The sequence below is a fragment of the Balaenoptera borealis genome (assembly GCF_965194805.1).
Source record: "Balaenoptera borealis genome assembly, chromosome: X".
Taxonomy (NCBI): domain Eukaryota; kingdom Metazoa; phylum Chordata; class Mammalia; order Artiodactyla; family Balaenopteridae; genus Balaenoptera; species Balaenoptera borealis.
Genome location: NC_138881.1, coordinates 7,141,250 through 7,695,719, shown reverse-complemented (window position 1 = coordinate 7,695,719; position 554,470 = coordinate 7,141,250). Strand labels below are relative to the sequence as shown.

At 48.0% G+C, this 554,470-nt stretch overlaps 3 protein-coding genes, 3 long non-coding RNA genes and 1 pseudogene across 24 annotated transcripts; 1 reads left to right on the top strand and 6 right to left on the bottom strand.

Annotated features, from left to right (window-relative positions):
* Positions 1-55,728: 55,728 nt before the first annotated feature.
* On the bottom strand, positions 55,729-60,711 carry LOC309620004. Its single transcript, XR_014239364.1, has 2 exons — positions 60,225-60,711; positions 55,729-58,655 (listed from the first exon to the last, which is right to left on the bottom strand). It is a non-coding gene; the product is annotated as an uncharacterized lncRNA (long non-coding RNA).
* A 23,969-nt stretch (positions 60,712-84,680) lies between these two features.
* LOC309619909 (protein SET pseudogene) lies at positions 84,681-88,264 on the bottom strand (annotated as a pseudogene). Its single transcript has one exon. The product of its transcript is annotated as a protein SET pseudogene (transcript).
* A 98-nt stretch (positions 88,265-88,362) lies between these two features.
* Positions 88,363-228,077, bottom strand: SHROOM2 (shroom family member 2). Of its 11 annotated transcripts, none has more exons than XM_082375469.1 (10): positions 227,751-228,075; positions 166,754-166,905; positions 151,901-152,032; positions 142,274-144,518; positions 140,949-141,046; positions 106,708-107,355; positions 101,496-102,014; positions 100,242-100,413; positions 93,851-94,120; positions 88,363-91,179 (listed from the first exon to the last, which is right to left on the bottom strand). In XM_082375469.1, the coding sequence occupies exons 1-10, from the start codon at positions 227,913-227,915 to the stop codon at positions 90,913-90,915; spliced, it is 4,668 nt and encodes a 1,555-aa protein (XP_082231595.1). In that variant the 5' UTR covers positions 227,916-228,075; the 3' UTR covers positions 88,363-90,912. The 11 variants fall into 11 exon arrangements, with proteins under 11 accessions (XP_082231595.1, XP_082231592.1, XP_082231596.1 ...); XM_082375466.1 differs by having other exon boundaries at positions 93,851-94,123; positions 227,751-228,074; XM_082375470.1 differs by lacking the exon at positions 151,901-152,032 and having other exon boundaries at positions 93,851-94,123; positions 227,751-228,077.
* A 1,547-nt stretch (positions 228,078-229,624) lies between these two features.
* Positions 229,625-259,531, bottom strand: LOC309619988. The gene is made up of 5 exons (XR_014239340.1): positions 259,085-259,531; positions 257,518-258,428; positions 256,125-256,202; positions 246,878-246,904; positions 229,625-231,389 (listed from the first exon to the last, which is right to left on the bottom strand). It is a non-coding gene; the product is annotated as an uncharacterized lncRNA (long non-coding RNA).
* GPR143 (G protein-coupled receptor 143) lies at positions 242,927-268,756 on the top strand. Of its 3 annotated transcripts, none has more exons than XM_082375793.1 (9): positions 242,927-243,413; positions 246,492-246,601; positions 247,554-247,648; positions 254,201-254,293; positions 256,747-256,856; positions 258,418-258,526; positions 259,930-260,047; positions 261,227-261,470; positions 268,331-268,756. In XM_082375793.1, the coding sequence occupies exons 1-9, from the start codon at positions 243,146-243,148 to the stop codon at positions 268,423-268,425; spliced, it is 1,242 nt and encodes a 413-aa protein (XP_082231919.1). In that variant the 5' UTR covers positions 242,927-243,145; the 3' UTR covers positions 268,426-268,756. The 3 variants fall into 3 exon arrangements, with proteins under 3 accessions (XP_082231919.1, XP_082231920.1, XP_082231921.1); XM_082375795.1 differs by lacking the exon at positions 242,927-243,413 and adding an exon at positions 243,421-243,527; XM_082375794.1 differs by lacking the exon at positions 254,201-254,293.
* LOC309620015 lies at positions 259,929-261,319 on the bottom strand. Its single transcript, XR_014239374.1, has 2 exons — positions 261,201-261,319; positions 259,929-260,077 (listed from the first exon to the last, which is right to left on the bottom strand). It is a non-coding gene; the product is annotated as an uncharacterized lncRNA (long non-coding RNA).
* Positions 268,757-274,595: 5,839 nt separating the features above from the next.
* On the bottom strand, positions 274,596-511,337 carry TBL1X (transducin beta like 1 X-linked). Of its 6 annotated transcripts, none has more exons than XM_082375729.1 (18): positions 511,318-511,337; positions 420,356-420,429; positions 349,027-349,115; positions 335,232-335,350; positions 306,859-307,004; positions 303,554-303,806; positions 295,659-295,791; positions 295,141-295,282; positions 294,297-294,360; positions 294,080-294,177; positions 291,758-291,818; positions 286,841-286,962; positions 283,247-283,321; positions 282,707-282,834; positions 281,079-281,189; positions 280,806-280,971; positions 278,984-279,085; positions 274,596-278,032 (listed from the first exon to the last, which is right to left on the bottom strand). In XM_082375729.1, exons 4-18 carry the CDS (start codon positions 335,287-335,289, stop codon positions 278,006-278,008), a joined length of 1,686 nt encoding a protein of 561 aa, XP_082231855.1. In that variant the 5' UTR covers positions 335,290-335,350; positions 349,027-349,115; positions 420,356-420,429; positions 511,318-511,337; the 3' UTR covers positions 274,596-278,005. The 6 variants fall into 6 exon arrangements, with proteins under 6 accessions (XP_082231855.1, XP_082231854.1, XP_082231856.1 ...); XM_082375728.1 differs by lacking the exon at positions 511,318-511,337 and adding an exon at positions 510,211-510,367; XM_082375730.1 differs by lacking the exons at positions 278,984-279,085; positions 511,318-511,337 and adding an exon at positions 510,211-510,374.
* Positions 511,338-554,470: the final 43,133 nt, after the last annotated feature.

Genomic DNA, 554,470 nt, shown 5'->3' with positions numbered 1-554,470 from the left:
GTGGCTCCATGCATTTATAAATTTACTAGATATTGTCCAATTGTCCTTCAGAAAGTTGCATCACTTTATGCTTTCACAACAATGCATGAGCACTCATTTTCCGATCGCCCGTCCTCAAACTGGAGGCTATCCAACTTTTTCATTGACCTTTCGGCAGTTTGCAAGGTAAGAAATTATATTCCATTACTGTTTGGGCTTTCATTTCTTTTATTACCAGTGAGGTCCAACACTTCCCCCTGTTTTTTGGTAATTGGTGTTTCTTTGTACCCTTTGCTTACTTCATCTTTGTCTTCTCTTGGGTTTTTCATCTTCTTTTTTTAACTTTTGATTTTGAGCTCTGCATAAATTAGGTAAATCAGCCCTTTGTCCTGTATCTTCCAAATATGTCTCAGTTGTCATTTTATAATTCCTTGTTTGTTTAGTATTTATTTTTGCCATGCAGGGATTTTACATCATTACATAGAAAATTTTGTAAAGTTTCCCTTTTTAGCTTCTGGACAAAGATCACTTAAAATAAGAAATTCAAATAACCGACAAAACTCTAGGAAGCTAGAGGGTGTGGTTGGAAGAAGTTGGGAGGGGGTTAGCGCCCGTGATGGGCAAAGATGAAGACAGGGTGGGTGGGGCTGCACCTGGGAAGCAAAGCAGAGAAGTCAGCCGTAGGCTTGGTCATCCCTGTGAAGCCAACGAGGACACATCTCTACAGCTGTGATTAGAGCGCTCTGGGGGCCCCATCAGGTGCTCAAAGCCACGGCCACAGGAGGGGAGCACAAGTGGCGAGGTGTTGCTGCCCAGTGGGCCTTTCTCCCTTGGGCAAGAGGGCAGGTGATACTGCTTTTATTATGGAAAACATAGTATGTGGATATTGGAAAAAGAGAACTTGGTTAGTTAGTGCATGGAATATGAAAAAGTGAACAAAAACCATGTTTAATTCCACCACAGTTAATATTTTAGCCCATTTCCTCCCCATCTTTTTTCAGCTCATTTTGTTTTAACATCTTTATTGAAGTATAATTGCTTTACAGTGGTGTGTTACTTTCTGCTTTATAACAAAGTGAATCAGCTATACATATATACATATACATATATCCCCATATCCCCATATCCCCTCCCTCTAGCGTCTCCCTCCCACCCTCCCTATCCCACCCCTCTAGGTGGTCACAAGGCACCGAGCTGACGTCCCTGTGCTATGCGGCTGCTTCCCACTAGCTATCTATTTGACATTGGGTAGTGTATATACGTCAATGCCACTCTCTCACTTCGTCCCAGCTTACCCTTCCCCCTCCCCGTGTCCTCAAGTCCATTCTCCACGTCTGCGTCTTTATTCCTGTCCTGCTCCGAGGTTCATGAGAACCGTTTTTTGTTTTTTTTTTAGATTCCATATATATGTGTTAGCATATGGTATTTGTTTTTCTCTTTCTGACTTACTTCACTCTGTATGACAGTCTCTAGGTTCATCCACCTCACTACAAATAACTCAATTTCGTTTCTTTTCATGGCTGAGTAATATCCCATTGTAGATATGTGCCACATCTTCTTTATCCATTCATCTGTCGATGGACACTTAGGTTGCTTCAATGTCCTGGCTATTGTAAATACTTCAGCTCATATTTTTAAAGTTGGAATTATACTTCATATGCATTTTGGTTTTCATGATTCTTTTTTAAAAATTTATTTATTTTATTTTATTTATTTTTGGCTGTGTTGGGCCTTTGTTGCTGAGCGCGGGCTTTCTCTAGTTGCGGTGAGCGGGGGCTACTCTTCGCTGTGGTGTGTGGGCTTCTTATTGCAGTGGCTTCTCTTGTTACGGAGCACGGGCTCTAGGCACGCGGGCTTCAGTAGTTGTGGTGCGCTGGCTCAGTAGTTGTGCTGCACGGGCTTTGTTGCTCCGCGGCATGTGGGATCTTCCCGGACCAGGGCTCGAACCCGTGTCCCCTGCATTGCCAGGCGGATTCTTAAGCGCTGCACCACCAGGGAAGCCCAAGCTCTCCTTAAATTACCCGGTTTGTGCATGCCACGTGCTTCCTCTAGACACCCGGTCTGAATCAGACATAGATACACAATGTCTACAAATCGATAAGAAAAAGGTAAAGAACCCAAGCAGGTAATAAACAAAGGCAATGGATTCACAAAAGACAAAACCTTGTTGCCAGTGACCATGAAGAGATGCTTAACCTCCAAGATGCTTGAAACCATGCCTCCTACCACAAAGAGGAAGTGAGGAAATGGGACTAATTCACGACCCGCTGAATTGAAAATTGGTAATTCAGGAGTGTGATTCAGCAGTAGCCAGTAGAGCTGAAGGGGATGACCCTTTGGAATCCGCCATTCCTCTTCTGGAATCCCAAACTTAATTCTTCTCTAGGTATAACAGCTAGAGAAGCTATGCGCACCTGCCCCATCAAAAGAGCAGTGATACTCGATGATTAGAAACCACCTAAATGCTTATCAATAGGGAATGTGTTACTAAATTCTATTTATAAATTATCATACCTTAAAGCAGTTAAAATTAACTAGGTCTGAATCAACAGGGGGTAAATCATAATGTTAAGCAAATATAGGACATGCCATGGTGATTACATTGATGTGTAGAATTTAAAAGCTCAGGACAACACTATATTGTTTACAGAACATACTTTTGTAATTAAAGCCTGAGATCAAGGATAGGGAAAATAAGCACCAGCTTCAGATCAGAGGTGACTTTGGGGATGGAAGGAGAGAAGTTAATTGGACATCGGGACCTCCAACCCTACCTGTAAACTTTTCTTTCTTCAAAATATCGGAAGTAAAAATGGCAACAGTTAACATCTATCAAATTCGAGTAGTGATTAATTGGGTGGTATAGTTTTCTATGTATATTTTCTACATGGGAAATCTTTCGTACTTGAAAGACAGTTGAAACACCTAAATGACCCATTTAAATCAGGGAAGCAAGGTACAACGAGTCCACAGGCTGGAACACCAGGCGGCCTTTAAAAACCACCATGTCAGAGAACGTAGGGAAGCAGGGAGATGCTCAAGAGACATTTGATGTGAAACGTAGATTAGAAAATAATTGTATGGGGGACTTTTTGTCAGCAGACTTTTAAAAAAATATGTACCTTCCTCTTTTCATCACACCTAGAAATGTGAAGATAAATGCCAGATGGTCCCTGATTATAGGTGACTTGTCTTTTCTCCTATATATCAGTTTTGACAATGACTATATAGTCATTTATCAGAGAAATAAACAATCTAATGATTAATTTGTACCAGCAGCCTGTCAGAATAAACAACTGAACAGCAGCATTCAATTTCAGACCAAACACCTTGAAATTAGTTTTGCTATTTACTGTGCTTATGCTGCCCTCCGATGGAGAAATAGAAGAATGCTTATGACTGTCGAGCAATTTATAAAATCCAGGTGTGTTCTTCACATGTTGATAAAGATACTGTATAACTTTATTAAAAATTAATACGTGTGCAATATAAAAAACTTAAAGTACCCAGAAAAATACAAAGAAAGAAAAAAATCACCCATAATCTCACTTTATTATTAGCTCAGGATTCTGAGTTCCTGGGCAGGGGAGATAAAAAAGACCAGGGTGTACTAGTTCTTTGAGTATAAAGTCAGCTTTTCTGCTATTGGAGTGCTAACCTAGAATTTTTTTTTTAAAATACATTTATGTATTTATTTATTTATTTATGTGGCTGTGTTGGGTCTTCGTTGCTACACGTGGGCTTTCTCTAGTTGCGGCGAGCGGGTGGGGGGGCTACTCTTCATCGCCGTGCGTGGGCTTCTCATTGCGGTGGCTTCTCTTGTTGCGGAGCACGGGCTGTAGGCGCACGGGCTTCAGTAGTTGTGGCTCTCGGGCTCAGTAGTTGTGGCGCTTGGGCTCAGTAGTTGTGGCTCGTGGGCTCTAGATTGCAGGCTCAGTAGTTGTGGCGCACGGGCTTAGTTGCTCTGTGGCATGTGGGATCTTCCTGGACCAGGGCTCAAACCCGTGTCCCCTGCATTGGCAGGCGGATTCTTAACTACTGTGCCACGAGGGAAGTCCCTAGAATTTGGTGTTGATACTCGGTTTTTGCTTTGTTTACCTATCTTCAAGCCTCTACTTTTACAAATACCTAGTAATTTGACCCTTGTTCAGAGACTGCTTCAAGTTCATTTTTTCTTTCTTTTTCTTTCTTTCCTTTCTTTCTTTCATACTTTTATTAAAAAAGGTTGCAATGAACATCATATACATAATCTCGGTGAAATTATAAATATTTCTACAATATAAATTCCAAACAGGGTCTTGCTCAGTGGCTCCATGCATTTATAAATTTACTAGATATTGTCCAATTGTCCTTCAGAAAGTTGCATCACTTTATGCTTTCACAACAATGCATGAGCACTCATTTTCCGATCGCCCGTCCTCAAACTGGAGGCTATCCAACTTTTTCATTGACCTTTCGGCAGTTTGCAAGGTAAGAAATTATATTCCATTACTGTTTGGGCTTTCATTTCTTTTATTACCAGTGAGGTCCAACACTTCCCCCTGTTTTTTGGTAATTGGTGTTTCTTTGTACCCTTTGCTTACTTCATCTTTGTCTTCTCTTGGGTTTTTCATCTTCTTTTTTTAACTTTTGATTTTGAGCTCTGCATAAATTAGGTAAATCAGCCCTTTGTCCTGTATCTTCCAAATATGTCTCAGTTGTCATTTTATAATTCCTTGTTTGTTTAGTATTTATTTTTGCCATGCAGGGATTTTACATCATTACATAGAAAATTTTGTAAAGTTTCCCTTTTTAGCTTCTGGACAAAGATCACTTAAAATAAGAAATTCAAATAACCGACAAAACTCTAGGAAGCTAGAGGGTGTGGTTGGAAGAAGTTGGGAGGGGGTTAGCGCCCGTGATGGGCAAAGATGAAGACAGGGTGGGTGGGGCTGCACCTGGGAAGCAAAGCAGAGAAGTCAGCCGTAGGCTTGGTCATCCCTGTGAAGCCAACGAGGACACATCTCTACAGCTGTGATTAGAGCGCTCTGGGGGCCCCATCAGGTGCTCAAAGCCACGGCCACAGGAGGGGAGCACAAGTGGCGAGGTGTTGCTGCCCAGTGGGCCTTTCTCCCTTGGGCAAGAGGGCAGGTGATACTGCTTTTATTATGGAAAACATAGTATGTGGATACTGGAAAAAGAGAACTTGGTTAGTTAGTGCATGGAATATGAAAAAGTGAACAAAAACCATGTTTAATTCCACCACAGTTAATATTTTAGCCCATTTCCTCCCCATCTTTTTTCAGCTCATTTTGTTTTAACATCTTTATTGAAGTATAATTGCTTTACAGTGGTGTGTTACTTTCTGCTTTATAACAAAGTGAATCAGCTATACATATATACATATACATATATCCCCATATCCCCATATCCCCTCCCTCTAGCGTCTGCCTCCCACCCTCCCTATCCCACCCCTCTAGGTGGTCACAAGGCACCGAGCTGACCTCCCTGTGCTATGCGGCTGCTTCCCACTAGCTATCTATTTGACATTGGGTAGTGTATATACGTCAATGCCACTCTCTCACTTCGTCCCAGCTTACCCTTCCCCCTCCCCGTGTCCTGAAGTCCATTCTCCACGTCTGCGTCTTTATTCCTGTCCTGCTCCGAGGTTCATGAGAACCGTTTTTTGTTTTTTTTTTAGATTCCATATATATGTGTTAGCATATGGTATTTGTTTTTCTCTTTCTGACTTACTTCACTCTGTATGACAGTCTCTAGGTTCATCCACCTCACTACAAATAACTCAATTTCGTTTCTTTTCATGGCTGAGTAATATCCCATTGTAGATATGTGCCACATCTTCTTTATCCATTCATCTGTCGATGGACACTTAGGTTGCTTCAATGTCCTGGCTATTGTAAATACTTCAGCTCATATTTTTAAAGTTGGAATTATACTTCATATGCATTTTGGTTTTCATGATTCTTTTTTAAAAATTTATTTATTTTATTTTATTTATTTTTGGCTGTGTTGGGCCTTTGTTGCTGAGCGCGGGCTTTCTCTAGTTGCGGTGAGCGGGGGCTACTCTTCGCTGTGGTGTGTGGGCTTCTTATTGCAGTGGCTTCTCTTGTTACGGAGCACGGGCTCTAGGCACGCGGGCTTCAGTAGTTGTGGTGCGCTGGCTCAGTAGTTGTGCTGCACGGGCTTTGTTGCTCCGCGGCATGTGGGATCTTCCCGGACCAGGGCTCGAACCCGTGTCCCCTGCATTGCCAGGCGGATTCTTAAGCGCTGCACCACCAGGGAAGCCCAAGCTCTCCTTAAATTACCCGGTTTGTGCATGCCACGTGCTTCCTCTAGACACCCGGTCTGAATCAGACATAGATACACAATGTCTACAAATCGATAAGAAAAAGGTAAAGAACCCAAGCAGGTAATAAACAAAGGCAATGGATTCACAAAAGACAAAACCTTGTTGCCAGTGACCATGAAGAGATGCTTAACCTCCAAGATGCTTGAAACCATGCCTCCTACCACAAAGAGGAAGTGAGGAAATGGGACTAATTCACGACCCGCTGAATTGAAAATTGGTAATTCAGGAGTGTGATTCAGCAGTAGCCAGTAGAGCTGAAGGGGATGACCCTTTGGAATCCGCCATTCCTCTTCTGGAATCCCAAACTTAATTCTTCTCTAGGTATAACAGCTAGAGAAGCTATGCGCACCTGCCCCATCAAAAGAGCAGTGATACTCGATGATTAGAAACCACCTAAATGCTTATCAATAGGGAATGTGTTACTAAATTCTATTTATAAATTATCATACCTTAAAGCAGTTAAAATTAACTAGGTCTGAATCAACAGGGGGTAAATCATAATGTTAAGCAAATATAGGACATGCCATGGTGATTACATTGATGTGTAGAATTTAAAAGCTCAGGACAACACTATATTGTTTACAGAACATACTTTTGTAATTAAAGCCTGAGATCAAGGATAGGGAAAATAAGCACCAGCTTCAGATCAGAGGTGACTTTGGGGATGGAAGGAGAGAAGTTAATTGGACATCGGGACCTCCAACCCTACCTGTAAACTTTTCTTTCTTCAAAATATCGGAAGTAAAAATGGCAACAGTTAACATCTATCAAATTCGAGTAGTGATTAATTGGGTGGTATAGTTTTCTATGTATATTTTCTACATGGGAAATCTTTCGTACTTGAAAGACAGTTGAAACACCTAAATGACCCATTTAAATCAGGGAAGCAAGGTACAACGAGTCCACAGGCTGGAACACCAGGCGGCCTTTAAAAACCACCATGTCAGAGAACGTAGGGAAGCAGGGAGATGCTCAAGAGACATTTGATGTGAAACGTAGATTAGAAAATAATTGTATGGGGGACTTTTTGTCAGCAGACTTTTAAAAAAATATGTACCTTCCTCTTTTCATCACACCTAGAAATGTGAAGATAAATGCCAGATGGTCCCTGATTATAGGTGACTTGTCTTTTCTCCTATATATCAGTTTTGACAATGACTATATAGTCATTTATCAGAGAAATAAACAATCTAATGATTAATTTGTACCAGCAGCCTGTCAGAATAAACAACTGAACAGCAGCATTCAATTTCAGACCAAACACCTTGAAATTAGTTTTGCTATTTACTGTGCTTATGCTGCCCTCCGATGGAGAAATAGAAGAATGCTTATGACTGTCGAGCAATTTATAAAATCCAGGTGTGTTCTTCACATGTTGATAAAGATACTGTATAACTTTATTAAAAATTAATACATGTGCAATATAAAAAACTTAAAGTACCCAGAAAAATACAAAGAAAGAAAAAAATCACCCATAATCTCACTTTATTATTAGCTCAGGATTCTGAGTTCCTGGGCAGGGGAGATAAAAAAGACCAGGGTGTACTAGTTCTTTGAGTATAAAGTCAGCTTTTCTGCTATTGGAGTGCTAACCTAGAATTTTTTTTTTAAAATACATTTATGTATTTATTTATTTATTTATGTGGCTGTGTTGGGTCTTCGTTGCTACACGTGGGCTTTCTCTAGTTGCGGCGAGCGGGTGGGGGGGCTACTCTTCATCGCCGTGCGTGGGCTTCTCATTGCGGTGGCTTCTCTTGTTGCGGAGCACGGGCTGTAGGCGCACGGGCTTCAGTAGTTGTGGCTCTCGGGCTCAGTAGTTGTGGCGCTTGGGCTCAGTAGTTGTGGCTCGTGGGCTCTAGATTGCAGGCTCAGTAGTTGTGGCGCACGGGCTTAGTTGCTCTGTGGCATGTGGGATCTTCCTGGACCAGGGCTCAAACCCGTGTCCCCTGCATTGGCAGGCGGATTCTTAACTACTGTGCCACGAGGGAAGTCCCTAGAATTTGGTTTTGATACTCGATTTTTGCTTTGTTTACCTATCTTCAAGCCTCTACTTTTACAAATACCTAGTAATTTGACCCTTGTTCAGAGACTGCTTCAAGTTCATTTTTTCTTTCTTTTTCTTTCTTTCCTTTCTTTCTTTCTTTCTTTCATACTTTTATTAAAAAAGGTTGCAATGAACACCATATACATAATCTCGGTGAAATTATAAATATTTCTACAATATAAATTCCAAACAGGGTCTTGCTCAGTGGCTCCATGCATTTATAAATTTACTAGATATTGTCCAATTGTCCTTCAGAAAGTTGCATCACTTTATGCTTTCACAACAATGCATGAGCACTCATTTTCCGATCGCCCGTCCTCAAACTGGAGGCTATCCAACTTTTTCATTGACCTTTCGGCAGTTTGCAAGGTAAGAAATTATATTCCATTACTGTTTGGGCTTTCATTTCTTTTATTACCAGTGAGGTCCAACACTTCCCCCTGTTTTTTGGTAATTGGTGTTTCTTTGTACCCTTTGCTTACTTCATCTTTGTCTTCTCTTGGGTTTTTCATCTTCTTTTTTTAACTTTTGATTTTGAGCTCTGCATAAATTAGGTAAATCAGCCCTTTGTCCTGTATCTTCCAAATATGTCTCAGTTGTCATTTTATAATTCCTTGTTTGTTTAGTATTTATTTTTGCCATGCAGGGATTTTACATCATTACATAGAAAATTTTGTAAAGTTTCCCTTTTTAGCTTCTGGACAAAGATCACTTAAAATAAGAAATTCAAATAACCGACAAAACTCTAGGAAGCTAGAGGGTGTGGTTGGAAGAAGTTGGGAGGGGGTTAGCGCCCGTGATGGGCAAAGATGAAGACAGGGTGGGTGGGGCTGCACCTGGGAAGCAAAGCAGAGAAGTCAGCCGTAGGCTTGGTCATCCCTGTGAAGCCAACGAGGACACATCTCTACAGCTGTGATTAGAGCGCTCTGGGGGCCCCATCAGGTGCTCAAAGCCACGGCCACAGGAGGGGAGCACAAGTGGCGAGGTGTTGCTGCCCAGTGGGCCTTTCTCCCTTGGGCAAGAGGGCAGGTGATACTGCTTTTATTATGGAAAACATAGTATGTGGATATTGGAAAAAGAGAACTTGGTTAGTTAGTGCATGGAATATGAAAAAGTGAACAAAAACCATGTTTAATTCCACCACAGTTAATATTTTAGCCCATTTCCTCCCCATCTTTTTTCAGCTCATTTTGTTTTAACATCTTTATTGAAGTATAATTGCTTTACAGTGGTGTGTTACTTTCTGCTTTATAACAAAGTGAATCAGCTATACATATATACATATACATATATCCCCATATCCCCATATCCCCTCCCTCTAGCGTCTCCCTCCCACCCTCCCTATCCCACCCCTCTAGGTGGTCACAAGGCACCGAGCTGACGTCCCTGTGCTATGCGGCTGCTTCCCACTAGCTATCTATTTGACATTGGGTAGTGTATATACGTCAATGCCACTCTCTCACTTCATCCCAGCTTACCCTTCCCCCTCCCCGTGTCCTCAAGTCCATTCTCCACGTCTGCGTCTTTATTCCTGTCCTGCTCCGAGGTTCATGAGAACCGTTTTTTGTTTTTTTTTTAGATTCCATATATATGTGTTAGCATATGGTATTTGTTTTTCTCTTTCTGACTTACTTCACTCTGTATGACAGTCTCTAGGTTCATCCACCTCACTACAAATAACTCAATTTCGTTTCTTTTCATGGCTGAGTAATATCCCATTGTAGATATGTGCCACATCTTCTTTATCCATTCATCTGTCGATGGACACTTAGGTTGCTTCAATGTCCTGGCTATTGTAAATACTTCAGCTCATATTTTTAAAGTTGGAATTATACTTCATATGCATTTTGGTTTTCATGATTCTTTTTTAAAAATTTATTTATTTTATTTTATTTATTTTTGGCTGTGTTGGGCCTTTGTTGCTGAGCGCGGGCTTTCTCTAGTTGCGGTGAGCGGGGGCTACTCTTCGCTGTGGTGTGTGGGCTTCTTATTGCAGTGGCTTCTCTTGTTACGGAGCACGGGCTCTAGGCACGCGGGCTTCAGTAGTTGTGGTGCGCTGGCTCAGTAGTTGTGCTGCACGGGCTTTGTTGCTCCGCGGCATGTGGGATCTTCCCGGACCAGGGCTCGAACCCGTGTCCCCTGCATTGCCAGGCGGATTCTTAAGCGCTGCACCACCAGGGAAGCCCAAGCTCTCCTTAAATTACCCGGTTTGTGCATGCCACGTGCTTCCTCTAGACACCCGGTCTGAATCAGACATAGATACACAATGTCTACAAATCGATAAGAAAAAGGTAAAGAACCCAAGCAGGTAATAAACAAAGGCAATGGATTCACAAAAGACAAAACCTTGTTGCCAGTGACCATGAAGAGATGCTTAACCTCCAAGATGCTTGAAACCATGCCTCCTACCACAAAGAGGAAGTGAGGAAATGGGACTAATTCACGACCCGCTGAATTGAAAATTGGTAATTCAGGAGTGTGATTCAGCAGTAGCCAGTAGAGCTGAAGGGGATGACCCTTTGGAATCCGCCATTCCTCTTCTGGAATCCCAAACTTAATTCTTCTCTAGGTATAACAGCTAGAGAAGCTATGCGCACCTGCCCCATCAAAAGAGCAGTGATACTCGATGATTAGAAACCACCTAAATGCTTATCAATAGGGAATGTGTTACTAAATTCTATTTATAAATTATCATACCTTAAAGCAGTTAAAATTAACTAGGTCTGAATCAACAGGGGGTAAATCATAATGTTAAGCAAATATAGGACATGCCATGGTGATTACATTGATGTGTAGAATTTAAAAGCTCAGGACAACACTATATTGTTTACAGAACATACTTTTGTAATTAAAGCCTGAGATCAAGGATAGGGAAAATAAGCACCAGCTTCAGATCAGAGGTGACTTTGGGGATGGAAGGAGAGAAGTTAATTGGACATCGGGACCTCCAACCCTACCTGTAAACTTTTCTTTCTTCAAAATATCGGAAGTAAAAATGGCAACAGTTAACATCTATCAAATTCGAGTAGTGATTAATTGGGTGGTATAGTTTTCTATGTATATTTTCTACATGGGAAATCTTTCGTACTTGAAAGACAGTTGAAACACCTAAATGACCCATTTAAATCAGGGAAGCAAGGTACAACGAGTCCACAGGCTGGAACACCAGGCGGCCTTTAAAAACCACCATGTCAGAGAACGTAGGGAAGCAGGGAGATGCTCAAGAGACATTTGATGTGAAACGTAGATTAGAAAATAATTGTATGGGGGACTTTTTGTCAGCAGACTTTTAAAAAAATATGTACCTTCCTCTTTTCATCACACCTAGAAATGTGAAGATAAATGCCAGATGGTCCCTGATTATAGGTGACTTGTCTTTTCTCCTATATATCAGTTTTGACAATGACTATATAGTCATTTATCAGAGAAATAAACAATCTAATGATTAATTTGTACCAGCAGCCTGTCAGAATAAACAACTGAACAGCAGCATTCAATTTCAGACCAAACACCTTGAAATTAGTTTTGCTATTTACTGTGCTTATGCTGCCCTCCGATGGAGAAATAGAAGAATGCTTATGACTGTCGAGCAATTTATAAAATCCAGGTGTGTTCTTCACATGTTGATAAAGATACTGTATAACTTTATTAAAAATTAATACGTGTGCAATATAAAAAACTTAAAGTACCCAGAAAAATACAAAGAAAGAAAAAAATCACCCATAATCTCACTTTATTATTAGCTCAGGATTCTGAGTTCCTGGGCAGGGGAGATAAAAAAGACCAGGGTGTACTAGTTCTTTGAGTATAAAGTCAGCTTTTCTGCTATTGGAGTGCTAACCTAGAATTTTTTTTTTAAAATACATTTATGTATTTATTTATTTATTTATGTGGCTGTGTTGGGTCTTCGTTGCTACACGTGGGCTTTCTCTAGTTGCGGCGAGCGGGTGGGGGGGCTACTCTTCATCGCCGTGCGTGGGCTTCTCATTGCGGTGGCTTCTCTTGTTGCGGAGCACGGGCTGTAGGCGCACGGGCTTCAGTAGTTGTGGCTCTCGGGCTCAGTAGTTGTGGCGCTTGGGCTCAGTAGTTGTGGCTCGTGGGCTCTAGATTGCAGGCTCAGTAGTTGTGGCGCACGGGCTTAGTTGCTCTGTGGCATGTGGGATCTTCCTGGACCAGGGCTCAAACCCGTGTCCCCTGCATTGGCAGGCGGATTCTTAACTACTGTGCCACGAGGGAAGTCCCTAGAATTTGGTGTTGATACTCGGTTTTTGCTTTGTTTACCTATCTTCAAGCCTCTACTTTTACAAATACCTAGTAATTTGACCCTTGTTCAGAGACTGCTTCAAGTTCATTTTTTCTTTCTTTTTCTTTCTTTCCTTTCTTTCTTTCATACTTTTATTAAAAAAGGTTGCAATGAACATCATATACATAATCTCGGTGAAATTATAAATATTTCTACAATATAAATTCCAAACAGGGTCTTGCTCAGTGGCTCCATGCATTTATAAATTTACTAGATATTGTCCAATTGTCCTTCAGAAAGTTGCATCACTTTATGCTTTCACAACAATGCATGAGCACTCATTTTCCGATCGCCCGTCCTCAAACTGGAGGCTATCCAACTTTTTCATTGACCTTTCGGCAGTTTGCAAGGTAAGAAATTATATTCCATTACTGTTTGGGCTTTCATTTCTTTTATTACCAGTGAGGTCCAACACTTCCCCCTGTTTTTTGGTAATTGGTGTTTCTTTGTACCCTTTGCTTACTTCATCTTTGTCTTCTCTTGGGTTTTTCATCTTCTTTTTTTAACTTTTGATTTTGAGCTCTGCATAAATTAGGTAAATCAGCCCTTTGTCCTGTATCTTCCAAATATGTCTCAGTTGTCATTTTATAATTCCTTGTTTGTTTAGTATTTATTTTTGCCATGCAGGGATTTTACATCATTACATAGAAAATTTTGTAAAGTTTCCCTTTTTAGCTTCTGGACAAAGATCACTTAAAATAAGAAATTCAAATAACCGACAAAACTCTAGGAAGCTAGAGGGTGTGGTTGGAAGAAGTTGGGAGGGGGTTAGCGCCCGTGATGGGCAAAGATGAAGACAGGGTGGGTGGGGCTGCACCTGGGAAGCAAAGCAGAGAAGTCAGCCGTAGGCTTGGTCATCCCTGTGAAGCCAACGAGGACACATCTCTACAGCTGTGATTAGAGCGCTCTGGGGGCCCCATCAGGTGCTCAAAGCCACGGCCACAGGAGGGGAGCACAAGTGGCGAGGTGTTGCTGCCCAGTGGGCCTTTCTCCCTTGGGCAAGAGGGCAGGTGATACTGCTTTTATTATGGAAAACATAGTATGTGGATACTGGAAAAAGAGAACTTGGTTAGTTAGTGCATGGAATATGAAAAAGTGAACAAAAACCATGTTTAATTCCACCACAGTTAATATTTTAGCCCATTTCCTCCCCATCTTTTTTCAGCTCATTTTGTTTTAACATCTTTATTGAAGTATAATTGCTTTACAGTGGTGTGTTACTTTCTGCTTTATAACAAAGTGAATCAGCTATACATATATACATATACATATATCCCCATATCCCCATATCCCCTCCCTCTAGCGTCTGCCTCCCACCCTCCCTATCCCACCCCTCTAGGTGGTCACAAGGCACCGAGCTGACCTCCCTGTGCTATGCGGCTGCTTCCCACTAGCTATCTATTTGACATTGGGTAGTGTATATACGTCAATGCCACTCTCTCACTTCGTCCCAGCTTACCCTTCCCCCTCCCCGTGTCCTGAAGTCCATTCTCCACGTCTGCGTCTTTATTCCTGTCCTGCTCCGAGGTTCATGAGAACCGTTTTTTGTTTTTTTTTTAGATTCCATATATATGTGTTAGCATATGGTATTTGTTTTTCTCTTTCTGACTTACTTCACTCTGTATGACAGTCTCTAGGTTCATCCACCTCACTACAAATAACTCAATTTCGTTTCTTTTCATGGCTGAGTAATATCCCATTGTAGATATGTGCCACATCTTCTTTATCCATTCATCTGTCGATGGACACTTAGGTTGCTTCAATGTCCTGGCTATTGTAAATACTTCAGCTCATATTTTTAAAGTTGGAATTATACTTCATATGCATTTTGGTTTTCATGATTCTTTTTTAAAAATTTATTTATTTTATTTTATTTATTTTTGGCTGTGTTGGGCCTTTGTTGCTGAGCGCGGGCTTTCTCTAGTTGCGGTGAGCGGGGGCTACTCTTCGCTGTGGTGTGTGGGCTTCTTATTGCAGTGGCTTCTCTTGTTACGGAGCACGGGCTCTAGGCACGCGGGCTTCAGTAGTTGTGGTGCGCTGGCTCAGTAGTTGTGCTGCACGGGCTTTGTTGCTCCGCGGCATGTGGGATCTTCCCGGACCAGGGCTCGAACCCGTGTCCCCTGCATTGCCAGGCGGATTCTTAAGCGCTGCACCACCAGGGAAGCCCAAGCTCTCCTTAAATTACCCGGTTTGTGCATGCCACGTGCTTCCTCTAGACACCCGGTCTGAATCAGACATAGATACACAATGTCTACAAATCGATAAGAAAAAGGTAAAGAACCCAAGCAGGTAATAAACAAAGGCAATGGATTCACAAAAGACAAAACCTTGTTGCCAGTGACCATGAAGAGATGCTTAACCTCCAAGATGCTTGAAACCATGCCTCCTACCACAAAGAGGAAGTGAGGAAATGGGACTAATTCACGACCCGCTGAATTGAAAATTGGTAATTCAGGAGTGTGATTCAGCAGTAGCCAGTAGAGCTGAAGGGGATGACCCTTTGGAATCCGCCATTCCTCTTCTGGAATCCCAAACTTAATTCTTCTCTAGGTATAACAGCTAGAGAAGCTATGCGCACCTGCCCCATCAAAAGAGCAGTGATACTCGATGATTAGAAACCACCTAAATGCTTATCAATAGGGAATGTGTTACTAAATTCTATTTATAAATTATCATACCTTAAAGCAGTTAAAATTAACTAGGTCTGAATCAACAGGGGGTAAATCATAATGTTAAGCAAATATAGGACATGCCATGGTGATTACATTGATGTGTAGAATTTAAAAGCTCAGGACAACACTATATTGTTTACAGAACATACTTTTGTAATTAAAGCCTGAGATCAAGGATAGGGAAAATAAGCACCAGCTTCAGATCAGAGGTGACTTTGGGGATGGAAGGAGAGAAGTTAATTGGACATCGGGACCTCCAACCCTACCTGTAAACTTTTCTTTCTTCAAAATATCGGAAGTAAAAATGGCAACAGTTAACATCTATCAAATTCGAGTAGTGATTAATTGGGTGGTATAGTTTTCTATGTATATTTTCTACATGGGAAATCTTTCGTACTTGAAAGACAGTTGAAACACCTAAATGACCCATTTAAATCAGGGAAGCAAGGTACAACGAGTCCACAGGCTGGAACACCAGGCGGCCTTTAAAAACCACCATGTCAGAGAACGTAGGGAAGCAGGGAGATGCTCAAGAGACATTTGATGTGAAACGTAGATTAGAAAATAATTGTATGGGGGACTTTTTGTCAGCAGACTTTTAAAAAAATATGTACCTTCCTCTTTTCATCACACCTAGAAATGTGAAGATAAATGCCAGATGGTCCCTGATTATAGGTGACTTGTCTTTTCTCCTATATATCAGTTTTGACAATGACTATATAGTCATTTATCAGAGAAATAAACAATCTAATGATTAATTTGTACCAGCAGCCTGTCAGAATAAACAACTGAACAGCAGCATTCAATTTCAGACCAAACACCTTGAAATTAGTTTTGCTATTTACTGTGCTTATGCTGCCCTCCGATGGAGAAATAGAAGAATGCTTATGACTGTCGAGCAATTTATAAAATCCAGGTGTGTTCTTCACATGTTGATAAAGATACTGTATAACTTTATTAAAAATTAATACATGTGCAATATAAAAAACTTAAAGTACCCAGAAAAATACAAAGAAAGAAAAAAATCACCCATAATCTCACTTTATTATTAGCTCAGGATTCTGAGTTCCTGGGCAGGGGAGATAAAAAAGACCAGGGTGTACTAGTTCTTTGAGTATAAAGTCAGCTTTTCTGCTATTGGAGTGCTAACCTAGAATTTTTTTTTTAAAATACATTTATGTATTTATTTATTTATTTATGTGGCTGTGTTGGGTCTTCGTTGCTACACGTGGGCTTTCTCTAGTTGCGGCGAGCGGGTGGGGGGGCTACTCTTCATCGCCGTGCGTGGGCTTCTCATTGCGGTGGCTTCTCTTGTTGCGGAGCACGGGCTGTAGGCGCACGGGCTTCAGTAGTTGTGGCTCTCGGGCTCAGTAGTTGTGGCGCTTGGGCTCAGTAGTTGTGGCTCGTGGGCTCTAGATTGCAGGCTCAGTAGTTGTGGCGCACGGGCTTAGTTGCTCTGTGGCATGTGGGATCTTCCTGGACCAGGGCTCAAACCCGTGTCCCCTGCATTGGCAGGCGGATTCTTAACTACTGTGCCACGAGGGAAGTCCCTAGAATTTGGTTTTGATACTCGATTTTTGCTTTGTTTACCTATCTTCAAGCCTCTACTTTTACAAATACCTAGTAATTTGACCCTTGTTCAGAGACTGCTTCAAGTTCATTTTTTCTTTCTTTTTCTTTCTTTCCTTTCTTTCTTTCTTTCTTTCATACTTTTATTAAAAAAGGTTGCAATGAACACCATATACATAATCTCGGTGAAATTATAAATATTTCTACAATATAAATTCCAAACAGGGTCTTGCTCAGTGGCTCCATGCATTTATAAATTTACTAGATATTGTCCAATTGTCCTTCAGAAAGTTGCATCACTTTATGCTTTCACAACAATGCATGAGCACTCATTTTCCGATCGCCCGTCCTCAAACTGGAGGCTATCCAACTTTTTCATTGACCTTTCGGCAGTTTGCAAGGTAAGAAATTATATTCCATTACTGTTTGGGCTTTCATTTCTTTTATTACCAGTGAGGTCCAACACTTCCCCCTGTTTTTTGGTAATTGGTGTTTCTTTGTACCCTTTGCTTACTTCATCTTTGTCTTCTCTTGGGTTTTTCATCTTCTTTTTTTAACTTTTGATTTTGAGCTCTGCATAAATTAGGTAAATCAGCCCTTTGTCCTGTATCTTCCAAATATGTCTCAGTTGTCATTTTATAATTCCTTGTTTGTTTAGTATTTATTTTTGCCATGCAGGGATTTTACATCATTACATAGAAAATTTTGTAAAGTTTCCCTTTTTAGCTTCTGGACAAAGATCACTTAAAATAAGAAATTCAAATAACCGACAAAACTCTAGGAAGCTAGAGGGTGTGGTTGGAAGAAGTTGGGAGGGGGTTAGCGCCCGTGATGGGCAAAGATGAAGACAGGGTGGGTGGGGCTGCACCTGGGAAGCAAAGCAGAGAAGTCAGCCGTAGGCTTGGTCATCCCTGTGAAGCCAACGAGGACACATCTCTACAGCTGTGATTAGAGCGCTCTGGGGGCCCCATCAGGTGCTCAAAGCCACGGCCACAGGAGGGGAGCACAAGTGGCGAGGTGTTGCTGCCCAGTGGGCCTTTCTCCCTTGGGCAAGAGGGCAGGTGATACTGCTTTTATTATGGAAAACATAGTATGTGGATATTGGAAAAAGAGAACTTGGTTAGTTAGTGCATGGAATATGAAAAAGTGAACAAAAACCATGTTTAATTCCACCACAGTTAATATTTTAGCCCATTTCCTCCCCATCTTTTTTCAGCTCATTTTGTTTTAACATCTTTATTGAAGTATAATTGCTTTACAGTGGTGTGTTACTTTCTGCTTTATAACAAAGTGAATCAGCTATACATATATACATATACATATATCCCCATATCCCCATATCCCCTCCCTCTAGCGTCTCCCTCCCACCCTCCCTATCCCACCCCTCTAGGTGGTCACAAGGCACCGAGCTGACGTCCCTGTGCTATGCGGCTGCTTCCCACTAGCTATCTATTTGACATTGGGTAGTGTATATACGTCAATGCCACTCTCTCACTTCATCCCAGCTTACCCTTCCCCCTCCCCGTGTCCTCAAGTCCATTCTCCACGTCTGCGTCTTTATTCCTGTCCTGCTCCGAGGTTCATGAGAACCGTTTTTTGTTTTTTTTTTAGATTCCATATATATGTGTTAGCATATGGTATTTGTTTTTCTCTTTCTGACTTACTTCACTCTGTATGACAGTCTCTAGGTTCATCCACCTCACTACAAATAACTCAATTTCGTTTCTTTTCATGGCTGAGTAATATCCCATTGTAGATATGTGCCACATCTTCTTTATCCATTCATCTGTCGATGGACACTTAGGTTGCTTCAATGTCCTGGCTATTGTAAATACTTCAGCTCATATTTTTAAAGTTGGAATTATACTTCATATGCATTTTGGTTTTCATGATTCTTTTTTAAAAATTTATTTATTTTATTTTATTTATTTTTGGCTGTGTTGGGCCTTTGTTGCTGAGCGCGGGCTTTCTCTAGTTGCGGTGAGCGGGGGCTACTCTTCGCTGTGGTGTGTGGGCTTCTTATTGCAGTGGCTTCTCTTGTTACGGAGCACGGGCTCTAGGCACGCGGGCTTCAGTAGTTGTGGTGCGCTGGCTCAGTAGTTGTGCTGCACGGGCTTTGTTGCTCCGCGGCATGTGGGATCTTCCCGGACCAGGGCTCGAACCCGTGTCCCCTGCATTGCCGGGCGGATTCTTAAGCGCTGCACCACCAGGGAAGCCCAAGCTCTCCTTAAATTACCCGGTTTGTGCATGCCACGTGCTTCCTCTAGACACCCGGTCTGAATCAGACATAGATACACAATGTCTACAAATCGATAAGAAAAAGGTAAAGAACCCAAGCAGGTAATAAACAAAGGCAATGGATTCACAAAAGACAAAACCTTGTTGCCAGTGACCATGAAGAGATGCTTAACCTCCAAGATGCTTGAAGCCATGCCTCCTACCACAAAGAGGAAGTGAGGAAATGGGACTAATTCACGACCCGCTGAATTGAAAATTGGTAATTCAGGAGTGTGATTCAGCAGTAGCCAGTAGAGCTGAAGGGGATGACCCTTTGGAATCCGCCATTCCTCTTCTGGAATCCCAAACTTAATTCTTCTCTAGGTATAACAGCTAGAGAAGCTATGCGCACCTGCCCCATCAAAAGAGCAGTGATACTCGATGATTAGAAACCACCTAAATGCTTATCAATAGGGAATGTGTTACTAAATTCTATTTATAAATTATCATACCTTAAAGCAGTTAAAATTAACTAGGTCTGAATCAACAGGGGGTAAATCATAATGTTAAGCAAATATAGGACATGCCATGGTGATTACATTGATGTGTAGAATTTAAAAGCTCAGGACAACACTATATTGTTTACAGAACATACTTTTGTAATTAAAGCCTGAGATCAAGGATAGGGAAAATAAGCACCAGCTTCAGATCAGAGGTGACTTTGGGGATGGAAGGAGAGAAGTTAATTGGACATCGGGACCTCCAACCCTACCTGTAAACTTTTCTTTCTTCAAAATATCGGAAGTAAAAATGGCAACAGTTAACATCTATCAAATTCGAGTAGTGATTAATTGGGTGGTATAGTTTTCTATGTATATTTTCTACATGGGAAATCTTTCGTACTTGAAAGACAGTTGAAACACCTAAATGACCCATTTAAATCAGGGAAGCAAGGTACAACGAGTCCACAGGCTGGAACACCAGGCGGCCTTTAAAAACCACCATGTCAGAGAACGTAGGGAAGCAGGGAGATGCTCAAGAGACATTTGATGTGAAACGTAGATTAGAAAATAATTGTATGGGGGACTTTTTGTCAGCAGACTTTTAAAAAAATATGTACCTTCCTCTTTTCATCACACCTAGAAATGTGAAGATAAATGCCAGATGGTCCCTGATTATAGGTGACTTGTCTTTTCTCCTATATATCAGTTTTGACAATGACTATATAGTCATTTATCAGAGAAATAAACAATCTAATGATTAATTTGTACCAGCAGCCTGTCAGAATAAACAACTGAACAGCAGCATTCAATTTCAGACCAAACACCTTGAAATTAGTTTTGCTATTTACTGTGCTTATGCTGCCCTCCGATGGAGAAATAGAAGAATGCTTATGACTGTCGAGCAATTTATAAAATCCAGGTGTGTTCTTCACATGTTGATAAAGATACTGTATAACTTTATTAAAAATTAATACGTGTGCAATATAAAAAACTTAAAGTACCCAGAAAAATACAAAGAAAGAAAAAAATCACCCATAATCTCACTTTATTATTAGCTCAGGATTCTGAGTTCCTGGGCAGGGGAGATAAAAAAGACCAGGGTGTACTAGTTCTTTGAGTATAAAGTCAGCTTTTCTGCTATTGGAGTGCTAACCTAGAATTTTTTTTTTAAAATACATTTATGTATTTATTTATTTATTTATGTGGCTGTGTTGGGTCTTCGTTGCTACACGTGGGCTTTCTCTAGTTGCGGCGAGCGGGTGGGGGGGCTACTCTTCATCGCCGTGCGTGGGCTTCTCATTGCGGTGGCTTCTCTTGTTGCGGAGCACGGGCTGTAGGCGCACGGGCTTCAGTAGTTGTGGCTCTCGGGCTCAGTAGTTGTGGCGCTTGGGCTCAGTAGTTGTGGCTCGTGGGCTCTAGATTGCAGGCTCAGTAGTTGTGGCGCACGGGCTTAGTTGCTCTGTGGCATGTGGGATCTTCCTGGACCAGGGCTCAAACCCGTGTCCCCTGCATTGGCAGGCGGATTCTTAACTACTGTGCCACGAGGGAAGTCCCTAGAATTTGGTGTTGATACTCGGTTTTTGCTTTGTTTACCTATCTTCAAGCCTCTACTTTTACAAATACCTAGTAATTTGACCCTTGTTCAGAGACTGCTTCAAGTTCATTTTTTCTTTCTTTTTCTTTCTTTCCTTTCTTTCTTTCTTTCTTTCATACTTTTATTAAAAAAGGTTGCAATGAACACCATATACATAATCTCGGTGAAATTATAAATATTTCTACAATATAAATTCCAAACAGGGTCTTGCTCAGTGGCTCCATGCATTTATAAATTTACTAGATATTGTCCAATTGTCCTTCAGAAAGTTGCATCACTTTATGCTTTCACAACAATGCATGAGCACTCATTTTCCGATCGCCCGTCCTCAAACTGGAGGCTATCCAACTTTTTCATTGACCTTTCGGCAGTTTGCAAGGTAAGAAATTATATTCCATTACTGTTTGGGCTTTCATTTCTTTTATTACCAGTGAGGTCCAACACTTCCCCCTGTTTTTTGGTAATTGGTGTTTCTTTGTACCCTTTGCTTACTTCATCTTTGTCTTCTCTTGGGTTTTTCATCTTCTTTTTTTAACTTTTGATTTTGAGCTCTGCATAAATTAGGTAAATCAGCCCTTTGTCCTGTATCTTCCAAATATGTCTCAGTTGTCATTTTATAATTCCTTGTTTGTTTAGTATTTATTTTTGCCATGCAGGGATTTTACATCATTACATAGAAAATTTTGTAAAGTTTCCCTTTTTAGCTTCTGGACAAAGATCACTTAAAATAAGAAATTCAAATAACCGACAAAACTCTAGGAAGCTAGAGGGTGTGGTTGGAAGAAGTTGGGAGGGGGTTAGCGCCCGTGATGGGCAAAGATGAAGACAGGGTGGGTGGGGCTGCACCTGGGAAGCAAAGCAGAGAAGTCAGCCGTAGGCTTGGTCATCCCTGTGAAGCCAACGAGGACACATCTCTACAGCTGTGATTAGAGCGCTCTGGGGGCCCCATCAGGTGCTCAAAGCCACGGCCACAGGAGGGGAGCACAAGTGGCGAGGTGTTGCTGCCCAGTGGGCCTTTCTCCCTTGGGCAAGAGGGCAGGTGATACTGCTTTTATTATGGAAAACATAGTATGTGGATACTGGAAAAAGAGAACTTGGTTAGTTAGTGCATGGAATATGAAAAAGTGAACAAAAACCATGTTTAATTCCACCACAGTTAATATTTTAGCCCATTTCCTCCCCATCTTTTTTCAGCTCATTTTGTTTTAACATCTTTATTGAAGTATAATTGCTTTACAGTGGTGTGTTACTTTCTGCTTTATAACAAAGTGAATCAGCTATACATATATACATATACATATATCCCCATATCCCCATATCCCCTCCCTCTAGCGTCTCCCTCCCACCCTCCCTATCCCACCCCTCTAGGTGGTCACAAGGCACCGAGCTGACGTCCCTGTGCTATGCGGCTGCTTCCCACTAGCTATCTATTTGACATTGGGTAGTGTATATACGTCAATGCCACTCTCTCACTTCGTCCCAGCTTACCCTTCCCCCTCCCCGTGTCCTCAAGTCCATTCTCCACGTCTGCGTCTTTATTCCTGTCCTGCTCCGAGGTTCATGAGAACCGTTTTTTGTTTTTTTTTTAGATTCCATATATATGTGTTAGCATATGGTATTTGTTTTTCTCTTTCTGACTTACTTCACTCTGTATGACAGTCTCTAGGTTCATCCACCTCACTACAAATAACTCAATTTCGTTTCTTTTCATGGCTGAGTAATATCCCATTGTAGATATGTGCCACATCTTCTTTATCCATTCATCTGTCGATGGACACTTAGGTTGCTTCAATGTCCTGGCTATTGTAAATACTTCAGCTCATATTTTTAAAGTTGGAATTATACTTCATATGCATTTTGGTTTTCATGATTCTTTTTTAAAAATTTATTTATTTTATTTTATTTATTTTTGGCTGTGTTGGGCCTTTGTTGCTGAGCGCGGGCTTTCTCTAGTTGCGGTGAGCGGGGGCTACTCTTCGCTGTGGTGTGTGGGCTTCTTATTGCAGTGGCTTCTCTTGTTACGGAGCACGGGCTCTAGGCACGCGGGCTTCAGTAGTTGTGGTGCGCTGGCTCAGTAGTTGTGCTGCACGGGCTTTGTTGCTCCGCGGCATGTGGGATCTTCCCGGACCAGGGCTCGAACCCGTGTCCCCTGCATTGCCAGGCGGATTCTTAAGCGCTGCACCACCAGGGAAGCCCAAGCTCTCCTTAAATTACCCGGTTTGTGCATGCCACGTGCTTCCTCTAGACACCCGGTCTGAATCAGACATAGATACACAATGTCTACAAATCGATAAGAAAAAGGTAAAGAACCCAAGCAGGTAATAAACAAAGGCAATGGATTCACAAAAGACAAAACCTTGTTGCCAGTGACCATGAAGAGATGCTTAACCTCCAAGATGCTTGAAACCATGCCTCCTACCACAAAGAGGAAGTGAGGAAATGGGACTAATTCACGACCCGCTGAATTGAAAATTGGTAATTCAGGAGTGTGATTCAGCAGTAGCCAGTAGAGCTGAAGGGGATGACCCTTTGGAATCCGCCATTCCTCTTCTGGAATCCCAAACTTAATTCTTCTCTAGGTATAACAGCTAGAGAAGCTATGCGCACCTGCCCCATCAAAAGAGCAGTGATACTCGATGATTAGAAACCACCTAAATGCTTATCAATAGGGAATGTGTTACTAAATTCTATTTATAAATTATCATACCTTAAAGCAGTTAAAATTAACTAGGTCTGAATCAACAGGGGGTAAATCATAATGTTAAGCAAATATAGGACATGCCATGGTGATTACATTGATGTGTAGAATTTAAAAGCTCAGGACAACACTATATTGTTTACAGAACATACTTTTGTAATTAAAGCCTGAGATCAAGGATAGGGAAAATAAGCACCAGCTTCAGATCAGAGGTGACTTTGGGGATGGAAGGAGAGAAGTTAATTGGACATCGGGACCTCCAACCCTACCTGTAAACTTTTCTTTCTTCAAAATATCGGAAGTAAAAATGGCAACAGTTAACATCTATCAAATTCGAGTAGTGATTAATTGGGTGGTATAGTTTTCTATGTATATTTTCTACATGGGAAATCTTTCGTACTTGAAAGACAGTTGAAACACCTAAATGACCCATTTAAATCAGGGAAGCAAGGTACAACGAGTCCACAGGCTGGAACACCAGGCGGCCTTTAAAAACCACCATGTCAGAGAACGTAGGGAAGCAGGGAGATGCTCAAGAGACATTTGATGTGAAACGTAGATTAGAAAATAATTGTATGGGGGACTTTTTGTCAGCAGACTTTTAAAAAAATATGTACCTTCCTCTTTTCATCACACCTAGAAATGTGAAGATAAATGCCAGATGGTCCCTGATTATAGGTGACTTGTCTTTTCTCCTATATATCAGTTTTGACAATGACTATATAGTCATTTATCAGAGAAATAAACAATCTAATGATTAATTTGTACCAGCAGCCTGTCAGAATAAACAACTGAACAGCAGCATTCAATTTCAGACCAAACACCTTGAAATTAGTTTTGCTATTTACTGTGCTTATGCTGCCCTCCGATGGAGAAATAGAAGAATGCTTATGACTGTCGAGCAATTTATAAAATCCAGGTGTGTTCTTCACATGTTGATAAAGATACTGTATAACTTTATTAAAAATTAATACGTGTGCAATATAAAAAACTTAAAGTACCCAGAAAAATACAAAGAAAGAAAAAAATCACCCATAATCTCACTTTATTATTAGCTCAGGATTCTGAGTTCCTGGGCAGGGGAGATAAAAAAGACCAGGGTGTACTAGTTCTTTGAGTATAAAGTCAGCTTTTCTGCTATTGGAGTGCTAACCTAGAATTTTTTTTTTAAACTACATTTATGTATTTATTTATTTATTTATGTGGCTGTGTTGGGTCTTCGTTGCTACACGTGGGCTTTCTCTAGTTGCGGCGAGCGGGTGGGGGGGCTACTCTTCATCGCCGTGCGTGGGCTTCTCATTGCGGTGGCTTCTCTTGTTGCGGAGCACGGGCTGTAGGCGCACGGGCTTCAGTAGTTGTGGCTCTCGGGCTCAGTAGTTGTGGCGCTTGGGCTCAGTAGTTGTGGCTCGTGGGCTCTAGATTGCAGGCTCAGTAGTTGTGGCGCACGGGCTTAGTTGCTCTGTGGCATGTGGGATCTTCCTGGACCAGGGCTCAAACCCGTGTCCCCTGCATTGGCAGGCGGATTCTTAACTACTGTGCCACGAGGGAAGTCCCTAGAATTTGGTGTTGATACTCGGTTTTTGCTTTGTTTACCTATCTTCAAGCCTCTACTTTTACAAATACCTAGTAATTTGACCCTTGTTCAGAGACTGCTTCAAGTTCATTTTTTCTTTCTTTTTCTTTCTTTCCTTTCTTTCTTTCTTTCATACTTTTATTAAAAAAGGTTGCAATGAACACCATATACATAATCTCGGTGAAATTATAAATATTTCTACAATATAAATTCCAAACAGGGTCTTGCTCAGTGGCTCCATGCATTTATAAATTTACTAGATATTGTCCAATTGTCCTTCAGAAAGTTGCATCACTTTATGCTTTCACAACAATGCATGAGCACTCATTTTCCGATCGCCCGTCCTCAAACTGGAGGCTATCCAACTTTTTCATTGACCTTTCGGCAGTTTGCAAGGTAAGAAATTATATTCCATTACTGTTTGGGCTTTCATTTCTTTTATTACCAGTGAGGTCCAACACTTCCCCCTGTTTTTTGGTAATTGGTGTTTCTTTGTACCCTTTGCTTACTTCATCTTTGTCTTCTCTTGGGTTTTTCATCTTCTTTTTTTAACTTTTGATTTTGAGCTCTGCATAAATTAGGTAAATCAGCCCTTTGTCCTGTATCTTCCAAATATGTCTCAGTTGTCATTTTATAATTCCTTGTTTGTTTAGTATTTATTTTTGCCATGCAGGGATTTTACATCATTACATAGAAAATTTTGTAAAGTTTCCCTTTTTAGCTTCTGGACAAAGATCATTTAAAATAAGAAATTCAAATAACCGACAAAACTCTAGGAAGCTAGAGGGTGTGGTTGGAAGAAGTTGGGAGGGGGTTAGCGCCCGTGATGGGCAAAGATGAAGACAGGGTGGGTGGGGCTGCACCTGGGAAGCAAAGCAGAGAAGTCAGCCGTAGGCTTGGTCATCCCTGTGAAGCCAACGAGGACACATCTCTACAGCTGTGATTAGAGCGCTCTGGGGGCCTCATCAAGTGCTCAAAGCCACGGTCACAAGAGGGGAGCACAAGTGGCGAGGTGTTGCTGCCCAGTGGGCCTTTCTCCCTTGGGCAAGAGGGCAGGTGATACTGCTTTTATTATGGAAAACATAGTATGTGGATATTGGAAAAAGAGAACTTGGTTAGTTAGTGCATGGAATATGAAAAAGTGAACAAAAACCATGTTTAATTCCACCACAGTTAATATTTTAGCCCATTTCCTCCCCATCTTTTTTCAGCTCATTTTGTTTTAACATCTTTATTGAAGTATAATTGCTTTACAGTGGTGTGTTACTTTCTGCTTTATAACAAAGTGAATCAGCTATACATATATACATATACATATATCCCCATATCCCCATATCCCCTTCCTCTAGCGTCTGCCTCCCACCCTCCCTATCCCACCCCTCTAGGTGGTCACAAGGCACCGAGCTGACGTCCCTGTGCTATGCGGCTGCTTCCCACTAGCTATCTATTTGACATTGGGTAGTGTATATACGTCAATGCCACTCTCTCACTTCGTCCCAGCTTACCCTTCCCCCTCCCCGTGTCCTCAAGTCCATTCTCCACGTCTGCGTCTTTATTCCTGTCCTGCTCCGAGGTTCATGAGAACCGTTTTTTGTTTTTTTTTTAGATTCCATATATATGTGTTAGCATATGGTATTTGTTTTTCTCTTTCTGACTTACTTCACTCTGTATGACAGTCTCTAGGTTCATCCACCTCACTACAAATAACTCAATTTCGTTTCTTTTCATGGCTGAGTAATATCCCATTGTAGATATGTGCCACATCTTCTTTATCCATTCATCTGTCGATGGACACTTAGGTTGCTTCAATGTCCTGGCTATTGTAAATACTTCAGCTCATATTTTTAAAGTTGGAATTATACTTCATATGCATTTTGGTTTTCATGATTCTTTTTTAAAAATTTATTTATTTTATTTTATTTATTTTTGGCTGTGTTGGGCCTTTGTTGCTGAGCGCGGGCTTTCTCTAGTTGCGGTGAGCGGGGGCTACTCTTCGCTGTGGTGTGTGGGCTTCTTATTGCAGTGGCTTCTCTTGTTACGGAGCACGGGCTCTAGGCACGCGGGCTTCAGTAGTTGTGGTGCGCTGGCTCAGTAGTTGTGCTGCACGGGCTTTGTTGCTCCGCGGCATGTGGGATCTTCCCGGACCAGGGCTCGAACCCGTGTCCCCTGCATTGCCGGGCGGATTCTTAAGCGCTGCACCACCAGGGAAGCCCAAGCTCTCCTTAAATTACCCGGTTTGTGCATGCCACGTGCTTCCTCTAGACACCCGGTCTGAATCAGACATAGATACACAATGTCTACAAATCGATAAGAAAAAGGTAAAGAACCCAAGCAGGTAATAAACAAAGGCAATGGATTCACAAAAGACAAAACCTTGTTGCCAGTGACCCCATGAAGAGATGCTTAACCTCCAAGATGCTTGAAGCCATGCCTCCTACCACAAAGAGGAAGTGAGGAAATGGGACTAATTCACGACCCGCTGAATTGAAAATTGGTAATTCAGGAGTGTGATTCAGCAGTAGCCAGTAGAGCTGAAGGGGATGACCCTTTGGAATCCGCCATTCCTCTTCTGGAATCCCAAACTTAATTCTTCTCTAGGTATAACAGCTAGAGAAGCTATGCGCACCTGCCCCATCAAAAGAGCAGTGATACTCGACGATTAGAAACCACCTAAATGCTTATCAATAGGGAATGTGTTACTAAATTCTATTTATAAATTATCATACCTTAAAGCAGTTAAAATTAACTAGGTCTGAATCAACAGGGGGTAAATCATAATGTTAAGCAAATATAGGACATGCCATGGTGATTACATTGATGTGTAGAATTTAAAAGCTCAGGACAACACTATATTGTTTACAGAACATACTTTTGTAATTAAAGCCTGAGATCAAGGATAGGGAAAATAAGCACCAGCTTCAGATCAGAGGTGACTTTGGGGATGGAAGGAGAGAAGTTAATTGGACATCGGGACCTCCAACCCTACCTGTAAACTTTTCTTTCTTCAAAATATCGGAAGTAAAAATGGCAACAGTTAACATCTATCAAATTCGAGTAGTGATTAATTGGGTGGTATAGTTTTCTATGTATATTTTCTACATGGGAAATCTTTCGTACTTGAAAGACAGTTGAAACACCTAAATGACCCATTTAAATCAGGGAAGCAAGGTACAACGAGTCCACAGGCTGGAACACCAGGCGGCCTTTAAAAACCACCATGTCAGAGAACGTAGGGAAGCAGGGAGATGCTCAAGAGACATTTGATGTGAAACGTAGATTAGAAAATAATTGTGTGGGGGACTTTTTGTCAGCAGACTTTTAAAAAAATATGTACCTTCCTCTTTTCATCACACCTAGAAATGTGAAGATAAATGCCAGATGGTCCCTGATTATAGGTGACTTGTCTTTTCTCCTATATATCAGTTTTGACAATGACTATATAGTCATTTATCAGAGAAATAAACAATCTAATGATTAATTTGTACCAGCAGCCTGTCAGAATAAACAACTGAACAGCAGCATTCAATTTCAGACCAAACACCTTGAAATTAGTTTTGCTATTTACTGTGCTTATGCTGCCCTCCGATGGAGAAATAGAAGAATGCTTATGACTGTAGAGCAATTTATAAAATCCAGGTGTGTTCTTCACATGTTGATAAAGATACTGTATAACTTTATTAAAAATTAATACGTGTGCAATATAAAAAACTTAAAGTACCCAGAAAAATACAAAGAAAGAAAAAAATCACCCATAATCTCACTTTATTATTAGCTCAGGATTCTGAGTTCCTGGGCAGGGGAGATAAAAAAGACCAGGGTGTACTAGTTCTTTGAGTATAAAGTCAGCTTTTCTGCTATTGGAGTGCTAACCTAGAATTTTTTTTTTTAAATACATTTATGTATTTATTTATTTATTTATGTGGCTGTGTTGGGTCTTCGTTGCTACACGTGGGCTTTCTCTAGTTGCGGCGAGCGGGTGGGGGGGCTACTCTTCATCGCCGTGCGTGGGCTTCTCATTGCGGTGGCTTCTCTTGTTGCGGAGCACGGGCTGTAGGCGCACGGGCTTCAGTAGTTGTGGCTCTCGGGCTCAGTAGTTGTGGCGCTTGGGCTCAGTAGTTGTGGCTCGTGGGCTCTAGATTGCAGGCTCAGTAGTTGTGGCGCACGGGCTTAGTTGCTCTGTGGCATGTGGGATCTTCCTGGACCAGGGCTCGAACCCGTGTCCCCCGCATTGGCAGGCGGATTCTTAACTACTGTGCCACGAGGGAAGTCCCTAGAATTTGGTTTTGATACTCGGTTTTTGCTTTGTTTACCTATCTTCAAGCCTCTACTTTTACGAATACCTAGTAATTTGACCCTTGTTCAGAGACTGCTTCAAGTTCATTTTTTCTTTCTTTTTCTTTCTTTCCTTTCTTTCTTTCATACTTGTATTAAAAAAGGTTGCAATGAACATCATATACATAATCTCGGTGAAATTATAAATATTTCTACAATATAAATTCCAAACAGGGTCTTGCTCAGTGGCTCCATGCATTTATAAATTTACTAGATATTGTCCAATTGTCCTTCAGAAAGTTGCATCACTTTATGCTTTCACAACAATGCATGAGCACTCATTTTCCGATCGCCCGTCCTCAAACTGGAGGCTATCCAACTTTTTCATTGACCTTTCGGCAGTTTGCAAGGTAAGAAATTATATTCCATTACTGTTTGGGCTTTCATTTCTTTTATTACCAGTGAGGTCCAACACTTCCCCCTGTTTTTTGGTAATTGGTGTTTCTTTGTACCCTTTGCTTACTTCATCTTTGTCTTCTCTTGGGTTTTTCATCTTCTTTTTTTAACTTTTGATTTTGAGCTCTGCATAAATTAGGTAAATCAGCCCTTTGTCCTGTATCTTCCAAATATGTCTCAGTTGTCATTTTATAATTCCTTGTTTGTTTAGTATTTATTTTTGCCATGCAGGGATTTTACATCATTACATAGAAAATTTTGTAAAGTTTCCCTTTTTAGCTTCTGGACAAAGATCACTTAAAATAAGAAATTCAAATAACCGACAAAACTCTAGGAAGCTAGAGGGTGTGGTTGGAAGAAGTTGGGAGGGGGTTAGCGCCCGTGATGGGCAAAGATGAAGACAGGGTGGGTGGGGCTGCACCTGGGAAGCAAAGCAGAGAAGTCAGCCGTAGGCTTGGTCATCCCTGTGAAGCCAACGAGGACACATCTCTACAGCTGTGATTAGAGCGCTCTGGGGGCCCCATCAAGTGCTCAAAGCCACGGTCACAAGAGGGGAGCACAAGTGGCGAGGTGTTGCTGCCCAGTGGGCCTTTCTCCCTTGGGCAAGAGGGCAGGTGATACTGCTTTTATTATGGCAAACATAGTATGTGGATACTGGAAAAAGAGAACTTGGTTAGTTAGTGCATGGAATATGAAAAAGTGAACAAAAACCATGTTTAATTCCACCCCAGTTAATATTTTAGCCCATTTCCTCCCCATCTTTTTTCAGCTCATTTTGTTTTAACATCTTTATTGAAGTATAATTGCTTTACAGTGGTGTGTTACTTTCTGCTTTATAACAAAGTGAATCAGCTATACATATACATATATCCCCATATCCCCATATCCCCTCCCTCTAGCGTCTGCCTCCCACCCTCCCTATCCCACCCCTCTAGGTGGTCACAAGGCACCGAGCTGACGTCCCTGTGCTATGCGGCTGCTTCCCACTAGCTATCTATTTGACATTGGGTAGTGTATATACGTCAATGCCACTCTCTCACTTCGTCCCAGCTTACCCTTCCCCCTCCCCGTGTCCTCAAGTCCATTCTCCACGTCTGCGTCTTTATTCCTGTCCTGCTCCGAGGTTCATGAGAACCGTTTTTTGTTTTTTTTTTAGATTCCATATATATGTGTTAGCATATGGTATTTGTTTTTCTCTTTCTGACTTACTTCACTCTGTATGACAGTCTCTAGGTTCATCCACCTCACTACAAATAACTCAATTTCGTTTCTTTTCATGGCTGAGTAATATCCCATTGTAGATATGTGCCACATCTTCTTTATCCATTCATCTGTCGATGGACACTTAGGTTGCTTCAATGTCCTGGCTATTGTAAATACTTCAGCTCATATTTTTAAAGTTGGAATTATACTTCATATGCATTTTGGTTTTCATGATTCTTTTTTAAAAATTTATTTATTTTATTTTATTTATTTTTGGCTGTGTTGGGCCTTTGTTGCTGAGCGCGGGCTTTCTCTAGTTGTGGTGAGCGGGGGCTACTCTTCGCTGTGGTGTGTGGGCTTCTTATTGCAGTGGCTTCTCTTGTTACGGAGCACGGGCTCTAGGCACGCGGGCTTCAGTAGTTGTGGTGCGCTGGCTCAGTAGTTGTGCCGCACGGGCTTTGTTGCTCCGCGGCATGTGGGATCTTCCCGGACCAGGGCTCGAACCCGTGTCCCCTGCATTGCCGGGCGGATTCTTAATCGCTGCACCACCAGGGAAGCCCAAGCTCTCCTTAAATTACCCGGTTTGTGCATGCCACGTGCTTCCTCTAGACACCCGGTCTGAATCAGACATAGATACACAATGTCTACAAATCGATAAGAAAAAGGTAAAGAACCCAAGCAGGTAATAAACAAAGGCAATGGATTCACAAAAGACAAAACCTTGTTGCCAGTGACCATGAAGAGATGCTTAACCTCCAAGATGCTTGAAACCATGCCTCCTACCACAAAGAGGAAGTGAGGAAATGGGACTAATTCACGACCCGCTGAATTGAAAATTGGTAATTCAGGAGTGTGATTCAGCAGTAGCCAGTAGAGCTGAAGGGGATGACCCTTTGGAATCCGCCATTCCTCTTCTGGAATCCCAAACTTAATTCTTCTCTAGGTATAACAGCTAGAGAAGCTATGCGCACCTGCCCCATCAAAAGAGCAGTGATACTCGATGATTAGAAACCACCTAAATGCTTATCAATAGGGAATGTGTTACTAAATTCTATTTATAAATTATCATACCTTAAAGCAGTTAAAATTAACTAGGTCTGAATCAACAGGGGGTAAATCATAATGTTAAGCAAATATAGGACATGCCATGGTGATTACATTGATGTGTAGAATTTAAAAGCTCAGGACAACACTATATTGTTTACAGAACATACTTTTGTAATTAAAGCCTGAGATCAAGGATAGGGAAAATAAGCACCAGCTTCAGATCAGAGGTGACTTTGGGGATGGAAGGAGAGAAGTTAATTGGACATCGGGACCTCCAACCCTACCTGTAAACTTTTCTTTCTTCAAAATATCGGAAGTAAAAATGGCAACAGTTAACATCTATCAAATTCGAGTAGTGATTAATTGGGTGGTATAGTTTTCTATGTATATTTTCTACATGGGAAATCTTTCGTACTTGAAAGACAGTTGAAACACCTAAATGACCCATTTAAATCAGGGAAGCAAGGTACAACGAGTCCACAGGCTGGAACACCAGGCGGCCTTTAAAAACCACCATGTCAGAGAACGTAGGGAAGCAGGGAGATGCTCAAGAGACATTTGATGTGAAACGTAGATTAGAAAATAATTGTGTGGGGGACTTTTTGTCAGCAGACTTTTAAAAAAATATGTACCTTCCTCTTTTCATCACACCTAGAAATGTGAAGATAAATGCCAGATGGTCCCTGATTATAGGTGACTTGTCTTTTCTCCTATATATCAGTTTTGACAATGACTATATAGTCATTTATCAGAGAAATAAACAATCTAATGATTAATTTGTACCAGCAGCCTGTCAGAATAAACAACTGAACAGCAGCATTCAATTTCAGACCAAACACCTTGAAATTAGTTTTGCTATTTACTGTGCTTATGCTGCCCTCCGATGGAGAAATAGAAGAATGCTTATGACTGTAGAGCAATTTATAAAATCCAGGTGTGTTCTTCACATGTTGATAAAGATACTGTATAACTTTATTAAAAATTAATACATGTGCAATATAAAAAACTTAAAGTACCCAGAAAAATACAAAGAAAGAAAAAAATCACCCATAATCTCACTTTATTATTAGCTCAGGATTCTGAGTTCCTGGGCAGGGGAGATAAAAAAGACCAGGGTGTACTAGTTCTTTGAGTATAAAGTCAGCTTTTCTGCTATTGGAGTGCTAACCTAGAATTTTTTTTTTTAAATACATTTATGTATTTATTTATTTATTTATGTGGCTGTGTTGGGTCTTCGTTGCTACACGTGGGCTTTCTCTAGTTGCGGCGAGCGGGTGGGGGGGCTACTCTTCATCGCCGTGCGTGGGCTTCTCATTGCGGTGGCTTCTCTTGTTGCGGAGCACGGGCTGTAGGCGCACGGGCTTCAGTAGTTGTGGCTCTCGGGCTCAGTAGTTGTGGCGCTTGGGCTCAGTAGTTGTGGCTCGTGGGCTCTAGATTGCAGGCTCAGTAGTTGTGGCGCACGGGCTTAGTTGCTCTGTGGCATGTGGGATCTTCCTGGACCAGGGCTCGAACCCGTGTCCCCCGCATTGGCAGGCGGATTCTTAACTACTGTGCCACGAGGGAAGTCCCTAGAATTTGGTTTTGATACTCGGTTTTTGCTTTGTTTACCTATCTTCAAGCCTCTACTTTTACGAATACCTAGTAATTTGACCCTTGTTCAGAGACTGCTTCAAGTTCATTTTTTCTTTCTTTTTCTTTCTTTCCTTTCTTTCTTTCATACTTGTATTAAAAAAGGTTGCAATGAACATCATATACATAATCTCGGTGAAATTATAAATATTTCTACAATATAAATTCCAAACAGGGTCTTGCTCAGTGGCTCCATGCATTTATAAATTTACTAGATATTGTCCAATTGTCCTTCAGAAAGTTGCATCACTTTATGCTTTCACAACAATGCATGAGCACTCATTTTCCGATTGCCCGTCCTCAAACTGGAGGCTATCCAACTTTTTCATTGACCTTTCGGCAGTTTGCAAGGTAAGAAATTATATTCCATTACTGTTTGGGCTTTCATTTCTTTTATTACCAGTGAGGTCCAACACTTCCCCCTGTTTTTTGGTAATTGGTGTTTCTTTGTACCCTTTGCTTACTTCATCTTTGTCTTCTCTTGGGTTTTTCATCTTCTTTTTTTAACTTTTGATTTTGAGCTCTGCATAAATTAGGTAAATCAGCCCTTTGTCCTGTATCTTCCAAATATGTCTCAGTTGTCATTTTATAATTCCTTGTTTGTTTAGTATTTATTTTTGCCATGCAGGGATTTTACATCATTACATAGAAAATTTTGTAAAGTTTCCCTTTTTAGCTTCTGGACAAAGATCACTTAAAATAAGAAATTCAAATAACCGACAAAACTCTAGGAAGCTAGAGGGTGTGGTTGGAAGAAGTTGGGAGGGGGTTAGCGCCCGTGATGGGCAAAGATGAAGACAGGGTGGGTGGGGCTGCACCTGGGAAGCAAAGCAGAGAAGTCAGCCGTAGGCTTGGTCATCCCTGTGAAGCCAACGAGGACACATCTCTACAGCTGTGATTAGAGCGCTCTGGGGGCCCCATCAAGTGCTCAAAGCCACGGTCACAAGAGGGGAGCACAAGTGGCGAGGTGTTGCTGCCCAGTGGGCCTTTCTCCCTTGGGCAAGAGGGCAGGTGATACTGCTTTTATTATGGCAAACATAGTATGTGGATACTGGAAAAAGAGAACTTGGTTAGTTAGTGCATGGAATATGAAAAAGTGAACAAAAACCATGTTTAATTCCACCCCAGTTAATATTTTAGCCCATTTCCTCCCCATCTTTTTTCAGCTCATTTTGTTTTAACATCTTTATTGAAGTATAATTGCTTTACAGTGGTGTGTTACTTTCTGCTTTATAACAAAGTGAATCAGCTATACATATACATATATCCCCATATCCCCATATCCCCTCCCTCTAGCGTCTGCCTCCCACCCTCCCTATCCCACCCCTCTAGGTGGTCACAAGGCACCGAGCTGACGTCCCTGTGCTATGCGGCTGCTTCCCACTAGCTATCTATTTGACATTGGGTAGTGTATATACGTCAATGCCACTCTCTCACTTCGTCCCAGCTTACCCTTCCCCCTCCCCGTGTCCTCAAGTCCATTCTCCACGTCTGCGTCTTTATTCCTGTCCTGCTCCGAGGTTCATGAGAACCGTTTTTTGTTTTTTTTTTAGATTCCATATATATGTGTTAGCATATGGTATTTGTTTTTCTCTTTCTGACTTACTTCACTCTGTATGACAGTCTCTAGGTTCATCCACCTCACTACAAATAACTCAATTTCGTTTCTTTTCATGGCTGAGTAATATCCCATTGTAGATATGTGCCACATCTTCTTTATCCATTCATCTGTCGATGGACACTTAGGTTGCTTCAATGTCCTGGCTATTGTAAATACTTCAGCTCATATTTTTAAAGTTGGAATTATACTTCATATGCATTTTGGTTTTCATGATTCTTTTTTAAAAATTTATTTATTTTATTTTATTTATTTTTGGCTGTGTTGGGCCTTTGTTGCTGAGCGCGGGCTTTCTCTAGTTGTGGTGAGCGGGGGCTACTCTTCGCTGTGGTGTGTGGGCTTCTTATTGCAGTGGCTTCTCTTGTTACGGAGCACGGGCTCTAGGCACGCGGGCTTCAGTAGTTGTGGTGCGCTGGCTCAGTAGTTGTGCCGCACGGGCTTTGTTGCTCCGCGGCATGTGGGATCTTCCCGGACCAGGGCTCGAACCCGTGTCCCCTGCATTGCCGGGCGGATTCTTAATCGCTGCACCACCAGGGAAGCCCAAGCTCTCCTTAAATTACCCGGTTTGTGCATGCCACGTGCTTCCTCTAGACACCCGGTCTGAATCAGACATAGATACACAATGTCTACAAATCGATAAGAAAAAGGTAAAGAACCCAAGCAGGTAATAAACAAAGGCAATGGATTCACAAAAGACAAAACCTTGTTGCCAGTGACCATGAAGAGATGCTTAACCTCCAAGATGCTTGAAGCCATGCCTCCTACCACAAAGAGGAAGTGAGGAAATGGGACTAATTCACGACCCGCTGAATTGAAAATTGGTAATTCAGGAGTGTGATTCAGCAGTAGCCAGTAGAGCTGAAGGGGATGACCCTTTGGAATCCGCCATTCCTCTTCTGGAATCCCAAACTTAATTCTTCTCTAGGTATAACAGCTAGAGAAGCTATGCGCACCTGCCCCATCAAAAGAGCAGTGATACTCGATGATTAGAAACCACCTAAATGCTTATCAATAGGGAATGTGTTACTAAATTCTATTTATAAATTATCATACCTTAAAGCAGTTAAAATTAACTAGGTCTGAATCAACAGGGGGTAAATCATAATGTTAAGCAAATATAGGACATGCCATGGTGATTACATTGATGTGTAGAATTTAAAAGCTCAGGACAACACTATATTGTTTACAGAACATACTTTTGTAATTAAAGCCTGAGATCAAGGATAGGGAAAATAAGCACCAGCTTCAGATCAGAGGTGACTTTGGGGATGGAAGGAGAGAAGTTAATTGGACATCGGGACCTCCAACCCTACCTGTAAACTTTTCTTTCTTCAAAATATCGGAAGTAAAAATGGCAACAGTTAACATCTATCAAATTCGAGTAGTGATTAATTGGGTGGTATAGTTTTCTATGTATATTTTCTACATGGGAAATCTTTCGTACTTGAAAGACAGTTGAAACACCTAAATGACCCATTTAAATCAGGGAAGCAAGGTACAACGAGTCCACAGGCTGGAACACCAGGCGGCCTTTAAAAACCACCATGTCAGAGAACGTAGGGAAGCAGGGAGATGCTCAAGAGACATTTGATGTGAAACGTAGATTAGAAAATAATTGTGTGGGGGACTTTTTGTCAGCAGACTTTTAAAAAAATATGTACCTTCCTCTTTTCATCACACCTAGAAATGTGAAGATAAATGCCAGATGGTCCCTGATTATAGGTGACTTGTCTTTTCTCCTATATATCAGTTTTGACAATGACTATATAGTCATTTATCAGAGAAATAAACAATCTAATGATTAATTTGTACCAGCAGCCTGTCAGAATAAACAACTGAACAGCAGCATTCAATTTCAGACCAAACACCTTGAAATTAGTTTTGCTATTTACTGTGCTTATGCTGCCCTCCGATGGAGAAATAGAAGAATGCTTATGACTGTAGAGCAATTTATAAAATCCAGGTGTGTTCTTCACATGTTGATAAAGATACTGTATAACTTTATTAAAAATTAATACGTGTGCAATATAAAAAACTTAAAGTACCCAGAAAAATACAAAGAAAGAAAAAAATCACCCATAATCTCACTTTATTATTAGCTCAGGATTCTGAGTTCCTGGGCAGGGGAGATAAAAAAGACCAGGGTGTACTAGTTCTTTGAGTATAAAGTCAGCTTTTCTGCTATTGGAGTGCTAACCTAGAATTTTTTTTTTAAAATACATTTATGTATTTATTTATTTATTTATGTGGCTGTGTTGGGTCTTCGTTGCTACACGTGGGCTTTCTCTAGTTGCGGCGAGCGGGTGGGGGGGCTACTCTTCATCGCCGTGCGTGGGCTTCTCATTGCGGTGGCTTCTCTTGTTGCGGAGCACGGGCTGTAGGCGCACGGGCTTCAGTAGTTGTGGCTCTCGGGCTCAGTAGTTGTGGCGCTTGGGCTCAGTAGTTGTGGCTCGTGGGCTCTAGATTGCAGGCTCAGTAGTTGTGGCGCACGGGCTTAGTTGCTCTGTGGCATGTGGGATCTTCCTGGACCAGGGCTCGAACCCGTGTCCCCCGCATTGGCAGGCGGATTCTTAACTACTGTGCCACGAGGGAAGTCCCTAGAATTTGGTTTTGATACTCGGTTTTTGCTTTGTTTACCTATCTTCAAGCCTCTACTTTTACGAATACCTAGTAATTTGACCCTTGTTCAGAGACTGCTTCAAGTTCATTTTTTCTTTCTTTTTCTTTCTTTCCTTTCTTTCTTTCATACTTGTATTAAAAAAGGTTGCAATGAACATCATATACATAATCTCGGTGAAATTATAAATATTTCTACAATATAAATTCCAAACAGGGTCTTGCTCAGTGGCTCCATGCATTTATAAATTTACTAGATATTGTCCAATTGTCCTTCAGAAAGTTGCATCACTTTATGCTTTCACAACAATGCATGAGCACTCATTTTCCGATCGCCCGTCCTCAAACTGGAGGCTATCCAACTTTTTCATTGACCTTTCGGCAGTTTGCAAGGTAAGAAATTATATTCCATTACTGTTTGGGCTTTCATTTCTTTTATTACCAGTGAGGTCCAACACTTCCCCCTGTTTTTTGGTAATTGGTGTTTCTTTGTACCCTTTGCTTACTTCATCTTTGTCTTCTCTTGGGTTTTTCATCTTCTTTTTTTAACTTTTGATTTTGAGCTCTGCATAAATTAGGTAAATCAGCCCTTTGTCCTGTATCTTCCAAATATGTCTCAGTTGTCATTTTATAATTCCTTGTTTGTTTAGTATTTATTTTTGCCATGCAGGGATTTTACATCATTACATAGAAAATTTTGTAAAGTTTCCCTTTTTAGCTTCTGGACAAAGATCACTTAAAATAAGAAATTCAAATAACCGACAAAACTCTAGGAAGCTAGAGGGTGTGGTTGGAAGAAGTTGGGAGGGGGTTAGCGCCCGTGATGGGCAAAGATGAAGACAGGGTGGGTGGGGCTGCACCTGGGAAGCAAAGCAGAGAAGTCAGCCGTAGGCTTGGTCATCCCTGTGAAGCCAACGAGGACACATCTCTACAGCTGTGATTAGAGCGCTCTGGGGGCCCCATCAAGTGCTCAAAGCCACGGTCACAAGAGGGGAGCACAAGTGGCGAGGTGTTGCTGCCCAGTGGGCCTTTCTCCCTTGGGCAAGAGGGCAGGTGATACTGCTTTTATTATGGCAAACATAGTATGTGGATACTGGAAAAAGAGAACTTGGTTAGTTAGTGCATGGAATATGAAAAAGTGAACAAAAACCATGTTTAATTCCACCCCAGTTAATATTTTAGCCCATTTCCTCCCCATCTTTTTTCAGCTCATTTTGTTTTAACATCTTTATTGAAGTATAATTGCTTTACAGTGGTGTGTTACTTTCTGCTTTATAACAAAGTGAATCAGCTATACATATACATATATCCCCATATCCCCATATCCCCTCCCTCTAGCGTCTGCCTCCCACCCTCCCTATCCCACCCCTCTAGGTGGTCACAAGGCACCGAGCTGACGTCCCTGTGCTATGCGGCTGCTTCCCACTAGCTATCTATTTGACATTGGGTAGTGTATATACGTCAATGCCACTCTCTCACTTCGTCCCAGCTTACCCTTCCCCCTCCCCGTGTCCTCAAGTCCATTCTCCACGTCTGCGTCTTTATTCCTGTCCTGCTCCGAGGTTCATGAGAACCGTTTTTTGTTTTTTTTTTAGATTCCATATATATGTGTTAGCATATGGTATTTGTTTTTCTCTTTCTGACTTACTTCACTCTGTATGACAGTCTCTAGGTTCATCCACCTCACTACAAATAACTCAATTTCGTTTCTTTTCATGGCTGAGTAATATCCCATTGTAGATATGTGCCACATCTTCTTTATCCATTCATCTGTCGATGGACACTTAGGTTGCTTCAATGTCCTGGCTATTGTAAATACTTCAGCTCATATTTTTAAAGTTGGAATTATACTTCATATGCATTTTGGTTTTCATGATTCTTTTTTAAAAATTTATTTATTTTATTTTATTTATTTTTGGCTGTGTTGGGCCTTTGTTGCTGAGCGCGGGCTTTCTCTAGTTGTGGTGAGCGGGGGCTACTCTTCGCTGTGGTGTGTGGGCTTCTTATTGCAGTGGCTTCTCTTGTTACGGAGCACGGGCTCTAGGCACGCGGGCTTCAGTAGTTGTGGTGCGCTGGCTCAGTAGTTGTGCCGCACGGGCTTTGTTGCTCCGCGGCATGTGGGATCTTCCCGGACCAGGGCTCGAACCCGTGTCCCCTGCATTGCCGGGCGGATTCTTAATCGCTGCACCACCAGGGAAGCCCAAGCTCTCCTTAAATTACCCGGTTTGTGCATGCCACGTGCTTCCTCTAGACACCCGGTCTGAATCAGACATAGATACACAATGTCTACAAATCGATAAGAAAAAGGTAAAGAACCCAAGCAGGTAATAAACAAAGGCAATGGATTCACAAAAGACAAAACCTTGTTGCCAGTGACCATGAAGAGATGCTTAACCTCCAAGATGCTTGAAACCATGCCTCCTACCACAAAGAGGAAGTGAGGAAATGGGACTAATTCACGACCCGCTGAATTGAAAATTGGTAATTCAGGAGTGTGATTCAGCAGTAGCCAGTAGAGCTGAAGGGGATGACCCTTTGGAATCCGCCATTCCTCTTCTGGAATCCCAAACTTAATTCTTCTCTAGGTATAACAGCTAGAGAAGCTATGCGCACCTGCCCCATCAAAAGAGCAGTGATACTCGATGATTAGAAACCACCTAAATGCTTATCAATAGGGAATGTGTTACTAAATTCTATTTATAAATTATCATACCTTAAAGCAGTTAAAATTAACTAGGTCTGAATCAACAGGGGGTAAATCATAATGTTAAGCAAATATAGGACATGCCATGGTGATTACATTGATGTGTAGAATTTAAAAGCTCAGGACAACACTATATTGTTTACAGAACATACTTTTGTAATTAAAGCCTGAGATCAAGGATAGGGAAAATAAGCACCAGCTTCAGATCAGAGGTGACTTTGGGGATGGAAGGAGAGAAGTTAATTGGACATCGGGACCTCCAACCCTACCTGTAAACTTTTCTTTCTTCAAAATATCGGAAGTAAAAATGGCAACAGTTAACATCTATCAAATTCGAGTAGTGATTAATTGGGTGGTATAGTTTTCTATGTATATTTTCTACATGGGAAATCTTTCGTACTTGAAAGACAGTTGAAACACCTAAATGACCCATTTAAATCAGGGAAGCAAGGTACAACGAGTCCACAGGCTGGAACACCAGGCGGCCTTTAAAAACCACCATGTCAGAGAACGTAGGGAAGCAGGGAGATGCTCAAGAGACATTTGATGTGAAACGTAGATTAGAAAATAATTGTGTGGGGGACTTTTTGTCAGCAGACTTTTAAAAAAATATGTACCTTCCTCTTTTCATCACACCTAGAAATGTGAAGATAAATGCCAGATGGTCCCTGATTATAGGTGACTTGTCTTTTCTCCTATATATCAGTTTTGACAATGACTATATAGTCATTTATCAGAGAAATAAACAATCTAATGATTAATTTGTACCAGCAGCCTGTCAGAATAAACAACTGAACAGCAGCATTCAATTTCAGACCAAACACCTTGAAATTAGTTTTGCTATTTACTGTGCTTATGCTGCCCTCCGATGGAGAAATAGAAGAATGCTTATGACTGTAGAGCAATTTATAAAATCCAGGTGTGTTCTTCACATGTTGATAAAGATACTGTATAACTTTATTAAAAATTAATACATGTGCAATATAAAAAACTTAAAGTACCCAGAAAAATACAAAGAAAGAAAAAAATCACCCATAATCTCACTTTATTATTAGCTCAGGATTCTGAGTTCCTGGGCAGGGGAGATAAAAAAGACCAGGGTGTACTAGTTCTTTCAGTATAAAGTCAGCTTTTCTGCTATTGGAGTGCTAACCTAGAATTTTTTTTTTAAATACATTTATGTATTTATTTATTTATTTATGTGGCTGTGTTGGGTCTTCGTTGCTACACGTGGGCTTTCTCTAGTTGCGGCGAGCGGGTGGGGGGGCTACTCTTCATCGCCGTGCGTGGGCTTCTCATTGCGGTGGCTTCTCTTGTTGCGGAGCACGGGCTGTAGGCGCACGGGCTTCAGTAGTTGTGGCTCTCGGGCTCAGTAGTTGTGGCGCTTGGGCTCAGTAGTTGTGGCTCGTGGGCTCTAGATTGCAGGCTCAGTAGTTGTGGCGCACGGGCTTAGTTGCTCTGTGGCATGTGGGATCTTCCTGGACCAGGGCTCGAACCCGTGTCCCCCGCATTGGCAGGCGGATTCTTAACTACTGTGCCACGAGGGAAGTCCCTAGAATTTGGTTTTGATACTCGGTTTTTGCTTTGTTTACCTATCTTCAAGCCTCTACTTTTACGAATACCTAGTAATTTGACCCTTGTTCAGAGACTGCTTCAAGTTCATTTTTTCTTTCTTTTTCTTTCTTTCCTTTCTTTCTTTCATACTTGTATTAAAAAAGGTTGCAATGAACATCATATACATAATCTCGGTGAAATTATAAATATTTCTACAATATAAATTCCAAACAGGGTCTTGCTCAGTGGCTCCATGCATTTATAAATTTACTAGATATTGTCCAATTGTCCTTCAGAAAGTTGCATCACTTTATGCTTTCACAACAATGCATGAGCACTCATTTTCCGATCGCCCGTCCTCAAACTGGAGGCTATCCAACTTTTTCATTGACCTTTCGGCAGTTTGCAAGGTAAGAAATTATATTCCATTACTGTTTGGGCTTTCATTTCTTTTATTACCAGTGAGGTCCAACACTTCCCCCTGTTTTTTGGTAATTGGTGTTTCTTTGTACCCTTTGCTTACTTCATCTTTGTCTTCTCTTGGGTTTTTCATCTTCTTTTTTTAACTTTTGATTTTGAGCTCTGCATAAATTAGGTAAATCAGCCCTTTGTCCTGTATCTTCCAAATATGTCTCAGTTGTCATTTTATAATTCCTTGTTTGTTTAGTATTTATTTTTGCCATGCAGGGATTTTACATCATTACATAGAAAATTTTGTAAAGTTTCCCTTTTTAGCTTCTGGACAAAGATCACTTAAAATAAGAAATTCAAATAACCGACAAAACTCTAGGAAGCTAGAGGGTGTGGTTGGAAGAAGTTGGGAGGGGGTTAGCGCCCGTGATGGGCAAAGATGAAGACAGGGTGGGTGGGGCTGCACCTGGGAAGCAAAGCAGAGAAGTCAGCCGTAGGCTTGGTCATCCCTGTGAAGCCAACGAGGACACATCTCTACAGCTGTGATTAGAGCGCTCTGGGGGCCCCATCAAGTGCTCAAAGCCACGGTCACAAGAGGGGAGCACAAGTGGCGAGGTGTTGCTGCCCAGTGGGCCTTTCTCCCTTGGGCAAGAGGGCAGGTGATACTGCTTTTATTATGGCAAACATAGTATGTGGATACTGGAAAAAGAGAACTTGGTTAGTTAGTGCATGGAATATGAAAAAGTGAACAAAAACCATGTTTAATTCCACCCCAGTTAATATTTTAGCCCATTTCCTCCCCATCTTTTTTCAGCTCATTTTGTTTTAACATCTTTATTGAAGTATAATTGCTTTACAGTGGTGTGTTACTTTCTGCTTTATAACAAAGTGAATCAGCTATACATATACATATATCCCCATATCCCCATATCCCCTCCCTCTAGCGTCTGCCTCCCACCCTCCCTATCCCACCCCTCTAGGTGGTCACAAGGCACCGAGCTGACGTCCCTGTGCTATGCGGCTGCTTCCCACTAGCTATCTATTTGACATTGGGTAGTGTATATACGTCAATGCCACTCTCTCACTTCGTCCCAGCTTACCCTTCCCCCTCCCCGTGTCCTCAAGTCCATTCTCCACGTCTGCGTCTTTATTCCTGTCCTGCTCCGAGGTTCATGAGAACCGTTTTTTGTTTTTTTTTTAGATTCCATATATATGTGTTAGCATATGGTATTTGTTTTTCTCTTTCTGACTTACTTCACTCTGTATGACAGTCTCTAGGTTCATCCACCTCACTACAAATAACTCAATTTCGTTTCTTTTCATGGCTGAGTAATATCCCATTGTAGATATGTGCCACATCTTCTTTATCCATTCATCTGTCGATGGACACTTAGGTTGCTTCAATGTCCTGGCTATTGTAAATACTTCAGCTCATATTTTTAAAGTTGGAATTATACTTCATATGCATTTTGGTTTTCATGATTCTTTTTTAAAAATTTATTTATTTTATTTTATTTATTTTTGGCTGTGTTGGGCCTTTGTTGCTGAGCGCGGGCTTTCTCTAGTTGTGGTGAGCGGGGGCTACTCTTCGCTGTGGTGTGTGGGCTTCTTATTGCAGTGGCTTCTCTTGTTACGGAGCACGGGCTCTAGGCACGCGGGCTTCAGTAGTTGTGGTGCGCTGGCTCAGTAGTTGTGCCGCACGGGCTTTGTTGCTCCGCGGCATGTGGGATCTTCCCGGACCAGGGCTCGAACCCGTGTCCCCTGCATTGCCGGGCGGATTCTTAATCGCTGCACCACCAGGGAAGCCCAAGCTCTCCTTAAATTACCCGGTTTGTGCATGCCACGTGCTTCCTCTAGACACCCGGTCTGAATCAGACATAGATACACAATGTCTACAAATCGATAAGAAAAAGGTAAAGAACCCAAGCAGGTAATAAACAAAGGCAATGGATTCACAAAAGACAAAACCTTGTTGCCAGTGACCATGAAGAGATGCTTAACCTCCAAGATGCTTGAAGCCATGCCTCCTACCACAAAGAGGAAGTGAGGAAATGGGACTAATTCACGACCCGCTGAATTGAAAATTGGTAATTCAGGAGTGTGATTCAGCAGTAGCCAGTAGAGCTGAAGGGGATGACCCTTTGGAATCCGCCATTCCTCTTCTGGAATCCCAAACTTAATTCTTCTCTAGGTATAACAGCTAGAGAAGCTATGCGCACCTGCCCCATCAAAAGAGCAGTGATACTCGATGATTAGAAACCACCTAAATGCTTATCAATAGGGAATGTGTTACTAAATTCTATTTATAAATTATCATACCTTAAAGCAGTTAAAATTAACTAGGTCTGAATCAACAGGGGGTAAATCATAATGTTAAGCAAATATAGGACATGCCATGGTGATTACATTGATGTGTAGAATTTAAAAGCTCAGGACAACACTATATTGTTTACAGAACATACTTTTGTAATTAAAGCCTGAGATCAAGGATAGGGAAAATAAGCACCAGCTTCAGATCAGAGGTGACTTTGGGGATGGAAGGAGAGAAGTTAATTGGACATCGGGACCTCCAACCCTACCTGTAAACTTTTCTTTCTTCAAAATATCGGAAGTAAAAATGGCAACAGTTAACATCTATCAAATTCGAGTAGTGATTAATTGGGTGGTATAGTTTTCTATGTATATTTTCTACATGGGAAATCTTTCGTACTTGAAAGACAGTTGAAACACCTAAATGACCCATTTAAATCAGGGAAGCAAGGTACAACGAGTCCACAGGCTGGAACACCAGGCGGCCTTTAAAAACCACCATGTCAGAGAACGTAGGGAAGCAGGGAGATGCTCAAGAGACATTTGATGTGAAACGTAGATTAGAAAATAATTGTGTGGGGGACTTTTTGTCAGCAGACTTTTAAAAAAATATGTACCTTCCTCTTTTCATCACACCTAGAAATGTGAAGATAAATGCCAGATGGTCCCTGATTATAGGTGACTTGTCTTTTCTCCTATATATCAGTTTTGACAATGACTATATAGTCATTTATCAGAGAAATAAACAATCTAATGATTAATTTGTACCAGCAGCCTGTCAGAATAAACAACTGAACAGCAGCATTCAATTTCAGACCAAACACCTTGAAATTAGTTTTGCTATTTACTGTGCTTATGCTGCCCTCCGATGGAGAAATAGAAGAATGCTTATGACTGTAGAGCAATTTATAAAATCCAGGTGTGTTCTTCACATGTTGATAAAGATACTGTATAACTTTATTAAAAATTAATACATGTGCAATATAAAAAACTTAAAGTACCCAGAAAAATACAAAGAAAGAAAAAAATCACCCATAATCTCACTTTATTATTAGCTCAGGATTCTGAGTTCCTGGGCAGGGGAGATAAAAAAGACCAGGGTGTACTAGTTCTTTCAGTATAAAGTCAGCTTTTCTGCTATTGGAGTGCTAACCTAGAATTTTTTTTTTAAATACATTTATGTATTTATTTATTTATTTATGTGGCTGTGTTGGGTCTTCGTTGCTACACGTGGGCTTTCTCTAGTTGCGGCGAGCGGGTGGGGGGGCTACTCTTCATCGCCGTGCGTGGGCTTCTCATTGCGGTGGCTTCTCTTGTTGCGGAGCACGGGCTGTAGGCGCACGGGCTTCAGTAGTTGTGGCTCTCGGGCTCAGTAGTTGTGGCGCTTGGGCTCAGTAGTTGTGGCTCGTGGGCTCTAGATTGCAGGCTCAGTAGTTGTGGCGCACGGGCTTAGTTGCTCTGTGGCATGTGGGATCTTCCTGGACCAGGGCTCGAACCCGTGTCCCCCGCATTGGCAGGCGGATTCTTAACTACTGTGCCACGAGGGAAGTCCCTAGAATTTGGTTTTGATACTCGATTTTTGCTTTGTTTACCTATCTTCAAGCCTCTACTTTTACAAATACCTAGTAATTTGACCCTTGTTCAGAGACTGCTTCAAGTTCATTTTTTCTTTCTTTTTCTTTCTTTCCTTTCTTTCTTTCTTTCATACTTTTATTAAAAAAGGTTGCAATGAACACCATATACATAATCTCGGTGAAATTATAAATATTTCTACAATATAAATTCCAAACAGGGTCTTGCTCAGTGGCTCCATGCATTTATAAATTTACTAGATATTGTCCAATTGTCCTTCAGAAAGTTGCATCACTTTATGCTTTCACAACAATGCATGAGCACTCATTTTCCGATCGCCCGTCCTCAAACTGGAGGCTATCCAACTTTTTCATTGACCTTTCGGCAGTTTGCAAGGTAAGAAATTATATTCCATTACTGTTTGGGCTTTCATTTCTTTTATTACCAGTGAGGTCCAACACTTCCCCCTGTTTTTTGGTAATTGGTGTTTCTTTGTACCCTTTGCTTACTTCATCTTTGTCTTCTCTTGGGTTTTTCATCTTCTTTTTTTAACTTTTGATTTTGAGCTCTGCATAAATTAGGTAAATCAGCCCTTTGTCCTGTATCTTCCAAATATGTCTCAGTTGTCATTTTATAATTCCTTGTTTGTTTAGTATTTATTTTTGCCATGCAGGGATTTTACATCATTACATAGAAAATTTTGTAAAGTTTCCCTTTTTAGCTTCTGGACAAAGATCACTTAAAATAAGAAATTCAAATAACTGACAAAACTCTAGGAAGCTAGAGGGTGTGGTTGGAAGAAGTTGGGAGGGGGTTAGCGCCCGTGATGGGCAAAGATGAAGACAGGGTGGGTGGGGCTGCACCTGGGAAGCAAAGCAGAGAAGTCAGCCGTAGGCTTGGTCATCCCTGTGAAGCCAACGAGGACACATCTCTACAGCTGTGATTAGAGCGCTCTGGGGGCCCCATCAAGTGCTCAAAGCCACGGTCACAAGAGGGGAGCACAAGTGGCGAGGTGTTGCTGCCCAGTGGGCCTTTCTCCCTTGGGCAAGAGGGCAGGTGATACTGCTTTTATTATGGCAAACATAGTATGTGGATATTGGAAAAAGAGAACTTGGTTAGTTAGTGCATGGAATATGAAAAAGTGAACAAAAACCATGTTTAATTCCACCACAGTTAATATTTTAGCCCATTTCCTCCCCATCTTTTTTCAGCTCATTTTGTTTTAACATCTTTATTGAAGTATAATTGCTTTACAGTGGTGTGTTACTTTCTGCTTTATAACAAAGTGAATCAGCTATACATATATACATACACATATATCCCCATATCCCCATATCCCCTCCCTCTAGCGTCTCCCTCCCACCCTCCCTATCCCACCCCTCTAGGTGGTCACAAGGCACCGAGCTGACGTCCCTGTGCTATGCGGCTGCTTCCCACTAGCTATCTATTTGACATTGGGTAGTGTATATACGTCAATGCCACTCTCTCACTTCGTCCCAGCTTACCCTTCCCCCTCCCCGTGTCCTCAAGTCCATTCTCCACGTCTGCGTCTTTATTCCTGTCCTGCTCCGAGGTTCATGAGAACCGTTTTTTGTTTTTTTTTTAGATTCCATATATATGTGTTAGCATATGGTATTTGTTTTTCTCTTTCTGACTTACTTCACTCTGTATGACAGTCTCTAGGTTCATCCACCTCACTACAAATAACTCAATTTCGTTTCTTTTCATGGCTGAGTAATATCCCATTGTAGATATGTGCCACATCTTCTTTATCCATTCATCTGTCGATGGACACTTAGGTTGCTTCAATGTCCTGGCTATTGTAAATACTTCAGCTCATATTTTTAAAGTTGGAATTATACTTCATATGCATTTTGGTTTTCATGATTCTTTTTTTAAAATTTATTTATTTTATTTTATTTATTTTTGGCTGTGTTGGGCCTTTGTTGCTGAGCGCGGGCTTTCTCTAGTTGCGGTGAGCGGGGGCTACTCTTCGCTGTGGTGTGTGGGCTTCTTATTGCAGTGGCTTCTCTTGTTACGGAGCACGGGCTCTAGGCACGCGGGCTTCAGTAGTTGTGGTGCGCTGGCTCAGTAGTTGTGCTGCACGGGCTTTGTTGCTCCGCGGCATGTGGGATCTTCCCGGACCAGGGCTCGAACCCGTGTCCCCTGCATTGCCAGGCGGATTCTTAAGCGCTGCACCACCAGGGAAGCCCAAGCTCTCCTTAAATTACCCGGTTTGTGCATGCCACGTGCTTCCTCTAGACACCCGGTCTGAATCAGACATAGATACACAATGTCTACAGATCGATAAGAAAAAGGTAAAGAACCCAAGCAGGTAATAAACAAAGGCAATGGATTCACAAAAGACAAAACCTTGTTGCCAGTGACCATGAAGAGATGCTTAACCTCCAAGATGCTTGAAGCCATGCCTCCTACCACAAAGAGGAAGTGAGGAAATGGGACTAATTCACGACCCGCTGAATTGAAAATTGGTAATTCAGGAGTGTGATTCAGCAGTAGCCAGTAGAGCTGAAGGGGATGACCCTTTGGAATCCGCCATTCCTCTTCTGGAATCCCAAACTTAATTCTTCTCTAGGTATAACAGCTAGAGAAGCTATGCGCACCTGCCCCATCAAAAGAGCAGTGATACTCGATGATTAGAAACCACCTAAATGCTTATCAATAGGGAATGTGTTACTAAATTCTATTTATAAATTATCATACCTTAAAGCAGTTAAAATTAACTAGGTCTAAATCAACAGGGGGTAAATCATAATGTTAAGCAAATATAGGACATGCCATGGTGATTACATTGATGTGTAGAATTTAAAAGCTCAGGACAATACTATATTGTTTACAGAACATACTTTTGTAATTAAAGCCTGAGATCAAGGATAGGGAAAATAAGCACCAGCTTCAGATCAGAGGTGACTTTGGGGATGGAAGGAGAGAAGTTAATTGGACATCGGGACCTCCAACCCTACCTGTAAACTTTTCTTTCTTCAAAATATCGGAAGTAAAAATGGCAACAGTTAACATCTATCAAATTCGAGTAGTGATTAATTGGGTGGTATAGTTTTCTATGTATATTTTCTACATGGGAAATCTTTCGTACTTGAAAGACAGTTAAAACACCTAAATGACCCATTTAAATCAGGGAAGCAAGGTACAATGAGTCCACAGGCTGGAACACCAGGCGGCCTTTAAAAACCACCATGTCAGAGAACGTAGGGAAGCAGGGAGATGCTCAAGAGACATTTGATGTGAAACGTAGATTAGAAAATAATTGTATGGGGGACTTTTTGTCAGCAGACTTTTAAAAAAATATGTACCTTCCTCTTTTCATCACACCTAGAAATGTGAAGATAAATGCCAGATGGTCCCTGATTATAGGTGACTTGTCTTTTCTCCTATATATCAGTTTTGACAATGACTATATAGTCATTTATCAGAGAAATAAACAATCTAATGATTAATTTGTACCAGCAGCCTGTCAGAATAAACAACTGAACAGCAGCATTCAATTTCAGACCAAACACCTTGAAATTAGTTTTGCTATTTACTGTGCTTATGCTGCCCTCCGATGGAGAAATAGAAGAATGCTTATGACTGTAGAGCAATTTATAAAATCCAGGTGTGTTCTTCACATGTTGATAAAGATACTATATAACTTTATTAAAAATTAATACATGTGCAATATAAAAAACTTAAAGTACCCAGAAAAATACAAAGAAAGAAAAAAATCACCCATAATCTCACTTTATTATTAGCTCAGGATTCTGAGTTCCTGGGCAGGGGAGATAAAAAAGACCAGGGTGTACTAGTTCTTTCAGTATAAAGTCAACTTTTCTGCTATTGGAGTGCTAACCTAGAATTTTTTTTTTAAAATACATTTATTTATTTATTTATTTATTTATTTATTTATTTATTTATTTATGTGGCTGTGTTGGGTCTTCGTTGCTACACGTGGGCTTTCTCTAGTTGCGGCGAGCGGGTGGGGGGGCTACTCTTCATCGCCGTGCGTGGGCTTCTCATTGCGGTGGCTTCTCTTGTTGCGGAGGATGGGCTGTAGACGTGTGGGCTTCAGTAGTTGTGGCTCTCGGGCTCAGTAGTTGTGGCTCGTGGGCTCTAGATCTCAGGCTCAGTAGTTGTGGCGCACTGGCTTAGTTTGCTCTGTGGCATGTGGGATCTTCCCGGACCAGGGCTCGAACCCGTGTCCTCTGCGTTGGCAGGCGCATTCTTAACCACTGTGCCACCAGGAAAGCCCCAATCCATCTTATTCCTTGATGCATTTTGTGGTAAATTGCAAACATCGGTACATGTCTCCTTAAGTATTTCAGCAAGCATGGCATTAACTAGTGAGCCGTATTTGTTTACAGTGCTTTTCTTTGAATGTAAACTTTACACAGAGTAAAATACAGCAATATTTTTTTTTCTCTTGGTCATTTTATTTTTATTTATTGAAGTATAGTTGATTTACAATGTGTTAATTTCTGCTGTACAGCAAAGTGATTGAGTTATACATATATATACATTCTTTTTTTATATTCTTTTCTGTTATGGTTTATCATAGTATACTGGATATAGTTCCCTGTGCTCTACAGTAGGGCCTTGTTTATCCATTCCATGTTTAATAGTTTACATCTGTTAACCCCAACCTCCCATTCCATCCCTCCCCCAACCTCCTCCCCCTTGGCAGCCACAAGTCTGTTCTCTATGTCCATGAGTCTGTTTCTGTTTCATAGGTATGTTCATTTGTGTCATATTTTAGATTCCACATATAAGTGATATCAAATGGTATTTGTCTTTCTCTGACTTATTTCACTTAGTATGGTAATCTCTAGTTGCATCCATGTTGCTGCAAATGGCATTATTTTGTTCTTTTTTATGGCTGAGTACTAGTGCATTGTATACATGTACCACATCTTCTTTATCCATTCATCTGTCAGTGGACACTTAGGTTGTTTCCCTGTCTTGGCTATTGTGAATAGTGCTGCTATGAACATAGGGGTGCATGTATCTCTTTGGATTAGAGTTTTGTCTGGGTATATGCCCAGGAGTGGGATTGCTGGATCATATGGTAATTCAATTTTGAATTTTTTAAGGAACCTCCATACTGTTCTCCAAAGTGGCTGTATCAATTTATATTCCCACCAACAGTGTAAGAGGGTTCCCTTTTCTCCACATCCTCTCCAGCATTTGTTATTTGTAGAGTTTTTCATGATGGCCATTCTGACCAGTGTGAGATGGTACCTTATTGTAGTTTTGATGTTCATTTCTCTAATAATTAGTGATTTTGAGCATCTTTTCATGTGCCTATTAGCTATTTGTATTTCTTCTTTGAAGAAATGTCTTTTTAGATCTTCTGCCCCTGTTTTGATTGGTTCATTTATTTTTTTGTTGTTGAGTTGTATGAGCTGTTCATGTATTTTGGAAATCAAGCCCTTCTTGGTTGTGTTGTTTGCAAATATTTTCTCCCGTTTTGTAGGTCGTCTTTTCGTTTTGTTAATGGTTTCCTTTGCTGTGCAAAAGGTTGTATGTTTGATTAGGTTCCATTTGTTTATTTTTGCTTTTATTCCTATTGCCTTGGGAGACTGAGCTAAGAAAACATTGGTACAATTTATGTCAGAGAATGTTTTGCCTGTGTTCTCTTCTAGGAGTTTTATGGTGTCATGTCTTACATTTAAGTCTTTAAGCCATTTTGAGTTTATTTTTGTGTATGGTGAGAGGGTGTGTTTTAAATTCATTGATTTACATGCAGCTGTCCAACTTTCCCAGCACCACTTGCTGAAGAGGCTTTTTCCCTTTGTATATTCTTGCCTTTTTTGTCAAAAACTAATTGACTATAGGTGTGTGGGTTAATTTCTGCGCTCTCTATTCTGTTCCATTGATCCATATGTCTGTTTTTGTGCCAATACCATGCTGTTTTGATTACTATAGCTTTGTAGTATTGTCTTAAGTCTGGGAGAGCTATGCCTGTTGCTTTGTTCTTTTTCTTCAGGATTGCTTTGGCAATTCTGGGTGTTTTATGTTTCCATATAAATTTTAGGATTATTTGTTCTAGTTCTGTGAAAGATGTCATGGGTCATTTGATAGGGATTGCATTAAATCTGTAGATTGCTTTGGGTAGTGTAGTCATTTTAACAATATAAATTCTTCCAATCCAAGAGCATGGGATCTCTTTCCATTTCTTTGAATCATCTTCAGTTTCCTTTAACGTTTTATAGTTCTCAGCATACAAGTCTTGCACCTCCTTGGTCAGATTTATTCCTAAGTATTTTATTTTTCGGGGTGCATTTTTTTTTCAATATTTCTTTATTTGGCTGCGCTGGGTCTTGGTTGCCACATGCGGGATCTTCATTGCTGCGTGCAGGATCATTAGTTGCAGCATGCGGGATCATTAGTTGCGGCATGTGGGATCATTAGTTGCGGCATGCGGGATCATTGGTTGCAGCATGCAGGATCTTTAGTTGCGGCATGCGGGATATTTAGTTGCGGCATTCGAACTCTTAGTTGTGGCATGTGAGATCTAGTTCCCTGACCAGGGATGGAACCCGGGCCCCCTGCATTGGGATTGTGGAGTCTTAACCACTGGACCACCAGGGAAGTCCTGAGGGTGTGATTTTGAAAGGTATTGTTTTGTTACATTCCCTTTCTGATATTTCATTGTTGGTGTAAAGAAATGCAACTGATTTCTGTATGTTAATCTTGTATCCTGCTACGTTTCTGAATTCACTGACCAGTTCTAGTCATTTTTGTGTGGAGTCTTTAGGGTTTTCTATATATAGAGTCATGTCATCTGCATATAATGGTGATTTTATCTCTTCCAATTTGGATACCTTTTATTTCTTTTTCTTGTCTGATTGCTGTGGCTAGGACTTCCAATACTATGTTGAATAGAAGAGGTGGAAGTGGGTATCCTTGTCTTATTCCAGATTTTAGTGGGAAGGCTTTCAACTTTTCACCATTGAGTATTATATTGGCTGTGGGTTTGTCATAAATAACTTTATCATGTTGAGATATATTCTCTGTATACCCATTTTGGTAAGAGTGTTTATCATGAATGGATGTTGAATTTTGTCAGATGTTTTTTCTGCATCTATTGAGATGATCAGGTGGTTTTTGACTTTTGTTTATGTGGTGTATCACATTGATTGATTTGCATATGTTTGACCATCCTTATGAACTTGGGATGAATCCCACTTGGTTGTGGTGTATGATCTTTTTTATGTGTTGTTGGATCCAGTTTGCTATATTTTGTTGAGAATTTTTGCATCTATATTCATCAAAGGTATTGGCCTGTAATTTTCTTTTTTGGTGGTGTCTTTGTCTGGTTTTGGTATCAGGGTGATGGTGGCTTCATAGAATGTCTTTGGGAGTGTTCCCTTCTCTTCAGTTTTTTGGAAGAGTTTGAGAAGGATCAGTATAAGTTCTTCTTTGTATGTTTGGTAGAATTTGCCTATGAAGCCATCTGGTCCTGGACTTTTGTTTGTGGGGGAGTTTTTTTTAAAATAAATTTATTTATTTTATTTATTTTATTTTTGGCTGCACTGGGTCTTTGTTGCTGTGCACGGGCTTTCTCTAGTTGTGGTGAGCAGGGGCTACTCTTCATTGCGGAGCTTGGGTTCTAGACACACAGGCTTCAGTAGTTGTGGCACATGGGCTCAGTAGTTGTGGCTCGGGCTCTAGAGCACAGGCTCAGTAGTTGTGGCACATGGTCTTAGTTGCTTCTCAGCATGTGGGATCTTCCTGGATCAGGGATCGAACCCATGTCCCCTGCATTGTCAGGTGGATCCTTAACCACTGCACCACCAGGGAAGCCCTCTGGGGGAGTTTTTAAACTACAGATTTTATTTCATCTCTAGTGATTGGTCTGTTCAAATTATCTGTTTGTTTTTGATTCAGTTTTGGTGGGCTGTATGTTTCTAGAGAGTTGTCCATTTCTTCTCAGTTGTCGAATTTATTGGCATATAATTGTTCATAGTATTCCCTTATGATTTTTGTATTTGTGCGGTGTCAGTTGTTATTCTCCTTTTTCATTTCTTATTTTGTTTATTTGGGTCTTCTCTCTCTTCTTCTTGGTGAGCCTGGCCAGAGGTTTGTCGATTTTGTTTACCCTTTCAAAGAACCAGCTCTTGGTTTTATTGATTTTTTCTATTGTTTTTTAATCTCTATTTTATTTCCTCTCTGATCTTTATTATTTCCTTCCTTCCGCTGACTTTAGGTTTTGTTTGTTCTTTTTCTAATTCTTTTAAGTGGTAGGTTAGGTTTTTTATTTGAGATTTGTCTCATTTTTTGAGGAAGACCTGTATCGCTATGAACTCCCCTCTAAGAACTGCTTTTGCTGCATCCCGTAGATTTTGTATGGTTGTGTTTTCATTGTCATTTGTCTCAAGTTATTTTTAAATTTCCTCTTTTATTTTATTGTTCACCCATTGGTTTTTTTTTAGTAGCATATTGTTTAGTCTCCGTGTTCATTTTTTTCTCGTTTCTGTTTCAGTGGTTGATTTCTCGTTTCATGCCGTTGTGGTCAGAAAAGATGCTTGAGATAATTTCTATCGTCTTAAATTTGTTGAGGCTTGTTTTATGCCCTAGTATGTGGTCAGTCCTAGAGAATGTTCCATGTGCACTTGAAGAGAATGTGTATGCTGGTTTTTTTTGCATGTAATGTCCTGAACATATCAATTAAGTCTAACTGTTCTATTGTATTATTTAGGATCTCTGTTGCCTTATTGATATTTTGTTTAGAAGATCTGTCCATTGATGTGAGTGGGGTGTTAAAGTCTCCTACTATTATTTTATTCCTGTCAATTTCTCCCTTTATGTCTGTTAGTATTTAATGTATTTGGGTGCTCCTATATCAGGTGCATATATGTTGACAAGTGTAAAATCCTCTTCTTGATTGACCCTTTTATCATTGTATAGTGTTGTTCTTTATCTTTCTTTATGGCCTTTGTTTTAAAGTCTAGTTTGTCTGATATGAGTATTGCGACCCCTGCTTTCTTTTCATTTCCGCTTCCATGAAATACTTCTTTCCATCCCCTCACTTTCAATCTATGTGTGTCCTTTGCCCTAAAGTGGGTCTCTTCTAGGCAGCATATTGGATTAGAAAACAAGACCCTACAATCTGCCACTCTGTGTCTTTTGATTGGAGCGTTTAGTCCATTGATGTTTAAGGTAATTATTGATAGATATGTATTTATTGCCATTTTAACCTGGTTTTCCCATTGATTTTATATCTCTTTTTTGTCCCTTTATTTTTCTTTTCTGTTTTTCCTTGTTTGGTTTGATGATTTTCTTTCATATTATATTTATATTCTCTTTTTGTTTTTTGTGATTCTATTGTATGTTTTTGATGTGTGGTACCCTGTTTTTCAAGTACGTTAATCCCGTCCTATATCTGCTTGCCTTAGACTGGTAGTCATATAGGCTCACACACATTGTAGGGAATGAAACAAAATCTGTTTTTGTTACTGTCCTCCCGCACATTGCATGACTTTGATGTCCTCTTTACCATCTTCATGTTCATCCCTTTGCTGTTCATGGGGGTTATCGCCACTTTCACAGAAATTTTTAAATTTTTAAAAAAATCTGTGTGCTGGCTTATTTAGGTGATTTGCTTTCCAATTGTGATTTTCTCTTTCCTATGTATTTTGACTTCTTTTGTATTTAGAGAAGACCTTTCAATATTTCCCTTAGGATTTAGTATTGCTGTATTTTTTTAGTTTCTGCTTGTCTGAGAAATTCTTTATCTCTCCTTCTATTCTAAATGGTAATCTTGCTGGATAGAGCATCCTAGGTTGCAGATTCTTCCCTTTCAGGGCTTTGACTATATCTTGCCACTCCCTTCTGGCCTGCAATGTTTCTGTAGAGAAATCAGCTGATAGCCTTATGGGAGTTCCTTTGTGATTAACTCTTTGTTTTTCTCTTATTGCCTTTAGAATCCTCTCTTTAACTTCTGCCATTTGTATTATAATAGGTCTTGGTGTAGGTCTGTGTCGGTTTACCTTGTTTGGGACCCACTGTGCTTCCTGTACCTGGATATCTGTTTCCTTCTTTAAGTTTGGGAAGTTTTCAGCCATCATTTCTTCAAACACATTTTTGATCCCATTTTCTCTTTCTTCCCCTTCTGGAATCCCTATTATGCGTACATTGGCATGCTTTCTGTTATCCCACAGGTCTCTTATATTGCTTTCATTTTTTTTCAGTTGGCTTTCTGTCTGCTGTCCTGATTGGGTGATTTCCATTAGTCTATCTTCCAGGTCACTTATTAATTCTTTTGCACGATTTACTCTGTTATTCATTGCCTTTAGTTCAGTTTTTGTCTTGGCAAATGAGTTTTCTAATTTTTCTTGGTTCCTCTTTATAGTTTCTAGTCCCTTTTTACAACAGTCTGCATTTCTGTCAATCGTCTTTCTTAATTCTTTCAGTATTTTCATTATCTCCTTTTAGATATTGGTGTCTATTAGACCAAAGAGGTCTGTTTCATTGTTTGTTCTTTCAGGGGAATTCTCTTGGGCTTTTAATTGGGAGTGGTTCCTCTGCTTCTTCGTTTTACTTATAGTTCTCTTATTCTGTGAGTTTAGGAGAAACACTTTTATCTCCTGTGGTCTTGGAAGGATATTTGTATGTGGGAGTGTCCCTATGTAGCTTGTGTGGGTTTAATATTTTTGGTGCAAGGGCCGTTCTTAGCATGGATGCCTGTTGCCTCTTTCCTCAGTGTGTGCTAGCTGTTATCCCCTTGATAGGGGGTGTGCGTATGCGGTGGCTGGTGCCCGGTCGTGGGGTTCTTGCTGGCGGTGGTGGCTCATGCACGCCCCCAGAGCACACGATGGGAGCAGAGGTGGCTCATGACGACTCCTGGAGCTCGTCTAGGTGATGTCCTGCCTCCTGAGAGCTTATGCAGGGAAAAAAGCTGTAATGGCAGGTCCCACCCATCCCGTTGTGCATCGCCTACACAATGGCACCTGGCCTCTAAGGTGGCCCAGGCTTCCTCCGTGTACACCCTCAGATGCCATTGCACCAGGCTTCAGCCCCTTCAGGCTATTTCTGCACAGCCTACCCCAGTCCCCTCCGTGGGTCCGATCTCCAAAGCCCAAGCTTCCACCCCGAGGTCCCACCTGCACTGGCGGACGTGTGTCTCAGGCTGGGGAGTGCAGAGCAGTGGCACTGACTGTCTGTGCAGGTTTCTCTCCATTCTGGCTGCTGCAAACCAGTTGCTGCATTCTCCGCCAAGGCTCCTCAGCTCTCCCCTGTCCTGGCTGATCTCTCCACTGGTGAGGGGACTTCCCACAGTGCAGGAACCTTTCCTCTTTCACAGCTCCCTCCCAGGGGTGCAGGTCCTGTCCTGATTCCTTTCTCACTTTTTTTTTCTTTTGTCCTACCCAGTTATGTGGAGATTTTCTTGCCCTTTTAGAGGTCTCAGATCTTCTGCCAGCGTTCAGTAGATATTCTGTGAGAATCGACCCATGTGTAGGTGTATTTTTGATGTATTCGTGGGAGGAGGTGAGCTACATGTCCTACTACTCTGTCATCATGATCACTCCCTCTGCACCAGTATTGATATGTGTGGGTTTCTTACCCATTTTTTTAAATTTACCATTTTATCGTAAGCATTTTGCTTAGAATCACATTAAGCCGACACACACACATCAGTGTGACTCATTGCACAGCCTATAACAGCACACACAGACACACACAGACACACGGCTCACTGTGACTCAGTGTACAGTTTATAGCAGCACACACACACACACACACAACTCATTGTAACTCAATGTAGTCTATACCAGCACACAAACACACACACACACACAACTCACTGAGACTCAATGCACAGCCTATATCAGCACACAGACAGAGACAGACACACACACAAGGCTCACTGTGACTCAATGCACAGTCCGTAGCACCACACACACACACACACATACACCTCAGTGACTCAATGCAAAGTCCATACCAGCACACACACACACACACACATACACACACCTGTGATTCAATGCTCAGCCTATACCAGCACACACACACACACACACACACACACACACCATAATGTGACTCAATGCACACTCTACACCAGCACACACACACACACACACACACGCATGGCTCATTGTGACTCAACGCACAGTCCATACCAGCACATACACACACATACCACACATCTCACTGTGACTCAGTGCTCAAGCTATACCAGCCCCCACCCCCCCACGGCTCACTGTGACTGAATGCTCAGCCTATACCAGCACACACACACACACACGCACACACGCACAGCTCTCTGTGACTCAATGCACAGCCTATACCAGCACACACACACACACATGCACAGCTCACTGTGACTCAATGCACAGCGTATACCAGCACACACACACACATACACACATCTAAGTATGACTAAATGCTCAACTTATACCAGCACACACACACACTCACACCTTAGTGTGACTCAATACAGACTGTACACCACCAAATACACACACACACAGACACACACACATGCACGGCTCACTGTGACTCACTGCACAGCCTATAATAGCACACAAACACACACACACACACACATACATGGCTCACTGTGATTCAGTGCTCAGATTATACCAGCACACACACACAAACAAACACACGGCTCCCTGTGACTCAGTGCAGAGCTTATACCAGCCCCCGCGCCACACACGGCTCACTGTGATGCAATAAACTGTTTATACCAGCACACACACACACACACACACACACACACACACAATTCATTGCGACTCAATGCACAGTCTATACTAGCGCACACACACAACTCACTGTGACTCAATGCACAGCCTATATCAGCACACACACACACACAACTCACTGTGACTCAATGCACAGCCTATATCAGCACACAGACACACACAGAGACACACCCACAAGGCTCACTGTGACTCGGTGTACAGTCTGTAACACTATACACAAACACACAGATACACCTCAGTGACTCAATGCAGAGCCCATACCAGCACACGCACACACATACACACACCTAAGTGTGATTCAATGCACACTACACCACCACATACACACACACACACACACACACATACACGCACGGCTCATTGTGACTCAATGCACAGTCCATACCAGCACATACACACACACACCACACACCTCACTGTGACTCAATGCTCAGACTATACCAGCACCGCCCCGCCCGTGGCTCACTGAGACTCAATGCTCAGCCTATACCAGCACACACACACACACACACACACACACACACCTCACTGTGACTCAATGCTCAGATTATACCAGCACTCTCACACACACACACACAGACACACACACACCACAGACACACACGGCTCACTGTGACTCACTGCACAGCCTGTACCATCACACACACCCACATACACACACACAAACGGCTCACTGTGACTCAATGCACAGTCTGTAGCACCACACACACACACACACACCCCTCAGTGACTCAATGCAAAGCCCATACCGGCACACACACACACTTACACACACCTAACTGTGACTCATTGCTCAGCCTATAACAGCACACACACACACACACACACACCCTACTGTGACTCAGTGCACACTGTACACCACCACACACACACACGCATGGCTAATCGTGACTCAATGCACAGTCCATACCAGCACATACACACACACACCACACACACCTCACTGTGACTCAATGCTCAGACTATACCAGCACACACACACACACATACACAAACACGCACTCACACATGACTCACTGTGACTCAATGAATCGCCTATACCAGCACACACACACAGAAACACACCTTACTGTGACTCAATGCACAGCCTATAGCTTCCTCACACACCCACAAACACACCTCAGTGACTCAATGCTCAGCCTATACCAGCAAACACACACAAACACGCACAGACACATGGCTCACTGTGACTCAATGCTCAGACTATACCAGCAGACACACACATACACACACACGGATCACTCTCACACAATGCACAGCCTATACCAGCACACACACACACACACACACCTCACTGTGCCTCAATGCTCAGTTTATACCAGCACACAAACACACACACACCTCACTGTGACTCAATGCAAAGCCCATACAAGCAAACACACACACACAGACACACATGCACGGCTCACTGTGAGTCAGTGCACAGCCTATAGCAGCATACACACACACACACACACACACACACATGCACACACACCTCACTGTGACTCAATGAAAAGCCCTTACAAGCAAACACACACACATACACACACACATACACACACACACATGGGTCACTGTGACTCAATGAACAGTCTGTAGCACCACACACACACACACACACACACACACACTTCACTAACTCAATGAAAGCCCATACCGGCACACACACACACATACACACACCTAAGTGTGACTCAGTGCTCAGCCTATACTAGCACACACACACACACACACACCTTTCTGTGACTCGTGCAGACTCTACACCAGCAAATACACACACACATGCATGGATCACTGTGACTCAATGTACAGCCTATAACAGCACACACACACACGGCCCACTGTGACTCAATGCACATTCTCTAGCATCACACACACACACACACAAACACACACGTATGGCTCACTCTGACTCAATGCACAGCCTATACCAATACACACAAACACACATACACACACACATGGGTCACTGTGACTCAATGAACAGTCTGTAGCACCACACACACACACACACACACACTTCAGTGACTGAATGCAAAGCCCATACCAGCACAGATACACACACACACACACACACACACACGGGTCACTGTGACTCAATGAACAGTCTGTAGCACCACACATACACACACACACTTCACTGACTCAATGAAAAGCCCATACCGGCACACACACACACATACACACACACATGGGTCACTGTGATTCAATGAACAGTCTGTAGCACCACACACACACACACACACTCTTCAGTGACTCAATGGAAAGCCCATACCGGCGCACACACACACATACACACACCTAAGTGTGACTCAATGCTCAGCCTATACCAGCACACAGAAACACACACACCTTACTGTGACTCATGTAGACTGTACACCAGCAAATACACAAACACACACATGCACGGACCACTGTGACTCAATATACAGCCTATAACAGCACACACGCACACACACACACACACACACACACGGCCCACTGTGACTCAATGCACGTTCTCTAGCATCACACACACACACACAAAAACACACGTACGGCTCACTCTCAATGCACAACTTATGCCAGTACACACACACACACACATGGCTCACTGTGACTCACTGCACAGTCTGTAGTACCACACACACACAAACACACCTCAGTGACTCAATGCAAAGTGTATACCCACACACACACACACCTAACAGTAACTCAATGCACACTCTACACCACCACACACACACACACACACAGAGGCACGGCTCACTGTGACTCAATGCACAGTCCATACCAGCACATACACACACACACCACACACCTCACTGTGACTCAATGCTCAGATTATACTAGCGGACCCCCTGCACACACACAGCTCACTGTGACTCAATGCTCAGCCTATACCAGCACACACACACACACACACACACACACACACACACACACACACCTCACTGTGACTCAATTCACAGCCTATACGGGAACACACACACACAAACATGCACTCACACATGGCTCACTGTGACTCAATGAATCGCCTATACCAGCGCACGCACACACACACACACACACACACACACAGACACACACAAACACGGCTCACTGTGACTCAATGCACAGCCTATAACAGCACACAAACACACATACATGACTCACTGTGACTCAATGCACCACATATAGTAGCACACACACAAGGCTCACTGTCACTCATTGCACAGCCTATACCAGCACACACACACACTGAAACTCACCTTACTGTGACTCAATCCACAGCCTATAGCAACACACACACAAACAAATGGCCACTGTGACTCAATGCACAGTCCATACTACCACATACACACACACAGCACACACCTCACTGTGACTCAATGCTCAGATTATACCAGCACACACACACGGCTCACTATGACTCAGTGCACAGCCTATACCATCACACACACCCACATACACACACACGAACGGCTCCCTATTTCTCAATGTACAGACTGTAGCACGACACAGACACACATGCACCCAACCCTCAATGACTCAATGCAGAGCCCATACCAGCACACACACACACTTACACACTCCTGTGACTCAATGCTCAGCCTGTACCAACACACACACACACACACACACACATACACATACACACATACACACACCCCCTTACCGTGACTCAATGCACACTGTACACCACCACATACACACACACACACACAAGCATGGCTCACTGTGGTTCAATGAACAGTCTGTATCACCACTCACACACACACCCCCCTCAGTGACTCAATGCAAAGCACATACCAGCACACACACACACATACACACACCTGAGATTCAATGCACACTCTACACCACCACATACACACACACACACGCACAGATCACTCTGACTCAATGCACAGCCTCTACCAGTACACCACACACACATAGACACACACACGGCTCACTGTGACTCACTGCACAGTCTGTAGCACCACACACATACAAACACACCTCAGTGACTCAATGCAAAGCGTATACCAGCACACAGCACACATACACACACCTAACAGTAACTCAATGCACACTCTACACCACCACATACATACACACACACGCACACACACGGCTCACTGTGACTCAATGCACAGTCAATACCAGCACATACACACACACACCACACACCATACACCTCACTGTGACTCAATGCTCAGATTAAACCAGCCGACGCCCCCCCACACACGGCTCACTGTGACTCACTTCACAGCCTATACGAGATCACGCACACACAGAAACACGCACTCACACATGTCTCACTGTGACTCAATGAATCGCCTATACCAGCACACACACACACGCAAACATGGCTCACTGTGAGTCAATGCACAGCGTATAACAGCACACAAACACACACACACATACATGGCTCACTGTGACTCAATGCACTGCCTATACTAGCACACACACAAGGCTCACTGTGACTCAATGCACAGCCTATACCAGCACACACACACACACAGAAACTCACCCTGCTGTAACTCAATGCACAGCCTATAGCAACACACACACACTCACAAACGCTCACTGTGACTCAGTGCACAGTCCATACCACCACATACACACACACAGCACACACCTCACTGTGACTCAATGCTCAGATTATACCAGCACACACACACACACACACACACACACACACACACACACACACAGCTCACTGTGACTCAGTGCACTGTCTGTAGCACCACACACACACCCCTCAGTGACTCAATGCAAAGCCCATACCAGCACACAGACACACAGACACACACCTAACAGTGACTCAATGCACACTCTACATCACCACATACACACACACACAAACACGCACGGCTCATTGTGACTCAATGCACCGTCCATACCAGCACATACACATACACACCACACACCTCACTGTGACTCATGCTCAGACTATACCAGCATGCGCACACACACACACACACACACACACACACACACACACACATACATATACATGGCTCACTGTGACTCAATGCACAGCCTATACTAGCACAGGCACACACACAAACACATACATGGCTCACTGTGACTCAATGCACAGCCTATACCAGCACACACACACACACACACACACAAACACACACAGCTCACTGTGACTCAATGCACAGCCTATAACAGCACACACACACACACACATACATGGCTCACTGTGACTCAATGCACAGCGTATACCAGCACACACACACACACAGAAACTCACCCTACTGTGACTCAGTGCACAGCCTATTCCAGCACACACACACAAACACAGAAACTCACCCTACTGTGACTCAGTGCACAGCCTATTCCAGCACACACACACAAACACAAACACAGACACAGACACACCTCCCTGTGACTCAATGCAAAGCCCATACAAGCAAACACACACACACACACACAGAGACGCACGGCTCACTCTGAGTCAATGCCCAGTGTATACCAGCACACACAAACACACACACACACACACACACACACACGGCCCACTGTGACTCAGTGCATATTCTATACCATCACACACACACACACAAAAACACACATGTACGGCTCACTCTGACTCAATGCACAGCCTATACCAGTACATACACACACACATAGACACACACACACACGGGTCACTGTGACTCAATGAACAGTCTGTAGCACCACACACACACACACACACACACACACTTCAGTGACTCAATGCAAAGCCCATACTGGCACACACACACTTCCCCTCCAGGGAAGTCCCCAAACATAACTTTCATATGCACTGGGAAACCAAAAAATTCATGTGACTGGCTTTATTGCGATATTCACTTTTTTGTGGTGGTTTGGAACCAAACCTGCAATATCTCCAATGTATGCCCATATAAGGTCATATCATCTGCAAATAGAGATCATCTTCTAATTTGGAAGGATGTTTTCTTGCCTAATTTCTCTGGCTAGAACTTCCAGTACTTTGTTGAACAGAAGTGGTGAAAGTAGGCAGCCATGCCTTGTTCCTGATCTGAGAGGAAAAGCGTTCGGTTTTTCACCATTGAGTATGACATTTGCTGTGCAATTTTCATATATGGCTTTTATTATGTTGAGGCAGATTTTTTCTATTCCTAGTTCGAGTGTTCTTATCATTAAAGGGTATTGAAGTTGGTGAATGCTTTTTCTGCATCAACTGAGGTCATTATGTGCTTTTTCCCTTTATTTTCTTACTGTGGTGTATCACATTGATTGATTTTTATATGTTGAACCATTCTTTCATCCCAGTTATAAATCCCAGTGGTCATGGTGTATAATCCTTTTAATATGCTGCTGAATTCAATTTCCTAGTACTTTGATGAGAATTTTTGTATCAGTGTTCATAAGGGATATTGGTCTGCAGTTTTCCTGTCGTGTCTTTTTTCTGGCTTTGCTATAAGGATAATTGTGGCCTCATAGAATGAGTAGGAAGTGTTTCCCTCCTTCAGTTTTTTTTGGAAAAGTTTAAGAAGGACAGTATCAGTTCTTTAACTATTTGGTAGAATTCACTTGTGAAGCCATCAGGTCCAGGGCTTTTTTGTTGTTGGTGGTGGGAGATTTTTGATTATTGATCCAATCTCTTTACTGTTTATAGGTCTATTCAGATTTTTTGTTTCTTCATGATTTAGTCTTGGTAGGTTTTGTGTTTCTCAGAATATGTCCATTTCATCTAAGTTATCCATTTTGTTGGTGAACAATTGTTTGTAGTACTCTCTTATAATCATTTTTATTTCTGTAGAATCAGTAGTAATGTTCCCACTTTCACTTCATTTCTGATTTTCATAATTTGAATCTTCTCTCTTTTTTTCTTAGTTCATCTAACCAAAGGTTTGCCAATTTTGTTGATCTTTTCAAAGAACCAACATTTGGTTTTATTGATTTTCTCTGTTGTTTTTCTATTCTCTATTTTGTTTATCTCTGCTCTAATCTTTATTCCCTACCTTCTGCTAGCTTTGGATTTAGTTTGTTCTTTCTTGCTAGTTCCTTAATTTGTAAAGTTAGGTTGTTGATTTGAGATTTTTCTTGTTGTTTAGTGTAAGCATTTATAGCTATAAATTTCTCCCTTTTTCTGTGTCCCATAAGTTTTGATATGTTGTGTTTTCATTTTCACTTGTCTCCAAGTATTTTCTAATTTCCCTTGTGATTTCTTCCTTGATCCGTGGCTTGTTTAAAAGTGTTGTTTAATTTTCACAATTTTGTGAAATTTCCAGTTTTCCTTCTCTTTTTGATTTCTAACTTTATCTCATTGTGGTCAGAGAAGATACTTTGTGTGACATCTGTCTTTTTAAGTCTACTGAGACTTAATCTGTGGACTAACATATGGTCTATCCTGTAAAATATTCCATGTGCATTTGAGAATGTGTATGCCATTGTTGTTGGGTGGAGTGTTCTGTTAGATCTAGTTGGTTTATTGTGTTCTTTAAGTCCTCTCTTTCCTTGCTATCTTCTGTCTGGTTGTTCTATTATTGTGAGTGGGGTATTGAAGTCTATGACTATTATTGTAGAAAAGTCTGTTTCTCTGTTCAGTTCTGTCCATTTTTGCTTCATATATTTTGATGCCTGTCATTAGGTGCATAAATGTTTATAATTGGTATATCTTCTTGCTCTATTGAAACTTCTATTAATATATAATGTCCTTCTTTATCTCATGTTAAATTTTTTGATTTAAAGTCTATTTGTCTGATATTAGTAGAACCACCCCTGGTCTCTTTTGTTTGTTATTTGCAGGGAATATCTTTTTACATCCTTTCACTTTCAATCTATTTGTGTCTTTGGATCTAAAGTGAGAATCTTATAGACAGCATATAGTTGGATAAAGTGTTTTTATCCATTCTGCTCTCACAAGCTCTGTGCAAGCTGCTCGAGGAACACTGCTCAGCTGCCTGCCTTAGGGCTAGGGGTTGAGAACTCTTAGCTGCTTCTGCACTAAGAGCTGAAATTGACTGAAATTAACCACAATTTACCCTCCAGGCCTTCCACTGCACGTTGCAAGCCTTCCATATACTAGAGTTCCAAATAGCTACATTAGACAGATTCTGCCAATGCATCTGTTGTTTAGGTGGGAAGACAGATTCCTGGTGCTTCCTACTCTGCCATAGTCCCAGAAGCCCCCAATGGTTATATCTTATGTAATTACAAAACCAGGAAATTAACATTGGTACAAAGTGTGTATAGTTCTGTGCCATCACATGAACAGATCTGTGTGATCACAATGAAGATACAGAGCTATTCCATTACTACAAAGATCTCTCCATTGCTACCCCTGTGTAATCATACACCCCTCCACCACACCATCCTTAACCCCTGGCAACCACTCATCTTTTCTCCACCGCAATAATTTTGTCATTTCAAGAATATTATATAAATGGGATTACATTACATGTAACTGTTTGGATTTTTTTTTTCATGCAGCATAATGCCCTTGGGATCCATCCAAGTTATTTCATGGATTGATAGTTCATTTTTGCTGTTGTTTTTACTGCTAAGTTATATTCCATGGTATAAATATACTACAGTTTAACTATTCATATGTCATAGAACATTTTTGGCTGTTTCTAGTTTTTAGCTATCACACATAAAGCTGCTTTGAATAATTGTGTACAGGTTTTCATTTCTCTGGGATTAGTGCCCATGAAACAGTGGGTAGCCATTAGTTAACTCCATTTCACCTGTAACCTGCCTTCAGTAATCAAGGTCGTTTTGATTGTTTAATTGAGGACTTGCCTGTCCTCCAGGCAGCGGGGAGCGTAAACAATAAGATGTTTGCCCGAGTTGTTGGCCAGGAGCTTGGAATCAGCTGTGTCTCGTTAGAGCTGAGCTGGTTAAGACTGGATAGGACCACCGACCCTCCAACTGGGCATGCGCGAGTGACCTTTTGACCCTGCAGAGCCCTGTAGCTTAGTTACGCCTGCACCGAGCAATTCGCGCACCTTTTTCTAATCACCTTTCCCCGTGCTCCCTGCGCTCTCCACGCCTCACACCCCCCTGCTTTTTTATGAGTTATCCCCTTGCCTTCAGAGCGGTGGATGTGACGCTAGTTTTCCCGTCTCCTCGCTTGGCTACCTTGCGAGCAAACCCTGTCTTCGCTGCACACCTCGGCGGCTCAGCGTTGTGGCTTTTGCTGCGCTTCGGACAAGCAAGCCTGGTTCGCGAACACCCTGGAGTGGGGCTGCTGGGGCGAATGGTGAGTGTATATTTAGCTTTTTAAGAAACTGCCACAATATGTTCTGCAGTGGTTGTGCCGTTCTGTGTTGCTACTACAGATGTCTAGTCAGGTTTCTCTGCGTCCTCATCAGCATTTGGTGTTGTCACTATTTTTTTTTTTTAATTTTAGCCTTTCTGGTAGGTGTGTAATGACATCTCATTGTGGTTTCAATTTGTAGTTCCCAAATGGCTAATGATGTTGAAGATCTTTTCCTGTGTTTGGCATCTGTATATCCCCTTCAGTGAAATGTCTCTTCATATCTTTTCCGCTTTTCCAGTTGGATTGTTTGGTTTTTTTCTGTGGAGGTTTGAGAGTTGGCTTTCGTTTGGTCCCCCCTGTAGTAGTGAAGGCTTTGGGTTGCCTGCCCAGCTTCCCCTCACTCTCCAATCTACCTAAGGGAATCCAAACGTTGGTCAGGTATCCACCCCTGCGCCGCGCGGCGTGTTTCTTGAAGGGAAAGCCAACTCCTTCTCTTGCCCTAAGAATCAACTCAATATGATTGATGTTATTAACCTCTGCCTTGTTGGTAATGTTTTCAGGAAAACCAGTGTGACCCAGCGCCAGCTGCTGATACGTGACGGGGGTGTGCGGTGGGGAGTCTGATAGGAAGACTTCTGGGAGAAATTGCCCCTCTTTTTCACCGAGAGTCATAGGACAATATTATTTCTCTCTTCCTCTTGACATTGACAAGTTTGGATGAGGTACTGCTGCAAATGTCTTGCTTCAAACGTGTTGATTAAACTAGTACGAAGGATGGTAGAAAAGAGAAATGGGAAAGTCCAGGCATAATGACATCATGAAGATGATGATTCAGCCAACCTGGAGGACAGCTACATCTGGACTTCCTATTAAAAGAGATGGAAGTTTCCACTTTCCTTATTGTTTGATCCAAATGAGTCACGGTTTCTGACACTTGCAGCCCCAAATATCCTCATAGAAACGCCCGCCCTCTGGCCTGTTGTTATTGTCGAGGACTGTGGTTGTGTGTTTGTTTTCTTTTTAAACCAACCCCACCCCCCACATTGCCCCAATGACTCACTATTATCGTTGCTGTTTCTCTTGAGCTGATGGACGTTCGTAGAAGCCGGCACACAACAAACAGTCAATACACACGTGGAGCACTTATTAATACAAATACAGCCTGGGTAAAAGTACACAAAGCAAGTGTGAACACATAGCAAAAAATCAATATCAAACAGACCATGCTTATGGAGGGAAAGGCAAACCACATTCTAAGAGAAGTTTGCAGAGCACAAAACCATTCACAATGCCGGACGCCTTCCATCCCCCTTGCTTTCCCGGTGGGGGCTTCAGGGGGAGAGGGGAAGGCAGGTGGTGTGGACTGACCCCCCTGGCTCCCGCCCTGTGGAGGGAGCTGGCCACGTCCCTCCACCAGGGCTCAGCTCCTAGGCGTACAGCTCGGTTCCTGGGCTCTGCTCATGCCCGTCAAGTCAGAAAGTGCGAAGGCTCTGTGATTTTACCCTCCTGCAAGCTCACAAGTCATCCTGCCCGGCTTTCAGCCCTGGTCAGAGACACAGACTTTATTACAGCAAAAGGCAGCAGCCCCAGCCGTGTCTTGACTTGATACCCAGCTCCCCGGTTCCCACAGGGCGACGTAACAAGAGCGCTGTCACCTGCCCGTGGTGGGGACGCGGCAGAGCAGAGGAGCCCGGAGTTAGGAGCCGAGCTGTTAGCAGGGCTGCTGCTGGCCTGCCCTCCTCCCCTCCGGAGAGATGTCTCTCCCTGGGATGCAAGCCAAACTCCCAGGGCCTGAGCCGGAGGCTCTCCAGCTTTGTTGCCCTGGAAGGCGAGCAAAGTTCTCCCGGTTGAGAAGGAGAAGGCCGAGGCACCCGGATGGCTCCAGGAGTGCCACGTTCTTAGTCTGTCATATCTACTCTCTCCAGCTCTCTGGGCTGGCTGCTGTCCTCCCATCCACACGGGAACGCCCAGAAAGCCAGGAAGAACGGTCGCCCACACTGGCCTTGGCACTTAGGCGGGGAGTGGTGAGCCCCTCCCCCTGTTGCCCGGCTCGGGTGCTGCACTGTCCCTCGGTGCTGGTCCCCAACCTGTGCGTGTGTTTGTCAACAGTCCCTGTATTAAGCCCTCCTTATTTAATTTTATTTATTTTTGGCTGCGTTGGGTCTTTGTTTCGGTGAGCAGGGGCTACTCTTCGTTGCGATGCGCGGGCTTCTCATTGCAGTAGTTTCTCTTGTTGCGGAACACGGGCTCTAGGCGCGTGGGCTTCATTAGTTGTAGCTCAAGGGCTCTAGAGCACAGGCTCAGTAGTTGTGGCTCTCGGGCTCAGTAGTTGTGGCGCTTGGGCTCAGTAGTTGTGGCTCGTGGGCTGTAGATTGCAGGCTCAGTAGTTGTGGCGCACGGGCTTAGTTGCTCTGTGGCATGTGGGATCTTCCCGGACCGGGGCTCGAACCCGTGTCCCCTGCATTGGCAGGCGGATTCTTAACTACTGTGCCACGAGGGAAGTCCCTAGAATTTGGTTTTGATACTCGATTTTTGCTTTGTTTACCTATCTTCAAGCCTCTACTTTTACAAATACCTAGTAATTTGACCCTTGTTCAGAGACTGCTTCAAGTTCATTTTTTCTTTCTTTTTCTTTCTTTCCTTTCTTTCTTTCATACTTTTATTAAAAAAGGTTGCAATGAACATCATACATATAATCTCGGTGAAATTATAAATATTTCTACAATATAAATTCCAAACAGGCTCTTGCTCAGTGGCTCCATGCATTTATAAATTTACTAGATATTGTCCAATTGTCCTTCAGAAAGTTGCATCACTTTATGCTTTCACAACAATGCATGAGCACTCATTTTCCGATCGCCCATCCTCAAACTGGAGGATATCCAACTCTTTCATTGACCTTTCGGCAGTTTGCAAGGTAAGAAATTATATTCCATTACTGTTTGGGCTTTCATTTCTTTTATTACCAGTGAGGTCCAACACTTCCCCCTGTTTTTTGGTAATTGGTGTTTCTTTGTACCCTTTGCTTACTTCATCTTTGTCTTCTCTTGGGTTTTTCATCTTCTTTTTTTAACTTTTGATTTTGAGCTCTGCATAAATTAGGTAAATCAGCCCTTTGTCCTGTATCTTCCAAATATTTCTCAATTGTTATTTTATAATTCCTTGTTTGTTTAGTATTTATTTTTGCCATGCAGTGATTTTACATCATTACATAGAAAATTTTATAAAGTTTCCCTTTTTAGCTTCTGGACAAAGATCACTTAAAATAAGAAATTCAAATAACTGACAAAACTCTAGGAAGCTAGAGGGTGTGGTTGGAAGAAGTTGGGAGGGGGTTAGCGCCTGTGATGGGCAAAGATGAAGACAGGGTGGGTGGGGCTGCACCTGGGAAGCAAAGCAGAGAAGTCAGCCGTAGGCTTGGTCATCCCTGTGAAGCCAACGAGGACACATCTCTACAGCTGTGATTAGAGCGCTCTGGGGGCCCCATCAGGTGCTCAAAGCCACGGTCACAAGAGGGGAGCACAAGTGGGGAGATGTTGCTGCCCAGTGGGCCTTTCTCCCTTGGGCAAGAGGGCAGGTGATACTGCTTTTATTATGGCAAACATAGTATGTGGATACTGGAGAAAGAGAACTTGGTTAGTTAGTGCATGGAATATGAAAAAGTGAAGAAAAACCATGTTTAATTTCACCCCAGTTAATATTTTAGCCCATTTCCTTCCCATCTTTTTTCAGCTTATTTTGTTTTAACATCTTTATTGGAGTATAATTGCTTTACAGTGGTGTGTTACTCTCTGCTTTATAACAAAGTGAATCAGCTATACATATACATATATCCCCATATCCCCATATCCCCTCCCTCTAGCGTCTCCCTCCCACCCTCCCTATCCCACCCCTCTAGGTGGTCACAAGGCACCGAGCTGACGTCCCTGTGCTATGCGGCTGCTTCCCACTAGCTATCTATTTGACATTGGGTAGTGTATATATGTCAGTGCCACTCTCTCACTTCGTCCCAGCTTACCCTTCCCCCTCCCCGTGTCCTCAAGTCCATTCTCCACGTCTGCGTCTTTATTCCTGTCCTGCTCCGAGGTTCATGAGAACCGTTTTTTTTCTTTTTTAGATTCCATATATATGTGTTAGCATATGGTGTTTGTTTTTCTCTTTCTGACTTACTTCACTCTGTATGACAGTCTCTAGGTCCATCCACCTCACTACAAATAACTCAATTTCGTTTCCTTTTGTGGCTGAGTAATATTCCATTGTATATATGTGCCACATCTTCTTTATCCATTCATCTGTCGATGGACACTTAGGTTGCTTCAATGTCCTGGCTATTGTAAATACTTCAGCTCATATTTTTAAAGTTGGAATTATACTTCATATGCATTTTGGTTTTCATTATTCTTTTTTTAAAATTTATTTATTTTATTTTATTTATTTTTGGCTGTGTTGGGCCTTTGTTGCTGAGCGCGGGCTTTCTTTATTTGTGGTGAGTGGGGCCCACTCTTCGCTGTGGTGTGTGGGCTTCTTATCGCAGTGGCTTCTCTTGTTACAGAGCACGGGCTCTAGGCACGCGGGCTTCAGTAGTTGTGGTGCGCTGGCTCAGTAGTTGTGCTGCACGGGCTTTGTTGCTCCGCGGCATGTGGGATCTTCCCGGACCAGGGCTCGAACCCGTGTCCTCTGCGTTGGCAGGCGGATTCTTAACCACTGTGCCACCAGGAAAGCCCCAATCCATCTTATTCCTTGATGCATTTTGTGGTAAATTGCAGACACCAGTACATGTCTCCTTAAGTATTTCAGCAAGCATGGCATTAACTAGTGAGCCGTATTTGTTTACAGTGCTTTTCTTTGAATGTAAACTTTACACAGAGTAAAATACAGCAATATTTTTTTTTCTCTCGGTAATTTCATTTTGTTTTATTGAAGTATAGTTGATTTACAATGTGTTAATTTCTGCTGTACAGCAAAGTGATTCAGTTATACATATATATACATTCTTTTTTTATATTCTTTCCCGTTATGGTTTATCATAGGATACTGGATATAGTTCCCTGTGCTATACAGTAGGGCCTTGTTTATCCATTCCATGTTTAATAGTTTACATCTGTTAACCTCAACCTCCCATTCCATCCCTCCCCCAACCTCCTCCCCCTTGGCCACCACAAGTCTGTTCTCTATGTCCATGAGTCTGTTTCTGTTTCATAGGTATGTTCATTTGTGTCATATTTTATTTATTTATTTATTTATTTATTTATTTATTTTTATTTATTTATGGCTGTGTTGGGTCTTCATTTCTGTACGAGGGCTTTCTCCAGTTGTGGCAAGCGGGGGCCACTCTTCATCGCAGTGCGCAGGCCTCTCACTATCGTGGCCTCTCTTCTTGCGGAGCACAGGCTCCAGACGCGCAGGCTCAGTAATTGTGGCTCACGGGCCCAGTTGCTCCGTGGCATGTGGGATCTTCCCAGACCAGGGCTCGAACCCGTGTCCCCTGCATTGGCAGGCAGATTCTCAACCACTGCGCCACCAGGGAAGCCCTGTGTCATATTTTAGATTCCACATATAAGTGATATCATATGGTATTTGTCTTTCTCTTTCTGACTTATTTCACTTAGTATGATAATCTCTAGTTGCATCCATGTTGCTGCAAATGGCATTATTTTGTTCTTTTTTATGGCTGAGTACTAGTCCATTGTATACATGTACCACATCTTCTTTATCCATTCATCTGTCAGTGGACACTTAGGTTGTTTCCCTGTCTTGGCTATTGTGAATAGTGCTGCTATGAACATAGGGGTGCATGTATCTCTTTGGATTAGAGTTTTGTCTGGGTATATGCCCAGGAGTGGGATTGCTGGATCATATGGTAATTCAATTTTGAATTTTTTAAGGAACCTCCATACTGTTCTCCAAAGTGGCTGTACCAATTTATATTCCCACCAACAGTGTAAGAGGGTTCCCTTTTCTCCACATCCTCTCCAGCATTTGTTATTTGTAGAGTTTTTCATGATGGCCATTCTGACCAGTGTGAGATGGTACCTTATTGTAGTTTTGATGTTCATTTCTCTAATAATTAGTGATTTTGAGCATCTTTTCATGTGCCTATTAGCTATTTGTATTTCTTCTTTGAAGAAATGTCTTTTTAGATCTTCTGCCCCTGTTTTGATTGGTTCATTTATTTTTTTGTTGTTGAGTTGTGTGAGCTGTTTATATATTTTGGAAATCAACCCTTCTCGGTTGCATTGTTTGCAAATAGTTTCTCCCGTTTTGTAGGTCGTCTTTTCGTTTTATTAATGGTTTCCTTTGCTGCGCAAAAGCTTGTATGTTTGATTAGGTCCCATTTGTTTATTTTTGCTTTTATTCCTATTGCCTTGGGAGACTGAGCTAAGAAAACATTGGTACAATTTATGTTAGAGAATGTTTTGCCTGTGTTCTCTTCTAGGAGTTTTATGGTGTCATGTCTTATGTTTAAGTCTTTAAGCCATTTTGAGTTTATTTTTGTGTATGGTGAGAGGGTGTGTTTTAAATTCACTGATTTACATGCAGCTGTCCAACTTTCCCAGCACCACTTGCTGAAGAGGCTTTTTCCCTTTGTATATTCTTGCCTTTTCTGTCAAAAACTAATTGACTATAGGTGTGTGGGTTAATTTCTGCGCTCTCTGTTCTGTTCCATTGATCCATAAGTCTGTTTTTGTGCCAATACCATGCTGTTTTGATTACTATAGCTTTGTAGTATTGTCTTAAGTCTGGGAGAGTTATGCCTGTTGCTTTGTTCTGTTTCTTCAGGATTGCTTTGGCAATTCTGGGTGTTTTATGTTTCCATATAAATTTTAGGATTATTTGTTCTAGTTCTGTGAAAAATGTCATGGGTCATTTGATAGGGATTGCATTAAATCTGTAGATTGCTTTGGGTAGTGTAGTCATTTTAACAATATAAATTCTTCCAATCCAAGAGCATGGGCTATCTTTCCATTTCTTTGAATCATCTTCAGTTTCCTTTAACGTTGTATAGTTCTCAGCATACAAGTCTTGCACCTCCTTGGTCAGATTTATTCCTAAGTATTTTATTTTTGGAGGTGCATTTTTTTTCAACATTTCTTTATTTGGCTGCGCCGGGTCTTGGATGCCACGTGCGGGATCTTCATTGCTGCGTGCAGGATCTTTAGTTGCGGCATGCGGGATCATTAGTTGCGGCATTCGCACTCTTACTTGTGGCATGTGAGACCTAGTTCCCTGACCAGGGATGGAACCCGGGCCCCCTGCATTGGGATTGTGGAGTCTTAGCCACTGGACCACCAGGGAAGTCCTGAGGGTGTGATTTTGGAAGGTATTGTTTTTTTTACATTCCCTTTCTGATATTTCATTGTTGGTGTAAAGAAATGCAACCGATTTCTGTATGTTAATCTTGTATCCTGCTACGTTTCTGAATTCACTGATCAGTTCTCGTAGTTTTTGTGTGGAGTCTTTAGGGTTTTCTACATATAGAGTCATGTCATCTGCATATAATGATGATATTATCTCTTCCAATTTGGATACCTTTTATTTCTTTTTCTTGTCTGATTCCTGTGGCTAGGACTTCCAATACTATGTTGAATAGAAGAGGTGGAAGTGGGTATCCTTGTCTTATTCCAGAGTTTAGCGGGAGGGCTTTCAACTTTTCACCATTGAGTATTATATTGGCTCTGGGTTTGTCATAAATAGCTTTTATTATGTTGAGATGTATTCCCTCTATACCCACTTTGGTAAGAGTGTTTATCATGAATGGATGTTGAATTTTGTCAAGTGTTTTTTCTGCATCTATTGAGATGATCAAGTGGTTTTTGACTTTTGTTTATGTGGTGTATCACATTGATTGATTTGCATATGTTGAACCATCCGTATGAACCTGGGATGAATCCCACTTGGTTGTGGTGTATGATCTTTTTTATGTGTTGTTGGATCCAGTTTGCTATATTTGGTTGAGAATTTTTGCATCTATATTCATCAAAGATATTGGCGTGTAATTTTCTTTTTTGGTGGTGTCTTTGTCTGGTTTTGTTATCAGGGTGATGGTGGCTTCATAGAATGTCTTTGGGAGTGTTCCCTTCTCTTCAGTTTTTTGGAAGAGTTTGAGAAGGATCAGTATAAGTTCTTCTTTGTATGTTTGGTAGAATTTGCCTATGAAGCCATCTGGTCCTGGACTTTTGTTTGTGGGGGAGTTTTTTTTTAAATAAATTTATTTATTTTATTTACTTTATTTTTGGCTGCACCGGGTCTTTGTTTTTTTTTGTGTGTGTGTACACATTTAGTTTTATTGTAACAAAGCAACTTGTACACTTTTTTTTTTTTTTAATTTTTTAAACATCTTTATTGAAGTATAATTGCCTTACAATGGTGTGTTAGCTTCTGCTTTATAACAAAGTGAATCAGTTATACATATACAATATGTTTCCATTTCTCTTCCCTCTTGCATCTCCCTCCCTCCCACCCTCCACATCCCACCCCTCTAGGTGGTCACAAAGCACCGAGCTGATCTTCCTGTGCTATGCAGCTGCTTCCCACTAGCTATCTATTTTACATTTGGTAGTGTATATATGTGCATGACACTCTCTTACCCTGTCACATCTCACCCCACCCCCTCCCTATATCCTCAAGTCCATTCTCTAGTAGGTCTGTGTCTTTATTCCCGTCTTGCCACTAGGTTCTTCATGGCCTTTTTTTTTTTTTCCTTAGATTCCGTATATATGTGTTAGCATACTGTATTTGTTTTTCTCTTTCTGACTTACTTCACTCTGTATGACAGACTCTAACTCCATCCACCTCATTACAAATACCTCCATTTCATTTCTTTTTATGGCTGAGTAATATTCCATTGTATATATGTGCCACATCTTCTTTATCCATTCATCTGTCGATGGACATTTAGGTTGCTTCCATGTCCTGGCTATTGTAAATAGAGCTGCAATGAACATTGTGGTACATGACACTTTTTGACCTATGGTTTTCTCAGGGTATATGCCCAGTAGTGGGATTGCTGGGTCGTATGGTAGTTCTATTTGTAGTTTTTTAAGGAACCTCCATACTGTTCTCCATAGTGGCTGTATCAATTTACATTCCCACCAACAGTGCAAGAGTGTTCCCTTTCCTCCACACCCTCTCCAGCATTTATTGTTTCTAGAATTTTTGATGATGGCCATTCTGACCGGTGTGAGATGATATCTCATTGTAGTTTTGATTTGCATTTCTCTAATGATTAATGATGTTGAGCATTCTTTCATGTGTCTGTAGGCCATCTGTATATCTTCTTTGGAGAAATGTCTATTTAGGTCTTCTGCCCATTTTTGGATTGGGTTGTTCGTTTTTTTGTTATTGAGCTGCATGAGCTGCTTGTAAATCTTGGAGATTAATCCTTTGTCAGTTGCTTCATTTGCAAATATTTTCTCCCATTCTGATGGTTGTCTTTTGGTCTTGTTTATGGTTTCCTTTGCTGTGCAAAAGCTTTTAAGTTTCATTAGGTCCCATTTGTTTGTTTGTGTTCTTATTTCCATTTCTCTGGGAGCTGGGTCAAAAAGAATCTTGCTGTGATGTATGTCATAGAGTGTTCTGCCTATGTTTTCCTCTAAGAGTCTGATAGTGTCTGCCCTTACACTTAGGTCTTTAATCCATTTTGAGTTTATTTTTGTGCATGGTGTCAGGGAGTGTTCTAATTTCATACTTTTACATGTACCTGTCCAATTTTCCCAGCACCACTTATTGAAGAGGCTGTCTTTTCTCCACTGTATATGCTTGCCTCCTTTATCAAAGATAAGGTGACCATATGTGTGTGGGTTTATCTCTGGGCTTTCTATCCTGTTCCATTGATCTATATTTCTGCTTTTGTGCCAGTACCAAACTGTCTTGATTACTGAAGCTTTGTAATATAGTCTGAAGTCAGGGAGCCTGATTCCCCCAGCTCCATTTTTCGTTCTCAAGATTGCTTTGGCTATTCGGGGTCTTTTGTGTTTCCATACAAATTGTGAAATTTTTTGTTCTAGTTCTGTGAAAAATGCCAGTGGTAGTTTGATAGGGATTGCATTGAATCTGTAGATTGCTTTGGGTAGTAGAGTCATTTTCACAATGTTGATTCTTCCAATCCAGGAACATGGTATATCTCTCCATCTATTTGTATCATCTTTAATTTCTTTCATCAGTGTCTTATAATTTTCTGCATACAGGTCTTTTGTCTCCTTAGGTAGGTTTATTCCTAGATATTTTATTCTTTTTGTTGCAGTGGTAAATGGGAGTGTTTTCTTAATTTCACTTTCAGATTTTTCGTCATTAGTGTATAGAAATGCAAGAGATTTCTGTGCATTAATTTTGTATCCTGCTACTTTACCAAATTCATTGATTAGCTCTAGGAGTTTTCTGGTAGCATCTTTAGGATTCTCTATGTATAGTATCATGTCATCTGCAAACAGTGACAGCTTTACTTCTTCTTTTCCGATTTGGATTCCTTTTATTTCTTTGTCTTCTCTGATTGCTGTGGCTAACACTTCCAAAACTATGTTGAATAATAGTGGTGAGAGTGGGCAACCTTGTCTTGTTCCTGATCTTAGTGGAAATGGTTTCAGTTTTTCACCATTGAGGACAATGTTGGCTGTGGGTTTGTCATATATGGCCTTTATTATGTTGAGGAAAGTTCCCTCTATGCCTACTTTCTGCAGGGCTTTTATCATAAATGGGTGTTGAATTTTGTCGAAAGCTTTCTCTGCATCTATTGAGATGATCATATGGTTTTTCTCCTTCAATTTGTTAATATGGTGTATCACATTGATTGATTTGCGTATATTGAAGAATCCTTGCATTCCTGGGATAAACCCCACTTGATCATGGTGTATGATCCTTTTAATGTGCTGTTGGATTCTGTTTGCTAGTATTTTGTTGAGGATTTTTGCATCTATGTTCATCAGTGATATTGGCCTGTAGTTTTCTTTCTTTGTGACATCTTTGTCTGGTTTTGGTATCAGGGTGATGGTGGCCTCGTAGAATGAGTTTGGGAGTGTTCCTCCCTCTGCAATATTTTGGAAGAGTTTGAGAAGGATAGGTGTTAGCTCTTCTCTAAATGTTTGATAGAATTCACCTGTGAAGTCATCTGGTCCTGGGCTTTTGTTTGTTGGAAGGTTTTTAATCACAGTTTCAATTTCAGTGCTTGTGATTGGTCTGTTCATATTTTCTATTTCTTCCTGGTTCAGTCTCGGCAGTTTGTGCATTTCTAAGAATCTGTCCATTTCTTCCAGGTTGTCCATTTTATTGGCATAGAGTTGCTTGTAGTAATCTCTCATTATCTTTTGTATTTCTGCAGTGTCAGTGGTTACTTCTCCTTTTTCATTTCTAATTCTATTGATTTGAGTCTTCTCCCTTTTTCTCTTGATGAGTCTGGCTAATGGTTTATCAATTTTGTTTATCTTCTCAAAGAACTAGCTTTTAGTTTCATTGATTTTTGCTATTGTTTCCTTCATTTCTTTTTCATTTATTTCTGACCTGATCTTTATAATTTCTTTCCTTCTGCTGGCTTTGGGGTTTTTTTGTTCTTCTTTCTCTAATTGCTTTAGGTGCAAGGTTAGGTTGTTTATTCGAGATGTTTCCTGTTTCTTGAGGTAGGCTTGTATTGCTATAAACTTCCCTCTTAGCACTGCTTTTGCTGCGTCCCGTAGGTTTTGGGTCGTCGTATCTCCATTGTCATTTGTTTCTAGGTATTTTTTGATTTCCCCTTTGATTTCTTCAGTGATCACTTCGTTATTAAGTAGTGTATTGTGTAGCCTCCATGTGTTTGTATTTTTTACAGATCTTTTCCTGTAATTGATATCTAGTCTCATAGCGTTGTGGTCGGAAAAGATACTTGATACGATTTCAATTTTCTTAAATTTACCAAGGTTTGATTTGTGACCCAAGATATGATCTATCCTGGAGAATGTTCCATGAGCACTTGAGAAAAATGTGTATTCTGTTGTTTTTGGGTGGAATGTCCTATAAATATCAATTAAGTCCATCTTGTTTAATGTATCATTTAAAGCTTGTGTTTCCTTATTTATTTTCATTTTGTATGATCTGTCCATTGGTGTAAGTGAGGTGTTGAAGTCCCCCACTATGATTGTGTTACTGTCAATTTCCTCTTTTATAGCTGTTAGCAGTTGCCTTATGTATTGAGGTGCTCCTATGTTGGGTGCATAAATATTTACAATTGTTATACCTTCCTCTTGGATCGATCCCTTGATCATTATATAGTGTCCTTCTTTGTCTCTTGTAATAGTCTTTATTTTAAAGTCTATTTTGTCTGATATGAGAATTGCTACTCCAGCTTTCTTTTGATTTCATTTGCATGGAATATCTTTTTCCATCCCCTCACTTTCAGTCTGTATGTGTCCCTAGGTCTGAAGTGGGTCTCTTGTAGACAGCATATATATGGGTCTTGTTTTTGTATCCATTCAGCCAGCCTGTGTCTTTTGGTGGGAGCATTTAATCCATTTACATTCAAGGTAATTATCGATATGTATGTTCCTATTCCCATTTTCTTAAATGTTTTGGGTTTGTTATTGTAGGTGTTTTCCTTCTCTTGTGTTTCTTGCCTAGAGAAGTTCCTTTAGCATTTGTTGTAAAGCTGGTTTGGTGGTGCTGAACTCTCTCAGCTTTTGCTTGTCTGTAAAGGTTTTAATTTCTCCATCACATATGAATGAGATCCTTGCTGGGTAGAGTAATCTTGGTTGTAGGTTCTTCTCCTTCATCACTTTAAGTATATCCTGCCACTTCCTTCTGGCTTGCAGAGTTTCTGCTGAAAGATCAGATGTTAACCTTATGGGGATTCCCTTGTGTGTTATTTGTTTTTTTTCCCTTGCTGCCTTTAATATGTTTTCCTTATATTTAATTTTTGACAGTTTGATTAATATGTGTCTTGGCGTGTTTCTCCTTGGGTTTATCCTGTATGGGACTCTCTCTGCTTTGAGGACTTGATTAACTATTTCCTTTCCCATATTAGGGAAGTTTTCAACTATAATCTCTTCAAATATTTTCTCAGTCCCTTTCTTTTTCTCTTCTTCTTCTGGGACCCCTATAATTCGAATGTTGGTGCGTTTAATGTTGTCCCAGAGGTCTCTGAGACTGTCCTCAGTTCTTTTCATTCTTTTTTCTTTATCCTGCTCTGCAGTAGTTATTTCCACCATTTTATCTTCCAGATCACTTATCCTTTCTTCTGCCTCAGTTATTCTGCTATTGATCCCATCTAGAGTATTTTTAATTTCATTTATTGTGTTTTTCATCATTGCTTGGTTCCTCTTTAGTTCTTCTACGTCCTTGTTAAATGTTTCTTGCATTTTGTCTATTCTATTTCCAAGATTTTGGATCATCCTTACTATCATTATTCTGAATTCTTTTTCAGGTAGACTACCTATTTCCTCTTCATTTGTTAAGTCTGGTGTGTTTTGACCCTGCTCCTTCATCTGCTGTGTGTTTTTCTGTCATCTCATTTTGCTTATCTTACTGTGTTTGGGGTCTCCTTATCACAGGTTGCAGGTTTGTAGTTCCCGTTGTTTTTGGTATCTGTCCCCAGTGGCTAAGGTTGGTTCAGTGGGTTGTGTAGGCTTCCTGGTGGAGGGAACTAGTGCCTGAGCTCTGGTGGATGAGGCTGGATCTTGTCTTTCTGGTGGGCACGTCCACGTCTGGTGGTGTATTTTGGGGTGTCTGTGGCCTTATTATGGTTTTAGGCAGCCTCTCTGCTAATGGATGGGGCTCTGTTCCTGTCTTGCTAGTTGTTTGGCATAGGGTGTTCAGCACTGTAGCTTGCTGGTCATTGAGTGATGCTGGGTCTTGATGTTGAGATGGAGATCTCTGAGAGATTTTTGCCGTTTGGTATTACGTGGAGCTGGGAGGTCTCTTGTGGACCAGTTTCCTGAAGTTGGCTCTCCCACCTCCGAGGTACGGCCCTGATGCCTGGCTGAAGCACCAAGAGCCTTTCGTCCACACGGCTCAGAGTAAAAGGGAGAAAAAATAGAAAGAAAGAAAGAAAGAAAGAGGCTATAATATAGTGAAGTAAAATAAAGCTATTATAAAGCAAAGCTATACAGACAAAATCTCCCCCAGAAGCATATACATATACACTCACAAAAAAAAGGAAAAGGGGAAAAATTAATATATCCTGCTCCCAGAGTCCACCTCCTGAATTTGGGATGATTCGTTGTCTATTCAGGTATTCAACAGATGCAGGCACATCAAGTTGTTTGTGGAGTTTTAATCCGCTGCTTCTGAGGCTGCTGGGAGAGATTTCCCCTCCTCATCTCTGTTCGCACAGCTCCTGGGGATCAGCTTTGGATTTGGACCCGCCTCTGCGTGTAGGTCGCCTGAGGGCGTCTGTTCCCCGCCCAGACAGGACGGGGTTAAAGGAGCAGCTGCTTCGGGGGCTCTGGCTCACCCAGGCCGCGGGGAGGGAGGGGTACAGAGGAGGCGGGGCGAGCCTGCAGCGTCAGAGGCCGGCGTGACGTTGCTCCAGCCTGAGGTGCGCCGTGCGTTCTCCCGGGGACGTTGTCCCTGGATCACGGGACGCTGGCAGTGGCGGCTGCACCGGCTCCCGGGAGGGGCGGTGTGGAGAGTGACCTGTGCTCGCACACAGGCTTCTTGGAGGCGGCAGCAGCAGCCCCAGCGTCTCACGCCCGTCTCTGGGGTCCGCGCTGATAGCCGCGGCTCGCGCCCACCTCTGGAGTTCGTTTAGGCGGCGCTCTGAATCCCCTCTCCTTGCGCGCCGCGAAACAAAGAGGCAAGAAAAAGTCTCTTGCCTCTTCGGCAGCTGCAGACTTTTTCCCGGTCTCCCTCCCGGCCAGCTGTGGTGCGCTAACCCCTTCAGGCTGTGTTCATGCCGCCAACCCCAGTCCTCTCCCTGCGATCCGACCGCAGCCCGAGCCTCCGCTCCCAGCCCCGCCCGCCCCGGCGGGGGAGCAGACAAGCCTCTCGGGCTGGTGAGCGCTGCTTGGCGCCGAGCCTCTGTGCGGAGTCTCTCCGTTTTTCCCTCTGCGCCCCTGTTGCTGTGGGATCCGCGCTGTTAGCCGCGGCTCGCGCCCGTCTCTGAAGTTCGTTTAGGCGGCGCTCTGAATCCCTCTCCTCGCGCACCAGGAAACAGGGCAGAAAAAGTCTCTTGCCTCTTCGGCAGCTGCAGACATTTTCCCGGACTCCCTCCTGGCTAGCTGTGGTGCACTAACCCCTTCAGGCTGTGTTCACGCTGCCAACCCCAGTCCTCTCCCTGCGATCCAACGGAAGCCCGAGCCTCAGCTCCCAGCCCCGCCCGCCCCGGCGGCTGAGCAGACAAGCCTCTCGGGCTGGTGAGTGCTGGTCAGCGCCGAGCCTCCGTGCGGGAAGTGCGGGAATCTCTCCGCTTTGCCCTCCGCACCCCTGTGGCTGCGTTCTCCTCCGTGGCTCCGAAGCTTCCTCCCCCCCTCTGCCACCCGCAGTCTCTGCCCGCGAAGGGGCTTCCTAGTGCGTGGAAATCTTTCCTCCTTCACAGCTCCCTCCCACTGGTGCAGGTGCCGTCCCTATTCTTTTGTCTCTGTTATTTCTTTTTTCTTTTGCCCTACCCAAGTACGGGGGGAGTTTCTTGCCTTTTGGGAGGTCTGACGTTTTCTGCCAGCGTTCAGTGGGTGTTCTGTAGGAGCAGTTCCACGTGTAGATGTATTTCTACTGTATCTGTGGGAAGGAAGGTGATCTCCGCGTCTTACTCTTCCGCCATCTTCTCTCCTCTCCCCAACTTGTACACTTTTAACGTTTAAAACTGAGCATCATCTTTCCTTTCCAGTGAAACAGAAAGAAAAATATAACACTAAACAGGAACAAAATTACAATAGAGAATGTCAATTGCAAATAAGATCCTACAGGTTCTGCTGATTCTCCCAGCGAGTGGCAGGGCTCAAGTCATCATTAGGAGAGAATTTTATTTTAAAAGTGTCATCTTAAACTGCAAGGATGTCCGTTAAACATCACAATTAAACATGCCAAAGGAGAAGCCATGTTGTCAAAATGCCCACTTAACCCACCCAAACATCTCAAACCCACCCTTTGCTGACCTTCTATAACCCCATTTTTTTAAGTTTTTTTTTCTTTTTTTAAACAAGAGAAAGTAGACAGATAGATGTTGGTAAATGCTAACTGTCCATATTCACATAGAGACACAGTGTAATCTCTGAGCCCAATATACAGAGAAAGGAGGAAAAAAGCTAGAATTCTATGCACTACTACACAGGAGCCTAGCACCCTCCAGCTTCCAGCAGAGCTAAGGAGCAGAAGGTTTTTCTTTTTTCCCAGAGAGCATGGTGGTGTTGATTCCGTAAAGTTTTTGTTGAGACAGGAAGGGATAAAAATGAATCTGGAACAGAAAGGGGTAGAGATTCTTTTCCCACTGAATTCTGCTCAAGGTATTTCCCCCCAAAATAAGTTGTGAGCCATGGTATAAAGGAGAAAAGAGACCTCAAACACAGGGCAACTGAGCACAAGAGGAGAAGGGGAAAAAAAAAAAAAAAAAAGACTGCAACTTGCTCCCAGGGACTGGAGGAAATTAAAAAAGGAAGGTTGGACTCCATCAGTGTTCCATTAGTCATCTTCTCCTTCATCTTCCTTCATCCTTATCCCCTTCTTCATCAATATCTTCCAGTCCTTCTTCCTCTTCATCATCATCATCATCATCTTCTCCTTCCCCTTCCTCATCATCCATGTCCGGAACCAAGTAGTACTGTAATGGATTTGGCCAAATATCATCTTTGATGACCTCTCCTAACTCATCTGCACCTGCATCAGAATGATCAGTAAGCCAGGTGAAGAAGCTTTCTGGTTCCTCATGCTGTCTCTTCCTGCTGGCTTTATTCTGCGTTTGACTTGCACGTTTTTGTCAGATCCTTTCCGGATTTCCATTTGATTTCAGTGGACTTTGAAGATGGATCACCACTCTCATTCAGATGAAATTCTTTGGAGAGGACTTTATTTTCGAAGTAAGGGTTTTCATCAAAATAAAAATCTATTCTGTAACCTGATTTACTATCTTCAAATTCTGTCACTTCGACTCTTGTCAAATAATGCAGCACCTCTTCATCCTCCTCCCCAAGCAGTGCAGACGCTTGTGGATGGTGAACAAATGTTGTTACCCCAAAATTTGGGATTTTGGCGATCAATTCCGACCTCTTCTGAAAAAATGGTTGGTGGAGTTTGTTATATTTCTGTTCTACTTTCAAAATCTCCTCACTGGCTTGTTCGTTAAGTCTGTCTGTTTCATTTTGTACTTCATCAATATGTTCAACTGCTTCTTGCTGTTCTTCTTCTTCCTTCGGCAAGTACGGAGAAGCAGACGTTTCCTCTGGCCTGGAGGCAGGAGTCCGTCTCGGTTTCTTCGGGTTCTTTGCTTGGGGTGGAAGTGAAAACTGGTGTTTGGGGGCCATGCTGGGAGAAAAGCCAAGAATCCACCCAAGGGAAGAAGCTCGTACCGGGAGCTCTGAGAACTCTGCACTGGGCCTTTGTTGCTGTGCACGGGCTTTCTCTAGTTGTGGTGAGCAGGGGCTACTCTTCATTGCGGAGCTCGGGTTCTAGACACACAGTCTTCAGTAGTTGTGGCACATGGGCTCAGTAGTTGTGGCACACGGTCTTAGTTGCTCCGCGGCATGTGGGATCTTCCCGGATCAGGGATCGAGTCCATGTCCCCTGCATTGGCAGGCGGATCCTTAACCACTGCCCCACCAGGGAAGCCCTGTGGGAGAGTTTTTAAACTACAGATTTTATCTCATCTCTAGTGATTGGTCTGTTCAAATTATCTGTTTCTTTTTGATTTCAGTTTTGGTGGGCTGTATGTTTCTAGAAAGTTGTCCATTTCTTTTAGGTTGTCGAATTTATTGGCATATAATTGTTCATAGTATTCCCATAGTATTCCCTTATGGTTTTTGTATTTGTACGGTGTCCTCTACTGTCTACAGAACAAAGTTCAAACTAGTTGTGTTGGGCTTCCCTGGTGGCACAGTTGTTAAGAATCCACCTACCAATGCAGGGGACACGGGTTCGAGCCCTGGTCCGGGAAGATCCCACATGCCGCAGAGCAACAAAGCCCGTGAGCCACAATACTGAGCCTGCGCTCTAGAGTCTGCGAGCCACGACTGCTGAAGCCCACGCACCTAGAGCCCGTGCTCCGCAGCAAGAGAAGCCACCGCAATGAGAAGCCTGCACACCACAATGAAGAGTAGCCCCCGCTCGCCAGAAGTAGAGAAAGCCTGTGCGCAGCAACAAAGATCCAACACAGCCAAAAATAAATAATTAAAAAAAAAAAAAGAATCCAACTGCCAAAGCAGGTGACACGGGTTCAAGCCCTGGTCTGGGTAGATCCCACATGCTGCGGAGCAACTAAGCCCGTGCACCACAACTACTGAGCCTGTGCTCTAGAGCCCGCGTGCCAGAAGTAGTGAAACCTGCACGCCTAGAGCCCGCAACAAGAGAAGCCACTGCAATGAGAAGCCCGCGCAGTGCAACCAAGAGTAGCCCCCACTCGCTGCAACTAGAGAAAGCCTGTGCGGAGCAACGAAGACCCAACGCAGCCAAAAATAAATAAATAAATTTGTTAAAAAAATAAAAAAGAATCCCTCCCTCTCAATTGGTTAATCTTCTGGTCCCACCAACCTGCTGCACAACAGAAACGTTTCTAATCCGCCAATCAGGAGCAACTAGCGTGTGCTGGGTGGTTCCGACAGATGTGTTTGGATGCAGGGAAGGGATTTCCTCCAGATGCAGAATACAGTGATGGCAGCAGAAGTGTGGACGCTTCCATTGGCACGCCTCTGACCCAGGCACGGGTTCTGAGCACATTAACACATCAGCTCAATTGCTCTCACAACAGCTCTCCTCCAACTACAAAGGAGGAAGCTGAGGCTGGAGAGGCTGGCACTTGCTCACAGCCATACGCCTGAAGTGACAGAGCTGGCTTTGCTCCAGGAACTTGGCTTCGGGTTCTGGACGATTTAGTGCTATTCCGTATCGGACCCTGGTGTGGGAGGTGTGGTCCATCAATGGCCCCAATTCTTCACACCTTCTTGTAGCCACACTCTGCCACGTGACTTACGGTTCCTTCCACTAACGGGGTAGAGCACATGCCACACCCTCTGACTGTGGGTTTGGCTGTGGGACTTGCAGTGGAAGGTTAGCAGCTGCACTCTGACCAGAGACAGGGAAAGCACGGCTGGGGCTGGGCTTGTCCTCTTACGCATCTGCCACTGACCTGCCCAGGCCAAACTCCTGGTCCCGGGAGGAAGATGACTGACAGGCACGTGGAGCAGAGCCTGATCTACAAACTCATGAGCTAACGGAATACGTCTCACTGGACCCTGCTGAGATTTTATAGTGGCTGTTATGCAGCATTGCTGTGGCAGGTGCTGACTTATACGGCCTGTGTCTGTGATATTTTCCTGACTGCAAATTGATTGGCCTTTACTAGACTGGCAGAAATAGTCACATACATACATACATAGAATTAATCCCACAATTTATCAATGGTTGAAGAATCTGATATATGGTAAGGCTAGTCCAATTCTTAAAAAAAAAAAAAAAGATGTAAATCAAAGACATGCTCGGTTCACTGAAAGACACCATTTATTTTGTGAATGTCCAGCAGAATGATCTGTTGAGACATAAGTGGAAGTATTGAGCGTGAGATCTGCATGCGTCTTCCAGAGTGGACTGCAGGAGAGAAGCCACAGGCAACGCCCCTGACTGAAATGTCGCTATACAGAGCATTCCACAGCCGAGTTATGACCGAGGGTGAGCTATCACCCACCACCGAAGAATGCCAAGGGCAAAACATTAGCACCGGATTGGTTTTATATGCAATAACATAACTATATACAAAGTTATGTACATTGACTTACTGCAATCTTTGGGTCCCCACTAACCAGACATTTAAGAGGCAAACGGGAATGTTGTGATTCTATGTGCTTCGTTAAAAGGACAGTAGAGCACTATATATTGCTATGTAGAAGAGAAAGTTCTCAAAAGACACCAAAAAGCTGGATACAGACACAAATTCTATTTTCACATTTTACAGACATATCATCAAAATGATCACAATACTGTATTTGAAGGGAAAGAATCACAGGTAAAAGCTTTGTGAAAATTAAGAACACACTGAAATCACCGTGGTTGTCTCCCCGAGGGAGGAAGCAGGGGCGGCGGGCGGGGGGTGGTCCATGGACAGCCAGCTGTACCTTTCCTGACGTGACCCGTTTTCACAGCAAGTGACCCACACCACGTGGCAAGGACACTTCGTTGGCAGAAGAGGGAGTTTTCAAGTCAGGAATAGCTTAATTGAATAAGAGTAAAAACCGTTGAAAAGGCATTTCTCCTCTGGCGTGGGTGGGCTGCCAAAGGAGTGTTTATTGCCAGCATCACTGACGCCTGCCAGGTCGGCGCCCTCTACGGGTGCGCGGAGATCACTGCAGCAGCCCGGAGTCCAGTCTCCCCTCTGGCTGGCGGAGCGTGGACCCGTTAGCGTCCTTTAAGACATTTGTGTGCGTCCGTGTTTGGTAAGGCGGCGGCCACTGCTGACAAAGGGACATCTCCCCGCCCCCACCCCCCCCCCCCGCTGGAAAACTTCTTCTATAGCAGTAAGAGGAAATGAGTAAAATGATCTCACAGATCAAACCAAAGTCCGCATATCACCTCAACGTGAAGTTATCCTAGGGCTTCTCCCGCCATTAACCACACATTTCATCAGATGAGCATTGTGACGAAACACACCACTCCACAGTGATCAGATTAAAAATAAGTATGTGAGAACCATGCCATTGGTGGCTGAACATCGACTCATGTGCTTACTTGCCATGCATATATCCTCTTCGGTGAAGTGTCTATTTATTTAAGACTTTTGCCCCCGTTTTAATTGGACTGTTTGTTTTCTTACTGTTAAGTTTGAGAGTTTTTATACATTCTGGATACAAATGGTTTGTCACATAGATGATTTGCAAGTATTTTCTCCTAGCCTGTGATCTGTCCACTGGAAAATGACAGCTTGACAGTGTTTTCTTTAGTGAATAGACTCTTTACAATCTCACAATTTCAACCAATAAAAAAGGGTACAGGAGCTGTATACTCTGTGGCAGAAAAAGATCGGGTCTAGGAGTTCTGTGGTCCACCGGGACCTCTGAGAAACCAGAGCAACGGTTCTTAAACGGCACGTGGCCCTTACGGCATGGTAACAAATTGAGAGAGGCAAAAAGAGAGAAGTTGCCAATTATAATTAAGGATCATACACACGCAAAATAAATGTTCTGGGGAAAAAGTAAGTTAAGAAATATCTCATCGGCCTTAAGAAAAAAACGCCTAGCAAGCACGTTACTACCGGACACGGTTTTAGCCAAGTAATTTCTCTTTGCAGGAAAATAACATTTGAACCGTGATGTCAGCCGAGAAGTCCTAAAACCATCTGTCCGCTTTGTGTATGTTTTAAAGTGCGAACGCTATTTAAGTGGCAATTTCAGAATGAGTGAACCCAACATGTAAGCTCTTCTTTTCACAGTTGGTTTTTAACCACGTGGAAAACCATTCACCTTTGTAGAGTGTTATTAAAGTATCATCATCATGACTTTTGCTGGGTTGGAGATCATCCTTATGTGACAGACACGATGAATGGTCAACACTTCTGGACCAACAGGGGGAAGCCGGCAGCCGCCACCTCCAGTGACCCACCGGAGAGGTCGTGCGCCAGGCTTTGCCCGACACGTGCGCTCATTCCCTCCTGAGCGGAGGAAGGGGTGCAGCGTGGGAAGACGGAAAGGCAGACCCGAGCCGGCAAGGACCACGTGCGCGCCCCTCGGGACCAGAGCCCAGTCTGCACTCGGGAACTCACCGTTCACCGGAACCGGGCGCCATGTGGGGTTGCTTCCAGGCAAGGGCTGACGGGAAGCCACTCTGCTCAGCATTCAAGAGGGAAACTAAGACATTAAATAAGTCATCCCAAACGCACCCACGGAGATTATTGCTTTTCTAACGGCCATTCAGTTCTGGGAGGGATTCTCTCTCCAGGACGTAACTACAGGCTGGGGTTTTCCTTTGCCTCCTCGGGACCGGAGCTGAAGGGCCGGCTGCTGTCCCCCGCCGGGGAGGCGTCGGGGGGGGGGGGCCCGCCCCTCACTTGCCTCTCTCGGGCGGAAGGCTGTCCAGCAAGCACTTGAGCTGCTCCTCGCCCAGGTGGATCTTGTCCTCCAGCTCGCGCTGCTCGATGATGAGGGCTGACTTCATCCTCACGAAGTGCGCGTAGTCTGCCAGGCTGTCCCGGCTGAGGTAGCTGGCCAGGATGTCGGACACGATGCCCTCCCGGCGGTCCAGGTTCTCCTTCAACTCCTTGGCGTCCTCGTGCTGCTGGATCAGGACCCGCTGCTTCTCGAGCAGGGATTGCTGGAGAGACAGACAGACACGAGCCTGCTGGGGACCAGGCTATGGGGGGTGGGGGGTGGGGGGTGGGGTGTCCGGCCGACGCCTCCAGAACGCCCGGCAGCTCCGGGGGCTGGTCCAGTGGAGACCCTGACGCCACCTGAGTGAGGGACCCGAGATCTGGAGGGACCCGCACAGAAGCACCTGGGGCGTGGGCAGGAGGCACCTCGCAGAGCGGAGGCCCCAGCGCCAGCTCCCCCGTTAGCGCTCCTGGGCCGCTGCCACCTCCGCTTCCTCCTGTCACCGTGAAAGGCCGTGAGGAGCACGGGAGCCATCCAGGCACGAAAAGCTCCAGAACTGTGAGACGCTCAGAAAGAGCAAAGGGCTTAGGCAGCCGGTGTGTGTCCGAGGCCTTTCCGTGACAGTACTGCGGCCCAGGGGACACAAGGAGCAGATTCTACGGAGATTCCAGGGCAGGACTGCTAAACCCTCCTGGCAGAAGTCGCAGCAGCCCGGGAGCAAAGCTGTAGCAGAGGCCGTGTGCGGGGGCGGGGCGGGAGGAGAGACGGCGCCTGTTGGGGAGGTGCCCTCGCTCCCTCCGAGGGTCCTGCTCTGGGTCACACAGACGCCCCCATTTCCAGAACGCAGCACTCACAATCGCTGTCTGCCCACAGGGCGCGCACCCACTTCCCCTGCCCTCTCCAACTTGAATGGAAACTGAGAGAGGGAGAGGTGAACGCGGTCAATGTCTTCAAGTGTCGGCTGGCAGATGCCACGGACGCCCTGTCCTCGGTGCGAGTTTCTGACACCGGCAGGGCCCCCTTATTCCGCCACTTGGCAACTTGGACATTTACGCACGGCCGCGCGTGAGCGTCCAGGATGCGGGAGTGCTCTGCAGAGCGCTGGTCCGCAGAAAGAGCTCAGAAAAGATGAGTTGCTATTAAACGGCGGCTGAAAGCAGAAACTGCTCCTGGGGGGAGGCTTCCGGGAAGTGCCCCCGACTGCACAACCTTTCGGGGTCACCTGTTCCGGGGGACACCTTGACCTTCAGGTGCTTGTGAAACAAAGACAGAATGTATTTTCGTGGAAAGAGGCAAGGTAAAGCCAGTTAATTCCAACCAAGAGGGAAACAGACCTCAACTGATTCTAGAACCACGGTTCGGGCTACTAAGATCAGTTGGGCTCCCTGGCAACTAGAAGCTGCTGATGGGAGGGAGGGATTCACGTGTCTGCGTCTGCCCACGTGCTCCTTTTCTACCTGGAAAGACAGCGGAAGCCTCCTACAGCCTGAGGCCACATCTTTTCACTCGTTAGCATGCCTGTCTCTGCAAACCGCAGCTTTCCCAAGCCCTGGCTGCCTGACACGGAGATTTTCATCCAGCACCGGCCACACTGGAGGCTAGCCCACTGTGCTGCACCTGGACGTGGCGACTGAACACTCCTTTTGGGTCCAGGAAGGTGAAGCTGCAGCAACCACGCACAGCCAAGGGGGAAAGAGCCTGTGTGCTCCTCCTCCGTAACACGGACCCCCTGGGGACGCAGCAGGAGCTATGCGGCCGGGTCCCCAGGAGGACCACGGGCACGGTCCCCAGTGTGTGACTGCTTCTACTGCCTCCAATTCTAAATAAGCCTTTGTCAGTTCCAAGCAAAGGGAGATAAAGATGAGTTGAGCTGCAAAGACAATACTATTATTTTTCCTTCATATCGATACTTGAGAGTTTAATATTTCAATTACATGCAAGTAAGTCTCTCCCATTCATGTTATTTTCCTAAGTCCTTTCAGCTAAATTTGGCAAAGATGGCAAGAACAGCAAAATGGAATGCAAACGTAGCCCTAGGGGATCGAGGTCCAAAGCCCCAGTTACTTTTTCAACCCTTATGCTTTTTCAACCCTTATGCAATACGTTCTTCCATGATAGTCACTAACGACTTGGCTAAGCACAAAAGATCATGGTCTCAAAGCCACGCGCTTTGTAAGATCTTCCTGTGTAACCTGAAACCACTCTCACCTGGAGTCCAGGGGGAGGGGTGCCTTTTCTGCTTCCCTTGCAGAGAAGTTAAGGTGCCTTATTAATGATGAAGATGATCATTTTGAAGGCCTATTACGTGCAAAGCAGCAAACTAGATGTACTACTGCTACGTGACCTATGAAGTAGTAAAGCCAGTAAGGTAGATGGTGTCTTGCATGCACAAAGAGCGGAAATGCAGACCCCCTAAGAAATGTCCCAAGTTGCACTGCTGTGAAGGGAGGAGGAAAGCAGAGCAGCTCTTAGACTCGTTCTAGACACTGCCGGCCCTCTTGTGAAGTCACGGCAACAAAGTCATCATCAAACGCCACTGTCACTGAGTGCCGATGACTCGTCAGGCAGTGGGTGAGCTCCACTTACCCACTTACCGGCGGTGGGGAAAGGTTACAAACCGAGACTACGTTCTAGGAAGAGACCAACACTAGCAGCGATCGTGGGACTGTAGGAGAAGATGTCCAATCTCCCGGACGCTCGCCGCGGCCCCCCCACCCCCACCCCGCTACAAGGAGGGAGCGAGCGAGCGAGCCCTGGGCGTTCGACAGCATCTTGCGCTACGAGGCAGACAGGCGGCCGCAGCGGCCAAACGAGGCTTCCGGGCGGTTTGCTCCACACCCCACGGGAAAGCCACACCCCGCCCCGCCTTCCAGGTCAGCCTCGGCCATAGTTACCCGATCGCCGGGAGGAGTGCCGTCGTCCAGATTGTTGAGGGCGTTTTCCACGCGGGCCAGGCGGCCGGACAGCGACAGCAGGAGGTTCACCACCTTGTCCAGGTCCCCGATGAACATGCGGAACTTGTCGAACTCGTTGGGCTTGCAGACGGCCTTGGCCAGGGCCTCCACCTCGTCCCCCAGCGCGCTGTTGGCCTGCATGTCCTCCCGCAGGCTCTGCCGCGCCTGCCGCAGCACCTGCAGCTTGCGACCGATGCTCTCGATGAGCTCCTGCTGTGGGCACAGGGCAGGGGATGCGGTCAGGGCCGCCTGGCGTCACCCCCTCACACAGCCCGGATCTGCGGGCGACTCAGCTCAGCCGGACGGCAGCTTGTTTTGCAACAGTAAATAACAGGGGGGACTGCCCTGGTGGCGCAGTGGTTGGGAATCCGCCTGCCAATGCAGGGGACACGGGTTCGAGCCCTGGTCCGGGAAGAGCCCGCATGCTGCGGAGCAACTGGGCCCGTGCGCCACAACTACTGAGCCCACGTGCCACAACTACTGAAGCCCGCGCGCCTAGAGCCCGTGCTCAACAAGAGAAGCCACCGCAATGAGAAGCCCACGCACCGCGACGAAGAGTAGCCCCCACTCGCCGCAACTAGAGAAAGCCCACGCGCAGCAACAAAGACCCAACGCAGACAAAAATAAATATAACTAACTAACTGGGGATGTTTAAGACTAGGGGAAGGATAAGGCCTCCCCGTTAAATCATTGCCGTTTGATTTAGAAATGAAAACACAACAAACCTATTCTCATCCTGTGACTGTCCTATCGGACTATGCAGGAGTGGGACCCTTGGGGCTACTCACGGTAAACCTTGTTTCAGCCTGTATCTTTGCAAGGATTCTTCTGGCCTCTGTGCTTCCTTGTTTTTTTTTTTTGGTTTTTTTTTTCTGGCCGCGCTGTGCAGCTTGTGGGATCTTAGTTCCCCGACCAGGGATCAAACCCAGGCCCTCAGCAGTGAAAGTGCAGAGTCCTCACCACTGGACCGCCAGGGAATTCCCTGTGCTTCCTTCTTTGGACGTTCCCAATTTGAAGACTTACACGCACAGAAGTTATTGAGTCTGGTACTGAACGTCTGGTACTGAACTCCATGATTAAAAAGTGTCTTCCATGTAGAATTAGCAATAAAAATTAAGACAAATGAAGGATGTCAATGAACTTAGGAAAGCCTTTCAGAATAATAAAGTACTGATCTCCATTTGACCAAAATGTAAATAAATGACTTCTTTAAACGTGGTGAAATATACATGCTGCAACATTTACCGTCCCGCCTCTTTTCTCCTGTGCTGTTGTGGCATTAAGCACATGCACGGCGCTGTGCAGCTAGCACAACCACCCATCTCCACATCCTCTCCATCCTCTGAAACGGAAACTCTGACCATTCAATACGAGCTCCCCGTTCGCCCCTCCTGCCAGCTCTTTAAATGATGAATTTTTAGAGAGCAAAAATGACATGTACAAGACCTTTTAATCGGTCACTATCCTGAAGTGAAGCGGCACCATATGGTCCGAGTTGAGGGGCAGACAAAGCAGATTATCTGTCTCCTTGGTCATCACATTTGAGAAAAATTAAAACGACAGCTCAGAAGGAGTCCAGCAGGTAAGCCTTCCCCCAGAAAAACCCTTTTCCCATGACTACGGATGTCCTGTTGCTGTTAAACCCACCCATGGCGGATGCAACAGGTGGCCTGCCCTGACACAGTGAACGGTGAAGGGCCAACGGTGAGGAGCAAAGTCACCCGCTGTCCTTTTCGGAACCCTGCTGCCACCTGCCCTGCACGACTCCGCCAACCTTGTGTCGACGGACACGGCAGGTTACGTGGGGTTTAAGAGGCCAACGCATCCCTGTGCTGGCCCGAGGCTGGAGTGATGAAAACGGAAGCAGTGCTCCGCTGCCCGCACCAAAATGAGGATTAAACAATTAGTTGGAATGTTAAGTCTGATTAGGATTTTTAAGCTCAGTCTGTTGCTCAATAGTCAGCAACACTATTTTGTGTACAACAGACCCGTGAAAATGGTCCGTGCCGTCCACCCCTCACTCCTGGGGCAGTTTCCAAACTCTGACCCCAGACGGAGTCTGCCGGGCTCAGCAGAGAGAAGCCTCAGTCTCGTGAAACCCTCCAGGATGGTGTCCAGAGCTGAGCAGGGAGCAGTTGCCCCGACCTCCAGGGCTGACATGAAGATGGGTGAAATCCCCGGATGCTCAGCCCGCTGCTTGGCATGCGGTCAGCGCCTGTCCACAGCCGCTACCAGCAAGACTGCAAGTGTGCACGAGAAGCTGCTCCGAGTTCACCACTGCTGTTTGCTAGACACTGCCCCAACCCAGGGACTATTTGGGCAGGAGAAAAAAAAAAAATCAAACCACCTCGGGAGACCCACTGAAGCACTGAAGGCACCCTACACTTCGTATGCCTGATACGGGTGATCTGTGTCTCAGGACGATGCTTCCAAAGAGGGTCTCCATCCAGCATTTATGTACCAAAACAAGGCCACAAATTAGAAAGGCATGAGCTGTAGTCAGGGCACTGCCTCTGCTTGGTTCAACCTGCCTTGGGCTTATCACTATGTCTGGAGATCCGGCAGATTACAATGGTAAGCAGTTTTAAAGGACCGCCACCCTCCTGATTAATCATGGTTTTTCTCCTAAGAAAGACCACATGGAATTTATAAATTGCTTTTGGCTTTTCCAGCTCAGGATGTCAAGACATTTTCTTCCCTTGGTAATTGAAAACCCTGTCTAGATTTCTTTGATGTTTTCTCTCAGACTGTGAGTCTGTGTGTGTGTTCACACTTCTGTCTCTGTGTGTCTATTTACCTACCCATCTGAGAAATGGTTTAAGTCAAGTTCGAATCCCACGTCCCACAGCTGAGAAGGTGGCCCTGTTTTGTTTGTATTTATTTTTTTGGCCGCACACACGGCACATGGGATCCTAGTTCCCCAAACCCCCTGCAGTGGAAGCACAGAGTCCCAACCGCTGGACCTCCAGGGAAGTCCCAAGGTGGCCGTATTTTAGACATTCATTACTTGAGGGAAAAGCAAACAATACACTGCAGGGATGGAGGACTTTCCCAGTTCTTGCCTGGCGCCACTCCTAACGTGAATGAACGAGTCAAGTGATTTTGACGACTGTGGATGGATGAGGAGCCCTAGCCAGTGCTACTGGTAATTTTCCAGTTTCATCCTTCTTCAGCAGTTATCGTAATGAAGATTTCATGCTGATGCATGAAGAGGTGCCTTCAACACCTACAGTATCAGCTGGGCTAATCCTGAAACTGGGCACTCTGGAAGGAGTCCAAATTCCTTTCTCTGTCTTGCATAGATGATGTTTATTAGAAACACTTTCCCGTCTTCCTTAAAGGGCCATTATATGAAGTAGAGACATAGGCTTTGAGAGAGTTGGAATGAGGCCTGGCCCAGGGTAGCACACAAATCAGTGGCTATCGGCAGTACCGAGGGCACCGGCGGCAAGCCTGTCTGCCTGTGGACGGCAAGTGGAGTTCCGGGAGGCCTCGGGTTAGAGTCCGTCGCGGCTGAAGCTGGCCCCCAGTCTCAGCAGGTGCACTGCTGCCTCTCCCCTCGGTTGGGATGGGCCCCCGTTTCAGCCCCAGACGCCCTGCTTTTGTCCCATTCCATGGGGGAAACAAGGTCTTTTCTCTCTGGGCCTCGCACCCACCTCTTGGTTCCAGGGAAAAGCCCTAACCCTCAGAGGTTCCAGACTCAACCCATCAGCTGTCTTTGGTTCTCCTGAAGCATCTCCATCACTCGACCGGGGCCGTTTCTGAGCAGAGTCTGCCTGAGCTGCCCCAGGGATCACCACGTATGTAGCCCTCCTAGGTTAATTCTTCCACTGGCCCCGGGACTCCCTTACCACCTCCCTGCGCAGGGGCTTCTGTTCTCTTGCCTCTGTCCTGTCTTCTCCTAAAATAGAGGATCACCTGCTGTGGCACTTGGGCTCTGTGATCACCAGTGACTCTGATCACGACAGCCGAGGTCCCCCTGGGAATGTCTGGTGCACGGGGCTTCAGGGGTCTTGCTGTCTTCCTATCATCAAGTGAGCCATCAAGTCCTCCCAAGCGCACCTGCACGGCCCTCCCTTCTCCTCGTCCCCTGCACACTTTGTAAGCGCGTGACGCCGGGGATATGAGGGCACTGGAAAGGGAGCAGAGGCAGCGCAGCCTGTAGGCCAAATCAAGCAGAAAAGCAGGACTACTGGGTCAGTAACACCACAGAGAACTGCCATTTAAAGCACTTCCTGCTTGGGGTGAAATTGCCCGACATGCGCTTATTGAACTAAAAACGTCAGTTGGCTTACGAATTTAATCCTGGTGGGGTGGTGGGCAGGGGGCAAGCTCACAGTGACTCATCTCAATCCCAAAGCCACCATCTACGGGGAGGCAGTGCCCGGCATCTCGTGCCCCCAAAGAAATCGGAAGAGGCACCAGGCAGATGAAGGGAGCGGTACCAAGGCTGCTGCTTCCCAAATTCAGTACATCACGAGAAACAAAGGCATACTGTAAAGAACATAAGTTCTTTGCATCTAGGGTGGGAACGGAATTAAAACTGTCCAAACTGGATATTTTTTCTAGGTTTATGAGAATAACACTTTCTTTTTTTAATTCATTATTTTTAAGAACGTGGAAAACACAACCAGAAGAAAGCAAATGGTACCCTGTGCCAGACACAGGGCCTCTAAAATCCCAGGACCAAAACTCTTTTATTTTTCATTTCCTTTTTGAATTAAAAAAAGGCTATCACTTCCTAAATTGGAAGTCATTTTCTTTTACACAAGGGTCAGGGAGGGTATTTCTTCTGGAATGGGTTTGTCTGTCATATTTGAAACCAATCAATGGCATTTTTTAACAACTAACAATACGAGGAGGTATTAAACATTATCCTTTGCAAGGGTCTTGTCAAAAAAAAAATAAATCAGTATTTTTTATGAAAGCCCCTTCCAAGATGCTAAGTGTATGGAAAAATTTACCAAATGCTGGTTCCCTCCTTTTCTTCTCCTGGTGCTGACTACGCATGCTCAAAGCCCCTGGAATAAACAGCACATGCTATCCTCTGAAACTAACTGCCTTGGGCAATTCCTTTCTCCCTTTATGCTAAGTCCTTCCTATAAAAAACAGGTAATCACACCTAGATGTCACAAGTCTGGCCCGCTGACATGCCATGAAGATTTGAAGCTCCTACAGGAGTGAAGACATTGGCGCTGATAGCAATAATTTTGTCCCTACCATGACCTCATGGTTACACGCTATTTCACCTCTGACCTCCTCTCTAATCCTCCCCCTTCCTTGTCCACACAGCTCCAGCCATTGGCCTCTGCTGCTTCCCCAACGTGTCACAAAACTCCCACCCCAGGGCCTTTGCACTTGCTGCCCAAACCCCACTCCCCCCGCCCCTCCCCAGATCAACCAGACATTCCCTCACATCACTCCAGGCCTCTCTTCATCGTCAGCTCACCAGAGCCTTCTCTACAATCCTACTCCTTTACCTCTCTCTATTCCTTCACGCTGTTTTAGTTTTCTGACCACCCGACCTATTACATTAAGGGTTGGCAAACTTTTTCTATGAACGGCCAAACAGTAAATATTTTAGACTTCAGGGGCCACACAGCCACTGTTGCAACTACTCAACACTGCTGGTGTAGCGTGAAAGCTACCAGAGACCATATGTAAATGGATGAATGTGGCCGTGTTGCAATAAAACTTTATTTACAAAAGCAGGTGGGGGGCAGGGTTTGGCCCACGGGGCCCTGTTTGTTTTTTTATATTTGTTTTTTATGTTGGCTGTCCGTCTCTTCTGTGAGCACACAAGTGCCTTCAGGGAAATAAGGACTCTAGTCTGTTTTGTCTACCGCTGTACCCCCAAGTGCCTGGGTGAGTTTTTGGAGTTGAACAAATGATGCTTTTTGGTTAACAACGCACTTCACAATACACTGTTGAATTTAACATCATCGGATTACAGATATTTGAAACTGATAGTCAAAGAGGACATGTCCCTTGCGGAAAGTCATACAGTTAAGTCCTCTGGATTTAACTGCGGTAGAAGAGACATATCAGTTGACCTTAAAATGAGAGAGACTGGTGGCCACCTAGCTAATTTGACACTGGATCTCATTACAAAGACATGGCAAAGAGACCCTGGCAGAGAGGCCCAAGTTTAGAACAGAAGACTCCCCCACAAAGGGCTTAAGACACAGGCCCAAATGTCAGCGTCCCATGTCGAAGCCCAACACAAATGGCCCTCGGCGCGGGGCCCAGGGTCGGGGTGGGGCCGCGCGCCGCCCCCCCCCCGCCTGCCCGCCAGCCAGCGCGTGCTCATTTGGAACTCCAGCTTCCCTACCTTCTTCACCGACAGGTCGCGGTCCGGGTCACTCCCTGCATCCTCTTCGGGCTCCTGCTGCCCCCGCAGGTCCTTCATCTTAATCAGCAGCTCCGCCTTGGGGGCCGACGTGCTGTAGTAGGTGGAGGTGGTGGCCAGGGACACGGCCGCCGGCACACTCAGCTCCTCCTTCCTGGGTAACAAAACGCCAGAACACCCGTTAGCTCTGATCGTACACACAGACGTGCCCGTGAGTCCCACCGCCTGGGCCGGGACCGGCAAACGGTGGTGCTAACGAAAAGGCACCAGCTAGAGGGATGAGACGGCAAAAGTGGGGAAAGAGTAGGTTGTGAGGTCAGAACTAAAACACCCTGCCAAATGGTACTCAAAGCCCCTCCCCGGAGGGAGGAGAGTGCAGATGGTATCCGCCGGGAGCCTGAGGTCTGTGGGGAGATGTCTGCCGCTACCTGTAGGCGTGGCCACAGGCCCCAAGTTCACCGGGCACCTTTCTACCAGCAGCCACATTTGCTGCCTCTTGCCTGACTTCCTGTCTGCCCAGCACTGGTACTCCCGCCTACTGTCAATCAACGATGCTTACGGAGACCATGTACAGCAACAGGAGAGATGTAAGCAGATTCACCTTTGTGGGCAGGTGACAAAAGGACAGGGGCTGGAAAGCGCTCTTTACAAAACCTACTACAGCCAATTCACTCCCTCAGTTAAATAAGTCACAACAGAAGGCCTCTTTCATAAACACATATCCTAAGTAGTCTCAACTTTCACTCCTCTTGTGACAAGTTTCTCAACTTCAGTACTAGTGACATTTGGGGCCGGGCCATTCTTGATGGGGGCCGTCCCGTGCACTGTAGAACAGCGAGCAGCGTCCCTGGTCTCCACCCACTAGATGCCGGGGGCACCTCTCCCAGTGGTGACAACCGGAAGTGTATCCCGACATTGCCAACCGTCCCGTGGCGGGAGACAACAGCCTCCGGCTGAGAACCACTGCCTTAGGAGAAAAAGCCCCGTGGGCATCACCGGAAACGTGTATTTTCACATCTTTGCCAGGACCTGACGTCATCACCCCCAGAATGGGCTTTTAACTTCGGGAGGGTGACAAAAAAGCCCCAAAGCGCTAAGCACTTACGGAAATCTGTCCCCAAAGAGCAGTCATGAAAACAGACAAACAGATACACTCCCTCGCCCTTGTAAGCCTAAGAGGCACCGGGCAGAACCACACACACCCAGGGGGCAGAACCCAGGGCAGAGTCTACTCACTTCTCCTCCATGGTTCTGGGAGAGGGGATTTTGGGGAGCAGCTTCCTCCGCTGCTGAGCTTCTTCCAAGAGGTGCTCGTCTTTGGGGAAGATGCCCTCCATAAGGTCCATGGTGGTTCTGATCTTCACACCGGGGTCCAGGATATCCGCCAGGGACTTATCCTTGCCCGCGATCTCGCGGGCCAGCTCCTCCGACTTGAGGTCTTCGGCAGTCCTCTCTTTGGCCTTCACGTAACTGAGCGTGGGCGGGGAGGCCCGGCTGTCCTTGGCCGTGGGCCCTGGGGCGCCAGGGAGCTGGGGCTCGGCGCCCTGGCGGCTGTACAGGCAGAAGCGGGAGTAGGACTGCTCGGACCTGCTAAGCGTCTTGATCTGGTCCCGCTCGAGCCCGCTGGGCAGCACGGGTGGCTCCGGGACGCGGGCCAGGCCCTGGCGGCTCTCCTTCTCGGGCTGGCTCTCCGAGTGCACGATCTTGATGGGCACCATCTTCACCGTGGTGTTGTTGTCTATCACCCGCTCGATTCTGCAAAGAGAAGGGCCGTCTGCTAAAGACACACTGTACGCCCAGGCACAGACCAGAATTAGAAATTGGATGAGAAATCGGCTGGTTTCCGCATCCCCTTACAGCCGGGGAAGCCTGACTCAAAGGCCTGCAGCGGCCCCAGGGGAGAAGCCTTCATGGTCACACGTCCCAGGATGGGGAGACCAGGTTGAGGAGTGCCTGCCACCCCTAACTTGATCTCCTAAGCCTCCTGGGCGTCTAGGTGTCTTTCCATTTTCCAGCAGTCACCTGCACGCCTGAAGGCACATCCGTGGGCTTACTGACAGAAGGGCAGTGCTATGTTCGTTTGTTTCTAGGTCAATGGCAGAGCAAACGGTAAGAAGCCTGCTCAGTGAGATTGTCTTTTGTAAGGGAGCCCTGCAGCAGGCAGGCGTATTTCACAGAAGTAGCATCAGTGCCTCAGCCAGCGTCTCTCAAAGCTGGGCGCCTGCGTGGCCCTCGGGGTGGCCGGAGGACTCCTTTAGAAAGCAGCCGTGTTCTGAGCGCATGCTGAGCACCGCCCGGTCCCGGTCCCGATCGGAAGCGTCCTTGGACCCCCGTGCGCCCTGGGTCTCACCCCACCTGCCTTCCACTGCCCCACACTTCAAGCTGCCCTCCACACGGCATTTCACACCAGGGAGGTAAGAATCCAGCAGCAAACACGGGACACGCTGCTCCTGTGTTACCTTAAATGACTCATGCAGGCGTCCTTTTTAAAAAAAAAAAAAAAAGTTTGTCGGTGAAAGGAGCGGGAGAGGCACCTGGAGCGCCCACAGGGAAGCGAAAACGGAAAGGAACGGCCTGGTCGAGGCAACGGGGCTTCGCCAGGGACCACCCGAGAGCCGGCTGGCGCCGGTGGGGGGGGGTCCCTCGGACCAGGGCCACTGGGACACAAATCCATTTCAAACACCCTTAAAGGACAAACTGGAGAAAGAGAGCCATCTGCTGGTAGCCGGGAGGGAAGGCAAAAAACAAGCCAAAATCATACAACCAAAACCCCGACTTGTTCCCAACTCAGCCTAAAACCACTTCTATGATCCGAACGGACGTAATTTTATGGTGCACAAGGGGCATAACGCAACACATTACGGTTCTTTCCTTGTTCCCAAGGGCGGGGCATGCAGGCTACAATGAAATACTTTTATTTTCTTCTCTCCTCCAGCAGAAACCATTGAGAGCAGAGGTGTTTATTAATCCAGGTGGTCATATATAGTCCGTCATGCCTTCTTAGTGAATAAATTTCAAAAGGCTGTCACTCTGTGGATAATACTGCTCAGACATGCTAAACTTCAGAAGGAAAATTCTGGCATCTTATCGAAGCAAGAACACACAAACAAGAACCCCTCTCTTCATTCCATTCCTTGCATTCCATGCTTAGAAACCCTCAACACCTGTTAGGGACTAAAAGTCAGCTTGTATTTGCATCTCCCCCCGCCCCGATTCGTGGGGAAACTTGATTTCCAGCGAAGGGAGACATGAGGTAAAAACAAAAATCCTCCGCAGGTTGTCCTATACTTTCCAACAAAGCATCTCTTCCTGGTCATTTCTAAGCACAACTGATCTCTCCTCTTGAAACCTCGGCAGACTTTCACATTTAGGAAGTCTGATGAACTTCTACCTCAAAATGAAGACAAAACACAGTGGACAAGACCTTACCGCAGCCAGACCGCACCCGTTCCTCATGGGAAGCAGGACCAGGAGGGACGGAGGATGCGGGGTGTGCCTGGGCCTGGCCCCCTCTCCGTGGGGCGGCTCCTCCCCGAGTGCGGGCTCCGCGCAGCTGGGCCGCCCGCTGCCCACAGGGGCCCAGCCCCCAACAGCGAACACTCCAGCCCGCTCTGCTCACACACCCAGGCCCGAGGGAGCCCTCAGCCCACATGCCGCCCTGGGTCTGATAAACCACAACGCCCACAAGGAGATTCTCAAACCACGAGATGCCCGAGGTGATCGCGAGACTGTCCGAACGACCCCGAAGCAGCCCGCCAGCCGCATGCTCACACACGCCCCCAAGCCCAGAAACCGGCCCCAGGAGAGCTCCCGGGAGCACTTCGGGAGCGATCCGATCCCTAACTGTCACCGGCCCGTGCTGCTGCGCGTTGTCTCCATTTTGTTGTAAACCAACAAAACCCTCAAAATTTTAAAAGGTTTTAAAAGTAAGCTTCCTGGCTTCCGGACAGGAGTTGATGCATTTTCTTTCGGAGTGAATGAGCACTCCGCGGCCTGGCACACGGGAGGGCTCCGGACCCGCCTGCTGAATTCGGGAAGGCGTGTCTCAGGGGCACGGGAGCTGCTCTGCACCGTGGCCGGTTCCCCAGCAGAGGGAACTGGAAGCGGGGAGAGAGGAACGCAGAGGGGGGTGAGGTGGGCGGCTAGTGCTCAAGAAATCAGTCAGCAGACGTGCGGACGAGAAGAGAGGCTCTGAGCTGTGCCCGAACACCAGGCAGCTTGGGAGGCCCCGGCCGGCGTGCTGCACTCGCTGCCCGTGGGTGGCTGGCGGTGGGTATGGAGGCGGCCAGCACTCGTGTGGAGCGCCGGCGGGATTCCGCTCTCTCAGGCCCACGCTAACCGGTAACACCCGCTCAGGGGACGGGGACACTGAACTCAGTACATCATCAGCCACCTCCTTGGTAGGAACCTCGTGGGTGACATGGCTACCATCTGCTGCACTGTGCTCCCTGAGAGGACACACACCGAGTTAGCTCTGCACACTGACCGGAATCGGGCGCTCTACGGGGGGCTTGCACAGCAAGGGACGAGACAACCTTTGTTGTCTCAACTGACACACTGGATGGGAACAGAGCAGATGCCTGAAGACACCCGCACTCGGTATCGTCAACAAGTACTGCCACTGCTTCTTGAAACCCCTCTCACAGAAAAGACAGGGTGAGAAAACCCACACTCGCTTGGGGCAAGAAAAAATGAAAACCGCTACCCACCTCCTAAAGTCTACAGACGTCATGCGCACTGCACAAGCACGTGGCCCTGTTTCTCCGCAAAGCCGTGGAGCCCACTGTGCCCAAACCAGCTCCCGAGAACCGAGGGGCCCGGTCGCCTTACCTACAACGGTACCAACACGCTCCACCAACCACACACACCACTTCATCGCTTCTCCTCCCTTTCAGAGCCGAACAACATTGCCAACAGAAAGGATCTCTAAGTGACACCTGCATTCTGAACGACGCAGAGCAGTGCCGGCCTGCAGGTGCAGCTGCATTTGCCATGACACGCATGGAGACCCAGGACGCTATCAGTACTATTTCCTCTCTGCCAAGTTATCTTAAGGGTAAAAAAAAAAAAAAAAAGTTCAAGACTTTACAGCGGGGAGATCCAACAGAACTTTCCATGATGATGAAAGCAGCCATAATCTGGGCTGTCCAGGGTGGCAGCCACTAGCCCCAGAGGGTGCAGCTGAGCAACGGGTTTTATTTCATGCTCATTAACTTACATCGCTATGGCCACGTGGGACCGGTAGCTACTGTATCAGACGGTACTGACGTGCAGGGCCAGCGAATTCTCTGCTAGGGGGCCGTCCTGGGCACTGCAGGGTATTGAGCGGCACCCCTGGCCTCCACCCACTAGATGCCAGGAGCCGAGGAGCGAGCCCCACGCCCAGCAGCTGAGACGCCCAGAACGTCTGCAGACACTGCCCAGTGTCCCCCTGGGGGCCGAAATGCCCCCCCCCCTCCGCCACCCCGCCGACCCCGGCTGAGAACCAATGCTCTAGAGAAGGAGAAGAAAATCCCCCCCCCCCCTTCTATTTCTCAGTTCTTGACTGGTCCCTGCCTGACAGCATTCACCAATGCCTCAATGCGCACAACAGACAATTCCATGCCGATAATTCTGAGAACAGCACCACGGAACGTGATCAAGTTTTCCTCTGCTTTAATAATAGATATATTATCACCTCAGCCTTTTCATATAAAAAGAACTAGAGGGCTTCCCTGGTGGCGCAGTGGTTGAGAATCTGCCTGCCAATGCAGGGGACACGGGTTCGAGCCCTGGTCTGGGAAGATCCCACATGCCGCGGAGCAACTGGGCCCGTGAGCCACAACTACTGAGCCTGCGCGTCTGGAGCCTGTGCTCCGCAACAAGAGAGGCCGCGATAGTGAGAGGCCCGCGCACCGCGATGAAGAGTGGCCCCCACTTGCCACAACTAGAGAAAGCCCTTGCACAGAAACGAAGACCCAACACAGCCAAAAATAAAAATAAATAAATAAATAAAGAACTAGAAAAAATGGAATGTGGAAACACTGGACATTATGAAAAACACCAATTTTGCTTGAAGGTCTCATGCTTAGGTTAAACTTGATTCTGATTACAAACAGAACTCAGCTGGGAAAACCAGCCCTGGTGTGCAGAAGCCTGTAGGTAATGCAGGTATCAACCTGTTGGGCTTGGAAGAACAGGACAGGGGACGGTCTACTCCCTCCTTTACCCCCCCCCACCCCCTGTGGGGCAGGAAAGCCCCCAGCAAGTTAAAAATCCAGCTGACCCCTGGAGTGGTGGGTTCTCCCCCATGTCAGTCCCCAGGACCAACTTAAAATCCAGGATGGGGGGCGGGAGCAAGGCGGCAGTGGTTCACCACCCAGGAAAGGAGCACTGAAAGCCTCCCACGGTGGAAGGGAGCCGGGAAAGGGGAAGAAGGCCTCAGGCCGCCGCCGTCCAGAGACAGTACCTGGTGGAATTATCATCCTGGATGAGCAGCGGGGGTTTGTCCGTCAGCTTCTGGGGCGCGAACTGAGGCGACGGGGAGCGCGAGGTCTCCATGGCGGAGGTCTGCAGGGGCCGGAACTTGCAAGGGAGCGGCGCCTCCCGCCGGGGCCAGGCTGCGCGCTCGTCTACACGCTGCCCGGCCGGCTCCCCCGCGGCCCGTGGGCCATCTGCCGCGGGCCAGGCGGCGCTCAGCTTCTCCGCCGACGCGCCGGGGCTGCTGCGGGCGAGGGCCGGGCGGTCCGAGCACACCTCCGGGGCCAGGGGGCGGGGCCTGCCGGGCGCGCCCAGGTGAGCAGCCGCAGGTGCGCCCCCCAAGGGCCTGGGCTCACGCCTGGGCGGCGGCGGCCTCTGCGGGGCAGGCCTCCGGGAGAGCGGGGCGGCGCCCAGGGGCCAGGGGTCCTGCCCCCGGGCATGCGGGGCGGCAGGCCGGTCCGCGGGCGCGCGCTCCTCCGGGTATCTGTAATCGCAAGGAAGGGTCCCCGCCCGGCCACGGCCCTCCGCGGGCACCTCGGGAGCTTCCCGGGCGCCAGGTGGTTCAGAGACCTGGGATGGCTGCTGGGGGTCCCGCTGCGCTCCTGGACTGTCTTCTGCACACTGGGCATCTGCCTGTCTAGGGGAGGAAGGAAGAAAAATGAGCCAACGGTTCCAATTAACATCTTCTCCCCAAACAGGACTACACCCACATCTCCATAACCTCCTTCAGTCATGTTAAGGAACTAAACCCACATATGTTTGCCTGCGCCTGTCCCCGCCGCAATTCCTAACACAAGGCATCAACGCCAAACACACACTGGACATTAGCCGGTACACTGGCATGTCATACCACAGGACAGGAGGTACACACATTACAGACACACACATACATGTACACAGAGACTGCAATTTGGGGGCAAAGTATAATTCACACAAACGTTTAAAAAAACAATGTGTGTAGAAATCCTCCAACTGTGATATTCAGAAGTATTTCCTTCATGTTGCAACAATATTTTCATGTGGCTTATTTCGGGAAATTGCCATATACAAAGGAACAGAACTTTCTAAGACGGGCAGCAAATAAATGGATAAAAACTTTAAAATCAGTAGTCTATTATTAAATATAAGAAAAACAAAGACTGTTTCTTTTGGAAGCTGCAGTGAGACACTGATCTTTCCATACTCATCCATTTCCACATCTGTATCCATTTCTATCTTTCCCTGAAATGTACTTATATGCGCGCATGCCCGTGCGCGCACGCAAACACACACACACACCCCTGAAAAACACATGCAGCCATGCTTCACATGCACGTATAGCTAGCTGTGCCGAAGCTGGAGCTCGTGGGCGTTATAATAACCATCAAACTCGCAACAAATCAGCCGGCCGTGCCTTTGCTGCTTTCGCTGACACACTTCCTTCCGACCTGACTGAATAATAAAATGAGCCTCTGATTGACCCTTCCATTCATAGGCAGAGCTGTTCTCCGTTAAGACACACTCAGAGCTGTTAAAGGAGACCCTAAGGAGGGCAGCAATCAGAGACCCGGCAGGTAGAGCACAAGTGCCAGTAAGAGATGTAACCTACTGCCTAACAAGTGGGAATAGAAGACCTCCTCCCCACACACCCCGGCAACCCCTTGGGGCCCTGGAGGTGTGTCCTCCCGGGACATGATACCAGGCCTGGGCATTACAGATGTCCCAACCCCATCCAGGCAGCTGCACTCAGACTCAACTGCTCGTTGCATGTCTCTCTTGCTATGTCCTCAGGAGAAAGGTCCCTTCCAGGTTCAATGGCTGGTCGAGAGTAGACCATGGACCACCCCCAACTCCCCTCCCTTCCCCCATCAGCCAGCTGGGGCCACACTCCCCACTGGCACTACCTCAAGCCCAGAGACAGCAGCTGGAAGGGCTCAGCATCTGGAAGAGGACAGAAGAGAGCCAGACCTGCTGGGACCCCAAAAGGGGGCAGGTTTGTTCTCTGCTTCCAAATTAAGACAATATTAACCCAGCTCGGGGAAGTTAGGTATTGTTTATTTTTATTTTTTTAATCTGTATTAGGAACACATTGATAAAAGAAATGCTAACTTATTGAGGTCTGGGGAAGTCATTCCGGCTTATACATGAGTTAACTTGAATTCTATGCTAACTTAAACAGCCTGTTTGTAGCCTAGCAAACATACACTGTACATTTGCATTAGTTATTAAAGAAAAGGGCTCACTGACCACAAGTAAAGAATGTCCATGTTAAAAATAAAGATTAAATGCCTCCGTTCCTGGAACGCCAATGCTGGCGCTCCTTCAGTGCTAAGACTCCCTTCCCAGGTGCCAAGGCCACACTGACTCGCTGGGTACGTGCTGGTCTGTTTTGAAACTCTGAAGCAATGTATTCCTGACTTGTTTAACGTTCTTTGTTTTGACAAGACATAAAGCTGTGCCGAACACCATGCTTCTTGGCAGCAGTTCCTCAGAGTAATCTGGGAAGCAGGCTTCTCTGGGCTGTAGTCCTCAGTTTGGCTCAGATAAACCTCTTTTCTATTCCTGTTATAGATTGTTGATTGATTATTTTCGTGGACAACATTAAACTAGAAGTTATCAAAATAACCCAAACAATGCAATGGAAGGTTTAGAGAACAATACACAGCAGCTGTCAGGTTACAACAGACAGAATGGCATTTAGACGTCATCAAGTGGACAACAGCGGGAGAAGTATGACTCACAGCTCAGAGGCCCTGTCGCCCACGACTTCACCTGGCCTGCTGTGGAAATGCAAACCTCGCGCCTCCCTTCCATTGAAGCCACACTGCCTCTAAAGACAGTAAAACCTAATTCATGACAATTCATGAACGCCTCCCCAATCTTTCACTTCAAAGAGTTGAGGAACACTTGAACGTTTTTTTCTTACTATAAAATTCTTGAACTCTAGCATCCACAGACGCACACGAAAGCACCTGGTACCTATTATTTAATAAATAGCCACCACCTCATTAAAACGGAGAATTGAATCAGCTACAATTTATTGCTAAAATCTAAGCGACTTTGGCCATCTGGGTTCATATTTAATGTGTTAATTTAAAAAGAGCTCTAGGGACTTCCCTGGTGGCGCAGTGGTTAAGAATCCGCCTGCCAGATGACATGATACTATACATAGAGAATCCTAAAGATGCTACCAGAAAACTCCTAGAGCTAATCAATGAATTTGGTAAAGTAGCAGGATACAAAATTAATGCACAGAAATCTCTTGCATTTCTATACACTAATGACGAAAAATCTGAAAGTGAAATTAAGAAAACACTCCCGTTTACCATTGCAACAAAAAGAATAAAATATCTAGGAATAAACCTACCTAAGGAGACAAAAGACCTGTATGCAGAAAATTATAAGACACTGATGAAAGAAATTAAAGATGATACAAATAGATGGAGAGATATACCATGTTCCTGGATTGGAAGAATCAACATTGTGAAAATGACTCTACTACCCAAAGCAATCTACAGCTTCAATGCAATCCCTATCAAACTACCACTGGCATTTTTCACAGAACTAGAACAAAAAATTTCACAATTTGTATGGAAACACAAAAGACCCCGAATAGCCAAAGCAATCTTGAGAACAAAAAAATGGAGCTGGGGGAATCAGGCTCCCTGACTTCAGACTATATTACAAAGCTTCAGTAATCAAGACAGTTTGGTACTGGCACAAAAACAGAAATATAGATCAATGGAACAGGATAGAAAGCCCAGAGATAAACCCACACACATATGGTCACCTTATCTTTGATAAAGGAGGCAAGCATATACAGTGGAGAAAAGACAGCCTCTTCAATAAGTGGTGCTGGGAAAATTGGACAGGTACATGTAAAAGTATGAAATTAGAACACTCCCTGACACCATGCACAAAAATAAACTCAAAATGGATTAAAGACCTAAGTGTAAGACCAGACACTATCAAACTCTTAGAGGAAAACATAGGCAGAACACTCTATGACATACATCACAGCAAGATTCTTTTTGACCCAGCTCCCAGAGAAATGGAAATAAGAACACAAATAAACAAATGGGACCTAATGAAACTTAAAAGCTTTTGCACAGCAAAGGAAACCATGAACAAGACCAAAAGACAACCATCAGAATGGGAGAAAATATTTGCAAATGAAGCAACTGACAAAGGATTAATCTCCAAGATTTACAAGCAGCTCATGCAGCTCAAACAAAAAACAAAAAAACGAACAACCCAATCCAAAAATGGGCAGAAGACCTAAATAGACATTTCTCCAAAGAAGATATACAGATGGCCTACAGACACATGAAAGAATGCTCAACATCATTAATCATTAGAGAAATGCAAATCAAAACTACAATGAGATATCATCTCACACCGGTCAGAATGGCCATCATCAAAAATTCTAGAAACAATAAATGCTGGAGAGGGTGTGGAGGAAAGGGAACACTCTTGCACTGTTGGTGGGAATGTAAATTGATACAGCCACTATGGAGAACAGTATGGAGGTTCCTTAAAAAACTACAAATAGAACTACCATACGACCCAGCAATCCCACTACTGGGCATATACCCTGAGAAAACCATAGGTCAAAAAGAGTCATGTACCAAAATGTTCATTGCAGCTCTATTTACAATAGCCAGGACATGGAAGCAACCTAAGTGTCCATCATCGGATGAATGGATAAAGAAGATGTGGCACATATATACAATGGAATATTACTCAGCCATAAAAAGAAATGAAATGGAGGTATTTGTAATGAGGTGGATGGAGTTAGAGTCTGTCATACAGAGTGAAGTAAGTCAGAAAGAGAAAAACAAATACAGTATGCTAACACATATATATGGACTCTAAGGGAAAATAAAGGTCATGAAGAACCTAGTGGCAAGACGGGAATAAAGACACAGACCTACTAGAGAATGGACTTGAGGATATGGGGAGGGGGTGGGGTGAGATGTGACAGGGTAAGAGAGTGTCATGGACATATATACACTACCAAATGTAAAATAGATAACTAGTGGGAAGCATCCGCATAGCACAGGGAGATCAGCTCGGTGCTTTGTGACCACCTAGAAGGGTGGGATGGGGAGGGTGGGAGGGAGGGAGATGCAAGAGGGAAGAGAAATGGGAACATATTGTATATGTATAACTGATTCACTTTGTTATAAAGCAGAAGCTAACACACCATTGTAAGGCAATTATACTTCAATAAAGATGTTTAAAAAAAAAAAAAAAAAAAAAAAGAATCCGCCTGCCAATGCAGGGGACACGGGTTGGAGCTCTGGTCTGGGAAGATCCCACATGCCCCGGAGCAGCTAAGCCCCTGTGCCACAACTACTGAAGCCCGCGGGCACAACTACTGAGCCCGCGTGCCACAACTACTGAAGCCCGCGTGGCTAGAGCCCGTGCTCCACAACAAGAGAAGCCACGGCAATGAGAAGCCCGCGCACCGCAACGAAGAGTAGCCCCCCCCCCACCTCGCCACAACTAGAGACAGGCTGTGTGCAGCAACAAAGACACGATGCAGCCAAAAGTAAATTAAAAAAATAAAAATAAAAGGAGACCTATTTGCAAAGTGCCTCAGACAGGACACGCTAAGATCTACCCAGAGAAGGTAGAGGTCACACGTGTAGGTCGACAGTGACTCAGAGCAAAAGACCTTCTGTCATCAGCAGGTGCCCCGGGCTCCTTCCTCTTACTAGCGCGGCAGGCTTCGCAGGACCCGAGGGCGCTCTCTAAGTGAGTGCTGCCTGGTCACTTCTCATTCGAGAAGCACAGTTAGTCCCCTGAGGTCCACCCCACATTTAACTTCAGAGCTACATCAGCATGGCAATTTCTGGGCCAAGTTTGTCCTCCACCCCTGATCTTTTCTTGACTTCCTCCCGAACTTGCAAAGTGAAAGCCATAAAAGCACTAACTGGTTCTTACTGTCCCAGCTGGTAAGAATTCAGGAAATCCAGCTCACAAAGAAAAAAGGACTAAAGATGGGAACTTGGGGTTCTACTGGGGTCATATTCCAATCTGTGTTTCTAATAGGTTCCAAGTGACTAGTTTGTACTTAATATGGATAATGTGTGTTTACGTATCACGTGTTTACGTATCATGTGTGTCGCATGTGTGTCTGTGTGGTACCTGTGTATCTGTGTCTGTGTATGTATATCCCCTTCTATTGTATTTTCACGGATAGTCAATGGTGATAGCAAGATCCAGAGGTAAACAGCCAGAAAGTACAATGAGTTAAGGACTTCGCGCGGGCGAGTAAGCAGCTAATATCTCCCTGCACACAGTCCTGGGTGGACCCAGGAGCAGGGAGTCAGCTGCGCAAAGGAGAACTGCAAAGGCAGCCGCGACGTACGGGTTGGGTTGCTCGTTCTCCTGTGGAACACGCTCAGGACCTGTTACCAAGGAGAGAGCAACTCCCAGGGCAGGGAGGACAGGCCGGCAGGTCCTCGGCGGCTGAGGATGCCAGGGACCCGCAGCCCCCTCCGGGGCTGGAGCCCAGCAGGCTGACTGGACGCTGCGAAGGACACAGGGAGGTGAAAGGTCCGCGACAGGACCGCAGAGGGAAACAGAGCTAATCGGAAGGGGGAAAAGCGGAGGAAAGGCCATGTTCAACACTGCCCGGGAGTGCAAACACCCTGCGAGAGGGCACAAACCACTGTTGACAGCCCCAAAAAAACTAATCAAAAAAAAATTATACGTTATGTGTCAAATGCTCTTGAAATCCCGTCAACACTGCTCTGATTCACATCTCCATTTCTGATCGTGGTGTGGAGACAGCCAGCCCTGTGTCTAAGCACAGGCTGCATCCCTGAGAGGCGGCGGCTCTATTCCCAGATGCCATCTGTTCCTGACGAGCCCGTGACGTCACCGGGCCCCTCGTGTCCTCGGGTCCCGGTGTCCTGCCCCCTGCCGCCCCGTCTTCTGCACAGCTGCCTTGCTGTCACACAGGCCCGCGGCTCCGCCAGCCCTGCGGTCTCCCGGCCTCCGGGCAGCCACTAGCACAGGGCTGGGCACTCTCTCTGATGACTGTACCGTTCACCGGTCTCCACTCTCAGCCTGGGGCTGTGAGCACCTCGACGGAGACAGGGAGCCAGGTTTTCTTCTTCAGGGCCTCGCGGGCCATCGTTAGCGACGTGCACTAGGTCACACCGCGACCTGGACGTCTGTTACACGCACAAATGCATTCGTAGCTTCCGGTCCCCGGGCAGAAAGGTAAGGAGGGAAGCTGCATTTTTTCGGAGATGCAGGCAGTAGGGTTCACATGAGCTTGCATATGAACATTCCCAACATAAGCAAATGTTTTTGGATCTCTCTGGGATCACTAATTTAGCACACCTCTGTAAACAGGGTGAGCAATTATCTTCACCAAAGAAGAGAGGAAAATTCCAACTCTTTGGACAACTTAGCTCACACAGGCTGCTCCCTTCCCAAGTGCTTCTGGAATCAGTGATCAGAAGAGGACACACGGCCAAGTGTGACTCGTGCCCACAGCTGTGGCTGGAGGCTGTTACCCACAACGTGCTCTGGGGCCCGAGGCGGCTGGAGAGAACTAGGCCACGCCCGACTGGGGCTCCCTCGGGCACCCACTTGCAGGCGCAGAATCACTTACTAGCTATGTGCCGTCGGGCAAGTGTCTGCGCCCCACGGAGGTTCATTCCCTCACCTACCTCCCCGGGCGAACCACAGGCCACGTGGGGTCGCTGGGGGCGGGGGCAGAGGCAGACAAAGCCCCCGGCGTGGAAGGATCGGAGTGGGACTTCCTACCAGCCGGATGCTGCACCTGGCGCCCACCAGGAAGGGGCCGGCGTGCGGCCGCGCAGACCCCATAGCAGATCCCCGCGATACCGACACCCTGTGTACCTTCTCCCCACATCACGGCACAGCACGGGCCCCCGAGCGGGGAAGGGCATCCCAGCGGCAGCCCCCCACCCACCCCGGGGCATCTGTGGGTACGAAGGGCACCACCAGAACTCCGTGCAGTGGAACCGCCTCATTGCAACAACAGAGAGAGGGGGAGACAGAGCGAGCTTCCAGCGGATACCACCACTTAGGCTGTACACACAGCCGGCACACCGCCGAGGTCAGCCAGGGACCGGGCAGCCGGGTGCTCCGAGAAGTGTACTTGAGAACGTGCTGCAGAGCCAGGGTCCGGGGCCTGCGCTGTCCGTGGAGTGAAACTGCCTGACAGCTGGTGAGACCCGAGGGGCTGCCTTCCAACAGAGACACGCTTCCACCAACGACTTCACTCACAGTCCGAGGTTCCTAGAAACCGCACGTCTGTTGGTTGCGGGTGTGAATCACGGTGATTTTGTGAAGTGTCGGACTGCTTGTTAACGATCAGGGACACTGGCGTGTTGGGATGTGTCGGACATCGCCACTCAGGTTGTCTGAGGCCGGAGGACCACCAGGCCTTAGCACAGGGCCAGGGGGCTGGGGGCACACGGGACACCCACACCATTCCATGTGCAGGTCTCCTGAAGGAGCCGCTGGTGTCGCCAGGGATCTTCCTGTCCCCCAAGGAATCACCAGCAGCCACCCATCGCCCTGGGGAACTGCAGGCTCTTCTGTCCACACAGCACCCCATACAAGCCAAATGAGGTGGGCCAAGGAGATGGGGGGCAAGACGTGGGAACCCAAGAGAGGCCGTCAACCAGCTGACCAACCAATCCATTCATCAATGGACAGAAACACATGAGAGTCACTTCAAACAGCACGGATGCTCTGGGACGACGGCATTACCTCTCTCTCCCGGGAAACACCAGTTTTCCTTGGCATTTCCCACACGGGGAGCCCCCAAAGGGCACGGGCTGTCCGACTGTCCTTCTCTCTCAGTTTCCAGGCACACAAACAACACTGACCAAATGAATGCACAGATATGCTAGTGAGGATGGAGGAGAGGGCCGTGTCCACAAGTTCACCTCCCAGTGCGTATCCTGTAGGACCACCTTCGGGGAGGACAGTAGCCTGAATCATCCTTCACTTACTCATTTTTTTTTTTCTTTTTTTTTTGGCTGCACCGCGCAGCTTGTAGGATCTTAGTTCCCCGACCAGGGATTGAACGCCGGCCCTCGGCAGTGAGAGCGCGGAGTCCTAACCACTGGACCACCGGGGAATTCCCCAGTCATTTCTTTACTGCAACCTCTCCAGGGACGCTTCCTCTGCACCAGCCCCCAAACAGGCTCTCCCTTCCGTGATTCTAATGCCATGTGGGGAAAGCAATTACTTTACAAAATCAGATGAAATGTTATTCCTTCCGTGTCTTAACAGATGGATAAAAAGGTTTGCTGCTTCCTTTGGGTTTTATTTTTGCTTGCAGGAACTTGGATGGTAAGAGGAATGAACTCGAATTAGAGAGACTGATGTCATTTGTGGTTAAGTGGGGAAGAACAGATGAAAAGACGCCACTCACAGATGATCCAAAACCAAATACGTAAAGGCACTGATTTCTTGAGGGGCTGGTGTCCAGTAACAGAGAACACCTGGATTCAGAGATTATCATCTGGGACAGCCCCTCAAGTATCCAACGCTACGTTTTCAGAACATGTTTCAAGAATCTATTCCAAGCCTTTCTTACTTCTGTCGCTAGAGACCTTCATTCTTGGTCCCAAGATGTGACCCTTGGAAGTTTTGTTTTTGTTTTGACAGAAATCAGGCAAATCCCCTCTGCCTATCAAAGCTCCAGACCAGTTTCTGTTGCAAAATTATTTTTCAGAAGAATAGAATCATAGCACCATAGACTAACGGAATAAAAATGCTATTTTCATGTGCTTTTTAAGCCAAGTTTTCTTCTGGCTTTCTCTTACTTGCTCTGCTAAAAACATACATTACACCCAGTCTTTTGGGCAAGCCTGACACCGATCTGAAATTTTCTTACAACTGGCCAAACTGACTGGATTAAGATTTCTGGAGAGGCGGGGCTGGCCATCAACAACGCTGGGCCACCTGTCATAGATGACAATTTGCGTGTGTGCTGTAAGTTGACTAGGCGATCAGGCAGGGCACGATCTGCCTTGTGAAGCTGGAGGACAGAAGAGGGTCCTCAGGGATCCACAGTGACCTCACATTCCCAGTGCGGATCTGCTACCTCTTCAGATGGGCGCTCAGATCCCTCGGCTCAGCTGCACACAAAGGCAGCCAAGCCGGTCCCACACACTCAGCACGGGTCAACCAGCAGCTGACCAGAAGACACCTGAAGCACGGAACAAAACGCAAACCACAGGCAGGAGAGACACTCAAAAGAAGCTCCATCTGCCTTTGACCCCACAGCCCCTGCTGCGTCCCTAGGAAACTACTGTATCCTGTTTGATAGTAGACCAGGCTGTCTAGAGAGCTAAGTGGATACATTAAAAAGTATCCCAAACCCACAGAAAAGAACAGAGGAAACTGTAACAAACATCAGAGGCTTTACTACCCTCCCAGGAATAAAGTTACCCTTTCCCTACTTGTTTCCAAAGTTTCCAAAAAGAAAAAAAATAGAATGCTGCAGATACACAACCCCTTGCCCTTCCCTCCCACCCAGAACCACCCCTGCCCTTACTGCGGAGAGACAGGCAACATTTTTACTTTTATTTTTTGGTTTTAAAGCAAGCTGTCTATCTATCTATCTATCTATCTGTCTATCTGTCTGTCTGTCTGTCCATTCATGGCTGCATTGGGTCTTCGTTGCCGCATGTGGGCTTTCTTGAGTTGCGGTGAGCGGCGGCTACTCTTCGTTGCGGTGCACGGACTTCTCATTGCAGTGGCTTCTCTTGTGGTGGAGCACGGGCTCTAGGCACATGGGCTTCAGTAGTTGTGGCACGTGGGCTCAACAGTTGTGGCTCCTGGGCTCTAGAGCACAGGCTCAGTAGTTGTGGCCCACGGGCTTCGTGTCTCCGCGGCATGTGGGATCTTCCCGGACCAGGGATCGAACCCATGTCCCCTGCGTTGGCAGGCGGATTCTGAAACCACTGCGCCACCAGGGAAGTCCTAAAGCTTTTTAAGTACGAAAATTTCCACTGAATATGTGAGAGAGGATATACAGTCAATTCCCAAGTATCCGACAATTGTTTTATATTCATAGCCAATCTTATTTCTTCAAACACCACCCCCCACTCCAATTCTTGTCGAGACTATTCTGAAGAATGTAGACGATGATTTTAGACACACGAATCTAAGCTCTCCTCAAACTTACTCCATCAGAAAGCCAGGCCTGGGCAGATGGAGGTAGGGACCGGGGAGGAAATGCTTGCCTGCAAATCTGTGTCTGAGAGAACACCTCCCAGGCAATCTGGATGTCACACCAGTGTTAGGAAGCTCTGCTTTATGGGACCTCCCTTCCCAAATTCCTTCTCTCTCACTTTTCTATCCACTTTGGGTATTAAAAGCTACTCCTGAAGTTTTCATCCTTGGCGTGGCATGTCTCTCCCCAACTAGATCATCATCATCTGAAAAAAAAAAAACAAAAACGATGAGATACCCCTTGGTACCAAGCCTGCAGGGACCAACCCACAGTCGTCCACCAGGACAGGCTTCCCAAACCCTGGCCCAGGGGATTGGGCGCTTGGGCTGTAGTTTGCTGAGCCCTGGTCTAGAAATCAAGGAAGACAGTAATTTTTGCAAAATGCAAACTTATGTAAGTGCTCATTTTGATAAGCACTCTGCAGGCGAGGACAAGAATGCTAGGGAAGGGATTTCATTTACATGGGGGAGGATCTGGGGAGTTTTTTTAAAACAACGATTTTAATTACTTTTCTGCGCCCCTCCCCCTTTTTGAGCTGCTAGTAGGAGCAATGGTCCCTCGTGACCGTCCACCTGTGAACCAAGGGCACCTCCACAAACTGTCATTCAAAGTCGTGACAGTCCACAAAAAAGGGTGGGGGGAGGATTCTGTGGTGGTCCAGGGGTTAGGAATCTGCACTTTCACTGCCACGGCCCCAGGTTCAATCCCTAGTCGGGGAACTAAGATGCTGCAAGCTGCACAGAGCAGCCAAAAAAAAAAAAAAAAAAAAAAAAAACAAAACCAAAAAAACAAAGTCCTAAGAGTTAGAAGAAAAATCAGGTCTGGTCAGGTCTGGACAGTCACCATGATAAATATTATTTTATTATGGCAGACATTTACCTTAGTAACAGTTTTAGGAACATCTAAGTTGTGTCATTTTTATTTAGCTCGTGTCATTTTTATTAAGTGTGATCTACGGTTGACGAAAACGTAAAAGCTAGAAATGTTAGGGCATAGGTAACAAGCAACGTATGAATTTGGGTTCACCTTAATTCTTGTCCCTTACAGGTACATGCTCTTCTGAGCCACTTCACTGTTTTAAAAATGCACGTTTGAATTCCTAGACAGGTAGCTATGGATGTAGGAGGTTTTCACATTCCATAACATTTCCACTTCCATTTTTCTCCACAGCCCATCCCAATTTTATCAAGGTATCAATTACATACCATAAAATTCACTGATTCAAGGTGTACCGTTGGACAAGTTTGGGTAAATGTGCAGGGCTGTGCATTCACCACCACAACCAAGCCTAAATACAATTCCACTGCCTAAGAAAGTTTCCTTTCACTCTATGGTGGTCACTGCCTGAAATCCTTGTAAATTACTCAGCACTCTTGTCTGCAAAGATGGCCGACTGTCTGCAGCAGATGTGAAGGATTCAAACTGCAAGTGAAACCCTATTGCAGTTATAATGGGGAAACGCCCCATTTCAACACATTAGAGGGTGAATCCATGTACAACATGCACAAGTTACATTTTCTGAAAGCAAAGCCATCTCACGGGAACTTTTCCGGAATGTTCAAGTGTCCTGTGTGATAGATGACCGGTGACGGGCATGTCCAATCCTCCTCTCTCCTCTACTTCTTCAATTTTACGGACACGCACACATCTTAATTATAGTTAAGCATGGAAGGCAGATATGCTTATTTCTCTCCCCCTAAAATTTCCCACCCTCCCACCCAAATCAAGGCCAGCCTGCACACTTTGATCTTCCAGGTTCCCTCCCGTCCACCCCAAACCACCTGCCACTCCCCAGTCACCTCCGTTCCTGCACATACACTTAGGACAAAGGCCCTTCCCTGCCCCACACAGTTGGGGCTCCCTTTTCTCCGCTTTGATTCACAGAGGCTGCCCCATGGACACCGTTCCTATTCTTTAAGATCCAAATGAAGGGCAACCTTTTTTCGATCAAGCGTTTCCCCGGCCTATTGCCAAAGATAAGCCTTTCTTCTCGTGAACCCCCATAAGTATTTAATCTCTATGGGTTTGTCCCTAAACTGGACTTGATGTATCTGTATTATTTTAATTTAATATCACTTCTCTTGGCTAGACTGACAGCACCCACTTCTGTCTCGTCTACCCTGTGTGTCCCGGGTCCTAACAGTGCCTGGCACAAAGCAGGTTTCAGCAAGGGCCCAGTGAGGTAACAGGAAGGGGGGGGGAGAAGAAGGGGGAGGAAGGGAGGGAGGGGGGAGGAAGAGAGAGAGGGAAGAGGGAGGAACGGGGGAGGGAGAGAGGGAGGAGGGAGGAAGGGGGAGGGAGGGAGGAGGGAGGAAGGGGGTAGGGAGGGGGAGGGGGAGGGAGGGAAGGAGGGAGGGAAGGTACGGGACTGGAAAGCAAAGCAGGCCGACTGATTCTCTTGGGCCTTCTGACTACCCTACATCACAGCCATTTACACTTATGTTATGGACTGAATGTTTGTGTCCCCTGAAAATTCATGTTAAATCTTAACCCCCAACGTGATGGTATTACATGGCTGGGAAATGATTAGGTTGTAAGGGTGGAGCCCTCATGAGTGGCATTAGTGCCCGTATAAGAAGAGACACAAGAGACCTTGCTCCCCACCACGCCCCTGCTCTCCACCATGTGAGGACACAGCAAGACGACGGCTGTCTGCCCACCAGGAAAGGGGTCTCACCAAGAACTGAATTGGCCAGCACCTTGATCTTGGACTGTGAGAGATAAATGACCACTGTTGAAGTCACCTGGTCTGTGGTAATTTGTAATGTATTATTTTCCATTACAGTAGAGGGTAAGCTCCTTCAAGGGAGGTTCTCTGTCTACCTGATACGACTCTGCAGGCTCCAGGGCACCTAAACACACGAATACGATCGGTAACCTGTAAGATAATGTACGATGTCACCCGAAGACCTGTCCACTGAGAATGCAGTTCTTCTTCTGATCTGGACACCAACCCACACCCTTAGGAGTCCAGCGTGTTGGAGCTGACAGGCCTGGGAGAGGACTCACGTTGCCCCCTCATCTTCCCTGAGAGGCGGGCAGCCCCGGCTCCACCTCCGCTTGTGACCATCACGCTGCCCCAGCTGCTACAGAAACGGGCCCAACGGGCAGATTCAATTACGGTGACTTGCTCATTAAGGGCAATTTGAACTAACTCGATTTTTCCATAAAACAATGACCATTACAAAAATATTAACTGATTATTGAGAAGCCCTTGGCTCTTTTGAATCTGTTTATAGTTCTACGACATCTATTTATCTTATTTCAACATACTTACACCCTCAATGATCAAATGTTTTAAGGTGGCTTACCAGACAAAAACACAACAGGAGCATTAAAATGAACATAGAAACATCCCAACAAGAAATAATATCTTTTAAAAAAGTGGAAAGGCATAAGGGTAGAAAAGCACCACAAAGAGGCATGTCATTAGGGTATATGTGCCTCAAATGTGACCCTGAGGTTCCTGTCAACCGGAGCAAAAAGGGAGGGAGGGTGAGTGGGGGTTATTGGGAAAGAGGGCATGTCTCTATTCTCTGGGGGAGACAAATCTAGTACCAACCTCCACCTAGAGAGCTCCACACACCCGAGAAAGCACAGCATGCCCGCCTCACTGATGCCACGAGCCTAAGTGACCCGCCCGACCCCCTGAGCGAGGACTGCAGCGCCCATCTTTTGACTCCTGCTTCCACGCTGCACCACCACATTAGACGCTCATCAAACCCGCGGGTTCTGCTCCCAAGCAGTTTTATCTTCTCTGCAAAGCACTGCAGAGTATTTCAGATGGCGGTCTACGCCTCACAGGGAATTCAGCCCACAGAGCCCCGGGTGGACACCCTTTCTGCAAACACTGAGTGGAGTGCACAGCCACCAGGAGCCAGCGGCCACCAGAATACAAACAGACTGCACAAAGTCACCTGGCAAGGGTGATGATGTGACAGTAAAGCCACCTGGCAAGGGTGATGACGTGACAGCTAAAAACACTCGTATGGTTTAAAAAAAATCTAACCACACCAGTCAGAATGGCCATCACGGCTCCCTGACTTCAGCCTATACTACAAAGCTACAGTAATCAAGACAGTATGGTACTGGCACAAAAAACAGAAACACAGATCAATGGAACAGGATAGAAAGCCCAGAGATAAACACACGCACCTATGCTCACCTAATCTATGACAAAGGAGGCAAGAATATACAATGGAGAAAAGACAGCCTCTTCAATAAGAAGTGCTGGGAAAACTGGACAGCTACATGTAAAAGAATGAAATTAGAACACTCCCTAACACCATACACAAACATAAACTCCAAATGGATTAAAGACCAGACACTATGAAACTCTTAGAGGAAAACACAGGAAGAATACTCTTTGACAGAAATCACAGCAAGATCTTTTTTGACCCACCTCCTAAAGTAATGAAAATAAAAACAAAAGTAAACAAATGGGACCTAATGAAACTTTAAAGCTTTTGCACAGCAAAGGAAACCAGAAACAAAACGAAAAGACAACCCACGGAATGGGTTTGCAAACAAAGTGACCAACAACCCACAGAAAATATCTGCAACCCACATAAAATCTTTGCAAACAAAGTGACCGACAAGGGATTAATCTCCAAAATATACAAACAGCTCATGCAGTTTAATATCAAAAAAAACGAACAACCCAATCAAAAAGTGGGCAGAAGACCTAAATAGACATTTCTCCAAAGAAGACATACAGATGGTCAAGAGGCACGTGAAAAGATGCGCAACATCACTAATTATTAGAGAAATGCAAATAAAAACTACAATGAGGTATCACCTCACACCAGTTAGAATGGGCATCATCAGAAAATCTACAAACAACAAATGCTGGAGAGGGTGTGGAGAAAAGGGAGCCCTCTTGCACTATTGGTGGGAATGCAAATTGATACAGCCACTATGAAGAACAGTATGGAGGTTCCTTAAAAAACTAAAAATAGAGCTACCATATGATCCAGCAATCCCACTCCTGGGCATATATCTAGAGAAAACCATAATTCGAAAAGATACACGCACCCCAATGTTCACTGCAGCACTCTTTACAACAGCCAGGTCATGGAAGCAATCTAAATGCCCACTGACAGATGAATGGATAAAGAAGATGTGGTACATATATACAATGGAATATTACTCAGCCATAAAAAGGAATGAAATTGGGTCATTTGTAGAGATGTGGATGGACCTAGAGACTGTCATACAGAGTGAAGTAAGTCAGAAAAAGAAAAACAAATATCGTATATTAACGCATATATTTGGAATCTATAAAAATGGTACAGATGAACCTATTTGCAAAGCAGAAATCGGGACACAGAAGTAGAGAACAAATGTATGGACACCAAGGGGGGGAAGGGGAGGTGGGATGAATTGGGAGATTGGGATTGACATATATACAGTACTATGTATAAAATAGATAACTAATGAGAACCTGCTGTATAGCACAGGGAACTCTACTCAGTGCTCTGTGGTGACCTAAATGGGAAGGAAATATAAAAAAGAGGGGATATATGTACACATATAGCTGATTTACTTTGCTGTACAGCAGAAACTAACACAACATTGTAAAGCACCTATACCCCAATTAAGGGGAAAAAAAACCCCAAACACTTGTACGGTTTGAAAAAAAAAACAACTAACCACACCAGTCAGAATGGCCGTCATCAAAAAGTCTACAAATAATAAATGCTGCAGAGGGTGTGGAGAAAAGGGAATCCTCCTACACTGTTGGTGGGAATGTAACTTGGTGCAGCCACTACGGAGAACAGTGTGGAGGTTCCTTAAAAAATTAAAAATACAGCTACTGGGAATTCCCTGGCGGTCCAGTGGTTAGGATTCTGCGCTTCCACTGCAGGTGGCCCAGGTTCAATCCCTGGTCGGGGAACTAAGATCCTGCAAGCCATGCAGCATGGCCGAAACAAACAAACAAAAAAAGAGCTACCATATGATCCAGCAATCCCACCCCTGGGCATATGTCCAGAAAAGAGGAAAACTCTAATTCGAAAAGACACATGCACCCCAGCGTTCACAGCAGCATTATTTACAATAGCCAAGGCATGGAAGCAACCTAAATGTCCATCGACAAATAAATGGATAAAGAAGATGTGGGGTATACATATACACTGGAATATTATTCAGCCATAAATAAGAATGAAATATTGCCATTTGCAGCAACATGGATGGACCTAGAGATTATCATACTGAGTAAGTGAGACAGAGAAAGACAAATACCATATGATATCTCTTACATGTGGAATCTAAAAAATGATACAAATGAACTTACTTACAAAACAGAAACAGACTCACAGCCATAGAAAACAAACTGATGGTTACCAAAGGGGAAAGGAGGGGAGGAATAAATTAGGAGTTTGGGATTAACATAAACACACTACTATACATAAAACAGACAAACAACAAGGACCTACTGTATGTATAGCACAGGGAACTATATTCAATATCTTGTAATAACCTATAATGGAAAAGAATCTGAAAAAGAATGCATATACATGTATAACTGAATCACTTCGCTGTACACCTAAAACACTGTAAATCAACTATACTTCAATTAAAAAAAAAATCTAACCCTAACCAACCATCACTGTTTGAAAAGCACACAACACACCTCGGGCATCTATTTGCAACGTAAAGAACGATGATCAAGGAAGGCCCCACTGTCAGCAGGAAGACACAGAAGATGTGAACAGTAATGCACACAAGAAAAAATACAAACGGTTAGATAACAACACACAAAGAAGTTCAACTTTACTAGTCACCGAGGAAATGCTGGTTAAAAATGAAATAGTTTTGCCTACCAAGTCACAGAATTTTAAAAATGTCTAACGTGGACAAGGGTTCGGGAGAAGCAGGGCTGGCCTAGGCTGTTGGTGGTGGGCTATGAGAGGGACCCACCTTACGGAGGGCATCTTGGGGGTATTTTCCAAAAGACTGCCTGGCAACTCCATGTCTAGAATGTTCTCCTAAGGAAATGAGCATGTAAGAGCACAAATATTTCACCACATACGTTCGCTGTGGTATCACTTCCCACTGTGAAAGACTGGGAACATCCCTACAAGCCCATGGTGTTCCTACTGGGCCGCCGTATCTTAGAAGGCCAGGCACCACATACGTACAAGGGGGAGAAAAAGCTGTTCATATACAGTACGTATAGTGTGATCACATGTGTATCAATGAACATTTGTGCTGAAAAAGGACACAAAGTAGATACAGTGGTCTCTCTGGATGGTGAGGTTGAGGGCAATTTTTAACGTCTTCATTCTGCTTTCCGGAATTTCCGTATGTTTTTAATAAAACTGTTCTACTTAGTAAAACAGATTTTTTAAAGAAGGAAATGTTATTAAAGACTATATATACCACAGCCTAGAAGGCTGTAACCACAGATAAGTATAAATCCTAGCTCTCAAAAACATACATCAAGCTTATGAAATAAGGAGCCACTTTTTAATTCTGGGAAACTCTGTGGTAAAAGAGATTAAAACATTACTTAGAATAGCATAGGATCTCCGTAAATTAAGAGAAAACCATCTGCTTTAAGCGTGTCCTTTTAGCACAATGCATGTGACCCAAAATTTCGAAAATACCATCTCAGAATATTGTATGATTGTTACTCAGCTGAACCATATTTAGAAATGATTATTCAGTCAATAGGCTTCAGATATTTATTGTACATGAAAATTTACTTTATTCCTATATAAAATGTCTATAATACATATTTATGTGCGCATGTGTATATATACACATACTTGCATGCTCATGTGTATACATATACATGCAGGGGTATATACATATATCTGCAGGTGTGTGTGTATGTATACATGTTTAATACCTTCCTAGAATTTCTAGTTATTCTATTTTTTTTTGGGGGGGTTAGTTATTCTATTTTTAATGGCCTCCAAATATGTGTAAGCGCCCACTGGCTGGACTTCTTAACAAAGTCATTAAATAACACATGGTATGTAAGCCGTACCTGGGAGAACTTCGTCTGTTAGCAGCTGACTTCACCACAGAACACCTAAGTGGGTGTACTGTCAATGACACTGCCATTGCATCAAGAAACCCCTGCAGGCAGAAAAATCAAGTCTGCTGCAGAGCTCATTCTATTTATTTACATATGGATCTCAAAGATACTACACATGTGTGTGTATCTCATATATGTCTTCACTCACATGAATGTTGGTAGCAAATGAATACAACAATACAACCCACTGGCCTGGATGTGTCATTTAAGGGGTATCTGAGTCCCTGGCTTCTCTCCCCGAGAATCAAAAATGATGATGGCTGAAAGGGCCCTTAGAAATCATTTCATCCAAACTCCTTATTTCGTGGATGAAGAAACAGAAGGTCACATCCACGCAGGCTTGGGACCTGGGTCCGCAGTTTCTCAGCCTGGTTAAGAGGTCTTTGTATTACACCACCGCCCCGGAAACCCACACTGGAACCCCTTCTCACTGCACTGTTGGTGCACTGGCCCTGGGACGTGACAGCTAATAACAGAAGAGGTTTGGCATCTTATACAGGTCTATATGCAGGCTGTGCCGATCTGTAGAACCTTCCAACATCCGAGGGGGTAGGACTTAGCAGGAACCCACCAGATTAAAGACCAGCCATACTGCATGCAAGGGCTCTCCATTAAGAAGCTGTGTGAATCCAGTTACTTAAGCCCCAGTTTGCTTATCGTAAAATGAACATGGTACCCATGTTGTGAGGTCCAAGTTATACAGGCAAGAAGCCCTTATGAACCTTAAGTAATGAACACAAAGGATTCTGCAAGTCTTTTTTCAAAGGTGAAAAACTAAATAACTTTAGGATCTCTTCAGACATCCAGGGATGTCTACAAGCCTCAGAGAAATGACTTATCTAACCTGTTGGAGGGAAAGCCAGCTAGAAAACACGAGTGTCCGCTGACCGGGCAGAGATGGGCCGATCCGGTGGACACAAAACACCACCTCTTGTTTCTACTGCTTCCCCACCCAGACCTTCCTAAATTTTAATGCACACAAGAGGCAAAGAATTCAAGGTAGTGAGAGTAAAGCAAATGCATTCTAAAGGCCACATGAAGTATCAGCTTCCGTAACCTCCAAAACCCACAGGCGGCTGGGGGTGCAGCCAGTTTATGCCAAACACACAGCCATCAGCATACATTTACAGGGTTGTCTGTCACCCCAGCTGGGCAGGAGAAGCCTTACCTGACCTGCATGGTCAACACCAATATGTATGGTGATTTCTAATACTCCTTTTATAAATGGCTTTTCTGTGTTTTGTTCGTTCATGCATTCGTGAATGAAAATACCCCTGCAAATATTTTTCCCTAAGGGGTATATGTTTGTGGCTATGTGTGTGAGAGAGACAGAGAGAGAAAGTGTGAAATGTTTTTTCCACTATGCTTGACAAAAAGCTGCATAAAGATGTCCCGTTTCCTACCAGCCATCAAATACTTTTCTGCAACATAATCATCAGAAATATTTATAACAGACGCCCTCTAAGATTCTGCTTTGCAAGGAAAAGAAATATGTCAACCATTCATCAAACTGTACCTAATCTTCAGTTAATTTACGACGTGTTAAAATATCATTTTCCATTCCTTCACTGTGTAAGTCTTCAGACAATGTATATACGACAGCAGGTTCTTTCATTATAAATGCTGTCAGGTAGATTTCTGAACACCTTTCTTCAAATCCCTTTGCCTCTTTACGTTTCACCTAAGCATGACCACTAAGCCATTTCCAGATGACTCCTACCCATGTGAATCTGTCAATGCAGACCCAAACTGTGTGTGTGCGTCTGTGTACCACAGACATGCAGCAGTTTCCCTGTGAAAACGGCACACTCCCGCCACACACACAAAAGCCTGATTTAGTGAAGCAAAACAATTTCAATCGTTTAGAAATATGGCCAAAATTAATAACTTGTTTTATTTATCACAATATAAAAGGCAAAAAAAAAAAACCCACAACAAACCCAAAACCCCACAGCACATATACAGTAAAACCCGTAAGAAATGCATGCCTTTAAATCATCACAACTGCAGAGCAAGAATTGCAAAATGCTCAGAACCACCCCGATGCCATTTTCCCCATTTACACTTTTTCACTGCCATCAGCAGGCTAGGAGTGAATTTACCCACCAAGCATCGTGTTCATGACGCAACACGCACACCTGATTTCCCTGCTTTTTTCATTCTCATGTGGCTGACTCACCATTTCCTTTCTACATCCACATTCAAAGCCTCCGTCGTGAGAACGCTCGTTGCTTACTGCTACGGAAAAAGAAAAGGCAAAGCAAGGAAGGGCCTTCGTGAAATGCTAGCGCCCTCCCGCCAGTCTCCTCCTCGGGGCCCCTTCGGCAGCGAAGGCAGGTCTGCAGACCTCACGTGGAGCGCCTCCCGCATACCAAGGGCTCCCAGTCACATCAGCTCACCGCCCAGGGCACAGTCCCGAGAGGCACTGCCTTCTAGCTCCAGCGCGCTTTCAGCCAACGGCACAAACCCAGGCGACCAAAACCGCGCGTGTGTACAAGCACACACACACACACACGGCACGGGCTCGCGTGCCCACACACACACGCGCACACGGGCAGAGCTCAGCTGGACTCTGCACGCCGATCTGCATTATCGCTCACTTTCAGGCAGCACAACACACGAGGGGCGCGTCTGCAGACCTCCCCCGATGGCCTCACACCGCCCTGTGAGCTGACAACCTGCTCTTCAAGACAGCACGACAAAAGGGGCACGAGTCGCTGCAAAGCCCGGCACACGGCCACGGCGGCAGGAAAGCACCCCTGTCCTGCAGGAGATGCCCCGAGAGGGGACCCAGGCTCTCTTACCGTCTCTCCGCCCGCCCTGAGCACAGCGCCCCACAGACCCGCTCTGCGGCAGCCCCGGCGTCTGCCTGCCTGTCTGTGCCCGCTGCCTCGTGACGGTCAAGTTCACGCAGCCTCCCCCCGCCCACCCACTCTAACCCAGGGACTCAAGGCTCCCTTGTGACCTCACTGACGACTCCTGACCTCAGGGGGAAACGTTCCCTAGGCTCCTGTGCCTAAACCCCCAAAGCCTTGCCCTTTCAAACCCCTAAAGGCGCGGGTGTCTTCCTCTTTATAATTTAAAAGAAGGAAATACAGAAAAGCCTACTGCATAAATTATACGCAGCTTTGCCTGTTTAACTGTGCTAGACCATCGTATAATGTGTGCAATCCAAGGTTCAATCCCACAACCATAAAGTCAGATGAAACAATGAAGTTTAAAACAGAACAGAACAAAAACAAACATTCAATAGCCTATTTTACGTCTTTCTGTATTTTGGGGTTTATCACACACTCAGGAGGAATGTAACCCAAACAACTAACAAAGTGTTTCCGGAGGTTCTACTGCGTACAAGGCATTCACTGCAGACCACAAAGGGGTCACAGGCTGACCCTGACTTAGCCAATCCGTCACTTCACAATGATCTGCATTGAAAGTCCCCGCTCCCCACCTCCCCTCCTAAGGCAGCGCCCCTCTCACCAGGGTCTCTAACAGCCACACGGAGAGCCCCGACCCTCCCCCGTCCTGCACTTACCCTCCAGGACGAATCTTCTCTTTTTACCACCTGCTTCAATCAACGTCTTCAAAATTCACTGCCGTTACTTCTGACTCTTGCTCATTTAAACAAGTAACACGTGCTACTTTGCAGTATCTCCCACGTTACCGCTATTTCACCAAGAGTGACTTTTTCATTTTTTCACACCTGCTTGATTTTAAGCACCGCGCTGCTGCGTTAGTGTGACACCCATTTAGCATTTAAATAAGTCTGCAAGGAACGCTGGTGTGGTTATCCCCTCATCCAGGGAAGGGAAGTTATTGGGAAGTTATTAGCAAGCTTAGGTGGCCTGATGCAACCACACGGAGAAGGAGAGTAAGAATTTGAACCTGTGTCTGCCCCCCCCCCAAATGCCCCATTCTTTGCACTAGTTTTCATCTCCATGTATTATTTTACCAAGTACAGGATCCCATCACTAAGAGAGGGTGCCATCCACCCCAGGCCAGCTCCATACCTGTCTATACCTCAGAGCACAATGTGAGGCCATCCACGTAACAGGCATCCAGTAAGAGCCTGGTGGCTGATTAGGGATTTCACCCACTTACTGCCCAAAAGGTATGTTCCTGATGTTTACAAACTGAGTAACTCAAAACACCTTGTAAGAATACAGCTTCAACACTTTATTTTAGAATGGTTTTAGATTTACAGAAAAATTGCACCGAGAGTGTCCCCATGTACCCTACACCCCAGTTTCCCCTACTGTCTACACGTTACATGAGTACCTTTGCCGTAACTAGTGACCCCAATCTTGGTACATTAATATTAACTAGAGTCTACACTTTATTCAGGCTTTCTTCACTCTCACCTAATAGTCTTTTTCTGTCCCAGGATCCCAGCCAGGACACCACACTGCATTTAGTTGTCACATCTCCTTAGGCTCCTCCCACCTAAGCGACAGCTTCCCAGACTGTCCTTGTTTTCCATGCCCTCGATGGTTCTGAGGAGTACCGTGCAGGCATTTTGCAGAATGTCTCTCAACTGGGATGTGTCTGACGTTTTTGTCGTGATTACCCTGGAGTTACGGATGTGGAGGGGAGACCACAAGAGGTGAATGCCCTGCTTACCATACAATACCAAGGACAATGCTATCAACACCACAGTCTGCCGATCAGCCGGTAGGGTCAGGTACAGCGTGCACCAGCTTCTCCTCGGTCACATGACTTGCACCCCACCTTTTCACCCTGCCCTCTGTGGAAGGAGCTTACCATATGGAGCCCATATTACAGGAGTGAAGGGCTCTGCTCCACCCCCTTGAGGGCAGAGGATCTACAGAGATCTGGAATTTTTCTGCACAGATTTGTCTCTTCTCCCCCACTTATTAATATACCCAATCATTTACATGTTATCAGTATGGATTCAGGGATACTTTATATATGCTGGGTTATAATCCTGCACGACTTTATTTCATTGCAGCTCTGGTGATACGTAACTCTAAGTGGACCCCTGTGTCCCCCTGGCATAGCCTCATTGTTGCAGGGTTTTTTGTTTTTTGTTTGTTTGAATACTTCCTTACTTTCAGGGCACAAGACACTCCATACTCGTTTTGCACACACCCTGCCCCAGCCGTAGCGTCAGCCGTTCCTCCAAGGAGCCCTGCGTCCTTCTCACGGAGAAGCGTATTAGAAATCAGGATCTGGGTGCTGCTTTTGTTCTAGGAATCCATTTTTAAAGGAGACCCTCTATGAAAAATTACATTGTAAAGGGGAAGCACTTTTATAATATTAAGGTTTATCACTGGGTTTTCATATATCCATGTTTCCTAGAACAAGGCGTAATTATCAGGGCGTATAAGATGCTCAAAGCCTACGCTGTGTTAATGCCATTAAGACTCCACGTCGTAAATGCCTGTAAAAAGTTGAATACAAATGTGCCTTTGCTTGATACAGTACATTCATGTCCTTGAGAAAGTACACAAATAAGAAGGAAACAGAACATGATAAGCACCCTGGCACACTGAAATGCCAAAAGAACTCCTCCTCGTAGCCGCTGGGGCAAGCCTGGTGAAGCCTCAACCCTTCCCCAGGTCACTTCACCTGCACTGAGCTCTTATAGTCCAAGGACGCCAACACTCCAAGTCAGAGTATCACCAAGGAGCCCGTGCTTACAGCACCCTTCGCTCCCCCACACGCTCGTGCTGTGAACGGGACGCAGCGAAGTTAACCAAGCCAGAGAGACCAGTAAAATGAAGATGGCGACAGAAATGGACATCACATTGCAGAGAATCACGCCAAGAAGCCTCTCTGGAAACATCCAGACGGTCGACCACGCAGGCCTCACCTCCCCGTGCAGGAAGCACACTCACTGAAGACCAACCTCTTCCGTCCCTTGGCCACATCCCAGGGCTGGCAAACCTTCTCTGTCTGGTTTTATGGGAGGACGGCCACACCCATCTCTTTATGGACTGTCCCCGGCTGCCCCCGGGCTACAAGGGCAGAGATGTCAGCACAGCAGGAACACTGAGTTCCTTAAAGCCCAAAGTACTTACCATCCGATCCTTTGCGAAGTCTGAGCTAGAGCTGCGACTGTCAGGCTTGAGTAACGCGCGGCCTCGTTTTAAATTTTAAAAACTTTTCTTCTTGGGGATTCTCAGCACCGACCAGATTTTAAAAATTGAGATGAGGTTCGCAAACCCTAAAATTCACCCTTTGGAAGCGTATGATTTAGTAGCTTTCAGTAAATTCACAGGGTGGTGCATCCATCACCACTATCTAATTCCAAAGCGTTTCCCTCACCGGCAAAGGACTCCACACCCGCTGGCAGTGACTGCCATTCGCGCGGGCCTTCATTCCTGTCAGACACCCATCCCCCTCCTGTCTCTACGATCTACCTGTTCTGGGCAGCATACACGCACAGAATCACGCAACGCGTGGCTTTTTATTATATTGTTAAATGTGTCTAAATATATTTTCCTTATTTTTATAGCTCTTAGACTATAAAACACACAACAGATTTGCAAGTGACGTGGGAAAAGAACTATGAAGCCAACGTGACTTTAATGGCTTTGCTGGGAATGAACCCTTCCTTTCGTGGCTCCGGACACCCCATTTCTCGTGGGTTCAGCTACCCTGGGTCCCCAGATGCCACGAAAGGCCTCATCACTCGTCTCCGGACAGACAGGACCCCGAGCTCTGCTGGCACGGCACCCTGATGACTTGTCCCTCGTCTCGGCGGGAGAGCTGGGTTCACGTGTGAGCCTGGACTCATTCTCTCCTCCCTGCACGGGACAGCAACCTCATTACCTCTGACAGTGGGGCTCCCCCCCCACACAAGGCACGACCGTGCACACCGTCCAGAATATCCTGGTGAGAATGTTAAGATTCACACAGAAATAAAGACACAAAAGATTCAACTCGAAAGGAGAACAGGCACGTTTTCCAGGAACCCATGTGCACCAAGTGCTACCTCTGAGAAAACCTCAAGTCCGTGCACTTTGCCGGCTAGCGCCCTCTCACTGCCCGCGCCGCTGTCTTCCTCCTTCACCTCCCGTCCTGACGTCAGCTGCTGGTGGAGGTGGCGCGACGTCCACAGTGCCAGGGGAGAGCAGGTGCCGCCTGGGGGGCCGAGGGGATCCACCCACTCCTAGGCTTCGCGCACATTTCACGTCCACTTGGAAATATTTTAATGCATCTTACGCTGCTTAAGAGGCAAATCGCAGAACCATTCTTTTTTATTTTCAACGTGTGGACCTTCAGAAAGTTTATGAGAAAACTGATTTCTGGGACTAGCTGCAGGCGTCTCACCACCACTTAACACACCGAGTATGAGGAAATCAACTCTGACAGCCAAGGGTCCACCTCACCTCTGACTGATGGCAGCCGCGTATAAGATGCGCTCTAACTCTAGAGAGGGTGTCACTTCAAACTGAACCTTAAAAATAAACCCACTTCACTGGGACTTCCCTGGTGGCACAGTGGTTGAGTATCTGCCTGCCAATGCAGGGGACACGGGTTCGAGCCCTGGTCCAGGAAGATCCCACATGCCACGGAGCAACTAAGCCCGTGAGCCACAACTACGGAGCCTGCGCTCTAGAGCCCGTGAGCCACAACTACTGAGCCTGCATGCCACAACTACTGAAGCCCACATACCTAGAGCCCGTGCTCCACAACAAAGAGTAGCCCCCGCTCTCTGCAACTAGAGAAAGCCTGCACGCAGCAACAAAGACCCACGCAGCCAAAAATAAAATTATAAAATTTTTAAAAAAGGAAAATGCGAAGTGGAAAGGGGGGGAGGGGGGGAAGAAAAAAAATAAACCCACTTTAGGAGTGACCACTCAAGGGGTACAAGGTCTCCTTTTGGGGTGATGAAAATCTTCTGGGACTAGACGGTGGTGATGGATGCCTAATGCTCTGAAAGTACTAAGTGTTACTAAATCACATACACACTCAAATGGTCCACTTTACATCATGTGGATCCCACCACAATTATAAAATAAATAAAATCTTTTCAGCCCCATTTCAAAAAAAGCGTAAGTTACTTATTTTTTATTTTATGTTTTAAAACTTTTATTTTATGTTGGAGTCTAGTTGAATAACAATGTTGCATTAGTTTCAGGTGTACAGCCAAGTGATTAAGTTATACATAGACATGTATCTACTCCTTTTCCAAATTGTGTTCCCATTTAGGTTGTTACATAATATTGAGCAGAGTTCCCTGTTTTACACAGTAGGCCCTTGCTGGTTATCCATTTTAAATACAGCAGCATAAGTTCCTTCGAGTAACTTAAAAATTAAAGCAAGTCATTTACAGGAACCTCACAAACAGCAGCCAACGTGACCCAACATACAGACATCTTACAAAGCCTGTGAGTCCCAAGGGACGGGGGTCAAACTGGACAGATGTCCGGTCCTCGAAGCCATCTCGTCAGGGAGCCTGACCTCGGTGCGCCCAAGACTCACTGCCCACTGGTCTTCTCCAGACAATGATTTCAGAGTTCTAATATAAAACGCCAACACAGACAGGAAGGAACACAGGAGAAACCTGCTGCAGTTAAGCTGCCTCGTCCTTGCCCAAGAGAGAAAAGCCTGCGTCTGGTGCCTGGTCTCCAAAGTTCCCGAACATTGCTCAAGAAGCCCTGGGGAGAGGCAGGTGTGAGAAGGATACGTGGACTCAACCACGACCCTCCCAGTCATCAGGGATGCCCTCGATCATCTCTGTGAAGCAAGTTTTCATCCTAACGTGGCTTTGCCACGTCCACTTCTGCAACGAAGCTCGATCTCGTTACCAGCCTGCAAGAATGCTACGGTGCCTCTCACAGGCCGTACCTTCCGCAGGGGAGGAACCACAAGTCGGTGTTCACAGTTCACGGATGAGACGTGCTCATGTTCCCAACACGGATTCACCACACAGCCTGGATTAAGACATGTGACTTCACCCATTAACGGTATGAAAGTCGACTACATGAGGATTAAGTAGGGTGCCACACTCGGTCCCATTAGAAGAAACAGGAATCAGAGACCTGGTCCTTGACAATTCGGTTCTTTTGCTCAGGCTTAGTTGCCCCGCGGCACGTGGGATCTTAGTTCCCCGACCAGGGATCAAACCTGCGTCCCCTGCGTTGGGAGGTGGATTCTTAACCGCTGGACCACCAGGGAAGTCCTGACAATTCGGTTCTTGAGCCAAGAGGAAAGCACTTTAATGAGACAATGAACCAGAAGAGTCTAGAAGAACTGAAAGGCAGCAAAGATCGTCTCAAAAGTAGTCAGAGGAGACGTTGCCGACACCTCTGCCACCGTGAAGAGCATTAACTACGTAAGGCGTGTTTAAACCCACACGGCCGCCTCCCAGGCCATCCCAGACCTGACATGGTACGCTGACTTAAAACACGGCGTCGAGCAAGGAAGCACGGGTGGAAGGATCAAAAGCAGATGACGAGTGTCGGTGTGTTCTTGTGGGTTTCTGGAGAAAGGCAAAAACACCAAAGCGTACCGGTACGTGCAAGTTCGACCAAGGGCAACTGACAAGGTTTTGAGCTTTTTTTTTTTTTTTTGGCTGCATTGGGTCTTCGTTGCTACGCACGGGCTTTCTCTAGTTTTGGCGAGCAGGGTCTACTCTACGTTGCAGTGCGCGGGCTTCTCAATGCAGTGGCTTCTCTTGTTGCGGAGCATAACTCTAGGTGCGCGGGCTTCAGCAGTTGCGGCACGCGGGCTCAGTAGTTGTGACTCGAGGGCTCTAGAGCAAGGGCTCGGTAGTTGCGGCGTGTGGGCTCTAGGGCGCAGGGCTTCAGTAGTTGTGGTGCACGGGCTCAGTAGTTGTGGCGCACAGGCTCAGTAGTTGTGGCTCGCGAGCTTAGTAGCTCTGCGGTATGTGGGATCTTCCCAGACCAGGGATCGAACCCGTGTCCCCTGCCTTGGCAGGTAGATTCTTAACCACTGCACCACCAGGGAAGTCCCAAGGGTTTGAGCTTTGAAGACAGGAGTCAACTGAGAAGAAAGGAGACCAGAGGATAGAAGAGCAGAGGGTCCTGTCAAACAGCTGTGGAAGTCTCTCCATCCAAGAAGAGGGGCCGTGGACTCTTGGCTTTTCCCTCCCCCACCCCTGCCCCCAACAAAGGACCCGCGTGCAGCCACCGGGGCAACCAGCCACCGGGGCAACCGGCCGACGTGTGTCAGAACCCTCTCAGAGGGCAGAAGCTGCCTTCACAAGTGGGGTCTGGGGAGGACCGCTTCCCCGCCGCGTCCGGAACTCGGATGCCTGGGTCCCGTCTCCACTGCTGTCCCTCAGCGCCGCAGGGGTTAACATTTCGGCACAGTCTCTGCCCACACCCCACTGCTCCGTGGACCTGGCTCCCTGGCCTCACTTTCTGCTCCGGGGCCCCAAGCCCTGGAACCCTCAAACCGCTGCCTAACAACGCGTCCTTCAGAATAACGTCAAGTCACGAGACCACACCAGCACGTAAACAAATCTGTGCCTTGTCCTGACTCTGCTTTTCCTGAAGCCACACGGGTATAAACACAAGGGGAAACTGTAGTTACAAACCGAGACGTAAAAACACACCACTGGAGCCCGGGCCCAGGGTCTTCCGACAGCCGCTGCTCTTCATCTCTGGGAGGACGGAGGTTTGTGTCTGAGCAAGGGCCCTGGGCACGGGAGACAGTGCACTGCCCGAGAGGAAGCTGTGCCGATGCCAGGCTCCACCCCAGAAAACTTCCGAGCTTGAGTTTCACCTTGTGATCATGCCAGCGTGGGCTTCCTAATTACCCAGCACAGCAGTTCGGAATGGAAAGCTTCAACTGCCCCTTAGCTAACTGAAGGCCCAGGAGAAGTAAACGTCTTCCCCAAAGCAACAAATGAGGGGTGCAGCTCGGATGGGCAACGCTCTCTCTCACTCTGAAACCTACTCGCAAGCAGCCTGTGGAGTAAATGGAAATCAGTCTTGGCATCAAGCTCTGTACCGCAAATCACCTCTCGGGGCAAACGTACAGGAAGGTGACCCTCAGGTGGGCTTAGCTGGTTGATGAAATTCACGTGAAATTAAAGAGCTTGGTTTCATACAGACTCCACCTTCCGGCTCTTAGTGGGATTTAGGATTTATTCTTATTCTCCCCCCGCCCCTCCTCTCCCATCTGTCCCAACAAAATACAAGCGTGCAGGTCAGAGCCAGCCCGCTGGCAGCAGCTCCTGTGGGGGCAGAAATGGCCGGGAGGAGGCCGGGGAACAGGAACCTGCCAGCGGCCACAGCTGCCCGGGCTCTTCTCCTACAAGACCTGTCTGCAGAACCCCCAGACGCAGTCCTCTAGAAGACTCTCACGTGTGAGGAGCACGAACCCAATGTGATAAAACTTAGCTTTCTTTCAAGGCTTAAAACATGACACTGGCCAACAAGTCCGCGTACCAAATTTGAGATGTGGATGACTTCCCTCTGACAGGCAAGGAAAGCCCGCTTCACGTACTGTCATGTACACTAAAATCGTCAATGCAATTTCAGCAAGCAGGTCGTGCCAACATGGAAGCACTATTCCCCACGGTCCAGAAGGAGCACAGAGCCTCACCTCCACTCTGCCCAGGGTCTGCCAGGGGCGCTACCGGCCGTCCAGGCAGGGAGAGAGCAGCCAGCGAGGGGGCAGCTCCATGAGAAGCGGCAGAGGGGGCACCGGAACCCCTGGTCCCCACACGCCGTTTACAGTGCGATGGGCGTCCGCTCAGAAGGTCACTCTTAGAAAGGGAATTAGCCACCAGAAGGTATGTGCAACTCCACGCCGGCAACAGCCCTCCAAAGAGGCTTCCCTGTTTCCCCTCTTCACCAGCTGCTCGTTAGGATGGCAGCTCCTTTATTTGAAATGCTAGGACATCAAGTGTGACCTTGTCTGGACAACGATGAAAGGCCACTTCCTGAGAGAGCGGATGCAGCAGACAGAACTGGTTAAAGGCATTAGAGAGAAGCAGAGACATTCCTCCTAGTATTATGAGCTAACTCTGCTCCCCCCTTCATACCTTGAAGTCCTAACCCCCCAGGACTTCAGAAGGTGATGGAATGAAGCTCCTTCAAGAGGTGATTAAGGCAAAATGAGGGCATGGGGGTGGACCCTAATCCAATCTGGCTGGTGTCCTTCTAAGAAGAGATCAGGACAGAGACACACACGGAGGGAAGCCCAGGTGAGGACACAGGGAGAAGGCAGCCGCCTGCAAGACACCGAGAGAGGCCCTGGGAGAAACCAACCCTGCCAACACCTGGAGCTTAGACTCGGGCCTCCGGAGCTGTGAGAAAATAAATGTCTGTTGCTGATGCCGCCCAGACCCTGGCAGTTTGTTATGGCAGCCCAAGCAAACTGCTACACAGAGCTTCCAAGGTCCCCGCGACACTGGGGCAGGGAGCAGACTGCCGTTAGTCAGGACACCTGAGCTTGGAGATACGGTGCAAAACCTCCAAAAACAGTGGGCGCTGGCTCTGGAAACATGATGGGTGAGAAGGCCGCTCACATGAGAACACAGCTGGAGGCAAGCAAACACTGCGAGATCTTCTCCCGAGGGCCTGGGTCCTGCTCAAACACCACCTGTCCTGCCCATAACCCCCAGGCAGACGTCGCCTCACCCTCGTCCCTCCGAGATTGGGAACCATCCCGTAACTTTCCACAGAGATGATAATTACGCGTCACCGCTTCAGTGCCGAGTGTTGGTGTCTCTCCTTCCCTCCTCCACTGGGAGGCCCTTTGGGGCAGAACCTTTGTCCTACTTTATCTAGAACACAGAATCCTGAACCTCACAAAAATGTTCTCAATTCAATTGTTCTCTTGATGCTCTTCTGGCATCCCAACAAACACAACAAAAGCCAGTGTTCATTATCACGTTCCAGTTAACAGATCAGCAATTCGATTTCTTTACACAGATATGTTACATTAATTTATGCAAAACACCGGGCATCTTTAAATCTTTGCATTATAGATTTGGTTTTGGTGAGCAAAGGACAGTCCCTTGCCTGCATTTTCATTTCTTTTGTTCTCCAATTTAATGTTTCAAGGGCACTCTTTCTCGCGTATACTTCAGAAGATAAACATTTTCTCAAAAAAACGCCTCTTCGACATCCCTAATCTAGGATTTCACTGAGTCTCACCACTCTTTAAAAGCACACACAATGATTCTGAAAATTGCTGGGTTTGTAGCTCAAAACCAGAAAGCTTCTGGAACTCGTTCCTTCAGAGTGGTTACGCAGCCTGCCAGAAGACACAGCTGTGAAGCGGGCAGCATGTGGTCCCTCCCCGGTTCCTCTTGACCCTTTCGCTGCTGACAATACCGTTACAACACACACACACGCACACACACGCACACACACACACACACACACACACACACCCCCGTATGTACGTTACAAACCATTTGTTATGACTCTCCACAGCAGGAGAGCTGAACTCCAGCCAGCACATGCATGTCTCTCTGCAGGGTAAATGCCCGAGGCCTCCGTGCAGGAGCGAAGCCCGAGCCCGAGCCCAAACCTCGCCGCACTGCGCCGCACTGCACGGCACTGCAGCACGGCACTGCAGCACGGCACTGCAGCACGGCACTGCACGGCACGGCACTGCAGCACGGCACTGCAGCACGGCACTGCATGGCACTGCACGGCACTGCAGCACGGCACTGCAGCACGGCACTGCAGCACGGCACTGCATGGCACTGCAGCACAGCACTGCATGGCACTGCAGCACGGCACTGCATGGCACTGCAGCACGGCACTGCACGGCACTGCAGCACGGCACGCACTCTCATGACTGCAGCAGGGCCCGGAAGTGGCTTTGACAAAGATGACAGCTGGCACTTGGCACGTGACCTGCTCGCAATCCAAAGCCATAAAGCTCTAACTGTGCCGCTCAGACACAGCTCAACTCTGTACGTGTATCATTCACGGACCTTCCTCTCTCAGCCAGGGGTTTCTGGTCTTGGCCGTGCAGGCTGGTAAGCAACTGCCACCACATCCTACATACGCACACACAGACCACCATGCCTGCTCCCTCAGAGCCACCGACACTCTTGTTCAGGGCTAGCAGCACTCAGCTTGCAGCCAAATGAAACAAAACCCCGTTATGTAAGGCTCTCAAAAGCAAGCATTTAAATTGGTCATCTCTGGGACAGAATCTTCAATTTTGAGGTTGGTGTTTAATTTGAGTAGCATGCCAACTCCCAGAGATCCTCAAGGAACAGAAAAACATGCGCTCAGCGACCCTACTGTGTACAAATTTGCTTCCATTCTTCCATCAGCCCTTTTATAATAAGGTTATACCCCAGTTCCTGCAGTGACCTACACTTCCCCCTCCTGCCCTCCTCACGGATGAGGGTCCAGACAACATTATGTATTTCACCTAAATTCCACCCTCACTGCAGTGACACTGGACACACTTGAGAATCAGGGCACATAACAGTGTAATACTGCTGCCATTCCGTTCTTTCAGATGCTCTGATCCCCTCTTGGGGAGCCAACCGACTTGATTTCTATTTTAAAGCTCAAAATTAAGTCATTAAATAAGGCCAATTGAGAAAGGCTTGCCCTAGTCCTTTGACTAACAATCCTTCCAGACAATGTGGATTTCCAGACCCAGCAACCCAGCTGCACCCTTGACGTTAAAGCATCCCTTCAGTTGGCCGTTCTGGATAAAGCACGTCATTCAAGCCCACTACCCTGGGTTTCTCGTTCTGTGAACATAAAGAACTTTACTGTACGGAAAACAGCAGCTGTTTTAAGAACCAAAAATGCCACGATGGCGTTCAGAGGGCCCCCGCCCTGGGGATGCTTCTCCCGCCGGCAGTGGTGTAGGGCTGAGGGCTTGGTCCTGGGGACGCTGGAAATTGAACCCGCTTAGTGGTCACTTCAGGTCTGGCGGAAACCAGACACCCAAGCACTTTTAACCTAGCACTCACCCACCATAATGCAGCCCACCCCAAGACGCCTTCTTAGTAACCCCAAGTCCAACAGTCTCCTACCTTGGGGTGGGGCATCCCTCCTCGGCCTGGACTGAGGAAGAGAGTTCTCTGCGCTCACCGGGGTCCTCTGTTTGCCGTCGCGCTTCCACAGACGCTTCCTGCCAAGGGTGGCACAACGAGACACCCGGTCATCAAGCTGCCGCCTCCGAGACCTCTGTGATCACGAACCCTTCATTGTGGGTTCGCCCTGTGAGCCCGCACCACGAAGGCAGTGACACCGCCTGCCGTCAGCCAGCCACGGGACCCACGAGCCCGGCTCTCCAGAGCGTCTCATCGAAATGACTCAACAAGACCGTGCGTCCCCTTTGGCTCTGGGCAGGAAGCAGAACTCCTACGTGAGGGTCATAAACCTTTGTGACACACTGGCCCCAAAACCCTAATCAAATCAAACCCAGCTGGTCACGGCTCCCTGCAGCGAATCCTCAAGCCCCGGGACCTGGAGTCTGGGAGCCTCGTTTCTTGACCGAGCAAGCATGGAATTCTCAGAGGTCACACTGCACGGGGCATGGGCACACGGTCGCGGTGTTTGCAGGCCTTTCTGCACCAGGGGGCCACACAGAAACCTGCACCTCTCTTCACATGCGGACGTTCATTATTGTGTAACAAACCGATGACTGGTTCTTCTTAAAAGAACCTCCATCTGATGCTGCAGGAAATCTTTTCTTTGAAACGTACAAATGCAGATGGAAGGGGGAGAAAAAGCAGAGAGAGTGGGAGAGGAAGACTGACTATGGACTTTGAAGTACGGATACATATATGTAGCTTTTTAGAAAGCTTCCCATCACTTTTCACCATCAAAACTCCTACTTTAAAAAAAAGTGAAATAGTCTAACGCTCTGCATTTTCAATTACATTTGCCCCAGAACAATCTTTAAAAATATTTGACCAAAAAAAAGGACTAAGAAGAATACTAATAGCATCAAGTGACATCAATGTTTGAAAACTATCTATCATGTGTTGTCTTAAGCCTTGCTATAAAGCACCCCTTGTAATTTCAGAGGAGAGCTTGCCATTTTCTATCATTTCGCCCAATTTCTTCCCTTTGTATTAAGGGCAAGCTAATCAAAGGGAAAGACCGCTTCAGCGAGAGCTGACGGATGAGGCTGGGAACTCGAGCTGTGCGTGAAAACAGGGCACTCGCAACCGTCATGAGCGTATCGACTGTGTCCCCAGGTGCCGACACTAGAAACGCTGGTGCACGGAAACGCTCAGACAGCTGGACGCAAGTCACAACGGCAATGGGCCATGATATTCCGGGGCGGTCCTATACGTGCCTTAAGATGGGACTGGGGTGGCTCTGTCCTGCCTCCCCGCAGGACGCTTACCTGCTTGTAGAGGTCGGTCGAGGGCGACGACCGGGACCTTCCGTGGATGTACCGCGGCCTCTCGTGTTGGTCCAGACCCACATCCAGGATGTCGTCTGCCGAGTGGTACCTCCCAGAACTCCTGGCTTCCGGGGCTTTCCTCTGCTCCCTCCACGAGGCTTGATACTCTGCAAAGGTTCCCAGCCTCTGAGGCGGGTCTGATCTCCCCACCTTTCCCTCCTTTCCGGGGCCCGCTGTCCAAGGCCTCTCTGGCTTCTCCTTGGGGAACCCACAGGGTGCCGGCCTCAGCCCCGGCCGCTGGCCTACGGGCTTGCTGGTTTCCTCAAAAAACTTCCACCTGTCGGCAAAGGTGCGCGCGGCCTCGTCGGCAGGTGCGGGGCGCTGGCGCGGGCGGTCATCCCCCGCGAGCCCCACCGCGTTCATCTTCTCGGGCTCGGAGTAGGACTTCAGTTTCTGCTCGGCCGTGAAGCGCCTCCGGCCTGCGATGTGCGGGGCGTGCAGCGCGCCGCCGGCGCTCGAGGGCAGCCTGGCCGGGGCCGCCTCCCAGACGCGAGGGAGGGTGTCGGGGTCCGACGGGCAGGGCTCCAGGTCGCGGCGCCTAAACGACGTGGCCCTCAGGACGCGGGCCTGCGCCTCCTTCAGGTGGTCCTTGTAGGTGCTGGAGAAGGCGGCTTCCGGGGCGCCCCCTGCCGGCTGCACCCCCCAGCCGCGCGCCTCTGCCTCGGCCTCCTCCTCCTCCTCTGCGGCGCCGGCCAGGGTTGCCGTGCTCCGGCTCTTCTGCAGCCTGGCTCGCCGCAGCTGGATCTCGTTCCTCAGGGTGGTGGCGAAGCGGTCGCTCCTCCGCAAGGGTTTGCCCGCCGGGGCCTCGGGCGGCGGCCTCTCCGGGGCGCCCTCGTGGCCGGCCTCGGGCCGGCGCGCCCCTTCCTGGGTCAGCGAGTGCAGCATGGGCGTCTGCAGGGGGCAGATCTCGCCGCCCCCGTGGGCACACGCGAAGCCGCCCGCGCCCCTCTTCACACTGGCTGTTTCCACGAGGCCGGCCCCGGGCGGTTCCTCGGCGCCCTCGCAGTGGCCCCCGGCCTCCCTGTCCGCCGGCGCCACCCTCCCCCTTGGCCGGGCGCCCGGGGGCCCCTCGAGCCGGGGCGGGTGGCAGCGGGGCTGCGCGGCCAGGGCGCCCCCCTGCGGGCCGCGTCTGGAGGTCACGCAGTAGTAGCGGCTCTGGGCGCCGCAGTCCCCCTTCCGGTCGCCAGCGCTGGGCCGCCCCGCCGGAGCGGGGCTGTCACCCGGGAAGCGCTCGGCAGGCGGCTGCTCCCTGAGCCACGTGGCGGCACCGGGCCCCTCGAGAAAGAAGGGGCTCTCGTCGCTGGAATGGCGCGGGTGCTGGCACGCGGGCGGAGGCTGCGGGCAGCGCACGTCCGTGCTGGACAGGGAGGCCTGGAGCCGGCCGGGGGCCCCCGGGAGGGCCCTGGCCCCGCCGTCGCAGGGCGGCCCCCCGCAGTCCAGCGGCACAGCCGGCGCACAGCCCGAGCTCCCGGCCCTCCTCCCGTCGCCCAGGCGCGCTGGTCTCTGCGGCTGATCGGCCACCTCCGGTCTCCAGTCGCTGTGGGACTGAGCGCGGGTCAGGCCCGGAGGGCACTGCGTGGTGGCCGCCTCGGAGAACAGAGGGCCCTGGGTCTTCTCGTGGCTCTTGGTGGCAGCAAAGCTGTCGCTGCGGAGAGGGGGAGGGGGCGGAGGAGGGGACGAAGAGGCCTTTTTCTTATCGGGAACATACCAGACTGGCCCAGAACTGGACCTCCCGGAAGCAGCTAGCTTGAGCTCAGGACTGTCCTCGGGCCTGGGGCTCCTGCTGCTGTCACAGGGGACCCTGAGGGGGACGCACCCGAGCCTCTCGTCCACACACTGAGGGTCGCCGGCAGCCAGGCCCTGCCGGTCGCTGCCTCCGGCCGAGGCCTCCCAAAGGCCCACTTTGTAGAGAATGTTCTCGGCAGAGGACGCATCCGCCTTGGGCAGGGTGTGGTCGGGCGTGCTGGAGCTAGTGGAGAAGGAGCCGTAAGCGGAGTCACGCGTGTTCGGGCCGCCCAGGTGGTCGATGCTGCTGTTGGACCTGGCGGCCGAGAGGCGCCCGGAGGGGGAGGACCGGGCAGGCTGGCCCAGGCTGTCCACGCTCCCCAGGGAGCTGAAGTGCTCAGAGGTGCGCTGCAGATTTGTCTGCTCCCACACGCCGCTCGACAGGTCCTGGGAGGAGGAGCTAGGAAACGAGAACCACAGGCAACAGGGTGCTTTAGAGTCAAGTTGCAGCAAAGGGCAAGACGAGACAATGCAGGTAGGAGCGGCTGGCCCTGGGCAGAGAGCAGCCACTCTTCCTGGAGCGAGATCCCTGGGTGTGGCACATCTAAGTTCTCCCGTTTCAAAGAGCAGCTTTCCGAGGGCAGGCTGAAAGGACCGAGTCCTACCCACAGGATGCCTGCCCCCAAACAGAAAACCTTCCACGCTGCAGTACATCTCTCAGCTCTACACCCACAGGCTGGACCATGTCCAGAGCAGGCAGCAGCAGGCAAAGCCCCTGTGAACACCTTTATCCTCAACCACTGGTTAAGTATCGCAGATAGCAAACCGCAGCCCATGAGCTGAGAATGGCTTTTAGATTTTTTTAATGGGGGCGGGGCGGGGCACGGAATCAAAAGAGTACTTCCTGATGCGTGAAAAGGATATGAAATTCAGATTTCAGTGCTCATAACTAGAGTTTGACGGGAACTCGGTCACGGCTGTGTGCTTTGCTCCCAAGGGCAGAGCTGAGCAGCTGCCACGGACACTGGCCCCCCAGCCTGAGATATCAATCCTATCTGGCCCCTTGCAAGATGATTTTGTGGACCCCTGGTTGAGTGCAGGAAATGATTCATACTATGGACTGCTAACACAAAGAAAGCCATCAAAAGACAATGATCTTCAACTTAGAAAGGCAAGTTCAGAGATAACATGACTTTTCCAAACCCAGATATTAAATCACAGGCATACCTCATTTTGAAATGAGGTATGCCTGTGATTTAATGAAAGCTCAGATGATGATTAGCAGTTTTTAGCAATAAAGTATCTTAAGACTAATGTATGTACTTTTTTTTTAGACATAGTGCTACTGCACACTTAAAGCTCTCAATAATGAAACTATTTATCCAGGCATGTTAAGTGCTTTCATTAAAGCTCAACAAAGCTGGAACATTCACGCTTCAGGAAAAAAACTGGCTGCTTGAGGTTCGAGGAGAACCAGGATGAGAAAGAGAAACTGTGACCCGGGCAAGGACACAAAAGTGTGAGCTAGCTAAGGCATATGAGGGAGGCAATGACCATTCCACGCCACATCTTCAGAGGACAGACCACGTACCCTTCGCAGAAATGGGGCAAGCTCTTCTCCGTCCTCCCACCAGTATTCCTGAGTGGGTTTTCCCAGGAGATCCCAAGTCCAAGCAGATACAAACAAAGCTAAGCACTTCTTCCACAGGGCGTATGTGTTTCTTTAATCAAGAAACCGCCAAATGGGCTTAATGAAATATAAGGCCCACTTTTTACTTAAGTTTTACCACACGAATGAGAATCTGGTTTTTCAAAAATACCCTGGACTTCAACTATTATAATCTCTTACAGCTTGAAACAGGTAATACTGTATTTAAGACCTATTTCCTTCACAGCAGACCAGTATTTACTAACAGCCAAAACCTGATTTTGAAATGGTTATGTTAGCTCCAAACACACACACATACAGACACACACAGTCATGCATACCACAAAGAGGCGCACACGCAGAGATACACACACATACCCAGATACATACACACACACAGAGGTACACATACACACTCACACATGCACCTGTGTACCCACCCCACAGCCACACTACTGCTGTTACCATCCTCCTTCTAACAGACCAGTGAGGACACTGGCCACTAACCGCAGGCGACTGGTCAGCTCCATGTGACCAGGAGGAGCAACTCCAAGCCAAATACCCCCATGGTGTGGTCCCATGTTTGCCTTGCATTAGCCCCTCTGACCCCAAAATGTGGGCTCCAGAGAAGCCAGGTTGAGCAGCGCCCCCCCTTCCACCAGCTCACCATTCTAACATCCTCTGTCTCACAGTCACCAAGAAACCACCAGGCCTGGCACACGGGCTGTGAAGCCCCCTGGTTTCCCCTGTACCTCCACACAGCAACCTGGGGGTTGGGGAGAGAGTGCTGGTGTTTAACAGAATTTCCTGGGGAGCTTTGGCCAAAAAGCCTGCCCAGCAATAAGTAATGTGGTGGCTGTGGACACCTGGGTGACGTGGACAGCCATCCCACTTGGCTGGCCCAAAGGGGTTCAGCCAGAAAGGGAAGTCTCCAGGCTCCTGATTCATCAGCTGGAGAACATAAATGAGGAAGCATACTTGCTTGTCCTTTCTCGTGGTGTTTTATTTTTTGCTTTCAAGCATTATACACCTGCCTACTCAGTGAAAAAATTTATAGTCCTACCAGTAATGGTGTGTCCACGGCCTTTTCTCATCAGAAAAAGAACATCATTCTGAGGTCAAGAAAGACGCTATTTAAAACACAACAATCCAAAATCTATGGGACACAGCAGAAGCAGTTCTAAGAGGGACGTTTAGAGCAATACAAGCTTACCTCAGGAAACAGACAAACAACTCAAACAACCTAACCTTATATCTAAAGGAACTAGAAAAAGAACAAACAAAGCCCAAAGTTAGTAGCAGAAAAGAAATCATGAAGATTGGAGCAGAAATAAATGAAATACAGACTAAAAAAACATTAACAAAGATCAACAAAACTAAAAGCTGATTCTTCGAAAAGGTAAACAAAATTGATAAATCTTTAGCCAGACGCATCAAGAAAAAAAGAGGGCCCCAAATCAATAAAATCAGAAATGAAAAAAGTTATAACTGATACCACAAAAACACAACCTAGAAGAAATGGACAAATTTCTAGGAAAGTACAATCTCCCAAGACCAAACCAGAAAGTAGAAAATACGAACAAACCAATTACCAGTAATGAAAACTCAATCTAAAAAAAATAAATAAATAACTCCCAACAAACAAAAGTCCAGGACCAGATGGCTTCATCTGGTGAACTAATACTTTCCTTCTCAAACTATTCTAAAAATTGCAAAGGAAGGAATGCTCTGAACTCATTCTACAGGGCCGGCATCACCCTGATACAAAAACCAGACAGAGATATCACAGAAAAATAAAATTACAGGTCAGTACCACTGACGCACACAGATGAAAACTCCTCAACAAAATATTAGCAAACTGGGCTTCCCTGGTGGCGCAGTGGCTGAGAATCTGCCTGCCAATGCAGGGGACACGGGTTCGAGCCCTGGTCTGGGAAGATCCCACATGCTGTGGAGCAACTAGGCCCGTGAGCCACCATTACTGAGCCTGCGTGTCTGGAGCCTGTGCTCCGCAACAAGAGAGGCCGCGATAGTGAGAGGCCCGCGCACCGCGATGAAGAGTGGCCCCCGCTTGCCACAACTAGAGAAAGCCCTCGCACAGAAACGAAGACCCAACACAGCCATAAATAAATAAATAAATAAATAAATAAGTAAGTAAGTAAGTAAGTAAGTAAGTAAGTAAGTAAGTAAGAGTTCGCATGCTGCAACTAAAGATCCTGCGTGCTGCAACAAAGATCCCGTGTGCCACAACAAAGACCGGAGACAGGCAAAAAAAAAAAAAAAAAAAAAAATTAGCAAACTGAATCCGAAACATATATTAACAGGATCATACACCATGATCAAGTGGAATTTATCCCAGGGATGCAAGGATGGTTCCATAGCTACAAATCAACCAATGTGAGACACCACATTAACAAATTGAAGGATGAAAACCATATGATCATCTCAAGAGATGCAGAAAAAGGTTTTGACAAAACTCAGCATCCATTATGATAACAACTCTCAACAAAGTGGGTATAGAGGGGACGCACCTCAACATAATAAAGTCCATCTATGACAAACCCACAGCTAACATCATACGCAACAGTGAAAAGCTGAAAGCATTTCCTCTAAGATCAGGAACAAGACAAGGATGTCCACTCTCACCACTCTTATTCAACATACTTTTTGCAAGTCTTAGCCACAGCAATCAAAGAAAAAGCAATAAAAGGAATCCAAACTGGAAAGGAAGAAGTCAAACTGTCACTGCTTGCAGATGACGTGATACTATACAGTAAGTCCCCTACATGCGAACCTTCAAGTTGAGAACTTTCAAAGACGGGAACATGCATTTGCCTGTCCAATCACATAAGTTAGTTCACGTGTCTGGTACGTTGTCACGTGCGTGCATCCTCTACAAGTGGCTGTGCTTCTGTGTACTGTACAGTACTGTACAGAGTACAGTAGTACAGTATCTTTATCTCAAGCTAGATCTGCAAGAGGATGATTTCATTGAACTCCTTGCTGTGTAACACGAGGAGCTTACTAATGAAGACCTGATAGAACTGGAGGCCCAGAGAAAGGACAAAGAGGAACAAGAGGAAGAAGAAGTAGCTGAAGAACCAAGGAGATTCACGATGCAGGAAATGGCAAGGGGATTTTCTTTATTTGAGGAGGCACTGTTAGTTTTTGAGGCACAGGACCCGGACACAGAATGGTACACAAAGGCTGCAGCAGCTGTTCAGAATGCAATCCAGTGCTACCGTGTCATCTATGATGAGAAAAAAAGTGTTACTACCCAGACATCACTGGATTGTTTTTTCAAGAGGGTAGATAGAATTGAATCCAGCAAGGAACCAGAACCTGTGCCATCAACGTCAGGCATGAGTGAAATTGCAGCTTGCCCTCCGTCTCCTACTGCTGACAATCCTTCAGCTCTACCATCTCCCACCTCCTCACCCTCCTGCAGTCAGTAACTCTTCTGGCCTGTTCATTTGATGCCAGCCCCTGTATGCCAGCTACTGTACTGGACTACTGTACTTCTCAAGGTACTGTATTATGAGATTAAAAATGTTTTATTTTTTGTGTTTGTTTTTTATGCATTATTTGTGTGAAAAGTATTATAAAACTCTTACTGTACAGTACTATATAGCCGACTGTGTTAGTTGGGTACCTAGGCTAACTTTGTTGGACTTAACGAACAAACTGGACTTACAAACATGCTCTCAGAACAGAACTCGTTCGTATGTAGGGGACTTCCTGTACATAGAAAATCCTAAGACGCCACCAAAAAACTAAATAGAGCTCATCAAAGAATTTGGTCAAGTTGTAGGATACAAAATCAATACAAAAAAACGTGTTGCATACTAACAATGAACTATCTGACAGAGAAACTAAGGAAACAATCCCATTTACCATTGCATCAAAAAGAACTAAATACCTAGGAATAAATCTAACCAAGGAGGTAAAAGACCTATACTCAGAAAACTGTAAGACAGATGAAGGAAACTGAAGATGACATACACAGATGGAAATATATACCATGTTCATGGACTGGAAGAATACTGTTAAAATGACCATACTACCCAAGGCAATCTACAGATTCAGTGCAATCCCTATCAAAATACCAAGGGCATTTTTCACAGAACAAGAATAAATAATTTTAATATTTGCATGGAAACATGAAAGACCCTGAATAGCCAAAACAATCTTGAGAAAGAAGAACAGAGCTGGACGTATCACAATCCCCGACTTCAGACTACACCACAAAGCTACAGTCATCAAACAATATGGTACTGGCACAACAACAGACACATACAACAATGAAACAGAATAGAGAGCCCAGAAGTAAACCCACACACTTACAGTCAATTAATCCACGACAAAGGAGGCAAGAACACACAGTGGAGAAAAGACAGCCTCTTCAATAAGTGGTGCTGGGAAAACCAGACAGCTACACGTAAAAGAATGAAATTAGAACACTCCCTAACACCATACACAAAAATAAACTCAAAATGGATTAAAGACCTAAATTTAAGACCAGAAACCATAAAACTCCTAGAGGAAAACATAGGCAGAACACTCTTTGATATAAACTGTAGCAATATTTTTTTGGCTCTGTCTCCTAAGACAAAGGAAAGAAAAGCAAAAATACACAAATGGGACCTAATTAAAAGTAAAGGCTTTTTAAAATAATTAATTAATTAATTAATTATGGCTGCGTTGGGTCTTCGTTGCTGCACACAGGCTTTCTCTAGTTGCGGTGAGCGGGGGCTACTCTTTGTTGCAGTACACGGGCTTCTTATTGTGGTGGCTTCTCCTGTTGTGGAGCACGGGCTCTAGGCATGTGGGTTCAGCAGTTGTGGCTCGCGGACTCTAGAGCACAGGCTCAGTAGTTGTGGCACACAGGCTTAGTTGCTCCACAGCATGTGGGATCTTCCCAGACCAGGGCTTGAACCCGTGTCCCCTGCATTGGCAGGCGGATTCTTAACCACTGTGCCACTAGGGAAGTCCCGAAAATTAAAGGCCTTTTTTTCCAGAGGAAAGGAAACCATCGACAAAATGAAAAGACAACCTACTGAATGGCAGAAAATATTTGCAAATGATATGACCAATAAGAGGTTAATATGCAAACTATATAAACAGCCCATCCAACTCAGTATCTAAAAAAACAAACCTGATTTTAAAATGTGCAGAAGACCTGAACAGACATTTTTCCAAAGGAGACATATAGATGGCACACGGAAAGTGCTCAACATCGCTAATCAAAGAAATGCAAATCAAAACCACAATGAGGTATCACCTCACACCTGCCAGAATGGCCATCATCAAAAAGACAACAAATAACAACTGCTGGTGAGGACGTGGAGAAAAGGGAACACTTGTTCACTATTGGTGGGAATGTAAACTGGTGCAGCCACTGTGGAAAACAGTATGGAGGTTCCTCAAAAAACTAAAAATAGGACTACCATATGATCTAGCAATTCCACTCCTGGGTATATACCCAAAGAAAATGAGAACACTGATTTGAAAAGATACATGCACCCAAATGTTCATAGCAGCATAATTTACAAGGAGTCAAGATATGGAAGCAACCTAAATGTCCATCAACAGATGAACAGATTAAGAAGATCGGTATATATTATATATATATATATATATACACACACACACTCACAATGGAATACTGCTCAGCCATAAAAAAGAATGAAATTTTGCCATTTGCATCAACATGGATGGGCCTAGAGTGGTATTATGCTTAATGAACTAAGTCAGACAGAGAAAGACAAATACTGTATGATATCAGTTATATGTGGAATCTAAAAAAATAAACAAATGAATATAACAGAACAGAAGCAGACTCATAGACATAGAGAACAAATTAGTGGTTCCCAGTGTGGAGAGGGAAGGGCGAAGGGGCAAGATAGGGGTAGGGGAGGAAGAGGTATAAACTATAAAATAAATAAGCTACAAGGATATATTGTACAGCACAGAGAACGGAGCCAATACTTTATGATACCTTTAAATGGAGTATAAGCTATAGAAATTTTGCATCACTATGTTGTACACCGGAAATGAACAATATCGTAAATTAACTGTACCTCAACAAAAATTAAAATAAAGTGAGAAATGCACAATTAGGACAAGGCAGGGAAGTCATGAGTGTGGTAGAAAGTGAAACCAGCTTCCCATCCCAGCGGGAAAGGCGTGCCTACCTGGCGTGGTGCTGGCCTGGCCACGGGGGGCAGGAGCTGGTAGAGGGGAATGGAGATGCCGATGTCTCGGGGTGGCTGTCGGAGAACTTGGTGACGTGCCAGGAGTGCGGCCTCCAGCTCAGCTCATTCCTCCTGAAAAAGGATGCAGATGACTCAGGGACTTCACACCAAGGACAACTTCAGGCCAAGAAAGGAGCGAGAGGCAGAAATGATTCCTGTGTGATTTACTGCATGGCTGTCCGGTGCTTCCCACTGCATCTGGGCACCAGCGCTCTTTGTACAGGTTCATTACCGGAGAACATCCCTGGGTGAGAATCACAGGCTCCAGAATGTGAACCAGCCCTTAAGGCTTCCAAATTTATTCTAAGTGAGTACATGAATCTTGCCCACGACCCCCGCTGCCCCATCCCCAAGACACAGCAGGATCTTCTGTCTGCCCGGTGTCAGCGCAACTTTGCACAGGCCCTTAGCCTGTTTGAGGAGAAGGCACTGGGCTGCAGAAAAGCTTGAGCCGGGTCCCGCAGAGTTTTGACTGCATTTATTTATTCACTCACTTAACTAAGTGAACACAGCTATCCTGTAGTTAACGGGGACTGGTGGACACGTATTCCTCTGAGCCTCCCAGAGCGTCCGAAGTCATCTAAGGGCTCCTGTCATGGGAATCACCGCGCCCTAAGACCAGCAGGCTCCAGTCCATTCCTGCCAGGGCTTCTGAACGTGGCAGGAGCCTTCCCTGCCCCCCTCCACCGTCCCCACCATCCGTGGGTGGCTTATTAGGTTTCTGACCACACCTGCCCAGGTGTGAAAAAGCAGGTCCAGTTGGAAATCCCTGCAGCCGCCGTAGGAACATCACAGGGCCTCCAGGGGAAAGCTGCTGCATGAGCAGACCGCCCATGCTCGCCCCTCCTCCTCCTGCAATTTAAGACGGATCTAGCCTCGCCAGGGACACTTTACAGCCCAATCGAGATTGGAGAAAGGGTTCAGTTGAGCCTCTAAGTACCTGATGGGGATCAAACATTCTTCCAACAGGCAAAAACATTAAAGAATATTATGCAACAACGAATATTAAAGAAAACCCAGAAAGCATTTATAACATAAACCTTCTGATGACTCAGAAACAAGGAAAAATACACAGGTGGCAAAATGTGGAATGTGTTGACCTTTTGATAGTTTCCCACGAGCTAAAGCATAAAACAGACGAATTCATCACACCACAGAAGTAAAGGGATTGTAAAACCAAAACTGTACCTCATAAAGTTTCTCAAAATCCTCGTAAGGAAGGTTCTGGCCATGTGAATTTCATTTTCAGATGGCTTTTTCTGTGCTATAATATCCGTAACGTCTTTCATCTTCCTTTACAGGTAATTAATGAAGGAAACAAACTAGACAAACTGCAGGCAAAGGAAAAAAAGGCTTGGAAAAGAAAACGCCTTACACTTTGTGGTAACATATTTCAACTCTGTAATTGGAATGAGTGGGGAACCAGCTGGTTTACTGGGGCAGTCGTCCTCTTTGAGAAGAGTAAATGTTTCTCCTCTTATTTTAAAGGATAATACAGGCAGACCTTGGAGATATTTCGGGTCGGGTTCCAGACCACCACAATAAAGTGAATACTGTAATAAAGCTAGTCACGTGAACTTTTTGGTTTCCCAGTGCATATAAAAGTTATGTTTACTCTATACTATAGTCTACCAAGTGTGCAATAGCATTATGCCTAAAAAAACACAATGTACATACCTTAATTTTAAAATACTTTATTGCTGAGAAACACTATTATCTGAGCCCTAGTAATAATATTAGTAACATCAAAGATCACTGATCACAGATCACCATAACAAATATGATAGTGGAAAAGTCTGAAATAGTGTGAGGATTACCAAAATGTGAGACACAAAGTGAGCCAGTGCTGTTGGAAAAATGGTGCCAACAGACTTGCTTGACACAGGGTTGCTACAACCTTCATTTGTTTAAAAAGAAAAAAACAAACACGCAGTATCTGTGAAGCACAATTAAGTGAAGCACAACATAGCAAGGTATGTCTGTACACAGATATATGCCTCTACTTTGAGAAGACATAGTCAACAGTTAGGGTACTAATTGGAGCTTTAAAAAAAAAAAAAAAAACAAAGGGAAAACGCAGTGAAAAGGGTGGTACCCAGAAGCTCTAAGTGAGGAATCATGGCTCCTGAAGAGAGTGAAATTTTCCTACGTATGTGGCTCCTGTCAGGTCCTCGGACTTTCCTAGAGCACAGTGAACATATCTGGGGATCGAGGAAGGCTCAGGCGGTTTCTGTTTGTCAGCCCCTCTGATGGCTAAAACTGGATTCTGCTGCTGAGAGGAGAAGGACATGTGGCTGAGGGCTGGTCCCTCCATCACAAGCCCGTGACCACGCTGGGCAGGAAAGCTCTGGGGACAGGACGCTCTGGCGCCACCTAGCGTTCCCAGATGGAACAGAAATGGCACGGGCCGATTTAAGGCGCTCGTTTCAGCAGACGATGGTGTTTCTTCCCACACAAGATAAACGCACTCCAGGTGGCTTTAAACCACCCGGGTCCCTGGAAGTCTGGGGCTGTGAGGGATGCACAGGCCACAGGCTGTGCCGGGCAAGATGCCCCGATGTGAGGGCCTCGGAGAACTCGGACCACGTGGTACCTGGCGGTACCTGGTTAGGGGTTAAGCGCCTTGCCCCATCAGGGGGCCACGCGTGTCGGAAGGAAACGCACACACAGCACGTATGCAGCGAACCACACCCGAACCTTCCTCTCCTGGCGGGCGGGACGTCTGCTATGTCTGCTACAGCTGGACCAGCCCCCCACAGACATCAAACAGGAACAGAAGGGCGAGGTGTGAAAGGAACGCCCCCTCCGCAGGCCACGCAGTCAGACGCAAGCCAGCTCGGCTGGGGAGACCAGCAAGGACGCCCCTTCCGGGAGGAAGAAGGACGGCACGGCTCAGCCCAGAGACGTCCAAGGCCACGCCTCTGTGCAAGGCAGTGTGGTCAGCGATGCCAGGGAGGAAACAGCCGTGACCTGGCCGGGGTGCGGGTGCTGACCCCTCACGTGCGTGGAGCTGCACAATCCTGCCAGCTCCGGAAACGCGACGGGGCTGATCCAGGTCACGCCCACGGGAGACTAACAGTCGCTACCACGGGCACCCCAGTGTACAGGGAAGAAATCCTTTTCATCCAAATGGCTACTGCTGCTCGGAAATCTTAAAGAACAGGCATACTGCAGAAAACATGGAACATTTAAAAATTACAATGCGAATAAGACAATAAAGGAGGACAACCCGTAATCTAAAGATGAAGGTGGGTAACATCTCTGCATTTCTTTCCCCCTGTTTCAGACAGCTGAGAGCATCGTGCAGACTTGGCGGGGCCCTTTCTCTCTGCAGCCCGCCTGGTTGGGTGAGCATTCCTCCAGGCCACGGTCACTCTTCCAAAATGTCATTTTTAATATGGCATAATATTCCTTCCACATAAATACTGAAAAGCAATGCTGCTATTAACACCGGGTTTTCTGGCTTCCAAATCAAATTATTCGTCCTAATGAGGGTTCTCTGAAACCTTTCCCACAAGTTGCACACCAAAATTAATCTAAATTTACTTCAATTTTTAAAAATAATTTTATATGCTAGGTAGTCTTTTTTTTTTTTTTGAAAGGAAGGGGTTTAGATCACAAATATAAAAAATGCTAGGATACCAGTGAAAATTAAGGATGGATCTAGATACAGAAAATTCATTTTTAAAAAGGCATTATTAAAATAAGGGCTTCAATGAAATGTTTCTCATTCAGAGAAAGAGCAGAATTCCCTCAAAAAAAAAAAAAAAAAACAAACCACGTGAACGCCGGGTTATTTTCCTAACCTTTCCAAGCGCAGCCAACAGGCGCTGCCTCAGAAAATAAACGCAGTCCGCATGTGGTCCCCACGAGCGCGGGGGGCCTGACAGTACCAGGCCTGCAGGCTGGGAGGCCAACGGGAAGGGCCTGGCGGGACACTGTGGCGGGGGCACCACAGGGTGTGTTGGCTGCAGGCGACACTGGCGATGGGAAGAGTCCTCGGGGAAAATAAAACCAACAGTGATGCTCGGGGCATCTTAGAAGCACGTGTCACGGGGTGGGGGTGGGGGGGCAGTGGGGAGGGGCCTTCCAGATAAAGCGCAGGCTGGAAAGTTCCTCAGATGCTCCCCAGTGAGTCCTGAGGGTGAGTTCCAGGCAAGGAGCCCCCAGAGCTTAGGGAGGGAGGCTGTGCAGAGGCCCCGAGGGACAGGCCCACAGCGGGGACAGGCCCTCCTGATACTGAGGGTGTGCCTGGGCTGGAGGAGGGCGACAACTGCAAACACCCTTTTTATTCTTTGAAAGTCAAACAAACACATAAAAAGCACCGCCCTACAGACACAAAATGAAGTCTGCCCTGAGCTGCTGCTTCCTTCCTGTTCCGGTCAAGCCTCTAGAGGATAGATGCTGACCGGCCTCTCCCTCTCCCGAGCTGCCTCTACCTCCTACCACACCAGTCTCCCTGCAGCTCAGCTCTGGCAGCTCCTGCCCTCACCCCACCACCCTCAGCTGCTCCCAGCTGCCACGGAGCGAAGCCCACGCCCCCCCACCGCGGTACTGTGATCTGCTCCCCGGGCCGGGCGGCACTGGCATCGCAGGGGCACAGGCTGGGGGGGGGATGCCTGTGTTTGCACAAGCCCTCAAGGTCATTCAGAGGCAAGCTCAGGTCTGAGACTCTCCGCTCTAGCCCCAAGCTACCCTTCCTCCCTTCCCCCATCCGCTCTGCCAGCCTCTTTAGGAGGTCCCGGCACCACTGACTTAGGTCCACGTCTGTGTCTCAAACCTGGCTCAGCCTTCAAAGGACAGCCTGACTGCTGAGCTCTGCTCCAGCCCTCCTTCCTTCCGCCAGAGCCACCACTTGTTAGAGCTTTTCCTGTCCGTGCCCATCAGCCCCCTCGGCTGCCAGCTCCCCGAGGGCAGGACCTATGGGTATGACTTCAGCCGCCTGGCTGGAGCGCTTCCAACACACATTACGTGAACGAATAAAAACAGCGGTCAGACCACTCTGTGAATGGCGGAGTTCTTTTCCCCGGCACTGATCTGACAACACGATGCTGTGGGTGGTGACATCACCCTTGATAAAATGGGATAAGAGTCCAGGAGTTCCTGCCTTTATTCACAAGGAGAAAGAGGTAAAGATGAAAATTCCCAAATGACCTAAACAGCTGAAACTAATACAAGACATCAAAGCTGCATTTTAAACCAATGCCAGGGCCGAGTAGCAGCATTCACACGGGATAAAAGCATCAGGGTTCTGCCCCACGAGGCCGGGGCACCCCTTATCTGTCTCCCAGCAAGGGCAAATGCACGCCTGTCTCGGCCTCTGGCGTTCCCCGGGTGCATTAGCAGGAAAGACCGTGTAGAAATGTCACACAATGAACGCAGGCAGAATTGGAGCAGGCCCAAATGGCTTGGCTATTTTCCCGTTAACTTTTGCAAAGGGGGGTGAGGGGACTATCTCACCCAGCACTACCAGTACTAAAAACGCTTTGTCCAAACGACCCGAGGTCACGGTGCATGCGCCCAGTTTTCAGAAAGGCACCGATGCAGCTTCTTGGCTACATGTAAACAGAATGGATTTTTTGGTAAAGACACCCCAGACACTCAAATGTGCAACCATTAACATAACTAAGTACGAGTAGCCCTAAGGATTAGCAACAGAGCTGGTGAGTCTTATACGTAAGAGTATAGAAACAAAATTACGTGAAACATTCTCTGCATGCCTTAATATATTAGAAACCATCAGCGTTTCCAAACTAAATTATATCAACATCACTTGCATGCCTTCTAATGAAAAACAAAATCATAACTGTTTACCAGTCTCTACTTGGCTTAGAATATGAAACATCTCACCTAGAGATTCAACTGATTAAGTTGGTTAAGCCATACACTAAATCTACATCTGAATAGAAGCAACCTTTCCCCAAATAAAACAATTCTGCTCTATGTGGCTTTTTTTCCCTCCTGATTTTATTTCATGAAAACAAGAATGGCAAACAGCCCAAACGAGTCGGCGTCTGTCCAGGATAAACCTCTGGGTCTACTGTTTTAAGAAGAAAGTAAGCACAGTAGCAAACAGCCACAATCCCGCAAATGCTCAAAGCAGACACTTTTCCCCTGAAATTTGAACAATCAACCTCAGACCACCCTCCAAAAGCAGCACCCACCAGCATCCCCAGTAAGAAAGACACACCCTCTGTGGGAACACACAGTTTCTGCCCCAGGAAGAGCTCTTGGCGGGGGTGGGGGGGGAGAAAGGAGAGGAAGTGGGGAGGAGGGAAAAGCAGGAGGGACACAACCTGCTGACATCCTACCCATCCCTCTCCTCTAGCTGCTTCAGGAACACCTGCGCTCATCCACGTTGGGGCCACGCACAGAGCCGCCTGCCCTAGGACAGCTCCAAGGAGCCAGCAGCAGAGGGGAGCCCCGCACGACACTGGCTTGGTGCAGAACTCACTGCAACTCAGTGACGTCCAGAAGCCCACGCACGTGGCAAGAAACCTGCTCCTAGCAGGCATGCGTGCCGTCACTAGACCAGACACCTCCTTTCTTCAGATGTGTCGCCACGCCACCCCATGTGGCCACCCCTTACGGCCTCCTGCAGCGAACCTCCATCCTCGGGTGTTAATCTCCTCCTGAAGGCAAGCTTAGCGGACGTAAGCAGAGTCAAGGAAGGGTTTAAGGCCTCCGGCAAAGAGGCAGGAAACATGCGTCAACCCTACGCATAATGTGGCTCTGGCATAAAAACTGCTCGCAGCAGTGGACGGCTCAGGAGTGACGCGAACGATGAAGTGGCAGGCCGAGTTCACTGTAAACGAGACTAATACTACCATATACGTTTGGAAGAAAGACCAAAAGAGTCATTACAAGCTATACAATATAATTCATGGCCTGACAGTTAAGAGAAATTTTCCCTACGGTGCTTGAAATTCCATGTACGTTTTAGGAGCTGAACATATGGTAACTTCCCTGTGAACGGAGGACAGTGGATGGTATCCCGGTGCTGTGCACACGGAGCTTTTAGTGAGCATTTTACAGCATCGGACAGCAACGGCCTTAACCCAGCACCGGGCGAGAAGCGTCCCCTACTTCGGCACATCTCCCACAGCAAGGGGCTTACCGACGCCTGCGTTAATCAGGAAAAGGCCTCGAGTGACCCAGTTTCGGGTCTTAACCTTTTCCAAGCACATTTGCTTAAGCCAGCAGTATGAGCACTGCGGCCGCCCAGCAAAATAGCCCGTGGCCCTCAGGGAAATAGCAGCGCCCAGATCCATCCCACACCTGCCCATCAGGATCTCCAGGGAGGGGCCCGACCCCGGGGAAGGAAGTGCAGGCGACAAGTACACAGAGACACAGACACAGAAGAAGAGGCTACCACATCCTCCCACACTTTCCTGCGAGCAGCACGTCCTCGGCCAAGCAGAGAGGGAAGGACAAGGTGCCGGGGAGGCACGGCCGGGCTGCGCCTGCTGGCCCCCCCGTTCCTCTGACTCCCGGGCAGATGCCAGGATACCACCCGGACATCTCAAAGGAGACCACGTGTGCACCCGGTGCGGCTTCCTGTTACCCTTCTTTGTTTCCAGCCGACACAGCTCTGGGAGGAAGGCAGCGCTGGCTCTCACCTGTCTGGGAAAGAAACGTGGCTGGGGAGAGACAGTGATCTGGGTCCTTGTCTCCTAAGGCACCGCGCTCTCCCAGTCCCGGCTTCTAAACGGTGACAAGAGACGCGGTGCCCGTGCCCCGTGAAACCAGACGCCCCCGCCTTGTGAAGCCAGCCCGCCGCCACCCTCGCCTGGCCGCTGGGTGCCCTGCTCGCCGCCCAGCAGCTGTCACCGGCCGGAGGGAGTCAGGATGCGACCCACGATGCCCACTTTGTTCATAAAACCACGGGTATGTGTTTTACACCGAGGCGCGTACACACCTCTTCCCAGAACCTCCGAGCAAAACCAAGCCTGCACTGGCCACTCTGGCCCTCAGGACCCTAAGCTGTTTTCAATCTTCGTCAGAAAAGCCACCCTTTCTTAAGGTGCCTGGGCTGGGCAGGTAGTTGAGGGTTCAGGCAGCTCATTTATCATTTGGTGATCCGCAGGCAGGGCAACATTTGATATTGACATGTTGGTGGCTCAGTCTATGAATTAACTACAGAGTGCCTTCATAAACTAAACACCTTTTTTTTTTTTTTTTTTTTTTTTTTTTTAAGAGTACATGATCCAGGGCTTCCCTGGTGGTGCAGTGGGTAAGAATCCGCCTGCCAATGCAGGGGACACGGGTTCAAGACCTCATCCGGGAAGATCCCACATGCCGCGGAGCAACTAAGCCTGTGCGCCACAACTACTGAGCCTGCGCTCTAGAGCCTGTGAGCCACAACTACTGAGCCTGCGCGCCTAGAGCCCGTGCTCCGCAACAAGAGAAGCCACCACAATGAGAAGCCCGCGCACCGCAACAAAGAGTAGCCCCAGCTCGCCGCAGCTAGAGAAAGCCGGCGCGCAGCAACGAAGACCCAACTCAGCCAAAAATAAATAAATAAATAAACTTATATATATATTAAAAAAAAAAGAGGACATGATCCATTTTGGAGTTCTACATACAGCACTAGTTAGAAAATGCTAACTAATCTCTGAGATACAAGTCAGATTAGTGGTTGCCTAGGGATAAAGAAAGATGAGAATGGTGAGATTTAGATTTAGATAGAGAAGAAAACATGTCACCAATTTAAGAGAAATCATGTTAAAAGCACTCACTGGTGCCTTTGAAATAAGGAAAATGGTAAGTTAGTATGGAGTTTAAATTTATTTATTTATTTTATTTTGTTGCTGTGTTGGGTCTTCGTTTCTGTGCGAGGGCTTTCTCTAGTGGCGGCGAGCGGGGGCCACTCTTCATCGCGGTGCGCGGGCCTCTCACTGTCGCGGCCTCTCTTGTTGCGGAGCACAGGCTCCAGACGCGCAGGCTCAGTAATTGTGGCACACGGGCTTAGTTGCTCCGCGGCATGTGGGATCTTCCCAGACCAGGGCTTGAACCCGTGTCCCCTGCATTGGCAGGCAGACTCTCAACCACTGTGCCACCAGGGAAGCCCCAGTATGGAGTTTTAAAAGTCCTTATTATGTGCGTCTTCAGTACTTAAAACAGTAATTCACCATGTGCCAGATGACAGCAACAGATCCTAGTATCAACTAATAAACCATTTTGTAGAATTTTATTCATATTTCTAGGCAAAACCACCGTTTCAGACTTTTCTAATAGTTAAAAATAATACCCACACACAGTATTAAAATTTAATCCAAAATTATCTTTAAAATATTTAAAAACGCCTAAGTTTGTTTTTAAAAGTGTGCTTGAAAAAAAAAAACATTTGGACAAACTGCTTGGTTTGGTTTTATATTGGGTTATATGTGTTACTTAGAATATTAAGCTCTATCTAAACTAGATAATCATTCTGCACACTCCTCACTTAAAGGGGAACTGGGTATACGGATTACAAAAGTGGGATCCTACACCAGGGCTCCCATCAACCCTTCACAGCCAAAGTCTGATCCGTCTCCCCACAAGTCTGTTGGATACGCAGTCAGCTCCAAGGCGAGCGGGCCGGGCCCCCAGGCCTTCTCTCTCCTTCTACCCCCAGTTCTCATGGTGTGTACTCCGAACAGAACTCACATCATCCGGTTTTTAGATCCTTAACTATGTTCCTCGAATTCAAAAAAAAAGCTTCTGAACACATGGAATGATGCCCAACCTCGGTCATAATGACAGAAATGCCCATTTAAACAATAAAAGCATCTGTCACCTATCACATCCACAAAGCCAGCAAAAACAAACTTCACAATGCATGTACTTTCTGCCTCAAAACCTCCCACGCTAGGAATGGATCAGGACGACCTATACGCACATGTATGTGGACTCGGGTACAAAAGCGTCACACCGCAGCACTGTCTGCTGTACGCCGGAAGCACCGTAAATGTCCACACACAGAGGACCTGCTAGACACACAGCAGAGCATCCAGACCGTGGAGCCGCACGGGGTCAGGAGAAACCTTGAGTCAGAGCACTCAACCTGGACCGACCCCCATTTTCATGTGTAACACACGACTAGGTACCTGTTTCTAAAAGGGAACCTAAGAGGTTAGTACTGACACAGCCGCTCTCCGGAGGGGCAAAATGGGAGGATGAGGGGTTGGGAGAAAGGCTGATGTATCCCACCCAATTCCCGTTCCAAAGTGAATGTTTTCCCACGGCCATGTGTTACTCCAAGTACTCATAAATGCAGAATAAAAAGTCACTCTTGGAGTAATTGTAGCCGGCATTCCAACACCGGCCCCTTAGGGTGATCCTGTCTGTTTTGATCACAGAGCAATAAACAGAGCCTTCTGGGGGCGCCGCCCAGAACAGAGCACAGCTGACTGCCTCCTGGGGACCAAACCTCCTGCTGAGTCCTGTGAACACATCACACGGAACCCCAAAGGCCTCTCCTCTTTAAAAGTGCGACGAGCTCAACATTTTTATTATCAGAGAAGTAATACACTTAGACTGTGCACTTAATGGATAAGATGGTAAGTTTTCTGTTACGTGTATTTTACCACAATTAAAAATCAAAACTTTTTTTCATGGGGCCTATACAGTTCTATAACTGCTTGTATGTGTTCCACTCAACTGGACTTTGAGGGGCATCTTTCCATGTCAGGAAATACTGACACCATTTTTTTTTTTAATAAATTTATTTTATTTATTTATTTTTGGCTGTGTTGGGTCTTCGTCACTGTGTGCGGGCTTTCTCAGTCCCCTCTGCGGTGCGCGGGCCTCTCATTGCGGTGGCCTCTCCCGTTGCAAAGCACGGGCTCTAGGCGTGCAGGCTTCAGTAGTTGTGGTGCACGGGCTTAGCTGCTCCGCAGCATGTGGGATCTTCCCGGACCAGGGCTCGAACCCGTGTCCCCTGCATTGGCAGGCAGATTCTTAACCACTGTGCCACCAGGGAAGCCCACTGACACCATTTTTTTATTTTGTAATAGCACTTGTATTCTTTTTAAAAAACTTTTATTGACGTATAGATTTATAATGTTGTGTTAATTTCTGCCGTACAGCAGAGACTCAGTTATACACGTATATATATATATTTTTTCATATTCTATTCCATTACGGTCTGTCACAGGATGTTGACTAGAGTTCCCTGTGCTCTACAGTAGGACCTTGCTGTTTACCCATTCTATATATACTAGTTTGCACCTGCTAATCCCAACTCCCAATCCATCCCTCCCCCACCCCCCACCCCGCTTTGGCAACCACCAGTCTGTGCTCTGTGTCTGTGAGTCTGTTTCTGTTTCGTAGATAAGTTCATTTGGCTGACACCATTTATAATGGCAGCACTCTGCAGTATGGATGGTCCCTAATTCACTTCAGTCATTTCCTTTTGCTGAATATCTACGATCCAAGAAATGAAATTCTGAGTCCAAAATAGGCCTTTTGACACATGTTGCCAAACCGCTCACCAGAAAGTCTCATCAGCATTACATCAAATAAGCACTTGTTTCCCCACATCTCAGCACCAATGGGCATTGCTATTCCATCAGATCTCGGCCAGCTGGAGAATCAAAACCTAGTTTGTAAGTAAACTTGTCGATCCCTAGTTAAACATCTTTTTTTTTTTTTCCCACACACACACACTGTATTTTATTTTTACAAGAGATAAATAGACTGACACCAAGCATTGTAAGTGGATGACCACAACAAAAGCAACAATGATTGCAATTACCAAACACGAAACACACTCATACTATGTCATAATATTGACATTCAGTCCAGTAATCCTCCACTGTAACAGCTCCTTTACTTTGCAGTGAAGATTGATTTCTATATTCTTTGCCTCTGAGTCCTTGTGGGATTTTTTTTTTTTTAATTCAAACAGAAAGTCACAAAAATTATAATCATCCTCATCAGTTCACTCAGTCCCATGTAATTAATTTTTTTTTTCATCTTGATCTTTTGTTAGCACTTTTATGAGTTCAGCAGTTTTTCATTAGAGTTCTGAAAATGCTTATCCATTCAGTTCAGCAGTACAGTTACCAGAAACCTGTACTTGTCAGAGTCTTTTCTATGAATTCCTTGAAAAACGTCTTTTTAAACACTTGTTTCCTATGTGCATTTCTCATATTAGGAACTGCCCATGAGCGTCTTTCATCCAACTTTCTACTGGGGTGCAAATTCCCTTCTTTATAGCTGTTGTTACTAAACCAACTTTATTACACACCTGCTTTTTTTTTTGCACCCTAGAATAAGATCTGACATTGACCAACATTTCATTTTTACCTTGTGAGATGCAACCGGTGAAAATATTCAGGCATCCTGAATTCTGTCCCCCAGGATGTGTCACTGGCTCAGTTTTATTTGCTGCTGCCTCCCCTGGGCGGGCCGATGTCACACTGACAGGTTTTACTGAATGAGCACCTCAGGGTCAGCAGCCCCATCAGGCCCTCCAATGACGCCCGTCCCGGTGCAGCTCAAATCAATTCGATTCAATAAGTCCAAGCCCTTCATCTGCCCTTGCGCATCGGGCACTGCGGTAAGCAGCCGCAAACTGGTGAGACAGTTTGCTCACAGCGTCAACTAAGCCAGTGCTCTCCCCGTGGGGGGAGATGGACAGTAAGCCAACGAGCCGGCTGTGTGTTCTGGGGGCTCGGGCAGCCCCGCAACGGAGACATTTCAGGTGGTGGTTTATAACCGCTGTCTCCCCTGTGTGGGTCAAGCATCCCTCACCATCACCAGCGCGCCACTAAGTCTAACGGAATCCTGCGAGAACTTCACACGTCCTGCCTTAGGAGGCTTAATAAGGCGACCTCAAAGAAATTATACACCGTGATGGCACCCGTCATGTCCCCTGCTCCCCCAGAAGACTCCAAAATGGCCATGCTGAGACTTCAGTTTTCTGATTTACAAGGACAGCCTATTCCACTGAGAAGTGAGGCTGCTGCATTAATGTGGCAAAGAATGAAATGTTTTCCTTCTTCGTTTCTGAAACTCCTCCTTGGATGCTATTTTGGTCCCCCAAAAATAAATACATAAAAAGTCCACAGGGATATGTCTTCAAGTCTGTACTAAAAACTGAAGGCCTTGAGTCAATTTACTTTTAAAAATTTACAGCCAGGCTTCCCTGGTGGCGCAGTGGTTGAGAATCTGCCTGCCAAAGCAGGGGACACGGGTTCAAGCCCTGGTCCGGGAAGATCCCACATGCCGTGGAGCAACTAAGCCCGTGCGCCACAGCTACTGAGCCTGCGCTCTAGAGCCTGCGAGCCACAACTACTGAAGCCTGTGTGCCACAACTACTGAAGCCCGTGCGCCTAGAGTCCGTGCTCCGCAGCAAGAGAAGCCACCACAGTGAGAAGCCCACACACCACAATGAAGAGGAGCCCCCGCTCGCCGCAACTAGAGAAAAGCCCCCGCGCAGCAACGAAGATCCAATGCAACCAAAAATAAACAATAAATAAATAAATAAATTTTTAAAAAATAAAATAAAATTTACAGCCTACCTTGGAAAGACTGCACTAATTCTGCTAAAAGGGGCACATCAACCCTTTACTATGAATTAGCCAACTGTAAAACACAAGGTCGAGAATTATTTCTATATGAAACCAGTCACCGGAATTCCCTGGCGGTCCAGCGGTTAAGACTCAGCACTTCCACTTCAGGGGGCACAGGTTCGATTCCTGGTCCCTGGTTGGGGAACTAAGATCCCACAAGCTGTGCAGCGTGGCCAAAAAATAAAAATAAAAAGTCACAAAACACCTCCATGCTGCCCAGTAGTACCGTTCTAGTGCCTGTGTGTAAAAGCATCACGTGCCCAACTTCACTTTCTGACCCCTTCAAATCATCCCAACTCCTATCCACAATCTCCTTTCTTGGAATATGCACTTGCTCCCCTCAGACCTCAGCACAGCACTGGAAACACCTGCTAGCTGACCTGTAAGTCTACGTGCATCACATTATTTTAGCATAAAACCTCAAAACCTGATAGCCTGCCACCTTGTGTACAACACAGGCAATGACATTTCATCATTTGGAGCATAAACCGTTTCCTCACTGCCAGAAAATCACCTACATATTGCCAAGAATAAGATTTAAGTATTCAAAATCACTTAAATCAAAATTAACAGTCAACAGTAATAAAAGAAGAAATCTTTTAAGAACCTACTGTACAGCACAGGGAACTCTACTCAGAACTTTGTAGGGACTTCCCTGGTGGTCCAGTGGGCAAGACTGCACACTCCCAATGCGGGGGGCCCGGGTTCGACCTCTGGTTGGGGAACTAGATCCTGAACGCACGCCGCAACTAAAAGTCCACATGCCGCAACTAAAGATGCCACGTGCTGCAATGAAGACCCTGAGTGCCACAACTAAGACCCAGCGCAGCGAAAATAAATAACTATTGGGAAAAAAAAAAAAAAAAAAACCTTTGTAATGACCTACATGGGAATAGAATCTAAAAAAGAGTGGACATCTGTATATGTATAGCTGATTCATTTTGCTGTACAGCAGAAACTAACACAACATTGTAAATCAACTATACTCCAATAAAAATTAATTTTAAAAAAAGAAGGCATCTTTAAAATTTTTGATGTTGGATTCATCCTTGGCCAAGAGATAGATTCCTAAGTGTACATGTACATGTACACACACACACACACACACACACGTGCGCGCGCGACTTAAGTCCAAATCAGGATTGCCACAGTGACACGGCGCAGCCAACAGACTCCAGGTTTCACTGTCCCGCTCATCTCTGTTTGTAAACAAGGCATGAGGCCCAGGTCTTACCTTTTTACCACCAGCTTCAGGGTCTTATGCGAGCCCTTCACCAGGCAAATCGCTTCCTGTCTAAACCCCGACAGACCGATGTCATTGATGCCAATGATCTCATCTCCGGCCAGCAACTTGTCCACTGCCGCGGCTTTGCTTCCTTCTTCGATCTGCAACACAGAAGTGTGTCCCGTGAGCCTCTTGAACAAGCAAACAAGCCCCCAGGACTCGGCCAGGAACACAACATGCCCGTGACACATGCCACCCACAGGTTTTCTCAGACTGGCTTCAGGACAACCCAGGGGTGAAGGGACCCACCTGGGCCCTGATTCCCAGCAGGAGACCAGGGATGCATCCCTCACCTGGTCTGCCTCCGCAAGGTCTACCGTTCACGGAGGGGCGGGAAAGCACATGAGCTCTCAGAAACACACCAGAAATAGCAGAGCCAGAAATACCGATTCACTTTCTGGATCTCCTTCCTCCAAAAAATAATGATGGATTTTTTTTTTATTATTTACTAGTTATTTCTCATAGATTAATCCTGCACCTAGTTATTTCCGTAACAGCTGTATTTAGATATAATTCAGGTATCACACAATTCACCTGTATAAACATAAACGAATGGCTTGTTAGTATATTCACAGACTTGTCCAATCATCACCACCACCCATTTTAGAACAGTGTCCTAACCCCAGAAGAACCCTCGTTCGTGCCTGTCAGTGGTCACTTCCCGATCCTTCCACCCCCTGGCGACCATGCATCTGCTCTCTGCGTCTAGGGTTTGCCTACTCTGGATATTTCATATAAACAAAATGATACGATAGGTGGCCTTTTGTGTCTGGCTTCTTTCACTCAGCTTTTCAAGGTGCATCCATGTCGTAGCCTGTGTCAGAGCTTCATTCGTTTTTACGGCCGAAGGATACTCCACTGTATGGACCGACCACATTTTATTTATCCGTTCATCGGTGATGGGTATTGAAGTTGTTTTTACTTTTTGGGTATTAATGCTGCTGTGAGCACTGGTGTACAAGTTTGTGCATGCACATGCATCTTCATTTCCTTTGGGTGTACACGTAGGAGTAGAATGGCAAGGTCGTACGGCAGCTATGGCGAACATTGTGAGGACCTGCCAGACTGCCTCCTAAAGCAGCTGCACCATTTTACATTTTGCATCGGCGGGCTCCAATTTCTCCACATCCTTGCTGACACTGAGTATCTGATTCCTTTCATTACAGCCCTAGATTATTACACCATGCTGGGTATGTAAAATACTCCTTACTCAGTGTTAAACACGTATGTATGAATGTGTGTTGACTGACTCCTTAAAAGCATTTTATGATCTTTATCCTGAGAAATCTTAATCTTTAAATACTCACCCTCGTCTTCCCTATACAGTAATAATCCAACTCAGCATCAAGTCACCCATCAGTTAACCAACCTGTTTGCGGTACTAGTGCTTGGCAGACTGTGGCCCATGAGTGAAATCCAGCCAGCTGCCTTTTGTTTGTTTGTTTTTGTAAATAAAATTTTACTGGAATACAACCAGAGCTATTTGTTTATACACTGCTACAGGAGAGAACAGCATAGTCTGACCCACAAAGCCAAAAATATTTACTGCTTGGCTTGTTATTAAAAAAAAGTTGCCAACCCCTGTTTCACACCAAAAAGCCATTATTTTTACAAACTGCTAGGAAAACTAGCGAAAAAGATGAATGCTTATGGGCACAGAGGTGTGCAGGTTTGGAAGTTCGCTGCTCTGACTGTTTGCCAGGGCTAACCTAAAAATCCGTTCCAAACCTCACAAAGCACTAAAGCCGTAAACGTTTCTCCTCTGGTCGTTACAAAGCTGGAAACGAAGCAACTTACAGGCTCAGCTCTCAAACCACGTGGTACTTTCCTCAAGTCTCTGCCCGAACCCAAGGACAGCTGAACTTTTCCTAGGTTAATACAGCAATTATTCACTGCAAGTCAACAGCATAAACAAAATGAGCACTCCTAACTAAAACGTGAAGCAAATCTTTCGGTTCACAACCGGTTTCCAAGTCTAGACATTTTTATCCCAACATAATAACAGATCGTAAATAAGTTTCCACCCCACCAAGATTACACACTCAGCCACACATAGCCGAGGTGAAGGTTACGTGGTGGAGAGCTTACGTCTTGGCACACCCCGGGTGGGAGGCCAAGGGGCCGTCCAGGCGGAGGGTCGGTGGGCAGGGCAGCTGGCTGGGGTGAGGGGAGGGTACCCGGGGAAAGGTGGCCTGCTCACGGGCTGACCAGCCGCGGAAGGAATATAAAAACGGGAGGGATGGGGATGCAGGCCTCCTACACAGAAAACAGACCCACCAACAGCTGAGGACAGAACCCTGGGGCCCCAACACGGAGAAATCTGGAAGAAGATGGGTGGGGAAAGGAGCAGGAGGTGGAGGAGAAAGGGGGGGTAAGCGTCACAAAAGCCGAGACCAGCAGACACGCGCAGGGCTGGTCAGGGCGAGAGTAGCGTGAGTACGTGCGTCCCTCTCCCTGCCATGATTCCTCTCTGAATTTCAGTTCCACAAGAAAAATCTTCGGGCAAGACAACTATGACCAAGGAACTTGCAGGGCCTTAGGACAGGGTTTGAAGGCAGGACGTCCTGGAGGCGACCTGTGTCACTCAGCCACGACCTGGTGGGTTTTTCGGTCTCGTTCCCACAAACCCTTGGATGCACAAGTTCTGCGAGACTGGCTCCAAGCGCTATCCTCGAAGTCTGATGACATCGTGTTGCTTCCCCTCATCTGCAAAGACTTCCCAAGCCCCTCCTCCACCGGTGAAGACCGCATTCCGAGGCGTCCACCTGCCCCGTCCTAACCACACTCTATCTACATTCCCAGCAAAAACGGCTCTGGGTTTGGGAGACAAAGAAGCTGGGGAATTCTCCCCCCTTGGCTTCCTTGCCAAGACAAACTATCTGTTTGACGTTTATTGTGCTCATGGAGAAAACAGTTGTAAAAGAAGATGCTTTGAAAACCTCCAGTCTGTACTCTTGACCCCATCAAACTTCTCCCATTAGGAAGAATTAATTAGGCTTGAACTTGGTAAAGAGCAAACCTGAAGTTGGCCCTAGTCTCACAGGATACTTACTGACTCTGCCCGCCAGCACTGTACAGTGTATCACGCATTACAGACGCTCAGGATCGTTTTGCCACCGTCCCCTGCCTTACGGTCAAGAGAGCGCTTGGCATGGCCACTAGCAGAGGGGACTGCCTGACATCGACAGCACTCGGGAGCCACAAACAGGGCAGTCCTGTCCGAGAGCCACCAGGCAAAGTTCTCAGTGTCGCTTGCTGGAGCTCAGAAAAAAGTCCCTTTACCAAAAGACAGGCACACGAGAACAAATGACTCCACACCCAAGATGCCTGTCCGTGCGCCACTGGCAGAAGGAAAGCCCCAAGTTCACATGCCAGGACAAATATTCTGGTCTGAGCATTCACTGGTATTGGAAAACTCCTGTTTAGGGCCTCAGTTAAGACTTAAGTGTCCCCAAATGTGCACATTTCCTTGCTGTCCCTATGGAAACATTTTTTCTGGAAACAGCAGCGGGGGAAAAAAACCGTCAATGGAAGTCTCGTTGGAACAAAGTTTTTGTATTTCATCCAACGGATGTTACAGATGATCAAGGATGACACCCACGGAGGCCGGAGAACCTTGATTCTCCTGGGAGCCGGGACTCCCGTGGGAAGGAACCACGTCAGGGCAGCAGGGGCGCGAGGGGCCAGGCTCGCTTGGCCTTGGGGCTGGAGATGAAAGACTTCATGAAGAGAGAGGCCCAGAAGAGCAACTTGAAAGGGGTGGCATAGATGGGGGCGGACATTCCACAGGGGGGTCTGGATGTGAAGATGGGGCAGAGGCAGGAAGCCGGGCCGGTCTGAGGAATGTCAGCCTGGCCGAGCGCAGAGCTCTGGCTGGGGAGCGTTTGAAGATAAGGGCAGAAAGAGGAAGATGAGGAACTTGACCTTGAGTTAGAATCTGGCATGATATCCTGGAGGCAGTGGGGGCCCCAGAAGGCCAGCACGGAAGCAGGGGAGCGACCTTCTTATTCCAGCAAATGCGTCTGGCAGCTCCATCCTGGAGGTTGACACGAAAAGATTTCTTCTGCCCGAGAACAGAAGGCAGCAGGCTCTGTCTTTGTACTGGACAGAAACAAGGGCTCAAACCAACACAGGGCAGAGAACACTAATGTAAGCAAGCGCTCTAGATGCTGGGAAGGAAGGTCTAAGGACAGAATCGATGCGGGACATCAAGGGCCACAGGAAAGGGGTCGGCCAGTGGAGCTCAGATGTTGAGCTGGACTGATGTGGAAAATCGCGACACCCAGAGATCAAAACGAAAGGAGGAAGAACGTGTTAAGTCCAGTATCATATTTCAAAGGCCACGAATCACACCCATGATTTATCAGTTATGACTATCTCAAAGAAAGCTTTGCTGTCTGGAGAAAAAGCCATGAGAAAGCACTGCCTTTTGTGAGCCAGGACAATCACTGATGTCACCTCCTTAGTCTGCTTAATTTAACTCATTCCCCTTGAGCTCCCTTGTTTCAGAAAAGTAGAGCTGACTCATCCAGGAAAAGCATCAAATTGTGAAATAATCGGAGGGTGCATCTCTGGTAACGGAGAAGCCCATCGAAAACCAAAAACCTCTCAAGTGTTAAGACTTGAACATACCATCAGTCACTGGTCCCTGTCTCCCTTCTTGTACATCCCAAGGAGTGTTTTTATCAACTATTTGGGGAATGCAAGCTTCGCAGTAGCTCTGGAAACATGCTTAAGAAGGAAATCCCACCTCACCCCATTTTTGGAATATAAACGCTTTTTGAAGAGGTGAAACTGTTCGTTGGTTATTTTTTGGTACAACCAGGGAAGGGTGGGATAATGAATTTGAGGACGCTCTGGCTATCCCGAGTGTCAGGTTAACATTCCATGGGGGGCAGTTTTTTTTAACCTGACAACACAAAACATACTCAATGGCAATTTGGAGACGCAGTCACGCACCTAATAGGTCTTGAAGAGGATACCCGGAGAAAAACGTGGTCCAAAAGGATATGTGCACCCCAATGTTCACTGCAGCACTGTTTACAATAGCCAAGACATGGAAGCAACCTAAATGTCCATCGACAGAGGAATGGATAAAGAAGATGTGGTGTGTGTGTGTGTGTGTATATATATATATATATATGTATGTATATACACACACACAAACACACACACACACACACAATGGAATATTACTCAGCCATTAAAAAGAATGAAATAATGCCATTTGCAGCAACACGGATGGACCTAGAGATTGTCATATTGAGTGACGCAAGTCAGACAGAGAAATATCGTATAATATCGCTTATATGCGGAATCTAAAAAAAAATGCTACAAAAGGCAGAAACAGACTCATAGACTTAGAGAACGAACTTATGGTTACCAAGGGGGGTGGGGGGAGGGATGGTTAGGGAATTTGGGACTGACACGTACACGTTGCTATATTTAAAATGGATAACCAACAAGGATCTACTGTGTAGCACAGGGAACTCTGCTCAATATCCTGTAACAACCGAATGGAGAAAAGAATTTGAAAAAGAAGAGATACATGTATATGTATAACTGTATCACTCTGTTGTACATCTGAAACTAACGCAACACTGTTAATCAACTATACTCCAATATAAAATAAGAAGTTAAAAAAATAAAAAATAAAAATAAAATTACCTGTACTCCCATGTTTTTTAGTAGAATTACTTCCTAAAGAAAACCACTTCTTGGGGGTTTCCCTGGTGGCGCAGTGGCTGAGAATCTGCCTGCCAATGCAGGGGACACGGGTTCGAGCCCTGGTCTGGGAGGATCCCACATGCCGCGGAGCAGCTGGGCCCGTGAGCCACAATTACTGAGCCTGCACGTCTGGAGCCTGTGCTCCGCAACAAGAGAGGCTGCGACAGTGAGAGGCCCGCGCACCGCGACGAAGAGTGGCTCCCGCTTGCCGCAACTAGAGAAAGCCCTCGCACAGAAACGAAGATCCAACACAGCCAAAAATAAATAAATAAATTAATTAATTAATTAAAAAAAAAAAAAAAAAGAAAACCACTTCTTGATCTTGGTTGGCCCTTTCTATCCCCGGTCATGACACTTCAGTTTCCCTAATAATGTGCCATGAACGTGCCATGAAAAAACATGGAAATTTGAGCATGTGATGCTTATGATATTAAACGGTGAAATGGGACCTGTGATGTCACAGCCTATCAACATTTGAAGGTATTCATACTTGATATCCTCTTAAGGAAAAGTTGCTTCCACATTTTAAGCTAGAAAGTCACTGGAACACCTGTTTAGAAAAGAATCAAAACTACGTGGTTTCTTTTTTTTTTTTTTTTAAGGATTTTTTTTTTTTTAATTTATTTTGTTTATTTATTTATGGCTGTGTTGGGTCTTCGTTTCTGTGCGAGGGCTTTCTCTAGTTGTGGCAAGTGGGGCCACTCTTCATCGCGGTGCGCGGGCCTCTCACTATCGCGGCCTCTCTTGTTGCGGAGCACAGGCTCCAGACGCGCAGGCTCAGCAATTGCGGTTCACGGGCCCAGTTGCTCCGTGGCATGTGGGATCTTCCCAGACCAGGGCTCGAACCCATGTCCCCTGCATTGGCAGGTAGACTCTCAACCACTGCGCCACCAGGGAAGCCCCTACGTGGTTTCTTAGTTCTTCAGTACATACATTAAGAAGGATGTACAAATTGAACTGTGTGTGTACCAATCCTCAAAACAACCAATAAAATATCAATTAGGAAAGAAAATTGCTTTCCTCATGGTTGACAAAAAAACGTTATCAAAAAGCAAGAAAAATAACTACCCCCACATGCAAAAAAATCCTAAGAAACCAAAACCCACCTCATACATTCGGATTCAGATGAGCAAGTCAGTATTCAGTCCCATGCATAAGAACATGAGGGTCTGCTCTGAAGATTCTAACACACTCCTGCCACTCATGGCTAAAGCGAAGGCTGGATCACATGCCACCCCAAGAGAAAGAAGGGCAGGTGTGGCCCCGACAAGGCGACAGAGCCAGGCTGATGGACTGAGCAGGTCAATGAGATGTGTGAAGATCCAGAGGCAGTGGAGGCTGCAGTTAGCGACCACAAGTCCAAACAGACACAGAAGAGAAGCTGACTGCTCAGGGAGAGGTTTTAAGAAACAGAGAGGGAAGGGAATTTGCATCAGGGGCTCAGCAGTGGCAGCTCAGACCCCAGGCTGGCTGCAACAGAGAACCCCCGGAGGAGCGTTCTTTGGGAGCCAAGGGGCCGCGGCCTCCCCCGGGGAGGATAAAGCCCAAGGTATGTGCCTCTTCTCCAGGTGGGGCAAAGGTCTAGGGGCCTCAGGACCCTGCAGAGTCCATATCCTGACCACAGCACAGCACAGCCCTCCAGAGAGCACGGGCCAACCCGTGCAAGGGTCAGTTTCTGGAGAGCAGCATTCAGGGGCATTGTCTGAACACCCCTGCCCGGGAAGTTACAATCCAGAAGGAGCAAGGTGTGCAAACGACCCACTCCAACACTACGCCACTTTGCGTCTTAACTGCACACCACCCGTCTCCGCCCGAGCGGCGATACTGGGGCAGGACCTGTGGAGAGCTCTCCTTCGCGGGCTGGCACCTCTGGAAGTGTCCTCAGTAGAGGGCGCTGGGGGGACTGCTGTCCTCTCTGCCTGCTCCTGCGGACAAGGCAGTGGCTGAATCCACCGCGGCTCCACAGTCAAGTTCCACGAGCACTCCAGTGGGCAGCTTGCCGGCCGGTTTCAGAAGCGTGCCCTCGGATGGCTTCCCAGGGGTTCCACTGGCATGCCAGCCAGCTCCCTGGCCACCTGCCAGGTCCGCACGGGCAGCTTCCTGTCTGTCAGCTAGCCCGAGGGGCTCAGTGACTTCCTCTGCTGTCACACCACTCCATGCAGATCTGAGTCCCAGCCTGGGGGGAGGGAGGAGAGCAAGAGGGGGGTAGTCCCACCCCTCCTTCCTCAGGTAATCGGCCTCAACCCTAGAGGCAGTGGCTGCTCCGTACAGCTGCTACTCCTGCATTCTTTAAAGCTCTCTTTACCCCGGAGGAGTTCCCAGTTCATCATGACTCAGTAAGTCGACAATAAGTAATAATCTGCTAATAGTTAGTAATTCTTTACACCAGGGGCTGGCAAACTTTTCCTTCAAGGGCCATATGGTAAATATTTTAGGCTTCGCGGGGGTCTTCCGGTCCCTATGGTAACTACTCAACCTTGCCGGACAGACAGACAAGACATAAGGGGTGTTTTGGTATGTGGCCAGTTTGCGGAATCCTGTTTCCTATTAAGCAGGCCCTGTTCCAATTACTATGTGCTTTCTGCCTCCCAACTGGACCCTGACGGATATAAATTCCATGTGACAAGCACAGCAAGGGAGGCACTCGTGGGCCCCAGTGGCACAGAGGAGGCAAGGGTCAAATCACAGGGTACAGGGAGGGGTGACTATCAGGGAAGGTTTCACAGAGACGAGGGGTGATGGATCCAGGACTGAAGACTCACCTCTACCACTTCACTACACAACTTGGAGAAAGTCACTTAATTTTTCTTTGTCTCAATTTTGTCGCCCAAAACAATGGTGGTAAGAGTCGGCTGTCTTACAACCCGGGACCAACAGACGAATAAAAGTGAGACAATTATGAAAATATTTTGTAAATTCATAAGTATTATACAAGTATGTCTACAAATCATTTTACTTGTAATTTGTTGGTGTTCCAATCAGGACTACAGCACAGGCTAGGTTCCTGGACTCTCAAGTTCAGTGACAAGTGATCCCCATTCTTGATCATTGACACAGGGAAACCAGACATTGAAATGGTAAAGGGAGACTGCTTCATTTACAATACTCCAAGCTATTTAGGTAGACTGATTCCTAAGTCCTTTCAAATAACATTGTTTGGGGGAAAAGTAAATGCCGAAGCTCAGTTATCCTAGATGTTCGTACTGTTTATTCTCAACCTAATTTAAAGTTTCTTTTTCCCTTGATTAGCTACTATAGCCTTACAGAAAACTTCTAAAATACAGCAAGTTGCCATTTACACACGGGGTGTTTTACAAAAGTTTCACCTAAGTGGATTATGTTCATGGAAACCCAGACCGCATTTCTCACATTTAAAAAAACAAAAACAAAAACAAAAAATGATGATTTAAGTCGTAGTTAAGTTCTCAGGCTAAGACACAAATACCTCTTTAAAAGATGTCATGGTTTATATACCGTGGCTTTGCAATCAAGCAAAGGGAAAAAAAGGACACATGCCCATCTCCCCAGACGGCCCTTTGGAATGCATGCTGCATGCACAGGTCAGGTGTTCATAACAGGCACAGCTCTGGGTCCTCTTGGTTAAAACAGGAACTACGTTTTCTAGAATCTCTGTCCCTGTATGGTTGGTTAGACTGGGTCCAAAGGAGAATCTGTCCAAGGACAGAAGGCGGAAGTGACGCAGAAGAGCCCGGCGGCCTCCAGCTTCTCTTACACCCTACGGCTCTGCATCCCCTGTCTTCCTACAAGGAGATGCCTGGCGCAGGCCCACGTACAGGTAGCTGCATGGAGGCACCCTCCCGGCCAGCTCCCCAGGCCGGCTGGCCGTGGCTTCTCAGAGGCACTCCTTCCGTGCAGGATCCCCCAGATCTCCCTTACGGACCCGCTGCCACATTTACATGAGCTCTAATTCCTGTCCTCCTGTAACACCCACCGCGCCTCTGCTCCCCCGAGCGAGTGTGCCTCGGAGAAGAGGCAGGGTGGGTCCCACGAGCTGCAAAGGAGTGCAGTGCAACCACAAAGACACAAGGACACCCGAAGGGAAAGCAGCTCGGAGAGGACCGGAGCACCTGTAACCCTTGTTTTTTAAAAGGGTGGTTTACAAACCCCACAGAAAATTTACCACCAACCGTTTTGAAATGTACAGTTCAGCAGCGTTCTCTATCATTACACTGTGTGTAACCGATCCCTAGAACTTCATCTTGCACAACTCCATATCCATCAGGCATCTCCCCGGCCCCTGGCAACAACCATTCTGCTTTCTGTTTCCATGAACTTGACTCCTGCGGATACCCTGTGTAAGTGGAATCATACAGGACTGTCCTTCTGTGTCTGGTTACCGCGCTCGAGGTTCGTCCACGTGATCACACTTCTCCAACGCTAATATTCCATCGTATGTATATGCCACATTTTCTTTATCCTTTCACCTGTCGATGGACACTTGGGCTGCTTCTAACCCCTGCAACTCTTGTGTACGGGGCGGATGCACAAATCAATACAACCACTTGCAGAAACACAGAGAATAACCTTCAAGTCAACCCTGTGTATGTATGTTCACCAAGAGGGCCGTACAAGAATGATCATACTGGCATCAAGCACACCAGCTAAAACACAGAAACCACCCAAATGTCCAGCAGACAAAACACGGGCTAGCCCAACGATGGGGTACCACACCGCCTTTCCCCGCCACGGCGCTAGACATCCAGGGCTGGGTAGTCCTGTGCGCTGGGTGGCGGCCGTCGGACACTTAGGAGCGGCATTCCCGGTCCCCACCCACTAGGTGTCAGCAGCAGCGTCCCCGACCCCAAGTCAGAACAACCCAAGCGTCTCCGGATACTACTCAGCGGACCCCGGTGGAGGGCTGGGGACAAAAGCCATCACCCCCAGCTGAGAACCACTGTTCTAGAGAAAGGACAAAGTACCTGCAACAGTCATCATAACTCTTGGGGAACACAGGAAACAGGACAGCTCTAACGCCCCCTTCCAACCTGCCACGAAGCCTCTTCCACCAGCAACGCGAGAGGCCGGCCAGTCAGGCCAGGTGGAGCCACTGCGTTCAATCAAATCCCACCATTACCAGGCAGAACAGGCCTTGTTCTGGACACCACGAGCCCTGCCCAAACAGCACGGGCCTGCAACTAAGAAGCCTTTGTCCTTTCTCCCCGAAGAAATGGTCCCTCTTGCCTCCAGGCTTTGTTGGCTGGGTCCCCTCTATTCACACCGCCACCCCTGACAGGCACACACTCACTCCGCCTGGCTCACCTCACTCATCCTTTTGGGTCCCACGCCAGGACCCCCCAACACCGCTTCCACCGTGGGACTCAATGGCCACCTCCTGGCCTCCTGAATACCCTGGGTGCATCACCACTTAGGGCTCCAAACCCTCTGGTTTTGGGTTTTTATATATTCCTTTCTTCCTTCCTTTCTTTCTTTTCTTCCTTCCTTTCTTTCTTTCTTTCTGGCCGCACCACGTGGCACACGGGATCTTAGTTCCCTGACCAAGGATGGAACCCATGCCCCCTGCAACGGAAGCTCAAAGTTTTAACCACTGGACCACCGGGGAAGTCCCCCAAACCCTCTGTTTTCAGTTCCCTGCTTCTGCTGCCAGCCCCACAGCAAGACTAGCCATCTCCTGGAGGATAAAACCCCAATCGTATCTTTATTTCTTCCCCTCCGCTAGCAGTGTCTGTCACGACACAACAGGCAACGTCTCTGGGAAGGGTGAACAGAGAGGGAAAAAAGTCAGCCTGGACAGTGAAGTTCTCGTCTAGAGCTAGCTTTCATCTTATACCGCGGGAGGAACACGGCACAGACGTGCCCTTTGCAGTTGGTCTTGCAAGTATCAAGCACCGACTGGGCAGAAGCAATCAGGCTCCGCAGCGGTCTGGGAACAGAGACCTGCCCCGATTCTAACCTCTTCTCATACAGCTTTTGCAAACGAGTAGTGGGAACATTTAAGCACCGGCTCAACAGGGATGACTGGAACGACTTAATTCTGCAGTTTTCAAAGAAGAAAAGCAATCTGCAGGAGCTGATAGGCAATCAAGAAACAGGAAGAGGAACTGCTGGACACGAGAACAAAGTGTCCCCGCTTGTCAGACACATGGCTGTTTATTTGTAATGGACGTTCCCAGCCTTCTGCTGTTTCAAAGAAAAGGCGCCTGTTCTTTTAGATAAGGCTGCCGCTGGGCAACGCAGGAGAGGGGCTGCTCCAAGGGGACCCACCCAAGGCCACCTCACCTTCCCTTTAGGTGAGTCAGAGCTCCCCGCAAGGCTTCGTCTCTCTATCGGGTAAAAGAGAGAAGATCTCACCCATCACGAGGGCTGTCTCTTTGAAAAACTCTTCTCAGGGATGCTGTCACAGACAGAATGCTTGTGTCCCCCCCCGCAAATTCACATGTTGAAACCCAACCCCCAATGTGACGGTATAAGGAGGTGGGGTCTCGCGGAGGTGACTGGGTTATGAAGGTGGAACCTTCAGGAATGAGATCCATGCTGTTACACGAGAGGCCCCCCCGACAGCCGCCTCACCCCTTCTATCGTGTAAAGATACAAGAAAATGCCACCTATGAACCAGGAAGCAGGTCCTCGCCAGACACTGAATCTGCCAGCACCTGGATGGATCTTGGACTTCCAGCCTCCAGACTATGAAAAATCAATGTTTCTTGTCTATAGGGGTTTTTTTTTTTATTACGGCAGCTCAAATGGACAAAGGTACATGTCAAAGGCCAAGCCCGCGGAGCCTACCTGAGCCCGGCAATCTCGGGGCTGCACACACGAGCACCCGAGGGTAGGGAAGGGGACCGGGGTACAAAGACAGCCCTCGAAAGGGGCCCCGGGGCAGTGGCAGGGTGCCGTGCCCCCCCCCCCCCACGAAGGCTCAGCAGCTACCACCCGGTCCTGGCTGCTGGGAGCCCCAGGGAAATTAGCAGCCAGTGTGGGCGGATCTTCCAGTCTTTTGGTTGGTTGTTTTTTTTTTTTTAAAGAAGCTGGAGATCTGGATTTTTACGGGTACTATCCCTATGTCCTCAAATTGTTGGCACTCTTTTGCTTTTAAAACTTGGCGAGACCACCAAGGTGGTCTCCACTACGCCCACTGCCAGGTCCTCTTCCTGCCTCCCCACAGCCGGCCGGTCTTTCAGGGCTTCGCTGCCGTCCGGATCCTCCAGGATCCCGGACCCCACCTTTCGGAGGTGCCGCCCTCCACCGCTGTTACTAGGATCCGACCGTCCGCGGTGGCCGGCAGCACTGTGGAGCAAGTGCACACAGACACGGGAGGGGCCATGTACGTCCCCCCTCACAGGGAGGGTAGCCGTGCCGGTCCTGACAGGAGACGGAGCGGATGTCAGCTGGAGGCTTCTGAGGAAAGCCTTTGTCTCTGCCATCAAAGGGGCAGAAACATCTGGTACCACCCTTTCCCTCTGCTTCTGGCCGTGAACAAAGACACCGACTGTGGATGCGGCAGCTGCCACGCAGCTGCAAGGCAGAGACCCGAAGGGTCCCAGGGCCCTAGGTGTGCACCGGGCTGGGCGGTGAGGCGGCGGCACACACACACCCCACCCCACCCTCCCCCGGGGCTCCCTGGAAGGGCCTGGGGCGAGGTCCTTAGAGAACCAGACGGGTTCATCCAGAAGACATCCATACTTTAGAATGAGTCCTAATTCTTCATAAATACAAATCGTTTTTTCCTTTTAATGTTTATAATGTTAAAAAAAATCAACACCAAACAAAACAGTTTGAAACACTAAAACTCTGTTAGCTTTTCTAATTAAAAAACTATTGAGGGACTTCCCTGACGGTCCAGGGGTTACGACTCTGCACTTCCACGGCCAAGGGCGCAGGTTCAATCCCTGGTCGAGGAACTAAGATTCCGCAGGCCGCGCGTGGTGGCCAAAAAGAAAAAAAATAAAAACAAAAAACTGCTGAGGGGCAACATTTATTATCACGTCTGGGAAACAGGCTACGAAAACCTATAACGTCTTGCTGTACTCATGTTTTTATTTAAGACACACTGCATACGCCCTAGAAATCTACCAGCTCCAAGTCACCACATTTCTCCTCATCTAACACCTGTACTCCTGGCTGCCAGAGGAGTATAATGCATTTAAAAAACATATCATGGGGCTTCCCTGGTGGCGCAGTGGTTGAGAGTCTGCCTGCCAATGCAGGGGACACGGGTTCGAGCCCTGGTCTGGGAGGATCCCACATGCCACGGATCAACTGGGCCCATGAGCCACAACTACTGAGCCTGCACGTCTGGAGCTTGTGCTCCGCAGCAAGAGAGGTCGCGATAGTGAGAGGTCCGCGCACCGTGATGAAGAGTGGCCCCCGCTTGCCGCAACTAGAGAAAGCCCTCGCACAGAAACGAAGACCCAACACAGCCAAAAATAAACACATCAATCAATCAATCAATCCATCCCAGAGAAGGAAGAGAAAGAAAAAAAAAAAATATCATGGAGGAGGAGAGTGAGGGTTGGACACATAAAATCTAGAGAGTTTATTAAACCAGTGGGACTACAGGAATGCAGGCTTTTCACTTAACACGTTCCTCATCTCTGCAGTAATGTTATTTCCGCCCAGTGAACTGAAGTTGAGAATCAAACCAAAACTGCCATAATATTATGTTTCTAACTTGTAACCTTCCTCTGTCATCTAAAAATAGGAAAAAAAAAAAAAAAAAGCACTTAAGATTTAAGCTACTCCATGAGCCCCCTATATTCATAGCAGCACTGTTCACAATAGCCAAGACATGGAAACCTAAATGTGCATCGACGGATGAATGGATAAAGACGTGGTACATCTATACAATGGAATACTACTCAGCCACAGAAAAGAACAAAATAGTACCATCTGCAGCAACATGGATGGACCTAGAGTGTACCACATTGAGTGAAGTAAGTCAGACAAACATCATAGGATATCACTTACATGTGGAATCTAAAATATGACACAAATGAACCTATCTACAAAACAGAAACAGACTCACAGGCATAGAGAACAGACTTGTGGTTGCCAAGGGGGAGGAGGGGAGGGGGAGGGATGGATTGGGAGCTTGGGGTTAGCAGATGCAAACTAGTATATATAGAATGGATAAACAACAAGGTCCTACTGTAGAGCACAGGGCACTACAGTCAATATCCTATGATAAACCATAATGGGAAAAAATATGAAAAGGAATGTAAATATGTATAACGGAATCACTGTGGTGTACAGCAGAAATTAATACAACATTGTAAATCAACTATACTTCAATAAAAAGAAAAAAAAGATTTAAGCTACTCCAATCCTGATGCGTCTGCACCGAAAAAAACAGAAACCTTTTGCTGACTTTTCAGCAGCCAGCTCTCACAGGCGAAATCCTCATTCCTTAACGTTACATTTATGTCTCCCAAGTTCATTCACAGCTTTGGGGAAAAAATGGACACACTCTTAAGTTTAAAAAACAAAGACTCGTATTAAAATGACTTAACTCTTCTGACACAGTAGTGCCTCATCGTCTGCCAAGGCACAGCACATCAAGAGCTTCTGGGCTGTGCTTCGCGGGAAGGGAGGCGTGCAACCTTTTATCAGGATGTCAGAATTTGCTTAGTAGCCCACTTCTCCTTCTTCCCCAGGTTGAAGACTGTATTATTCACCAGTCAAGGGAAAACAGTTAACCATGTGCCAGTTTACGACAGGCAGAAGTGTGCAGAGGCAGGCAGAGACCGTGAGAGCCCGACACACCCCGAGACTGTGTGCACGGAGGAGGGATGGAGCCATTATTTCTTCCTTGGTTGGGGCACTTTAACACTCAGCATGGCAAAGCTGCAGCACCAAGGCCATTTTTTTTTTCCTTATTGGAGTATAGCTGCTTTACACTGCTGTGCAAGGGCACAAATGACCTAATGTTTGTTTGTTTGTTTGTTTGTTTATTTCTTTATTTATTTATTTATGGCTGTGTTGGGTCTTCGTTTCTGTGCGAGGACTTTCTCCAGTTGCGGCAAGCGGGGGCCACTCTTCATCGCGATGCGCGGGCCTCTCACTATCTGTGCAAGGGTATTTTTGAAGCTGGCCACAGCCTGCCTTCGTTCCATCTCCTGTGCTTTATTCCATCTTACAGGAGACAAATTAATGCAAAATATACATTCATCTGCTAGGACTGATATAGGACTATTTGGGACTTTTATCACTGTGTTCAAAAAAGGGGGGAGGCAGCTATCTCCCATGACAGGCTATTAAAAAATACCTTGTCCAAAATACCAAATGATATCACTTGTACGTGGAATCTAAAATATGACACAAATGAACTTATACACGAAACAGAAACAGGATCACAGACACAGAGAGCAAAACTGTGGTTGCCAAGGTGGGGCGGGGGTGGGGGGAGGGATGGATTGGGAGTTTGGGGTTAACAGATGCAAACCACTATATATAAAATGGATAAACAACAAGGACCTACTGTAGAGCACAAGAAACTCTACTCAATATTCTGTAATAACTGTATGGAAAAAGAATGTGAAAAAGAATGAATATATGTATATGTATGACTGTACCGCTTTGCTGTACACTTGAACTAACACAACATTGTAAACCACCTATATTCCAATAAAATTTTTTTAAAAAAGATTACATTTCTTACGTTCTTATGTTCTATAGTATTCTAAAATACCATTTTCCCCCAAGGCACTAATGATTATTGCATGATTTTTTCTATAACCTAGAAAATTAGTATCTCATTTTAAAAATATAACTTTATCTATGAGGAGTATCCTTATAAAATTCTCTAAGTTGTAATGTGTTTTAGAGAATTTTCCATTTCCTGACTAAAGTTACTAGGAAATGTTATATATCTACAAGTAATTTTAGCCTCAATTATTAGCATAATTAAATTTTTCTGCAACTGCAATTCTACAGTCATTTTTATTGTGGGTCTAATTCAACACTCCTGAAAAACTGCAATTCATGCAGATCTGTGCCCTAATAAGGTATGATGCGTGTCCCAAGGGAGACTGGTTATAACAGAAAGAAAGCCTTCGGCAGACCCAGTTCAAATAGAAATTCAAGATGGTAGCATTAAGAATTAGGCCTCAGGGACTTCCCTGGTGGTGCAGTCATTAAGAATCTGCCTGCCAATGCAGGGACAAAGGTTCAAGCCCTGATCCGGGAAGATCCCACATGCCACGGAGCAACAAAGCCCGCGAGCCCGCGAGCCACAACTACTGAGCTTGCGCTCTAGAGCCCACGAGCCACAACTACTGAAGCCCGCGGGCCTAGAGCCCGTGCTCCACAACAAGAAGCCACGGCAATGAAAAGCCCGTGCACCTCAACAAAGAGTAGCCCCCGCTCGCCTTAACTAGAGAAAGCCCATGCACAGCAATGAAGATCCAACACAGCCAAAAATAAAATAAATTAAAAAGAATTAAGCCTCAGATGCTACCAAAAAAAAAAAAAAAAACCCAAAACAAACAAACAAAAAAACCCCAGCAAGGAGCTAGACAAGTCTCAGCAGGAAAACTCGTACAGACGGTTTGGGCATCAGGAGGCGATATGTTTGCTGCTCTCCACCACAGCAGAGAGGGGCCTGGAAGGTCCTTAAGAGCAGAGCGTGGAAAATCAATCTAGTTAACTGAATATTCCAAGTAATCAAAGCGTTCGCTGAATATGTTGCTGGGAGCTGTTGTCAGGGGTTTTTTTTTGTTTTTGTTTTGTTTTGTTTTTTACAGACTACCACTCAGCCTTTTCATGGGCACTAACCTCCCCCAAAGGATGTGGATGGCTCAGCCAGCTGGTGGTCACGCCCAGCCCTGCATTCCTGTACCTCTCCACCAGCTTCACTGCCTTTCACGAGCAGCCCCTTCCTGCTGGACCCTAACTTGAAAGGAACGGAATGAGGCAGAGACAGGCCTCCTGTCCGACACAGTGAACTCCTATTAATACTAGACTAGAAAATGATGGGACAAAATAGACACTCGTCACCTAGGGAACATCCCTGGCTCTAAGTTAAATTCCAGGCTAAATGGTCAATGACTGATTAACAGAGTTTTACCACAGAATAAGGTTCTGAACTTTTTATCCTTATAAAAGCAGTACAGAGGAGGCAACCCAAAGCAGAAGCTGAAAGAGTATAGTGTCACCAGAAAGGGGAAGCAGCAGTGTTTTGGCAGAGTAGAAGAAAAACAATTCTGTACCTTTCCACATTTCTATTCATGCGCCTGGGATAACAGCAGTGTCTGCCCACACAAACTGCAGAGGGAAATACTGGACGAACCGGCGAGAAACTCAAACATCTGAGTGGCAGCGCTGCACTGTGTTCTCTGAACTCCAGCCTCCCGGATGGCCAGTTAGCTCGAGGTGGGGCACGTATGACCAAGTAATCACCGGGTTCTGGATCATTTAAGGCTCTGACCGACAGATAAGCAAAGTGGAATTTATTACAGAGAGATGGGGAAACAGGCAAACCACAGGACTGGGAACTGCCCAAGCAGGTTCCAGAGAGCAGAGAGGACGAGGAAAGTCAGCAATGGCCCCAGGGCAGAAACCGGCTGGTTGGGATGCCAAGGACCTGGAGATGCCTGCGTGAAGTGCTCCAACCCCTCCTTCTTCCCTTACTTCCTCGTGTAAGGACAAAAGTCCTAGGAGTCTGAGACAAGAGACTGGCCCAAGGTCGTTCAGTGAGTGAACAGTATGCAATATGACTCAGCAATAAAATCAACTACTGATATACATACACGTGGACACATCTGCAGAGAATTATGCTATGTGAAAACAGCCAATCCCCAAAGGTGACATACTGTCTGATTCTATTTACATCTTATTCTTGAAATGAAACAATTGCAAAAACAGTTACAAAAACAGCAGCCAGGGGTTAAGGTGGGGTTGAGGGCAGGAGAGGAGGGGGTATGGCTATACAGGGGCCACAGGCGGGATCAAATGGGTTGTATCTTGACCGTATCCACGTCAACATGCTGGTTGTGATACTGTTACTAGAGCTTTGCAAGGTGTTACCATTGGGAGACACCAGGTAAAGGGTATGTGGCATCTCTCTATATTCTTACAACTGCAAGTCAATCAATCTACAGTTCTCTCAAAATACAAGCTTAATTAAAAAGACTGGCCAAGAGAGGATCACACGGCCACCCAGGTTGTTCCGGGGGCAGAAGCGAAGGGATGTGGCTGGCTGACCCTTGGAAGGCCGTGGGGACAGGCAGGGCTCCCCACCCAAGCCAAGACTTAACAACGGGGAAGCGATTTTCATAAAGAAATCGGGGTGCTCCAAGGAAGGGCCGGGGAGCGAGGAAGCCAAGCACCAACCAACGTCCACTACTCGTTTCTGAGGCCGTGAACTCTCACCTAGCAGCCGGTCAGCAAGCCACTCGCTCACTTCACCATCTGAAGGCACTTCAAAAAGTCTTAGAAAAACGACTACCCAAGTTCTACTGATGCAGCCTGTTTGCTGCCACTAACACCCAGCAGACTATCAACAGCCCAGCCCATGGAAAACAATCGACAGTTACAGTGATCCAAAGGAGCAGGGAGGGGGAATTTAAGCATGCGGAACGCGGTGCCCTTCCCTCCACCACCATTCTAGGCAGACACAGAACTTGGCTTTAAATCCACACCATTCAAGGCACCCCGCTTTTATAAAAAGCGAGTATGTCTTCCATCTCGATTGACGGCTAGACAGTAACAAAAATAATGCTGCACTGATGTGAATTTATCTAATTCACTTAAACAAAACCCTGGGAATTAGATGTGATGTCCCTCTGCACTTAACGGAATTACAGGATGTCTGTATGGCATGAGATTTTTTTTTTAATTTATTTTTTATTTTATTTATTTATGGCTGTGTTGGGTCTTCGTTTCTGTGCGAGGGCTTTCTCTAGTTGCGGCAAGCGGGGGCCACTCTTCATCGCGGTGCGCGGGCCTCTCACTATCGCGGCCTCTCTTGTTGCGGAGCACAGGCTCCAGACGCGCAGGCTCAGTAGTTGTGGCTCACGGGCCCAGCTGCTCCGCGGCATGTGGGATCCTCCCAGACCAGGGCTCGAACCCGTGTCCCCTGCATTGACAGGCAGATTCTCAACCACTGAGCCACCAGGGACGCCCCTGGCATGAGATTTTTAACCATATTCTCACTTGAGTACAAAATTTAATGGACAATTTTTAAATGAACAATCCCTTGGGGTCAGTAAAACTAAAGTCTGTCCTGCCTTACTGTGGGTAGACTCCTAAAATAAACTTACTGACTGTCAACTCTGAAACACTAGCCTACTGCTGAGTTCAGGACACAAACTACAAAGTGAGGTGATGAGCTTTGTGATGAGATATCCACCTCATAACCAAGTCCTCTTCCTGGAAGTCTCCCCAAACCTCCCAGCACAGAACCCGGCTTACCGGAAGGGCTCCACTATTCTCTGAACAAATACACCAAACCGTGTATGACTGTATGTACCCTGTCATCTGACTCCCAGTATACTAAGAACCAATGAGCACGTCATGTGCGAAGCATTTTGACAAACATCTTGAAAATCCTTTTAAATTCAAGAACCATAACAAACGTATTTCAACAGTCAGGGTGGGAGACAAAGGCAGGATCACCCAAAGCTACCTTGAATTGAGCTCACAAAATGTGGATTCGTACATCTATAACCCTCACGACACACACTCCAAGGCCTGGGTGGTATTAACCCCCTTAGAACATAAGCCTTTCAAATCCATAATATACTCCTCCTTCCACCCCTTACCTGCATTGTGGGTGAGGAGAAATGCAGCTACAGATGCCAGAGATTAAAGAGAAAAACTGTTTTGGGACTTCCCTGGTGGTCCAGTGCATAAGACTCCACGCTCCCAATGCAGGAGGCCTGGGTTCGATCCCTGGTCGGGGAGCTAGATCCTGCATGCATGCCACAACTAAGAAGTCCGCATGCTGCAACTAAGAAGTCCACATGCCGCAACTAAGAAGTCCACATTCCACAACTAAGGCCTGGTGCAGCCAAATAAATAAATATTTTAAAAAGAGAGAAAAACTATTTTTAAAACGACAAAGTGACTGGGACAGGAGTAAGCTGAACGGAAGAAATCTTTAGAAAGGACGAGGCAACACTGGAAACGCGGAAAAGTCGACGGTGTTACAGCAGTCGACACACGAGAGATGGCACAAGCAGGTCCCCCAATCGCTAGTGAGGATGTGAACACCGATTAAAATAAATCCCAGAGAGCACTCATTTCAGGACTGGCCATGCCTTGCCCTGTGGACTTCTTAGGAACAACACATTTTATACAACTGGACATTTGATCAGTTTTCCTCCCGGTAAAACTTTTACCTAATGATTCCTCTAGCTGCCCCCCTCCTCTCCCTTTCACCGGACCTCTACGTATGCAGACACCCACAGAACACTGTGTCTCCTATGTTCCTCTGTGCTGAAAACCTCAGCAGTATGCTGGTATGTTCCGGCCACGTCCGGGCTCACACAGCTATTGTGACGCCCTCCCCTGCAAAATCCTACCATGCTTTGGTACACACTGCATTTCAGCACGCCATGGTCACTCGCTGCAGAAGACGGCTTATGAAACAGCATTCTCGCCCAGCAGACCACGATGCACCCCAAAAGCCCCCAACACGACCATTACTCCTCGAGCACCATCTCGTAGTCACACCAAAGCCCCAACCAACGATGGACCCAGAGACGGATGTACAATTTCAAGGTCCCATCCCTTGCCCTTGGGTTTGAATGCTATCACTCTGGCATGCCAGCCCTATTCTACGAGATTTGTCTGGCTTCATGGACGCTCAACTGAAGCCGAGACAAGCACAGAACCATAAACACGGTGAACAGTCTTAAGAAACCCAAATGAGGAAAACCCACAGGTCCAAAGCCATCTTCTGGCAGCTGGATGACCCTTATTAACCATGGGAAGTCGACCTGTCCTGGAGTGCAGATTCCACCTCTAAGAGCCCACCACCTCCAAGCCTCTACAACCTTCAGGTGTGCCGGACAGGAAATGAAACCCAGAGAAGCAGCTCACATGATCCCCAAGGCTCTACTGGATAGTTACCCACTGGCTGTAGGAAAACAATGAATTTTCTGGAAGGCAGACACCAACCACAGAGCAGCCAGACACAGGCTCTGAGGCAACACAGACGCCAAATCTGTGTTCAAGATGGCTCGTCTCTGGGGAAGGATGAAAAGGGATTCCAACTAGCTCAAAACCACTAAGAATTTTCAGAAGTGCCCCTAGGATAAGAAACGCTGAGGTTCAGCAAAGACAACGGGCTGCGACTGCCACCAGCAATAACAGGAGTGAATGTCACATGTGTAAGATTGAGTGAAAAAACGCTAGACATAAATATATTATTCCATTTAAAGAAAAGTCAAATAGGGGCTAACCTGAGGTGTGAAAGTTCAAGATAGCAGTGTCTTGGCGGGGAGACTCAAGGGCACCTCTGGGAGACTAGAACATTCCCAGAACATAAATAGGAACGTTCTATTTCTTGATCTGGGTAGTGGGTTACACAGCTGGGTTCATCCCATGAAAATTCATCCAGCTGTTTATCATTGTGGGGTCACTTTTCTGAATGCAAGTTACATTACCAAAAATATATACACATTAAAAAAAATAGGGCTTCCCTGGCGGTCCAGTGGTTAAGACTCTGTGCTTCCACCGCAGGGGGCTCGGGTTCGATCCCTGGCCGGGGAAGTTCCGCATGCCGCGAGGTGCGGCCAAAAAAATCTATATATATAGAGAGAGAGAGGATGCCTACTATTTCAAGGAAATAAAAAAGCAGCAAAACTCAGAAAACACATAGCAGCACAGCCCCCAAAGCATCTGTTCTAGAACAGAATCAGCCCCTTGCTGGGGTGTCCCTCGGTACTGCCCACAGCAGGGTTATGCCACTCTTACATCAATACCGCCATGACACTGGCGACTGGCATCTGCACTTCAACAACCATATCCAATGACAGGCCAGCTCACTGCCCGGTAAGAGGTCTAGGGCCCCTGGGGTCAAGGTCATGCTGATTGACAAAGCGCATCTCAGCAAAGGCAGCAGGAAGCCAAGATGCCACCCCAAAGTGTTTTAGCAGTTGGGGGACCCAGGGCACGATGCCCAGGGAAGCTGTTGGGTGAAGCCCACAAGTGAGAACTTCCAGAGCGGGCTGTAGGGACACAGGAACAGGACAGCAAGTAAGCAGACAAGCAGCCCTACTTCACTGCCTTCAGACGCCTGGAGAAACAGAGCTCAGCACGGCAGAGCTCTCCATTTAAATACGGCAATATCCAGCTCAAGGAATCATGCAAGCAAGGCAGAAGTCAACTTGCATTATTTCCCCAAGAGTAACTTGAAAACGTAGCCTTTAAGAAATGGATATCCATATCATCCTCTATTTTAAGATACAAGTCACTAAATAAAATGTCTTAGAAAAGTCCTATAAGCCACAGAAGAGCTGCAAGGATTCAACAACAAGCCTGACTGCGACAGGGTTTGCAGACCTCCTGGATCAGCCCACTGGACGACGAGCCCCTGCCAGGCGGGCGGCACCCCAGCCATCTGATGGGCGGGACAATGTCAGAGAAGGGCACACTGGAAGCACTGGAGACAAATTCCAGCTTTCCTTACTTCCCTCCCAAGACAGACCCCACCCCACCTCCAGGAAAGGCGGGAGGGAGGGGAAACGTGAGAGAGGGACACACCGGGTCTCCTGCCCTCCCCGACGTGGCGTTGGGTGTGGAACACAAGACGGCATCTCTGAGGAAACCAAAGGACCAGACCGAATCCTGCCTGGCCCCCCAGCCTTGCACATGTGCGAGAGCAAGTAGGGGGAGATCCCCTTGAAAGCTCTGAACGAAACAAAGGCCTGTGTGCCATCAGATTACGTGCTGCCTGCAGACTCAGGGACGGGAGGCGGAGGGGGGCCTCCACTCCCCCTTAAGAGCCCACCGTGCTTACAGGTTAGGACTAAAAGTCATCCAGCCCCTCCACGCCCGGCAGCTGAATTCTCTCCCGAGGACCCCAGGACAGGCGTATGGCTGCCGTGGTTCAACGGAAAAGTATGAGTGTATTTCAGAAATCGCTCAGCATCCCACATGGACCTTCAGGAGTTCCTTTAAATAAAAGATATATCAATCATTAAGTAGAACACTAACTCAGTTAAGGGGAAAAGGTCCAAACTCCTTAAATTTATGTTGCTTTAACAAGAACTGAAAGAATCTCAGGAAGTCATAACTAAGAGAAATTTATAACACAGAATGCTTATTAAAGACGTTACTGGGACTTCCCTGGCGGTCCAGCGGACCCTGCACTTCTAACGCAGGGGACACGGGTTCGATCCCTGGTTGGGGAACTAAGATCCCGCGCAGTACAGCAAAAAAAAAAAAAAAAAAAAAAAAGAAGTTGCCAAGTTACGATACCACGCAGAAACACACACACCGCACAACATCGCGGTATCAGATTCAATTCTGTGGCCCGTTACTGAAAAGTCTCTGGTCGTTTTTGCATGTAACTCATGGTGAGGAGTGTCCAGCAATGCCTCAAAGACAGGCTGGGACATCGCGGACTAAACTGTCAGTGCCCTTGCTGAGCTATGTGACCTCAGGCAAGGAGGGGGAATACTAACCGCGGGGCAAGGGACCACGCAGGGAGCACCGTGAGTCTGACACACAGCGGACCACGGAAAGAAAAAGCTACTGTCACACCGCCATCTCTCCCAGCTTCTTCTCTCCTGTCCGCTCCTCCTTCCCTGCCTAGGAATTCTCGGTGGCCCCAGCTGCAAACTCTACAGGGTTTCCATCATTTATTATATAAGCCAAAGGGAGAAGGCAGCAAACACATCAAACGCACGTACGGTAATTTATACTGTAATATCTTCTCCATTACAAAAGTCCTTGCGTACGTATGTTATCACATTCACTTTTAAAGAGAGAACGTCTTTCAGTCTGCAAGTAACCCTAGTCGGGAAAGCCCAGTTTTGCAAAGCAGGTTGTGTGCAACACTCATTTTCCTTCTTAAAAATAAGTACTCACTACAGAAAAGTTTTAAATTACTTGAAAGTATTAAAGAAATGGGGGTGGGGGGACCTCATCGACATTCAACAACCAAAACACAAACATGTAACATCTTTCTGTACTCTCAATTTTTTTTCCTCTTTCTACGTTGCATACTCAATTTTACATTAAGTTATAAGCATCTGCCCTCCTATAAACTCCTCAAAAACAGCAGCTTGAATTGCTGCAGAATATTCCATGGGCTGAATACCTGCCTAGAATTCTGAATCTGTTTTCACTTAGCAACCGTCAGAACAGCAGATTTTAACCCTGAGGTTCAAATTTTTGTTTTCTAACATACAGTCACAAGAATTTAAGATAGGAATCAACTATACAGGGGAGTTCAATTTACAGTTTCTCCTGTATGAAAGACTGCCTTTAAGTACATCTACAGACATTCTTTTAATTTTTTTAAAAAAGATACTAATATAGCAGAAGGGCTGGGAATGGCACACTGAAGCAGGTGTGCAAGGCCTTGTGAAGAACCTCATTTTCCTCCCAAATGGACATCACACCCCTTAATAATCCCCTAAAAAACCTTCCACTGTTCTCCTGCTGGTGATAAAATGAAGGTGCCCAATGACCTCCAACATGGTAGGAAATAACCTTCCCAGTTTAGAGAAGACCTAAGTCAAGGTTGAAGTTAGAGCTCATGGCATTGGGACTAAACTCAGGAATCGGAAGTGGCAGACACATGCTTCTCTCCATCCGTCCAGAGCGGCAGCCTTCACAGACAAGGCAAGTTGGCTCTGTTCGCCTCGTTAGCTCTCCTTTCAACTATTTCTAGCAAGTAGCCTCTAATATTAAAAAATACAGATTCCCACCAGCATGTAACGCACAACCTGCCGGTGCAGTACTGAAAAAAAGGAATGAACTATTGGTATATTTGTCCACACAGGTGATCTCAAAACAATTACTGAGTGAGAGCAGCCCGAAAGGAATGAGTACTGACCACAGAGTCCGTTTATATGAAATTCCAGAAAACGTACACTGACCCACAGTGGGTCAGAAAGCAGGCTGGTGTCAGGGCTGGGGGACGAGGCTGGAAGGAGAGATCGCAAGGGTGCAGCATGAGGACACTTTCAGGGTGACGGCCGTTGTTCACCCTTCGATGCTGCTGACGGTTTCGCACGTACAGTGTATACATATACATAGCGTGTGTGTGTATACAAGTACGCATATATAAAATGTCAAAACCAAAAAAAAAAAAAAAAGTCAAAACTTCATTGAATCATTCAACTGAATTCTATTCCTAAAAGCCTTTTATTTTTATTTTTGGCCGCACTGTGTAGCTTGCGGGATCCTCAGTTCCCCAGCCAGGGACTGCACCCGGGCCATGGCAGTAACAGCCCGGAATCCTAACCACTAGGCCATCAGGGAACTCCCCGTCAAGCCTTTTTAAAAGAACTCCTCTGGAAGCGCGTTTGCAAGGCCTCGAGGTGGGGTTGTAATGAGCAGTTAGGAAGCACAGAAGGCACTAGGAGCTCCAGCTGTGGTTTTCAAAGACTCACCCTCAGTCACTTGTTTTCTGGAGGGTCAGGGGGTGGGGAAGCTCTTGAGCCTTAGAAGAACACACAAGGTTTCCTTCCTGGCCAGATTCCAGGCCGCAGCAAGGAAACGCGGGTGAGGAGAGCACGACACCCATCCCTTGAATACACGGCACCCAAACCACAGGAGGTGACCAGCAGAAACCCTCCCCTTCCCCAGAGCCCCCTCCTGGCTATGGAAACCCAATACCCATCGGCTCACCGGGCAGGCCACGGCTGCCGGCCTCAAGCACACCACGGGAAATGAAAAAAATCATGAATATTCGGTGTGACCTGGTACTGCTCACCGTCGTCTATCTCAACACCGAGAGCCACCTGCTGAAACTTCAGTCTAGATAATGATGCTGCCGACTCCACGCGTCCAGCCCTCTGTTCGGTTTCCCGTTTCCTTCCACGGAAGACTCGTGTTGCATCTCAGCGGATAACTGCTCTCCCATGCAGGTCACAGAGCTGAGGCCGCTTCTGGAGAAAGTGCCGGCCCTCTCCCTCTCTGACCTTCATACGCAGATGTTTTCCAAACTAAACTGAGGCAGGGCAGGGAGGTCGTCTTAACATTCTCTAAGGTTTTGTCTCCTTTTGGCTTAACTCTAGAGGGCTTAAGTTTGCACCGGACTTGCTGTGAAAGTTTTGAAAAGAAACAAAGGATGTTCTATGACGAGTTGCTTGCTCTTCTAGAAACTTGGAAACAGGCAAATGACTCTAACCCCTTCCTCAGTGGTCAAGACCAGATCCGTGCTGCGGGATTCAGACAGCCCCAGGCTCCCTTGAGCCACGCAGACCATAATAAAACACACTAATAGCGGTTTCCAGCGAGGCCAACGCCAGCCAACCCCCATACTTCAACCCCGACCCACCTCAGCACCCCTGCTCCGCGAGCCAAGTGTCCGGGACCACCCAGTTCCCGCGCTTCTGCTGATAAACTGCGCCCCCCATCGCCCAGTGGCCTGATCCACAACACGGAGACCAGTGTCACCCACTGTCCCGGGCTGGGCACTGACTGCAGAGCCAGGCCCGCGAGGGACGCGCCGACCCCGTGAAGGAGGCCTGGACACAGGACAAGGTGTCTGTGACCACCTGACGCTCGCTCCACTCCATGGAGAGGGCAGAGCGATGCAAGACAAGGCATTCAGTCTCGGGGTGCAGCCCGCCGCCCCCAGACACCCTGATACTCTACAGACGTACCCATCCCACACTTGCAGGAGGCAAGACCGGACATGAGCACTCTACAGACTTTATCTTAAGAAAAGCGACGTGGAAGAGATGCCTCCCGAAGCTTCTCTCCATTTAGCTGTCAGTTTGATGAAGCTGGGCATTTTTCTCCACGTTACAGGAATTCAGAGTTACTTCCTGAGGTCAGACAGAGATGACATGAAACACATTTTTCAAATATCTGGTTTATTAGATTTTCCTAACGAGCTTATGACATATTTTAGGAACCCTACTTACAAGTGATGGAATTGATTGATAGTCCAAGGACTTAAGTGACCTGTCTCCCCCTGGCCACAGAGCTTGATCACCTCCCCCGGGTGCCCACCGGAGGTGGGGATGCACCCACACGGACAGTTAGACGGGGCACGCACGGGAAACCGCGAACATATCCACCGGCTGATGAACAAATGAACAAATGCAGTCTGTCCACACGACGGACTAGTATTCAGCAAGAAACAGGAATGAATTAGTGACACAGGCTACAGCACGGATTAGCCCGAACAACGTGACGCTGAGGGAACAAAGCCGTGCACAAAAGGCCACAGAGCACAGGATTCCATTTACATGAATGTCCAGAACAGGCAGATCCAGAAAGACAGAGAGGAGATTCGTGGTTGCCTGGGGCCGGGGTGGGACCAGGGAGTACAAAGGATCTTTTTCACGTGATGGAAATGCTCTGAAACACTGGGTTCTGGGAATGGATGCCCAACTCTGACTTTACTAAAAGTCACTGGACTGGACACTTAAAACGGGCGAATTGTATAGTATGGAAATGACATACCTACATAAAGCTGCAGAAAAAGAAAGGGGAGGGGGAGGAGGATGGAAGGGGGAGGAAGACAGCGAGGGAGACAAAACAGGCAGGCAAACAGGGGAGGAGACGAACTGGCACAGGCCAGTGCAGAGGGAAGACAGACATTCCAGACACACAAACGAGGGTCACAGACGTTCCTCGTAATTTGAGGCTCCGAGCTGCTGAGCACTGCCCAAGTGTCAGGCAACACATCAGGCCCTGCAGGTCCTGGAAACAAGGCCACAGGGAGGGTTTTCCACCCATTTTACAGATGAGGAAACTGAGGCCAGTGATGAGATATTTTACCTGAGCTCACCAGTCAAGGGAAAAAACAAAGAGTGGGATGAAGGAACTGGGACCCAGGAGGAGGAGAGGGGTGGAACTGGGGAGACCGACAGACTGATTCCCAGAAGTTATCTGTCACCTATACATCCACACGTGCAGTACATGTACACAACCCACCCCTCCTTCCTACAGAGCTCTGGTCCTCCAAGCAACCACAAAGGGCAAGTCAGATGTTTTACCTGAGGTCACCTGTCAGGAAGAAAAAGAGGAGCCGCGCTTTAAGTTTCCCGACTCCCAGTTCTGAAATGAAGGTATTAGGTCACCACATGTACAGTAACTATTGGTATTGCGTTGTTTCCATCAGCGAGCTGCTTCCAGGGTTAGCAGGATAAAACCTGCTTTCCGTAAGGACGAAAGGCTCTCTACGAGACTGGGAGTCGGCACCCGTCGGGATGAACGGGGACGACCTCGAGTGGCCAAGGAGGACACACCGGCCCGCGCCTTCCAAGGGAACCAGCCTCCTGGTGCTCGGCGCTGCAGGGGCTGCTGAGGTTTCAGGGCCAATCCAGGGCGAAGCCGACACTCCCCGTGCGCTGGAGGCCAGCGGTCAGGCAGAGAGAGGGTGCTCGCCGACACCTCCGCCCTCCCGCACCGGCCAGGCCCCGGGGACGGCTCTGCACGGGAACCCGGAGAGCGGCTCCGCGGCCACCGGCAGCGTGCTCCCGCGTGTGCCCCGGCGGGGTACGTGTGGGGCCGTTTCTGCTCAGCTCCGATGTGACGCTCGTCCCCACCACACAGCCCCTCTGTCCTGGGGCTCCCTTTCCCTCCCGGATGACGCTCGCCCTGACTCCTTCCAAGAGGCTCCAAGGCCTCTTTTAGGGGAAGCCGCCCACACGGCTTGGGAATCTGCAGGGTGAATGAGAAGGCGGGCGGGAAGGAAGCGCCCCGCCAGCGCAGAGACGAGGTTCCCTGAGGACGCCTTCTCACGCCGGCGCTGGACCGCGGTTATCGCGTCATTTCTACTTTCTTCACTCCGTTGGTGTTCACACCTGTTCCTCTCCATCCAGCTGTCCCCTTCTTCCCTCACCTGATCCCTTCCCCTCTCCGCTGTCCCGGGGAATCGTCCCTCATCCGGCGCCTTCGAGCAGCAACTTGCCCACCAAATCGGACCTCTAGCCCCTGACCTCCTCCCGGCCAGCTCCAAGAGTGGGCATTTCCAGCTCTCCCGTGCTTGTCAAAGGGGAAGACAAACTGATCTTACAGCTGCACAGTCCACTGCATATGAGGCAAAGCACTGAACGATATCTAAGTCCATTACCCCCCCGCCCCACGCCCGCCCGGGGCCAGCGGGAGGGTAGAGACCACGACAAACTGCGGGCAGTGGAGCGGGGGCGGGAGGACCCGGCAGGCACCCAGAGCCCAACTGGGCCGACCACACAGGAAAGGAAGGTTCCCGAGGGGCTGAACATTCAGACAGATAAGAGACAAACACCAGCTAGTGGGGACCGGAGAGGACAAAGCCACAGAGGAGTTGGAGGAAGAAGTGCCCAAGAAAGGGGACAGTCGTCCTCTTTTCAGACAAGAGCTAATTTCACCAAGCAACACTCAAACAAAACACGACATATGACTAAAAGGACAGTAACAAACTTTGTATCTCAGCTAGAAATACAAATTCCTTACAGCAGGTTTGGTTTTCTTTTTTTTAACATCTTCATTGGAGTATAATTGCTTTACAATGGTGTGTTAGTTTCTGCTGTATGACAAAGTGAATCAGCTATACATATACATATATCCCCATATCCCTTCCCTCTTGCGTCTCCCTCCCACCCTCCCTATCCCACCCCTCTAGGTGGTCACAAAGCACCGAGCTGACCTCCCTGTGCTATGCGGCTGCTTCCCACTAGCTATCTATTTTACGTTTGGTAGTGTATATATGTCCATGCCACTCTCTCACTTTGTCCCAGCTTACCCTTCCCTCTCCCCGTGTCCTCAAGTCCATTCTCTACATCTGCATCTTTATTTCTGTCCTGCCCCTAGGTTCTTCAGAACCTTTTTTATTTGTTTGTTTAGATTCCATATATATGTGTTAGCATACGGTATTTGTTTTTCTCTTTCTGACTTACTTCACTCCTTACAGCAGGTTTTAACCAAACAGAAGAGTATTTTCTGCAGTGACTCCTGTTCAATCCCAACAGCAATGATCAACAGTGTTCTGAAGATGGCCTAGACCACCAAGTGGTGTCCTCAGGGAATCCTCAGCCCTGCCCTACTGGAGAACACCCACGTTACCATATTGAAGCACATACTCCGGTCAGAGACGGTGCAGGTGCAAAGCACACAGGATCCAGAATGCGAGAGCCCTGATTTGCATCCACTAAGTACTGGCTCACAGTCTTGGATTAACTAAGGTGTGCACACTCCAGTTTCCTCATTTATCAGTAGGAATAACAGTACATAGCTAAGCGCTGTCGAGGAATCAAATGGATAATTTATGTCCTACACGTAGCAAAGAATTTGCTACGTAATAAACGCTCACTGAGTGATATTATTTCCAAAGACGTTGTACAGGACCAACTGGACCCAGAAGAGAAGCTGCTCAGCGATCCAGGAAGAAGAAGGACAAATGAGGGGCGGGGAATTTTTATTTTTAATCGAAATTTCATTCCATAAGAAGTAACATAGTTTTCTGCCCCACAGCACTAAAAAGAAATGAGCTATCAAGCCATGAAAACACATGGAGGAACCTTAACGCATACTACTACATAAAAGAAGCCAATCTGAAAATGCTACATTCTGTAGGATCCCAACTATACGACATTCTGGAAAAGGGTCAACGATGCGGACAGTCTAAAGATCAGTCTAAAGATTCATCAGGAGATGAACGGGTGGAGCAAAGAGGCCTTTAGGGCAGTGAAACTATTCTGTATATTATAATGATGGATATAAGTCATTATGTATTTGTCCAAACCTGAGAATGTCCCACACCAAGAGGGAACCCCAATGTAAACTACGGACTTGCTGACGATGGTGTGTCAACATAGGTTCAGCCCTGGTAACAGATGCGTAGGACGCTGATAACGGCGGAGGCTGTGTGTGCGTGGGGGGTGGGTACACTGGAAATCTTTGTATTGCATTGTCAATTTAAAACTGCTCTAAAAAATAAAGTCTTAAAAAAAACCCAGATGTCACCCTATAATGTCACACTGCCAGTTCACAAATTCATAACTGGAAAAAATGCCATGTAATAAAGACACTCAAAGGAGGTAAGTCTAGGGACTTCCCTGGTGGCCCAGTGGTTAAGACTCCACGTTCCCAATGACAATGACAGGGGCCCCTGTTTGACCCCTGGTCAGGGAACTAGATCCCACATGCATGCCGCGACTAAGGAGCTCACGAGCCGCAACTAAAACCCGGCGCAACCAAATTAATTAATTAATTAATTAATTAATTTTTTTAAAAAAGAAGGAGGTAAGCCTGCACAAGTCTCTGAAACCCCAGGCTGGAATAATTATTGCTTTTTTAAATCCATATCCACTACCACTGTTTTTATGACTCTTTAGAAGCAACTATATAGGGTCTTCCCTGGTGGCGCAGTGGTTAGGAATCCACCCGCCAATGCAGGAGACAGAGGTTCGAGCCCTGGCCCAGGAAGATCCCACATGCCGCAGAGCAACTAAGCCTGTGCGCCACAACTACTGAGCCTGCGCGCCACAACTACTGAAGCCCGCGCGCCTAGAGCCCGTGCTCTGCAACAAGAGAAGCCACCGCAATGAGAAGCCCACACACTGCAACGAAGAGTAGCCCCTGCTCAGCGCAACTAGAGAAAGCCCACGTGCAGCAACGAAGACCCAACGCAGCCAAAAATAAATAAATAAAGAAATTTATTTTTTAAAGGTAACTATATAATTTTGCGTCATTCGTATTAATTTTTTTTTTTGTTTTTAAGAAACAGCCCCAAACAAACCTTTTAGCATTATCCTGCCAAAAACCAGCTGTGTGACCTTGGGGAGTGTCCTTTACTTCCCTGGACTTCGGTGTTTTCTCCATCACATGAGGGTGTGTAACTCCCAGTCCCTTCTTGCCCTAAGACATCATGAGGGTCTGCAGATGACATGTGAAGAAACGGAGGGGGGTTTAACTAAGAAATGGTACCTACCGGGCAGGGAAAAAGAGTGGGTGTAAAAAGAGCTGACAAAGCGGCAAGGTTTGTACAAACAAAAGCAAGGCAGAGAAAGGGGACTGGGGAGGGCACTGAGGGGCAGTATCAGGTGACTTTTCGGAGCTCATCAGTTACCCCTGCTTGATCTGCAGTATGTTCCCAGAACTCCTAACACCTGACCACAGCACTAAATGCTGAGCTATGCAATCCTGCCTAAAGAGCTCCAGATGCATCCGCAACGTCCACGCAATTTAGCAAGCGCCTACGGAGCATCCGCTGTGTACTCACTACTCCGGAGAACACACAGGAAGGGCCCCGCGGGGGCCCACACTGAGCAGCTAACTCCAGAGATTCCTTTTTGTCTGCCAACATTCCCTCCTCTTGAGGAAACCATCTGTCCCCCACAGGTGTCCCCACCACCGTCCTGTTTGCCCTGCCCCATTCCCAACAAGGAAGGCACACCGCTGAACCCACGCAAGGGACCAGTCGCTGGGGCTGGCGTTGTGGTTCTCAACCCAGCGCTGCTGACACGCCGGGATGGACCGCTCTCCATGGTGGGGCGCCCTGCGTACTGCAGCACGGAGAGCACCATCCCTGGCCTCTCTCCACCGGAGGCCAGGAGCCACCTTCCCCCTCAGTTGCCAGAAGTGCCTCCAGACATCACCAGATGTGTGTGGGACAAAGTCACCCCCGGCTGCGGTCTAGGTGAGCACCTCTGTGAGGCCTGACAGGGAGGAAAGGACTCCCTTTGAGAAGACAGGCCTGTAGAGCGCATGCCCAGGGCCACATGCGGCCACCTTTCCCATCCCGTGGGGAAGTCTGCCCGAGAAGCCAACCAGCGGGAGGGACACAATCAGACCTAAGGGGGTGGTGGAGGGAGACAAGGGCCTCCAGCGTTGGCACAAGCCACTCTCCCATCATGCCTGATGCATCTTGGAGATGCCCCAGCTGGGTGAGTGCGCGTATTCCCTCTTCTACTCGGGGTATGAAAATACGCTTTGGCTCCCTGCAACCGAAATGGTCCAGCTCTCTCAAGGGCTCTGTTCCCATCATCAGCCACATGTATGAATGTGCTCGCGGGTCACCATTCGGTGGTCAATGTTTTAGTAACTAAGTGCTTAGAATTATGAGGTCCCTGCAGGTAAGGGAGGCTAAAAATGTAGAGAGATTCACGATAAGGTTACAAGCAAAAATAATCTGCAGCTCAAACGTCACACCCAGGACTCTGCACTATTTTCATAATCATGACCTAGGAGAGGGGAATTTCAGAAATACTGGAAAAACTCAGAATGGAATTCTCACTCTTGGAGAGGAGACACTAGTCACAGGACTCGTGTGACTGGTCTTAACAGGAAAGCCAGAGGGAAACCTTGGCAAGCTCTCACTTCCCCCCCAAACAGGCAATGAGAAACGGCTGGTAAGAGAATGCCCACTCCCCACTGAGGGCCATCTGCTCCCGCAGAGAGCCACCCTGCTGGCCCACGCACACAGTTAAGGGTGCTTGGTGAGCTCTGCACGAGGCTGCAGTTTTCAGGTGTGTCAACTCCTAGCAGACAGAGTCGAAGGATTGCCTGCAGTTTTCCTTTACCAGAGCGATACCAGAAAACACCTGGTAGAAGCTGAAGGAAAACACTCCCAGTGGTCCTGGCGACTCCTTCCTCTCCCCTTCAAGTGCACGGCTGGTCACAGCAAAACCCTCGCATCCGGCCCCCTGCTGCTGCGGAAACTAGGAGGGATAAGTCCTTGCCCTCGCTTTGAGCCATTTATTAGGTGGGTCTCTCCTGTGACCTAGACACCAACAAGAGACAGCAAATGCGTGACACCTTAACCTTGGCCGGGGGAGCACGTGGTGAGTCAGCCAGCCGGGGGGACATCAGGACGACGCCGGCTGGGAGCCAGTGACAGGGCCCCAGGGCACTGTGCACGCTGCGATGCTGGACCAGCAGGGGCGCCCGGTGATTCACGGCCCCGCCGCACACTCACCGGTCACAGCCACACATCTGCTCCACACTCGGGCTCGGCTGCTTTTCCAGCTTGTGGCGACTTCCCGAACGGGCTCTGCCCGCTCCCTACCCCGTCGGCCTGCTTCTGAACAAACGGCTTCCTAACTACCAAGCCTGCCGACGTCACCAGCTGGCCCGGCGACCTGCACGTACACTCTAGTCACAGGAAACCAGCGCAGAGCCCCACAAGACTCATCAGAGAGCAGCCCCGGCCCGCGTGCGCCTGGCCCAGGATGTGAGTTTTCCTTTCCATCTCCTGCCAACCTGATCACACGCTCACTGACAAAGTGCAAAAAGCGAGCCCCCTACCTCTTCCAAGTCCAAACCCTCAGAAGCACCTGAACACGCCACCGGAAATCTGAAATAATCGCACCATCTTCTGAAGCTAGTAGCTCTCCATCCTCAAGAGCACTGGCTGGAAATGCTCTCCCGACTGAACGTGACGCCTGAATCACACTGTGTGAGATCCCAGTCCTGGGTTTTCTCACCCTGAAAACACTCAGCGTCACTAACCTTGGTACCTACCCCAACTAAGATGTCATAATAAGCATTCAGGTAACTGTGCCCCGACAAACAGGTATATGCGCTTTTCCCAGTTGGAATCAATACTTTCTACCTGACTTAGACGCTAACTTCAGAAAATACCCTCATCTGTGATTCATCTTCAGCCAAAAGCAATTTCTCAACCCTGAAGTTCTCTGTTCCAGTTTTCATATTAAAAAAAAAAAATCTCTGTACTAGGATGCACTCCCAGCCTGTGAGCCCTAGGACCCTCGGTGGGCCCTTGTCACCCTAAGGACTGAAAGGGAAGAAAGTGTGTAGCCAGCTGCTGTTTGCACAGACGGCGGCCCTGTTGCCACCTCTCCCAGCATGCTGACTGGGCATCCCCGGGCTTCCACGGCCACAGGACGGCTCTGTTCACTGCCACCTCGGACCAGGCGTCCGCTTGGCCGAACACACCCATCACAGCTACTGCAAGGACGCTGAAAAGCGGGGAATCCGACTGGTGTTGCTGTAACATTTCTAACACGCCCCGGCCCACTGCTCAAACCACCCCGTGCACCCCAAGTTTAGAGGCAGAAGAGAACTGTGTCCAGAGATATTTTTTAAATTATTTTTAAAATTTATTTTATTTTTGGCTGCGTTGGGTCTTCATTGCTGCACACGGGCTTTCTCTAGTTGCCGTGAGCGGGGGGCTACTCTTGGTTGTGGTGCGCGGGCTTCCCATCGCAGTGGCTTCTCTTGTTGCAGAGCACGGGCTCTAGGCGCGCGGGCTTCAGTAGTTGTGGCTCCCGGGCTCTAGAGCGCAGGCTCAGTAGTTGTGGCGCACGGGCTTAGTGGCTCCGTGGCGTGTGGGATCTTCCCGGACCAGGGCTCAAACCTGTGTCCCCTGCCTTGGCAGGCGGATTCTTAACCACTGCGCCACCAGGGAAGCCCATGTGTCCAGAGATTTTAAGCGCCTGTCTAAGCTCAATTCACAAGCGTTCTGTTTCCTAACTCATGCATAATTCTAAGGTCTTTACGCTACCCCTGCTGAGTCTCCTATTTGCCTGTTCAAATGGAAATAACCATTGCTTTACCATCTGTACACAGACTTGTGTATATGTATACACAGGCCACGATGTTGTTAAAAAACTGCAAGTGCTACAGTAGGGCATAAAGTAGAAAGCAACCCCCCACAAGGGCCGCATAAGTGTTTGTTAAAAGCTAACCATCTGGGCTTCCCTGGTGGTGCAGTGGTTGAGAATCCGCCTGCCAATGCAGGGGACACGGGTCCAGGGAGATCCCACATGCCGCGGAGCAACTAAGCCCATGCGCCACAACTAGTGAGCCTGCACTCTAGAGCCCACGACCCACAACTACTGAGCCCACGTGCCGCAACTACTGAAGCCCGTGCGCCTGGAGCCCATGCTCCGCAACAAGAGAAGCCACCGCAAGGTGAAGCCCGTGCACCCCAACAAAGAGTAGCCCCCGCTTGCTGCAGCTAGAGAAAGCCCACGTGCAGCAATGAAGACCCAACGCGGCCAAAAATGAATAAATAAATTAAATAAATTAAAAAAAGAATATCAAATAAATGGAACCACACAGTATGTAACCTTTAAAAAGGTTAAAAAATGAAAAAAGCTAACCATCTATTAACACCAACCGCTGGTCCCACGTTTACATACCTCACATTTCATTTAGTCCTGTCAGCCCTGGAAGGAGATGTCATAAAGGTGATGGACTTGGGGTGCAGGGGCTTTCCAAGTGGCCCCAAGTCCTGCGCCCACGCCCAGAGCCCCGGGGCACCAGGCTGCCCTCGGCTCGCAGCTCCCCCGTCCACCAACTTGGCTACCCTGAACTGATATATCCCCGAGCCTCAATTTCCAGCAGCTGGAAAACGTAAAAGCATGATCTCCTCAGCTGTAACGTGTTACAAAATAACAAGCGCTTCCACAGAGCAGACATGAGCAGTAAACGAGAGAAAGGATATACAGCTGAGGTTCCCAAACCTGGGCTACGAACAGGAGCCCCCCAAGGGGCCTTTACCGCCCCTGCGAAGCCCCCCCACCGAGTTTCTAGTGCAGTTTTTGATGCAGCAGGTCGGGGGCAGGGCCTGATACTCTGCATTTCCGACAAGCTCCCTGAGGAGAACGCTGCTCAGAGACCCCACCTAGAGAAGGCCCGCTTCAAGCGTCTACCCCGGCACCTGGCAGGCCTGCAACTGGCAGCCAGGACGCCATGAGCACAGCTCACGACCCCAGCTCTCCTGCTGTGTTAACACCCCTCGGCCACCAGAACGCAGCCAGAGCTTGACCCCGCTTCCCTGCCCTGGCTGAAAGCATGCCTCCTCGGGCTCAGAAAACACACCTGTAAGGGTACCCGGGGGACCTCTGGCCGGATGGACTGAATTTTCTTTGTGAGTGTTGCAGGGAGCTCTTGGTGCCTGTCTGTAAACCTACCAACGCGAGTAAAAACTAAAATCTAAGACCGTGATTCGCCACCTGGTTGCACATTCAAATCTCCTGGCCAGCTTCAGAGTCACTGACACTGGGCCACCCCCGAGACCCCGACTTAACAGTCCTAGGGTGTGGCCAGGCATCGATAGCTTTCAAAGCCACTCCCTCCCCCAGGTGATTCCAATGTGCAGCCAGGGTTTCAATCCACTGCCCCCCAACCCAGAAGAACTGTGAAGTCGTGCCCTTTCCCGTACATACCCAAAACCTACAGTGACACTTCCAGGAGTCAGGGTCACTCGGGTTTTAAAGCTGACCGGAGCCTTTAAGGCCGGGCATCCTTTGCCACGGTCCCTCTTACAAATGCATTTGCGCCTTTGGACGAGATTTCCCAATGCTTGCTCATCTTGTGAAAAGTGAGAATCTATGCAGTGATTTTGTTATTGTTGTTGTCACTGTGTTTAAATGAAAGTAGTTATTCTTAGAAATCGAGATCTGAAACAAGGTAAAATGAGAGCTATCAAAGAAAAGTCATTTGGTGTAAACCTTAGATGTTATGGTTACCTTATATCAAGCTATTCTGTCTGGGTCACCCGAGCCCAGCGGTGACACACACAGCTAGGTTATCCACAAAGAGCTCAGTCTGGATGATCACAAACCTGCTTTCAAAACCCAGTATGCAAAAAGAAAGTAAAAGGAAGAAAGGTGGCCTTGACTTTGACAAAGGCCGTTGCATAACACATTCACTGAGCAGCTAAAACGTGTCAGGCGCTGGGCAGTGAAGTGGGGATGCAGATCCCAGGGGAATGCTGGGCCCACGCTGCCAGGCCCTGGAGTTGCTACCTGGGGAAGCTCATGCTAAGGGGGCCACGCAGCTGCAGGAGGCCACAGGTCGAGGTGGAGTCGCCCGGAGAGCTTCGAACTCACCCACAGGTTCTTCTTCCCGAAGGAAATCAGCTCCTCCCTTTGCTCTCACGCAATACAGACGGTCCCATGAACGCAGGCTGAGCACCCAGTGTCAAGGGCCGTGCAGACTGTCCTTGACACCCAAGTTCCTGAACAATGAGCTAGCCAGGGTGCATTTTTGTCGGTGTGGATATAAACACAGGAAGAGAAGTAACCACGCGTGTAAGTTTCCCTAAAATGCCAGCGCATTCATTTTCTCACTGCCAAGTGGGTGATGGGAATAGAACCCCCGATTCTCACCATTTAGTGAGAACCCAAAAAGCTTTAAAAGCTAAAATGTCATGCTAGCAGGAGGGTATCTGTGCAAATACTGTTTTCTTGAAGCAAAAACTAATTACACAATGAATGTGGTCTCTACTCAGAAGACAGAATCATGGGTAATTACCCCAGTCAATGAAGCAGGCTTAAAATACATTCCTTGCAATTCCTTTCATTTTGTTCAAGAGCAGTCGGGTTTTTTTCTTTAATATTGAGCTGCACAGAGAAATTTTTGAAACCTGAAGTTTCTAGATCGAGCCCTTTACAGCTATTCCAAGCACATATTATTCCATAACCTTTGTATTTTGATATTGAGGGGTTATTTTTCCAAAGCTCCTGATGTAAGAATAGTGATCTTTCATTCAGGAGAAATCTTTCCTGCTTTTTTTTTTTTTTTTTTAAATAAATTTATTTATTTGTTTTCATTTTTGGCTGCGTTGGGTCTCCGTTGCTGCGCGCGGGCTTTCTCTAGTTGCGGCGCCTGAATGCGGGAAACAGCTACATTAACTGGCCTGGCCCAATCAAGACCCTGCACGGTTCAAAAGGGCAGAATTCTTGTGTGCTGGGATCACAGAAGCACAGCGGGGCTATTGATCGGCTCGCAGGCATTCCAATCCCCAGAATGCTTCTCCCGCTTTCCATCATTGTTCCCTGGACTCCGAGGCTCTAAATTCGGGAACTAAGAAAGGTTCCGTGCAATTACTTCTGTCCAAACGCATCATTCCTGGGAGGCGGGGAGAATCAATGGAAGACTTCTAGGTTTTATGTATCTGAACTTAACGTGTTTCCCTTTTCTCACTAGAAATCAATGATTTTTTTAAACGCTTCAACAGTTAAACTAGAACGATTTGAGGGAAAACCCAGAATGTACTAACCTCGTTCGCCTAAAACCTAAATGTTGTTTCTGTATTTAAATCTGAAACATGACTTCCTGATTACCACCAAAAACAAAACATAGCCAAAAACCAAAAATGACTTTCTCAGATCCTCCCTCTTTCTGAGAAAAGTAATACCTGACTATGTTTTCACAGCATATAATTTTACATGAATTGAAGGCACAACTATAAAAATACAATCTAGTGACAATTTAAATACAATCTACAAGGGACTCCCCTGGTGGCACAGTGGTTAAGACTCCACGCTCTCAATGCAGGGGGCCCGGGTTCAATCCCTGGTCAGGGAACTAGATCCCACATGCATGCTGCAACTAAGGAGCCAGCAAGCCACAACTAAGGAGCCCACCTGACGCAACTAAGACCCGGAGCAACCAAATAAATAAATATAAAATTTAAAAAAAAAATACAATCTACAATTAAGAATAACAAGAAAGGTAAGAGAACAAAGCATGGAAAAGATTTATTCAATTACATAGCCATCGATTTTTATTCTAGAGTGCAATCAATTTGGCAGAAGTCACATAACCAGAATGGTTACTGATCTGTGCAAAATTAGGTGGTTCATTTGACGACTTACAGTTTTGTGGGGATTCATATTATTTATATTGGGCTACAGCTTGGGGCTAAATTACAAGGGAAGTCTAGCTTTCAATGCTTCTACTGGAACAGGGTTCCCAAAGTGCAGGCTGTCAGCCCAGGGCTGTTTGATAGTTACTGAACTTTTAAATTACTGTTTTTTCTATTATGCACAGAGGTCGTTTCTACACGTGGTCTGTAATCCCTTCAACAGTGAACACACGTTCACGTAGAGACACTCTTCCTAACTCTTTTTAACGAAAGGGACATCTGAACCTTCAGCTATCTCCTCACTTCTAGGGCTCCTGAAATCATCATTATGACATTTAATCCTCACCAGGATATCGCTGGCTGCATGCTATTTAAAACAAGAAAAGCAAAACGACTCTCACCTTCCCTTCCAGAGAAGCCCAGCCAATACCTAGCCTTTGTTTTGTTTCTGACATCCTTATTTTGACTGATGTTTCATAAAAAGGAGGGGAAAAAAAAAAAAAAGGACAAAAATTGAGTCAAAGTGACTCAAATGGTTGAACTAGACACCTACTTTTCAATAGTTATTACACTCAAAGGGAGTCTTTTTCCCAACTGATTCCTGTCCTTTCGAAGCAGCTAGGAGCTAGGACCAAGCATGGAAAACACAGCGGCAAAGCAAGCCAAGTGTCCGTCGGGAGCCCCCCGGAAGGGACACGGGCCCAGGGGAGGCGCCCCTAGCACACCTGCTCCACGTGGCCCCGGGCCAGTGTGTTGAGACCACACCTGCCCATCACCCCCACTACACCTGGGCAAAGAGGAGGGGCCAGGGCTGCCCTGGAACACACCTGCTCCCTCCCCGGGGCTTTCTAGAGGTGCCACCTGCACGTAGGAGCTGGGACTCCCATCGCCGTGCAGCCCCGGGCCTCCACCAAATGGGATGGGAGAAGTGACCAGCACCTGCAGCCACCCAGCACATTCAGGGCCATCTCCAGCACCCTCCAGCCAAGCGCTAGGTGGACCCTGCTGTGCCCCAGGGTACCACTCAGATCCCGTGCCTTCCCTCTATCAGCACCAGGGGCCCGCAGCGTTCCGACTCCTGCCCACGCCCCCGCACCCATCTGCCCTCTGCTGCAGAGATCCCTGCCATCACCTCCTGCTTAAAAACCTTCCCTGGGGGGCTTCCCTGGTGGTGCAAGTGGTTGAGACTCTGCCTGCCTATGCGGGGGACACGGGTTCGGGCCCTGGTCTGGGAGGATCCCACATGCCGTGGAGCAACTAGGCCCGTGAGCCACAACTACTGAGCCTGCGTGTCTGGAGCCTGTGCTCCGCAACAAGAGAGGCCGCGATAGTGAGAGGCCCACGCACCGCGATGAAGAGTGGCCCCCGCTTGCCGCAACTAGAGAAAGCCCTCGCACAGAAACGAAGACCCAACACAGCCAAAAATAAATAAATAAACAATAATTTGAAAACAAAAAACAAAAAACCCTTCCCTGGCTCTCAGCGCCCACCTCACCCACTGCGGACCCCTCCCCTGCCACTAACCTGCAGGAACAGCGTGGGCCCCTCCCCCAGCCCAGGGGCTGACTCTCTCCGAAGGCTGTCTGCCTGTGGGTCCACCCAGCACCAGCAGAGGAATCCCTGTGACGTGCATGGTGAGGGGTGTGGAGGGTCTGCCCACAGGACAAGCCCTAGGAGGGGCCTCCCATCAGCCTCCTCTCCACCAGGTCTGGGCAACTCCAGTATAAGGCTGAACACCTTGACCCATTTCCTTATGGTAAGTAACAACTTTATTGGGCTATAAGTCACATACCATAAAATTCACCCCTTCAAAGAATACATCCATATACAAAATAGATAACTAACAAGGACCTACGGTACAGCACAGGAAACTCTACTCAATACTCTGTCATGGCCTCTATGGGAAAAGAATCTAAAAGAGAGTGGATATAGGTATACGTATAAGTGATTCACTGTGCTGTACACCTGAAACTAACGCAACACCGTAAACCAACTCTACTCCAATAAAAATTAATTTAATAAAAGAGAAAATCCAATGGGGTTTAGTACGCTCGGGGTGGTGCAGCCATCACCACTCTCTAATTCCAGCATATTTTCATCACCCCATTCCTCCCCCTGACGACTGCCCGTCAGCTCTGTCTCTGTGCGTCTGCCTGCGCTGGACATTTATATCAAAGGAAACATACAGTGTGCTCTTGACCTGTTTTCATATTAAATACCAAACACACGCATTAAGAAATGTGGTGTCGGGGCTTCCCTGGTGGCGCAGTGGTTGAGAGTCTGCCTGCCAATGCAGGGGACACGGGTTCGAGCCCTGGTCTGGGAAGATCCCACATGCCGCGGAGCAACTAAGCCCGTGCGCCACAACTACTGAGCCTGCGCGTCTGGTGCCTGTGCTCCGCAACAAGAGAGGCCGCGATAGTGAGAGGCCCGCGCACCGCGATGAAGAGTGGCCCCCGCTTGCCGCAACTAGAGAAAGCCCTCGCACCGAAACGAAGACCCGACACAGCCATAAATAAATTAATTAATTAAAAATAAAATAAAATAACAAATGTTCAAGTACAATTGGTGTCTAAAAAAAAAAAAAAAAAAAAGAATTCCCCCACCCTTGGTATCAATCAAGTTCCTTTCTAAAAAAAAAAAAAAAAAGAAATGTGGTGTCCAATAGCTATTAACAGAAGGGCTGAATATCAGTTCCAGAAGCTCCCGGCTTTGGGACACACATGAGGGGTTGGGAGAAAGAAATCCACCTTCTGGGACCAGGGACTCCAGGCACAGTTCATAATAAGGTGACACAAGGCCACCCCCGCCCCAATCTTCCACATCACCCTCTTCTCACTACCTCCCCACCCCAAGCAAGTCCCAGCTGAGGTTTCAAAAGTTCCCTGACACCTCCCCCATCTCCTCTACTGGTCCAAACTAGTCCTGCTTTAGAAATTGGTTCTTATTCCATGGGCATAAGACCATCTTGGGGCCATTGTTAAAATTCCGATTCCTGGGCACCACCAACCCTGATTCAGTAGGATAGCACTTGTTAATTCCAATATAAATGGCAGGTGAGTCACACCTTTCTAGAGCACCAGTTCTCAAACTGGAGCCAGCGTCAGAATCCCCAGGAGGATTCCCGACCGAGCCCCAGTTTGGGGTTCAGTAGGTCTGCAGCGGGGCCAGGACCCTGCGTTTCTAACAAGGCCCCAGGTGAGACTGATGCGGCTGGTCTGGGGGCCGCACTGTGAAAACCACCGCTTGCTGGGGTGCAATCCCCCTGCCTTTCCACGTTGTCTATGGCTGTTTTCATGCCACAACAGCAGAAAGGAGTAGTTCAGTCCACAAAGCCAAAAACACTGACCCTGGCCGTTTGCAGAAGAAAGTCTGCTGACCTCTAGTTTACAGAGGATCATCCAAATATTAGAAATATCATGAGTATGTCTATGGCCAAGGTGAGACTTCTGGTACTTCATATGGATCTCAGAGAAGTGGGGGAGATGGCATGTAATTTTATAAAATCCTCAGGATTTTTACACTTTAAACAATGACCTTAAGAAAGACTTTTGGGGACTTCCCTGGTGGTCCAGTGGTTAAGAGTCCATGCTCCCAATGCAGGGGGCCCGGGTTCAATCCCTGGTTGGGGAACTAAGATCCCACATGCACGCCACAACTACAAAAAAAAAAAAATCCCGCGTGCCGCAACTAAGACCCAGCGCAGCCAAATAAATAAATATTAAAAAAAAAAAAAAGAAAGAAAGATTTTTTTTAAGTCACATAGAAAAAAGAGCTTTAGTGCACTTCTGTACTCAAAGGCCCCGGCTAGAGCCCTGGTCCTGACCACCTAATAAGATCTGCAAGCAGGCCGCTCAGGGCTTGGTTTCCCACCTATAAACATAAACAACCCTGGTCAAGCCTCCCAGCAGGCTCACTACAGAACAAGGGTGAAAAGAAAGACTCAACAGAAAACCTGATAAACTGTACAACGTGATATGAAGATAATGTCAAGGCACCCCCAACCCTGGAAAGGTTAAGTCCATTCAGGGATTCCCCCGTAGTCTGGGTTCATCAAACAACCAGCAAGGTTCGAGATGCGGAGCCTCGTTTTCATTTGAAGCTGTGTTACTGGAAAGAGAGCAAAAGGAAAAGAGAGAAGCTCATTTCCCAAGGTGGAGGGGGGGCGATGCCTTGCTGAGTTGTTACTGCCCTTGGCCACAGAGTGTGACCCTCCTCAGTGTCTGCACCCCAGAATCCACCCCTGCAGACAGGAAAAGGCATCCTCCACAGAAGAACGGGGGTCAGCAGGGTGCCAGGAGCAAAGGCCGGTGTCCTCCTTCCATCTTCCACGCGCTCAACAGACAGGCTGCAGCTTCCCTCCTCCTGAGGACGGCCCTGCTGGGCGGCCAGGACAGTGGGTGCAGTCCCCCCTTTTGGCAAATCGCTACCCTCATCTGCGATACAGGAGAAATACGGGTGTCCGCTTTCTAGGGCTGTTTGGAGATGCTCTACGCTCATGCACAAAAGCAAGAAGCAGCAGCCAAAAGCAAGGCTTCAGAAAGTTAGTTGCCATCCTACGGACAAAGATGATGCGGGGAACCAACAACACACACTGTGGAGTGTTCCAGGGGCCGAGGTGAGAGGCTGACGGCGTGTGTCAGAGCAGGGGTCCACATCCCCTCTGTGGTCGTTAAGTCCCATGAGTTTTGAAAAGTGTTCTTTTTAAGATTTTAAGGTTTCCAAATGGTCAGTTTCAACTGTGCTTAAACAGCCTCGAAGCCAGAAAGACCAATTCTATTCTTCTGGTTCATGAGAGGTATGACCCCCCCCAACCCTCGTCGACCGTGCTCAGGGAATCACAGGTACCACGCCTGGGCGTGCGGATGGCAAGCGCAAAGTGCAAGGAAAATACCCAAGAGAAGTGAAACATACATCCACACACAGACAACTCTGTGAATGTGCGACTCTCCACAGGAGCATTATTCATAAAAGCAAAAAGGTGGAAACAACCAGATGTCGATCAACTGACAAATGATAAACAAAACGCGCTCTACCCATAAAGTGCAATATCATTCAGCCATAAAAAGGAATGAAGTCCTGACACACGCTGACGTGGATGAGCCTCGAAAACGTGATGCGGAGTGAAAGAAGCCAACACAAAAGGCCACGCATTGTGTGGTTCTGTTTAGATGAAACGCCCAGAAGAGGCAACGCCACGGAGACAGACAGGAGACCGGTGGTTGCCAGGGGCTGGGGGCAGAGGAACGGGGAGGGACTGCTGATGGGCACAGGGTTTCTTTCGTGGGTGATGAAAGTTTCTGGAATTAGAGCACAGCTAAGTGAGGATACTAAACCCCACCGAACTGCACACCTTTTTAAAAGGATGAATCTTACGCTACGTGAGTTATATCTCAATTAAAAAAAATTTTTAAACTCAAGGGGAAACCATGCTGGCAGACCTGCCCTGCACGTTCTCCAGCCACCGCAGGGGGTGGAACGGGCCTCCTCTACACTGTGCACGCACCCTTAGTCCAAGAGGCTGCAGAGCTGGGAGACGTGTGCAAAGATCCCGTGGTCAGAAGGCGCCCGGGGCTGCGAGGATGGCAAGGAAGCCAGGCCGTGGTCTCTATGAGGAGCCACAGGCCGAGCGTCCCGTGGCGCCAGGCCTGGGCTGGCTCTGGCCGACAGCGCGGGGCCACAGGTGCTCGGGGGGGGCCTGCCGCCCAGGCTGGTCACAGGTCAGGTTCTCTGCGTCCTCCACACTCCCTGGGCCACCCCCTCCTCAACCTGCCCATGACACTGAAGTCTGGTTAACAAGGGACCTCAGAGGCAGTAAAGACAGCAGAAATGCAGCCCGGGAGAGCAGGCGAGGGAGACTCAGGACAGCCCACGGACCCTCTCCCCTTCTCCCCCCTGCGGGGGCTTCTGGCAGGGCTTCCTTCACACGTGTGCGCGTGCCTGCCTTTCCAGGACAAAGCAGGACCAGGCGACAGCAACGTGCAAAACAAGTCGCTGTGGTGAGGCCGGGGGCACCTTCTTCACAGGACAGACTCATGCAGTCCCGCACTCTGCTTTTCCTTCCGCTGCCCGTTACGCACCGCAAGTCATCCGCTGTTGCTGGGAGGCCTGGGAAGCGTCATTCTGTAATGGCTTCACAACACACGTGGCCTCGTTCTTTAGAAACACCTAAGGTTCCTTCCTCAGTCAAGGCAGGAGGGAGGACTGCAGAAGACAAGGCTGGAAATGGGCAGGAGCTGAAAGGTAAAGAAATTTCTGGACCAGCTAAGGTGCAACACGAGGAGTTACCTTTCCAGCAAGAGCCTGAGAAGCCCAGCTGGGCTCTGGCACGTGCACTGCTGGGGGTCTAGAGGAGGCTGGCGCACGGAGAGTCCAGAGGCGGTGACAGTACAAGACCAGTCCCGTGACGGCCCGAGAGGCGATAACGGAGGCCGGGACACCAGGGGTGAAAGAGAAGGTACAAATACGAGACACTGAGGCTCCAGGGACCGGGTGATCGGTTGGCCACGGAAGGTCAAGGAGAGACAGGCATCAAGGATGACTCCTGCATGTGGGGATAAACCTGTCGGCAGGCCCGGAAGTGCAGGAGAATTAAGGTAAAGGAAGGTGCAAGATCTGCATCTGCAACACGCTGAGTTGGAGCGGCCTGGGCGGTACCCAGGGGGCTCTCCCAGAATCTGGGCCTGCAGTGGAGACCTGAGAGCTGTCTGCCTGCCTCAAGGAAGCGCACCAGACCACCTAGACAAGAGAGGAGAGAGAAAGGAGGGGCCTCCAGCAGAAACCAACACTGCCGCGGACGGCCAAGGGGAAGAGCCACTTTCACAAGGGTCGAAAGAAAGAGAAAGCGTTTCTCCGCGGATGAGACATCTCTTTCAGATCGGCAATAACACCACAGGTAACCTGAGAATTACACTCTGTAAACGCAAACCTAGCCCCTGCCAGGGACAGAAGGCGCGTCCTCAATCAGCAGCAGACAATGTAAATTTACCTTTGGGGGTAAAACTGCACAACTACATGCAGTGTAGTTCTAATAATTTTTCTCCAAAATGCCAGCCCCTGAAAATGGGGAGGAAGAGGGGAAAAAGTAGCCCCACCCCAGCTCGTAACCTGTAGAAGCATCCACTCTGGACGATTTCATCCACTCTGTGGTGAAATCAACACAAAATAAATACGACTCAAGCGGCAGCAGGCCTGTCTTTTCAAGTCCAGATGTTTCCTTTCCAAACTTTCATTCAAGATTCAGGGCATCTAAACACTAATGAAAATTGAAAGAAAAGCTGCACCTACCAAAAAAAGCACACAGTTGTTTTAAAGACCAACATATTTTGATCAATACAAAGTACTCAGTTTTCCAGAAGTTAAGATTTTCCTTTTTATATGCTTGTCTACAAAAAGCTAAATGATAAAACTCAATATATACCATAGTAACGAAACATATCATTTTTAAAATTCCAAGTGGCATACACAAAACTAAGCTTCCTTTAAGCTAGCATGTGATTCCAAAGATTGTCGACAACGTAATTCTTAAGAGAATTACGTTCAAGCAACTCATAATTAGATCTGCACGGTACCAAGCAAAGAATTCCACAGACGGGGAAAAAGAATTCAACATACCTCTACTACCAAAAATAAGATTATTAAATGTTTTGGGTTGCTGATTATCTTTTCCCTTAGTCTCAATTTTTTCAAGATGGTTTGAATCTTTCTGCAACAAGAAAAAAACAGTATTGCTATGCTTACAAATTGACAAGCACATGTACAATTAGCACAGATAAAGTAACACTCTGTTTACAAATTTACAAACATGGCACAATTCACATAGACAGAAGCAGAATTTCAGCAGCAGCAGTATTTCATCAGCTTCAGCATTTCCAAGCCACAAGTAAAGAATCCCTTCACCTCCTTTGAAAGTCACGGAGGGCCACCGGTCCTGGGGCTCCAGGCCCCTGGGGTTCCCCCCACCCACCTTCCCAGGCTTTCCGTAAGCATTTCAACACCTGGAATAGAAGAGGCTCTCCTTCCCCACCCCTCTCAGCACCCCCTGCCCTGTAACCCTCAGATCCCCACACCAATGCCACCTTCCTCCAGGGACCAGCTTTACTTTGCACTTGCCTTCATCTCCCTTTCCTTGATGGTCTACCTCGTGTTTGTATGTTTTCTATTCCCTAGGGAAAAGAAGAGCCTGCCATACAAGATCATAATTGATGAATCTGATAGAGGCATGCCGGTTAATGAGGATTTACTGTAACCCGCCCAGGCAATGCCCTCTGCACTTGAACCAAAGTGGTAAGTACAGCACAATTCAACCAGGAGAAAGGTGCACGCCCTGACATCGTACCGGCAGCCGCCGGCAGCCAGCCTCCTCTCCTCTGGTCAGCCCTCCCCGAGGGCTAAGCAGCTGGACTGGGAAGCCTCCCTGCCTCCGCCCCACCTCTCCATAGCTCCCAGGCAACCGTCTGCAGGGAGGGGAAGGCAAAGCAACACAGGGTGAAAATTAAATTACCAACTGAGAGAAAAGCTACGGTGGAAAGAAGCTGAACTTCTGAGCATGCAGGTCTCATTTTACGTAATAAGTGTGCAAGGAATAAGCTACATGCTAATTGGACACCCACAGTGATTCCTTCTACAAAGTAAATAATCATTCCCTCTGTATGGGTGTAAATTAAACATTATATATTCAGTCTCTTAAAGCTAGCGGTATTCATTAAAAGGACAACTTTTGAAAACAAACTTACGGTTACCAGGGGGGTAACGGGGGGGAAGGGATAAATTGGGAGACTGGGATTGACGTATACACACCACCACACATAAAATAGATAACTAATAAGGATCTACTGTACAGCACAGGGAACTCTTCTCAATACTCTGTCATGACCTATATGGGAAAAGAATCTAAAAAAGAGTAGATATATGTGTATTATAACTGACTCACTTTGCTATACACCTGAAACTATACTATAAACTATTTGCAACACTGTAAATCGACTATACTCCAATAAAAATTTAAAACAAACAAACAAAACAGAAAAGAAAATTCCTGATTTCTCTCCAGATTTCATTTGTTAGAATGCTCTAACTCTTGTAGTAAGTAATCAAAGAAACGTGTAATGGCCCAAATACAACAGAAGCCTCTTTCTTGCTCATATACTGGTACTACTGGGAGGGTAAGCAGGCTATGGTCAGCTAGCTTCCTCCTCAGGCATTCAGGGACCCGTGCTGATGAGGCTCTGCCCTAGGACCATCTTCACTCCAGACAACCAGAAGAGGCAAGCAGGACAGGCGGTAAACGGCCTGCATCACTTCTACTTGCTTCTGATTGGGTAGAACTATGGCCTCACAGCTGCAAGGGAAGCTGGGAAGTGTAGTCCAGCAGCATGTCCAGAAGGAAAAGGAGAGGCAGGCTCCAGTGAGCAGAGAGCAAGCATCTCTACCAAGCCCGCGGGTCAGAGAGCAAGCATCTCTACCAAGCCCGCGGGTCAGAGAGCAAGCATCTCTACCAAGCCCGCGGGTCAGAGAGCAAGCATCTCTACCAAGCCCGCGGGTCAGAGAGCAAGCATCTCTACCAAGCCCGCGGGTCAGAGAGCAAGCATCTCTACCAAGCCCGCGGGTCAGAGAGCAAGCATCTCTACCAAGCCCGCGGGTCAGAGAGCAAGCATCTCTACCAAGCCTGCGGGTCAGAGAGCAAGCATCTCTCTACCAAGCCTGCGGGTCAGAGAGCAAGCATCTCTACCAAGCCTGCGGGTCTGACTCCACACCCTCAAAGAGTTTCTACTGCCAGAAAGCAAAGCAGCGAAGAAATGGAGTTTGTTGTCATGGGACATTTAACCTTCATCTTTCCTACTATTTTCACTTCCCAAACCACTTTTTAAAATCTTATTCTTCTGAATATCACATTGATGTGAAAGAGCTACCTTTCATTAATATTATAAGAAAGAAAAATCAGTATTATTCAAAAACACTTTAGGGACTTCCCTGGTGGTCCAGTGGGTAAGACTCCGCGCTCCCAATGCGGGGGCCCGGGTTCGATCCCTGGTTGGGGAACTAGATACCACATGCACGCCGCAACTGAAAGTCCGCATGCCACAACTGGGAGTACGCATGCCGCAACTAAAGAGCCTGCATGCTGCAACTAAAGATCCCGCATGCCACAACTAAGACCCGGTGCAGCCTAAATAAATAAATAAATAGATAAATTTTTTAAAAACCAGTTTTTGGTGTAAAGGAGGAAACAATCACTTCCAGTGGGCTGTAAATAGCACAACTAATGTACTGGTGCTGAGCATAAGATGTGTATTTGAATTAAATGCTTTTCTACAAATCCAATGCTAAACAGTCAGAATAAGTACCAAAATCTCTAGGAGACACATTAAAATGTTGCCATACAAAATCCAGCTTAAAGTCTTTCAATGATAAATTGGCAATTTCAAACACTAACATTACTTTTTTAAGAAATTTGTTCACAATACTTTTTATAGTTTTCCAAATTCTTAGTGAAGCAGGATGAAGTAGGGTAAAGGGGGGAAGGGGGAGGAGAGATGGAATTTAAATCTACTAGAGCTAGGGCTTCCCTGGTGGTGCAGTGCTTAAGAATCCGTCTGCTAATTCAGGGGACACGGGTTCGAGTCCTGGTCCGGGAAGATCCCACATGCCGCAGAGCAACAAAGCCCATGCGCCACAACTACTGAGCCCACGAGCCACAACTACTGAAGTCCGCGTGCCTAGAGCCTGTGCTCTGCAACAAGAGAAGCCCCCATGATGAGAAGCCCGCGCACCGCAACAAAGAGTAGCCCCCGCTCTCCGCAATTAGAGAAAGCCGGCGCACAGCAACAAAGATCCAATGCAGCCAAAAATAAATAAATAAAATTTTTAAAATGTAAAAAAAAAAAAAAAATCTACTAGAGCTAGCTTTCCATACTGACTCATTTCACCCCTGTGTCAATATACTGAAGTGGGAATGATTCTAGTTTGACAGTCTGAAGGATTAAGGGTGAGAAAAGGTTAAGGACAGAATGCACGATTCAGCTACATATGCAAGACGTTCTCTCCAGACTGGAACCACTGCGGCCAGAGCAGGAGGCAGAGATGACCACTGTCATGTCGCCGAGCAAAGCAGGGCTCCTCTAAACTGGCAAACCTCGCACCAACGTTCAAATCTGCCCTACACCAGAAACTTATGTTCAGTAGAGGAAAACATTACTATCTGAAGGGATGTGACCAGCCCAAAAGAAACAAGCGAAGCTATGGCCTTAAAGGAGTCCCCAGGGAAGCAGCCTGGCTAGATCACTCACCCACGTGCACCAGCCTCCAAAAAGCATTGTGGTCACCCACTCTTACATACCTGCAGACGGCAAGGACGAACTGAGCCTCCAACAGAAGCCAAACAAACACAAAAAAGCAGCGGAGCTCAGAAACGGAATCTACACAGCAAGAAGACATTTTTTAAAACCAGTCTAATATTCTCAAAGATATGAAAGAAGAACCATGAAACAAGATCAGTATGGTATCAAAAAGGAACATTCGAGAACAACACTAACAAAACAAACAGACAAACAAAAAACAAACAACTTTGGAAATAAAAAAAACCCAAAAGCACACATTTAAAACTCAATGGAAGGATTGGAAGATAAGGCTGTACACAATCTCCCGAGAAGAACAAAAATACAGGGAAAAGAAAAATAAGACAAAAAAAATTAGAGTTAGTCCAAAGGACTAAGAAACAGAAAGCTTTGGGACCTCCCTGGTGGTGCAGTGGTTAAGAATCTGCCTGCCAATGCAGGGGACACGGGTTCGAGCCCTGGTCCGGGAAGATCCCACATGCCGTGGAGCGACTAAGTCCGTGCGCCACAACTACTGAGCCTGCACTCTAGAGCCCGCGAGCCACAACTACTCAACCCACATGCCACAACTACTGAGCCCACATGCCACAGCTACTGAAGTCCACGTGCCTAGACCCTGTGCTCTGCCATAAGAGAAGCCACTGCAATGAGAAGCCCACGCACCACAACAAAGAGTAGCCCCTGCTCGCCGCAACTAGAGAAAAGCCCGCATGCAGCAACGAAGACCCAACGCAGCCAAAAATAAAAATAAATTAATTAAATTAAAAAAAGAAAAGAAACAGAAAGCTCTGTTGTCTCCCCAGCAATACTGTACACCAGCGGAGATCAGAACACCACCTGCAAAGAAAGTGCCGAGGGAAAACCGTCTCCAACTCAGACTTCCACACCCAACAATCCATTTACTGTCAAGGTAAAATAATGACATTCTCAGACACAGAAGGTCTCAAAAGACGACCCCCTGTGTGTCTGAATATAGTAAAAGATTTTTTGCACCTGGGGAAGATGCAGCGGATGAATCAACGACATGCACATAGAAAATTAGGCAAAGAAACAAAGCCTATCCTTACCCTTGGTGATTATGAAAACTTGTGCAGGAGAAATAATCATAGTTTGTACCACCAGGCTCAGCAGTGTTGGCACTGGCATTCAAAATAACATACACACCGAAAACTGCTAACCAAGTGGTTCTCAAAGGGGGCAATTTATTTTTTTATTATTTTGCAAATGCTATAACATTTTATTCTGTCAATTATAAGCTGAAAAACAAATTTTAAAAATAAATTTTGTCTTTAACTTTTTCTACATATTTGCAGGAGGCTTTACCATTTATTTTTATTTTTTTTATATTCATATTAATTTTTTTTTCTAACATCCTCATTGGAGTACAATTGCTCCACAATGGTGTGTCGGCCCCTGCTGTACAACAAAGCGAATCAGCCACCGGCATACACACATCCCCACGTCTCCTCCCTCTTGCGTCTCCCTCCCACCCTCCCTATCCCACCCCTCCAGGTGGTCACAAAGCACCGAGCTGATCTCCCCACGCTACGCGGCCGCCCCCCACCAGCCATCTTCCCCATCCATTCATCTGTCGATGGACACCCAGGATGCCCCCAGGTCCTGGCCACCGCAAAGAGCGCCGCAATGAACACCGTGGCACGTGACTCTCCCCCGAACCATGGTCGTCTCAGCGCACAGGGGTATTTTTTTTTTTTAATTTTATTTTTTGTATTGAAGTAGAGTTGATTTACAACGTGTGCCAATCTCTGCTGTACAGCAAACTGACCCAGTTCTACACATAGAGACATTCTTTTTTTTAATATTCTTTTCCATTATTGCTTACCACATGATACTGAATACAGTTCCCTGTGCTCTACAGTAGGACCCTGTTGTGTATCCATCCTACATATAATAGTTTACATCTGCTCACCCCAAACTCCCAGTTCAAAGGGGGCGACCTCTGTCCCCCAGTGGACATCTGGCAACGTCTGGAGACGTTTCTGACCATCTCAGCTACAGGAGATGGAGGAGTCTGTACTGGCTTCTAGCGGGTGGAGGTCAGGGCCGCTGCTCGCCATCCCACAGGGCACAGGACGGCCCCCCGCGGCAAAGAACTATTCGGCCCCAAACGTCAGCGGTGCTAAGGTTGAAAAAACCCTCTTCTAACCAAAATTAGTATGTAGTTACATTGGGAGTACGGGGGCTCAAGGTATGTGTCTGGGTAGTTGGTGTGGAAAAAAAGACTACATCCCAAGCTTCCACAGTGGGAAGTCCACAGTTACCCCGAGACGGAACAATGAAAGTAGCAGCCACATAGATTACAGGCAAATGCCCAAAGAAATCAGCTAAAAAGTTTCAATAGCTTCTCTAGGGATGAGGAAATGACATGGGGAGCTGCTGGTATGATAACAAGCCCTGCAGAACTATTTGCTTATTTCAACAGCGCAAGAGCCACTTTGATAAAAATAAAAACAAAACTCAAAAAGATACACTAACATTTTGTGTCTTTCCTCCCTTGAATAAGTACAAGGTTGCCTTTAGAGCCCACACAATCTACCCTGCCTGGGTTCTTGTTGGCCTTCACAATTTGCCTTTGATCTGAAAGTCTTGGTCACCTTTGGCCAAAAGGAAGACAATCGCAACACTTCCCAGGCCATGTAGAGCACTGTTCTTCCAGATCCATCCAACAGAGGCTGCAGACATTGCCTCCAACTTCATACCCAGGAGATTTTAGAAAAACAGCCCAGGTTAAAAAAAAAAAAAAAAAAGTTACTTCTGCTTTGCAATTCAGAACATCCTGGCTTTTCAGAACAACCTTATTTGTTTGAACCTAAAATAAAGTTAGTCCAATTATTTTTTAACCATAGCCTACCGTCGTCCTTCTACTAAGATAAGTTCCCCCGAAGAGAGGCCTTAACATTCACCCTGGTGAAGGAAGCAGGCCCCACCTACCACAGGGCCATGCAAATATCCACTCCAGCAAGGTAACAGGAGAACAGTTCTTCCAGAATGCACCCTCCCTCTGTTGAACACTGGCAAGGTTTTAAAAAGACCAAAAGAGCAATATGCAACCCTGAGGGCTTTCAAAACCCTTCGTGTGGGTGGAAATTGCAGCTTGGAAGAGTGCGGCTTGCATAATTTCTCATCAAAGGATGGCCCCCATGCCTGAGTGCAGTGCGTGAAAAGTGAAAGAGGTAAGACTGAATAAAAAGTCTCTTCAGCCTTTAAGTCCTTAAATCATCTCACTGACTGTTTACACTGCTCCCAGTGTACAAGAAGAAAAGCTCCCCAGAGCCCCGAAGAAATCCTCAAATCCAGGTTTATTTGCATGCTGACACAAAACAACTTTGGCAAGAGGACAGCTCCAAAATGCCTTCCAAATAGAAAAGCCAGCCCTTTCCAAGCTGGGAGCCCAGTTTCTTTGGCCCAGAAATAGAAAGGTGAATTAAGAAATCCCAGCTCGTTAGGACAAGGTGAAAACGGCTATTTTTATGAGCCTTTCATTCTCATTCTCTTCTACATTTAGCTCTCGGGCAAACTTGTTTTCTTCTTTTCAAAAGATGAATGTTAGGACATGTTATGAAGCACTCATAACTGAACCCAGGAAAGGCAAAATCCACCACGATTCAGAAGTGTGATGCACAGCTTAAGTTTATAGCTTTTCACACTGTGGAAGCCTCTGGATTTATAGATGTGAGCCCTGCTGAATTAATTTCTAGGAGAGGAAGAAGCCCCCACCCATTGCACCTCAAAGCTCCAGCACCAGAGCTCCATCGGGATGGGACTTGGGTCTCTCTGCCAGACTTCCCACCCCTGCACCCAAAACACCTCCGCAGGACCAGGGGTAAGAACTAACAGGACCCAGCTAGGCACAGGCTGGGACACGGGAATAAAGATATACCTGAATGCCAGCTGGCAAGGCAGGTCTTGCCTTTCCACCAACTGGAAAGGTGTTTCAGCACAGGAAAGAAAACTCACCCTTCTTTTTTTTTTTTTTTAAACCGTACTATTAATTTTTAAATACAAATGAGTCTCTGGCATTACACTCCTCCCAACAATCATTAAGCTGCAGCTGGCCTCAAAGACGCTGGGATCTCACAGTGCCCAGGAGTTGCCTCGGCCATAACGGTACCCACAGCACGTGGGTCTGCCGAGGAGGGGTGCCCAGCCCTCACCCACCCACCATTTATTTCTATGGAGCCCTGGGAAAGTGGCAGTGGTCCCTAGATGGGTGCTGACGTGGGATTGTGCTTCAACACCGACATCGAGCAAAACCCAGAGAGGCTGAGATCCATCGGTTCCTGATCCACAGCTGAATTCAACAGACCCCCCCCTTTTTCACAGCCTTCAATGGTAACTGATAAAGAACTTGGCTCCTGGGGGCAAATATAAGGACGTGCAGACAAGCACTTGTCCTGACCAGGGCTGCCAGGTCACCAACGACCGTCACTCAGCACCGCCCATGAAACGGAGCCCCTTTCAGACCACCGCAGAAGGTACCTCCCACCCCCAACCAACACCTAGTCTCTGCCCCAAGCCTCCGCCATCAGGAGCTCTAACGGCTGACACAGGACATTTGCCACCTGGGTGTGTGGGCCAACCCCACAAAAATGTGCCCTTGCTTCCCCTCCACCCCGCCTTCAGCATGCAAACCAAGAAGGACATTTAAGGACACGGTCTGGCATCCAGTGAAACGCCGAACGGTCCGAAGGCTCCTGAGAGGGTGCGTCAGGCTGGGCACCCCAAGCCCCAGCTCTCCCGCACCACCCCCCAGGACGGCCCTGGTCCCCAAAGGCAACCTGAAAATCAACGGGTTCCCAAAGGAGCCGCCCGTGGGACCAGGCCAGGCCCAAATTACTGTCTTCTTTGGAGCTCCTGGCTAAGGCTCTGGCATTCTTGGCGGGAAGGGGTGGGGAGGACCTAAGAAATGGTGAAAAGGGGGGGCAGGGGCTTCATTCCTTCCCCGGTTAACAAACATTCCTGAGGCCGAAGGGGGCTCTGCTGACACCCAGCTGGCCCACTTAAGGCTTCCTAACGAATCCCCAAGGGCCCTTCTGGAATTCTAGGCCCTCCAGTGACACGTTAGAAATCAGGCCCTACCCACCCCCATGGAACTTTTACACTTGCTGAGCTGATGGGGAAAGAAAGTGCCACGCAGACAGCAGGACCACGTACAACATCGCACCTACTAACACAGCTCCTGAGAGGTCCCGCATCGAAGCACAGTCTCGGAAACACTAACAAGTCAAAGTCTTTGGAGTTTCCTAAGGCAGGGACATTATTTCTGCTCCCTCTCGGACAGCAGTATGAAAAACTGGGGTTTTGTGTATCTTCCAGCCCTGGTACTACGTCAAGCTACAAGTCAGTGTCAGTGTAACGAATGGTTACAAATCTGGTTGCCACCTTGCTGGGGGACTTTATGTGTGCACTTTGAATTCCAAGAATGCCACTCCCGGGAAGTCAGTATCCCTTTAACTTCAAACCCGACCCAGAGAAAAGGCAGTCCTCACCGAGCAGTCCCGCTGAATGCCCATGAAACACAGCACTCGGGAGTTCCTGCTTCCATTTCCTTTTTCCAGATACAAAAATGCAGATGAAGCAAGTATTTGTTTGAGTTTTACTGTGTAAATAAAGCCTATTATCAGGGCCAGCGCTTAGGAAGAAAACAGCCTTCCCCGCCAAAGCTAGCTATGCCAGGGGCCTCCGAGTATCTTCAAAAAGAAGAATTAAGCACAAGCGTTCAAAGCTAAAATCCTTTCAAAGCAAAAGTGATATACAGTTACTCTAGCGAGGGTGATTTGTGCCCAGGAGACATCTGGCAAAGTCTGCAGACTTTTCTGGTTGTTACACCTGGGGGGTGGTGCCAGTGGGCAAAGTCCAGGGCTGCTGCTAGACACGGGGCCACCGCCCCCAGCAAAGAAACATCCAGCCCAGAACATCGGTAGTGCCAAGGTTGAAAAACCCTCACAGGATGTGACAAAGTTACTGAATATGGCATCGCAAGTGATTCCAGACAACAGCAGATGGCACCAAGTGGAGAGAAAGCAGAGACATGCAGGGTCAAGATCTGGTCCTGAGGACCCTTCTCAAGACTCGCCAGCTTTGCGACCTCAGGGCACACCACTGAACCCTCCTTGGCCTTAGCTGTTTCATCTATAAAATGGGCTAATGAAACTCCATCAAGGGGCTTCCCTGGTGGCACAGTGGTTAAGAATTCGCCTGCCAATGCAGGGGACACAGGTTCGAGCCCTGGTCTGGGAAGATCCCACGTGCCGCGGAGCAACTAAGCCTGTGCGCCGCAACTACTGAGCCTGCACTCTAGAGCCCGCGAGCCACAACTACTGAAGCTCATGCGCCACAACTACTGAGCCCACGAGCCACAACTACTGAAGCCCAGGCGCCTAGAGCCCGTGCTCCGCAGCAAGAGAAGCCACTGCGATGAGAAGCCCGTGCACCGCAACGAAGAGTAGCCCCCACTCGCCACAACTAGAGAAAGCCCGTGGGCAGCAACGAACACCCAATGCAGCCATCAATCAATCAATCAATCAGTCAGTAAATAAACTCCATCAGGAGATCAGGGATTGAACCAGCCTTGTTCTTGGCATCACTTCCAGTTCTAAGATGTACACTCCTATGAGGCTTTCAACTGAGACACTCATCATCATAAACAGAGTGTGTCCTCTTACACTGCATCAAGCTTCTTCCAAATCAGATTCTGTTAGAAATGAGCTGTATAATATCCCAGGGCTCTAATATGTAACTATTTAATTACAAGGTTTTTTAAATGCAAAAAAAAAAAACTATTAGAAGGCCTATTATTTAATGAGCCCTAGAGAGTTTTCAGTAGCTACTGGGAAAAGAAGATTCAAAGCTTGGATTAATCTAAATTCTGGAGGTGGGACAAATTTCCCCAGTCTCCATCACAACAGTCTATTTCCATTTTTTAAGTGATTATAATGGACACGCTTTCCTTTATCCTTCTGTAATAATGTGACAGTAAATTACCAGCTGTTGGATTGTAAGCAAGCATCAGTGATGACTTAATCCAGGAGAAAAGACAAGTAGGTGAAATACTGCCACCACCATGCAATACAATGTGTGGTTAAGGAATATATACATGCATGTGTGAGCACACGTGTGTGCATGTGTACACAAGTGTGAGTGGAAATTTGTCACAGATGTCCCAAACTGTCCTGAATCCTCTCCATCCTAAGCAAAGAAACCACAAATCTCCAGTCACAGTAAAGCACCTATAAAAACCAAGCAGCAGTTTAAAGGAGGGACATATTAGCATCTCAGATAAGACTCATAAGCAGTTTTATTTCTGCAAAATCCTGAAGCACGATCTGGAAAGGCAGGGCGTGTACACCGCTACCAGCCTAGCCCCCTCCCCCGCTACCCACACACCTTAGCAACTACCGTGACAGCCAACCCAGGGGCCAAATCAGGAGCAGACTGCCTGCCTCCTGTGCCCTGAATAGGCCCTGGTGTGTGTCCATGGGTTTTACTGTCCACCTCCTTCAGTTTCTACAACAAGGTCCTCTTGCACAGGGAGAAGAGAAACCACTATGAATGCACGGGGTTTTTTAAAACTTGAGGTACAGAGAAAGGAGGAGGTCCCCTTCTCCAGCTTCCGGTAAAACAACTGAATTTTAGAGTTTAAGTCCAGCTTTCTTACACTGCATAAGCCCAAAAAGCAACATGTCATCTTAAATAATGTTTTACGGCTTACTCCATCTGCTGTAAAGACACGTCCGAGGAAGACAGGTTGAATCGCGCGCGCGCGCGTATTCTTTTTTAAAAGAATCTCTAGAAATGATAAAAGTCTGAGTAATTTACCTGATACCTTTTTAACTTTTACCATCAGAAATGCCCGGTAAAACTTTTATTATTGAAAAGGCACAGGCTACTATGCCTTAATGCACGTATATGCAGGAAATGCCTGTCCTGCACAACGTGTACACTCTATGCCTGCTCCGCCACATACATTCTTCCAAAGAATCCAATTCATTAATGGGTTGCACATGGGTGAAACTTATAACAACAATGACAGCCTCTTTCCCCGGTTCCACATAAATTCAGTGCCCGTCTCCCCTCAAAGTCTCTAGTTTTATAAATATAAAAATGAGCGAAAATAAAGATCAGAGAAGTTTAGTGTCTCATTTACTATCCAGACAACAAAGCCACACCACACCGCCTCCCAAATTCAATCCGGTGGGGTGGGTTAGGAGTCACTTTAGTTCTTCCTGCTGTGGTGAAGCAGCAAAGCAGAGAAAACCAGTAAGTCACCTTCAAACGCTACTAGGAGCCAAGAATTTTTGCATTTTAAAGGGAACTTTGTCCCCAGGAATGGCGCGGCCCAGACCTTCCCAGAGAAACTGACCAATAGACACTTTTAACCAAAAGAAAACAGGACGACTGGTTTGCTGTTTGTGTGCTTTTACAGCTTTATACAGGTTCGGCTGGTAAGTTTCAAGATGGGTTTTCTGTTTTGAGACAAGAGAATTCAAAGTTCTAAAGTAACCCCTACACACACACACACACACACACACACACACACACACACACACACACATACATTAGAAACTTATATTTGGGGGCTCAAATCCCACTTTTATAAAGGACGCTGAAAAGTTTCAATTTGTTTTTGCAGGTATCCAGAGCGCCGTGGGTCTAGGGCTGGAAGCGAAAGTCAATAAATATTGATGGGCTTTTGGGAATCGAGAAGCTAGGCTGGCGGCAGCTGCTAGTCTGGGCTTCCTAGCGATAATGGGTGCAGGTCCAAGGGGTGCAGAAACAAGGACCTAGACAGGCAAACACAGGTGGGGACGTCTCTGTGCACCCCCGGCACGTAGGAATGTCCCTCCCCGACCTCTAGGTAGGCCCACAGGTGCAGGCCGGCGCAGGCGAGGCCGGGAGTGACAGGGGACCCTGCCAGGCCCTTTCCCGGAGGGGGAGGGGAGGGGACCCGGAACAGGAGCCATTGAAACTGCGCGGCGCTGGGAGCCAGCAGGACCGGGAAACAACGCAGAGGGGCCAAGGTGGCGCCCGGACCACACACCTATGCGAGTCCTACTACCCACGTCCTCGCAGGTGACCCAGGCGGACGCGCGTCCCAGGCCCGGGGGCGCGAACCGGACACCCCCTCCAGCGCTCCTACCCCCCGACGAGTCCCTCGGCCCCAGGCCACCTCCCGGCTGTCACCGTGCGTGTCCCGCGCCCTCCGTACCTTCGTGATAACCAGCGGCTCGCCGTGCTCGCGGCCGCCCTTCAGGGTGAAGCCCCAAGGGGCGCCGCCGCTCAGCTGCACCTCCACTAGGCGCCCGCCATCGGCCGCCCGCGCCTCGGCCTCTGCCAGGCGCTCTGGCCGCGCGCGGGGCTCTGCGCCCTCCATGGCGCGGGGCGCGGGGCGCGGAGGCGGCCGCTCAGGCCCCCAGGGCCGCCCGACCTGCGCCCATGCACTCCGGGGAGCCCCGGCCGGCCGAGGGCGAGGGAGGCTCCCGGCGCCCCCGCCGCCGCCGGCCACTGGCAAACTTGCGCTGCGACTTGGGAGGAAAGTACCGGCCCCGGACAGGGAGGGAGCCGGGAGGACGCGCGGCGCGGCGCGCGGGGGAGGGCGGGCCCCGGAGGGGGCGGGCCCGCGGGGAGGGGGCGGGGAGCGGCGGGGTCCGGCGCGCGCTCGGGGGCTCGCGCCGCTCGGGGGGCAGGGGGCGGGGCGAGCGCTCGGGCTCCCGCGAGTTGCCCGGAGGGTGGGGGGAAGAGGCGCGCCGACCGGGACCCCCGCGGCCGCCGGCGGTGGGAGGGGCGGGGAGAGGCGCGGGGGTCGGGGGCGCGCGTGCCCGGGGCTCCCCAAGTCGCCCCGAGGCTGGGAGCGCGCTCAGGACCTCGCTCCGCCAGCTGCGTGCAGTGTGCTGGGGGCCGGGGCCAGAGCTCACGCTCGGGGCGCGCGCAGGCCTGGGGGGCGGGGTGGGGGGCGCGCGCTCGGGGTGAGGGGCGCGACCCGCGAGGCCAGAGGACGGGCGGGGGCTCGAGGTCCGGGGCCTCCTCCTCGTCTCGGGCGCCGGGCGGCCCTCGGAGGCTCGGGACACGTCTGCCCGCTGCTCGGGTGGCCGAGGCGCGGCAGGTGAGGCGGCGGAAGCGCCCGCGCGGGGCGGGCCGGGGCGAGGCGGGCCCAGCGGCGGCCGGAGCCCCCGGCGCCCTCCATCTTGGAGCGCGCGGCCGGCTGGCGCCCCCGCCTTTGTTCGCGCGGACCGCGGGCGGCGGGCGGCCGCGCAGGTGAGGCCGGGAGCGCCGCGGGGGTCCCCGCCGCCGTCTCGCGCCCACCCGCGTGCCGGCCGCCTGTCCCCGCGCCGGCCCACTGTGCCCCCAGCGCAGGGCAGCGGGATGGCGGGCCCCTGGAGCCCTTTGCGCGCGCCCGCATTGTCCGGCGGTGCAACCCAGATACCGAGGGGCCGGTGTTGGGTCGTTCTGTAGTTACAGCTCAGGAAGTCTTTGCGTTCAAACCCTGCTCTCCCTTTGGTACAATTGTGCCCAGAGGACTTGACGTATTAGGTATATTACTGTTCTGTAGCTGGGCGCTGGGGAACACCTGGTTCCTCGAAGACGCTTCATCCAGGTGATGATGCAGGAAGCAGGTGGCAAGGACAAGCCAGGAGAGCGCAGAACAGAGAGAGTCAGGGGGTCCCTGAGTCCTTGTCCGGGATCTGCCGCTGTAGAGCCAGGACGAGGAATCTCCGCAGCGGTCCCAGTGTCTTTCGCGGTCAAGAGAGAGATTTGCATTCTCTGGTTCTATGGCTGATCTGTTGCATCTTATCCGGGTAATTGAAGAAAGAGGGCAAGCTCCTCTGGGCACCGGTCATGGCGCTGGGCACGGGTTACTGCCTCATAAATAACTCCAAGCTGCAGTGTCCAGAATGCCTCTAGTTAGAGGAATGAGGTGACTTTTCCTTTGTAAATGGAGACTTGAAAGGAGTCTCCTTTCAGTCTCCTGTAAAAATCCATCTCAAGTATACCTTTGCTGTGGTGGTCACATTAAATTGCACAGGACTAAATACACACACGCCTATATATAAGCTTGGTGGATTGTATCCATTTTTTAAAAATAAATTTATTTATTTATTTATTTTTGGCTGCGTCCGGTGTTCATTGCTGTGCACGGGCTTTCTCTAGTTGTGGCGAGCAGGGGCTACTCTTCCTTGTGGTGCCGGCTTCTCATTGCGGTGGCTTCTCTTGTTGCGGAGCACAGACTCTAGGCACGCGGGCTCGGTAGTTTGCGCACGGGCTTAGTTGCTCTGCGGCATGTGGGATCTTCCCGGACGAGGGCTCGAACCCGTGTCCCCTAAACTGGCAGGCGGATTCTTAACCACTGGGCCACCAGGGAAGCCCAGATTGTATCATGTTGATATCCCGGTTGTGATAGTATGCTATCATTTTCCAGGATGATCCCATTGGGAGAGGCGGGGTACAGGATACAGAGGAGGTCCCTGTATTATTTCTTACAACTACATGTGAATCTATAATTATCTCTAAATAAAAAGTTTAATTTAAAAAGTGGTTGGGGGGAACTTCCCTGGTGGTCCAGTGGTTAAGACTCCGTGCTTCCAATGCAGGGGGCACAGGTTCAATCCCTGGTCAGGAAACCAAGATCCCACATGCTCTGAGGCTTGGCCAAAAATAAATAAGTAAATTAAAGAAAAAAAAAAGTGGATGGAGGGAATTCCCTGGCGGTCCAGTGGTTAAGACTCCACACTTTCACTGCGAAGGGCCCCGGATCAATCCCTGGTCTGGGAACTAAGACCCCGAAAGCCTCACGGCATGGCCTAAATAAATTAAATTAAAAGTGGATGGAAAAAATAAATAAAAAGGGGATGGATGTGATCAACCAAAAGTTAAAGGATCAGATAAATGCACCTAGAGTTTATGCACGTCCCCTATCCCAAAACATGCTGCCCCCTGCTAAAGCTGGTATTGACAAAAATCTCAGTTTAAATCTCAGATCTTACCTGGGGCTGAAATATTCAGACCATTAGATTCACTAAAGCACAAAATCACTGTCTTCATAAATCACAGCTGAAGTCGTCTTTAACATTTTATGTTCACTGTATAATCATTGTCAGATCCCCCATCTGCCACTTGAAAGTGTTATACTGTCATTCCTTGAACTTAGGTGTAAATTTACCTTCACCCTTACTAAACATCATTCTGCTGAGTTTTGTTTTTTTTTTTTATCTTCACATTAGGCATCCCTTCCAACTTAGCATCATCTGACTATTTATAAAGCTGTCTATATTGACATTAATAAACACGATGAAAGGGACAGCACCCCGCCGTGTGTGGCCTGCTGTGAGATAGATGCTCTCCTCTCAGCCCCTCATAAATCTTTCATCAACATTCTTGGGATTACACAGTTGAGCACATCTGCCTGTGGTCCTGTCACACCTAAACTTCTGTATCATGTCTGACATATTATGACAAGATTGCCAATCTTGTGAAATTATCACTGTCTTGTGAATGAAAGGCATAGTCCCAATTTATCAACCTTGCACCCCTTTTGAAAGAATTCAGTATGGCATTGAACCAGTGTGGACTTCTAGTGGTGACAGCTTTCTTTTCTAGGAACTCACAACTCAGCCAGAATTTCCGAGAGTAGAGTATGTTTGTCAGCACATAGCTTTTTTTCTTCTGGAAAGCCCAGGGCACATTTGTTCTGTGTAGCTTCTCACTTCTTGGACGTTCATCTTCACTGCTCAGAACATGAAGCTGAGCATATACCCTCTGGACCCAAGGAGCATCCTCTGAACATCCTCACCTAGGCGTTCAGTAGCCTCGGGTGTGTGTGTGCCACCTTTTCAAGTCTGAGGCTTCTTTCCTTTGATAGAGAGGAAATAGGTGAAATGAAAGTGAGTTCTGCTTTCACTTGATCAACAGTCAATGAGTTATTCAACCAAGGGCAAATGGAACCAACTTTCAGAGATTTAATCAATAGCTAATCCTGGACTTCCCTGGTGGCGCAGTGGTTAAGAATCCGCCTGCCAATGCAGGGGACATGGGTTCGAGCCCTGGTCCGGGAAGATCCCACGTGCCGCGGGGCAACTGGGCCCGTGCGCCACAACTACTGAGCCTGCACTCTAGAGCCCGCAAGCCACAACTACTGAGCGCTTGTGCCACAACTACTGAAGCCCACGTACCTAGAGCCCGTGCTCCAACAAGAGAAGCCACCGCAATGAGAAGCCCACGCACCACAACAAAGAGTAGCCCCCGCTCGCCGCAACTAGAGAAAGCCCGCGTGCAGCAGCGAAGACCCAACACAGCCAAAAATAAATAAATAAAATAAATAAATTTATTTAAAAAAATAGCTAGTCCTCTCTATGAAACAGAGCTCAAATTATTTTAGTTTTCTGTTCTAACAGGAGATTTATAATTATAAAATATAATGGAGGATGGAGTTCCAGAATTTTGCTTTTACCTTTCACACTGTAGGGTCAAGTACCTTTCAGTTAGTAAGATCAGGCTTTCTGAAACACCTTTCAGTGGGGTATTTTTTAAAAGGCAGGTTTAGCCATTTCCTACCTGACTCACAGTGTACCTGAGTTGGGGTCCCTATGATTAAGACTGGTAGAGGGTCAGTCAAGATCAGGGAGCACAGGTATGGTGGCAGTTAGAGGAAAACTTTGACACAATGACTTTGCCCTTAGTCACCAATGTTTGTCATCTTATTCTTGATTCCTACAAGCTATTATTACAAACACTGGAATTTAGCTGCAGATCTTAGATAAAGCTGAGTCTGTACAACCCAGCAACCACTTCCCCCCTCTCACCTTACAAGGATTTTACCCTGGATCTTGTTATTAGTTGGAACATTTACAGATCTCTAGGGGGGAGAGACTTCCTCTTTCTGTGCAGGGGACAGGAGGAGAGACCACTGGGTCTCTCCATGTGCCTGGCACCATGATAGTATTTGTGGCCCCTATCTTTGAAGTTTGCATCCTAGGGCCCAGCAATTATAGCTGCAAACAAAGCAGCCACAGCAGCTAAGAAACAGTGACTATCATTCACGGAGAGCCTGCTGTGTGCCAAGCATGTTATTCAGATGGACTCAGGTCCTCTCAGGAGATTTTCTCAGGGCATGCATCAGCCCATTTTACAGAGGAAGAAACTGAGACTCATCGGGGTTAAATAACGTGACTGAGGTCACTGAGCCCAGGTCCCCGTGAAGGACTCACACTCTTCCACTCACTGGAACCAGCACCAGCTCCAGTACCAGAGGGCAGTTCTCACTGAGCGAGTGAGCTGACTTCCTTCTGTAAGATATTGATACTTAGGCATTTGACCACCTTTTGAGATTCCCTTGATCTTCAAATGCCAATCACCAAACAGGCTGAAACATTCCATGGGGAAGCTTTGCCCATAAAACTAGATTCTTGCTTAGGTCTGTGTGAGTCCCAATTCCTTTACCTTTAGGACATGTTCTTTAAACTGATATATATGTGAAGGGCCAAGTTTCCTGCTGGCAACTAGAAGGGACTAAATAATGGTGCTTAAAAAAATGCACACACATATATATATAACAATACCTAACTATGCAAACCTGGAGTACTTAAAAAGAGAGTACTTAGCTGAAGCTACTATTGTAAAAGTTTTTATTATGTTTTTTTTTTTGGCTGTGCCGCGTGGCTTGTGGGATCTTAGTTCCCGAACGACGGGTCGAACCCAGGCCCTGGCAGTGAATGCTCCAAGTCCTAACCACTGGACCACCAGGGAAATCCTAAACGTTTTTATATTTTAAAGTACATTTTTAGAAAGCCATTGGCTATTTTGCAGTTTTTGTTTTTTTTTTAATGAAGTAGCCAAAGATATACAGACATCTCATGGAGCTCAATATCAAAAACACAAACAACCCAAGTCAAAAATGGGCAGAAGACCTAAATAGACATTTCACCAGTGAAGACATACAGATGGCCAACAGGCACATGAAAGATGCTCAACATCACTAATTATTAGAGAAATGCAAATCAAAACTACAATGAGGTATCACCTCACACAGGTCAGAATGGCCATCATCAAAAAATCTACAAACAATAAATGCTCAGCTTGGTGCTCTGTGATGACCTAGATGGGGGTGGGGGGAGGTCCAAGAGAGAGGATATAGGTATCCATATAGCTGATTCACTTCATGGTACAGCAGAAACTAACACAACATTGTAAAGCAATTTTACTCCAATAAAAAATAAATTAAAAAAATAAAGTAGCCAATGAGCATCTATTTCTTGAGCCCTTTTTACTTGTCCAACACCAGGGAGGGCTTGCGAAGGAATGTAAAGGATGCCGGAAATATGAAACATTAACTGTGTCTGTGAAGGAAAAAAATCATGAACCACCCTGAAACAATTAGAGCACAATTACAGGCAAAACATCTTTTAGATGCAAAAGTTTCAGCAGGAAAGAAATCCAAGTAGAGAAGAGAAGGGAAAAAAAGGATGAACAAAACCATGGGTGAAATTTTGAAAAAGAATTTCATCTTTTACCGTGGAAATTTCAAGCAGACACAAAAATAGACCTCTTTTGTTTCATCCCTGCCCACTTTTTTTTCCCTGAAGTATTTCAAAGCACTTCCAGGAGGGAGTGACTGAGCTACTATCTTGCCAGCTGAGAGGAAGTAAGGGACGTTTCATCAGGTGGGGACCCCACGAGCAAAGGAATGTTCTCTATTGTAAATGAGCACAGAAAGTCCCCAATCCTGTTCATTCTGAATCTATCTGAGCCTCCACGCCCCACTCCTAGGGCTGGTGTGTATACTGGGAGTTGGGGGCTGTCAAAAACAACTCCTGGGTTTCTGGCTGAAGTTACTTGAGCTGAGCAGCTGATACATGGAATTTGGGGCAGAAGAACAAGTGAAGAGAGCACTAATGACTTTCATTTGGGCAGGTTGAATCTGAGATGCTTTCGGGAATGTTGTGTTCGTTTCCCAGGGCTGTCGTAACAAAGTATCATAAACTAGTTAAAACAAGAGAAATGCATTCCCTTTGGGAGGCCTGACGTCTGGAATCAAGGTGTCACGAGGGCCAATACCCCGTATGGAGGCTCTGGGGGAGAATCTGTTCCTCGCCCCTTCCAGCTTCTGGTGGCTGCGGGCGTTCCTTGTCATTGCCCTAAAGGCCCACCTAGAGAATCAAGGATCATCTCTTCATCTCAAAATCCTTACTTTAATCACATCTGCAAAGACCCTTTTTCCAAATAAGGTAACATTTGCAGGTTCCAGAGATTAGGACCTGTCATCTTTGGGGAACATTAGTTGGCTTACCGCAGATATGGAAACCACTCTAAGGTGTTCTAGACAATGAATGGGACTTTTCCTGTTAGTGTGGGAAAAGCCTGGCTAAAGGCCCGCAGCTTGCTGGTGGTTCTAAGTGCTCTCTTGAGGACCAGCAGAACAGGCTAGCTATTTGCTGACTTCAGGTGGTGCCTGGGGAAGCCTGGTCCCACCCTCAAGCCAAGTGAGGACTGCTCCGAGGGAAGCCCTCATAAAGATTCGGGCTACCCGGGACTTCCCTGGTAGTCCAGTGGCTGAGACTCTGCGCTCCCAATGCAGGGGGCCGGAGTTTGATCCCTGGTCAGGAAGCTGGATCCCACATGCCACAGCTAAAGATCCCATGTGCCGCAACTAAGACCTGGTGCAGCCAAATAAATAAATATTTAAAAAAAAAAGATTTGGGATACCTACGGGCAGAAGACCTAAATAGACATTTGTTCAAAGAAGACATACAGATGACCAACAGGCACATGAAAAGTTGCTCAACATCGCTGATTATTAGGGAAATGTAAATCAAAACCACAATGAGGTATCACCTCACACCAGTCAGAATGGCCAGCATCAAAAAGTCTACAAACTATAAATGCTGGAGAGGGTGTGGAGAAAAGGGAACCCTTGTACACTGTTGGTAGGAATGTAAATTGGTTCAGTCACTGTGGAAAACAGCTCAGAAAACTAAAAATAGAGTTACCATATGATCCAGCAATCCCACTCCTGGGTATATATCCCAAAGAAATATATATATATATAACAATGGAATACTACTCAGCCATAAAAAAGAATGAAGTAATGCCGTTTGCAGCAACATGGATGGACCTAGAGATTATCATACTAAGTGAAGTAAGTCAGACAAAGAAAGACAAATATCATACGATATCACTTACATGTGGAATCTAAAAAATAATACAAATGAATCTATATACAAAACAGAAACAGTCTCACAGACGTAGAAAACTGTGGTTACCAGAGGGGAAAGGGGGGGGAGGAGGGATAAAGTAGGAGTTTGGGATTAACAGCTACAAACAACTATACATAAAACAGACAAACAACAGGGACCTAGTGTGTGTGCAGCACAGGGAGCTATAGTCAGTATCTTGTAATAACCTATAATGGAAAAGAATCTGAAATATATATATATATATATATCTGAATCACTTGGCTGTACACGTGAAATTAGCACAATATTGTAAATCAACTATATTGCAATTAAAAAAAAAAAAAAAAGATTTGGGATACCTACAAAAGAGACACTGGCATCTCTTTCTCAGGTTGTGTTTCATGGAATAGCACTGATTGCTTTTGGGCTCTCTGGGCCCACGGGAGCAGAGGGGCCGAGACAGCATCACAGCAAGCGGGCTGAGCGCTGGGTTGACTCCCCAGGTACACTTGAAAATGTCACTTCAGTGGACCTAGAGATTGTCACACTGAATGAAGTTAGTCAGACAAAGACAAATACCATATGATATCACTTACATGTGGAATCTAAAATAGGATACAAATGAACTTATTTACAAAACAGAAGTAGAGTCACAGATGTAGAGAACAAGCTTATGGTTACCAGGGGAGAAAAGGGGGTGAGGGATAAATTGGGAGATTGGGATTGACATACACACACTAAAATAGATAACTGATAAGGACCTACTGCATAGCACAGGGAACTCTACTCAATACTCTTTAATAACCTATGTGGGAAAAGAATCTGAAAAAGAATGGATATATGTAGGTGTATAACTGATTCACTTTGCTGTACAGCAGAAACTAACACAACATTGTAGATCAACTGTACTCCAATAAAAATTAATTTAAAAAAATAAGCAGAAGAAAAAGAAAATGACGTCTCTTCATAGCAAACCATTCTGAAATTCAGCGGCTTAAAACCACAAACTCAGGCCTAATCCAGGTTTACTGCTCAGGTTAATGGTGTCCCATTCCCTGTGATCCCAGGAAAGATTCTGAATGGTGGTGACTTCTTTGCCAGAGACAGAACACTTTTCCCTGGGGAATGAGGAGAGGGGCTGTGAGTCATCTGCTGTCACTGCCTTCTTGAGCTCTAATCGGGGACCCAAGTTCTCAGTGGCTGTCCTAGGCATGCTGGGTCTAGGGTTAGTTCTCTCTCCCCAGGGTCTCCGGTGGGGTCCTCTGCTTTACGAAGAAGAGCCCAGGGCTTTCAGAGAGACCAAGAGCTCAACCTCTGTTTCAACATTCAAAGTTAGGGAGACTTGAGGGAGGGGTGAGGGGACGAAGGGCAGAATAAAAAGCAGCCCCCTGCCTGGGCCATGCCCACCACCCACCCCTGAGTGACCCTCAGCTGAGGTCAGGGGCCAGAGATCAAAGCTCTGCTCCGGGAGGCCGGGCTCGGGGCTCCTGAGAGAACAGGAGTTGTGAGGCCAGCCTGGCAGCCTTACCTTCATCTGGAGAATTATATTTGGGGAACATCTTTTTCAAATCTTGAACACCTTCTGGGACCCAGCCTGCTTGTAACTTGGGGATAGCGGTGCCAACGAAATCGCAGCATAAAAATGCGACACCTGGGTTCTAGTGAAAACCAGCCCAAGCAATTTCCAAGCAGCAAAAAAATGATTCTAGGGACTTCCCTGGAGGTCCAGTGATTGAGACTCTGCGCTTCCAGTGCTGGGGGCCCCGGTTCAATCCCTGGTCGGGGAACTAACATCCCACATGCCGTGCAGAGCAGCCAAAAAGGAAAAAAAGAAAAAGATTCTACACACGTGAGATTTCAGTGAGAGGTCCTTGAACGAACTGATTTTCCCAAATGCAGGATGAACTTTCTGCTTCTTCACGATGATATCATTTGAGTGATTATGGAATGAATGCCTTTCTAGCTTCAAGCGCCACAGTTTGAGGGGGAAAAAACAACAGAGGTACTTATAAGAGGTTCTCAGAGAAGGCACGATGGACTTGAATTTCTAACAAAGTCCGCGGGTGATGCGGCGCCAGTTGGCGAGAGCACACCGTGAGGAGCACGGAATTAAACGACAGCCAGGAGAGTCCGGACGCTGTGGGAGCTCGATAACGTTCAGCCCGTTCCGCCTCTCCCTCCCAGCACAACCTCAACCGTACACACGAGGAGAAAGCGACCGGCCATCTGTGCATCCTCAGAGCTGAAACAATTCGGGGGCTGCGGGGGAAGGAGGGGCCCTGAAAACGGAAGCCGCTGCTGCTTTGGTGTTGGAGGGCTACTGATTCGGATGCTGGAAATTCCTTCACTGGCTGCTGGCCAAAATATTTGTTTCAATTGAATCTATTTGACTGAACTTCAAGGAATGTAGAAGTATGTGACTAGCAGTAGAAATAACAGGAAGTAACGGAGGCAGGCTTTCCGAAGAAAAGTGGTAGAATTTTTACTACAATGTAGAGATTTCTTCCGGGCACACAGAGCAAGTTTCTAAAAATTTAATTGATTTATGATAATTCTTTACCTTTGCATCCTTAGACTTGTAGGAGGCCTGCAGGCACTATCGTGTGATTGGCTTTTATTTTATTTCTTTATTTTATTTTTATTTATATTTTTGATAGGTAAGAATTGGATTGATTTAGAGAGAAATACACTCCACAGACAGCATGTGGAGCACCTCAGAAGGTGAGATAGGCTGTGATTGGCTTTTAAAACGATAAAATTTTTAAAATTTTTAGAATAATTTTAGGTTGGGACTTCCCTGGCGGTCCAGTGGTTAAGATTCTGCGCTTCCACCGCAAGGGGAGAGGGTTCAATCCCTGGTCCAGGAGCTAAGATCCCACATGCCGCGCGGCATGGCCAGAAAAAATAATAATAATAATTTTAGGTTTACAGAAAAGTTGCAAAGATAATACACAGAAAACTTGCATACCCTTTACCTGATTTCCCTGAATACAGCGTTCATAACTATGGTTCTTCTGTCTAGACTAAGAAATTAACATCATTACCTTACGAGTAACTCAACTTCCGACTTTATTTGGATTTCCCGTTTGTGCGCTGATGTCCCAGGATCCCTTGCTGCACTTAGTTGTCACGTCTCCTTAGCCTCCTCTGGCCTGTTTCTCCACCTCTCCCTGTTTTCCGTGGCATGGACAATTTTAAGCGGGTCTGATCACGTACTTCATAGAATGTCCCCCGGTGTGGCCTTGTCTGACGTTCTTCTCACGGCCAGACTGGGTTGTGGATTTCGGGAGGAACACGCACAAGTGATGCAACGCCCTCACTGCATCCCATCGGGGGTACTTGACAGCCACATGCTTGTCACTGGTGACACTCACCTTGACCTCTAGGGCAAGGTAGTGACTGCCAGGTTTCTCACTACAAAGTTACAGGGAAAATTTTCCTTTTCCTGACTCTTTTAACATCATTATGATTCAAAAGTGTTCCGTGGGAAATCACTTTGATTCAATGGTAGCCACCAAGTTCATAACTGGCTAGGCTATCCCTGAGACCAGATTAAGATGCTGCAATCACAACATTAAGACAATTTAAAGCACTGAGAGAAAGGGTGGCCAGGATAGGTGTCACCAGTGATGGCCAATTGAAAAGCTCACTAATGTTCGGAGACTTCTTGGTCTCATGTGTTTCATGAGCTACTTGTTTCTTCGCAGAGTTTCTCGTACTTTCTAAAGCAGAATCAAATACTCTTTAAAAATCTAGTAACCACACCTTACAAAAGCCCATACAGGGAATTCCCTGGCGGTCCAGTGGTTGGTGCTCTAGGCTGTCACTGCCGAGGGCCTGGGTTCGACCCCTGGTCAGGGAACTAAGATCCCACAAGCCGCATCATGTGGCAAAAAAAAAAAAAAAAAAGCCCATACATATTTCTTAGTTTACTATTATTTTGGTTTGCTTAGTTTGACAGAAAAGACCAGCGGTGGACAAATTATAGCCCGAGGGCCGGCTGTCTGCTTTTGTAAATAAAGTTTTCTTGGTACAGCGCCACACGCATCGATTTACCTTCTGCCGATGGCTAGTCTGGGGGTCCCACGGCAGGGTTGGGTAACTGCCACAGAGAGCATGCGGCTTGCAAAGGCTAAAATACTTACTATTTGGCCTCTGAAGAATAAGTTTTCTGACCCCTGTGATAGACTAAAGGGCTGTGATGAGTTTGAGAGACTGGGGTTGTGCACACGGTTTACTCTAGCTGTCCAACTAAAGGCAACACAGTGAGACCCAAAGACTTGGGGGGAAGAGCCATCACATTTAAACCATGGGCTCCCTCAGGGGACTGACTGACCCACACTTGCTCTGTGAGTGCCTTTCAGTCCCTCTGAGATTGAGCTGTTGTTCTGCCGTGTGTATCAGACAAATGTTTCTGCTGTGTGTGTGGCCAGCTGCACGTAAGGCTGCGTCATCTGCAGACACGCGGGAGTTCTCGCCACAAGCCAAGCTCTTGAGGTTCGTGTGGATTTCCTATTGCCTGCTCACAGCTGCTTGAGTAGCAGCGAAGCAGTCATTTCAAAATTAGCCAAAGTCTGTGGTTAATGAGCAGATTTAGTCTTTTACTAGATACCTGAGATCTGACAGTCTCATGTGCATCAGGACTCCAGAGCAAATAGCCTGCCCAGAAATAATTTCATCTCACTTTACTATATTAGTATACTGTGCCACAAAAAGGAACATAAAATTTAAACAAAGTTTGAAACAGGTAACACATATATGTGTGTGTCCATCCTATTCACTGCCCCCCCCCCAACTTCCTTGAAAGTGCAGTCATGTTCTGATGGCATCAAATTCGGCCATCTGCGACCTGCTTCCAACTTCTCAAAAGTGGACTTCTTGTTGCTTCAAGATGGTGAGTGGAGAAAGTGCTTTCATTGGTCTGACCAGTTCGTAGACATTCACGGTGATGGGGAAATGAATCTCCAGTTCCCCTCTGGAGCTTATGGCATAATCTGTTTGGATTTGAGCGTCAGCTCTACCACCTCCATGACCTTGGATAGGTTTCCTCACCTCTTCTGGTGCTTTGTACAGAACCTAGAGATAAAAAGATGAGCCACAAGGATGGGAGGTACGAGTTAAGCAAGACTTTAAGGTCTTAACGCTGCCAGCTCACGGAAGGCGTTCGGGGTAGCGATGATATTCATGTTAGTTTAGTTTCCCTTTTCCTCTCAGGACACAAATCCTACCCTCTCCTTTCCAGGGCTTGCTCGGTCTCATCTCTTCCCAGGCTGACACGGCGTAGCTGACAGACTCGTTATCTGACTGCTGCAGAGCTGAAGCTGTACTTAGGCACTACTTCTCAATCCATCCATTTCTGTTGTTTCTTCAGAGGAAAGGACAAGATTCCTTCAGAAGCCGAGACTCTCAGGTCTTGCCAGGTGAGGTCAATTGCCAACAAAAACCACAAGTCAGGAGGCTCTTTGGTTTCTAAGCCTGGGTTCGAAACCCATCCATCGTGTGGAATATTTGCAGAACTACTGAACTCCCCAGGGGGCAGAAAAGGAGTTGAGTACCGAGATATAAGCCACGGCAACGCTTTTTATCCTCTTAAAGCTTTGTAGGCAACCTTGAGCAGTTTTGTCCATTCTGGAGGACACTGGGCACCTGAGTCCTCCAGAGCCTGCAGGTGTGCACGTGGGAAGCAGAGAGGTGGGGTACGTGCAGCTTGGGCATGCAACGGAGATTGAAACGCAGAGATGCTTTTGCACAGATTGTCTACCGGAACCTTTGGCATTAGAGCAAACAAACAGACTCTCCTTCTTCATTTTTATCTTTTAAAGCACATTCCACACACGAACTTCCAGAAGCAACTTCTGCTTCCCAAGGGCCAAGGAAATAGAAGATCAAATGTTCAAAACAGGTACTGAGATTTATGCTTTCTGAAGGAGCGGCAGACCAGCGTTTGGAGAGTAGTCCTATGATGTTTCCTACTGTTTTTACAAGCAAGTGTGTAATATCCAAGAGCGGTTAAGGTTTTGACAATGTGGGTCTGTTCCGGACTTCTGTCAAAGCAGCTGCCCCTGCTTACAGATGCGCCGGGTCAGATCTTTTTGAAGTAGTGGCACTTGCAGCTCTTGGTTAAAGGCTCTGCTTCCATCTGGCAGTGCAGCGCCCGTCTGCCTGTCATGGGTCCCGACAGAAGCCCCGCCCTGTGGTTTTCCAGGAAGAAGGCAGAGGAGCTGAGCCCAAACTTTGTCTTACTTAAAACTGCAAAGCTGGTGGTGGAGATGTAGATGAGAAGCCGGGGTGGGAGAAGACAGAGGAAAACAACAGGGACGCCTTACCTCTGGTTGGTTGGGAAAATTCTAGAGGGGGCACATTTACTGCAGGGAGAGGTCAAAGGGTGTCTGCTCCTGGCTGCAAATAGGCCTATTAGGTTTGCTGTTAATAAATATGATGGAGCTGGGGTGGGGGGGTTCTTTTTTTAAAAAATAAAGCTTTGGTTAGTAAAGCCAGAATCTAGAGGGGGCTCTTTTATTTTCAACCTTGAAGAGTTTTTAAGAAAATATCCACTCAGTATATTATCATTAGTACTAATATCATTTTGAAACTTTTATACATAGAGAATAAAGCATGATAGTCAATGTATACTGAAATTCATCTAGAAATTAAAGAACTTAAGAAAATCTGAATAAACTTGAACATTTTTTTCCTAAAAGCGAATTTACAATGTGAAAAACTTAACCCTACATTGTTGAGTAAAAATGGAACAGCCCTGAAAGGTGCACAATGCGTGTGTGTGTGTGTGTGTGTGTGTGTGTGTGTGTGTGTGGAGCTGGGCAAAGCAGTTTCCCCTTTCTTCAAGATTTGTTGATTTTCAGGGAAAACCCTAGCTCTGGGGGGTCGTTTCCGTACGGGAGAGCGACCGTAAAAAAGCAGTATTTTAATGCCAATCACTGCAGTCACAGTTTATGAACCTGTAAGGGATCAAAACTAGGGACGTCAGAGTCCCACACAGGGCAGATCTGGCACGAGGCGTGCTTTCTTATAAGATGAGTTAAGAAGAGACGGCGGTGTCGGGGGGCGGTGGGGGGGGGGCTCTGGATTCTGGAGAATTAACAACGCCCCACGCCTCCCCCTGGGAAGGCCTTGGTGAACGGGGAGAGAGCTGACTTCCCCGCCCCGGCGCGCTCCTTCCCCCGCCCCCCCGCCCCCCCCTCCACCCCCCGACCAAGCATCACCCTCGTGAGGCCTCGTGGCGTCTGCAGAGGCGCGAGGCCCTCAGCGAACCTGGCGCCTTGACTGCCAGCGCGGGGGATCGGGCGGGGGCTGCGGAGAGGCCCGGGGCACATGACGCGCCCCCCCCCGCCGCACCCCGCCAAGGGCCGGCCCAGCACATGACCCGGGCGGGCCGGCGGGGTCCCGGCAGACCCGAGCCGCGTCCCCAGCACGGACCATGGCCTCCCCGCGCCTGGGGACCTTCTGCTGCGCCACGCGGGACGCCGCCACGCAGCTGGTGCTGAGCTTCCAGCCGCGGGCCTTCCACGCGCTGTGCCTGGGCAGCGGCGCGCTCCACCTGGCGCTCGGCCTCCTGCGGCTGCTGCCCGGGCGCCGGCCCGCGGGCCCCGGGCTCCCCTCGGCCTCCCCGCCGGCCACGGCCCGCGCCCCGGCCTCCGCCCGCATCCTGCGCGCCGCCGCCGCCTGCGACCTGCTCGGCTGCCTGGGTGAGCGCGCGCCCGCGGGTGGGGACCCGTCCGCGCGGCCCGCAGGTCGCTCCCGGCCGGGGGCGAGGATGAGCGCGCGCCCCCCACCCCGCCTGGGACCCGGTCGCCGCGCGGGTTAGGACGCCCGGCCCACGGGTGGGAGGGCCGAGCCGGAGGCGGCTCCCCGGGGACCGGACTGGACGGCCAGGGGACTCTGCGATGCAAGATGGTCGGTAAAAGTTCCTTCGGGGGACCGTTGTTTTTTTTAAACAGTTTGATGTATTTGTTACTGCACTTACTAGGGAAACTTTAGACGGTGCTGTGAAGGAAAACCCAGAAAATACAATGCATCCTTAATTGTACCACTAGTGAGAGAATAACGGTTAATATTTCGTGCGCGTGCACACACACACACAGAGAATCGTTCCCAAAATGATTTAGCAGAATCAGGAAGAAACCCATATATATATTACAATTTTATTTACTTACTTGTTTATTTATCTATCTATTTAAGTTTGGGTTTTATACCACAGGTGGGCAAACTTGCAGGCTCTAGGCCAAATCCTGCCTGCTGCCTCTTATCTATGGCCCATGAACTAAGAAAGTTTTTACATTTTAAAGTGTTTTTAGAAAAATCTAAAGAAGAAGACTATTTCTGACATGTAAATATTCCATGAAATGCAAACGTCAGCGTCCGTAAGTGGAGTCTTATGGGGATACAACCATGCCCTGCACTTGTGCACTGTTTGGGGGCATCTTGGCCCTACAAGGGCAGAAGTGAGTGCTGAACAGAGAAACTATGGCCCATAGAGCCTAAGATATCTTCTCTCTGGCCCTTTACAGAAACTTTGCTGACCCCTGCTTTCAACTCTAGCATGGCACATTTTACAAACCTCTGTGCTAGATATTGCCAAGCATTTTAACTTTTTTATTTTGGAAATTTTTTAACATATGCAAATGTAGAGAGATTGTATAATGAACTCCCTGTACCCATCACCTAGCTTCATCTATACCCCATCCCCGTATCCCACTCTCCACTGGATTAATTTGAAGCAGATTCCAGAATTTATACCATTTCACCCACACAAATCTCAATATATAGCTGTAGAAGATAAGAATTTTTAAAAAACATATATATATCACACAGATATCATTATCACCCCAAAATAATGAAATCCAGTTCCTTAATATCACTGGTGTATGTTCAGGTGTCTCATAAATGCTATTTTACAATTGGTTTGTTCGAATCAGGATCCAAATACTGTCCATGTTTTGCAATCGGGTGACAGGTGCTGGCATTTTGGAATTGTATTTTTCAGTCATGTTTGCTCTTGAAGGAAAGGCTGCTGGTGGTATTTGAAGTGCCTTCCACTGCTCTGCTGTGAGGGGGTGGCAGCAGCTTCTGGGGCACCTTGAGTGCTAATCTGGGCACAGGTGGCTGTGTGTCCCAGGCCCTGGTTCTCCTGTTCCTGGTTGTGTGATTGGAGACACTCAAGAATCCTGGCTTCAGATAAATGCTATGGAACCTCTAGTCACTTTCTTAGACTCGAGGAGTAACACAGGAAGCTATAGGGATAAAATCAATTCGGTGCAAGACAATTAAATAAAAAATTGGTTTTCTTCCCGATTCTGCTAAAGCATTTTGGAAAAGCATCTTAATAATAATCTAGTTTCTGTAACTTGAATATCTGAAAATAGAGCTGCACCCAAACATCTTTTGAGGGTCAGCAAAATAATATTCGTATATCCTTTGGCCTTTAGAAGGAAGGTGCATGACATTGCAGGCAAATGAGCCGAAGCAGGAATCAGGGGAAGGCTTGGTGACCAGACTTCCTCACTGAAAAATAAGAAATACAGATGCCTATCTCATGGGGTGGTTTTTTTCCCCCAGTTTTTTTTTTAAATATCTTTTTTTTTTTTTTTTTGGCCACACCGTGCAGCTTGCGGGATCTCAGTTCCCTGACCAGGGATTGAACCCGGGCCACGGCAGTGAAAGCACAGAATCCTAACCACTAGGCCGCCAGGGAACTCCCTCCCCAGTTTTACTGAGATATAATTGACATATAGCACTGTATAAGTTTAAGGTGTACAGCATAATAACTTAACATTTATCATGAAATGATTACCACAGCAGGTTTAGTAAATATCCATCACCTCATATAGATACAAAAAAAAAAAAAGTGTTTCTCGAGCTCAAAGCAGAGCTCTGTACTGAAAACGACAAAGCACTATACGGAAGCAAAGCATTATTTTTGTTATCTGTGCTTAAGAATGAGAAGCTGTATCTTAGGCTTTTAGTATTCATAGTCTCCCTTTAGCGGTATATGACACAGTGTATATTTGGTAGCATGTGATACGGTGCATATTTTTGTGTGTGAAATACACACACTACACTAGAGTGTAACCCTGTACTGCTCACAGGTCCCCTTGACCAGTGTGTTGCATAGTGAATGCTTAAACAAAGGCTATCTATTGACTTACCTAACAAAGAACCCTAACATATGCCTTAGGTGTGTATACTGTGTTGAGGAGAATTAGATATTTGGGTCAGATAGCAAGGAAAACTCACAAATAATAAATGTCAAAAGTAGATTATCAAGAGCTAATTTGTGAAAATCTTAAATGTATTTTTTTTAAAGAATGAAAGAACTATCTTTTTAAACGTCAGGATGTGCTTTTTCAATCATTCTTTTTTATGTGAGGGCTAGTTAACTTGGACATTAAAAATATAGCCGAGAAATATAGATTGTTATTCACGTAATCACTCCTGGGCGCCAAATAAACAAACAGACAGCATTAGGAACAGCACTGTGGCTAATGGTGGTTGACGTCGAAATCAAAGTGGCTGGATTGCTCCACTACCATAATAATTATTTTCTGAGTCTTATTTTTTTCTCTGTCTCTCTGCACACACCAGCGTGTGTTTCTTTCCTCCCTGTCTCCCTCACATCTTTCTCTTTCCCTTCCTATCTATCTGTCTATCTGCCTACCTATCCATCCATCCATCCGTCCGTCCATCCATCATTTTTACAGAGTCAACAAGTCACCTTTAGATTTGCATTAGGAGTGGATACAAAGCATCACCTGATTCTCCCTTAGGTATCACAGTCCGGTCTACGGTGTGGTTAGGGTTCCCGAGTTTCGTGGACGACATCTCAGCCGTGAACGGGACAGAAGTGTGGCCCGCCGCCTTTTGCATGGGGAGTGCGGTAAGTGTACCTCCCCTGGCCTCCCCCTTCCCTCCCCTTTGCCCCGCTTCGTTACGCTGTGTCCTCAAAGTGTGGTCCCATCCCTCCCGCCAGCCCACCGTAACTTTTAGAAATGCACGTGCTCAGAGCCCTCACCCCACTGACCAGGGACCCTGGGGTGCGGGCCGTCTGTGATTTAACAAACCCTCCAGGGGCCTCTGACCCACACTCCAGTTTTAGAACCACTGTGCTAGTATGTTCCCCATCCCCACCCTTAAACACACATTCAATCCTTACCTTAGATCCAGCCACAATCAAAACCAGCTGGCCAAAAAAAGAAAAAAAAAGAAAAAATGTTATCGATTTAATGGATGTATTTACTTAACAAAATATATATTTAAATATAGCAATTTGTTCATCCGTATTGCTCTGTCCGCCAAGTTAACACTCCAGTGAATGACCTCAAAGGACACTGATGCCCTGTTGACCCCGCCATCTGTGCCAGAACTGTCATCATCTCTCCCTTCCTCCCCTCTGTTGCTTCCCGGCTGCATCCCGATGGAGCCTCCGTCTTAGTATATAGATCTCGTGCTGCTTCTAACGTACAGAGCCCCTCCCTTCCTTCTACTGGGAAGGTCCTTCCTGCCCGTCCTCCTTGGTCCTCAGCAAAAGGGCTTCTCGTTCAGAGACCTTCATGCCAGCCCAAGCTGCACACCTGAGCCCTTTACCTCCCTGACTACAAGTGTAGCACAAGGCAGGGCTCGCTGGACCCGGTGCAGCTGAGCAGACAGGGCACCAAGGCACACGCCCGTCCCAGGCCACATCCCAGCCTGGGTTTCCAAGCCTCTCCGGAGGGCTTTCATGTGATGCCCCGTGACGTCAGAGGATGTGGGCGTCTGCCAGCTCATTTCACGGACGGGGCGGTCTGGAACCCACGTGCAGCAGCTTTGATGCCGGCTCTTCCCGATTACAGATGTGGATCCAGCTGCTGTACAGCGCCTGCTTCTGGTGGCTGTTTTGCTATGCGGTCGATGCCTACCTGGTGATCCGGAGATCGGCGGGACTGAGGTACTCAGAGCAAGCCAGCTGGCTTCTGCCCTAGTTTGTTGCCTGAGGGAAGGTTGGAGACACCGCTGAGCGCTCCATCTCTGTACGGCAGACACAGCTGATCAGAACCTTTCAGCTGACCCCTCCACCGAGAAACATCTGTGCCAGCTCATTTTTGTAAAAGGCTGAAGGCACAATCGAAATATCGAGGATTTCTCCGGGTGCCCCCTACCAAGAAAAAAACAGGATTTTAAAACCCTGAAAGCAGTATTTCAATAAATTAAATATTTGGCACAGGACAAAGACTTAAAAAAAAAAAAAAAGAATTGGCATGAAAATAAAAAATTCTGATGGTATCTAAAGGTTTAGGAAAAAAGTTCTTAGATGTATGTATTGATACAGTACGCTAAATACGGAGCCCAAGAGTTCTGGAGCTGCCAGGGGCTGCCTGGGAGGAACCCAGGAAGGGTTAGTGCCTTGGTCCTGGTGTGTTCAAATTCCTGCCCCGTCACTCACTAGCTGTGTGACTGTTGGCAAGTTGCTGAACCTCTCTGGACTTCCGTTTTCTCGGCTGTAAAACAGTACCCACCCCAGGAGGTTCCTGCGAACAGTCGATGTGATAGTACCCGTGCATGGTTATGGATGGCGCCTGGTACATAGCAGGCGCTCAGTAACTGGGAGCTGGGGTGGAGCTGGGATGTGCACGTTATGGAGGAGACAGAAACACAGAGAACCTGCGTGCCAAAGAGAAGCAGGAGGGCACGGCGGATGTCCTGGTCTCCTGGCTCCGGGCCCAGGAAGGATGTGACCCCGACCAAGTTCGTGGTCCACTTCCATTAGGTCCCCTTTGCACGGAGCCCTTGTTTGCTTTTTTTCTTTTTAAATAGCTTTATAAAGTTCATCTGTTTAAATGTATAAAATCCATTGTTTGTGAGCATATTCACAGAATTGTGCAACCATAACCATTATTTGGTTTTATGACGTGTTATTCATCCCCCAGATCTCTGTACTGGTTACTAGTCATTCCCCATTCTTCCCTCTCCCGCAGCTCCTGGTAACTTCACATCTACTGTCTGTCTCTGGATTTGCCTGTTCTGGACAGTTCCTGTAAATGGAATCATACAATATGTGGCGTTTTGTATCTGGCTGGTTAAACTTGGCCTGTTATTTTCAAGGTTTATCCATGTTGTGGCACGTATCAGTACTTCATTCCTGTGCGTTGCTGAATAATATTCCATTGTTTTGCTATCTGCATTTTACCCGTTTATCAGTCACTGGACTTTTAGGTTGTTTCCATTGTTTTGACTGTTAGGAATAATGCTGCAATGAATATTTGTACGCAGGTGTTTGTGTGGACATATGTTTTTGCCATATACTTATGGGTATACACCTTGGAGTGGAATTCCTGGGTCATATAGTAACTCTGTATAACCTTATAAGGCACTGCTGAACTGCTTTCCAAAGACTGTACCATTTTACCTTTGCACCAGCAATGTTTAATGGTTCCAGTTTCTCCATATCCTTGATAACAACACTTGTTTTCTGTGTGTTTGTTTGTTTTTTTAAGATTTTAGCCATCCTACTGTGTGTGAAGTGGCATCTCATTGTGGTTTTGATTTCCCTGATGACTAATGATGTTTAGCATCTTCTCATGTGCTTATTGGCCATTTGTGTACTTTCTTTGGAGAAATAGCTCTTCACTTCCTTTTTCCAGTTTTTAATTGGGCTGTTTGTCTTTTTATTATTGAGTTACAGGAGTTCTTTATATATTCTGGATATGAGTACCTCATTAGATATATGATTTACAAATACCTTCTCTCATTCAGCAGGTTGTCTTTTCACTTACTTGTCGGTATCTTTTGAAGCATAAAAGTTTTTAATTTTGATGAAATCCAGTTTTTCTGTTTTTTTCTCTTATTTCTTGTGCTTTTGCTGTCATCTAAGAAACCATTGCCTAACCCGAGGTCACAAGGATTTATACCTTTGTTTCCTTCTAAGAGTTTTATAGTTTGAACAATTTTATTTAGATCTTTGAATTAATTTTTGTGTGGAGGTGAGGATAGGTCCGCCTTTATTCTTTTGTAGGTGGATATCCAGTTGCCCCAGCACCACTGGTTGAATAAATTCACTTTTAAAACCAACGTGAGTAACCAAATAAAGACCATATTAAGGCTATAGACTACACTGGGCAATCTTAGTGAATCACCACTCTAAAATCCTTGGTATTCCTTATGTATATCACATCATCATTCACTTTGTCTCTCTGGCCTGAAATTTAGTACTTGCTTCATTTTTGGGTTTCTTTCTTCTACCTTTTTGCCTTAGTTCCCAAGCTCTTACACATCTGTACAAAACCGAGGTATACTTGGTTGTGAAAATTCTGTAGGGGAGATAGTTAAGGTTAAAGGCTGCCAACCAGGTATATCAGTGAGAATTAGTTTTGGCTACATAGAATACATAAAACAGTAGTGACTTAAGATAGGAATTTCTCTTTCACGCTAAAAGAGGCCAGAGGTGGGCAATCTAGGGCTCTTATGATGGAAATCAGGGACCCAAGCTCCTTCTCTCTTTCTGCTCCACCATTCTATTATGTGACTTCCATCCTCAAGGTATCATGGCCCAGAATAGCTGCTGGAGCTCCAGTCATCACATCAACATTCCAGGAAACAGGAAGGAGGTAGGGGGCAATGCAAAAGGGGCCTGTTGTCCCCTGAGCCAGATCCCTTTAAGCAGGGAGCTGTTTTAAGCAGGCCTGTTGTCCATGGGAGTTTTACACAACAATAACATTTTCATGTTATTGGCCAGAACTTAGTTTTCTGGCCACACTTAGCTGTAAGAGAAGGTAGGAAATATAGTTGGTTATCCAAGCGTGCTGCTGCTCTGCATGACATCCAGGTTCTGTTACTGAGGAAAAAAGGGAGAATGACTTTGCGTAGGCAGCGAGCAGCATGAGGAGACCTTGTCCCTGACGCTGAGTGCAAGTGTGATGGTTCCCTCACTCAGTTTGGGAGGGATCGGAGCTATGACACAATTACAGGTCTCACAGACCACCAGTTAGTTGTGGAGATAAGAGGGACCTTGGAGCACTGAACAGAAGCTAGAAGAGTATGTCTCCTGCTGTCATAGGAAATGCACCTCCACCCGTGAGGGACTGGAGTTGGACAGGGCTGTGTGACATCTCTCTGGGCCCGGAGGACAGACAGAGCCCTCAGAAGCCAGGACAGGCAATCAGGAAGCCCTCCTCACACCCCGGCGGGTGTTTGGAATTCATCTTGGAGCTTGGCGTTAGGATAGGCAGAAGTCTGCGATGTGCAGGGGCTAGAGGACGCCAGGCTTCCAGGGACCCGCCCATCAAACAGGAGGCCGCCCTCCAGGGATGCCAAACGTCCAGATGCCTCCCAAGGGCAAGAGCCAGGGCAGGGTTCCAGGGCTAGGAGGACCGCCGGGAGTGAAGTGGGCTCTCCCATCAAACAGGAGCGGGCACACAGCAGAGAAATAAGACGGGTGCTCTGTAGCCACGGAGACCCAGCCGCGCCCTCGTGCCTAGCAGAAGTCACGCTTCCCAGGGTGAGGTCGCTGAGGGGCCGGCCCTGGGTGGTTTAGAGCCAGAGCTGAGCGTGTGGGTCCAGAAGCCTCCGGAGCCCCTCTCTGAATCGCCAGCTTGTTTCCAGAGCCGAGGGTGGAGTGGATTCTGTAGATGGCAATGAAGAGCCTGCAGCTGGTGGAGAGGGGTCCCGAGGAATTCCCAGGCAGGGGGCCAGACTTCTCCGGTATGGCTGGATTAAACTCCACATACCCTTCTAGATCCTTCCAGCATTTAGCTGTTTCCTTTGGCGCGGGAGAATTTTCCCTGAGAAATGTCATTAAGGCCGATTGAAAGTTAACATGTAAACGGCCTCTTGGGCTCCAGGTGCGGGAGACTCACGTTTTAACCATGCCGGCAGGCACCTGAGATCCCGGGAGCAGCTCTGCTTGCCCTAAGAAAAGGAGAGTGTGAGAGCAAAGAGGGTCTGGGTGGGGGGGGGACCTTCGCGTGCCTGCACGTGAAAGCTGGCTTGCCGTCACAAAAAGGGACGAGGGTCTTCAGCCGGGGCTGCTCCCGATCGATCCATCGCGGCCACATGGGTGTGGCTTTCTGGCTGTATCGGTTATTGACGTGGCCGCCGCCTGGGTCCTGCGGCCCGGGTCTGACTTCCTCCCCTCGCGGGCATTTGGGGCCGGCGGTGGTGGGGGGAACCGAGGGCCGGGCTTTGGGGAGCGCGAGCTGGCCTCCCCTCCCACCCAGGAGATGACACCAGCGGCTCCCTGCAGCCCAGGCTTGGCGTCTGGAACGCAGATGCCACCCCGCCACAGCCCAGCCCCTGCACAAAGCTGCTCCTTAGTTTCCTGAGTGTCCTGCAAAGCCTGTGACTTCTGGGCAGGACAGACCCCCACGCGCTCCCGAAGCCAGACGGTCAGGGAAGGGCTGCTCCAGAACCAGCAGTGGCAGGGGAGGCGAAGGTGCAGCCGCGTCCGCGTGGCCGCCCAGTGGGCCAGCTGTGCCGTGGTTCCTCCCTGAAGCATGCCCTTCTGGGCCATCTCTTTTCCCTCCTGTCTCCTTGTAGAAGGGCGCCCTTCACCCCATCCCTGACCACGCCCTTTGTCCCCACGGCGGATCCGCAGGGTTAAAGTCCTGATGGGCCAGGGGTTGCACTCTCTGCCAGGCATCTGGCAGAGGGTTTTTTGTGGTTTTTTAAAAATTTATTTTATTTATTTATTTTTGGCTGTGTTGAGTCTTCGTTGCTGCACGCGGGCTTTCTCTAGTTGCAGTGAGCAGGGGCTACTCTTTGTTGCGGTGCGCGGGCTTCTCATTGTGGTGGCTTCTCTTGTGGCGGAGCGCGGGCTCTAGGCGCACGGGCTTCAGTAGTTGTGGCACGTGGGCTCAGTAGTTGTGGCGCACGGGCTCAGTAGTTGTGGCGCGCAGGCTTAGTTGCTCTGCGGCATGTGGGATCTTCCCGGACCAGGGCTCGAACCCGTGTCCCCTGCATTGGCAGGCGAATTCTTAACCACTGCGCCACCAGGGAAGTCCCATCTGGCAGAGTTTTGAGTGACAGTGGGCATCTCTGAGGGAGCAGCCCCGGGCCCCGTCCCGTTGCACAGAAGAGGCAAACGAAGGCTGTCTTGGAAGAGCGAGGTAGCTCTGCACGGGCTCAGGTGGTCCGTCGTCCTGACCCACCTGCAAGGCTGGCTGCCTCGAATCTCTCGGGGGACAGGCTGGGGTGCGTGGGAGCACAGAAATGAGGATGGAGAGGGTGACGATGAGAGAATTTGAACTATGCAGGGAATGGGGGGTAGGGGGACAAGAGAGGAAACCTCCCCGCTCTCCTGGAACGTCGAATAACCACCCATTTCTTAGAGACCTTCCTCTTGGTTTGGACTGAGCATTAAGACGCTTGCATATTAGGTACGGAGGTGACTTCAGGAAGGACAGAGGCCAGGAGCTGCTTGCTTACTGGGGGAGCGAGGCACTTAGGAGGAATTATGAGGTACCCGTGCCTCGCTCCTCTCAATCTTTTATTTATTTATTTATTTAGTTAGTTAGTTGCGCCAGGTCTTAGTTGTGGCTCACCTGCTCCTGAGTCGCGGCATGCGTGCTCCTTAGTTGCAGCAGGCGGGCTCCTTAGTTGCGGCTCACGGGCTCCTTAGTTGTAGTATGCAGGCTCCTTAGTTGTGGCATGCGAACTCTTAGTTGCAGCATTCCCCGACCAGGGATCGAACCCGGGCCCTCTGCAGTGGGAGCGTGGAGTTTTAACCACTGTGCCACCAGGGAAGTCCCCTCCTCTCAATCTTGAAAGCCTTAGGTTGAGGGAAAGAAGCCAGACGCAAAAGGCCACGTCGTGTATGATTCCCCTTAGATGAAATGTCCAGAATAGGCAAATCCATAGAGACAGATGGTAGATGAGTGGTTGCCAGGGCTGGGGGCACAAGCATGATGGGGAAAGACCACTGAATGGGTCCGGGTTCCCTTTTTGGGGGGATGAACATGTTTTGGAACTGGATAGAGGTGGTGCTTGCACGGCATTGTAAGATGTCCTGAATGCCGCTGAGTTGCTCATTTTAAAATGGTGAGTTTGATGTTATATGAATTTCACCTCAATCAGAGGAAAAATAAAAACCTCACAGGCAAAATCAGGCAGCTGTTTGCCAAGGGTTTGCTCTGTGTGCATCTTCCTGCCGCTCGCGGAGCTCGGGGCTTGCTCAGCGCTGGACCTCAGGCGTGGCCGCCCCTCTGCTCCTTCCTCCCCCAGTACCATCCTGCTCCTTCCTCCCCCGGTACCATCCTGCTCCTTCCTCCCCCGGTACCATCCTGCTCCTTCCTCCCCCGGTACCATCCTGCTCCTTCCTCCCCCGGTACCATCCTGCTCCTTCCTCCCCCGGTACCATCCTGCTCCTTCCTCCCCCGGTACCATCCTGCTCCTTCCTCCCCCGGTACCATCCTGCTCCTTCCTCCCCCGGTACCATCCTGCTCCTTCCTCCCCCGGTACCATCCTGCTCCTTCCTCCCCCGGTGCCATCCTGCTCCTTCCTCCCCCAGTACCGTCCTGCTCTACCACATGATGGCCTGGGGCCTGGCCGCACTGCTCTGCGTAGAGGGAACATTCATGCTGTACTACCCTTCCGTGGCCAGGTAAGCCGGGCTCCCAGCAAGCCCGCTCCCCCGACGCCTGCACCCCCCCGCCTCTCTTGCAGGAGACGCCCGGGCGCTGACCCCGAGCGGGCGGGCAGGCCAGCGTCCTGGATCCGTGCAGCTGAGAGCACAGTGGGTGGCACCTTGAGTTAGCGTCCTGCCTCTGCCTGTCCCGTGCGTGTGGGTCGGTGCTGTGCGCGGTGTGGATGCAGAGCTGGGGGCACGGCTCCTGCGTACCAGCCTGTGTGCCAGCCTCCAGGCCTGTCCCCCTCCAGACGGACGCAGCCTTCCCCTGCCCACTGTTTATTTTTCATTCTTCAAACCGGCTTCCTCTGGGCGAGCAGGTGAGTTGAACATCCCAAGAATGAGTCGGAGATGGCTGGAAGACACAAAGGGTCGCTCGCTCTTGACGAGCTTATTTTAAGCCTCTGCTGTCTGCACTTTCTCACCTCTCTCCATCCTGTGCTGTTCTGAACACAGACACTGGGCGATGTGGCCTCTGAAATTGTCTCAGGCATTTCTTCAAGTTTAAAATCCCATCCGTGCAACCATTTGTAAAGACTCAAGGTCCCTCCAAGGATATACACTCTAATTTTCCATGGAAAACTGAAAAACAGAGGTTGGACATTGTCTCTTTGTCTGTGGTTTCAGGACGGTGTACACCCGGGATCAGCACAGCACAGCCCTCAGGACAGATCCGGCCCTCTGCCTGCTTTTGTAAATAAAGCTTTATTCGCACACAGCTGTGCCCATTTGTGTATGTATGGTCTATGGCCGCTTTACACATTAGAGCTGAGTAGTTTTGACAGAGGCTGTGAGGGTTCTGAAGGCTAAAATATTGACTATCTGCTCCTTTACAGAAAAAGTTCGCTGAGCTGTGGTGTAGACCGTTTCTGCCCCTTCTTTTTCGATTTCTTGTAGCCACTCACTCAGATGTCTCCACGTTGGTGTTGCTTTGTTGACAGTGACTACTCCCAGGCCTCTGTGTAGATCCCTCCAAACAGCCCACTCTCCCCAGGAACCCGAAAAGGACAAATACAGAGTTAGCAGCTGGTGCAGAGGGATGCGCTTAATTGGAAAGGGAGTTTTTATCTCTGGCCTCCACCTGTGGGATCCTGGGGACGTTGCGTCTGAGCGTGAGGGAGCCATTGCTGCAGGGCACTCAGGAGCGCCAAGGTGCCCCGCGGTCTCCACGAGGCCGCCCCCCTGAAGCATCTCCATCCTTCCTTATATCCATCCTCAGAGCCCACGACGACCCAGAGCCCTTGGCGCTCTGCAGGCTCCCACCCTCTCTCATTTGTTCCTAACGTTCAGCACCGGCATCCGAATCTCATCTCTTCCTCCTTTTGTTTCCCTTTCTCCCCTCAAGCCCTTCCAGACCATAGTTTAGCTTTCACAGCTGAAGAGGAAAGCTTCTGTTAAAAAGAAGGTAGCAACACAACATTGTAAGTCAACCATACTCCAATAAAATACGGCTTTCAGGGTAAAAACCAAAACACACAAACAAAGAAAAAGAAGGCACCATCCTCAGGTGGTATTGTCATCCTTAAGGCAACAAAGATGGGCACTGCATTTTTCTTACCTGTTTTCATTCATTTTCAGCCACTTTCCCCTCTGGTGTGAGCACTTCACACATATGAAAACGAGAACACTAGCATTTTTCTCGTTCCACCTTCCGTGGCCACAGGAGCTGTTCCCTCCTCTGCCTTTCCACCCCGTCTGGGGTCAGGTCTGGGCAACACCCCCTTTGCTTTGGATTCTCTGCTCCTCTTTGCCATTTTCCTCTACACTATGTGTTTGTTAACTGATAGCCCCGACCTTGGTAACATACCTGTGTGTGGCACTCCACCGTGTCCTGTGGCGACGGATGATTCTCAAGAGCCATCAGTAGAAATCCTGGTCCTTCTCCCTGAAAAGAACCAGTGAAATGATTATCTGTCACCATGAGAACAGATATCCTGTGCAGCGTGAGGCTTGGGTATTTTGAGTTGGTCGAGGACAGAGCTTGGATCTTATTCGTGATGTCAGCCAGGCTTAGCACGTACGTAGAAAGTGCTGAAAACCAGCTGGTTCATAGAATGCCTTTGTCTTGCTTGAAAGACAAGTGGGGGGAGACCCACTTGTTTGAGAGACCCAGCGGGGGAGTTGGGGGGCGGGAATCCACCACCCCAGAGAGCCTTTTCCTCTCTTCACCTTTTCCCAGCAGGGAACTTTAAAAGCTCCCTGATTTACGAGACAAGCAGAACCATGATGGATCCTCCTTTTTCTTCTGTGATTTATCGCTTGTCCGCAGACGTGAGACATGAGTCAGGTTTCCTTCGGGCAGAGTCAGAAGTCGATCTGTGTCTTTCCCTCTTCGATCTGGTCCTCTTATCTCGACTTGCAGATAAGTCGGCGCATCTCAGGCAAAGCCCCGTTTTTTCCCCGAGAATGACCCGGCTTTCCTCCCTCAGGTGTGAGAGAGGTCTGGAGCATGCCATCCCCCACTACGTCACCACGTACTTGCCTCTGCTGCTCGTCCTAGTGGCCAACCCCATCCTGTTCCGAAAGACAGTGACTGCAGGTAAACCACGGGGAAGTTCTCTGGGGGCCAGGCCACGGCTACGGCCCCAGGCCACGGGCTCTGATCATTGTCTGGGACCACGGACCTCGTTTGTCATCCTCCAGAGAGGAGCAGAATACAGCTGGGGAAAGTGAGGGGGTTTAATAAACGAGAGGGAGCGAGCCTACTCATTGATGGGCTGTACGAGTTCTTGGCCAACGTCTGCCAGCTCAAAGCCGGGACCAGGGGGCTTTTCACTTCTGTCTGGGCTCATCCTGAGTCTGCCATTGGCGTGCCCCAGAGGACCCGAGTGGCCTTGGAAAACTGCGGAGGGGAGATGGGAGCGGGAAAGGAAAGGGCAGCCGAGGGGAAGGGACGGATGTGGACTGAGCCGTCCTGGGAGCCTGGGCCCTCCCGTGATGTCTGGGCCTGTGTCTTCTCCCACTTGGGCAGTAAACAGGAAGGAGAGCACAGGAAGTGAGTCAAATGCATCAGGAAGAACTGGGTGAGAGGGATCTTGTGAGTCAGCGAAATGCACTGGACAGACCTCCGGGCCAAGGCAGGGGACCTGCATTCCAGCCCCCATCCCATCCTCAAGGAAGCGTGCCCTGGGGCAAGTCTCCAGGCCCCTCATGCCGCCCTGTGGGTCCCTCACGGGCAGAATGAGAAGAAAGAAACACACCTTAACAGAAGGGTCACTTGAGGATCAGCTGTGGGTTGTAGAACTTTAACCCAAGTGAAGTGCTCTACCACTAGGGAGAGAAAAATCTGCTGCAGCTCTTTGGATCTCTCTTTGCATATCTGCATTTAAAACTAGTGTGCTGTACACCTGAAACTAACACAACATTGTCAATCAACTATACGCCAATAAAAATTAAAAACAAAAAACCCCTCCCCCCAAAAAACTAGTCTATTAAATATAGCTTTTTGTTTTTTTAACAAAATTGCATTAAAAAATAGTGATTTGATTACATCAAACAAATGAAAATGACTTACAGAAAAAAGACTGGAAAGAAATACACTAAGATGCTAACAACGGTTGTCTCTGGGTGAACTATGGGTTATCAAGTCTTTCCTAAAACTTTTTTATATTTTCCAACTTGTCTGCAAGGATAAATGTCAAATCTTTCAACAATTTAAAATAGTGAGCATGCATTATTTTTATAGTAAAAAATACAAACCGTAAACAAATATGGTTCCCGAACTAGTAAAATCCAGATAAAACCCAGAGTGTAGTTAACAGCACTGTACCAGTGTTGATTTCTTCATGGTGACCAGTGTGACTGTGGTTGTGTAAGATGTTAAGTCTGGGGACAGCTGGGTATCGGGAACTCTCGGTACTGTCTTTGCAAATCTTGTGTAAATCTAAAGTGATTTCATAGTAAACGTTTAAAAACTCTATACTCCCGTGCGTCTCCGAGAAGTCCCAGGTGGAGGTAGTGAGGAAAGCATGGCCGGGTCTTGCTGGGCTTCACGCGCTCCTGATTGTGCTGCTGAGCTCCCATCTGCTTTACTGCCCTTCCTTTGCACGCGGGAAACGTAAATAATGAAATTACGTGCTGTTCCCCTCTGCTCTTCACAGTGGCCTCTTTACTAAAAGGAAGACAAGGAGTTTACACGGAGAACGAGAGGCGGATGGGAGACGTGATCAAGACCCGATTTTTCAAAATAATGCTGGTTTTCATTATTTGGTAACCTTTCTTCTTTTTTTAAAACTCTCGCTGGGAAGGGAAATGCAAACCGCCTGTCATTTGCTTTTCCAAGTGTGACCTGAAAGTTCCAAAGGGAAGCGTCTTTGGAGAGGAAATTTTTAAAACTTGTGCTACGTGCCTTTGGAGGAAATGCTTGCGAGACAGGAAGGCAAGTCTACCATCCGTGAACTTCTGGAAGGATATTCACATCTACTCAAACTATATAAAAAGCCCTAAGAACGAAAAGTCCCGAGTTTAGTTTTGATGCATCCCAACCATATGCCTCCGGAGTTTTGTCCCATTGCTAGGGTTAGCATTCAAATCAAGTGCCTTCTAAATCCACCCATTTGCAGCAGTCTTTTTTTTTTTTTTTTTTTGCCGCACAGCATGTGGGATCTTAGTTCCCCGACTGGGGATCAACCCCGCACATCCTGTAGTGGAAGCGTGGAGTCCTAACCACTGGACCACCAGGGAAGTCCTTGCATCAGTCTTGACACCAGGATTCCTGTATCTGACAAGATAATAGGGCAAGGGCCCATCTTTAGTGTTATGACTCACCGCTCAGGCAAGAAGGGTAGAGAGTGGGACTTCCCCGGCGGTCCAGTGGTTAGGACTCCGCGCTTCCACTGCAGGGGGCATGGGTTCCATCCCTGGTTGGGGAACTAAGATCCCACAAGCTGCGTGGCACGGCCAAAAAAATAAAAATAATTAAAAAAAAAGAAGGGTAGAGAGCAATCTTCCTGTCCTCAACTGTCCACCCCCCCCCCATTCCCCCTAACCGCCCCCCCCCCCACAGGTGTCGTGCCCCAGCGTTTCAAGTGAGTGTGCTGGGCATAGGCCTGTAACCAATGCAAAATCGACTGGAATCAGGAAACACTTTGCTGTGGTGAAGCAATGCTTCGCAAGACAGAGCACGCCTTTGTGGGGTTAATAATTGATCTGATGTGGGGAGGTTTGTTTGGACAGTCTCCTGCGAGAGACGTAAATTAGCTCCTTCTAAAAATACACTGACCTTGTGGTTTCAAACGTCACCTCCCTGCCAACAATAACCTCAAAAAATTCAAACATAAAATGTCAAGATTTGTTTTGGTCTCCATCAAAACGTTAGCTTACTCTTCAGAGGAAGGATGAACTCTGGGTTATTTGACATGTGCTAGAACCTTCCACCTGATGTGGTGTTGAGTGTGACCATCAGAAGCATCTGTTGGTCTCTGCTTTGGGCTGAGAGGGGTGGCATCTCTTACGTCAGATTCTTGGTGTGCTGCGTCCTCCTTGCCGCTAAGCAGGCACTGCCCCCGCCCCAGGACTTCTAGGTCTCGGTAGGCATGGTCCCTGGCCCCCAGCATTAAAAATGAATTATGTCACATGTTCTCTTCACCTGTGGGCCGTTTTCTTTCTAACAGTTGGGTGTCGAATATCATCAATGAAAGCCTTTTATTCTATCTTGAAATGCAACCAGATATCAATGGAGCCTCTTTGAAACAGGTCAGAAATGCAGCCAAGACCACGTGGTTCATGATGGTAGGTCCATCTTAATTTAAAATGTTCTTCCTAAAGAAAAAAAAAAAAAAAGGGGATAAAACCACTCAGAAGTATGATCTATATGTTATTTAAATATGCAGGGAGTTGAATAGGTTCCTGGGATGCTTACATCTGGCCTTGGTCCACGAGCTAGCTATTTTCATTCAGTGTTGGGATCGTTATTAAATGGATATGACTCTGGTAAATCAACTTGGCAAGTGAATCAAACCTTCCAGGCAGATTTAAAATATCAGGGAATTTCTCTTGAAGAAATGTTTCAGACTGAAGAAACCATAGGGATGTAGGTATTGCTTATAACATTATCTGTAATTATAAAGCATTATAGGTAACCCAAATTGTTTTAAATGAAAGGGAATGGTTAAGTTAATGATGGTCTTTGATCTTGAGGAATGTTCTGCCGATGTTGAAGATGACAATGTAAAAAAATGACAATTGTGAAATCTAGTGTTAAGTGGAAAATGCAAGATCTAAAAATTATACTGATTTCAACTACCTAGTAACACGTGTATGAAAAAATATTGGCGAGAAATACACAAAATCATAATAAGGTGGAAAGAGCATGGGTAGTTTCCCTCAATGTTTTCATTATACTGCATTTCCAAGTACAAAAATCCATACGCGAGCTGTTAGTGGAGAGATGCACGGTGCCCTACACAGAATTAAAATTTATGTTTCTTCAGAGTCGGGGGAAAGCTGATTCAGGAGGCTAAGACCAGCATTAGCTGCCTCCACCCCTGCCTGTGCTGTGGTCATGTGCAGGGACCACACGCAAGCAAAGTTTCCTAGACTGTTAGGCTCAGGCGCCTTTGTGCGCTCACATCCTGCCAGGGGCGCGAGGGGCAGGGCCCCGAGTCCCTGCAGGAGAGCGCGGCCACGGCCAGAGGTGACACAGCCCTGCTGGGCCGCCCAGGGCCTCCCCTCTCCCGCCCCCCGCCTCTGGTCTGACTCAGCTCCTCTCCCCACCCCACCTCCTCTGTCTTCAGGCACCTTTGAGGGCCCAGCACCTCCAGCCAATCTCTGTCTCGCCCCACACCAGCCAGTGGGGCAGGTCGCAGTGAGGCCAGCCCAGCGGGCCCCGAGTCACCCTGGGACCACCCAGTGCTCTGATATCCACTGTCCCACCGTGACTCACCCCTGTCTCTCTGTCCTCCCTGCCAGGGGATACTGAATCCAGCCCAAGGGTTCCTGCTGTCCCTGGCCTTCCACGGCTGGACAGGCTGCCGGCCGGCTTTTCGGGCTCCCAGGAAGGAGATCCAGTGGGAATCGATGAGCACCTCGGCCGCCGAGCGGGGTCCCCCGTCCCCGAAGGGCTCCTGTGAGGCCCGGGCGAGCCCCGCTGCCGGGAAGGAGGTGCGGGCCGGCGGGCACACTTCCGACGAGGCCTTGAGCCTGCTGTCTGAAGGTAAGAGCCCCTCCACCAAGGCGGGCAGACGGCGGGGCCCCTGGCTCCCCTGGAAATGCTTTATAAACGGCGAGGTGGCTGGTGCATAGGATCCGTCCTGATGTCTGGAACCTGCTTCAAGGCGAGAATGGAAAGTGACAACGTTAGTCTTGCATCTCATCCTCCTCCTCTCCTTTTACTACGATAGTGGTACCTTTCCTCTGGTTATTAAGCACCGTAGCATTGTAATAATTATAACTGGCTCCACCTTGGGCTGGATGGCATTTTGAATATGAGATAAATTGCCACTTCAAACCTGTCGCGAGCATTTGCTGTAAGACAATGAATGGTACAACCTGACCTCTGTAGCTTTTAGTTGCAGCTTGGTTTGTCCACCTCATTCGGGGACATTTAAGATAACACGCTGGTCGTCTGGTGCTGGCTCTTCTGATCTATCCTTTTCACTTCAAGACTCTAGCACTGTGGTCCTCAGATTGGTCCTCTTTTTAAGCTCCTGTTGAATCTGATTTGGGGTTATGTCTATTAACCCAGCTGATAAGGAGGAAGAAAGTATCAGTTCAAGGCCCAAATAATGTTTCTCTAAAGATTGCCATCTACTAAACCTATTACATACATTTTATATTTATATATTCATGCATACTATTTATATATATAAATAAACCTATTATATGTACTTTTCATTAAACATACTGTAACCTTATAATTTATCATTTGCTCTGTATTCTGAATTTACTATTACAAAAAGTTCATTTATATTCTAATCAAGATTGGTAATGAGAGAAAATAATCGCTAGACCTATGATCCTTATTCCTTACTAAATCTCAGGAACTGTCATGGTTATGATAGCTGATTAATTTTACCGTCCCTGGTCTATGCAGATCTTTATTCCCTTGAAAGATTCTTCTTGAGCAGACATTTTGCTGTTAGCATTGAGTAACAAGACTGGAAATTCTTTACAAGAAGCGGACACATGTTTGCAGCACCTCCTCTGGGGGTCAGGGGGTTGATTCCCACAGATGCTGCTTGGGGAGGAGGCCACCCCACACCCTCCTTCTGTCCCCACTGAGGCCCTGAAGCCCCTCCCTCTTCCCACTTTATTACACTGGGGCTGGTTGAAAACGCTTTTAACCAGAATGCATCACTCTGCGGCCCATGTACCATCTTGCACTCATGCTTGACCACTGCACGTGGTAAGGGCCCAATAGTCATTTGTAATAATTATGTTAAATTACACATTTTTGATGGGAAATTAGTTCTAAAAGGCCTAAGAGTAATTAATTATAAGATGTAAAGACTTCTTAGACATAAGATTTAAAGAATTCTTAGTAACATAAGAGTTGGGGTACTGTGTCAAATGTATCTCAAAAGAGCTGGGGAAAAAAAGAGCTGAGATCTTCTTAACCATTTTTTTTAGTAAGACTTTGTAATGAGTAGGCACTTTCTTTGCATAAAAGCAACATTTGTCAAGCTTGTTAGAAGCAGGGTGGCACATGGCCTCAGTATAAGGAATGGACTTGCTACGCAGGAGCCATGATCATAACCTCCAGGAAGGGCTCGTGGCTCCTGGGCGCAGGACTGTCCATCTGGGCCTCCTCCAAGTGAGCTGAGGACTAGCCCTTCCTGCAAATCTCACTTAGTATTTCTTGACCTCTAATAGGGTGCGAACGACAGTGATTTTCATGAGATTAAATAGATCTTTGTGCTATGTGCTTAAATAGTGCTGGGACACAGAGGGCATTCCATAAATGCTAACTCTAGTAAGCATACATAAGTCCCATTACATATTCATAACCTGAGCGGAGACATGGAGCAAATGTTGGCGAGATATAGAATGAAAGAGTCCATGAAAATTCCCAATCTGCGTTTAAAGTGTGAAGGCAGAGCAATCTGGGCTAACGATGTGGATACATGTCAGGAAACAAGCCCGGGGCAGAATGACCCCCACGCGGGAGACTCCTGTTCTTATACCACAGGCTGTATACGCTGCTGCCAGAACCCTCAGGAAACGGCAGCCTAACGTCTACAGTGGTAATCTTGGAAATGAGATACGGCTGGCTTGGTCTTGGGCTGTTTCCTTTCTCCTCCTTTCCAGCCACTTTGCTTTTAGTCTCTTTAGTAAAGGTAGGGAGCTACTCATAATACAGAAAGTACTATTACATGTGGGAGAAAAGCCCAGAGATACAAACTCGAAGCAGTAAATACAATTAGGCTTCTCCCTGTTTGCATTGGTTAAGGTGAAGCTTGACTGGTTTATCATATCCTTAAGCCTCTATCTACTACGTTAGGATTCACTTCGAGGCCAACAGGCTTACACTGAGCCTCCGATAGGAAGTATCTGACGTGGTGTCTGGCACTTACTAGGTACTTGACATAAGTCAACTGAGTTTGAACAAATATTCATCGAGCCTCTGCAATATGGTCAACAGAATTTTAGCTGAGGGGCGGGGGCGGTGTGTGTGGATTGTGAGTGTCCCTGGGAAGTGTCATGTAGGAAACTTGCAAGTATCAGTTAAGTAAAGACAATACTATATTTTATTCTAAAAAGTCTGACGCGTTAAAGGGGCACAGAAAAGGCAGGGCCTCCATGGGTGTTGGCGCATGGGTGAGGGTTTCTGGAGGAGGTCATGTTCAGGCTGGGTCTTGCACCGCAGACTGCAATGGGAGAGGGGGAAGCCCGGAGGACACCCTGTGTGGAGACTCAGGGCAGAATGTCTGCACGTTGTTCAGGGGTGGCCACAGCGTGGGGTTTGTGGGAAGCTGGAGAGGCAGGTCGGGAACAGATAACGAAGGGTTTTTACGGATTCTGCTAAGGAGTTTGCATTTTATCTAGTGGCCAGCGTGAGGCCAGTTTGCATTTTATCTAGTGGCCAGCGCGAGGCCAGTTAAGGTTTTTAAGTGGAGAGATGCACTCAGATTTGCTTGTAGGACTAGCCTAGTGAATGGATGTGGGAGAGTTGATTGGATGATCATGCTTCGTGGCCATGGCAACAGCTAACATTGAGGGGATCTCTGTGTAATTCTCTATGACAACTTCGTTCAAAATGGCATCTTTATGAAGAATCGGAATTTCCCTTGGGACTAAAAGTCAAGAAAAAAGGGTACTTCTCACAAATAAGCAAAAACCTGGTTGGTTTTTATCTGGTGAGCACCAGAAAACCTTAAAATATTATTTCCTCTGTCCATGAGCTTTACGAAGCGTAGTGTCTGATCTCTGGCCCTTCTTTAACAGGGACACTTTGTGTTCACAACGGAAAAGTTCAGGATCTGATGGATACTTTAACCTTATCATTGCCTTCAAGGGTTGGGGGGTGTATTTCTCAGGAGATCTGCTCCCCTAGCCTTCAACGTCACCCTGGACCAGGTTCCCCCAAGCCCCGCCCACCGGCAGGGGGCACGGCTCCGGTGGCAGGGCGGGGCGGCAGTGGAGCTGGGGGCGTGGTCACAAAGGGGGCGTGTCTTAGGCAGAGGCCTGGCGGGGAGGGGCGTTGACGAGAACAGGCCTTCCCTTGCTGTGGCAAAGCAGAGGGGCGTGGCCACAGGGATAGGGGTGTGGCTTGGACAAGATGGACCACAGAGTATAAGGATTGCGTCAGTGGGGTAGGGCCGAGACGCGAGGCATGTGGGGAGGCAAACAAGGCTGTCGTTAGAAGAGAGCACGTGTAGTGTGTCCACAGGTAGGAAGCTTGCGGCCTCTGCAGAACACAGTGGATGGAAGTGAGGGGGCGTAACTGTATGTCTCTCTCGCACGTCTTTTCTCTCCCACGTCTTTTCTCTCCCCCCAGGTGTCTTTCCCACAATTCCCTGTCTCTCTCACAATACCCTAGTTCTGGCACCATTCCCTCTCACCCACATTGCCCCTTCTCTCCCCTAATCCCTCGTTGTTCCCACAATTCTCCATCCTCTCCCACAACCCCTTGCTTTTCTCACAGTTCTGTGTTTCTCCCACAGCCCCCTATTGCTCCCACAATTCTCTTCCCACAATTTCCCATTTCCTGCCACAATTCTGGATTCTTCATGGTTTCTCACAAACCTGTTGTCTTCTACAGTTCCTTTTGCTACCGCGTTCCACCGCTCCCCCAATTCTTTTTCTCGGAGAGATTTCTGTTCTCCAGCATAATTCCTTCTCTCTGACAATTGCCCGTCATCTGCCACAGTTCTCTCTCTCGCAATGCCTCTCTTCCACAACGGCCAGTCTGCCCCACAGCACTCTTTTCCCCGTAATCCTCTGTTCTGCCTGGCAATTCCGTATCTCCTGGCCCCACCAAGTTTCTGCCGTTTCCCACAGTACTCTTTCTCCCACCATTGCGTCTCCCCGACATCTCTTTATCCTCCATCACAGTTTCACACCTCCCCAAATTGCCTGTTGTCTCCCGCACTTCCCCCTTACCGTCCCCATTTCTCTGTTCTGTCTCAAACACCCCATTCTTTGTCTGCGATTGTCTCTGCCATCACTTGCCCCTCCACGTAACACCAGGTGGCGCCATGGGTCGTGTTTGCCAGGGGAGTGTGGGAGGGAACACACCCCAGGGCCTCCAGCTCTGTCGGGCCGGCTGCACCCAGCTGAACACCTTGAAGGGGACGCAGGCCCAGGGGTTGCACGCTCTCCATGGCTCATGCTCCTAACCACCTGGTTGGGTTCCTGATCTAGCGCCTCGAGGCTTTAAGGGATCCAAGAACAACAGCTGAGGGCACCGGAGGCATCCAATATGCCTCCCAAATGTCAGGTCTGCGTGGAGCCGGGACGTTCTCGAGAACCTGCCTGGGCTTGCAAGGCTCCCTGACGGGAGTTGCGAGGAAGGCGCTCGGCCCTTGGGCACTGGGAGGTCGCTGGCAGCTGCGTTTCCTGCATGCACACTCAGATGTGCACACGCACCGATAGAGAGTTAGTCCCTCACCCCCACCACCATGGCCTCTTTGGATTTGCTTCTCAGAGACTTTAAGACCAGACGAGGAAACCCATGGAAAAGCAGACCTGCTGGAAAGCCCAGCTGCAAGCAGCCGGCCAACTCGGCGCAGGCGGGGCTGGGGGCCGGGGGCGCGGGGCGGGTGTGTGTGTGTGTGTGTGTGTGTGTGTGTGTGTGTTCAGCGGCGGCGCTGGCGTCTGAGGCTCAGGGTTGTCGTGACACACAGGGGTCTCCTCCGTGGAGCCCCGGGGGACAGGCAAGGAAGCAGGAACTCTGAAAAAGGGGGCAGAATATGTCCCAAAGTGTCAGGTCACGGGCCAGACCTTGATCACGAGCCCCCGTGTGACGCTCCAACCCAGAGGCTTTTTGAAAAGACCACAGAAATCGCACACAAGTTCCCAAGAGCCCAGGACGCGCTCAGGAACGGCGAGCGACGCCGAGAGAAGCCAGCCTTCGGGAAGCGCCGGTGAACACCTCCGGCCGGCGGGCGGTTCTGGAAGCGGAAGTGGCTTCCCCAGGCGTTTCCAAGCCCACAGCGTGCTGACGGCCTCTCCTTTGTCCCCTAAGTGTCCTCTAAAACTCGGCGTGTGGCTCTTCTTACTCCGGGCTTGTTCCTGCCGGGTTTTATACGTTAGTCTCCATGAGTGCTCTGAGGTGCCTGTGCCATGTCCCACGGGTGTCAAGGCGGTGACCCCACGGTATTTAGCCATTCAACGTTAGCTTATCGTGCCGGGGGCTGGTTGAGGCACTACAGATACCGTGGTGACTAGGGTGGACAAATGCGCTGTCCACTGAGACTCTCCATATAATTATATAATAATTATTATAGCAGCATTTGTGAATGAAAGTCACAAAGAACTGTATAATATTCAAGGCAGCGAGAAGTGCTGCGAAGAAGAACACGTCAAGAGGGGGCAGGAGAGTGGTTTTAGATGGGCGTCCCAGACACCTCCTTGAGGAGGAGGTAACATTTGAGTTGAGACCTGAATGCGGTGTGGGAGTGAGCCATGAGAAAATCTGGAGCGCTTTGCAGGCAGAAAGAGATGTGCAAAGGCCCTGGGGCAGCACTGAGCTTGGATGTAAGAGAAGCATGTACCTGAAGGTTGTGAGTGAGCAGAGGGATAGGAGGGGAGGAGGCTGCAGCCGTCAGCGGGGCCTCTCGGTGGAGGGAGTTGGGATTTGGAGATGTTCCTGAAGGGCAGTCACCTGCCCCATGCACAGCTGAAAAGGCCACCCTCCTCTATGTCTTCCTTCGCTGTATTCCTGACACACACACCCTAGAACCTGGCATCCAGCAGGCAAGCGTGGATATTTGTGGAGTGATATCCGTAGAAAGAACAATTCTGACATCTGTTGCAAAGATCTCCCACACCTTCTAAAGGAAGGCGTGTTGTTGGGATGATTAAACAGACCTCCGGGATTACTCTTTTGGCTGGAGTGATGTTTGCTTTCATTCTGATTGTTACCTACGTCCCTCCTCTTAAATTTTAGTAAGAGGAGTCCTTGGGGCACCTCGTGGCATTGAGAGCAGGTGGCCGGGCGACCCCAGAGCGCTGTTGCCCCCGAGTGACCCCTGGGCAGCTGTGCCCACCGTCACCACAGTGCACTGAGGTCTCGGGCCCCTTAGACAGCGTGTCCCAGGGCTCCGCAACTCCCCCGTGTCAACAGTCTGTTTCCGTTTGGGCTGCAGCATCCACAGGGTTTGGCTGAGATGCGGTGAGCTGCCCAGTGGGGAAGTTTGGAGGAAGGGAGGCGGGGGTGGACCTCCCTTCAGGGAGGTCGTACATCAGCTGCCCCAGATGATTCTGTAGGATTTTTGTTCTTTGGAATGATTTAACCACATGCAGGTGAAAGTATCATGTAATTTTCTTTTATAAATACAGACGGTTGTGAAGCTTGTGAAAGACGTTCTCGGACACGGACACCGTCACGTGACAGTCTTTTTTCCTCTCCAGGTTCTGACGCCAGCACAATTGAAATCCATGTTGCAAGTGTGTCCCGCAGCGGAAAGGAGACTGAATCTGTTCCAAAAGCCCAGGGAGACCTGTGAGAGGACGAGACAGAGGTCCAGACCCCGTCTCCGTCCGACTCCACGTTTCTCATCCCTTAGGACTGTTCTCGCCTGCAGTCAGCGCACTGCAGGGTGTAGCGTCCCCCCAGATCTCACTCCCATCACCACGTTAGCGTATCCCCAGGGCCCTCTTTGTGGTAGGAGGGACGATCCGTGAGCCTGCGCTTGGGGATGGCAGGGGGAGTCCTTCGAGATCAGACACTCTGCAGCTTCTCCAGACTCTCCACTGACATTAGTTTTTCTGATCTGGCTGTAATGTTAAATGCCAGATGCAGGTCCTTGGAAAAGTTAATAAAGTAGCTGTGTCCGAGCTCCCAGCCTGACTTGGATTCTGTCTGAACAACGCCGCCAGCGAATGCTCTTGAGTCAGATAGTGATGATGCCAAAAGGCCACGAGAAGAGGCAGCAGGACCGACGGGGCACCGGGGAGCAGCTGCACAGCAAGTTCCTTATCCACCACTAGGGGGCAGCGGAGGACAGGCTTGGACCGGCAATTTAGCCCTCGGTCCCCACGTTGTGTTGACCGATGATTCAGTCTACGGAATCCTTGGGACCGGACTTATGCTCAGATCATTGCCTACGTTTCCATCTTTCCATCAGTTGAAAATATAGATTATATATATAAAGTATACATATATAATTATATGGAGAGTTTTCCTTTGATATCCGTGAGAGATTTGTTCTAGGACCCCCACGGATACCAAAATCCACAGAAGCCCCGGTCCTCATCCGCGGGGGGGCCCTGGTCCGCATCTGCGTGTGGTCTTCCGCATCCGCGGGAGCCGCGGGCCGGGGGATGGGCAGTGCAGACGGTCGGCTGTTTATAAAATTTGTATACTATAGATATTGAATATATACATGTGCATATATATATCTGGGGGCAAAAATACTGTATATACTATTCATTGGAGACGCAAGGCACCATTTCCTCAGGACACTGCAGTCAGCTCTGCCATGTGACCCTCGTTTATATCAAGACTAGGACCCCATCCTGCTCTAGCAAAGCTGTCCAGGATGCGTCTGGATTTGTGCTTTTGGAGTCACATGGCCACAGATGGATTCAGACCATCCCGTGACTGTGACCGTGGTACCCAGGGCTGCGTGCTCCTGAAGATGGACCTACGTCACAGCCACCTTGACCCAAAGTGTCCAGCAGGTGTGAAGGAGTTTGAACTTTTCTGGGTGGCATCCGCGTTCTCAGTCTCCGTATCGACATTCCGTCTGCCCCCAGCATCAGAAGCCCGTCCTCTGAGGAGTCCCCGTGCTGAACAAGGCACGGCCTCAACCCCACTCTAGAGCAAAGCTGCCAGCTGCTCACCTCGCCAGGCTCCTTCGCAGCTGGCGCAGGGCACAGGCCTGGCGGAAAATCAGATTCGTGTCCCAAGTCTCAGTGGGAAGCTGGCGCCCAAGGCAAGGGGCCGTGCAGAAGCACTGCTGGAGAGGGGTCGGCAGCCGGCGCATCTGCTTTGGAAGGCATCCGGGGGGTGTGCTTTCAGGGGCCAGCCCAGGGTCCAGTGTCAAGGTGTGCGCAGCTCCCAGTGCTGTGTCCGTGCCCGGTGTTATGTGTACGGGCCCGATGCTGTGCCCTAACACGGCGCCCCAGCCTGGTTCCCCAGAGATCCCCCCGAGCGGCTCCATGTCCTCCTCATTCATTCCTTCTGGTTTACATCAGCCATAGTCAATGTCCTCCTCATTCATTCCTTCTGGTTTACATCAGCCACAGCCAATGTCCTCCTCATTCATTCCTTCTGGTTTACATCAGCCACAGTCCATGTCCTCCTCATTCATTCCTTCTGGTTTACATCAGCCACAGTCCATGTCCTCCTCATTCATTCCTTCTGGTTTACATCAGCCACAGTCAAGGTCCTCCTCATTCATTCCTTCTGGTTTACATCAGCCACAGTCAAGGTCCTCCTCATTCATTCCTTCTGGTTTACATCAGCCACAGTCAAGGTCCTCCTCATTCATTCCTTCTGGTTTACATCAGCCACAGTCAAGGTCCTCCTCATTCATTCCTTCTGGTTTACATCAGCCACAGTCCGTGTCCTCCTCATTCATTCCTTCTGGTTTACATCAGCCACAGTCCGTGTCCTCCTCATTCATTCCTTCTGGTTTACATCAGCCACAGTCCGTGTCCTCCTCATTCATTCCTTCTGGTTTACATCAGCCACAGTCCGTGTCCTCCTCATTCATTCCTTCTGGTTTACATCAACCACAGCCAGTGTCCTCCTCATTCATTCCTTCTGGTTTACATCAGCCACAGCCAGTGTCCTCCTCATTCATTCCTTCTGGTTTACATCAGCCACAGCCAGTGTCCTCCTCATTCATTCCTTCTGGTTTACATCAGCCACAGCCAGTGTCCTCCTCATTCATTCCTTCTGGTTTACATCAGCCACAGCCAGTGTCCTCCTCATTCATTCCTTCTGGTTTACATCAGCCACAGCCAGTGTCCTCCTCATTCATTCCTTCTGGTTTACAGCAGCCACAGCCAGTGTCCTCCTCATTCATTCCTTCTGGTTTACAGCAGCCACAGCCAGTGTCCTCCTCATTCATTCCTTCTGGTTTACAGCAGCCACAGTCAGTGTCCTCCTCATTCATTCCTTCTGGTTTACAGCAGCCACAGTCAATGTCCTCCTCATTCATTCCTTCTGGTTTACAGCAGCCACAGTCAATGTCCTCCTCATTCATTCCTTCTGGTTTACAGCAGCCACAGCCCATGTCCTCCTCATTCATTCCTTCTGGTTTACATCAGCCACAGCCCATGTCCTCCTCATTCATTCCTTCTGGTTTACATCAGCCACAGCCCATGTCCTCCTCATTCATTCCTTCTGGTTTACATCAGCCACAGCCCATGTCCTCCTCATTCATTCCTTCTGGTTTACATCAGCCACAGTCCACGTCCTCCTCATTCATTCCTTCTGGTTTACATCAGCCACAGTCCACGTCCTCCTCATTCATTCCTTCTGGTTTACATCAGCCACAGTCCACGTCCTCCTCATTCATTCCTTCTGGTTTACATCAGCCACAGTCCACGTCCTCCTCATTCATTCCTTCTGGTTTACATCAGCCACAGTCCATGTCCTCCTCATTCATTCCTTCTGGTTTACATCAGCCACAGTCCATGTCCTCCTCATTCATTCCTTCTGGTTTACATCAGCCACAGTCCATGTCCTCCTCATTCATTCCTTCTGGTTTACATCAGCCACAGTCCATGTCCTCCTCATTCATTCCTTCTGGTTTACATCAGCCACAGTCCATGTCCTCCTCATTCATTCCTTCTGGTTTACATCAGCCACAGTCCATGTCCTCCTCATTCATTCCTTCTGGTTTACATCAGCCACAGTCCATGTCCTCCTCATTCATTCCTTCTGGTTTACATCAGCCACAGTCCATGTCCTCCTCATTCATTCCTTCTGGTTTACATCAGCCACAGTCCATGTCCTCCTCATTCATTCCTTCTGGTTTACATCAGCCACAGTCAATGTCCTCCTCATTCATTCCTTCTGGTTTACATCAGCCACAGTCAAGGTCCTCCTCATTCATTCCTTCTGGTTTACATCAGCCACAGTCAAGGTCCTCCTCATTCATTCCTTCTGGTTTACAGCAGCCACAGTCAATGTCCTCCTCATTCATTCCTTCTGGTTTACATCAGCCACAGTCAAGGTCCTCCTCATTCATTCCTTCTGGTTTACATCAGCCACAGCCAATGTCCTCCTCATTCATTCCTTCTGGTTTACATCAGCCACAGTCCATGTCCTCCTCATTCATTCCTTCTGGTTTACATCAGCCACAGTCAGTGTCCTCCTCATTCATTCCTTCTGGTTTACATCAGCCACAGTCAGTGTCCTCCTCATTCATTCCTTCTGGTTTACATCAGCCACAGTCAATGTCCTCCTCATTCATTCCTTCTGGGTTACATCAGCCACAGCCAGGTTCGGAAGCTTGCAAGTGAGAACCCAGGCTGCTGTGATCATCTGGTCCACTCCCCTCAGCAGATGGGGTGTCAGCATCGAAGCTGGCAGGGTGGTTTTGACTGGGGTGGAGGCAGAGTGAGAGGGGGAGTGGATACCTTCACGTGGCTACGTGCCACGCCCTAAGCTACACCTGGGCACTGGGGACAGAAATGAGCATCAGAGACAGAGGTGCTATCAGTCACCCGGGGAACAACAAACGAGCACAGCAGATCACGACAGACCACGCCTGGCTTTAAGCAATTTCCCCGTAAGGCTGGCTGCTGCAGGGGACGGCTATGTTATTGTTTTGTAGACGGTAGCTGGGATGATAAGGGGAAAGATCTAGGGGAGAGGAAGCGATGGTGATGGGAGAAGGGAAGGTTCTTAAAAAGGGGAGGCAACTGGGAACCAGACCCAGGAGTTTGGACGTGACAGGTGTAGCTGGGAGTGTAGCTTGGGTGGAAAGATAAGCCTGCTCCTATCAGGTGGCTTCTGTTTGATTTCAACTTATTGGCCAGTTTATCACACCTTAAAAAACGTTTAAATGAGTCTACCTATTCCCCCTATTCCAAAGATACCCTCTTCGTCATTTATAGTTGTGTTTCTGGTGGCATTCCTCTCAAGAACTTTGCTCAAGAGTAAGTATATTCATAATAGGAGTCCCCATCCCCCAGAGGATTAACTTCAAGTCTTAGGAGAAGGTAATACTGTAACAGTCCCTGCTTCCTTCCACCATGCGTCCCCCCTGCCCTCCCCCAACCCCGAGGCTCCCCACGCCCTCCCCCATCACGGGTCCCCCCCACCCCGCGACTCCCCACGTGGTCCTCCACGTGGAGCTGCGTCTTGCTTTGCTTACCTTGCAAATGGATGAAGACACTTGGGAGAAAAAGGAGCCAGACTGGAAAGGAAAAAAAAAAAAACATTCCACCCAATTCTGAGTCTTTGTAAGGGTACGTATCTGCCTCCCACCCCCTCCCAGCCCTTTTCATGCATCTCACCAAGTGATTTCCAGGCTTCCACCAACAGTGAACACCACCAGCATCCACAGGTGCACAGAAACCTTTCCGTGAATATAAAGAACATCTCAAAGACCCTTTAGGAACAGCACCCAGATATGGGCAGTTGAAAAAAAAAAAAAAAGGTCTCTGCGCAGTGAGGGGAAACTTGGATTCCCGAAATCAAGTGGGAGCCTCAACGGACAAAACATTTTTAGAATCACTGCAGCACTGGGCTGGAATGAGAGCTGGACAATCTGGATTCAACCCAGTTTCCTTCACAGCACAAAGAAACCCCTTCGAAGCTATGAATATGCTACCAGCATCGTTGCTGAAGCCACCAAAGCCCGCGTCCCACACGCGTCTATCCCAGGAAGCTCTGCCCCGCGCTGTGCCAGCCCGCCGTGTTTGCTACAGAGGTCTCCCCGGGGCCTTCCCGTGGCTTTAGCAGTAGGGCCTGGGGTGCTCAGAGCTTCCCCCCAAATCCACCACGTGGGAACACGCTTGGTCAACTTGGCAAGACTTAAAAGAGAGAAAAACAAAACCAGGCAAGGCTGAACCCCAGACAACACTGGGGCAGAGGGAGGAAGGGATGGGCCAGCCCCTGGCTCTGTTCCAGCCCAGGATCAAGTTGGGATTAGAGGAAATGGCACCACGACCTTCTTTTGTGACTCATGCGTACAGCCAAACGCAGCGAGCAGCCTGTCTCGCTGCGTCTGCCTACCACGGGGACAGCAGTTCAATTCAATTATGTCACATCCGTTCACTGATGAAAGTGGCATCAATGGAAACACCTGGCCGGGGCTGGCACCGAGCAGACTTCAGTCAACGTTTCCAGACGTCTGTCTGCATCGTGCAGTGTCCGCTTACCCGTATCCTACCACCTTAGGTTCTGCTAACTACTCAAAGCTCATCCTTGAACTCAAACTCCCAGCAAACCAACCCCACTGACAGGAGAAAATCGATCCGCTTTGACTTTCTAAAACAGCCAGCCTGAAACACAGTAACACAAAGGAAACGTACTAAAAAGCATGCTCCCTTTATATCCTAATGGGGCAGCTGACCCTCCTGCCATGGCGACCCCGAAAGCGGCCCTCCCGCTGTTTTCTCCTGGAGAAAACACAGAGCTCCGTCTACACTCAGGGGTGTCAGCGTGGGCCCCAGAGGTGCCGACCAAGACGAAGAAAGCACACCCACCAAGTTCTCTATCAAAATAGAGCAATTTATTCAAGACACTGAATATGATCTGTTGATTCTCTCTTGAAACAAATGAGCTACGACGCACAAGGTGATTCTCTTTCTGGGAGCGCGTGAGGGTGAGGGGCGGGGGGAGAACGAAACGGGGACCGTGTGGATGGAACAGAATCTGGAAAACGCGGACAGGAGCACATCTGGCTGCACGTCTGACACAGACAATAAAAACCGTAGAAGCCAGAATTCACAACCTCAGTGAGCGGCGGAAGGAACGATTCTGCACTTGACAAGAAACACGATTAAAAAAAAAAAAAAAAGGTGGAACAAAAGGTTAAAAGAGAAAAATAACAAGGAACAAAAGCAGACCCTTATGTTTGACAAAGTGCACTTCACTTGGCTCCAAGATCTATTTTTAGAAAGACAAAACGAACGCCACGTTCTGGGTGTCATGCGGGGTCAGATGTGCCCCGTGGGGCGGCATCCCTTTCCCAGGTGTGCGCAGAATGAGTTCTCAGTCACTGCAAACCCAACGGAAAATTCCGGGGAGGACCGTTGTGTTACTCCTGCTTTCAAAATCAAGGTCCCATTTGGTCACCGAGACTGAAGCATTTACTTCCAAGTGTTAGACGCTGTCAACGACGTCCAACGGTAACACGAGCCACGGGGCACCGATGACAGGGGTGCGTCCGCTGAGCGCTGGCTGGCAGGGTGCAGCTGGTGGGCAGCGTCCACAGCTCAGGGACGGCTGCCGTCCTGCTGAGAGCGGGGATGGGTTTCCAGGGGCGCTGGCTGCCTCCTCGTTTTGCCTCCCTGGGGCCCCTGGGAGGCTCCTTCCCAGTGGCCGGCCGAGGACGCCAGGAATGCAGACAGTCTGCCTTCCTCAGCCTCAGGTCACTGCCAGGCCCAGGATCAAGGCCCCGTGTCAGTGGCCTCACAGCCCTTGGCTCCAACCCGGCAACTCCCAACTGGTTCAGATTTACCAAGAGGCTAAAGTCAACACTTGGAGACCCTGGGTATTGACTGTCCGGTGAGGATCGTTGCGTGAACCGACTGTCTTCACCCGTCAGCAGGCTTTGGCTTGTCAAACACAAACTGTGTCCTGACCCTGGACAGCTGATGTCTGTAGATGTGACACATTTTCATTGGGTGAGGGGGTCCAGATGGTGTTCGTCTAGATCCCCCCAAACTGCACCTCAAACCTAGTAACTTCTTGGTGGCAGGGAATTACCAGTGTACCCGGGGATGTCTGCCATCTTCACAGATGGCAGTGGAGACTCCGGAGAACTCTGATCTTCTTAAAGGCCAAGCGTTTAGGTAACAGATCCCAAATAAAATGCTCCACTCAGACATAAACAGAGCACTTGTTGGTCTTCTACAGACGGGGCTTGAATGACTCGCAGATCCATGGAGGCCCATTAATGATCCGAGAAAGATGAATGCACTCTGGCTTTTGGGGCTGGTTCGGGACAATCCAGGTTTTGCAGGAGGGCCTGGTCTGCTCTGCCCGTTAGCTTCTGGCTCCACGGACAGACACCAGCCTCTAAGTAACATCGGGCCTTGTTGCTGGAACACACACACGGCTGCACCCTGCCTGCCGCCAGCCCCCCGGGGCCCGGCCCCCTGCCCCATCCCGGCCTGTGCCTGCAGGAAGACGGATGAACCCAGAGGCCCTGTCTTCCGCTGCTTCCCCCGCTGCTAATTTAAAAGATGGGTCAGCGTCGGGTTATGACAACAAAAGTACAAAGGTCACCTGATCCAATGAAAGGAAACTCCTCTAGGAACACAAAGCCATGTTTAATTTTTTAAAAACAGTAAAAAGATTCATTATTACAAAAAGAAAACCTTTCTCCTCCTGTTGCAAGAGGAAGAAACTATGAAGAGGACAGAAATTATTAGTGACAGTCTACCTACGTAATTCACCTTCAGGACCGAAAACCTCTCTCCCTGTTCGTTTTTGTCGTTATTAGACCCAGTGAGATCCTGGAGCCTCTCCCGTCAGCTGTGCGAGGACCGGCCGAGGTGCGCTTGGTGGGGGGCCCACAGGTGGCCCCGCGGCCCAAATGGTGCCAGGCGGCATCCTGCTGAGTGGACGGCTGTGACGGCCCCTTCAATGCCGCTGGTCCTGGGAACGCTTCTTGGGTCCGAAGGCACGATTCTCCAGGTCTCTCCTGCTGGCTACTATACGGTCAACACACCCTGAAAAATGCCAAGGTCGTCTTCGAGCTGGAAGGGCCCAGATTTTCCTCTCTGGCCGTAGAACAGTCCCAACGCTGACCCCAGGCCTGGCCCCTTCCCACCCAGAGTCCTCACTGCCTCTCGTGAAGCTGAAAGAGAAAAAGCTACCTCAGACCCTGCCTGTGTCTTCCTAAACTTTATTCTTTTTAAAATATGAATCACACAAAGCTCTCTATGTCTGATGGCCATTTTAGGATTTTAAAATTGTTTTAACATAAAAATATTTTTTTTTTCTCCAAAAATACTCTGGGCTCTTTCTAAGTCACTTTTTTTTTTTTCTCCTGTAAAAAGTCCCCCTGCCCTGCCTTCTTACATAAAGCACTTAGTATGCGCCAAAAGTGCCCTTGAGACCTAAGATGGGAAGCGACTATGAGGAAGGGGCGGAGAGAGTGCGCGAGGGGGAGAGGGGGAGGGGGGGAGGGAGGGAGGGAGGGAGGGCAGGGCGTGAAAGCCCCGCCTGTCAGAGACTCTGTGAGGGGGTGATGCCAACCAAGACCACGAAGGAAGGAGAGGTGGAGGGGGCAGGCGACACCAGCAAAGAAGCAACACACCCAAAACAGTTTCCAACCTCAGACCCGAGGCCCCCAGACGACAGGATTCCAGCCCATAGAAAAACCACGGGACAAAGAGTCTAGAAAATAGAAAGTGTTGGGATTACAAAGTAGCCCATTTCATCCGTACAAACTGGTCTTTGAACATCCTTGTGAGAGTAACTGTAGTGTCCAAATTTTTAGGAAAAAAAAAAAAAACCCACCATGTGAGGAGTTCCCCACCCCCCTTTTGGTTTATCACAGCATTTTTTTTCTTTTTCTTTTTGGCACAGTTTTTTTTCTTTTTTTTTTTCTTTTCCTCTCAGCCATCAGAGCCTGTTCTGGATGGAAACCAAACCATGCACCGTCTAGCTGGTGGCTTCGTGCTTCCCAGACTGAATGTTCCAGGTGGAAACCATTCTTTCCCCCCTTTGATATGACTGTGTGTATGTTTTTGTTTTAAACTTCTTGATAAAGATTACAAAAAAATAGAGACTCCTGTGGCCAGGGATGAGCTGATTTCAAAGTACACTCTAAGGTCAAGTTCGTGCAGTTTTGGAGCTGACAGAATTGTGTTTGAATAGTGCTACAACCCCACACATTCACTGCTGGTCCGTTAGAATTCTCTTCTTGTTTCTAAAATATTTCATGTTTACTTTCGCAGATCTAAGACACACACCTGGAAGGAAAGAGAAAGCGCCTGTTATCTTGAGACACGACACAAGATGCCTTTAGAGCAGAGGCTGGCAAACGGCCCATGGACCAAATCCAGCCTGCCACCCACTTTTTACAAAGTTTTATTGGTACACAGTAGAGAGGGTTCAGAGCATCTCTAACGACAGGCTGACGTCTGAGCACCTGACCAACCAACCCCAGGCAAACAGGACAGAGGGCAAGAGCCAGGTCAAGGGCTATGCTAGGAACTAATGGGGTGGCCACAGCCATCGGCGGGTGTCACGGACCAGACCCCGACATGGCGGGGCAGAGGGCAAGTCACGCCTGAGCACACATTTGGGGGCCGGGCTGACATGCCAGCCAGCCCACTGCCACCTGCCCTACAGCTCATGGCAATTCCAAGTGCAGGCATGAATCCAAAAGCTAGACATCTTAGGCGATCAACATAGGGCCACTGGGACCCCGGAGACCCGTGGAATGCAAAGTCGGGCCTTTATCACCAGAGGGCCCAGCAGGCTGGGAGCCAAGACAGGACCAGGTTTCTCAGCCTCGGCACCTGCGATACTTGGGGCCAGTCACTTCTCTCCTGTGGGCATCCCGTCCACTGCAGGAGGTTCAGCAGCAGCCCTGGCCTCCACTCACCAGATGCCAGTAGCCCCCCGACCAAAGCGGCGGCAACCAAAATGCCTCCAGACATTGCAGATGCCCTCCAGGGGCAGGATCACCCCGGTTGAGGACCACCAATTTCACCGAGAAAACGTCATTCAGGAAGCAAGAGAGACAGCTGCTCCCAGAGGCGGTGCCAGCCCAGAAGTTTCCTTCACCCACACACACTGGCTGCGGCCCTCGGAGGCCCACCACAGCGCTGGAAGCCCCCGCGGGTATCAGGGGTCTGACTTCTCGTGTCTCCACCGCCGCGCCCTCCGCCCCCCAGGAAACTACGGGTGCTGCTTACGGAGCCGTCCGATGCGCTGGCGCCCACTTTGTCCCCTCGGGCGTTCCAGCACACCTCGAAGATGCCGCCGGTGCCTCGGTAGCTGTGGACGAGACTTCCGCTCTGCAAAGCAAAGCCGCCATCACTCGCGATGCAGAGCGCCGACGTGGACCCCCAGGGTGTCAGTACAGAAACTTTCAAACATAGAAGCTAACGGAATTTTCAGTGGCCGTAACGCGCCTCTCAGACCTGCTGCCACGGGGGGCATAGCTGACCTATGGCAGCCCGCGGAGTCGGCCTAAACGTGTTTCAGCCGAGGTCACGCCTCCCAGGGGTCATTCCCAGGGGCCAACGACTGAGGGCGGCAGGGGGACTGAGGCAGCCAGGGAAGGAGCAAGTCAACAAGATCATACGTGTTTTTATATTTAGAGAAGGCGTCCATCTCACTGATGATTAAAGAGACCCTCAACATGTCTCAAAGAGTTCTGTGATTTATAAAAAAAATAAATAAAGGGGTAAAATGATTTGATGACTTGCTGACAGCAGGAGTTATGTAACTGATGATGTCATTTTAGAAATCCATCCATCACTATTTCCCGTGAGAGTTCCATGAATAGACTGCTACACGTTGATGTCTGCTTTCCGGGTGGCCTATCTGGGGCTGTGAGGCTGGGCTCAGCACCAGGCTGGTTTCACATAAGGGCCGCCATCACCTCTTGCTCACCGGGAAGACATGACCACATGAGGCGGCCCCTGGGAAGCCTGAGGTCTCAGTGGACCACCCGCAGGCCCACGCCACTTAACATGGCTCCCGTACCACCTCCCTGCACCAACCACAAGGGGGCGTGCGCTTGAGAAAGTGCATTCATCTGAACGCCACCCAGGCCTAAAGGAATCACCAAGGAGCGTGGGAATCAAGCAGGAGGGGAGGGCCTTCCCTGGTGGTCCAGTGGTTAGGACTCTGCGCTTCCACTGCAGGGGGCACGAGTTCAATCCCTGGTCGGGGAACTAAGATCCCGTGTGCTGCACGGGGCGGCCAAAAAATACAAAAACAAAAGACAAAACGAAACAAAAAAACCCCCCCAAAAAACCAGGAGAGGAGAGGCCACTTCATCCATCCTGAGGCCACACAGAATGGATCGCTGGCTGTCTGCACTGATTCCTCCCATAGCACATTTCTCTCTTCCACTAGCAGGAGACCCAAGAGCCCAGTATACTCAAATACCATCTCCTTTTACTTCTGTGACAGTGTAACCAACAGTGACATTCCCGCTGCTACCCAAACATAAAACACTTCCCTTCAAAAAATCAAAATGCCATGACAACAGCCAACGAATAGTCCTCATGGCCCTTGATCTGTTCCCTGAAGAAGCTACAGGAGCTGGTGTGGAGCAGAGGCGGTCGGGGCTGGCCTCATCCCGGACGGCCGTTCCCCCTGGAAAGCTTGGATGGAAGGACACTTCCGACCTAGACCTTAGTACCCACAGGGCAGCGTCTCAGGTGGGAAGATGACTGGGTTATGATTTTCCAGGGTGACTCCTCGTGCCCAAGAGAAGGAAGTGGCAGGTGGAAGGCATACCTGCCAAGGACTCAGAAAAAGTAACGAGTCGATGGGCGTCCCTGGCGGGGAAGACCGCCCGCCCACACGGAGCACAGGGCAGAGGGCACTGGGTCTGGGCTCCACGCGGGGACCTGGGGTTTGTGTCAAGGCTCCGCGTCTGAGGTCAGGCATTCCTGAGCACGCATCCATTCCCTGATTGCCGTTCCGGGCGTGGACCACCGAAAACATGACTACGGGGGCGCTCCCTCTGGAGAGGACTGGGCGGTGGGAATCGGGGGTTACCTGCGTGTTCCAGATGTGCACACACTTGTCAAAGGAGCCGCTGGCCAAGTGCTTCCCGTCGGGGCTGAAGGCTACACTGTAGACCGGCTCCTGGTGTTTGGTGAGTGTGTGGATGCAAACGCCCCGCTCCACGTCCCACAGTCGAACTGTAGAATCGAACGAAGCACTGCAGAGACGGGAGAGAAAACGTCACCACAGCACACGCGGCTTCCCGACTGCTTCCCTAAGACGCGGCACGGACAGCGGGCGCTGCTTTCCTTTCCTGGCTCTTACGTTTCGAGAGACAACAAGCGGGTACACTCTTCCTCTTCTAAAACGTGAACCAGATATACTGAAAACAAAGCCACGGTCGTAAAACAGATCTTCTCCTTCTTTTTTTGGGTGCTGTTATGAGGGAAACAAATTGACATCCACACTCATTTGTCTGTGCGTTTTTCTAAGATATGAATGATATGTACTTTTGTATTCACTACATTTTCTAAAGTGCTCCCACAACTTACAACACAACATCTATCGTTGCCAACTAAAATAATGCTGAGAGCCGTATTTGGGGAAATAGCAAACTGAGCGAATACAGAATTAAAATAAAATATAATCGCATCCAAATACGCAATCGCACTGCTGGGAGCTGCAAATTTTAGTAATTTCCAAATTTGAAAGAAGAGTACACAGCACAAAGATGCTTTAGCCGGCATTCCTTCTCTCTGCAGGGACTCACAGGCAGCAGCGTGTCCCTGTACGCTTGTTAACTACAAGGACCGCTTACGCTCGTTAATGGGAACCACGCGATACAAAGCACCTTCCAAGTTATAAAAAAAAGGAGAAAAGATAGCGTTCTGTATCCTAGACATTTAAGTGGATTTCAGGACAATTACTTGAAATAAGAGAGTAATGGCCTTGGTGTTTTTCTGGATCGGCCTTTCAGCTGATGTGGGACTTCAGTCCAGTGTTTTCTAAGAGATGGCCTGGGGTCGGTCCTTTAAGTAACAAGAGTCCTTGCTGCCTGGCGAGGCCGCCCGCCCCACGGCTACACAGCAAAGACGGAGGGCTCTCCCTCATTTATAGGAGGGCCGTGCCACCTGCCACTTCCCCCCACAACCCTGCTCTCGGCAGCTATACAGAACAAACCCACTGCTGCTTCCTGGCAGGGAAACATTCCTTCCAAGCCTGGTCTTTCCCAGGCTAAACAAACACCCACGCTTTGTTGGCTCATGGTCTCCGGACCCCTAAGTAATCCGGAAATTCAGCCTCAGGATCTCTTTAGTTCGTTCTTCTAAAGGTTCGTGTTAGAATATCACACTGGGATTGGAACATTATATCCTGCATGGGGTCCGATGACAAGTCTGCTGACCACAGCCTAGCTGATGTAGTTCTGCGGAGGCCACTGTGGTGACGTATAACCACTCTTCTCAATTCTGGCATCTGACTGACTAGCCGCTCCTCTGCCGCCAATGCTGGTGTCTTAGGGGGTTCACTTAGGTCAGATCTGGCTGCGGCTGGGGAGACGTTATCACCATTCAGCATTCTCACCACCTGCAGCTCCAAGTTGAACCAAGCACACCAAGCCCAAGGTCCAAGCTGAATTGTTTCCTTTCTCCATCAGGAAAGCAAAGTGCCGGGAGCCTGGACATATACTGATTCCTCCCACCAGCCTCATGGTTAAGACCGTCCTTACCTCAAGTTAGCCGTCACGTGATAATTTGTATCTTGGGGCCCTTTCAAAATCAGCCGCCTCTCCATTTACTTTGGAAGGGCGTAAACACATTTGGAAGACAACTTGGCAATATTTTCTGGGCTCCCTGGATATGAGTAACTTTTACCGGCCATGTTGCTGGCTCAGCCGCAGTGAGCAAGGTTGCTTTCAGGAACCGAGACCGGGCTGAGGGCTGTCTTCCCTTTACCTTGCTAGCATGATGTTGGAGTTTGGGTTGCTGGTGGCTGGCCCGGTGGGACTCCACTTTATGGTATATATCTCTTTGCTGTGAGCTTGAAGGTCATGGACACACGTATCCTGCTTCATACTCCAGATCTAGAGAACACGTTGGGAACAAGGTGAGCAACGGCTGCTTCTCCCACCGGGGGAGGTTCACCACCATCCATCCCTGCTGGGAGCGTTCCTTAGGTTCCTGCCTTTGGGAAGCTCACGCCCAGTGCGGTGGGCAGCCGGCAAACTGGCCAGCAGAGGGGCCGGCCGAACACCAGGGGGCGCCCATGAGAAAGGCCGCGGGAAGGGAAGGCTGCTCGCTCGGCAGGACCCTTGACTGATAAGCAGGAGGTCACTGCAGGACAGTGGCCTGTCATCTGCAAAGAGGGAAGGCGACAGAGGTGGGAACAGTGCTCGCAACAGAACAGCCAGCTGGAGGAGCAGTGAATGCTAAGACCAGCATTGAGTACAGGGGGTCGTCTGGGGTCAAACGGCCCGGCCTTTTAGAATGCTTTACCTTTAACGTCATGTCATCAGAGCAGGATGCTAGCAACATCCCAGAAGGATCCCATTTGATGGCATTGACCTCATTCTGAAAGAGAGCAAAGGGTTTCAAAAAGAAGGGCAGGCCTGGGAGTAGTAACATAGCCTTCCAGCAGGGGGAAGGAGCGCGCTGTCCTCTGCAGAAAGCCTACCTGCATCCCCCCTGGATAGAAAAGAACACGCCCCAGAGCGCGTGCATATTCCCCTTTGCCTCACCCCGCCGGCCTTGCTCATTTATACAAAACGCACGGCCATATGCCACACATAACCAGCCACCCTCATCTTATTTCTCTAAGGGAAAAAAAAAAAAAAATCACCAGTAGGAAGGAAGCCAAATGAATTTACACAGAGTAAGGGCAGCACGTAAAACCAGGAAGACCAGTAAGTTATTTTAAAGCTGATTGGATAAGTCATTTTCCTGCTCACTCTTAATACAGCAGCTACCCGCTCTGTCTAAATCTGTCAGGACATCTCTCTTTCGGTGCTGAGTGGAGGGGGAGGAAACGTAAAGAAGCAAGGTCACCAGAGGGGTAACCCAGGCCCAAGACGATGTGACCTGAACACACACACGCAGACGAGCACAGGTTACTTGGCTATTTCCAGAGCAAACAGCCAAGTAAACAGAATGCTGTAACTCGGCACGTATGGAAAGCTCTGGCAGGCAGGCCAGTGTGCGATGTGGACCGGGGGCAGGCGCAGAAAGGAACAAGGCTGCAGGCAGCCTTCCGGTTCTGGGGGCCAGGGGACCTCGAGGCTAAATCCTGGAGGACGAAGGCAAATGCTCCCGTGGGCCAGGGAGCCGCCTGAAGCTGAGTGGAGGCGGGGAATGATGTGCCCGGCGGGGTGGGCCGGGGAGAGATGGCGGGAGCCAGCCGCGGGTCTCGGGCCTCCCGTTTCTAGTAGGGGGACCGTGGCGCCCCGTCCCGTTCTCTCATGCCTGTTGCTCCAGCCTAACAATTAACTCATTTCACACTCATAATTAACTTCCCAATTAATCCCACGCTGCTAAGTGCTCTGGTTTGGATGATAAATTGTAACGGTCACGCTACTTGCTAAGGGCACTGAGTGTTGAACGGTGCGAGACAGGGAGGGATAAGTGCGTCTGTGTTCCATGTGGTACCCGTGGTGGAAGGCCCAGAAAAAAGGGAGGCATTGGAGCCTGCAGTACAAGGAGCAGGCCTGTGGGTGAGCCAGGGAGGTCGAGAAGGTCGGACCGAGTGTGTGTGCACAGGCAAGCGGACCCAGGAGGACACCAAGAGAAGCAGTGCCTGGTGAGAGGTGCGGAGCAGGGACAAGGGCAGCGTGGGTGGCTCTGAGTGTAACTGCTGAGAACAGAACCCGAGGGTGCATCTCCAAGGGCCTGCCTGCAAGAGGGAGCTGGTGCCCACTGACTGTCCCCAGTCGAACCCCCTCCCACCTTCCAGGGTGAAAGTGGACTTTCCTCTCCCTCCCTCTGCAGCCCAAGTCACAATTCCCAGAAAGCATCCAGGAACGGTTCACAGGGTCTCGGGAAGAAATCAGCTCGACTACATTTAGCTCATAGCTTGTGTGCAATGATGGGTTGCAATGAGACCCGTTTAAAGAGCCAGGTGGTGCGACGGCACGAAAGTCCCAAACGGGGCAGCTGGAAAGTCACAAAGATTTCCTAGTAAAAGCTCGGGGACAGTCTAGGAGTAGAGGAGAAATAAGTTTAGGTCAGAAAAATTAAAAAAGAAGGGTCTGTTTATAGCCACGACAAGATGTTAACAGGACAATTGCTCCCTGGGCTCTGAAAGAACCTTCTTTTGGAAGCAGGGACCTGTAGGGACAGAAGCTGGAAAAAGTGGGTACTAAGCAAATGGGCAAGTGCCAAGGACAATGCAGTTTATGTCAGGTAAGTTAGTGGCAAGGGATGCTGTGAGTCAAAGGTGGGGAGCAGTGCAGGTGTGAGGTGCTCAAAGCCAACAGGTCCTCCAGGAGGACCAGGGTAGAGGCGGGGGTGTTGCACACGAGAGGGACCTGCCAGGGGAAGGCTGTGAAGAGCCTCATGGGCTATGCTGGGGAATCTGATGATACATCCAAAGAGGACAAAAATGCTAATTTGAAAAGACACACGCACCCCAATGTTCACAGCAGCGTTACTTACAATAGCCAAGACATGGAAGCAACCTAAGTGTCCATCAATCATCAATAGATGAATGGATAAAGAAGATGTGGCACACACACACACACACACACACACACACACACACACAATACTACTCGGACAAGAAAAGAATGAAATTCTGCCACTGGCAACAACATGAACTTGGAGGGTATTATGCTTAGTAAACTAAGTCAGACAAATATCGTATGCTATCACTTATATGTGGAATCTAAAAAAATACAACAAACTAGTGAATATAAGAAAAAAGAAGCAGACGCACAGATACAGAGAACAAGGTAACGGTTGTTGCTGGGGCGAGGGAAGGGGGAGCGGGACAAGACAGGGGGAGGGGATTAAGAGGTACAGACTATTATGTATAAAATAAATAAGCTACAAGGATATATTGTACAGTACAGGGAATATACCCAATATTTTATAATAACTATAAATAGATTATAATCTTTAAAAATTTGAATTGCTATGTTGTACACCTGAAACTTACATAATATTGTAAATCAACTATACCTCGATAAAAAAATTAATTAATTAAAAAAAGGAATTCAGTGAGAAGTCAGGTGGTGTCTGAGTTTCTTGGATTGAATGTTGATGTTTTCCACCAAATTTAGGAAAATTTGGCAAAATCATTGTTTCAAATAATTTTTCTGTTCCATTCTCTTTTCTTCTCTCTCCATTACACATATATGCTAGAGTGCTTCATACTGTCTCGTAGGTCACTAAGCCTCTATTCATTTGTTCAATCGTTTACCAATTCTTCAAATTGGCTAGTTTCTATGATCTCTCTTCAGGTTTACTAACCTTATTTCTGCAATCTCTCCACCATCCATTAACATTTTCACTTCAGACACTCTACCTCTCAATTCTGAGATTTCCACTTGACTGTTTTAAGAACAGTTTTCCTTCCTCTGCTGCCCTTCCCCATCTGTTCACTCATTACAAACAGCCTTTCCTTTATGTCCTCATATAGTCTAATAATAGCTACTTTAAAGTCTTTCCTGCAAAATCCAATATCTGGCTCATCTCAGGCCACTTTTTTTTTTACACTGCCTGCCCAGATGGGATACCTGGGTTAGCCGATCACCTGAGATGGCTACAACAGCCCCAGGAGCAATGGGCCCCAGCTGGATACCTGGGTTAGCCGATCACCTGAGATGGCTACAACAGCCCCAGGAGCAATGGGCCCCAGCTGGATACCTGGGTTAGCCGATCACCTGAGACGGCTACAACAGCCCCAGGAGCAATGGGCCCCAGATGGATACCTGGGTTAGCCCATCACCTGAGATGGCTACAACAGCCCCAGGAGCAATGGGCTGCAGAGAACCGGTCTGCAGTCACGGTGCCCTTTAACCCCCGGCACAGAGCAGCCGCTCCCGCCTCCCGGTGCCTGTGCGTGAACCTCAGCCCGCAGTCGGAAGTCGCACTCACCGTGTGCCCCTGGAACGTCTTGACCGGGCGGTCAGAGCCGAGTCTGCAGACGTGGATGCACATGTCTGTGCTACAGGAGGCGAAGGCAGTGTTGTTCTGCCAATCCACGTCGAGGGCAGGGGCTGTGGAGCAGCACATGGTCAGGGGGGGACACGCGCAATCAGCAGCTGTGCACACAGCTCAGGAGGCTTGGCAGAAGTAACAGCACAGCCACGAGGCCTAAGGACAAGGTAAAGCCGCACGCCCAGTGTGAACTCAGCCTCCGTCCCTCGCAGACCGTGAAGTCTGTCCTTCACATCTGCAGGGATGACCAGAGGCCTGCAGAGAGAGACCCCGCGACGCCGCAGGTGCCAGAAGCACACAGCCGCCTGCTCCCCCGGCGCAGGTGAGACAGGGCAGGCGAGAAGCACGCCGCCTACTCCCCCGGCGCAGGTGAGACAGGGCAGGGGAGAAGCACGCCGCCTACTCCGGCACCTAGCCGCTCCCAGGAATATCACTGTGCTGGGCTGACTGGATACAGAGGAGAGGAAAAAGATTTCACACCCTCTGTTCAAGGTATCCGCACTGAGAAAATCTCCCACAGGGAATTCCCCGGTGGTCCAGCGGTTAGGACTCTGTGCTCTCACTGCCGAGGGCCCAGGTTCGATCCCTGGCCGGGGAACTGAAATCCCACAGGCCACGTGCCGCGGCCCAAAAAAGTCCCCCACCACACAATTAATGCATTCCACCAACTGGAGGATGCTTACCGTTGACAAGAACCCCTGAGGGGACACAAGTGATCTTATGATGAACACTGCCTCTGGCTCCTGAGCCTTTCTCAGGGGCAAGTGGCTCCAAGACCTCTGTGAGGTTGCGGGGATGGTGACGGCCCTCTTCCCTTCTCCCAACCTCCCCGGGAGACTACTCGGCATCTTTGTTCTCTCCACACACTTCCTTGCTTCTGGGCAAACAGAGGGTTAAGTCCTGCAAGCCCCTGGTGAGATCTTCATCGACAGGTCGGTCCCTAACCGTGTCCCACGTGTGTTCCTTACAGGCAGGTCAGCACTGAATTGGGAGAAGAATCCAGCTTCCTCAGGATACGCTAACTCGGACTGCCCCCTCCCGTGCTCAGCCTTCAGGTAAGAGGTGCGCCCGTGCACACGCGCCAGCCTTCCACAGCTGCAGGGCTGGATCCCCTTAGCTCCCCTGTCCAGCTCTGTCCCCACACAGAGGCTACGGGTGGGAGGATCTGGCCGGGACGCAGCACTGGCTTTTTCAACAACCCAGGCGCGCATCTCTGTGCGCCACCCCCCCTGCGGAGCGGTTCAGCACGGGCCCCCGGTTTCTGCTGCATTTCCCACGCGTGCCCAGTGGAACAAAGGAACCGGATCCATTTGGTCAGAAGCATGTTCCTGGGAGCCAGAGAGCAAAGAGCAAAGCCGCAGCTGCTCCTGTTTACGACACTACACGAGCCAAATCATGAACTCCTGGGCCAGCCTCTGCAGTGGGGTGTGCAATTAAGACGCCTGGAAGAGCGACAATCTGGTGGGCGTTTCATGGGATGGTGACCAGCACCTGGCTGTAAGAATTAACGTGCGCTGAGCCCCTGCCATCTCAACAGAGCATGCTGTGTACTCAGGTGTCTGGCCCCATTCTGCGTTGATGGTGCTGCCAGGACCCTGCCCTCCCCCCAGGAGCTCACCATCCAGTGTGGGCGGGGACAGGTAACAGGGCTAAGCTATTCTGGGGGTCTGCGTGGCCTCCCTGCCCACACTTGACCAATGATGTTTGACCGTCAGCAGCACTCTAGGTGCAGCCAAGCATTACTTCGCTTTTTAAAAAAAAAAAAACCTTTAATTTTGAAATGCTCACAGAATCGCAGGACGCTGCGAAGATGTAACAGAGAGGCCCCACGTTGTACCCTTCCCCCACTGGTGGCACTTTATGCCCCTACAGTACAACGCCCAGACCCAGAAGGTGAATGGGCGCCAAGTGTGCAGTGCTGCACTGCTTGATCACACGCGCAGGCCTGTGTAACGACCACCGCAGTCGAGATCCAGAACCCTGTTCCATCACCACGAGGACCTCCTTGTGCCACGTCATCAGCACACCACGCCCTCCCTGGACCACCCCTAAACTCTGGCTCCACATCTAAAATTTCATCGTTTTGAGAATGTTACGTAAATGGCATCATCCAGCATGTGACCCTTGGAGACTGGCTTTTTCCACGCAGCAGAACCCCCTTGAGAACCTATCCAAGCCGTCATGTGTTATCGATAGTCTATTGGTAACCTGTTCCTTGTCACTGCTGAGCGGTGGAACACCGTTAGGCTCTGAGCTAACACTTCCTGCTGATGGTGAACAGCTGACGCCCCCCACCAGGCCTTCATGACGAACACCTACGGGGCGAGGCAGTTTCACAGATCTACCCACCAAATGCTAAGGAAAGGTGCCCCTACCGCTCTCCCTGCCTGTGTTTCATCCTGAAAAACAGCACCCTTTCTTTTCTTCCATCTTGGACAGTCTCTACCACACCACTTGACACTACAAAGAAAGAGCAAATAACACACGGAGCTTCCTGACCCAGCAATGGGATGTGCGTCGACCTCATGGGCAGCAAAACCGCAGGTGAGAAGCTCTCTCAGGACACAAGAGACATGTGGTCTGTGGGATGGAAAGCCATTCCATGGACCTTGGGAATGCTCTGGGAATATTATATTCCGCTGGAAGACCTGGTACACGAACTCTTAAGATAAAACTGTTAGACGAACCTTACCGATGGCTATTTTGGGCAAATCATTCTCTGAAAAACAGAAGCCAGAGCTCTCTTCATTACAGATATTCTCCCAGCACATGAGCACAGAAGTCAGCACACCTGGTGTTCTACGACTTTGCCCTGTCACTGCATCCCTCCTGACAACAAAGGTAGGGACGGTCTTGGGATTTATGCCAAGCACGATGGAAACCCACCAGACTCACTTGCTTTGGTCTGCAGAGTCTACAGCATAGGTGTCTGACATGGAGATGACACACACAGATCAAAACCTGGAGACCGGGTTGCCAGGGACCGGGGAAAGCGGGAATGGAGAGTGAGTTCTTCATGGGTAAGGGGTCTCCTTATGGGATGACAGAAATACTGTGGAGCTAGACAGTGGTGAATGCTTTGTATATGCTGCCCGCTCCAAACACACACACACACAGACACATACACAGACACACAAACACAGGCGCACACACACACACACCGGCACACACACACACACAGACACACACACAGGCACATACACACACACACAGGCACACACACAGACACAGACACACACACAGACACACGCTGGGATGCCAAGCTGCCTGCTCTTGGAGCCCTGTCCGTTTCCTGGTGGGGAAACATAGTCTATTAAATGTTCACCAACTTCCACATCATCAACGGTGTCAGACTAAAGCAATGAGAAAATTCCCCGGCAGCCGCAGCAGGTGTGCCCGGTGTGGTCCCAAGGACAGCCGTGGAAGAGACGGGCTGCCTCCCCAGGGTGGCGGGGTGCACCCCGGCGCCTCCCGGGTCTGCCTCCGCCAGGAGGGAACGGCGTGCCGCGTGCAGTAACGGACGCTGGCGTCCACACATTCGTCTCAGTCGCGTCAAGGCCTTGTCGGGACCTCTCCTCATAGTCTGCTCCCTGCAGGACCGCGTCCCCCGCGTGGAGCCCTCCCTGGGCACGGAGGAGATGCACTGCCTGGGGGAGGCCTCGGGGCCAGTCCTCTGGTCCAGACCATCACCAGGCACCCAGAAATACCCAGCAGGAAAGCCCCTCTGATCCCCTCCTAAACACTGTCTCGGGGCCCCCTGACACAGTAAATGTTCACCCTGTACACTCAGCGATTCCCTCTCAATGGAGGCGACGCCTCCGCGAAGGGAAGCGGCATCTACTCCCTGCTGTCAACTTCAGGCCAGCTTCTCCTAACAGTTTATTAGTTTCCATCTCTGTCCTAAGGTGAGAGACCACATCTCACAACAGGACTGGGTCACGCGGAACACGAAGCATCAGGTGGGAATCTGGGAACCTGGACCCCCTAGACCCCTGGCTGCCCCACGTGGCCTGGTGAGGACCCCACACACACAGAGACGTGTGTGGTCGAGAGCAGCAGCTACACGTCCGTGCAGGCAAGACCACTGCAGGCCCGACACTGCTCCCTGTAGGAAGGCTTGGCGGCGAGGATGGCGTTGGCCCGCGTCCGGGAATTCGGACTTCCCACCGTGCCCTAACCGGTAAGAAAGCTTCTGTGCTTCCACCGTCTGTGCAAACAACGTGGTTTATACTGAATCCCACGCTCCTCCTGGGAGTGAAGAATTCGGGTGCAGGCGGGCATAGGGTGCCTACTAACCAGAAATGCTAGGCACCGGGCTCTGCAGACTTTACACAACCTTTCACATGCATGATCACCGCTTGCTTCTCGGGGAACCCAGCAAGTCCTACGCAACTCCGTCGGGAGACAACCTTTGGAAGGTCTGGATCTCGCCCCATGTGCCTTTGCCCTCTGCTGACATTGCTTTGTATCCTTTTACTGTAATACATCTGAGCTATGAATTCAACTGCATGCCCTGGGAGTCCTCCCGGGTGAACTGCCGATGCTGGGAGAGGTCTTGGGGACGCCCCCGACACAGCGCCCTTGGGGCAGCAGCAGAAAGGAGCCCACACCAGGTCTGGGGCTGGTTCGCCGCTTTGTCTTTAAACTTTTGAGCAAACGAGCGCTGAGGGTATCTGTATGTTGGAGACCTCAAGAGCAGTGCTTCCTGTGAGAAGGGTTTCCTCCCTACCAGCTGTATTCTGTGCACGCCATCCGCTAAGCATTCACCATTACTTTAAGGGACACTTCCTAGGACTCTGAATTATTATTTTTGAATGACAAAGAATAAAAAGGGAAATTTTAAAAAATACTCACCGGAATGAAACGGAAACTGCTGTTTGGCCTCTCCTGTGTGGGCATCCCAAATTATTGTTGTCTGTGCTCCGCAAAAAATAAAAAAAAAAAAGTTAGTTACTATTCTTCTTGCAAAGTCTTCTCTAGAAAAATTTATGATACAAGAAAATGCAGTGAGCCCCTCTTTTTTCTCAAGCAGCACTGTCCAATAAACGGTATATAAATAGCATGCAAGTCTCACAGAAAGTTTAAAATTTTCAGTCACCACACTAAAAAATTAAAAAAGAAACCAGTAAAACTAATTTTAACAATAAAGTTTATTTCACTCCAGCATGGCGAAAATATTGTCATTTCAACATAGGATCAATATACTCGTATCAACAAGATATTTGGCATTGTCCTTTTCACCCGTGTCTCTGGAATCCAGGGTGTGTCTTACACTTAACGACCCAGATGGTCACACTCATGAAGTTGGCCACACGCGCTGGTTACTCCATCAGACACAGCAGCTGTAACTGATACTCGCAAAACTACCAGTTTTGGTGGGAAATCCCCCGTCTCCCCAAACATGAAAAACTGCTGAAAAAACTGTAACGATAAACACCTTTTTGGCACTTTTCCCAATGAAAGGCTGCAGAAAGGGGTATTTCTGAAAATTCCCCTGACCGTCACTCCATGAATTGGGATCACTAGACAGAGTAGAGAATTGGGTTACACTGGGGTCTGGCACTGATTTATTGGTCTATATATAAGGAGAAAAAAAAAAATGATCTCCTCCCCGGAAAACAAAGTAAATCACAAATGCTTATGAACGTACTAATGTTGGGAGTCACTTAGGGAAGAAGCCATCTGGTAGCTCGATGAAGACCACTGGAATTAGTTCTTAATCAACTGGAATTTTCAACTGAATTGGAACCTTTACACCTCCCTATCAATGACGTTTAATAAAGATTTTACTTTAAGAAGAACTAGTTCTATTTTGTATCAACAGCAGTAATTTTCAGAGGAAATACTCAGAGCAATGAGTATCTTTGAAACTTTCGGCCAGCTCTAGACCAATTAACAATTTTTTTTTTTGGGTCGTGCCGCAGAGCTTATATAGGATCTTAGTTCCCCGACCAGGAACTGAACCCGGGCCCTTGGCGGCGAAAGTGTGGAGTCCTAACCACTGGACTGCCAGGGAATTCCCAACAATTTTTTGTTTGATGGAGTATAACTTTTTTCTTAATTGAGCCACTCACAAATCTGGCAAGGCAGAGAACATATAAACCCTTTCACAATTCTGATACAGTTTCACATACTACATCAATAACTGTAACAACTTGTTGATGTTTTAACCTTAACTATACACTGGGCAAAAGAAAGTATTCCTTACACAAAAGCTTTCAAGAAACTGAAATACATTTTAGCCACTTTGGGTTAAGCACAGCACTGAAGGTCAAAGCCAACATCCCTAAATTACATTTCCTCCCCGAGAATATATCACTTTACAGAACATGACTATTATTCCTGCCATGGTTGACTAATCACGGCAGATAGTGTCTGACTCAGAGGCTACTAGAATTCCAAATGTGCATTTCCACTAACCATCCAGCTCATCGCCTGGTAGAAACAGACGATAATCAGGCAGAAAATCCAAAATGATTGTAAAAACCGGCCTCAGGGGCAGGGAGGAGATGAAGATGGAAAGAACTCTTTGGAGGAGTGTGAAAGTTAAAGGGCAGCTGTTATTGGCGTCCAGGGCCTGAGTTCCTGTCCGACTTTATACCAATGTGTCCCGAGGCAAAGTAGTGAAGTTCTCTGGGGCTCCATTTCCCCCTGTGTGAAAAGGGCCGCATCATCCCAGTGAGCCCAGCCCCTCGCATGGGTGTCTACCTTACTCCTGCTCTCAGGGAAGCCTGCGGTCTACAGCGCGAAGCAACAAGTCGTCAGATTAGGAAAACAGAAGCCTGGGGAGAGAAAACCGTTTGTGTTCCTAAAATCACTGTGGGGGGGTGTCAGTTTATGCAGAGGACACCCCACGCCAGTGAGCTTCTTCAAGCAGTGGACACATGCAATTTGGGGATTTTCTTCTTTCATCAGTGAACTATGAACCTCAAAGTAAAAGGTGTGACGGGCAGGGGGAGAGCTCTGATAAAGGTCTGTAGAGCAGTCTACAGTACATTAAGACACGATGTGCTATAAATGAACACTAAGATCAAAACCACAGAAACAAAACAGATCCTTCTGATTTCTTAACGGGAGGCAGAATTCTCAGAATTCATAGAAAGCATGATGTTATCTGAGATTAAACACAAATAAGCATCTACAGATCACAGCAACGTATCTTAAGCAAACACTCACTTTGTCTACTCCAGCACTCAAAATGTAATTCCCCTTCTTGTTCCATTTCAAGGCAAAGATGGGGCCTTTATGTTGGCCTAAGGTGCTGGCCAGGTTACCTGGTACGTAAAACACAAACACAGCAAGCAGGGTGACTTCCGAGCCTCGGTCTGTTCGCCGGATGATGGCCAACCAAGCACCTCCTCTCCGACCCCGACGCAAGAGAGTCAGGACTTACCGTCTTCCGTCCATATTCTCGCAAAACCGTCATAGGAACCTGTAGCCAACAGTGTGCCGTCACTCTGCAGGCCGGGGAGAAACACAGACCAACAGAAACAGCTTAGTAGAGGCAGCACTGAAGAAGAGCCCCTCACGTTATCCCTGGGCCGGAGCACCCGCTGTCAACAACAGGCTCCCAGTCACGACTCACCAGTCACGCTGGCCTACTTTAGCTTGCACTGCCCTTCAAGTAAAATGTGAGACAAAACAGCCTCCCTGCATACAACGATCGCGGAGGCGAGGGGGCAAGGGAAACACACTGCAACCCCTCACCACTGAGGATGTCCATAAAAACACTGTGCGAAAAGCTATCGTGAGACTCCTGGAGACTTAGGTGAGCTCTTAGCAATATATGCAAATAGAGAAGAGTGGCGAAATGACAGAATATGCATAAACATGGTAAAGGGCAAGAAAATCAAAAGATGTTCCAATCAAAAAAAAAAAAAAAACAGTCAGTGAGTTCTGTGTCTCTCACGTATTAAATGCACGTAACACAGGTGCTCAGGCGTCAGGGTGGGAAGCCATCTTTCCTTCGTGACAACGCACAGAGCGCCAGCAGAACGGGTTCCCCGATAAAACCACCAGACTCCATCCTGCCAACGTGTGGCTACTGAACACCCGGCTAGAGGCCCGCCAACACGGAGGGCCTCGGGAGGAGCGCTCAGAAACGGGGGCCAGCCCCCCAGGGTGGGCTGACCAACAACACTGCCCCCTTCCTGCGTCTGCCCGGCTCCACCACCATCACGGCGGCCCTCGCTGTGGTTTGCAGATGTTCAAGGGTCTGGGCGGTGGCGGAGGCTTACGTTCCAGTCCAGCGAGGTCACGTCTTTGTTACTGGGGACGTCATGCCCCCCCTCCCGTATGCAGTGCCTCAGCACGAGCTGCGTGGAGCCCCCGTTGCTGTTTTCATTGAGGTTCCATATCCTCGCGGTGGAATCTCCAGACCTGCGCAAGGAACACACACAGCCTTCAGCTTCCGGTCCCGCGGCCAGCAGTGCTCGTCACTACTTGCTGTCTGCCTAGGTCGGGCGTCCTCGGCACGGGGTCCTCCGTCTTTCTGATATCGCTGACTCACAGTGGTTTTCTCTTCCCGACCTTTTTTGCACTTCGTAATCTGAAGTGTCTGTGCACTGCTCCCCACCCCGCTGAGAAAACGGCTGGACCGGGCACTTCTGCACAGCCTGAGGTACTCGGGGCGCCCCAAGCCCTGGTCTGCACTCACTGGGAAGATGCCACCGACAAGGTACGGAGGGAGCACGTGTCCTGGGAGGGAGAACTCGGGACACCCAGACCCTGGGCACCCCCAGCCGGACACCCTTACCCGGAAGCCAGGAGATCACTGACAGGGTTCCAGGCACAGATGAACACCTCAGACTCATGGCCCCGAAGGACTGTGGCTTTGTTGGGTGGAATCTCCACGTCTCCGTCTATTTCCATTGGTTTCGAATGATTATCTGTCACAGGAAACAGGAAAAGACACAGGTCTGACGGATACCAAGGAAACTCATCCTCAGGGCGTGTGGGTTTTACAAACAACCTCCTGTGCTGTCACCCATGACGATTACAACCAAATCATTTTGTGTACTTTAGTAGATATGTTACATCTCTTTACAGTCTCCAAACCTGATAGAGGAATAAAGACTGGTATTTATTCTTTACAACTAGGGCGAGGCTAATTTCTAACCACAGCCGGAACAAGAGTGGACAGAAAAGGTAACAGCCAGCTGGCTCCTGAGCGGAGCCGGAGGGTTCCTTGTCTGGACGGGACAGCAGACCTTACCGGGAAGCACCCCTGCGAGGCGCTCATCTGTGAAGCCCCGTATCTGTGACGCTACCACGGGGGCATGCCATCCTTCTGCCAGAAGGCTTGCCACCCTCAACCCCGCTGCCTTCAAACACCCTCAGGGTCTTGGGACTCAAATGCTATTTTCCGACTGGAGTCATCTACGTACCATGCTTTTCAAGCCAAGCAGAACCACCAGGCTTCTGAACCCAAGCAGTCCTCCCTCCAGATGACCCACAGGGTCCAGGCTCTGGAAGGATGACAAGGCATGCTAAGTGCCACCCAGAAGAGACTCCCCCTGGATAGTGGCCGTTTTCCCCCTATGTGGCACAAGAAACAAGATTCTTGAAGATCAGAACGAAGGATCACTTCAGAGACTACATTCAGGCCACAGCCTGCCTTGTAGCGAGATGGGAGCAAAAAGCAGGTGGGACTAGAGTTCGTGGGAAAAAAGTGAGAGTGGGTGCACGTGGGATGGGCTGCCGGCCAGCCCTCAGGTGGAAAGCAACGCCCAGGGAGGGACTCCTGAAGCAAAGGCTACCTGCCTGCCAGCCACCAGCGTTCCTGAAGGCATGCACCGGTCTCCACGTGGCCACACTCCCTTAGAGGATAAGATTTAAAATACACGGTGCAATTTATGACTGCGCAAAATTTCTGTCTCGGCAGATATATACATTCCTCAGAGCTCACCAATTACGATCACTGCCTGGGGCGGAAGACTAAGAAGACAAGAACACGTACCTCCTTCCTGTTTTCTTTATTTTTGGCGCCTTGAGGGATGTATCCCATGGGAGTGGGCAGCCCACAAATGATCTGTGGGTACAAGCCACCTATTTTCTCTTCTTCTTTCCCTGTCCCGTCATTTTGGACCTCGTTAACAGTGATCATGGGGCCTGCCGGCGGGAGGTCTTTTCATCTGACGCTAGACAGATGGGCGTTAAGCCATCCCGCTGTAACGTACCCCACGCTGCAGCCTGCCCCGGCTTCCCGCGCAGCGCTGGAGCTGCATCTCGACTCGAGCGGGAGCGAGCTTGTGCCGGGGCGGGGAGGTGGGGGAATGACCTGCCCCCGCGGGGCCGGCACGGCCGCTCGGAGGGAAATGAGTTTCAAAGGAGGAAGAACACACGCGCGTGCACACACTCACACACACGTGCGCAACGCGCACACACGCTCTGAGCTTAGACCTTGAAGCCGTCTCCGAGTTGATAAGCCGCACGTCAAAGTGCCGGCAGGTTCCCTGGGCAAAGATTCACGCTCTCCGACTTGTCTGCCACACACTTTTGGGCCATTACCTAACGGGGACCCTGCTGCAACCACCAAGTAAGACGGCACTTGCTGTGTGGGCCGGGTGCCCTGTCAGTGACCGGGAGCTCCGAGCGTTAGGTCAGAGTCTGTCCGCGAGGCCAGAGGACGGCGCGCGGGCCTCCGATCTGTGCCGGACAGCAATCACAAGGGGCAACAAATGAGTCCTCAGAGCAGCACGATCTCCCGAAGCTGAGGACGTGTAAGTGAAGAACGTCGTGTCCAAAGATCTCAGTGACAAACCAGAGCACGAAGCCCTCCCGGCCACGGAGGAAGCAAATCCCGGACGTCGACTCACACGCACCGCGCAGCAGGCAGAAAAGCCCGGACGTCGAGCATACGCACCGCCCAGCAGGCAAGAAACCCGGACGTCGCCGCATACGCACCGCGCAGCAGGCAGGAAACCCGGACGTCGCCGCATACGCACCGCCCAGCAGGCAGGAAACCCGGACGTCGCGCATACGCACCGCGCAGCAGGCAGGAAACCTGGACGTCGCCGCATACGCACCGCGCAGCAGGCAGGAAACCCGGACGTCGCCGCATACGCACCGCCCAGCAGGCAGGAAACCCGGACGTCGCCGCATACGCACCGCCCAGCGGGCAGGAAACCCGGACGTCGCCGCATACGCACCGCCCAGCGGGCAGCAAACCCGGACGTCGCCGCATACGCACCGCGCAGCAGGCAGGAAACCCGGACGTCGCGCATACGCACCGCGCAGCAGGCAGGAAACCCGGACGTCGCCGCATACACACCGCCCAGCGGGCAGGAAACCCGGACATCGCGCATACGCACCACCCAGCGGGCAGGAAACCCGGACGTCGCCGCATACGCACTGCCCAGCGGGCAGGAAACCCGGACATCGTGCATACGCACCGCGCAGCGGGCAGGAAACCCGGACGTCGCGCATACGCACCGCCCAGCAGGCAGGAAACCCGGACGTCGCGCATACGCACCACCCAGCAGGCAGGAAACCCGGACATCGCGCATACGCACCGCGCAGCGGGCAGGAAACCCGGACGTCGCCGCATACGCACCGCGCAGCGGGCAGGAAACCCGGACGTCGCGCATACGCACCACCCAGTGGGCAGGAAACCCGGACGTCGCGCATACGCACCGCGCAGCGGGCAGGAAACCCGGACGTCGCGCATACGCACCGCGCAGCGGGCAGGAAACCCGGACGTCGCGCATACGCACCGCCCAGCGGGCAGGAAACCCGGACGTCGCGCATACGCACCGCCCAGCGGGCAGGAAACCCGGACGTCGCCGCATACGCACCGCCCAGCGGGCAGGAAACCCGGACGTCGCCGCATACGCACCGCGCAGCGGGCAGGAAACCCGGACGTCGCGCATACGCACCGCGCAGCGGGCAGGAAACCCGGACGTCGCGCATACGCACCGCCCAGCGGGCAGGAAACCCGGACGTCGCCGCATACGCACCGCGCAGCGGGCAGGAAACCCGGACGTCGCGCATACGCACCGCGCAGCGGGCAGGAAACCCGGACGTCGCGCATACGCACCGCGCAGCGGGCAGGAAACCCGGACGTCGCCGCATACGCACCGCGCAGCGGGCAGGAAACCCGGACGTCGCGCATACGCACCGCGCAGCGGGCAGGAAACCCGGACGTCGCGCATACGCACCGCCCAGCAGGCAGGAAACCCGGACATCGCGCATACGCACCGCGCAGCGGGCAGGAAACCCGGACGTCGCCGCATACGCACCGCGCAGCGGGCAGGAAACCCGGACGTCGCCGCATACGCACCGCGCAGCGGGCAGGAAACCCGGACGTCGCGCATACGCACCGCCCAGCGGGCAGGATACCCGGACGTCGCGCATACGCACCACCCAGCAGGCAGGAAACCCGGACATCGCGCATACGCACCGCGCAGCGGGCAGGAAACCCGGACGTCGCCGCATACGCACCGCGCAGCGGGCAGGAAACCCGGACGTCGCGCATACGCACCGCCAAGCGGGCAGGAAACCCGGACGTCGCGCATACGCACCGCGCAGCGGGCAGGAAACCCGGACGTCGCGCATACGCACCGCGCAGCGGGCAGGAAACCCGGACGTCGCGCATACGCACCGCCCAGCGGGCAGGAAACCCGGACGTCGCGCATACGCACCGCCCAGCGGGCAGGAAACCCGGACGTCGCGCATACGCACCGCCCAGCGGGCAGGAAACCCGGACGTCGCCGCATACGCACCGCCCAGCGGGCAGGAAACCCGGACGTCGCGCATACGCACCGCACAGCGGGCAGGAAACCCGGACGTCGCCGCATACGCACCGCGCAGCGGGCAGGAAACCCGGACGTCGCGCATACGCACCGCGCAGCGGGCAGGAAACCCGGACGTCGCGCATACGCACCGCGCAGCGGGCAGGAAACCCGGACGTCGCGCATACGCACCGCGCAGCGGGCAGGAAACCCGGACGTCGCGCATACGCACCGCCCAGCGGGCAGGAAACCCGGACGTCGCGCATACGCACCGCCCAGCGGGCAGCAAACCCGGACGTCGCGCATACGCACCGCCCAGCGGGCAGGAAACCCGGACGTCGCCGCATACGCACCGCGCAGCGGGCAGGAAACCCGGACGTCGCGCATACGCACCGCGCAGCAGGCAGGAAACCCGGACGTCGCCGCATACGCACCGCCCAGCGGGCAGCAAACCCGGACGTCGCCGCATACGCACCGCGCAGCAGGCAGGAAACCCGGACGTCGCGCATACGCACCGCGCAGCAGGCAGGAAACCCGGACGTCGCCGCATACACACCGCCCAGCGGGCAGGAAACCCGGACATCGCGCATACGCACCGCCCAGCGGGCAGGAAACCCGGACATCGTGCATACGCACCGCGCAGCGGGCAGGAAACCCGGACATCGTGCATACGCACCGCGCAGCGGGCAGGAAACCCGGACGTCGCGCATACGCACCGCCCAGCGGGCAGGAAACCCGGACGTCGCGCATACGCACCACCCAGCAGGCAGGAAACCCGGACATCGCGCATACGCACCGCGCAGCGGGCAGGAAACCCGGACGTCGCCGCATACGCACCGCGCAGCGGGCAGGAAACCCGGACGTCGCGCATACGCACCACCCAGTGGGCAGGAAACCCGGACGTCGCGCATACGCACCGCGCAGCGGGCAGGAAACCCGGACGTCGCGCATACGCACCGCGCAGCGGGCAGGAAACCCGGACGTCGCGCATACGCACCGCCCAGCGGGCAGGAAACCCGGACGTCGCGCATACGCACCGCCCAGCGGGCAGGAAACCCGGACGTCGCCGCATACGCACCGCCCAGCGGGCAGGAAACCCGGACGTCGCCGCATACGCACCGCGCAGCGGGCAGGAAACCCGGACGTCGCGCATACGCACCGCGCAGCGGGCAGGAAACCCGGACGTCGCGCATACGCACCGCCCAGCGGGCAGGAAACCCGGACGTCGCCGCATACGCACCGCGCAGCGGGCAGGAAACCCGGACGTCGCGCATACGCACCGCGCAGCGGGCAGGAAACCCGGACGTCGCCGCATACGCACCGCGCAGCGGGCAGGAAACCCGGACGTCGCGCATACGCACCGCCAAGCGGGCAGGAAACCCGGACGTCGCGCATACGCACCGCGCAGCGGGCAGGAAACCCGGACGTCGCGCATACGCACCGCGCAGCGGGCAGGAAACCCGGACGTCGCGCATACGCACCGCCCAGCGGGCAGGAAACCCGGACGTCGCGCATACGCACCGCCCAGCGGGCAGGAAACCCGGACGTCGCGCATACGCACCGCCCAGCGGGCAGGAAACCCGGACGTCGCCGCATACGCACCGCCCAGCGGGCAGGAAACCCGGACGTCGCGCATACGCACCGCGCAGCGGGCAGGAAACCCGGACGTCGCCGCATACGCACCGCGCAGCGGGCAGGAAACCCGGACGTCGCGCATACGCACCGCGCAGCGGGCAGGAAACCCGGACGTCGCGCATACGCACCGCGCAGCGGGCAGGAAACCCGGACGTCGCGCATACGCACCGCGCAGCGGGCAGGAAACCCGGACGTCGCGCATACGCACCGCCCAGCGGGCAGGAAACCCGGACGTCGCGCATACGCACCGCCCAGCGGGCAGCAAACCCGGACGTCGCGCATACGCACCGCCCAGCGGGCAGGAAACCCGGACGTCGCCGCATACGCACCGCGCAGCGGGCAGGAAACCCGGACGTCGCGCATACGCACCGCGCAGCAGGCAGGAAACCCGGACGTCGCCGCATACGCACCGCCCAGCGGGCAGCAAACCCGGACGTCGCCGCATACGCACCGCGCAGCAGGCAGGAAACCCGGACGTCGCGCATACGCACCGCGCAGCAGGCAGGAAACCCGGACGTCGCCGCATACACACCGCCCAGCGGGCAGGAAACCCGGACATCGCGCATACGCACCGCCCAGCGGGCAGGAAACCCGGACGTCGCCGCATACGCACTGCCCAGCGGGCAGGAAACCCGGACATCGTGCATACGCACCGCGCAGCGGGCAGGAAACCCGGACGTCGCGCATACGCACCGCCCAGCAGGCAGGAAACCCGGACGTCGCGCATACGCACCACCCAGCAGGCAGGAAACCCGGACATCGCGCATACGCACCGCGCAGCGGGCAGGAAACCCGGACGTCGCCGCATACGCACCGCGCAGCGGGCAGGAAACCCGGACGTCGCGCATACGCACCACCCAGTGGGCAGGAAACCCGGACGTCGCGCATACGCACCGCGCAGCGGGCAGGAAACCCGGACGTCGCGCATACGCACCGCGCAGCGGGCAGGAAACCCGGACGTCGCGCATACGCACCGCCCAGCGGGCAGGAAACCCGGACGTCGCGCATACGCACCGCCCAGCGGGCAGGAAACCCGGACGTCGCCGCATACGCACCGCCCAGCGGGCAGGAAACCCGGACGTCGCCGCATACGCACCGCGCAGCGGGCAGGAAACCCGGACGTCGCGCATACGCACCGCGCAGCGGGCAGGAAACCCGGACGTCGCGCATACGCACCGCCCAGCGGGCAGGAAACCCGGACGTCGCCGCATACGCACCGCGCAGCGGGCAGGAAACCCGGACGTCGCGCATACGCACCGCGCAGCGGGCAGGAAACCCGGACGTCGCGCATACGCACCGCGCAGCGGGCAGGAAACCCGGACGTCGCCGCATACGCACCGCGCAGCGGGCAGGAAACCCGGACGTCGCGCATACGCACCGCGCAGCGGGCAGGAAACCCGGACGTCGCGCATACGCACCGCCCAGCAGGCAGGAAACCCGGACATCGCGCATACGCACCGCGCAGCGGGCAGGAAACCCGGACGTCGCCGCATACGCACCGCGCAGCGGGCAGGAAACCCGGACGTCGCCGCATACGCACCGCGCAGCGGGCAGGAAACCCGGACGTCGCGCATACGCACCGCCCAGCGGGCAGGATACCCGGACGTCGCGCATACGCACCACCCAGCAGGCAGGAAACCCGGACATCGCGCATACGCACCGCGCAGCGGGCAGGAAACCCGGACGTCGCCGCATACGCACCGCGCAGCGGGCAGGAAACCCGGACGTCGCGCATACGCACCGCCAAGCGGGCAGGAAACCCGGACGTCGCGCATACGCACCGCCCAGCGGGCAGGAAACCCGGACGTCGCCGCATACGCACCGCCCAGCGGGCAGGAAACCCGGACGTCGCGCATACGCACCGCGCAGCGGGCAGGAAACCCGGACGTCGCCGCATACGCACCGCGCAGCGGGCAGGAAACCCGGACGTCGCGCATACGCACCGCGCAGCGGGCAGGAAACCCGGACGTCGCGCATACGCACCGCGCAGCGGGCAGGAAACCCGGACGTCGCGCATACGCACCGCGCAGCGGGCAGGAAACCCGGACGTCGCGCATACGCACCGCCCAGCGGGCAGGAAACCCGGACGTCGCGCATACGCACCGCCCAGCGGGCAGCAAACCCGGACGTCGCGCATACGCACCGCCCAGCGGGCAGGAAACCCGGACGTCGCGCATACGCACCGCCCAGCGGGCAGGCCCGGAAGGCGGCTGCGGGACTTGCCCAGGCTCGGAGGAGAGAGAGAAGCTGCCGGGAGCGCGAAGCTCTGCAGCCCCGCACTCACTTATTGCGTGTGCTCCGTTCTCCTCCCCGTTCACCGTGGCCTCGCCGTTCTTTGGTGGATTCTGCTGGGAAACGGCCGCCGGGGCCGCCGCCGTCGCCGGGGCCACCGCCGCCGCCGCCGTGGCCGCCACGCTGGCCTGCTGCTGCGCCAGCTTCTCTCGGAAGGCCTGCTGCCGCGTCTGCACCACGTCGGGCATCACCGCGTCGATCAGGGACAGCGACTCTATGGGGCGGCCGTCAAACACCGTGCCGTCCTGCGGACAGAGCCCAGGCACAGACATCAGCTCCCAGCGAGACGGGCGCGCGGCGGGGACGGACACAAGGCTCCCGGGAGCCGCGGGCCGCCGAGGAGGCTACGCCGGACCGGGCGTCCTGAGCCAGGGGAGGGGATCACAGCGTGGGCAGGCGGGCAGGGGCCGGCAAGAGTGAGCGTCGTGGCGGGCCCGGTGTGCCTGCTGCTGCCACAGGGCACCCGACACTCGGCAAATACCCACCTGAGTCCGGATACTTCCTGTCACGACAAGAGGGCTACCCCTGACGCACTGGTCCTCGATAGGGGGGTGATTTTATCCCCTCGGGGGACACTTGGTCAAGTCTGGAGGCATTTCTGGCTGTCACGACTGTGGAGGTGCTCCTGGCACCTGGTGGATGGTCACCAGGGATACTGCGCCACACACCACAGGGCCCAGGACGGCCCCGTAGCAAGCAGTGATCTGGCCCCCAAGTGTCAAGACTGCCGAGGGGGGGAACCCCGCCCAGGCGCTCTGACAAGTGTGCAACCACTCCCCTTTGATGTCACAGACGTATCTTCGGACACCGCGGGCCCAAATCAGACATTCCTGCACCACTCACGATCTGATTCCTAATGCGTCTGTCCCCCTGATGTAATAAAACCCACACATCTGCTACCACATGAAATGACTTCCTGGGAGCAGGGCACAGACTAACACAGCCATGATAGTCTAACAACAGCATTGTTTAGTTACCATTCCTATTTTCCGAACTTCCTTTGAGTCTCTGGCTTCCATCGATAATGAAAACATTTCCATACACACTTAGCAACACATGAGAGAGTTCTCTTCCTAGAAAGCGCTCCAAACGTTAGTCACATGAAACTCAGGGCCTCTCAGTGTGTCTACTGGATGTGCAAACACATTTTAGCCTGTTGTCTCATAAATTAGAAAGAACGAAGGACCTAAGTTTCAGCAACACAGTGTGTGAATGAAACATCACCCCAGCTGACTACAGGTTACTACACAATACTTGAAAATAAGGGAACAATATAAAATAATACAGAACATGGGAAAAAATAGCCAGTCACCTCATCAGCTGCCCGGGTTCCAGCCACGGAGGGGCCAGTGCTGACCAACTGGTCAGCCGGCTTCTACGTCACCTTCCTTCTTCGTATATTCAAGCCCCAAATGGATGATGATTTTGCAAAAGGTTGTAACTGCCCAGGGTGACAAAAAACCTTCTAGCGTAAGCTCTAAAAGCACACTGTCTTACTTTTAACTACCCGAAACCTAAGTGACAAATGAGACGACCTTTCGTTCTCCTCTGGACACACTGGACTTTGAATTGCCAAGGGAGAGAAGGTATGGGGGCTTCTCCGCAGATGAAAGACGTGGAAGCTGGGGCAGGGGGGGGCGCAGGGGCAGGGGGAAGGGAAATCCAGTCTCACTCAGCATCACACAATCTGAGAGCTGGTGGGGCCTCTGGGGTCCTGTAACCCTATCCCCACACGTGTTTGTTTTGTGGAAAGAGAGACGCGACGGGGCCTCAAGTTGCTGGTGGAAGATCCCAGGCACCCAATGTAAGACAAGGAAAGAGGAGACTGCCCGTTGCTAGGCAAGAAAGAGCACAGGGTAGGCAGACACTCCGGTGTTTTCAAGGACGTGGGGTTGTGGAAAATAGCAGAGGGATACACGTGACAGAACACAAGATACATTCCTTCTGTAGTTTTAAAAGCTGAAGAGAAAGTGGAGTTCAATGCTATGCATAAGACAGGCTTGTAAGGGTGACAGCAGTTCAGAGGGAGAGGGGATGGAGGAAACTGGAAGGGTTCGGGAAGATGGGCCCGAGGGTGCTGTGACCTGGGAAGGGGACACTTGGTGGTACAGAGGGGCATGTGGGCAGTGGACGGCATCAGCTGTGCAGGATGGACCGTGGCAGAAGGCGGGAAGTTGGGGCAGAGCGGCGTGCCAGACCGAGGTGGGAGAAACGAGGGCAGAAAGAAGGAGAAAGGGCGGGAAGTGCGGTGAAAATAAGAGGGGCTCAGACCGAGATGCAAAGGAGGCCTCGGATATCACAGGAGGCCCTGGGCATCTTCACAGCACGATCCCAAGAGCAAAAGAGAAAAGGGGAGAGGGGCACTGTTTTCAACCAAAAGAGCCCATTTAAAAATTGGTATGAAGTTGGCCCAAGTACTCATTGTGTCCCAATCTATAAAGAGGGAGGGGACACTGTGCCCCAATCTATAACGAGGGAGGGGACACAAACAAATTGGAGTGACTTAAATTTATAATTATGGATACAAGTGCCCCCTTCCCCTGCAGCTCTTCAATGAGTAACAAAACCATCCCTTGGAATCCTCTCGAACACAACAGTCCTCATCTATCCTCCGTGGTCTCGGGCTGTGCCCTCTGTCGGGTTCACACGAAATACAGATTCTAGGCAAATGTTTCCTAGGATCCCTCTTCAACTGCATTGCTCAAAATATTCCAGGGGGGAGGGCGTTTTCTGTGCACGTGCAAGGCCCACACCTGTCCTGCAGTACCCCTGACCCTTGAACAACACAGGTCTGAACTGGGAAGGTCCACTATACGCGGATTTTTTTTTCAACACATTTACTACTATGTTAACCATCCGCGGTTGGTAGAATCCACGGATGCGGAATCTGCGGATACAGGAGGGCTAACCGTGGGACCTGAGCACTACAGATATTGGTACCTGGGGCAGGTCGTGGAACCAATCCCCGGTGCATACCCAGGGATGACCATATAAACCAGCTGCAGATCTGCTGCGTGTTTTTCCCATTTGGCAACGTACTGTGACATCAATCAACAGCTGGCGATCTGCGCATGGATATGGAAAACACAACCACCTAAAGGGCCTCGGAAGATTGCTCCTTGGGTACAACAGAAGCGCCATCCCTCGCTGGAGAAAGTATTTACCGCAAGGAGAGAAGGAACCCTATCTGACTGTGAGAGATGGTGGGGAACTGCGTGCTAAGGTGACGCGTCTTCCCAGCGCGCACGCACGCTCCAGGGTCTGCGCGGCTTGGGCCCGCCCCCGGGGTGCACGTACCTCGTTGATGCTGATCTCGGCCTCCACATACTGCAGGCCCTTCTGCAGGATGGAGATGAGGGCAGCCGGCGGCACTAGAGTCCCATTGATGTTGGACTGGCTTATGTGGCTCTCGATACCGAATGTGAACGCCGAGTGGGAGAAACCTGCAACGAGACAGGGAGGCCAGGGTTCTGTGAAGCCTGGACCGAGGGCGGAAGGCACAGCCACTGAGACCTAAAAGGCGGCACCGCTGATGTCAGACGCGCTTAACAGCAGAAGGGACGTGGCCGTAGGATGCCCGGCCTCTGACGTGGGGTGTCGTGGGCAGGATCCGGCAGAGAGAGGGAGAGATGCAGACCAAGGCAGGCCTCTGCTTGCACGGGACGGGAAAACAGCTGCAAAGGTAGAGCCCTTTCGGCGTTATTAAAAGCGAAACAGGCCCGTGTCTGCCCGGGTTAACGGTTTCTGTTACAGAAATCAGACTCCAGGGCTCTGTGCCTGGGTTTGCAGGGCTCCTTCCAGAAGTTCATGCTTATGTCTGCCTGCGCCCTCCTTGCAGCGCTCACGGCAAATGAATCTCACCACCCACTGTCCGAAGAAAAAGAGGCTGGTCCGGACTCAGTGGTGTGGCCTTGGGTCATTAACCGAAAACCTGGGCGATCCCCTTGGCTAAGAGGGGCTGGGTTCCCCCATTCCTCCCCTAGCACCCCTCGCCAAGTGCCTCTGTAGGAAGCTGCTGACAACACTAGGCAAGTGAGAGGCGCTTGCAGATAAGGCGTGGATGGAGCTGCTTGGATGAAAACGTTGGGAGAAAAGTCAGGACGGTGACGGCAGGTAGCAGGCAATGCCTGTTTCACTGAAGGAGGGCGCAGGGCAGGAGGACCTGGGGTCCGTGGGGGACGGGGGTGCGGGTCCGGGGCACGGGCTTCCTTTTGCTCCGTCAGGACCCTCACCTGTGTGGGTCCCGGCAGCCCGCTCCCAAGGCGTCCCCGCCAGGAGCGCCCTCCCGTCACCTTCCCATCACCCCTGGCTCATCCTACGTGCTGGGGGGTGGCTGGCGGGGATCTCCCTGCCTCTCGAGCCACACTCACGCTCATCAGCCCAGCGGGCCCCCCGTCCTCCATCAGAGTCAACATCCTCAGCGCTTCTGCCTTTCGTTACCAAAACACAACCAGCCTTTGCAATAAACAAAACGCTCAGCAGATGGGAATGTTCCCTCACGCGAGAAGAGCTCTGTCTGCATCTGCGTCCCTTTCTCTCTCCACTCTCTCCTCCTCACCCCACCTCCTGCTCATGGCCTCGTTATTAAGAATATATAGAATAGGCACTTGATACTTATTTCAAGAGTAGTACTGTAGCTGCTATTAACTTGTGTATATTTCTTTATGCAGTGTAACCCCCTAAATTAGATTGTACAGGAGAGTGTATATTTCTTTATACACTGTAACCCCCTAAATTAGATTGTACAGGAGAGTATATATTTCTTTATGCAGTGTAACCCCCTAAATTAGATTGTACAGGAGAGCACCTCGGAGGCTCTCCCCGCACAGGGTCGCTCTGCTCCTACTCTCTGAAGGACATGAACAAACGCCCTTTGCAGTCAGCCTTCCCTTCTCCCTCTAACTTGTTTTCTCTCTCTCTGCCCTCCGTTCCCCTACCCACTCCTGCCAGAACAGAACCACCCACCCCTGTGTTAACCAATGACTCTATCCCCCCGAGTCTCTGCCACCCTGTAGACAGTCTTAATCTCCAAGCTTTTATCACTCATTTTCCGGCAAGGGGGAGACTAGAAAAATCTGAGGTCAATGGATGGAGCAGGACAGAGTGGGTTCTTGGCCGGACTCCCCATCTCATGGGCTCATCCCTATATACTCTGGGCCACAACGGCTTCTCTCTCGTAAGAATTCTTCCTGGGTGACAGCCCCGCCCACCTGGCTCCTACCATCTCTTCCATTCGTGTCTCCACCAGCTGATGGGACAGGACACTGGACTGAGAGCCATTTGTTACCCTCCTAGTATCTCCACAAGGTCTAGTGCAGGACTACGCCTGCCGCGGTAGTAATAAAGTAACACCCGCCAGCCCTTACACGGTACACACTCTCAGGCACTGCTCCAAGGACTTCCTCCTAATTCTGTAACCCTCTGCAGTCATTCCCTCATTCTCTTTTCTCCCTTTTATGGATCGGGTCCTGAGATCTCCCGAGGGTAACTGACAGACCCCAGTCACTAGCTCCAAACTCAGGCAGTAGGACACCAATCGCAGCCCACCACAAAATTCCACCTAGGAACTTCTACAGAGTGTTCCACCAGAGCACAGCTTTGACTGTGACCAGGGCTCCTGACAAATACATCTCAGTGACTGATGGAGCAGCTGTGGGAGAAAAGTCAAGCTTTTGGTGTATGTCTTAGTCTGTTCCAGCTGCTATAACGAAACACCACACACTGGGTGGTGTCAGTAGCAGACATTTATTTTTCACAGTTCTGGAGGCTGAAGTCCAAGATCAAGGTACTGGCAAATTCAGTGTCTGGTGACAGCCCACTTCCCGGTCCACAGATGACTGTCTTTTCCCTGTAACCTCACAAGGTGGAAGGGGCAAGAGAGCTCCGTGCGGCCTCTTAGAAGGGCACCAATCCCACTCACGAGGGCCCCATCCTCATGACCTAATCACCTCCTAAAGGCTCTGCCTCCGAATATCACACTGGGGATTATGCTTCAGCATATGTATTTGTGTGTCTGTGTGTGTTCGGAAGGGAAATACAAAATTCAGTCTACATAAGTATTATTTCATTCATCTACTCACCCACTCATTTATTCCCTCAAGTAACACAGGGCCATAGAAATGCTACTTTTTTTTTTAATTTTTGAATTTTATTTTATTAATTTTTTAATACAGCAGGTTATTAGTTATCCATTTTATACATATTAGTGTATACATGTCAGTTCCAATCTCCCAATTCATCACACCACCACCCCTGCCACTTTCCCCCTTTAGGTCCATACGTTTGTTCTCTACATCTATGTCTCTATTTCTACTCTGCAAACCGGTTCATCTGTACCATTTTTCTAGGTTCCACATATATGTGTTAATATATGATATTTGTTAGCAATGCTACTTAAGTCACATGAAACACAGCAGATTCTGACTACCTTACCACCTTTAATCAAACCTGGGCACTTTGTGTCCATTATCTCAATCTTCACAGCAGCTGTTCAGAGTTGGTGTTTCTGTTTTACACACGAGAAAGACAAATGCTGGAGAAATAAGATAAGGTGTCCAAGGTTCATACATGTGATGAGAGGCTGAACTAGAATTTCAACGCTAGACTATGTGACTCCAAGATTCACCTTTTTAACCTTACTTACTTACTCTAAGACCCACAGGCACAGGAACCAGAATTCTTAAATTCTCCAGGTGGATGCCAAGTCCATTCCCAGCTGGACCACCAGCGGCTCTGGATCAGCGGCAGCCACAGATACAGTGCCGGCAACTTGTCAAGAACTGGGTGCAAACCCACTTCTAAGCCAAGACTTGAATACGTCCTTGATTGCTCTCTTTATCTGGGTTGGGTATAGAGTTTGGTTGCATAACTTTCTTATCTCTCCACGTGATACTGCTCTTCAAAGTAGATTCCATTTCTAGAACATGTTGATGACGATACTCAGTGAAGGACTGCTGAAAGAAGGGGATGGAGCAGTGAAGACGAATGGGGGGGGGGTGGGAGTCTGAGGCTTCTGCAAAGAGGAGGGCTGAAAGCCATCTGCTAGAAGGAACGCCCCCCCACTAAAGCAAAATGATGACTAAGCAGGATAAAGCTCTATAAGGGAACCATGACCTTGAACATCTGATGAACACTTGGGTCCGCTACTGGAGATGACAGTAAATCATGACTGGAAACCAGGTTATCTTCAAACCCTTGCTGTAATGTTCCATGTCACTGCTGAAAAGAGGCCTCCTATTTGTTTAAATTTACACTAGCTGCATTTCTTTGGACAGCTCTCTGTGTGGCCTCCAAATCAATGGTTGCTTTCAGTCCATTTGTTTTTAAGACTTTCTTCTTGATTTCTGGCCAACCAGGTTTCATCAAGGCAAGTGGGAGGGCCAGGCAGACAACGTGTCAGGAGTCCTGGGTTCCGTCCTCACTCAGCCACACAGGGGCTGAGTGTCTGGGCCAGGCCGCTTCCCTGGGCTGGGCCTGCATTTCCTTTACTACCACGCGGGGCTAAGGGGTACCTCAAGGAGCTGAAGGGAGAATCAGAGGCGAGAACAGCTGGAGCACAGACACTTTTCCTATTTTAAATTTATTTTATTGAAGTATAGCTGATTTACAACGTTGTGTTAATTTCTGCTGTACAGCAAAGTGGTTCCGTTATACATATACACAGTCTTTTTCATATTCTTTCCCATTATAGTTTATCACAAGATTTTAAAAAAAAAATTTTATTGAAGGATAGTTGACTTACAATGTTGTGTTAATTTCTTCTGTACAACAAAGTGACTCAGTTATACATATATATATTCTTTTCCATTATGACCTGTCACAGAACATTAAATATAGTTCCCTATACTATACCTTATTGTTTATCCACTCTACATATAATAGTTTGCATCTGCTAATCCCAAACGCCCACTCAATCCCTTCCCCGCCCTCCCCCTTGGCAACCACAAGTCTGTTCTCTGTTTTTGTTTTGTAGATAGGTTCATTTGTGTCATATTTTAGAATCCACGTATAAGTGATATCCTATGGTATTTGTCTTTCTCTGTCTGACTTACTTCGCTTAGTATGATCATCTCTAGGTCCATCGATATTGCTGCAAATGGCATTACTTCATTCTTTTTTATGGCTGGGTAGTAAGTAATCCATTGTATATATGTACCACATCTTCTTTAGCCCATTCGTCTGTCGATGGACATTTACATTGTTTCCACAGATGCTTTTTAATCTAGATAGAAGACCACGAACTAGTGGAAACATCCCTTTTCCATGTTGCCTTGTCCATGCAATGAGGACAACTGACGTCGCTAGGGTACTTCCTGGTTCTGGAATTCACTCACCGTGGAACAGGGGGATGTCCTCAGCCTCTGTCAGGGAGGCCTGCTTGAGCACTTCCTCTTAGGTCACGGTTGCTGCCCTGTGCCAAGGTGCTGCGTAATGCGCCGCCTTGGAAGACTGGCATCTCCAGGAAGGATGCCCCTGTGTTGGGGGTGGCCGGCCTCCACATGCCACCACCAGCGCCCCACCCCTCCCAACGAGACTCCAGGGCTAACGAGCGTATTCACTTTCCGTCTGCCAGTGCTATGACTTCTGTGCCTTACGCCTCTTCAGCTTTCCCCCCGCTTTCACTGCTTCCCTTCTTCTCCCCAGCAGGACACTGGGAGGAACAGAGAACAGGATGTCAGTGACAGAGGTGGACATGCTCAGAACTGGCTCAATGGCAGGTGTGGAAGTTGGTAAAGAGCGGCAGAGTAAAGAGCTTGGTGGCACCTTGACGGAAGATTCCTGGACGGCTCAGTGTGAGTGTGCTTGGTGTCCACTGCTCGGGCAGCCCGGAGCGGTCGCTGAAGCCCGCAGACTTGCCTCCTGCTAAGCAAGAGGCGTCCCTGGTGAATGTCTCCTCAGGAAGCTTCTCAGCTGTGGCATGGCTGACGTTTGGGCCAAAGCATTCTTTGCTGGGCCGGGGAGCTGGAAGGGGCGCTGGAAGGGGCGCCGTCCTGTGTACTGTAGGATGTTGAGCAGCATTCCTGGGCTCTACACACTAGATTTTTTGTTTTGGCTGCACCGTGCTGCTTGCAGGATCTTAGTTCCCCAACCAGGGGACTGAACCTGGGGCCACGGAGGTGAAAGTGCCGAGTCCTGACCACTGGACCGCCAGGGAAGTCCCTCTACACACTAGATGCTAGTAGCAAGCCTCCTCCCAGTCATGTCAACCAAAAAGGTCTGCAGATATTGCCTAACTGACCCTAACCATGGCAGACGAACAATGACCCAGAGGAGGCACACCCCCCAAAAGGACACAACCCACAGGTCTAGTCTACTCACACTTCTGCTTCATTTATAAACACCATGGGTGGACTGCTGCCATTGAAAAGCAAGTCACAGACTTCAGATAACACACGGTAATGGGGGATAACCAGATGAAGTGAAGATATTTCCGAGGAGAAAAAAGGGTATCATCATGATAAACTGGGAAAGGTTTAAAACAAGCACTACGTTTTTTATAAAGCACATTAAGACCTTCAAGAGTAACTAATCTGAAAAGATACACGCACCCCGATGTTCACTACAGCACTAGTCACAATAGCCAAGGCATGGAAGCAACCAAAATGTCCATCAATAGATGAATGGATAAAGAAGATGTGGTTGTATACACAATGAAACACTACTCAGCCATAAAAATTGAAATATTGCCATTTGTAGCAACATGGATGGCCCTAGAGATTATCATACTAAGTGAAGTAAATCAGACAGAGACAGACAAATAATATATGATATCACTTATATGTGGAATCTAAAAAAATAGTACAAATGAATTATTTACAAAACAGAAAGAGACTCACAGACATAGAAAACAAACTTATGGTTACCAAAGGGGAAGATGGGGAGGGCTAAATGAGGAGTATGGGATTAACAGATACACACTACTGTATATGAAATAGATAACCAACAAGGATTTACTGTATAGCACAGGGAACTATAGTCAATATCTTGTAATAAACTATAATGGAATAGAATTTTTAAAAAGAATATAGATATATACATATCTATATAGATATATATATACATATCTGTACACATATCAAATCACTTTGCTGTATACGTGAAACGAACACAATATTGTAAATCAACTATACTTCAATAAAAACAATAAATTAAATAAAAAAGATCTTGAAGAGTAAAATCCTTCCCATTTAGGGTGAAAGGTGCTACTGTCTCATGAGAGAGGAAAACAGCAGGTGCATGAAGGTGCTTCATCCAACTAGGCAATAAAAACAGATTTAAAACAAACTAAGTACATGCTTTGTTTCTTGCAAAACCACTAAACCGTACCTCTTTCACAAATGGCTTCACAAGCCATTTGAGTTGTGCAGTGAACCATCGTGCCCCGTTAATGTTGGCCTGATTCATCAGCAAAACCTGCTAAATGATCACTCACGGCCCTTAGAAACACTGCTTATTCGGCAGAGAAAAGCAGACATGTAACACTTAGGCAGCTGTGCCATTGGTTCTGCATCTTCAGCTGGAACAAATACCAAGGGCACCAATTTGAGGCGCTAAAATGCAGAATCTTTATAAAGTACTTAATGGACTTTACACGTGGAATACTGACAGCTATCCAAGGCCAAGGGGCACGATATGAAAATTATCTACATCAGGAATAGGCAAGCTGAGGCCCACGCTGCCTGTGCTTGGAAATAAAGTTTTACTGGAACACAGCCGTGCGCATGAGTTGATATATTGCCTACGGCTCCTTTCACACTACAATGGCAGAGCTGAGTAGCTGCAACAGAGCTAGTACAGCCAACAAAGCCGAAGATATTTACTATCTACTCCTTTAAAGGAAAAGTGTGCCAACTTGATTACTATATATATATTTATATATACACATACACACACACGTAGATATATGTATGTATACATATATGTGTACACACGCACATGGACCACACAAAAGCAGATGTCATGGCCTCCCATATCTGCTCTTTCATTTCTTTCTGCTGCGGACTGAATGTCTGTCTCCCCAAAATTCACATGTTGACACCCACCCCCCTAAGGTGATGGTATTAGGTGGCGGGGCCTTGGGAGGCGATAGGTCATGAGGGCGGAGTCCTCATGAATGGGATTAGTGTCATTATATCAACACGAGCAAAAACTCTCACAGTTATCTTTGTAGGAGTAAATATAACTTTCTTCCCAGAACACTTTCTTGGCCTGTCAGCGGGTCCCACCGAATCTGCCGGCACCCAGGACTTCTCGGCCTCCAGAACTGCGAGAAACAAGTGTTTGTGTTCATAAGCCACTGAGTCTGCAGTGTTCTGTTATAGCAGCCCAAAGGCACTAAGACTCTCCTGCTCTGTCTGATTAACAATGGTAACAACGGTAGCAGCCTAGCAGCCGACATTTCCTCAGTGCTTCCCTTGTGTCAGGCAGCAGCGTTCAAGCTTTCCAGGTGCTATTGGACGGGACACAGAACTATCACAGTAACTTGGTTGATTCACCACAAGGAACCTAGGACTTACTCTCCTTCTCAAAAGCAGTGAAGAGCCTGCAGGCCTGGGAACAGCCCTCGAAGCCTCTCATCCCCTGTTTTAAGCCTGGCCTTATCTCACTGCCTCTCCAGGCTGGTTTTGCTAGAAGCATACACCTGCTTTCCTGCAAGATGACTCTGCACGTACTCTGCTCTCTTGGTCTAGAACGGTGGTTCGTGCTTCTCAAGCGAGGGCGATTCCGTCTGCCAGAGGAGGACGCTGGGCAGTATCTGGAAACATTTTTGCTCGTCACCAGGGGCTGTGTATGTGTGTGCTGTTGGCTAGTAGGTAGAGGCCAGGGAGGCCGCTGAACACCTACACTGCACAGGACAGCTCTCCAAGCCAAAGAATGATCCAGTCTCGATGCCAGTGGCGTCAGGCTGAGCAACCCTGCCGCTCAATTCCCTCCCCCTTACTGCTGCGCCTTCTCAGTCATCACGCCCGTGGCCGGGCATCCCTCCTCTTTGTCCTCTCACTAGGAGACGACTACTCTCTCCTCCCAGCGCCCGCAGCAGCCTCCCCATTCTTCCGTCTTGTCGTGGGGCAGTGGGCGGCATCCTCTTTACTCCCATTCGTCTCCTAGCTCCTGAGAAGGCTGACGCTCCTCGAAGGCAGGAAGCCCACCTGGATTCGCTTGGTAACACAGAGCACCTTCCTCAGTACAGCAGCTGGGGCTGAAGATGGATCTGTAGAATGGCTGAGAGACACTGGTGAAGCTGAGGCAAATGAAGGGGGGTCAGAAACTGAATAAAACTGAGTCTTCATTATTTTCAGAATGAAAGACTTTAAGGAGAAGTACAAGAATGAAGGATTTAGGTGCAACGGCACAACAGAAGGAAAACAGCTTTTATTTTTTTTTAACATCTTTATTGGAGTATAATTGCTTTACAATGGTGTGTTAGTTTCTGCTTTATAACAAAGTGAATCAGCTACACATATACATATATCCCCAGATCTCCTTCCTCTTGCATCTCCCTCCCACCCTCCCTATCCCACCCCTCTCGGTGGACACAGAGCACCGAGCTGACCTCCCCGTGCTATGCGGCTGCTTCCCACTAGCTATTTTACATTTGGTAGTGTATATATGTTCATGCCACTCTCTCACTTCGTCCCAGCTTACCCTTCCGCCTCCCCGTGTCCTCAAGTCCATTCTCTACGTCTGCGCCTTTATTCCTGTCCTGACTCTAGGTTCTTCAGAACCATTTTTTTTTTCTAGATTCCATATATACGTGTTAGCATACGGTATTTGTTTTTCTCTGACTTACTTCACTCTGTATGACAGACTCTAGGTCCATCCACCTCACTACAAATAACTCAGTTTCGGGAAAACAGCTTTTAGATGAAGATGTCATACAAGCAACAGTCTCAAAACACCAAAGGGGGCTCTTGGCCATATGTCTATACCAGAATTAAAAACCCATCACGTGGGGTTTCCCTGGTGGCGCAATGGTTGAGAATCTGCCTGCCAATGCAGGGGACACGGGTTCGAGCCCTGGTCTGGGAAGATCCCACATGCCGCGGAGCAACTAGGCCCGTGAGCCACAACTACTGAGCCTGCGCGTCTGGAGCCTGTGCTCCGCAACAAGAGAGGCCGCGATAGTGAGAGGCCCGCGCACCGTGATGAAGAGTGGCCCCCGCTCGCCTCAGCTAGAGAAAGCCCTCGCACAGAAACGAAGACCCAACATAGCAATCAATCAATCAGTCTTTAAAAAAAACAAAAAACAAAAAACAAAAAAAACCCCATCACGTTATTTGAGAATAATAATAGTTAATCATAAAGGTAATGATATTAAGTGCTTATTATGTGTATCAGCCCTTTTCATGAATGAGGTTAGTGAGTTGGCAACAACCTATGAGTCAGTCTTAATAAATCCCTATTACAGATGGGGAAATTGAGTCACAGAGCAGTTAAAAGTGATTTCCCCGAGGGCACACAGCTAGCAAGTGGCCATCTGATCTCTGAGTCCATTCTCTTAACCCACACACCAGACACTATTGAAATTTGTTTAGAAACCTCTGAATGATTCAAAATGGTATCCTTTTTAAAAAGAGGAAGAAAATCATCTCATCAGTAATACCATTTATATTACAAATTTCAACGAAATAAGTTGCAAACAAGGCCTACGTTGCGGAAACTAGGCGGAATGCTTTCCAGGTTAAAGATGCAAACAAAGACGAAGTGTATAAAGAGAGCTATATTAGGAACAAGAGACAGCAAAGTCAGAAGCAGTGATGCAGGAGTCTGGTACTGTTTCTTTTTGTTCACGGAGAGAACACACTTCACCCACGTGCTCCGAGGCCTGGGCCTGCCCTCACTTGCTTCCCCGGCTTCCTTTTCTGACCAACAAACAGGTGGAATTAGGCGATCTCCAAGGTCTCTTTCAATTCTAAAATTCTAGGCAGAGGAAAAAATGACCTCATCGTCCCAATCAAACCCACGGGATTTTAATTTATGGAGGTGAGTGAGTGACGACACGGAGAGATGAAGGCCACGGAAAGAAGAATCCATCACTTCCAATTCCAGTGGGAAGCGGCCACGCCAGGCCACCAGGGCCACAAGAAACCTTATCACATGCAGGGACCAGAACGCCAAGAGACAGAGAGAGGAGCCGGGACTACGGCTTTATGGATATAAGGGAGGGCGAGTAGCTTGGTGGGGATGTCCTCTACTGGACAGGGAGTGAAAACACACACGTGAGCGTCTGTGGATGGGAGGGCTGTAACACGATTTCCACGTGCCCGCAAGAGCCACCTCGAGACAGAGAGGCCAGTGGCTGCTGGCGTCGGTCCAGCCCTAAGATTAGTGACCGCCAAGCGGCCACCAGTCAGCACGCTCACCCAGTCCCACGGGTTGCAGGGGTTTGACCATGGGGTCGTTCTGGAAACGAAGCTGTGGGCTGCTAAGGAATACGCAGCACTTCCTTATTCCTGTAACATCCATGCACATGGTGCAGTCAGCCCAGCTTCTCCTCTGTCAGTACTTCCCGGATCATAAAGTTTTCTCCAACACAACTGCAGCTGCCTGCGAAGCGGCCCGCCTTCCTCTTGGGGGGCGAGGAGGGCGGGGGGACCGGGTGACTCAGGTGTGCGGGTCGGGAGAGTACCGATAAAAATAAAGACGGGAGAGAGAGAGGCTGAGGGTGGTGAACCGGCAGCTGGACCAAATACATCAAACAGAGGCACACACACACACACGCACATGCACACACACACGCACGCACGGAGCGAGAAGATGTAAACAGAAAAGGCGCGAGAATAAGAAATCATACCCTCATCTTTGGGGGCTGATGTATTATCAGTTCACTTCTTCTTTTTGGAAGTGATGGATTCGTCTCACCAGAGGATTACATTTTCTGCCCGGGAAGCAATTCATAACCGTAAACTCTAGTTTTATCCATGGTAAAAAGCACAAACATATGCTGAGAGTTCTTTTTGATTTTTCAGTCTACATCACTATACATGTTCCTAACAACTCCACACTTCAATGTGTTTATCTTAAAAAAAAAAAAAAAAAAAAAAATCCCCGAGACTCAGCTCTCCCATACTGTCCCAGTTCTCCAGTATCTTGCTGGAGAAAAAACTGAGTGCAGGGAGGTGGCTTTATGAGCCGCAAATCTGTTCTCACTGACCTGCCGTAACGTGGAATTCAGTGTAAAATGGAACTGCTTGGATGGCGCCCAAAAGAAATACCAGGAGGACCTCGTTAAAAATAGGGTTTCACTTCTAACATCTGGCCTGGACCCCAGGGGTGGCGGCGGAGAGCAGCCTGGACTGCTGACTGCTGCAGACCTCGCACCCCTGCCAAGACTTGCAATATCCGCTCAACCTGGGAGGCCTCCAGGAGGAGAGGGCACGAGTCAGGTTATAAACGAAGGGTGCTACTTCTTCCTGGGTCCACAGCTGGCCGGGGGGAGGCAGCTCCGCGAGGGGCGCCGGGGAGGCGGCTGCTTGCTCACCCAGACCTCAGCTCCCGCTTCCGGCCGGCACGCGGAGAAGCCAGGCGGAGAAGCCATGCTCGGAGCCGGCTCCTTCTGGCACCATCGCCGCAACAGCTTTGAACCCTCGTGAATTCTGGATCCGCTATTTCCTAATTGGGAAAGTCGAGCTCGACTGCCAAACCCGAGATTTGCAATGGATAGCAGCACCGTTAAAAATTACAATTAACATAGGACTTGGGGGGAAAAACAGAGAAACCAATCTGGAGGAGAGAGGGAATACGTCACACCATTATATGCTCGACGCAAGCGCTGTTCTCACACGCGGGAATTTCCTCCAGTCCGCTTGCCCTACGCAATTTAATTTCTACATGTAGTTCTTGTGGTCCTAGAATTCTGCACCCGTGTTCTTTCTTACCTAACACAATATGAGCATTTCCCCTGGTTGCTAATTGGTCTCAATAGTCACCATTTTGGTTGATTCTCAGTTTTCACTGAGAGTCATCCCTGACTTACACACATGGCCTCCAGATTTACTTTCAAAGACTAATCAATGGCTTCCCACTGGACAGCCTGGCCTTCGTGTGCTGTTGACCCAGCGTCCCAGTACTTCCTTCTTCTCCCTCCCATCCTGCATCCTTTGTTCCCCTTGCCAAGATGGCTCCTCCTCCATAAACACGCGGGGCTTTGCTGAGCCTCGTGGCATTAACTCTGGCTCTTGATTTTGCTTGAAATGCTCTCCTTCCTCCTTTGCCTGAAGAGTTCTAGCTCAAGTGCCTCCTTCTCTCTGCACCCTCCCCTGTGGTCCTCTGCAAACTCCTCCGACCTCACATTTATCAGCCTCTGCGTCAGACGCCTCTTTAATATCTGTGATACTCCCTAGGTGGGGAGGAAAAGACTTCCCCCTCCCATCTGTCCTTCCAACCCTAGCACCTAGGGCAGTGCCACCACTCAACAGACAAGCCGGCAAGAGACATTTATAGAACTGCAAATCATGACAACTGCTTTATTCGTGCATATCAAGGATTCCCGGATGGCACCCATACCTCTGACAGTACCTAAAACAATTTTCCGTAGCACAGGGGCAAATATTTTAAAATCAAAGTTATTTACTTTAATGTGCATCATGCAAGTACAATTAATAGGTATATTTGAAAATACAGGGAAAAGTAACTGCTTCAATTTAAGGAAAAATGTTAATAAATATTAACAAAATACTTTTAGGTGTATGCAAAAATGACGTAGACAGTACAAGAGAAATGACGATGGGAAATACACGTATAGACAGAAGAGGGCAAAAGAAGTGTCCAAAGGACAAGGAAGTAATGAATACTCACTATACACACATGGGGGCGGGGGCGTCCAGGTTCCCTGGATGGGAAGAAACTCCTACATTCCATTAGTAGGCTTGGACAGGAGTCTGCAAACTATATCCTCTGCGCCAAATCTGTTCCCTTGCCTGTCTTTGCAAATGAAGTTTTACTGAAACACAGCTACTCTCATGTGTCTATGTATTTTTGATGGCTGCTTTTGCATTACAAAGACAGAAATGACTAGTTGTGACAGAGACTAAAATACTATCTTTTACAGAAAGATTCCTCCAACTAATCCAGGCGAGAGACCTAAACTAGGCGATGGGACCAACAGGTGCTTAGGAAAGCAGTTTTTGATCCCTCAACTTGCTTTATGAGGCCAGTATAACCCTAAGATCCAAACCTGATGAGAACATCCAAAAAGGAACATCACAGCCTAATTTCTCTTGATAAAACAGACTCAAATATACCAGACACAGAACTAACAAATGGAATTCAGTGATATATATGAAGAGGACAAAATGTCCAGGCCACGTGGGGTTTATTCCAGGAATGCAGGCTTTAATGTCGAAAGATAAATCAACAATTTCACCACATTAAGAGTCAAGAAAGGGCTTCCCTGGTGGCGCAGTGCTTAAGAATCCGCCTGCCAATGCAGGGGACACGGGTTCGAGCGCTGGTCCGGGAAGATCCCTCATGCCGCAGAGCAACTAAGCCCGTGCGCCACAACTACTGAGCCTGCGCTCTAGAGCCCGCGAGCCACAACTACTGAAGCCCGCGTGTCTAGAGCCCGTGTTCTCCAACAAGAAAAGCGACCGCAACAAGAGGCCCGCGCACCGCAACCAAGAGTAGCCCTTGCTCACCCCAACTAGAGAAAGCCCGCGCGCAGTAACAAAGACCCAAGGCAGCCAAAAATAAATAAATAAAATAAATTAAAAAAAAAAAAAGAGTCAAGAAAAATCACTTAAGTGGAAGGTTCCAGAGCTAAATGGCCTGTTCTGAATCCTAGCTCTGTGACTTCCTGGCAGTGTGACCTGGGCAAGTGGCTACCTTCTCAACGCCTTGGGTTTCTCATCTGTCAACGATAGCGGCAGCTGTACCTACTTCTTAGGGGTAATAGTTTTATTGGTCAAGTACTGAGAATCATGCCTGGCACACAGCACGTGTTCAATCAATGGGAGCTACTGTCACTAAGGCAAAGCAGTGACAATGGGGAAAGATGTAGCACTGACAAGATATGGGGAGTACCCAGCTGATGGAGACAGTAGGAAAGATACAATGGACAAGGAATATTTGAACATGATTCTGATGTTTTCACATTAAACCACGATACGATTACGGGACAGAGGAAGCTTTTCTTTGCAGCGAGCGACAGTGGTCAGGAAATGGCAATGGTATTAAGTGTGGAATTATGTTAAAGAATGCTTGGGAGATATACATCCAAAACAGCAGTATGGAAGGCAACAGAGTGGCTGGAGGTAGATACCCAGACTGGGGGATCAGAGGGGTTAGGGATGGACCCACAGGCTGGGGGATCAGAGAGGTTAGGGATGGACCCCCAGACTGGGGGATCAGAGAGGTTAGGGATGGACCCCCAGACTGGGGGATCAGAGAGGTTAGGGATGGACCCCCAGACTGGGGGATCAGAGAGGTTAGGGATGGACCCACAGATTGGGGGATCAGAGAGGTTAGGGATGGACCCCCAGACTGGGGGATCAGAGAGGTTAGGGATGGACCCCCAGACTGGGGGATCAGAGAGGTTAGGGATGGACACCCAGACTGGGTGATCAGAGGGGTTAGGGATGGACCCACAGACTGGGGGATCAGAGAGGTTAGGGATGGACACCTAGACTGGGGGATCAGAGAGGTTAGGGATGGATTCTCAGACTGGGGGTGAGTGGAGAGGCTAGGATGGACACCTAGGCTTGCAGAAGGAACAGCACACTGGCCACAGACCTAGACGTGGGAGGGAAAGAAAAGGATGTCACCTTGGGGACAGTGGCATTTAAGAAGTGGGTGGTGGAGACATCAGTAGAGCAACATATAGAAACTTGGGAGAAAAAGGACAGTGTTGTGTCTGACAGTCCAGATGACTGGCTCTTCAGTCTGGAAGGAAGAAAGGGAACTGAAACTGGCAGGAAATAAAATACATCAAAGCCGGACACTTTTAAGGTCACATTAGAATTTCAGAGCAGGCAGATCTTAAATGTAACGGTGTATGAACTTTGGAAACAGGCACCTTGGTAAGTGGTTATTTCGTCTTCGCTAAAAAAAGGAAACAGGAACCATCTTAGGTTTTTTCATATCATCACTAACCTTTAAAGTAGGGAACAACGGTATAATAAGACTTAAGGGCATCTTCAACAGCATCTAACCTCTCTCTGATGGCAATACCAATGGAAATTGTTTGGCTATATTGAGCAAGACACATATTTAAACAACTGTAACTTCTGAACACTCAACTGATTTTCAAGTGATTTGCATTCTAATTGCTTCCCCTCCCCCCCACCGCCCCGACAAAGTAATGAGCAAAAGAATGGCAGGTCTTGAATCCGAGCTTTTACACACATAGAAATGAGAGCAGTAAACTTAGAAAAGACTGCACAACCAGAACTGCACGGGAACTGGGATGATTGTGAACCTCTGGGACATACAAAGAGCAACTCCCCCACGGTTCTGTTCTGCCACTCCAAGTGGTTACCATCAAACCCAAAGAGCAGTTCAGGAAAACACTCTTTCCAAATGAAGAGGAGTTCGCTGGCAACTAGCACTGCTACAAGAGGGTCTGTGATGAGACGATTCTGATAGCACAGGCTCCTTCCGACGCCCGTGCACAGCGTAAGGGGAGGCTCAGCCCCTCTGCAGACTGTGCTCTGCAAAGGGAACGTGGGCAGGCTTCGCTGGAGGAGAAGTGTGCATTAGTGATGCCACAAAGCTCTCCTGGGGGGGTGCTTTACTCTTTGCTACATAAGAGGCATGGGTATCACATTCTCCAGCTACTTATCCACCCGTACATTTTTTAAAGTGATTTTTTAAAAGTGAGGTAAACACATACTCACAAATGCATAAATGACAGATATGCAACCACAGCCTGGACTGGACTGGGGCAGGATGGACCCAGCCAGGGTCTGTCCAGGTCCTCCTTCTGTCCCCCCAGCAGGTGCTGCAGGCCCACGTGACTGCGTCTGATAAAAACCTGGACGCCACAGCTCGGGCGGCTAGCAACACTGCACGTGTGTCATTGTACACGCTGCTGGGAGAACTAGGTGCCATCAGGTCCCTCCCCCAGGACAGGACACCTGCCAAGCGGGTGCCTGGCTCTCCTGGACTGCACCCCATGCACCTTTTCCCTTGGCTGATTGTAATCTGTATCTTTTTGTTTTGGGGGGGAGGGGCGGGTGTATTGATTAATTTTTTAAAATAAATTTATTTATTTATTTTTGGCTGCGTTGGGTCTTTGTTGTTGCTCGTGGGCTTTCTCTAGTTGCGGCGAGCAGGGGCTGTTCTTTGCAGTGGCTTCTCTTGTTGTGGAGCATGGGCTCTAGGCACGCGGGCTTCAGTAGTTGTGGCACGCGGGCTCAGTAGTTGTGGCTCACGGTCTCTAGAGCGCAGGCTCAGTAGTTGTGGCGCACGGGCTTAGTTGCTCCGCGGCATGCGGGATCTTCCCGGACCAGGGCTCGAACCCGTGTCCCCTGCATTGGCAGGCAGATTCTTAACCACTGTGCCACCAGGGAAGCCCCTTGATTAAATTTTAATGGAGAAAAGTTGAAGCTATCAATTCAAAATAAAGGGTACTATCAGATATTGCATAAACAAGACATTTGAACAAACAAAATATAAACCCAATTATACTACAATTAAGAGGAACATAACAGAAATGGAGACATAGGATTGACTTTGATTGATCTGTATCTTTTTTGTCCAGCCCTCGTGAGGTATAATTGACATATACCAATGGGTAAATGTGAGGTGTACACTGTGATGCTTTGACACACGGATATACACTGTGGAAGGGTTACACAACAGGCTACTTAACACAGGCATGGCCTCACACAACTAACCTGTGTCTACTTCAGTGAGAGCACCATGCAGTACATTATAACCTGTATCTCTGTGCTGTAATCCACTGAGCGTGACAGTTACTAAATTCTGTGACTCCTTCTAGCAAACCATAGCGCCTGAGGCGCAGCCAACAAACCACCGAAAAGGCACTGCTTCCCTCTACTGGAAAACATGAGGACATGAGACATTACTGGTGTACATGATTACTGTTTTATTTTTATTTATTTTTTTATTTTGGCCGGCAGCTTGCGGGATCTTAGTTCCCCCACCAGGGATCGAACCCAGGCCCTGGCAGTGAAAGCGCCGAGTCCTAACCACTTGACCGCCAGGAAATTCCCTCACATGATTTTAAAGGTCCTTTCATCCTCTACTCATATGGACAGACTATTCAGGTCTTCCTGATTTACTATTTGATGAAAATAATATTTTCCTTTATGGTTTCTAAAGCAAAGGCTACCATTACCTCAGAGAAATGCTTGCCTTTACCGTTTCATAAAGATTCTCTTTCTAAATAGGGACAACATTAGCAATGTAAAAGAGCCACTGCAGTCAAAAATATTTTTAGAGACTCAGCTGAACAATAAGCCCTGAACTTGTGTTTAAATTAAGATAGCTAAACCATTAAAACGACTTCCCGAATCCGGGGAAACGTGTCTTGCATAAGAAGGCATTCCATGGTCCCAGGAAACACAGCGGAGCCTACCGGGTGATTTGTCAGCTGCTGGGATTACAGAGGGCAGTGCCGCTTAATTATTTTTGGAGATGCAATTATTCAAAAATATTAAGAGGAACACCCTTTTCCTGGTTATCTAACCTCCTCACTGGGAGTCCAAACCACCCCCCCCCCAAAACAAAAACAAAACCCAGACTGAAGACTGCTACTCCCAATTATTTTATTATCTGCTAGAGAACGATGCTGGCAGACTTCCCTCTTCCTTGAGGGGAAAAATACTCTGGAAAAATTTAATAAAAACAGGGACTGCATTATGCTCACTGTTAAAGTCTACTTGAGTTCTGCAGCAGAAGGAATCAAAGTGCAGCCCAAGAAGATGATAAAGAGTGAGAAAATGAGAAACCCATTACAACCCCACTTTCCAATAAAAACTAACTGGAAGAAAAAAACATCCCACAACTCAAGGATGTGTATCAGTGGTTCTCAACTGGAGGTGATTCTGCCCTCCAGGGGACATTTGGCAAAGTGGAGACATTTTTGGCTGTAACATAGGAGGGTGGGGAAGCGTTGCTGTCATCCAGTGGGTGGAGACCCAGGGATGCGGTTTAACAACCTACGATACCGATACCGAACAGCGATACTGGACAGCCGGACAGCCGCACCGCAAAGAACGACCCGCCCCAAATGTCAACAGTGCTGAGGCTGAGAAACCCTGGCTCTTTCCTGTCAGGACAGGCTGACAGTCTTTTGATAATGCATGCTCTTGTGAACATTCAGAGTATCTCCAGAGATTAAGACCCTCAACTCTGCCCACCTGGTAGAATTCTTCAAGCTAAAGACCATAAGGGGATATTTAAAAACCTCGTACAACACTGGAAAAGGGGTGGGGAAGAACACTGCATAGACTTTTATCCTCCCCGTAAAAATACAGCCCGTCCAGCACCTACGGTCCCAATCAAATGCGGAATTGCTTCTCATGACAATTACCCAGGAGGAGGCGGCCAGGTGAGCACGGCATACGATGCACACCGGAGTTTGCTGAGTTCCCAAGGAAGCAAAAATCTGTGCTATGTATACATGACAACTGCTGTTCACCTTCAGATGACTTTTCATCATTTTTTCTGTTTCCAAAAGCCCCAGAAGGTTAGTGTGGCTATCCACTTCTTAGTTAATACAGCTATTGCTCGAATCCAAGTAAAATAGACACCCCATCAAAACCTAGGCCTGCACAATGGCTAATGACCTGCAAATTCTAATTATAATGTCTCGGCCTCGGTTGTATTACTGACCTTTCTGTCTCTCTCTCTCTCTCTCACACACACACACACACACACACACACACACACACACACACACAGCTCTGCAGACCATGGAAGTGCAAAATTATCACTGCTGTTTAATTTTTTTGTTTAATAATTTCAAGATTATCATGGACTGACAGGGAGTTGTGAAAATAGTGGAGTCCTGTGTGCCTTTCACCCCGCCTCCCCCAATGGTGACATCTTATCTCGCCCTAGGACAATATCAAAACCAAGAAGTTACATCCAGCTGACCGGTCACCTGACTGCAAACCTTCTTCAGTTTTCACCATTTCTGATCTGTGCGTGTGTGTGTGTGTGTGCACGTGCATCACTTATGCACGTAGCGTGTATAATTTTATCCTATGTGTCCGTGTGTGATCACCTCTGCGGCCAAGACGCAGAACTCTTTCATCAGCACAAAAGAACTCCCCCAGAGCAGCCCTGTGCAGGTGGATCACCGCACCCGACCGCCGGCAGCCATCTCTGCAGGCCTGCCATCTTCAGAGCGCTCTACAAAAGCAACCGTACAGCCTGCGGCCTTTGACGACGGCTTGTCTTTTCCAGCACATCTCCTTGGAGGCTCACCCAGGCTGTGTCATGTATCAGTAATTCGTTCCCACTTATTTCTGAGTGGGACTCTGGGATATGGACATACCACAATTTGTTTAGCCAATCACAGACATTTGGGAAATCTCCAGTATACTGCTGTTGCAAAAAAAGCTGTTTTCAGTATTATTTTTAAAAAAATAACCAGATTTTTGTGGGATACCAACCTAGCTTAAAAATGACACTGTGTGCCAAGGACTCACCCCAAATGCTGTATAGTTCTATTAAAAAGCCTTTAATAATGTTAAAAGTTATTTAACTTATTAAATAACTTGTTTAATAACTTAAAAGTTATTTAAGTTATTTAATAATGTCAAAAGTTAATAATGTTACTGTGGAATTTAAGTGGTTTCTTATCTTCCTTTTAAGACATATTTTCCAAACTCTGAAATAATCTATACACAAAACTTACCTATAATACTGTGATTTATTTAAAAGTTGTGGTTGAAATATACATGATATAAACGCACCGTTCTACCTATTTAAAGTGTCCAGTTCAGTGGCATGAAGCACATTCACACTGTTGTGCAACCATTCTCACCGTCCATCTCCAGAACCTGTTCACCTGCCCAAACGGAGACTCTACCCGCATCCCACACGAACTCCCCATTCCCTCCTTCACCTGCTGGCACCCACCCTTCCGTCTGTACGGACGTGACTCCTCCAGGGACCTCGTGTAAGTGGAATCGCACAGTATCTGCCTTTCGTGACGGGCTTACTTCACTGAGTACAGGGCCCTCCAGCTCCATCCCCGTGGCAGCACGGGTCCGAGCTCCCTTGCTTCACAAGGCCGAGTAACATCCCACCGAACGGAAGCACCACACTGTGTTTCCCTCTCATCCGTCCATGGACGCTGGGTTGCTTCCACTGTGATTTTTTTAAAGAACATTTTACCGCCCTCTCAAGGCTGAAGCTCATCTTTTCCATTGGGTTCTCCAACACATCACCCCTCCTACTACAGCAGCTCACAGATCTGAGATGAGGAGCTGGGGACAGACAGGACACTTAATGCAAACTGCTCCATCTTTAGTTGAGCAGAGATTCTAATATAATTAAACCAGAGGCTGGCAGAAGGGTATCGGTGATTTCTGACATGACTGACAGCTCCCCACTCAGAGTATAAAAGGCCTCAGAGACGTGTTTGCTCTACTGCTGGACTGAAACTCCCAGGAACCCTTCTTGAATCCGGGATGGTTGGATTAAGACACACTCGTCCACAGGCCCCAAGTCACCTGGGGCTTTTTCAGAGGGGACCTCTTCACCCTCGCAGTCAGATGCGTGTTATTTCTCTCCTAACAGAAGCTCCATGAGGTGAATGAGAAACGTCATCTAAGTTCCGTTTGAAACTTTTAGAACCTGGCTACATGGTATTTCCCGCTCCTCCTTATTTGCAAGGATGATGTGTAACACATAACTACGTATATTATGTGATATACATGTACATTATGTACAGCAAAGGAAACATGGTGGATTCTACCTGGCCAGTCACGTGAGTGCAGGTATCGCGGCTCTTTAGGAAAATGGTACCTGCCTAGTGTGTAGACTTTTACTTTTGAAAACCACTGATGTTCCTCTCAGAATAAGGCACATACGGCAATGCTAATATAGGCAATACATATGTGTAACAGATTGGCCTCTCGACCATGAATCATGACAGATCAGAAAGTAAATTCCAGCGTATGAGGAGTTTTCAATCCTACTCGAAAGTCTTTAAATCTCCACAATGAAGAAAGAAGTTCACCATCCTGCTGATCTGTGATATATGATAAATGAATTTCTACCATCTATCATAATGATAAGCTCCTTTTACTGTCTAAAATGTTAAAAACGACAGCCACTGGGGACACGCAGCCTGGTAACACACCCGCACCTGACAAAACATGAGGGAAACAACTTCTCACTTGTGTTTCTTGTTCACTGTTACAGTTACCACCACAGTCGTCAAGTGGTTTTGATTAAGCCTCTGTCTGTTCTTCATGGTGTGCAAATGTCAGTCACAAAACTCACAGTAGAGAAACACTTCCCCAAGTTTCGATGATGTTAATAGCTTGGGTGTGTAGTCAAATCAATGCATGGAAAGTTTTAGCATCTGCCCTAGCTGGGGCCCTGCCGGCGGGAATCCTGCTATCCACCTGGAAGCCGGCCCAGACGGACACATGTCCTGCCCACAGGCTCGGTCTTACCCACTGGAGGGCTGGCCAGGCTGCAGTTTCCTGCAGAAAGGTGCACTGCTGAAGGAGGAATGCGTGTGCATGGGCGGATGTTCTCTCACTCAGCAGATCTGTGGAAACCGTGACCCCGGCACACGTTCACGAAGGCTAATTTTAAACCCTAAGGGGAAGCGTAAAACTTCATCAGTATCCTGTAGATATATCTGCGGGGCACAGTGTCCTTTTACTTACTTTCCAACATGTCCTGCGCCCCAGGCACCAATTAGCTCCACAACTCGAATCAACTCTATAAAACCACGGATGGTTGTGAAGTGCCTCGCTGCCGAGTGACACTGAAGAGGATGTGGTGGCTTCTGATAAACTGGACCCACACTTGTCATGCGGCCAAGCGATCCCACTCCCAGATACCAACCCAAGAGAAATGAAAACCCACGTACAACCAAAGCCTGTATGCGAACGTGTGTAGCAGCCTTAGCTGTAATCGTCAAAACCTGGGGACAACTCAAATGTTCTCACACAGGACAAAGGACTAACTGCCCTGCACCCCTAAAATGGAGTATGACGTAGCAATAAAGAAGGAACTACTGATGTACGCACCAGTGTGAACGATCGTCAAACGCACCGAGAGAGGCCAGACTGTTAAGGCTCCCTGCTGTTAGATTCCACTCCTAAGACATTCTTGCAGAGGCAAAACTACAGGGACAGGAAATAGAGCGGTGCCTGCCATGGGCTGCAGTGGGGGTAAGGGCCACGGGGGACTTTTTGGGGTGATGGAACTGTTCCGCATCTTGATTGTGCTGGTGGTTACACAACTGTAAACGTTTGGCAAACGCTGCAAATCTGTACTCCAAAAAGGGTAAATTTTATGGCATGAAAATTATACCTTACATTAAAAAAAAAAAGAAAGAAAGAAAAAGAAAAAGATGTTACAGATGAGGGTGGGGAGGGGAGAAGCAGCAGCCACAACTAACAAGGAAAGGTCATGTCTGTCTTCTCCAAGGCTGCCCACTGAGATGAATGAGAAAAAGGTCTTGTCATCATTTAACGTCATGGAGAATCTGGCCCCAAACCCCCAGACCTTCTCTCCTTTCCAGAATTAATGGTGACACTGACCCAACTCCATATGAGACCATCTTTCCCTCCATCCGTCATGGAGCTGGTCCTGTGCACACGACATAACAAAGACACTCGGGCTTGTTCGTGACAGATCTCCAAACCCGTTCATTCAGCTCCTTCACCAGAGCCTTGGCAACTCCTGGCGGGTAACCTCCCTGGTTGTGTAAAGAGCTGCCTGCCACCAACGCTAGCGTCCACTGGGTCCCTGCCCCACTGGATCTGGGAGAACCATTTTTCTTTATAACTGAGATTTGAGGATGAGGCCCCAGAGGAAATATTTAGTATGCTTACAGAGACTCACTTATCGCATGCCCTCACTTTTCATACCGACGCTGGGCTCCTCTGCTGTATTCACAAAGAGGAGCGGGGAAGAACTCACGACTCGCCCAGCATTTGGAGGAGCTGCTGGCAGAAGCCCGGGCAGGCCGACACGCTTCCACAGTGAAAGAGCACGTAAAATGCCGACCGGCTCAAACTGGTTTTGCCTTCTTAAACAGGCTGTTGACTCATCAAACCTGGAGCTATTTTACAGAGACAGCCCTGTGTCGGCACAAGACGAGAACCCATCTCCAGGATGACCCTGGAACCAAGAATCTTCAGTCTGTGGAACTCAGAGAATAGACATGTTGCCACGAGAGCCCTTCATGAAGCGAGAAACCCTCAATAAGGAAAAACCTGGCTTCCAGCAGTGCGAGTAGCTTGTATGGACCGACTGGAGACTAGCCAGTCAGCTTCCAAGTTCAAAACTCCCCCAACCCTTTGAGTTGTGCCCCAAACCCTGGATCAGGGAGACAGATGTGAGTCCTGCCCCTTGTCTCCTTGCGGGTTGACCTCGCAAAAGACCTCCTCCTTCTCTCAAAAGCTGGTGACACAGTACTGGCTTCTATGCGTGTTGGACAGTGAGCCTTTGCTCGGATCATGAAGGGAACTTACGGGCTGCGTGGCACAGACGCCCTGCCACGATCTGCTTCTTAAAAACTGCCCAGACGGCAGAACTGACCACACGATTAACCCCTGTAAGGCAGAGGCCAACAGACTCCTAGCCCTCAAAACCGGACTACCGTAACTCACGCAAAAACCAACTGAGCCACTTTGGTGCCAGAGCTGGTCAAAATCTCCTGCTGCTGAGTTGAAAAGCCTTGCTTACTAGCCAGTTTCACTTATCAGGCTGCCATGAAGCCCAACTGTGAGATGTCACAGATCAACAGTATTTAGGGAGTGCTTTCTACGGGCATGGCCCTTGCTTCAGACAACCAACAGTGACAACAAGCCTTTAAGGAAAAGGCTGTGGAATATATATACAGCTGGGTGAAGGTCAGAGAAGAGTCCAAGATGATACGAACTCTGCCTCTTGAGGGCAGAAAAACAAAACAAGTCCATTTTCAAGATTCTTTCCTGAGTTTGCGGAGATGAGATGTGGATTCGCACAACATTTTCAGGAAAGCATCATTTCAATACCCTGCCTTCCTGCTATCTGGGGGGATAAATGTTCTGTCGGGGATTATCTTACTTGCAGCTGAAAGCATCCTACCTGATATGTGATACTTTTAGTGCAGGACTCTCTGCGTCAGCTCAGGTGGCAGGACCAGGAGCACCTGTGGTTGCAGAGAACTTGTCCCTCAAGGTGGGGTGGAACACTCTGAGTCTATTCCTGGTTGTGAGGTGATGGGCAGATCTACCAGAGAACCAGGGGTCTGCCTCACTGTGGGGTCACCACCATCGACCATCTCCCTCCTCCTCCACACCCACTTTCTTCTACACACAACCTGAGGATGAAGACTACTGAAGACTTCACAACAGAGAACCTGCAACCTCTAGTAGAGAAGCCACGCTGGGAGGAGGTGAGGAATGAACCACCTACCGTAACACAGGACTTAGCTTTAATGCGTTTGATGGTGGTAAAGGAGAGAGAGCACAGATACTTAATCAAGAGACCTTTTTCTTTTTTTTTTTTAAACTAGAAAGGAGACATTAACAGGCCAAGGAGAAGGTGCTCTTTGCACTTGGTGGGTGCTCAATAAATATATGCTTAACCAAAGCTTGAGATTTGAGATAAACATGTAGAACAACCCCAAAATGAACACTTACACATTAGGCATTTCTTCTTTTGAGCATGTCCTCGTGGGGTACTCGAGTCAGTCGTCAGAGGAACACAGAGTAATCTCTTAACTCCTCACTCAACCTATGGGATTTTCTCTAGGGACTCTGACAAATTAGGACAGCAGTTCAGCAGATGTTACATACAATCAGCGTTGATGAAATTCTATACATTGCTGTCTCCCAAGTCTCCTTCTCAGTTGCCTGGTTACAGAAACTTTATCAACAAATGTGAGACAAATGTAAACAAACACCAAAAAAGGAAGTTTCGCCTTTCTGGGGGAGGAATGGAGATTTCTGTGTTTATTCAAAGAGGTCAGCAACGCTCTTGCCCCACGGCCCTAGGAACCAACCACCGGGAGAAACCTTACTCTGGGTTACACACAAGTTTTCTTTCACACCCTTTATTTACCCTGATGTTCACAAACAGAGGGACGGGAATTTCAGCGTGTGATTTGTTTACACATTTTGACCGTGCTTTTGCCTTCATCCTATTTTTGTGCGGAGGTGTTTCTAAAAGGAAAGAATCCCAAATTCAATGCTGGACGTCTACAGGGAGACAGGGTGTGGTACATGGAATTTTCATTTGCAATCGTTTCTGGGAATCTATCAGATCAGTGCTAGGGGAACACTTGTACTCCAGGTGAGAGATTCCCTGGTTAAGTTCTGAGGTTAAGGTATCAGAGCAGTGATGGTGATTTCCCTAATTTACAGGGGTGAGGCAGTGCCTATTTTGTTTTGCTTATCAACTTTTTATACTATGTTCTGGCAACAGCTAATCCAAATGTTTGAGTGTATATGTAGAAAGAACGTGTACTTTCCATGAATAATGGCTAGCTGGGGTCGCTAGCAGAGAGAGAGATCCAGGCTTGGGTGGAGAGAGGTTTATTTATAACATGCTACATGCCCGATGTATTTCATCCCTTTTGCCCAGGATAACCTTTTTTTTTTTAAATTTACTTATTTTATTTTTTGGCTGCATTGGGTCTTTGTTGCTCTGCGCAGGCTTTTCTCTAGTTGTGGCGAACGGGGGCTTCTCTTCCTCGTAGTGCACGGGCTTCTCACTGTGGTGGCTTCTCTTGTTGCGGAACACCGGCTCTAGGCGCTGCAGGCTTCAGTAGTTGCAGCACGCGGGCTCAGTAGTTGTGGCTCGCGGCTCTAGAGCGCAGGCTCAACAGTTGTGGCGCACGTGCTTAGTTGCTCCACAGCATGTCGGATCTTCCCAGACCAGGGCTCGAACCCACGTCCCCTGAATTGGTAGGCGGATTCTTAACCACTGCGCCACCAGGGAAGCCCCAGGATAACCATTTTTCCAGTGGGTAATAATGTGTTCAAGAATCAGAATCGAGCCATTTGGTTTGCCTGCAAGGCCTGCCCATCACACCCTTCTGGGCTGACCCTGAAAGAGCCTGTCCCAGGGGCCCACAGTTGGTTCACCCTGAGTGCTAGCACGTGTGTTTCTGGCAAGTGGGACCTGGGAATTGGCTTCCTTCTTGAAAAATCAAGTTGCAGAATATATACAACACAACACCAAGTGTATAAAGCTTAAATGTGCGCAGAACACACTGTTATAGGTTGAATTGTGTCCCTGCAAATTCATATGTTGAAGTCCTACCCCCCAGTACTCCTCAGAACATGACGTTATTTGGAAACAGGGTTACTGCAGATGTAATTAGTTAAGATGAGGTTGTACTGGAATACCGGGAGCCCCAATCCAATATGACTGTGTCTTTACAAAAGGAGAAACCTGACAAATTTAGACAGAGAGGAACATGCACACAGGGAGAATGCCACGTGAAGGTGAAGGCATGTATCAGGGGATGATGCACCTACAAGCCAAGGAGAGCCAAAGACAGCCGGGAGAGCACCAGAAGCTGGGAGAGAGGCTGGGACAGACTCTGTCACAGCCCTCACAAGGAACCACGCCAGCTGACACCGTGCTTTCAGACTGCTGTCCTCCAGAACACTGAGACGATATATTTCTGTTCAAGCCACCCCACCAAATCACCCCACCCCCATATATACACACCATATGTGTACACCAGCCCATAAATACGCTCCCTGTGCTGGGGGCCAAGGACCTCCAAATCACCCCACCCCCATATATACACACCATATGTATACACCAGCCCATACATGCCCTCCCCGTGCTGGGGACCAAGAACCCCAAATCACCCCACCCCCCTATATATACACCATATGTGTACACCAGCCCATACATGCCCTCCCCGTGCTGGGGACCAAGAACCCCAAATCACCCCACCCCCATATATACACACCATATGTATACACCAGCCCACAAATGCCCTCCCTGTGCTGGGGACCAAGAACCCCAAATCACCCCACCCCCATATATACACACCATATGTGTACACCAGCCCATACATGCCCTCCCCGTGCTGGGGGCCAAGAGCCCCAAATCACCCCACCCCCATATATACACACCATACGTATACACCAGCCCATACATGCCTGCCCAGTGCTGGGGGCCAAGAACCCCAAATCACCCCACCCCCCTATATATACACACCATATGTGTACACCAGCCCATAAATACGCTCCCTGTGCTGGGGGCCAAGAACCCCAAATCACCCCCGCCCCTCACCATATCTATCACAACTGCTTTTGATCTTAATTCCAGTCTGATTTCAAGTGAACAGAAATGTCAAGGGCAAGAAGAGCACACTGCCTCCTCCCACCCCAGGAGTGGGACGGCCCAGAACCGTCTCATCCCCCCGTAAGCCTCTGAACACGAGTGTTGTGAGCTCTCCTATTCCACAGGCTGGGTGTGCGAGCAGTGAACGGCCGGCTGCTCGCTCTGCACCCGGCCTGCGGGAGGGGATGCCCCACAGACAGGAGCCGCCCTCTTACCTGACTCCTGGAGGTACCGATACACCAGAAAGTTCACCTCGTCACTGGTTATGCTCATCTTAGCCCCACCTCGCGGCGATGAGGTCTTCACGAAGCGGGGGCCGCCTTCTGTGGGAAAGCTGAGACGAGAAAGTGGAGAGAGTTTTGAAACACTGCCTGTATATTTTCTTTTTTTATTGCGTTCTTTTTGAGATGATTGAAAAATAGAATACTCAGGATGTTGTACATGGGAAGGTAATTAATGCCTGATCTGGGTTGTATGTTGTGATTGCATAAAGATTTTATAATTGTGTGTGTGTGTGTGTGTGTGTGTGTGTGTGTATAGACACATTCATACAGGTGAAAATTTTCCCAGATATAACAAATAACAAATAATTTTCCCAGATGAGTTGGTGTATTTTATAATGCTGGGATGGACTCATATATAAACCACTAATGGAGACAAACTCAGGGGCCACAGAAAATGAGAACACACACTGACTTTTTATTCACTAAAAATCCCGTGTGCGTTATGATCACAACGCAGTTGACAGCGAGCTTGAATGGAATCCTCACGCGCAGTGGGACAGACGCGGCTGCCTTCGATGCCGCCCTTCCCTAGACCGATGGGGAAGACTACCACCGGGTAGGCCAGCAGTCACAGCGACACCCCCAGGCAGGGCGACCAGAGGGTCTGGAAAACACCTGTGGTTCTGAAGCAGTGATTAATCATAACGCCTTCCACTCACAAAAGTTCAGTGATGAACTTGACCGTCACTGAACCTATAGGGTGCACACGGCCCTGAGAAGGCAGACACACGTCAGTGAGGAGCTAAGTCAGCGTGTGTGTCACCCTGACATGACTTCTATACAGAGGTCAGGTGTCAGAAAGCCACCCCATGGACACAGAGAGAACCTACATCGTTTGTATTCTGCCACAGAACTGCCTGCATCAGTCTGGCCGAGACCGCAGTACGGGAAGGCAGGTAGAAACCTGCGGGAGGAGTGAGGGGTTGATGAGAACTTCGGAAGTTTCTGTGTCTGAGGCAGACAAGAAGAAAGAGCCTAGTTTTCTTCACAATCCTAAGTCAGACCTATGAGCAACCCAAAGAGGACAGAAGTCCATCAAATAGAACTCTTTTATCCACAGATAGAACAGAATTCACACATGTGTAAGAGCATTCACTCCAAACGGCAGTGGCCAAGAAGGGCCACAACTTCCTTCAATTATGTCATCAATACCGAACATTTCAGGCTGTTTGGAAACTGTCTTCAGAGTCCATGCCATATGTTTTCAGGCATCTTCATGGTGGCAAATCTTTCATTGTTGAATTACAATTAAATTTCCATTTGTTTAGAAAAAGATAAAAGGACAAAATGCACATTTCAAGTTGGGAGGATTTGAATTAAAGGTTGTCATAATGGGCACACCCCACGATGGCCCCCCAATGAGTCCCCCCTGATATAATCCCCTCCCCTCCAGTGTGGGCAGGACCTAGGACTCCCTTCTCCCCCACAGAACATGTCGAAGGGGATGGAGGCCACACCCTGGTTAGGTTACGTGGCAAGGATGACCAGGTGTCACTCCTATGACTGTTACGTTACGTTGTATAAGGCTCTTACTGGACTAGAGAAAGACTCTCCTGCTGGCCTTCACGGGAACCGCCCAGGGAACCAGGGGCAGTCTCTAGAAAGCTGTGCGCCTCAGTCCTACAACCACGAGAAAACTGAGTTCCGCCAACAGCGTGAGCTTGGCAGAAGACCCTTCCCTTCGCAGCTCTAAATAAGGATGCAGCCCAGCCACCACGTGGCTGCAGCCTCTCGAGACCCTGCACAGAGGAGCCCTGCACGTGCCCAGTCTCCTGACCCTGGGAAACCGTGAGAGAATAGACCCGTTGTTTCCAGCTGCTGCATTTGTGGTCATTTGTTATGCAGCAGCAGAGAACTAATACAGTGGCCTCTTGGGGCACTCCAGTTCTCACTTTGTCGTCTGAACAAGATTTTAATTTGTAGTTACCAGAATTTTGTCATGCAAAAATACTTGTTTTCTGCACTTAATTAGGTGGTATTTCTGTACTTTTGCAGACACTGGAAAGAAAATTTGACAGTCAAAATATAAATTTGCCCTGAGATGTCTGCTTGAACTCCGGGGAGTTCACATATAAGATGGCATTAGGAAGATATTTGAGACTAAGTAAAAAGCTATGAAATCAGAGCATATCCAAGTGAAAAAATAAAACATTATTCAAGGGACAGAACAAATAATAACAAAGATGTGTATGGCAGAATAGCATAGCTCTAAAGAGACTTTTGATGATGTTGAGTGGCAGTAATGATGATGATTCAGCTCTCGTGAGGAATTCAGTTTTAGGTTCTCGCTACGGTAAATGGTAAATGGTGGCGCCACTGGGACGTGATTAGGTCACGAGGGCTCCACCCTCATGAATGGGTTAGTGCCCTTATAAAAGAGACCCCAGAGAGTTCTCCCTCTTTCTGCCATGTAAGAACACACTGTTGCACACCTAACAGACTACAGTACAGCGTGAACCTTACATGAAGAGAAGACGGTGGTATCGGGTCCTCACCAGATACCGAATCTGCTGCTGCCTTGATCTTGGACTTCCAGCCTCCAGAACGGTGAGAAATAAATGTCTGTTGTTTAGGCTGTTCAGTTTATGGTATTGTGTTATAGCAGCCTGAATGGACTCAGACACCACCCCAACCCCCTTTTCTTTTATTGTCATTTTGAGTACTCGTAGACAGTGAAATCTAATCTAACCAACAGGGTCTCTCAGCCTCAGGGAGCTTGCCTCGGGGCCAGATGATTCTCTGTTATGAGAACAGTCTGCACACTGTAGGATGTTTAGCAGCGTCCCTGGCCTCTTCTCACTAGACGCCAGCACAACCTTCCCTCCATCCCCTATGGTCGTGATGATCAAAAACACCCCCAGACATTGCCAAATATTACAAATTGCTAAACTGCTGCTGGCTGAGAACAACTGTTATACAGGATAAATAAGCATTTTGTGTTTGAAATGAATTCCATTTATAAAATTGTAAGACAGCGTGGAGCTAGCTCATAGACACTGCTTAATGAAATGGCCATGCTACTAAAAAGGATCCTTTAAAATGCACCATAAGAGCTTGGCTTTTTCAAATAGTCTATGTAAAATCTTTCCACAAAATCACATTTCCATAAGGAAAGTACTGATTTTTGTCTTTCAGCATCCAGATCTTTCCTGTTTCCTAAGGAGAAGGTATTTGGATACATACGGACGACCCCTGTACCCAGAGCCTGGTCAACATTCCCCACCCCGCAAGTGTCTGTAATACATATTAGAAGTGTCTGCACAAGCGTTAGCACAGGACTCCTGAGCAAGAGAATGTAAGATCCTCAAGAGACGGGGAATTACGGACGACTTTCGTTAGCCCGTTCCTCTGTTTTTCTTTATGCATCATCCTTTTTCCCAACTAAGAAAATTTCTGTTCAAGCTCTGGCTCTCTACTTCCTGATCCCAGATTCACCTTCTCTCTGAAATTTTAAGTTAGGATCCAAGGATCAGAATGTTTTCCCCAATATGGTGTTAACTTCTTAAAGGATTTTTGATTTGTAAACAGCAGAGGAAAGAAAACAAAAACCATCCCCGGCCTGCGACAGAACCAGGGATGTCATATCACTTGGTCCACAAGAGTGTCATGTGTTTCTACGGACTGGTCCACCTCAACATAGGCACATCTGGAGGTGTTGTGGGTTCAGTCCCAGACCACAGCAATAAAGTGAGTCACAGGATTTTTTTTGGTTCCCCAGTGCATGTAAGAGTTAGGTTTACACTCTACTGTAGTCTATTAAGTGTGCAACAGTATTATGTCTAAAAAAAGCTATATACCCTAATTTAAAAATTTATTGCTAAAAAATGCTAACCAAAATCTGAGCCTTCAGTGAGCTGTAATCGTTTTGCAATAACATCAAAAATCACTGATCACAGATCACCATAACAAATACAGTAATAATGAAAAAGTTTGAAATGGTGCAAGAGCTACCCTCATGTGACATGGAGACACAAGGTAGCAAATGCTGTTGGAAAAATGGCGCCAGTTGATTTGCTCGCTGCAGGGCTGGCACCAACCTTCAATTTGTAAAAAACGCTATGTCTCCGAAGTACAACATGTGACATTTATGAGGTATGATTGTACACATATGAGGTATGCCTATACATGTGTTAATTTTTAAAAACTGATCTAATAATTGGATCAAAGTCCCCCCCACCAATAAAACACCTCTTAAATTAAATGGCTTAAACTTCTTAAATGACTATTTCTTCTAAAACCTAACTAGTTCCAAAAAAAGGATTTACAGTGACTAATGAACTAAAATGTGCATATATATTGTGAGACTATTCAATACCCACAGGAGAACATTCTTTAAACTGACCATAAACCACAGCAACATTCAATCCATTCCAACGCTTTGGGTTTGATTACACCAAAATCAAGAGAAGCCAACAATTAACGGGTGTCTACCTGCGATACCCCTGAGCAACGTGCTTGAAGGTGGCTGCTGTCATTTTACTGGGTCAACATCACTATTTTGACTCAAATGAGTAAAACGGCTGATCTTCACCTGGCAAACACTACTGTTTTAGACAAATTTTGCCAAGATCTACATAAGGTTGGGAAAAAAAGTTACCTATCCTCTTTTCTCCAAGCCAAGAGCTCAATTTCCAGAGAGAGACGTTAGAATAAAATTATGGATTTTTTAAAATCAGGGATTTTCTGTATAATTTCATGTATAATAAATAAACGTGCTGGTATTACAGTGCTATTCAAAGTTCTGCTGGGGCTGGAAGGCCTCTCAACCGAGGGTCTGGGGGTCCCTCCCAACGCCGAGTTTCTGGTGTGGGTGGCAATGAGGACTTTTCGTGCCACACCTGCCATCTGACCATCCGGGGCGCCGTTTTCTGAGGCAGCCCGTAAGCCAAGGCTGGAGGACGGGCGCCTTGCTCCTCTTCATTAGGGAACTGGGATTCCGCCTCTAAGAACACTGCTCCTCGAAGCCCTCCTCGCTATCTCTGCTGGAAGGCGGGCCAGCTCTTAGCGCAGGTGTGAAGCAGCAGCAGGCAAGGCTGTGAGTTCCTAGCCGGCGAGCTCGGCCCCGGGCACACCATTCACTCGGGGACGGGCGCGGGCTTCTCTACCCCAGACACAGACACGTGAAATTTACCTCAGTGGCCCAATTCCCAGGTCTGGCGTTTTGTTTTGTTTTGTTTTTTCAATTGTGTTAAAATATGCATACCATAGGGGTTTCCCTGGTGGCGCAGTGGTTGAGAATCTGTCTGTCAATGCAGGGGACAGGGTTCGAGTCCTGGTCTGGGAAGATCCCACATGCCGCGGAGCAACTAGGCCCGTGAGCCACAATTTACTGAGCCTGCGCGTCTGGAGCCTGTGCTCCGCAACAAGAGAGGCCACGACAGTGAGAGGCCCGTGCACCGCGATGAAGAGTGGCGCCCACTTGCCACAACTAGAGGAAGCCCTCGCACAGAAACGAAGACCCAACACAGCCATAAATAAATAAACCCCCCAAAAAAAAGTTAAAAAAAAAAAAAACGCATACCATATAATTTACCACCGTGACCGTTCTGAAGTGCACAGTCCGGTGGTGGCGTTAAGGACATGCCTGTTCTTGTGCAGCCACCTCCCTACCTACCTCCACAACTTCTTCATCACCGCCAACGACCTCTGTCCCCAGCGAACCCTAACTCCTCGTCACCCCCGCCCCCAGGCCCTGGGAACCATTCTTCTGCCTCCTTTCTGTCTCTGTGACCCTGAAATGAGAGCCAAGGCTACATCTTGCAGGTGGGAAGGCGGTTTCTGTCAGTTTTGAGGCACGCTGCAACTGCAAATACTAGCACAGCCCTGACGCTCGCCGCGGACTTTCTTCAATCACCACCAGGGCCGGACGTTATTTCCTACAAACGCCTCTTCAGAAAGAAACGCTCCGTGACGAGAAGAAGACCGCACAGTGAGAAGCTGCCACTCCTCATGTGAGATGAGCACGGGGACCCCAGTCTCGTGTTTATGTAACCCCGCTGCAAATGGAAACACAGGCAAATGCTTTGCCCTGCTTTTCCCGCACTTGAGATAAATGAGGTACAAAGTGATGACAGAAAAAATGACCAAGCACCTACGATACTCAAGGCATGGTGATGGCAATAGCAGGGATGAAACAAATTCAGATGCATGCACACACACGCGTGCACACACACACACACGCCCCTTCCTTGAAGCTGTTAGCAAGATGTCTATGCAAATAACGAAAAGCTCCTGTAGTTAAAGCCCCGCGCCTATACCATAAGGTACTAAGAGGCGCAGCAGCAGGGTTCCAGGGAAGCCTAGGTCAGGGAAGAGGGAGAAGGTGAATCCTTGACTGACGGACACAAGGTCTGGCGGAGAAGTATGAAAAAGGCAGGAAAGGAAAGAGGTGTGTGTGTGTGTGTGTGTGTGTGTGTGTGTGTGTCTGTGTGTGTGTGTGTGTGTGTCTGTGTGTGTGTGTGTGTGTGGTGCTAGGTAACCTTCAAGGACGTACCAAGTGCTCCCCGGGACCCAGGGCGGGAAGATGGCCCTCTGTGCTGTCACCACAGACTGTGAGGTGGGGGAGAAGTTGGCCTGTGTCCTTTCTGCCAGGGACGATTTTTGTGGGCACACGATGTGGAGCTCGAAACGCCTGTACTGGCTGCAATAAAGTTGGGGTACACCAGGGCGATGGTTCCAATGTCCACGGACTTGCTGGCTAGAGGTAAGGGAACTAACGTCCTGAGAGCCACAGAGGAGAGCACAAAACGTAGGACTCGGGGGCCTCGTGGCTCAGAGCCGGGTGGCCTGATTCCTAATCCTACCTCCGTCCCTTTCTAGCTGTGGACTGCGGGGCGAGTCACGCGGCTCAGTCTTCCCTTCTCCAAATTGAGGCTCATGAGAGCCGTTACTCCCGGCAGCAGCGGTGAGGACGCAAAGCTTTTATACAAACTCCCAGGTCAGGGCCCCGTGCACAGGAGAGAGGCAGGACGCCTATTTCTCCCACTCGGCTACCTGCGAGCACCTCAAAGCAAAGAGCCCCCCGCAAGGGCCCGAGGAACACAGCACCCTTGCCAAAGTGATTCAGAGCTGGCAACGGGTGACGCGTACACAGGCCAGCGGCAGGTCGAGAGCCCGTCCGAGAAAGCACCTTCCTCCACACTCGGCCCGGCACTTCTACCACGGAGACCCGGAGGGCCGGCTCTCACTTCAGCACCTCGCCGGTTTCTGGAGCGGCAGCCGTGGCCAGCTCAAGTCCTGACGACTCCCGTGGGTGCCTTCCAACCTCCCCAGCTCTAGAATAAAGGAGAGCTTTTTCAGCACCGGTAGATCCTCCTCGGCCTCCAAAAGAAGGAAAAAAATTAAGAAGCGTTCTTAATTACTGCAATTGTGTTTATTCTCTTGCCTGACCCAGTTTTGATTCGAGGCACCTCCAGTTAGGTTGATTTGAGGTCTTTGGCGTTGTGACTGTGCAAAAAAGAAATAACCGCCCTCACTGCGAGGTAAAGCTACACATTCCCTCACTCACATTCCCTCTGTTCTGCTTACAGAAGGAGGAAAAATTAGTGCGGACTGATGACATCCCTGGAGTTCCCCCACTAAAGATGAGTACGCCAACATAAATCATAATTTGGGGTTAAATCCATCAGGAAGCTAAAGGGAAGATAATTTATCCTTATTATTTATCGTATTCTCCTTTTCACGATTTAATTTCAAGGCGGCAAAAGCTCCTATGAATCACAGTCCTGTGCACGAAACAGTTCAAAATTCAGTTGCCGGAGAAATGGTGTCTGAGGGTGTCGTTGTACTGAGTATGCACTTACGGTATTTAATATGCTCTCGTGCTCTGGGAAGGGAGAGGACTGCCCCCAAACAACACAATCTTAACGGCTCTTTAATTATCTTAAAGGATAGAATCACAAGGGAGCTACTCGAGAGTTGGCTCTGCGAGATGAAGACAGAAAGGGCAAGCGCGCTCCCTGCCAACAGGAGGGGAGCCTGCGTCGGAAACAGTGAAGTCAGCACACAGTGGTTAGAGGGCGGGGAGCGTGGCGCTCGGCGGATATCACTGGTGGCACAAGCTTCTCTTTTCACAATCTGTGCCGTTATGAAATGCTCTCTTAAAACCCTTTAAAGCAGGGACGGAAGAAAATTTGTCTCATGTCTTGTCTCTGCTATTAGTCTGCTGGCTTTCACGCTGGAAGAATCCATCCCTTAAAGTAATCTTCTGGACGAGGCTCAGGGCGCTTTGGGACTTGATTCCATGCAGATTGAGGACGGAGAGCCAGAACAGCTGGAAAATCTGCTAGAAATTACCTCATCGTAACAAGGCACTTTTTTTCTCTCCGCATTTCACAAATTCTCTGCTGAATGGAATGTAGTGGGTCTTACCTCCCTGTTTGCTTTATCCATAATGTTTTTCTCTCTTCAAACGGAGTTTCCCAGTGGTCAGTTTAAGATGAAAAGTTTAATTTACGCATCAACATTTACATATAAATCCTTTTGTACAATCTTGATGGGGACCAGCTTATTGTGGAGATGAAGCAGGCTTGTTTTATACATTGCATACCTGTTCTTCCGGCAAAATTGTAACGAAGCCGGTATGTACCCACTGAAACTACTGAAACCTATTTTGTTGTCCAATGACAGTATAAGTGTGATTCAATAAATTAAGGCACTTACAGTTGGACCCCAATTATAGGAGAATATATACAGAAAAGATTGGGCAGGGAACAGGAAAATGTTAACAGTGGTTTCACCTTTTTTTTTTTTAAATACACATATCTTCATTCACCAATGAGTATGTCTATTATTTTACAGTAAGAAAAAAAAAATCCCCCCAAAGGTAAGATTTTTCACTAATTTTACAGTTATATTTACTTACTTGGGAGTCAAATGGTCCAAAATCATAATCAAAGAACTAGTATTTTATTACCAGAATTCACATGCCTAGCAGTGGCATTGCCATTTAAATATAAGAATGAACTAGCAGTAGTAAGTAAGTAGTAGGAAGTAGTAGTAAGATGCAGTCCTCAAAAGGATTTTCACGACGAGAGAAAATGTCCATGATAGGGCAATACATGAAAAAAATAGGTTTCAAGATGGAATGTGCATGTTGCTAAATTTCATTTTGTACACACACACAAGAGATACCCTCTAAAATATAAAAAATATAATAAAATACACCCATCTCTCCAGGGGTGGGATCATGCTGGAATTTTATCTGTGTATGTGTGCGTGCCTTTCTGTAGTTTCCAAATTTTCTCCTATGAACGTGAACTGTTTTCATATTCATTAAAATGTAATTAAAATCTGGCAGTGTCTTCAGAAATCATCACTATGAGAGCAACCCAGCTAAGTAGGAAATAAAGCCGCAGGGTTGAGAGAGCAGAGAGGAGGGAGTCTTCTTGGGTTACAAAAATAATGCTGCGGTTCACAAAATCGAAAACATGCCCTGGGTGAGGCATTCAGACAGGGTCCTTTCTGTGCCTGGCTGCCCTTCTGGGTTAATTAACGGCTGGCTGGGGCCTTCCATCCCAACCCTGTGTGCAGAGCCGTGAAGGATGCTGACGCGACAAGAGAGACGTCCCGTCCTGGAGTTACCGCCAAGACCATGTGTGCATCTCCAAAGCGGCCACCGGGTCCTCTCGCAAACCCTCTGAGCCGCAAACCCTACCCACCCTACACTTCTCTGCCCGATCGGGAGGCAGACCCAGGAGGAAGCCTTCCTAAAAAATGTTCCACCCAGTAACAGCAAACCACTGCTAAGAAAGTCTGCATCACGGAGCCAGACGATGCATGTAAGACCAACAGCACAGTTACCGTTTTACAGTCTTCTCCTCTACACAGTGAAATGCCAGTTCAGGTACCCAAGGTTTCAAAGCAAAGTGCCTTGGGAGACACAGACAGCTGCTGCTTCCACGTAAGAGTAGTCTGCCTTCTTTTTCTAATGACTTTGGTCTTGTAAGCTAATGCTTCCGATTAATCTGTAAATTAACATACAGATTTTAATTATCTCTAAGACTGAGAGGCTGGAATCGGATTCTGTACAATGTGCACTAGGCCCTCAGGCAAATTTCAGGAATATGTACGGCTGGTTATGAAACCTCTAAGACACTGTGATTTTCACCCACATACGCAGGACTTATCTGGGCCCTGATGATTCCCTTTTCTGCAGTAGGTGGAGTCAAAAGTGAGGTCATGTACTCATATAAGGTGACCTCCAAAGTTCTGAAAAATAAACCCTGTGGTTTTCTCCGTAGATATTAAGACGGGCGATGCCTTGCCCTTTGAGGTAGCCTGCATCTCAAAAATCTTGGTGTTAAAGTGTATTTTGATGCTTCCATTTAAATGACAACAACAAAAAAAAAACGTTTTAAAAGAAAAATACTTGAAGCATCATGAACCCAAGTATCTGCTGAGAGTTCAATGAGCCTCATGTTATGTCAGCAAACGCAGGAACTCAGTCTTGTAGTCAAATGCTCGGCATCTTAAACTTCCACAGCCACAAAACCGTTAAGATTAAAACACAAAATGAAGTAGTGACAGTAGCAGCGAGTCGGGTTCGTCAATCTCAGTACTCCGGACCTTTGGGACCACATAAATCTCTGGGATGGGCTGTCCTGTGCGCCGGGGGAGGTAGAGCAGCAACCCTGGTCTCCCCCCACTAGATGCCAGTAGCACTCAACCTCCCTGAAAAGTGTCTCCAGACGTGATCAAGTGTCCCCTGGGGAGGGGCGGGGAACCGCCTGGCACTGAGAACATCTGAGTGGGGGCGGTTACACAAGTCCAGAGCCGCTCTTCACATGGAAGGCCCTCAAATTCCTAAAAGTCTTGATTCCCTGAGAATCTGCAGTGCTTTCGCCGAGTAACCACAACTTGGATGCTGTCCTAAGCACGCCACAGACCTTGCAGAGCTGCACCTCGGACGTCCTCCAGCTCAAAGGCTGCAGTCAGAAGAGGGAGAAATAGAACAGGTGTGTTGCTCTAGGTCAAGGTGGGCACGCTGTGGCCCACAGGCCAATTCGCACCTGCAGCTGCATTCTGCAAAGACCGTGAGGTATCGATAGCTTTTACATTTTTAAATGGGTGAAAAGGAAATCAAAACAAAGCTATTTTGCCACCCATGAAACTGACGTGACATTCAAACTCCAGCGTCCATCAGTGAAGTTTTGTTGGCACTCAGCCACATTTGTTCATCTGTGTAAGATCGGTAGCTGCTCTCACACGACAAGGGCAGAACTGAGCGGCTGCAACACAGACCACTGGCCCACGAAGCCTCAACTATCTACTCTCTGGCCCTTGACAGAAAAGGTCTGCCAACCTCGCTCTCCTGAAGATTTTCCCCCTTCTACATTAGAACACACCTGCCTTGTCGCTTCCCAGCCTGAAATCCTCCTGAGAACCTGAAGGTGATGCCCCAAAATGTGGATGTTCCTGGTGAACGCACCAACCGCTGTGAAATGAAGAGCCAAGAAAACACCACAGCCACGGTCTGCTGTGAATGGCTTTCCAAGGAGGCACCTGCTGAAACCAGGTTAAGTCTAAGGAGAACAGATATTAGCCCTCACTTTCTGACGCACAGCACCCAACACAGAGAGAAAGGGCATGTGGTTTATACAGATGAGTCGCAAGCTCGTGTATGCACCATGGGTGCTGTGGTAGGTAAGCAACAGCGTGTCATTTCCCAGCACGATCCCAAATGACCATCTGCACGTATAAACTGCACAAGGAGTTAACAAAGGCTACAGAAATTTCCAGAGTCATCTATAAAGCTAAACAGCAATGCCTCACACACAGCAGGAAGTCAGCGTGTGCTCAATTCAAGCAAAGCTTACGTTCCCTAAATACTGAATTAATACACAATCGAAACACTGATGAGCAACAGACCTCCTCTCTCTCCTCTTCCCTCTGACATTTAAAATATGGTTCAACTGCATTTCAAAAAATACTGACTGATGGTGCAGCCACTTTGGAAAAGTTGGACAGTTCTTCAAAATGTTAAACAGAGTTACCATAACAACCTAGCAATTCTACTGCCAGGTATATACCCAAGAGGCATGAAGGTATACGTCCACACAAAACTGGTACACGAATGTTCATGGCAGCATTATTCATACCACTCAATAGAAGTAAATACAACTCAAATGTCCGTCAACTGATGAATGGATAAACACAATGTGGTATATATCCATACAATGGAATATTATTTGGCCATAAAAAAGAATTCATGTTACAACATGGATGTCAACATCTGATGTCACAGACTCAATTAACCTTTTATAATTTTTTATTTTTTAAAACAAACTACACTTATCAAATATTTAAGTAAAATATTGAAATTCTAATACAGTTAAACCTATAACAACATGGGGGTTAGGGGGATTGGCCCCTGTGCAGTTGAAAACCCACTGATAACTTTACAGTTGGCCCTCTGTGTCCATGATTCCTCATCTGTGGATTCAACCATGGACTGTATACAGTAGCTCATGGTTTATTGAAAAAAAAAAAATCCATGTTTAAGTGGACCCGTGAAGTTCAAACCCAGTCAAGGGTCAACTGTACATATGTACCTTGCTATAAATTTGGCTTTAAACAAAAATACTTCAATAAGACTTTTTTTTAACATCGTTATTGGAGTATAATTGCTTAACAATGGTGTGTTGGTTTCTGCTTTATAACAAAGTGAATCAGCTATACATATACATATATCCCCACATCTCCTCCCTCTTGCATCTCCCTCCCATCCTCCCTATCCCACCCCTCTAAGATTCTTTCTTTGGTTAAATCTGGGTCTATCATTTTAGTTCTGATTGGTTCCTTTAAAACAATAAAGCAAAAATCTTCCCCAAATTTCCATCTTGATGTTTTTAAAATTACAAAAGTTCTATCTGTTTTTTAATTTAAAAAAGAAAGAACCAGAAAACACAAAACAGTAAATGATAAAATCAAACCCTAAAATCCCATCTACCAAAAGATTACAGCACTTTTTCTTGGTAGCGGATGGGGGAGGGGAGCCATCAGTTTTAGTTTGGGATGTGGCTTCAACTCTTGATTTTTTTTTTTGGCCATGCAGCTTGCAGGATCTTAGTTCCCCAACCAGGGATCAAACCCATGCCCCCTGTAATGGAAGTGTGAAGTCCTAACAACCACTGGACTGCCAGGGAACTCCCTGGGCTTCAACTCTTGATGCCTGTGCATCTACGATTATTTGGTTTGCTCTTCTGGATACCTTATCCTCTCACTAGATCTATAAATAGTAAGCTGCATTGTTTTTCTAAGAAGTGTCAAGGTTAAGTAGTAAGTCAATTTGCAGATAGACACAAATCATATTAAGAAACTAATAAAGCATAGCATTAAGATACAGGGGTCAACTAAGATCTAGACTCATGTACCCAATTATAATTAATTTTGCAGCTTAATTTTAATTCACAGTGTTGACAAGAGCGAATGATTTTAGAAAGTGTCATCTGCTTCTGGTAAGACCCAGAAAAGTTTATAATAGCTGGTTCAGTATCCACAATTCTTAGAAGGCAATAAAAGGCCAATCTGTCATGTAGAATGGACCAGATAGCCCATCATTATTTAATGATGCTCTATCTACTACCTTCAACTTCAGCAAGGAGAAAGACCTCAGACTCCTTCTAAAGAAAGCATTTTAAAACAGAAGGTGTTCAGTTTTGGCAAAACGCAGTTCTGCTTCAAACGAATTTCAGGTAAGAGACCAAGATCACCGGCAGGCGTTTACCTTTAGGCTGACTTCATGTGTAGACCTTTGAACCAGTGGGCTCTCCAGCGTCCGATCATATAAAACGCCAAGTGTCTGCTGGGACCTGCCTGGTGAGAAACAGAGAGATTTGAAAAACAACAACAACAACAACAAAAAACACCTTACCATTCTTTGGGAAGTGTTCACCTTTGACCTGTCCTATTCTTGTTTTTCTTTTTCATCCCAACTCAAACTTAACACATTTTACTGTTTCATAACCTCTGTCTTAAAACTTTAACACAAACTATGCAGTTTTATTTGCAGTGTGAAAAAGGAGAAATTAAAACGGCCAGTCAGTATTATGGTACATGTAGAGATTTGTAAGGAAAAAGTCTCAAAGTAAATAAAATTGATTTTAGCTCAGATATTGTTCCTGCTATCATTCAATGATAATTAATGCCCACTTGAAATATCTTCGTTTTAGGGACCGTATCACATACAACCAATAAATTAAACTGTACACACCCTTAAGAGAAGAAAAGACGCTCCAGACATCTTTTCTGACATTATAGACATTGCTTGGGCAAATGTTTACAATAATCACGGCATGCATGTTTGAGTGCAGATATCCACCCTTTTATGTGCCCAAAAAAAACACAGAAACATTAGAATCTTTTTTTCCTTTTTTGGCTTCCCTAAAATAAAGCAAAAGCAAGCACCAACTCTCAACTTTCCCATTACTGTTTTCCTACATTTTCATTTCACAGGGGTTCCACTTGCATGGATTTCTGAAGAAGCCAGGGGTATATCTCATAAGATAATCCTTCATATCAAAAACTCATTTTTATTTTTCAGTCAGTATAAACACTAAGCAGTCAACTAGGATCTACTTAATGATATTTACCTTCTTCCTCATAAACTGTCTTCAGTTGTGAGTGAATCCAGTCTCCTACAGGGTTTAAGTTATCTACAAGCTCAAGAACTAAGGAAATTAAATGCCTGTCGTTTTCTCTAAATTCTTGTTCAATAGTCTTAAGTGATAATAAAAAGGTGCCAGGTTTAATATAATTCAAATCCATAAGTGAGGCTATGAATGAAGGTGTTTCTTATTAGTGAATTTATACAGAACCTCTTGAAATGTTTTAAGGAAATTCAAGTAAATTACTCCCACTGAGTCATGTTTATAGTTACACTGTTCAAAGAAAGGAGATTAAAAGGATTCTACAAGCAGGTTCATAGGCCCTTAAGTTTCATTACAGTATATTTTTAAACAACATAAGGATATATAAGATAAAACCAGGACAACTGAAAAAATCTACCACTGAAGGAAAATAATAAGATTTAAACAAAATTCCTCTATAGCTCTTTGAATAGAAATTAAAGGGCACCAGACTGAAGCAGGCACAAGGGAATATTGACTTTGCTTATAAAATAAAAATACATTTCATTATGAAAAAAATTCGGTAGTGGAGATGAAATAGGACGATACTCCTTAGAGTAACCTGAAGCAGACAGCAAATTATTTTCAGGATTGGGTTGTAAACCCAAAATAGCCTTATGATAAAACTGCTAAATACCATAAAGTATCAAAATATGAGCAGATGTCACCACAATAAGCCCCAAACTGCTTGAAAATTAAAACATTAAAATCCATAATAATTCAATTAAGTAATTAATATATAAACAGCTCTCATTACAAGCTGTTCAGGAAAAAGCTTTAGTATCAAATTCCTATTCTCTGGTCCAAAACAGATGGTAACTCACAAATTGAAGGTTATCTTTGATATAAGTTGTTAAATTCAGTACATGTAATTAACATCATCTGTGTGTTATAAACACAAAAAATGTGAAATATGACTGGTTAATAACATTCTGGTTATGCAACATGTCAAAATTAATTAGTTTATTACTAGAAATAATAAGTTAAAGTGAGAAACCTGACCTTCCAATCCCTGGTCAGTCCTGATTTTCCCATTATTAACACCTAAATAGAACCACTATCAATAAACAGTGCTGGCAAAAATTTACGTGCTGAAAAAGATTTGTGTGAAATGCAAATGTTTTTTTAAAAAATATTTATTAATTTATTTGGCTGTGCCAGGTCTTAGTTGTGGCACATGGGATCTTCGTTGCAGCATGCGGCATCTTTAGTCACGGCATGCGAACTCTTAGTTGCAGCATGTGGGATCTAGTTCCCTGACCAGGGATCAAACCCAGGGCCCCTGCATTGGGAGCACGGAGTCTTAGCCACTGGACCACCAGGGAAGTCCCCCCCCTACCTTTTTTAAGTCTTTATTGAATTTGTTACAATATTGCTTCTGTTTTATGTTTTGGTTTTTCGGCCGCGAGGCATGTGGGATCTTAGCTCCCTGACCAGGGATCGAACCCACACCCCTTGCACTGGAAGGCAAAGTCTTAACCACTGGACCACCAGGGAAGTCTGAAACGCAAATGATTTTAACAAATGCAATACATTCTTTATTCTCAAAGGTAGTAATAAATATAAAAAGGACTCATTTTCTGGTTGCTGTCAGTTCTTGGCATGGAATGGTGTAGACAATGACTAATAGTCCTTCCACACAGGAGGTGTAAAGCCTTTAGTATATTCACAATGCTGTGCAATCATCCCCTATGTCAAGTCTCAAAACATTTACATCACCCCAAAAGGAAAACTTGGGCCCATTAAGTGGTCAGTCCTCAATCCCCCTCCCCCCTCCCCCAGCCCAGGCAACCACCAGCCTGCTTTCTGTCTCTGCAGATTTGCCTGTTCTGGACATTTCATATAAATGGAATCATACAATACGTTCTTTGTGTCTGGCTTCTTTCACTTAGCATAACGTTTTCAAAGTTCGTCCACAATGTAGCATGTATCAGTACCTCATTCCTTTGTATGGCTGAAGACTATTCTGTTGAATGCATGGACTGCCTTTTGTGTACCTTTCCATCCACCAGTTGATGAGCATTTGGCTCCTGTGAATACTGCTGTTAGGAACACTGATATCCAGGAATGTGTTCGAGCCCCTCTTTTCCATCCCTTGGGTATGTATTGTTCTACATCACTTTGCCAGAGACAAGGAATAGTGCAGTGTCGCTCTCCTTGGGGCAAACCAAATTACGCTTCCACTCAGAAGCTTTGCAAAGTCTATCAGGGCAACCAGAGGTGCTGGATTGGTTTTGTTTTGCCTGCAGCCCTGGCTATCATTCTAAATCCTTCTCCCTCCCCTGAGGTAGTCAGGCTCCAAAGTTTTGAGTTGGGAATTGCCTGCACTTCTGGTTTCTCAGGACCCCTTGAGTTGACTCTCGGCTATCCAGGTACCTTCTCACACTGATATCTGATATGGATATCTGATATGTAACCCCTAATAGAAGCATGGAACTATCATGGTGTGTCCTATTTTAACACAGTGGTTTTCAACCAAGGATGGCTGTGCTCTCTGCCCCAGGGGACTGTAGGATATTAGACAATGTCTGGAGACATCTTTCGGTCATCACAAGTGGAGGAGGGGAGCTACTGGCGCCTAGTGGGTAGAGACCAGGAATAGCGCTAAGCATCTACAACTCACAGAACAGCCTCCCTGCACGGAAGACTGATCAGCCCCCAAATGCCAATAATGCCAAGAAACTTTATTTTAACAGAACAGATTTTAGACTCACTAAGTTCATCTCTTTATGACTTCTGCCTGATTCTTACTGTGAAATATTAGAAGGTGAAGCAACAGTTTCACACAGGGCTTAGATTCAAAAATAATTATCTAGGGGATATTTTCATAGACTGTCATAATGCTTCCTTCTTGGTTGCCCAAATCTGTGGAACAAAACGAATAGTCCATATGGCTCACTAAGTGAAAATTCAGGATAAACCTTCATTTTTATTGATCATAAATGAAATGCTTAACTATATACATATTGATTATATCTCCTGATAAAAGTGAATCAAATGTGTACAATTAAATTCCTTTAACTGCTGGTGGAGAGGTGAGCATGGAGCAGAACTGAGGCCTGCAGCCAGCAGCCAGCACCACATTCCAGCCACATGAGAGCCACCATCGCACTGGATCATCCAATACCAATCAGACAGACCATCAAATGCCTGCAGCTCTGGTTGATGTCTTGACTGCAACTTCAAAGAGTCCTCTACCAGAACCACCCTGCTAAGTCACCACAGCATTCCTGACCCTCAGAATCTAACACACCATGAAGGACAGGTGGGAAAGATGCCTGGGGCAGCAGGCCTTTTCAGCAATTGTCCCGACATCATCATCCATAAAATGGGGACAATGACATGCACGGCTGCTGCCAGGAAAGCCCAGAACCACAGGAACTTGGAAGCCAAGCAAATGGAGCTTTCAAAGAAGTAGGAGAGAGCTTCCCAAAGCATGTTCTTCAGAATGATGTTTTCCAGATTGTTAGTATGTGTTTAGTATCACCACATGAAAAACAGTTCTGTGATTCAATTTTCCACGTTCAACAGGATTGGTAACCCTGGGTTAAAGTTATTGAAAACCAATAAAAAGGAGCACCTAAATACTAACAGACATAAAGGGAGAAATTGATGGGAATACAATAATAGTAGGAGACTTTAACACCCCAATGATATCAATGGACAGATCTTCCAGACAGAAAATCAATAAGGCAACAGAGATCCTAAACAATAGAACAATTAGACAAAAATTGATATTTTCAGGACATTACATCCAAAAAACCCCCAGAATACCCATTCTTTTCAAGTGCACATGGAACATTCTCTAGGACAGACCGCATACTAGGACACAAAACAAGCCTCAACAAATTTAAGGTGAATAGAAATTATTTCAAGCATCTTTTCTGACCACAACAGCATGAAACTAGAATTGAACCACAGAAACCAAAATGAGGAAAAAACGATTACATGGAGACTAAACATGCTACTAAAAAAACCAATGGGTCAACGATGAAATCAAAGAGGAAATTAAAAAATACCTTGCAACAAATGACAACAAAAACACAACCACACAAAATCTTGGGGATGCTGCAAAAGAAATCCTAAGAGAGAAGTTCACAGCAATACAGGCCTTCCTCAAAAAGTAAGGAAAAAATCTCAGATAAACAACCTAACCTACCACCTAAAAGAATTAGAAAAAGAACAACAAACAAAACCTAAAATCATCAGAAAGAAGGAAATAATAAAGATCAGAGAGGAAATAAATAAAATAGAGATTTATAAAACAATAGAAAAACTCAATAAAACCAAAAACTGGTTTTTTGAAAGGGTAAACAAAAATCAACAAACCTCTGGCCAGGCTCACCAAGAAGAAAAAAGAGAGGACCCAAATAAACAAAATAAGAAATGAGAGAGGAGAAATAACATCCGATATTGCAGAAATTTTAAAAAAAACCACAAGAGAACACTATGAACAATTATATGCCAACAAATTTGACAACCTAGAAGAAATGGACAAGTCTCTAGAAACATACAGCCCGCCAAAACTAAATCAAGAAGAAATAGATATTTTTACAGACCAGTCACCAGAAGTGAAATAGAATCTATAATTTTAAAAAAGTTCCCTGCAAACAAATTCCAGGACCAAATGGCTTCACTGGGGAATTCTACCAAACATACAAAGAAAAACTTATACTGATCTTTTTCAAACTCTTCCAAGAGGGTGAAGAGGAAGAAACACTCCTGAAGACATTCTATGAAGTCACCATCACCCTGATACCAAAACCAGACAAAGACACTACCAAAAAAGAAAATTACAGGCCAATATCTTCAATGAATATGGATGCAAAAATTCTCAACAAAATATTAGCAAACCGAATTCAACAACACATAAAAAAAATCATATACCATAATCAAGTTGGATTCATCCCAGGGTCACAAGGATGGTTCAACATACACAAATCAATCAACGTGATACATCACATCAAGAAAAGACAAAAACCACATGATCATCTCAATAGATGCAGAATAATAAGCATTTGACAAAATTCAACATCCATTCATGATAAAAACCCTTACCAACGTGGGTACAGAGGGAACATATCAACATAATAAAAGCTATTTATGACAAACCCACAGCCAACATAATATTCAATGGTGAAAAGCTGCAAGTCTTTCTGCTACTATCTGTAACAAGGATGCCGACTCTACCACATCTATTCAACATAGTATTGGAAGTCCTCGCCACAGCAATCCGACAAGAAAAAGAAATAAAAAGTATCCAAATTGCAAGGGAAGAGATTAAATTATCATTACATGCAGATGACATGATATTATATATAGAAAACCCTAAAGACTCCATGCAAAAACTACTAGAACTGATAAACGAATTCAGCAAGGTAGCAGGATAGAAGATTAACATACAGAAATCTGTTGCACTTCTTTACACTAACAATGACATATCAGAAAGGGAAAGTAAAAAAAAAGAAATAAATAAAAATAAACCAAAAAAATAAACAATCCCTTTTAAATCGCCTCAAAAAAAATATTTAGGAATAAACCTGATCAAGTAGGTAAAAGACTTATATGCTGAGAACTATAAAACACTGATAAAGGAAACTGAAGATGATTCCGAGAAACAGAAAGACATCCCATGCTCTTGGATTGGAAGAATTAATACTGTTAAAAGGCAATACTAGGGCTTCCCTTGTGGTGCAGTGGTTGAGAATCTGCCTGCCAATGCAGGGGACACGGGTTCGAGCCCTGGTCTGGGAAGATCCCACATGCCACGGAGCAACTGGGCCCGTGAGGCACAACTACTGAGCCTGCACGTCTGGAGCCTGTGCTCCACAACAAGAGAGGCCGCGACAGTGAGAGGCCCAAGCACCATGATGAAGAGTGGCCCCCGCTCGCCGCAACTAGAGGAAGCCCTCGCACAGAAACAAAGACCCAACACAACCAAAAATAAATAAATAAATAAATAAATAAATTTATATTAAAAAAAAAAAAAAGGCAATACTACAGATTACCCAAAGCAATACTATGGATTACTACCCAAAGCAATCTACAGATTTAATGTGATCCCTATAAAAGTACCCACGACATTTTTCACAGTAGTAGAACATATAATCCAAAAATTTATATGAAACCGTGAAAGACCCAGAATTGCCAAAGCAATCCTGAGGGGAAAAAAAAAAAAAAAAAAAAAAAAAAAGGAGGCAGAACCCTCCCAGACTTTAGGCAATACTACAAAGTTACAGTAATCAAAACAGTGTGGTACTGATACAAAAACAGACATACAGATCAATGGAACAGAACTGAGAGCCCAGAAATAAACCCACACAGCTACGGTCAATTAATCTTCGACAAAAGTGGCAAGAATATACAATGGAGAAAAGACAGTCTCTTCAGCAAGTGGTGCTGGGAAAGTTGGACAGCCACATGTAAATCAAGGAAGTTAGAACACACCATCACACCATACACAAAAAAAACCTCAAAATGCCTTAAAGAATTAAATATAAGACATGATACCATAAAACTCCTAAAAGAGAGCATAGGCAAAAAATTCTCTGACATAAATCATACCAGTGTTGCCTTAGTTCAGTCTCCCAAGGCAATAGAAATAAAAACAAAAATAAACAAATGGGACCTAATCAAACTTATAAGCTTTTGCACAGCAAAGGAAACCATAAACAAAACAAAAAGACAACCTATGGGCTGGGAGAAAATATCTGCAAATGATGCAACTGGCAAAGGCTTAATTTCCAAAATACACAAACAGCTCATACAACTCAATAAAAAAAAACACAACTTCATCAAAAAGTGGGTGGAAGACCTAAATAGACATTTCTCCAAAGAAGACATACATATGGCCGATACGCACATGAAAAGATGCTCAACATCACTATGAGAGAAATACAAATCAAAACTATAATGAGGAATCACCTCACACAGATCAGGATGGCCCTCATTAAAATGTCTACAAATAATGAATGCTGGCAAGGGTGTGGAGAAAAGGGAACCCCCCTACACTGTTGGTGGGAATGTAAATTGGTTCAGCATCTATGGAAAACAGTATGAAGATTCCTTAAAAAACTAAAAATAGAGTTACCACATGATAAAGCAATCCTACTCCTGGCATATATCTGCAAAAAAGGCTAATTCAAAAAGATAAATGCAACCCAATGTTCACAGCAGCACTATTTACAATAGCCAAGACATGGAAGCAACCTAAGTGTCCATCAACAGATGAATGGATAAAGAAGGTGTGGTACACACACACACACACACACACACACACACACTGGAATATTACTCAGACATAAAAAAGAACGAAATAATGCTATTTACAACAACATGGATGGACCTAGAGATTATCATACGAAGTAAATTAAGTCAGACAGAGGAAGACAAATATTATATACCATTTATATGTGGAATCTAAACTATGATACAAATGAACTTATTTACAAAACAGAAACAGACTCACAGACATAGAAAACAAACTTATGGTTACCAAAGGGGATTTGGCAGGCGCAGGGTTTGGGGGGAGATAAATTAGGACTTTGTGATTAGCAAATACACACTACTATATATAAAACAGATAAACAACAAGGTCCTTCTATAAAGTACAGGGAACTATATACAATGTCCTATAATAAACTATAATGGAAAAGAAAAAAATAAAAACAGTTTACACATAATTGCATCTATTATCCGCCTGGCTCTGTTCTAAGTGCTGTAAGTTATGTAATCCTTTTAATAAACAATGAAAGAATCCTTCTTACCAGAATCTCACAATGTGTTTTCAATGATATACCCAGGAACCACCACTAACAGTGTCATACCAGGGGTTCACATACACTAAATTATCTCTCTCCTGTTACGATTTTCTCATGGCTCTGAACCGTAGGCAGCAGAAATTTTGTGAACCACTGTCCTCATCTGGCTCCTCCATGTACCCAGGTATCCACCTAGATAATGACATTCCATGTACAATATGCTATGGTTTGGCCAACTCTCCCAAATTTCCTACTTTTCAGAAATATGCTGAAATTTTAAAGACAACTTTCTGATTGACTTTGAACACATCAGTTGCTAGACAGTCCAATAAAGGGAGGTTCTGCTGTTGGAAGACTGTAGGTTCCCCAAGAGAATATAAAACCAACGTGCATTTCTTTAGACTTTGGAAGCTTGAAATCTAAAGATGACAGTACTTGACGAAAATGAATGCAAGTGTGCCAAGCTGGTAATGACTTACAAAAATAAATGTTACTTTTAATATCATAATAGTGTCAAGAAGTAGGACACTTCTAGATGAGCCTTTATCCATTGGGAATTAAAATCAGGCCATCATCCTCATTTCTCTTTTCACTCACCGAACTAGGAAAATGGGTAGTGTGAGGTGAAAGGTCACAGTGCATTAATCATCTCATTTCTTATCATCTCATCTTTTTAAAAAAATCTATTTTTGGAATACCCTTTATTTAGGTGGATTATTTATTTTTTTGCCTCTATGGTTAAGAGTGCACCCTTCTCGTAAACTCGAAGAGACAACACTAAAGGGATCCCTTCTCTGTTAAAGTTCTATTTATGACACAGAAAAAATGTTTTGAATTTTTTCTTAATGATAAATACTAATTTTGTGCATAAATTCCAAAGGCCTAACCTTTAATATTCTTTAAGAATAAGCATATACACCATAAAAACAACAGAAAGCTATAAATTAAAACCAAATAACATCCTAAAAGATCTTCCTTTTAAAAAGCCTGCATGGGGCTTCCCTGGTGGCACAGTGGTTGAGAGTCTGCTTGCTAGTGCAGGGGACACGGGTTCGAGCCCCGGTCCGGGAAGATCCCACATGCCGCGGAGCAACTGGGCCCGTGAGCCACAATTACTGAGCCTGCGCGTCTGGAGCCTGTGCTCCGCAACAAGAGAGGCCGCGATAGTGAGAGGCCCGCGCACCGCGATGAAGAGTGGCCCCCGCTTGCCGCAACTAGAGAAAGCCCTCGCACAGAAACGAAGACCCAACACAGCCATAAATAAATAAATAAATTTAAAAAGCCTGCATGGTCGGGCTTCCCTGGTGGCGCAGTGGTTAAGAATCTGCCTGCCAATGCAGGGGACACGGGTTCGAGCCTTGGTTCGGGAAGATCCCCCATGCCGCGGAGCAACTAAGCCCGTGCGCCACAACTACTGAGCCTGCGTGCCACACTACTGAAGCCCACGCGCCTAGAGCCTATGCTCCGCAACAAGAAGCCCGTGCACCGCAATGAAGAGTAGCCCCCACTCGCCGCAACTAGAGAAAAGCCCTCGCGCAGCAATGAAGACCCAACGCAGCCAAAAATAAATAAATAAATAAAATAAAAATTTAAAAAATCAGTAGCCCTGAAAAAATTATTTTAAAAGAAGTCTCCATGGTTAAATGGTAATATTTGTTGTCCAATGCCTAAAAAAAATGTAGAGTTTGAATGTTTTTTGGAAGTAACATTTCAGTACTGTTATCTGTAGATGGTCATCTTGGGTGTGCCATCAACTCTCCTTTCCTGTGCATTAATGTGTCAATAGATCATTATTGTACAAAATGTGAGAAAGGTTTTGGTAAAGTTTTTGACCTATATTTGAGATGGGGGAAATGGTTACTATTGCAGCACACCCATAAAGCTGGCAGTTACCCAGACAGTTACTGATGAAACCTCATTCACAAGCTAATGATGTGGACACACTCTGCACACTACCAGGGCGGGTGTCTGAGAACTTTCTGGGGAACCCAACTCTCTGTGGTCCAAGGAGTCAACAGAAACTTACAATCACGCAAAAATTATCAACACTGATTTTTATCTTCGTTTCCCAAAGTAGATTGTGTTCATTTTAGTGCTCAGTTCTAAAACAGTAGCTCTTAAAGATGACAATGTCACATTTAAAGCAAAGATTTCAAGATCAAATCTGTTGGAAAACTCTAGGTTTTAAAAAGGTAAAATAAATCCGAGAAGCTAAACGAACCCTATGCAGGATAAACACCAGAGAAAACCCCAAGAAAGCACAATTTCCTAAAAATCAGCAACAAAAGAAATTCTTAAAAGCAGCCAGAGGGAAAAAAAAGTTACATCCAGAGGAAAAAGATAACAAATCCCACAAACTTGTTGTCTTCTGGCTTGCATTATTCTGGACAACGGAACAAAATCTTCCAAGGGCTGAAAGAATATGTCAACCTAAAATTCTACACTCAGATGAAACATCTTTCAAAAAATGAAGGCAAAGTAAAGAATTTTCCAAACAAACAACAAATGCAGACAGAATTCACTGCTAGGAGATCTGCACCACAGGAAATATTAATGGAAGCTCTTTAAGAAGAATTATCTCAGATGGAAATTTGGATTTATGCAAAGGAACGGTGACAGAAATGGTAACTATTGGGGTGAATATAAAAATATTTTCTTCTCATTTTGAAGTTTCTTTTACATATAAATGCTTAATGCAAAATAATTATGTATTGTAGCATTTTAAACATATATGAAAGATGTATGGCAACAGAAGCACAAAGAACTAGGTACAGAAGGCAAACAGAAACAGATTGTTGTAAGTTTCTTATACATGATGTGGTAAAGTATCATTCAAATGTAGACTGCGACAAGTTAAAATGCATACTGTAAACGTTAGTGCAACACTGTAAAAATAAAACAAAGAGGTATAGCTAACAAGCTAACAGTGAAGTAAAATCATAAAAAATTCTCAGTTTAAGCAACAGTGGAGGAACGGAGGGAAAAAAAAAAAAACAATGCACGACACAAGCAGAAAACAAAAAGTTTGTGGTAAATGGTACAACCTTTCCGATTAAAAGGCTGAGTGTGAGACTGGATAAAAAAGCCACACTCAACTCTGTAACAAACCCACTTTGCAAAAGTACATATTGTCTCTTAATACATGTATGTATATTTGACACATGTTGATACATCATATATATTTACTATACATTATTGATATGTATTCCTATTATGTTCCACTTATCATTCTCATCTTCTGTGATTTCTTGTATTTCTTCCCTGCTTAGTGAGGCTGGGGAGGACGCTACGGAGGTGAAGACGACATAGAACAGGAAACGAAACAGAGCGATTCCCGGACCTGGAGGAGAGCACCTGCCTTTCGTGAGGGATCCATACGTGAACATACACAACCCAGTGAACCTGCTCTGTTGGGAGCAGAGGGCAGAGAGACCAGACCATCAGGGTCCTTAAGAAGTCTGAACATCGTCACACGGAGGTTGCATCCGCCTGCGCACTTAAGACACCCTTGGGGGTTTAGGAATAGAATTCTGAGAAGTCACAGCCTCTGTTCTTGAAGTCAGTCACACTGGAGCTGAGACAAGTGCTGGGAGGGACCTCCTTGGCGGTCCAGTGGTTAAGACTCCACGCTCCCAATGCAGGGGGTATGGGTTCGATCCCTGGTCGGGGAACTAGATCCCACATGCCGCATGATGCGGCCAAAAAAAAAAAAAAAGAGAAGTGCTTGGATAGGGGGTGGTACTTGGAGGGATGGGGCAAAAAGGGCTTTCCGGGTGGCATGGCAGCTCCACGCCCGGCCCCATCCTGCTCCCCATGCCCCTGCGGTAGATCTGTAACCCCAGCTAACTTCCCACTCCACCTCAGTCTTGGAGTCCGTTTCTTGAGAAACCTTCTTAAAACAATGGCTCCAGCAGCAGATCTGTAACCCCAGCTAACTTCCCACTCCACCTCAGTCTTGGAGTCTGTTTCTTGAGAAACCTTCTTAAAACAGTGGCTCCAGCAGCACCTGGTACAAAATTCCGCATACAACTGCCCTGTCCTTTCAAGTATCCTTATCATGAATGCTGCAAACACTTCTTTTTTTAATAAAAGAAAACGATGGTGTTTTGTATCTTTGATCAAAAAGCCCACGGGGCAGGCATTTCAATAAATACATGCTAGTACACACAGTGTGCAGAAAAACACAAGGAACGCCCCAGAAGACTTCAGATGGGATGTACTTGCGGTCTCTATTATTTGTCTAGTTAGGTTACTCTACTGATGATCCTCCCCTTTCCTGAAACTGAATTTAAAAATTGGGAGACATATCGAGATATGACAACAGAAGAAGGTAAAGTTCCAGAACTGTAAAGCAGGGGTGAGCACACTTTTTCTGTAAAGGGCCAAATAGCAGGTATCTTGGACTTGGCAGCCATCCTGTCACAGGTACTCAACTGTGCCTCAGCTCAAAAGCAGCCATAGACAGTACGTAAATGGGCGTGGGTGTGTTTCAATAAAACTTTACAAAAATAGGCGGAAGGCGGGGTTGGCCTACAGGCAGGAGTCTGCCGACCCCTGCCCTGGGGCAAAATCATGTTCATTTTATTAAGGTGTGTACTCATAACTCATTATTAAATTAAAATAGACAACCATATAATATCATCAGGGTGACTTGAGACATGAACACATGACAGAAGTGCTTTATTCCAGAAGTGAAGCAGGTCTGTGCCTTGTCCCTGGGAATGACCACAGTGGAGGCGGCAGCAGGAGTGTGGGGTGGACTTCAGCCCAGGTTCCGGGTTCCTGGGACACACACACAGCTGCCACGGGGAGCCCTCAGGACACTCGTGCAAATGCCATGCTGCGTTAAGATGGTGCTTTCAGAACCCAAGTGCAAAGTCTCACGAAAACTTCCCAATTCTTTTATTTTATGGATCACAGAAGTGTGAACCTGAACAGAATAATCTCATCAGTGTGGAGATGACATCTTTAATTTTTTTTCCTTTTTAAAAATTATTTTTAATCGGTTTAGTTTTTAGAGGAGTTTTAGGTTCACAGCAAAATGGAGAGGAAGGCACAGCGAGTTCCCATACGCCCCCTGCTCCCACACATGCACAGCCTCCCCCATTGTCCACACCCCCCTCCAGAGGGTGCATCTGCTACAGCCGATGAACCCGTACCGACACATCCTCACCACCCGAAGCCCACAGTTTATATTAGGGTTCACTCTTGGTGTTGTACCTTCTATGGGTTTGGACAAATGTATAATGAATGACATGTGTCCACCACTACAGTATCATAAAGAATAGTTGCACTGCCTTAAAAATCCTCTGTGTTCCACCTACTCATCCCTCCCTGTTCCCTAAACCCTGGCAACCACTCATCTTTTTGCTGTCTCTGTAGTTTGGCCTTTTCCAGAATGTCACAGAGTTGGAATCATACAGCGTGTAGTCTTTTCAGGTTGGCTTCTCTCACTTAGTGATGTGCATTTCAGGTTCCTCCATGTCTTTTCCTGGCTTGAGCTCATTTCTTTTTAGCGCTGAATAATAATTCCTTTGTCTAGATGCAACAGTTCATTTACCCATTCACCTACAAAAGGACATCCAAGTTTTGGCAATGATGGATAAAAGCTGCTATAAACATCCGTGTGCAGGTTTTTGCACGGACGTAAGTTTTCAACTCCTTTGAGTAAATTTTATTTTTTTAAAAATGCCATTAAAATTATATAAGTAATACATGTTCATGGGAGAGATTTTAAGTGATTCTCAACTGCAGGCAATTTTGTCCCCCAAAGGTCATCGGGCAATGTCCGGAGACATCCCTCGTCACAACGTGGGGGGAAGGAGGGCCCTGGCACGGAATGGGTAGAGGTCAGAGGTGCTGCTAACCTCGTACAATGCACAAGACGTCCCCCCATGAGAAAGGATTATCGGGCCCCACGTGTCACTAGTGCTGAGGTAGAGAAATCCTGACGTGAGGATAAAATGTTAAAAGTTTTCTCTCTCCAAGTCCTCCCACTCTCACCACGCAGAGACAGCCTGTACTCACGAGCTTCTTCCACAGTCTTCTACAAGTTTCCGCACGTACGTGTTCTTACTTTTAACACAAATATATTTTGCTGGCTATGATCCTTGAATTCAGTCAGGAGTGGCACATACCACTCATGGTTGTTTAGTTGTTTTTCATCACTAAACTCCTTGAACAGCAAGGCTGCTTACCACCCGCCCACATAAAACCACTCCTTGCCCGTCAGTCCGCAAAGCAAGTGTACATTTCATGAAGTCCCTAGGGTCCATTATACAACTTAACCATCACAGCAACCCTTTCGCCATTCCCACTTTGTAGATAAAGAGGCCAAGATCTAGAGAGTTTAAGTGACTAGAACCGGGCTTCATAAGCTCGTAAGTGGTTAGGATTTGAACCCCCAGTTCTAGCTTCAGTTTTGGGGCTCTCATCATTTCACAGCACACCAATTCACAATTCACAGTAATTTAGATAGAAGGTAGGTAGTCAGTTTTTTTAAAATTTACTAATTAATTTATTTATTTTAAATTCTGGGCTGCTTTGGGTCTTCGTTGCGGTGCGCAGGCTTCTCAAGGCAGTGGCTTCTCTTGTTGTGGAGCACAGGCTCTAGGCACGCGGGCTTCAGTAGTTGTGGCACGTGGGCTCGGTAGTTGTGGCTCGCGGGCTCTAGAACGCAGGCTCAGTAGTTGTGGCACACAGGCTTAGTTGCTCCACGGCACGTGGGCTCTTCCCGGACCAGGGCTCAAACCCGTGTCCCCTGCGCTGGCAGGGAGATTCTTAACCACTGTGCCACCAGGGAAGTCCAGTAGTCAGTTATTTTTGCACAATGGAAGTACATTGGAATTTGCAACCAATAACACACTTTACTGAGAGAAGTCTTCTAGACACTTTGAATAATCAATCTGCATGTACACAATGCACCCAATTACGCATAATTCTAACCCTTTCACATTTGGTTAATCTTTAACACTTCCGAGCTGGTCTGAAATGTATTCAGTCGTTTGCACTGTACCGACAAGCAACTAAGTTGAATTCATTTCTGGATTTTCTATGACACTTTATTTTTTTCACCTGACTGACATCAGACTTTCTCACAGTTACTCTCTATGTCTAGGACATAGTAGCCAGAACAGGAGTGAGCCACCATGGGGCTTTACATTTTGTTCACGTGCGCATCTGTCCCATTATGTCAAGCCCAGACTCATGGAGTCTTAGATCAACAGTGAATATCTTATTTACAGAGACCATTTATTTATAGATGAGGAGGATGACCAAGTAGGTCATTCCACTGACCAAGAAACCAGCAGAGTGTGCAGTCAGCTGAGTAAATGACAGAGCAGAAATGGAATTTCAGTTCTTTAGGGATAAAACCTAGGCAATTTCTACATACCCTAATTCCCATTAAAATTCTTACTCTGTTGATTGACCTGCCTTCAAGATGTTAACGCTTCCGTTGTTCCATCGCTGGTACTGGAGACTTGTGAAATCATAAGCAGCAATTATTATTAAGATACATGACTCCAAAATCATAGCTAAATATGTACAATGTGCATTCTCACATAAGGCCTAACTTCATGCGACAATGGCTACTGAATACGAGTATTTTCCAATTCCTAAAATGAATGTTGCCCACCTTTTTAGAATTCTGATTCCTCACTGCCCTTTCCTGCGACGTGACACTGCTAACTAGAATAGACTCACGTGTGGGTGCCCTTCCGTCAGTCCTCCAAAGACGGGGGCTGGAAGGACATGCAGGCTGGGTCTCTCGGACACGATGGCTAAAGGGTTTTAGGTTTGCTTCTTCTTCACTCTCACGTGGCTGAACCACATCAGCGTAAGTTTACTCTCACGTGCTGTGGCTGCAAAAGGCAGTTTCTAGTATGAAATTCTTTGGGGAAAGAAACACTTCAGACAATTCGTGTGAAGCAGGACCAAGAAATCTATCAGTTACGTAAAGCCCGCTTTTATCGCGATGAAGCACTCTGACATAAATCCAGCCAGGGAGTAGGTACCACTGACCTCTGGAAATGGATGACGTGGGGCACTGAAAGATAACATACCTCATGGAGGCAACGGCCAGTGCAGGGTCTGGCATTACCTCTGTCAAAAAGAGACTTGAGTTTTCCTAGTTTAAAAGGGAGACTGAATCTTGAACACATGAGCATTTCTGTGAGTCAACTACCTCTTCTGACTGGTCATCAGAATTCCCAGATTCCTAAGGGCGTGAAGGTCCCCCACTGGCTTTTATAGTGTGGGCTTGGGATGCTGAAGTCACATAAAATATAGAGAATCTCCCCGTGCCTGATCAGGAATACGTATGCCCAAATGTGCACGTGGGGGACAGAGAAACACAGCATTTGCGTCACGCTTCAGGGCAACATGGATGCGTTCCCCACCACTGAACTCGTCACCATCCTCCAATATCTCACAGACTTGGACAGCCGATCACCGGGGGGGTCGGAACCTGGAAGTCACGCCAGTGTCCGGCCCTAAATCCCGTCGTCCTTCCACTGCACCACTCGGCCTATCTTTAGATGGCACTTCTGAGGGACTCTTAAAAATAAAATTAAAAAAAAAAAAAAACAACGCTCCTTCTTCTAACAGTTTATATTTGCCTTGAAGGCCAAACTCTTGCCTATGTCTTGTTTACCCATCTCAATCATGCTGTATTTATGCACGGTCGAAGTTGGCTTTCTCTTCTCTGGATTTCAGTGTGGCCTTGTTTCTCAGAAATTTACACTCAGTGCTCGCAAAGGGTAGTGGTTCCCTTACAATGCAAGCTGGCAGACTCTCTGAGAAGCAGTGTGGTCCCGGAGTGACCTCGGCTAAACCCCAGAATCCCTCGCTGAGGGCTGTGTGTCTCCTGGTAAGTAACTTAACTTTTCTGTGCCATGAAAGGAGCATAGTGCTTTACAGTTACACTGCACAAATTCACATGTTCAAATACACACAAAGCCAGACGTGTAGGCTTGTACAGAACGATAGTTAACAATTACAATCGCAGCGTGGGAACAGCTGCACACTGGGCATTGGAATTCTGCTGTGCTCCTTTTGTTCTATATTCTCTGTGATTTTTAAAGAAAAAAAATAAAAACCAAGATGAATCTTGTGTGTATTTTACCACAATTAAAACATAAATAAAAATAAAAAGCCAAGATAAATCTACAAACATTTTCATCAGTCACTCCCACAAAGGAATAAATGTGAGAATTCCCTTAAAGGGACCAGAACAGTCACACAAATAAAATGCTTTCGTTTCAACTGGAACATAATCACATTTATCCCTAGTTTTTCTTAAATGGAAACAAATTACTTGGTTTTCAAACAACAGAATTCTTAAGTGAGCAAGCGTGTCTAAGAAAGAAAAAAAGAACAGGATCACATGAGAAAACAAATCAGATTAGACTGCGTGTAGATGCTACAATTCTTGACTAGCGGTTATCTTCATGCTACACTTAACCAAATGATTTTATCTGCCTACCTTTCTCTCTTTTATTGATACCATTTTACCAGTCTAGTAGGCAACAGGCTTCTTCATGCAAAAATAATTTCACACACAGTTTCAAAAAGGGAAAAATGCAAACGCCCTATTTCCTATAAAAACCAAATATAAAGGAAAAACAGAATTTAAGTGAATTTCCTAGTTTAAGCTTAGCCTGATTTCCTTTGAGCTGTTCAAATTTCTCTCAGGCCTTAAGATCACTTTCATGAACTAAAGAAAATAATATGTTAAATGCATAAGTATGTAACTGCTTGTAGTATTAGTTGGATGTGTATATTAAGAAGCTCTGGGGATATTTCTGACAACAAATTAAACAGAACAAAGTGTTACCCTAAAATGGTACTTTGAAGGTGTCATTGTTAACAGAGGGAACCAGTGCTGTGTCAGATTTCCGGCTGTGTGAATAGAAATTTTCACAAGTCACACACAGCCCTAACAGCACAGAAAAGCACTTTGCAAAAAAATGCTGAAAATGCCCTTCCGTTCTAAGTATGACATTTACATGGTTTTACAGAAATATCACAGATTAAAAATAGAAGACAGTGCCTTTTAGTAGGGCACAAACCTTGTTCCCAAAAAAGTATATGAGAAAAGTAAGCGAATTTTGAGAAATCTTTCTCAGTTTGGATCCTCCATTACACAGAGATTTACTTCTTTTTCAGTGGGAAGAGACAACCCCTTACAAGGACAGGGAGCAAACTCTGGCACTGGAAACAGAAAAGCAAATGCACCTGAAGTGGGCGAGTTTCAAACTTGGTTGGGGTTTTACACCTGCATCTCCGACCGAAGGAAGTCTCCCCAAGGACTGATGCTTAATTGTGAAACGGTGACACAAATAAGGTTCAGAACAGTGTGATAAATTAGGGAGACGGCTTGATGACCCACCAAGACCACTGAAAAAGCCCCCGTACACGGGCAGAGCATTCAACAGGTGTAAATATGCTCATCTGACTTGTTGTCATGTTAACCTGTTCGATGCGAGGTTGGCAGACCTGTTCTTAAAGGGTCAGACAGTAAATATTTTTCACTCCATGGGCCATATAGAGTTACAACCACTCAATTCCACCACTGTAGTGAGCAACAGTCAGACAATATCAATGGGTATAGCAGTGTTCCGAGGAAACTTTAATTATGTACAATAAAATTAATAGAATTTTCATGCATCATGACTTGTCGTTCTTCTTGGTTTGATTTTTTGGACTACTTAAAAATGTAAAAACCATCCTTAGCTTGTGGACTGTACAAAAGTAGGTAATGGGTTAAATTTGGCCCACAGGCTATAGCTTGCTCACTCTTGTGTGAGATAAGATGAGGCATGGTTAAATTCCATTGCTATCATACCTTACCAAGATTACTTAAAAATGAACCTCCAGGAAAACATGATGGTTTCTCAAAACATTCAACATACAATTACCGGGCTTCCCTGGTGGCGCAGTGGTTGAGAATCCGCCTGCCAATGCAGGGGACACGGGTTCGAGCCCTGGTCTGGGAAGATCCCACATGCCGCGGAGCAGCTGGGCCCGTGAGCCACAACTACTGAGCCTGCGCGTCTGGAGCCTGTGCTCCGCAACAAGAGAGGCCGCGATAGTGAGAGGCCCGCGCACCGCGATGAAGAGTGGCCCCCGCTTGCCGCAACTAGAGAAAGCCCTCGCACAGAAACGAAGACCCAACACAGCCAAAAATAAATAAACAAATACGTAAATAAATTTAAAAAAAATAAAAATAAACAACAAACAAACAAAAAAACCAAAACATAAAATTACCAGATGATCCAGCAATTCCATTTCTACGTATAAAACCAAAAGAACTGAAAGAAGGAACTTGAAGAGATGTTTGCAGCCCAATGTTCTTAGTAACATTATTCACGATCGCCAAAAGATGGAAACAACGCAGATATCCACCGATGGATGAATGGATAAACAAAATGTCGTCTATACATACAGTGGAATATTATTCAGCTTACAAAAAAAATGAAACTCTGACACATGCTATAACGCAGATGAACCTTGAAGACATTATGCTAAGTTAAATAAGTGAGACACAAAAGGACAAATAACCTAGGATCCCCCTTACATGAAGTAACTAGAGTAGTCAGAAATGGAGACAGAAAGCTGGGGGGCGGGGGGGAATGGAGAGGAGAGGAGAGTTACTACTTAGTTTTAATTTGGGAAGATGAAAAAGTTCTGGAGATGGATGGTCAATGCACTTAATGCCACAGAACACTATACTGTGTACTTAAAAGTGGTTAAAAAATGGTAAATTTTATGTTACATATGTTTTAACATTATAAAAAAGATCGCAAAGAAAATGAACCTTCAATGCAAATGTATTTCTTCCAAAGACCCTGCTGTTGGCTACAGACAAACTTAGATCAAAATATCTGTAACACTTAAAGTGGGCTTCAGCCAATTTACTCTGAAGCAAGTCAAGAATAAATGTCTGCTTTCTTTCCATAAGCCAGAGTCAAACTCTCCAACTGTGAAAAAAAAGTTGTACTCAGTTATCTTCAAACTCAAAGGTGACATTTTGAGATACTTCCCAGTGGAGCAGAGGTATTCCCTAGAAACAACCTCAGGATCTTGGTAGTTTCTGGAATATCTGAATGTCAGTCAAACCTAGAAATTCTTAAGCAGCTTCTGTCCTTGGAGAATTTAGCTTCACAGTGGCAGAATGACACATTTTGGTTAATTAAATTTGTATTGATCTTTGTGGTTGGGAAATGGGATCAATGTTATTGCTAAATCAAGGTTAATCATAAAAGTCATTCAAAAAAACTAACACATTATGCTGTTATATGATGCTCAGGACCGTACTTGTGATTGTTAGCAAAAACTCTAGAAGCCCAAGAAAAATAGCAGGTATTCAGATCTACTTAATCTAGGCTGAATCATTTCTTCGCACCTAAGATGAAAGCTGCAAAGTGAGGAAAAAAAGGGAAATTTAAGCATAATTCTTAGTGGAAGCTGTTTTCCTTATTAGAAAGAAAAGAGTTAAAAAGAATAAGATGATATTGATGCATCTTCTGTCAAAAAGTCTCCCGATGGAAGGTTCACTAAATTCTGATCTCCTACAAGCTTACTTTGTAAACCTCTATGAAAATACAAGGGATTATTGAATGACTTTGGAAACCTTTTAGCCACCTTAAGTTTCCAAAAGGAATCTTTTTTTTTTTTTGGCTGTGCCTCTCGGCTTGCAGGATCTTAGTTTCCCCACCAGGGACTGAACCTGGGGCCCCAGCAGTGAGAGCACCGAGTCCAAACCACTGGACTGCCAGGGAAGTCTGTTTGACTGCAAATCGAGCCCCTTTGGACAGGAGTGCACTGCCATCCATCTTCCCCGTGAACTCACCCAGCCCCTGGCTTCAAATCCCAAATACATGTCTCAGGGTCCTGGCCTTCCCAGCTGCACACCCATCCCTGGACCAGCCTGCATGACGCATCCACTGAGAGGTCCCACCAGCATCTCGAACATGGCATGGCCACAGTGGAACCCTTCACCCACCCACCACCCACACCAACTCGTCCCTCCTCCAGCCCGCCGTCCGAATAAATGACACCTGCCTCCTACTCAGGGTCACATGCCAGACCCACACTCCTCCAGCCAGGACATCTGCATGTCTGCTGGTGCACCCTGCTGAAGAGTGTCCCAAGTCTGTGCTTTCCTTCCCAGGTCCTCTGAGCTATGCTAGTGGAAAACGAGACTGGGACTTCCCTGGTGGCGCAGTGGATAAGACTCTGTGCTCCCAATGCAGGGGGCCCGGGTTTGATCCCTGGTCAGGGAACTAGATCCCACATGCATGCCACAACTAAGGAGCCCGCCTGCTGCAACAAAGGAGCCAGGGAACCGCAACTAAGACCCAGCGGAAGGAAGGAAGAAAGGAAGGAAGGAAGGAAGGAAGGAAGGAAGGAGGGAAGGAAGGAAGGAGGGAAGGAAGGAAGGGAGGGAGGGAGGGAGAAAATGAGACTGCCTTATGCCTGGAACCCACTTGGAGCCACTTCAATCCCTCCCCCACCAGCAGCCAGCCACCAGTTAGTGCAGTGGGGAAGCCGCTGGAGGGTTAAGTCCAAACACATCACCATTACCATCACATCCTGTAAGGAACTGTCTGGGGGTCCCCTGCACACAGCTCTCACCTCATCTCCTGGTCAGTCGCCTGCCCCCATCTTGCTGGCCTGGTCTCCTCTACGTCCCTCGAGTTTCTAGAGCTCAGTCCCACTGCCTGCCCTTTGCATGTGCTGTTCCCTCCTTCTGGAACTCTTTTCCCCGGCTCTTCCCAGCTACATCCTTGAGACTTCAAGTCATCAGTCTCCATTTCTTACCTCTAATGTGGAAGCCCTTCCACCCCAGGCCCCTCGGTCACATCACCCTGTTCATCCTTCACAGCACGCGCTACTACCAAGGCATCTTGTTGATCAGTTCCCCTGTTTACTGCCTGTCTTCCAAGTAGCAGGCAAGCTCCAGCAGGGCACGGCCTCTGCACCCACATGGCTGAGCCCAGAGTGTGTCCAGCTCACCCTCCATCCGCAAAGCTAAGCCTTGTGCCACACGCAACAAAGATGCTTAATAAACAGCCTAGGACACGGACAAGCATATGAACTTAAATTCAGGATACAATATGATGTACTTAACACCCAAACTCCAGTGAAGATGGCATTTTCCTCCTTGATGACTCATGTGCCATTTTCAGGTCTTACAGGGCTTTTATAACAGGAATTAATGACAACCATAAAGCGTGTGCGTGTAAGCCGTGTGGAATCACATCCCTCTAAATTCATATGGTTATGAGTAGATGCTGGTGCATCCCCGTGCCACCTACATGTAAGAGTTTAATATCAGCATCACATAAAACTGACAACCAGGCTAGTCCGGCACATACATAATTACTAGGCTTCACTCTTTGCTGGAAGGTCTAACAGTTAAAAGATAAACGGCAAAAGGTTCTCGTAAAGGATTCTGCCACTCCCAGTGGATGAGCCTGCTGTCTGCTGTCGCCAGCCAGGCACCAATTTACACGTGCACGGCTCAGGAAAGTGACACCAGGAGGCGCAGGGAACTGACACACACTTACCTGTGCTTTCTACTTCCTCCACAGAAGAAACTGAAGGCGGGATGCCCGAGACACAGGGATGGGTGTGCACAGCTGGAAAGCAGCGCTCAGAACCGCCCCTGCCCTTCTTCCCCCACCTCCGGACACACCTGCTCCCAAAGCCAGTCCAAGTTTGCTCAGCTGTCCCTGCTGCTGCAACGACACACTTCATGAGATACTTCACATGATGAAGTACGAGTGCACACAGAGCCTGTTTCTGGTTTTTTGCTGAAATGAAGTTGATGCTCTATGGACAGGGTCAGTGGGAATCATTTTAACAGATGCTGTGAAGTCAGGTGTGGGAAAGACAACCAAGATGAGTGGAAGGCAAGGTGGAAATCCAGAAAGATGCAGAAGTGAGATTTCTGTGCAGGTGTCCTTAAGTTTCCACTAGACACTGGAAACCACAGGAAATACACTATGGGTGTGGATGGTGTCAGACCAAAGGGCAGAACTTCCTGGCGGTGAATCTTCCTCACAGCAAAGGTACTGGCAGCTGACTGAATATCCACACGCTTCACGTTAAAACAACAACAACAAAGTAAGGCGTGTACGTATCATTTTTTGATTCCCAGCTTAACTGACTTTTCCAATTAACATGACAATGCTCAGGTCAGATTGAGGGGGGAGGTTTCCAAGGTCCTTTCATACTAAACTGCCTACTTTTATCCCTGTGATAAATATCCATGTATAATGTGCACAAATCAAGAAGTCATTTGTGCTTCCAAATGTCAGGAAGTTCTGATAGTTACCAGTGATTACTCACCCTTCTTGGAGTCCTGAGAAGGCCCAAAATTAAATGGCTATAACTTTATAATACAAAATTAATGCAGTAAATCACTGTATCACAATATTCCAGACACCCCCAATACTCTGAAGCCCCTTCACAAGACACAAGGGTCTAAATGCTGAATATATAACATAAATAAGAGTATTTTCACTACAACTAGCTTCTTAATATTAGAAAAGGATACACAATGGAATCTGAAGTAAATTCATATTGAAATGAGTAAATTCTGTACTGTGTTGAATATATTAGCTTATACAAATTCATTTACGAAAATTTTATTTAAATGCAGCTATCTGTGAGGTGAGCTATATACCCACGGAACATGATAAACTAAAAAAAAACCATCATGCTGATCCTCTACATCTAATCCTTCCCCTCCCCCACCTCTACCTTTATTGACTTACACTCACCTCCCCCAGAGATCATTAAGTCAAAAGGCTTCTGGGCCCCAAGACCAATGGTTTGCTGGTTGCCTCCTTGGGCTCCCATGGTACGCCGTATGCACTGCCATGAAAGAACCGAAGATCCTCGCATCTGTTTGCATTTATCCATCTGTTCTGGTGGGTCTCAACTGGGGTGATGTTGCCCCTGCCCCGGGGGGAACATCTGGCAATATCTGGAGACATTTTTGGTTGCTGTAACTGTTGGGGGGAGAGCTACTGGAATCTACTGGGTAGAAACCAGGGGTGCTGTTCAACATTCCGCAATACAGAGGACAGCTCCCACTACCAAAAATATCCAGCTCCAAATGTCAATAGCGCCAAGATTCAGAAACCCATTCTATCTCCTTATGTACCTGGGGAACTTATCTGTTCTTCCTAGAACCAGTTTTCATGTTCTGTACAAGGTGAACCTTTTTTTTCCCTTGCTCCTATGTTGTCTGTAAAACACCTTCATTCTACTGGTAGGAACTTAATCTTGCTTCTGTCTTTCCCGCATTCAAAGACTCTTCACACTGTACTGGGCAACTAGCATGTCCTCACAGATTGGCAATCCACACAGCTTTGACACTTCTCTCTTCTAAAGCTACTGTCTCACGGGCTTTCCTGGTGGCGCAGTAGTTAAGAATCCGCCTGCCAATGCAGGGGACACGGGATCAAGCCCTAGTCCGGGAAGATCCCACACGCTGTGGACCAACTAAGCCCGTGCGCCGCAACTACTGAGCCTGCGTGCCACAACTAATGAAGCCCGTGCGCCTAGAGTCCGTGCTCTGCAACAAGAGAAGCACCGCAATGAGAAGCCCGCGCACGGCAACGGAGAGTAGCCCCCGCTCACCGCAACTAGAGAAAGCCCGTGCGCAGCAATGAAGACACAACGCAGCCAAAAATAAATGAAATAAAATAAATAAAATAAATTTATTTAAAAAATAAAAAATAAAGCTACTATCTCACAAAAATAACTCTCATGCCCCCACTCCTTCGTTCTCCACAGGTTAACTCCCACTGGGAAACAAATACATTCTCCCAAAAGTTAACAGACTAAAAACACTGTAGATATGCCACTCAATTTTATGAATTATAGGTCAGATAATACCACTATCAGTGCACCATATTTACTACAAACATTTAGAGCATCAGCTTCATCAAGAGGGAAAAAAGCAAAAGGCAAAAACCCAAGGATGGTCTGAACCTTCCAGATCGCAAAGAAGCTAACCTTCCACTCGACCTAGAAGGCACTTTGTATGTAGTCCTGCACTGTTCTGACCAGAGAACCCATGCCCACTATCAGGGCAGGCTTCGTGGAGGGACGGAGGGGGAGGTGAGAAAAAGAAGACCACATCATCAGACATACATCAACAGGCTAAGAATTTACGAGGCATCTATTTAAAATGCAGTAGACCAACCATCATTAACACTATTTCATCAGAATGTGTGCCATGAGAAGCTGAACCTGCCAGACACCACAAATCTAGCCAATTCAGCCCCAAACAAATTGGTCAAATAAAACACATATGATGTCCTGTAGCTGTCTATGCTGTCTCCCCCATCCCATTATTCCTACTGGATTTTAACGGCTCAATCAGTCAAAACGGTGTCATACAGATGAAGTCCACATTTAAGCACTCATAAATGGGGCTGCTCCCACGTGCACATTAGGGGGATGGAAATCCGCCATAAATGTAAGGAAGTAATTCATCACACACTGGGACCTCACACAGCTGGGTCTATCTGCATTTATCTCCTTAATTTCTACATGGCATAAACCTCCGTTTAACAGTGTGATTCTCACTGAATGAAAATTCACAGTGGCAGGTCAAGAGGAGCATTTAGCATATACTGGGTAAAAAATAAATATAATGATTTACAAAGCTCCCTGGAAAGCAAAATACTATGAAAGGCCTAGTAATACATAAAAGCGTTCCATCTGCATAAATTTTAACAGCACTACCACTGTAAGAAAATATAGTCTGAATTTTCCTTATTGGGTCAGAGTATGTTATTAAAACAAAATCAGGGGCTTCTTATTAATCACCTCAATTCTTCTCTAAATCACTATCCACTTCACTCAAACTGCATGACTATAAACTTCTCAGTAGCTTAAAAGAGATCATGCCCAGGGAAAATCATTAGGTTTGCTAATTTCTACACAAACCACAGGAGGAATCAATTTTTCCTTACACTCTTTCTAACTGGCAACACTAAAGAGTGTTGTGTTGTCTTTTTTTTCAACCCAGTACTATTATATAGAGGGAGGTGGCATTTTATGTATTTGTTGAAAACAAAAAAGAACTTAAATGAACTTTAATTGTCTACTTACATGACTGAAAATTATAAACAAATAATTCAAATTTAAAAATATTCGACCAATACTGAGCATTTCTACTGTATTCCTCTTCTGTGGGTGCGGGTGTATGACTGTTAGTATCTGCTCTTTGCTAAATAACGCCCATATTTAAACATTATAAAGTGCAACATAAGTGCAAATATCAAAGTGATTGCACACGCACTCATTTTTGGTACCGAAACACCCAGTGTGCCATACCGGACCCATATTTTTATCCACTAGAATGTGAGCTTTTTGTCTGGTTTGTTCACAGCTATATTCCCTGCATCTAGAAGAGTTCCTGACACACGTGGTAGGTGCTCAATAAACATTTACTGGTTAGGTGAATTTGTGTTAGTCTGAGAGATGGAGTGAATGCAAATGACCAAAGAGCATAAAAGTTCATCAAGAACTCCGTGTGCAAATATTACGCAACGTGCTATGCGGTGTGGAAGGACCATGGAGATAGAAGACAAAGTCCCTTCCTGTACAAGAAGGCTGCGTTATGAACAACACACACTCGTGTAAAAAGGTAACTCCTAACAGCGCATTAGATGACCTCCAACCTACGATGAGAAAGGCAACAGAGTCACTCCCTTTCATCTTCATTACGTCATGTAATCCTTATAATACGGGGTAGACCATATTCCCACTTCGTGCACAAGGAAAGAGGTCTCTAGTCACCTGGTTAAAACCCGGAGTAAGTGGTGGGCAGGAGACAGGAAGTACTCACAGTTGAGCTTCAAAAGATGGGCCAGGGATGCTCCTTGCAGGAGCCCTTGCTGTACCATATATGACCCTTGTCCCACAGTCTAGAATTTTGCATCTAACGTGTTGTTGTTTTAGTAACGCCACCTTCCCACTAAAGTGAGGACAGGGTCGGCTAGACTACCATTATCCACTTCCCCCCTTCACCCTTTGAGAACAGGACACCTGGATTTTGTGTGGGCACATGGTCACACCCCTTCCAAAAGGAGAAGCTTTCCACGTAACCCAGTTCTGGCCAATGGCTATGAGCAGAAGTCAGAAATGAAACCTCTTGTCTGTGCCCTTAAAGGCAATGAAGTCCCCCTCCTCACTCCTACTCAAGGACTGGAACAGGGATGTGATGTGAGGGCAGGAGCCATCCCAGACACGAGGTAAGACAGAACATTGGGGCCCCCATTGTGAGGCAGTGCTTTAGGGAACCAGAGTTCCGTCACCCCCAAAGCTATATAAAGTTACATCCCAGGCTACCAGCTGACTTGAATGACTCACCTCTTCACTTCCAACGTACTAGAAAGGTTAAAAGCTGCTAACTGACCTCATAACACAGAGAGATTCATCATCGGGGAAGAGGGAGTAAAGAAATAAAACTATAGCGACTAGTGACTTCCCTGGTGGTCCAGCGGTTAAGACTCTGTGCTCCCAATGCAGAGGACCCGGGCTCGATCCCTGGTCAGGGAACTAGATCCCGCATGCCACAACTAAAGATCCCTCACGCGGCAACTAAGAGCCGGTGCAGCCAAATAAATAAATAAATATTAAACCAAAAAAATATATTTAAAAACTATTGGGACTAATGATTTCCTGGTCAGAAACCTAAGTTCTTCACAGTGTGTCTTGGAACCAATTTTAATTCTCTGGAACCCTGAGGTGTTTTACTACATAAACAACGCTTGAAAAACATCGCTTTCATCAGAGGAGGCATCTGGTGGAGGCAGCCCTGGGCTTAGTTCCTGGCTCTGAACCCTTACTCGTTTCCACAGTCATGGTCAAATTATTCAACCTGTCTGAGACCCTGCATCTTAAGTGTACAGTGGGAATAACCATCTATACCTCACGGGGATGCCGAGGTATAAGAAGAACAGTGAAGACCGAGGACCTGGCTCCCTCCCTTCCAAGTCAGTCTGAGAGCCTGCAGCAGCTAAAACCCTGTGGCTGTGGTCCGCAGGATGGAAGGATCTGGGGACTCTCCAGGCCACGCAATTCCTCTTTAATTGGTTCACATGCAGAGTTTTAAATTATGTGCCCCAAACATTTTTCGGTGGAGAGAATACGGATTCCATTTGTCCACAGCTGGAACTGGCACTGCGCGTGTACGTGCACCCATATGCCCTGGGAAACTGAGTTCAAACTGAACGTCTCTGACCTTGAGCCACAATTTGGAAAGGAACCTGGGAGTGAGCCCTGCTGCTCCCTCCCTTCCTCATTTCTGTGTGTGCTGCACAATGTAGAACCGAGAACACGCCTAGTGTGTAGGAGGAACACACTGAAAGGCAACAGAACCTTGAGTCCTGAGAAGATACTCCTTATTACAGAAGTACGACCATTTCTCCATGCGTTACACCTCATCTGTTGAAATTTGGCGGGAAATGACTCATGGCTAGACTTACCTATTCAACATAATTTTGAGCAAAAATACACAAACACCATTGAGAAGCCAAATCCATTAAGCTATAAAACGACAGACACTGCACTCCAAAATTATCATAGAGGGACTTCCCTGGTGGCACAGTGGTTAAGAATCTGCCTGCCAATGCAGGGGACACAGGTTCAATCCCTGGTCTGGGAAGAGCCCACATGCCTCAGAGCAACTAAGCCCCTGCGCCACAACTACTGAGCCTGCGCTCTAGAGCCCGTGAGTCACAACTACTGAGCCCGCGCGCCTAGAGCCCGAGCTCCGCAACAAGAGAAGCCACTGCAATGAGAAGCCCGCGCACCACAACCAAGAGTAGCCCCCGCTCGCCGCAAGTAAAGCCCGCGCGCAGCAACGAAGACCCAACGCAGCCAAAAATAAATAATAAATTAATTTAAAAAATTCATCAGCATTTCTTTTTAACTATCTTTCATATATATATATATATATAATATATATATATATATTATTTTATTTATTTATTTATTTTTTGCCACACCGTGAGGCATGCGGGGTCTTAGTTCCCCGACCGGGGATCAAACTCACGCCCCCTACTGCGGAAGCACAGAGTCTCAACCACTGGACCATCAGCTAAGTCCTTCTATCATTAATTTCTGAATCATCATTTTCCTCCCCTTTCATTAGTTTCATTTCCAAGTTTGGAAAGCATTCTTTAGAGAATAAAAAAAAAAAAATAGAAATACTGAAACACTCTAAAAGGAGGAACTGAAATAGAATATTTGTAAAGCTTTCTGTGTGATGTTATAAAACAGTGAAAGGAGAGAATAGTAACAGCCAATGACTTCAGAGCAATTAAAAAAACCAAACAATTCCCTCCTTGTCCCCAGTGTATTATGAACCAGCTCAATGCTTCAAAGACAGCGCAGAGCTTGTCACATAATAGATATTCAATTAATTCACTGGCACAACAAAACATATGTCACACGTACACACTCATTCACACATATACACACACCCTTGGGAAACAAACGTTGGCCAATGACAAGTAGAAACAAGTTAGCAAGCTTGCCAGTTTATAATTATATATATTTTAAAATCTTTTATTAGCTAACATAAGAATCTATGCTTTTCCTACAGATGTCATTCTATAAAGATACTGTCTTTTGATAAACACACTAGGAAATACAAGATGAGCTGCATCCACCTACCAGAGTGACATTCAAACACATCAACTTTCCTTAACAAGCCGTCATAACGCTCACAGATACACCACAGCTTTAAGGAAAGGCGTCAAAGAGTTGATGACAGAAGTGTACATGTAGGTATAATCTTAGTAACAAATTAATCTGCTAACTTGCCTTCTTGCTTTCTGGACTTCACTCTTGTTTAATATGCAGCCCTGATAGGCAGATACCCAGTTTGGCTAAGGTCAGGAGACTAATATCCTGGCAAACATCAGAAATGGCCCATTTAGCTGAAACTCTGACACCGCAATCTTTAAAACAGCTGGCATTCACATGAAACCCAGAAAGTGTAATGTTCAAAACAGAACCTGAGAAATGCCTGTAAAGCAGCTTATGTCCAATTCACAGAAAAAGAAATGCAAATGACTGGCAAACAAGATGAAATATTCCACCTCATTTTTTTAAATCAAAGAAATGCAAAAAAAAAAAAAAAAAAAAAAAAAAGTGCCTGCATTCTCGGCTCAGTTGACCACAATCTCATGAGCTGCCTGAGAGGCCGGCACCCCTCCCCCATCCCCTGGCAATGCTATACAATTGGCACTACACTTCAGGAAAGCAATTTGGTAATCAGTCTCAAGAGCCCTACAGCTTTATTCCCAGCAATCCATCCTAAAGCAAAAATTGGAAGCAATCTATATCTCCAACATGTGTTAAATCAACTACAGTACATGCACTTGATGGCACAGATGCATGAAAATATTTTCAATAAATGTCAGCGATGATCAAACGCTTACTCTGTAAGGTTAAGTGGAAGAGCCGTATTACAAAGCTGAACATACATTATGTTACATACACATGAATACAGACACTTGGAAGAAAATATACCAAAACGCTGATGGCGAACTGCCATGGGTGGGTTGAGAAGTGGTTTTTTTTTCTCTCTGGACTTGATTGTCTTTTTTCAAAGTGCTCATTACAGGCAGCACATTATTTTTAACATCAGAAAAGAGTTATGAAAACCCTGGCCAGCAAGGAATAATGACTAATTCCTCATCTGGTGAATATGAATAAGATAAATAAGACAGCTATTTGCCTATTTACTTCTTTTCTAAGAATATCAATTATGGTTTTCCTTATACAGTGCAGTGTGCTAGGGAAATTCTTTTGTCCTTGAGGTACACACTCAGCCAACACCTCTGAGTCACCTTTTTGAAGTTTTATGATGCCAAAGTCTATAAACACAACATTAAATATTTACGGTTGATATTTGCTGTTTCTAAAAATACACAGAGGAGAAGGTCTCTTAACGAGGCCTCCACTTGACCTTCTCAAGGCAGTCTATTCTGCTGACGTGCTCACAGCTGTCCACGGGCCCTGGAGCTCACTGGGCTGGGGCCTCCTTCCTTTCCAGCAGGCCCAGGGCCTTTCCACCCCAGCTGGGTACTTGGGTGCTTCATAACCCATAGTGTCTTTGGGTCCCAAACCTGCTTATGCCAGTGGAGCTTCATATTGCATTTATGAAAAATAATCAAATATTATATAAACTAATGAGCTAGGAGTACCATCTTTTTTTCCTACCGAAACTACTTCGGATGCTTTGTTATAGACAGATCATCAAACAAAAATGTATCATGAGGCCTCCCTGGTGGCCCAGTGGTTAAGAATCCACCTGCCAATGCAGGGGACACGGGTTCGAGTCCTGGTCCGGGAAGATCCCACATGCCGCGGAGCAACTAAGCCCGTGAGCCACAACTACTGAGCCTGCACTTTAGAGCCCGCGAGCCACAACTACTGAACCCACGTCCGACAACTACTAAAGCCCGCGCACCTAGAGCCCGTGCTCCACAACAAGAGAAGCCACCGCAACGAGAAGCCCGCGCACCACAATGAAGAGTAGCCCCCGCTCGCCGCAACTAGAGAAAGACCACACACAGCAACAAAGACCCAACACAGCCAAAAGTAAATTAACTTAAAAGAAATGTATCATGGAAATGCCGGCAGGGTGGACAACACTGAAGAGATCTCGGAAAAGGCAGTAAATCTGCAGATGGATTCTGCACTGAGATGGTTTCACAAATGTCCTTCAAGTCCCACTGCACTTTAAAGAAATCAATACTGCAAACTGTAGAGGGTGCATCAAGGGTACAGTTTGTAAGGGAAGGTGACCCCAAACTAGAATTACTGGATCTCCACTCCAAGAAAAGGCTCTGTTACCTTCTATCAAGCGATGGGTGAATAAACCTGCATCTAAATAGTTTAACTTGAAATCTCCAGGAGGTGAAGCTTCACCGGCTCCCCCTACACTACTGAGGATGGGCTTTGAAAGAACAGCGTACGGAAAGAAAGGGAAAAGCAGTAAACTCGATAGTGAAGAAAGCCGGCCCACGCAACCTGAAGCAGAGGTCAGGCTGAGCTCATCAGAGATAAGTCGTGTGAGAGCCCACACCCTTGATGTGACATGACCAGAGGGCGCTCGACCTCTGCAGTCTTCGTTCCCAAAACTCATAACCCCAGTCTGACCACGGGAAACACCTCAGCCAAATCCGAACTGAAGGACATTCTACAAAATTCATGGCCAGTATCCCTCAAAGCAATAAGAGCCACAAAAAACAAGGAAAGTCTGAGACACTGTCACAGCCCAAAGGAAAGATGGACACAGGACAACCGAATTCAATGTGGTGTCCTGGATGGGATCCTGGGACAGAAAAAGGAGATTAATGGAAAAAAGGGTAAATCCAGAAAATGTCTGGAATACAGTTGATAAAGTTCTTAAAAACCACATCTATGTGTTTCATTTCTTATGATTCCCTGATTTACCCAATGCTTTCTGACGAACTTGCCCGGAGAGGCGCCTCAGTCCTCCAGCTAAGACGGCGCAACTGTGACGGAAAGAAGCAGAAGCCGTGGTACCTGCCATCTACACAGCAGCTCACTTCCCTGGGTAGAAAAGCGGCACACATAGATAGGTTCACAAACCAACCCCATCGGGCTCAGCATCTGTTACTGGGGCAAAACCATCAATAATTCTTTCATACTTATGAGTCTGCCTTGCTGCAAACCTTCAACACATCACCAATCATTAGCCTTGGCAACCCTGGAGGAAACACACACACAATCCTATCAAGTTGCATTTCCACCATTCAAAATGCCATCTTCTTTAACCTTTATTTTATCAGTATTTTCAGCTTTCCCCCCTGAGGAATTTTTGGCTATCTGCCTTAGCTGGACTTGAAAAGCAGGGAAGATGAGAGTCCATCAGGGAAAAATTAAAGCAAGAAGGGGGATACTGGCCAAGCCCTGGGTCTCAGGGGTGAGGGCCAACAGCTGTAACGGTGGAAACACCGGCATCCCCAAGCTCATGCCAAGGCGACCGGCAACATTTAGGACAAGCTAAGGGCTTCCAATGCAGCACTGCACGTGAATGAACCACCTGGGGGCTTCTGACCATGCAGGTGCTAACAGAGGGGACCTGGCTCGGGGCCAGTGCTGCCTTGGGGGCCAACCCCTTCGGGTCCACCTCGTGTCAGCTCCAGTTCTCTATTCAGGAAAGCCACTCCTCTCTCTGCACTGCAGCTGCCTTTTAGAAAACAGAAGCGCTACAAGAGAATCTCAAACCTTGGGATCCTATGAAATATCCATTAAGTCAATCTGAGTATCCAGAATTCACAAAATGAAATTACTGCCCACCAGGTTCATTTCTTTATATCTGATATGCCTTAACTTACTGTTAAAAGATCGTTTGCGGGCTTCCCTGGTGGCGCAGTGGTTAAGAATCCGCCTGCCAATGCAGGGGACACAGGTTCGAGCCCTAGTCCGGGAAGATCCCACATGCCGTGGAGCAACTAAGCCCGTGCACCACAACTACTGAGCCTGTGCTCTAGGGCCCACGAGCCACAATTACTGATCCCGTGCGCCACAACTACCGAAGCCCGTGCGCCTAGAGCCCTTGCTCCGCAAGAGAAGTCACCGCAATGAGAAGCCCATGCACCGCAACAAAGAGTAGCCCCTGCTTGCTGCAACTAGAGAAAGCCCATGCACAGCAACAAAGACCCAGTGCAGACATAAATAAATAAATTTATTAAAAAAAAAAAAAAAAGAACCTACTATATAGCACAGGGAACTGTACTCAATACTCTGTAGTGACCTATATGGGAAAAGGATCCAAAAAAGAGTGGATAGGGACCTCCCAGGTGGCACACTGGTTAAGAATCCGCCTGCCAATGCAGGAGACACAGGTTCGAGTCCTGGTCCGGGAAGATCCCACATGCCGCAGAGCAACTAAGCCCGTGTGCCACAACTACTGAGCCCACGCGCCACAACAACTGAAGCCCGTGCACCCTAGAGCCCGTGCTCCGCAACAAGAGAAGCCACCGCAGTGAGAAGTCCGAGTACCACAACGAAGAGTACCCCCCCTCGCCGCAACCAGAGAAAGCCCGCGCACAGCAACAAAGACCCAACGCAGCCAAAAAATAAATAAATAAATAAGAGTGGATATATGTGTACGTCTAACTGACTCAGTTTGCTCTACACCTGAAACTAACATAACACTGTAAATCAACTATACTCCAATAAACTTTACTCCAATTGTAAATCAATTTTTACTCCAATAAAAATTAAAAAAAGAAAAAAAGACTGCAGCCCAGGACAACATGTTGACTACAACTCATGAGAGACCTTGAGCCAGAACATTCCAGCTAATCTGTGCTTGGATTCCTGAGTCTCAGAGGCACTGTGAGATAATAAATATCTGTATTTTTCAGCTGTTGAGTGCTGGGGTAATTTGTTACACACCAATAGATAACTAATACAGGGGCTGAAACCGGAGTGCATTAGTGAACATGAAAGCACAGTACCATAGAAACTAATACCACCCATCTGCTCCCTCATCACCTCCTCCAAGCCAATTATTATTTAATTCCATTTGTTTGCCTTCAACCAAGCATGCAAACAAACACAAACAAACATAAGACCCAGCAAATAGTCTATCTTGCCACCATCAAATAGTTCTGTTTTAGTAAAATCTGGATCTACTGGGTAAATCATTTACCTCCCAGATTCATGCACCCTTAGTAACCAGATACTTTTACCCCTAAGCCCCCAGCAAATCACTTGCTCTCCTCAGCTAGGCATTTCTATGTCCAAATGGTACAGGTTGCATTTTTCATTAGATTAGAAGAAAAGTTCCTGCTTAAAGTTCTTGATTCACTATGAGGCAAATCCTAAACTTGTCTGACTTATTTTAGCAAATTCTTGACATAAAAACTTGAGAACCTGTGCTGCATTTTGTATCATCATGAAAGAGTAGATTTACCTGAACGAGTCCCCTTTGTGGCTTTAAACTACTTCTACTACGTAACAGAATTTAGATTATTTTCCTCCAATGCAAATTCCCGTTTCTGTTTGGTTGGCTTTCTCACAAGTCTGACATCAGTGCCCAGAATGAACAGAAGCGATGGATGTGCACAGGCTCTAATTGGGACTCTAATTATTAAGCTGGATCTTGCTTGGGGGCTGTAATTATGATGCGAAACCGTATTCCCTGTTGCCCACACTGCTACTGCAAGCTGATCCTCCAAGGCCCCAAGTCCGTCTCCAAGGGGTGAACACGCTGACGGGACACCCAGGTGACCTCCTGTTTACCACGTGAAGCCACTGCCGCCAAGAGAGACAAATCCAAGGTCAAGGTTTCACCTACCGTGCTCTGAGACCTCCAAATCCGGAACATTTCTGAGCATACGTGTGGTTTGTTTAACACGTTTCCCTGAAAAGAGCCTGAGAGTCTCAAAAGACGTCTAACTGTACCACTGACTCGTCCACAAGACAATTTCTTTCGGAGGAAACTGGGCAAGACTCCACGGAAGGGCCCTGTGACTGCAGGCAGCAAAAACACCCAAGGGCACAAGTGCTGCTTCTCGCGAGCGCCTCTGGTGAGAACGCGAAGGGGGCTGTACTCGGGAACGCCGGCTCTGGGGCCTCCCGCCCGCCGTGGCTGGGGGCTTAGCCACGTCAACAGCAGGTGCCCGAGTCACGGCATAGTCCAGGGAGCAGGCAAGCGGGCCCACAGTCCACACCGTCCCCTGAACCCCGGCCTCGTGGGCAGCACCCCTCCCGTCCAGTCCCGAGAGAAAGCCCACCGCCGCCGGCCCGCTCGCGCGTGACCGAGCACAGGCCACACGCGCTCCACGTGCCAGCAAAGCGGCCCCACGCCCCTGTGAACTGTAGCACACGAAAAATACCTCCTGAGGGAGGGGCCATGAGAGCTGCAGACCTCTGGCAGGAAAGTCATGACATAAAGAATCCACCCAGGCGATCCCAGCGTCGGCCGAGGCTGCTGCCCGCCCTGCTTGCACACGCGCCTGGGCACCAGGACTCGCTGGTGACAGATCACTGCACCTGCAGCTCTGCCGTACTGACTCGTTCATTTTATCAAAGACCAAGAATTTACAACGGTTTGGATTTCTTTGGCTGCCCTGTAAACGGCCATGGGCATGAGTCGTGCGTGGCCACGTAGCCACGTCAGGACACCAGGGGGGTCTGGGAGAAGACGGGTGGGGTGGGATGGTGTGGGGAATCGCCACCACTACAGGTTGAACTGGGTCCCCTCAGAAAGATATGTTGTGGTCCCAACCCCCTGGACCTCACAATGTGGCCTTATTTGGAACTAGGTTTGTTGCAGACAGAATTCATCAAGATGAAATGCAAATCAAAACCACGATATACAACCTCACACCTGTCAGAATGGTCATCACCAAAAAGACAACAAATAACAAGGGTTAGCGAGGATGTGGAGAAAAGGGAACCCTGACACAGTGATGGTGGGAAGGGAAACCGGGGCAGTCACTGCGGAAGACAGTATGGAGGTTCCTCAAAAAACTAAAAACAGAACTACCACACGACCTAGCAGTTCCACTCCTAGGTATTTTCCTGAAGAAAACACAAACACTAATTTGAAGAGATATACACAGCCCTATGTTCATTGCAGCATTGTTTACAATTGCCAAGATATGGAAGCAACCTAAGTGTTCATCAACAGATGAATGGGTAAAGAAAATGTGTATACACACACACACACACACACACACACACACACACACAAAGAGGAATACTGCTCAGCCATAAAAAAGAACAAAATCTTGCCATCTGTGACAACATGGATGGACCGACCTGGAGGGTATTATGCTAAGTGAAATAAGTCAAAGAGAAATACTGCATGATTTCACTTACATGTGGAATCTAAAAAACAAAACAAATGAACAAACACAACAAAACAGAAACAGACTCATAGAAACAGGTAGTTGTAGAGGCGAGGGGGTGGGGGGTGAGTGAAATAGGTGAGGAGCTTAAGGGGTACAGACTTCCAGCTACAAAATAAATGAGTCACGGGGATGAAATGTAGAGCATGGGGAATACAGTCGACAATAATGTCGTATCTCTGTATGGTGACAGATGGTTAACGACTTACCGTGGTGATCATTCTGTGATGTACAGAAATACTGAGCCACTATGTTGTACACCTGGAAATAATATAGTGCTGTAGGTCAATTGTATGTCAATAAAAATACAACAGAGAGAGAAAGAAAATGCACACACACACAGAGAATTCATCAAATAAGGTCACAGAGGAGTAGGGTGGGCCCTTAATCTAATAATGACTGGGTGTGCTTGTAAGAAGATGGTCACATGAAGACAAAGACACACAGAAGGCAGAGACTGGAGTGACATGTCTACAAGTCTAGGAATGTCAGGGGTTGTCAGAAACCACGGAACATAGGACACAAGCAAGGAAGGCCCTTCAGAGGAGGGCCGCCCCGGTGGCACCTTGATCTGGGACTTCTGGCCCCCAGGACTGTGAGAGAACCACTTTCTGTTGTTGTAAGTCAGTTTGTGGTACTTTTGTTACGGCGGCCCTAGGAAACCGATACAATCACTAAGAATCATGGTTTCTGCTCTACTTTATAATCAAGACAAGTGCTTATTAAAATACTGTTTCGGATGCTGGCTGTAATGTAGCAGCAAATTTCATAATAAAAGACATGCATCTCTTTAAAAAAAAAAAAAAAAAAGGCTTCCCTTGCAGCCTTTCAGAGCATCCCTGCGTAAGGAAACGGTCCCTCTGATGGGCTCTGGTCCTGCGTTGGGACTTCAGCCCATCCTCACCCGGGTGGTTTCTCTGCGCAACCACAGTCACCTGCATGTCCTGGGAGCAACCTGGGGTTCGGGCGGGAGTGGAGAGGGACAACGTACAAGATCCCAAGTCACCGAGTTGACAAAATGCTGCCTACAAATGTATACGTAAAAAAGCATGTTTTAAAAAAAAAAAGCATGTTTGTTGATATGACTGCTATCTACACGCATGTCCCCGTATGCATTTTTAGATCCTTTAAAACAGCACAATTTTTACTGTTTAACATCACTAGATAATTATTCTAAAAACCAAGGTGATGTGTGGGTTTCAGATCAGTAAAAGAGGCCCTGGAACTAGAGCCTAGCCGGGCCCCCAGGGTCTATGACATCAACCAAACCACAGAACGGATGAGAAACCATTACCATAATGAGCTCTTTCTCCATTCCTCCCAGTAATGAGTCCTCCGGAAGAATTCATTCAAAATTCTGAAATGGTTTCTCTTCAAAAGGAGAAAGATACGCTTATTGAGAAGGGCAGAAACCAGCTCGTATCTGTGTGTGCATATGTTCACCCTCTTGTCTCCTCACCTTTTAGGATGTCTGAAAAGTGAAGGGATCTTCACTTACTCCAGGAGTTGTCCGGCATATCAGTCAACGACTCATGCTTCTCGTTTACCAGGACTGAAAAGAATGCCGACTCCACGTGGATCAATGGCAAACGGTTCTATATGTGATCAAGCACTAAGCCTGCTCACTCAGCCATAAAAAAGAACAAACTCATGCCATCTGCAGCAACACGGATGGACCCAGACATTGTCATGCTGAGGGATGTAAGTCAGACACAGAAAGACAAACATCATAGGATATCACTTATATGTGGAATCTTAAAAAAAGGACACAAATGAACTTATTTACAAAACAGAAGTAGAGTCACAGATGTAGAAAACAAACTCATGGTTACCAGGGGATGGGGGTGGAGGGATAAACTGGGAGGGTGGGACTAACATATTCACACTACTAACATATAAAACAGATAACTAAGTAAGGACCTACTGTACAGCACAGGGAACTCTACTCAGTACTCTGTAATGGCCTATATGGGAAAAGAATCTGAAAAAGAATGGATATAGGTATATGTATAACTGATTCACTCAGCTGTACACCTGAAACTAACATAACATTGTCAATCAACTATACTCCAATAAAAATTAAAAAAAAAAAAAAAGAAAAAAAGGACTAAGTCTGCTCTTCGAACTTCTGGATTCTGTTATTCCACACCCAGCCAACCAGGATCAATTATTAGAAAATACAAGGGACAACACCATTGAGGATTTCGTGACATTTATAAAAGCAAAAAAACACGGTCTATTGTCATTTATTAAATAGTATACACCTTATAAGAATGGAAATTCAATGAGTACATATATATGAGAAAAAAGGTGAAGAAATCTTAGTCAACTCTACCTAATACTCGTCATCCATTTGGTGTGAAAGAAACCATCTCTTGACTTTATCTAATTAATTAATCAGCTACCATTTAAAAAATATATGGGGCTTCCCTGGTGGCGCACTGGTTGAGAGTCTGCCTGCCAATGCAGGGGACACGGGTTCGAGCCCTGGTCTGGGAGGATCCCACATGCCGCGGAGCAACTAGGCCCGTGAGCCACAGCTACTGAGCCTGCGCGTCTGGAGCCTGTGCTCCGCAACGAGACAGGCCGCGATAGTGAGAGGCCTGCGCACCGCGATGAAGAGCGGCCCCCGCTCGCCGCAACTGGAGAAAGCCCTTGCACAGAAACGAGGACCCAACACAGCCAAAAATAAATTAATTAATTAAAAAAAAAATCTACATTAAAAAATATATATATATGTTAACATTCAACTTCAAAGCTATATATTTTATTTTTTTTAATAAATTTATTTATTTTATTTATTTATTTTTGGCTGCATTGGGTCTTCGTTGTGGCGTGCCGGCTTCTCACTGCAGTGGCTTCTCTTGTTGTGGAGCACAGGCTCAGTAGTTGTGGCACATGGGCTTAGTTGCTCCGTGGCATGTGGGATCTTCCTGGAACAAGGCTTGAACCCGTGTCCCCTGCATGGGCAGGCGGATTCTTAACCACTGCGCCATCAGGACAGCCCAAAAGCTACATATTTTAAAGCAGATGAGCTCTAAATCCAGGACCAGTCACTGCTGTTGACTCGATTTCACAACAAAGCTCTCTGAGCCAGGAATTCTCAGAACCAACAGGAAGGGCTTACCAAGGATACAATTCACCTTGGTCAGGAAACCAGAAAACTGGTGGCAAGACAAGCTGAAATGCTAAGGCTCCCAGTCTACAGCAGAAGAAAAGTAACCTGAAGACAAATGTATCCGTAATGATCATCAATTGTATCCTTCACAGCCTTGAAGTCACCTCATTGAGCTTCAACAGTATTACGAGGCATTCCAGATCGTTCTACAGATGAGAACTACACACAGCACAGAATACTGCCGTGCTCGTAACCATCTCTCTCAGAAAGACAGCATTTGCGTGTGACGATGAAAAGAAGGAAAATGCAGTCATGGGGTGATCACACACCTGACTTCCCATGGACACAGCCAGCATTTCTGTCTCACTTGAGCACACAGCAGTGGGCCAGGGCTGCAATTCCTGCACATGGTTCCCTGGGCTCTCTTCCTGCCCACCCGAGACCCCACAGCCCCTCACCACCCCAGTCAGAGAGGTAGGAGAGGGGCCCGAAGCAGAGTGAACGGGGAGCCGGGATCCTAGAAACGTGAAATGGGGGGTCCCGGATGGAAGACATCACGCTGCCTTATTATTTCCTTACACGACCTTCATGCCCACGTCACACTTCTAGGGGAAGTGAACGGGTCTGTGTCTGCTACTAGCTTCCAGAAACAAGTTCTGTCCTTACAGAGGCTGCCCAAAGCTGGACAGCTGTCACCAACCTCTGCAATTCACGTGATAAAATACCCTATACATACCAGCCAAGGAGCACATTCCTGTAGGAGAGGCCAGCCCTCACCCACACCCCCTTCCTGCAAACTCCATGGAGCCCACACGTGGCCACGAGAACCCCAGCACTACCTGACCCAGACGTTCGTGGTGGTCTAACTGTGAGGACAGAGCTTGGCTGGCAGAGGCCGATGGTAGGGGCAGGGGTGCCATCCTCCAGGCCCTGAATGCCCCCCGGATTTCTGCCACAGTTTGTCACTGATGCGCTCACCCCAGAGACTCAGACCCACCGCTGCCAAAGGTAACGCCCTAGAACACGTTACATCATTCTCCAATCAACAAACTCTCCAGTGGTCCCCTGAGCACCTGTAACGCAGCCCACATGCCCTGACCGGTTTGTTCCCTCTAGCAAGAAAGAAGACCCGTCTCTCTGCTCCAACATTACTGAGGGGTCTGGCCATGTTCAGGCGTGTCCTATCCAATCAGATGATAAACTGAGGTTTTATTTCTCGGTATACCTCCCGTGCCCAGCACAGCGCCTGATCCGCACGAGAGACTCAGCAAGTACCGGCTGCGCTGAATTAAATTCAGATACAATATTATGAAAACACTGCAGGAAAAAGCATGGCTTTCCATGCATCTAGGAACAACACAGGCAGGCTTCTGGGCCTCTTCAATTTTATGACTCAAATACCTGTCAAGAAGTATTTCCAACTGGGGTCAGAAATGCTCATCAACGTTACCTAAGTGGAGAGGTGAGTATTCTTCTCTGTTACAAAGGAACGATGCTCTCTGGTACTTTTTCCAAGCTGTGACATCCTGCTGGGTTTCCATCATAAGCAGTTAAAAGCAAATGAAGACCTGGGGAGCTTTACTGATCCAATAGAGAGAGACACAGCAGCGCCAAAGATTGATTTCCCACCACGGATGCAGGTTTAGTACAGCCATATCGCAGAGAATCACAGACTGAACAGGCGTTCTCACTGGTTCCTCCACTCTCTCTCCAGTGCTTCTGTGGGGTTCACATAGGAGCACCTCTTCCTTTTATAAAGATCCCCCCCAAACTGGAAGTTTCAGTAATACCCCGGAAGCCCAATGTTCATGATCTTTAATAAAAGGAACCACGGCCCTGTAGCTGCTTCCAAAGTGGCACTAACCACCCTGCTCTGTGCTCCAAGGTGGTGCAGGAAAACTGGGCCCCATCTTCTAACTCCTCATCCTCACCAAGACCAAATCGGCTCCTAGAAACCAGAGGCTGGTAGGAGGAAGCACATTTAAATTCTTCATAACACCTACTGTTTTCCTGTGAACCCAAGAGAGTTTTTTACTCTTCCCTTTCCTACCAGGGAGCCCCAATTGGGGGTGGGAGCCTCAATTCCAAATCTAAGTAAGAGTTCCCTATCAGTAGCCTGCCTGACAGTACAAACCGCAGTACTCTTGGAAACTCACATCCAGCTCTGGCCCAATAAAACCCTGGGTACTTGTCAGTGTCTCTGCTTCCCTTCCACCTCTAACGTCCAGGAGTGCTCGGGCATCACCCATCACCTGATGGAGACACTTATTTTTCCTCCCAGTGTGTATCCTTCTACACCCTCCCCCCCCAATGTATTCACGGAAGAGTCTAAGCTTGGTCATCCACGATGAATTAGTGTTATGGCTACATCTAAAATGATAAAGATTAAGAGAACAAAAAAACCCTCTTTTCCTTGTATTCCAACATATGATGTATTTTATTTTCCAATCAAGATATTGCTTGTGGGTTATATACTCTTTTCTATGAGCAAAATTTGTAACACATTCATGGGTGTCCATTTTTTTTTAGCTCTGGGGAGACCTATACTCCAAAATGAATTTTGAATTATAAACAAGTCATTGAATCAGTTGCACTGGAAGTAGCAATGTGGCCAGAGCCATCGCAGGAAACGGGGGAGGATGAAGATGAGAAGTTTCGAGGCTTCCAAGAGAACACTTCTGAAAACAATCAAGTTAACTCTCCACACAAACTCACGGGTTCACGGCACACTGCCTCGAACGAGACCCCATCTGCTCTGTGTCCCTCTCCCTCTCGCTGCAGTGACCCTACCCCGCTGAGAAAGACCCTCCCACCAACTCCAGCTGGGGAGTTCCACCGAACCAGGTGGCAGTGTGTAGGAGGAGACAACAGAACCTTCTCATTCAGGATGCTTTGGGTTGACTTACGTTTCCCCCAAAAGATATACTGAAGTCTTTACCCCCAGTACCTCAAAACGTACCTTGTTTGGAAATATGGCCTTTGCAGAAGGAATCAAGATAACTTCATTACAATGTTTCTTTTCCTCAATAAAGTCCCAGGTTCATTTCATGGACTGAAATATATGGAAAGACCAGTGCCAATGTACTAGTTTCATAGGGCAAACAGTTTTTTTGTGGTTTCATAGGGCTACCAAAACAAAGGACCACAAGCTGTCGGCTAAACAGAAACGCATTCCCTCACAGTTCTGGAGCCTGGAAGTCCTAGATCAAGCAGCCGGCAGGGTTGGTTCCATCTGAGGGCTGGGAGGGAAAATCTGTTCCAGGCCTTTCTCCTTGGCTTACAGATGGGCATCTTCATGTTCACATGCATCTGTGTCCAAATCTCCTCTTTTTATGGGACACCAGTCATACGGGATCAGGGGCCACCCCAATGACCTCCCTGGCTTGGTTACCTCTATAAGACTCTACCGCCAAATGAGGTCACATTCCAAGGCGCCAGGGGTTGGGACTCCAACATATCTTTCCTTTGCGGGATGGGGGAGACAGTTCAATCCATAACAATGATGCTGACTATACAATATGTAAAGCCCTAATAGTGGCAACAGTTAACAACAGATGCAGGAAAGGAGAACACTGCTTAAAGACAGGACTAGGGTGGCCTTAGAACTCCTTACTTGGGCTTGTGCTTGGGTAAAACATCTGAGCCTGTATCAGTGGGGGGCAGGCCAGGCCAAGGGCCATCCCACTGTACAACTCCTAAAGGACACACACTTGACTCAAGGGATGCTTGATCTAAACACTTTCCATAAATTTTGGGCATATCATGAGTTTCTTTCTTTAAAGAAAAAAAAAGGATTCTGTCAGTGTCTATGACTTTGGGCATTTAGATATACTCTGGCCAGTGGGTGGTTGAATATGTGTGTGGGCTAGAGAACCGTGAGAGAGTGGGCATTCACTGTTGTTCCCGATTAACATCTTTGGGAGGAAAAATGCTCCCATAATTTCATAAAGAAAATGAAAAGCAAAGAATTCTATAGGGTCCAGGGGCAGAGGCACTTCAGTCCTCTGAAATCGACAGCTAAGCTCACATTCTAAAATAAAGCAGTGGATATGCCTCAAGCCTAAAGCTTTGTAAACACCCTTCCCCATTTTTATTGGCATTGAATCTGTATTTCTAACTTACTTTCTCGATTCTTCTATCCACTGAGGTCTTATAGCCTCTTCCTTCACCATGAGTTTCCCTTATGACTTTCTCCTTATGACTGTTTTCCAATTAATATCAAAAATGTATATAGCCTCCACCCCATCATCTATAATGAGGTGCTCTAGGCATGATTGGTGTTAAGGGGAAGAACCATGGCATGGGGGCTTCAGGATCCTCCAGCTTATTCCCAGGTCTTCCCTAAAAAGGTTGGGGGAAACTGCAAGGAGACACTTAACGATCACACAGCCCTCTCTACTTGGGTTGGACACCTGCACCTCGTGCGGCTTTAAAAGTGAGAAAAAAGCACGGCTACAGGACTGCTCGGGGCACGTTATGGACTGTTACATACACCTTGGCGACGACCTAGTCCACACTCGGATTCACAGAGGGAAAGCTCTGTGATGACTTTCCAGCCTCCTGCACACGTCTCATGCACACGCACTTCACACATCCACCAGCCTCCATGAAGGACTTTAAAGCGACATCCAAAACAATATAAAACTCATGCAACCCAGAGAGGGTACCGCGAGATGCTAACGTGTGCATTTCCAGAGACTACGGCACAAGTCGTGGGCCGTGCCAGAGGGTGGCGCTCTAGACAATGAGGAATGAGGACCTGGGGTTCTCTTTCTGCCCCTACAAGATATTAAGCCAGTTTCCCAGGGACCGCTTAACTCCCCTGAACTCAAGAGGCCACAAAGAGAGGGAAGGGCATTCAATGGGCGGCTGCAGAGCCTCAGAGTTGATAGGGCGGTGGTTCCCAAACAGGGGCGGTAACGCCCGCAGAGGATGCTGGACAACGTCTGCAGACGTTCTGGGCTGCCCCGAAGGGAAGGGGCGGGTTCTCCTGGCATCTACCAGGGGGTTGGCTCCTCACGGTGGAGGCTGGCCTGGGCACTGTAGGACGCTGAGAAGCATTCCTGGCCTCCATCCGCTAGATGCCAGAAGCACCCTTACCCCCAGCTGTGACAATCAACAGTATCTCCATACCCGGCCGATAGGCCCCTAGGAGGCAAAGCCGCCCTGGCTTGGGACTGCCATTCTAGGGTGAACGGCCCACTTCGCTGACCCATGCCTCCTATGGATACTTGTATTTAGAGGGCTGGCTTGCATGACAAGTAATTGTAAACACTTCTTATCTTCCCTACGAGCCATCAGCAACTTGAGAGGAGCCACATCGGAACCATCTTTAGCTCAACATTTTCAAGCACTTTTTAAACACTGCACCATCTATTCTTCACCAGTGAAGCCACACATTTGCCTGCAACATTCTCCCAGTCACTACTGCAACCGTCTGGTCCCTTACTAGACTAAACAGTCTCCTTGTGATTTTATTTACAAAATAATTTATTTCGTTGAGCCCAGGTGAATGGTAAAATGTCACCAAGTGCAGACTGGAAAAAAACCCCACGTGCACAGTGTTTCTGTGTACTTGATTTTTAGCTCTCCTGAAGTTTAGGAGAATGACTTTATGTAAACAATTAAATTAAAACGGAATTACCTAAAACTTCAGGAAGGACACCCCCAACACTTTTTGCATGATTTCATGGTAAACTGTTTCAAATGTAGCACAGTACAAGTCAGACTTGAGGGATACTGTTGCCAGATGTCAGCTGTGAAAATCTTGGCGCTGGTTTAAACTCCGGCTGGTGACCAAACCCATTTGGGGCGCTGGCACACTTAAAAGAAAAAGCACCTCAATTTATAAGTTGTGCTTGTTTCCACTGAGGGTTTTCAATTCCTAAAATGTCCTAGGAATTTGAGCCATGGTTAAGGATTCCCTTTCATGTTTGTCTACCTTTTCCTAAAAGTCAGCAAGACGTTGAAGAGAAGGGCACCTAACACGTGGCTCCCAGGAGCCATGAAGTCAGTGACTCTGTCAAGGGAATTATTTATTATATGAACCCTCTAAATCGAAAAACTGAAACAAGATTAACATTTGGGCAAAAAGGTGTTTACATTTCAGACACGAAATAATGAGTTCCCTCTTATCAGCAAGGTTGTTAAGCCACTTCGCTGCCAGCAAACGGAAATAAAACGTGATGCACGCATCTAACTTTATTACTGACGAGAAAACCTTCACGACTAGAGTCGCTGGACCATTTCCCAGCCACCTGTGGCCGTGGGTGAGCCCCATTTTTGACAGTGTCAGACACGGATAAGAACCGCCAACTATCTCACAGGGCGGGGGGGACAGCCCACCACACAAGAGTCAGGACATGGCTTTGCCACCTCCCTGCAAGGCTCCGAAGCCCCCCTCCCCAATTCACTAGGCTGCCAAAGCAATTCTCCCTCCGAAGCGTAACTTCTGTAACCTCATGAAAAGAAAAGCTCAGCTCTGCAAATACAAAGGTGAGAAGGGAAAACATCTCAGAGGTGAGAGACTTCGCAAAGGGAGGGCAGGTACCTGCCCAGTCTGTTCTGTTCTATTTCGACGTGTCTACATCTTAACATCACGAAACTTATCTGATTTGACTGTAACTCTGCTTTGCAGACCTTTGAAAGTGTGACACCTCCACTCCCGTAGCTGACAACGAGGTGAGAATGAAATCCAAGTTCTGAAACCTCCGAGTGCCGCTTAAAGCGTTCCGCCTCAGACAGAGGAAATGCAAACTGCGGCATTTGGAGAGTTTGGGGGATGGGGGAGAAGCCTCCAAGGATTCAGGTATGTGCTAATAATTCGAGATAGGAAAGTAAAATAAACCACCAAGGTACTACATAGTGATTCTAGTATGTGGCTCTAAAAAAAACCCGTTCTGTTTGAAGCTGTAATCTCACAAGACACTACAAGGATCCCTTGAGGCTAAAATCTATTTCCGGTGGATTCTTAAGAAGTTGGTCTCCCAAATAATTCTCCCCCCATCTAGGGAAGGCACCACAAAGAGGGCTAAGGTTAAATTCCTATAATAAACCCCAGAAAGAGAGCAAACCAGGACGGGGCAGAAGCAGCATCAATAGGGAACATTTTCATGGAGACATTTTCCCAAGAAATTTTTCCAAGTACTATTAATACCAACGCTATCAAATTACCGCCTAGGAATCCCTGAGAACTGGAACACATTACTCTCCGCTTACAATGTGCCCCCTTACCACTCTGTTCCTTTTAGAGTAAAGACACCTAGAACCGGGGAGGTTATTACAATAACATATGCACGGATATGAAAAATGGTTTAAGGTGTTTTGTCAGGAATCTCGGACAAGTTCACTCTGGGAGAGTGCCTTGCTTTATAAACTTAATTTTAATACACCCTGGTGCTTCCAGGACTCTGACTTGTGATGCTCTATCCTAAGAAATGCATTTCCTTGAATAACCGCACCAATGGAGTCTCTCTGCATCCCATTTTAAAGGTATGGGCTCTGGGGGGCTGTCTCAGGTGGGCAGGCAGTAGGCTCTGGGGGTGAGGCCAGGGCAGGTGTGGGCATGGGAGAGGGGAAGCAATGGTAGGGGCAGGGCAGTTAGGAGGTGAGGTGGGGGGAAGGGATGGAGATGGCATACGGCAGAAGACGGGCCCTGGGTAGAGGGTGGGCTTGGGGAAGGGTGGGGTGCAGTACGGAGATGGAGGGCTTTGGGTTCGGGAGGGCAGGCAGCTGGGTGCAGGACGGGGAATAGGTGCAGGACAGGTGAAAGGGCACTGGGGGGACGGGAGCGGGTAGGAGAGAACCCGTCCCCAGACCAGAGCCATTCCTGTGGCGCCCACCTGGCCTTACACCTCCCCACACTAGATCTGGGCAGCAGGTAGAGGTGGGTGACACCTGGGGCACCAGGAGGCCTCCATCTGCTAAATGAACTTCACCTGCTGTTCTTCAACCTGGGGGCATTCCAAACAGGTGAGCACTGTCACCCACCACCCCTTCCATCCATCGTTCCCTCACCCCAGACACTGTATGGTACAAGCAGAGCGTATCTGAATGTACTCCGTGGTGTTCGAGGGGTTTCCTCGCATTCAGGGGCAGGAAGCTAGGCTAACCCGTGCGTGTACACCCCCTTCACCATGGACACACCTGCAAACTTCACAGAGGTGCGGTCTGCTTCAAGTTCCTAAGCAGGACTTAGGGATGCCTGAAGACAAGAAGAAGAATTTGCTCTCATTAGGGCAGTAGCCAAGACTTCATTTGACACCATGTGTCCTATTTATTCACCCCTGAAGGCGTGAAAATCAGCCGATTTCTCTACAATACAGAACACAGAAAATATCCCAGCTGAATTCTTCACCACCTTCGTGTCGGATGTGCCCTAATCTTCTAGTGACATGTCAACACCGGGATGGGACAGCGCCAGACCTCTGGAAGCCAAAAAGATGCCCACCCACCTCCCAACCTAGACACATTTATTCTTCCCCTCAAGTAGAGAGGAATTATGTAGATTGCATTGCAGTGATCCAAGAATCAGAAAAAAGTCCTACTTCGAAATCAGTTACAAATGGTGGTGATGAACCACGCTTAATTGATTTTTTTTCACGGCTGTGGCTATTCTCATGTAAAAGAAAAAACAGGAAACATGAGTTTTAAAAGGCACTGGATGAGATATACAGAAACAAATATTAAACCCCTTTATTTGAAATTAAAAAGTCTAACAATTCCTCGAGAAGGCAGGATAAACACCTAGGGAAGAGGATGTAGGTGAGCCAAGTACATCCTGAAGCTACAAACTCTCCCATGGTGGGGGGGACGGGGCCTGTGCCCGTCCACTAGTTTGTAGTCAGTGCTCATAGCAATGCCCCACCTGGTACAAGCTCGGGAAATGCTGGCTGAATGATGAAGAGAGGGAAGAGGGGAGGAGGGAAGAGAGGGGAGGGGGGGAGGGAGGGAGGAAGGAAGGAAGGAAGGAAGGAAGGAAGGGAGGGAGGAAGGAAGGAAGGAAGGGAGGGAAGGAGGGAGGAAGGAAGGAAGGGAGGAAGGGAGGGAGGAAGGGAGGGAGGGAGGGAGAAAGGAAGGAAGGAAGGAGGGGAGGGAGGGAGGGAGGGAGGGAGGGAGGGAGGAAGGAAGGAAGGAAGGCAGGGAGGGAGGAAGGGAGGGAGGAAGGAAGGAAGGGAAGGAGGGAAGGAGGGAAGGAGGGAGGAAGGGAGGGAGGGAGGGAGGAAGGAAGGAAGGAAGGAGGGAGGGAGGGGAGGAAGGAAGGAAGGGAGGGAGGGAGGGAGGGGAGGAAGGAAGGGCTCTGTCTGGTCTGACTAGGTCAGATGGGGGCAATCCCATTACGACAGTATCAAAGAGACAAAGTACCACATCCCACGCCCACCCCTCCAGAAGCGAGGTGTGAAAACAGGCAACATACGTGAAAACTCAGAGGAAACGTCTCTCCCATGCAGCACATGGTACAACATGTAACACGGGAAGACCCACGAGCACTCCGGCCTCTGGCACCCCGACGTGGGCAGTACACTGACCGCTGTTCTGAAAGGAGAGGCGACCACACGGTGGCCTAGTAGTCAGCCATAAGAAGTGATGGAACCGTGACACAGGCTACAACATGGAAGGATCTCGGAAACACTGTGCCTGGGGAAATAAGCCAGACACGAAAGGACGCGTATTATATGATTCTACATATATGCGGCACCTAGAATAGTCAAATTCTTAAGAGACAGGAAGTAGAATGTAGGTTACAAGGCGCTGGCGGCAGGGAGAGATAGGGAAGGGTGAGGTATTGTTTCACTGGTTCAGAGTTATTTGGGGGCGATGATGAAAAAGTTGCAGGTAGAGATGGTTGGCTACACAACATTATGAATGTATTTAATGCCACTGAACTGTACATTTATGAATGGTTAAAATGATATTGTTATGTATATTTTCCACAATAAAAACAAAAAAAGAGGGCCTTCCCTGGCGGTCCAGTGGTTAAGACTCTGCACTTCCAATGCAAGGGGCGCGGGTTCGATGCCTGGTTGGGGAACTAAGATCTCACAGGCCACGGGGCGTGGCCATAAAATTTTAAAAAAAGAAAAAATACGTGACTGGATATGAAAGTTTTCATAACTACTAGGTAGTCTCTTTGACCTGCTATACAAATAACGACCCAAGGGTTAAGATTTCGTAACTATCCACAACCAAGGTGGGTGAGAAGTCCCAGGTTCGAGAAGCCACAGCTACACCCCAGGAGCTGTGACACGATCTCACTCCTTTGAAATGCTGCATAGTTGGCACTTGGCAGCAAGGCCGGCGCCTTGGGCAGTAAACAGAGTGGACACGTGGGAAGAAGCAAAGGAAGGATAAGGATGCGGAGCAGTGGGTAACGATAAACGTCAAGAAGGCGAAGATTATGAAGGAAAAAGCAGACGCAGGAGACAGGAACAGGAGTCAGCAAGAAGAGAAAAAATGGCATCAGTAGATAAGGAAAGTTATAGAAGCTTAAGGGAATGAACGATTAAGCACCGCATTTGCCTGCGGAAAACTGAGTTTTACATTCCTATTCAAAACAGCGTAGATTACCAAACTAAAATCAAAGCTGTTCTTCGGGTGACCAAGTGGCTTTGTTTCACTCATTAATAAACGAGCTGGCTGGTTCCCAGGCAACGCTCTGGACCAGCCCCTGCCCCCTGGGCATTCTCCCTGGCCCCAGCTGCACGGAAGGCCCCATTTCCCAGACGTGCCCGAGGAGTACAGGCGGCCCTCTTAGGCAAGGATGCCTGCCTCTGGACTCCAGAAACCTCTTCGTCACCGGTGCGCTGGCTCAGACGTCACCTCCCCGACCTCCAGAAGGCAGGTGCAGCCCCACACAGCTGTCATCACCCCGCAGGAGGACGAGGACACTCAGGGCCCCTCCCTTCCCAGCAGAAGGGGCAGGGCTTTGCACCCCTAAGACGGCTGACGACTGGCTGGTCCTCTGCACTCCCCGACCCACCCCACTGCCACCACTTGATTATAATAACCGGCACAGAGCATGAGTCACTACGTCATCCTTGAATGAATACATACATGTCAGAATAACAACGATTTAGTCCGTAAGTATATCAACTGGTAAGAGACAGCTTAAATCAGCTGGGACAAGGGAGAGCGGTGAACTGGGAGATAGAGCCTGGCATCTGAGCAGAGAGAGGCAGACAGGAGGCTGTGCGACTCCGTGACCTCGTCTGCTACAAAATGAGGAAAGAAGAGAACATCAAATGGGCCTAGTGGCTGCTGAAGGGCCAGGCATTGTGCTAAGTGCTTTCCGTGGACAACTGCATTTAATCCCCATATGAGGGGAAAGATGTTCTTTGACAGAGCACAAAACGTAGGCTTAAAACTTGGAGCTTTTGCTCAAGGGCACATGGAGTGAACAAGAGTCCCAGCTGGGATGGCAGAGCCCGAGAAATGCGGGACCAGCTCCATCTCTGGGATCGGTACCGGGTCTTCCCTGCTGGGTTCCTCCTGGCCCCGACCCACTTTTTCCGCCACTCCTCCCTCCACAAGCCCCCCACACCCCATAATGACTTGGATTGGGGGTAGCCCCTCAGTCTCTGAGGGATGCCCCCAGGGGCATCCTTTGCCCTATGGGATGCGCCAATCAGGACTCAAACAGCCCCACCTTCTCACTGGTGTCTCTTAACATTGCTAAGAACGGGAAGGAGGGGCCCCTTCCAGTGAGGTTGAGGATAAGACTACAGATCAACCAGAATGACATGCAGCGCTGATTTAAAAGCTAAATTCAGAATATCCCTGAACAGCCCTACTCATAATAAGCAAAGCAAAAGTAAGGGGAAAAAAATCTTTAAAAATTCAAATGCCTTTAAAAGATGCTGTGTTTTGAACATGGGTGGGTTTTCTTCCAAGGAGAGGAACACTGCAAAATGAACTTCCTTAAAAAAAACGTGCAAATGTTCAGAATTCCAATGTAAAACCAGCCCTACCTCCGTGACATTTTGTTCAAACTAAATAAGGTCTCAGTTGATAGTTTTGCATGAAAATACATTTTGGTACGTTCTTTACAAAGAAACATAACTGCTAAAAGTTATGGCAACACCAACCAAAACATTAGTTAATCATATTAAATCGTATGTAAAATAATTCCTTGGGGAAAAAAAAAACCTCTTTATTTTAAAATAAGTTTAGACTTACAAAAAGTTGCAGAAATACTAGAGAGTTCCCACGTAGCCTTCACCTAGCTTCCTATTGTGTTAACATCCTAAATAAACATAGCAATGGTCAAAACGAAGAAATCAACACGGGCACAATACACCTAACTAAACTACAGACTTTAAGCAAACTCAGAGGTCCTTTTTCTGTCTCCAATTTCCATCCAGGACCCCACAACCCATCGATCTGTGATAGTCACCCTTTCTTTCCTTGCCATTCAAAGCCAGACTCTTTGGACGAGCGCGAGAAGTTATTTCGTAGAATGCTGCCCCCCCCCCCCCGTTTGGGTTTGTCCAATTCTTCTCTCGATTAGATGCAGGTTATGCATTCCGGGCAGGAATACCACAGAAGTGATGCTGTGTCCTTCTCAGGGCATCACATGGTGTCACTATGCCTTATTCCTGGTGAGGTTATCCATAGCAGCTGGGCTCAGGTGGTGGTATCTGCTGAGACTCTTCCCCATAAATCACTGCTCTCCTCTCCTTGGTAATCGGCAAATATCTTAGGGGAAATACTCTGAGCCCATACTAGTATTACAGCATGATTCTTAGACGTTGGATATAAAAATTAACACATGGCTAACAATGTATACTTTAAATGGTTAACATCATTTGTATCCTTTTCAAAAGGAGAACTCCCAAGAGGAAATCTTTAACAACGCAATTTTTAAAAAGAACTTTTGAGTTCAATCATTGATGAAGAGTTAAGCAAGAGTAAGTACAGGGCTTCCCTGGTGGGGCAGTGGTTGAGAGTCTGCCTGCCAATGCAGGGGACACGGGTTCGAGCCCTGGTCTGGGAAGATCCCACATGCCGTGGAGCAACTGGGCCCGTGAGCCACAACTACTGAGCCTGCGCGTCTGGAGCCTGTGCTCCGCAACGGGAGAGGCCGCGACAGTGAGAGGCCCGCGCACCACGATGAAGAGTGGCCCCTGCTTGCCACAACTAGAGAAAGTCCTCGCACAGAAACGAAGATCCAACACAACCATAAATTAAAAAATAAAAAAAAAAAGAGTAAGTACAATGCTTAAAATGTCAAGGGATTTAGCTGTGTCTGAGCAGGAATCCAGGCAGCTGAGAGCAGCAAGAAAGTCAATCCCAAAAACACATCCTAAGAGGAAGCCTTGGTCCATGAGGCATCTTGCCAGGAATCTATCCGAAGGACGTTCCGAATCATCACTTAATTTTGTGTAATTTTTATCCTGAGTATAAACAAAAGTTCTCTTAGAGTATCCATTTCAAAATGATACTGTAAATACAAGTAAGTTGAGGGCTAAGTTTATTGCCAATAAACACTTTCACTAAAAAGAAGAAATGATTTCTGTACCCCATACATCGTTTTAAAAAAAAAGTCTATTCGTCTTAAAAAATGAGTTACGATGCCCTGTGGTAGAAAACTCCCACATGACCTGAAGTCACAAGCAAACTAGCATCCTAGACCCATCACTGAGACCTAAGAGCATGATTAGTTCATCTGCAAGCATTGGTCTGCAACCCCGATGGGGCTCAACCCAACGGAAAGACCCCTTCAGAAGGGCATGGTGGGTGGGGTACAAATGAGAAGCAGGGCCAACTTTAGCATACTTAAAGAAATACACTAAAGACACAGTTATGTAAAGTTTTAAAATACATGTAAAACTCTAGTGAAAAAATAGTGTGTTCTTAGAGCACCAACAATTTGCTTAAATAATTAAAAAGGAGTGGATATACAGCCTTACAGACACACGGAGATCATCCAATACACAGTTTACATTCTAAGACTTCAAGCAAACGCATCTCACGAACCTGCACTATAAACCGTAGCCGGTTTCCTTGGATTTGGAGCCAGACAGGGTTCTTCCCCAGCCCCACTGCTCGCAAGAAGTGTGACCCTGAGCAAGTACACTCACTTCCCTCCTGGGGATGGGATGACAGGTAAAACCACCTCTCAATTAAAGGCAACCATCTGTATAATGAACACGTTCCAGCAAAGATTTCTGGTAGCTGCTGAGTTAATCAACTCAGCACATTTGGCTCAGAGTGAAGCTCACAGTTACTGGGTGGGGTGAATGGTGTCCCCTGAAAAACGTATGTTGAAGTTGTAACTCCCGGTACTCGTGAATGTGACCTCATACAGAAATCAGGTCTTTTGCAGATGGAATCAAATTAAGATGAGGTCATACTGGACTAGGGTGGGCCTTAAATGCAATGACTGGCGTCTTTAGAAGAGAAAGGAGAGATTTGGAGACACAGGCACCTGGAAGAAGGCCGTGTGAAGATGAAGGCAGAGACTGGAGTGATGCGGGCACAAGCCAAGGAACGCCCGAGGCCACCAGAAGCTAGGAGAGAGGCATGGAGTAGATTCTCCCTCAGAGCTTCCAAAAGGAACCAACCTTTCCAATACTTTCATTTTGAACTTCTGATCTCCTGATCTGTGAGAAAATCCATTTCTGCTGCTTTAAGACCCCCTTGTTTGTAGTAATTTGTTTACAGCAGCCAGAAGAAACTCATACAGGATAATGATGATATTTGGTAAATACATTTTAAAAAATACTTGTATATTAGAGATACATCCGAAAATACTCATGGGTGAAATAACAAGATGCCTGAGATTTGCTTTAAATTACTCTAATAAAAAGAAAAAAAAACAGTGAGGGGACAGGTGACACCAGCTCATGAAACCCTGACAGTGGCTGAAGCAGGGTGAGGGGGAATATACCAAAATATTCTATACACTTTTGTATGTTTGACAATTTCCATGTTAACAAGCTAACAGTGTATATGTCAGACGTTAGCCGACTAGCATCTAAACTATATACGGAACGCTGTCCCAATCTTTAACCGATGCAATCAACTTTAATATCCAATTTTACTCACTAGCCTCTTTGAAACAGAAACAGCAGCAAAACCACAGGAACCCCATTGATTAAAGCAGCCATCACATAGTGACGAATGGCCAGTAATCATCCAACTCAGTTTCTTGAAATAAACCTGAAATTCATAAACCTCACCTCCCTATATGCTTGATCAGATAAACAGTATCACAAGCATCACGGACTTAGGTGCACTGGATAAAAATAAGGAATGCTTTTTTCTAGGCACTAGGGCCGTAGCGCGCAAACAGAACTAAGAAATGTAATCAACACGTTGAACGCTTGACCCTTTCCTAAGGCTACCCCTGTGGGGATTAGGTTCCCCTGGGGAGCATCAGCAAAGAAACGTTCAGCTTATAGACCTAATGAATGCAACGCGGGCGGGTCCAACAATATGACCATCATATGAGAGATCGCACTTCAAGTGAGTACGAAAACACTGCTTAAACATTCACTTGCTGTTCTGAAGCAATAATTAAGGCTGTGAGTGTACTGGCTGGGGGCCTCCACAACACATCTCATTTGTGCAGTGGAAGCCACAGGCATCTACCCTCGGGAAATGGTCAGCAACATTCTGGTAACGATGCTGAAGTTTCCCGATACGTTCATTTAGCAAACGCGGGCCTGATTCTCATAACCCCTCCTCGGGGAACAATGGGCTCACGCTTCACCTAAACTGCCCTGGAAAGAAATGAAACCGGAGGGGCAGCCCTGAGTCAGCGTCCTTCAGGAGAAACCTTGGCGAAACCTACGTGAAAAATGCAATGAGAAACACAGTCAGGGGACCTCCCTGGTGGCGCAGTGGTTAAGAGTCTGCCTGCCAATGCAGGGGACACGGGTTCGAGCCCTGGTCCAGGAAGATCCCGCAGGCCGTGGAGCAACTAAGCCCATGCGCCACAACTACTGAGCTCGCGTGCCGCAACTACTGAAGCCCACGAGCCACAACTACTGAGCCCACGTGCCGCAACTACTGAAGCCCACCAGCCACAACTACTGAGCCCACGTGCCACAACTACTGAAGCCCACGTGCCGCAACTACTGAAGCCACGTGCCGCAACTACTGAAGCCTGTGAGCCACAAGTACCGAGCCCACGTGCCACTACTACTGAAGCCCACACACCTAGAGCCCGTGCTCCACAACAAGAGAAGCCACCGCAATGAGAAGCCCGCACACCGCAACCAAGAGTGGCCCCCTGCTCGCCGCAGCTAGAGAAAACCCACGCACAGCAACAAAGACCCAACGCAGCCAAAAATAAATAAAATTAAAAAGAAAAAAAAAAGAAACGCAGTCAGGCCTTGGCCGGGCTGGGCCAGGCAGCAGACCTCCAGCAGCTCACAGGGGTCCCTGCTTCGCTCAACAGGCAGCAGGCTTCCTTTGACTTGACCCTCACATTTCCAACTTCCTTTCAGAGTTCGGGGACCTGCACAGCTGGCCCGTGTACAGGGACCTGGCCCTCTCCAAGGAGACAATCTTTGGAGAGAGCCGTTCGTGCAGCACCGAGCAAGTGGAAAGCACCCTAGGCCAGGGTTTCTCAGCCTTGGCACCGGTGACATTTGGGGCTGGGTGGCACCGCTGTTGGCACCGTCCTGTGCACTGCAGGGTGTTGGGCAGCATTCCTGGTCTCCGCCCAAGAGATGAGGGCAGCGCCTCCCTCCCTGGGACAACCCAAACCATCTTCAGACATTGCCAAGAGTCGCCGGGGGGCAAGATCCCCCTTCAGTGAGAACCAGAGCCCTTGAAGGCTCCTCACTGGAGCCTAGTCCAGTTCTGGAATGTTCCGGAGCCAAGTGTGAACTCTGACTCCTTTTGATGCATCCTGGTGGACAAGAAATGGAAGAACCAATCATAACAGAGAGCACGAGAAAAGAACTTGCAGATGTGCAAGCTCACGAGTTTAACCGACTCACTCAGACGGCCTTTGGGAAGATGAAAAAAAACTGTTTCTGTGCAACGTCAGGCCTCACGTGAAAGGGGTCTTTACCATTTTCACTCAGCAGGGCTGTCATTTCTAGGGACTCAAGATGGATGTGCGATAATTTTTCCAAGAGCAACAAGAACCACAGCAGTACTAATAATGACAGGGGTTAAATCAATATGATTTTAACGAATATCAAGGCTGGTACCAGGGAATTCCCTGGCGGTCCAGGGGTTAGGACTCCGTGCTTCGACTGCAGGGGGATGGCTTCAATCCCTGGTCAGGGAATTAAGATCCCGCATGCCAGGAGGCACAGCCAGGAAAAAAAAAAAAAAAAAGCTGGTACCAGTGTGGTTCCCTTTACTTTCATGAACCCACTTAAAAGATCCCCTCTGTCATCTCCATCTTCCCGTTCCCTTCCTCGACCTTCTGTCACTCCCAGGTGCAGAAGTGCTCACATCCAGCGTGGGAAATGGCTGTGTGCTCCCTCCTTTGCTGTCTTCTGGCGGGGGGGGGGGGGGTCGGTCAGGGACTAAAAGGCTGACTTGTTGAGAGGAGGTCAGGGTGTAAACCAGCTAGCAGTCCCATGCTGCTCACTTCTCTTCACGGCTGCACGGGGATCCTAGCCCGCCAGATCCGGAACCCCCAAATGCAGCGGGCATCCCGTGCTGCGTAAAGGAAAATGACAACCAGCTCTTAGCGACTCACGGCCCCGTCGTTTCCTCCCTCAGCCTTGCAAGAATAAACAGGGCGTGCTTTCGAGTCCCTTCTCGGCTCACATACGGGATCTGAAAAGTCAATCTAATTATTCTGGTTCCGATTTCCAGTTCTATCGGTAAGCGTCGACGCAAGATATGTCAAGGCCAGTCCCTAGAAGACATAAAATCGGAATCCTAGAAGCTGCGCCTTCGCTACCCCACAGGCAGGTGTCCTAAAGCCCCTTGCACACCAAATTTAAGACTGGAGCTTGCGACGAGGCCTGGGTGGGCTTCCCAGTGCATCGACGGTGGAGATACAGTCTGCAAAGTTCGGCTCTGTTACAGCTTCTTGCATCACGTTGTTGTGGAGATGAATTCTGTTATAACAAGACGCCTCAATTCTCTGCTGAAAAGGAATTTATCTGACACCTCCCTCCCCCTCTCTGTGCTTTTATTTTCCATGGCTGGCACACAGAGTAATTCACACATTCACAAATATTTAGGGGAAAAAAACACAAAACAATAAACTGCCTGGAACTGTAACAAAATGCCTGCTACTCTTCGCTTTAAGGCATTTTACATTAAATAGGATCCAAAATCCCCCTGGGGTTTCAAGTTGCCAGAGCTTATTTTTGTGAATGATTTCAACTTAACTCCTAGGATAACTGTCTTATTAAATTGCTGACACATCTGTCCCACTTAAATCTATGGTTTCTGCAAACAGGATAAAAATGACTTGCATAGAATAGAAGCATCATGGTTTCATTTCTTTTTCCTCTTATTATCAGTATTATCTGTTTGGCAAGCTGTCCGAGCTTCCTCAGGATGACAGAGGTCGCAAGACTTTGCAGTATCCTTAGAAGAAACGGCCCGTTCAGTTCCACGATGCCAGGAGTGGCCCTGCACCTGCCGCGGCGACCCGTCTGTGCTCGAGCACAGGACGCCGCTTGTCTGACTGCAGCATCCCGTTCCGGTCTGCGCCACCGACAGAGCCCTTTTCGGCCCCGCATCTCCCAGGGCTCCTTCCCGCTTCCTCCAGCTCGGCGCGATGCAGCGCTCCGCCTCGACCCTCAAACGTGCACGCGTTCCTCACGACGCCCCGTCGTTCTCGGGACCAGGGCCAGCTCCCACGGCAGCAGCTTGCTTTGGGGGGGAGGGCTGGGGGTGCTGGGAGGTGGGGGACCGCCTCCAGCTGGGGTGCGTGCCGGGGCCGTTTACTACACCCAGGAAACGTTCTGAAGAATTCCCTCACGGCCCTAACGAGAGGTGGGTGCTCCTCTGCGGCTACCCAGCGGACACGGGCTCGATACTGCCAAGACGGGTTCGCAGAAAAGGACCTTTCCAAATGCTTTCTGAGTATCTTGGAGGGGTAAGTCACCAAACCCGAAGTGACGAGGACACATCCAGGCCCCGTGGCCGTCTCCCGCCACGCTGGTGACCAGGGAGGGGCAGGGTTCCCGTAATTCAACTTGAGAGAAAGCAGCGCAGAGCAGGGAGGACTCTGTGGCTTCTGTCACTTAAAAGGACACTCTCAGACTGACCCCTGACAAACGCCGCCTTCCTAGCCGTACACTCAGTGGACCAGCACACGGGGGGCGGGCGCCCCACTCACCGCCTCCGCCTTGGTCCCACCGGGGTGGCACACTTGCCCCGGTTCGAGCCCGTGAGCAAGCTCCCCCTCGCCATTTACAAGACGGGGCCACGGCCGTCTGCGCCCCATGGAAGGACCAGGCCAGCCTCGTGAATCTGCAGCAGGGTTTCTCCCCCCCGGCACTGGTAACATCTGGGACCAAATCACTCTGTGGGGGGCCGTCCTGGGCACCACAGGATGCTGAGCAGCATGCCACCCACCAGATGCCAGGGGCTCCCCTGCCCCCGGCGCTGACAACCCCAGAACGCCTGCGGACACTGCCAGATATCTGGGGAGGGGGAGGGGCGGCAAACGCAAACCACCTCCTCGGAGAACCACTGCTCTCAGGGGTCAGAGACCACACAGGTTTCCAGGTATCCCCCCAGATAAAGGCCCAGGTCAGTCTGGCTCTTCTACAGACGCATCTTGTCTCCTGCCACCACCGCGGGCCTCACTGAACTCGCCCATCAAATAAGGCTCCTGATCTACCCGTTCTGTCCACAAAGGGCAACCCCTGGCCACATGTGGCTCTTTAATGTTAAATGAATTAAAATGAAACAAATCTAAAATCCACTTTCTCAGGCACACTGGCCACATTTCAAGAGCTCAAGATCCACACGGGGCCAGGGGCTGCTCCACCGGATGGCACGGGTGTGGAACGACCCCACCTTCACAGGAAGTTCCATCGGGGGCGGCTGCCCGAGGCCATCCGATGGCGTTCATTACAGTTCTAACGCCACGCCTGCTTCTCGAGGGCCTCAGGAGAAGAATGACCGGGAGGCAAATTAACACCAGGCACAATGGAGGATCTAGGCTCGGAAAAATAAGAATAACTCATTTCAAAGAATGTGGCGGTTCTTAAAGATTTAAAGAACGGGAATTTCCACAAACTGACCACTGGACCCTTGGACAAGCTGGTAATTTTAAGAACTGTATTTTTTAAAAACAGGAAGTCGAGAGAGAAGGCATTTATTCCAAATTTACAGGCAATACATGAAAAATGTATGAACCTGGAAAATACTTAGATGGGCCTAAAAATATAGTCTGGGTTAAAGGAAAAGGGTTGCACCTACCTCATCCAAACAAGCTACGTGGGCCCATTTAAATGACCTGCTGCATCTCATCACGTTACCTGACCTTCCCTGATTAGCCTCCTCTCAGTTGTGTTCCTGGAGTTCTCCAGGTCCGTCTACAAACCTGTTTGCATACTGCACCGCCTTCAGCAGGCCTGCTATCTGCCCAAGTGTGCGGCACACAGCGTCCGAGGCACTCCTGGGTACAGCACACTCATGTGCCCTGGCTTGTCCCAACCCAGGGAAGGACGCAACACCTTCCAAACTTCAAATAGCCCTGTTGCGCTATACTTTGGGGGACGGGGCGGGTGCTAAAAGACAAAAACACATTTCCAAGGATACTTATCTTAAAAATCCTTAACCTGAAAAAATGTACATTTTCATCTTAAAAACCTCCCTTTATTATTGGGTTGGCCAAAAAGTTTGTTCGGGGTTTTCCGTAACCTCTTACGGAACATCTAACATCTTTCTGGTCAATCCAATATTTTGAGAGCTAACGGTTCACTGGGTCATTTTGATCTTACTTTTGCACACATCCACACAAAACCCTGTACTGGAATGTTCACGGTAGCATGATTCCCATGGTCAAACCGTGGAAACAACCCATGTCCATCAACTGATGAATGGATGGACTAAATAGGGTCTATCCCTACAATGAAATAGTATCATTTGTCTATAAAAAGGAATGAAGCACTGACACATGCTAGGGCATGCACGAAATCTTGAACACATTATGCAAAGTGAAAGAAACAAGTCACAAAAGGCCATGTATCATATGATTCCATTTATACGAAAAGTCCAGAATAGGCAAATCCACAGGGAGAGAAAGCAGATCTGCAGTTGCCAGGGGCTGGGGAGAGTGAGGAAGAAATGCGGAATGACTGCTAAGGGGTATGGGCTTTCTTTGGGGGGTACTGAAAATACTCTAAAATTAGATTGTGGTGACGGCTATACAGCTCTGTGAACACCCTAAACACGATCAAATCATACACTTTAAGGGGGTGAATTTGATGGTACGTGAATCATACCTCAATAAAGCTGCTGAAAAAAGTGGCTCTGGCTGAAGTGGCTACAAGCCATCCAGCCTGGGCCATGAATCACAAATGCACTAACACAGCTCATTCCTTCTCGGAGGCAGTGGATGCAATCAGCAAGCAAAGGATGTTTCCACTCTAGGGAAGTCTGTGTGTGTGTGGGGGTGGGGGGGGCAGGGGACACTCACTTTTGATAATCACTTCTGCAGTATCAACAGAAGGGAACATTTTCACAGTCGTTTCTGCACTTTCTCCAAGGACATTCTTTCTTGCTGTCCCAGCCATGACTCTGGGATTCCAAAAGCGATTCCAAAACGCAGTAATTCAGCTGCCATTTCCAAAATCCCTGCACGGCCCGGTACACCCCACTCCGTTCGTCCTGCAGGTGCTGCAGTCCTGTCGATGAAGTCCTGTGACGCCGGGAGGGGCGCCCGCTCACCGAGCCTCGCGTGCACCCGACCTGGCTGACACAGAGCCTGTGGTGCGGACACTCCTCAACCTCCAGAGACTCAATGGACCCGAGAACCTGCTTTAGCCACTGGGACCCCAAAGCCTCCCGGGATGCGGAGCAGCTCTGCCCATGCCCGGGCTGCTACACGAAGGAGGCGTCTCACTCTCCTCTCAAAGGGAGCCCACGGCTGCAGCATCACAGCATCAGGACCAAGCCAGAGAAGACACGTCGCAAGAAGCAGATCCCTGACAGGGTGACGTATTTTGTGGCACATCAGGTCACGCCAGCCCTTGCTAGCCACAGTCCAGAATTTCTTTCTTCACAGCTCAAGAACTCACCGCAGCTGCAGAGTTTACAGGTTTCGAGAGCCATAAATCCATCTGCCCCCTGCTTATCTAATTTCATACAATATTAATATTCTACCTACATCCACTGACAAAGACAAACAGCTACAGCACGCAAAGTGACAACATTCTATGTCAGTAAACACTGTGACAAGACTCAGCTGAAAACACATTTGCAGCTTAGATTTGGTGTTTTAGAGGAACATACGTTTTGTAAACCAAACACTATGTGGTCACATAGAAAAATGTCTTCAAAGTGCATGGAGGTCTTCCCTGGTAGCGCAGCGGTTAAGAATCCGCCTGCCAAGGCAGGGGACACGGGTTCAAGCCCTGGTCCGGGAAGGTCCCACATGCATCCCACGGGCGGAGCAACTAAGCCTGTGCGCCACAACTACTGAGCCTGCGCTCTAGAGCCCGTGAGCCACAACTACTGAGCCTGCACTCTAGAGCCCATGAGCCACAACTACTGAAGCCCGCGTGCCTGGAGCCCGTGCTCCGCAACAAGAGAAGCCACCACAATGAGAAACCCGCGCACCGCAACAAAGAGTTGCCCCCGCTCTCCGCAACTAGAGAAAGCCTGTGTGCAGCAACGAAGACCCAATGCAGCCAAAAATAAATAAATTAAATAAATACATTTTTTTAAAAAACTTAAAAAAAAAGTGGATGGAAAAATATTAAAGGTCAGGAAATACCCAGCCCTTCATTACTGTGAAATGTAGTGCCTCCGATTAGAAGGTTTGTAAATGAAAGAATGAAAGTAACCAATAATATAATTAATTTAACAAAGAAAAAATGTGAATCACACTTAAAATTAATCAGCAACATTAAAATAAAGACTAAATGCCTACCCAATAATGTAATTAATTTAACAAAGAAACTATAAGTTAAAACTTGAATCATACTTCAAATTAATCAGCAACATAAAATAAACCAGAAAATCCTTCTGCTGTGAGGATCTGCCTTTCAAATGAAGCTTTTCTTTAGGTTTACCAAAAAAAAAAAAAAAAATGCATACAACAGCGTCTTATTTAGTTTGAAAAAACAAAAGGTAGCTGGTGTCTGTGTATTTTAAAAGACTTAAAAATGCCGCGAGAGCACTTTGTTGAGTAAGGTAACATGCCAGAGATAATATAAATTTTTGTAACAGATTTTCAACTATTTCTATTGCGCTTACATCAAGCTCCAAGTCTGCACCCTACGATTTCCATCTCAGACCAAAAAACCAGATCGAATCTTTGTGTGGCAGGCACCCCTAGCAAAATAATAGCCTGCTCCATTCTCAGCACCCAGCACTCAGAAGGCACTCCTTACCTGCGAAACAAACGAACACATACAACATGAATTCTGTTTTCCTACTTTGCACCAAAATGTCAAAGAAATTCATTTCAATTGTTCTGTGTAAATAAAGTTATAAGCTCATCAGAGTTGAAAAGACACCCCTGCAAGTAAACAACAGTTGCTTTAGGATTAAGTACCGCAATAACGTGTCAGGACAAAATCAGATCCCAATACAGGAGTGCTAAGTAGATGATGCTTAAGTTACAGACACATTTCCGAATAATCAAGAACTCTTTCACATAAAGACTTCATCACGTTGATTGCAAAGTGTCTCAGAAGTTTATACACCCAGAGCCAGAGTTTACACTTTCGCAGAGAAGGAAAGGCACAAGAGGTGGAAAGAGGAAAACATATTCAGGGACAGTGGGGGACATTCACACATCCCCGTTAGGGGGTTCTGGTCAGAAGCTAAGGAGGAAGAGTCCTCAATGCAAGAGAGCACGGTGGGACGTGGGCTGGCACAGGGTGCCATTCTGAACACTTCTGCTACCCATCAAAATACTTCTTCTATCGCTCTCTCCTTTGGAAGCTGAAGGGAACGAGGCAGGTGGGATGAACATATAAGCTCATCTCAGAAGACAGTTCCTACATCAGCAGAGAATTGTGTTAAGGGCACTTGAGGAACAGTATGAGGAAGATTCTGGAGTGTTCTGTGTGAGTACCTCGTCATTTCCCCACACACCACCTGGAACACTTTCTATGTCTAAACAGTGGTCACAAGTCAGACATAAAGGGACCCAACTTTAAAATAGTTCTTTGTAAACCATTCAACTATCCATTGATGGGGGAAGGGATAAACAAACTATGGGGCACACACACAATGGAACATTATTCAGCCACAAAAAGGAAAACGGTTCTGACACATGCTACACCATCGCTGAACTGTGAAGACATTTCACTGGGTGAAATTAACCAGGTACGAAAGGACAAATCTTATATGATTCCACTTATGTGAGGTCCTTAGAATAGTCAAATTCAGAGACATAAAGAAGAATAGTGGGTGCCAGGGGCCGGGAGAGGGGAATAGAGAGTTGTTTAATGAGTGTAGAGTGTTAGTTTGGGAAGATGAAAAAAGTTCTGCGCGTGGATGGTTGCACAACAATGTGAACATACTTAACGACACTGAACTGTACATTTAAAAATGGTTAAGATGGGAAATAAAACTGTCACCTATTGGGAAAAAAATGGTTAGGATGGTAAATTATATGTTACGCATATTATCACTATAAAAAATAATCCCTTGTAAATCTGACTTAAATAGGTATTAAGTAAAGGCATGATCTTTCAGTTACAGTCTTCTGGAGGACTATTTTCATGTCGGGGGTTCCTTTAAAAATCTGCTAATTGGGGCTTCCCTGGTGGCGCAGTGGTTGAGAGTCTGCCTGCCAATGCAGGGGACACGGGTTCGAGCCCTGGTCTGGGAAGATCCCACATGCCGCGGAGCAACTGGGCCCGTGAGCCACAATTGCTGAGCCTGTGCGTCTGGAGCCTGTGTTCCGTAACAAGAGAGACTGTGATAGTGAGGGGCCCACGCACCACGATGAAGAGTGGCCTCCACTTGCCGCAACTAGAGAAAGCCCTCGCATAGAAACGAAGACCCAACACAGCCATAAATAAAAAGCCCTCGCACAGAAACGAAGACCCAACACAGCCATAAATAAATAAATAAAATTTAAAAAAAAAATCTGCTAATTGTGCACAGAGGTATCTTATAAAAGTAGGAACTTGGGGACTTCCCTGGTGGTCCAGAGGTTAAGATTCCAAGCTTCCACTGCAGGGAACGCAGGTTGGATCCCTGGTCGGGGAACTAAGATCCTGCATGCCTCGTCGTACAGCCAATCAATCAATCAATCGATAAGTAGGAACTTGGAGGATCCCACAATTTTTTTTCTGCTGGCCGTGCAGCATGCCTCGTGGGGTCTTCGTTCCCCAACGAGAGACCGAACCTGGGCCCTGCGCAGTGAAAGCGCCGTGTCCTAACCACTGGACGGCCAGGAAATTCCCCGCAATTACTCTAAGTAATAAGATCTAGAATTATCACTGACCATAAAAAAAAAACCAAATTATGCAAACTCTTTAACAGACTATAAATTAAATGAAGTTGAACTGAATTGATGCCTATGAATTTACACATACGATCACACTGTCAAAAATGTATTTCTTCCTGCAAAGGAAAACATAATTTAGGAACAGAAATCCAAGCATATACTTTTCTAAAAGTACAGTCATACTGCGTATTCGTGACATCGTTAGGAGGATCAAAAGCTCCCGACCATGGTGCTTCAGAGTCACTGCCGACAGGCGCTGAACTACTGTGAAAGAAGACAGAGGGCGATGTTCAACACGTGCCAAGTTTTGGGCCAAACCCCAGAGCAGCCAAGCTCGTACTACTGACATCTGGGGCCAGATAATCCTCTGGTGTGTGGCGGGGTGCGGGAGACTGTCCCGTCCACTGTGGGATGTTTGACAGCACCCACTGACACCAGTATCACACACACCCCCAATCAAATCAATCAGATGTGACCATCAAATATGTCTCTAGACTTTGCCAAGTGTCCCCTGGGGGTAAAAAACTGCCCCCACTTGAGAGCCACTGTCCTAAACCAAGAAAGAGATCTCTGGGAACCACCCATGTTTACAAGGAAAGCCAAAAGGAAACACTAAGAAAAACAACATACTTTGATTTGGTACAAGAGCCAGAAGTAGCAACAGATGTCAGAAAGGAAAGAAACGTCTCACCATTTTCGGGCCAGTTTACAACCAGAATTGACAGCCAATTTCAAGAGCTTATTCTTGAATTTAATTAATCAGAACGTAATGTCTATCTGCATCAGATTCCATCGTGAAGAAGTTCACCAGACTTTCAATCCCTCAGTTGGGACATGGCTGCTCCTGACGGCCCCTGCCCAGCCTGCGTGGGTTCGAGAGGAAAGGAGCAGCTTCTCGGGGGAAAGCAGTTTTCCTGATGACATGGAGGGAGGGAGTGTCTGTGGGGCTCTACCTGTGTGTTCTGGGCATTCAAGAAGACAAACGTCGTTTGAAAGAACAGTACACTGAATAAATCTGAACCGAAGGGAGGAAGGAAGGGCTGAATCACACTATCAACAGCACCTCATCAAGCACGTTTCATCAGCTGGAGACCACAGAAAATGCAATTGTTCCACCACATGGAATTCATGTCTTTAAATCAACAGGCGATGGTTCCGAGGGCACCCGGGACGCTTTATGGCTTTCGATAAGACAAATGAGCAACACCCCACTCCAGCCCATGGCACCCCAGGCCTGCTGAACAAACCCCACCCCTCCCCGGGCTGCCACCTGCACCAACTTAGTATGAAAACCCCGGCAACCGGTTTGGTCTTTAACACAACGGTCCACCCAGATGAGATCCACAAAAGACACTGTTTTGTCCTTGTTACTGTGCCCAGTTCTAATTAATTCTAACGGGAAACTCTCTCCGGGCTCCAGGGAACCACTTCTCTCAGAGTCAGGGCTCCTTTTAATGACAGCTACCTGGGTCATTTGAGCCCTTCTTGGATTTTATGAATAGAAAGGAATTGGTGAGAACTGGCCACCCATCCCAGTTACTGGGAACCCCCTACCAAAAAAAAAAAAAAAGAACAGCAGAGAACAATGAGAAAGCAGAAGGCTTAGAATAAGCAACACGCGTGTGCGCGCACACACACACACACACACACACAGAACGCAGCCCCAAAGCAAACACTGTGTAGTCCGGGGTTCTCCATCACTTCCAGACTGTGAAGAAGGCAGGGGAAGCGGGAAAAGAGCAGGAGGAAGAACGGGCATGTGCGCTGACTCGATGCGCTCAAGACACTGCTGCACACGCTGTACCGAAACACTACGAAGCAGGGATTAACCTCCTCGCTGCACAGAAAAGAAGACCGAGGCTCAGAGGATCCAGCCAGCCTCCCAGAAGGGCCAGAGGCGCGGGTGATGGAAGCAGGGGGGCTCTCCTGCTCTCCTGCCTCTGTCCCTGCACTACGACAACACTGACAGAGGACACCGCTCAGCCTCTCGCCGCCTGGATGACTGAACTCCAGGTGGAAGCAAGCAGCCCCTCTGAAGGCAGCTCCCGGAGACGCGCGTGGGCAGCGGCTCTGGGAACGCAGCCGGGTGGCTCTCGGCAGCAATGACACGGGTGCGTGCCCCGTGGACCGTGGGTTTGACTTCCACCACCCCAAGAGCTGACAACACCTGCAGGGCTTCCCCGGGCTCCCAGCTGCCTGACCCTCCTCCCCGATCACACACAGAGGCCTCCAAAGGGGGATGCAGCTCAACAGGACAGCGGGCTTGGCTGCCTCCGAGCTGGGTCTGTTTCTGTCCACGAAAGGGATTCATCCCCAGCGGCGCGGCTCAGATCCCAGCCCTGACGCCGGCGCTCTTCTCTTTGGCGGGGGACGCGGGGTGGCTTGCTCTCCGCATCAGCTGGGCCAGAACTCTCTCCTGAGCAGCGTCCTGAAGGTGGGGAAGCCCGACGCCATCGCTGCATCTTCCGAACTCGGCAGCTCCAGCGCTGCCCACATGACCTGGGGAGGCCCAGGGCTCCTCTGTGCCATAGCAGCCTCCTCTGGGCAACAGAGGCAACAATGGCACCGACCTCGCCGGACGGCATGAGGAATAAATGGGACCTGAAAACAGCATCTGGCTCACACCGAAACCTGTGCGTGGGTGTTCACAGCAGCTCTGTTTGTCGTAGCCTCAAACTAGGAAGATCCCAGACGCCTTTCAACGAATGAGTGGATAAACACACACTGGTGCACCCAGACTGTGGAATACTAGGCATAGGCGCTGGTAATGATACACAACACCTGGGATGGATCTGAAGGGCTGGAGGCTAAGTCACTAAAGGCAGTCTCAAAAGGCCGCACGTTGCATGAGTCCATTTATGGAACATTCTTGAAAGGATGAAATTACAGAGACGGAGAAGCCAGTTGTTGCCAGGAGCTGGAGAGGGTGACCATACAGATGGGGCATACGGAGCTTTCCTTGTGCTGATGGAAGAGTTCTGCATCAGATTACAATGGGGGTTGCTCGAATCTACACGTGATTATATTTCATACACTGTCCACATGCACCCACACACGCACGCACATAAGAACTGCTAAAATCCAGATAAGGGCTGCATTTGTGTCAACACTGCCCATGTCAGTCTCCTACTCTCGATAAGTAGTACCTTCACGTAAGATGTTATCAGCCGGGGAAGGCGGAGGAAGGTGCTCTAGACTTCACTGTACTATTTCTGCAGCCTCTTTTTGAGTCCAACGTTACTTCAAAATAGAAGTCTTCAAAAATAACGGTGTCTGATTCATGAACAGATAAACAAAATGTGGTCTATTCATACAATGGAATGTTACTTGGCAAACAAAAGGAATGCTACAAAGAAACTTGAAAACATTATGCTAAGTAAAAAAGAAACCAGTCACAAAGCACACATGTTACATGATTTATTTCATTTACATGAAATGTCCAGAATGAGCAGATCCCCAGACACTGACCGTAGACTGGTGGTGATCAGGGGCTGGGGGAGGTGGGAATGGGGAGTGACTCCTAACGTGTATGAGATTCTTTGGGGAGTGATGAAATGTTTTAAAATCAACTGTGACGGTTGCACAACTCTGTGAATACACTAAAAACCACTGAATTGTATGTGCACTCCAGATGGGTGAATTGTCAGCTGTGTGAATTATGACTCAATAAAGTTGTTAACCAAACTATGGCAGTGTCTGGCACACAGTAAGTGTTACAGAAGTATTTTGCCACGATATACTCATCCTTCTTCACCCGTAGGGGCCGGTTCTAAAGGTCACCTTTGGTGCACAAACATGGCAGCTCTAATGCTAAGAGAATCAGAATCAGTCTCCTTTAGGCACTGTGCAGACAGGGTCGAGTTCAGAGTCCTTGCCTCTTCCTTATACCTTTTCTGCCCCTCCCCCCAGTCCCTTGCATTCCACCAGGCTGGCCTAACCACTTTTCCCTAAAAAAAATAAAAGCTTTCTTATTCCTGACTCCTCCCCTTTGCCCACAGAGTCCCCGTCTAGAACGCCTTTCTTCAGTACGTCTTGAAATCCCATGCAGCACCGAACCCAACCCAAGTGTCCCTTTCAAGAGAAAGGTCCAGCCTTCCTCAGCTGCTCCAGCACAGGCTGATAGACCCTTCCTAGGAATTCCCACAACAGGAGATGTCTGCACCGTCCATGGCACACCCCATCCACACCACGGCTTTCCAGCACCTGTAATCCCTTACCCCCAAAACACAAGACACATCTCACACATCCCTGTATACTCCACAACGCTCCAGAAGTAACAGATTCAAAGGATGGTCATCCCAGAAACAGGAGACTTTCATAAAAGGTGGTCTGAAAAGTATGTTCTTGATGTGGGTGAGAATCGGGCCTCGCTGTAAACTGGGTGAAATACAGCAGCCAAGATGGCAACTCCAGAACCCAGACGGCCCTGTTCTCGGTGAGTCTGGGTTCTCTCTACCCCTCACAACAGTCCACGTGGGGCTCAGACAGAAGGAAAACGCCTCCCTAGGGGCCTATAGCACAGGCCACGTTGCCTCACAATGGTGCCAAACAAGGTTTTTATGGAAAATTCTGGTTGGTCCACAAGCAGTGGATGCCTGTCATTTTCCAAACACATTCTGAGAGGCACATACATGACAAAGGGAGCCTGTAAAAGGCAAAAGAGTCAAAAAACTCTGTTTATTATACATCAGCCATCCGAGGAAAAATAAGTACCTGAAACGCACAAGGGAAAAACCAGCAGCAACGACGCTTGCCTCGGAAGCACACGCACTTTAACAAGCATCTCCACTTCTCTCTCCTCAAGTTCCTGACTTCCAGAAGCTAAATAACACAGGAGCTTGCTATGAAGTGCCGACGCAGATACAAAGCATTTTCTGGTTACCAGATCACCTACTACAAGAAGTCCTGGGAAATCACTGTTTCCGGTGCGTACAGCCAATACAGTATTACTTAATTTTTAAGCCCAGAAAACGTGGAGCGGTTGACAGGATATTCATTATGGAATAAGAAAGAAATCCATTTTACAATTCCACTTACTCAGAGCCAAATGCAGGCAAATCCCTTCTTCCTTCTAGGGTTTATTTTTAGGCCTGTTTTCTGTCTTCAGTTACCTGTCAATGAAAAAAATACCCAAAGTCAGGCAAAACATATCAACGAAGATATCTCGAATACATTCTCGACCGTTCCCGAAGCAGGCAGACTTCTGAAATAGGAGGTCTTAAGAAGCTGAAATAATAACGGCGTCAGATGGTGGACCACCACCGTAGGTGAACGGCAGGCTTACGTCTCTAGGTAAAGCACACGACGCGACTGTCCACACGCACAAATCTGTTCAGAAGTCTCGCTGAGAACCGACTGTGATCACATCCCCAGGGAATTCCAGTCACTGAAACATCTACCCATCTCTCATTTTTCTCTAGCATCCTAAAACACGCTAAGTGAAAACACAGGTATTTCTAGATTCAACGCAACTCAGCACATGCTTACTGAGAACTACACGCCCAGTCCTGTGGAAAGCGGAAACGCTGCTCAGTGCGGCCCTGGTTTCCGGGACACCTGAGGTCTGCCGTCATGTGACACTTACCCAGCCGGACAGTGAGAAGGGGGGGTGGGGGGATCTCAGTGAGGGGAGATCAGTGACAATAAACTCGTCAGAAAACTCACAATGAGACCGTTTAACAGGAGAGAAGTGATGTTGCTCAAACTGGTAGTGGGAGACAAGGGACCAGCGGACAAGGAGCTGAGTTTACACCGGGGGCTGGGATGGAGCTCTACGAGGAGGGAGTCCTCGAATGGGAGCGAGAGTGGCCAGCAAGTGCAAACGTCCCGTGGTGAGATCGACCTTGGCGACTGGGAGACAGGGAGGAAGGTCAGCGGACTGGGCAGCAGAAGTGAGTGATAGCAGGTCCTGGATGACGGAGGACTCTGCAGCCCTTGCAAAGGACTCTGATCCTTTCTTCTTGACCTCTCTTCACCCAGCAGCAGACTGAACGAGAAGAGAAAATGTGACCATCTCTCTACTTAGAAACCCTTCAGGGGCTCCCATCGTTCTTAGAACAAAACCCGAAGCAGCTCTGGCTCAGCAGGGGAACACAGTGGCTCACACAGTGCAGGTGCGGAAGATGAGAGACGAGATGGAGAGGGACGCGCAGAGTCTGAGGTGTCCTGGGGGTGCGACCCGGAGGACGCACGGGTAGGGCGGAGGCGTGCTGGGGAGGGGGCGGAAGAAGCAAGGACGACTTCTACGTTCAGAGCTTGAGCAATATTTGGACTGTGGGGCCATTGCCCGGGAGGCACGAAGGCTGAGCGGAAGAGAAATTAAGGGTCTTTTAAGGTGTGAACTTTGACCCGCCCACTGGCTCTGCAAGCAGGCTGTTAACTAGGTAGTTAAACACACAGGTCTGAGCAAGTGGGACGGGTCACAGTCACAGAGTTAAGTCCGGCAGTAACCATGACCTCTGAAGCTGTGGGCCTGGAAGGAAGCATCTGATGCAGGATTTCTCATCCTCGGCACTGCTGGCATTTAGATCAGACCGTTGTGTCTGCGGTGGGGCTGTCCTCTACGCTGCAGGATACTGAACAGCATTCCAGGCTCTTCCCACTAGACACCGATAGGAATCCCCCATCCTCCCAAGCGGTGACAACCAAAACTGACCCACACTGCCCACGTCCCCTGGAGGGCATACTCGCCCCGTTGAGAACCACTGGTCTCAAGATGGTCATGCTAAGTGAAGTTAGGTCAGACCGAGAAAGACAAGTGATATCATACGATATCACTTACATGTGGCGTCTGAAAAATTGATACAGGGAATTCCCTGGCAGTCCAGTGGTTAGGACCCCGAGCTTTCACTGCCGAGGGCCTGGGTTCAATCCCTGGTCAGGGAACTAAGATCCCACAAGCCGTGCAGCACAGCAAAAATAAATAAATAAATATAAATAAATAAATAAATAAATAAAAATAAATGATATAAATGAGCTTATTTACAAAACAGAGACAGACTCGCAGACATAGAAAATAAACTTACGGTTACCCAAGGGAGAAGGGGGGAGGGATAAATTAGGAGTTTGGGATTAACAGATACACACTACTATATATGAAATAAAGAACAAGGACCTACTGTATAGCACAGGGAACTATATTCAGTATCTTGTAATAACCTATAATGGAAAAGAATCTGAAAAAGAATAGATTATACATAAATAATCGACTATATATATATTATATATAATTGACTATATATTTAATATATATAGTCGGTAATATATGTGATATATATAATCAACTACATATATAGTATATAATCAACTATATATTATATAATCGATTATATATATAATATAGTCGATTATATATATATTATATATACTGACCACTGAACCCTGAGAAGAAGGACCTGGCCAATGAGACAGAGGAGAGTATGGCAACGTAGGAGGAAATCCAAAATAGTGTGGTGTTCTTGGCTTCTAGTGACAGCCGTCTCTCAAAAATCAGGCAAAGACTAGCAAACAACTGCTACTGAGATGGAGGACAAGGAGGACCGCGGCTGACAGGATGACCAGGACTCATGCACACCGTCTTCTCCGCATGGAAGAAATCTAGAGAGGCTTCATGGAGGAGGTGGCACTTGTTGGCGCAAGAAGTCAGGCAAGGTAGAAGAGAAAGGGGCTACTGCTTGAGCGGTACTGGAGGCAACGAATGGGAGCAAGAGGAAGGCACGGAAGTTTCCCAAAATATCGGGGGATGCTCTCGCTATTACGGTATTCAGGAATGAGGATGCTGACAGCAAGCAGAGTACCGGAGGGCCAGTCGGTGCAGAGAACGCGGCTGCCTCAATCCAGCAGAGGGAGGAAGGCGTCGCCTGAACGGTACGGACCAAAGTCACTCTTTGGGCCACCAGTGTGAGGACAGCTGCAGTGGTTGTGCATGCTGGCTCCAGGACTGCCCCAACAAGAGCTGGGAGGCAGGGGGACCAGAGGCTTCCCTTCTGACTTGCTCCTGCGTCATCCTAGACCCCCTACCCCCCAAAGGGGCTCTGTCTGGACCATCAGGAATTGAAGTTCAGGAGCCCCTCGTGAGCTTCTGGCTTCTTTTTTTTTTCCTTCATTTTGTCTAAGCTGACAAGGAAGGGCACACGCTCCTGGCAGATCATGCTCAGAACGCTGAACTGTATGGAGGTGCTGACAAAACACGCCAGAGGCCTGATCCCTTTCACTGCCCTGTTCTGTCTCCCTTCCACAGCATTACTGTGCACATGCATTTTATTTGTTTAAATGAAAACGTTAAAAAAAAAAAAAAAGAGCAGAGTTACAGGCCTCACTTTGCTCCTAATTAATTATAAGAAACTCTCTCTGAACCAGAGACTCTTCAGCTGTGAAATGAGGGTATTAAATTATTTATGAGGTTTCATCCACATCAAAAAAAAAATCTGAGGAACCGTTTTCCTGTTGACTTCCTTTGTAAATTCTAAGGGAAAACACCTTGCAAGGAACCGAACCAAGAACTTGCAAAAGAATTGCTGGGGGAGGGAGGGAGGGAGGGAGGGAGGGAGGGAGAGGGGGGTGGGGAGGTAGGAGGAATGTATCTCGTCCTGCAGCCAACTGAGCAGAGAAATATATCCAAAGCGCGCATTTTTTTCCCTGAAGTTGCCATAATGATTAACATTTCCACTCTGGAGAAATTCAGTTGTATCACCCTGAAAATAATGTGAAAAATCTAAAATATGTTTTCCGAAGCCACGGTGCATGACAGAGGAGCCGCGGTTTCCTCCTGAGTCCTTTTCTTTTTTTAGTGAGCCCTGAATTAACCGGGCCAAGAGCCAGGGGCTAAGACACATTCTGGTCCCAAAGGCAGGGGTGGGCGGCGGCGGTTCACGGTGCCAGAGAATTCCAAACCACTTCATTTGCTCCGTGTGGGGTTCAAGCTCTGCGTGATGAAGCTGCTGTTTCCTGCATTGCCCATACTGTGCTGACCAGCGTTTTTATATATTGAGATGATTCCTTCCATACCAGATTTTAAATCCTTTAAATCGGTGCTTCTCCAATGGCGCTGATTTCGCCCCCCCGGCCCCAACCCCGGGACACCGGGCAACGTGTGGAAACATTTTTAGTTGCCAGGACTCCGGGGAAGAATGCTACTGGCATCTGGTGAGGCCAGGGAGGCTGCGAAACATCCCACAGCACACTGCATAGAGCCCCCTCCACAAAGAATTATTTGGATCAAATGTCAGTATCACCAAGGTGGAGAACCCCGAATCTGAACCATACTAAAACTTCTATAATTCTGCCCAAGGTATATATACTGTGCACTTTCATTTTCCAAACCATTTTTATTCTTTTCAAAGTAGTACACGCACACAGGGGAGGCAAAACACTCCTCCTTTTTCACGGCAAGCTTTCCAGCACCATCTATCCTCAATTCTACTTCACAGAGCAACCACCTTCAAACCTTGCAACTGTTTCTGTTATTGGCAGTGCTCCCTAGTATGGACTTCCATGTTTCTAAGTAAGCTGCTTATAATATATCCTATCAACGTCAGATACCACTTAACTTGATTTTCTCACACATGGAGGAGGATTTTTGGTTTTTAAAATTCCCATCACCAATCCTGGACTTACCCTCCCATGTTTCCCCAACAGTATAACATTTGGGGGGTTAAATCTAGACTGCACACGTATTATTTTGACAATGGAATCGGTACCGCTGAGCAAGCAGTATAGTGTGATTACGATTCCTTTCTTATGCAACTCTTAAATTTTCCTGGGATTATTAGTTGCCTCTGTTTTTATTTTCTTTGATAATTCCTCCAACACCCTCCACAACCTTTCAATTTTTAACTCGGATAATCTGTCACAGTTCCATGTCTATCCTGCCCTCACCCCCACCCCCTCTCCCCAAATATATACACACCAGACCTTCCTCTGGTCTCTGCTCCAGTCTGTACTCGTCAGAGGTGGGTCGGCTCAGAGCAGATGCCCCGAGATCACACCAGCATCCTGAGAATTCCTTCTGCCTCTTTCTGTTTCCAGGACCCCAAATCTTCCCCTTTCTTGGTTTACTCTCTCATTCTGATGGGACACATTCTCTAGTAGCTTCCTGAGAAGTGATGTATGAAATCTAAATTATACTGATATCCTGAACATGGACAAACAACTTTATGCTACTCTTAATTAACAACCAGTGAGGGAATGACTTCAAAATTCTGAGTGAAAATAAATTTTCATAGAATTCTAAGCTCAGTCTGTTTTCTAATTTAAGAAATATGATGTCATTCTGATTCAAAATCCTTCCTATGACTTTTTTTTAAATCTAGAAAGTGCTTAGATACTGCCTTTATCCCTGATTTTCTAAAATGACATGATGATGAGCCTTCATGTAGTAATTTTTTTGATGTGCTGAATTTTTATTCACTGCTCTAGTCACTTGGTTTGAAATTTCTCTCTTCTTCAGACTTGAGGTATTTTCCCCTCCCTCTCTTTCCTGGAATACCTGTTAGGCAAAAATCTAACTAACCATCTCTCATCTGATAAAGCTTTCTGCACTGTACTTTCGTTATCTAGTAAGGTATTCATTTAGCCACATGTGACTACTGAGCACTTGAAATGTGGCCAGTACAACTGAGGGCCTGACTTTTAAATTGAATTTAATTTTAATTAATTTAGTTTAAAGAGCCACACGTGGCCAATGGCTACCATATGTGACAGCACAAATCTAAAGAGGAAAAAAAAGACAGCAATGGAAGATCAGTGCCGTTAGCACCCACCCTGAGATGATATTAAACACGAGTTCAGAAGAAAAAATTGAGAGCAATTTCTAAATCCCCGCCGTTACTATTTCCAATATAAGGTTCTGTGATTTAATTCCTTAGGGCCTCCTTCCTCGTTAAGAACTTGAGGACCTTTTAGAATGATATCACACAAGCAGAAGCATCCCTCTGCACCTAAGACTGGATTTTATTACACCCAGTGTGTAAACAGGGCAACCGAGGGCCCTCTTTCATCTGAGGTGAGATAGGAAGGTCCCTCACAAAACAGAAATTTGTACCGTACTCACAACATCATAGCAGAAAATAGCAGCGAAACATAAAAAATAATAAAACACAAGGGACAAGACAACTGGTAGGTTGCTAATGGCAACTTCTCTGAATGCCACCTCATGACGGCAGTCAGGTAGCCCTCACCCCATCACACCTGGGTGTAGAACACGGCTCTCTACCTATGCTTTGGCAAGAAACACTGCTTCTGCATAGTGGACGCTCCAGGGGATAGAAACTGGAACAGCACACAAGGCCTTCTCTGTGCATTCATTCATTCGCTTACTCATTCAACAAATGTCACAAATATCGTAAACTGTCATCTATCTATTAGCAACAACCGAGACAGAAAACAGAACAAAACCAAACTGCACAAGTCCTATGCACCTGCCACAAAGCCAAGCAGCCTCTTGCTTCATCAGAATCACTGAGAACCACTTTATTATGGCTGAGAACAGAATACAGCCGCATGCCCTAGCTGTGCATTCAAAACAAACAGCAGGATTCCAACCAAAAGAAAGTCACTCTTCTTTTTTAAACTTCGAAGAAAAACAAACGTAGCACTGTAGGTACAGGGAAATAAATATTCAGGAAACATCATTCATTTTTAATTTAAGAATCAATGGGGAAACATATTTTCTTCATATACTCTTCAGGTAAGTCATTTAATATCCATTCGTTCCTGCAAAATGACATTTTATTATGCTTGCAGGTTTTACAAGTTCAGTGTAAAAGTATGAGTTATTCAAATGAGGAGAAACAGAGACACTGACCAAGACACATAAAAACTTGATTTCTTCTTTAAAGCATTATGACACTAATAACAAGTATTTAACGCTTGTAGAATTCGCAAAATCAGTATTGTGAGCATGCATTGATGTATATGAGCACATATATATAGACATGTGTATCATTTACCCATCACCCCACAACAGCAGATTCAACCATATACATGTCACATGTGACGAATGCAAAGCACTTTCCCAACTCACACCATGATATGCCAAATAAATCCCATATACAAAGACCAAGACAGGACTTGTCACATGAAAATCTGGTATGAGAGAGGTAACATAACATGACCCAATTGGGCTTACAACTATATAATCCATCCAGAGCTAATATCAACGGGAAAAAAACCACGAAAAACTTTAATAAGCTATCAGTCGCACAATATTTGTTTGTAAGCGTTAAATTTTATTCAGTGGCATGAAATTTTATTTAGTGAGAGGAAAAGAATCACAACATTTAAAGATGATACCTTAAAGTATTAGGATAGGGACTTCCCTGGTGGCGCAGCGGTTAAGAATCCGCCTGCCAATGCAGGGGACACGGATTCGAGCCCTGGTCCAGGAAGATGCCATATGCCACGGAGCAACTAAGCCTGTGCGCCACAACTACTGAGCCTGCGCTCTAGAGCCCGTGAGCCACAACTACTTAAGCCTGAGCTCTAGAGCCCGTGCTCCGTCCTCAGCGAGAGAAGCCACTGCAATGAGAAGCCCGCACACCGCAACGAACAGTAGCCCCCACTCGCCGCAACTAGAGAAAGCCCGCGCGCAGCAAAGAAGACCCAACGCAGCCAAAAATAAATTTATTAAAAAATAAATAAAGTATTAGGAAAGCATGATCTTTCTTATTCAGCAAATTGTCAACCAACAGCAATCTGAATCTCTCCCCACAGATATAATACCAAACTATCGATATAATCTTCAGGTGACATATCAGTTTCTGGTCTATAGATGACACAATGAGGGTACCATGGGGTAGAAAAGAATGCCAATTAATCTCTTCCTCAACTCCCAAAGCACTCTCTCCACATTTTGCAATGAGCACTAAGTGTACTTTTAAATGTAATTGTCAAGCACGTTATTTATTCACTGAAATTATCATAGAAGTTTCTGAACGCCATATGGTCCTGATGTTCATGTTTCAGTTTCTATGATTTGCAAACACATCCTACTCTCCCACCCCTCACCTGGAAAGGTCAAGTGTACCGTCCTCAATTTCATTTAGCAACACAGCAAGCAAATCCCTTTGGGAAAACAATTAAATTCAATTCTGTGCTTACCTAAATACCTCAAAATCTAGGACACCAATGGCAATGATCAGCTAATTCAAGAACAGAGTATTAAAACACACGTGCACACACACACACAAACAGGCACACAAACACATCTTCCTATTCACAAACCAAAGTGCTTCTTCAAGTGTCACCTCCCTATTTAGGACATCAGAAAGATATCCTAAGTAAAAATAAAAATTTAGAACTAAAACCAAAACACCCAACACTCTCACACAAATACACTAGAGTTTCACTATACTGAAAGAAGCTCAAAAACACTCATAAGGCAGAGACCAAAATTATGCAACTCTCTGATCCTTCCCCTTTGGAAACAAGATGCCCTCAAAATGACTTAAACCCCAGCCTTTTCCAAAAGTGGGAAAAAAATTTTTTTATTCGTCAAATTAACGACTGGGAGGTGGTGGGTCACTAGGAATTCTGTTTCAGTTTGCACTGAGGGTCAGTCCTGCCCCCAAGTCTTTAGACCAGTGGCTCCCAGCTGGGAGTGACTGCGGTCCCCAAGAGATGTCTGGAGACGTTTCAGGTGGCCACACCTGGGGCTGAAACTGAGGGTTTCTCCATCACCAGCAAGCTCATGCAGTTCATCTAACAAACACGTCTCCAGTCTGTCTACAGCTGCCTCAGCACACCACAGACTCTGTCTGGCCCTGCCATGCCTCACCCCCGAGCCCCAATCTTTTGCCCCGGCTGTTAACAAGCTCTCCTAGCTGGTCTCACGTTCCCCAGCCTCGCGCCTTTGCGAGAACCCATGCGTTCGACCCTGAGAACTGTATCGCCGGTAGCATCTCCAAGTCACCTGCCCTTCTCACCCTGTCTGCAAGCGCCCCACTGACCCCACGCCTTGCTGCCAGGGGCATTTCTTCCAGGCACACCCCTCGGGTCCCATAATGAACGTGAGAACTGAGATGCAGCTCGGCCTCAGCAGCTCTTCTGGTTTTGATACGGACATGTCCTGCTATTCCATCCAGGATGCAGTTGGCCTGGCAACTAGAGTGGGGTAGCTGGGGCCAGAAGGGCTGTGACAACCCACCCCCGGCCGGCTGCACGCATCCTTGGGCCAGGCTTCCCCACGCCTGCACGAAGGGGACAGGTAATGACGGAACCCTCACGACAACACCAGGGGTGGACCCCACCATGCACACGCACAGAAAGGACAGAGAATCCTCCCTGGCACAGAGAGACCACCACCGAAGCACTGGAGAAAACTCCTTTCACCACTGTGGTCCACACATTCCGGAATCAGCTTACAGCCTCGTCACCAAGTGTACGTGTGGCCCCAGACAAGAACCTGTGAGCCTCCTAGTTCCCTCTCCCTGTAAAAACGGGACGAAGGACGCCTACGTTACACGACGGTCGGGAGGAATAGAGACCTTGACTGTAAGATACACAGCACAGCTCCTGGCCCATCAAAGCAATTAATCAGAGGCCATTACTACGGGCTGTTATTAACGGGGAATAGCCAAGGCCCTGAACCGATCCAGAAAAATCATTCCAAATCTTTCCTTCTCATAAAATCGAGGAATAGGTATTCTTCCTGCACTAATTCTTTATACTTGTTTAGCGGGAGACCCATAAGAACTTTTACTTCAATAACCTTGATTTCATTTCCTGCTTTTCAACTAAAGTTATGAAGCATAATCAAGGCTCTGAGGCCCAGTTTTCAATGGAGTTTAGAGGAAAGTGCTCTACCACTCTGGTGGAGACAGAAAAAGAATTTCCGCTCCATTCAATGTACCTTTAAGCCCAGGAATTTATTTTTTAATGGCTTTTTTTCCCCAGTAAAATTAAATGATTCAGGACTTTCGTTAATTGTTATGAATCTTTCTTTCGTAGATTCATTTCTAAAGAACTTTAATTTTCACGCTTGAAAGGCCTAGAAAGTTTAACTAGGGTCTGCTCACCAGCTACTTTTGACTCAGTCCTCATCATACTAAATTTAGACATACACTTTGCCCCGACGGACTTCAACAGCACACATTCAAGCAGCCACATTAAAATAACATGCTGCTAGCGCATCAGAACTCAAAAGCCACCGTAAGCTGGCAACTTCCAAGAAGACACAGCACTCTCTCATTCCCTAAAATACCTAATAATTTCCCACCTGGGAAAAGAAAGGAAGAAAAAGATTTGAGGTGGGTCCCAAACACACACACACACAAGATAGCAAAAGTAACATGATTAACTGGGTAAATCAGGGCAAACAGAAGTTAATGGCACGAAAAAATGAGATAAAGCTGAAAGGTGAGGACAGGACCCAAAGTTTGCCATCAGACACAACTTTACATCAGTTGGAAGGGAACTATATAAATCAGATTCCGAGTTTCCTAGACATCGATTCAAAGAAACAAATATAATTAGATGCTTGATTCACAGTATCCAAAAAATGAAGGAGATACAAATATCAAAAACACAGCCTCTAGAGTTTGATACACATATAAAATTTCTCCCATGGGTCCCAGAGAGGAAACTGTGGACTCAGTAGAACTCTACCCTCAGTAACTGCTGTCCACCCGATTTTCACTGGGTCACTTTTAAAATAACCCTCAGTGTTAGATAACCATACAGCACCAAAGCACAGCTCAGTAAATCAAATTTACAAGTGGGTAACAATATGGTAGCAGCATGTAGATCTCCGCACAGCCCAGTTTACTCCAAGGCTACATCTTAGAAGTGCTCCAAGTCCCAACTGGGGGGCGGGTCTCCTGGGGTCGCAGAAACACATTACAGTATATCGTAAACACATTTCAGTGCCAATAAATATACCACTGCTACAGTATTGCTTCTAATGGTTGCCTAGTAACTGACTGTATGGGCTAGATCATACTGTGATTTTCACCACTGCGTTCAATTGCTTGGTATTGTAAGCGATGCCCCAATAAAACAAGGAGAAACATTTTGTAAGTGTCAAAAACTTTTGCGAACCACCTACACTAAAAAAAAGAAAGCTGGGGCTTCCCTGGTGGCTCAGTGGTTAAGAATCCGCCTGCCAAGGTAGGGGACACGGGTTCGAGCCCTGGTCCGGGAAGATCCCACACGACGCAGAGCAACTAAGCCCGTGCGCCACAACTGCTGAGCCTGCGCTCTAGAGCCCGCGAGCCACAACTGCTGAAGCCCGCGTGCCTAGACCCCGTGCTCCGCAACAAGAGAAGCCACCGCAATGAGAAGCCCGCGCACCGCAACGAAGAGTAGCCCCTGCTCGCCACAACTAGAGAAAGCCCGCCGCAACTAGAGAAAGCCCGCACACAGCAACGAAGACCCAACGCAGCCAAAAATTTTTTAAAAATTAAAAAACAAAGCTGCATTTTATTACCTAATGTTTAAGGGAAAACACCTAATAGCAAGACTACATAATGGCAGTTAATTCCAAGGCCTTTGAAATTGTTTATGTTTCTGTTAATCACAATAGGGTCTAAAGGTATTTGCAGAATAGCAGCACACACGACACGTGAAACCATGCCTGGTATGTGTGTGAACAAATTTCCAGGCTTCCTGAGAAATAATTACAAAATATGTGGCATTAAAACTTTTCCACAAATTTGAGTTGAGAACTTCAGGAAAAACATCATGACCTAACCATGACCTTCATTTTGGGACAGCAAGATATTCACCTGTCTTTCTGCTTGAGACGATCCTGGTTGATCCCCGCCGTCCCAAGGTAATTATTAACAGTGCTGCCTTTCCCTCTCAGAAGTGCCTGAATTTGGACAATAAATTATATGGCCGCTCGAGTCAACAACCAAGATGGCCTAGGTTCCAGAACAACAAGCTAGGAATGCTAAGGTCCCAGACATGGGTTTCTGCATAAAGAAGAAGGAAGTTATTAAATCTGGAGATCCTAACACAGCGAGGGTGGTGGAAACGGCCCTCGGTCAGAACCACGTGAACTGTCAAAGGAAGCTTCCTACTCTGCTGTCTTGAAATAATCCACTCCTTCCACACAGCCAACAAGTGTAATGACCAGGCCTCATCCTTCCCACTTCTCGGGGACATCTGGCATTACTGTTTCTATAACCCTCGCCTCCACTGGCTCATGTCACAGCCACAGTTATCCAAGTGAATGGGTCCAGAGCAATCCAGCTGCATACAACTTGTTGCATACAACTTCCCCCTGCCTCATCTTTCCCCCTGCAAAGCCGCACATAAATCTTCCTAAACCAAAGGTTTAGGAACTCATCACTCAAAATACGTAATGGAAAACATCACTGCTCTGGAAAACACCCAACTCACTCCTTGCAGTTCCTGACTGAACTCCTGGTTCCTACACCAGAAAAGCAGAAAAGCAGGCGGTAGGGACTAATACCAGGTCAAGAATAAATTGTTAAACTACTGTAACTGATGCCATCTATGGTAGCAGAGTCACCCCTCCGCACCCAAGTTGTGCCCATCCTAATCCCCAGAACCTGTGAATATGGCAGGTTCCCTGGAGCGGGGGAGTTAACAGTGCAGATGGAATTCAGGTTGCTAATCTAACCCTAAAAAAAAAAGTTATCCTGGATTACACAGGTGGCCCAAAGTAATCAGGGGAGTCCTTTTAGTGGGGAAAAGGGTTTCAGGACAGCCAGCGTCCAAGCAATGCAATGTGAGAAAGACTCAGCCATGGCTGGCTCTGAAGAGGGAGTAAGGAAGGGGCCAGGAGCCAAGGAACACAGGCGGCTTCTGGAAGCTGGAAGAGGCAACTGAAAACAAAACAAAACAAAACAAATATTTCCCCTAGAGCCTCCAGAAAATAAGTGTCCCTGCAGACACCTCAATTTTAGTCCAGGGAGACCCGTGTTGGACTTGTGACCTCCAGAACCGTGAAGTACTAAACGTACGTCATCTTAAGCCCCTACGTTTGTGGTCCTTTGTTCCAGGAACCACAGGAACCAAATACAGCCTGCTTGCCGAATACCAGTTCCCTCTGTACTATAACCCCTTTAAGAGGGGTTATAATCTGGGCGTCAGGGAATGTGCAGTGCGATCCATGTGTGGTCTCTATAGCTGCTTGAGAAGCTGCAGCATCAATGCTGGCTGAGCCCTGAGTCTCTGCGGCCTCTGGGCGGGTGTGGGGGGGGTGGTGGTGTCAGTGCCACCGTTTCTTCCTCTCTTGGGCATCACTCGTTAATTCCTCTGCTCTCCCATCTGCTCAGACCAAGCTTTATGAGATGCTCATTACCCTATAGAGACACAGAAGATCCGCTCAGCTCCCTTCTTCAAGGAACTCGTGATCTTTAAAGCAGGCAATGAAAACCCCTCATTTCCTACTCAACAAGCGACGCTGTGGGCCTTACAACTGAGGTTGAGGAAGTTCTTTGAGAGATGATGACAAGTGCTGGTGAGGATGTGGAGGAACTGGAACGCTCACACATCGTGGGTAGGAACGTACAACGACACAGCCACTTTGGAGAACAGTCTGGCTGTCCCTCAGAAAGTTACACATGGAGTGACCGTATGGCCCGGCAATTCCACTCTGAGGAATAGACGCAAAAGAAATGAAGACAGACGTCCACACAAAAACCTATGAACAATGTTCACAGCAGCTCATTCATAAGAGCCAAAAAGTGGAAACGGCCCACACACCCACCAACTGATGAGTGAATAAGCAAAATGTGGCATATTCATAACAGAATATCATTCAACAATAAAAAAAGAGTGAAGTACTGATTCACACAACATGAATGAACGCTGAAAGCAGTATACTAAGGACTCCCCGGGTGGCGCAGTGGTTAAGAATCCGCCTGCTGATGCAGGGGACACGGGTTCGAGCCCTGGTCCGGGAAGATCCCACATGCTGTGGAGCAACTGAGCCCGTGCGCCACAACTACTGAGCCTGTGCGCCACAACTACTGAGCCCACATGCCACTACTGAAGCCCGTGCGCCTAGAGCCCATGCTCCGCAACAAGAGAAGCCACCGCAATGAGAAGCCCGCACCCCGCAACGAAGAGTAGCCCCTGTTCGCCGCGACTAGAGAGAGCCCGCGTGCAGCAACGAAGACCCAACGCAGCCAAAAATAAATAAATAAATTTAAGAAAGCAGTATATACTAAATGAAAGGTCAGACACAAAAGACACATATTATATGATTCCACTTGTTTGAAATGTCCAGAACAGGCAAATCCATAGAGACACAAAACAGATTGTGTTGCCAGGGGCTTCATGGGTAGGGGAGTAGTGCCAATGGGCACAGGGATTCTTTTTAGGTGATAAATGTTCTAAAATTGTATTGTGGCGATGTCTGCACAACTCTGTAAATTTACTAAAGATCACTGAATTGAACATTTACAACAGGTGAATTGCGGTATGTCAATTATGCCTCAATAAAGCTGTTTTTTAAAAAAACCTCTCTGAGATCCTTAAAGCAAAGATTATCTATGTATATGTGCACAAATGTACAACAAAACATGCAGTTACATTGTTATCGTACAATCTAAAATCTAGAGACAACTTCCAATTTTTTTTAAAAATGAAAACTTTATTTGCTCTGTTACAAAGGATTTAAATAAGCTCATTGCCTCTAATGTCAAATGCCTAATTGCATAATTTAAGCTGGTAAGAGGCCTATAGATAGGCTTTCTCATTCAAATTACACCTGAACAATAAGTTTTATTGCATCAACTCATATTTATACATAACATGATTTTCAGCCGGTTTGAGATGAAAACTGAACACGTAAAACATTTCTTCTTATAGTCACAACAGAATCCAGAAGATGAAACTCACTAGAATATCTGCTTATTAGGACTCAAGAATCGTAACACCTGAAGCCCTAGTTTAAGTGGATTTTAAATTCAGTATAAGTGGATTAAGAAATCCAATTTTCTGGTGTCATACATGACAAAAGCTTCAAGAATGACAGTAAATTATATATTTTTAAATTGCCCAGTAGCTAATAAACCTGTTGTTGGGTTTTTTCCAGATGGTGTAAATTTCAGCCCTGCTTAGAAAAAAAAAAAAAAAAAGACGTATGGAACTCACACACTTTAATGTCAGCTCATTTCTGTGAAAGTACTCTTTTATGTTGGACTGAACCATCATTACAAAATCAGAATTTTGTAGGGCTATTATTTTTCCCAGGTTCTGCAAAAGAACATGGTCAAATCTGGTCAATCTTGGCAGCACACGTCACACTGGGCAGAAACAGGATCTAGGAAGATGGCAACAGCAAACACCGCCAGGCTGTATGTCTCACTGCAAGAGGAGGAAGTAAAGTCCTGGACCCTGACCTCCTACCACTTGCTAGCTGAACCCCTTCGACCCTGCATATGAAACTCCTGACTGGAGCACCTAGACGGGTGTGTCCCCTATCTTAGTTTGCTATGGCTGTTGTAGCAAATGACCACACACTCAGCAGCTTTAAGCAACGCAGACTGTGCTACACTCTGGAGGTCAGGTGTCAACAGTGGGTCACAGGGCTGTGCTCCTTCTAGAGGCACCAGGGAGGGGAGAAGCTGGGTCCTGACCTTGTGCAGCTTCCGGAGGCCGTCCGCCTTCCTTGGCACATGGGCCCACATCACTCCAGCCTGTGCTTCACTGGGCACATCCCCTCTGATGCTCACCCCCTCCTCGTCCACTCCGACGTACCTCTGTGGTGACGACTCTGGGCTCAGGAGGATCATGTCCCCACCTGCAGATCCTGGAATCACATCTGCAAAGTCCCTTTTGCCGTGTGAGGTCACACGTTCACAGGCTCCAGCATCAGGCCTGGGACGTCCTTCGAGGGCCATGACTCTGCCTACCACAAGTACCAAGGACCAACTTGAGAAATGTGAAAAGAACCTGGAGTCTATGAAACATGACACAAGAGTAAGACACGGCGGCGGGAACAGAGATTGGAAACAGCAGTGTTCATTTTTCCAACGTTGACCGGTGGTGGTAGTAGCCTTTCTCTGCTTTAGGCCAATCCACACATTTCTGCCTGTTTCTGGTGGCCTCTGGCCTCCACCTCACCATCTGTACAGAACTGTGGTCAAGGGAGCGGGCAGAGGTGGGCTCCGCCTTGTGAACTTCACGGTTCAGGCTGGAGCCCCAGAAGTGGAGGCAAGCCCGGCCAGCTCCTACTCGCGGGAGCTTGCCTTGGAAGGCACACAAACTCTTGAGTCTTACCCTATCTAATCCTCCCACGGACTACAATCCCCACATCACAGATAAACAGACCGAGGCCAGATGATTTTCACAGGATCACACAGCCACGCGGCAGCAGAGTCCCAGACCGGCCCCTCGTCCACCGCACAGAAAGGCCATGGCATCTTCCTTCCTCAAAGGCTACGGGGTCAGCCCAGCCCCTAAATGCCTCCACTCTCTTTTTCCTAAAACACCCAAACCAGAAGCACGTGACCTCACAGCCAAGAGAAATACAACCACGAGATTCACAGCCCCAAATGGAGGCACAGTCGAGGCCCCCTCGGCAAGCTGGGCCCAGCTTTGCATGACGTGGCCCTGCCCGCTCGGCGCCTCACACACCTGCCCTGCTCCCTCACCTAAGGGCCTTGCACCCACTCGTCCAGCAGGTCCTTCTCAGGGCACACGGCAACACCGATACCTTCACCCCAGCTCTGCCCCCTGCAATGGGGGCCACTGGCACCACGCCTGCCTCTCCGAAGAGCTGGAGTTCTCAAGGGGAGCGATGTGCTTGTTCTCTATGACGCCAAGCCAGCTGAGCGCCTGGCACAGCACGTGCTCATGAAACGTGGGCACCGTGAATCCACATTCTTCACCTCCACGGTCAAAGCTGAACATGGACAAATGTCCCATGTCCTCTCCACAAACATTTTGGAACACAAGCATTTCCAAAAACTAGCATGTGCCAATACAGTTCTTCCTCCATGTTTACAGGGAGCTGTATGTTCGCATAAGAGCCCCTCTCTCTTTACCCGTCTCTGCTTCTGGACCAGGAAGTTGTATAGGAGAACAGTGCAACATAACCAACTTACGTGTGCAAAAGAAAATTTTGTTGAAATGCGCCACGCTAAAAATTAGAATGTTGTAAACTACATTTTGAAAATATGAAATCAACTCTACTTTGCACCCTTGAGTGGAAGAAGAAACGAGGCCCTTTGGTCTTAATGTCACTACCACCACCATCATCAACGAGACATATGCAGCAGCACACAGGAAATTACAATCCCCGGGGAAATGCTGGGGATTCATTTTAAAACCAGATTTCAGGGCACAGTCCCACAGCACACGTCCTGTGTACAGTGGCAGTGTTGTGTGTGCATGCGTCTGTGTGTAAGAGAGAGAGAGAGAGAGACAGAGTGCATGCCTGTGCACATGTGTATATGTGTCTGTGCATATATAATATCTTACATTAAAAAAATCATGAAGTGGGACTTCCTGGTGGCGCAGTGGATAAGACTCCGCACTCCCAATGCAGGGGGCCCAGGTTCGTTCCCTGCTCAGGGAACTAGATCCCACATGCATGCCACAACCAAGAGTTTGCATGCCACAACTAAGGAGCCCACATGCCTCAACTAAGGAGCCAGTGATCCACAACTAAGGAGCCCGGGAGCTGCAACTAAGGACCCCGCCTGCCACAACTAAGGAGCCCACGTGCTGCAACTAAGGAGCCTGTGAGCCACAACTAAGGAGCCCGCCTGCCGCAACTAGGACCCCGTGCAAATAAATAAATAAATAAAAATAAAATTTTTAAAAAGTCATGAAGTGAGGCTCCAAAACACCCTCGAGTCCCGAGTTTGCGAGCCTCAGTACTATGAACGTTTGGGTCCAGTCGTTTCTGGGGGTGGGAGCTGCTGTGTGCATTGTAGGATGTCTAGCAGCATCCTTGGCCTCCACGCGCTAGAAGCCAAGAACATTCCTCTTAATCTCCACCTGTGACAACCAAAAATGTCTCCAGACATTGCCAGATATTCCCTGGGGGACACAGTTGCCCCTGGTTGAGAACCACAGCTCTCAGCTACCAAAAAGTCCCCAGGATGAGTGTGGCCGGATTATTTAAAGCATACAGGGTCCCTGAAACCAGAACAATCTACTTTCCCAGATTATTATGAATTACAATGAGAATTATCTTTCTTTGAGGGGGTCTTAAAAACGCAATAAATTCTGCATTACACTTTGTTGACCTACATTCTGTTAAAACGACCAAAATGTTAAGTTCTTACAAAGGAAACCTTTCGAAGTCATTTTTCCACACAACGAAAGAGTCAGTATTTTACTGAGATGATTTTGAAGACTAACAAAAATCATAACTGCTTTCTTTCATTAGTCTTACACCGAAGCCTGTAATCAGGGAGAGAACGCAGCAGACAGTCCTGCATTAACCCAGATTCCATCTTTCCCTCGTTTGACCGAGATTTTCATAGGTTACACAAATATTACCTTTAAATTAGTGTTTATCTTCCTCCAACATGTGGACAAAGAATGAAATGTATTGCTGGAAACAGAGTCTACATAAAAGCTTTAATTTTCTCCTTTATCCAGAACGCCAATGAGAATTCTCAACGCTTTCGTCTACCTGACTCTTCCCCCACCACTAATGGCATAGAGCCTTTTGGGCAGGATCAGAGAGGAGTACTTCTGGGATCCCAGGCCCATGGCTCCTCTTGAAAACAACTGTGATCCGAAGCGAAGGGGCTCTGAGTGATTTCTAAGACGGATCCTCCAGGTGGGCATAGAGTAGGGGAACGGGCCACGTCTGCCCATCGTGCCCTGAATCCTCCGAAAGCTCTGTGATCTGTTCCCACCATCCCTCCAGGCTTCCATCCCACACTGAAGGCTGCATAAAGTGAAAGCTTCCTTCACAACTACTTTTAGAACCTGGGTAGAGGAGAGCCGACCCCGTATTCTTTTTCTCCAGAGTTTGAGAGGGAACTGACCGGTGCACATGACTAAGTCCAGGCCGTGAGGTGTCCAAGGCACATCCGACCCCCCAACACACACACCCCCATGCTCAAAAACCACCGGCAGGTGAAAGCATCGCAAAACAAACTCTGCAGGGTGAGCCCAAGGTACGACGGAACTCCCGCTCGCAAGAGGGCCTGCTTGGTACAGAAGGAAGCAAACCATTCCCCTGATTTCTACTCATAAAGCGTAAGAATTGGGGCAGCTCTTATAACGTCTTGGGACACACAATCCGTAGCATCTGTTCGGAGGGTCTGATTCCATACAGTTGGAGTCAGTGGATCTTTCTGGAAAGGGCGAGACAGGAAATATTTTAGGGTTGGTAATTGAGAATACAGCATAGAAATTATATAACGAGAGAGAAAACAAATTTTCCCCAAACTTTCACTGACAAAAATCAAAATTTTGTGAATTCAAAATTTGCATTTCCTATCATTTTCATGCGTCATGAAATATTCCTCTGTGATGTTTTCCCCGCAATCATTAAATAATGTCAAAACCATTCTCAGCTGGAAGGCTGCACAAAGACAGGCAGTGGGTGGGTTTGGCTTGGGGGCTGCACAGGTGGACCCCACCTCCTGGGGGCAGACCCTGCAGGCCCAGCTCAGGGCCTGGGGAGGACAGAAGGCTGCGCAGGCAGCCGCAGGCAAAGACGAGAGAGAGAGAGAGAGAGAGAGAGAGAGAGAGAGAGAGAGAGAGAGAGAGAAGGAGAGAGAGAGAGAGATAGAGAGAGAGAGAGAGAGAAATCCAGACGGAGATATCACCGGGGCAAAGGGCTTTCTGAGCCCAAAACGCTATCTTTGTGTTGTCTGTGCTAAGAAACCTGTATCAGGGGACAACTGATATCTTCAAGTGTGAGAAAGGCGTGGTATTTTGTATATAAACGACACTGCTTACCCCCATAACTTTGCACCTTTCAGTGTGGCTGGCTTGTGATAACTTCTTTTATGTGTTACACACACATAATTTGAATGCTGAGTGATCACAAATGGCCCTAGTTGTACATCTCTTCACCACGTCACTGGAGAAACCCTTATAATTCCAAAAGAGCACTGAAAGTCCTACAAACCAAGCTTAATAAACGGTAAAACATGTGGTGCTAAACGGGGATGCATCCACAGGTTAGCCACTGACTTTATGAAATGTACACCCAACTTGAGCAGGTGTCTGACAGATAAAAGTATGTTTTATTGACAGTTCTCACGAAACTGGTGTCCAGGTACAAATGTCCCCACCCTTTCAGCTCTGCACACAGCCTAAGACCACTGTGATGGGAACTCCCCAGAGGGCCTTTATCAACGTTCACAATTTTCATGCTTTCATAATGATCAGTCACAAACCCTACTTAAAAAGGTGACATTCTGTTTATATAAGAGTCATCAATAGGGTTTCCCTGGTGGCGCAGTGGTTAAGAATCCGCCTGCCAATGCAGGGGACATGGGTTCAAGCCCTGGTCCGGGAAGATCCCACATGCCACGGACCAGCTAAGCCCGTGCGCCACAACTACTGCGCATGCGCCCTAGAGCCCACGAGCCACAACTACTGAGCCCACATGCCACAACTACTGAAGCCCGTGCGCCTAGAGCCCATGCTCCGCAACAAGAGAAGCCACCGCAATGAGAAGCCCGCACACCACAACGAAGCCCGCGCGCATTAACGAAGACCTGACACAGCCAATAAATAAATAAGTAAAATAAATTTATTAAAAAAAAAAATCATCAATAGATCTTTAAAGGGGGGCTTTTAAACACGTTAAAGAAATGCAGAAAGAACAAAGAAAAGAAGGAGAAAGCCATGAGGATGGACTGAAGAGGTGAAGTGAAAATAGTGTGGAAGTGTAAGGACAGAAAAGGACTCCTCAGTACACATACACATAGAGTGTCAACTTCTGGACCACGTAAATGTTTTTTACATCCAAAAATATCCTTACTCTCCAAAGGTTCCGGGAAGAAGAAAGAGGGAAGGGAAAGGGAGAGGAAGAAAGAGAAAGAAAGGGAAAGAAATTTACTGTTCGAGAGAGATAAAGCAAATATGGCAAAATGTTAACAACTGATGAATGTATTCTTTACGTTTTCCATGGGTTTGAAATTTTTCAAAATACAAAGTGGAGGAAAAAAACGGAATAAAGCTTGGCTTTAACTGAGTTATTCTGCCCTCTGACACCAGCTCCACTGGCTACTATTTGTCTTCAACAAAACATCCAGTTAGGTCAGTCTTAATATTGAAATAAAAGTTCAAATTATTCTTATTAAAAAAAAAAAAAAAAAAAAACCAAACCCACTGACTCGGCACTTGTGTCGAGCTGGATATTTCTGGTTCACCGTGCGAGTGTTACTAGTCTCTCCAAGTCTCTCTGGAGAGCTGGGCTGGCATGCCCATCCTCCCCCTGCAGACTCCGTGAGGCCTGGCCTTGGGCAGGTGACCTCGAGTGTGGCAGAGTGAAAACCAGGCCAGAATCTCCACAGACATCATGCACCCCCGGATCCCCAGCTAGGACACCTCCCCAGAAAGTCTCACAGATCCCACAGGGTAGCAAGAGGCATATTTCTCGTGCTCCTGACTGAGCAAATACCTAATGATTAGTAGGAGTTAGGAATATATATTATTTTTGGCTGTGTTGGGTCCTTGTTGCTGCTTACGGGCTTCCTCTAGTTGCGGTGAGCGGGGGCTACTCTTCATTGCGGTGCGCGGGCTTCTCACTGTGGTGGCTTCTCTTGTTGCGGAGCACGGGCTCTAGGCACGCGGGCTTCAATAGTTGTGGCTCACGGGCTCAACAGTTGTGGCTCGTGGGCTCAGTAGTTGTGGCTCGTGGGCTCTATAGCACAGACTCAGTAGTTGTGGCGCACGGGCTTAGTTGCTCCGTGGCACGTGGGATCTTCCCAGATGAGGGCTCGAACCCATGTCCTCTGCCCTGGCAGGCGGATTCTTAACCACTGCGCCACCAGGGAAGCCCCCCAGATTAGCCTTTTAAACCCCAGTGAAAGCTGCACAGAACTTCTCATTCTCGCCCTTTGTTAGTGACCTGCTCCTTAGACAAGCCTTCCTGGAGGCGACATGTAAGAAAGAGCACTAGAATCATCTCTTCCTTAGGGAAAGCACTTCCTTGAGAGAAACCCCGAATACCTCAGAGTTGTGCCAGACCTACAGCCTCAACGTATGACAAGACACTCCCTGCACACGGGCTGAAGCCCGCTGGAAGGCTCTGGGCGATTGTGGAGACGAGTTCAAATCGCGCACTGAGCTTTACAGCTGGGCGGAGCACTGCTGTCTGGGGCCCGAGAGGGCTCTCATTCTGGCTCCGGTCCTCTTAGTTTTCCCCCTTGTGGGACACCTGTGTTGGTGAAACGCTTAGTTCTCCTAGTTTAGAGTTTCTTTTTCACACGTGATCTTCGAGGAGCTGCATCTTCCCTGGCACCTGGCTGATTCAGGTACCACCTCAAGAACCTTTCTGGGCGGCTGCGACCTGGCCATGATGGAGAGCAGGGGCACGCGGTTGTTGGTTTTTGTAAGAGAAGCTTGTGTTTGTGTGAGAATGTACTATTTTCCCCTTTCCAGGCACCACACCTGGCACCTAGGAGACCTCAGCTAAGTCCAACCAAATAAATTAGAGAGTGAGATTTCACAGAGGGTCCTCACGCGAGTCCCTTACAACCACTGACAGAGCAGGAGAGCTGCATGCCACCAACATGCAGACGACACATCCTAATGTCTCTGCACACCCTGCCTCCTGTCGTTTGCTCTCAATCCACTGGACGGGCGCGCACCCTGCCTCCTGTCGTTTGCCTTCGGTCCACTGGACGGGCGCGCACCCTGCCCCCCGTGGTGCGCCTTCGGTCCACTGGACGGGCGCGCACCCTGCCCCCCGTGGTGCGCCTTCGGTCCACTGGACGGGCGCGCACCCTGCCCCCCGTGGTGCGCCTTCGGTCCACTGGACGGGCGCGCACCCTGCCCCCCGTGGTGCGCCTTCGGTCCACTGGACGGGCGCGCACCCTGCCCCCCCGTGGTGCGCCTTCGGTCCACTGGACGGGCGCGCACCCTGCCCCCCCGTGGTGCGCCTTCGGTCCACTGGACGGGCGCGCACCCTGCCCCCCCGTGGTGCGCCTTCGGTCCACTGGACGGGCGCGCACCCTGCCCCCCCGTCGTGCGCCTTCGGTCCACTGGACGGGCGCGCACCCTGCCCCCCCGTCGTGCGCCTTCGGTCCACTGGACGGGCGCGCACCCTGCCCCCCCGTCGTGCGCCTTCGGTCCACTGGACGGGCGCGCACCCTGCCCCCCCGTCGTGCGCCTTCGGTCCACTGGACGGGCGCGCACCCTGCCCCCCCGTCGTGCGCCTTCGGTCCACTGGACGGGCGCGCACCCTGCCCCCCCGTCGTGCGCCTTCGGTCCACTGGACGGGCGCGCACCCTGCCCCCCCGTCGTGCGCCTTCGGTCCACTGGACGGGCGCGCACCCTGCCCCCCCGTCGTGCGCCTTCGGTCCACTGGACGGGCGCGCACCCTGCCCCCCCGTCGTGCGCCTTCGGTCCACTGGACGGGCGCGCACCCTGCCCCCCCGTCGTGCGCCTTCGGTCCACTGGACGGGCGCGCACCCTGCCCCCCCGTCGTGCGCCTTCGGTCCACTGGACGGGCGCGCACCCTGCCCCCCCGTCGTGCGCCTTCGGTCCACTGGACGGGCGCGCACCCTGCCCCCCCGTCGTGCGCCTTCGGTCCACTGGACGGGCGCGCACCCTGCCCCCCCGTCGTGCGCCTTCGGTCCACTGGACGGGCGCGCACCCTGCCCCCCCGTCGTGCGCCTTCGGTCCACTGGACGGGCGCGCACCCTGCCCCCCCGTCGTGCGCCTTCGGTCCACTGGACGGGCGCGCACCCTGCCCCCCCGTCGTGCGCCTTCGGTCCACTGGACGGGCGCGCACCCTGCCCCCCCGTCGTGCGCCTTCGGTCCACTGGACGGGCGCGCACCCTGCCCCCCCGTCGTGCGCCTTCGGTCCACTGGACGGGCGCGCACCCTGCCCCCCCGTCGTGCGCCTTCGGTCCACTGGACGGGCGCGCACCCTGCCCCCCCGTCGTGCGCCTTCGGTCCACTGGACGGGCGCGCACCCTGCCCCCCCGTCGTGCGCCTTCGGTCCACTGGACGGGCGCGCACCCTGCCCCCCCGTCGTGCGCCTTCGGTCCACTGGACGGGCGCGCACCCTGCCCCCCCGTCGTGCGCCTTCGGTCCACTGGACGGGCGCGCACCCTGCCCCCCCGTCGTGCGCCTTCGGTCCACTGGACGGGCGCGCACCCTGCCCCCCCGTCGTGCGCCTTCGGTCCACTGGACGGGCGCGCACCCTGCCCCCCCGTCGTGCGCCTTCGGTCCACTGGACGGGCGCGCACCCTGCCCCCCCGTCGTGCGCCTTCGGTCCACTGGACGGGCCGCGCACCCTGCCCCCCCGTCGTGCGCCTTCGGTCCACTGGACGGGCGCGCACCCTGCCCCCCCGTCGTGCGCCTTCGGTCCACTGGACGGGCGCGCACCCTGCCCCCCCCGTCGTGCGCCTTCGGTCCACTGGACGGGCGCGCACCCTGCCCCCCCGTCGTGCGCCTTCGGTCCACTGGACGGGCGCGCACCCTGCCCCCCCGTCGTGCGCCTTCGGTCCACTGGACGGGCGCGCACCCTGCCCCCCCGTCGTGCGCCTTCGGTCCACTGGACGGGCGCGCACCCTGCCCCCCCGTCGTGCGCCTTCGGTCCACTGGACGGGCGCGCACCCTGCCCCCCCGTCGTGCGCCTTCGGTCCACTGGACGGGCGCGCACCCTGCCCCCCCGTCGTGCGCCTTCGGTCCACTGGACGGGCGCGCACCCTGCCCCCCCGTCGTGCGCCTTCGGTCCACTGGACGGGCGCGCACCCTGCCCCCCCGTCGTGCGCCTTCGGTCCACTGGACGGGCGCGCACCCTGCCCCCCCGTCGTGCGCCTTCGGTCCACTGGACGGGCGCGCACCCTGCCCCCCCGTCGTGCGCCTTCGGTCCACTGGACGGGCGCGCACCCTGCCCCCCCGTCGTGCGCCTTCGGTCCACTGGACGGGCGCGCACCCTGCCCCCCCGTCGTGCGCCTTCGGTCCACTGGACGGGCGCGCACCCTGCCCCCCCGTCGTGCGCCTTCGGTCCACTGGACGGGCGCGCACCCTGCCCCCCCGTCGTGCGCCTTCGGTCCACTGGACGGGCGCGCACCCTGCCCCCCCGTCGTGCGCCTTCGGTCCACTGGACGGGCGCGCACCCTGCCCCCCCGTCGTGCGCCTTCGGTCCACTGGACGGGCGCGCACCCTGCCCCCCCGTCGTGCGCCTTCGGTCCACTGGACGGGCGCGCACCCTGCCCCCCCGTCGTGCGCCTTCGGTCCACTGGACGGGCGCGCACCCTGCCCCCCCGTCGTGCGCCTTCGGTCCACTGGACGGGCGCGCACCCTGCCCCCCCGTCGTGCGCCTTCGGTCCACTGGACGGGCGCGCACCCTGCCCCCCCGTCGTGCGCCTTCGGTCCACTGGACGGGCGCGCACCCTGCCCCCCGTCGTGCGCCTTCGGTCCACTGGACGGGCGCGCACCCTGCCCCCCCGTCGTGCGCCTTCGGTCCACTGGACGGGCGCGCACCCTGCCCCCCCGTCGTGCGCCTTCGGTCCACTGGACGGGCGCGCACCCTGCCCCCCCGTCGTGCGCCTTCGGTCCACTGGACGGGCGCGCACCCTGCCCCCCCGTCGTGCGCCTTCGGTCCACTGGACGGGCGCGCACCCTGCCCCCCCGTCGTGCGCCTTCGGTCCACTGGACGGGCGCGCACCCCTGCCCCCCCGTCGTGCGCCTTCGGTCCACTGGACGGGCGCGCACCCTGCCCCCCCGTCGTGCGCCTTCGGTCCACTGGACGGGCGCGCACCCTGCCCCCCCGTCGTGCGCCTTCGGTCCACTGGACGGGCGCGCACCCTGCCCCCCCGTCGTGCGCCTTCGGTCCACTGGACGGGCGCGCACCCTGCCCCCCCGTCGTGCGCCTTCGGTCCACTGGACGGGCGCGCACCCTGCCCCCCCGTCGTGCGCCTTCGGTCCACTGGACGGGCGCGCACCCTGCCCCCCCCGTCGTGCGCCTTCGGTCCACTGGACGGGCGCGCACCCTGCCCCCCCCGTCGTGCGCCTTCGGTCCACTGGACGGGCGCGCACCCTGCCCCCCCGTCGTGCGCCTTCGGTCCACTGGACGGGCGCGCACCCTGCCCCCCCGTCGTGCGCCTTCGGTCCACTGGACGGGCGCGCACCCTGCCCCCCCGTCGTGCGCCTTCGGTCCACTGGACGGGCGCGCACCCTGCCCCCCCGTCGTGCGCCTTCGGTCCACTGGACGGGCGCGCACCCTGCCCCCCGTCGTGCGCCTTCGGTCCACTGGACGGGCGCGCACCCTGCCCCCCCGTCGTGCGCCTTCGGTCCACTGGACGGGCGCGCACCCTGCCCCCCCGTCGTGCGCCTTCGGTCCACTGGACGGGCGCGCACCCTGCCCCCCCGTCGTGCGCCTTCGGTCCACTGGACGGGCGCGCACCCTGCCCCCCCGTCGTGCGCCTTCGGTCCACTGGACAGGCCCTGCCCCCCCGTCGTGCGCCTTCGGTCCACTGGACGGGCGCGCACCCTGCCCCCCCGTCGTGCGCCTTCGGTCCACTGGACGGGCGCGCACCCTGCCCCCCCGTCGTGCGCCTTCGGTCCACTGGACGGGCGCGCACCCTGCCCCCCCGTCGTGCGCCTTCGGTCCACTGGACGGGCGCGCACCCTGCCCCCCCGTCGTGCGCCTTCGGTCCACTGGACGGGCGCGCACCCTGCCCCCCCGTCGTGCGCCTTCGGTCCACTGGACGGGCGCGCACCCTGCCCCCCCGTCGTGCGCCTTCGGTCCACTGGACGGGCGCGCACCCTGCCCCCCCGTCGTGCGCCTTCGGTCCACTGGACGGGCGCGCACCCTGCCCCCCGTCGTGCGCCTTCGGTCCACTGGACGGGCGCGCACCCTGCCCCCCGTCGTGCGCCTTCGGTCCACTGGACGGGCGCGCACCCTGCCCCCCGTCGTGCGCCTTCGGTCCACTGGACGGGCGCGCACCCTGCCCCCCGTCGTGCGCCTTCGGTCCACTGGACGGGCGCGCACCCTGCCCCCCGTCGTGCGCCTTCGGTCCACTGGACGGGCGCGCACCCTGCCCCCCCGTCGTGCGCCTTCGGTCCACTGGACGGGCGCGCACCCTGCCCCCCCGTCGTGCGCCTTCGGTCCACTGGACGGGCGCGCACCCTGCCCCCCCGTCGTGCGCCTTCGGTCCACTGGACGGGCGCGCACCCTGCCCCCCCGTCGTGCGCCTTCGGTCCACTGGACGGGCGCGCACCCTGCCCCCCCGTCGTGCGCCTTCGGTCCACTGGACGGGCGCGCACCCTGCCCCCCCGTCGTGCGCCTTCGGTCCACTGGACGGGCGCGCACCCTGCCCCCCCGTCGTGCGCCTTCGGTCCACTGGACGGCGCGCACCCTGCCCCCTGCCCCCCGTGCGCCTTCGGTCCACTGGACGGGCGCGCACCCTGCCCCCCCGTCGTGCGCCTTCGGTCCACTGGACGGGCGCGCACCCTGCCCCCCCGTCGGCTTCGCGCACCCTGCCCCCCCGTCTGACGGGCGCGCACCCTGCCCCCCCTCGGTCCACTGGACGGGCGCGCACCCTGCCCCCCCGTCGTGCTTCGCGTGCGCCTTCGGTCCACTGGACGGGCGCGCACCCTGCCCCCCCGTCGTGCGCCTTACTGGACGGCGCGCACCTGCCCCCCCGTCGTGCGCCTTCGGTCCACTGGACGCCCGTCGTGCGCCTTCGGTCCACTGGACGGGCGCGCACCCTGCACGGGCGCGCACCCTGCCCCCCCGTCGTGCGCCTTCGGTCCACTGGACGGGCGCGCACCCTGCCCCCCCGTCGTGCGCCTTCGGTCCACTGGACGGGCGCGCACCCTGCCCCCCCGTCGTGCGCCTTCGGTCCACTGGACGGGCGCGCACCCTGCCCCCCGTCGTGCGCCTTCGGTCCACTGGACGGGCGCGCACCCTGCCCCCCCGTCGTGCGCCTTCGGTCCACTGGACGGGCGCGCACCCTGCCCCCCGTCGTGCGCCTTCGGTCCACTGGACGGGCGCGCACCCTGCCCCCCGTCGTGCGCCTTCGGTCCACTGGACGGGCGCGCACCCTGCCCCCCCGTCGTGCGCCTTCGGTCCACTGGACGGGCGCGCACCCTGCCCCCCCGTCGTGCGCCTTCGGTCCACTGGACGGGCGCGCACCCTGCCCCCCCGTCGTGCGCCTTCGGTCCACTGGACGGGCGCGCACCCTGCCCCCCCGTCGTGCGCCTTCGGTCCACTGGACGGGCGCGCACCCTGCCCCCCCGTCGTGCGCCTTCGGTCCACTGGACGGGCGCGCACCCTGCCCCCCCGTCGTGCGCCTTCGGTCCACTGGACGGGCGCGCACCCTGCCCCCCCGTCGTGCGCCTTCGGTCCACTGGACGGGCGCGCACCCTGCCCCCCCGTCGTGCGCCTTCGGTCCACTGGACGGGCGCGCACCCTGCCCCCCCGTCGTGCGCCTTCGGTCCACTGGACGGGCGCGCACCCTGCCCCCCCGTCGTGCGCCTTCGGTCCACTGGACGGGCGCGCACCCTGCCCCCCCGTCGTGCGCCTTCGGTCCACTGGACGGGCGCGCACCCTGCCCCCCGTCGTGCGCCTTCGGTCCACTGGACGGGCGCGCACCCTGCCCCCCCGTCGTGCGCCTTCGGTCCACTGGACGGGCGCGCACCCTGCCCCCCCGTCGTGCGCCTTCGGTCCACTGGACGGGCGCGCACCCTGCCCCCCGTCGTGCGCCTTCGGTCCACTGGACGGGCGCGCACCCTGCCCCCCCGTCGTGCGCCTTCGGTCCACTGGACGGGCGCGCACCCTGCCCCCCCGTCGTGCGCCTTCGGTCCACTGGACGGGCGCGCACCCTGCCCCCCCGTCGTGCGCCTTCGGTCCACTGGACGGGCGCGCACCCTGCCCCCCCGTCGTGCGCCTTCGGTCCACTGGACGGGCGCGCACCCTGCCCCCCCGTCGTGCGCCTTCGGTCCACTGGACGGGCGCGCACCCTGCCCCCCCGTCGTGCGCCTTCGGTCCACTGGACGGGCGCGCACCCTGCCCCCCCGTCGTGCGCCTTCGGTCCACTGGACGGGCGCGCACCCTGCCCCCCCGTCGTGCGCCTTCGGTCCACTGGACGGGCGCGCACCCTGCCCCCCCGTCGTGCGCCTTCGGTCCACTGGACGGGCGCGCACCCTGCCCCCCCGTCGTGCGCCTTCGGTCCACTGGACGGGCGCGCACCCTGCCCCCCCGTCGTGCGCCTTCGGTCCACTGGACGGGCGCGCACCCTGCCCCCCCGTCGTGCGCCTTCGGTCCACTGGACGGGCGCGCACCCTGCCCCCCCGTCGTGCGCCTTCGGTCCACTGGACGGGCGCGCACCCTGCCCCCCCGTCGTGCGCCTTCGGTCCACTGGACGGGCGCGCACCCTGCCCCCCCGTCGTGCGCCTTCGGTCCACTGGACGGGCGCGCACCCTGCCCCCCCGTCGTGCGCCTTCGGTCCACTGGACGGGCGCGCACCCTGCCCCCCGTCGTGCGCCTTCGGTCCACTGGACGGGCGCGCACCCTGCCCCCCGTCGTGCGCCTTCGGTCCACTGGACGGGCGCGCACCCTGCCCCCCGTCGTGCGCCTTCGGTCCACTGGACGGGCGCGCACCCTGCCCCCCGTCGTGCGCCTTCGGTCCACTGGACGGGCGCGCACCCTGCCCCCCGTCGTGCGCCTTCGGTCCACTGGACGGGCGCGCACCCTGCCCCCCGTCGTGCGCCTTCGGTCCACTGGACGGGCGCGCACCCTGCCCCCCGTCGTGCGCCTTCGGTCCACTGGACGGGCGCGCACCCTGCCCCCCGTCGTGCGCCTTCGGTCCACTGGACGGGCGCGCACCCTGCCCCCCGTCGTGCGCCTTCGGTCCACTGGACGGGCGCGCACCCTGCCCCCCGTCGTGCGCCTTCGGTCCACTGGACGGGCGCGCACCCTGCCCCCCGTCGTGCGCCTTCGGTCCACTGGACGGGCGCGCACCCTGCCCCCCGTCGTGCGCCTTCGGTCCACTGGACGGGCGCGCACCCTGCCCCCCGTCGTGCGCCTTCGGTCCACTGGACGGGCGCGCACCCTGCCCCCCGTCGTGCGCCTTCGGTCCACTGGACGGGCGCGCACCCTGCCCCCCGTCGTGCGCCTTCGGTCCACTGGACGGGCGCGCACCCTGCCTCCCGTCGTTTGCTTTCGGTCCACTGGACGGGCGCGCACCCTGCCTCCCGTCGTTTGCTTTCGGTCCACTGGACGGGCGCGCACCCTGCCTCCCGTCGTTTGCTTTCGGTCCACTGGACGGGTGCGCACCCTGCCTCCTGTCGTTTGCTTTCAATCCACTGGACAGGCTTGCATACCCCACCCAGGATGTGAGCTGGTCCGAGAAGGGCCGGGGGAAGAGGAGGAGAGAAGAAAGGACCCAAACCTCTTACTCACAATCAGGAAAACATACATTTGATTCCAACAGCTCCAGCACCCCTGCTGCCTTGAGAAGTGAGACCCACAGGGGCCTTCACGGTGGCAGAGAGGGATGGCCGGTGCACCTCTAAGTCAGCTGATTTCCTGCTCCGTCGCCTCATCCCACCCACACAAGACACCCACGCAGGCACCCAGAACAGTCGTAAATCAAGTCCAGGGCGGCACAGAGGCAGCAGGGACATTCGACTGGAATGCCAAGGCACAGGTGCTTGTCACCACTCACCGCGACTTCCAGACCCGTGAACTGCACTTTCCTTGCTCCTCAAACGGGGCAACAAGGCCTGGCCTTCCTGTCTCACGGGGATGCACAGAGACGTGCTGAAAACCACAAAGCACGGCAACCGTTCGCTATGATGAGCGCTGATGGGGGAGACAGGCCGAGGGCTCACGCTGCACTCGCCCGACGCGCGCCCAGGGACTGCACAGCTGAGCGGTCACAGCACGGGCCCACTGACAGCTTCTCGGGACGCCACAGTTCCCTGCCATCTGGGGCTCCCGTACACACCAAACACACAGCGTCGTGCAGAATCCCATCCTCACTCTACGGTGCAGTCTGAGACAGTCTAGCACGTGGACATTTACCAGGTTTTAACTGTCCCTGCCCTAGCCCTCTTCCTAACTGTTCCCCAGTTTCTTTACGGGGAATTTCTTTTCCTCTTCTGTCTCACCCCCCATAGTGCTGGAAACAGAGGAGAAGTGACCATGGCACGAAGGAAGACCCAACTCCCTCTCACTCTGGTCTCTCCCAAGGTTTTAGGAGCAGTCGAAGCACAGTGTTCACAAGCTCGTATGACTATGAAAATCTGCAAAAGCAAGACATGTTAGCATCAGTGATCAGGTAAGTCCTCTGACCCTTGCACTCTCTCTCCCGACCAAGAGAGGACAAGGGGAAGTGGAGCCATCTCGATACATCCGCCCTGGCTCAGCGGGATACAGCTGTGAGATTCACACACGTCCCCTTGTACGGCTGCGTCACGGCTGGCTGTGCCGGAATTAAGAATGGCTTCCAGAAATACTTTATTTTAGGACAAATTATCCAATGTCAGGGCACAGTGGGCAGTGCCAGATGGACTAGCATGATATAAACTGCATGAGGGCAGAGGAGAAACAAAACTGGAAACTATCAAAGCCAGAAGCTAGCCTATGGAAAATTCTTCCACAGAATTTTTATCACTTATCAAATCATTTGTCAATTTTTACCATTTATCTCATAAAATTACTAGAGACTTTCCAAAGTTTAAGAAGCCAAAAAAGTTCACACCACATTACCAATAATGGGCCATGAATCACCATAACAGCAGCAGCAGCTGGTCACCAGGCTACAGGAAACCCTGAATGGTGTATTTCCTCTATGGAAAACGATACTGTAAAGCCACTGTCATAGAAAGAGGTCACACCTAAGAATACACAACTTAAGAAAAAAAATGGAAGAAAACAGAGAAGCATGTCAGGCCATGAATTCATTCATAAATGTTATTTTCCCAGAATGTGCTATCTGCAGTACCTGCCAACTTTAAGTCCTTGTGGGAAGACTGCCAGGCTGGCTCTACTGAGCCCCTGGTCTAGCCTAGAGATGGGCACATGCTTCCAGGTCAGCCAATTAAATATGCACATGTGCACGGGCACGCACACACACATACACACACACACACACACTTTGAATCTTGAGGTACTGACACAGAACAGAGATGTAGTTGGAGTTTCTTTTATGGTCTTGGTTACACTGGCGTGATGATATCTCGTTCCTGCCGGAGCGAGAATTCTCAATTCTGCAGACTCTCCTTGATCCCTGCTGCTCCCAAGACTGGCCTCACTGCCCCTCTCCAATTCCTGAGGGTCCAGCTTAAGTCAGGCAGGAACTGTTTCTCTTGTTTAAAACCAAGAACCCTACAGGATACTCACTGGATCTACAAAGGGATATATGTCTCCTGGTATACCAACATGCCCAAGATATATGTGCTTATGTGTGTGTATTTTATTAATAGGTTTGTTTTTGTTTAAAATCGAGCTGTAAATAAAGTACACACAACACACATGCTTATAATTGCACGCAAAACATCAGGAAAAATACACAAGAAACTATCAACAGTGTTTACTCTGGGAAGTGAGATTATGAGGGAGAAAGAGGCTTTTACTTCTAACTCATACCCTTCAGTACTCTTTGAATTTTTAAGTAAATAAACAGCATGTACTATAATAAATGCATACAAAACTAAAAGGAGGGCCAAACCTACAGAATAAACTCTCACCCATGAGAAACGCTTCATCTCCTCTTGAATCTTTTTCTCCCCCTTCCTTGTAAGGCAATTCCCTCTGACAATATTCACCCTGAGGCTCATCTCCGTCCGTGGGCCAAGTTCAGTCTAACCACCCAGTGTTCCAAGGAGCAAGACAGAAACCTCTTTCTCTCAGAGAAGCAGAACTGAATTGCCAAATCTAGCCTTAGTAGCTCAAGCTCGACACACCGACTTTCCCACGTTAGGTGCTTCACATTTAATGAGTAAAAAAATTCACGAATGAATGAGTTGCACCATAATGAATGAGTTGGCCTTATGATCATTTGTTTCTACAATATTGAATTAGTACAGCTAATTATAGTTAAATTCCACCAAAAACACCTTTGCTTTTTTGTTTCGTTTTGTTCTTACATTGCTTGATTCCCAGCTTCCTTCTTTACCCTGGTGAGTGAAATTCTCTCTTTAATTGTTCGTTACTTACACCTCATACAAACAGTACATTCTTAACAAATGCTGGAGAGGGTGTGGAGAAAAGGGAACCCTCTTGCACTGTTGGTGGGAATGTAAACTGATACAGCCACTGTGGAGAACAGTATGGAGGTTCCTTAAAAAACTAAAACTAGAACTACCATACGACCCAGCAATCCCACTACTGGGCATATACCCAGAGAAAACCACAATTCAAAAAGACACATGCACCACAATGTTCATTGCAGCACTATTTGCAATAGCCAGGACATGGAAACAACCTAAGTGTCCATCGACAGATGAATGGATAAAGAAGATGTGGTACATATATACGATGGAATATTACTCAGGCATAAAAAGGAACAAAATTGGGTCAGTTGTAGAGACGTGGATGGACCTAGAGACTGTTATACAGAGTGAAGTAAGTCAGAAAGAGAAAAACAAATATCGTATATTAATGTATATATGTGAAATCTAGAAAAATGGTACAGATGAACCAGTTTGCAGGGTAGAAACTGAGACACAGAGGTAGAGAACAAACGTATGGACACCAAGGGGGGAAAGTGGCGGGGGGTGGTGGTGGGATGAATTGGGAGATTGGGATTGACATGTATACATGAATATGTATAAAATAGATAACTAATAAGAACCTGCTGTATAAAAAAATAAAATAAGATAAAATTTAAAAAAAATAGTACATTCTGCCTTTATTACCAATTAGAAAGGAAAAGCAAAGTTAGAGACTGGGAGAAAATTAACGCTGCATTCATATTTGATTAGACTGATAGAAAAAGCATTTTTACATCCTTAACATGACAATGAGAGAGGGATACATATACAATATGTTAGACCAACTAATAGTAACAGTCCCTGGGGCTTGTCATTAAATTGGAGGGTTTTCCAAAGAACACCCCAAGCATTAGTGAATGCATAAGCATCTTCTCTCCCACTTTTATCCGTAATAAAAACTACAGAGAAAAGAAATCCTGCCTAACCCACTGAGTTTGGATTTGATTGTAATTAACTGTCCTTTTGCACCTGTTAATATAAAACATTTTGCTATTTCTAAATTAGCACATATTGGAAGGGAAGATCATTTCCTGGGGCATCACTTCCCTCAGCTGCTCCAGCCTTCTACTAATGAGCCCAAAGTATTTAAATTTAACCCTGGCGAAGAAAGATTAACTTTACAAGGAGGAAAACACAGCAAGACAACTTCACAGTTGTCTGTGAAGGAGCCAGTGCCAGAGCGGGGCCTTTCTGGTTCACAGTTTCTCTCTGGCTTCACCTGCCAAATGACTTGATCTCTCCAGCACAAGAAACAGATTTCAACAACCGTTACTTAGGGCACTGGGAAGCCCGGGCGGACCGTCTGGCTCTGACCATGTCCTCTGAGTGTGATGCTCAAGCTCTAGCGTGCCTTGGTCCTGTGACTCAGTAGCCACCCAGGGTGTGGTTTCTTTGTAACCTGCACTCCATGCCTCGTCCTTTGTCCTGGTAACCCCCCTAGGACACTAGACCCTCTAGAACCCGAATCCTGCCTGGCACATAGTAAGTGCTCAATGCGTGTGAGCTCTGACAATGAAATAATGATGATGCTGATAAGCTACTATGATCTCTGTCCACAGGGTCCACAACTTCACTTCTTGTGCCAAATTCTCCCCGAGCTACACCTAGCACTTGTGGTATCTGTACAAACTCTGGATGTTCTGCTCTACTGCCAACTATGGATGTCTTCTAAGATTCCACCCAGAACCAAATCTACCCCCTGGCACCTTTCTGAGCCCACCGGGTCAGTCTAGTTCTAACTCAGCCTACTGTCTACATGGATTATCTGCAACTGATGGGACATGCCCTTCCCGTGAATTGCTAACAGGGGTGGATGAGAAGAGTCAACCGCCTGGTCTTCACCTGTTTGCCCGAGCACACGCAGGTGCCAGGCTCTGTGGGAGGTACAGGACTACACGACGAATGTGACGCAGCCCTGGCTGTGACACAAGAACAGTTTGGTGTGGAGAGACATATATCTATAGACTATCATAAAACAACAGAGACGTGCTTATAACAAACTGCCCCTGGCATATTATAAAACACAGACCAAAAAAAGCCATCTGGGTGGGAGACAAAGGCCTGCTGGAGAAGGTGATACAGGATCCAAGTTTTAAAGAAAACGCAAAGTTAGGAGGAAAAGGGAATAGGGACCATCACAAAATGCCCCTCGTTTATAACAGAAACTAGCCTTTCCCAAGTGCCCACGTACCAAGATTTTCACCTGTGTCCATCTCATCTCATTGAGTTCATTCAACTACCTTATAAAGTAAATAGCGTCAACTCCATTCTCCGGATTCACAGACCAAGGCAGAAAGGTTACCTCGGCCAGGCTCCACACCCATCCAGTGGAGGAGCCCCATTCCACCTGATCCGAGTCACTCCCAGACCACGCAACTTCCAGGACACCTACGACCTTCGCGGGACCACAGTATCGTGACGAAGGTCACAAGAAGGGCTTGTGCCTTTAAACAAGTTCACACGTGCCCAAACATTCCTCTTCATCCCCAAACACAATCTCTCCTCTCCCTCGTTGCAGCCACTCAAAGGCCCGTGAAGGGTAAGAAAATCAACACCCTAATTCCCTCTTGTCAGTCCCCTTCAACCTGAACTCTACCCTGCCCCTCCTCGGTCCTCCCGTTCCAGCACCATGTTCCCTGAGCGTCGGCAGCCCAGGACCACCACGCGCTCCACCTGCCCGCCGTCCTCCGCCCTAGCCGGCGCTGACGGCAGCAGCCCCACGCCTGCCTCTCCCAAAGGTGCACCCACACCTCGGCATCCAAGCATGCAACTTCTCCCCTGGCCACCTTTACCCGCCAAAGGTTCATTGGTAGATAACAGACGTGCTCTGGGGTCTGGACACGTGACACAAAAAATATAAGAACAAATACCATTGAGGAAACTGATACATAAGACAGAACTGGACGCTCCCGTCAACGCTTTACTATAAGAAAAGTCACATAAACCAGGCAGAAATTATTAAAACTAAGAGAGCAGCATGACTGTCACGAAGACAGGACCCTTGAGGGAGGAAAAACAAAACAGAACAAAATCCAGACAAAATAAATCAATCTCCATACATCATTATGTTTAAATAATTAACGGAACCCTCAGACACCAAACAGCACAGATGCGCCAGTGGTTAACACTTAAACTCCTCGAGTCAGTGTCCCGACCTGTCCATGGCCCTCAATGTCAGTGACCTGATGTCAGCTGCACAGATGCGCTCCCACCACCTCGAACGGGGGCACATCTTGAGGCTGCTCGTGGTCACAGAGAATCACGTCCCTTCCAAAGTCTTCAATGCTGCAAGTTCTACCGTGCCACACACCTCTCCCACGAGCGGTGCCACAAGCCCCCATGCGCCTCTGCAAACTTTTTAAGTATAAATTGAATTTAAGTTCATAGCAGCATTATTCAGAGTAGTCAAAAGGGAGAGATAACCCAAGTGTCTATCAACAGATGAATGGATAGAAAAAAATGTGACTTATACCCACAATGGAATATAATTCAGGCTTGCTCTCTCTCTCTCTGTCTCTGTCTCTCTCTTTCTTTGGCTGCGCTGGGTCTTCGTTGCTGCGCGTGGGCTTTCTCTAGTTGTGGCGAGCGGGGGCTACTCTTTGTTGCGGTGCGAGGGCTTCTCTTTGCAGTGGCTTCTCCTGTTGTGGAGCATTGCTCCGCGGCATGTGGGATCTTCCCGAACGAGGGCTCGAACCCGTGTCCCGAACCCGTGTCCCCTGCATTGGCAGGCGGATTCTTAACCATTGCTCCACCAGGGAAGTCCCTGATTCAGGCTTTAAAAGGGAAGTCTGACAAATGCTCCAACACGGAATGAGCCTCAAGGACATGATGCCAAGTGAAACAAGCCCATCACAAAAGGATGAATACTGTATGATTCCACTCATATGAGTCACCCAGAGTAGTCAAATCCACAGAGACAGACAGCAGAATAGAGGTTATCAGGGGCTGGGGGAGGGGAGGAAGGGGAATCATTGTTTAATGCGGAGAGAGTTTCCATTTGGGCAGATGGAAAACTTCTGGAGATGGATGGCTGTACAACCACGTGAACGTAGTTAAAGCCACAGAAGTCTACATTTTAGAATGGTTAAAACGGTAAATTTTGTTGTATTTGTTTTATCACAATAAAAAAGGTAAACGAAATTTAAAGTTCAATTCTTCTGTCCCACGAGCCCCATCTCAGGTGCTCACCGGCCTCACCTGAACGGCTACCACGTGCCAGCACAGATCACTGAAGGTTTCCGCCCCTGCAGAAAGTGAGTGGGTAACATTGGTTAGTGGCTGCTGACCACGTTTCCCTGGACTAAGGAACTGGCCTGACCGGTACCTCTGAAAAGCTACATTCCCATATTGAACCAGCCCACTGTGCTATCCAGCGTGCATTCATTCATTCATTCAGCAAGCATTGCTGAACACCATTCATCTTGGTGCCAGGCACTTGGTCCGAGTGCTGATAAATAAAAATTATCAAGACATTCTTGGCAGCTAACACTTCCTAGGATGGTGGAGGAGCACACAGTTTAAAGAGAAATCACAATGTAACGCGACATGTGACCTTTCACCCATATAAGCCAAATGCTAACTGCCTCCGGACTTTGTTCTTTCCAGCACACATTCCAGAATGCTCTACGTTGCTCAAGGGCCAGCTCCCTAACCCAGTGCAGGCAGGTCACGCTGCACCTAGACTTCTGCAGAGTCTCCACTTCTCTCCTCCCCACCCAAGAGCTCATCTTCCCTCCCACTGTCTCAAAGGAAGAATTAGCCTTTACCTTCCCAAAGTTAATCCCGCCAACACTTCTTGATTCCATCCTCTCCTGCCTGTTCTGGGCCCCTCTCCATCCTCATCTCTTACCTCTCCGTATCCATAATTCCAAAGGACCCCCTACCCTTAGTCTACAGACAAGCTCAACTTGCTCTTAGTATAGGGAAAGCCAGGTTGTCCTCTCCTTTCCAATCCAACAGGGCTAGGCAAACTACTTCGGAGAAAGGCCAGGTAATAAACTTCGCAGGCTTTGCAGATCACAGGCCATCTGTGCTGTATATTGCTCTTTACCCTTCTTTCACTACTCTTTAAAATGCAAAAAGCGTTCTTAGCTTGGGGGCAGGGTGGAGGTGTACAGGGATCTGGCCCGCGGGACACAGGGCGCCAGCTCGATCTACATGGTACTCTCAGATCATTTTTTCTTAGGTACAGTTTTTGATGTGTCCCTTCTCTGTCCAAAAAGACAACACTTGGTGGTCTCCTCTCTTTCCATAGAGTAGGAAGGGTGGGCCTTCAATACCCCAACCCACCCTCTGAAAGTCCCAGCTCCCTCTCCCCTTCAAACACCTTTGAGCACCACCCAAATGGCCCACTCCGTGCCACCCTCCTTGTCCTGCCACCGGGCTGCGACCACACTGTCTAGTGATCCTGGCCCAGATCCATCACACGTGCAGAGCCCCGTGCAAACGCCACCACGTTTACAAAGATCACTGTCTCCAGTTACAGTGACCTTCCTGGGCTGCCACTAACCCAAGCTTCCCTAACCTATCGTGCCATCTCCCCAAGACACCGAGAACAAGTTATTCCTGATATGCTACAGTTGCTCAACGAAAGTTTTCTTAAAGAATGACAACTCTCAACTTACACAATATTGTAACTCAACTATACCTCAATTAAAAAGATTAAAGTAAAATGCACCTGCCCACACAAAGAAAGAATGAGAACTCTCATCTCCACGGGGGCATCAGAAGCAGAATTTGAGCTGTTCTCACCTTGATCACCACTAAGCACCACCACAGCAGGGTTGCACAATTCCTTGTCTGACCTGTGAATCAGAGAACCGGTTCCATTCCTCTGTCTACTGGGAGTGCCTCTCAGGAGAGGGCATACCCCATAGGCCATCACCAAAGTCACCTATTTTTATATGATCACTGCTATGGACTGAACGTTTGTGTCCCCCCAAAATTCAGACGTGGAAACCTACTCCCCAGTGTGACAATATCTGGAGGTGGGGCCTTTGGGAGGTGATTAGGTCGTGAGAGCGGAGTCCTCAAGAACAGCAGTAGTGCCCTTATACATGAGACCCCAGAGAGCTCCCTCAGCCCTTCCACCGGTGGGGACACAGCAAGGAAATGACCATCTGTGAACCAGGAAGCAGGTTCTCACCAGCCACCAAATCTGCCTGCACCATGATGCTGGACTTCCAGCCTCCAGAACTGTGAGAAATAAATTTCTGCGGTTTATAAGCCGGCCAGCTTACGCTATTTTGTTATAGCAGCACGAAGGGACTAAGACAAATCACCCCTGAGCAGATTCAAAGCTCTCAGGTGTCTGGGTAGTCATCAATGTCAAGACCAGCATCAATTAACAAGCATCAGGGGTTAATGCTCCTCAACACAGCCGAAGCCTTTCACGACACAGTGCAGACTGCAGGCAGGTCAAGGTCATTCTTCCACTCACTCCACAGGTACTTAGTAAACACCTACTATATGCCAACACAGTGCTGGAGAGTGAGGTACAATAGGAAGCAAAACTGCCTCTAACAGCAAACTCTTTAATACAGCCAAACAAGAATGCGACGACATTTCTGAAACCAACATACACAGATCACGCAAGACAGTACACGCCTCAACGGTAAGGACCAAGATCCCTGAGACGCCCCACCTGGCCACCATGCTGTGCTTCGCTCAAAGTGAGCGCTCAATAAATACCGGCCACACAGAACCGCGCTCCAAATGATTACATCAAAAGCCTTTGGTAACTCTGGAAGGAATTAGGACTGACCTTTGAGTAATTACTTCAAGACTGAAAAAGGAACAGCAGCAACGCAGAGCCTCAAAACCACTCCAGGAATAATCAAAATAAGAGAAAGATGTTTGGGAACAGATTCTGCACTTCAGTTTCTGTTAAAGGGAGATGGCTCTCATCCTTCAAGCAGAAGAGAAATTAAAGTCATCGCCTCAATCCAATAGATGGAAAGTGTCTTTATCGTGAAAATTCAATTAGCAGTCTGTGACCTCCACGTCACTTCTCGGTCTGTAGCTCCACTCCCTTCCCGCTGAGGTTAAATGCACCACAGAGGTCAGGAAGCGCCCCATTTAGAAGATGCGCCCTCGCCTTTTTAGAATGAGCTGTGCTTTGATTTTACACCTACGCTAAAGAGGCTGCTGGGTCAACGTTTATACGCGGGTTCCATGGAAATTATTTCGCAATTATTACCTGTGTGTACCAAACGGAACTTATTTAAGTTTCCAGGGTATTGGCAGTACGACACCACCACCACATGATAAAAGTGCTCAATTCCAATGCCTGGCCAAACAAGAATTGTCCAGTACACTTAAAATCTGATAGCTTTTATGTAACAGCCACTTAATAACTATCATAATACCTGCTTGTAAGGTACTTTAAAACATAGAGGGCGTGGACTGAACTCATCATGGGATAAGAATGCCTGTTGCTGTGCACTTCAAGCTGTCAGACTTCATGAAAAATCATGGCACAACTGGGTATCTGACTGGTATAATATGGGTGCCAAGGTGCTCACTGGCTAATTCAGGCTGATCAATTTCAAGCCATTCTAGTGTAAAGAGTGAATTATTCATAAACGTTTAGGGAATAAATCATATGACCTTAAACATTCATGCCCCCCACCTCAATTTCACCAATCTTTGTCACCGATACTCTACTGCTGGTCTGTTAAATGTACATCGCTGTAATCCTCCCACACCCATGATTCCATTCAAACAGCTCGCTCTAAATAGCCTTTTCACAGTAGGAATGTACAGAGGTACGCCTGGATACAGAACTTTATATAGAGACTAGTCTATCTATTTATACCCAAACAAAGAGAATACAAAGCACGCTGTTCATTAATACTAAGCACTCAGTATTAATGATACCCATTAATGATGGGTCTACTGACTTCTAAACCAGTAATATACAAAGCACGGATCTGGGATGAACTCAACCACAGCCAGAGGAGGTCTGCTGGGTGCTCCCCACTCCTCTCCAAGGAGCACCAAATACGACAGCCAGAAGCAGAGCCAGTGACCAGGTCGGAATTTCTGGCAACCTGACCCTTCTGGCCTGGTAATTTAGCATCCCTCATGTTTTCAAAATACCACAAAGCATCACTCTGTCCTTACTTTGGGTCTACTGTGTTCGAGGCAGTCCCTTTTTTGCCTTAGAAATTGCGCTGGCCTTAGTGCCGCCTAACACGCATCAGGAATGTCCACAGAGGAGTCCAGAGCAATCTGACGATTTTCTTTGTGCTTAGAACTTGAAAACTGCATTTTCTCAACACTGGGAAAAAGGGAAGTATGTCTTTTCATTGAAGATTTTCACTGAGAAGGAAACCAAAGCTTCGCAAAAACTGTCTTCCCAATTTATCTCCCTAACATCAGAACATTTCTCTGAAGTGTAGCACTGACATTTACAAAATTTCGTTTAGACACCGTAAAGGACCATAAGGTTTCTCCGAAAAACCAGAGGGGAGGGGGAAGGGAATGCATGGTTACGAAATAAGAAGGTAGAGAAAACCATCCCAAAGGACGCAGAAAGGAAACACGCTCTCCCATATCCGACACACCTGTGTCAAGTGTTCACGCTGTTAGAGCTGAACCGTGTCTCCCCAAAGCTCAGATGCTGAAGCCCCAACCTCCCAGGACCTCAGAATCTGGCTGTATTTGAAGACAGGTCTTTAAAGGGATGATTAAGTTAAATGAGGTCACTAGGGTGGGTCCTACTCCAAGAGGACTGGTGTCCTTGTAAGAAGAGGAGATGAGGACACAGACACACACAGAGGGACAACCACGTGAGGACACAGGGAGGAGACGGCCGTCTACACGCCCAGGAGAGAGGCCTCAGGAGGAACTAGCCCTGCCCACGCCGGTATCTCACATTCCAGCCTCCAGCACGGGGAGGAATAAACGCTTTGAAGCCTGCCCCACCCCGTCTGTGGCACTTTGTTACGGCAGCCCTCGCAGACTAATTAATACACGCTATGCCATGCTCTGTGCCAGGCCCTGCTCTCGCTCCGAGGTATGGACAGAAAAAGCAGAGGGGAAGAGGTTTCACGATTGGTCTTGCCCCGGGCCCTCGTGTGTTTGGGTGGAACTCCTCTTTTTTCTCTACGCCTCTCTTTTCTCACCTGTATAATGGGATAATATGACATGAAGGCCATCATTAGGATTTCCTGAGAGAGTGAATACGCAGTACCCAACAGAACTCCTCATACATCCCAAGCACGCAATGCACACTATCGTTTTTAAAACTGGGCCGCACCCAGGCCAATTCAACCTGTCTCTATGAGGTAGGAATTGGGCACCAGAAAAATCTGTAAAGCTCCTGGGGGCTGGGGCAGAGGTGGGCACACAGGTGGAGCAGAAAGATGAAGATCAGGAAGCCCGCCGGGCCCAAAGGCTTTTTTACCTTGAATCTCACGACGCCCTTGTTAAATCCACACTATTATTATTCCCAAATTAAGAACAGTGGCCAGCGCTGGGGCAGTTCTGGCAGGGGGTGGGAGAGGCGGAAACAGAGGTAAATAATCTTTTAGGCGCGCCGATCCTACGGGACGGGACGGCCCAGGGGAGATGTGTGGGGGCAGCAGGTGACACTGCTCTGAGCCCAGCAGAGCCAGGGCGGGGAGGAGGGTAGCGGATCAGTGAGGCCTCACCCCTCAGGGGGATCTGGAGTACCCCCTGGGCCTCTCCTGCTCCTCATCCAGTTCACCAGCCCAGCCGGCAACGTGCCCACATCAACACGCCCGTCCCGGCTCCAGGGTTACCTGCTGATTGCCTATGGGACCGCTTTACAAACAGCCCAGGGAAAATGCTCTTACAGTGACTGTGTTTAATCTTTAATGTGAAACATTCCATTGTTTGAGAAGGGGAGCTGTTTCTAATTGAATACATCTAAAAATACGATGAGAAGGTATGAATTAAGGTGAAAGGGTAAAATGTGCCATTGAAAAAACAGATGTATTTTGGAACAAATCCAGAAATGTCTTCCTCCTGTTACATGTTAAGATTTCATGGGTTGAAGTCAAGCCAGAAACACGCATATTTGTGATGGAAAGACAAGTACTATTCCTTAAAATTGAGAGACCAGCAGGATTTTCTCACTTTACTCTGAAAGAAAAATGTAAATATTTTTGAAGGGGTAGCGGGGAAAAAAGGAAACATGCAATACTTAAAAAAAAGAGCACTGTTTTACCGCTTTAAAGCCATGGATAATTTAAGAACATAAAAATATGTGATGTGGTCTGTTCATTAAAGTGTAAGATTTAGTATAAATTGAATTTTAAACTATAATTTACCCAGACAACAATTTCAAATGTAATGACTGAATATGCTTTAACTGCTTCTAAATCCTGCTGGCAAAATTTAAGGAAACTCTTAATTTCTGCCAATTTATTAAGAAGCAGGCAAACTTGAGTAGAGAAAAAAAATCATTAATAAAACTTTTCTGGACTTGGTGACCCCACAAGGTCAAGCAGACCCAGAAGCTACTTGTTTAACAAAAGAAGAGGAGCCAAGATGAGAGAAAAGACCACCTCATTCCATTAAAATAACATCTGGCTTCTTATCAACATATGTTCATTTGAAAGACAACGATAAACAGGATCCTTCTCATGTTCGCTTTTCAAAATTACCCTTTTAAGTCGAGGAATTCATAAATGCTTTTCCCTCACGTTTACGAGGTTTTCTATTCTGTCCTGGGTTGTGTTTACGCCTCCATGTGGTGTGTTTCTAGACATTAACCTGTTCATCCATGTTTTGGAGAGGAAAAGCATCTGGAATGGAGATTTCCTACCAGTTTTCACCCACAGCCTCCTAAGCCCTTCTTGCTCTTCTTCCCTGTCAACAGCCGAGGAAATGCAGCGCCCACGACCGAGGGTGGCGTGTCTCAGCCCTGGAAACCAGCGGGACTCCGGCTACTTCGTGGGGCAGCCGTGCAGAACCGCAGACTGCACTCCAGCTCATCGCACCCCTGGGGGGACCATCCTTCAACCAGCCTGAAATTCTGCATCACGGGCCAACGCTGCGTGTGCGGTCACCCCTCCCAAGACGGGTGAGGGATGAGTGAAACAGGAAAGGGAAATGAAGAGGGACAAACTTCCATTACAAAATAAGTGGGTCACGGGGATGAAACGTACAGCGTGGGGAACACAGTCAGTAATAATGTCATATCTTTGTATGGTGACAGATGGTAGCTAGACTTACCGTGGTGATTATTTAGAAATGTACAGACATAGTGAATCACTATGTTGTGCACCTGGAAATGACACAGCGTTGTAGGTCAATTAAACTTCAAAAACGATCAAACAGACAATCAAAGTCACAGAAAAAGAGATCAGATTTGTGCTTACCAAAGGAGGGGGCTGGGAGGAGGTGGAAGTGGACGAAGGCAGTGAAACGGTACAAACTCCCAGTTATAAAGATAAATAAGTACTAGGAATATGTAATGTACAGCAGGGTGAATATAATCAACACTGCTGTATGTTACACATGAAAGTTGTTAAGAGAGCAAATCCTAAGAGCTCTCACCACAAGGAAAAAGTATTTTTCTCTTCTTCTTTTATTTTGTATCTATCAGAGATGATGGACGTTCCCTAAACTTACTGTGGTCATCATTTCATGATATATGTAAGTCAAATCATTGTGCTGTACACCTTACACTTACACAGTGCTGTATGTCAATTACATCTCACTAGAACTGGGAGAGAGGGGGGAAAAAAAAAAAAAGACTGCCTTTGACTTCTGGATCCCAGAAAGCTGTGGCCACTGCACACAGCAGGGGTGGCAAATGTCTCCTACAAAGGATCAGATAATAAATATTTTCAACTCTGTGATCAGGACAGTATCTGTAGCTACTACCCACTCTGCCCCCAGGGAAGAAAGTCTTGGGGAAAACAATGCGTGTGGCCATGTCCCAATAAAACTCGATTTTCAAAAATGGGCCACAAAAGTAAATACTTCCCCTGACACAGAACCTTATCAAAATCTCACTTCAGGCACTTCCTTTGTGATTAAATTTTAACAAGTCATACCCTGATTTTTAAACAGCTTTCCAAGAGAAACAAAAAACAAATGAAACAATCAGAGAACTTCCCGCCTCAGTAATTTTTCGATGCCAGTTTCCCGAGAATGGTCAACAACAGACTTCATCGGGGCAATGGGAGCTAGACTGTGCTGCTGAGATCCCCCCAAAAGGCAGCAGTGGCCTTCAGCCAAGGTCAGGCGCCAGCAAACGGCCAGTGGGGGGCAGTTACAAGGGCATCTAGACTGCAGTGGGGTCGCCCGAGGCCCCGTGACTCCCTCCCAGCCCGGCTTCCCCTTTCCCCGAACCTAGCCTCTTCCCGCCTCTCCCACCCACAGGTGCTGATCCTGAGAGCCCTCACCGGCAGCCCGAGCCTCCCCACCTCGGAAACCCAACCTGCGCAAGTGGGCTCGCCTTCTCAGGGGGCCCCCAACTCCGAGCTAAGCCAATGAAGAAAGCCTGGTGAATTCTGGGTACCATTCTCAGTGTTCCCTCCTAAGCTTCTATTTCACAGACGTTTTCCCTAATTCAAGACGCCAACACCGTACAATTTGTACTTCACAATCAAGTGAGCTCCAGGGCCTCTCAAGGACTCCTCACTGTTCAAATGGGAAAGTCTGTGTGTTCCTAAGACTTCCTTCCATGAGGACAATGCCTAGGAAACTGTGCTGAGCTAAGGGTGAACTTCCCTGGTGGCGCAGCAGTTAAGAATCTGCCTGCCAACGCAGGGGACGTGGGTTCGAGCCCTGGTCCGCGAAGATCCCACATGCCGCGGAGCAACTAAGCCCGCGAGCCACAACTACTGAAGCCTGTGCGCTCTAGAGCCCGTGCACCGCAACTACTGAGCCCACACGCCACAACTACTGAAGCCCGTGCGCTCTAGGGCCTGTGCTCCGCAACAAGAAAAGCCACCGCAATGAGAAGCCCACGCACCACGACGAAGAGTAGCCCCTGCTCGCCGCAACCAGAGAAAATCCCGTGTGCAGCAACGAAGACCCAACGCAGCCAAAATAAAATTAAAAAAAAATAAAGCGATAAAAATGACTTTAAGTAACCAAAGAAAATCTACTTTCAATAACTTATTTGCTGGTATATAACAACAGTGGAATATTATTCAGCCGTGAAAAGGAAGGAAATTCTAACACACCCCACAAAATGGATGAACCTTGAGGACATCACGCTCAGTGAAAACAAGCCAGTCACAAGAGGACAAACGCTGTGTGACTCCACTTCTATGAGGTCCCGGAGTCATCAAATTCACAGATGCAGAAAGCAGAACAGTGGTTGCCGGGGGTTGAGGAGGGGAGCGGGCAGCCGTTGCTTAATGGATACAGAGCTTACTTCCGCGACGGGAAAGAAGTTCCAGTGACTGGCTGCACAACAGTGAAAATATCTGTCCATATAATCAATGGCCACTTTTTGCCACACGGTGTCTAGATATCATATGGTCCGAAAAACCCAAAATTCTGACCATCTGGCGTTTTACACAAAAGTTTGCTGACCCCTGAAAAAAATGAACCAAAATATCAAAAAAAAATTTCTAATGCACATGTAGGGTCAGTGAGTAAATCCAGGCTAAAGGGATTATGGTAAATAAACCCTTTCTTTTTTTAAGTCACACTGCAATTAATAAAGCAGTGATGAGATCTGAATAGTCCTTTTCCTCAAAGGGCCCCGTACAACAAATGTGTCTCTGGTCCTTTTTCCTTTCTTTCATTAAGAATAAACCACGGTAGGGACTTCCCTGGTGGTCCAGCACTTAAGAATCCGCCTTCCAATGCAGGGGACACGGGTTCGAGACCTGGTCGGGGAACTAAGATCCCACGTGCCGAGGGGCAACGAAGCCCGAGTGCTCTAGAGGCCACGTGCCACAACTAGAGAGCCCACGTGCTGCAACCAAGACCCGACGCAGCCCCGGTATCTGAGGAAGCACGGAGGACATCTTCAGAGGTGCTGGGGGGTGTGTTTCTCAGCTACAGTCATGCTTCAAAAGCCCAACCTTTAGAAGTCACATATGACCCAGCAGTTCCACTCCTGGGTAGATGTCCAAAAAAACCAAAACCCCTAATTTGAAAAGGTACATGCGGCCCAGTGTTCACAGCAGCATTATTTACAGTAGCCAAAATATGGAAGCAACCTAAGTGTCATCAACAGATGAATGGAAAAAGATGTGGTATACATACAGCGGAATATTAGCCATAAAAAGAACGACATCTTGCCACGTGCAGCCACATGGGTGGACCTGGAAGCTATTATACCAAGCGAAGTAAGTCAGACAGAGACAGACAAACACTGTACACTATCACTTATATGTGGAATCTAAAAAACCAAATGAATGTACATAACAAAAAAGAAACAGACTCACAGATATAGAAAACCAACTCGTGGTTCCCAGTGGCAAGAGGGAAGGGGGGAGAGGCAGTGGAGGGGTAGGGGAGAAAGAAGAACAAACCACTAGGTATGAAATAAATAAGCTACAGGGACATTGTCCAACACAGGGAACAGAGCCGATATTTTATAACTGTAAGTGTAGTATAACCTTAGAAATTGTGCATCACTGTGTTGCATACCTGAAACTACATTCAACTGTACCTCAATTCAGCCAACCAACCAACCAACCAACCACGACCTCCTGCAGACCTCCCACCCAGCTTACCAACAGGGAAAGCAGCAGGGGAGAGGGAAGAAGAGGGCCAGTGGGCGAGCGTGCAGGGGTCACTGACAAGCAGGACTTGCCCCCTCCTGGCCCATCTGAACTCCCACCCAACCTCCAGGTCTCAGCTTTCTCCTGGCTCTGCCCAGGGGGAGAGCCCGTCTAGACCTCTAGAGCACGGCAGCTCCGAGATCACCGGGTGCTGCCCTCTGGTACCCTGGTGTGGTCTGTAAGTGTTTTTCCATACCTGTCTCCCCCACCTGCCTGACACCTCCAGGAGGGCAAGAACCGACGCCCTCGTTTCCCTTGACATCACCAAAAGCAGGCCCCCGGCTTGCACAGATTCAGCTACCAAAAGTATTTACCGAGGAAACTCACCACCTGACCTATGGATGAACAGAGCAAACACAGAATCACGCTGAAAGGAAACCGCTTCTTCCCAGAACACACGTATGAACAAATCCATCATCCGCGGACACGGACACTTAGTCCAACGCATGTCAAGAAAATGAGGAGAGACTGCTCTGAGATAGAAACAGCCTAATCACGTGCACTGAGAAGCACACAGACCTACACAACGCGTGTGTGGGCCAGAGGACCGCCAGCCACAGCCCGCGGGCCCAACGCAGCCCACTGCCTGTTTTAGACAGCCCACGAGCTAAGGATAGTTTTTACATTTTTTAAGTGGTTGGTGGGAGGAAAAAAATCCAAAGAGGAATAATCTTTCATGAGACATGAAGACTACATGAGATTCCAATTCCAGTGGCCATAAATGGAATCTCACTGGGGCAAGGCCACGCTCAGTTATCGGATGGGTCAAGGGCTGAGCTCCCACTCCCGGCAGCGGGGAACGGAGCTGCCTGAAATGTGCGGACTTCCAGGGCCAAAACAGGTACGACTCGGCCCTACACAGACAAACGTCACCAGCCATGAAGGCAGAGATCCCGGGGCCAAGGCCAGGCCCCAGCACTGCCTGTGAGGGGGCCGGGTAGGCCCAGGGGGCAGGCTCTCCCACAGCCACGCCAGGAAGGGACCAGGCCGGACGGCCATCCACAGAAGGGGGAGGGAAGACAGGGGCATCATGTGGAAAAGCACACGGTCTCTTCTGCTAGTTTTCTGTGCTTACTCTGAACTCATCTGCACCTCTCACCCCAAAATGAGCGGGGAGAAGTTCAGTAAAGCTCCCAGAGCCAGACTTCTGGTGAGAGCTGGCTGGACTTTACAAAGAGACTGTGTTCTCTCTCTCTCTCTCTCTCTCTGTCACACACACACACGCGCGCACACACACACACACACACACACACTTCATTCTGAACCACGGTGCACTCGTTACTCTGATTTCTTCCACAGGAAACAGGACTAGAAGGAAAAATAAGGTAGGAATGTCCCCGTGCGCACTCACATCGCTAAATCCTTCAGCATTCAACCCTCTCAGGCAGAAAGAGGAAAAATAAAGCCAAAACAGCCTGCACTTCAAACAGGATTGGGCCTTGTTTTCACCCAAAAGCTCTCTGGGAAAAATTATTTACCCCATGCGAACAAGGAAAAATACAGAGAGTGCGTGCACGCCAGAATATCTGATTTACATAATGACTGAAACGGCAGCCTGGCTGGTATTGTTTTATGGGTCACATACGCTTTAAAGACCAATACACATTTATATTACAGACGAAATGGGTTATTTCCTCCGGCTCATAATCAGCTCTTAGAACACAACCGAAGGCAAAACAACACTCAGAGGAGACTATATAGTTTTTCCACTAGAATCCAGATAATTTCTTCTTAAAAAGCAAAATCTATAATGTAAATCTCAGTGAAAATGTCTCCTTATTAAGCAATCACACCCCACTTGGATACTCTTGGGAAGGCCTCAGGAGCGCAGGCTCACAGCATTCCCCACAGTATCTGCTGCTACAAGTTAAAGTTACGTTTTCACTTTTCTCACTGGGAAATGTGTCCAAACGCCTAGGAACGCAGAGTCCAAAAAAAAAAAAAAAAAAGCATACATTCAATTCAATAATTATGGATAATATCTTAAATACTCAAACCAAGTAAAGCTAAGTCTCTGCCCTCAAGTCTAATAGGAATTTAAAAGAAATACACTTTAAGACAGGAATATAAGCACATAACATAAGCGGAATAGAGCGTTACCGGTTTCACTGGAAGGGGAGTGAGGGGAGAGGAAAACTGACAGAAATCAAGAAACCTAATAAATCCCAGAGTCTGGTCTCTAACTGACACCCTCCTCCCCGTGTCCTGGACCACCCCCTGGGCCAAGTAACCACTCCTCTAGAATATTCTAGTAGGTGTCATCAGTCAACCCACTTCGCTGTTGACTTCCTCCAAATCGTCCTCCACTGAGACGCCAAAGCCCACCTCAACCTGGCATTCCCCTCCACCGACGCTGCCCAGTACTCCAGGGTAAGAGCTAACTGCCTAACTCAGCTCACAGAGGCACGGCCAAGGGGCCCTGGCCAGGCTCTCTCCCCCTCTGCTCGTCCACTCCTGGCCAACCTCAGGACCTTTGCATAAGCTGTTCCTTGGCCAGGCATCCCTTCCCACTCCACTCACTCCTCAGGTCCCATCTTAAACGCCCCCGACCCTGTGACTAATGAAGACAGACTCTCACAGCTGCCTGGATTTCCTCGTGATGCTTATCACTGCTGAGATCCCATAACCTTTGTGTGCACACGCTGGCTTCCCTTGCCCCTCTCCGGTGGGGCTGCCCACACCACGGCAACAAGAACCTCATGTGTTTTCCTCACCGCTGTGAATCCCGAGCACCTAGGGAAGCACTCATCACACAGAGCTGACCAAGTATCCGTTGAATGAATGACTAAATGAGTGGGTGAGAGGAAGAAGCCACAGCTAAGCAAGCATTTTCAGTAGGTGGGATATTAGTTGGAGGTAACAGAGCAGAGCGATGCGGTCTCCGCAGCAACAGAGGTGGAAAGTTTCACATGGGTTCCGGGAAAGTCAGTCTCCCGACTTGGCTGGAATTTACGTGCAGGCCAAAGTTCAACGGGGTCAGTGAATCTGGATGGGTTTTGCGGAGGGAGGGGAAGCAACAACTTTATTTTCACTAACCTTTCACCTAACTCCATTAGAAACGTAGGCAACAAGCCCTTGTGGAAACAGAAGACTCCCAAGATTTTCACCAATAGGAACTGCAGACATTTTCATATCAGGTTACAGATGCCTCAGAGACTTTAAAATACTGCTGACACTCACCACTGCTTGGAAATGATGGTAGCGGTTAAAGCCATTGTTAGATAGTGCTATTTAAAATGTTCAAAAAGCACCTATCAAAGAATCGAGGACTTCCCTGGTGATGCAGTGGTTAAGATCTGCCTGGCAATGCAGGGGACACGGATTCGAGCCCTGGTCCGGGAAGATCCCACATGCCGCGGAGCAGCTAAGCCCGTGCGCCACAACTACTGAGCCTGTGCTCTAGGGCCCGTGAGCCACAACTACTGAGCCCACGTGCCACAACTGCTGAAGCCCGCGTGCCTAGAGTCTGTGCTCCGCAACATGAGAAGCCACCACAATGAGAAGCCCGCGCACTGAAACAAAGAGTAGTCCCCGCTCGCCGCAACTAGAGAAAGCCCGCACGCAGCAACGAAGACCCAACGCAGCCAAAAAAAAAAAAAAAAAAAAAAAAAAAAAATCGAAAGCAGGTCTCAAAGAGATGTTTGTACACTCAGATTCATAGCAGCATCATTCCCAATAGCCGAAAGGTATAAGGGACCCAAATGTCCATCAACAGATGAGTGGATAAACGAAATGTGGTCTATCCATACAGTGGAATATGATTCAGCCTTAAAAATGAAGGAAATTCTGACACAGGCTACAACAGAGCTGAACCTTGAGAACATCATGCCAAGCGAAATGAGCAGACCTAAAAGGACAAATGCTGTATGATTCCACGGATAGGAAGCACCTAGAACAGTCAGATTCATAGAGACCGAAAGTGGAGTAGCGGGGGCCAGGGGCTGAGGGTGCGGGCACGTGGAGTTAGTCTTTGATGGGGACAGACTTTCGGTCTGAGAAGACGCACAAGTTCTGGAGACGGACGGTGTTGATGGCTGCACAGTAATGGGAATGTGCTAACACTGAGCTGTGCACCAGAAAATGGGTGAGATGATGCATTTCACATCAGGTATGTGTCACCACCGTGAAACAAGGAAGACAGCAGCAGGGTGACAGCACACAGGAATTTTGTCTATGACAGCACTGGCAATGGCTTCCCTTGCCAACCTATCTATCTTTTAATGCACTTGAAAATCCCACTCTGAGACGCCTCCAAGGCTTCGACGGACAGCTGAGGGGGTCCACACACAAAAAGAAAGCTGAGGACCCTGGTCTCTGAGAAGGGGACAAACAAGGAGGCTGTTCAGAGCCTTGGGCGGGCGCAGAGGTCTGAAGTCAGTATCGCCGAGCGGGGGCTCACCGCAGTGCCTCCCTGACACTGCTGCTTGAACACTGGGGTTCTGGGGAGCCCCTCGGGCAGCTGGGGGACGCAGGGAGGGGGAACGGAGAGGGCGGGGTGGAGCCGCGGCCAAGGGTCAGGGGCCCCGGGGAGGGCGCTGGCAGAGCCTGGGGGGCGGGGGGAGCGGCCCCCACAATCTCAGGATCACGGCGACTCGGAGGAGTGCTTCTTCAAAGGCGGGGTGGACGCCAGACTGCACGTGGTCCAGGAGAGTGTGGGGTGAGAGGGGAAAGGCAGGGGAGTGTGGAACTGTGCTCTGAAGAACTGTGATGAGGGGGAGAAAGACAGAAATAGAGCGAGAAGCTAGCGGATCAAGCAAAAGGTTTTGCTGATGTTTCATAATGCTCTGCTTGTGTTTGCAGCGCTAGACTAAAGGCATTAGGGAGTCTGCAGAAGATAGAGGTGCGAGAGGTTTTGTTTCCTTACAAAGCCTACAGTTTTTAACAGATCCCAAACCACATGAATTCTTACTGAGCTCACAAAATTAAGCCCACGTTTTCAACATGTTCAGAAACCCCTGCTCACAGATGGAAACTCTGAGATGGCCTTTTCCTTTCTGAAGGCTAAATATCAACAGAGAGGAGGAGGGCTTGACAAGAGCTGACATTTAAAGATGCGAGGCGAGCAAGTGAGTTAAATGGAGGAGGTGTTTCTGGCGTGGAGAAGTTCTCCTGCCCTCCCTGAACCCAAGGAGATCAAGCCATCTCCCCAGTGCTTGTCATTAGAGACGGCCTTCAGTGATCCATTAGCGAAGAATTAGCAAAAGGCTGCCGGGGCCGATCACTTTCCCAGGCTTAGCAGAAAAACCGCAGAGTCCCAAACTTCCTGTAGTTTACAGCATAATTAATAAGTAAGAAGAAATATCAATAGAAGCAAGTAAAATATAGTTAGTCCAGCTTTGGTTCATGGGGGCCGTGAGCACCTAGACTTTTCCCCCTACTAGTCCTCTGCCCTCACCCTGCCCCGGCCACTTCCCCGCCAGCCACTTTCAGCCTTACCCAAGCCACGGCCCCTGGAGGCTCTGCTGACAGACCATCCCACTCAGACATTTACATAAGCCCTCGTGGACTTCCTTGGTGGCGCAGTGGTTGAGAATCTGCCTGCCAATGCAGGGGACACGGGTTCGATCCCTAGTCTGGGAAGATCCCACATGCCGCGGAACAACTGGGCCCGTGAGCCACAACTACTGAGCCTGCGCGTCTGGAGCCTGTGCTCCGCAACAAGAGAGGCCGCAATAGTGAGAGGCCCGCGCACCGCGATGAAGAGTGGCCCCCGCTTGCCGCAACTAGAGAAAGCCCTCGCACAGAAACGAAGACCCAACACAGCCATAAATAAATAAATTAAAAAAAAAAAAAAAAAAAAGATACCAAAACTTACACAAAAAAAAAAAAAAAAAAAAGAATCCGCCTGCCAGTGCAGGGGACATGGGTTCGAGCCCTGGTCTGGGAAGATCCCACATGCCGCAGAGCAACGAAGCCCGTGCGCCACAACTACTGAGCCTGCGCTCTAGAGCCCGTGAGTCACAACTACTGAGCCCGTGTGCCACAACTACTGAAGCCCACGCGCCTAGAGCCCGCACTCCGCAACAAGAGTAGCCACCGCGATGAGAAGCCCACGCACCGCAACAAAGAGTAGCCCCCACTCGCCACAACTTGAGAGAGCCGGCGTGCAGCCACGAAGACCCAACACAGCCAAAAATAAATATAAATAAAATAAATAAATTTATTAAATAAAAAAATAGATAAATCAGCCCTCCTTGTCGTGCCCTCTCATTAGAAGCCCAGACAACCCACAGCCACACATGGCCAGTGGCTCTCCTACTAGACAGTGTGGATACAGAACACGTCATCACGGCAGAAAGCGCCGCTTGAGAGTGCTCAGTAAGACCACCTTCAAGCAATCCTTTTCAGTCTGCCCTGGTTTATGCTTCAATCCATCGATTTTTTTTTTTTTTTTTTCTTTTTTGGTTGCGTTGGGTCTTCCCTTAGCTGCTCTGCGGCATGTGGGATCTTCCGGGACCAGGGCTCAAACCCATGTCCCCTGCATTGGCAGGCAGACTCCCAACCACTGCACCACCAGGGAAGCCCAATCCATCGATTTTTAAAAACCAAACGAGTGAGTTCAAATAACCTCTCAAACAGAAAGCCTTACCTAGGGTAGGTTAAACAGGGCGCTTACGATTCCAAGTAGGGTTGGTGATAGCAGAGGGGGTGAGGCAGGAAGAAGAGAAGCTGCCAAGCTCCCCAGCCCAAGCTCACACCCTCTGTTCCCAAGGACAGTCTGAAAGCCTAATCTGTCTCCTGCATCAGCTTATCCTACCATCTCTGGCTTCCCTTGAGTCAGGACCCCCTGTTCTCTTAGAAAACCAAGACCTTCATCTTGGTAAAACTCTTAAGAGGAATCGTCTTCCTTTCTGCTCCCAAAGTCTATGCACTTACCACCTTCTCATCTGTCCCAAAAGCAATGTCCCTACTACTCCTTTTCCAAGGCAAAGAACTACAGTCCCCGTCCTTTATCTCACCTCCTGAACCTCTCACTTCCTGTTAGCTTTCACTCAAACACCACACCTTCCCCCCACTAAAAACCCCTTCCCCCATACTGGCTTCCCTCCCAAAGGCTGTTCTCCCCTGACCTTTGAGGTTGGACCTCTCCCCCGAGATATGCGCACCCACTGCCTCCAGCCTTTCACCCGTCATCACACATACTCCGTCTTCAGCTGCAGACTCACCACTCCTACCCTGAAAACCACACCTGGATTCTCACAAGTCATCCCCAGTCGCTATGTGCCAAATCCCACCTCGGCAGCCCTGACAACCCTGCTTCTCTGGCTCCTCCTCCCGCCTCTTCTGACTCCGTGGGCTCTTAGGGACACACTCCTTCACAGCTCTCCTCCACGGAGGGCTCCACCTCATCTCTGCCCCTGGTTCCAGGCCATTTCACCAGCTCTCAGCTGACGCAACCCCCACCTCCACGTTCCAGGGCACTCCCGACACCTCTACTACACGTGAAATCCAGCCCTGCCATTGTGTTCCCCAGCTATACCACAGGGCCTCTGGGAGTCAAAATATTTGTTCTACTTCTTCTGGAACAGGAGGCCCTCAATAAAACAGCTAACAAATCCAGTCCAACCGTTCTCTATAAAGGTGGGATCTGTCCTGTTCCAGTCTTCCGTACACATGCTCCAGCTGGTGGGACGTAAAGGGAAGGTGTGCAGAGAGAATATTTAAGAGAAGCAAGAAACGGAAAGCAGGGACAGACCCAGGAAGATTACAGTAACAGGCCCCACCTACCGTCCCCCGCTCCCCGCACACTCGCTGCAGAACACCGAGTCCCCGGGAGCCTCCGCTCCTAACCAGAAACATCCCAGGCCAAGGAGATCAAAGGGCCATGTACCCAGCTCCTCCTTACGTTATTTTTAGATCTTAGCAGAGGAGGACAAGAGAAACCAGAGAATTTCCACTCTACCACCGTTCTGGCAGCTTTCAAAGTAGGCTAACAGGAAAAATGATCTGGCTGTCACTGTTGCTCTTAAATTCTGGCTAATTTTAACCCTTCTCCCAACCCCCTCTCCCTGCCACTCCCAACCAGAAGACGTAGATGCCTCCACCACATTGTCCTAAGGGTTTGACAAATCCGGAAAGAAAGCAGAAGAACTGCGAAGGAAAGAAGCCGCCCTGGACACCACAGCTAATGGAACGCTCTGGCTTCCCACCATGCACATCAAAACAAGACAAGTGTAGGGGCTTCCCTGGTGGCGCAGTGGTTGGGAGTCTGCCTGCCAATGCAGGGGACACGGGTTCGAGCCCTAGTCTGGGAGGATCCCACATGCCGCGGAGCAACTGGGCCCGTGAGCCACAACTACTGAGCCTGCGCGTCTGGAGCCTGTGCTCCACAACAAGAGAGGCCACGATAGTGAGAGGCCCGCGCACCGCGATGAAGAGTGGCCCCCGCTCGCCGCAACTAGAGAAAGCCCTCGCACAGAAACGAAGACCCAACACAGCCAAAAATTAATTAATTAATTAATTAATTAAATTTAAAAAAAAAAAAAGTAAAACAAGACAAGTGTAAAGAAGAAATCTTGACAGTAGAGCGGCCTCCAAATTACAGATGGGATACTGTCCAAGGCTTCACTGGGTTCTCACTCAAAAATGTTTTTCCCCTAGAAACAATGCTATAAAACTATGATCAAGGGCTTCCCTGGTGGCGCAATGGTTGAGAATCTGCCTGCCAATGCAGGGGACACGGGTTCGAGCCCTGGTTTGGGAAGATCCCACATGCCGCAGAGCAACTGGGCCCGTGAGCCACAATTACTGAGCCTGCGCGTCTGGAGCCTGTGCTCCGCAACAAGAGAGGCCGCGATAGTGAGAGGCCCGCGCACCGCGATGAAGAGTGGCCCCCGCTTGCCGCAACTAGACAAAGCCCTCGCACAGAAACGAAGACCCAACACAGCCAAAAATAAATAAACAAATAAATAAATTTTAAAAAAAAACAAAAAACAACTATGATCAAGTTCCCAGCCAGTCTAGAATGGCCTTGTATAAAGCCTGCAAATGTAACTGAAATGTAAACTGGCCATGAAAAATATCCAAGTAGCACACCATAGTGTGGCGATCGTATGCTTCAATGCCGAGCATCTGAATCACCATGCTGTTTCTGGGGGAAGTGGGTTTTCTCCCATGTATGGGGTACCAGGTACTACGGGCAAGACAGGAATTAGTAACATTTCATCTTCCCCACATGTTTTCACTGTTGTCTAGGCTTCAAGAGTAGCAACCATCAAAAACAGCGAGTAAAAAGGCAAGAAGTGGGTCACCACCCTTAGTATGTTAAGCCAAGCCTTCCACAGAAGGCACTGGAATGTAGCTAGCATCAGGGGTCAGGAAGAAGACTGTGCAAGCCAAATGCCAGTCGTACCACTTCCTAGCTGTGGGCCCTGCCTTACAATTCCGCTCTGAGCAGCCCAGGCATTTGGCTGTCACCCAGGCCTACTGTGGGCAGGGCATCTTCCAGGGAGAAGAGGCGCTTTGCTGTGGCCTTCGTCCACCAACACTGCCAGCCTCTGGGTGACTGAGGCGGGGATGCAGAAAAAGCAGGACATGAACAAAGGTCTCTTCTGGATGACCCAACTTCCCCTCTTCTCCCACCAAGCATAGCAGCACCCTGTACCCCCTCCTTTTATGCTACAGCCCTGCTCTGCTCTGACAAAGCCAGCATCAATCCCTTCCAATCCTGTGGTATAAATGACTGGTAGAGCTTAATGTATTACCTCTCCTGGGACTCCCAGGATTTTAATTGGGACAAAGTTTCATGTCAAACAAATGACTCTCTAATCGTGGAACACCAGGCTCCAGCAAGCAAGGTCAGATGGGAATAGGATGCAAATGAAGATTAGATCAGGAGAGAGGAGGAAGTGCAGGTCACACCAGGGAGGTGGTATGGGCCTCAGAACAGGCAGGGATCACATGCTGGTTCTGGAAAGGGCCAGAGAGTCAACACTTCAGGCTTCCAGGGGCCAGAGGGTCTCTGTTGCAACAGCCTGTGTAGGGAATAAGCAACCACAGACAGTATCTAAATGAGTGGGTGTGGCTGGGTTCCAAGAAAACTTTGAATTTCATATCATTTTCATGTGTCACAGAACATTATTCTTTTTTTGGCCGTTTAAAAATATAAAACCATTCTTAGCTCGCAGGCTGTACAAAAACAGGTGGCAGGCCAAGTTTGGCCCCTGCCTTCAAGGAAGCCTATCTCAAGCTTTGGCTCAAGAGACGTTTTTGGAATCGGACACCGTCATTTTTCCAGGACTCCCACGTACACAACCCTGGCATCCAGCCACCGGCCCGTACCCCACGACTCCCGAGAGCCCCTGTGGAATCCTAAGACTGAAGAGTGTAATGAACTCAGGGTAAAAAAACCTTCCACTGTTGAGAAGTACGGTGCTGCCCGTGCTGCCCTGGGAGAGAGCGTGGGCTTTGAAGTCCCAGTTCCAAGTGGTAGACCTGGTACGTCACTGCCCTGACCTCAGTTTCCCCACCTGCAAAACAGGAAGAGCCTTTCTGGATTTGGATTTGTTGTGCAGGCTCAAAAGCAACTACAGAAAGTACCCAGGACACTGCCCTGCGGTCAGCGGGCACCCAAAAAGTCACAGGTCCAACACGAACGATTTTTATATCCTTATCTCACGCCCTCTCTCCCACCCCACCCCCGCCTCCAGGCTCAATTACATCCCTATTCAAGCCCCAAAGTTCAGGTTCAGGTGTCAACCTAGGGATGTGACCCTGGCACTGAGAATGAACCAGGTACACGTGAATGAAGCCACAGTCCAAACAGCAGAGGTCAAAGGCAGGACAGGCCACTCAGGTTTCAACATGCAGGAAGTCACAAAGAAATCCCCTCTCCGCAGATTAAACTCTCACACACACAAAGGAGCGTTGCTTGGTTGGTTCCACCAGGGGGGCCCTGCCTCCCCACTCTCCTGGGCCACTTCCTCGTTCACTGCTCTCCATCCAGCTATCTCAGTCTCTAGCCTCTATCTTCAGCTCTCCCTCACCACTGTATAGCAGGTACAGCTTGCAACAAGACATGTTACCACGTGCAGCAACAAAAGAGCAAAAGACAGCTGTTGAGACAACGTTTCTTTAGGAGACTAAGTGCTGATGGTTTTTTAACCTGACCGGCAATTGGGCAATTTCAGTCATTCTGTGACTAGCTTCAGCACCTGGCCAATTCCACAAAGCTCATGGCAAAATCGCTGAGTGTCAGGAATTATTAAATGACCACCTGGATGTGCTTTTTATTGAGCTCCGCTTATGAATGGAGAAATAGTTCACATTCCTTCGAGCGATGCGCTTCTAATCACCTCCAAGCAAGATTCCCTGGAGAGCAACACAGAGAGAGGCCATCCATCTGCAGCACGTGCACTGTACGCATTTCCCTTGCCCAAGGAAGGAACACCACCTATGTCGCTTTCAACCAAGGTGAAAAGGGTGACTTGAGATACTACTGTTTTCAAAATTTTCCTTACCTCTCAATAGTCAGAAGGACGCATTACAAGTCTGCCCTCTGCTATCTCCATCTTTGTCTCTTATGTTGGCCCTTGAGAAAGGGTGGGCCGCTGTACGTTGGCTTTATTTTCCCTCCCGTATATATGCATTCTTCTAACAGAATGCGGCCATTCAGCCATGCCACATCCCCATCTCACGCTTTCTCTTGGTTGTTTGTTTGTTTGTTGTTTGGGGGAGGGGAGGCGGCTAAGGAGGGTGAGAAAAGGGAAAATATACAACAGAGAGGACAGCGCCCCACTTCCTCTGATATCAGCCACACTCTGCCCGCTCACCGCGGACGCCTGGTTCTTAATTGTGGCAGAGTAGAGATAACAGACAGGGACACGTTTTCCGGAACTGATCACTCTGAAACTGCTCTCCCCACACGCAAAGTTACACCATGTCCATGCACGAGGAGCTTCTACCACCACGTGAGATCACGTGACATATTTTCAGAGCAAGCTTCAAAGTATGAAAGCGGTTCTGAACCCTTTGTAAAAGAGCTTTATTGAGATATAGATCACATACCCCACAATTCACCCGTCGGAAGTATACAGTTCAATTGCTTTCAGTATATTCACAGAGCTGTGCAACCATGATCAGTACAATCAACCTTGGAACATGTGCATTATATCCCCAGAAGCAGCCCTGGACCCTCTCCTTCAGCAGTCACTACCCAAACCCCCGGTCCTAGGCAACCACTCATCTACTTCCTGACGATCAAACCCTTTTTTGTTCAGCCCGCAAGCCTCTCTGAGTGTCTGACAGGCTCCCTGGTACCAACGGCCCTCACAGCTACCTTCCCAGTCTCATCACATCTCAGGGGCGCGAGCCAGTCCAGCAGCCCGGCCGCGGTCTCCATAAGCCACCATGGCTTCTGCAATTCCACTCCCCGCCTCACTCACAGGGGCTTCTCAAGGCTCAGACTGCAAGCTACTGTCCTCAGCTCGCGCAGAACCCCCAGGCGGGGAACGCGCCGCAACATGGCTCTCAAGATAAAGTGCTGCCACCCCCCGCTACAGAGAGTCACACAACTCGGGGGTGTCTCATGACTATCATTAACCAGTTCCAACTCGTCACCCTCACGGCAAGAGAGGTGGGAAGGAAAAATCATTCGGCCACATTCCATGCAGTGGAAGATTCACGTCCATTATACGCTTAGTTTACATCTCCACTTTCCTAGCCAGACATGTGGCAAACCATCCAAACGGAAGAGAAGAAAGAAATTCCAAAGTGAGGTCCAAGTGGGGTGGATAACGCCAAACACAGTAACTACCGTCACCGAAGGGGAGAAAAGAGGTTGTTCCATCCGTTTGCAAAATAAGGGGTATGGGAACTGATTAAGTAACTGAATCCGGGGCCAGTGATTTCGGGTTGTGATGGACAAGCTGGGGGGTTCTCCTCCCCATTATATTCTCCATCAATCTGCCTAGAGCTTGAAGGGGAAATGGTTTCTCTCACCTGAGCATTGAAAACAAAAGGCGCATGCCCCACATGGAGCTCAGGCACCGCCCGCATCTGGATTTTAACCACCCAAAGCATCCTCTTGCCTTCCACGGGGGCTGTTGCCACCTGCCCCATCCACTTCGGCCGCCAAGAAAGTCAAGGGGATCTTTCACGGGTGCTTGTTTAACAGCCTCAACTCATTCCGTCCCTTTCTGCTCAACTTATGCTCCACTGGAGTTTTGCAAGAGAAGATATTACTCATGCTTATCTTTAAGTCATAAGAGAGTACAAGCAGACACTGGTGAACTCCCAATAATGACTGCGGATGAGGTAACCATACTGCGCCGTACCGATGTCCTGGTTTTGCTGTTGCTCTAAGCTTATGTAAGACGTCACCGTCGGAGGAAGCTGGCTGACACCACACAGGACCTCTCGGCGCTATTTCTGCAACTTCTTGTGGTCTATAATCAACCAAAATAAATCGTTTTAAATGAAAATTACCTAAATAAATTTTTTAAATATCGAACACAGTCTCTGTTACTGGTGCCCTGGAGAACTAAAAAGCGGCAGACCCAAAGGAAGCCAACGAATCCTCAGAAGGTCTTCCTGGTCATTAAAAACGCAGTGCCACAGACACAGGCAGTGAACCAGGAAAAAAATCTCTTTCTGTAACTAGCAAGAAAAAAGGTCTCCTATTGCCTTAAAATGTAATATCCTGCAAGTACTTGACGTGAACAATCTGAAAATGAAATTTAAGAAAATATCATTCACAAAAGCATCAAAAAGAATACACCCAAAACTCTAAAACAAACCACAAACAAGTGCCAACATTACAACTCAACCTCCACTAAGCCTGACGTTCCATAACGCTGAGTCACGCTCAGCTCCCTTCCCAGCAAGGCTCTGCCGGAATTAAGCTGGTCTTCCATCAGCATCAAAAGCTAAAAGGTGACACCAGGACCACATCCAGTTGTTACAAGGCATGGTATTAAAAACAAGTGATCATTAAGAAGCACACACCCACCCAATCAATCACTCATCTAGTCTCTCCATCACGTACGTATTAAGCAACAGAGAAAAGCAGCCACTGGCAGCTGGGAGCTGGCCTGGCACTCACGCCTAAGCTGCAGCCTTCTCCTGCTGGAACATAAACAATACAGAGACCACTAATCTCAGACAGGGACCCGATTCCTTAAACCCTGCCCAACTCTTTTAAGGTCTTCTTAGCACCCTGTGACTGAGATGTCCCACGGTCCCCTCAACGCAACAGGTCAGCAAACCCAACCTCATCCAACTACAGCTTTGTGTGTTCCTGGAGACTATTTGGCTGAAGGACATTGTACCTAGGAATGCAGGTGAGGACAAATGCCTTTTAAAGAACGAGTCTCAGCATACAGATGGCCAACAGGCACATGAAAAGATGATCAACATCACTAGTTATTAGAGAAATGCAAATCAAAACTACAATGAGGTATCACCTCGCACCGGTCAGAATGGCCATCATCAAAAAGTCTACAAACAATAAATGCTGGAGAGGGTGTGGAGAAAAGGGAACCCTCCTACACTGCTGGCGGGAATGTAAGTTGGTGCAGCCACTACGGAAAAGAGTATGGAGGTTCCTCAAAAAACTAAAAATAGAGTTGCCATATGACCCTGCAATCCCACTCCTGGGTATATATCTGGAGAAAACTATAATTTGAATAGATACACGCACCCCAACGCTCACAGCAGCACTCTTCACAATAGCCAAGACAGGGAAACAACCGAAATATCCATCAACAAATGAAGGGATAAAGAAGATGTGGTATATATATATACAATGGAATACTACTCAGCCATAAAGAAGAATAAAATAATGCCATTTGCAGCAATAGGGATGGACTTAGAGATTTTCAAACTAAGTGCAGTAAGTCAGAAAGAGAAAGACAAATACCATAGGAAGTCTAAAATATGACACAGATGAACATACCTACTAAACAGAAACAGACTCACAGGCACAGAGAACAGACTTGTGGTTGCCAAGGGGAGGAGGGGTGGGGGAGGGATGGATTGGGAGGTTGGGATTAGCAGATGCACACTAGTACCTACAGAGAATGGATAAACAACAAGGTCCTACTGTAGAGCACAGGGCACTACAGTCAACATCCTGTGATAAACCATCATGGAAAAGAACATGAAAAAGAATGTGTGTGTGTGGGTGTGGGTGTGTGTGTCTGTGTGCATATAAATATATATAAAAAACTGAATCACTTTGCTGTACACCTGAAACTAACACAACATTGTAAATCACCTATACTTCAATTAGAGTCTCACACTTTATCTCACCTGAAACAGACAAAACCAAACTGCTTATAGAACTTATCTATATGAACTGCAAATCACAACAAAGCACTTTCCTTTCAATTTTTAAAAATTGACTCTACCACCATTGGAAGCCACCCATCCTTTACCACTTAGGTATTTTTAATGAAACAAACTGCGTGTATTTGGTTTTAAGACCAAGTTGAGAATTTATTAACTTGACACAGTGGTGGTTACATGTTCAACCAAATGGCACTGAATATTCCCCATCACTGCAGAAGCTGTAATTGTAAATCTGCCGTTTGTTCTTAAAACACCTACTCAATGACGGAGCTCCAGTGTCCAGCACCCACAACACCTGAAGGCAAAGGAAGGAGCTGCTCAGAAAAGCTTGTGCTCACGGATTAAAACAACCTGAAACATGCACACAAAGGCAGCACCTCCTCACACTACCTTGATTCTCTTTCTAGCATCATTTGGGGGAGGGGCTGTCCTGATAAAACCGAGCATCATCCGGGAGTCCGGACACCACGGACTGGCTTCCATGGCGGGTCAAGACATGCTTCGGATGAGGTACAGTGGATTTTTCTCAACAAGCAATTTAAGACATAGATGTTACCCTCCTCTTAAACAATGTCATTATACCTTGAAAAGATTCTGTTGGGTTAGACCGTTAGACGTTGCCGGTACTTGACGACTTTTGATCCGAAATGGTGATGCCGCTTCATTCAACCTCATATGGGCGCAAAATAATTTTTTAATATATAAAACTGAAATCCAAAATGTGGTTTACAACTGCGCCAGAATGGAGATGCATAGTTGTTCCTTTCCAGAAAGAACGAACCTGCCCATCCCCCATGGCCCTGTTCTGAGCAGCCCCACGACTGAGCAAGGCCATTTCTCTCTAACCATCAGGCAATCTCCACTCCAGAGCTCACGGGGGGGTGGGGGGGTGGGGGGCGCTGGCTCAAACTTTATCAGATTCGCGCCGAGGTCCTGAGGCTTTCCTTACTCAGTCCTGTCCCCCATTTATCTCTCACAGGCCTTTGCCCCCCATTAAAACACTTGAACCTCTCACTGCATCTCCAGAGGGACCAGAGGACACAACTATCGAGGTTGGCCAAAAGGTTCGTTCAGATTTTTCCGAAACCCGAACGAACTTTGGAGCCAACCCAATGTTATAATGCTGACTGCTTTCAGGTCGTTACAAAGTCCCTGAAAATAGACACCTGTGTACGTGTGTGTATCTAACGCCCAGGGACACACACTGTGTATACACATAGAGTCAATTTTCATGATTTGAGGATACAGTATTCGTGAATTTGCCTATTTGCTAAAATCTATCTGTAACCCCAGATCAATACCTGAGGTGGTGTGGTCCCTGAAGGACCAAGCACGGGGTGAAAAGGTCGAGCCGCTCGGTGCACACGATCCCAGCTCAGGTGGAATGAGGCCTCGCGCTACCTTCTTGTTTCAGCTCCCAGGCCGTAAACCAGTGTGCTCTCCGTGGTCTATTTACTGCCACGATTTTCGCATTTCTGTGCTTTTGTTGGTGACATCTCTGCTTAGAACAGCCCCCAAGCACGGTGCTGCAGCGCTGTCTGGTGTCCCGAAGGGCCAGACGGCTGTGCTGTGCAGTAGGAGGGGACGCGTGTGTTGGAGAAGCTTGGTTCGGGCATGAGCTGCCGTGCTGCTGACCGTGACTTCAACGTGGATGAATCGACAGTACACAGTCAATAAGGTGTCTTTAAGCAGAAACACACGTAAAACAAGGTTATGCAGTGACTGGTTGATGAAAATATTGTGACCGGAGGCCTGCAGGAACCGAACCCCTCTGTTTCCCCTAGAAGCAAGGCTTCTATGAGGTCTCAGCAACTTTATGTTTAACTACCGTGAATAAGGAAAATCAACCACAGACATAAGCCACATAAAGATGTAGCCATCACTAATCTCCACTCGACCTAAAAAAAACCCTAAAACCATTTTTCTGTGTCTTCCTATTCCACAGACATCCCTGTATGGAATGACACGGTCGCCCCTCCCATGCTCAGCTTTTCCCCTGTCCTCATCCCTTTATGATCCCTTCACTACATCAGGGCAAGCTAAGCGACTTCATGTGTAGGCCCTCTGCCCACAGCCCTTCTGTACAGGTGAAGTTTGGTTCGAACAAACAACAAGGGCAGCTACGAATGGAAAAAGCCGGAGCCAAAGAGAATGAAATGACAGACGATGGGGAGTGGAGATAAACCCCTGCCCTCTCTCTGGAGCGCATCCGCCCCAGCAGGCATCCCTGCGGCCCCCTTCCATTTGCACGCCTCCACCTTGCTCAGGAGGAGCTCTCAGAGAAGCGCTGGACCCCGTCTGCATTTCTGAAGTGAGAAACGGATGGCAAAAACACAGTACCCAGGGCAAGAAGCCAACGCTGGTTACAAAACGCGGTGTGTTAACTCTTTTCTCCTCTTTTATAACTCCCCTAAGAACAGATGTGATAATGCTTCCAAGAAAGCAAACCAGCAGAAAAAGAGGGCTAAAGGTAGAAACTTCTTCTGTAATGTAAGCCATCCTAACAGTGAACCAGTTTAACATGGCTGCTTCCCTGGAGAATTGTTCTAACCCAAATTCTGAAGGGACCAAACGCAGCAACCAGGAAGGAAATCTTCTTAAAAGGCACCAAAGCCTATTGAAACAAATCTGCAAAAGATTACTGATTTTCAATGAAGATTCTCAAGCTAAATATTTTAATACAAAAAATTTAACTACGGCTTTTTTCTTTGTTTGTTTTGCTTTGTTTTTTGTTTGTCTGGTCGGTTTTGGTTTTACACCAAATAGTCTATGACATGATTCCCCAAGGACTTTTCAGGGAAAAAAGCAGGAAAAAAATCCCTCCATATGTGATGCTTGTCACATGTGGTACAAGCTTGTATATCCTCCAAAGAAAGCTTAGATAATGAGATAAAGGTAACCGTATTCCTCACTGCTATTTAGACTAAGTGTCTGAACTTGATTTTCTCCGACAGGGTCCAAACTGGCCTTTAGTGAAGTCACACCCACCTGACTAGTTAATCAAGAAATGCTCTCAGACCTCAATTCTAAGACAACCCCACAGAATGGAATCTGCTGGAAGGTGGGCCTTTCCTGGTTCCTGTTCAAGGCAGTTTAGTCATTAAAAGTTCCAGGGAACATAATTATTACAGCGCATTCCCTAATAGGTGACAAGAGAACATTCCAAAGACAGCTTTCTGGCCACTGGGTTTCACCATACACAGTTTTTACCGCTGCGAGTGATAGAGCAATCCCCCATAATAGCAGTAACTCAAACTAGGGGCTGAGGACAGTCTTGAAAATGGATCAATCACATTGTGTGCTGGAACCTTTTGGAGAACATGTGGCCCAAGTGATCAGCTGACAGAAGAAACAGGATGATTCCTTTATTCTCTTGGGGCCAGTGTCACATGGGTGGTTGATGATAGCATTAGGCCTAAAATTCAATCTTTCTGCTCCTATTCAAGGGCTCTTTCCAGGGAAACATCAGTCTTGGTATCGGACCAAAAAAAAAAACAACAGAATTATAACCTACAGTTATATGGATCTTCTTTGATTTAATGCAGTAAATCTTGGGTAAGGTCAGCAACTGACTTGCATTGGCTCAAATAACCCCAATTTCCAAACAGGAGAACCCACCTACCTCTAAAAGTCTTCACTTCCCATTATACGTGTTCTACAGGTGGACCGTGAGGGCAGGTACCCTGTGAGAAGTCAGAGGCCAGGAAGATCACGGGCAACTCTCCACTGATAAATCACACAAGCATCAAAGGAACGTGGAGACTGCTCATAACGCCAGTTCCCAGTTCTTTAAACCACAGTGAAGCGAGAGGAGAAATACCATCTCCGTCTAGCATAAAGAGTTCCTAGAGAGTGTTCTGGAAAGCTGAATGAGACACTGCCCCGTGGCACCGATAAGAAGGAGGCTGGAAGCAAATGACCACTGGAATCTCCCTCAATCACACTGTCTGAGTCACAGGTCACAAACTCAGCCTATTGCCAAAAGTTTACTGTTTGTCCTCGAAAGCACATCTTCTAACATATTCCCTGCATTCCAAACGGTTTCATCAGGCTGCTCCTCTCCCCCCTTTGCGCACTCACACACTCACCCACCCCCAACCTCAACAACGGTTCTACTCCGTAAAGGACAGTAACGTGAATCACCACCTGCTGTGAGACAAGAATCGGGGCTCAGAACGTCTTGATACAGGCACGCCAAACAGAACGGGAAGTTCCATTTCCTCCCAAGTGCCTTTCAGCTCAACCTGTTCGCCATGAATAACAGTCCAGGTGCCTCTTGGGGGGAGGGGGGGCGTCGGGTCTGACAAGGTGAGGGTCGCTTTCCCCAAACCTGACTCTAGTTTCCTAACCACTAAGTTGCAAGGGATGGGCTCATTTTCATGTAAGTTGTATTTTAGATAAAAGGACAGCTGGAAAAATTACCAAGGTTGGTGGCATAACATGTGACATTGCTAGACTTGCATGCGGAAATGTGGCAGCTCAGGGCCTTTCTCATTTTTTAGTTCACATAATTTTAATTTAGTTCACATACTTCTATTTTCATCTTCTCTTTTACTACGTGTGGCTTTCTAGGTCATCTGCTTTGTCAGACACACCAACTCGGTGTCCTCACAGCCAAGGAGGTGACAGGGCAGGCAACAAGTTGGGAAAGAAGAACTGACACCTCAAAGGCACAGAGAACAGATGGTGGTGGCCAGAGGTGGCGGGAGAGGGGATGTGGGTGAAGAGCATCAAAGGTGCAGACTTCCAGCCATAAAATAAGTTAAGTCCTGGGACTTCCCTGGTGGTCCAGCGGCTAGGACACCTCACTCCCAATGCAGGGGGCCCGAGTTCCATCCCTGGTCAGGGAACTAGATTCCACATGCCGCAACGAAAGATCCCGCATGTGCGACTAAGATCCAGTGCAGCCAAATAAATAAATAAGTAAGTAAGTAAGTAAATAAGTCCTGGGGATGCAACGTAATACATGACTATAGTTAACAATACTGGAGAGTATATCTGAATGTTGCTAAGAGAATAAATCTTAAAAGTTCTCATCACGGGACTTCCCTGGTGGTGCAGTGGTTAAGAATCCGCCTGCCAATGCAGGGGACACGGGTTCGAGCCCTGGTCTGGGAAGATCCCACATGCCGCAGAGCAACTAAGCCCGTGTGCCACAACTACTGAGGCCGTCTGCCACAACTACTGAAGCCCGTGTGCCTAGAGCCCGTGCTCCGCAACGAGAGAAGCCACCGCAATGAGAAGCCCGCGCACCACAACCAAGAGTAGCCCCCGCTCGCTGCAACTAGAGAAAGCCCACACACAACAACGAAGAACCAACGCGGCCAAAAATAAATAAATAACTAAAGATTTAAAAAAAAAAAAAAAGTTCTCATCACAAGAAAAAGAAATGAGTAACTATGTGTGATGATGGATGTTAACTAAACCTATTATGATGATCATATCACAATGTTTACATATATCAAATCATTATGTTACACACCTTAAGCTAATACGTTATATGTCAATTATATCTCAATTTTTAAAAAATGAAAATTAAAAAGGACAGCTGAAGGATGGAACTGTCTCGGTGGGTCCTGACCCTCCCTCCGCTGCATCCCACAAGCCAGGAGATGTCTTTTCTCACACAGGGAATCAGGAAGAACAAAAGCCTTGCTCTCACAACTACTGTACTAAAGACACAATCAAGGAGAACCATTTCATTTAAACAGCACTCAACCGAAGGAGAAAAGAGAAAGAATGAAACAGAGAAAGAGAAAGTTCTGCACAGCAAAGTTATTTCCGTCACTTGCTGGTCGCCCCAAGAGGTGATACTTGGCTGATCTGATGACAGCGAATTCTAGGTGACACAGCATCCTCTAGAGCAAATGCTTCCCCAACCAGGTTTTTAGGAGAAAAACTCGATTTGCCTGCTGTGCACGACGCGGGTGGGAACAGAGAGGCTTTCGCTCACTCACTCACAGCACTGTCCTCTGCTTGTCCTGCCAGCGAGTCAAACACCCTGATTTTTTTTTTCATACCCTCAACATTTCAATCACCAAAATAAAACAACACTTGTGTGGGAGGAGGAAGGTGGCTGTCAGCCTCTCAGCGACACGGCTCCTTCCTCTAATGAGGTCGAAACTTCCTTTTAGCCACATAGCAACTGAGTGTCAACACGCTAACCATCAGCCCCTAAAGACTGGAAACAGAATTTACAGCAAGATACAAAAGGCTGGTCCATGGAAACGTGACCAACGACCCTTAACCACGCAGCACAACGTGCACTGCAAAGGACACCATGAGCAACGGACCCATAATTACCACGTGCTCGCTACGGTGCAGAGCAGAAAGGAAACCTAAGGCATGATCTCTGCTACCAAGTACTTGCATGCGGTCTTGCTGGTACGGAAGAAGAAAATACATGCGTAAGAGAAACACTGGGCAAAAGGCCACCTGGAAAAAAAGAGTATTAAGCTCATAATGGAAATCTCCTCATAAAAAACAGATTTTTCAACACCAAATAAATGGCCCATTTATTAGGCTGTGTAATAACAAAAAAAAATTAATAAAACTTAAAGAATTAAGACAGTACAAAGCCAATGAGAATAAGTCACAGAAATCATAGAGACCTAGCCAAGCCCCTTGGGTTGTAACTTGCTTCCACACGGCCATCTGTGAGAGGTTAAACAACTCCTTTTTCCTCGGGAGGGCTTTATGTCTTTATATGGAAAGGACTGCCAACTGCCCTTCCCAGTGGAGACAGTCCTGCGAGACGTGGTACTCAAACCTCAAAGTGCACGACAGTCACCTGGAAACTGCATCTGTGCAGGGCTCTTCAGCCTGGGCACATGTGGACCCAGGCCAGGTAATTCCTTGTGGGGGGCGGTCCTGTGCACTCTTAGATGCTGAGCAGCTTTCCTGGCCTCTACCCACTAGATGCCAGGAGCACCCTCTCCCCTAGTTCCTACAACAGAAGGTCTCCAGATGTTGCCAAATGTCCCCGGGGGGACATGACTGCCCCCCCCACCTCCCCCCCACTACCACCTCCCCAGCTGAGAAGCCCTGTTCTAAGATGGAACCAAGGAAGCTACATATTTCACAAGCACCTGCTGCTTCCAACATCCGCCTACGGGGCTACTTTCCTGGGTACAACTGGGTGCCTCAGTCTCGTCCACTGGGGTCATCTTCCTTCCCACACACCAACAGGGCAGAAGGTATCACAATCCCACTTCTTCCCTCTTGCCCCTTAACACACGTGCATTTTGCCCCCTCTGCTGTGTGACTCTGCTTGACCTCCCAACTAGAACAGCCCTCCCCAGCCCATGGATGTGGGATCTGGCCACGTCACTTGCTCTGGTCAACAAGCATCAGTTGGGGGGACAGGCAGAGGTTTTAAACGGGACTGCGTGATGTAGCTTGGCTTCTTCTTATGCCAGATAGGAAAGGCAGAAGTACATGCCCCAAGAGCCTACTAGCCTCAGAAGGAGGAAATTAGGAGCTCAGTCCTAAACCCAGCCCAGAGCCTAACCAGGCCTCCCTGATCCCACCCAGCTGAGCCCAGAAGAGCCACACGTCACCACCCACTGACCAGTAAACAAGAAATAAGTGCTTGGTGCTCTTTTCAGCAGCACTTATATTAAAACTGGAAAGATACAGAGATTAACATGGCTCCTGTACAAGGGTAACACAAAAATTCATGAAGCATTCCATATTTTTGATGGAAACTAAACTTTCGGTGGTGAGCACGCTCTAGTGTACAGAGATGTCAAAATACAGTATTGTACACATAAAACTTACATGTTATAAGCCAGCGTTACCTCAATTTTAAAAAATTCTGTAAAGAAATAAGTGCTTGTTTCTGTAAGCCTTTGTATGCGGGGGTGCTGTTTGTTACGCATCATCAGCAAAGCAGAAAGCTGACTAATACACTCCCCAAATATCTCTGAACCAAAATGCTGATTAACAAGTGGATATTACTATGACTTTTCTGTCCCTACCCCCACCTGTCTTCCTCCACTCTTTTATGGAGCCACAAACCCACCAATTCAGTCCCCATAAAGGCACACATGGTATCTTTGAAGTCCTGGGGGCCAAGCCCCACTCTTCTCACATCATGGTGGTCTTGCCCACAGCTGACTCAGACTCTGAGACACTAACTCCAGGGAATAGTTCTGTCAGAGTTCCCGAGAGACCCTCAAACTGACAGTGGCAGGGCCACCCACCAAGTATGGAGTTCTTGGGAAGAAGAGAGGGTCTAGACGTACAAATGTGTTCGATCGGCACCAAAAATCCCGGGTCCTTCCACGAAAGAAAACAACCGGGTGTGCTCAGAGTTAAATCAAGACTCAGCCAGTGGCTGCACCTCAGTGAAAGGCAGGCATGCCAACCAAACAGCTCCATGACTTCTGAATCACTCAGGAGACAAACAGCAAATATTAAATAAATATACAAACCTTGCAGGGTTCAGAGGAACAAATTAAGAGACAGAATACAAAGGAAATAAGTCTCCTTGAAGACTGTCAATGGAGCCAGAGAATAATGGCCCCCAGAAAGTCCCATGCCCTAATCCCTGGGCCCTGTGACAATGTTACCGTGCACGGCAAAGAGGACTCTGCAGATGCGATGAAGTTAAGGATCTTGAGGCGGGGAGATTATCTTGGATATGGTGGGGGCCCAATGTAATCACGTGAGCCCTAAAAAGTGGGCAATCTCTCCAGGCTGTGGTCAGAGAGAGATGTGACCAAAGAGGAATGATCAGAGAAATGCCGCACTGCTGGCTTTGAAGATGGAAGAAGGGGCCATGAGCCAGGGAATGCAGGAGGCCTCTAGAAGCAGGAAGAGGCAAGGAGTGGCTTCTCCCGAAAGCCTCTGGAAAAGAAGGCGGCCCCACTGACACAGTGAGACCCATCTCAGACTTGTAACCTCTGGAACTATAAGATAATAAAGTGGAGTTGTTCAAGTCAGGAAGTTTGGGGTCATCTGTCCCAAGAGTGACAGGAAACTAACACAGTCAATTATAAGATCAATGGAGAAAACACACATGACCTTCAGCCTTACCAATAAGCTCTTTGTTCGAGGCACAGACACCCCAGAAAGTCGTGCCTATGGATAGCTGGAGAAAAATCAGCCTCCATATTCTCCCACTTGACCCTGGAACGATAATTTATGGCTCTACACAGGCAGAAGGTTTATAAATTCAGAAAAGTAAACAACTCTACGACTCTGTTTCAGTCTAAGCCAGCATTGTGGCTTCAGGGAGGCCCCAGAAAGCAGCCAAAGTCTAGCTGGTTGGAACCCTATGACCCCAGAGCAACTTCACACCACCCCCTTGAGAACTACAGGCTTCCTATGTCTCACACCAAGAAAGAACACTCTAAAATCCCATCCAGGGACTTCCCTGGTGGCGCAGTGGTTAAGAATCCGCCTGTCAATGCAGAGGAGACGGGCTCGAGCCCTGGTCCGGGAAGATCCCACATGCCGCGGAGCAGCTAAGCCTGTGTGCCACAACTACTGAGCCTGCGCTCTAGGGCCTGCGAGCCACAACTACTGAGCCCACGTGCCACCACTACTGAAGCCCACATGCCCTGGAGGCCGCGTGCCACAACTATTGAGCCTGCGTGCTGCAACTACTGAAGCCTGCGGGCCTAGAGCCCATGCTCCACAGCAAGAGAAGCCACTGCAATGAGAAGCCCGCGCACCACAACGAAGAGTAGCCCCCGCTCGCCACAACTAGAGGAAGCCTGCACATAGCAACACAGACCCAACACAGACAAACATAAATTTAAAAAATAAAATAAAATAAAACCCCATCCAAAAAGGCAGCACAAAAGAGGGGTCAGCAGGTACAGCTTTAATTGACCAAAACTGTTTTCTATGTTGATCTTTAGGGGAAGAGATGGAACAGCTAAAGAGAAGGAGAAAGCAGATACAGTTTACGCCCAACTGGAAGCTGAACTGGAAATGGTTTTATAAACATTGCTCCATCTATGAACCATTTTCCATTTCAACGTAATCTGAAAGGAGCAGCCCGTGCCCCGGGTTTACCCAGCCCATAACATTCTTCCACCTGATTCCCCACCCCAGGCCCCAAGCCCTCCTTGATGACCCAGAGATTCCACAAAATGTTTACGAAGAAACTGGAATAACACACACTACAACATGGACAAACCTCAAAGACCTGATGCTAAGGGAAAAAACCTAGACAGCAAAGGGTACATATTGTGTGATTCCACTTATAGAAAATATCCAGAATAGGCAAATCCACAGGGAGAGAAAGCAGATCAGTGGTTGCCAGGGGCTGGGTGGAGAGGGGATTTGGGAAGTGATGGCTTAATGGGTAAGGGGTTTCTTTCAGGGTGATAAAAATGCTATAGAATTAGACAGTGGTGATGACTGCACAACTCTGTAAAAATACCAGGAAAGTACTGAGTTATACACTTTGAATGAGTGAGTTGCATGGTATGTAAGTTATATCTCAATAAAGCTGTCATATTAAAAAATAGAAGAAGAAGAGAGAGGAAGAGGAAGAAGAAACAACCACTAGGATATTAGCCAATGATTACAAGTCACTGCAAACTTTAAAAAATTTAACCATCCCAAGGAGGTTAGTTTACTTAACAAGTCTGGAATCCTGCGCACCAACCCACTCCATAGTAAAGATTCTGAAACGCCTGAGCAGAGGTCAGTAGCAAACTGTGACCAGAAGTGGTTTATGGAACGGGCTCACGAGCAAAGTGGGACGACTGGGGTTCATGATGAAATGCGGGAAGATGATTTTGCAAAAGTAACCGTTCTCAGTAAGTTAAAGCAACTCTCTACAATGAAAGTATTATCTCTCTCCAAAATAAAAAAAATAACTGTAACAAATATATTGGCTACGGCAGCAAACGTCTACTGATAACTTCTGGCTGCTCCAAGTTAGCCAATTCAGATTAGACCCCTGAAAAGCAAACTGAAAGAAAAATACGTTTATTGGTTTGGGACTGGCTGTTTCAGATGGGAGGGGATGGGATGGAGAAAGGATGGATATAGTTCCCCTGTGAGAGGAAAGGCGGGTGAGCAGACTTAAGATTCCAGTGGACACAGCAGCATGCGGAGCCCCTGGCGCAGGGCCTGGGTCCAATGCCGCCCCACCTGGGCTTGGACCATTTCCTCAGAAGGTGACCCCAGCAACCGCAGACAGGGCACAAGTTAGATCCCACAAGAGCTGGCGTTTGGCGTTCATCAGCACGCCGACCCACACATCCCGAGTTATTCTTGGTATTAGCCCCTTGACGTAATAAGGAAGCCAAGAGGAAAGACTGACACATTCAAGCATACAAAAATGCGAAGCTTGGGGCTTCCCTGGTGGCGCAGTGGTTGAGAATCTGCCTGCTAATGCAGGGGACATGGGTTCGAGCCCTGGTCCGGGAAGATCCCACATGCCGCGGAGCAACTAGGCCCGTGCGCCACAATTGCTGAGCCTGCGCGTCTGGAGCCTGTGCTCCGCGATGAAGAGTGGCCCCCGCTCGCCGCAACTAGAGAAAGCCCTCGCACAGAAACGAAGACCCAACGCAGCCCAAAATAAGTAAATAAATAAATAAAAAGGAATTCCTTTTAAAAAAAAAAAAATGCGAAGCTTGGTGACTGAGACCATAAGCAACATTAGAAGACAAGGAACCGCCCAGGAGAGAAATATTTGGAACGCCTAACGATCAGAGTCTACAGAGACCTCCTCTAAGGCACGCGTGGGCCTCAGACCAGGAGCGCCAGCATCAGCGGGGAACTTGCTGGACATGCAGCGTCTCGGGCCCCACCCGGAGTTACTGACTCAGAAATCCTGGGGATGGGGCCTGGCAACCTGCGTTTTCACAAGCCCTCCACAGGGTGCTGGTACACAATGAAGTTTGAGAACCACTGGTAAGGTCACAGAAATATTTAGAGCAGCACTGTTCATAACCGCCCCCAAAATGGAAACAAGCCAGATGTCCAACAACGGGTGAATGGATCAACGGCCGTGCGCCCATACCTGATGGAATCCTACCCAGTTACAAAAAGGGATGAATTAGTGGCACAGGCCACAACATGGATGAAGCCGAAAACCTCCATGCTGACCGAAAGAAGCCAGGCAAAATAATGAGTACATATTGTGTGATTTCACTGATATAAAATTCTAGGATATGCAAACTAACCTATCTAGTAATAGAAAGCCATCAATGGTTGCCCCGAGGCGGAGGGAAGCAGAGAGAGATTACAGAAAGGCAAAGGGAAATTTGGAAGCCACGAAAATACGTGTTATCTTGATATGCACGTGTCCGAGAAGCCAGCACCACAATCAAGACAGCAAACATAGGAGAAAACTGACGAGCGTGCACACCTTACATACGCCTGGTTTACTGTACTTCAATGACACCTTAACAAAGTGGTAAACAAAGCAAGCAAGCAGATAAAGCAAAACCAGTGTAATATGAGCCCGTATAGATAAACACGCAAGACTACACAGCTGTACGTGCACAGCTGAACGTGCCAGAAACAGAATCTCCCACATCGCACCGCGGACTGTTAACATCGGTTGTTCTGCTGGAGGAGCTGGACGCTACAACCCCACAGGGCGGGAACTCAGGGAAACCAGCATGTTCTTAGGTGTCACCTTAGAAACAGGAACGAGCTCAGAACAGGAAGAAGAAACAAAAACCAGAATCTGTCCAGAGGAAAAGCCTTGCCTTTTGGAAGCCCCCAAAGCAAGGCCGGCTGCCGGGGTGCAGGCAGGGAGAGGCCCCCAGGGTAGAAACACGCGCCGCAGGGGTGCGGGGCAGCTCCTGCTGGGAGATGCAGGACAGAGAAGGGGACGCACGCAGGTAAGCGGGCTGGGGCCCAGGCAGGGGGCCCTGAACTTCTCAGGGGGCTCAAAGGTTGACCAGACGAAGAAAACAAGGGGTGGAGGCCTGGCTATTATGACACCCTGCGCACTCCGGGAAGCAACTGAAAACCCTATAGAAACCGAGAGAAACCAAAACCCCGGAGGGAGGAGGGAGGGCCGTGGGCCGTAAGCAGAGCACTGAAAGGCTGGGCTCACAGCAGGCACTCCCTTCCAGCACAGTCATCACGTGTAGTCCTTACTCAGGCTTAGGATCTTTCGCCCTCCTTTCTCAGTTCCCGGGGAAGAGATAAGGATGAAGTGTGATTTCCAGACCAAAGCCAAGGGGTGGCCCCAGACATCTCGTGTAATTTCGCTGTTTATTTGTAAATGAATACTTCTAAAGGAATTTCTTTTCTCTCTAAAGTTAGCTCCCAAAACCTTGCTTGTCCTTTGCTTTAGAAAAAGATCCATATTTCCCTGGAATGCATGAGGACGGAAAGATTTCTGAACTTCTTTTGTACGTCTGATGGGGGATTTAGTCCTTCAACTTTACTAAGTCTTTAACCACGAGATTCAAGCTTCTAAGGCAGGGTACTTGACCTCGGCACTAAGGACCTCTTGGGCTGAGTAATTCTTTGTGGGCCTTGGGGCCTCATCCCCTGCGTTACGGGATGCTGGGCAGCGGCCCTGACCTCTATCCACTAGATGCCAGTGACACCCCTTCCCCATTGGTAACAACCAGAAAGGCCCCCAGGCATCGTCCAGCGTCCCTTGGGAGCAAAACTGCCCTTGGTGGAGGACCACGGAGCTAAGGTATTTCCCGACCAAGATGGAACTTCCGTCAAAGTCTAACATCCAATGCCATGAAAGAAAAAGGACGGGATTTCAAGGAGGAGGCAGCAGGGGCATGGAGCGTTGACTGCCCTATGGCTGTGTCCTGGGTTCTCCAGGGACTGAGCCCGTCACTGTAAACGCAGTTCCTTTTCCAGACTCCTCAACTCCTCACCTGTCCAATGCAGCCCTTTATGCACGATTCTTCACGATTAACACGACCCTCAATATACGATGAACTCCTCTAGATTCACAGTTTGCTGACTACAAGTAAACATTTCTCTCTCTTTTTTTTTTTTTTTTTGGCCGTGCCGCAAGGGCATGCGGGATCTTAGTTCACCGACCAGGGATCAAACCTGTGCCCCCTGCAGTGGAAGCGCAGAGTCTTAACTACTGAACTGCCAGGGAAGTCCCTAAACGTAAACGTTTTTGTCTTTTTACAGAGCGACTTACTTCCCGCATGGCTCCACCTTGAGAGCTTGCAACCAACCCATCACTATCCTGATTTCACAGGGAGGAAACCAAGGCTCCTCGTCCCGTCCTGCACTCTGCCCACGTATCCCTGTCCTGGAGAGGGGGCGGGGAAGGTTCACTAAATCACCTCTCACCATCGGGTTCTGAGCAAAGGGAAATCTCCAGAGACAGAAAGGAGATTAGCGGCTGCCTGGGGCCGGCAGGGGGAGCAGGAATGGAGGACGTGACATTCCCGAAGACGTGAGGGACCTTATTGGGGAATGAAAATGATTGAAACCTGGATGATGGCCGATGACCGCACCACTCGGTAAACTGACTAAAAATCACTGAAACTGCACACTTGAAACGGGTGCTTTTTATGGTATGTAATTTATACCTCAGTAACACTGTTCCTGAAAATCAACTAGACCTTAAATGGGATCTAGAGAACTTCGTGAAATTAATCACCGCAAGTGGCCATCTACAGCCATCCCAAGGCCGAGCAAACATCTACGGCAAACCCAAATAAAACAAAGTATCACATAGCTTGCAAAAGGAATCACAGCCCAACCTGAATCTACAGTGTGTCCAACTCAATACTAGGAACTATAGAACAACCAAACTGCCCAATGGCAGCAGTGTGGAGAGAGAGAAATTCTACTCTGATGAACATCTGGGCCATCAGAAACCCATACAGAAAAATACATTTCTTGTCCAAATATAGAACATTCAATGGAAAAGCAAACACGACAGGTAATTCAAGAAGGTTGAACATACTCTTAGATAGCAAAGTATGAACCAAACCCAAACTTCCCTTAAAGCAAAAGCCACGCAGAAAAATGGGACCCCAGCTTACCCCTCTATTGTGCCAGGAGCTGAGAAAATTAAAATTCACAAAGGACAGCTTATTCTGTGCACCATTTCATGTTTAAATATGAATTGGAAAATAGTGAAAACACACAGTCTCTGGTTTTATTCAGTTAACTTTTCTGGAAACACAGGATGATCAAAAAATTACATAATGGAATTAAAAACTATTAACTATTGGGCGAACAGGAGCTGTACCTACTGAGAGAAAAAGGAACTATTTCCATGAGCTAATCTTATCCTATATTTAGTTTGAGTATACTCATGTAATTAACCAGGGGTGTATAATTTTGCTAACTTCAAATTTCCAGTTGTAAAGCCCCACATACATTTATCTGAACTACAATTGATTTTTATTTTTGTGGGAAAATGAAGATAGCTAATTTTAATAACCCAAGCTTCCCAAGAAGAAGTAACTGCCTTCCTTGACAGAAATTATGTGAATGGTAATTCACAACACCACAAACTCATTTGTTTTTAGATCTTCCCTCAAAGGTTAGCATACTTGGAGAGTTCATGTCCCGCTGACTCAACCATTTGGTGCTACTATTCCCCTACGTTCCTGCTCTGTACACCTGTGCCTCTAATTCCCAGAGAGTATACACAGATCTCTGCACTTCATGAGTACCTGAGGTATGCATTTAGGAAATAAAATCAAATTTTGTGCCCACTTCTGCGAACAGTCTCAGGATGGGGCTATTCTCAGATACATCTCTGAATGTTATTTAGGGTAATTTGGCTGGCAAATAATCAAATGAATAATTATTAGAAAATTATCAACAACAAAGACAGAAAAAGATTCCTGTCCAGAGCTGAAGCGATTGACCAGTGTCTAGTTGACCTGCTGGTAATAAGAAGTCAGGACTTGGACAAGGCTCAAGGAAACCGGCTAAAAGCAAAATACTTTGTGTAATTTCTCCCTCCTCTTAGATGGGCAGGCACGGGGCAGGTAAAGGACATTCCCCAAGACTTTCATTAAAACTAAATTTGTTACAGGAGCTTGAATGTCCTGATCTCTGGAGAGCAGAGACAAAGGTGCACAATGTAGATGTCAAAAATTCTACTTCCTGGGAATTCCCTGGCTGTCCAGCGGTTGGAACTCCGTGCTTTCACTGCCGAGGGCCTGGAGGGCCTGGGTTCGATCCCTGGTGGGGGAACTATGATCCCGCAGGCCACGTGGTGCAGACAAAAAAAAAAAAAAATTCTACTTCCTGCTTCTCCTCTCTTCACAGTAGGTGCCTTCTGAATATTACTGTAAAGAAAAGCAATCTTTTTTTTTTTAAGGAGGAGATAAATATATCAGTTTACCAAAGGACAAATGAATGTCCACGGGGATCCTGACGAGAGTGAAATGAGGTGTGGTCCTGGTGCCCGGACGGTATGGAGAACAAGAGCATCGTTAGCTGCAGGCGTCTGCAAGCACAGTGCAGGTCTCTGCTTCCCTTTACATACAAAGCTACGCTGCAAACTCAGTATCCACAAAGGGAGAAATAGGCACAAACACCAAAACCGAAGCTAACATATCAATCATTTCAAATTAAACAAACAAAAACGCTGCTGTGGAAACCTGGAACTACTTGCGGTCGACATTTAGTGTCACGAAAACCAAAGCTTCAGCCATTCTCAGCGAACGACCTCAGCCAAAGACCTGAATTTTGGAGGTGAGTCCTATGTCTCACCTCCACAGCCCACAATGTGGTCTGGGTTGCGAATATAACTTTTGTTATTTATTTACTCTCTGTAACACCACTAATACAGCATCAACCAAAATGACAGTTTTCTCTTTTAAAAAGCTGCTAATGTGAAATGCAAAAAATAAAAAAAATAAAAGATTTAATAACAACCATGATGGATGAAATATGTTTCTGGAAAAAAACAACAACAAATAAACAGCCAGACTGAAGGCACCCAGAGACTTTTATCACAACCCAGTTCCAGCGCTATCTCACATCTTTTAACGTTTGAAGCACATAATTGACAAAAAGCCTGGTTCTTGGGAGCCCTGAGGGCATCTGTCAATGAAAGCAGCTGATTTATAAACAGAATTAAGTGATTATGAAAACACTGCGGTGTCATGAAATGCTTAAAAAGCACAGCATCGTTCCAAAGTTTCCTCATGCACCTGCAACTGGGATATTGTCATCTGGTTCTGAAACACAAATATTTTTTCAGCTTTAAAAACACGCACAATCCTGTAGATCCAAAACGTGCACAGTACCCTGTCAACGTTGTTCTTTCTTCCCCAAATCACATCATTAATAGCTGTGCCTCTGGAGGGATGTCCAATCTTTAAGCTGGCAGATCTCGGTCACACCACATGTATGTGTATACACACACACACACACACACACACACATCGTGGCAGGGGAATACATCTGTGTCGCACTTTATTCAGGGACTTCAATATCAGCCCCTCATCACCTCTGGGGACCCCATCAGTGATCTCTAGATGCTTTTTCATTGCATATCCCTCTCAGTGAAAACCTTTTAAGCATTAACTCCAACTCATGTAACGTATTAACTAGAGATAACACACAACAAACATTATATGCATTTTTCATAGACCACAAATAGACATTTTGTAACTATTAAATAAAAATACATAAACAGAGAACTTAAGTTTCTTCCTGCGCTCCAGTAAATCGCATTGTCACTGCCAGAGGATATGCAGTCCACTTGGGAGCCCACTTTGTGAATTAAAACCTGAGACAAGGCATTTCTGTCACCCTCTGCCCCAACTAAACATGGAGACTACTGGTTTCAAGGAAATGTACTAGGAGGCCCATGAAATTTATCAGGCAAGTCTAATTTCCACAGGCCTCTCCCCTTGTTCTCATCTGGTCTACAACAATTTCTGTCATGCACTGGACACATGAGATCATTACTTCTTATTTTCACCAACTTCTGAGCTGGGTGCCCCTCCAACGCTGTTTCTCCTGGCAAGGCTTTTTGAAGAATTACGCTACAGATCTCTGGAAATTGTTGAAACTGGCACAGAATCATCGTGCATCTTAGAAATACAAACCTAATGTGATATTTTTTCATAATCAAATTAGGAGTTAAACCAAAGCGTGTCTCCCAAGACTGACCTGTGACTGTCAGGGACTGGCAACCCTTGTTTTTACATTGATAACTGTGAATACTTGAGTCTTTACCAACACAGAGTTGGCATTCAAGTTTCAAGGGATTAGAATGCCTGATAAGATTCTGCTGGGAAAAGAACCTAAGGCAAGGACCCAAGTTTATTCTGTCTCCCAAATGAATCAAATGGTAGAGACATCAGTTCTCTGCTCAGTTGCTTTTCTAAATACAGCCTAAAACTCGGCAACCACCTGGAACTTTATAGGTGCTGAGAATTATGTCTGCATACCGGTGCTACAGATGTCTGCATCATATGAACGGGGTAACATCCCTCCAACTCCACTTTCTCATTTCTCATCTTCAAACGGATGTCAAGATAAGAAGGGTACCTCGACGACGGGTAGAGCTGACCCAGCTAAGGCTAAAAATCACCCCAACGCACTAGAAACAAAAAGCACTGCTCAGTTACACAGAATTTTCTCCAGTTCCCAATCATGACTTACGTGGTCTTACCATATTAAAGTATTTGTTATTACTGATTTAAGAAATAAAATGGCATCACATACAGTAAGCTTCTTTTGCCCAAATTTCCATCTATTGGAAAGTTTAAACAAGCAGAAGTGTTTGCAAATTCGATACCGGATGTTCACACAGACTCTAAAGCCCAATGACAACGGGCAAGTCTATAATAGTATGAGTCAAGCTCTCCCAAGAAGCGGACAGTGTCCCTCTAGCCTTGCTCCAACATGGATGAGGCTGGGTGTCCAGGTTGCGGTAGACATGAGGAAAGTCTTCAAGATCTTGGAGAGAGAGAAGGTGATCATCACGCCGGTGGGGGGGTGGGGGGGGCGGGGAGAGTCCTCACCTTCTCCTGCCTCTGTATTCTCCCTGGGGGTTGGTGGTAAGTGTTCCAGAAAGGAAAGTGCTCCGGGCTGGCTATCTCGGGTCATATTCTGGGTTCCAGGCTCAAGGGAAGTAAGCAAAGAAAACTCTCATGTTTTCTTTTCAGTATTCCAGCTCCATCCACCACGATAGGAAAAAATGACAGGAATTCAAGGCAGAGACACTCTCTTCAAGAATAAACACTATGAATTTTGCCGCGAGTACTGTTTGTGCTTATTTTACAGGGTCTCCTGAAACTGGGAAACTACAACACTCGTAAGAGTTATTCAGAGGCACCCCACAGCCCAAAGTGTCTTCTGAATTGCTGGGGTCTTTTTTTACAGTAAAACATGCAACTAACTTAGTAATGTTAAGTTGAATATTGTTTATTTCAATCATGGGTAAAACGATAGTTAAAGCATGGAACATAGTTTAACCAAATTGCTAGTTAATATAAAACCACCATAATCCTCAACCTACAAAAGTGTTAAAAAAAAAAAGAGCTACACAACATTTAACGTGTGCCTTTTCCACATTACAATCCGCAAACACGGGGTAGGAGAGGCCTCAAGATCAGCTCATCAAGCCTTTCACTCTACACGTGAGGACACACACAGGTTCAACAACTTCACACAAGCAGGCAGGCAACCCAAGGCAGGACACAAGTGACCAAAACGCCAGGCAAAGGATTCTCTAGAAAACATGATATTCCTTATGTGACCACAAATAGTGAGATTACGACCCAAGGTAATATTCAGGTTAACAACCACACAGAAACACAGGCGTAGGAATTTATTTCTACAACAAACTAATGCAAACACAACTGGATATTTTTAGTGTACTTTTTAGTCACGTTATCAACCCACTGGGAAAACCACGCCTCTTAATGTGTGTCCTGTTTTTGAAACTAAAGACATGAGTCTAACCTACTGATACATTTTACATAGTACTGCTCCAGAAACAGTCTCTGAAAGTGCATCCAAAAATGTCCCATCTCAACTGATTTGGCAGCAAGGATCAACTGGCATAGGAAATGTGCAAATCCTATAGGCAGCTCCAACAAGATACCCGATATTTTTTCACTATGATTTCTTACAAGTATTAAGAAGCTCTGAGTTTTGGCTTTTCCTTGCTTTTGATAATATCCACAGTGCAAAATCATTCTTCTCGAGAAAAACACATGGGCCCAAGTGTGCTACAGTATAAAATTCATGAGTCAAGGAAGGTGCTCGAAGAGTGGAGCGATTCACTATTAGGCATTTCATCCTGAGTTAAAATGTGATTACCGAGACCAGGAGAGCAGAGCTGATCGGCAGGTGCCCCGGGTTAGGGGCTGAGGGAGTGGGGAGTATGGAGGGAAAGCACCACGGACACCTCTGGGGTGACGGAATTTAGTTGTTTGGTATCCTGATGATGGTGGTGGTTACAGAAATTTAAGCATGCTGAAATTCATAATTTATCACATAGTAAATTTAGGAAATATACAGAGAATACATATGTGTCTGAATACAGCACGTGTGTGTGTTTGTGTGCGTATGCCAGCCCTGAAATTTAACTTAAGAAAAGCAAGCAAGCAATTGATGGAGACCACCGTAACTAAAAAAGATATATTATTATTGTCATTATTGGATATTTCCACACCAATTCCCAACTTCAGAGTAGAGGAAAACCTAAGGACACTGGGCTCCAAGCATGATAATAATCCTCCTTCTGTTAATACAAGCCTAAGAAACAGATTTTATTTTCTTTTTCTCTCAAGAAGAAAACTAAGGCTGGAGAAGGTAACATGTGCCCAGAGGCGGTCAGTGCATGGTGAGCCGGCTGCAAACCAAGTTTCCCTCAGAGCCACGTCCCCGACCCCATGATCACCAGGAGCCCACAGGGCCCCCAACCAGGCTGGGCTTGGCACTCCTCCGGGGGTGGGGGGGTCACAGGCCACGGGCTGGCTCAGGAGGACCAGACTCCAGGTGCCAGCAGTGCCCATTCGTGGGAGAGGGCCCCACTGCAGGTCCGCACCCAGCTGCCCCCAGCCGTTCACGAATCAACTACTCACAGGAGAGGACAGGGCCTGAAACAGCATCCAGAGTCCTGCAGGCCGCAAACGCCTCCCACGCTGATGTGTCCGCCCGCCCTCCCACGCACGGCGGTGGAGGTTACCCCAAGTCCAGGTTAACCGACATCTCGCTGGGCACAGAGAGGGTCCGAAAACAGCAGACAGGTACCGGGTGTTCCCCTGATAAATACCCAAGTCCCAAGAAGCCGACCAAAAGTGAGACCCGGTAAATCTGCAATGACATCTGCAAAACCAGCAGGAAGGAGCCGTGCAGGCGCGCTGGCATCGGGGCTCTAAAATACTCGAGTTGAGACAGAGCTCAGGCGACTCGCAGCCGCCCCCCGCCCCCAACACCTCCTGGCCTTGCGCTGCTCCGGCCAGCCATCCGCTTCCCACTCCTCCTTTCCCTTCTCATTTACTTCCTAATGTATCCCAAAACGGCCTACGGGAGCCGTGAGAACCACAGCGCCGGATACCTATCTTGACATCCAGCTGCCCGTGGACCTTGCTCAAGACAGGACTGCACGGCTGACAGCAGAACTCAGGGCTGGTGTCTCCACCCTGGCATCACGGGCATTAAGCGCCGGGTCGCTCTCTGGGGTGGGTCTGTCCCGTGCACTGTGGGATGTTACGCAGCATCCACGGACCCCCCCGCCCCCCCCCGGACGCCAGGAGCATCTCCGTCCCCCTCCCCCAACTTGTGACAACCACACGTCTCCAGACATTGCCAAAAGCTGCTTGACGGTAGGGGACAAAACTGCCCTGAGAACCATGGGCTGACCACAAGCTTCTAGAGCTCAACGCTGAAAACACGGTTCCCGTAAGCCACCGTCTCCGCTACCTTCGTCCCTACGACGTCCCTTTCTCTCGAACCTGCGAGTCACACGCTCCATCTCCGCCTCTTCCTTCCCAACTACCAAGAACAAACCAAAGCCATGGAAACGGTACCCAACTTCCTCCATCAGAAGAAAATACTCTCTCCTCTGTTTCCAAGTTTAAATTTGCTCCAATTTAACTTTTCAATGGCTTCCAGTTCACATCTGCAATCTTCAATCAGGCAGTGGATTCTCAATAAATATTTGATGACGACGATAATGCACAGAAGTGCTTTGCAGGAGGCGGCCACCTCCATGGTCAAGTTCCCGGGGAGCACATTCCTTAATGACTGCGTTTTTCCCCTGAGGTTTTAAACTCATTTTCTCAGAGCAGGCTCTCTTTCCCTCTACAAACATGTTGACTGTTTGTCCCTTCCCACATCCAGCGTTTATTTTGGTTGCTGGGTCTCGCTCTGCTCACGTGGCCGGGGCCATCCAGTTGGTCGAGCCCCATGGAAAGGATGGACAGGAGGGAGGGCCAAGGAGGGCAAGACCCGAGGGAGAGACTCACATCCAGTCTCCACTCACGAGGCCAGTTACTTCCTTCACGCTAAAAATAGGTATGGAAAAAAAAAAAAAAAAGTTTATCTTTCCAACTTAAAAAAAAAGTTTACAAAATGACTTTAGTCTTGCTTCCTGATTGAAACTATTTTTTAAACGTCTTGGGTGGTGAAAGATTAACAACTTATTGGAAGTCACGTACTCTTCTTTTTTAAGGGAGTAAAAGGAGGCAAATGCAAGGTATCCGGGGACACCACACCTGGGACAGTCTCGCCTCACAGGGCAGAGTGATCGTGCTTGTCCTCTGGCCCGGGTCAGGCCTGGCAATAACCACGTGCGCAGAGCCCAAGACCCAGACACCTGGCGGAAAGCTCAAAGAGGGGGCAGCCTCAGGGTTGGGGTGTGGGGTCCTCCCTCCCAATAGGTAACTGATGAAGGGTCTGAATTCCTGACACTCAGGACCTACATGAGATGGCTCTTGTGGGCCTGGCTTCCCTCTGCAGGAACCCATTGCCCGCCTCTGGAAGAGAATCATGGATAGCCCAGGTGTCTCAAAAGCTTGACAGGTCACAGCAGTCCTGAGAGAAAGCAAGAGTGAGGACAAATGGCAGAGGGGGATCTGGGAAGTCACCTCTCTCACAGATGCAAAACTGGGTTTTTCCCCCCAACCACAAATAAAATTTCTAATACGTTGCTATAAAAAAATACAAAAGACTATGCAAAGAACACACCAACTAAGTAATAAAAATAACATCCTGACTCAGGGACCAGTATACAGGAAACGGCGAGCACTCAGCCGCTTTTAAAAAATACTTTGACTATTGTTAAGCCTCACTCTGTTGGAAGGATTCCTGATCAGTCTTTTAATAAGAGAAGATTTTACCCTCAAGAAATTAAACCTTAAAACTTAAGACATAAACTTGGGGGGAGGGGTAGGTAGCCCATGGCGAACACCGCTTTAAACATATCAGATAAGGCCTCTAAATCACCTAAGGCCTCTAAATCACCTACGAGGGGCTTCACTGACGGTGACACCTTGGGCTCCCCACCATCCCAAGAGATGTTTGCCACGACACACTCAAAGGCAGGCAACATGGGGACTGGCTATGCCATTTTTCAGATGGGGAAACTGAGGCACAAAGACACTAAATGCCGTGTCCAAGGTTAAATACTCAGTGAGAGACTCCAGCTTGGAGTTCTGGTTTTCTAATTCAAAAGTGATCCAAACCACCTCAATCTAAAAAACCACAGCTGTCAACCTCACTGAAATCACTTTCCTAGGTCACCTGCTAGCTGAAATGGGCCTGCCTTTTTTTTTTAAAAGTCTACCAGTAAATTATTTCAAACTCTTACAGCCTCTCCCCTCCTCCCACAAAAAGTAAACTAACTCTCTTTACTGCCTTCTTTATTAATCCTTACTTGCAGTAACTATAGAGAATCGCCTTCCAATAGAACGTTCTGCAAGTTCTGCGCTGTCCCAATATGGCGGCCACTAGTTACACACATCTATTGGGTATGTGAATTATGGGTAGAGCACTGAAAGAACAGAATTGTTTATTTTAGTAACAACAGAATTGTTACTGAATTTTAGTTAATTTGAATCTAAATATGCACATGTTGGCTAGTGGCTGCCACACCAGATAATTAAGCTACAGATGAAAACAATCTTTCCACTGTGGTGGACATTTCATGATTTCTGCTGAGATTCATCTAGGTGTACAAACAGATTTCAATGTAGGTTCTTCTGTGTGGGAGAGGGAGAGAAAGAGAGAGAGAGAGAGAGAAAGAGAGAAATTGTGTGTGTGTGTGTGTGTGTGTGTGTGTGTGTGTGTATAATTTAACGAGCTTGTCTCCAAGTGGGAAGATTCACACTATGTATACACAGGAAGGCAAAATAACACGAAGCTTAAGAGCTGGGCTTTCGGAATCAAACAATCCTCCCTCCACCATATATTAACAAGTCAGTGTCCTCTGAAGTAGAATGAAAATAATTGCTGCACACAGGGCATTAAGTGCGTGTAAAATCCTCACTGCATGGCATTAGAGTAACATTAGGAAAATTACTCTACCTGCACAATACCGTAACAACTAAAACTTACAGGCAGCGTTGTAGTTTTCAAAAAAATTACACGTACATTCCCTCTTTCTGTCCTTGCACTACCCAATGAGCACCACGATTTCAGTTCCCGTTTTTATTTTTACACATACAGAAAACGACACTCAGAAAAGTTACAGGACTTGAAGGTCAACGGTAGAGCAGAACAACAGGGTGGGCCCTTTCACTAGTTCAGGCCAAACGGGGACAAAGGCTGCTTTTCTAGCAAAGCGTTAGGTGTCCTGATGGAGCTGGACTCGGGCTCTATTCCCCTTTCTGCTGGCTAGCGCTGAAACCCTCCTAACAGCTCACCCAGGTAGACTCATGATGCCATCACACAGATGAGAAAACTGAGACTCCCATGGTTAAAGGTGAGATTCGAGACCAACTAGGATACCACACACTTCATTTAAACACCCAAACTTTCAGGAGGGGTGAGCTTTGGGAGATTTAAGGGTCAAGGTGTGAAATTTAAATGAGGGGTGTTGACAATTCCTGGAGTGACTTAAGCCCTGGACAGAAGCACAAGAAGAGCCAACCTCAGAAGATCCAATGACACACACCCTGCTGTGCACAACACCAAATCAACACCTGAAGTCTCCATTTTCGTCCCACAGGTGTGTGTTCCCTTCAGGTCTAGAATATCCTTAAGGGGCTATCTTAATAAGTGGGTCAAGTGATGCACTTCAACTTTCATCCCTGGATTCATCATCCAGCTGGGGGGTTTTCCACGAAAATCTGCCGTACGTTTGAGATATTAACATCCCTAAACATAAAAGAGTCATCTTCACGTCTCAACTGTTCCATACTCAACATTCGCGCCCCCCTCCCACCCATCGCGTCTTTCCTAGGAATGACTAGTCGTAAACTTTTCATAAAATCGTCCTGGGCAATTTCCTACACCGAGGCCACCGTTCAGGACGGAAGAGTGGCGCTCCCCTCCCCCTCCCAGGCTGGAGTCCCGCCCCTCCCCTTTCAGGTTAACCCAGGGACCCAGGCGGCGCGCCTGGAGAGAAAAACATCCAGCAGTCAGGTCAAACCACATGTGACAAAGCAAAGCAGAAACCGTGGCACAAGGAATAGGGCATGGGTTTCTGTTTCTTTTGGGGTTCTGCTCTACAACATTAGCGACAGAAAAGAAAGAAGGAAAAAAAAAAAACACCCCACCTCCGACTCTAACTTTGTGGAATTTCCAAAGCGAGGGGCTCGGAGAATGCGACGCCGTGCTAAGAACGAGCCCCGGCGCGGGCCTCACCGCGCACGGACAGCGCACGTGAAGGGCAGGCCCTAACCCAGCGCCCGCGGGCCTCTGGCAGCCCCCAACTGTCAAGGACCCGGCGACCTCCGGCGACCCCCGAAGGCGCGCCCCACCCCGTTCCGAACACCGGCCCCCGTGGGCAAGGTCCCCCTGGGGAGCAGCGCCCAGGACGCGAATCTGGGGGCACCCCTCCCCCCAGCCCGGGAGCAACAGGTCTGCAGCCTCCCCAGGCCGCGCTCCGCAGACCCGGCCCGACCAGGGACGCCCCCCGTCCGCCGAAGTCGCCCCCAGCCCGCACTCCTCGCCAGGGCTGGGGAGCTCCCGACTTCCTTGACAGTTTCTGCGGCTCATGAACTGAGCCGCCCAGGGCCCGCGCCGCCGCGCTTCCAGCCGGCCCGGGGCTGGCCGGCCCGCGCCCGGGGATGAATGGGGCTCCCCTCCCCCCACGGGGGATCCCGCGGCGGCGCAGGTCCGTCCAGCCAACCCCGGGTTGGGCAGACAAAGGGGCACCGGGGGACAAATCGAGCGCTTCCCCAAACTTGCCGGCCGCCTCCCCCTCCCCGAAACAAAGGAGCCCCCCAGCCTCCGCCCGCCCCCAACGCGCCGGCACTTTGGGGAGCAGCCAAAACGGGGTATTGTGCAGCCTGCAGGGAGCGCGCCGCACCCCAGCCCAAGCCCGAGAGACACTTGGGGACCTGCCCCTCCAAAGCCCCGGAGGCGGACGGAGCGTGCGGGCGCCCCAGGCCGCCGGCCTGACCCCGGAGGGAGGGAACCGCCGGCCCCCACGCGGGACAAGTTGGCGCCCCCCCCCCGCCCCACCCCGCGCCCGGCCGGCCGGCCGGCCGAGCCCCGCGCACTCACCTCGCCGCGAGCAGCGCAACTTGCGGCGGCGCCGCCGCCCCGAACCTCCCTCCGGCCGGCCGTCGCCGAGCCCGGGCCGTGCCGCGGCCGAGGAGGGCCCGGCACCCGGAGCAGCCGCGCGCCGCCCCCGGGCCGCCCCCGCCCCGCCGCAGCCGAGTCCCCGAGAGGCGCGGGCGCTGGAAAGTTTCGGATGCCGAATGGCGGCCGAGGGCGCTGCGGCGGCGGCGGCGGCGGCGGGGCGGGGGCGCTGGCGGCACCTCGCTCCCGAGCGCAGAGAGTGCGGGGGGGTGGGGGGGGCTGGGGCGGGAGCGGTGGCGGCGGCAGAGGGCGGGACGGCAGGAGGGACCGGCACGGGCAGTGACCTCCGGAGGGAGCGGCCGCCAGCGCGCCGACCCCGGCCGGGAGGACTGCCAGGGAGGCCGCCTCCGCCGCCGGGCCGGCCCCTCCCCCCACGGCCCCCAGCCCGCACCCTCCCCCACCGCCGGGGAACAGGAGCCCGGGTCCCCCCCCCGACACCCCCCCACACGCCCGGGGGGGAGGGGCGCGTCCCAAGCCGGTCCCTCCCCCACGGAGGGTGAGGCCACCAGGCCTGCCCTCCCCCACAGCCAAGAGGGGGAGAGTCCGCCCCCAACACAGCCCCTCCCCCAGGGCTCCAGGGAAGACTCGCGTCCCGAGCCGCCCCGTCCCCACGGCGGGGGAACCTGCAACCCTCCCCCGTCCCTCACCCCTGACTCTGCTCTCCCCGCCGCGCCCGGGGTGGCTGAAGGGAACCCGGGTCTCCCTAGTGTATCCGAACCCCGTCCCTTCCTCGTGGCCTCCATGCGGGCGGAAGGAGACGCAGGCCTGTGCCCACCCCGTCCCAGGCCCGGACCCAGCCAGGAGGGGACAGGAGCCCGGTCACCAGCACCGCGGTTTCCAGGGGAGGGGGGAACCGGGCCACCGCTCTGTTACCCTCCCCCACCTCCAAGAAGCAGCCGCCCAGCTGCCCTAGCAGAACCCCTGCAACCTGCCTGAGGACGCCGCTCCCTCAAAATCGGCGGCCGGGAGGGCACCCCAATGGTCTCCTCCCCTCCCCGGAAAAGTGGGGGCCCAGGGGGGAGCCTCGACCTTTGCAAAATGCCTCCAGCGAAGAGCCGGCAGTGCGTGGGGCGAAAGAAACTCGGGCCCAGCGGGGTGGAGGCTCCCGGCGGGGGCAGGGGGAAGAAGCCGGGCCCTCGGGCCTTCTCACCCCCGCCCCCGCCCGGAGGCGTCGGGCCTCGGGCCCCGGCCAAGTGCTAAGGTTGCCGCAGCTCGCTCGGCCCAGCTCTGGTGAACCCGAGGCCCCAGCGCTCCTGCCTCCCCTCCTGCTTGGCGACAACTGCCCCCCACTCGAGGCCTGAGTTCACTTAAACAAACATCTGCACCCACCCGCCGGCACCTTGGGTGTCTGCTTTGCCGAATATTTTAGAATAAGTTTGCCCCTCCCTTTGGCGTATACGGAGTTCGCCCCAAGAGCCCAGTACACACTCAGCGTTTTACACTGGAACCTCACTTGCTCCTTGCTGGGACACCGGGCCATTTGCTGTACTGGTTGTGCGGAGAGGGGGCCCGAAGTGAGTGTTTAAGGGGCTGGTCCTCCATCAAAAAGGCAGACTAAAAATTATGCTGCCAAATATTGCTGTGAAACGTCAGTGATGTAAAACGACGGTTGCTGCACATTATTATTAGAGCACATCAATAAAAGATACACTTACACAGTCTCCATAATTGTGAATCAGCAGAATAGATTTTGCCTTATTTTGTATCAGTTGCCATTCAAGGCCCCCCAAAAGGACGTGGTGGGACCTTCCCTTGAGCTTGCCCGTCGTTGCTCCCGGGATCCCTGGGCTTGTGAGGACTGATGCTGAGGTATTAACAGGCAATCGAAAAACCAGGGGGCAACAGAAAACCCAAGCGAGCTCCTGATGCAACCCTGCCCGGGTTACACGTGCTTCCCTTCCCCCACCGCCTGCTGATGGGAGCGCTGCGTTTTTTCCGCCTGTAGGGTCACATTGTGGTTGATTGATTCTCCTTTCGCCTTGCTCAGTCATTCAGATTTGGAAAGTAAATAACAAGTTGACATCATTACAGCTCTCGGCTTTACTGGGACACGGCCCCCGGCTACCGCACACTCTCGAGTAGCCGCGCAGCCAAACTGGCCCTCTGGCTTGCCAGCCGTGCTTGTCGTTAGCCGCTTGGAAATTCCGAACTGAACACGATGAAAAGGTTCCTTGGTATGTTTTGATTACTTGGCAGACGCCAATCATTTAAAGTATGAGAAAGTGGTGTAAATCCTCGCTTCCAAACTAGAACCCGGTGTGACCACTTTTTTTACAGCTGGTCTTCCGTAGCTAACAATGCGAGGGAGCTTGGAATCCATCTTGCCTGTTTGATCGTGTCCCAATAATCCCAACGATCTTCTTGAAAGTAAGGAGTCGAGCACTTTTATCACAGACTCCTAGGAGCCCCCAGGGACTCTGTAAGACCTCAGACAGGAAACGCGACCCCCTACATTTATCCTAACAACACCGAGAAATTCCACCTTCTGAATGCTAGACGGTTGGTAGGAACGTATTAAATTAGACTATTTTATTTAATCTGTTTTGCAAATTTTTCGAATGGTGTAAGAAAAGAGGAGAAAAAGCACATTAAAGTAGAGCAGGAAAGGAGCTAGTGCGTTCTGACAAAAGTATAAAGGTTAATTTGGAGGCCGTGAGCAGCAATGATCTACACAGGTATCCACTGCACAATATCTATATTCCAAACAAGTATTTTTGGTTGCCGACTGCAGGGGGCTGGAATACAAGAATCCGCTCGCAACAAACGCTATCAGTATTCCCCCTAAACAGTAGCCAAATGTTTAATAAAAGGCAGCAGGAACCCACACAAATATAGTCAACTACTTTTTGACAAAAGAGCAAAGGTATTTCAATGGAGAAAGAATATCCTTTTTAACAAATGGTGCTGGAACAACAGACATCCATAGACAAAACAAACAAAAAAATTAATCTAGCCCAGACCTCAAGGCTTTTCACAGAAACTAACTTAAAATTGATCATGGGCCTAAAAGTAAAAAGCAAAAACATAAAACTCCTAGAAGATAATGTAGGAGAAAATCTAGACGACCTTGGGTTTAGCAGTGAGTTTTTAGATACAACACCAAAAACATGATCGGTGAAAAAAAAAAACTGATGAATTGGACTTACTGAAATTAAAAACTTCTGCTCTGCAAAAGACACTGTTAATGAAAAGACAAACCACAGACTGGGAGATATATTTGCAAAATCCATATCTGATAAAGGATTATATCCAAAATATGCAAAGAACTCTCAAAACTCAACAATAAGAAAACAATACAGAATAAAAATGGGCAAAAGATCTGGAAAAAAAAAACTCACCAAAGAGATATACAGATGGCAAACAAGCATATGAAAAGATGCAGAATATCACATATCACAATGAAAACGCACATTAAGACAAAATATGGGGTATTCCCTGGCAATTCAGGGGTTAGGACTTGGCGCTTTCATTGCCGGGGCTGTGTTCTGTCCCTGGTCTTGGGACTAAGATCCCACAAGCCACGCAGCTCGGCAAAAAATCAAATGCTAACAGGGTGCTGAGCAACAGGAACTCTTCTGCGTTGCTGGTGGGAATGCGAAACGTAAGACCACTTTGGAAGACAGTTTGGCAGTCTCTTACAAAGCAAAACATACGATCCAGCAACCATGCTCCTAGGTGTTTACCCAACTAAGTTGAAAACTTATGTCTACACAAAAACCCACACAGGAATGTTCAGCAGTTTTACTCACCAAACACCGAAAGCAACCAAGATGGTCCTCAGTAGGTGAATGGATAAACAAACTGTGGCACATCCATACAATAGAATATCATTCTGCAATAAAAGAAATGAGCTATCAAGGCATGGGAAGACAAGGAGGAACTTTAAATGCCTATCACTAAGTGAAAGAGGCCAATCTGAAAAGTCTACATACTGTATGAGTCCAACTCTACGGCATTCTAGAAAAGGCAAAACTGAAAAGATCAGTGGTTGCCAGGGGTTCTGGGGATGGGAACGAAGGGACAAATACGGGGAACACAAGGGATTTTTCAGGGCAGTCAATGGATTCTGCATGATACTGTAGTGGCAGATACATGACATTTTGCATTTGTCCAAACAGGTAGACCTGTACAGAAACGGAAGTGAACTCTAATGTCAGCTGTGGATTTTATCAATATTGATTCATTCATTGTAACAAATGTACTACTGTTACACAAAAGATGTTAACACTGGAAATGGTGTGTGGGAGGAGGAAAATTGGGAACTCTCTGTACTATGTGCTAAACCGTTCTGTACATCTAAAACTGCTCTTTAAAAAAAAGTCTATTATTTAAAAAAAAAAAAAAGACAGTAGGAAGAGGTGTTAAACTTCTCGTGAGAATTACTGCCCAGTTTTCATGGAATCCAATATGTAATTTCATCGAGGCCCATCTAACACATAGGCCAATATTTGTTTGCATGACTGGCCTACTCAGAAAGGCCTGAGAGTCCAGGATTCGTGTGCTCCATGCCACAGTGACCTCTCGGTGATGTTTGCAGAGCATGTCTCAGCTTTGAGGAAGCATCTGCCACAAGCTTCTCTTATGAAACAAAGAAGAGGGGTGTGCTCGCCAACTTCACTTACAACCCTCTGGCCGAGGTTTGCTTTGGGGCTTGCTTCTAATTTTCCTCAGGGAGACTGGAACCGAAACTACAAAGGGAGATGGTTGTATCAGGTGGTAGCACGTGGTGAACGCACTTGGAGAAGTAAACAGGAGTGAGGACAGAGATTTCCATCACCTGCCTGCCGTGGATGTGGATGTGAGATGAGGTGGGTGGTCGCCCCTTCTGCTCCCCTTGACCTGGGTAGGCATCCAGTCTTTTTTTCAAGATAGGATGAATTGTGTCTCCCGCCTCAAATTCATATGTTGAAGTCCTAACCCCCAGCACCTTAGCATGCGACTGTTTTTGGAAAGACAGCCTTTAAAGTAGTAAATAAATCAAGAGCAGTCATTAGGGTGACCCTTCCTTATCCAATCTGACTGGTGTCCTTATAAGAAGAGGAGACTGGGACACAGACATGCACAGAGGGAAGACCGTGTGAAGACACAGCAAGGAGGGAGGACTCGGGAGAAACCCACCCTGCCGACACTTTGACTTGAACTTCCAGCCTCCAAGACTGTGAGAAAATAAATTTCTGTTTGTTTGTTATTCTTTTTGGCTACGCCGAGTGAAGGACCTTAGCCCCCCCGATCAGGGATCGAACCCGTGCCACCTGCATTGGGAGTGCAGAGTCTTAACCGCTGGACCGCCAGGGAAGTCCTAATAAATTTCTGTTATTTAAACCACCCAATCTTCGGTGCTTTGTTATGGCAGCACGAGCAGACAAATGCATGTGAGTTATTGCTGTTTTTTTTCTATTTGGAATGTCACATTCAGTTCACATCCTTTGAATACTGAAAACACCTCGCATTGGGCATGGGGGTATTCGTGCACAGTGTCGAATTTGATCCTCCCAGTAATACTGGAGGGCAGGGATTTTTATCTCCAATGCTCAGAGTAAAAGACTTGGCCCAAGAGGTTAAAGGATTGAGAGGAGGGGGTTTGTAAGCACTTCTACGCCCCAGACCATCTTTGGCAAGTTACTGACTATATTGATTACCACTGCATAAATACATAAAATAATATACATAAGATTACAAGGAAACTCGATTCTGTAAAAATATGGTTAAATTAAAAAAAGGAATTCCAATGTCATAATACATGTGTTTCTTTCTCAGTACTTCCAATCATAAGCTCTAGAGGTGGTACTAATAACTTCTGTCATTTCAAAGTAGTGGTGGGTACAAATAAAATCTGCTTCAACTCTAACCTGCTCTGAAAATACATCAGACTTCTCTTGGCGACAAATTGGTAACAAATCAAAGATACAGTTAATGCTACTGTCATCTCTTCTATAGTCATAGTTGTCAGAAATGCTCAGTTTGGGTTAACTGCAGAGGTTTTCCCCATCCATGTTCATGGACCCCCTGCAATCTCTCCCTGGGACCTTCCTGCCAAGGGAGGAAGTGCAAGCTGCATCCCATGACTCTCTATGGCCCTTCTGCCTACCTAGACTCATCCATGCCACCACCATGGACCCCCTCCCATGGTTCATGGGCCGGGACCCTAGAGTGAGATGACTTTAAGGGGATGCCAAAAACTTACTCATCCAGATAAGTAATACGTGCTTCCCTGGTGGCGCAGTGGTTGAGAATCTGCCTGCCAATGCAGGGGGACACGGGTTCGAGCCCTGGTCTGGGAAGATCCCACATGCCGCGGAGCAACTAGGCCCGTGAGCCACAATTGCTGAGCCTGCGCGTCTGGAGCCTGTGCTCCGCAACAAGAGAGGCCGCGATAGTGAGAGGCCCGCGCACCGCGATGAAGAGTGGACCCCACTTGCCACAACTAGAGAAAGCCCTCGCACAGAAACGAAGACTCAACACAGTCATAAATAAATAAATAAAAATTTAAAAATAAATAAAGCAAATAATTTTTTAAAAAAGATAAATAATATTATAACGCCGTATTTTAAGACTCTAAATTAATGCCAAAAAAATGCCTCCCTGATGAGCAAAATATCAAAAGGTGTTATAAAGACAGGTTCTGGGAAGGAGTAATTAACAAGACAGGCAAAATTCCCTGCCCTGATGGAGATTCTGTGCTAGGACAGGAGGTGGCAGAGGACAGCTCCGATACCTGTTTTTGCACAGCCTGCAAGCTAAGGATACGTTTTTTTAAAGACTAGGGAAAAAAATCAAAAGAATAATGATACTTTGTGAGATGGAAATTGTGTAAAATTTGCATTTCAGTGTCCGTATAAATAAAGTTTTATTGCAACACAAACATGCCTACTCCTTTCCAGCTTACAGCGCTGTAATAGCAGAGCGAAGTGGCCCACGAAGCGGGAATAACGTTGACTTTTTGGCCTAGAAACCCTTGTTTCTAGGAGACTGAAGGACTCAAGGTTGCTAACCTCTTCCTAGGAAAATTGTTTTCTTTATTATAGTGTGTTTTCAAAAACTTTCCAGAAAAAGTTAAATTAAGGAACACCCTTTTTTTACATATTTAAGAAAAAGGAGGAGGAAAATGATGGTGGAAAAGAAGCAGAGGGTGTCTTTAGGAACCAAGCCCATCCTGTTTGTGGGTGGGGACGGATCTTAGAAGAGCAGAAATGCCTGGGGACAGCCCCCCACTCAAAGTGGGTAGGGGCCATCTAAAGGACTCAGCAAAATTAAATGTATCTTGATAGGAGCAGATGCCGGTGAGCAAAGGAAGAACCGAGCTGACAGGAGCTGTATGTCTTTCCTATGTGACAAAGTTTTCTTATAGTTTTCTAAACGTTTTCAAAGACAACCTCACCCATTGTCGTAGCAACCTATGTTGTGACTGGGGAGATACAATTGCCATCATACTCATTGTACAGGGGAGGAAAGTTGAATCTCACAGAGGTTAGTGGCTGTATCAGTTTCCTCTTGCTGCTGTAACAAATTACCACACACTTAGTGGCTTAAGAAAAACTTATTATCTGACCATTCTGGAGGCCAGAAGTCCCACATGGGTCTCACTGGGCTAATTAATATTGAGTTGTTGGCAGGACTGATTCTTTCCAGAGGCTCCAGGGGAGAATCTGTTTCCTTGCCTTTCGCAGTGTCTAGAGCCCAAATTCCTCGGCATGTGACCTCCTTCTGGTCCTGTCCTTCTCACAATCCCCAGCTGCTCTTCCGCTGCCCCGCCCCCTTCCAATTTCAAAGATCCTGGTGATTAGATTAGGCTAAACTGTCTAATCCAGTCTAAACTCTCCATTGCAAGATTCTAAATTTAGCCACATCTGCAAAGTCCCTTTTGCCACAGAAGGTGGCATTTTCACAGGTTTCAGGGCATTCAAGTGTAGACACCCTTAGAGGACCATATTCTGCTTTCCAGAGTGGCCCAACTCCTCTGATTCCAAAGCCGATGGCCTTCCTAACACAAACCACGTTGCCTCTCCATCCGTGAATAATTTCACAGCCCACCCACCCAGCAACAACCAGAACAGCAACAGAAAAGGCTGCTGCACATGATGGGTAAGAGTTCCGATTTCCCCCAAATAATACGTGGCTGTTACAGTTACAAAATAGCAGGAGATTATAATTTTCAAAAGGCCGTTCCTCCACCCTCTCTCTTTTGGTAACCATATTTCATTATAAGACATTATGTGTTTTTTTTCCCCTCCCTTTGTTTCCACTTCTGCATTTAGTGTTTAAAACTCGCAGTGGAGAACAAGCCTGGGAGAGAAGATGATTTTATAAATAGTTGCCGCACAAAAATCATCTCCCACGTAGTCAAGCTCAACACCACATTGACAAAGAAAATCCAGCAGGTTCAAGAAAAGCACAGGTGAAACTACATGGAGGTGGAACATTTGCATTTTTCTCCGGTGCCTTTGTCAGAAGGCCTCTTTGATGTTGTTTTTACGAAATGAACAGCCACCCGATAAGATCGTACATATATACGTCATGTGCACAGACAACCCAGCCATCACCTCCTCCTTAGCCACCTAAGAGAAGTGAAAATGTAGGTTCACACAAAAACCTCTACACGCGTAGGTTGGTTTATAGTTGCCAAAGCCTGGAAACAACCCAGATGTCCTTCGGCAGGGGAAGGGATAAGCTCACTGCGGTATATGCATGTGTTGGAGCACTAATGCACCCCAGAAAGGAACAGCTTTGGCCTGTGCCACAACGTGGATGAATCTCAGCTGTAAACTGAGACGTGAGAGAAGCCAGACTCAAAGGGCGACATTCTCTAGGATTCCATTTATCCGGTGTTCTGGAAAATGCAAAACCACTGGGACCGAAAACAGATCATTGGTTGCCAGCATTGGGCATCGGGAAAGAGGTGGACGACAGAGGCCCACGGGGATGCTTTGGGGGGGTGACCCAGCGGTTTTGTATCTTGATTTGCGTGCCGTCACATGACTGTAAGTGTTGGTCAGAATTCGTAGAACTGTATTCTAAAAGGGTGGACTTTATGTAAATGACACCTCAGTAAACTTGACTTCAAAAAAAAAAAAGAAAAGAAAACCCAGCAGATTCAAGGAACGCACCATAAAACTCAAAGGAATTTGAACACAGGGCTTTTCTCTAGTACCTGTGTAAGAAACGTTTTTTGTTTGCTGTTATTTTCACTAGATCGAGGACATTTACTAAGATCAGATATATGTCATCTGTGATTCTTAAAATGTCTGTCAGGGAGAGAGGGAGGGAAAGAACATCTTAATATATTTTTGAGATAGTAATGGGAATCGGTCACATTTCTAGAAATAACTGTTTTGGATCAAACCCTCCCCAGTCACAGAAGCCCACAGTGGTACACTGCCGTCTAGTCGCTCGGGTATGGGGCTGACTTGTGCAGTCAGTGGGTTTCTAAGGCATGGTCTGAGCCGTGGCTAAGAGCACAGAAGTGCTCTTCTAGCTTTCCGTATTTTTATGGAAAGAGGACAAAGATAGACGTGATGGCCACTAAATAAATGATTCTAAACAAATGATCACAACTACTAAATACATGATTTCTAGCTTAAATATGATTCTTGTTTTAAGATATATTAATGTCTGTTGAAACATTATAGGCAAAGAAACGTAAATAAAAACTTGAGCGTGTCCAAAACCCCATAAGCCCGGTCTAATCATGAGAAAAACAGGAGACAAACCCAAATTGAAGGACATTCTATAAAATACGTGACCAGCATTCCTCAAAACTGTCAAGGTCGTCAAAAATAAGGAAGGATGGCGACCCTGTCACATCCCAGAGGCACGTAAGGAGACAACTAAACTCTGTCCTGGGACAGAAAAGAACATTAGTGGAGAGATTGGGGAAATCCAAATATAGTCTGGACTCTAGTTCATAGTATTGGACCAAGGTTGACTTGTTAGTTGTGAGAAAAGCATGAATATGGGGAAATTGGATGAGGGGGTAGACGGAGCTCTCAGCCTTAAGTCTGTGTCACTCTACAAGTACTCTAAAATTGTTAAAGTTTGCTTCAACAAATCAGAATGCTCTATTTCAGTTGACTTGACAGATGACTATTTTTAAATATAAAACACTTCTACTTGTACACACAGACACAATCCCATTTTGAAGAAACGGAAAATGAAAGGACTTGAGGATAGTACTGGCCTCTGGGGAAGAGACAGGAACAACATTTTATATAAAAATTTCAAGCCATACAGACAGAGGATATATACATGCGTGTAGTTCATGTATATTTAAAGGCAAGTGAAAATTAATAGGAGGCAGGAGACTCTACTTCTCCCACTTTCCCTGCACCTACTTGGTTCCTGCCCTGCCTGCACCCCAGCCTGTGCTGTTCCCTAAATTTTCCCAGCTTGCTCCTGCCCCTGTACCCACTGTTTCTTTGGCCAACACTGTTACCCCAGGCCCCCTCACTGCACTAAGGGCTCTGTCAGGATGTGGGACCCCCGCCCCCCATCAATCTGTCTTTCATGAGCCAACACGCTGATGTTTATTTGTTTTCGTTGGCTTTTCTACCAACTAGGATAAGAGCTCCGTGGAGGAGAGGAAGATTAGGACAGAGGGATAAGAAAGGAAGGCAGGTGTCATGGTCTTTTGTTGTCTCAACTTCGCATATCACACTGTTGGCAGTTATTCAATCAGACACTGTGTCTATTTGCTAGGGCTGTTGTAACAAAGTACCGTATACCGGGTGGCTTAAAACAATACAAATTTACTTTTTCACAGTCCTGGAGGCCAGAAGTCCAAAATCAAGGTATTGAGAGGAACATGTTCCCATGGAAGGCTCTAGGGGAAAACGCTTCCTCGTCTGTTCCGGTTATTGGTGGAATCTGACAATCCTTAGTGTTCGTTAGCTTGGAGCTGCATCATTCCAATCTCTGCCTCCATCTTCACATGGCTGTGTGTGTGTGTGTGTGTGTGTGTGTGTGTGTGTGTCTAAACTTCCCTGGATTTAGGACCTACCCCAAGAAGCTGTATTTAGGACCTACCTTAATCCATTATGACCTCATCTTAATTTGATTCTACCTGCAAAGACCCTATGTCCAGATAAGATCACTTTCACAGGTACCAGGGGTTGGGATTTTAACATATCTTTTTTGGATGGGACACAATTTAACCCACTGCTAACACTATCATAGGTATTGCTGTAGAGGTATTTTGTAAATGTGATTAAGACCCATCATCATTAGACTTTGAATGAGGGAGATTACGCCGGATAATCTGGGTGGGTCTCATGCGGTCAGGTAAAAGGCCTGCTGCGCTGGGCTGAGGTTTCTATGAAAAAGAAGAAGTTTCTTTTGGGGACGGCAGTTTCCGTCAGTTCCCAAGGACATTCCAGCCTGCCCTTCCTAACTGCAGGCCCTACAGATGTCGGCCTTGCCTACCCCTCCCACACAATGGCATAAGCCAATCTTGGCAGCAAATCTCCTAGCATGTGTCTTCTACCGGTTCTGTTTCTCTGGCTGAACCGCAACTGCTACATCCAGATTGAAGAACTGCGTTGAATTTATCAGACATATATATACACATAGAATCACAAAGCAGAATATCTTTTTTATTTGCTACAGTAAATTGCATGAAAATGTTTACGCTATGCCTTGAATATAATCCAAAATACTGCGGATGAAAACACTAAGTCATTTATAAAGAGAACTAGAAATAATCCTCAAAGCTAAAACGCGAAAGCGCTGGGGAAATGACTTTTCAAACGCTGTAACGTATTTCTGAGCCACTAGGTTCAGATCTCATATAACCTTATACCTTAAAGATCAAATTATCATCTTGGTTCTGCCTCAACAATATTTCAGGGTTTTCCTGCAGCCGCCCCAGGATATGAATGCCCACTGGGACTGGTTGGCAATAGTGGCCAGGAACTAGAGGTTTTCCAAAGAAGAAAGTTGATGAGACCCCGAGAGAGGGGCAAAAAGGAGGAGGGTGAGTTAGGGGTTTCAAGCAGTCTGAAATCAAGGGAAGGCCAAACCAAGAAATCACATGCTGTGTGATTCCATTTATATGGTGGATCAATCTGCGAGGGCTGCCATAATAAAGCACCACAGACTGGGTGACTCCAACTGCAGACATCTACTGTCCCCGGGTCCTGGAGGCTGCAGTCTGAGATCCAGGCATGGGCAGGGCTGGTTCCTCCTGAGGTGAGGCCTCTCTCCTGGGCATGTGGACGGCCGTCTCCTCCCTGTGTCCTCATGTGGTCATCCCTCTGTGTGTGTCTGTGTCCTGATTGCCTCTTCTTACAGAGGACACCAGTCCTATGGGATCAGGGCCCACCCTAGTGACCTCACTGTACCTTCATCCCCTCTTTAAAGACCTCATCTCCAAATCTGGTTACATTCTGAGATACTAGGAATTAAAGATTTCAACATGTGAATTTTGAGGGATGCAATCCAGCCTGCAACATATGGAATGTCCAGAACAGGCAAATCCATAGAGACAGAAAGCAGATTAGTGGCTGCCAGGGGCTGGGGGACTGCGGGGCATGGAGTGACTGCTAAGGGGCACAGAGTCTCTTTTTTTTTTTTTTTTTTTAATTGGAGTACAGTTTATTTACAATGTTGTGCTAGCTTCAGGTATACAAGCATAGTGATTCTTTTTTTTTTTTTTTCAGAGTTTCCTTTTGAAGTGAGGAAAATGTTCTGGGACTAGACAGCGATGGCACAACCCTATGAGTATATGAAAAACCACTGAATTGCACACTTTGAAAGGATGAATTTAATGGTACATGAATGATAGCTCAATAAAGTTGTAATAAACAAACAAAAAACCCAAGGGTACAAAGAGGAAGGGAGTTAAAAGTGGCATCACGTATAAAGGATTTGAGGAGAATATAGAGGTTTTCTTTTCACGACTTGCCCTTACTGTGTTTTTGGACAAAGACTTATTACCCCCAGCCCCTCTAGGATACATGACAATAAGTCAGATGACTGGGCCTCCCTGGTGGCGCAGTGGTTGAGAATCTACGTGCCAATGTAGGGGACACGGGTTCGAGCTCTGCCCCAGGAAGATCCCACATGCCACAGAGCAACTAAGCCCGTGCGCCACAACTACTGAGCCTGCGTGCCGCAACTACTGAGCCCACGTGCCTAGAGCCAGTGCTCCGCAACAAGAGAAGCCGCCACAATGAGAAGCCCACGCACCGCAGCGAAGAGTAGCCCCCCTCGCCGCAACTAGAGAAAGCCCGTGCGCAACAACGAAGACCCAACACAGCCAAAAATAAAAATAATTGATTAATTAATTTTTAAGAAAAAGAAAGAAAGAAAGAAAGAAAAGAATCCTCCTGCCAATGCAGGGGACATGGGTTCGAGCCCTGGTTTGGGAAGATCCCACATGCTGCGGAGCAACTTTGCCCATGCGTCACAACTACTGAAGCCCACGCGCCTAAAGCCCATGCTCTGCAACCAAGAGAAGTCACCGCGCTGAGAAGCCCATGCACCGCAACGAAGAGTAGCCCCTGCTCACTGCAACTAGAGAAAGCCCGTGCTCAGCAACAAAGACCCAACGCAGCCAAAAATTAAAAATTAATTAATTAATTAAGAAAAGAATGCCAAATGCTTTAAGGGAAAAAAAAAATTAAAAAAAAAAAAAAGAAAGAAATTAGAGGACTTCTGGTCCCTTTCAGTAGCGCCTACAACCTCTGCAAATGCGCCCCTAGATCAGCGCCGCTTGAACGCCACTGAGCACTCACGTCACCTGGGACACCTTGTCACACTGCGGACTTGGGGTCCACTGGGCTGGGCTGGGGCCCAAGTCTCTGCATTTCTCACCAGCTTCCAGCTGGCGCTGATGCGGCAGGTCCACGGACCTCACTCCGAGTAGCAGGGACCCGGGTTTCTCCATCTCGGCACTCGGTTATCCTTTGGGGCCTGATCCTGCTTCGTCGGGGAAGTGCCCTCTGCGCCGGAGGGTGTTGGGCAGCATGCCTGGTCTCCACCTACGTGACGTCAGTAGCACCCCTCCCTCCAAACTGTCTTCGTTCACTGACAAGTGTCCCTAGGCAGTGGGGGACAGAACTGCTCTAGTTGGAAACCCCTAGTCTAGAAAAAGCGTTTAAAAATGAGTAAGACACAGCTTTGACTTGGAGCGGGGTTGCTTATCCTTGGCAGGGCTGACATCTGGGGCCAGATCATCCTTTGGTGTAGGGGGACACCCCGAGCCTTGCAGGGTGTCTAATCGCACCCCTGGTCTCTACTCCCTAGATGCCAGTAATCCCTCCCCCTCCACCCAGCTGTAATGATCCAAACTGTCTCCAGGCCTTGCCCGACACCCCCGGGGCACCGTCGCCCCACTTAGCCACTGCCCTGGACGCGGGCTGGCCGTGGGACCTCCTTTGCTGTGTTACCCGGGCTCCCTATCTCCTTGTCCACCAGGGAAACTCTCTCTTTGCTTTGTGGATTCCAGGGGCCGTTTTGTCACATACATAGATACATAAAGTACATATTAAAAAATGTGTATGTGTGTATATACATACGTACCTGACCTTCTCATGAGACGGAGCTGCCCAGAGCACATGCATCACTGCCGCTCCTCCAGCTGGGTCAGGCAGCCCTCCAGGGGTCTGTGTGGTCCTCCTCAGCCTCGGAGCTGGACCTGTCACTTCTCCCAGCTGCGCTGGCTGCTAGTGGGTTTATCCGGCGTTTTTCACTTTTCTTCTATGGGCAGCCCCAGGTGGGTGGGTGGTTGTGTGTGTGTGTGTGTGTGAGGCTGTGGGTGAGCCTCGGAGGCCTAACTTCCTGGTACATTTTAGTCCAGCTGCACCTCGGCAAGAATGACCCACGGAGGAGGCGGCTGCCTTTCCGACGAAAACCCCCAGAAGCTGGCGACGACATCAAGACCACGGGGGGCTCTGGGACTCGCCGCACACAGACCGCAGCACACTTGGGGGTGTAGGCGTCTCTTAGATTCCATCTTGCCTCTCACGTGTGCTTTGTCATTGTTTGGAAGTCAAATGAACCCCCCCAAAATTACGCGCAAATTGACTGCCAGAATGGCCAAACTGTCCACGGGCCGTCCGCTTAGTAAAAGCCGTGATAAGATTGGGCTTCTCTGAGTCGCTGTTCTGGAACGAGGCTGCGTCTGCCACGCTGACGTGTGACATCTGTCGTGGAGGGGACCTATGAGAATCGACGGCCTCTGCAGGATCTGGGGGGGCTCTGATCCTCCTTGAGACTAGGACCCTGTGCCCATAGGATGACTGGCCAGTAGCACTGTGTCCTGGGAATCTTCCTCCCTCCCACAAGGCCACCCCACGTGCAGTGCGGGGGACCCCAAAATCAACCCCGCTTTTCCTCACGACCCCCTCCATTCCCTCAGAGCAAGCCCAGCGTGCTTTGATGACATCATTCCAAAGTGGGTTCTTGGCAGTCCTGAGAGCAGGAGGGTGTCGTGGTCAAGAGCAGAGCTGGAGACAGATAAACACGCACAGGTCCTGGCACCGCTCCTCAGAGCCACGTGGCCTTGAGCGAGTTACCAAACGTCTAGTCACTTCCTCTGGGTCTGGCCAGGTCGTTGCTGTCACAGGGATGCTCCGGCAGACGTCCAGGTGGCCAAGGTGTTGCTGGAGCCCTGTGCGTCCTGAGCACTCCCCGAGGGTCAGGCTGTGGAGACAGCGCGCCCCTGAGGGGCTGCCCATGCCGGGTGGGGCACTGCAGCCTGTCTGAACCAGGGCAGCTCTCCGAGGCTGCCCTCTCCAGCACCCCCAGGGGGGCACAACACAGGTACTGGGGTTCATCCACCCCTTCTGTGTTATTTGACTTGACCGGAGCCGAATCGGACTGTCACAGAGCAAAACAGAGCCCGGCAGCTGGGTCGACACCCAGGCCCTCCCTCCTGGCAGACACACCGTTTCCGATGGGATAAGGGCCCCTGGCGAAGGAAAGCTTCTTCAGCCAAGACTGGCGTTCCATAACTGCCCCCACACCGGCTGAGTGTTGGCCGAGGAGCATGTCCACCAAAGCGAAGGCACACGGTTCATGGCTTCAGGCAGGAGGGGTGCAGGGTGGGAGAGCAGGCGGGCACCGAGGCTCCGAGGACGCTCGTCTCTTCGCTCCTGAGCAGCCCGACTCCGCCCGCAGCTGAGGTGTAAAGCCAGGGGTTCAGGGAGCGGGTACCGGGCTCGGCAAACGTACCTGCGACGCCGCAGCTGAGGTGTAAAGCCACGGGTTCAGGGAGCGGGTACCGGGCTCGGCAAACGTACCTGCCCCGGGCCTGCTCGCACCTCCGGAGAGCCAACCGACTTACTCTTGGGGAGGGAACTGGCTACACAGTGGTGCCTCCAGGGGTGACCGCTGCTCTCCACAGCTTCCCTCCCCTCGCAGGAGGGAGGGAAATGCAGTGGGTGAGTGTGAGCCCCGTGAGGGACGGGGCCTCCAGGATAGGGCCCAGCGGACCTGGGCTGCGCTCAGAGGACTGAGGGAGCCTCCCTTCGGGGCTGGGGTGACGGCTCAGATGGTTTCCCAGCCTCCCTCCTCTCCTCTCTCTCTTTCTTCCTTTGTCTCTCTTTCTCCTTTCCCTTCTTCTTCTTCTCTCTCTCTCTCTGACTCCACTAACACCTTTCAATTTTGGGTGTAAACTATTTTACACCAAAGGAGCCAGGTGCAGCACGGAGAGGCTCCGACGTGTCCACCTTCCCCGGGGCGCCCTCCAAAAGTGCAGAGGAGCCCCGGCAGCGGCCCCGTCCGCCCTCTGGGCTGGCCGCACGCTGGCCCCTGGGCCCGGCAGCAGGCTGACTTGACCCCGGGAGCGAGCCTGACCGCCGCGGTCCAGGGCTCCAGCTTCAGCCCCCCACACGCTCGGCCCTGCTCAGACATCACCATGACGCTAGAAGGAGGTTATTCAGCTACTTTGTCCAAGAAACTGGAGGACGAAATGTATTTCACAGGGAAGGGCAGCAAAGACTCCAGAAATAGTTCCAGGCCGAGAGCAGTGAGGCAGCCATGGGCTGGGGCTCCGGTAGGATGAGGGCGGCCAGCAGGGAATTCAGGGCCCGCGCCGGGGCTGAGTGGGGCACACTCGGAAGGAGGGGACGTGCTGTCTGGGCCCCACTGCCACTCTCCTGTCCTTCAGCCCCTCCCCTCTATGGGTGCCCTAGGTGTGCAGACAGGTGTGTGGGGAGAGCCGGAGGACAGCCCGGGGACCACCTGCATCGCACACCTCCCCATTCTCTGCCATCCTGCTGGGGGCCCAGCGGAGGAGGGCTGGGGAGGGGTGCCAACCAAACACACACTGGGCCCCCAGCCCCAGAAAAACACTGAGCTCCGGGGAGCAGAGATCACTGGTTCAAAAGCAGGAGCTGAGGATTAGAAACAAGTGATGGAAAGAGGATGTTACAGTGAAAAGACCCAGGTGACATCTGTCTGTTTCATGCCATCTCTCACCCATTCACGGAAGACAGGATTTGGACAAAAAGAGGAAGAAGGGTGTGAAGGACTTCCAGGGCAGGGCCCCGATCAACCGCCTTGGCCAGGTTAGGTGGGAGTGTGTGCCTCACTGGGGTTACACATCTGGTGTGTATATACATCCATGTAGGCGTACATCTATGTATACATAGTACACATCAGACAGATATTATACAATTAGCGGGACGAAGTACGCTCTGTGATCCGGGAGCCCTCCGCCAGGCAGGTCCTGGCCTCCAACACCACCCACTTCCCACCCCGCAAGCCACAGCAAGATTCCTCTGCCCGCAAAGGTGATGTTTAGTTTAGGCCACGTCGATGCCAAGGGCTTCATTCTGAACTGAGTTCTCATGAACTAGTTTCTACTTAAGCACACTCAGTAAAGCATTTTCCGGCTTATGAAGGGTCCAGGTTTAATATTTTATACCAGACCACAGGGATAGCTGTGGATATCTGGCTTTGCTGGTGGATAGGCAGCCAGGAGATGGGGCAAGGCTTGCAGTGCCCCCCGAGTGCCAAGGTTTTCCCTTGTAAGTAGGGAGGGGACAGTAACAGTAACGGCAGTGATAACACGTTGTTACTTTCATCACTGGGCGGCTGTGAAAGTTGCATCAGCTATTACGGTTAAAATTAATTTAGCTCAAAAATATGCATGTGCTAATTTCCACTTGTCTCCTCTAAATTATGTATTTGTGTCAGAGTCTCTATACAGGTGGACAAGATAAGGGTTTTTTTCTCCTTCAGGAGATCTTTCTGCTACAACCTCAAAAAAAAATCATTTAGGTTTAAACACTTTAGATTCTTTTAACTGTCAGTTCAGTTGGCTTGAAAAAAAACACCTTTGCCAGAACCTATATGCAAATTTCACAGGTTGCATAAAAATGACAGGCACACAGTTGGATAAAAAGTATATAAAATACTTCAGAAAGGAAACAACAATTGGATAAATTAATTTAAAAAGCAGGTAAAAAATCCGTCAGGATACATTTGTACTAAAATCATTGAAAACTGTAACTTGGATGAAAAGCACAACCCAACTTTCCTTTCAAATTGCATTAGTTATTACTTCTTACTGAATCTGGATGTTTTTAGGAATTTCTTCACTTAATACGATTGTGACTTCTTAAGCAACGAACTGTTCCTAGAATAGCAATTCAATGGGTCCTCTAGAAAAAATACACAAACTGAAACAAAAAACATTTTAGTAACGTAAATATAATTCTCTTCAAACAAACCTTGAGTGCACTTTATGGATCCACAGGGGGAAAAATGAAGCACTAAGACACAGTCCTACCTTCCAGAAGCTTCTACTCTAGTAGGAGACAAACTTAAAGTTGTGGGTGATACATGGTAGAAATGAGTGATTGTGTGCGTGCGTGTGAAGGTTCATTATCCCATAAGAATTTATCTCATTTCTTAATTCAGACTTTGCCTACTGGGCATTCTAAAAACTTGGAATTCTCTGTTCCTTTCTTTTTGAAATTGCCCTACTTATAATTTCATTCTGTGAAATGCAGAAATATTAAAATGAAATGAGGGCTTCCCTGGTGGCGCAGTGGTTGAGAATCCGCCTGCCAATGCAGGGGACACGGGTTTGAGCCCTGGTCTGGGAAGATCCCACATGCTGCGGAGCAACTGGGCCCGTGAGCCACAACTACTGAGCCTGCGCGTCTGGAGCTTGTGCTCCGCAACAAAAGAGGCCGTGACAGTGAGAGGCCCACGCACTGCGATGAAGAGTGGCCCCCAGCTTGCTACAACTGGAGAAAGCCCTTACACAGAAACGAAGACCCAACACAGCCAAAAATAAATAAATTAATTAATTAATTAAAAAAAAAATAGAGTTGAGTAAATAACTACGGCCTGTACCACCTCCCTAAGGGGTAAAAACAAGTTCAGTTTGGCCATACACACCTTTATAAAAAAAAAAAAAAAAAAATGAAACGAAAAAGCATGTCTCTTGTGACTTAATAACATTCCACCATTTCAGGTAATTGAGGAAACTATGTTCACCAAAATCTTGAGGCTGGCAAATGAGACACTCTAGATTTCAGTGCTGGCCTGAAAAAACTCAAAGCAGCCTAAGCCTGTTATCTGACATGGAACATTTCCCTCTACCTCTCCCACACCTTTAACCGGCTGTAACTTGGTGGCTGGTTTTCTGGGAGGTTCTAGGGAAGGTCTGGTTTACTTTCACTGTCTACCGGTAATTAGCCACGCCCCACCCATCCCCAAGAATAAGAGCAGGAAAGAGATCCTTTCTGGTCCTTGTGTTGGAGAGGGCGGGCAGGGCCGTGGATTTCAGGGCTCAGGTCTCTGACCACAGCGCCACGGCCAGAGGAGGACATCCTGTTTTGGGGGGGATCCTGCTGAACGGCCCAGCAGGTCTCTGGACATGTTTATCACTTGGCTGGACTAGTGAAACAAGAGCTAGAAGTAGGACACCGTTTCCACCGTGAGAAATGGTCTGGTTGAGGCTCATGCATCATTTAGCTGTTCATAGAAACATGTAACATCTGCGGTGCGTTGTGATGTACACTCTTCAATCTCTGGGAGCTCCCAAAGCCTAAGCATTCCAAAAACAAATGTGACAGGTGTCACGCTTCATGCCAAGCAGCGGCCATAATGCTTGTGTGTGTCAAATCACTGTCACCTTTCCCAGCACCGAAGGAGGGTGACTTGGCCTGAGGGTCTTGGGGCTGTACCCATCCACTCCCAGTAACGGTCTGGCACAAGCATGCCCTTCACCCAACAAGGAAACGCTGTCCCCATTTCTGAATTTCTAATTTTCTCCCAGTTCTACAGACTCCACCCTTGAAACCATCTGCAACTTCTTGCTCCCCACAGACCCCCAGGCAATCGAATGCGGCTGTCCATTCCAGCTCCTTCTGCCCTTGCTGCCTGTCTACCACCTGCCCCTTCATTTCACCCCCCACCCAGGACCTCATCACCCACGCTGGACTCTTCCGAGCGTGTGCTCGTTGCCCGTGCCCACGGTCCACCCCGGCTTGCATTGCAGCACGTCTTTGTTCTCGATTGCTCTGTCGTGACCTTCCTGCTCTTCTGTACCCACATCAACCCCTGACTGCTTTTCAAATTGCACTCAGCTCTTTCTATCTTCTCTGAATATCTGGAGCACTTAAGGGCTCTACCAGTTGGGGGTACCTTGCAGTATGGGCCTTGGATCCCAACAGATGGTTTCCCTTTATGTTTTGTGGGTTTTTTTTCCAGCTAAGTTGGAAGGTCCGTTAGGCCCCAGCATCACCGGCAATGCCCAAGGTGTACCCGGACAGAGAAACTCTGTCTTTTTTGATTGAACAGTTATTCTAAGAGTATGATACACTTGGTGACGATATAAAGGAGGAAGCCGCTCTGCCTGGGGGGTGGAGAGATGGGTCTGGAAGAGGGCAGAGGAGGTTGCCACGGGGAGGAGGGGAGAGGGGAGCGAAGTCAGATACGCAGAGCAAAGTCTCCACACACAAGACTTGTTGAGAGAGCCATAAGGATGGAAAGAGAGGCATGATGGGAAATTCATTTGGCATCATAGAGGAAGCTGCAGAACTTGCAGCCCTTGGGTGCAGGAAGACCTCGTGGTCGCCGTCATTCGCACCTGAGCTGGAGCAGCCGGGGAATCAGACGGTGGCCGTGGGGAGGTCGGAGGAAGCAAAGGGAGAGGGGTTACTTTCTCTTTGCTTCCCTTTCTTGTGGGCCAGTTTCAACATCTACCATGTGCTCACTTCCAAATAAGTCTTGACTCTGAACAAGATGGCTTATTTGTGCCTTGTCTCGTATTCTTGCAGCTAAGTCTTGGCTCAAATTTCCCCTTTGGCCACAAGGCCCTCACCCTGACCTCTCCATGTCCCCCACCCACCTCCAATAGAGTCTGACTGTTCCTTCAAAGCCCATTTCACATCAGAGGGCCTCGAGGGGCCTTTACCTCTCGGGCCACCCCCTCCTCGCTTCCCTCCCCCTCCCCCTTCCCGACCTGGACAAACCAGGTTGCCGGCCATTGCTCACGCTGCTGTCTGCATCTTGCCTTGGTGTCCTTTTTCCCCTGCCAGCGTGCAGCGCTCCTGAGGGCTGACTCTTCTTCGTGATATTCACAGGCCTCTGCATCCTGTTATGGACACACTATGAATTAAAATGACAATTCTTTTTCCCCTCTTTTTTTTTTTTTTTACTGTTTGCATGCTATATCTTTTTTTTTTTTTAATGACAATTCTAAAATGAGTCTGTGCTTTCAGGGGAAATGGACATTGTTCTAAAGAAAGGTGGAAGGGGAGGGAGAATAAATCCCCCCAAAGATGAAAGGCTTTGAGTCACAGGATCTGGCTAATTTGGGAACCCACTTGGCACAGTTTTATGTCAGAGACTGTGGCATGGGGGTGGGGTGCTCCAGTGACCAGGGCAGGCTTATTTCGGGGAGAAGGTCAACGTTTACATCATGCTAAATACAGTCTACTGCCTTGCACACAGCAGGTGCTCAATAAACGAACACCTAAAGTGCGTTCAAAATTATTTTTTTATCTAAAATTATTTTCATTTAAAAATGAATTTAATGAATTACTGACACATGCTGCAACATGGAGGAATCTCAGAAACATGCTGACTGAAAGAAGCCAGAGAGGAAAGGTCACATGTGACATGATTTCGTTTACATGAAATACCCAGGACAGGTAATCATCAGAGACACAAAGCAGATTCAAGGTTGCCTGGGACCAGAGCAAAGGCAGACTGGAATGAGGAGTTTGAAGGCTGTGAATCAACTATGCATGCCACTGAATTGTCTGCTAATTTCATGTTGGCCAAAAAAAAAAAAAAAAGGGCTTCCCTGGCGGCGCAGTGGTTGAGAATCTGCCTGCCAATGCAGGGGACACGGGTTCGAGCCCTGGTCTGGGAAGATCCCACATGCCGCGGAGCAACTAGGCCCGTGAGCCACAACTACTGAGCCTGTGCGTCTGGAGCCTGTGCTCCGCAACAAGAGAGGCTGCAACAATGAGAGGCCCGTGCACCGCGATGAAGAGCGGCCCCCACTTGCCGCAACTAGAGAAAGCCCTCGCACAGAAACGAAGACCCAACACAGCCATAAATAATAAATAAAATAAATTAAAAAAAAAAAAAGACAGAAAAAAGTACCAGGGAAGTTCCTAAAATATAAACATTTTTTTCAAAATAAAATTAAATTAAAATTGGAAAAAGTAGCCAAAAGTTATTTTCCCACTAAACTGCAAAAACACAAAAGGCTCTTCCATTGGAATATGTGGCTGCACTTTAATTTCAGAGAAACGCACGTGCAGTAAGACCCACCACAAGTACACACATTCATGTGCGTGGTTCAGAATCCACGAGAACTGTCCCCTCAGCCACCCAGAATGAAATCCAGATACTGGTTGCTTGAGCTTCTTGAGGCAAAGAACCATATTTTCCTTAATAGAAGCAGTAAATGACAACAACATAGCTAAACAGATAAAGGATAAGCAATGCCAGGTTTTGTGTGCTGCCTACTAAAAGTTGCATTGACCTACTGGTTTGACTGTTCCCGGAAACACAGGTCAGCGACGGTGACAACAACAGCCTGCAGGGCAAAACCAAGGTAGAGAGATACATTTCGTATTTCTTCCTCTCCTTGGAAGGATGGAATTAGAAAACATTCAAGAGGGAAATATGAGTAATCTGACATTAAACTCTTAAAATGCTACATCTTTGTGCCAGAAGCTGGTTGAAAAAGAATAAACTATCACGCAACAAAGATAGATTTGGAGGGGAGAGGAAGGAAGCGGAAGGTGGGGTGGGTGCGGTGAGGGCGGGGAGGAGGGAGAGGGGAGTGAAACAGAATATTCCAGATGGTGGGTCTGAATGATGTTTGTTGATTTTTAGTCGCTGGTTTCACATTCTGTTGCAGTGTCTACTACACCAGCCTTAGGTTAGGTTGGATTTCTGTCTTTAACCTCTGATTATAACTTGCATACAGTAAGTGCAAAAAATCATGTGTTTTACCTACAGGTACACCTGAGCAACCATCAGCCACACTGAGACGCAGCTCTTGTCTACAAGGGGCCCTCATTGCGCTCAGAGTCGATAACTCCCACGGAAGTTCGCTAATGCTTCTGATTTCTCTCACTGCAGGTGATTTTTATCGTTGGGATTTTAATCAGTTTCAAGTGACTCTACAGCAAAATGTTTATTCTAACTACAGCTGGAAGAACAACAAATGTATTGTCTTATGGAGTCTTAGAGAGTCATTTTTCTGTCTTCCAGACACATCTTTTTCATTAGATCCATTTGAGAATGTATGATTAGTGATTGTGAAATCAACAGATACAAAAGGAACCTGCAGCCCAAAGACACAAGGCAGAAGAGGTGGGCCGAATCTGTAGGTGTATTTTTCCCTCTGCCTCGTTTATCTTTTTCCCCCTCCCTCCTTCTCTGCTTAAACAGCTCCAGATCAATAGGGGGGAAAAAAATCAAATGGATGTACGCCCTACAAGGGTGGTTTTTCCTCTCTCTTGCAGAACATGTTCTATTTATGTAAAAACATCAACTCTGAAAAGCATAATGCATTCATTCCACCAAATATAGCGCATTAGGGTTTATTAGCATTTGGGAACTTCAAGTAATGGAAAAACTGAGCCACATAAAAAGAGACACATGATAAGTAGCTCTGAATTTAGCACCGTTTTATTAAGAAGCCAGCACAGCCAGTTGACAAATGGGCCAGACATGCTGACCTGCTTCACCTCCCCTAAAAGCTCAGATGAAAACAAAAAGTTCTCTAAGCAGATGAAAATAGCTACAAAAATAAATACGATATCTTGCTACAGGTTCAGTGGCTTCCAATAGGGGTTTGGAAGATATTAAATGTTTAAAACAGAAAGGCGGTTAAAAATAGAGAGCAAATGTAAATAACCAGGGATTTTTTTCCTCCAAGTTATTCTGAGGCTAAAACTTGCAGGTGGAGGGAGATGACTAACTAATGCTTAAAAGTAATCTTTCCCTTGATTGTGTTTTTAATTCCAGTCTTAATTGTAAGCTCTTAGAAAAGACCTGCTGCCCCATGTTTTCGGGGTGAAAGGTCTGACTACCTATCTTTGAGGTCTGCTGGCCAAATTCGGGGCAACCTCATGCAAACTCAAGAAGGAGCAAAATGTCCCCCTGGCTGGCTTTCCATGAACATTTCTCCCCTCAGTTCTCCCACCCTGAAGGCATGTTGGACAGACCCTAGGCAGCCCGCATGAGTCCTGCCCCCTGGTGTTCATGCCTTTGTGGGGTCCCATCCCCTGAAGTGTGGGCAGGACTTGTGACTCAGTTCTAACCGAGAGAGTATGGGTGGTGGTCACTCCTCTGATTAAGTTGGAGCTAGAAGCTCTAGAGACCACCTTGCAGGATTGAGGAAGTAGGCTGCTGTGTGGGGAGGAATCAAGGGCAGCCAGCACGAAGCCAGGGCCCTACATCCTGCAGTTGCAAGGAAATGAATTCTTCCAACAACCTGAGGGAGCTTGGGAGTTGACTCTGCCTCAGTTGAACCTCCAGATGGGAACGCAGCCCAGTTGACATCTGGACTGCAGACCCTGTGAGCCCCCAAGCAGAGGAGCCGGTTAAGCTGTGCCTGGACTCCTGATGCATAGGAATGTGAGCTAAATAAAATGTGTGTGGGTTTTTGTTTTTGTGTTTTTTTTGCTGCGCCACTCAGCTTGCAGGATCTTAGTTCCCTGACCAGGGATTGAACCTGCGCCCTCGGCAGTGAAAGCGTGGAGTCCTAACCACTGGACTGCCAGGGAATTCCCAAAATGTGTGTGTTTAAAGCCACTGAACTTGTGGTAATTTGTTACAGAGCAATAGATAACTAACACACATGGACTTACGTTTTATTCTATTTCGACAGGAACTCCTGTCTGGTCGTTGACCAATTCCATTCATCACTATGCATGCCCTACCTCTACACCTATCACTCTCTTCCTTTTCCAAAAATAATATGACACAGACACAAAAGGGCAAATATCACATGATTCTACTTATATGGGGTACCCAGCATAGGCAAATTCATAGAAACAGAAAGAATCGTTGTCACCAGGGGCTGGGGGACAAAGGGATGGAGATGTTGTTTAATGGGAACAGAGTTTCTCTTGGGGGTGATGAAAAAGTTCAGGCTGTGGATGGTAGTGATAGACACACAATATTGTACACGCACTTAATGCCACTGAATTGTACGCTTAAAAACGATTCAAATGGTAAATTTTATGTTATGTATATTTTAGCGCCATAGAAAAATCCAAACAAAATATGACCAAGTTTTATAACGTTACTTCTCCATTTTATTAGGAGAGTCCTGAAAAGGGAAAGGTTTTAAGGCCCCAAAGGACTGTGTCATGACATGAGAACCTGAGAGGAGGAAGCAACATGGCGGCAGGAGGTTGAATCCCTTTTCCCTCAGTTTTCCTGGTGCTCGGGCACCACGGGACAACTCCTTCCACTGCAGGGCCAAGAGGGCCAGGAGGCAGGAGGGGTAACTGCCAGCCTTTGTCTGGGGGGTTGCTTAAGGACCCCCCGATATAATTGTGGTGCCGCATCCAATGTCACAGAGATGGCTGGTGGCGCCCGAAATGCTGCAGAGGCCAGATGTAGAGGGGAAGGGGCAGCTGGAAGCCCTGGGGATGGGTCCCAGGTGAGAGGGGGACAAAGCGGTATGAAGGCGGCGGTGGTGGAAGCTGATTCCAGGACCAGCTGGAGGGAGCAGGGAGTTTGGAGCAGAGTGGAAGGGCCAAGTGGCTTTCACAGGGTGCCAGAGCGACACGGACAAGGAAGACCTTCACGTGCCTTGGGCATAGTCTGCTCTATTCCTTAAAGAGGCGTTGGTCGTCCCCAGAACAAAAGAATAGCTTGGCAAATAAGCTTTGGAATGAACACAGCGCATGATTAAGCAACACCACAAGAAGCGAGGGACCTTCCGTCTGATGCCCTCCAACCTCCCCTGGTGGCACTTCACTTTACCTATGTCAAGCTGCTTCTCGTGGCAAAATATTTGGATGCAATAAACAGTTGGTGCCCTTTAAAAGTCAGAGTCTAATGTTCTGAAACTGTTTAGTCTGGGGTTACAAGCACCGATTCTGGAGTGAGACACCGTGGCTTTGAATTTTGAGTCGGTGCTGGCTGTGGGATGTGGTGCATACGTTATTTACAGGGCTCTGCTCCAGGTTCTGCCTCTGAAAGTTGGGGCCAAGGCTACCTCTTCTTCTGAGGCTGATTCGAGAGGAAGATTTCTGCATTCAAGTCTACGATTAGTACACAGTCACTGCTCAACAAATTGAAGCTATGATGATTCCACTGAAATACGTGTCTCAAACAATTAGGAACAATGTGAGCAGACACCATATTAATTACATGATTTGGAGAACTTCAGCTCAAAAGCCAAAATAAAACAACTACCAAAAAATCGGGGGAAAGAGACCCGGGAATTATTAAGGGACTGATTGCCTGAAAAATACAAAACATTAGGCTAGAGCAGTGATTCTCAAACTAAAAGTGCAGCAGAACCTCTGGGAGGACTTACCAAACCCAGGCATGGGTTTGGTAAGTCCTGGGGTTTTTGATTCAGCAGGTCTGGGGGAAACCCAAGAATCTGCATTTCGAACAAGTTCCCAGCAGAGGCTGACACTGGTCTGAGAAGCGCACTTTGAGAACCGCTATGCTACAGAAACTTGCCATTGGGATATTATTACTAGCTCATGCATTTGATCAGCATTTGGCGGACTGCAAGTGTGCCTTTGGTTAAGTGCTCAGGAAAACCTGAAGTCGTGATTCTTGCCTGGAAAAGCGGGAAGCTTAAGGAAGCACATAAGCCAACCCCACACTAGTTGAGAGGGAATGCTTTCACAAGGCCCTGCAGAGTGGGTCGGGGGGCCCTGGGCAGGGACCCCGCCTCTCCCGGGGAGCAGAGGGGACCTGCCAGAAGCCTGCGGTTGAGATTCAGGTAAGTGAAGAGCTTAGAAAGGGTTAGAACAAAACAGCCCCCCAGGGACTTCCCTGGTGGTCCAGTGGTTAAGAATCCATCTTCCAGCGCAGGGGACTCGAGTTCCGAGTTCCATCCCTGGTCAGGGAACTAAGATCCAACGTGCTGCGGGGCAACTAAGCTCTCGCGCCACAACTACTGAGCCCACGTGCCCCAACGAAAGATCCCACGTGCTGCAGCTAAGACCCGGCGCAGCCAAAAAAACAAGAACAAAAACTTGAAGGAAACAGCCCCCCAGTCACCCTGGAAAGTGATAGTAGCAAGCCTTCTGCAGGGAATTCGGCTGATTTCTCCAAGACCGACCCTCTCTTCATTGAAAATGAATGGTGCCTGACTGAGGGTGTATATATGTTCCCTAGTGGATTGGCTTTCTACTGCTGCATTACCAATTACCCCAAATTTAGAGACTTCAAACAGCGCACGTTTGTCCTCTCAGTTTCCTGGGTCAGGAATCTGGACATGGCATAACTAGGTCCTCTGCTCAGGGTCTCACTAGGCTGTAATCAAGGTGTTGGCTCGGGCTGCCTTTTCATCTGAAGCTCAGGGTTCTCTCCCAGACTCACTGGTTTTTGGCTAATTCAGTCCCTCGTGGTTGCAGGACTGAGGCCCTCAGCTACAACCCTAGAGACCACCCTTTTCCATGGGCAGCTCACAAGTTGCTGTTTGTTTCGTGTTTGAGACCAGCAGGAGGGTCTCTCTGCTTTTATAAAGCTCACGTGATTAAGCCAGGCCCACATTTCACAAATCTCCCCTGATTAGGTCAGGCCCACCCAGGGTAGTCTCCCTTTTGATTGACTCACAGTCAACTGATTAGTCCCCTGATCACAGGAGTTACATCTCGTCATGTTCACAGGTCCCACGCACACTCAAGGGGAGGGGATTATACAAGGCATGCCCATGGGGGATGGGAATCATGGGGCCCCCTGAGCATCTGCCTACCATGCTTTCATGGGGAGCTTCCTCCTCCCCACCCCCCCATGCCACCTTCACCTCCATGTGGCACCCTCTGCCCGCCTCCTCCAGAAGTGTTATTATACAAGCATAAATGGGGCCAGCTAGACTAGAAGGGGAGGGGGAGGTGGGTTAAGCATGCTGACTCCTGAGCCCTCAGTCAGTCTCAGTGGGTGGGGCTTGGGCTTCTCCAGGTGAGTCTTGGGGACCCTGAATTTCCAGGCTCCTTCAGTGCTGGCTCTCAATATCTGCTTGCCAGCTGGGTTCCAACATCTCTGCCTCTCCCTCTTCCTGAGGTCCCATATCCCCTTCTACAGCCCCTGTTCGTACATCCCAAGAGGGATCCATGTTGGGTTCTCTGTGTCCTTGCCTCTCACGGGCAAGCTTGGCTCTGGCCTCCAGAGACTGGAACACAGCGCAGGAATGGGTCCTGCTTCCTGCAGATGGATATCTCTCTACCTTACTTGGACTTCTGGCAAAACTGACTTTCAATTGCCATGCTCTGTATAGTCTAGGGATGCCCACACACTGTGTCGTGTTGAATTCTTCCCAACCTGGTCCAATGCTGAAAATCTCCTGGAATTAGCATCTTTTATTCACTTGTAGACCTACCCTGGTCCCCCACTCCCAGTGCCTGAGTTCAGTGTTTTTCTCCCTTTAGTGGTTCTCAAAGTGTGGCCCTGGGATCAGCAACATCCGCATCACCTGGCAAATTACGGGAACTACAAACGACCCAGCCCCTCTCCAAACCTCCTGAATTGAGAATCCTAGGGGTAGGGCCAAGAACTCCTGTGTTTTAACAGACCTCCGGGGTGCCCAGGTGAATGCTGAAGTTGGGGAACTACTGCTTTAGATCAGCAATTCTCAATCTTGGCTGCACAGTGAAAACACTAGAAGAGCCTTTAAAAACTCCACAGCCCAGGCCACGCCCCACAGCAGTGAATTAAGCAGACTTCACTGAGGGCAGGATCCGGGCTGCACTCGTGTTCAAAGCTACAATGTGCCACCAGTTTCAGGACAATTCTTGGATTCTAAGCACAGCGCTTACTTTCCCCATCACCTCTTGGTGGGTACAGTGTAGGCGTGGCATGACAAAGTGGCATCACCAGTCATTTTCCCCCTGGGAAAGGGGACCTTTCTCCATCCGCTCTCAGGAATTGTACGTGCCCATTTTTCCCTCCCTAGAATGCCCTCTCTCCCCTCTGCCTGGGTCAGCCCACTAGACTTCACCTTCGGTCTTGCTTCCCCAGCAAAGCCTTCTGTTACCCTGACTGCTAACCTAGGTCATCCTGTTTAAGACCCTCTACCTCTCCTGTGTAGGATTCTAATTTAAAATATTAGAAGGTCAAATTCCTCAGCAAGATTTCATCTTAAACGATGAGTAAAGATGAAGTCAGATTGCCACAAAGAAAAATAAGAAAATCTGTTTCTTGTTTCTATCCAGCGTGAGCCATGTAGAGAATTCAACAAGGTGACAGGTACGTGACCTTGACCGGCAAAGGCCCGGATTATCCTCCCCTCCTCCCCTGTATTTCCTGTCTCCCTCACATCTCTTGGTGAGCTGGGTGGGGCACCCACACAGCTGGAGACATTTACCAGTGCATACTTATGACAGTGCCCACCACTGGAATCTACAGACAGGTGGGTCCCTGACATTAAGGAAGGTATAGGGGGTTGAGAAATGTCAGCCTTGTCAAGGATAAGCTTCCTGGGTCACCACAGTGCCATGCAGGGCACCACTGTCTTCTCCTCTGCCTTGGTCATTGCCCTCAGTGTACTACAAGCCCTCACAAGTCAAAGCAGGGGTGGCTTTGTATGTGTGACCCTCTGCTGGGAAGGGACCACATCACCACTACTTGAACCCCAGAGTGTCTCATGCAGTCCTTGGTGGTTGCCCCTTTCCTCACAGGACTGGAACATGAATCCAGTGCAAAGCCAGGCTGGGAGACGAACCCCAGTGTTAGTGTGATGCCATCCTGGGCAGAGTCCTCTCTGCTCTCCACTCCTCTTCTCATTCAGCCTGCTCTGTTGGCCTCCTCCACATGGCTTGAAGTCTCTTGCCCAAAGTCCCTCATGAAAGTAACTCTCTCTAGGTTTCTTCCACCATGCTCTGCCGTGGTGGTTCTCCCCCACTGGTCCCCAGATCCATTCACAGCCCTGCTCTGCCATGTGATGTGCACTGGAGGCTGGTCCCGGCAGACTGCATCCTCTGGTGTACTGTACGAGCTTTGTCTGCTGCAGCTGCAGCAATCTTTTATTTCTTGCTCACAGTGCATGCAGGCTGTGCTTCAACTTTGCCCTTGCTGAGCTCTGCTGAGCTAGGATTGGCTCAGCTCCATGTGTCTTCCTAAACCTGGAGCCAAGTTCTGTCTGGAGGTCAAAGGCTTTCGTCTGCAAATCCAGCAACACTGTATCTCTCTCACCATTCTTCCATAGTCAAATCTTCTCTGATCTTAATTTTTCTGCCTTCCTCTTCCACGTTTAAGGACTCCTGTCATTACATTGGGCCCACCCAGATAATCCAGGATTTACATAGCCTTGCAAGAGAACTGTCCTATTTCACACACACCTAAAGGTGGGGGAATGATTCCACACCTCACTCAATGAGGCTTTCAGAAGTTGTGCTAAGTACAGACATGAAAATTAAGAGCCACCTGGACTAACAAAGAATGGCTAGCGGCAGAGCTGACGTTCATTTCACTTGGCATTGAATCCCTCAGTCTTCATGTTTCCTGTTGGCTTAAGGTTGTTCCCTCCAGACCGGAAGTAGAGCTCTCAGATCCTATCTGACCTTCAGCTTCCTGTCTCTCACTGCAAAATCCCAAATAAACTTGAGAGTGGACATGACTGAGTGGCAAGTGCTCTTCTAGAATTTCCAACCCAAAGAGGAGAGGATGGACCCAGAAGTTCTATCACATCAAGCCCCAACAGAACGTTGCTTTCTCTCAGTTTTAATAAAATTGGATAACCAGGTTACGGCCCTCATGACAGTGCTGAGCTGGTCGATGACTTGGCATGTAGGAGAATCGCCACTGTAGAAGGTTGAAAGCTGAGGCTTAGCTGTTAACTGAATTGCCTAAAGTCACACAGCTCAAGGGAAGGGCCCTTCACACTCAGCTTGCTTCCTTCCTTCCTCCTTCCCCCTTTCCTTCCTTCCTTCTCTCCCTTCCTCTTTCTCTTCTCTCCTCTCTTCTCTTCTCTTCTCTTTATTCCCCTATGATGTTCTGAGTATCAACAATGCTTATTTAGGTTGGGCGATCAGAACAGAGTTGACGGGGCTTCCCTGGTGGCGCAGTGGTTGAGAGTCTGCCTGCCGATGCAGGGGACACGGGTTCGAGCCCTGGTCTGGGAAGATCCCACATGCTGCGGAGCAACTAGGCCCGTGAGCCACAACTACTGAGCCTGCGCGTCTGGAGCCTGTGCTCCGCAACAAGAGAGGCCACGACAGTGAAAGGCCCGCGCACCGCGATGAAGAGTGGCCCCCACTTGCCGCAACTAAAGAAAGCCCTCGCACAGAAACGAAGACCCAACACAGCCAAAAATAAATATAAATAAAATAAAATTAATTAAAAAAAAAAAAAAGAACAGAGTTGACTCTTGGGGAGGTCATGAGGGGAAGGGAGCTTCTTGGGTATGGTAATGTCCTCTTTCTTGACATGAATGTGGGTTACACAAGTGTGTTCAGTTTAAGAAAATTCATTAAACTGCACACTTAAGGTTTTTGTATGTTTCTATATATATATTCTTCCATAACAAGTGAAAAAAAAAGCTCTCATAGTAAACTGTAAATAAGGCATAAAGGGAGCAAGAAAATTTCCCTCTTATGAGCTCGCCCCTGGTGTACAAATACAGTTTGTCAACTGGTCTTTGTACTGTTAATTTTGTTGTTTTGTAGTCCAGAAAGATGATAATTCTGTGATGGTCCAGGAATCCCACATCCAGAGATACAGATGGATAGACAGGTCTTCAAAAGAACTGAAAGCACGGTCTTGAAGAGACATTCACACACCCACATTCATAGTGAAATTATTCACAATAGCCAAGAGGTGGAAGTAACCCAAATGCCTATCAAAGGATAAACAAAATGTGGTCTATACACACAATATATGTATACACAATGGAATATGATTCAGCCTTAAAAGAGAAGGAAATCCTATCACATGATTTAGCCTTAAGAGAGAAGGAAATCCTGTCACATGTCCTCCAACATGGATAAACCTTGAGGCCAGGGACTTCCCTGGTGGTCCAGTGGTTAAGAATCCGCCTTCCAATGCAGGGGACGTGGGTTCGATCCCTGGTCAGGGAACTAAGATCCCACATGCTGCGGGGCAACCAAACCCGTGTGCGGGCTCAGCAGTTGTGGCGCTTGGGCTCTAGAGCGCCACAACTAGAGAGAAGCCCGTGTGCCACAACGAAGATCCTGTGTGCCGCAACTAAGACCCAATGCAGCCAAATAAATAAATAAATATTTTTTAAAACCCCAAAACCTTGAGGCCATTATGCTAACTGACGTAAGCCAGTCACAAAAAGGCAAATACTATAGGATTCCACTTCTCTGAGGTGTATAAAGTACTCAAATTCACAGAAGCAGAAAGTAGAAATGAGGAGTTGTTTAAGTTTTGCAAGATGAAGAAGTTCTGAAGATCTGTTTCCCAAAAATGTGAATATACTTAACATCATTGAACTCTACATTTAAAAATGGATAAGATGGTAAATTTTATGTTATGTTTTTTACCACACACACACACGCACACAACTGTGAAAACACCCAAGTCACATAGATTTTTCGCTATTTGTATGTCTTAAAGACATAAAATTGCTTCTGTCTATCATGGTAACAAAGGAAAAAGATCACTAGGCAGATGTCCTCATGGGTCCACATAATTGGCAGACATGTCTGATTCGCACACGGCATGCCGTATCATACACCTATTTTTTTCTCTTGGACGTTTTTTCAGAAAACATGCTGCCAGAAGAGCAGTTAGTTGTCTTAAGCGGTGTGTGATGGCCTATCGATCCCACACCTCCACCCTCTCCAACTCTCCAGCCACAAATTGATCAGGTTCGTAGGGATGGATGGTATTGCGGGTCAAATTACGGCCCACCGTGATGCTCAGAGATGAGGGTTCATCAAATAGTCATGTCGGTTGAGCAGACAACGGCTCCTTTCCCTCTGAGGTCTCTTGCTCTGCTGGATCATCATAAAGCAAAGGAGGTCCACAGGTGCCTGTCCTTGTGTGGGTATTCGAGATGCTGACTAAGGGGGACTTCCCTGGTGGCACAGTGCTTAAGACTCCAAACTCCCAGTGCAGGGGGCCCAGGTTCGATCCCTAGTTGGGGAACTAGATCCCACATGCATGTCGCAACTAAGAGTTTGCATGCCACAGCTAAGGAGCTGGTGAGCTGCAACTAAGGAGCCCGCCTGCTGCAACTAAGACCCGGTGCAACCAAATAAATAAATAAATATTGAAAAAAAAAAAAAGATGCTGATGAAGGGATTAGGGCCAGGCCCCCATGTCTGGTCAGGCGGAAGGTAATGCACGCCCGGTGCCTGGCTTACGATTCCTGCCTGTGTGTCCCTTACCCATGAGGGGCCACCCTCGTGGGACTCTCAAGGAACTTCCTTTCTCTTCCCTTTCTTTTCTGAGTGCTGAAGATTTCACTCCTGAAGGCTTCTCGTGGTTCCTCCTCACCCAGTTCTCCTGCTCTCCGAAGGGCAGCTTAGGTACTTAACTGTGTTTTTCTATCAAGCATGAGTGTTGTGCATGACTACTAGGATGGCTATAATGAAAACAAACAGAAAATGGCAAGTGTTGGCCAGGATGTGGAGAAATGGGAACCCTAGCACACTGTTGATGGGAATGTAAAATGGTGCAGCTGCTGTGGGAAACAGTTGGTGGTGCCTAAAAAAGTTAAATATAGAATTTACCATATGACCCAATAATTCAACCTCTAGGTATAAACCCTGAAGAACTGAGAGCAGGAACCCAAACAGATACTGTACACCAACGTTAACTGCAGCATTATTCACAATAGCCGAAAGGTACAAGCAGCCCAACTGTCCATCAATAGATGAGTAGATGAACAAAATGGGGTCTATCCATGTGATGGAATATTATTCAGCCTAAAAAAAGGAAAGAACTTCTGATTCGCTCTTCAACACAAATGGACCTTAAAAGTATTACACTGGCTGAAATAAGGTGGACAACACAAAAAGACAAATATTGTACGACTCCTCTTATATGAAATATCCAGAATGGGCAGATTCATAGAGACAGAAAATAGATTTGAGGTTACCAGGGCAGGGCTGGAAGAGGAGGTAGTGGAGAGGTGTTGTTCTATTGTTACAGAGTCTCAGTGTGAGAAGATGAAAAAGTTCTGGAGATGTTGTACATCAACTATACCTTGGGACTTCCCTGGTGGTCCAGTGGTTAAGACTCTGCGCTTCCAATGCAGGGGCCGCGGGTTTGATCCCTGGTCAGGGAACTAAGATCCCACCTGCAGTGCGGTGCAGCCAAAAAATTTTAAAAATTAAAAAAAAAAAAAGGAAATAAATGAAAAAGATCTAAAACTGTACTTCAAGGGGAAAAAGAAGACTTATACGATTACAGGAAAAAAAAAAAGTTCTCAAGATGGATATCGGTAATGTTTGTATGACAACGTGAATGTCCTTAATGCCACTGAATTGAGGTTAAAAATAGTTACAATGGCAAATTTTATGTTACATATGTCTTACCACATTTAGAAGACAAGTAATGAGTGATGAGAACAGTGTTGGGTCCAGCGGGCCTTGGTGATGAAAGGTACCAGGAGACAGGCTTTCCAGGGCAGGCCCGGGGGAAGCGGGGGCCCAGTCCCTCCTCGGGTGCCGCGCCCGTCTGAGTTCTCTGCCTCAGCACAGTGGCCAGGGGACACTGGCCTGGCCAGCGGTGGCGTGCAGGGAGGAATGACCTCCACTCCTCCTCCGCATTCCTTACTCCCCTCATCGCTGGTGCCCAATCTTCCCCGCGTTCCTTCCCCACGGCTGCTGTAATTAATTATCACAAGCTGAAAGTGCCTTAAAGCAACACACATTTAAGTTCTCACGGTGCTGGAGGTGAGCAGTCTAAAAGGGGTTGTTGGCAGGGCTGGGTCCTTCTTCAGGCTCTCAGGGGACTCTCTGTTTTTCTGCCTCTTCCAGGTTCTGGAGGCCGCCTGCTTTCCTTGGCTCCTGGCCCCTCTTTCCACCTTCCAAGCCAGTTGCGTAACATCTTCACATCCTGACTGACCTCTGCTTCCATCCGCACATCTCCTTTTCTGCCCCTGACTTTCTCACCTTCCTCTTATAAGGACCCTTGGGATCTACTGGGCCTGCTCGGATAATCCAGGGTAAGCGCCCCATCTCCAGATCTGTGATTTATTCACATCCCTTTTGCCACGCATGGTCACAGATTCACAGGCATTGAGGATTAGCATATGCACATCTTTGGGGGTCTTTATTCTGCCTACCACACTCCTCCTCCCCCTCTACGCAAGCTCGTCTTTCTCCTATGGGTTCCGTCTCCCAAGCTGACTCATCATGCGAACTCCCGGCCCCAGTTTTTGGACCTTTCAAACCCCCCATTCCTGCTGCTCCTGGCTGATCTGCAGCCCCTATGCTAGGAGACAGCTATGCCTGCTTCCTGAAGGTGCCTTGCTCCCTGGCCCTCCATCTCACCTGACACGGAATCGTGGTACAGGTCGATCTGAAATTCCAGGTTGGATCACCCACCAAAGGTATTTCTCCAGGAAAACACCAGGTCCCATACGACTATGGCTAGGTCCTCAGGGAGAGTGTATCTATGGGAGGCTTTTGTTGCGTGGCCTGGGACAGCCCACCATTTTAGGACATTAATTTCATAGAAAAATGTTTCTTGTTCCAAGCAAATCACTTAATAAGACGCAGTGTTGGAAGCCAGCCTGGGTGTGTAAGAACGCTCTGCTGACATTTAGTATCATACATCCAAACATCTGAAGCAAATAAATAAGATAACTAAGCAAATATAAAACGTAAAAAGAAGGGGAGTGGAAAGTTAGAGTCAGCAGGAGAATACTGCAGGAGCTTCACATCCACTGAGAGAAGCAGTGTATGCAGTCAAACAAACGGACAATTCAGAACTGCAGACGATTCAGTGGAGCAAGCGTTGCCTCTGACTCGCCCGCTCTTGACTTTTTTATGAGACGTGACCCAAGACGCCAAGCTCTCCAGAGTCGACTGTAGGTTTTCCGTTCTCCTAGCGGCTGGCTGACGTAGGACTGTGGTCCGCTCTCACTTGGCACGCTGTGAGGCATACACGCTTCCTCCCTAGCTGTCCTCCCCTCCCTTCTGGGAGCCTGGCTTCTCCCTGGGGCTGACAGCGCCACGTCCTGCTTCCCACCAGCTTAAAGCCATGTGTTCTCTGCTGCCTCTGCTCTGTCCAATCAGGCAGCCTCTCACATTCCAGAACCTTCCGACACCTTTTCCCTCCATCTTCAAAACTTGCCTGCTCTTGTATTAGTCCTTTGCTAATGGACTGACAAAAAAAAATCAGCATAACAGGGTCCACCTGGGCAGGAAACAGGGTTTCCTGAACTGGACAATTTGAAGAGCGTCTCACACAGTGAGGGGCGCGGCCTGGGGCAGGGTTCCTCAAGCTGGACCCCAAAATGTATCTCCCACAGAGAGATGCCTGAACGTCTCACTTGATCCCTTCCGGGGTTGAGGCAGGGTTTCTCAGACTCAACCCTACTGACCTCATGGGCGGGGTCGTTCTCTGTGGTGGAGGCCATCCTGAGCATTGGGAGGCATCTAGCAGCATCCCTGGATAGATCTGAGACCCCGGAGCCCGCGGGTGACCTTTAGATTGTGAGGATCTACCCAAAACTGCGGCTGCCTTCAGGCGTGGGGCCCGCCTTGAGCAGCAAAACATCCTCTACCAGCGGTGGCTTCACCTTGCTGCACGCCTCCAGCGAGCTGAGCAGAAAGCAAGCGACGTCGCAGCTCACATGTTAGGGGCTGAACTGTGTCTCCCCCTCCAAAAGATATGGGCAGTTCCAAGCTCTAGTTCTCGTGAACGTCCTCTTAGCCGGAGACCGGGCCTTTGCAGACGTCATTAGTTAGGAGGAGGTCCTACTGGATCAAGGAGGGCACTGACGCAGCAGGACTGATGTCCTTGTGAGGAGAGACAATGACACACAGAGACAGACACGCACGGAGGGACGAGGACACGAGGACACCCAGGCAGAAGACCATGTGATGACAGAGATTGGAGGGATGCGTCCCCGAGCCAAGCGACACCAAGGATTGCCAGCAATGCCCGAAGCTAAGAGAAAGGCATGAAATGGATTTCCCCCCAAGGCCCTCAGAGGGCATGGCACTGCCACGACACCTTGATTTCAGACTTCTGGCCTCCAGAACTGGGGAAGAATAGATTTCTGTTGTTTTAAGTCACCCGGTTTGTGGTACCAGTTATGGCAGCCCTAGGAAACGAATATAGCATCCCACCCCTATTTCTGTGGATGGTACAGAATGTGGTTGCACAGGTGTCTCTGGCACACTCTTCCTGGGTCTCCCTCTCCTGTGCACTAAAGACTCAAACTCGTTGGCCTGGCCTCACGGCGGAAGCAGAGGGATGTTGGAGACCTGGGCTCAGAGGCCCACATGGCACTTGAGAGGTCAGGCTACTCAGTGAGACCCTCAAACCTCAGTATGCCTTATTTTCTGTACCTGAAGCACGGGTCCACTAATACTTCACAAGCAAGTTGTGAGGAACGTCTAGTGCCGTGGCCACCAGAACTGGAGCCCCAGGGGACCATTCCCAGCCTCCTCCCACTGCTGGTGGGAACTCTAATTGAGCTCAAATGGAGGGCAACCCTGGCACTGCTGAGAAAGCACCTTCACGTTAACATTGCTGGGGAACAGGAGGAAGGCTGGGAGAAGCAGTCTCGTGGGCAAAGGTACTGGGGCACACAGAGTAGGCGCCAATCCTGCAGACAGAGGTGTTTATACATCCCTGCAGCCGACCCCGAGGGCGGCTCCTGTCCCAGGTGCTGGGAGGCTCCAGGGAAAGGAGTGGAGGGAGATGGATCCCACCCCAAGGGACTTGCCCTCTGGGTTGGGGGGAGGGGCCTCCAGCCAAGGCTTTGTTGCCTACCTTTGTCCAGGCCTCGCCGTGCGCTGGGTGCCAAGGTGGGTTATGTCTCAGCCGTCTGGGTGCAGGGCAGGCAGCAAACAGAAATGAGAGTTTCCATCTCTTGCTGGGAGGCGTGCATTCCATGCACTTTGTGGTTAGCGATGGCACCGCCTGTGCTCATTCTGAAAGGATGGGTCAGGAATCAGGGTGAGCTGACAGTGAGTCAGATTATTTGGGAGGTTGCCATAAATTCATAGGCAAGTTCTGAATGTAAAATACTTGAAAGGCTGTATTATTTTAAGAACATAGAATAGCCTGGTTTAGGTTAATAAATTGTCATCTTAAGGATGTCCTTTGAGGGCTTGCTTTAATGAACAAATGAGGATAATTCATAATTGGCGTGCACTTTTTTGGGAGCATGGGGAAAACAATCCCAGTGAAATTAAGTACTAATTACCATGGTAGAACCCAGGAATATTTCTGGAATATCCAAGGTCACATTTTTGGATGCATGCTAAAAATATCAGCACCACAATAAGGGATAACCCAATTTCAAGTTATCTAATATTTATTACACGCATGAAAAATAATTTATTAGTTGTGTTAAAGAGAGAAGCACGAGGAAATGGTGCCATTTAATTTACCAGAGCTATATTCTAATAGACTTTTGAAGACACTTGTCCTGAATTAGTTAATTGTTCCTACATAGTTATTACTGAAAAATCATATTAAAACTCAAAAGCCACATTCCTGTATTCATTAATCTTCCTGACGATTAATTCAAAGGTAATTGCGTTGCCACCAGCATACGAACTCCTCATAGCTCATGTACAGATTTGCAATTTCCACTTCTTTTTCTCAGACCAGAATATATATCCCTGACCCTTCACTGTCTCCCAAAACTGGAGGCTTTATCTCAAAAGTCTCTGCTTCCGAGTTTGGAATATTTATGTATCCTGTCAATGCTATCTTTAGGAAATTTACAGCAAGGTTTTGCTTGTTGACTCAGAAAACCGTTTTTCTCTTTTAGCAGTCTCTCCACCTAGGGTTGCTTGTTAAGTAAGAGCTCCAATAGCTCAGAACTGTTGAAGTGCAAGACGCGTAGGATTTTAAGAGACGAGATCATAATTATACATTCCCAGGTCCGTGTGGCTGCAAGAGGCTCAGGGGAAACCACGACTGGGCAAACACAGATGTAACAACAAAGCCAAAAAAAAAAAAAAAAAAAGGCAGGACGCTTGCATTACCCAAGGACGTGATAGCTAAACCAATGGTCCTGAAAACAAAAGATCAGCTATTATTATTACGTGTATGAAATAGCATGTGCTGGTATATAGGCGTAAACAAGCATCATAGCTCCATGATCTGAAAAACAGATTAATCCAGTCCCTGCAATGTTTACTCTATTACAGTGATTAGCCAGCCTTTTCTTCACAGAGTGAAGGTTCACTCTGGCCCAGCTTCTGTCAAAACCATCACATAATGCAAATAAGTGGAGTCCAAATTTATCAGATCTTATTAATTATGAGCTTGCTGGTTCCTAGCAAGACACATACAAGGGATTTGAGACTCACCAACATGCTGAAAACCCTGGAAGTCAGAAAGTTGAATCAGGCAGAAAGGAAAAGGTAGAGTAAACGTTCATAGTTGGAAACAGTAGGGAGCCTCACCCGGCTGGAATGTGCTCAAGTGGGAGTTTCATATTCCAAGGTACTACCAGCCGGTGAGCTATGCCCTCTGTCTCTAGCTGGCTCTCTGCGGCAGTGAGGGTGGATGAGGGGGCCAGACTCGGTGAAACCCGAAAGGGTCAGGACGGAAGCCCCAGGGAGCACGTGGAACTCAGACCTTGCTGGGAGTGCCGCCTCGGCTCTGGATTTACACCCATTCTGCACAATTCAGTTCAAAGCCCCCGGGCTTTGTTTCCAGCGCAGACCACGTCACGGCGAAGCACCCACACTTGCCGTGCTCCACCTCACTGTGCGGGAGCCCCGTGGAGACGGGGAGCCACCAGCAGTGGCCGAGAGCTTGGAGCGTGGAGCCACTGCCTGGGGACACACCTGAACTATACACTGACCCTCTCGGGGCCTCGGCATTCTCATCCTTAGAATGGGGACAGGGCTGTGATGAGGCTAAAATGAGGGCATATTTGCAGAAGGGTTTAGAACAGTGGCAGGCTGAGAATGAGCGCTGTGTAAATGATGTAAATGTTTGACAAGCAAAGTAGGAGCCTTGCTCTTGTCTGTAGTTTGAAGATGACAGATACAAGTGGGGAATCCTTTGCCGCCTGAGTGAGCATACAAGGTCCCCTGGTGGGCACCTCTGGGTCTTGACTGTCATGGGGACTGGGGGAGGGGCACGGCAGAGGAGGAGGAGGGGACAGGGGAAGAGGAGAGAGAGAGAGGGAGACAGAGAAGACAGAGAGAGAGAGAAGGGGAAGGAGAGTAGCCCTGTCCTGTATTCCTTCCTCCTGCCCTCCGCCCCTCGGCCCGTCACCCAACCTGAGACCCACTGGGCAGGGGCCGGCCCTCTGCTGGCCGTATACCCAGTTTCCTTTTTGCCTGTTACCCAGTAAGGCCCAAAGAGTCACTTCTTCCAGGAATTGTGGGTTCTTTCACAGAAAATGTTGCAAACCTGAAGAATCCTCCAGGACTCCAAGAACACATCTCAAATGTTGGGCCCCGTGTCAGAGGCTAGAGAAGTCCTGGGGCAGTGACATGACCTGCTGTGTGACGGCCACCTACCAGGAAGGTTGGCCAGCTTTGTATCCACAAAGACCCTCTTCTTCACCCAAATACTTGAGCACCCAGGCTCACTGGACATGTCAGGTCCGAATCAAGTGGGCTGTGAGTGTGCTATACACACCTGATTTCAAAGACCTCCCCAAGGTAAAACCTCTCATTGATCATTTTTATATTGATTACAGGTCGAAACCATTACATTTTTGATATACTGGATAAATAAAATATACTCTTAAAATTAATGTCACATCTTTCTTTTTTACCTTTTAAATTGCAGCTATTAGACCACTGACTTTGGGGCACCTGTTCTATTTCTAGGGGTGAAAAGGTTCTGCAGAGGAAAACAAGTCATTTCCGACGAGGTTGAACAAGAGTCCAAGGGCAGTTGGATCCTTAGGGCAGCAGGACCAGAAGGAAAGCAGAGAACATTCTGAGGACGTTTCCAATGCAGACAGCTCTCTCTCAGGTAGAACCGAGGGGTCGAGGGAGCAGGTTACGCCTCCTGCAAAGATAGCAACGGTAGGCACCTCACCCGCACACTCTCTTCGGAAGCTCCTGGAGAATGTGTTTCTGAAACGAGAAGTAGTAAACCGAGAACGGGGAACACACGGAGACCAGGAGGCGAGAGCCAGTGCAGGAGAGAGGCTGGGGTGTTTCAGCACAAGCCGTGTGCTGGTTTTCCAGATCAAATCAGTGCGTTGCAGAGCAGGCGGGAGAAGCGGTGGTCTCTGCATGGGGAAAACGAGGACGGTTAGGTTACTTAATGTGTCTGAGCATTTGGAGGAGTCATCAATGGACAGTGCAAAGCATGTGGAAAAAACTGGCATAAATCCCTAGAAAACTAAGCAATGGCATGCGACAGGTTTTAATTCCAGAAAATATTCAGAGCTCAACAAGAAAGGAAATGTAATCATAGCTTGCCACTTGGATTAGCAGAGAACATAGGAAGCCATAATAATACAAAGACTAGGGACTTCCCTCATGGTGCAGTGGTCTCCAATGCAGGGGACACGGGTTCGATCCCTGGTCCGGGGAGGTCCCACATGCCGCGGAGCAGCTAAGCCCAGGCGCCACAACTACTGAGCCTGCGCTCTAGAGCCCGCACGCCACAACTACTGAGCCTGTGTGCCACAGCTACTGAAGCCCACATGCCTAGAGCCCATGCTCCACAACAAGAGAAGCCACCGCAATGAGAAGCCCGTGCACCGCAACCAAGAGTAGCCCCCGCTCGCCGCAACTAGTGAAAGCCCACGTGCAGCAACGAAGAACCAACGCAGCCAAAAATAAATAAATAAACAAATACATTTATAAAAAAATAATAGAAAGACTATATAAACAAAAATCATAACATCTAAGTTGAGGGGCTGGAGGGAGTTGAACTGGGGTGGTTACACCAGCCAAATCCCCAGGTACCATCATAGAAGTTGACTGAAATGAACAAATCAAGAAATAACAGCATGTGCATATTATTAGTACTTAGAAATATGGAGAGAAATTCTAGAAGAAACAGGTAGGAATGGAAAGTTGTTGCTTGGGGTGGGTGAATGGGATGGGGGTGAGGAGAGATGGAGTGGGGCATTGAGAGTTAGTCGTTTTGATTGAATTACATGTGAGCTTTAGTTTGATTTAATACTTTTTTTTCAAGTACAAGGAGATTCCTCGCCAGCTGAGCTACCTTGTATGAAATGAAATGTCACCAGAATTTGAGTCTTTATGGTGTGATTTTCCTCATACAACATAAAGGAGCAAGTTTCAAAAATAAGCTACCCTTGGGCTTCCCTGGTTGCGCAGTGGTTAAGAATCCGCCTACCAATGCAGGGGACACGGGTTCGAGCCCTGGTCCGGGAAGATCCCACATGCCACGGAGCAGCTAAGCCCGTGCGCCACAACTACTGAGCCTGCGCTCTAGAGCCCGCGAGCCACAACTACTGAAGCCCGCGCGCCTAGAGCCCGTGCTCCGCGACAAGGGAAGCTACTGCAATGAGAACCCCGCGCACAGCAACGAAGAGTAATCCCCGCTTCCCACAGCTAGAGAAAGCCTGTGTGCAACAACGAAGACCCAACGCAGCCAAAAAAAAAAAAAAAAAAAAAAAAAAGCTACCCTTGCAAACGAATTTCCCAAGCCAGGGGGTTAAGAGCATCCTCAGTGAGTCACCCCTGCCCTCCGCTCACCCCTGTCCTCTCCGCTTGGAGGCTGACCCAGGAGTCTGCCCCTCACCACCAAGACAGCAAGTCTCTCCTTTCCCTCCACTCAGCTCCTCCTGTCTATGCATTCTTCTCAGAACCTTTCCTCCTCCTGCTACTCCCCAGCTATTTAGGTCATCGTACCCAATTTTAGAGACTGAGGAGAAGACACTAATGCATACTTTGGCTAGCATTTGTTAAAAATAAAATGCTGGCATGCATATTTTAACAGGAAACAGTTTGGATCTGAAAATAGACACAGAGATGGGGAAGGCACACAAAGGGACCTCTTTTCTCTCCTACTTATTTCATCAACTCAAGAAAACTTGTTGTTCACGGCAGCTATTGCCCTACCTAATTGCATCACCTTTTCCCCCCAGCTACGTGTTCAGAGAAAGTGTTCGCACAACTTGGACTTCACAACGGACAGTCGGTGAGGTGGCAGTGGTACACACAGAGTCCTTGCTCTCTGCATCCTGGGGAAGGAATGAGATTGTGCCTGAATGGCAATGTAAACAGGGCCCTCAGTAAGCCTCTGCCCATTGGGTGGGGAAGTGGAGACTGTGGGGCGTGGCTCTGGCCATGCCCTGCCTAAGCAGCCCTTGCCAGACTTTGGCGGGGGTGCTGGTCTTCTTCCCCCTCCTCCAGGAGCCTGGGACACACCATCTCCTTCTGGCCAGAAGCAAGTCATTGAAACTTGCCTTCTTACTCAACATTGTTTTTCCCCTGGAGCTTAAAAA

What these genes read in the sequence shown, in the direction of transcription:
- SHROOM2 (XM_082375466.1), bottom strand. Translation starts at nt 227,915, where the DNA reads ATGGAGGGCGCAGAGCCCCGCGCGCGGCCAGAGCGCCTGGCAGAGGCC. An exon ending in CCAGGCCAGCACCACGCCAG is followed by an intron (nt 144,519 to 151,900) that starts GTAGGCACGCCT and finishes CTCGTTTCCTAG; the next exon opens with CTCCTCCTCCCAGGACCTGT. An exon ending in GCACTCCTCCCGGCGATCGG is followed by an intron (nt 91,180 to 93,850) that starts GTAACTATGGCC and finishes CTGTCTCTCCAG; the next exon opens with CAATCCCTGCTCGAGAAGCA.
- GPR143 (XM_082375793.1), top strand. Translation starts at nt 243,146, where the DNA reads ATGGCCTCCCCGCGCCTGGGGACCTTCTGCTGCGCCACGCGGGACGCC. An exon ending in CCTTTTGCATGGGGAGTGCG is followed by an intron (nt 246,602 to 247,553) that starts GTAAGTGTACCT and finishes TCCCGATTACAG; the next exon opens with ATGTGGATCCAGCTGCTGTA. An exon ending in CGGAGATCGGCGGGACTGAG is followed by an intron (nt 247,649 to 254,200) that starts GTACTCAGAGCA and finishes TTCCTCCCCCAG; the next exon opens with TACCGTCCTGCTCTACCACA.
- TBL1X (XM_082375729.1), bottom strand. Translation starts at nt 335,289, where the DNA reads ATGAGCATAACCAGTGACGAGGTGAACTTTCTGGTGTATCGGTACCTC. An exon ending in GAACGGAGCACACGCAATAA is followed by an intron (nt 295,792 to 303,553) that starts GTGAGTGCGGGG and finishes TTCCTGTGACAG; the next exon opens with ATAATCATTCGAAACCAATG. An exon ending in TGACCTCGCTGGACTGGAAC is followed by an intron (nt 294,361 to 295,140) that starts GTAAGCCTCCGC and finishes CCCGGCCTGCAG; the next exon opens with AGTGACGGCACACTGTTGGC.